The 576,716-nt window shown below is 34.3% G+C and overlaps 1 protein-coding gene and 1 non-coding gene across 2 annotated transcripts; one reads left to right on the top strand and one right to left on the bottom strand.

Annotated features, from left to right (window-relative positions):
- Positions 1–108,509: 108,509 nt before the first annotated feature.
- Positions 108,510–536,893, top strand: LOC118204259 (uncharacterized). The gene is made up of 11 exons (XM_085824339.1): positions 108,510–108,746; positions 274,570–274,644; positions 351,104–351,321; positions 369,849–370,118; positions 431,269–431,449; positions 478,098–478,385; positions 497,342–497,543; positions 502,689–503,147; positions 510,663–510,908; positions 522,423–523,260; positions 530,149–536,893. Exons 4-11 carry the CDS (start codon positions 369,887–369,889, stop codon positions 530,718–530,720), a joined length of 3,018 nt encoding a protein of 1,005 aa, XP_085680465.1. The 5' UTR covers positions 108,510–108,746; positions 274,570–274,644; positions 351,104–351,321; positions 369,849–369,886; the 3' UTR covers positions 530,721–536,893.
- Positions 342,539–342,610, bottom strand: TRNAS-GCU (transfer RNA serine (anticodon GCU)). Its single transcript has one exon. It is a non-coding gene; the product is annotated as a tRNA-Ser (tRNA).
- Positions 536,894–576,716: the final 39,823 nt, after the last annotated feature.

The following is a 576,716-nucleotide window of genomic DNA, read 5'->3' as shown; positions in this document are numbered from 1 at the left end:
TTTAGAATTTCCGATATACACAGTCTCGCGAGCTGGAGATAAAAGTATTTTTTTCTATATAACATTGCCATTTCTCGCTTTTAAAGCATTGAGTTTGTAAATCAAAAATTCGTTAAAGTTTTACAAAATATAAAATCTATAATAAAGCAAATTCCAAATTTGGGTTTTCAGATGCCCATATTCGCAGTAGGATTTCGTCATTCCAAATTGGATGGCACTATGTACCATTGTTTCATCACAATGCGAGAAATAGACAATCATTTATGCAGATTTTTCATTATTTAATTTCTTCAAATATAATGCAGGACTCTAACATTTTGTGGCAACAATTTGAAAAGTGAACCGACGTTTATGAGTCCGACGCAAAATCGCAAAACGAAAACAATAGTCCTTCAGGGACAAAGCCCCTTTGGACTAAAAATAAATCATTAAAAATAGATGAATTTTATTTGGAATGAATCTGAATTCGGAAATGTGAAAGGAAGAATCAAATAAGTTTAATAAAAAAAGAGAGATTAATAAATATATAACAAACTCAATTAAGATGAAGGAGCTAAGTTTTGAGTGTTAATTTTTTAAACACTATTCGTGCGATTTTTGCAAAACTTGGTAGTTTGGCATAATTTGAGTTGTAAAATCGAACTATGGAAAACAATTGGTATGTTATTTCGGAAAAACTCCTATTTTGTGTCAAAATACCTATATTAGAACAATGCTATATATAAATGTAATATATATCCTAAGTCGCGCTTTCAAGACATGAAAAACGCAAGTTGAATTTCGTCAATCGGCCCAGTAGTACGGGAGATATAGGATTGTCCCATTATTTTTGCTTAGTGTACATTACGGTATGCGTCTTAAATCACTGAGAGATCAATTGCTTCCATATTTGTAACTACAGGTAACCCTGAAAAAAGCAGGTCTGCGATGATTTGTCGATACTGTTACGAAATAAACAGACGCGGTAAGATGGCTTCCCCTCAAAGCAGTTTTGGGTTGCCATAAAATTGCAAAGCAGTGCAGGGTTTCCACATTTGGCGAGAAATCGCTCATTTGGTGACAAAATCGGCAATATACCATGGACGGTTGGAGAACCTTCTGGAACGAATTCTTACCGGTTTAGCCCAGAATGTTCCCGAACACAAGCCGAAAGATATATAAACCCTGCTGGTCCGCAGTCAATTCTCTGCGTCTCGGAGGGTGTGCCTCGTCGAGAGGGCGAGTCAGACTGCTTCGTCTGGAGTGCGAGTTAGTAGTATCGACTGTATGTCTCTCATCGAGAGTGTGTCTCGTCAGCGAGTCAATCGAGTTGAGAGCCGGGCAGCGAGTGCCGAGTGGGTCGTCGACTTCACCGAAGGAGTCTCTTAGTGTATCGCGGTTAGTGAATCGTCGAGAGAGCGTGTTGAGCTCCGGGAACGACTGAACCGAAGAGTCGGGAGCTGTGCTCTGTGTGTCGTCGAGCGCATCGCGAGTTGTAGCGTGAAGAGTCTCGAGAGCACGTGGAGTTCCGAGCAGAGTCGGGAGCTGTACTCTGGTGCTTTGCAGTGAAGCTGTCTCCACCGTGATAGCCTGATAACCGGAAGTCTGTGTCGCTGATCGTGTCAGCGTGTTTATAGTGGTTCATCGACGACTGTTAACGTGTTTTGGAGCTGTCCTGACAATATTGTCTAAATAAAGTGTGTTTCGATACTTCATCAAGTGTCGTCGTTATTCACTCCAAATCTAAACGAACCCCGTACGAACGTGAAGGAAGGAAATAACGTAACAACTGGTGTCAGAAGTAAGAAAAGAAAAACGTAACAATACTTTATTTTTTACCTCGATATTTCCGACGACGTTGTGTTTAAACTGCGAAGTTTTTGAACCGCTTTATTTTCGACGACGATAGTTTGTACCACGATGTTTTAGAACAGCAATGTTTTCTCTTTGCGATGATTTATCTCACGATGTTTTGTAGCGCGACGTTTTCGCCTTGTTTATTTTCTCCGCAATGATTTTGCCGCGATGTTATCGGCGGACACCGAGATAAAATACCCAAATTAAAAAGAGGCGTTAAGGGGTTATTGATAATTTAAATTATAATTTATAGTTACATACTTTTTATCTTCCATGCACACACTATATGTATATTGAGAAATCAAGGTAAATGTTATCGAAGTAAAACGTTCAGTCATATGGTCAATCAATGTGTACAGAATCAGGTTTAGGCTTACACTTAAACCCCAGGCAAGCTTCATATTTGTGATTATTGCGTGCAGGTTTTCAGGAGCTTCAATAGCTGCACAAAAACTGGGTAATATCACAAAATGTGTAATATATAGTAATTTATTAATGGAAGGGAATTCATCGCTTTAAATACAAATTTCAAGTTTGTATAATTAAAAATATTAATTATACAGATGAAAATCTCCGGTACATTGGGTCATTGATAAACTGATTAAGGGTAGAAGATATTTTTTATTATTATTTGTGTTTGACCTGAGTTAAAATATCAGTATCGTGCAAAAACTGATTTCTGCGCAAACGTATTCCACAGAAAAGGAATATATCACTAACAACAGTCTTTTTATTTTACTGTCCATTACCATTTCCAAAACATTTTCAATTTTAGTTGCTTTTTCTTCATTCGCTGGAAAATAAACGAAGCAAGAAATGCAAAAAAAACCTTTCTCGATGATTGGATAAGGCAGAGAATGCGCATGGAATCATAGAAATGCGAAGAACCGTGCATTTAGATGATAGATAGAAGCTTTCTAATTCAGAATTTAGCTCAACCAGTATGATTTCAAACAAAAGTAACTCTTCTTTTGCTGCTTTTTCCCGCGAGCAGCCCATATCGAAAAAATAAGCGGCAACTAAAAATGTATTTCAACTCTGAAATATTTATCAACTTTTCGTTGGGTAACACATGTATGTTATCTTCTTTTTTTCCTCCTTACCGCAGTAAAAGTTTTACTTCTTCATTTTTTTTTCCGCTTCAGTCATGAACAGCGAGAAGCCCTTTTCACCGTCCGTGTTTGGGTTTGAAATATTCATGTCTTGCTCTTGGCTGGGACACATTTGCGAAGTCGGAACACGTTGTGGAGCTAGGCCTAACTTCTACTTTACTCTTCTTTCTTGCTACTTGTCCGAGAGGGGTGTCTTTTTTTTATTTCCCTCCCGGTTCTATTTTTCTTATTCTCCCCTTTTCTAGTTTACCGAAGAGTCTCAGGCTGAACATTGCATTTTATGTGTCCTGTGTGGCATTTTCTTTTTCTCTGTGACAGTTCTCATCGTCTCTCGGCGTTGTTTCTCTGCGATCTTAAAAACGAAGATGGAGTTCAGTTTCGTCATGGTAGGAAAATGCATTCAAAATGAAACATTTGGATGAGGATTTCGTGGATTTCGTAGTTCCACAACTTTATATAGATTTTTTGAGCTAGATTAATTCTAAATTTGTCTGTTTCTACACTTTACATAAACAGCTTAGTTTTTGAATAAGATGAATGCCTCACACATGACAATGCTTAAGATATTGTCGTTATATATATGTGTAATAATAAAATTCCATAGTCAAAAATACACTTAATTTTCTAACTGTATGTTCTTTTCATTTTTAACCGCGACGATCTCTTATTTGAAAGTACGTGGAATTAAATCTACAGCCCCGTAGTCAAGTTGTTTTCCCGCCTTTTCTACACGTACAGTTATAGAATGTTCTGGAGATATTTAAAGCGAACTGGAATGGCTGACGTCATTTCTTGGAAGCTCCGCCTTCGAAAAGGAATATCGGGGTCTTTTTCTTTAATGTAACGATGCAGTAAACTTCATACAAAAGATAGTAGTTCTTTGTAACTGCTATTTCTCCTGAATAATAATAAATGGATCCTGTTTTTTAAACTTATCGTCTGATACTTTGGTCTACGACTACATCTATGATTCTTCACCAATCTATTTATTCCGGACAAAAGCTGGTACGTCACACACACATATATATACATATGGTGTGTGCATCTTTTATTATTAATTATACGTAAATTGCAATTGCTTAAAACCAATATTGTTGCATTCGTGGTTCGTAGATTTGGAGTAATGGATGATAACACTAGATGAAGAATGAAAACACAGTTTTTTTGCCAGTAAGCACTGTTACACAAGATAGTTAGAAAGACACGTTTACAATTGTCGAAAAACTACGATAAACATGCTGACACAATCAGCAACACAGCCTACAACGGTGAAGACAGCGTCAGGGCAGAGTACTAAGGTACAACTTTGGACTCGGTCGATTTCTCTCAAAGTAATCTCTGAACGTAAGACACTATTACCCAAGTACCAGGCTAAATTCTTCGCGTACATGTAGGGTATATACAGCTTTAACCTACCTTCGAGAATATTCCCGAGAAAATCGTTAAGAATGCGTTCTAGAATGTTCTCGATCCGTCTATAGCATATCGCGAATTTTGTCGCCAAATGAACGATTTAACTCCAAATCTTGGAACCCTGCTTTCTCTGCCACATTCTGGTAACCGTTACCCCGCTTTGCGGGGAAGCTATCTTACCGCAGCTGGGTAGTTCGAAACAATATATAAAAAATTAGCAGTTTTCAGTGTTCATAAACATTTAGTAATTGCAGTAAATAAAAAAAATGAGTCACTTTAACCTGAACATTAAGAAATTACTCGCAGAAAAATTTTATTCAAAGCAAAGTACAGCGAAGAGGTTTACAGGCTTTTCATTTATACACCCTTTAATCTATTTCCCAATTTATTCCTGTTGATGTTAATAGCAATTTATTTCATTTAAAATATACATAACTTCGGCTCTGTGCCATATTTCTAGCCATTTCATTGAAGAAGTAACCTAGACTCACTTACACAGACTAAGATTCAGGTGGGATTTTGCTTTTATTTTGATGTTTTCTGATAAATTCATATAAATTAAAAACAGTAAACTAAATTTAATTCTGGCGAATGTAGCTGTGTATATATATACACACATATACATGTGTATATATATATACACACACACATATATATATATATAAAGACAACGTGTTGACCTATAATGGCATTTTAATTATCGTAATTCTGATAAATTCATATAAATTAAAAACAGTAAACTAAATTTAATTCTGGCGAATGTAGCTGTGTATATATATATACATTGCGACACGACAATTAGCCAGAAATTAATTAATTTCCATTCACTAGTATTTTCAAAAAAAATCTTAACAGACGGTCTTTCTCAGATAAGAACTCCACAAAATACATCCCTCAAGAATTCCAAGTCCCACCCACTACCATAAATTACTTCATCCAAGTCTTGCCGACTGATATTAATCAAAGCCCCTACTGCCGCTAAGAATTTTCGGACACCCTACACTTCTGAGTCAGACACGAAGAGAACACTTTGCCAACTCCCCCACTAGAAAGAATGTAAGTTACTTAATACCTTTCTGGCCTTTATATCTTCATGTACATTCACTGATATTATTTATATTATTTTCTATATTATTTTTATATTATTTTTATATTTTCTTTGATTTGTTTTTACAAAGTTTGCATTATTTATCTTTTTTATAATCTTCTATGTTTATTTCAACTTTACTTTGAATTTGATTTCATAATGACAATTTCCAATGTTTAATTTCTACAAATAATATAGTACTCAAATACATAAAGATGAAAGTGTCGGGGACGGTTACTCGAATTTTACAGGATTTCTCTACAGTAATTGATTTTTAGTCCAAATTGAATTGACTAAAATGCTTCATGTGAATAAGTTCTTTGAGTATCAGCATTGGTTCATAATTCCTACTATTCGCGGAAATATTTGGCCTGACTAGAATTGCCGGTTTGGCTTTAACTTATAACTCGAGTAAAGACGAAATACTTTCGTATTTACGTATTTTTATCAATTATTGTTCATTGAACGGGAGTTGGTTTGTTCCCCTTGAAAAATCAACTAATTTCCGATCAATGACAATGATTACATGTTTTAATTTTTCCTTTTACAATTGAAATATTATTCTTCGTGATGATTTAACTCCAATCCCCGTTAAAACATTATTAACATTTTGCTTTCAAATTACTTCAAAACATCTTTCAAAATATAACTTACCAGTATGGATGCACACTTTTAAAATAATTCTACTTTAATTAAACTTAGGAGATAATATAATCAATTAATCAATACTGTTTAGGAAATAAATTATATATATACACACATATACATGTGTATATATATATACACACACATATATATATATATATGAGTGTATATATATATACACACACATATATATATATATAAAGACAACGTGTTGACCTATAATGGCATTTTAATTATCGTAAAACTAAAGAACAAATTCTTTTCTATTGATGAACAATGAAGTTATTTTGTATTGTTTCTTGTTATGCAACATTGTTTCTTAATTTTAACTTCCAGTACTTGAATTTAAGTAATTTTATTTTATTTTTTAAGTTTAAAGTAATTGTTGTAAGTTAATTCTTTTTTTAAGCTGCAATGGTTTAAAAAAATTTTTAATTTAAGTTTGGTAGTGGTAAGCATTTCCCCCCCCCCTTTAATCTGAAGTTTGGTTTTATACCTTAATTTTTGTTTAAATACTTAAATTTAGTTGTCTGGTTTTATTTTATTTTGTTTGAGGTTGTTTTGGGTATTAATGTATTTAACTTTTAAAATTTTGAAGTTTTCTGTTTGTGACACTAGTTCGGTGTGTAAATTTAATTAATTTGTTTTGTTTGTTTAATGTTTATCCCTCTTTCTGGTAAAGTTTATGAATCCATATTTTCTGATTCTTAAGGTGATTGCGACTGAGGTATTAAAGAAAATTAATTTTTTAGAAATGATTACTTATCCGAATAACTGTGTAACTACAGTATTTAAACAGTTGTAATGAAAACATTCTAGTATTTGATTGAATTCTGAAACTTCAATTACTAGACTAAAAAATCAATACATATAATTTGTTTAAATGTGATGATTGAGTTATGTAATAGAATTACTGTCGGAAAATAATGCTAACTTTATCCTTTAGTCATGTGATGAAACGGTGTAAAATAATGCTTACTTATATAGTAGTATCTGCGCTTAGTTTTCGTCGGCTCCGCTGGTTACCCAGGTTTTATTACGTGTGTTCTGGGTGTTGACCAGTATATTTTGTATTTTTAATTTTATTAATCTTAGTTTTACACTTTACAGCTAATGTAGTGCTAAAATATGAAGTTCAGAAAATGTGGTGGGCCTACTGATTGGTGCATTATAAAATGAAAATAGCAAGGTATATGAGTTTTTGTACTATTTCTTCAATTCTAAAGTACTGTTTTGCCACCATATGTTGTATTCAATCCCATTACTTAAAGCCAATGAATGAACTTTCTTAATAAACGTTAGATATTTCACTTACTTAATTTTTTTGTTTATTTACTGACACACTGGACTAAATTATCTTAAACTAGGATTTTGCTATTATGCAATCACAACGCAACTGAAATTGTTTTCTGTTTCATGTTATACATCGTTACAGAAATATTAGTAATAATATATACACATCCGCTCACATCTTGTTCGGTATTATTATGCACTTCTTGATATACAAAAGTTTTGATCATTGAGTAATCTATTAACCTTTATTTATGGCGTCAATAATATTCATAAGCTGTATTGTATTGAACATTCTGAACCTAAAGGCTAATACAATGTAGGTGACTGTAGATGTGCTTTATATTGTAAAACAGAACTTCCTAACAGAGTATAACTTCCTTATAGGATTGAAATGTGTGTTTAGGCTTTTCTTAAAAAAATAATAAAAAAATAAATATATAAACTACTAATAAAAAATAAATATATAAACTACTAATAAAAAATAAATATATAAACTACTAATAAAAAATAAATATATAAACTACTAATAAAAAATAAATATATAAACTACTAATAAAAAAATCTGAAAGGTTTCAGATTTTTATCTACATCCAAAGGGTCCTTTTCTTAACGTTTTTTGTGTTACCTTTATTTATTAAATATCATGTTCTTTGCACTTAAGGAGACTCATACACATTAAAACTCACAAGATCTTCGATTATGTGACTGTTGCAAGAACTGGAATAACGCATTCATTTGAAAAGCAATTACTTCCAAATTTGTACAGCTGACTACATAATATAGCTGCTCTCTGAAATCGTAATGAGAAAGTTTGTGTTGTCACAAATATTTTTATAATTAATTACGCTTTGTGACACAATCTATCGTCATGTTTATAACTTGCGCGCACAGTTTAAAATATTCTATTGCATAATTTAATTCCATATTTAATAGATAGCTTTTATAACATTTGGAAATTACTATGAACCGAAAATTCTAAGAATTTCATGTTAAATTTTTATTTCATTTGGAGTTGAGTTTATAAAACGCATGCTATTTAAAAAGTTTGTAATGTTTACGTGCATAAAATTTTTTAATATTAAAATATTCATCAGATTTTTGGTTCAGTTAGAAAATAGTGCCCATATAAAGAATTCTATCAAATTTCAAATATATACCATTAGCCATTTTTAAAATATCATGCGCACGAGGTGAAAACATGACGAAAACTTTTGTTACAAAGCGGATTAAATTACAAAAATATTTGTGGCAACACAAACGTTCTGGTTACTAGTTCCCAAACAGCTATATTACATAGTCAACTGTAAATAGTTGGAAGTAATTGCTTTTAAAATAAATAAAATATCCTAATTCTTGCAACAGTCACATATTCGAAGATCATAAGGTGTATGAGCCCCCTTAAACCATAAAATTCAGTTCAAGAGCAATATCGCAAAATAGTTTTAAATTGAGCATATCTTTAGAATTTTTGATACAGAGTCTCGTGCGCTGGAGATAATTTTTTTTTCCCCCTGTACAACGTTGCCACTACTCGCTTTGAAATCCTTGAGTTTGTTAATGAAAATTTCGTTAAAGTTTTACAAAATAGGAAATGGATAATAAAACAAATTCCAAATTTCAAATTTGATCTTCCACATGCCCATATTCGTAGGAGGATTACATCATTCAAAATTCGATGGCTGTATGTACCGTTGTTTTATCACAATGCGAGAAATACACATACATTTATGCAGATTTTTCATTATTTAATTTCTTCCAATATAATGCAGGACTCTAACATTTGGTGGCAATAGTTTGAAAAGTGATTCACCGTTTATAGTGAACCAACGCAAAATCGCCAAAACGAAAACGATAGTCATTCAGGGATTGAGCCCCTTTGAACTTAAAAAAAACTGTGTCTAAGAGATCACTAGTGGAGCAAACAGGGTAATCAGAGTAAATAAATTGCTGTTGGTGACTGATGGTCACTTGTCTGACCTACATTCAGCACAAACCCTCAAAATTTCTTGTGGCATGCAGGATAAATGTCTGTTGTTGGAAGCAGTCTTGAGCATTTTGCCGATGACAGTGAGACTTAATCCGCCCCCTACCCAGTTTTGATGGAAAACACAACGGGGGATGGGTCCGAGGGTCTCCCATTTCTTTTTCCATACCAGCAACCTCTCGAGAGGACTTTGTTGCTCGCTGCATATTTAGAATGTCCCCATGCCGCACGGACACTATACCTTTACAAACATCCAATTGGATATTCGAACGGTTCCTTCTCCAGAATTCGAACCCAGGGCCTTCTGCACGGCAGTTAAACGATGCTAACCTCTATACTACCGGTTGCAAGGCAAATAAAAAAAAAATAAATATAAAGAAAGGAAAGAAAGTTTTATTTACAGTCTCAAGCTGCATTTCCATTAATAAGCTACATATTTAGCTACCATTAAAAACCAACCTATTCATCTTACTCGTTCATTTAAGTAAAGCTTTCAAAGCTTGATAAAAATAAGCTTTGTGTTATGTAATATTTTCATATTACTTTCAATTATAAAAAGGTAAAAATGTGTGTGTGTGATTATGGCAAAGCCTCGAGGGCTATCTGCCTAAGGAGAGGGATGCCTTTGTGGAGGACTTTCTAAGGGAAACTGGCTCGTATACACGTTACACATGGGGAAAACCACTAAAACGCCCATGCAGCCAGCCCGTTCGCGGGATTCGAACCTCGGACCGAATTACCAGTGTTCAGCAACTTAAAAAAAAAAAAAAAAAATTAACAGTACGTTTAATTTTACTGGTCTCGAAAGAAGAAAATGTATTCATAAAATTAAATTACCAGATATGGGGCGTGAGAATCAGAGTTTTAATGTGTCAAATGCTTCAAATTATATATCTTATATAAAAATTTCATTTCTGAAATTTTATATTAAAAAGCTTTTCATCACTTATTTCATGGCAGATTCCCAGTTATGAGAAAGGGTGAAGATAATTTATTAAGGCAAAGCAACTTTAGGGTTGTCTGCGTAGGAAGGAATACCTTCGTGGAGGAAATTTTCAGAGAACTGATTCATATTTTGCATATTAGGAAAAGAACGAAAACTCCTATGGCCTGTGCCTTCGCCGGGATTTGAACTTGCATAAAGAAAGGGAGGAAATTATATACTATAGTCATTTTTGACAGACAACAAGTATTTGAATTTTATTAGCCCAAATGGGCAATTTGCTCAGAAGAGCTATTAAATTAGTTTTGGCCATTTGCGTCGTCCTCTATAAAATGATATTTCACTTTTCAAACTGTTGCGACCAAATATTAGAGCCCTGCATTATATTTCGAGAAATTAAATAATGAAGAACCTGCATGAATGTATATATGTTTCTCGCTTTGTGAAAAAAAACCACGGTACCTAGGGACACCAAATTTTGAACAACATAGTCCTCTTCATGAATATGGGCATCTGGAAGTCGAAATTTGCGATGTGGAGTTGGTTTTAGCATCTATTTCATATTTTGTTTAACTTTGATGAATTTTTGGTTAAAAAACTCAACGATTTCAAGGCGAGCAATGACAACATTGTACGAAAAAAAAACCATTTTTATCTCCAGCGCGCGAGACTGTGTACCGGAAATTCTAAAGATGTGCTCTTTTTAAATATTTTGTGATATTGCTGTTGAACTGAATGCTTTGTTTAAATTCGTAGAACATGTTATTTAATAAATAAAAGCAACACAAAAAAGGTTAAATAAACGTCACTTCGAGCGTAATAAAAAATTTGAAAGCTTTAAGTTTTTTTCTGTTTTTTTTTTTTTTTTTTTTTTTTTTTTACTATTTTGAATTTAAAATAATTCATAGTGTTGCAATTTATCATAGAGTAGCATAAAAGGGCAGATGCATTATTTACTTCATTATTGTTGAAGAATAATCATCGCAATTATTTAGATTTTAACACTAATTGCGATGATTATTCTTGATTATTCATTCTAAACATGTGCTCTTTTTAAATATTTTGTGATACTGCTGTTGAATTGAATGTTTAAGTGCGTAGAACATGATATTTAATAAATAAAAGTAACACAAAAAAGGTTAAATAAACGCCGCTTTCGGGCGTAATAGAAAATCTGAAAGCTTTCAGTTTTTTTCTGTCTGTTTTTTTACTATTTTGAATTTAAATAATTCATATTGCAATTTTTCATAGAGTAGTATAAAATGACAGATGTATTATTTAACTCATTACTGTTGGAAGAATAATTATCACAATTAGTTAGATTTTAATACTTTAAAAATAATTACAAAGTATTTAGTGCAACACATAGGAACGTTTTATTGTATAGTTTATATTGTTAACTGTAATACTTTGATGTCGGCAGTTGTAGATATTTCAAATGTTTGCTGTGTCTAAAATAATGACTACTTTTGAGCTTGAATATAAATATGAAATTTGACGTACTGAAGCGATTTTGTTAAGTTTTGGAATCTATTCTCTTTGAAATCGTATTACTGACAATTTTGGAGTTTTGAATATTTTTAGTCATTATCTGATTATATGAAATGGTAAACAAAGCAGCATTTTGACATCTCTTTTATTTAATCACTGCTAGAGAAAACTTTCTGGAAGTAAGTGTATTATTTACAGATTATTTGAGTAGGAATAATAATTCGTTTGAATTCTTGAAGGTGCAATATTTTTAATTCAAAACAATGGCAAAATTCTTAAAGAATATTTTGAAAGTGTATAACGTTTATAACAAATTCTTAAAGAATATTTTGAAAGTGTATAACGTTTATAACATATTTCCATATCTTCTCTTTTAGACTTTGCATTTTATTTAGACTAAGATATTAGATAAAAATTAACTTTGATCTCATTTAAGTAAATATTTACACGATATCAGCTATTATTAATTTTAAAAGCTTGTTACTAAATCTGTATTACTTTCAGAGTTGAATAAGTGAAATTTTCACTCTGATTTCTTAAAATGAATGTATTCAAATATAGTAAAACATTCTGATGAAAACTGAAAGAGAATTCAAAGTGATTTTTAATTGAGGGAATTCTGAGAAACATAAATTACGGTTAGTAATAAAATGAAATAGAGGTGACTCTTTCAAATTGAAGATAGCCATATATTACAGAAATTGCTGGAAATTTAAATTTTAAAAACATCATGCATTTGAAAACATGCTAATTTTACTTTGCTGATTTAATCAGAACAACACGAAATTTATTGTGGTTTCGCCTCTCGGTATATATTTTGAAGGCCCCCATGCCGCACAGACATTATACATTTATAAACATTAATCCATCTGCAAACCAGTGCCTTTCTTGAATGTTTAAATGGCTAATCTTTGGAATATGATTACAAGCAGTTTGGTGACATTTTGGTAAGACAATAAAGGTTACTAGCTAGGACTTTAGCAGTGTAAATGGATAAAGTCAAGAGTGTGCGCAATGCCATTTTTGTGCAATTCTGGGATGCTTTTTTTTAAGTGAAAATAGGTCGAGGTGTACATGGATACCGTGTATGTGCAATTCTTAAAAACGCGGCAAGCACTGGGCGATTCTGCACTTTCATCCAATTTCGCACCTAATCTTCGTCATGATTAAGCACTTTTGTTCCATAAAAGTTCTAGTATAAGCGTAATTCGGCTAGCAGATTGTTGAAAAAAAATGTTGAGTTAAAAAAAAAAAATGCCTTTACTTCGTGAAAACAAAATGGCGTCCCAAAAAAAAAAAAAAAAAAAAACAGCAGGTTACTGTAGCAGGGTTGGTCGCCAATTTTTCGCCAAAAAAATCGCCAACTTACCATAATCCGAAGATTAACCGTTTAAATTATTCTGTGATCCGTTAGCTAATCTAGTTACATTTGAATTAGTTCAACTTTAAGTGTATAAGTTCAACCAGAAGAGTTTGGCTTTTGTAAACCCAAGTTGAGTCATTTTTATTTCTTTTTGTTCAAATAAAAGGGCTATTTACACCTTTCTTCTGACTTTGTCTGGCTACAGTTTAAGACAAGAAGATTATTTCTCTGTACTCTTTCTATAGCTCACTAGTTTATGCTACCAAAGAAAGTGAGGCTCTACAGAAGCTATTCATTACAATAACACACTAATAATAAAACACTATAAGTTAATTCATTCCTCCCCAAAAAATTAATAACACTTAAAATGAACTTCATGACTGAAAATGGGATTTAGAGGTTTTAAATATTGCAATTTACTTTAAGTGAACAGAGTGAGTGAGAGTTATTCTTAGAATGATGCCCGCTCTTTAATTGTCGATTGCTATTATAATCTCCTTAATTGGCTCTCAAGTAATAAAGAAGGAATTGTACTTAAATACATTTCTGTCGATTGTAGATTTCAGGGTAATGAGACCCCCCCGATTTTTTTGCTAGGTACAGAGCTTTTTGTCCCTCAGAAATCACAATCTGGTCTCCCCTACATCTCCATCAAGTCATTTGTTAGGAAAGCTTGTAGAGTCATTAGGTTAATTGGAAGCAGAAAAGATGAAAAATATGCAACTGCCTTCGCCGGGAATCGAACCACGGAGCTCTGGAATACCGGCCCAGCGTGCTACCGTTACAACACGAAGGCACGCTAGGGAAGTGGGAGAAATACCTTATATACTCCCCTTCTTAAAGGGAGACTATGGTTTTAGGGGACTTAGTCGTAAATCCTGGGTGCGCAGAATCATCATCCACAACTCTTTTAGTTCGGGCGCCACTTAAAGAGTCATTAGGTTAATTGGAAGCAGAAAAGATGAAAAATATGCAACCGCCTTCGCCGGGAATCGAACCACGGACCTCTGGAATACCGGCCCACTGTGATACCGTTACACCGCGCGAAGGCACGCTAGGGAAATGGGAGAAATACTTTATAATCTCTCATAGAATCGTTTTTCCGAGAACTCATGGATATTAGTAGAAATAAACCATGGTTTAGGCAGATTGTTGAAGTACCCGAATGGTTCAGAAAGACATTTATCGCATTATTCCATGTTATATCTGGCCATGACCACCTTCGTAAGTACCTCCAATGCAACAGTGTCGCTCCTGACATTTTTTGCGTCTTTATATGCGATCTTAAGGAGAACATGACTTGACACGTCTCCTCAAATATCCTGCTGTTCCTCATGTTTCAATTCCGGATCACTATTGGTTGGTGAGGAACGCCAAGTTTCCTTGTCTTTTGTTTGCATTTTATTTGATGTTCAGCTATCTTGTTAAGTGCTGTTAGAAATAAAAATACTTTACTTGCACTTACGCAGTAAAAGTCTATTATTTTTAAGCATCCCACTTTTAAGTTGTAGAGTCATTAGGTTAATTGGAAGCAGAAAAGATGAAAAATATGCAACCGCTTTCTCCGGGAGTCGAACCACGGACGTCTGGAATACCGGCCCAGCGTGCTACCGTTACACCAGGAAGGCACGCTAGGGAAGTGGTAGAAATACCTTATATACTCCCTTTTTTAAAGGGCGACTAGGGTTTTAGGGAACCTGGTCGCCAAATCCTGGGTGCGGAGAATCATCATCCACAACCCGTTTAGTCCGGCGCCACTTGTAGAGTCATTAGGTTAATTGGAAGCAGAAAAGATGAAAAATATGCAACCGCCTTCGCAGGAAGTCGAACCATGGACCTCTGGAATACCGGCCCAGCGTGCTACCATTACACCACGAAGGCACGCTAGGAAAGTGGTAGAAATATCTTATAAAGTAACTTTAAGTAGGCTGTATACCTTCGAACACTTTTTTTTAACTTTCGAATTTCTATAATTAATGATGAAAAAAATGAAGAAGCTGAGTCATTTAATAACCATTAATTTTGTATTTTAGTAGTAAAGTAAGAAAATAAGAAAAAAAAAAAAAAAAAAAACAGTAATATTTACAATAAATTAGAAACATTGTTATAAAAATGTGTATCATATATTTTCACATTTCGTAAAATAAACTCATATGAATGATATTTTCAAGGAAATAAACAATTAAGGAAATTATTTATAAGCTATAGCGTGTAACAGAACAAAAAAAAAACATATTTTCTCATTAAAATTCCTATTTAACACATAACTTTATAAAAATATTTTTATCATTTAATAAATAATCTAGCTCCTTGTATGAAGGGTTTGAAATACGTATACCGAATTTTATAAGATTTCAATCATAATTCTTAAAGATATTGTGCAGCTTGTTAACATTAAAACACGAAAAATGATAAACGAGATAAACATATTTAAGGAATTCAAGCATTCGATTATTTATTTTTAATCAGTTTTTAAATTTTAAATTCCCCTGACTTATAACTTCAGCCCTCCTTTTGAGGGGGGGATTTACATTTTTTTGCTTACCAACTTTTAAAATTTTTCTCTGCTTTTTAAAGGCAATCAGGGAATGTTATTTTGCATTATCGATACAGGTTAACATCAAACGTTTCATACTCGTAACCAATATCTATACCTAATTTTCTAAAACTTTTAAAGCAGACATTACAAACATCACTGAATTGTACGACGGCATCATATACTCCACCCCCATAGCACAAAACATCCTCAGGATGTTCTATTAAAGTCCCAATATCCCGGGACATACTTAGGATGTCCTGAGGATGTTGATTCTCAGATGTCCTGAGGAGATCGTAATTTAACATCCTAAGGATGTCTTATTTAAGTCGCTATGTCCCGGGATATGAGAGGATGTCCTGAAGATGTTGATTCTCAGATGTCCTGAGGACTTCTGTTGTCAAACATTCTGAGGATATTTGTTCTCAAATTCACCAGTTTTAATTTTTTGACATTGGACATCTGAAACTTGCACATTATTTAATTTCCATATATATTTTACTAAGCCCATGCAGCTAGCCCGTTTGCCGAAACTCAAAACCCGGACCGAACTACCAGTGTTCAGCGGCTTTTACCTCTCGGCCGCTGGTGGAAAAATAACAGAGTAAACAGTACTTTATATCATAAAAATATTGTTTTGTTTTGTAATGCAATTAAATAAAATTTTAAGTCTAAAAAATAAAAGTAAACAATTCGGATACACTTCGCCTTTTTAAATTTCTTCGTCCGGCGCACTTTCGATGTGCTTGTAAAGACATTAGTTTATTTTTGAAAGCAAGAGAAATGAAAAATGAGCAATGCCTTAGCCGGGACTCGAACCACGGACTTCTAGAATACGCGTCGAGCATGCTGACCTCACCATGAAGGCATGCTAAGAAGGCGGGGAGAAATACCTTATATGCTTCCCATTTTAAAGGGCGATTGGGGATTAGAGGAACCAGTCACCAAATCCTGCCGGTGGGGAATCATCATCCACCACCCTTTTACTTCGGGTATCACTGTAGAAACATTAGGTTATTTTTGAAAGCCAGAGAAAGGAAAAATGAGCAATTCCCTCGCCGGGACTCAAACCACGAACCTCTCGAATACGCTTCGATCGTGCTGACCACTACACCACGAAGGCATGCTAAGAAGGCGGGAAAAATACCTTATATGCTTTTCGGGGACAAGGTATCAAATAGATAATAGTAACTCCGGTTTAAATGAACGTAGAAACAAAATTCAAACAGTTCTGGAAGTGTGAGAAATAGGACTTTCATTGAAAGTAAGAAAAAAAAAAAGAGTTTTTTGACCAAAATCTCTGTTTCTAAGGTATACAGTCCCCTTAATGAAATTAAATTTATGATGCGCTGAAACAATTTATTCAACACTGTCTTTTACAGTCGCTTTAATTATGTGCTTAAAAAACAGAAGTAAACTCTTTTTTGCAAAATGTGGATATGAAATTTTTCAGCACTTTTATATGTTTTACGATTCTGAAGTTTTCTATGAACCATAATTTTTCTTCCTGAAATAAAATGACGTGGATGAATAACTTTAAAAGAGAAACACCATTCAAATGAATGCATCTAGTATTGACTATCTACGCCTAAGGCGAGATAAATGCTGTCTCTTAGAAAACTTTCGTGCATTCATTTAAACAAATACTTCAGGATAGAACGACAAATGGATGGAAACTACTTAATATTTTAATTAACTAATGCCCATTTTTCTTAATTAAGCGTAATTTTGATGATGTCCAATAAAGCGAAAATGCCGAAGGAATAATAACATTTATTTCATTCTAAGTTTGGTTTAATCTATTTATTACCGAATGGAAAATTGCCCCTATTTTGCCACTCTTAGAATTAAACGATTTCAAAATTAATAATCATTTATTGCTTTTGTTTAAACTTTTGTATAAAATGCTATTGTTATCGAATTCTACTAGATTTACATTTCTAAATGAAAGAAAATGTTTCCTTTTCCTATAAAAAGTGTTTTATATTTTATGTCGTAATCATGTTAAGAAAGAAATTGCGGAATTTCGTTTGCGTTTCAATTTAAATTAATGAGAGTCGTAATTAAAATATGTTCTTGGATGGATTTTAAATGCCCTCAAATAATTACTTTGCAAATTATAGATTGAGCTTTTAATGATGACGAAACCGTTTGCCACCTTTAATTAGCAAAATTAAAATTTACCTTGAAATCATATATTCTAATATAATGTTTAGGTTCATATTAATTCCAGAAATAGCAGTTTTCAAAATGGATAAATTGCTTAATTCTCAGTTTTCAAAGCATTCGCAAATAACCTTAATTGTTATTAACTGCAATCAGATATTTAACCCTTACCCATTTTAGAAAGTTTCAGTGTTTTAAGTAATCTTTTTTTTTCCCTAAGCTTCCATGTTGATTTAAATAACAGCATATTTTTTCCAAGAAAATAAGTTAGATTTCTTCGAAAGATTCAAGTATTACTACATAGCAGTTCAGATCCATTTGGATTACACCTAGATTAAGTGGAAAAATGATGACACTAACTTTTCAAAATACCTTTTATTTCCACAGTCTAAGTGGAAATAAAAGATATTTTGAAATGTTAGTTCAATCATATTTTGTAGAGTCATTAGGTTATTTCGAAGCAGTAGACAAGTGATAAGTGACGGAGGGAGCGAGGACCACCCCTCTACCATAGCAGTTAATTTGTATAGCACCGCGTCCTCCTTTTCCAGAGCACCCGACAATGGTATGGGGAAGGGTGAGGGGCGACATGACCCCCTCACATAAGTCGCAGAAGCAAGAGACATGAAAAACTAACAATGCCCTCACCGGGACTCGAATCACGGACCTGTCTAATACGCGCCGAACGTGCAGACCACTACACCGCGAAGGCACGCTATGAAGGCGGGAGAAATACCTTATACTAGCACTTCTAATCACCGAGTCGCAAAATCCTGGTGGCGGAGAATCATCATCCACCACCTTTTTATTTAGTTCGGGTGCTACTGTACAGTCATTAGGTTATTTCAAAGCAGGAGACATAGATAATATAAGATATGGGCTTCCTCACTCCGCGAGACTGAATCGCACTCTGAGTTCCTTCCCCCCCCTTAGAACCAGGCATAGAGGTTCAACCTCCGCCCTCGCACCTTGGCGAGAAGGATGCATCCCCTAGACGACGCTGGTCGTTAGAAGCAGGAGACATTACAAAAGATGAGCAATCCCCACTCTGGGACTGGAACCACGGACCTCTCGAATACAAGCCGAGCGTGCTGACCACTACACCCCGAAGGCATGCTAAGAAGGCGGAAGAAATACCTTATAATTTTATGTTTAAAATAAATTTTGGGAATAAAGTGAAAATTGCCAATCAATGTTTTTATTCATAATGAACCGGACATCTTTATTTGTATCGTTTTAGAAAATTTAACTCTTTCGCATCGAGAGACGACCAAATCTCTTTTCAACAAACATCGAAAACGCCCGTGTTTACGAAATTGTCTTGGAATAGTTTTCCTTTCCCCCTGCGGTTTCATCCATTGTGTGCAGCTTCACCTTAGGGCCGGATTACACCTGCGAACGTCAATAGCTTTTCGTCAATAGCTTGACATGTCTTTTAACCACTCGCGAAACCAATGAGCCATACACTAACGTGGAGGGGAAAGAACTAGGTAGAAAATAAACGAGGCGTTGGGGCGGTTTGCCGTTGCCTGAATGAACGGGCGTTACGGGCGACTTCGATGCGAAAGAGTTAAGAAACTCAAAGTTTTCAAGCTAAGCCTATGTTGTCAATATAAAGTTGTGTCGTCAATATAAAGTGTGGTGTAGACTACATAATTATTTTCCTTATTTCTTACTTGTGCAATTATTTCTTTGTGAATATTATTCTGCTGGAAAAATTATGTATATAATGCACATATATATATATGTAATAAGATGACTTGGCGTAAGCTGCTATAGAGTGACGATGGTTATATCCTGGGGAGACTTTACTGCATAATTAAAAAGATGACACTCGAAGGAAAGACTTCTAGACAGACATCGAAGAATTGAATATCACTTTTATTGGAGGATACGAACTAATTATCAAAAAGATATTTTCCATCACACATGATCATGTTCGCAACAAGCAGCCCACAACTTTAAATAGAGTATCACATTTTAGCTAATGGAACAGCCAGTAGCACGACGAAGCAAACGGTACTGTAATAAAAAAGGGCTTCAATATGGTCGGTGTAGAACGTAGAAGGTTGAATCGGTAATGAACAGGAAACTCGCAACCAAGGCAGATTAAATCTTCATTTTATTTCAGTAAACATGTTGCTTCCAAGAACAACTTAACACATTGTTTATGCCTATTTTAAATGTTGCATTTTTGGTAGATTTACAATAAGAAGAGAGAAACAGACTGTAGTCCAAACAGGCCGTAGAGTAGAAAGCAAGTGTGGTATGTTTAGGATGAAATCCTCAGACTTAGTTTTGTTTCACAATGCATTTTGACTGGATAATTAATACTGCTGTAAAATTATTATTGGCTATTTGAGTTTTAGTTTCATTTACATCTACAGGATTATGTAAGAGTCACATGACATGGATTAATCTCAAAATGCCGCAGTGCAAAGGCAGATTATTATTTTTTTAATAAAGAAGGGAGGTTAATTCACGCTGCTAATTTAAATTATAATTTATTTTTCACGTATTCCTTACTTTTCTTACACACACACACACGTATATATAATTTAGCCTATTATATTTTTATTTTTATTTTTAACTTAAGCCTAAGGTCTTCTGTCACATATTTTTATTTTTCTTATTAAGTTTTTTATTACTTAAAATAGAAAATTTGAATTAATCTATAGATTAATTTTTAAGCAAATGATGTCTTGATGAGTTGTGATTTATTTTCTTAATTTAAATTATTTACTTAATCTAAATTGCACTCTTGATTTTTATTTTGAAAGTCTATTATATCTAATTCCAATTACACACACACACACATATATATATATGTAATAATAAAATTCCATAGTCAAGAATACACTTAGAATTCTAACTGTATGTTCTTTTCATTTTTTTAATGGCGACGGTCTCTTATTTGAAAGTACGTGGAATTAAAATTCACAGCCCCGTAGTCAAGTTGTTTTTCCCGACTTTTCTACACGTACAGTTTTAGAATGTTCTGGAAATATTTAAAGCGAACTGGATAGGCTGACGTCATTTCTTGGAAGCTCCGCCTTTCCACTTTCCAGAGGCTATAAAAGGACTCGCAAAGGAATATCGGTGGCTTTTTCTTAAATGTCACGATGCAGTAAACTTCATACAAAAAGTTATTAGTAATTCTTTTTATTTACTCCGGATATCCGATTTTTTAACTGCTATTTCTCCTGAGTAATAATAAATGGATCCTGTTTTTTTAAACTTATGGTCTGATAATTTAAGCTACGACTACATTTATGATTCTTCACCAATCTTTTATTCTGGACAAAAGCTGGTACATCATATATATATATATATATATATATATATATACAGAGAGATATATAGAGATCTCTTTTTTCCAGATAGCATTTTCGAAATATTCTGTTAACCCAGGCGTGTGGATTTTTTGCTTCATTCCTCTTTTATTTTGTTTTTCAAATTCCGTTCAAATAAGTTTATTTGAATTAATTAATTGAGTTTTGTTTTATTTTTTCCAGTTTCCGCCATATTGTATTTCACGTTTCTTGTGCCTTTTCAGGCTACACGCCTTCCATTGTTATATGATTTTTTTCCTCCGATTTGAAAACTTTTCTGCACGAATTATTATTTTAAATTCTTACTTATTTTATTTTTGGTTAATTTATTCTAAAACACGTTTCCTTATAATTTTGAATTAAAATAGATTTAGCCTTTGTTTACCAATAGTTGCTTTTGAGCTGTAAAGTGTTTAGTAGGTCTGCGTTTTTTTTATTCGAAATTTAATTAATATTTACTTAGCAGCACATTGCTTTTGATTTACCCAATGGTAAACCTCTTTATTACCTTTTCATACTTATTAGCACATTGCTTACGGTTTTTTTAATAGTTATTCAGATTTCATATTCGAAATTTTATTTAATTAATTATTTTGACCGATTACTTTTGATTTACACAATAGTTACTCTAGTTTCTTAGTCAAAAATGTTTTTTGTAAACCTCTCAATTTTTATTTTGGGGTCACGTGGGAGAAGTTTTTACCTTGATGATTAATTAATTATAAAAATGTTTAAATATTTTAATTTACTTCACTTTTAAAGCATTTTGAATATTTTAAATTTAACGAAATTATCTTAATTGGCATTTTCTTTTAATTCTTAAAATATTATTTCTAGTATTAATTATTATTGTCATCTAGATCAGGGCTGTCCAATTCGCGGCCTATGGGCGGTATTAGTGCCAAAAATACCAGTGCCAATGTATCAGTGCTAAAGCAAGCTGTACCTTACAGGTATTCACACTATGCACAATTTTAAGCCTACGTCTGCATTCACGCATTAATGGTAACTACAGCAAGTAGTTAGAACTGTGAAGTATATAGCTCCACGGTTGTTGATTTACTCTTTCTTCACGTCTATTCCGTGATATTCATATACAAGTATTCTCCTAATGAAGTATGCGATTACAGCAAAAACGCAAAATTCAGATAAACCCACTTTAGCAAGATGAGCTTCCTTTCGATTTCAGGGGTACATATAGGGATTGAATCATACTCACTTACTTTAGTAGCTTTGTAGAGTCATTAAGTCGAAGTAGGACACTTGAAAAATGAGCAATGCCCTCGCCGGGAATGAAACCACGGACCTCTCGAATACGCTTCAAGCGTGCTGACCACTACATTACGAAGGCATGCTAAGAAGGCGGGAGAAATTCAGGGGTTGGACAAAAGTATGGAAACACCTTTAAAAAAACAAGTTTCTTTGCTTAATATGGTGTAAGAAACCCGTTGGCATCCAAAACAGCTTGCAGTCTTCTCGGAATGGATAAATACAGTTCCTGTATGTTTGCCAAGGGAATATTATACCATTCTTCCTGCAAAACGGTGGCAAGTTCAGATAACGATGTTCGCGGTGGATAACGAGAACGCACTTTCCGTTCCAATGTAGACCACAAAGGTTCGATAATATTCAGGTCTGGTGACTGTGGTGGCCAGGGGAGATGGGACAACTCATCCTCCTGCTCAGAAAACCAGTCCTGGACAATATGAGCTGTGTGAACAGGGGCTTTGTCGTCTTGGAAGACACCATCACCATCGGGGAACAAAGTTTGTACCATGGGATGAACTTGATCGACCAAAATGTTCACATAAGTCTTGGCAGTCATGTGCCCTGAAACAGTTATCATGGGACTAGCAGAGAACCACGATATGGCTGCCCAAACCATAACAGAACCCCCGCCATGTTTCACTCTTGGGAACAAGCAGTCTGTATTATAGACTTGAGATGGCGTTCTCCAGACGTAAACTCGGCCAGAAGTGGGAAACAATGTGAAAGAAGACTCGTCAGACCATATTACTCGCTTCCACTGCTCTATAGTCCAGGCTTTATGACTTGAACACCACCTTTCCTTGTTACGGGCATTAGCATCTCTGATTAGTGGCTTCTCAATTGCGGCACGACCAGCAATTCTCTGTTTATAAAGCTCCCTTCTAATTAAGACACAGTTTTGTTGTTTGACTTCTGAATTAGTCCCTTCTAATTGTTTTGGTACTCACAGGGTTCGGTAACACAACATTCATTTCCGCAGTAACTTCTGCAGCTGTGGTCTTCTTATTTTTCGTCACAATTGCCCTTAATGATCGTCTGTCAAGATCACTCACGACACACTTTCGTCCGCGCTGTGATTTAGCAGATGATGTTTTTCCGCTTTTCAAATATGCGGAATAAATCTTCGATACAGTACCTCTTGAAACACTAAACACCTCGGCTACCTTGCTTACGGAAGCACCTACCATACGTGCTCCAACAATTTGCCCAAGTTCGAAGTCTGTTAACTCTGACATAATGCAATGACAACCTCACATAACAGTACTCCGACAACAACTGAACTGTTTAGCACATTTACGAAGTTGTATAGGTGGCGTCAGTAGTCAAAAACGCCAGCGCCACCTACATATTTCATTAAAATCAATCTTTCTTTTCAAACATGCATTTCACAAGGTGTTTCCATATTTTTGTCCATCCACTGTAGCTTATAACTCGGAATGTATTATTTCGATTTGTTCTATAAGTAAGACTTTCTTTTCATCTTGTGAAGTAACTTGATGCCACTCGATAACAAAAGCTGCTCCGTTGTCAAAATATCTGCCCATGGAATCATTGTGGATATTAGTATCAAAATTTGTGATAGGATTATCAATATTTGTTGTATATGTTTTTAGAGGAGGAATGTATTGTATAGCAGCAGGCCAGCTATGAACATAATCTCCCACGTAAGCAAAACCTCCAGCTGCTATATTTGTGTTCCTTAAAGAATGGCCATAAAACGAAAATTCAAACGAAATGGTAACAACAGTTGCTGAGAATCAGATATCATTTGGTGCGCATTATACTTGTCTTGAAGAAGTATATCAAAATTAACCAAAAGGCTATAGCATGTCCTACATCTAAGAACAGTGTTGAGTTATAATAAACCTGATGATCAATACTTGTGTTTTGCAGTGTTGAAGGCTGTGTTGACAAAACATCCAGAAATGTAGAAACAGATGCTGTAAATGTGGTACTAGATGTAGTAGATGGTGTGACAAATCAGCATTGACACATCTAAAGCACTGGTAGGGCTTTCAATTACATATAAATTATATTTATCATTAGCAGAGTTAGTTTGTACTGCTGGTAATTCTATTGTTTTAGAATTAACAGTTAACGCATTTCCCCCCCTGGAAATTTAGCTTTATTCTAAATGGTTTTATGATAGTTATTTTTTCATTGTTCCGCAATGAATAAACTTAAGAATTTTTTGCTCATAGACAAGATACGGTGAATCCGCCTCTTGTTAGTTGAGGTTAGTTGAGAGATAACTGTAATGCATGGATCTCAGGTAGTGCAAGTACAGGTAAATTGGAATGCTATATTGTACATTAGAACACACGAATTACTCTTTGATTACGGAAAGAATAGTTATCGTTGCCAAAGCAAATGGAATCCATCTAGTAGAGAAGTCTAGTAAAAATGTCAGCATCTAACATGATACAAAAAGTAGTAAGTAGTTTGTGAGTTTTACTACTTTTCTAAATACTAGAATCATTTCTTTATTTTTTCTGTTCGTGAATATTATGTGAAAGAAAGAGGAAAACAGAAATATAAAACATTAACTGCCGAAATAATCATACTCATTCACATGATTTGGTAACCATACTGGTCTAAATCGTGCATGCGTTTGCTTTCTTGAATGTTAATAACTTTGGAAGATGGCAATGAGAATTTATACCAAAGATACATACTATTACTCCATTTAAAGACTGCTGAATTAGATAAAATTTAGTTTATATTGTTATATAGCTTTCTGTAAAATTTGGCATTCAAAATTATTACACAGTTTTCCTGTTGCAGTTAGAAGAAAACAATTTTAGATAGTGATTCAAAGCACGGAGTTTTTCCAATGACCAAGTATATTCCTGTTCATGTCTTTGAACAGTCTGTCACAGAGGAATGAAAAAATAAACAACCAGGTTAGAGCCTGGCAAAAAGGGACTCCATGCTCGACCGAAAAAACAAATTATTTGTATGCTGATGCGCTTTCCTCTGGTTTCTTTTATTTCTGTAGATTTTCTTTGCGAAGAATATTTTACTTCGGGAATAAATTTCTTTTACTGCTTGTAAACCTTTCGATGGATAGTTTATGGACAAAATTTCTCCATGCAGCCACTGCACCTATATAAAGAAATTTATTTAACAATTTGGGAAATTTGTTTATTTAGTATATTTTCTTTGTTTCAGTTAGAATCTCTGAGGATAAAGCCATCATCAAATGGAAACTACTGTAACAATTATAACTAATATTATTGTATGAGTACAGAAATAAATTTTTTCTCCTGTTTTTCTTTTTCACAGTATTAATCTTCGTTTTATGAGTTCCAAATTCTTTTGCAAAATTACAGAAACACGTTTGACTATTTGAAAAAATATATATATATTTTGTGTATAATTTCTTCGATTTAATGAAATTTTCCAACAGAATATTATGAAACAAAATTTTTATTACTTTCATAAATTGTTTCTTATAATTTTTTGTCAATCTATGGAAACGAAAATTCGAGAAATTTATAGTGTTACGAATTTTGTATATGAATATATATGATAGATGATTTTAGCGCAGTTATATCTGAAATTGTTGTATTTTGCTGTGTAATGTAACGTGAAAACTCTTAAGAGAAAAGCTTAGCCGGAAAAATAAGAATACAGAGGCACGTCCATTTAACATTGAGTAAATGGTTATCTCGGGTCACATTCAGGGAATGGGTAAAGGGAAATATCGCCAAGCTGACATCGGTTTTGGCGACTTTTTTTGTTACTAAATTTGGTAAGAAATCTCCGAAAGTAGCCAAATTTGGCTACCATTTGGTGACATTTCGGTTCTGTCCCTGTACCACGGTAATAGGTATTGTAATTAAATAAATGTACTTGATCATTATATTGATATATATTTGTAACCGTAATTTCACCCTCGTATTGCTTTTCAGGAATTTCGAGAAGGAGAAAGTGCTAGAAACATCTCGGCCGCCAGTGAAAAACTATAAAAGGCCGGGGAAAGAGTATCTGGTGTCAGTTGTTTAGTTATGTTGCTGCAAGTTGCTAGTTCAGCGTGGATTGGGATATCTTCGTTAGCATTCTCTTAAGCTGCGCTTTACCTTACGTTGTGTTTCAGTTTGAAATGTAACTACTAATTGTACTCTGTGATATTATGACCACTTGTACGAGGATTTCTGTGAAAAATTCCAGAATTATGAAGTGTTCCTTTTGGTAAAAATAAATTTTATTAACTTATCATCGGATCTGCGTAAATTAAATCTATTACGAATTCGTACTCAAGCAACAATAATTACAAAACTTCCAAGACAAGAAACCAGATATTTTAATGTCTAAATATAGTACAAAGTCTGTAATCCGGACGTCCATTATCCGGAATGATCTATAATCCGGACCTCAAAGCCACAAACTTTTATTTTGTGTGCGCGTTTAGCACAAAAAACGAAGCAACGTAAACAACTTACATTGAAAGAAATGTTTAATAAAGTAAACAATTAAATATTAAGCTTTTTTTTCTGCAAATTTTGATACCCTTTAGATCATAATTGCTCTTTATTTCATAAACTACGGTTTCATATTTTTAATTGTATAATTTCTGCATGCCCTCTTACCAGATTTAAATTGATGATCTATAATCCCGAAAAACCCTTAATCCGGAATCGCCGAAGTCCCGACGAGTCCGGATTACGGATTTTGTACTGTATAACTGATTTAATTAATTATCGGATAAATTATGTAAAATTTGGTAGAAATTAAATACCATTCCGTTTTCGGAAAAATATCAATGCTGCCATCACTATGCATTAAAACACTTACAACGAAACTTTCATTCTTTACTAATAAAGGAGAAGTATATGGAATAGAAACCACTAGCTTCTTTCTATACGTCGTACATTTGGCTTAAAAGAAATTATTTTAAGGGATCTCCGTTACACTGCAAATGCTATAGAAATCTACTACCAAAGCTCAGCTTAATCCCGTTGTAACATTTCTGGAGCAGTGCTCCTATCAGTCTCTCCCAATATTCAGTTCGAGGTCATTCAGTGCGCTTCTTATCCGTATAAGAGTGATGTGGCATCATGGTGCATCGAGTCTACTAAATTGTTTGCGAAACTCCATCTAAGTCGTATTGAAATAACTAGCCGGACGATCACACACAAACCAGAATTCAATTGCAAATTAGAATCCAATATGGGCACTAGTGGCACTGTCTAAGCAAGTTCCAATACTTGGCCTCCTAAAATTTCTGTACCATAACGCTTCCGCTTATTATCGAGTATTATGTATTTATCCAGAAGGAAATTCTGAATATTATAACGGAATCTTGTCCCTGCGCTATTTACTTACATTGACGCCATAAACATGAACTCGCTGATTGAGAAGATTGGACAAGATGAAGCGTAAACTTTCTATAATAGAAACTAAAGCTCTAACTATTATGTATAATTGCCAGAAAGAAATATTTTCATCATTGTTGATATGATTGTATATGCAGTGTAATATATAATATAATATTCTAATAAGTAAGAAAAGTGCAACGGTCGGAAGAATTTATGTATACAAGGGCTTTTATATAATATTTATTTTTAAATTTATGTCGTAAATTTAAAATATTAATTTTATTATAAAGTTATTTTAATTAAGCCTACTTTTATTATGAATATTCTTACTGTTAATTCACGTCGAGTTATTTATTTTTACAGGAAGGCAGAGAAAATACATAACAAATAAATGTTAATCCATTTTCAAAAATACATTCAAATGCTTGTTGACAATGGGAAACATTTTGCAAGACTTGTTGATAATGAGGTTAAATAATAAATATTTGTAAATAATGTTGTTAATGGGAAATGACACTAGCATAGCGTTTAAGAAAACAATGTAATTATGGCAACAAATACTGAAGTCACAATATACAAAAAACAAAGTATGTTAAATTGAAGATGTTCCATGCGATGGCAAATATAGGAAAATTTAAAAAGTAAACAATGCGGTTAATTGCATAGGAAAATATTTAAGTGGATCTCCAGGTAACGTTTTATGCGCCATTTTCTTTCATGATGAGGCATAGTCTGACTTACTGTTATCGTATTTCTTGTGATTTAACCAAGATAAATTATTAAACAAAAATGGTCTTTGAAATAGAATTTAAAATAATTTGAATTTCTAAAGATATGCTGCACATTAGAAGCATGACTAAATAAAAGGAAGCTGAGTTGCGTAACAATTTATTACTAATTTTGATAATTTAACATGAAAAGCATGAAGCTGTGCTTAAAAAATAAGGTTGCAGAGGTTAAATCTGTTTAATATTGAGGGATAAATGGCTTATCGCCAAGCTGGCTATGGTTTTGGCGACTAATTTTGTCACCAAATTTGGCGAGAAATCACTAAAAGTCGCCAAACTGCTTGACCGTTTGGAGACATTTGAATCCGCTCCCTGTATAACTGTAATTGGTACTGGAGTTGTATAATTATAATTGATCTCTATATGTAACCATATCTTCCAGCAATTTCCAGTATAACCATATATGTCGTCCAGTAATTTCAAGAAATGGAAGGTTCTGTAGATTTCTTGGCGCACGGTGGAAAACAATGTAAGTCTGGGAAGAGCATCACTTCTCAGTTTTACAGCTCAGAGTAGTATTAAGAGATCTACGTGCAAGCTTCGCTCTTCAGGGCGCTTTTCATTACCTTGTGTTTAACGTTCTTAGTGGTTTGAGCAGTAACTACTGATTATGTTTTGCTATAGTGAAAAGAGCTTCACGAACACTTTCGTGGAAAGTTCGAGAAATGTGAGGTGTTTCTTTCGGAAAAATAAATTCTAACAAGCTATCATCGCTTCTGTGTACATTCAATCCATTGCAAACATGTACGCATGCAACAAGTTCATTTTAAAAACCGTGTAATATACGAGCTGTCTAAAACTGGTTAAAAATCCAGCCTTATATTGGCGTAATATCTGAATAAAATTTGTCGGTGTAGACGGTTATCTGATACAGGTCCTTCTTCTTCAGGAACAAAAACATTTTTAGGAAGTAAAGTAAAACAAGAATACCGAAAGAGGCTATAAGGATTATGTTAATTTTATTAACAGTTAAATTTTGCGTTAAACTTCCTTTCCTATCGCTTCTTAATTTCAACTTACCAGTTCCGGCCAGAACTTAGTTTTAGAATAACGTTTGAATGCAGATATTAATTTAGAAGTCAAACAACACAAACAATACGCAAACAACAAACAGTTTGTGGTATTTAACCACGAAGATCTACTGTCTTAGTGAGACAGAACAGAGATTCTGGCTAGCACGCGTCCGCCCTTTTAGGCTACTCCCTCTTATACTATTATTACGCTCGGCCGTACTTTAGGCTCTTGATACCTTCGCAGTTAATTTAGCTTTAAGGGGCCAACTCCGTTAGAATCTTGATATCTTCGGCTATATCTCTTTAGTTAAGATTAGTTTCAATTCTTAGTTTCCTAAGCCCAAGTGTCGGCTTTACTGTAAAACTGCAAGACGGAGTTCTCTTAAACTTTAGCTGGAATAATAAACGGTTATTTTAACTCAAGCGATTATTCGCTTGCTAGTCCTTAAGATTCTTCACATTCAACTGTAACTTAGAAGTACACAGTACAGAATCTTTACAAATGACCCCTAAAATATGAAAAGGTTTCAGGGAAATTCAGTTCAACAACTAAAGTCGTTTCTTGAAAAAAAAATTTATGCTTTAAGGTATCTGCCTACGTTCGGAGCACTTTTTTTAAAAAACACAGAATTCTGATGAAATATATATTTATTTAGTCAAAATATGATATCAAATCATGAAAATAGGTAAATTTTTGGGAATATTTTAATAAATTTTTGAAATATATGCAATTTTATGCAAATTTTTAGGAGAATTTAACGCTTACGTTAAATGTCGTGTATTTTTTCTCACAGCATATATTTCAATTTTATTTATACTGTATACTACTACAACACTCATCTGTGTTATGAACTAAAATGTTTATGATATTTCTAAAATTTACTAAAATATGTGTAATTACATGAAAAAACACAGTTTTTTGTAAAATATTTCTTATCGTTTTATATAGAAATACTTATAAAACAATCAAATTAATAAATATAACTTAGATTGTAAGTTAAAACCTAATAAATAATATAGAAAACACTTTAGTGAAATTTAATAGAGATACCTTTAGAACATTTCGAGTAATTACATTTCTTGTATGTAAAAACACTAGAAAAATTAGTTTTTCAAAAAACGCATTTAAAGATTTCACATTAACAGAAAAACTGTTCTGTTGTATTTACACACTTAAAATTCTCCACATTTGTACATCACACCCTCCATATCTTTATACTTAAGTAATTTTGATTTCCTATTTGATTTTAATTTTTTTCTGGCTATTTTCGAAATGAGCGACGAATGACGTTTCGAGTTCTTTATTCTTTCGTTATCAATTCCAAAGTAATTTGTAATCATTTCTTGTTCAATTGATATGCCTAAATGTTCAAACACAGGAAGTAATCCAAGATACCCTGAATTAAAAATTAAAACGGCTATATATGCACCCAGCAACATAGTCTTTATACCTCATCGCAATGTTGCCAGACCCAGTTAAAAAAACCGCAATGTTGCCAGTCCCACTTCAAAGAATTAAGGCAAATAATTATTGCCAGAAACAAAAAAATGTACCCAGAATTAAAATGAAATGTTTTAGCACAATTTTACACACAAACAGGTAAAAAAAAACACGGATAACAACATTGTTTACCTTTAAGTTGAGCCTTTTAAATGGCACTTCCGGTCTTTCTGCTTTCACTTCCAGTGCAGTTAATTGGCAATACCTTCTCTTTTAATTATCACAAACGTAACAATGAATCATTTTCTGAATCCTACAAAACTGACCTTTCAAATTGGGCAATAAAAAAATCGAATTTTTTCGCCGAAATCGTTTTTTTAACGTAGGCAGATACCTTAATCAATCACATTAGTCTCAAATCCCCCTTTCCTCGTAGCTTTCAAAATTTGAACATCTAAGCGTTGTTTCTCTACTGTTTTTTTTTTTTTTGGACAAATGGCGCTATGTTCGATTCTCTTAATTATTCCGCTTACTGGCTTCGCTACAAATATAGTTGTTGCACCACCTATTTTTGCAATTTGTTTTCACCTGAAATTGAAGACGTATTTCTGATCGCCCTTGAAATTTGAAATGTTCCATTCAAAACTCTCGTTAATCAAAGGTTATTTTGTTGCCTAATTTTCCATTCTACGCTGTTAAGAGTTTTGAAATAGATTTGTGTTTTTATACAATTCACGTTTGGCAGACTTCAGGAAGTCATCAAAAAGGATAACAACAGGAAACCATCGAACTTTAAAAATAAATAGGCATTTCTTAAAAAAAATCATGAAACACTTGGCGAGATTCGAACACTAGTCTTTAACATAGCTCATTCATATGATAGTCTTTGCACCGTAAAATGTGCAAGAAAATAATACCTTTATGCTTTGAAAATGAACTGGTCCACGTTACGTTTTCACGTTACGTTACATTTACTGTTAAGAGAGTAGACTCATTTATAGACGTTGAGATTTTTTAATATAACAAAATAACTTTTGAGGTAAGGTTTGATAAATGTATTTTCTTATCAATGCTTTTTCTGTGATGGTTTTCTTATAAAGGAAATCTTTTAAGGTTAAATACATAACTAATTTTAATCTAATTAGTCTATCGGAAAACTAGTTGGATTCTAGTTTCTTGTTAAGAAGAAATTCTGATCACGTAAATATTTTGATATTTTCTTCTTCTTTCTTTCTTTCCTCCTTTCGTGTAGTTTCGGTAATTACATATCGAAAAATCGATTTCTAAGTAGATCGCAATTTAGGCAGCATCGGATGCATAACATCGAGCTCTGAGGTATTCTTATTTCTCAGGAATTATACAAAACAATAACTGATAATAGTACAGAAATCTAATACAGAAATTGGAGTCTACAGTAGACCGTTCCTCAATAAATTATATAACAAACCTGCAAGTTTATAATTTAGTATTTAAAAACAATGGTTATTCAAATGAAGTGCAATAAGAAAATCTTAACACCGCATGACGACGGCATATTAAACTATGCACATTTTTTGTGCATTTCATTTCAGCCTATTTCCCCAAATTTATTTAGAGACATACTTCTCATTTAATCAATTTTGTTCTCACATCCAAATTAATTAAAATTAGGCAGAAAGACACATTCTTCGGTGCATAAAACTTTTGGCCCCGCTCGGCAAAAAGACACTGAAGTTGTGCAGAAACTGACTTAATTCACTATGCTACTAAGTTTTCAAATTTAAACAAATGTCGGTAACGCCACCGACATTTTTTTAAATTTGAAATTTGTTATTTCAAGGAATTTGAAAATTGTTATTTCAAGGAACTTAAACAACGTTTAAATCGTTGATAATTCTACAACTATTGCCTGCAGGGTAACTAAAGGCATAAAAACCTTAACCGGAAGATAAGAACAGCATAATTCAATCAATTTTAAAGAACAAAATGCACAAGTTACCAACATATAAAAATAAAAAACTTAGCTCACCGAGTCGGGCATCAGAGTGGGAATATATATATACATACATACATTCATCTACCTTTGGCGATGCTGATTGCTACCAAAAATGGAGGTGTACATCTACATATAGCAGTCCCATATACAAAATTTCAACGCTCTGAGGCTACTCGTTTTAGAGCTATGCAAGACATACGTACGTGCATACAGACTTCACTAAAATATCTTTTCTGAATCCATTTCACAAACCGTTTTGTGAAAACGTGTCCTTGATTCTGTCCGTACGCACAGATGTAACGCAAAAACATCGTTTAAATGGAATCCAGAGTGGTCAAAATGGATATTTTTATTGAAATACCATATCTGAAATTTTCCGCGATTAAAATAGCATTTTCTTTACTTTGTACAAGGAATTTTCGGTGCACAAAACAGAAAGTGGCTTCGTTAGATTTAACTCGCCACTTTAATAACAGTTGATAATTCTATAACTATTGCATGGAGATTAACTAAAGCTATAAAGACCTTAACCGGAATATAAGTACCATATAATTCAATCACTCACTCAAAAAACCAAAGTCACTGAATCAGGTAAACAGAATGGGAATGTAGACTGGTGCAGCCGATTGGAACGAAAAAGGGAGATGCACAAGTACATGTTATAATAGCGCCATGTTCGACGTTCTACGGCTACTCGATCTTGAGTTATGCGAGATAAATGCATACGTAAGTCGTACATACAGATGTCAAGGGAAAAAAAAACTCTTCTGAAGCTATTAATGGTTTCGATAGCTGTCGAAATGGATATTTTCGTTAAAATATGACATCCAAAATTTTCGCCATTACAATACTTCGTACAAAGAAGCAGAAAACAGTGATTGATGAAAACATGAAACTAAATCCCTTATCTTCGTTCTGTTAAAAATCTAAACTTGTAAGTGATTTTATCTTACTAAATAACTCGCATTTCAGTTTTCTTTTCAACGAGTTTTCATTTCCTTTTCACCTGTTCGTCGTAGAAATGTGCAAATTAATGACGAAGTAAAAAATTTGGTATGGCAGAGGAAATGAATAACTAGAGCTATTTTGAGTTGTTATCTGGCCGATATAATGCTTTTCTGTTTGAGACTCTGCTCTAGGAAAGATTAATACTGAACGCAGAAGTGAATATTTGGGGTGCGATATCTATTTAAACTTACAATGCTTTTATTTTAAAAATAGTAGGATGAGAGCCAAATAAGCGATTTTCCTCTAAGTAATTGGTTTAGTTTAGTGATTGATTTTTAACTATATTTAGCGGAAATTCGTACGCTGTTTAATTTGACTGTAGGTTGCAGTAATTATGTTTGCTTTGAATAATAGTTTGCTTTATGAAAGCCCGTTGAAGCTTTGAGAAAATATATTTAAATTGCACTAATGTTGTTTGAGTAAATGCGCTTATATTTAAGCTTTAAGTTATTGTCTGAAGCTAAAATTCACCAAAAGCACTATAAGGGTTGAAAGTTAAACCTTATGCTTTCTACTTTGCGCTTGATAAAAAGAATTTATAAGTTCTTATCGTCATGTCATGTTTGAATATCTGAAGCTTAAAACATCTTTGCAGCTATGAAGATGCACTGATGTATGTGTAGCTTACAGACCTACTAGTAGGATATTTTGAATAGCAGAGATCTACTATACACTCAAGAGCCAAAACATTATGACCACCTGTCAATAACAAGTTGGGCCACCTTTGGCGCGCAACACAGCTTCAACCCGCCTTGGATTGCCATGGATCATGGATGCCACAAGTCCTTGATAGATGGCCGGAGACAGATTGTACCAGATGTTGTAGCAACGGTCACGCAAATCCGAGATATTGCGAATTGGTGGTCTTTGACCTCTGAGCTGCCGTCCCTTGACATCCCAAATGTGTCCTATCGGATTGAGATCCGGTGAGTTAGGCGGCCAGGACATTAACTGGAAATCAGCATCATGTTCCTGGAACCACTCCAACACAGTTGTAGCCTTGTGACACGGGATGTTGTCCTGTTGGAACATTCCATTTCCAGCTGGAAAAACAGAGGCCATGTAAGGGTTCAACTGGTCAGCAATGATGTTCAGATACCCTGTAGCATTCATTGTCTTCTCTACCACAACCACGGGTCCCAGAGATGCCCAAGAGAACATTCCGCAGAGCATAACAACGCCACCACCGGCCTGTGTATGACCAACTGTGCATTGAGGGAGCAACTGTTTGTCTGGAAGACGGCGTATCGTGACACGGCCATCGGCGTGATGAATGACAAACCGTGATTCATCTGACCAGGCAACTCTCCCACTGATCCATGGACCAGTCGCTATGTTCCCGTGCCCAGCGCAGGCGCAGTTGGCGATGACGCTTGGTCAGCAAAGGCATACGAGTGGAACGTTTGCTGCGTAGCCCCATATCCAACAGTGTCTGCTGAACAGTGTGCTCCGATACATTTCTACTTGGTCCTGCATTGTATTCGGCTGTCAGCTGAGCCACAGTGTGGCTCCGGTTTTGCTTCACCATGCGAGGCAGTCTCCGACGACCTTTTTCTTTGATGGCGTGTAGACGTCCAACACCATGTCGTATACTGCTGGTTTCACCGTCATTCATCCACTTTTCATATGTACTAACAATTGTAGATCGCGAACAACCCATAAATCGTGCAGTTTCGGAAATACTTGTTAAGAGCCTTCGAGTCATTACAATCTGCCCTCTATCAGAGTCGCTTAGATTCGCAGCCTTTCCCATCACGCACAGATGTAAGCGAAAGAATGATTCTTCAGACTCTCCAGCAGCAGTTAAATACCACTTCCACCTGATCACATGCCTTCCACGTCATCCAGGCGTGTTCATCGCAAAATGTAGGGCTGGTCATAATGTTTTGGCTCTTGAGTGTATATTCAGCTTTTATTTCTTTAAGGTACATTCAACTCTTATTTTTGTTGCAAGTCTTCAACATTTCGTAGTTTTATGAATGTGTAACGTGGGTACGAGCCTGTTACCTTCAGAAAATCTTCCATGAAAACATCCCTACCCTTAGGCAGATAGCCCTAGTGTACTTTCCCATAATTAATTAAACCTAACTAAGCCTTTCAACAGCCATAGTGGTTAGCTACTCTCATTGCCATATCATAGTCAACAATTTTGGTGATTTCTCGCCAAATTTGTGGGCAAAAATTAGTCGTCCAAACCTTCGCCAAGTTGGCAATGTTTCGCCAGTTTAGCAAGATAGTCACTCAATGTTAAATATTCTAGCCCCTGTAATTGCATTCTTCGGCAAAGCTTCCATTCTTTCAAGTATTTGTTGTTACATTATACAAAAGATGCTGTTATTTCACACACTATTTCCTTAAAATTAGTTACATATATAAACAATCCGTAGCACTATGTTCTTCTCTCTTCCGAAGCTACAGGATGACCATAACAGCATTTGTTGGAGAATAGAGAGCCCGAATTTATATACATTTTTTTTTTCGCTTTTGTTTCAACCGGAAGAGAACATTTTTTTTTCTCTACGTGTATCTACCGGAATTTACTATGAAAGAAAACAATAAAACTTTTAACTTACTTCTGAAAGGGGAGACATGTGCGTATCACAGACTTGTGCAAGATGATTAATCAGATGCAAATATTTCTTAGGCAAAAGGAAAATTGAGTTTTGATTTTTACTGCGATTATTAATACAACATTAATTTGGATACCGCGCCTCACCTCTTAGAAGAGGTATCACGGGGATATGGCTCTCACCCCAACTTAATCCGACATGACGACCTCATTACGAGCATCGCCTGCCGACCAGAGCGCCCATTAACAGGCACTGCTTTGTGAGAGATAGTTGTGTACCACCAAGACTGCTCAAGCCCCCACATGTTGAGAAGCCAACCAGAGCTCGGTGGAGGGCCTTTTAGCCACCCTTCCTTCACAGGACGTTGCAGCCCTTCCACCACGCTGAGGTGGACACTCAGAGGGGCCGATTATTAATACATGGAATGATAAAAACCAGTGTAGATCCCGAAGAATTAGAAACTGCACGTTATATATTTTAGACCAGGAGATTACAGAGAGAACTTCAGCATCATAAAATCAACACTTCTTTGTCACTTGGCTGAAGGTACATGCAGGGACAGAAGGCAACGCGGAGGCTGACATCCTAGCCAAACAAGCAGCTAGGGATCAAAATGCACAAAATTTATCAGTACCATGGCCAGGCTCGCACGTTAAAAAATCATAAGCAACAAATCTAAAGCTGAATGGCAGAACAGGTGAGACAACGCTGAACAAGGAAGATGGACTTAATAGTTGTTCCGAAAAGTAGCCACAGCACCCAGTTTAATAACAAGAGAAATAACGTGGTTCTTATCAGGGCATGGCCCTTTTCCCACGTACTTTTATACAAGGACATTAGCAACTTCAGATCAGTGTTCATGTGGAAAAAGAGGCAGTCCTGAACATTACCTATTCAAATGCCCCTCACAGCTGAACATCATCTGAAAGTCCCGAATTCAGAGAGTGAAGTGACTCCTTTTATTAGATACGCTACCAAGAAGAACCATCTCCGAAAAAAAAAATCATAATTATAATGATTTCCGTCCACAGGAGGCACTGTCCACAGGAGGCATAACAAAACTATTACTTAAAACATTGTATGTAACTCTCGGGGGAGCCTGTAACCCCTAGAGAGCGTGTCCCCAGGTGCCGGATCGGGGAATGCCTCCATAGGTTTATCCATTGGTAGGAGGGCGATAAAATACCTCCCGCGGACCTGACCCAGTGGACTTACTTTATACTGATAGAACTGCCGAGGTAGCAAAAGCTGTCTTTGACAGCTTCGGAGCTATATAATTGCACTTTGCCATAGACACGACATCATCATCATTGTATGTAAGCAGACCTGGAGATGTCCACCATAGCATGCAAGTGCGAAAGGCACCAACTGGGAAAACATCAATGCATACTTAAGGAAAAAAGAAAGGCACTGCCCGCGGTGTGGTAAAATACAAAGCATTGCAAGAAACGCCTGGCAGGGTCTCCTGTAAGTCCTATTGGGTGTAATTATCTGGATGTCTTGTGTGGCTGTAATTATCTGGATGTCTTGTGTATCTGGATGTCTTGTGTGGCTCATCATCATTGTATGTAAGCAGACCTGGAGATGTCCACCATAGCATGCAAGTGCGAAAGGCACCAACTGGGAAAACATCAATGCATACTTAAGGAAAAAAGAAAGGCACTGCCCGCGGTGTGGTAAAATACAAAGCATTGCAAGAAACGCCTGGCAGGGTCTCCTGTAAGTCCTATTGGGTGTAATTATCTGGATGTCTTTTGTGGCTGTAATTATCTGGATGTCTTGTGTATCTGGATGTCTTGTGTGGCTCATCATCATTGTATGTAAGCATACCTGGAGATGTCCACCATAGCATGCAAGTGCGAAAGGCACCAACTGGGAAAACATCAATGCATACTTAAGGAAAAAAGAAAGGCACTGCCCGCGGTGTGGTAAAATACAAAGCATTGCAAGAAACGCCTGGCAGGGTCTCCTGTAAGTCCTATTGGGTGTAATTATCTGGATGTCTTGTGTGGCTGGACAACACCCAGATTGCCGATAGTTAAACAATGGGTATCCACCGCACTTCTCCATATCCATATGCATATCTATTTTAGAGGCACTATGATCCTTTGCCGAACGCAGAAGTTGGAGCATTAACAAGTTGTGAAACAGGAAAATTGTACAGGAAAATTGCATTGCATTCAGATTAACTGTATGTGCAGTTCAAACAAACATAAATATCGTTGTGATTAAAAGGAAAAACTAGACAATGTTAATTGAAGAGGGTTTTATTACTGCTTATAAAGTGCGTGATGAAATTAATTAAAACAAATCTGGTGATTGTTTACTTAGGGCGATGGAGAACGTAACTCTAAAGGTTTTGAGGTGAGGATTCAGACTTTTTTAACGTCTACCATAGCTACATGTTCATTTTTCATTTGGGTCCATCTGCATTGCAAAATAAGACAGTTCTTGTGCCTTTTAATCCGTTTGTCAATTAAAGGAGGTTACCACCGTCTTCATTACCATGAATTTTACTGTTATAAGAAAATAAGGAGTAATAAAAATCACTCAGTTCTTCATTCGTCATTTTTTATCGTTACTTCTTGATTAACTCCACTACTGAAAATCCTTCGTTTCCAGTTAGTTTTGGTATTTGCAGGATTTTTTTTTCGCTTCATTACCATTACTTTTACTGTTTTACGATAATGTGTTGTAAGATCACTGAGTTCTTCATTCCTCATATCTTGATTTCCTTCGCTGCCAGTTACGTTAGGGATTTGCAGGACTGGCTTCATTTCCAGTCGATGGAAATCCCTTTCACACTGTTGATAACTTCTGGCCAGAGCTGATGTGAACATGAATTCAATATTGATGAGTGAACATAGAAACCTGTATAAATGAAATTCTAGCGTTAGACAAATTCAACGGAAGGAATTAAGGTAATGTATATAAGCTAAATCGCGTTCCGCAAAACCACTTTCGGCAAAGGTTTACTACACCATTATTTCTATTTATATAAATGACAACAAATTGCATCTTAGAGGAACACTCAAAACGTAATTTAATTAAAACCTAGGTTAGAAAGCAACCATCCACTAGTTTAATTTAGTTTAGACTAATTTTAAAACCAGACAAATAGGAATTCCACACTACTTTTGCGTTTATTTCAGTGCTTTTAAATGCATTTCATGAAATATGTACTTGGTATTTTTTAAAATATCTTCGTCTTAAAATTTCAGCTTCAAAATACTTGAATGAGTCTCACGAGGCTTCGTAAATTTGGGAAATATCCAAGTCAAGACGTTCTTTCAAAATATTCCATTGCGACATAACATCCTCAATCATACCTTTATCTCCTTGAAGATCTCTTTTTGCTAGCCTCTACTTGGAATTACTTTCATGAAATGCGTCTGGGAAGAAGGTCAATTCTTAGATTAATTTTCAGAGAAGAAGGAAATGCTAAAGGTATAGGAACTAACAATTCATTCGCATGATGTGAAGTTAAACTGAAGTCAGAATAATGAAGGATATTGTTTCATTATTTTAGAATGAGAAGTCTTTATGGGAAAGAGTTATTTATAATTCACGAGTGAAAGTAAACTGTAATAATTCCTAATTCTTTTTTTACGGTTCTTTGTTGTTTTTTAATCGATTATGCCAAAGCATGCGAAAAGAGGGTGCTTTTTCGAAGGAGGTTCTAAACATGGTATACCATATTATCACATCTGTGCTTTACAAATAAGATAACAATACACTGAAGTTTATACAAAGGGCGTAACGTCATCTTATTTTATGTTTATTGTAGAATCAGAATTCATCCTTCAGAATCTCAGTATATTAATGCATTTTTTTAGTCTTGTAGAGACATTAGCATATTTTTTTGGAGGCCGGAGAGATGAAAGCCTAACAACGCCTTCGCCAGAAATCGAGCCACGGATCTCTGAAATACCAGCTCAGTGTGCTGACCCCTACACCACGAAGGCACGTTAAGAAGGCGACAAAAATACCTTATAGTCTAAAGATGTAATTTTCTCAGAAGGATTATTAATTTCGTTTTGGAATTATGCCAATCGAATTCACGATAAGAGCATCGATTCACGATAAGAGTTGTTTCACGTTTCAAATTATTGCCACCGAATATTAGATCCCTATATTATATGGGAGACCCTCGGACCCGTCCCCCGTTGTGTTTTCCATCAAAACTGGGGAGGGGGCGGATTAAGTCTCACTGTCATCGGCAAAATGCTCAAGGCTGCTTCCAACAACAGATATTTATCCTGCACTTCATGCCACAAGGAATTTTGAGGATTTGTGAGGATTTAGGTCAGACAAGTGACCATCAGTCACCAACAGCAATTTATTTACTCTGATTACCCTGTTTGCTCCACTAGTGATCTCTTAGACACAGTTTTTTTTAAGTCCAAAGGGGCTTAATCCCTGAATGACTATTATTTTCTTTTTGTGATTTTGCGCTGTTCATTATAAATGTCTGTTTCACTTTTTAAACTGTTGCCACCCAATGTTAGAGTCCTGCATTATATTTAAATAATTTAAACAATGAAGAATCTGCATGAATGTATGTATGTTTCTCGCAATGTTATAAAACAACGGTACCTAGAGCCATCCAATTTTGAATAACGTAATCCTCCTGCGAATATGGCATTTGGAAGACACAATTTGAAATTTGGAATTTGTTTTCTTGTCGATTTCATATTTTGTAAAACTTTAACGAATTTTTGATTAACAAACTCAAGGATTTCAAAGCGAACAATGGGAACGTTGTACAGAAAAAACATTTTTATCTCCAGTGCGCGAGACTGTGTATCGGAAATTCTAAAGATATGCTCATTTCAAAATTGGTTTGCGATATTGCTGCTGAATTGAATTTTATGGTTTAAGTGCGATGAATGTGGTATTTAATAAATAAAGGTAACACACAAAATGTTAAAAAAACGCCCCTTTGGACGTAATTTAAAATCTGAAACCTTTGAGGTTTTTTTTATTTTTTAAATTTTTTTAATATTTTTTTTATTACGCTGTTGGGAAACTATCACTTGTCTATCACATTCCTTGATTTGATTTCACATTTTCTAATCCTTTTCTATCACATTCTTTGATTTTAGGTAGCATTCGTTTAGTAACTACTTCCATCATTCACGATATCATTTTCGAGTGATGATATTCTCTGTGCTTTACCTAACTTGTTATCTTTAGAAATTCATTTGTCATGAAAATGCCCCTCCTTAAGCCATTCCTGAAATGATGCTCTGCCTAAATCAGTCAAAGCAAAGCGCTACTTGTAAACATCATACGATAGCTGGTTCATTACGATGCCAAAATTATAAATTTATTTTATAGTTGAAATCTACATCTCGGCGCTGGAGAATCTCGGCTCTGGAGAGGGGTTCTCACGAATTAGGTTTTTATGATTCCTCTAGGTATGTTCAGTCCGAAGCCTAAGTAGGTTCAAAAGTTCCTCACCTGCGCATGGGTAGTTGGGTAGGCCTACGTCTCCGGGACTGGGTTGAGACTGGAAAGCTTTTAAGAATTTTAAGTCGGTATTCTTTGTCAAATCTGCTTTTCTTACCTGATATGGAGTCGAATACGCAGTCAGATACGGAAAAGGAAAGAATGGGTTGGTTTATTTAATTATGGCAAAGCTCACTAGGGCTATCTATCTAAGGGAAGGGATGCCATCGTGGACGATTTTCTAAGGATTTTTGGCACGTATACACGTTAAACTTCAAGAAAATCACAAAAATGCCCATGCAGCCAACCCGTTCACCTAGAATCGAATCCAGGTCGGAAATACGAGTGCTCAGCCACTTTACCGCTCGACCGCTGGTGGGCCCGGAAGGAATGCGACAATGTAATTGCGTAATTAAATGCAAGAACCCGAGTGAAAATTGTTTTTATTCTTTAAATATAATCGTAACATCCTGTTTTATCTTTTGCCTCTGAACATAGTATTTAAATCTTATGTGTACACCACATGACTTCCTTGTACAGAATATTAAATTATGCTCATTTTTTCTTGCATTTTATTTAAACTTATTAGATTGAATTCAACCTACTTCGCCGACAGCGCATAAACCACAATAGAATGAATGCATTCCTTAAAATTCACTTTGTTTAACATAGCGACACTCTGGCGCTAGGTTTACTTAACAGTATTATATTTCGTTCATATTATAACTCAGAATGCACAAAATGTGTATCATTTAAAGAATTATATAATCGTTGCCACATGTTCTATTCAAATACTATAATAAAGCTAGAACTATGTATAAAAGAAATTAAGCAAACAAAACAAAACAGAAACAGTTTTTCACAGACGATTGAGTATTTCTTATTCAATTAATTCAGTTCTCACTTCGCGAGAAGGCAAAAATACATAAAATCTCAAAATATCTATATTACAAATAACGAAGTAAATCTCAAACGCTTATTTCCTCGAAAAATTGCGGAAAGAAATAAGCATGATTTAATTGGCAATAATCAATGAATGCGTTATCCTTGTTGTTGCGAAGCTAAGTTTCTCTAGATTGGCAACAAATCCACTAGTCTCCTGTTTCAAATGTAAACATCAATGGCCGCCATTGAAAACAGGCTTAGCGGCAATTAAATAACTTTAAAATTGCTGATAATTCTAAAATTATTGCACACAGATTTACTAAAGGCATAAAATCCTTAACTGGAAGATAAAAAGAACATAATTCAATCATTTTTAAAGTAAAACATGTACAATTTACAAACATATAAGAGTAAAGAAACTGAGATTACTGAGCCGAGTAAAAGAGTAGATATATATATAAATATATTTATATACGTTTGGTGCAGCCGATTGCAACCAAAACACGAGGTGCACATCTACATGTTATAGCAGTGATATACAAAATTTCAACGTTCTGAGGCTACTCGTTTTTGAGTTATGTCAGATACGTACGTACGTACATACGTTCGTACAGACGCCACGAAAAATTCTCTTCAGAATTAATTTTAAAGCAGTTTTGTAATTTTTTTGAAGGAAAAGAGTATTTTATTCTGTCCTTACTTACAGATATCACGCAAAACCATCGTTAAATTGCATTCGATAGCGGTCAAAATGGATATTTTCGTTGAAATTTGCTGCCTGAAACTTTTCGCGATTACAATACTTCCTTTTTACTTCGTGCAACGAAGTAAAAAACATTATTTTGTGCAGAAATTTGTGTTTTCAAATGATGCCGCTTAACATTTTTTTTTCTTTTGGTGAATGCTTTCAGAAAATGTGGCATGAATTCAAAGATATTCAAAATTTTGGTTTCTATCAAATATTTCGTCATCGAAACACTTCCTAAGTCTAAGTTTGTAGGCACACAGACACAGCCTAATAGTAATGCTCGTGCCATTTCGTTTTTCCTTAGAATTAATTTTCCTTTAAATAAATGCTTCTTTCCTGCACACCCAATATCAAGCAAATCTGAAATCCAAATATCTATTTCGTTTTCTCAGAAAGCCCACTTCGTACAACCGTGGGAGGACGTCAACTATATGCGCCTATCGATTATTATTCAGCAGGTTTAAACTTCCCGAACAGGACAGAATTTTGCCAACTCCGTTTCCTTCTCATAAAAATTCACAAACTCTAACTCAATTGAACGTTTGCCTTTACCCTCCGTCTCGAATAAGGAAAGCAGTTTCAACTTTGAAATCTTAAATTCAGGGAGTGAGAGGGAAGGAGAGAGAAAAAGAGTAAACCGGAAATCTGAAGCGAGATCTAAATGCAAAGTTTTTCGTAAGCTACCGTCAGCATTCTAACTAAGTATTCTTTTTATCTTGTCAGGAAACTGCTGTGGGGGGACGCGTCTTTTGTTTAGCGTTGGTGGATTTGGTTGCAGAAAAGTTGCTACGATTGTAATAAATTATAGCCAAAAGAATGATATTGCATTTTATAAATTTTATCCAAAGGAGAAGTTATATATTTTATAAATTTTACCAAAGGAATTTCATTATATTTTAGCCAATGGAATATCAAATTTTACCCAAATTTTTAGGATGAGTAATGAATAAATTAAATTTTAGGAAAAAGAATGAAGTAGATTTTATACGGAATTAATTGTGTTTTAATATTGACTGTCGTGAAGGAAAAATGGAATGATTTAATATGGAAATGGAATAATAAATTTAAGTAGTTTTTACACGGAATTAATTATGATTTAATATGGACTGTCATGAAGAAAGTTATGGAATGATTTAAATGGAAATGGAATAATAAATTTTAGCCTACTTTTTAGGATCAGTAATAAATTAGCTAACGGAAATAGAAACGAAATTAAGCAGTTTTTATATGGAGTTATCTAATTATTATTTGGTATGGACTATTGTGAAGGAAAATTAATCTTTAACAAAAGCAAGCAGTATCTTGTGGGCGCAATGGGTTGACTACACGTACACGCCTTGATTTGCTTCAAACTGTGAAAACTTGACACAGTAAATCTGTTATTGAGGGAGATTGGAATCAATAGACTTCACGTCAATGAAAATTATGGTTATCATTAATCAATATTTAACATACATATACGGCTTTCTAACATTATCTCATGATCCCTTGTTTGATTACAATAGTATTTTTCGATTTGCTTTGCTTCAGAACGTGAATTCGGGTATATTCTCCCTCCTTTCTGCATGCCTTCGTGGTGCAGCGGTAGCACATTCGGCGCGTATTCGAGAGGTCCAGGCAAAGAGAATCTATGTAAAGACGGTAAGGCTCCATAGACGTAATGTAAACCAGTTTGTCTTCTACGCCGCTGGAAAGAAGAGGGACTATTCGCCAAGAGATTTGGCGACGAAACCTGTTGGCGAGAATTTCCCCCTTTGTGACGTACCTGGCCGAGATTTCCCCCCTACGCCACGTGTACAGGAAATTGAGGAACACAAATTAAAATGAATCGTTCTTTGACTTTTCGCGATAATTTAAACACCAATTTTCGTGCCTTTTTGCTTTACTAGTTGAACTTGTATTATCCATATCGCAATTTGATGTCTGATTTTATATAAAAAAATGGAGTCACACAGCTTTAAACGCCTGATGAACACGACCGTCGAACCTGTTCGAACTACGACATCAGCTTCGAGCTTTGGCGCTTTTCGGCGACAGATATTTCCCGCATGCGCAGTTGTGGCTCTTTTCGTTCGGAGGGAGACACTCCTGCTGCTGCGAAGCTTTCCTTCTTAACATTACATATTCTTTGGTCGTGGTTCGAGTTCCGGCGAGAGCATTATTCATTTTTCGTGTTTTCTGCTTGAGTAAAAACCTAATGACTCTATAGTGGCGCCTGAACTAAAAGGTGGTAAATGATGATTTTCCATCACCAGAATTTGCCGAGTGGGTCCACTACTCCCCAATTGCCCTTTGAAAGGGGGAGTATATAAGGAATTTTCACCCTCCTTTCTGCATGCCTTCGTCGTGTAATGGTAGCACACTCGGCGCGTATTCGAGAGGTTCAGGTTCGAGTCCCAGCGAAGGCAGTTCTCATTTTTCGTGCTTCCTACTTCAAAAATCTTAATGACTCTACAAGGCATACAGTAAATATGTTGATAACAATATTTTGAAATTTACAAATTTAACTATCAAGTCATACTAGGTTCAGAGTAATCAGTACATAAGATACACAAAGACAATCAATTAATTCTTGATTTTCTCCAAACTGTGAAATTTGGATAGAGCAAATATGCTGTTGATGATAAGAATTTAGAATTAATAGATACCAGTTCTTATCGGTTTGACCCAGAATGTTCTCGATCACAAGCCGAAAGCTATATAAACTCTGCTGGTCCGCAGTCAGTCAGAGTGCTTCGTCAAGAGGGCGTGTGTGTGTGCCTCGTCTAGCGAGCTGATAGTCAGTCATTGAGAGAGTGTCTCGAAGTCTACCGCCGAGCTGGTCGTCAAGTGCATCGAAGAGTCTCTTATTGTATCGCGGTTAGTGCATCGTCGAGAGAGCGTGTTGAGCTCCGGGAACGACTGAACCGAAGAGTCGAGAGCCGTGCTCTGCGCGTCGTCGAATGCATCGCGAGTTGTAGCGTGGAGAGTCTCGAGAGTACGTGGAGTTCCGAGAACGAAAGAGCAGAGTCGGGAGCTGTACTTTGGTGCTTTGCAGTGAAGCTGTCTCCACTGTGAAAGCCTGATAACCTGAAGATTGTGTCGCTGATTGTTCCAGCGAGTGTATAGTAGATCATCGACGACTGTAAAAACGTGTTTTGGAGCTGTCCTGACAATATTGGCCAATAAAATGTGTTTCGATACTTCATCAAGTGCTCTCGTCATTATTCACTCCAAATCCACACGAACCCCGTACGAACGTGAAGGAAGAAAATAACGTAACAACTGGTGTCAGAAGGAAAAAAACGCAACAATATAATAAAAGAAAGAGTCTGTGTGTCTTTCGTTTGAACTGCGCGTAAGCTAATAGACCTAAGACTACGAAATTCGGTACATAGATGCATCTAGACAAGAGCGAGTGCACTTTAAAGCGATTTTTTTTTTCAAAATTCGAATCAGAATTTTTTTAATTATAACTTTTTGATTTTATCGCATTATTTTGAATAGTTTCATTCTTTTAGAAATGTAGTTTTGGCAACAGTTTTTCATTCAATTGTATACTGGACTGCTGAGTGAAGAAAATTGGCACTGCTGCCACTTAGGAAAAGGAGGGCGATAATTCTGTGCAGTTTAAATTCTGTGCAGTTTTAAATTTAATTTTTTCTCTTGGATGCTGGCCATCTGTCGAGAGAAGGCAACGGAAAGTTTTAATTTATTTATTAGGATAATTAATATTTGTATTAAGAGATATTGCTTATTTCATTGTAATTTTTTAATATGAAATACATTTTTTTTAAATTTGCGGGTTTCCTTTTATGAAGTTGTTCTGCAGAATAAAATAATGCGCAGTTTCTAAATTTAACGTTTGGTGTTCCCTTCAGGCATTTTACGGTACATTTAAATGCCAGACGAAGGCTGGCAGCGTAGCTACTAGTAATAAAAAGTTAAATTAGAATTTACAACATAAACTATTATAATATTACTAATTTAACCTATTTTGCACAACTGTTAAATTATTTTTGTCACAACAAGACCTCCTGATAGTGAACATAAACTTGCGTTGGGATGATCTTTTTAATTAGTTACATTTTTGCACCAACATAATTTAAAATATTTTCAGAAATTACATTTGCCTGGGTTCCAGTGTCTATAATCCCCGGGATTATTACTGTTTATTGCTCACTACTTTATACTGTCATTAAGTTGCACTGATGTAGGAACATGAGACATATGCAGTGCCCTCTCCGAGAATCGAACTCCGGACCTCTCAAACATGCTTCCAGTTACACATCAAAGGCATGCGGAAAAGTGAGAGAAAATACTTTACATACTTCCCCTTTTAAAGAGTGATTGGAAATTAGGGAAATAAATAGCCAAATCCTGGTGATAAAGAATGATTATGTACTAACTTTTAATTCGGGCGCCACTTGTAGAAAACTTTTAGAATTTTTCGAAGCCAGAAACTGAAGAAATCCTCAGCGCCCTCGCCGGTATTTGAACACTAGACCGCTCGAATATGCGTTTAGCGTGCTACCAATAACACCACCAATGCATGCGATAAGGAGAGGAGAAGTAAGTTATAATTTTTAATGATAAACTTTGTAATAGATGGTTGGCGAACAACGGAGTGGGTGCAGAGTAGCCTGCTTCAAATGGTATACCAAAGACCCACAGCCCGTGCTTCCATCACATCAGCTTACCCATTCTGTGACTTCTCGAACACTGCTTAATATTTTTTCCAAATTAAATGGGTATTGATCAGTAAAATGTTCGAAATCTATATATTGGCACCACATGAAATATTTTAATTATTGTTATTTTCTTTCCTGTAGGATATAATAGATAATGGCGATGAAATCTGGTGATAAAAATTTATTCTGATCAAGAAAGCTGAAATAATGCCAATTCTTTGTATTTTTAAATTGTTCTTAGTTATTATTTCATTTCTTAACTCATTGTTTCCTCACAAGATATTTTTTGTTCCTACTTTTATGTCACGATATTTAAGTTTTATGAAAAGAAACGCTAAGAATGAAAGAAATATAAATACCGTTGGATTGCTGGTAATAATTCTTAGCTTAACAATAGAAAATTCGGAAAATGTAATTTACAGAACTCGCGACGATTTTGTCCACCTGTTGAGAGTATAGCAAACAAAAAGAACTTATGATTACGCTTGAAATATGATGCATGCTTTTTAATAAATAGACGTAATTAAAGCATTTTCATCATGACTAGCTTAAGAATTAATTAAAATCTCAAAAGATTTTAATTAAATCTCTCGTAATTTGAGTTAGAAGATTAATTAAAATCTCCAAGAATTTTAATGATAAACTTCATTGAAGAAATCAAGTTGTCTGACAATGAAAAGAAAAATAAATACAGAATTTTACAGAAAGTGCAAGTGAAGTAAGCAAAAATAAATTTAATAAAATCTGTTTATCTATATGTTTATTTAAATTAGTTTTTTATTTGCTTGTTTCGATCAAATGTTGAAATTGGATTTTGGTCATATATAGAAAAACAATTTTCTTGGAATTTCTCTCATACGCATTTGCTATACAAATACAATTTTTTCACAAAACTATTCCCAGATTCGATATAGATTTTTGTTTAGATGATCGATATAGACGATATTTAGAGTTATTTTTTTTGTGTGTGAAAATTGCCCATGAAATTCAGTCTTAGAAGATTAGGATATATCCCGGAAGTTTTAGGGAATTTCTAATGTAATTACAGAGTTTTAATTGTGTTTCCCCTTCCAAAATTCTTTCATTTCTGCGCTAGCTCCCAGTTGCTATCAAAGATATACTCCTTTAAATCTTTCATTCGTAGAAGCTTCGTGACTTTATGTGATAAAAAAAATCGGATTTCTAAACCGAAGAGGAATTTAACTTTAAAAATGAATATACAATGGAACCTTGATATACGAGTTTAATTTATACAAGCATTGAACTCGTAATGCGAATTTCTCGTATCTAGAGACAAACTTCCCCATTGAAAATAATGAAAATCCAGTTGATCCATTCCGGACTCCCAAATATATCAACATAAAAACCAATTTTCCTTATAAATAACACTGGTAAATAATATAACTGTAGTTTATCTTTATCAAGAGTCCTAATTGGCGATAGGGATGTGAGGAAGACGAAACGGGTTATTCTGGTGAAGGAAAGTCCCCCCTCTGATTCAGGAAGGCTCTCTCTTCTTGGGAATTTTACCCGACTGGGAGCAGGTTCTGGGTTAGAATCACTTTCTTTTTATTGCAGGTTGTTTTACCAAAAGCTTAACTAATAACAGTTGCTTTTGTCTCCATTTCAAGTTGCTTCTTAAATGCGACAGTACACTGTCATTACACAAGTTCATTGGTGCATCCACAAACTACTTTATTAGGGTGAGTTACTTCGAAGAAAGTTTCCACTTCTTCCCACTTCTTTAATCTTACTGGAAAAGAGGGGTTTATCTCCTGTTCCCTCCGAAAGCTCTTCTACTACCTCTTGCTGCTGTCTCCTTGTGAAATTCTTTAAGTTCGTTCGTTGTAAATTCTTCACTGTTCTCCTCCACTAACTCATCCAGATCAAAACCATCCACTTCCAGATCCATACTTTTCCCCAGAGATACAATTTCTTCGACTAGCTACACTATGTTGTTGACAGGTTAAGGATCGAAACCTAAGGCAGGAATATTCTGAGGTCACAGTTTTTTCCATGTTGAATTCAGGGTCCTCAGTGATACTTGTTCTAAAGCCTTATCAATGGGGTTTAAATACTTTAGGATGTTCAAGTGATATTTCCAAATTCTCTGAGGCGCATGCATGTATTGTCGATCACTTCAAAACACCCTTGAAACAAGGCTTTCATGTACAGCTTATTAAAATTATTAGTACAGCAAGTTTGAAATAACTTGCTGGCCCATAGACCAGAGAAGTGGAGTGGTGTTGAGAGGAAGAAACTTAACTTTTATGAGCTGAAATTCCTCCAGCAAATCATATGCAAGCCCTGGAGGATGTGCAGGAGCAATATTAAGGACGAACAAAGCCTTAAGTAGCAACTTATTTTCGTGAAAATATTTTTATTCACTGAGGGACCAAAACCTTCATTGACCCACTCGATGAAAAATTGTCGTGTTACTCAGGATTTGCTGTTGGTCCGCCACATCACATTCAGTTGGTTTTTCTGTCTCTTCCCCCCTCTTGAAAACTCGTGAATTTTTTTAGTGGTAGGCGAGCAACGGCTTGATTTTATAATTTCCACTTGCGTTGGCGCAAAAAAAAAGGGGTAAGCCTATCTTTTATTGGCTTGTGGCAAGGCAAAGATTACACCTCTTGCGTGATATAGGTCCTCTTAGGCATTTTCTTCCAAAAAGAAAGACCTTTTCATCATATTAAACATTTCTCAGAGAAGAACCCTCTCACTTGTAAACAATTGTAGTAACTGTGGCCGAAATATATCAGCAACGGCTTGCCTCAAATGTCATCTCATCTTTAGTCGAAGTACCTGGTGTTTTTGGAGAAGCTCCGAGTAGAGAGTTTTAGCTTTAGCGCAAATGATAGCTTCCGACACTGAATCGTCTTTTATCTGCTTTTCGTTAATCCACACGAACAAGAGCTTCTCAATATATAGGAGTTTCGGAACCCTACTTGGAAGTATTAACGGTAACTCCTTTGGCGTCATCAAGTTTCTTAATTTATTCCTTCTTCTTCAGAAAAGTGCCCATCGTCGATGACGAACGGCCGTAAATCTTCGCCAATTCCGTCACTCTTACACCACGCTTATGTTTGCCTATGATTCCTTTCTTAAGGGGACTCGTACACCTTAAAGCCCATAAGATGTTCGAATAGGTGCAAGAATTGGAATAACTTATTTATTTTAAAAGCAATTGCTTCCAACTTTTTACAGCTGACGACATAATATAGCTTCTTTCTGAAATAGTAATCAGAAAGTTTGTGTTGCCACAAATATTTTTATAATTTAATCCGTTTGGTGACAACATTTTTCGTCATGTTTACAACTTGCGCGCATAGTTTAAAACATTCTGTTTCATAATTTAATTCCATATTTAATATATAGCTTTTATAACATTTGGAAACTACTGTGAACCTAAAATTCTAAGAATTTCATGTTAAATTTTTATTTCATTTTGAGTTGAGTTTATAAAATGTATTTTATTAAAAAAATTTTTAATGTTTTCGCCCATAAAATTTTTCAATATTAAAATATTCATCAGATTGTTGGTTCAGTTAGAAAATAGTGCCCATATAAAGATTCCATCCAATTTCAAGTATGTACCATTAGCCATTTTTTAAATATCATGCGCGCAAGGTAGAAACACGGCGAAATATTTTGTCACAAAGAGGATTAAATTACAAAAATATTTGTGGCAACACAAACTTTGTGGTTACTAGTTTCCAAAGCAGCTATATTATGTCGTCAGCTGTAAAAAGTTGGAAGTAATTGCTTTTAAAATAAATAAAATATCCCAATTCTTGCAACAGTCACATATTCGAAGATCATGAGGGGTTTAAGGTGTACGAGTCCCCTTAATTTCAACGACCATGGCTTCCTTATTTTTCTTCTGCAGTACTATCTCAGGCAACAATCTTCTTGGGAGGCATCGCGAAATAATTAGTTTCATGTTAAATGTATTAAAAAAGGTTAACTCACAAGCGCACAAACACGTAGATCAAAGAGAGAAGAAGTGATTGATCTTGACGAGGAAGTTCTCCGAGTCGCCGCCCAGTCGGTATAGTGGTCAGAGAAGTTGACTGGGTTGCCAAGGCATGGTTGTAAATGTCCGTCCCTTCATAGGAAAGGCGATGGTGGCCCACCTGTTAGGTGCCTCCATAATAAAGAGACCACCACATCCGGCATTGTATAGATTAATGGACTGGGTTACATTTGTAATTGTTTACAATCTGGCATTGGGGAAAAAAAAAGTTCCCCGAGTCGAGTCGAATCGGGAAACACGTCAGCCTGGCTCGTTGCTCGTAACTCGAGTCGATGCTCGTATTTAGAGATGAATGTGTCTCGCATACAAAAGTTCTCGTATCTCGAGGCTCCACTGTATATTTTTATCCTACATTACATTAGAAAACATTGAAAAATATGTGACGTCATGACGTACTTCGTCACTACGCAGATTAGAAAAAAAAATTATATGTTCGGTTTTCCACCTTTATTACTTTTCAGTATTCTATGTATCTAAACATTTTATATTAAAAGAAAAAGATAAATTACGTAAAAGACGTTCATACTACAGGGGTTTAGTTAAAAACATTAAAAGTAACAAAAAATATATGTTTAGCTGTCATAATAATTTTATCATATGTGCATCTAATATCTCGAGTAGCCTACACACAGGTGGTATTGCAACACTAACGGAACATCAAGAAACAAATTAGTGTATCTAAGAAGGATTTTATTCGATTCAATTAACTCTTTGCAATTAGCTAACACTACAACAAGTATAATTAAAAATCTCCAGAAGCTGTTCTCATATTTTTAGACATTAGAAAGTCCTCCACGAAAGGCATCCCTCCTTTTAGGCAGATAGCCCTCGTGTGCTTTGCCATAATTAAATACACCAACACCAACACCATATTTTTAGACGATTTTGCGATATTTTTAGACGATAATTTGCATTGTAATTACAGAAATATTTTACCAAAAACCTTTGTCTTTTAAATGTTCCATTTGATACCCCTTATTATTCACTTATTTTACTCCGTAATGTTTCAAGAAAGTAAGCCCTTGTTTAATACCGAATTCCATTCCTCTTAAACAGCCTTCCAAAGTCCAAGGACGAATGTAGGTCGACGTTTGGACAATTCGCTTTTTGTATGAAAAAAGGGTATGACCTTGGTACTCGCTTCTTGTTCCGTTTTTTTCCATTAAATTAACAGTGAATTTTGACGTGCGGCTGTTTCCTTTGCCTTGACGCAGTTCTACTGATTAATGGAACTGTGGGTAAAGAGAATACATTTCATGTTTGAACATTAGGTATAAAATACGTTCCTGATAATATGTGGAGTTGACCTTAACAGTTTTCTGCACTCTCTTTAATTTTTATTTGTCGTTATATCAAAAAGCAGCAACAAACATAAATTCCTTTAAAAATCTTTCTTTAGATTTTTGAATGACGTTCTGAGATTTTTTCTTGTCTTTGATGATAGTAAATTGATCTCTTTTTATTGCGATCATTTAAATATACTCAAGATTCGTCTACTATGACAACACTTTTCCTATTTTGCCCGAATAATCGTTTCTCATAGAGAATTCTGTAGAGAGTTCTGCTTTCGGCTATGTCATAGGGAGAAAGACGATGCACATTACGTTTTTCGCCGCTTCAGATTCAAATTCAATTTTCAGAACAGTATCAATCCTTTGTTGCAGCTGACACTGAGTATTTTAATGATTATGCAACTTTGTATTGACTTCTCAGGTTTTCTTTTAACATTAATGTTCTTACCTTTGCAACATTTTAAACATCACGTTTACCCTTTGGATATTTTATTTGAACAATATTTCTCCTTGAACCCACGTTTTTTTCCCTTTCTTATTGATAATATTATCTATCGTTGCTTTAGATAAGGAAAAATCATGGCTTTGGCAGCAATTTGTAGTAAGTAAATAAGAATAACTTTCCTCAAAAAAGAGCACAAACATAGGCTTCCGTCCATTGCTTCTTTTAAAGTGCTAATTGGTCTCTCAGATGGTATAGTGATTAGGGGACATTGCGCCAGAGGAAAACATGGCCAAGGCCTGGAAGGATCATGTCCTCCCTTTCAAGGTTTATGTCCATGCCTCCGGGACCGTACTGAGAGGGCGCCACTCCTCCCGGTCGCTGGGGAGGGAAAACCTCCATCAGCATTTGGATTCATCTAGGCACAGACCGACGGGCGACCATCAAACAGTTACGAAGAGACCCACAGGGCCGATCTCCACACAGACTACTCATAAACTTAGTTACAATTCCCACGAGAGGGGTCACCACTCCTTCTCGTAGTACTCTTAATTCTCAGACCTTTTATAAAATTCGAATTCATACGTCCCTCCGCACCAACCAACAGGAATCATATCCTCTCAGACGGTTAATATATCAACCATGTAACGTCCCCACCATCAAGGACACGGACAAGGCAGTACCAGTACGGTCCCTGCCAAGCCTGAACCTACCACCGAATAAACGATGGTTCTAGTCAATGTGAAGACTGATTACTTGCTCTGCAAGCCGAAACTGTCTAGACACAATTCTGGCCAGTGGTCTGGAAGTACCCCAGGTCTCTTCCCCCGAAATGTCGGTTCCGGTAATTCCGCCCAGTCGAACCACAGAGTTAGTTGTTCAGCATCTGTTAGCTTATGCCATCCAGCTTTTTCTAGCCTAATGCCGTCGGAAGATGACCAGCCTATATAGCCTAATGACAGCATTGTTTCCAGCGGGCGCCACGAGGAGGCCGATGCTGAACTGTGGGAGACGAGAATAAATCTTCATCCCACGACACCGACTCTTCGATCGAACGCTAACGGTACCGAAGGGTGCGGGTTCGAATCTCGGAGAAGACATAATTGTTCGTAAATGTATAGTGTCGGTGCGGCATGACGGCACTCTAAATATGCGGCAAGCCGAAAGTCCTGAGAGTCCTCTCGTGTGTATTGGTGGAAGTGTATAAGGTATTTCTCCCACCTTCCTAGCGTGCCTTGTGGTGTAGTGGTTCTGCACACTGGACCGGTATTCCAGAGGTCCGTGGTTCGATTCCCGGCGAATGCAGTTGCATATTTGTCATCTCTCCGGCTTCCAAAAAATACCTAATGTCTCTACAGTGGCGCCCGAACTAAAAGGGTGGTGGATGATGATTTCTCCCCAGGAATTTGCGATTGGGTCCCCTAAAAACCCCAGTCGCCATTTGAAAGGGCGAATATATAAGACATTTCTCCCACCTTCCTAGTGTGCCTTCGTGGTGTAGTGGTTCTGCACACTGTGCCGGTATTCCAGAGGTGCGTGATTCGATTCCCAGCGAAGGCAGTTGCATATTTTTCTTCTCTCGGGCTTCCAAAAAATACCTAATGTCTCTACATGTGGAGAGGGGTGGAAGAACCCCGGGGTGCTCTCCCCCAAAACTGGGGTTGGAAAATAGAAGTCCAACCTCTCTTTGGAGTACTCTCTGGTTACCATTGTTCCATGTCAAATGGACAAGACAACAACAACAAGCGCCATTTTGCATGAAAGCAAAATTGTCAAGTGGAGGGCGATAATTTACACTTTCGAAAGTATATTTGCAGTTAAAAAAAATTTCCGAGCAACCGATTTTTTAATAGCATAGTCGTCTAAAATTGTGCTAACAGTCACTGTATTATTTTTTGCATCCCTATTACTTTATTTTTAGTCACGCATGAATTGATTAGAATGCTATAACGAACGACGTAATTACATATAATTAAGTAAGTATATCATAGAAGAATGGATGAGGTAATATTCATAAGACACTGATGAGGTAGTTTCATGTGATGAGGTAATCTCATAAGATAAGAAATGTGGTGAGGTAGTATTCACAAAAATATTATGGTAACTAAAACCTTGCTCTTATTCAAACTGTGTAAATTAGGAAGTTTTTATGCATTAAGTTACACCCTTCGCAGATTTCCCTCATTTCTGTTCTCGTCTAAGGTTATGCAACTAAAGAAGACGGAAGGCCATTAAGTACTAGTTTTTAACTCTAATTCATATATTTCAGACATTACAAGCTTACTGATTTAAATACATTAAACGTTAAAATGCTTAAATAACTTATGCTCTAATTCATTCAAAAAATCTTTCTGTTATAGTTAATGACCCTAATTCCAATCCATCCTTGCCTTCAGCCTTTAAAGAAATTAGGTTTTAGCTCTGGTTTCATCAACAGATGGCGCCAGTAGCTTATCTCCTGTCCAGGTTTTCTTATCTTATCTAATCATTATATCTTTTCTCGTTCATGTGCGCTTTTACAGGTGAGGATGATGGTTCGGTAAAATCATCGAAACTAGTCCTCTGAAAATTTGAAAACATAACGCTGATTTTTGCTGTTTGACTTTTAAATTAATATGGGTTTCTGTAGTATTAGGAAAAGAAAAAATATTTCTTGTCATTTTTTTTACATGTAATACATTTTTATTGAAATATTTTAATTTTGGGTGAGGGGGTTATAAAGTTGTTCTGCAGAGTAAAATTCTGTGCAGTTTTTAAATTAATTGTTTGGTGTTTCCTTTAGGCAATTTTCCGGTACATTTCAAAAGCAGATGAAGGCTGGCTGCGTAACCGCGGTTCTTTATAAGGAAGAGAGTTCTAGATCCATTCATGAAAGTATTAGAACACAATTTATAAAAATTAGCAAACATTTAATGCAATAGTGTTGATGGCCTTCTTGTAATTTTTACTTGTAACGAGCATTCGCATATGGGGATTAGCCCATCAATTAATTGATTAAATGTTTTATTACAGTACTCATTTGGAGATTAATATTATTTATTTCACTAAACAGGGAATACAATGGAATATATGGAATACAATGGAATATACCAGTTTACTAAGCATGAAATACAACTGTTGAAACATGGAACAAGAATGGAATAAACAGTTTACTACACATGGAGTACAATGGTATAAACAGTTTACTAAACATGGAGTACAATGGTATAAACAGTTTACTAAACATGGAGTACAATGGTATAAACAATTTACTAAACATGGAGTACAATGGTATAAACAGTTTATAAACATGGAGTACAATGGTATAAACAGTTTACTAAACATGGAGTACAATGGAATAATACAGTAGTTTGTAATGAAATAAAAATTAAAACAAATTTTGATTTATTTTTTTACGATCTCTGATTACTATTTTAAACAGCTAGTTTTAAATATAATTTTATTTTCTGTATCTTGAATTTCTGGGAGAATAATTCTTTAACTAGGAGATTTCATGTGGTAGTTAAGCTTTAAATTGTCCGAGTTTAAAGTGTAATTTGCGTCGGAGATCATGCGGAACGATTTTGGTTTTTATATTTTCCTAAATTTTGAAATGTTTCGAAGATTAATGATTTGGTTATGTACTAGTACTTTAGAACTTCAGTGTTTTTAATTATCCTACTGAATGATCTGAAAATTTTAAATAAAAACTTATAAAAGTAACACGAATACCTTGGTAAAAATTGTAAAGATTGTATGAAAAGTTAATTTCTTGATACGTTTTCAGTGCTAAACTCTCTATATAAAGCAAGTATGCCTTGTAGAATATGCATCATTTATTACTCAAGGAAGCTACCGTGTTTTCATTCCTTTCAACTTAATTTCTTTTTTTTTATAAGTTTCGGAAACTCTTTCTTTTATCTCTGCTGTCTACATGATGGTGCTATGTTCAGAACAATTTATCACAGAAACTCCTTCTATCGAAAGAAAGTATGTCTTATCAATACACTGAACTGCAATCTTAAGAATACAAACTTTCATTTAAAAGATGTGTAAGTTAGAGTTCAGCTTCCTTTTAAAAATCTGAAAGCACATTTTACATGTTTCGTTTATTTTATATCTTTCTTCGTTATCAGCTTTAGCTTAACAACCCGATTGCTTTTTTTCCCATCACAGATTTTGATTTCTTTAGATTACAAAAGTGAAAGAACAACATAAATAACAAAGAGCGTAATAAATATTGTTATGGACCCAAAGCGTAGACACTTAAAAAAACATCGTGAATAATGGTTCAAAAAACATGCACAAGATGGCGTAATGTACCTGTTGAAAAAAACGAATATTCTGTGAAAGCAGATTTTGATTTTGAAACCCGTCAATTAATATATGCTAGTTTAGCTTAAGAAATTTAAGTACGTCATATGAATTCCTTTTTATTACATGCTTCGAAATGTTACTGATCGTAAAACTGAACCTTAAGTATCTTCAAAAGTGTAAAAGCGGTTTTCTCAAATAAAACTCAAATTAAATTACTCCTTTCAGTTGCTTTAAAAGTCCATATTTCCATATCTCAATCAAAATATACGCCTTAGCTTCGAGAGCAACTAATTCTTAAAAAAATGGTATAGCTGAAAATGTAATGTATTTTCAGAAAACATCTGAAATGCGGTAGGATTATTGAAGGAAGGATTAATTAATTAATTAATTACAATAAAATACTGGAGATTATCTACTTCGGAAGGAACATCTTTCTAGAGCATATTCTAAATATATAGCAATTTCAATTAACGTTGAAAAGCTAAATTTCTCAGAGCTAATTTTGTAAAAACTACTCGTGTGAATTTTACAGAATTTGGCCCTTCAATCGTAGAATCAAAATATCAGGAAATTTTGTATATAATGTCAGAAAAGTTCGATTTAATGTTAGAATACCTATTTTAGAACAATTCTATACATAAATCTAATATATATATACTTAAATCAAATTTCGGCAATCGGCCCAGTAGAACGGTAGCAAAACAAACGTCCAGTTTTTGTGCCAGCTATATTTTTATTTCGTTAGGTTACAGACTGAAAAAATGCGAGTTGCCATAGAGCTCACAGTTAGACAAATAAAGTTATAATGCAATGACATTTATGCATTTGTCATAATAAGTACTTCTTGTAACATAATTGCTATATGTGATATTTAAACAGTCTTTTCAAAAACTGGAATGAAACGGAGCATATTAGAAATCCGCGAATTACCGTGCAAAGAGCCTGACCAGTGACTCTTTTTACTTCCTTGTACGAAGTAAAAAGGAAGTATTGTAATCGCGAAAAGCTTCAGGCAGCATATTTCAACGAAAATATCCACTTTGACCGCTTTCGACTGCAATTTAACGATGGTTTTGCGTGATATCCGTACGTAAGGACAGAATAAAAGACTCTTTTCCTCCAAAAAACTAAAAAACTGCTTTAAAATTGAATTCTGAAGAGAATTTTTCGTGGCGTCTGTACGAACGTATGTACGTACGTGCTTACGTATCTCTCATAACTCAAAAACGAGTACCCTCAGAACGTTGAAATTTTGTATATAGGACTACTATAACATGTAGATGTGCACCTCGTATTTTGGTTTCAATCGACCGTGCCAAACGTATATAAATATATTTATAAATATATCCACTCTGTTACCCGGCTCAGTGATCTCAGTTTCTTTACTCTTATATGTTTGTAAATTGTACATTTTTTTCTCTTTAAAAATGATTGAATTATGCTGTTTTTATACTCCGGTTAAGGGTTTTATGCCTTTAGTAAATTTGTATGCAATATTTTTAGAATTATCAACAATTTAAAACTTGTTTATCCGCCGCTAAGCCTATTTTGATGGCGGCCATTGCTTGTTTACGTTTGAAACAGCTGAGTAGTGAATTTATTGCCAATCTAGAGAAACGTAGATTCGCAACAACAAAGATAAGGCCTTCATTTATTATTGCCAATTAGTGATGCTCAATCCTTTCTGGAATTTTTTCGAGGAAATAAGTGTTTAAGATTTACTTAAATTTTAATAATTTAATTTTTAATAATTAGTAATTTTTAGTAGAGATATTTTGAGTTTTTATGTATTTTTGCCTTGTCGCGAAGTGAGAACTGAATTAATTGAATGAGAAATACTCAATCGTCTTTGAAAACTGTTTCTTTTTTGTTTTGTTTGCTTAATTTCTTTTACATCGTTATAGCTTTATTATAGTACTTGAATAAAACATGTGGCAACGATTAGATAATTCTTTAAATGATACAAATTTTGTGCATTCTGAGTTATAATATGAACGAAATATAATACTGTTAAGTGAACCTAGCGCCAGAGTGTCGCTATGGTAAACAAATAAACTGAATTTTAAAGAATAAAGAATGCATTTATTCTATTGTGGTTTAATCGCTGTCGGCGAAGTAGGTTTAATTCAATCCAATAAATTTAAACAAAATGCAAGAAAAAATGCGTATAATTTAATATTCCGTACAAGGAAGTCATGTGGTGTGCACATCAGATTTTTTTTATTTATTGCCCTCCAAGCTGCTTTATTTACAAATGATTGAGAAGACCGTTTCTATAAAAAATATTCTTACAAGTTATTTAAAATTAAAATAAAAATTACAAGCATTTTAGCCAAAGGGCGTTAACCCAGAAAGGCTAATAATTTCGTTTTTGCCATTTTGCGTTTAAACCTTTTAACATCCGTTTCATATTTCAAATTGTTGCTACCAAATATTATCGCCCTGTTTTATATTCAAAAAATTAAATAATCAAGAATCTGCATAAATGTATGTATGTTTCTGGCAATATGATAAAAAAAGAGCACCTTGAGCCATCAAATTTTGAATTACATACGTCTGCACCCGAATATGAGCATCTGGAAGCCCAAATTTGGAATTTGCTTTATCATCGATTTCATATTTTGTAACACTTTAACGGGTTTTTGATTAGCAAACTTAACGATTTCAAAGCGAGCTATGGCAACACTGTATGAACAAAACAAAAACAAAAAAAAAAAAAAAAAAAAAAAAAAAAACATTTGTATCTCCAGCGCGCCAGACTGTCTCGGAAATTCTAAAGATATGCTTATTTTAAAAGTATTTTTCGATATTGCTGTTGAATTCAATTCTATGGTTCAAGTGCGAAAAACATGATATTTAATAAATAAAGGTTACACTCAAATGTTAAAAAAAACGCCTCTTTGGGCGTACTGTAAAATCTGAAAGCTTTCAGCTTTTTTTTAAATTAATTATTTTAGGCATGCAGTTTTTCCTTCCACCTATTGTTCCGCAAGTTTTTTGAACTTTGATCTTAACTTGCAGAACCTCTAAAGGAGTTTGCATGGAAATGTAGGCTTCCTCGAATGTATACTTTGAAGACCATTGAACAAACTGATATATTTCCTTCATATTTCTTGTCATGTGGTAACCACTATAGGACAAATTATCATGGGAAATTACCTTTAAGCTGTCAAGATGAGCATGTGAATTTAATTTTATAATAAAATTCACAAGAAAAGAGTTTCGAATGTAAATTTCTTTATCACTTAGTATACCCGTTTCATTCCAGTTTTCGAAAATTACTGTTTAAATATCACATATAATTCTTATGTTTCAAGAAGTACCTATTATGAGTCCTTTTGTTAACAAGCAGAATCTAAATCTTCAGGAGGTCAATGGATATTTACGCTCAGCTGAACAAAACGTAAGGAGAAGACCATGTTCGATGCTTAGTTTGTTCACCATTGCTTGCGTCCAACTTGAGCTGATGATTTCTCCCCCCCCTCCCAATAGTTCTGAGGAGGTGAAGTGTTCCTTTACCCACATTTCGCTGATCGATATGACCTTCTACCTTCGCTCTCGAGAGCTCGTACGTGAGGATTATCATGTGATCTTCCACGCAGTATTTTCATAGGATGAACTTTTAAGCACATTTATGAACTGATAGTGAGTCATCTTTCTACAGTATATTTTTTATTTCTTTTTATTTGGTATTTTTTGCTTTATTTGACTCGGATATCTCATTTCTCTAGAAAGGGATTTGTAATCTTTTGGAACGATACAGCATTCAGTTGTCTAAAACTCTAGTTTCCGAAAATACTCCTTCCAGGATCGCTTTTTTTAAGTAAAACAATTATTATAGTTAATTTATTTATATGCTTTTAATTTTAATCGATTTAAATCCTCAAAAGTAAAAGGAGAATCAAATAAAAACAACGAAGCCCTGCCCTAAATGATATGTCTACAACACGGTGTTTTGGAGTGAAGAGGCAAGGACCTTCTCTATTTGATTTATTTTAATTATGTTTTATTTTATTACAATAGAATTAGTGCATACTCTGCAATAGTCTTTCAGGTTGGACATCTTTCGATATGCGAGTTAAGTGCACATTCGTATTGCAATCGGGGGAGGGGCTTCTAAAATGGACCAATGGGATTCAATTTCAAAATTTGCTCACGTTATAGAATATTGACGTTATACTAAAGGATCTTCAGTTATTAAGTGTCATTTAAAATCATTGTCATTTAAATCTGTCATTTAAAAATCTGCCGTATAACCACACATTATTTAATTCAAGTCTATTAGTAGTTTTTGACTTTTGATATTTAGGTAGAGATTAATAATTTCAGTTTCAATGTAATATTTTAGAAATTTTTAAAATCTCTTTCATCCAGCAGTTGTTTACAATTTTTTTCCTATATTGTAGAAATAATTAGTAGACAGCAAATTATCAAATATGCTCGACTAAAATAAAATTTATTTCTAGTGCAATATACACTCATGTCCAAAATTATGTTTACATGCATAAATTCACGGATTTCTCAGAGACTATGACTTATAATTTAATGAATTTTCGTGGAATCATATATAACATGATAACACATAAATGCAAAGGAAAAAATTGAAGATCACCTCATATGATATAAAATTGTAGCATGAAACAATAAAAATGGTAATAAAGTGTGACAAAGAGAGTTAAGAAAAAAAGGAATGATTCAGAAAAAGAATTAAGTCTTATGAATTTAATATGGAATATGATCTCCCCTGACTTGTACACACATATCACAACGTTTTTTAAGGCTGGAAATAACGTTGTTAACCACAGTTTGGGGAATTAATCTCCACTCTTCCAGCAATGCCGTCTTCAGAGCATTTACATCTCTAGGAGGAGGATGTATACATGCAATTGCTCTTCCAAGGTAGTCCCATAAGTTCTCTATCGGGTTAAGGTCAGGAGAGTTTGGTGGCCAAGATATTCGCTTAATATCTTCACTTTCAAGGAATTCATCAACGAGGTTTGCTCGATGTGGACGGGCATTATCATCTATAAATAAAAAGTCAAGTCCATATGCACCCCTGAAAAGTCTTACATAAGGATCTAAGACCTCATCCCGATATATCTGGCCTGTCACAGATCCGCTGCTGAACACGTGTAGGGGCAAACATCCATCGATCATTATTCCACCCCATACCATCACACCTCCACAACCGAAACGGTCACGTTCCACAATGTTCGAGGGATCATTTCGTGTTCCTGACTCCCTCCAGATGTAAACACATTTAGAATCACCAGTTAAACTAAACCACGACTCATCAGTAAAGAGAACATGGGACCACTGATGTTCAGTCCAGTTTTGATGTTCTTTACACCAATTAAAGCGATCCCTCTTTTTCTGTGAAGACAGTAAAACACATACCCTTGGCTTTCTGGCATAAAGGCCTTTTTCATTAAGCCTTCTGTATATTGTTTGCCGTCATGCAACAGTTCCAGTGGCGGCTGCAAGCTCTGAACTTAACTGGCGAGCAGTAGCCTTTCTGTTACGATGGGCAGTTAATGCCAGATACCGATCTTCAGAAGCAGTTGTCATTCGTTTCCGACCTTGTCCAGGCCTCCTTACAACACTTCCATCATTTTGAAACTGTTTCCATAGCTTAGAGACTGTCTGTCTTGAAATATTCAGACATGTGGCTGTTTCCATGATTGACTGCCCTGCTACTAAACGGCCGATAATTCGCCACTTTACAGATTCTTCCAAATGATACTTCGAAGCCATAACAAACCGCTTTGAGTCCCTACACACTGAAATCAAACACTATATTGCAGAAATTCACTCAAATATTCAGTTTGCACAAAGCGCTTGATTCACCCTTGGATGACGTAACGCCTAAATTTGCATATCACAAACCGTTTGATTACTTTTCATTGGATAATGCTAATTAGGCTTGGTTTTCACACATTCCCTGCAAATACGGATCACATTGATTAGATATTTCATTCAATATCATCATTTTTGGGTATGTAAAGATAATTTTGGACATGAGTGTACTACTAATAATAAGAAATTTTATTAATTTTAGTTTAGTGAAAAGCGAAAACGAAAATTAATTTTCTGAAGACCTGCGGAATATCCAGCATGTATTCATATATCTATTTAAGTTCAATTAATCAGATACTGAAAGTTTCTTTTATATCACAGTAGTTTTATTTATTTCGTAAATAAAATGAAAGAACTAAATGTTCTTGTTAAATGCAAATCGATGAAAAAATTGTCACAGAGTCAACAGAGTTTAAAAATTGATTCTTACAGACAATAATGTAAATCCAATTAGTCCACTACTAGAAAAGCATTCTACGGTTGTGATGACAATAAGTAGTGAGAGATTTACTTTCGATACACATACGCAGCATTCGCCATTTTGTAAGTCAAATCGTTTCCATCGCATAATTACATCTGCTAAGAGTTAAATTCATCTATGTGAACGGCTGAAAGATATTGATTATACGACAAACTGGCGAAAGGTTTCTTAGGATATATATTCTATAAATATTACCAACAACAACAACAAAACAAATGTATCATGTATAGGACTTCTTTTCGTTGCTTGTAAGGTTTGTTATTTAAATTAACCAGTTACTTCTAATTTCAGCCTTTACTATAACTTCTCCTTACCATTTCTTCACTAGAATGTTAATTAAGATAGACAGTATTTAAGCTGAGGTTTTTGAATTGTAAGACAGAGCTTGTTTATGCCTCTTGTAGCGCACGTTACGTAATATTGCCAGCTATGATAAGTTTGGAATCGTTCAGCTTTCCGTTATAACTGCCGAGAACATTTCAGTTGTCGCGTCTGTTAGACTTTTTGCGTCAGCTCAGATTTAAATTTAAGTGTGTAGTTTTTAACATCTAACCAGTCTATTTTAAACTATAGTTTGACTGTTATTTTATTTGCATCGCTACAAGAGGTGGTTGACTATGTTAGCAAAAGAAGTGCATTTGTATTCAAAGCACTGTTTTAATTAAAAGGTTCTTTCAACCTTTTTTAGTCTCTGTAGTTAGTTCAGACACAGTAATAATACGCTTTACGTTTGTTAAGAGTTTTGAGATAGTTTATGCTTCCAAAGCAAGGAACTCTACATGTTATTATTGTTGATACTCTACATGTTTATCAATCCCATCTCTAAGAAAGGCATTTTCCATTGTTAGAATATTTAGTGCATATGCAATCGGTTTTAAATTTACGGGCCCATTGTCTTCTTTATTCCCCCACTTTATTTTTAATCTTCCTTTTCAATTCGAAATGTAATTCTCGAGAGTCATTGTGTTTCCCCCACTTTATTTTTAATCTTCCTTTTCAATTCGAAATGTAATTCTCGAGAGTCATTGTGTTTCCCCCACTTTATTTTTAATCTTCCTTTTCAATTCGAAATGTAATTCTCGAGAGTCATTGTGTTTCCCCCACTTTATTTTTAATCTTCCTTTTCAATTCGAAATGTAATTCTCGAGAGTCATTGTGTTTCCCCCACTTTATTTTTAATCTTCCTTTTCAATTCGAAATGTAATTCTCGAGAGTCATTGTGTTTCCCCCACTTTATTTTTAATCTTCCTTTTCAATTCGAAATGTAATTCTCGAGAGTCATTGTGTTTCCCCCACTTTATTTTTAATCTTCCTTTTCAATTCGAAATGTAATTCTCGAGAGTCATTGTGTTTCCCCCACTTTATTTTTAATCTTCCTTTTCAATTCGAAATGTAATTCTCGAGAGTCATTGTGTTTCCCCCACTTTATTTTTAATCTTCCTTTTCAATTCGAAATGTAATTCTCGAGAGTCATTGTGTTTCCCCCACTTTATTTTTAATCTTCCTTTTCAATTCGAAATGTAATTCTCGAGAGTCATTGTGTTTCCCCCACTTTATTTTTAATCTTCCTTTTCAATTCGAAATGTAATTCTCGAGAGTCATTGTGTTTCCCCCACTTTATTTTTAATCTTCCTTTTCAATTCGAAATGTAATTCTCGAGAGTCATTGTGTTTCCCCCACTTTATTTTTAATCTTCCTTTTCAATTCGAAATGTAATTCTCGAGAGTCATTGTGTTTCCCCCACTTTATTTTTAATCTTCCTTTTCAATTCGAAATGTAATTCTCGAGAGTCATTGTGTTTCCCCCACTTTATTTTTAATCTTCCTTTTCAATTCGAAATGTAATTCTCGAGAGTCATTGTGTTTCCCCCACTTTATTTTTAATCTTCCTTTTCAATTCGAAATGTAATTCTCGAGAGTCATTGTGTTTCCCCCACTTTATTTTTAATCTTCCTTTTCAATTCGAAATGTAATTCTCGAGAGTCATTGTGTTTCCCCCACTTTATTTTTAATCTTCCTTTTCAATTCGAAATGTAATTCTCGAGAGTCATTGTGTTTCCCCCACTTTATTTTTAATCTTCCTTTTCAATTCGAAATGTAATTCTCGAGAGTCATTGTGTTTCCCCCACTTTATTTTTAATCTTCCTTTTCAATTCGAAATGTAATTCTCGAGAGTCATTGTGTTTCCCCCACTTTATTTTTAATCTTCCTTTTCAATTCGAAATGTAATTCTCGAGAGTCATTGTGTTTCCCCCACTTTATTTTTAATCTTCCTTTTCAATTCGAAATGTAATTCTCGAGAGTCATTGTGTTTCCCCCACTTTATTTTTAATCTTCCTTTTCAATTCGAAATGTAATTCTCGAGAGTCATTGTGTTTCCCCCACTTTATTTTTAATCTTCCTTTTCAATTCGAAATGTAATTCTCGAGAGTCATTGTGTTTCCCCCACTTTATTTTTAATCTTCCTTTTCAATTCGAAATGCAATTCTCGAGAGTCATTGTGTTTTCCAGAGTAAAGTGGAATAAGTTTTTCATACAATTTAAGCTAATTCGAAAATACATTCTGAAAAAAATAAAATATGTTAACATGAAATTAGAAAAGCAACGACCTTGCGCTTGGTGTCGATTTATTCAAGAACTCATTCCATTTCGAAAGCAAACAGGTACAGGTCTCTCTTCATCAAGAACAAAGAGCTGCGGGCGCAACGTCGTATTTGTACCCTACAGCAGTAAAGCGAACGAGAAGGTAGCGCCACCTTTCGGTAAAAATCGTAACGAAAATTTAAAAAAAATAAGTTAATGGAATTTTAAAAACGTTAGGAAGACGTAAATTGGATTTAAAATTATTAACTAAACTAGATAAAGCTTTGTGAATGTGAAAAGGTTCAAGAAAATCCGATTCACGAATGGAGGGAGCTTTTGGGATAATTTTTGCAAAGTCAAAATGTTGATTAAATTTCCAACTATGATTAACTATCGAAGACCTTTTTAATTTCGTTAATTAGTTATCACAGACACAAGATTCGTATTCCCTGATACGAAATTTTAACTCTTTTTCAATTGGCCGATGTAGGTACTATTCGGTTTCGAGGGCCGTAAAAAATCGCCAAACTATTGTTGATGCCAATGCTGCCAAAAATAATTGCGGCAACTCTAATAATTGCGGCAAGAAAGGAAGTATAATAGTAAATAACTAAGACTGATGTTTTAATTTAAAATGAAAGGTTAATTTCATATAATACTTTTTTATTATTATAATTTATATAAAAAAAGGCTAAAGATGACTGAATGGAAGCATAAGAGTCAATAACTATTTCAAATCATTATTATAATTTATATAAAAATTGCTAAACATAACTGAATGGATGCCTGCATCGCTATTTCGCTACCGACTTATCGCTAAAGCATAATTTCATCTCGTTGGTTTTTCAAACGTAATTTTCTATAATGAATGATGCTTTTTCTTTGAAAATATTTTCGGTAAAGTGCAGAATCGCTCACTTATTTGTTCGCCGCTTTTTACAAGGGTAAAAAAAATTGGAATTTTGTCAATTTTCTTTTACTTTTTAGTGAAAATAGGTCGATATGTACTTAGATAATGTCAAGGGTGTGCGCAGTGCCATTTTTGTGCAATTCTAGGATTTTTTTTTTAAGTGAAAATAGGTCGATGTGCACATGGATACCGAGTATGTGCAGTTTTTAAAAACGTGTCAAGCAGTGGATGATTCTGCACTTTACCCAAAATTCTATTGCCGCCTTTTCGTCATGGGCAATTGTTAAATCCATAGGATATCTAAAAAAGCATTTAAAACCAAAAAAAGTATTTAAAATCAAAAAAAAGTATTTAAAAATTAAACTAGTATTTCAATGGCGTCTTAAGAAATGTAGAACTATATAAACTTACGCAATCTGAAATCAGCGCGTGCGCTAGATTTAGCACGCTGTTTAAATGGGCGCGTTTGCTAGATTTGGAGCTTTTGAGCATACTTTTTCGCTGCAATTTTTTTACGGCCCTCAAAACATAATAGTACCCCGATGTATTAGAAACCGCGCTGACATGATATGCTATAAATTCCCCATGAAACTAAAATCAGAAATGAAATCTTTAAGAATCCAACCATGGATTTTATTAATAGACGAAAAAATGAATTGAAACCTGAACTTCTGAATAATCCACGCAGTTTTATAACTGACGGAAGGATAAAAGGGAAGGTTTTTAATGTTATTTCTAACAGCAGGATATCTTCTTTGATCGCAAATTGAAATTTTTTTAAAAGGCTTTATAAGTTACCACGGGGAAAAAGAATCCTTGGTCAATAACAACTGATCTCAAATAATTAAGTTTGTTACCAAACAAAAGTTACCTTTTGTTTTAAAGCATGCTAACTTGAAAATAAAGCTCCTTCAATTGCATTGCTGTAAATAAGTATTCGATCTAAAGAAGAAAAATTAGTATCATGTGTGCAGCTACCTGGATTCTGTTGTTTGTTTCAGTAATGCTTGTCTAAAAGTGAACTTATAGGACCTAAATGTAAAGAATTTCGGAATTTGATTATTTCGGAACAGCGACAGTGATAACATAACTATCTGAGACGTAGAACCATGGAACACTAGACTGAGTTTCGCCCAGAACTGGAACATCTCACTTTTCTCACCTGAGCTATCGCCGAACGAATCTGCCAATCAATGAATATTCCATCGCGGACTCAGTTAAGCGAAAGAGTAAATTTTTGAACTGTGCTTATTAAAATCTCTCAAAGTGAATTAGTTTTGAAATGCGTGGTATAAAAATCAGGAGTAAGGCATACTTGAAATTTAATCTCCTTTGCGTTTCAATGAAAGCTGCTGTCAGCTGCAGTATCGTTTCGTCTTAGCAAGATATAAAATTAAGCATATTCGGGAGGTGGGGGTTCGGATTTAATTAATTATGCTTGCGTGTGACGTGACGACTAAATACAGGAAGTTATTGGTTGTACCAGTTTCGCTTTTTAATTAAATGTCGCATGCAAAATATCTGGTAAAACATTGATTGTACTAGCAATGAAAAAAATTATGATTTAAAAATTTGTTCAAGTCTGAAAAACGTGCTGGCCCTTGCCATGCCATGCCTAAGTAAGCAGAACTCAAAAGGAGAAGAAAACTGCAAAAGGTAACATACCTTGAAATTAATTATTGCAGTGTAATATTTAACTTAAATATTAGTTACTACAGTTAAATTTAATGCATTAAATAAGAGATAAAACGATGAATAATTTTATTACTGAAATCATTTTTACACAGTCAGTTTCCAGGTACTGAGGGGAAGTGTAATCGGTCTTGCCTTAATAATGTTAAAATTATTGTTTGGGAAACAATGAAAATATAACAACGAAAACATAGCATAACAATTGTCCTCCTAAAGAAACCTATTTATAGATTGGTTTGGTTTGGTTTATTAGATTACGGCAAAGCACTCGAGAGCTATCTGCCTTGAAGGAGTGATGCCTTCGTGGAGGACGTTTTAAGGAACCTGCCTCGTATACACGTTACACATGGGGAAAACCACAAAAACACCCATGCAGCCAGCCCGTTCGCGGAATTCGAACATTGGACCGAACTACCAGTGTTCAACGACGTTACCGCTTGGCCGCTGGTGGGCCAACATATCTATAGAAAACACACACACACACACAAAGAAAATCTGAAAGCTTTCAGGTTTTATATTACGCCTAAAAGCGTGTTCTCTTTTTAACGTTTTGTGTGTTGCTTATATTTATTAAATATCGTATTCTTCGCACTTATACCACACAAAATTCAATTCAACAGAAATTTCCCGAAATATTTAAAAACTGCAAAACGGCATATTTTTATCTTAGAATTTCCGATATACAGTCTCGCTCGCTGGAGATAATTTTTTCCCCCGCCTTCGCTCACTTTAAAATCGTTCAGTTTGCTAGTGAAAAATCCATTAAGGTTTAAAGAAATTGAAATAGATAATAAAGCAAATTCGAAATTCAAAATTTCGGCTTACAAGTGTTCGGTTGGAGGCCTACGTTATTCAAAACTGAATGGCTCTAAGTATTGTTATTTTTTCACAATGCGAGAAACATTCATGCTTTTATGCAGATTCTTCATTATTTAGTTTCTTAAAATATAATACATGGGAATAATATTTAGTGGCAACAGTTTGAAAAGTGAACAAATATAGAAACTTAAACGACGCAAAATGCCAATTTGAGACTAATAGCCCTTTGGGTTTAACGCCCTCTTGGCCTAAGAAAGCCGTTGGCATAGCAACAATGATATCAAATAATGTTATGGTAATCATAGTTTTGGAAGCTGTTTGTACCTATGACAACGTAAAATTAAATTATACCTAATCGAGAATATATTCGTATTTAAATCATCCGTCAAAACTAATTTGTTCATTATTAAAAACAAATCAAGTATACTGCTCTGAACGCGTTTCATATTTCTTCGTACCGATTTTTCTTCCTACCGTTTCATATTTCTTCCTACCGATTTTTCTTCCTACCGTTTCATATTTCTTCCTACCGTTTCATATTTCTTCCTACCGAAATAAAAAAGTAATGCAAACAAAAAGAAATAGTATGCGCACTTAAAAGGGAGCGGGAAACGTAGATAGGAAGAGAAAAAATCTGATGTGTACACCACATGACTTCCTTGTACGGAATATTAAATTATACGCATTATTTCTTGCATTTGGTTTACACTTATTGGATTAAATTATATCTACTTCGCCGACAGCACATAAACCACAATAGAATAAACGCATTCTTTAAAATTCACTCTAGTATTTGTTAACCATAGCGACACTCTGACGCTAGATTCACTTGACAGTATTATATTTCGTTCATATTATAACTCATAATGCACAAAATTTATATCATTTAAAGAATGGAATTATCTAATCGTTGCCACATGTTCTATTCAAATACTATAATAAAGCTAGAATGATGAATAAAAAGAATTAAGCAAATAAAGTAAAAAAGAAACAGTTTATCACAGACGATTGAGTATTTCTCATGCAATTAATTCAGTTCTCACTTCGCGAGAAGAGAAAAATACATAAAAACTCAAAATATCTATATTAAAAATTGCGAAGTAAATCTTAAACACTTATTTCCTCGAAAAAATTCTAGAAAGGATTGAGCATCATTTAATTGGCAATAATAAATGAAGGTCTTATCTTTGTTGTTGCGAAGATAAGTTTCTCTAGATTGGCAACAAATCCACTAGTCTGCTGTTTCAAATGTAAACAATCAATGGCCGCCATAAGAAAAGGCTCAGCGGCACTTAAAAAACTTTAAAATTGTTGATAATTCTAAAAATATTGCATACAGATTTACTAAAGGCATAAAACCTTAACCGGAAGATAGAAACAACATAATTCAATCATTTTTAAAGCAAAAAATGTACAATTTACAAACATATAAGAGTAAAGAAACTGAGATCACTGAGCCGGGTAACAGAGTGGATATATATATAAATATGTTTATATACGTTTGGTACGGCCGATTGCAACCAAAATACGAGGTGCACATCTATATGTGATAGCAGTCCTATATACAAAATTTCAACGTTCTTTGAGGCTACTCGTTTTTGAGTTATGCGAGATACGCACGTACGTACATACGTTCGCACAGACGCCACGAAAAATTCTCTTCAGAATTCATTTTAAAGCAGTTTTATAATTTTTTGGAGGAAACGAGTCTTTTTTTCTGTCTTTACGTACAGATATCACGGATAAACATCGTTAAATTGCATTCGATAGCGGTCAAAATGGGTATTTTCGTTGAAATATGCTGCCTGAAAATTTTCGCGATTACAATATTTCCTTTTTACTTCGTACAAGGAAGTAAAAATGGTAAAAAATGATGAGTGTGTTTACGCATTTGAAAGATCAGGCAGGAATTTTAAATGCAGATCTAATTTATGAAACCGAATAAATTAATTTAGTCTCCAGACTAAACTGCTCGAAAATACAGGTTAATAATAAATGGTATTGTTAAACCGTTAGCAGAATCGCAAGTTTTCGTTGAGTGTGCACCGATATTTTTCTGAATCTTCGCTGTCTGTGTAGCTGACGTGGTTAACTTGGCGAAAACGTAAGTGAGACGTAGGGATTTTCGCTAAAGTCGCAAAATGTTCGGAGTACGCAGACCGGGGTATTGCTTTTTGCGGGATTGCTCCCAATAAGGACCTTTCCATTTAAAACTAAGGCTGAAAGAAATTTGTATCACGGTAAATGTACATCTGCATTGCACGTCACTAACTTGATAACGCCGTTACGTTAGTTACAGTGTAGGTTACCCGTTTTTCCTGCATTTTGTAACTGCCATCAGATTTAGCCATTAATTTTCATACCTAGACCGTGGTATTGCCTCAGTTAATCGGTATTTCATTGTAGCTTATATTTCCTTGTACAAAAGTAGTAGTAAAGGAAGTATCGTAATCGCGAAAAATGTCGGGTATCATATTTCAACGAAAATATCCATTTTGACAGCTATCAATTTTGACGATGGTTTTGCGTGAAATCCATATGTACGGACATAATAAAGGACATGTTTTTCTTAAACAAATTGCAAAAGAGATTTAAAACAGATTCAGAAGTAATTTTTAGTGACGTTTTTACGTACGTAAGTATGTATGTGTGCATGTATGTATGTATGTATCTCGCTTGACTCAAAAATGAATAGCCTTATAACGCTGAAATTTTGCATATGAAATTGCTATAATATGTAGTTGTGCTCTCTCGTTTTAGTTGCAATCGGCCATATAAAATGCGTATAAATATATCTATATCCATCTATCTATCTATATATATATATATACCTACTCTGCTACATGACTCCGTGAGCTCAATTTTTTTTTAATTCTTGTATGTTAGTAAATGTGCATTTTTTGCTTTAAAAGTTATTGAATTATCTTGTTCTTACGTTCCTGTTAAGTTTTTTATGCCTTTAGTTAATCTGCATGCAATAGTTGTAAAATTGTCAAAAAGTTGTTTAAGTGCTACTAAGTCTAACGAAGCTGCTATTTCTTTACACTATTCTATTAAAATTCTATTATTTTTATTCTATTATTTACACTATTCTATTATTTTTATGCCTTTAGTTAATCTGCATGCAATAGTTGTAAAATTGTCAAAAAGTTGTTTAAGTGCTACTAAGTCTAACGAAGCTGCTATTTCTTTACACTATTCTATTACTATTCTATTAAAAGTTTCAAATGTTAACATTTGAAACTTTTAATAGAATAGTGAATTAAGTCAGTTTTTGCTCAAACTTCATTGTCTTTTTGCCGAATGGGACCAAAAGTAAACTTTCAGTTTTGTGAATCGAAAAATCTGTCCCTGCCCGCTGGTGGGACTGCTTGGTTTTGCGTAGAAACCTTAATTTTCACTATATTTTTAAAATTGTTTTTAACTTTATTTCTTGTTTTATGTTTTTCTACATTTTACAATTTTTAATGAAGGTGTTTTGGGTTTTTATGTACTTTGCCGCGAAGCGAGAATTGAATTGAATGAATGAGAAATATATCGCTAATGAAATTCGGGGAAATAAATTTAAGTTAAATACAGCAAATAATACATATAATTTATAAGGAAAAGTGTATAAGGAAGTCATGTTGTGACCACATCAGATATTTTCTTATTCTTAGAATCGAACTTCCACAACCTAATGCATTAGGAAGCAGAAAAAAAAAAATTGTAGTTATAAATTGAACCTCAATTAACTGCAATGACATTCTTGGCAAATTTCATCTGACAAGCACTGAAAATTCTGTGCAGGTGTATGCATAAATTTATTTAAAAAATGTAACTGAAATCTTATTGCTTATGTTAAGGAGATGTAGGGTTATGATAGATATTGTGTGGTTCTGTGACACACAATACACAGTGACGACACAGTGACACAGTGACGACATACACAGTGACGACATACACAGTGACGACACAGTGACGACATACGACACAGTGACGACATACGACATGACCAATCTAAAACACACAATTTTAAGGAAGGCTTTTTTTTTATTAATAATAGTATTTTTAGTGAAGTAGGATTATAGATAGCATCACTAATGAATATGAAATTCATTACCAACAACAAAAACAAAGCAAAATCAAAAAACATCCGCTAGATTTCAGATTTTAACCATCGCCCAAAAGATTTGTTAAGGTTTTTTACGCTCTGGCTGAGCTCGCAGTTTAGCAGTCTGCTTTTAAATTCACTTTGCTAACTCACTGTTTTTTGTCATTTTAGCTTTATTATAAAATTCCCGATTTTTTCTCATTTACGCCAAATAAAACTCATTTCAGAGGCAAAATCACAAAATATTTAAAAACAGCGTTTGCTTAAAATTTCCCGATAGACAACCTCGAGCGCTGTAAAAAAATGTTTTATTCCTTGCATTGCTCGCTTTCAAATCGTTGCGTTTATTAATCAGAATTTCACTAAGGATTTACAAAATAGATGATAAAGGAAATTCGAAATTAAATATTCTGGCTTGCAAGTGCATATATTCGGGTGAAGGACTACGTTATTCAAAATTGGATGGCTCTAGGTACGGTCGCTCTTTCATAGTACTTGGAACATACATAGATTTTTGCACATTCCTCATCACCTAATTTCTTTAAAAATAATACAAGACGATAATATTTTGAGGCAACAATTTGAAAGGTGATAATCCATCATAGTGAACCTATAAGGTATTTCTCCCACTTTCCTAGCGTCCCTTCGTCGTGTAGTGGTTATGCACGCTGGGCCGGTATTCCAGAGGCCCGTGGTTCGATTCCCGGTGAAGGCGGTTGCATAGTTTTCATCTTTTCTGATTCCAATTAACTTAATGACTCTACAAGTGGCGCCCGAACTAAAAGGGTTATGGATGATGATTCTATGCACCCAGGATTTGGCGACTAGGTCCCCTAAAACCCTAGTCGCCCTTTAAAAAGGGGAGTATATAAGGTATTTTTCCCACTTCCCTAGCGTGCCTTCGTGGTGTAACGATAGCACGCTGGGCCGGTATTGCAGAGGTCCGTGGTTCGATTCCTGGCGAAAGCGGTTGCTAATTTTTCCTTTTGCCTGTTTCAAAAAAGTACCTAAAGTTTCTACCAACCGACGCAAAATCTCATTTCAAGACTGAAAGTCCTTTTTTGCGTTAAAAAAACAATTCGTATAAATTGTCCTTAGATACTAAGGTCCAGGACGGTTTGAAACTCCGCAGAAGAATATAACATCTCTTATGTGCAAGAAAAACAGCTATAAATAACCAAAGGAGAGGGGGAACAATCATGAGGTGAACGTTTCCTTAGCACTTTCAAAGAATACCATCGATCACCAAAATCGCTTGCAGAGCTACTCTGAAGCAATAATGAGGGAACAGAATCTCAGTATAGCACCAGTGGATTCAACAATGGAGCTAATTCAATCAGAGTCATTCACAGTCTCGTATTTATAAAGGGATGAGCTTACAGTCTTCCTGATAAGAACATTATAAAGTTCTAGAAAATTTGCTTCTGAGTTTTCTGTTGTTGTGACTAACCTCGCTTGTCTTGCTTGTCTGATATCAGATAAAGCACACTAAATTCATCTTGGGGAGGAAGCAAAATTGCGCCAATCCTTGGCGAGAGCGTTGGACACCATAAAGGTGACAGTTTGACAGTGCCCAATTCCGTCCCAAGTTTTGAAGGAAAGCAGTGCGGGGGATGGGTACGGGTCTACCACTGCTGTTCTCCTATCACCAACCTCCCGAAAGAAGTTTCGGCTCGCCGCATGTTTTGAGTACCCTCATGCCGTACAGATACTATACATTTACAAACTTTCATGCCTTCTCCGGAATTGGAACCAGGGCCATTCGACTGAAATATGTTTTCGACCACTTCCAAAATGTTGGAAAGTTGGCAACAAATCGTCCGTTGTTGTCAAAATTGATTCGGTAAGAGATTATTTTGCTTGATCCCCAGTTCTACTTGAGCTCTCTTTAGAATTCGAACACCAACTATTCAGATTGTATAATTAGATGCAAGAATATAAAAACAATCGCGAATGCAATAAAATGCTATAAATGAGTTTTTAAATAAAGAACGTAAACATAAAGTTTATCCTGTAAATTACATTAAACAGTAATAAAAATCAGGCAGCATCACAAAAACACATAAATATCATCTTATAAGCAAATAAGTACAAATATTTACAAACGTTTACAGAAATGTAATTCTTTAGCCTTACTGCTTAAAGAATTATCCCTTGACGAGTTGTCTAACTCTAGGGAATTCTTGCTGCTCGATTTAAACTGCAGATCACTTTAGGCTAATTTTGCAGCAGCTAAAGAGTTGAAGTACAGGGACCTATTTGGCTGAGTAATTGCATTGATTATTTGGTAAGGAAATAATTTAATTTCGGGAAAGTGAGTTCCCATACTTTAAATCTCTCTGATGTATCGGAGAATTTGTTTCGTTTGTAAATAATTGACGTGAGTTTTATTTCCGCTCTGTTTAGATTACGAGTTGGAGCTATTTTTTGTTTATATTACTCAACTGTTTGATAAATTTAAGTTTGCTTGATTTTTATACTTTTCATATGCATTCATCGTCATAGCTATTAACCCGCGGAAAAGCGCGTGGGTGTATCATACCGCAACCCTACATAAAAGTGGAATATTCCTAACTTTTGAAACTGAAATTCTGTGCTCCTTTCAGTAGCTGAGTTTCTAGTTGTGGTTGACTTTCAGAACCGCTTTTTCTTCGCCTGTGTGTTTCAGAAAAAGATTTATCGGTATTTTGTTGGAACTGGGGTATGACACACCCCACGCGCCTGTCCGTGTAAGTGTTTTTCTGACTGAATATTTAATTCAGAAATTTATTTCTAGAGTGAAACAGTAAATATTTCTACTCGCAAGTGATTTTTAAAGTACTTGACATTAAATTCTTAAAAATTTCTAACTGCATTATGGTAAAAAGAATGAGTCCCTATGAACTGGAGATGCAACGCATGTGAAATTTTTTAGAAAAATTTGAAAGCAATGAAGATTGCATTTCGGAAACTGAAGATGAAACTAAGAATATTTTCTACAATGTTTTGGTTTCGAAAAATATAAAACATTAATTCCTGATGTTCCTAAAAAAGAAAAAACTGTTCTTATGCTTTCAACATTATATAACGATCATATAGATGATACTATTGGAGAAAATAAAACGTCAGGAATTACATGTTTTAATAAATATGACTAAAGCAGCAGTGGATATGGGGAAGGAAATGTCAGCCAATTATTCAATTGCCAGAATAACAAGGAGGTGGCCAATGGTAATTTTGTTTCCTGCACTGAATGCTGCTTTAATAAATGCTTTAATTATATTACATTCAACTGTTAATCCACCAACCAGAAACAGAAGTCTGTTTTTGAAGGACTTAGCATAACAATTAATGAAAAAAAAGTATTGAACAAAGATCAGAGATTAATACTTTTCCAAGAAATTGACGTACTGCATGCAAAACCAAAGGAGAAGTTTCGATGAAGAATTAAAAAGAATACATGATATTCGAAACAAATAAGTATGAAAAATGTGATAATTTTTTTGCCCTCGCGCCAAGGGCAGGAGGACGTGAATGCAATGTTTAAAATGAGAAAACATTCTGTTCCGAAAAAACATGAATGTATTTCGTTCAAAGTGTCAAGAAATAAAATAAGCATGGTGTATTAGAGATGCAGTGAAACTTAGAGGCATGATGTTTACTTTTTATTATTTTCATTTATCTTAGTTTTAACTCTAAGATTATTTCGGAAATTAATTTTTTGAAACCCAATTATTATTCACTTATTTATAATACACGAGAACAACAACAACAACAAAAAAAAAAAACAGTTTTAAAACTAAATACTATTTTTATTGTATTTTAAATATTGGGGTATGTGATACCCCACGCGCCCACTCTAGTAACTTTTCTTGGTGTGACTTCCGCCGGGTTAAATACTCGCTATTTAAAAGATTAGATTAAATTCAACAAGAATAGCGGGTATCATTTAGCGGTACACTTTACTCTGGAACATTCTGGTAGTCTTATAAATACAGTCAAAAGTCGTTAATCCGGACTCGTCGGGACTTCGGCGATTCCGGATTATCGATTTTTCCGGATTATAGATCATCAATTTAAATCGCCTAGGATGGCATACAGAAATTCTAAAATTAAAAATATGAAACCGTAATTTATGAAATAAAGAACAATTATGATCTAAAGGGTATCAAAATTTACAAAAAAAAAGCTTAATATTTATTTGTTTACTTTATTAAACATTTCTTTCAATGTAAGTTGTTTAAGTTGCTTCGTTTTATGTGATAATACTTTCTCTTTAATTCTATAAACAGACATAATTTCTTGTTCACTTACAAAGTTCCGCTGTTCAAGTCCCGTTAATTGCTGTGCCGAGAATACCGACTAACTTGTCAATCGAAATTTTTTCGTTTTCACTAACCTCTCTGTCACATTCTTCATGTCTTTACCATTTTTTGCAGCAATTCAACTTTTTTTTTGATGGACATCGAAACATACTTTCGTTTTGTACGATCCTTTGGGAGCTCCAGAATCAAAAATTCTATTTGACATAATCGAAAGTTCAAGTTTACTTTTATAGTAATGCTCTTACAGTCTGCAAAAAAATAATAAGCCGGATCCAATTCGAAAATTAAGGAACAACGCAATCATCAACATTAACTGAAATAGATAATTAGATAATTTTAGCTTACACCGTCCGTTATAAATAAAATGCGCACGCGAAAACGTATTTTGCGCTTGCGCACACGCAAATGCGCAGTCGTAAGAGGTCTTACGCGCACGCGTAAACGCCTATGCGCATGTGTCAACGCGGCGCATGCGCAGAAAGTTTTTAGCTTTGAGGTCCGGATTATAGATTATTCTGAATTATGGATGTCCGAATTAACGACTTTTGACTGTATTCAATTTTATGACTTTTAACAAGCCTCCCAGACGGGAAAGAGATTAGTGCATCTAACTGTCGTATCGAAGGGTCCGGGTTCGAATCTGGGAGAAGATATAGATATAATTTGTTCTTTCCTTTATAAGGGGAAACAGTGGCCCACATATTAGGCGCCTCCATAATAAAAATACACCGCTTACCGCCTTAACAGTGGCCTACGCCTGTAATCAGCTAGAGCTCCCCATTGGAGAAAAATGACTTGTAACAAACGAAATTAAAATAGGTTAGGTTAGGTTATTTAATCACGGCAAAACCTCGAGGGCTATCTGCCTAAGGGAAGGGATACCTTCGTGGAGGACTTTCTAAGGGAAACTGGCTTGTATGCATGTTACACATGGGGAAAACCACGAAAACGCCCATGCAGTCAGCCCGTTCGCAGGATTCGAGCTTCGGGCTTAACTACCAGTGTTCAGCGACTTTACCGCTCGGCCGCTGGTAAGCCCCCGAAATCAAAATAAGGATGTCTTTTCGCAGCGCATTCTGAACAATCGTTAGTGTCCACCAATGAACCAAATGGATAAGACTAATGAACGTTGATAGCTCATGTTGAATTCGAAGCTTGGAGAAAATCCTAATATATGGGCATTAACGTGAGTTTTTTCATGTGCAACATGAATGCAAGAAAGTTCCCTTAGAAAGTGGCCCACGAAGGCATCATTTCCTTTAGGTAATTAGCAATCACAAATTTTTCTGTAATCTACTGAGCAATTAAATAAAAGCCGTTGACGCAAATTAAATCAAAGTTACTATTTCCACGGAAATTTTTATAAATGCAATCAATCTGATAAATAGTAATAATTATATTTAGCGTTCGCTTTTGCTATAATTTGCTGAAAAAATAATGCTATATAATTAATTTACATTAACAGCACTAAAAGGTAAAAAAGTAAAAATTTTTATTATCAATGCTCAGTGGTTTTGTTATCAATTATACGGCTCGTCACGGCCGAGGGGTCGCTCAACTCTGGCAGTTCGATCCAATGAACATGTTGAGCGTATAGGATCTTTCGTGCCTTTCCTCGATGAGCAACGTGGATTAAGTTTCCTCAACAAAATTCTCCACGAAAGCATACGTTGCCTTAGGGTATAGCTCGAAACTATAGATTCTCCAAACTATAGCTGGAAGGCCGGTTTCGGTCCCCGTGTACTATTACTGTGGTCCTCCAAAGGTTTTAAAAATAATTTTGCCAAAATTTAAAATAAGCAAGGTAATATACATTATAAGGTATTTCTACCACTTCCCTGGCGTGCCTTCGTGGTGTAGTGGTTCAGCACGCTGGGCCGGTATTCCAGAGGTCAGTGGTTCGATTCCCGACGAAGGCGGTTGCATCTAAAAAGATGAAAAGAAGAAAACAAAAAGCAGACAAGATGAAAACATCTTGTCTGCTTTAAATTTGTCTGCTTTGCATCTTGTCTTGTCTTTAAAAAAAGTACCTAATGTCTTTAAAGTGGCGTCCTAAAAAGTTACGTCGAACTAAAAGAGTTGTGGATGATGATTCTCCGCACCCAGGATTTGGCGACTAGGTCCCCTAAAACGTAGTCGCCCTTTAAAAGGGGGAGTATGTAAGGTATTTCTCCCACTTCCCTGGCGTGCCTTCGTGGTGTAGTGGTTCAGCACGCTGGGCCGGTATTCCAAAGGTCCGTGGTTCGATTTCCGGCGAAGGCGGTTGCTAATTTTTCATCTCTCTGGCTTCCAAAAAAAACCTAATGTCTCTACAACATATTAACTATTGTATGTAACAATCAGTTTAGAAGTACAGCTATTAAAGATATAGTCCGTCATTCACTCGCTTTATAAAGAGTATTTTAAACACCATACAAAGTTTTCTAAAATTACGATGAATGAAATACTGTGGCACTTTTATATAAATGTTTATCATTGTACCTTTACGAGAAAAGGTTTTCATGCTCTATCTTTACCTACCTTCATAATACCTTTCACAGCTCTATCTTGACCTATTTTACCTACTTTGATAGTGATATTTTCGGTTTTTCACAGAGATTTCGAGCAGCGTTTTTGTTTTAAATATTAATTCTTATTCCGTATATGCACATAAAAAACAAAAATGTTGTGCTGAATGAAAAACATGTTGTAACTTATTTTAATTTTGGAGTTTCTTTCACACATAACTTGTTAAAATATGAAAGAGCTATGAGGGAAAATTTTCACTTGATCAAAATGTAAACAAAATACGTTGATAAACTGTTACAGTGTGAATGTAAATCCATTTAAAAATAAATTTAGACTGCAACCCAAACTCTGATGTTTTAGGGCAAGAGTAGTTTTGCAAATGTTTAAACAGCTTTAAACAATTTATGTTTGGTGAAACTGCTTGGAAAATCTAAGAAACAGGTCCCTTCGTGTTATCACAGCGCTATAGATCCAGTCGCAAAACATCTCGCTGTGTTTTCATTCATCATCATGAGAGCATTCTAAATATATGGCCAGCGAAAAGCCCTCTCTTGTGGAGTGGTGGTAAAAGAAGAGGACTTGGAAACCGTCGGACCCACCCCCGAGGGATCTCCCTAAAAAAATTGGAGTGGAACTGGGCAAAATCGTACCATGCCATGGTGCTCAAGGCTGTTGCCAACGACAGGTGAAATCTTGTAGCTTTTGCCGCAATGAATTTCGTGGGCTTGTTCTGATTTCAGACAAGCGAGATTAGTCACGACAACAACAAATAGACCAAAATCAAATATGAATAATTATTGTAACTAAAAACAAGACAGTTAGGCTGCTGATAATGACGGATTTTTAAGGCGAATTTGTTAAATGAAATTTAAATGAATTCAGTGTCATTAGTTTCAAACGTATCGTTTATATAACTTCCCTTTTATTCTTACTCGAGTTTCAGTTAATATCCTAATACAATTCTTACAATTATACAAAACGCTCTAAGATTTTAGTTATAATCGCATAAGAATGATGTGATAAGAAATTATTCTTTTTAACTGGTTCATTTTACTAAACTCTGTAACTTATTATATAATTATTATTTTATACGTTTTACAATAAAAAAGAGTAGAAAAAAACCAAATCACTGCCGTTTAATGTACGAGTTATCATCTTTACTTCAAGACTCTTTTTCCTATGATATATAATTAAATTCTTGTTTCATATAAGATATTTCATATAAGTATTATTTTCTGCATTATTTAAAACAATGAATTTTCTTTTAATGACTAATTAAAGTCTTAATTTAAAAAATTCGACATTACTAACAGACACGAAATAGCTAAAACAAATTGGCTTCTGAAAAATCGCCAAAACATTGGTAAATTGTGTTAGAGATCGATTTGGAAGAAAAACACATTAATGTAAAGTTTAAAAATGAAGAAAAAAAAAAAAAAAAAAAAAGCAGCCTTAGATTAGCGGATATTTTGAATAAATGTCTATTGAATTTAACGGTCGCTCGTCTTCAAGAGCAAAATTTAAATTAATCCATTTTTTCTCTCTTGATCATATGTTGTTTCTAATTATAAACTTTGACTACTCTATGCTCACACTGTGTAGGAAATAATACATCACTTCGTCATATGGTAAACTAATTTCTTTCGAGTTGATTTCATACAATGTCTTCCCAGATCTGCGCGTTCCTACTCCATGCTGTTGGCATTCTGATGTAGAAATTACGCAATGCTGTTTGACAACTCCTCAGTACAGTTAACAAATCAGCATTAATAATCTTATTCATTGCTACAGTAAGGAGGAACTCAAAATATACGGCAAGGCAAAAGTTCTTCCAAGTGGTTGGTGGTAGAAGAGAGATGGACACCCTAGGACCAACCCCCACAGGGTATTGGGTATTCTCCCTCAAACTTGAAAGGAGGGAAGTTTAACAGTTAACATGACTAGACGATACCTAATATAACTTCTTGAAGCAAGGCCGGCACAGTGCGCCAGTTGAAGCAAGGCCGGCATAGTGCGCCGTTGTTGTAGCTGTTGCCTATCCTCCAAAAGTCTGACGAAGTTCAGACAATATACGACAGCCCGTTAGCACTATCGAGAATCTCTATTAAGAGACGAGAACAAAAATGGTATTGGCACACGTTTGGCCCAAACACTCTCACAGGGATGGCCACTTTTGAGAAGTCCAAACAATCCAAGTGTGTTCGGGCAAAGCCTGATGTTTGTGGCACTTTTGTGCAGGTGTCGAAGACTTTTCTGCCCCCATAGAAAGAGATGCACTTGATGTGGCCACTTGCTAGCCGAGAACAAAAATGGGATTGGCACACTTTTGGCCCAAACACTCTCACTGGGATGGCCACTCTTGAGAAGCCCAAACAATCCAAGTGTGTTCGGGCAAAGCCTGATGTTTGTGGCACTTGGTGCAGGCGTCGAAGACTTTTCTGCCTCCATAGAAAGAGATGCACTTGATGTGGCCACTTGCTAGTCGTAAAAGTGAAATCCGCGAGCCCCTGCCATATGTAAGGGTTTGAGCCATTCCCAGCCTACTACCCAGATACCAGTGTTGGGTGGGGTGAGCCAGCCAACCACTCTACCAAATTTTGTGACTTTTCGAGGATAATGATTCCAAAATGTAAGGCCGGAGGAGGAAGTAGAAGGAGTTCAGCCCCTTTGTCGTTTTGTCCGCTATTTTATTGTCGTATATGTACAGGAGGTATCAACCTGTATGAATACTCATTGCTGCAGCCGCCCTGTTCCTAAAGTGGTTAGTAACGTTGGCTGTCGAACCATGGGCTCGGGTTCGTATAATATCTGCACTGCAAGAGAACACTCAAAGTACACGGAAAGCCGAAAGTGCTTTCAAGTTTCCGGAGTGGGCACCATCGGACTGTGCTTCGAGGTGTTCTTACTCAAAACTTGTGCGGAATCTGAACAGTTCCGAAACAGAACAGCAAGGCTCGACGATACCTAATATGCACTTACAGGAATGTACAGGTGTTCCTTCAACCTGCACTGTACTTATTGATACATCATTATCGAAATTTCTTTTATATCATGTCGATCGTACGTTGATAACTAACGTCATTCTATACCGGTACTATTTCTATAATTCCTATAATATAAAACCTGTAATTTTGCTGTAGGTCTAAAAGCCAGTTATTTCTGTATCTTTAAAAAAAGTAAAACATTAGTTGGCGTTTTTTTACCTTATTTAAATTTTGAAGCCAGTAAACTTCTACCTGATGCACCGGAAACATTTAGAATCTGCAGTACTTTTTGATTTAATATAAATTTTCCCTACTTTAACATAAATACATTCATTTGAAACTTTTTAACTATGTATTTCATTTCTTGTCTTTTTTTTTTCCATTTCATTCTTCTAATAGCAACATTTCATCTTTTATTTAAAATTCTTTTAGTAAAATTTATTTCAACTGCCCCAATTAAATAGCAAACAAATTTAATTCCTTTGAAACAGGAAGGTAATCACTAAATTGATTCAAGTCTTAGTAGAGTAGAATTCGGGCTCAATATTTAGAACTCTTATTATCGGGAACATGTTTGTTCTTTTTCTAAAGACAAATAAAATATTTGGGGCCCATATACGTATGTGTTTTTTCTTTTTTTTTTTTTTTTTATTTCTCTGCGGATTTTAAACAATAAGAAGATAAAACACGAAAAGTATACATTTTTTACTAGCTAAAAAGCACTTCGTTATTAACAATTTATATTTATTCTCAAATACATAATAGAGCAAAATGTAATAATAAGCATTGTCTTGTTAAATTTATTGCTTTATTATTTTAACTAAACATTCAAAATGCTTTAATTTGAATATGATTGGAAATAAACAAACAATATTTTATTTGTTTGATATAACTATAATTTTATTTCATAGTTTTATTTTAATCGTAATAAAATAGGTTATGTGTATAAGAAATAATAAATAAATTTGTTTTACAACTATGCTGACAGATGAGGGTTTCATAATTTATATATTTGCCGCACCAGCGGCCGAGCGATAATATCGCTGAACACTGGTAGTTCGTTACGAGGTTCGAATCCCGTGAACAGGCTGGCTGCATGGGCGTTTTCGTCGTTTTCCGGCATGTGTAGCGTGTATACGAGTCAGTTTCACTTAGAAAGTCCTCCACGAAGGCATCCCTTCCATTAGGCAGATGACCCTAGTGTGCTTTTCTATAATTAACCCTTTCCGGCATTCTACCTTTAAAAGTCGGAGTTTTGATAAAAAAAAAGGTATGCAGTCTAATTAGGCCTCGAGGACTACACAACTAAAATGTTGTGGAGATAGCACTAATCGTTTTACTTCTGTGGGTGTGCCCAAAGTGGCACACTGTTGGAATAGAGCTTCGAAAAGAGTGCTGAAACGAGCATTGTTGTCAATGAAGTGACCGATGAGATGCAGAGAAACAAAGAATACAGACTCTTAGTTGTCCTAGACTATCGGTGAGCCCGGTATGGGCACACCTAGGTTCGCCGTTTGATTTTAGGCAAGATTTCAAGATAAATATATAAAACTAATATAGAATAAGGAGATTAGTATACAGACAAAAGCAACACAGAAATTTCTTTTCAAACAATTCCTTTTATACCCTAAAAAAATATGGAAGATTTCTTTGAAAAATGAGGGTCTTAAAAAATTAAACATGGCTAATATATATGGATTGGTTTCTGTTGAGCTGCCATCCACTTTAAATAAAGAAGGTTCAGAGTAACCTATAGTAACCTATTAATCTTTTTAAATTAAATTTTTCTGTGCATACAGAAGAAAATGTTTAGGTGTGACCAGACCGGACATACTGTGCCGCAAAGGGTTAAATAAACTAAACTAAACCAATCATAATTTATATCAAAAAATAAAATATTTAATATACTAAATAGTCTATAAAATATTATAAATTCTAGAAAATTTTCTATATGCTACAAACCGAATTATTAAGTACTCTATTGATAAAAATAGTAGGTGTAATAAATATATATAAATATATATTATAATGCCATTAATCCGTTCCAGCTCCCAAAACACCACATCAGTTGATTGAACACTTAACAAAAAAAAGTGATTTTGAATTAAAAAATTTATTTACAAGAAGAAACATTTATTTATAAATAACAAATACTGTAAGGATCTTAAGTTTTACTAACGTTTATTTTATTTTAAATCTTTACTATCACTTCTTATTTTCTACTTCCGGCCAGAAAAGCGTTAACTTATTTATGCAAAATTTGTCTGGCGAACGCCAAGTACTTAAGTTGTGGCTTTTTGCCAAGCGAGAGACAGGAAGGAGTTAGTCGAAGCAGGCCGCTTGCCTTAGAAGTTTTACTCGGTTGCTGTGTGCCTTCCAGGCCAGAGGTTTAATCCTCGTGATAATTTTAAACGTATTGTAGTGTTAACAGTTCTCTGTACTACATACGGCTTCCTGTTAATATACGGCCAATCTTACACGTAGGCCCTTGTTGATTATTCCAAATTTAAGTTAGAGTTTAGTTAAATATTTTTATATTCTTACGTTCAGACCACAAGTGGTTGGTCTCTGTATTCCGAAGTACGGAAATTATTGTAAAGAGTGAAAAATAAAGGGTTTCGTATACCCTTCCTGTGTATCTTGTCTACTTCCCACATTTATTGAACATAGCTTTAGTAAGCTCCCTGTTCCGAGTCAGGTCTGTGCATGTTCCCAAAGAAAGTAAGACGGAACATTGAACCTGATAGAATGATGTAAAAAAGCCAAAATGACTACTAAAAATGAAGCACGGCAATATTAGTTGCTGAATCGCTATTATGTAATGGTTGTGGGAAAACAAAAGTAAACTCATTTGTTCAGTTAAAGAACGCATCAGTTATTTTACGTACTTCATGAAGTTCATTTGACTCATCTAGACATAACAGAAGGTTGAAGGAACTTTAAACCAAATACACAAATGTAACACGGGATGATATTGAACTGTACATCCACTTTGTGAGCCCTGCCAGGAAAAACAGAAAGGTATTAAAAAAACATTATTGTGAAACTTAGGATTTTTCTGAATTTAATTATTGTCGGATAGATCTTAATGATTTCCAGTCAGACAGAGAATAAACATTTATTATGGATACCAAAATTCCTTTCTAACGTATAATTTGTAAGAAAACGTGAAGTGTTTACGGAAGCGCTTAATTTCCGTCACTGGTCTTCGCTTTTTTCATCACGCTTTGCTCATTTTCACATGCAGATCTTTTAAAAAAACTGTCGATGGAGGTTCGTTTCTTCCTCCCTTTCAGGATATTGCGGAAATGAGTTAGGCAAATTTCGTTGAACAACTCCGATGCACGACCAGTTGCAATATTTTCGGTACATAAAGGTTTTTTATTGGCACTCTTTCATTATTTTTTCAAAATAATATTTGTCTTTCTGAGGAATGAAGATCTTTTAAATAATAGCCTTATGATAACTTTTTTCCATACTTTGCCTAAAGAATATTTGTCATTCTATAGAATGCTATACATTGCCTAGGTAAATATGTAATAATTATCATGTTTCATACTTTGCCTATAAAATGCTTAGGTATTCTATAATAATGCCGGCATTTTATACATTGCCGGTAACATATATATGTTACCGTGAAAGACCGAAATTGGAGAATGTCGACTTTCACCGGAGAATGTTAACATTCACTAAATACGTCGGTGAAAGATCGAATATTGCACTACATGCTTGTATATTCGGACCCTCACCGGTGTATGTCGACAATCACAGATATGTTCTGGTGTAAGTCGAAAAGAGAGGTCATAAAGTGTCATAATAGTTTAAGTTGTTGCAATAAATAAGATTTGAATCACATAATTTAGTAAGTTTTTTATGACTGTTATTTTATTTTCTCATTTAGAACGTACTGTATAATGAAGTAAGTTTTTAACTTCTATTGTTTTCCTTTCTCATTTTGAATGTATTGTGTGTTTTAGGTTCTCACGTTCTTAAGTTCTTATTTCAAGTCTCAAGTGCGTTTATTCGCGACTGAATTACGGAGAAGAAAATATAATATTGTTATATGTTCAACATTCACCATTAGTACATGGTGAATGTCGACATTGACCGGTGTAAGTCAGAAATAAGAGTATTTGGAAAATATTTCGGACATACACCAAGAGACTACATGAATGTTGACATTCACCGGTGAAAGTCGACATTCTCCAGATTTCGGTGTTTCACCGTAACATATGTACACGTTGCCATTCCAAAAGGAAGTGTTCCACAAATAAATGCAGTTGTAAAAGCAAGGGCCTCTTGTGCAATTCAAAGTGTCATAATAGTTTAAGTTGTTACAGTAAATAAGATTTGAATCACACAATTTAGTAAGTTTTTAACTTCTATTATTTTCCTTTCTCATTTTGAATGTACTGTGTGTTTTAAGTTCTTATATTCTTAAGTTCTTATTTTAAGTCTCAAGTGCGTTTTTTCGAGACTGAATTACGGAGAGGAAAATATAATATTCTTATATGTTCAACATTCACCATTAGCAAGTGGTGAATGTCGACATTGACCGGTGTAAGTCAGAAATAAGAGTATTTGGAAAATATTTCGGACATACACCAAGAGACTACATGAATGTTGACATTCACCGGTGAAAGTCGACATTCTCCAGATTTCGGTATTTCACTGTAACATATGTTCTTAATTTTAAGTACCAAAATCTTTAAGCAACTGGCTAACCAATCACCAAGACCTAGATTCTACAACATATTGTTACTTAAAAGAACCAGAATATCTTTCCACGTGTGAATAATCACAATCAACACATTATCACGGAAAATCTGGATATTATTTCTAATTGACAATAGAGAAATCTGATGAAAGTAGGGCTTAAATTCATACAGGTTACCAGAAAGAGTAGAAAAGGTTTGCGTTAACAGTATCGAAAACGCACTCAAGGACCTGAATAATTAAAACTAGCTATAAACTCAATCTTCCAACTACTACTTGCTTAGAATGGAAAGATGATGTTTTAAACAAAGTAAAACTTATACCAGCAAAATTTAAGAATCAAAATCACATCAGTTAGAATGCACTTAAAAATAGGGTACTTGAACAGAAATTTACGATAAGCAAAACTGAAAAGGCAAGTAATAAATAACTTCAGTATCATTTGAAAAAATCTTTATGTACAACTGGATAGAATACAAATTTAATCAGAGGATTATCTATCAAAAACGTCAACTTACATTCTCTATTGTTAACAATATTAAAGTTTTTGACCCCAAGCTCAAAATCTGTTATTACATAGCACATTTTCTAAAATTTATGCTTTGTCTATGTTTCACAAAATTCGACTGAAAATGCAGGTTTATACTTAATGATACAGCAAATTTTAAAAAGTATAAAGTACATATTTGCTCTAGAGCTTAAGAAACTTTTTTCCATTAATTTTACTTCAGCTAAAAAGCATCATAACTTTAGTTTGATCATTAATAGTAACTTACTAATTATAATTGTTCTAAAAAGGCTTAATATTAAAGAAATAAACTGCTACAAGTTGAAAAATTTACATGCAACTCTTCCTCTAAACGAAATCTACAATTTCCACTACAACTACAGAAGACATTTACGAAAATGCTTACACTTTTAACTCAAAACAAGTGTAAGGATTTCGCGCGTTTTTTTATACCTACAGTCAATTTGATGGCCCTATTTTCCAAGAGATAAACAAAATTCCCACGGGGACCAATATTTCCACACAAATTTGTAACCTATATATATTACCTAAAGAATTTCAGTTTCAGAAATCACCTCGTCAAGCAAATTCGAGCCTCTTTGCAAATACCTTCATGCACATTGATGATATCATTGCAATTAAGAATTTTGAAGACTTTCCAAATTTACCTTCATACTTAATTCTGAAAGATAAAATATAAGTCGAAAGGAAATAAATTATCTACAAATAATTAACTATAATAAACTTAAACTTTATTATCAAAAAAATCTGATGTGTACACCACATGACTTCCTTGTACGGAGTATTAAATTATACGCAGTTCTTTCTTGAATTTAATTTAAAGTGATTGGATTGAATAAAATCTACTTCGTCGACAGCGCATAAACCCCAATAGAATAAATGCACGCTTTAAAATTCACTATATTTGTTTAATATAACGACACTCTGAATGCACAAAATTTATATCATTTGAAGAATTTTCGTTGCCACATGTTCTATTCAAATACTATAATAAAGCTAAAACGATACATGAAAGAAATTAAGCAAACAAAACAGAAAAGAAACAGTTTTTCACAGACGATTGAGTATTTCTCATTCAATTAATTCAGTTCTCACTTCGCGACAAGGCAAAAATACATAAAAATTCAAAATATCTGCATTAAAAATTACGAAGTAAATCTTAAACACTTATTTCCTCGAAAAAATTCCAGAAAGGATTAAGCATGATTTATTTCGCAATAATAAATGAGGCGTTATTTTTGTGTTGCGAAGCTTATTCTCTCTAGATTGGCAGCAAATCTACAATTCTGCTGTTTCAAATGTAAACAAATATGTCCGCCATGTTACTTAAAACTTAACCGCCCTTAAACAGCTTTTAAATTGTTGATAATTGCACAATTATTGCTTCCAGAATTACGAAACGCACAAAAACCTTAACCGGAAGATAAAAACAACATAATTCAATCATTTTTAAAGAAAAAAATGTACAACTTACAAACATATAAGAGTAAAGAAACTGAGATCACCGAGCCGGATAAAAGAGTGGATATATATGTAAATATATTTATATATGTTTGATGCTGCCGATTTCAACCAAAACACGAGGTGCACATCTGCATGTTATACCAGTCCTATATATAAAATTTCAACGTTCTGAGGCTACTCGGTTTTGAGTTATGCGAGATACGTACGTACATACGTTCGTACAAACGCCACGAAAAATTTTCTTCAGAATTAATTTTAAAGCAGTTTTATAATTTTTTTGAAGGAAACGAGTCTTTTATTCTGTTCTTACGTACAGATATCAGGCAAAAACATCGTTAAATTGCATTCGCTAGCGGTCAAAATGGATATTTTCGTTGAAATTTGCTGCCTGAATCTTTTCGCGATTACAATACTTCCTTTTTACTTCGTACAAGGAAGTGAAAAGGATTTTAAATTGGTCACAATTGAACTAATTCACTGGCAAACTAAAATTTCCAGATACGTCATTGATAACATTGTTTTTAATCAATTAACTAGGATAAAAAGTATTCGTGAGGAAATTTCTTACTTACGAGATTAAATAATTTTGCACACTAAAATTTTAATTAATAATAAAATTAATAAATATTTTCTTAAAAAAGCGGGCTTTAACTATAGAATTTAATCTTTAATAATGAAATGATCGCATTATCAGAAACCGGAAAGGAGGGTAAAACAGGAAAATGTTATGATTATTGGAGATTTATATTTATTGTAATTCAGTTCTTAATCCCTATTAACTTAATTCCTCTACTATCATATTATCTGTATTTATACCTATATAAAAATTTTCACCACGGATCTTTTAATAAGAGACCACCTTAATTTCATAAAAATCTCAATAACAGCTAATGAATCAAGAATTTTTAATTCTATCTTACTTTTTTTCTGTTTCCTTAGAAATAAATATTTTTAAACTTATTTTGTATAACTTCGGTTTTCTACTCTTCTCAATTTCACTGCTTTCGGATTTTTAAAGGGCGATTTTCTCACCAGCTTCGTACCCTCACTTTAGCACTCGGCTATTCTTAGTTTACAGACCAACCAGCAAAATTTTTTTAAAAACATTTTCTGGCCAATTCGCATCAACAAATATATTACTAGGAATTTGTAAGCCAATTAGAGCTTCTTCTCGCCAGTCGTACTTTAAGAACTTTTTTAACATATCAGTTTCAACTCTTAGAACAATAACAAAACACTAACTACTCTTCTATTTTTTCTCGTAAAATCACTAAACATCAAGCAAACAGCAGCCATTTCTTCTTATTAGTAGTTAGCTAAGTATTTAGTAAGAAATTATGAGCTTTTGGCCTTAATGTGTACTTTTATTTTTCATAGAACGAAAGTTTAAATAGAAAATTTTCTTTCATTATATGAATATTTTTGTAAGTATGTTTTTAGGCATATATTTGGAATTTTTAGGTCTTTTTAGATATTGTAAATAATATTTTAAAATAAATTCAAGCGTTTTTCCAATATTTTTACAGAACGTTTCCTTACCAGACACGATTCTGGGCACAATCTACTCGACTTTCGTAGTTGTAGCTCATTCTTTTTCCGTGCATATATATAATTTTTTGCAACAGAGTGTATTCACCTAGAAATAAAATTATGTAGCGACTATACATCTAACGTTTTATCCAAGTTCCGTTCGTCTGCTATGTATTCTGCCTGTATGACAGTAACATATACGAGGGCTATCCAGAAAGTAGATTACGTTTTGGAATAAAAAATAAACAAAGTATAGGAAACAAATTTTATTATATACAGATGAAAGCCACACTCAAATACTACTTTTCTACATAGTCACCATACAAATTAAGGCATTTATCGTAGCGATGTACGAGCTTGGAAATTCCTTCGTCGAAAAATTCGGCCGCCTGCGCCTTCAACCACTTCGTTACCTCTTCTTGCTTTTCGCTGATGATTTCGTGCAACAAACTTCGCGAAATTTGTGGAAAACTCAAAGAAAGTTCCGTTATTGTGAAATTTCGATTTTCACGGACTTTAGCATCGACTTTTTCGAGAAGTTCGGCGGTCACTATGCTGGGTCTCCCACTTCGATCTTCGTCGTGAACATTGGTTCGGCCATTTTGAAATCTTATGACCCACTGACGCACTCCACCTTCAGTGATAATGTTGTCCCCATACACTTCACGAAGCTGCCGATAGATTTCTATCGGTTTACAGTTTTTTGCAGTCAGAAACCTTATTACTGAGCGCACCTCGCAGCTCGCGGGATTTTCAATTAACGCAGACATTTCAAACCGTCACAGTATCTGAACGGAGCACAGCACGAACCTCTCACTAGCACGGCTAGATGCAGACTGAGCTGCGCAACGCTCTGACCCCAAGATGGCCGCGCTAGCCCCGCCCCTAGCGGACACAGACGGAAACGTAATTTACTTCCTGGATGGCCCTCGTATAAACATCTTGGCCACGACTAAAATATAATTGGTATCTTTTCTCATGTATCCTAAACTATTACACACACACACACATATTATATATACATATATATATTTCTATATACGTACACACACATATGCATGTATATATAATATAAATATGCTATATATCATAAATATACTAAAAACGCAGTAATTATATATTATAAAATATCTGAATACTAAATATATTTTATTACTATATATAAATCTTATACAGTATGTTTAGTTTTATTAATCTTTATATATTTATATAAAGTATTAAGGAAATTGAATTAGTAAAAATATATGGAAGGATTTTTAAAAGTTTTAAAAATTGAAAATACTTATTAATAATTAATATTACAAATTTTATGATTATTAATATATTCATATTAAAATTTTTTTCAGCATATTTTTCCTGATTCATTTTTCTTAGTACTTTTTCTAAAATTTAATAGTATACCTGTGTTTTCCTTATAATAAATTCAAATTAAATGTTTCTTAAAACTGTCCTGGATAGTGTAATTTTTTTTTCTAATATCGAATAATCTTTATTCTTCTTAGCGCTTTATTCTAAAATTACATTTTTTAATCCCGTTTGGTGCTGATTTCTTTACTATTAAATTTTATATATATATATGTGATGTAATGTACCAGCTTTTGTCCAGAATCAAAGATTGGTGAAGAATCATAAAATGTAGTCGTAACTTAAATTATCAGACGATAAGTTTAAAAAACAAGGATCCATTTATTATTATTCAGAAGAAATAGCAGTTACAAAATCAGATATCCGGAGCAAATAAAAAGAATTACTAATAACTTTTTGTATGAAGTTTATTGCGTCGTGACATTTAAGAAAAAGCCCCCGATATTCCTTTGCGAGTCTTTTTATACCCTCTGGAAAGGCGGAGCTTCCAAGAAATGACGTCAGCCAATCCAGTTTGCTTTAAATATATCCAGAACATTCTAAAACTGCACGTGTAGAAAAGGCGGGAAAAACAACTTGACTACGGGGCTGTGGATTTAATTCCACGTACTTTCAAATACGAAACCGTCGCCATTAAAAACTAAAAGAACATACAGTTAGAATTTTAAGTGTATGCTTGACTAAGGAATTTTATTATTACAAATATATATATATACATACATATAATATGTAATACTTTTATATACTATATGATACTTTATTTCATTATTAATATAGTACAATAAATTAAAAAAAATAAAACTTCTCTAGCAATAAACACCGATCTGGATAGTAGAAAATAAAGACGATCCAATAGGCGATTTTAAAAACTTGTAAGTTTAACGAACATGTCTGCCAATTACCTAAGTAGAATTTCAATATCTGGAGTTGAAGTCAATCACAAAGTTTCAAGCTCTGGAATTCAGAGATCAAAGTAACGGCAGATAACGCTTCTGTTCTTTCTAACTACATTTGTTTCAATTTCGTGTTACTACCCTCTCTAAATTACGAGTCCTGTGTATCAGTCAGCGCTTATACTGTTTTAGTGAATTATTTCCTATATTATCTATAGCGTCACTTATAGAGAGTCTCCGTAGCTTAATCTGAGACCAAACAGACTGCTAAATGCTAATTATATTATAGTGCACAGCTGCTTCATGTTTGACGTAGCTATTTGGAAGTGATAGAAAATGTTTTAGTCGTGGGACTTATTCGCTGTTCAGAAATTGTTAATTCGTTTTCATACACTTAGTTAACCTATAATAAGTCACCATTTCAATTACAAATTAGGTCAATTGTGTAAAAGTAATTTAGAATATATATGCTTTCAAATATCGCCACAAATATAAAATACTAGAAAGCCTGACAGTCATACGAAATGACCGCTGTTCTAGATATTATAAATTATAATTAAAATGATTTGTGCAAAGGTGTCTGCTAATTTAAACTGGATTACCCAGGGCAGGCGGCGATGACGCCCCTTTACTTACTGGCCCACGGGGTTTCCCCCTTCTACTTGCTTGATTGCTTAGAGTGCAATGAAGGAAACCACTGGCGGTACATTTCTTAAGAGCCACCGCTAGCTCAGTCAATAAAGGTGATTTAAATAATGAAATGTGATTTCGCATGTCACAGATCTCTTTGTACACAACATTCCTTGTGTAGATCTTTTCATCATTTTTAAGCTCGTCTTGTAGAGGACCATCCATTATTTTTAATTTTACGTCCGTTTTTTCACGAACTCTTGAGCAGGCAACATAAAGTTGAACGTGTCTAAATGCAGGTTCAGGTAAAATAATGCCAACACGCTTAAGCGTTTGGCCCTGAGAATTATGGATGCTCATAGCAAAGGCAAGTTTTACAGGAAATTGTCTACTTCTCGATTGAAACGGCAACCCTGTGCCGTGGCAACTTCACCCCATTGGCTAGTACAGTTACGCAAGCAATCAATAAACTATCGGCGACAAACAGACACTTAAGTGTAATATATATGGAGTGAAGTAACATCTTCTTCTCTGAAACAGCTGGCTCCCGGAATTAGTGAAGCCCACCTTTGGATTCCGCAGGTCCGTGGCACGCCATTTTGATCATTCGCGTGTTCTTGGGACTTTACTTAGCCAGGATATTAATTAAAAACTAATTTTCCCCAACGTTTTCCCTACATTTTCCACTTTCTTTCTTGAGTTTTCCCTATTACAGGTATTTGGCTACGTCCAAAATTCTTTTTCTCGAATATCTAATCGGCTGGGATATTAATTAAAAACTGCGGAAACCTTAATTTCCGCGCAAATTTTTCCGAGTGGCAACAATAAGCTATCGGCGACACACACTTTAGCCTCTTATATATATAAACACACACTTTAGCCGCTTATATATATAAAGATGTTTACGTAGATACTTGCTTATACTTATTTTTATTATGTTTCAGAATTCTATTTCAGGAAACGATTGACAATAGAAAAATCTGAATCATTTTCAAGCAAACCACGTTATACCAAGAAAGCTGTTGCTTAGCATCGATGCATTTTCTTGATTTAACCGATTTATAAAATTTAACCTTAGTTTTATTAATTGCTTTGTCACCATGCAGATAGTTGCTGAACTGTGTGCGCTGTAAATATATGTGTATATAAACTTTTCTACTATCACCATTCTGCTTTATTCATGTGAATTTTTTTTTACGTAACAGACTGCTAAATGTTATTTATTTCTTTATTTATTGCTAATTTGTTTTCGCTTTATTACTGAGCGACCGCCCTCAAGTATCATGTGACTACTTTATCTCAATTCCTGTGACCTGTTCTGCCAGAATATTGAATTCTAATATTAATGCATTAAGACTTAATTCGTATTACGTAAAATGACTATTTATGATATTATTAATCTCTGAAATGCATAAAAATATTATTTACAGCATCAAACTTTGAACTGCTATCCAGTCGATGCAGTGTCATAACCATGTCCAAGTGGCAAACTGGTTCCGCCCCTTCGCCGTCTTCGATCCTGTTCTCCTGGACTTACTGTGCTTCACTCATTCTACTTGAAGCTCCCTTCTACGGCACACGAAGCTGTGACAGTCGGAACACAGCATGAAGTTTTCATGCTAATCTAGGCATGCAGCGGAAGTTGGAGTTGGAGTAATTGTAAATAGCGGTTAGGATGTCTAGTCAACAATTCAGAATTTTTTATAATGGAAAGTGGATATGTACAAACAAACTAAATAATAACTAAGCTATGAAAATTTATATAAAATAAACGGCAAAACCAGGGAAAAAAAAATCTGAAATGTTTCAGATTTTAAATTACGTCCAAAGGGGCGTTTTTTAACATTTTGTGTGTTACCTTTCTTTATTAAATATCATGTTCCTCGCACTTAAACCATAAGATCCAGTGCAACAGCAATATCGCAAAATAGTTTTAAAACGAGCATATCTTTAGAATTTCCGATACAGAGACTCACGCGCTGGAGATAAAAATGTTTTTTCTGCACAACGTTGCCATTGCTCGCTTTGAAATCCTTGAGTTTGTTAATCAAAAATTCGTCAAAGTTTTAAAAAATAGGAAATCGATCATAAAACAAATTTCAAATTTCAAATTTGGTCTTCCACATGCTCCTATTCGTTGGAGGATTACGTTATTCAAAATTCGATGACTCTATGTACCGTTGTTTTATCACAATACGAGAAATATACATACATTTATGCAGATTTTTCATTATTTAATTTCTTCAAATATAATGCAGGACTCTAACATTTTGTGGCAACAGTTTGAAAAGTGAACCGACATTTATGAGTCCGACGCAAAATGCCAAAACGAAACTAATAGTCCTTCGGTATTCAAATCCCTTTGGACTAATAATGAAAAGAGGACTAACTAGTGAGTTTAGAAAAGCAAATATTTTACAGAAAAATGATTGCAGTTCTATTGTTTAATAAACCTATTAAAGATTTTGATAATAAAACATATTGTTGCGTGCGTACGGGTTCGTTATGAAATGAATGCACAAGTCCGATGAAAAATGAACAAAAATTTATTATTATCACAACAAAAATGCTTAAATTTTCTCAAATTATCATGCAGTATTACAATATCTCACAGTAGTTTTCTTTTAACTACTCAAATGTCCAATAGAACGTAATTCAAAACAGCTAAAGAACGCTAATCCGCGAATTCGCTACAATCAACAACAGTAGTTTTCTAAACAACAACAAACTAAGCAACTACTACAAACTGAGATGTTTTCCTCCTTTTATAAGATTTTAAAATCACGCGCTAGAATTTTCCAGTACTTTCTCGAAATAAAAAGAGATATTTATTTATTTAATGCACGCGCTCTTGTATTTTCAATTTTCCGGCTTAGCTTTCTTTTAATATTCGTCACGCGCTGCACTGCGCGAGAAATAAAACCATTTAATTTCTAATTGAACTAACATTAGCTTTTTAAATACCAAATTCGTAACACTGCCCCCTTCCCAAGGACTGCACGTCCCGGGCAGTACAATCCCTGGACAGGAAGCAAAACTTACAACTGTGGCATAAATGCATTAATAAGCATTACATTACAATAATAAACAACATGAACAATAAATGCAATACATAAAACAAATCAAATGCTATCAAATACAAACCAAATACACATTTAAAAACAAAATGGACCATGGTCTTATACTATTTACAATTATTTACATTATGTACTATGGCCATAGTAATGAGCTAACCTGTCGTAATGAACGACTTTAGGTTTAGAGTTCGAAGACTTACGAATCCGAACCACGACGTCATTCAGCCTGTTTAGGACTGTGTACGGCCCATCCCAAGGTGACTGTAATTTCGGACAAAGTCCTTTCCGTCGAGTCGGATTCCACAACCACACCTTGTCTCCTTCGTGGAATTGATGTTCAGTAGCTCTTGTGTCGTATCGGGTCTTCATCTTCTCCGTCGCCAAGTTGACTCGCTCTCGTGCAAAATTGTGCATCACTTCAAACCGGGCCTGGAGATCTTGAATATATTCCTCAGACGATGAAGGAGCATCCGGAGGGCGGCCAAACAATAGATCACAAGGCAGACGAAGGTCAAGACCGAAGAGCATCTGTGATGGAGAATAGCCGGTAGTCTCGTGGACAGCACTGCGGTAAGCCAGTAAAAAGAGTGGTAATTTCTTGTCCCAGTCCTGTTGGTTTCTGGAAACCACTAATGAGAGGTTATTAAGGATGGTTCGATTGAACCTCTCTACCATGCCGTCCGACTGGGGATGCAATGGCGTCGTTTGTGTTTTGTCAATGCCAAGTAGTTTGCATAGTTCTTTGATTACTGCCGAGGCAAAATTCCTTCCCTGATCGGAATGTAACTGAAGAGGCACTCCGAACCTGGAAATCCAGTGCTGTATCATTACCTCAGCTACTGTGACTGCCTCTTGATCAGGAATAGGATAAGCTTCCGGCCACTTGGTGAAGTAATCAATGACAAAGAGTATGTATTTGTTGCCATCAGCAGTTCGTGGCAGAGGTCCCAGGATGTCAAAGGCGATACGTTCAAAAGGCGCACCTACGTTGTAACGTTGCAGTCTGCCTCGGCTGCGTTTCCTCGGTCCTTTCCGACCTGCACAGGCATCGCAAGATCGGCACCACTTTTGCACGTCATTCTTTGCATTATTCCAGTAAAAGCGCTCACGAACTCTCTGTAAGGTTTTCATAATTCCAAAGTGACCTCCTGTAGGGCTGTTATGTAGTTCTTTGAGGACATCAGGAATCCGGGATCTTGGAAGTATCAGTTGCCATCGGAACGTCTTCCCATCATCCGACTCGAATTTCCGGTATAAGACGCCGTTTCGAATGTGAAGTGAATCCCAGAATGCCCAATATTGTTTTGTTGTAGGACTACAGATAGAAATGTCCTGCCATGTAGGTTTTCTGTTTGATGACTCTATTAAATCAAGTATGGGTTTAATGTCGCGGTCTTCCAGCTGGTCTTTCCTGACTTCATCATCACTCCACGGGTCTCGAGCAGCCGATGTTGATGTTGTAATTTGTCTTGCGACCGGAGTCAGCAGCTCGTATTTCGCTTCCACCCTGGAACAATATCGGCAGTTTTCTTGGCAAGGTCTTCTAGACAGGGCGTCGGCGTTTCCGTGTGATGGTCCCTTACGATGACGGATAGTGATGTCATATTCTTGGAGTCTCTATATCCACCTGGCTATTTGACCCTCAGGATTTTTGAAATTTAAAAGCCACGCCAATGAGGCATGGTCCGTGCGGAGGAGGAATTTTCTCCCGTATAGATAATGATGGAAATGTTCTACAGCTTTGACTATGGCGAGCAACTCTTTCCTTGTGACACAGTAATTCCTCTCCGGTTTAGACAGGCACTTGCTCCAGTAAGCTACTACACGTTCTTGGCCGTCTATTTCTTGGGACAAAACAAACCGACACTTTCATTGCTCGCGTCGGTGTCGAGAATAAATGGTCTGTCGAGCTGAGGATACGTCAGGATTGGAGCAGATGTTAAAGCTTCCTTTAAGTTGTTAAATGCATCCTCGCATTCCTTTGTCCACAAGAATCTTTGCTTGCTCTCTGTCAGCTTGTGAAGTGGTCTTGCGATGGAAGAAAAGTTCTTCACGAATCTCCTATAGTAGGTGCAAAGCCCTAGGAAGCTTCTCAGCTGATGGACATTTTCGGGACGCGTCCAGGATTTAACCGCTGATACCTTTTCAGGATCCGTGCGCACACCTTCTGCAGACATGACATGTCCCAGGTAAGTCACTTCCTTTCGAAACAATTTGCATTTAGCGGGAGTCAGCTTCAGATTGGCCTCTTTCAGTTTCTGAAGCACCTTTCTAAGATTTTCTAGATGCTCTTCAAAACTCTTTCCGACGATGATGATATCGTCCAGGTATATCAGACAGGCTTCGTAAGAAAGGCCTTTCAAAACAGTCTCCATAAGACGTTCGAATGTTGCCGGCGCATTACACAGTCCAAACGGCATCACTTTGAACTGCCAAAGTCCTTGTCCCGTAGTAAATGCCGTCTTTTCTCGGTCATCAGGATGGATTTCTACCTGCCAATACCCACTCTTTAAATCAAGTGTTGAGAACCACTTGCTTCCAGAAAGAGTGTCTAGAATGTCATCAATTCTAGGAAGAGGGTAACTGTCTTTCTTCGTAACCTCATTCAACCGGCGATAGTCAACGCAAAATCTTGTTGAGCCGTCTTTCTTTCTGACGAGAACGATGGGAGATGCCCATGGACTCGCTGAAGGCTCGATGACATCGCCTTCTTCCATATCTTTTAACAGTGTTCGCACCTCTTCCTGTTTAGCAAACGGTAGACGTCTTGGATGTTGCTTGATCGGGGGATGATCGCCAGTATCTATTCTATGTTGTGTCAAACTAGTTCGACCCACGTCAGAAGACGAGCGGGAGAAAACAACTTGAAGATCTTTAATGACGCGATCGGCAGCATTTTTCTCTTTATCGTTTAATTGTGCATTCTGCAATAACTCCGATGTAATGCTCTCTGAGGACACGGATTCTGGGATGTTACTCTTTTTTTCAACGCTGGTTACTGGAGTACATGTTGCAACCACTTCACCTTTCTTAATAACTCTCGACTTTTCAGTTACATTGGCGACTCTCACCGGGATAACCGTTCTGGATAGGTCAACGAGTGTTGAGGCTACTAATACTCCTTTTGGGATATTACAGTTATTGGGATATTCTATGATGCCGTAGCGGAAATTTCTATTTTCGGCTATGGATCCAGGAAGTAAAATTTCTGTTCTTGCCGGTATTGTAATATAGTCTTGTGCTATGATTTTATGGACAGATTTAACTTCTTCATCATTAACGAGAAATAACGCTATGTCCTCAGATGTAGAATTCAATTCGTTATTTTTAAAATCCAAGGAAAAATTGTATTTCCTTAGAAAGTCCAATCCGAGTATGCAAGAATCAGTGATCTCTGCTACATATGCCGTGTGATGGTAAGCGGCACTTCCAAACGTGATGTTAACATTTACTTTTCCGTCGATGTCGATCTTCTCACCGGACACAGTCTGGAGGGTAACGCAGGGCGGCGTCCAGATAAGTTTGTTTCCTAGTTGTTGAGCCAAATCTTTTCGGATGATGGTGACGTTGGCTCCTGTATCTATAGTCATATTGCACGGAACTCCATTAATATGTCCTATTATGAAAAGTCCATTACTGCCGCCTCTCACTGCAGAAATCTGAAGCGCTTTAAACGGGGGCTTTTCATTATCTGGCAACCTCCGCCCCGCGAGATGGCCACTAATTAGTTTCCCTGCTGCTTGTTAGAAGCGGTCTTAACATCAGTACCCTGGGGTGTTTTGCAGTTTCGTCGTATGTGTCCTTCAGCACCGCAGTTCTAGCACTTAACGGTCGGTTTCTTCTCACCAATATTCCGTCTCAAGGCGTTCAGTTGTCTAGTTAAATCGTCAAGTCGAGCGGTGACTTGATCCCCTGGCTCCTGGACTTGAGCAGCTCTGACTGGGTGGCGGTCTCGACGAGTGGATTGCTGGGCTGCCTCAAATTTCATGGCGTACACTAGAGCACTTTTTAAATCTCTTACATCCACCATTCGTAGAGCTTTCTGTATTTCAGTATCTCGGATGCCGTCGATAAAGTATTGCAAGGACAGGATTTCCCTTGTTTCTGTCGGGCATTCCGAAAAGGCGAGATGGGACAGCCTTTCAACATCCGCGGCGAGCTCCTGAAGTGTTTCGGTAGGCTTCTGTTGAGGAGATTTTAATTGGAGCCTGCTGTAGTCTTTTAAACACTTCTCACCAAAGCGCAGCTCCAATGCGCCAGATAGAGCTTCAAAGTCTAGTCTCTGGTTTTCGGGAAGAGTCTGCAGGATATCCGCTGCATCTGCTCTCAGAGAAGCGACGAGATGACAGGCCTTAGCTTGGGAATCCCATCCATTCGCATCCGCCACGATAGAAAATTGTGTCTTATACACCTGGCAGGAGGTCTTCCCATCATATGTGGATAGCTTCAGAGGTGGACGAGCAGGCATTGGTAAGAAATTAAAATCATCACTCCTGCTCCCTGCCGACGCTACGAATTTCTTTAAAGTATCCATTTCTTTGGCAACTGCAGAAACTCTCTCGTCAATTTGTTCTTTTACAGAAGAAACTCTTTCTTCTATTTCTTCTTTCACCGAAGAAACTCTTTCTTCAATATGTCCAACTTTATTTTCAACTGCGTCAATTCTGCCTTCCATAGCTTCAAATTTATTTTCTATTATGCAAGTAATTTCTCTTTTCATTTCTTCTTGACCAGCTTGAACGGCTTTCATTTCGTCCTTAACGGATTCCTGGCCCAATTTCATTTCTTCCTTAACGGATTCCTGGCCCAATTTCATTTCTTCCTTAAATGATGCTTGGCCAGCTTCCATCTTTTCTTGGAATGCAGGAAAAGCACTAATGAGCTGTCTCAATTGTTCTTCCATCGCTCTTGTTATTGGCATTCAAATCCCACTTCTGACACCAAAAATTGTTGCGTGCGTACGGGTTCGTTATGAAATGAATGCACAAGTCCGATGAAAAATGAACAAAAATTTATTATTATCACAACAAAAATGCTTAAATTTTCTCAAATTATCATGCAGTATTACAATATCTCACAGTAGTTTTTTTTTAACTACTCAAATGTCCAATAGAACGTAATTCAAAACAGCTAAAGAACGCTAATCCGCGAATTCGCTACAATCAACAACAGTAGTTTTCTAAACAACAACAAACTAAGCAACTACTACAAACTGAGATGTTTTCCTCCTTTTATAAGATTTTAAAATCACGCGCTAGAATTTTCCAGTACTTTCTCGAAATAAAAAGAGATATTTATTTATTTAATGCACGCGCTCTTGTATTTTCAATTTTCCGGCTTAGCTTTCTTTTAATATTCGTCACGCGCTTCACTGGGCGATAAATAAAACCATTTAATTTCTAATTGAACTAACATTAGCTTTTTAAATACCAAATTCGTAACAATATATTTGCGCAATATAAGTTTTTTTAGGCTAAGATAAGTGATATGACGATGAATTTTACTTTAACCTTTCCTTAATAACCTCAGTTTAATATTTTCATTCGCTTTTATTATAAATATATAATTTTTTTTGCTTATTAGTGTAAAATTTCAAATCAGTTTCGAAACACATTAATGAAGTTTAGGTTTCGTTATGTATACGTTACGGTGAAACACCGAAAATCTGGAGAATGTCGACTTTCACCGGTTAACGCCAACATTCACATAGTCGCTTGGTGTGTGTCCGAAATATTTTCCAAATACTCTTATTTCTGACTTCACCGGTGAATATCGACATTCACTAAGTACTAATGGTTGAACATATAAGAATATTATATTTTCTTCTCCATAGTTCAGCCGCGAAAAAATGCACTTGAGACTTAAAACAAAAACATAAGAATTTAAAACACACAGTACATTCAAACTGAGAAAGGAAAATAACAGAAGTTAAAAACTTACTTAATTATACAGTACGCTCTGAATGAGAAAACAAAATAATAGTAATAAAAAACTTACTAAATTTATGTGATTCGAATCTTATTTATTCCAACAACTTAAACTATTATGACACCTTATGACCTCTCTTTTCGACCTACAGCAGAGCATATCTGCGATTGTCGACATACACCGGTGAGGGTCCGAATGTGCAAGAATGTAATGCAATATTCGATCTTTCACCGACGTTTTTGGTGAAGGTTGATATTCTCCGGTGAAAGTCGACATTCTCCAATTTCGGTGTTTCACGGTAACATATACATGACAAAGCACACGAGGGATACCTGTCTAAGAGGAAAGACACATTCATGGAAGACCTTTCAAGAGAAACTAGTCCGTATCCATGTTACACATAGGAAAAACAACGAAAACTGATCATGTAGTCAGCCTTGATCAAACTCGGGTCGAATTTACAGTATACAGCGACCTTAACCATTCAGTCCCTGGTAGCGCCTTCATGAAGGCTCTTAGAAGAAAAGGTGTAGCGCCTTTTCCTCCATTTTTTACATTAAAGAGAATTCTGTTGTCTGATGTGTACACCACATGACTTCCTTGTACGGAATATTCAATTATACGCACTTTTTTCTTGAATTTCATTTAAATTGATTGGATTGAATAAAATCTACTTCGTCGACAGCGCATAAACCACAATACAATAAATGCACTCTTTAAAATTCACTATATTTTACTATAACGACACTCTGAATGCACAAAATTTATATCATCTGAAGAATTATCTTATCCTTGCCACATGTTCTATTCAAATACTATAATAAAGCTAGAACGATGAATGAAAGAAATTAAGCAAACAAAACAGAAAAGAAACAGTTTTTCATAGACGATTCAGTATTTCTCATTCAATTAATTCCGTTCTCCCTTCGCGACAAGGCAAAAATACATAAAAACTGAAAGTATCTGCATTAAAAATTACGAAGTAAATCTTAAACACTTATTTCCTCGAAAAAATATTTTTGTTGTTACGTAGCTTAGTCTCTCCAGATTGGGAACAAATCTAGAATTATGCTGTTTCAAATGTAAACAAATATGTCCGCCATGTTATTTAAAACGTAACCGCACTTAAACAGCATTTAAATTGTTGGTAATTGTACAAATATTGCTTCCAGAATTACGAAAAGCATAAAAACCTTAACCGGATAATAAGAACAACATAATTCAATCATTTTTAAAGCAAAAAATGTACAATTTACAAACATATAAGAGTAAAGAAACTGAGATCACTGTGCCGAGTAACAGAGGGGATACATATATAAATATAGTATTTATATACGTTTGGTGCGGCCGATTGCAACCAAAATACGAGGTGCACATCTACATGTTATAGCAGTCCTATATACAAAATTTCAACGTTCTGAGGCTACTCGTTTTCGAGTTATGCGAGATACGTAAGTACGCACGTACGTACAAACGTTCCTACAGACGCCACAAAAAATTCTCTTCAGAATTAATTTTAAAGCAGTTTTATAATTTTTTGGATGAAACGAGTCTTTTATTCTGTCCTTACGTACAGATATCACGCAAAAACATCGTTGAATTGCATTCGATAGCGGTCAGAATGGATATTTTTGTTGAAATATGCTGCCTGAAACCTTTCGCGATTAAAATACTTCCTTTTTACTTCGTACAAGGAAGTAAAAAGCTAAACTATTTTTTTATTTAGTTTTGAATTGAACAGAAAAGTTTCAGCCTGTGCTACAACGGATTTCTGCTACCCTGCGATCATTTAAATTAACATACCTTTAAAATTTCAGTGTAAGTAACGTAGACTGAGACTACACATAAAAGTAACCTGTCTGAAACTGACTCCGGATATTTACCGACTCGCATTTTTGAAACCTCTGCTCGCAAGACTTTAAATCCGAAATACAAATTTAAGCAGAAATTGCGAGAGTAATAGCAAGACGCGGCTGCCAGAAACTCTCTTCTAAACATTCAAAATACTCAGCTTAAATGCACACAATTTGCATTGTGGTAGGTAATATGGAAAGAAGAAATTATAGTACAGGCTTTAAATCATAATGACCGGTTGGTTAAAGTAAAATATTTTACGTTTCCTTTGCATTCCTCGTGAAACCTCAGTCTGAAGTGAATTCTAGTACAGCCGAAAGTGTGGGACTACACCTGTCTAGCTATCAAAGATGATGACAAAGTATTGATGTCCCGGTCTTCCGTTGCCAGCATTATGATAAAATTATTGGAATTATTTTACTTTTTGCAGCGAAATATTCATTCAAAAATGTGTTTATCCTTCGTCCGCCTTCGCATTGTTTGTTTGGTAATTTTATATATGTAAGCGAATGGAGTAAAATAATCCCGTCAAATGAAGAATTAGTAAATATTTCTTACTTGATTTGCGTTTATTAAAGGATTATTCTTTTTCATATTTTCAATCATAATTAAAGTCTCCTTAACATAAATGGGGAGGAATTAAGGGTTTTTTTTAATATGAGTACTCAAGCATTGAATTAATTTTAAGTTAGGTAGGAATAAATTTTAGATTAGATATTACATTATGCTACAGTTTTATACACACTAAATATAACTTCAGAAGTTGTAGTTTTGTTATTCATTTTTACGTTCTTGCATTTTACAGGTGAATAATCCAGTTTGTGGAGATATAAGAATTTTTTTTGAGCAGGAGATATGACAAATAAGCAATGCCCTCGCCTGGACTTGAAGCATGAACCTCTCGAACACGCACCCAGTGTGCTGACCACTACACCACGAAGGCATGCTATGAATGCCGTAGAAATACCTTATATACTCCCCTTTTTAAAGGGCTGCTGGGAATTAGGGGACCCAATCACCAAATCCTTGTGGTGGAAAATCATCATTCACCACCATGTTTTAGTTCGGGCGCCATTGTAGAAACATTATGATTTCGTTTTGAAGCAGGAGACACGAAAAATGAGCAATGACCGCTCCGGGACATGAACCAAGGATCTCCCGAATACGCTCCGAGTGTGATGACCACTATATCACGAAGTTATGCTAAAAAAGTGGGAGGAATGACTTATAAGTTAAACATTCTCTAGTGGTTTAAGGCCCACCAGCGGCCGAGCGGTAAAGTCGCTGAACACTGGTAGTTCGGTCCCGAGGTTCGAATCCCGCGAACGGGCTGGCTGCATGGGCGTTTTCGTGGTTTTCCCCATGTGTAACGTGTATACGAGCCAGTTTACCTTAGAAAGTCCTCCACGAAGGCATCCCTCCTCTTAGGCAGATAGCCCTCGAGGCTTTGCCATAATCACACACACACACACACACACACTCTAGTGGTTTAAACAAACAAGCTTTCGATAATTAATTTTTTTCTTACAATATTATTCTTACTACTAGCTAGTTCTTGAAAGTTCAGAATAGTAAATCTCAGCTAAAAACTTTTCGGTGGCGGCTATTTAAAAACAAAGAGCTCAAATGTTTCTCGTTATTTTATTGGATTCAGTGTTAATAAAACGAGTAACTGTTCTTAGGCTTACGTTTGTTTCCTTTAATCGAAGGTAGCATCTGTGTAGCACAATTCTTAATTAATCAGTTTCTTGCTCTCTGAACTCACCTTTTCACAGATATTCAATTTTTAACAGCAGATGGCGCTAGTATCAGCAAGAGCAAATGTATCCAAAACCCCTCTACTTCCCGCTTTCCCGCAGAGCTCTTTTAAAGCACCTTTCCTCTCGAAACGAACACTTTGGATGCTCCCGTTGCAAGTCTTCTATTGTCCAAACGGAAAAAGTCTTTCCTTTCGTACTCGATACTTACCGAGGGCTTCGAGTTCTCGCCATTTAATTGAGGGCCGGTTGTTAAAAACTGAAAGTCATTTCAAATCAAATTTTCTTTCTTTCTCTTTTTTTTTAAATTTCGCTAAAAAGATGCTCTTTGGATTTTGAGAAACTTTACCTATTGTCAGGAAGGTGAGGTAAGATTGTACTTATTGTGTCATTTGAAGTAATTAAAAATTATAGAGTACAGGCATTTGTGTAAATATTATTGTGGCGTATTTACATGCTATACTGTGTAACATCGTTTTATGTATTATTCTTTAAAATGTACCGTTAAAATGAATCGAGATGTGATGTAAAATTTTAAAGTATCCAGACCCATAAAAGATCTATTATTCTATAATTTTAAACCCTCAAACCTGTATAGTTTATTTTGATAAATAACATATAAAGAAAAAATAATAATAAATTAATTTAAAGATATTTTATTATTTCAAGCATTTTAGCTAAAAGAAAGTAACTTGTTATTCATATATTTCACTAACTTTTTAATTTGAACTGTAATGAAAGCAGCATGGTGCACTTTTTTATTTGTTTGTTAGTTTGTTTACTGATATCTGTGGAACTTAAAGTAAAATATGTATTTCACAGATATCTAAGTAAATTTGTTTTAAAACGTTATTGCTGTTTAACGTTTTTGATGCAGAGAGGTTTTGAGATGTTTATTTAATGAAATTGACCATCAGCCTTTCACTAAAATATGAAGGTCATTTTTTAACTAGTAAATAATATGATTGTTTACATTTTGCATGTATTGAAACAAACTACTGAATTTTGGATATATTAAAACAAAAATGAAGAATGCTTATTATTTTTAAACCATGATATTTACAAATAATCAGAAGCATTTGAAATTGAAACAGTAAAAACAAAAATTATTGGAAATACCTCTATTCATAATTGGAAATTTGAAGGTGATAAAACAAAATGTATAATCTATTTTGCTTAATTCCAGATGATGACAAATTCTGCTTCATAATCTTATCGCTCGATATTTTTTATATTAGCTACATTTTGTACGATTACCTATATAGTTCAAATGCAATGAAGTATTTTATGAAATTATCAGTATATTCTAGAAATAAAATATACATCTATACGTCATTAGCTTTCCAATATATATGTTCTTTAGAACTGCCCTTTACGATGTCATAAAAAGTACTTTCTGAGCGTTTAAATTTTTGCAGCCTCATTAATGTAACTGCAGGTATTTAAGCTACGTTAATATCTGATGTGTTTCATATCATTATACAACAGTCTAAACTATTTGTATGATGTATATTCCTAGACAAAAGGAATTTTGAAATGATTTACCAAAGGACAAGATAACTGATTTATCAATTTTATTAATGCCTATAAGCATTCAAGATTCTTTTTGAAAGACGCATTAGTTTTCATTGGCTGAATAGTGTTTTGTGAGGTGTACAACTCCGAAATATTATGACTTGCATTAATTTAGAGGAATGAAGAGTGTTTCTGTTTAATGCCTAATTATATATACAGTAGCTTGTAGACTAGTTAGACTGTAGACTAATTATCGGCTGCAGGTTAGTTATTGGAAAAATTCTGTTTTTTAGAACTAATTAAGAATAAAACTTTAATGTCTTTGACGAGAAAATTTATAAGTGTTCCTTTTGTACACCATTTAACACGTAAGAAGTGGGGAATTTGGAAAAACATGCAGTGATAAGAATTTGTAACAAAACATTTCGCTAGAGAACACAACATAAATTTTGATTTGTATCTGAATTTTCTTTAAGAATTAAGTAACCTAAAAGAATATCAGTTATGGCTTTATATGTATTATAAAATTAGCGAGTTTACGCCTCGAATCTGCTGCCTCTCTTATCGCTGTTTATGGGGCTCTATTATCTGAAATCTTTACGTGAATTATTGAATTTCGGATGAGACCGTCTCTGTACTCATATTGCATGGTTAAATTCATCGTTCAAATAAATAACATCTGTAAAATCTGATCACTGGACATATAGCATGATACTTCGTGATCTACGTTTTTGGTTGGTTTATTATGTGTGTGTGATTATGGCAAAGCCTCGAGGAATATCTGCCTAAAGGGAGGGATGTCTTTGTGGAGGACTTTCTAAGGGGAACTGGCTCGTATACATGTTACACATGGGGAAAACCACGAAAACGCCCATTCAGCCAGCCCGTTCGCGGTATTCGAACGTCGGACCGAATTACCAGTGTTCAGCGACTTTACCGCTCGGCCGCTGGTGGGCCTGTTAGTTTATTATGAGAAAGCACACTAGGGCTATCTGCGTAAGGGAAGGTATGCTTTCGTGGAGGACTTTCTGTGGGAAAGTGGCTCGTACACACGGAGAAACCCCGTTCGGGTGGATTCGAACCCGGGTCGGAACTACCAGTGTTCAGCGCTTTTACAACTCGGCCATTGGCGGGCCCTACGCGATCTAAACACCACTTTAAACTCCATGACGACACATATATACAAGCATGCATATTGTTAAATAAACAAGTAATTATTTTCGCTGCATAAAACTATTTTTAATTGTGGAGATAATGCGTCGTAACTAGTAGGATTAAACGATTGAGGTAAGATATTTATTGGTTTTATTTTCACAAGTTTAACAGATAAATATAAGTATGTAAAAATCTTAAGAATAAATTACTTTACTAACAGGTTTTTGAAAATCAATACTTAGTAACTTAACGTAAGTAAATTTTACGCCAGTTCCTTTTGGTAACTTTTGTTTACGCTATAGAAAGTTATTCATTTGACTTGCCCTTTTGTAATATTATAACGTGCACAGGCTTTCATTTGTTAGAAGAAGTGTTAAATTCTTCTTTTCTAATGCTGTTGCAATTATGTGAATAGGTACTTTTTTATGTGAATAGTGTAGCCTGTAAGGGGAAGCAAAATCATTTCTGTTGAATAAGGTAAAATGTAATTTTCTTAAAGCTGTATTCTGAATAAAATATTCACTTTATATGAGAATTCAATATCAAAATCATTTCAACAGCTTTTCCGATAATATTTAGTAAATCGCATAATTTTAGAGAGTGAAATTTTTCTTAGACTTAATCTAAGATTTAATCCTAATTTATTTATTAATTTCAGATGTAATGTAAAATATAAAGATTTCAGGTTTCCTTTTTAATTTTTAGTCCATAGGGGCTTTGTCGCTGAAGTACTATTGTTTTCGTTTTGCAATTTTGCGTTGAATCACTATGTCCATTTCACTTTTCAAACTGTTGCCACCCAAGTAGTGTCACCCAAGTCAAATATAATGCCAGAGTACTGCATTATATTTGAAGAAATTAAATAATGAAAAATCTGCATAAATGTATGCATCTTTATCGCATTGTGATAAAACAACGGTACGTAGAGCCATCGAATTTTGGTTGACGTCATCCTCCTACGAATGTGGGCATGTGGAAGACCCAATTTGAAATTTGGAATTTGCTTTATAATCAATCTCATATTTTGTAAAACTTTAACGAATTTTTTAGTAACAAACTCAACGATTTAAAAGAGAGCAATGGCAACACTCTACGGGAAAAGAAATCTTTTTATCTCTAGCGCGCGGAACTGTGTATAGGAAATTCTAAAAATATGCTCATTTTACAATTATTTTGCAAGGTTGCTATTGAACTGAATTTTAGGGATTAAGTGCAAAGAATATGATATTTAATAAATGAAGGTAACACACAAAACGTTAAAAAACTCCCCTTCGGACGTAATTTAAAATCTGAAAACTTTCAGATTTATTATTATTATTATTATTTATTTATTTATTTCTCCAATATTAAGCTATCGAATAGAGACCGATATGTTATCTGAAAATGTTATATGTTATCTTATATGTTCAGATATGTTATCTGAAGAGTCGAGGTTCTGTAACGCTTTGAAAAAACGTTCGAGAACGCTAACATAGAAACTTAAATATTTTTCATTTAATTTTCGTTTAGCCTGTAAATAACAACTGACATAAAATCAGTGGATATTACGCAAAATTTTGAATTTTGAATTATAATTGTTTAACAAATTATGTTATTTAATTCCAATAAATATTCTTTTCAGTAATTTACATATTTATTTCCTTAATAATGTATTTATTTATTTAGTGAAACTTACGATATATTTATTTGACATAAATTACAATATCTTTAAATGATAATTTTTAGAAGATCTACACGAATATTTTACTAAAAGAAATATGAATTCGTTTGTACACTTTAGACATTAAAACAGAATATTAACAACAGGACATATGAACAAATCTTTTTGTCTACGTTAGAAGTGTTCAAAATGCCAGTAACAAATAGTTTGCGGCACAGAAAAAGAAATTAATTAACAGTAGTTGTGATTTCCACTGGAATTCAAGCACAGATAACATTATTTGTAGATCGCGTGTCGTCCGGTATCCTTCGCTTTTACCTGGGACTGTCCGAAAGTCTGTAACAAAGACACCACAGTTCTTTCGTTCGTTATTGTTCTCTCCCCGCCACATGGCTGTTTCGTCGCATTACAGACTTAGAAATTCTCCGGGATAAAACTTGCGGTAGCAGAGTTTTAAATTCTGTCTTGCAGCATCTTTACACTTAAAATACATTCCCAGTTTTCCAGCATAAGCTTAAAATTCATGTATGCTGCTCGGGGGGGGGGATGATCTCTGGCGCTAATTGCCTTTCCTGCCAGCTGCAAAATTAAAATAAGAAAGTGCCTAAATATGCTTACGCATACTTAACGTGGATATTGCATTTTAAATAAAAAATCACATAGCAAATCTTCTCGAGCAATTTTTTTTTTTGTTTTGTTATCAATGTTTAAAAAGTGCAAAGGAGCAATTTGTCCGAAAGGGCCATTGATTTCGTTTTGACATTTTGCATTAGTTCACTATCTCACTTTTCAAATTGTTGCCGCTAAATATTAGAGCCCTGCATTATATTTAAATAAATTAAATGATGAAGAATCTGCACGAATATGTGTATGTTTCTCACAGTGTGATATAAGAAGGGTACCCCTAGAGACATCAGATTTTTAATAGGTTAGGTTAGGTTAGGTTATTTAATTACGACAAAGCCTCGAGGATTACCTGCCTAAGGGGAGGGATGCCTTCGTGAAGGACTTTCTTAGGGAAACTGGCTCGTATACACGTTACACATGGGGAAAACCACGAAAACACCCATGCAGCCAGCCCGTTCGCGGGATTCGAACCTCGGACCGAACTACCAGTGTTCAGCGACTTTATCGCTCGACCGCTGGTGGGCTCAGATTTTGAATAACGTAGTCCTCCACTCGAATATGGGCATCTGGAAGCCTAAATTTTGAATTTGTTTTATTATCTATTTTATATTTTGCAAAACGTTAACGAATATTTCATTAGCAAACTCAACGATTTCAAAGCGAGCAATGGCAACACTGTACGACTGTACGAAAAAAAAAATATCTCCAGCGTGCGAGACTGCGTATCGGAAATTCTAAAGATATGCTTTTTAAGTTAATTTTGCGATACTGCTGTTGGACTGAATTTTTATAAATTTTCGATCAACCCAGGCCATGACGATTGCCAGCTGATTTCTCATACGCATTAAATCATCACAGACATATATATGTTTTCTCCAAGTAAAAAATTACCAAATTGAGTAAACGTAAATTAATGAAACCTTCAAAAAATGAATCATTAAATGAAAATTAATCTGAGAAAAGAGAAACTTAAAAAAAAAAAATTACACATAACAAAACAACAACAACAAAACTTTTTTTTATTATTCTCCTCTGTTTAACGCTTTAAACAGAACTTGTCAATGGAAAAGTGCTTTGAAGCCTTAAACCAAGTTGATTAATGAGCTCTGCATACATGTTTCGTTCCTCTGAATAATTTTAGACTCAAAACCGATTTTTAATCCCAAACCTTCACTTAAACTACATTCTAATAATTCTCAAATGTTCAGATATTTTCCCTACATGCATTCGTACTCAAATAAGACCAAAAATTACATACAGAAGCTAAATAATAGTAAACTTAATTGTAGAAAAAGACCTAAAAAACTATCAATGGCCTAAAAAAGGCAAAACAAAATAAACTAATGACATGAACTAAATTAAATCCAGAAGAAAAATACTACATCAAGAACTAATGAAGCTTAACCGGCTAAAATATCATTACCCGGTCTTTATATTTTCACAATCGTTGGCGTAATAATATCCTTCCAATTACAGAAAAGTTTTGAGGAAAATATTCATACTTTGGCAACGTCAAATTAAAAAAAAAAAATCTAAAGAAAACGAAATCTAACTTTTAAATAACTAATCTCACTCTCCAGGTTCCTACTTATATTTGAAAAAGTTTTATAACTCATTATGAACACATAAAATTAGAAAATTTTGATTGCAATGCCACAAGAATTGACAGGGATACTTAATTTCAAAAGTTGCAATTTTTGATCTCATTTTCAACTTGCCTTGAGCGATTGCTTAAATAAGTTAGAATAATTCTAAGAAATAATTTTAAATGAAGCGTAAGAAAGTATCTATATAATTTAATATGAAGGAACATTTATTATTTGTACAAGAAAATCTTGCGGCGTCCACATGAGATTTATTTATCTTTTATGTCTTAAAGTATGATCTTTCATCTCATTTTTCAAATTTTTATGTTTATCACTCATAATCTAGACTTAATTATGAGTAGAGGAATTATGTTATCATTTGCTAATGATATAATTGCATTATATAATATTTAATATTATGTTATATTAAATATTATTATTACATTTAATATAACACAATTGTTATATTAATATAACATAATATTTAATATTATGTTATATTAAATATTATGTTATACTAATATTATATTAAATATTATATAATTGCATTATATAATATTTAATATTATGTCTTCAATCCATTAACTTGCTTTAATTTCTTTTCGTAATTGAGTATATAAAATTGGAGCGCAAATCGTGAAGCAAATATAACATAAATAAATATTTTAACATCTATTCTAAAACACAATTGGGAAAATTTATGTATTTTTTCAGCATATAACTTGACGCAGACACATTTCCTTTGCATTAGACCCTCAACAGTCAAATAAAGAATTTAAATTGCAAAGATTCTTCTGGAAAAAAAGAAAAGAAAAATGATTTTTATCTCACGATATCACACAGGAAGTTATTTGAATTCGTTTTCTCTCAAGCCCTTATCGCTGATCCAATCGAAATTTCATTTGTGGAAACATTTTCCTTTGTGCATTTTTATTTGATATTTATCTCAATAACTCGAGTTATATTTTTCAAAAAATAGTCAAATAGCGGAAATTGAAAAGATTAATAGAGCTTTTCACAAATGAATTTTTGGAGAGAATTTTTTATTTAGGTATAAATAGTTTTATTATTGAAATTAATACGACGTAAAATGAGTTATTAAGTTAAATTATGTTTTTCAATTTTCAGGATTTGAATAATTTCATTAGAAAAGGGAAAAAAAAGAAAAATAAATGACTTTATTAGCCCGAAGGGTTTTGGTATTTTGTGTTCGTTCACGATAAACAGCGTTTCACTTTTCAAATTGTTGCCAACAAATATAATAGTACTGCATTATATTTAAGGAAATAATGAAGAATCTGCGTAAATGTATGTGTGTTTCTTGCACTGTGAAAAAAATAACGGTACCTAGAGACATCAAATTTTCAATAACATAGTTCTCTACCAGGATATGGGCTTCTGGAAGTCCGAATTTGGAATTTTTTTTATTGTCTATTTCATATTTTGTAAAACTTTAACGAATTTTCGATTAACAAACTCAAGGATTTCAAAGCTAGCAATGGCAACACTGTACAAGAAAAAACTATTTTTATCTCAAGCGCGGGAGAATGTGTATCGAAAATTCTAAAGTTAGGCCTTTTTAAATAATTTTGTGATACTGCTGTTGATTTGAATTTTTTGGTTTAAGTGCGAAGAACATGATATTTAATAATCGTAACACGAAAAACCGTTATAACGTTGAAAAAAAAATCCCTTTGGATGTAGTGTAAAATCTGAAAGTTTTCAGATTTTTTTTTTTTTTTTTTTTTCATTTTAAATGTTTTACTGCTAAAGAGACTTGTAGGAAAATAAAGTTCATTATTTAGAAATAAATTAAATTCTTTACTTTAATTAATATAATTGAAAAATTACTTCAATGAATAATTTATCACTATTCGCTAGAAAAGACTGCATTAACACGGAAAATTATTTCTCATTTCGAACTGCATCATTTTTGCAGCTCTTCCTGTACAATTTCTGTAACAGGAATTACATAGATTGCAGTTAATTAAAATAACGTTACTTACTTAAATCATTTTTAAAGTATAATTAATATTTACAAGTCTCTGTTAAGTGAAAACAATTAAGAAATAATTAAATTTGCCGAATGAATATTTTAAAGAAGAACACTCATTCCAATGATAAAAGTAATTTAAAATAAATCGTCTCGACGTTATTATTATTGAATTGAGAGATAATTATTAAAAACTATGTTACCTTTTATTCGTCGGTGTTTGAAGATAACACCAGTTACAATTTGTTTCGCGCATGTATTTGTTGTCGAAAATCCGCAAAAATGTATCATACTATGTATTTTATCATTCTCGCAGTAGCCTGTTGTCATCCCGAAAAAGAAATTTCATTATCTTGCATGAACATATGATATTACTTTTCTTTCGGGATATTTTCTTAATCAAGATAAGTATCTAATCTAGTAATAGGCACATTTAAGAACACAATGTCTCGGGAATTCATTATTATGTGAGCATCCTTAATGATATGTAAATTAATGAAACAGCGTGCTTATCGCTACATTATGTAAGCCTCCATGAAATTAATTTGGAAGCCATTAACGTTTTATCTTACAGCTCCAACCACTGATAATCCTTTCTAATATCAGCTCGAGTTTTATTCGGTATTAATGCCGAAAAGAATTACACTATTTCTTTGGAAGCAATTTCAAATGAAATGTTAATATGGGAATAAGATCGCAAGAAAGGATATTGTTTCAGATTGATTCATAATGCGTTGTCTAAAATTAAGATTTTAATTATCGTCGTCGAACTAAAGAATACAGCTACAATGAATTAACTACCTTATACTTGATTAGATACTAATTACCCGGCCGCGTTTTAGAAACAGAGGTATTCTTATGTACAATTCATGAATTCCGCATTCTCATTATCACGCTGTGGTAGTTAAAGAACAGATTCAAAGTCTTATCAGATGCTTTTAAGCATATATGCCTTATATGGAAGAAATTTGCGAAGATATTTCAGAGATAATTTATGAGCAACGCATTATACCAGTAAGAAGCAACACATAAAAAATAGCAGAATTATAGAATACATGACATATCATATGCTAAAAGTAAATATACAAGATGTACGTATACGTAACACATAATCACATCATGTACATTTTGTACTGAAATTTATTTACGTGATAGGTATTTACATTCTAAACAAAAAAAGGAGCAAGTGCGACTTAAAATTCATATTAGATTTATTTATAGCTTTTTCTTAAATAGGTATTTTGACATAAAAGTGAACTTTTTCTAAAATAGCATACTGATGCTTTTTCCACATTTTTCATTAATCTGCTCAAAATATCCTTAAAAATTAAATTTTGTAAAACTGGGTGAGAAATGTACTGACAAAATCGTAAATTTGTCTTGGCGCGCTTTTTTTAATTTGCACCAAGAATAATTCACTTGGCGAAGTTATTTATGGTAATATATTTTCTCTTCCATTTCATTGTGCAGAAGCATAAAAAGAGGTGCACCGTTCATTCTTTCAAATAATTTTCTGTATATTATATTTTTTAATCATACTTGCTGTTTTTAGATCCATAAAACATATTTGGCATTATTATCGCTTGTAACAATGCCAAATTTCAAAACGTGCCAATATACAAATTCACGTATATCTTGGGAAATCTTGAATAAATAAATAAAAGAAAATATCTTTTAATTTTATTTGGATTGAAACTAAATTTCGAATTCTGAAAGAAAGAGTTAAGCAAAATTAATGAAAAAGAGAGATTAATAAACATATACCAAATTCAATTAACATTGATGAGCGAAAGTTTTGAGAACTAATTTCTTAAAACTACTCGTGAGATGTTTACAAAATTTGGCACCTTGAGATGGTGTCTGCTGAAAACATCGCGGCAAAAACATCGCGGACGAAAACGACGCGGAGAAAACAACGCAAGACGAAAACTTCGGGGTACAAAACATTGTGGGAGAAGATAAAGCAAAGTGAAATCATCGCAGTTCTAACATGTCGTGGTGCAAAATACCGTAGTCGAAAGTAAAGTGGTACAAAATCGAAAGTAAAGTGGTTCAAAAACTATTGTTGTAAAAATAAAGTACCTACAAATCATCGCATGACGATAACATCGCAAACATGTGTTTTCAAGTTATACACGTTATAAATGCATGTTCGTATAATAATTTGGGAGTATAAGAAGGAAAAAAGGATTCTTTTACTTCTATATTTCATATTTTTGAATGAACTAATAATTTTTTGGTGAAAAATAAGAAGGAAACTTAAGCATTTAAAAAGTGAAAATGAGTAGAAAATTAATGCAACTTACAGAACCTAATATGATTTAAAATTTACATAGTTAACTTACAAATGCCATTAATAAATTAAGCTACTTTAAAAAGCTTCACTGATAAATTTTTATGGAAAATACAATCTAAAAAGATTAGAAAAAGAAAGATAAATAACTGTATGAGGTTACTTCTATAAAAATTGCTTAGTTAATTATCCAATAATTTTTTTTTCACATTTGTTAATGATATAGTTTTAGTGAAAATTATATTTTGTGTCGTTTCTATTTATTCTTAAATTTTCGTTAAAATTTTCATGTATACCGTGCAAATCAATTTTTTTCGATGTCGATTTCTTACTTACGGCGAAAGTCAGTTGCATAATGTTACGTTATTTTCTTCTGACACCAGTTGTTACGTTGTTTTCTTCCTTCACGTTCGTACGGGGTTCGTAGATTTGGAGTGAATAACGACGACACTTTATGAAGTATCGAAACACGCTTTAATTACCATAATTAATCAGATAGCTCAAAAATCACTTTTACAAAATTCGAACTGTTATAAACACTCTGACACGTTCAGCGACACTGTCAGGCAATAACGGTGGAGACAGCTTCACTGCAAAGCACCCGAGTACATCTCCCAACTCTGCTTGGTAGTTTTCGGAACTCCACGTACTCTCGAGACTCTGCACGCGATGCACTAGACAATACACAAGAGTATAGCTCTCGACTCAGCACAGTCTAAGACAAAACTCGACAATGCACTAAAAGACTCTCTCGATGCACTCGACGACGACCTTGGCGCTAGACTTCGAGACGCTCGCTCAATGACTGACTCTGAGCTCGCTAGACGAGGCACACACACTCGCCCTCTCAACGTGGCACACTCCCTGACTGTGGACCAGCAGGGTTTATATAGCTTTCGGCTTGTGTTCGAGGACATGCTGGGTTAAACCGGTAAAAATTCGTTCAAGAAGGTTCTCCATCCGTCATGGCATATCGCCAATTTTGTAGCCGAATGGGCGATTTCTCGCCAAATGTGGCAACCCTACCTTATCTTGTCGTTTTAATGCAACCCTAAAACTGCTTTGCGGGGAAGTCATCTTACAGTGCCTGGACATTTCGTAACAATAATATGTCAGTACGGGATTTGAAAATTGCGTGTGTGCGATGTTACTGTCACGCGATATTTTCGACGACGATGTTTTGTACCACGCTATATTAGAACTGCGATTTCTCTTTGCTTTCTTTTCTCCCACAATCTTTTGTATCGCGACGTTTTCTCCTTGCGTTGTTTTCTCCGCGACGTTTTCATCCGCGATGTTCTCATCTAGTTGCGCCTTCGACACATGCAAAACGCAAGTTCAACTTTATCAATGGGGCCAGTAGAATGGGAGATATGAAACTGTCCTTTTTATTTTCTATGGCGGGAACATTCCATTTTAGGCTTTGGCTACTACTAATGTCAGAAGCAAAGGTCATTTTATAATGGAGGCATCTAATAGGTATCCTCCATTACCTCCTACGAATGGCCATACAGCAAGCAATTTACATCTATGCCTTCCCCGAGATTTGAACCCTAACCCTTCGGTAAGATACAATTATGAGTCCTAAAGTAGAATGATGAGAAAATGCAATAAATGAAGTGAATGGCAAAATTCAATATCTATAGTGAAACAAAATGCAATAAAGAAACAATACAAGAAGCAAGTCACGAAAAAATGCTAAAACATGCATTTTAATTCAAACATACAAGCATACAGACCTGCATTCAAATATGTCTGGAGCAAATTAGTTTGGTTCTTTGGGTTATGACTGATAGATGCTTGAAATTAAACTGTTAAAAACGTTTTAATAATACCACCAAATGAGGTGATATAATTTCGCATGCTACCAACGGGCAACAAGCAAGTGCAAATATACGCCTTTTGCACTCAAATCTTGGACCATCACCTACATCATGTCTGTACGTTTATGATTTTAATTCTTAAAGTGTAAGAATTATCTCATTCTTCATGTGTACTGTCATGGTAATGGTGGATACGATGTCCATCGAGCAAGAGAAAAATCCATATTTCGAATCCCGGCGAGGACTTAATTATAAATTAATTAAGTTTAACGGCTTCGAGACACCTAATCCTTTCCACAAGAGTTAAAAAATATCTCTTGCACGCACAACGAAAGAACGGTGAGTTAGAATGAACGGAGAGTTTGAAAAGAATGCCGGTGTTATAAGGTATTTCTCCCGTCTTCTTAACATGCCTTCATGGTGTAGTGGTCAGCACACTCTGCGCGTATACGAGAGGTCCGTGCTTCGAGTCCCTGCGAGAGCATTGCTAATTTTTCATCTCCCCTGCTTTAATAAAAAAAAAAAAAAATCTGATGTGTACACCACATGACTTCCTTGTACGGAATATTAAATTATATGCATTTTTTCTTGAATTTCATTTAAATTGATTGGATTGAATTAAATCTACTTCTTCAACAGCGCAAAAACGACAATAGAATAAATGCACCCTTTAAAATTCACTATATTTGTTTACTATAACGACACTCTGAATGCACAACATTTATATCCTTTGAAGAATTATCGTTGTCACATGTTCTATTCAAATACTATAATAAAGCTTAAACGATGTATAAAAGAAATTAAGCAAAAAAAAAAAAAAAAAAAAAAAAAAAAACAGAAAAGAAACAGTTTTTCACAGACGATTAAGTATTTCTCATTCAATTAATTCAGCTCTCACTTCGCGACAAGGCAAAAATACATAAAAACTCAAAATATCTGCATTAAAAATTACGAAGTAAATTTTAAACACTTATTTCCTCGAAAAAATTCCAGAAAGGATTAAGCATGATTTAATTCGCAATAATAAATGAATGCGTTATCTTTGTTGTTGCGAAGCTAAGTTTCTCTAGATTGTCAACAAATCCACTAGTCTCCTGTTTCAAATGTAAACATCAATGGCCGCCATTAAAAACAGGCTTAGCGGCAATTAAACAACTTTAAAATTGCTGATAATTCTAAAAATATTGCACACAGATTTACTAAAGGCATAAAATACTTATCCGGAAGATTAAAAACAATATAATTCAATCATTTTTAAAGAAAAAAAATGCACAATTTACAAACATATAAGAGTAAAGAAACTGAGATCACTGAGCCGGGTAATAGAGTGGATATATATATATAAATATATTTATATACGTTTGGGGCGGCCAATTACAACCAAAATATGAGGTGCACATCTACATGTTATAGCAGTCCTATATACAAAATTTCAACGTTCTGAGGCTACTCGTTTTTGAGTTATGCGAGATACGTTCGTACGCACGTACGTACATACGTTCGTACAGACGTCACGAAAAATTCTCTTCAGAATTAATTTTAAAGCAGTTTTATAATTTTTTGGAGGAAAGGTGTCTTTTCTTCTGTCCTTACGCATAAATATCAAGCAAAAACATCGTTAAATTGCATTCGATAGCGGTAAAAATGGATATTTTCGTTGAAATATGTTGCCTGAAACTTTTCGCAATTACAATACTTATTTTTTACTTCGTACAAGGAAGTAAAAAATAAAAGTTTTCAGATTTTAAAACTATGTCCAAACGGGCGTTTTTTTAACGTTTTGTATGTTACCTTTATTATTTAAATATCATGTTCTTTGCACTTAAACCATAAAATTCAGTTCAATAGCAATGTCGCAAAATAATTTTAAAATGGGCCTATCTTTAGAATTTTCGATACACAGTTCCGCGCCCTGGAGATAAAAAGGTTTTGTTCCCCCCACCCCCGTAGACTGTTGCCATTACTCGCTTTGAAATCGTTCAGCTTGTTAATCAAAAATTCGTTAAAGTTTTATAAAATACAAAATCGATCATAAAGGAAATTCCAAATTTCAAATTTGGTCTTCCACATGCCCATATTCGTAGGAGGATGACGTCATTCAAAATTCGATGGCTCTATGTACCGCTGTTTTATCATTATGCGAGAAATATACATACATTTAGGCAGATTTTTTCATTATTTAATTTCTTCAAATATCATACAGGACTCTAACATTCGGTGGCAACAGTTTGAAAAGTGAATTCATAGTGACGTAATTCATAGTCATGGACATTTATAGTGATTCAACGCAAAATCGCAAAATGAAAACAATAGTCCTTCAGGAACAAAGCCCCTTTCGACTAAAAAGAAAAAAATGCCTAATGTCTCTATAGTGGTGCCCGAACTAAAAGGGTGGTTGATGATGATTCTCCACCACCAGGATTTGGCGATTGGGTCTCCTTATCCCCAGTCGTCGTTTAAAAGCATAAGTACATAAGGTATTTCTCCCATCTTCTTACTATGCCTAAGTAATGTAGTGATTAGCACACTCGGCGCGTATTCGAGAGGTCCGTGGTTCGGGTCCCGGCGAGGGCATTGCTCGAAGTTTCAAAAAGGCTCCTCAAGACAGCATTTCAAGAGACATGGCCATCACGATGGCAGGAAGAAGAGACAGGAAGATTTACTTACAACATCTTCCCAATACCTTCTCTCAAGAGGCTGAAATGCAACCGACTCTTCCTCCAAGCCTGTACCAATCACGGGAAATTCCCAGCGTATTACAGACGATTCCTCAGACGGGACGTCAACTGTTCTTGCGGTTTTCGCGGGGAAGACGCGGACGTACTTCATTACCTGCTCTCCTGCCCTCTGACAGAGCACCTTCGACAGCAGTTCTTTCCTTCCGATTGCATCACATATCCTGTGAATATACTGTTCATGGACTATTACTGCAACAAGGTAATCTTAGAGATAATGAAGCGAGTGAATGGAAATAATTATATCCAAGAAACTACAGATTAATGTAAAATGTAGAAAGGCGGCCTAACCATCAGATTGCTAGCAATGACTATCCCTGTAGTGCCATTAACTTAGTTTGGCGGAACAGGTTAAGTAAAGTGACCATATATCTCTTCTGCTTTCAAAAAGAACCCAATGCTTGTAAAATGTGGTTCTTGTAGGTTCATTTCAGTAAGTGAATAACTAGAATAAAGGACAAATTCTACAAGTATAGATAGGCAATGAACTGTTACTGCAGAAAAGGCTAATTCTGAGAAAGGAATTAATTACAAAAGCAAATATTTCTTCCACATTCGAACCACAGAACTAATACAAAGTAAAATAGATAATGATGCTCACATAATAGATCTGTTTTTCTCTGAATTATTTCTATTTCATTTGCAACGAGATCCAGGGATGCATGAGGTAGATTTTCTGAGTGTTGCGAAAATTCTTTGCTTTAATTTTGAAAATATGGGAGCAAAGCATGGAAACCTTTAAGAAATTTATAAACATGACTTATTAAAGTGTTCGAATCTAATGTCCCCATTTCAGATGTGTGGGCTCCAGACATTTTTAATTTTTTAGCTTTTTAGCTACAATTTCTTCCCCATTTCGGCTTAAGGCTTACCTTATCTTTAAAACAAGTTGCTTTTCTATCTTGCGCAACATAATTATTTTCTAGAAAGTTCTTGATTTATTTTTATGTTAATTTACATTGTATTTTTATCTTTTTTAATGATTTTAAAATATGTTCCTAGATCTTTAGAAGTCGTAAATTTATTTGTGTAATATAAGAATATATAAAGATCTAGATAGATAGAGCGATAGATAGAAGGCTGATAGATAGGCATTAGACTTTGCAAGACTTTCTGTTGGTGATATATTATGCACAATGGAAGAAACAAATTTAGTCTTTAATTTTATGTGCAATTAAAGCTAAATTCCCAATATTAAAAAAGAGTAAATATTATATTTAAATAAATGAAACTCTTCTATAGATTAATTATGTAATATTAGACCATCTTGAAAAATTCAGTTTTGAAATGCAATTCATCTGACTTTAAATTAGTTTTCGGAGGGATGTACTAGTGCGCTTTGATTGCACATTAAATGCGATTAAACTACTAATTATGTTATTAGACATTAACTAGGTTGCTATGTAAAATGTAATAAAATGGTTAATGGGCAATAAAATAATTAAATATGATATGACGTCAATAGCGTACAATAAATAAATTAAATCTTTGGAATGCGCACCTGTTTCATTCCCTCTACAAGAAAATGCAATTAAGTAAATTTTAATAACATGCGAGATCTCAATTTAAGAGAAAGAACTAGCAACTGCAGCCTGTCATGCTGAAGCACTTACATTTAGCTGTGCTAGGAGCTGTTCTTAACTGAAATTATGTTAACAGTCGTGTGGTAAACGAACCATGTTGTTATGCTTTAAATTTAATATTCTAAATAGTTATGTTAATAATTCTAAACATTCTAATATCATTATTTCCTGCCCACCACGCTAAAATTGAAAGTTAACATTGTTGTAATTTTGTTTGTAATTTTTAGCTGAAGTGGGGATAAAAATGTTTGTTCATATCTTTTTCTGCTGCTGTAACATAAGTATGTTTCGCTTGAAATTAAGCCGAAGCGGTAATTTGTCTGGTAATCTAAAAAAATTAGACGAGTGATTAACCTAAATCAAATTGAATTTAATCTTACCGTTTTAAGTCATAGATGTTGATCTGAATGAGCTTATTGACAATTAAACTGCTAAGAATTTACATGTATTATTTATATGTAAAGTCTTATGACTTTGTTTTTTAAAGCGGGAAGCCCCTGATGCATTACTCAATTAACTAAGCATTTTCAAAATAAAGCTAGGGAAATGTCTTCGAAAGTATGTGCATCTCTTATCATAATTAATTGTCATTAATCATAATTAATTGTTATCAATCATAGTGTTACGGATTTGGTATTTGAATAGCTAATGTTAAAATACAAGAGCGCGAGCACTTAACATTTTATAAATAAATATCTCTTTTTGATTTCGAGAAAATTACAGAAAATTCTCGCGCGCGATTTTAAATCTTATAAAAGGAGGGAAACTTCTTAGTTCGTTGTGATTTTAGTTAGTTTGTTGTTGTTGTAAGAGTTTGTTTAGAAAACTGCTCTTGTTGACTGTCGCGAATTCGCGGATTAGCTTTCTTTAGCTGTTTTGAATTAAGATCTCTTGAATGTTTGAGTAGTTAAAAGATAACTACTGTGAGATATTGTAATATTGCACGAATATCTGAGGAAATTGAAGCATTTTTGTTGTGATAATAATAAATTTTGTTCATTTCTCATCGGACTTGTGCATTCATTTCATAACGAACCCTTACGCACGCAACAATATGTTCTGATATGGTACGTTTGGTTTACGAAGGAGTAAAAACCATCAGTGGAATAAACGTGACGATTTCTGTGAAAACAAACTTTATAGGCGTTTTCCGTTTTCCAGCTGGACATAACGATGGGGAAAACCATGCCCGAAAATTTGGTGAATCTTTACATTATGGTAACTTAGCAATTTTTTGGCGAAAATTTGGCGACCAACCCTGCTACAGCAACCTGCTAGTTTTGTTTTGGACACCATTTTGTTTTCACAAAGTAAAGTCATGTTTTTTTTTTTTTTTTTTTACTTTTATTTTACTCAATTTTTTACAACAATCTGCTAGCCGAATTACGCTTATACTAGAACTTTTATGGAACCAAAATGCTTAATCATGACGAAGATTAGGTGCGAAATTGGGAGAAAGTGCAGAATCGCAAACTGCTTGCCGCGTTTTTAAGAATTGCACATACACAGTATCCATGTGTACGTCGACCTATTTTCACTTTAAAAAACATCCCAGAATTGCACAAAAAAGGCATTGCGCAAACTTTTGACTTTATCTATGTACACATAGACCTATTTTCACTTAAAAAGTCAAAGACAATTGACAAAAATCCAATTCTTCTTACTCTTGTAAAAAGCGCCAAACAAATTGTCACATGACATGTCTCATGATCTCTCATTTCTCTCAGACTAAATAATCTGGGATTCGAACTGTGTACTTCTCACATTATTTCTAAAGTCCTAGCTAGTAACCTTTATCGCCTTACCAAAATGTCGCCAAACTACCTGTTACCATATTCTAAAGATTAGTCGAAAATTTTATTGCATCACTTCCGGTAATGCAAATTCTCGATGAAGAGTGATATGAGCTATACAACGTATGTATTTTATGATATGACACAACACCTAATGACACTGGCTACATTTGGGGGTGATCTGGCATCACCTGTTATGATCTGTAAATTGATGTCGTGTTGGTTATCTCTGACTGGACACATTTGCTGCTCGCCGCGCTTAGCATTGAAACTCCCACTATAGGATATGCTCAGCCATGATAGAAGAGTATATGGTATAATCTCTTACGCACATTAGAGTAATATTCACCGGTAGAGTACAATCTTAGATGCACCATTTCTAATTTCTGATTTGCTACCATTTTTAATTTTCTGAAACCTATTCGTTACTTTCTTCTCGGCACTATTATGAATTTTGTGCTACTTTGGTAGACGGTTGCACGGATTTTTGGCGATTTACTTTGGCGCATTTGTTGGCGCGGTTTTAACAATCGTCAGCCAACTTGAAAAACGCTATTCTTACGTTATTTTCCGCATAGTAAAGTATTCGAAATTTTAAAAAATAAATATCGTTAAAAATAATAAATTAATTTTTTGTTGCAAACGTTTTTTTTTTAAAGATGTCTGGCAAATGTAAATAAATACATTTACTACGAGCGTAAAATACTAAAGAAAATTTAAATTATTACTTTCATATAGCAAAGAAATAGAATAAAAATGCCGCTATAAAAACATTGCGCCAAAGTTAAATTGTTATAAAATATTACGTAAATTGAATATCGAATTAAAAACCATCATGGCAACGTTTAAAAGAATTAAAATATTACTTAAATTAAATGCTTTAAAATAAGTAAATAAGAACTCTTCGTACACTAGAGCTAAAATGACAGCAATTACTTTATTTTCGGTAAAAAAGGAGGAATGTCTAATACTTGTCTTACCGTTGTAGCGGTTGTTTCTTCCAACATGACCACAATTCCATATACGGCCGTCCTCAAAATCGGCTCTTCTAACGACCTTCATATGTGATCTACATTTTCGCACTTCACTGAAGAAGCAATTAGCGAGGTTTCCTTCAAAAATTTAAAATAAATTTCCTTTGACCCTTGTAAGAATTTATAAATAAATCTTTGATTAGGAAACCCAGGCTGGCCAAAATAAGGTATCAAAGTACAATTTTTCGATTCCGATACCAATAATTCTTGGTTATTACCAATAACAACATAACAACATTCATCTTTGAAAGAGACATTTTTGAAGGAATACGAAGATATGAATTAAATTTTAAAATGGCGCGGTAATGCACAAATATTCTATAACCAATCCGAGAGCTGATTTCGTCACACCTAGAATTTATAAATTATTTAAATAATCATACATAATAAAATCATTTAAAAAATGCAAAATTAAATTGTATTTTAATATTTAATAGCCATAAATAATGTTTAAAACATTAGATTAAATTTATATATATTAAAACAAATTATTTTTAAAGTAAGGTGACGTCATTGATTACATCATCCACGACATAAAATTTTATAAAATATCATAAACAATAAAATTTTATTTCAAATAAAAATGCAAAATTAAATTGATTTTTAATATTTAGAAGCTATAAATAATATTTAAAACTCTGAATTTATGCATAATAAAACGCATTATTTTTTAAATAAAATGACAAAAAAGTATCAGTTACCGTAAATAATTTACCCAGCAATGGGTTTACCATAAGTCGTATTACTCGCCAAAAGAAAATCGCCAAAAAATCACCAAAATCCGTGCAACCATCTACCAAAGTAGCACCATGAATTTTTCGAATATTTTCATGTTCCATATGGAACTATTATAGTTTTCTCTATTCCCTTGTTGAAGTTTGTTCTCCCTAGTTCCCTTGTAGAAGTGAAGACATATTGCTAGGAAAGAATAATTAGAAACAAATAAGAGAAGAAAATACTTTTTGACCACTGGTAGCTGAGATTAGTTGAGTTAAAAATTTAACTCGTATCTTTAAAATTATTTGATATGCAACATAATGTACTACGAATGGGTGGAGAATTAATAAAAGTTGTTTCTATTTTTCTGTAAAACATTTCCTTCTTATTTCCTAACCGCAGATCTGCTGGACATGGTTTTTAAACGACGTTGTTTTTAGTAGGCGTTTTATTGTTTACGTAGAGAATTTACCCTATCATTAAACTTTTACGACAGCGCATCAGAATCTCAAAACAAAAGATTTCGTGTTTATTTACTGCCCCATTACATAACACTTGTATTTTTTTCCGAAATTTCCTTACGCTTCGCACATTTTTTAGTTTTTTTTTTCACGCGCATGGGAAAGGGGATAAGCATCTCTTATGGGAGAGTTCTCGTCTGGCTGGAAAATAATGAATCTTTTGACTAGCGGGACACATATAAAGGCTACGGAAAGAGCATTTTGTCGCTTTTTATTTCTAAATCCATTTATTACTGAGGATTCTTTATATTTATATCTTAAGGAAGAGGCACAGTTTTGGTTTCTTTCTTTTCAATCGAAAGAAATAGATCCCAGCTTTTTTCTCCTCACAGTTTCTGTGTGTGTATGTGTTTTTTTTTTTTTTTTGGCAACAACATAACTTACGCTCGTTTTGAAATTCTAGAATAATGCCTATGCTGGAAATCATATATTATGAATGACACTTGATGTAATTCCCAAAGAATGCTCGGCTTTCGAGAGTCATTCATCACATTAGCCATCTTTTGTTCTTAGAAAGAAAGGACCATACCACAAAAAAGAAAGAAAAAAAGATTGGCGACGACTTGCAAAACATATAAATTCTATAATTATAAATTGAGTCTGTCTCCGCTTATTATTTTGTTCGCGTTAATGGATCCATTTTATAAATTGTTCTGATTTTTTTATAGATTTTGAATCTGAATTTTAATAACTTGCGGTTCTGTGTTTCTCTTTGACTCTTCCAGCTTGGCTTCATTTATTTTTTGTCTGTTTTAAGGCTTCCAACATTCTATAAAAAATGAGATGACATCCACTGCAATGACTATTTTTCTATTCTTGCATTTCTTAATTTGAACTCTACACATCTTGTTGAAGAAGATTGAAAGGCGTTTTCTTGTTTGCAATACTTGTATCAACTAACTCTTTAACTGGATTTCATTGCTTTCTTTTGCATTTTTTTCTTTCGAAAAACACGGTTGAATTATTTTGCTTTTAAAAGTTTTAGTTTATTCTCTTCTTTGAAGGTTAGCTTTTATTTATTCATTCTTGAAGAGTAAGTTTTGAAATTTTTCGTTTGAAAGTTAAAAGTCTATTTTATTCCTTGAACGTTAACGTATTTTTTCTACTTCTGAATGTTAATTAAGCTTACCACTTGCATGCTAATTATTCATGCTAATTATTCATGCTTTTTGCTAATTATTCGTACTTTATTTGTTCGTATCAAGTTTAGTAACATGTCCTCTTCCAATTTTTTTCCTAAGCCCAAATGGACGTTACTTCTGAACGGTACACCAGTAGATAAACGACATTTTGAGTCAGTTCCCTATAAAAGGCATATAATGTTTCAAACTGTTGCTAGCAAATAATATTGCCCTGTATTATATTTAAAGAAATTAAATAATGAAGAAAATGACGCCTGTTTCTCGTATTGTAAAAAAGCGACGGTATCCAGAGCCATCAAATTTTGAATAACGTAGTCCTCCACTCGAATGTGGATACCTCGAAGCCCGAATATTCAGTCTGTAATTCGTTTTATTATCTACTTTATGCTTTGCATAGGTTTAAAGAATTTTTGATTAAAGGGGTTTATACACCTTAAACCCCTTATGATCTTCGAAAATGTGACTGTTGCAATAATTGGAATATTTTGTTTATTTTAAAAGCAGTTGCTTCCAACTTTTTACAGCTGACTACATAATATAGCTGCTTTGGAAATTAGTAACCAGAAAGTTTGTGTTGCCAAAAACATTTTTGTAATTTAATCCGCTTTGTGACAAAATCTTTCGTCATGTTTTCACGTTGCGTGCATGATATTTTAAAAATGGTTAATAGTACATACTTGAAATTTGATGGAATTCTTTATGTGGGCACTATTTTCTAACTGAAATAAAAATCGGATGAATATTTTAATTTTAAAAAATTTTATGCACGAAAATATTACAGATTCTTTTAATAAAATACATTTTATAACCTCAACTCCAAATAAAATAAAAATTGAACATGAAATTCTTAGAATTTTTGATTCACAGTAGTTTCCAAATGTTATAAAAGCTAAATATGGAATTAAATTATGCAACTGAATATTTAAAACTGTGCACGCAAAGTGGAAACAGGACGAAAATATTTTGTCACAAAGCGGATTAAATTATAAAAAATATTTGTGGCAACACAAACATTCTGATTACTATTTCAGAAGCAGATACAGTATGTAGTCAGCTATAAAAAGTTGGAAGTAATTGCTTTTAAAATAAATGTTATCCCAAGTCTTGCAGCAGTCACAAATTCGAAGATCTTATGGGTTATAAGGTGTTTGAGTCCACTTAACAAACTTAATCATTTGAAAGATATCAGTGGCAACACTGTACCTCAAAAACATATTTTTATCTCCAGCGCGAAACTGTCCGTCGGAAATTCTAAAGATATGATGTTTCTAAATATTTTGTGATTTTGCTGTTGAGTCGAATTTTATGTGGCGCAAGCCTCAAGATCAAGATATTTAATAAACAAAACATAAAAGACGTTAATGATGAACACACAAAACATTAATAATAAATAATCTGATGTGTACACCACATGACTTCCTGGTACGGAATATTAAATTATACGCATTTTTTCTTGCATTTCATTTAAACTTATTAGATTGAATTAAACCTACTTCGCCGATAGCGCATAATCCACAATAGAATAAATGCATTATTTAAAATTCACTTTGTTTGCCATAGCGACACTTTGGCGCTAGGTTTACTTAACAGTATTATAATTCAGAATGCACAAAATTTATATCATTTAAAGAATTACCTAATCGTTGCCACATGTTCTGTTTAAATACTATAATAAAGCTAGAACTATGTATAAAAGAAATTAAGCAAACAAAACAAAAAAGAAACAGTTTTCCAACGACGATTGAGTATTTCTCATTCATTTAGTTCAGTTTTCACTTCGCGACAAGGCAAAAATACATAAAAACTCAAAATATCTGCGTGATTTAAATAATAAATGAAGGCGTTATCTTTGTTGTTGCGAAGCTAAGTTTTTCTAGATTGGCAACAAATCTGCTACTCAGCTGTTTCAAATGTAAACAAGAGCAATGGCCGCCATCAAATTAGGCTTAGCGGCACTTAAACAATTTTAAAATTGTTGATAATTCTAAAAATATTGCATACAAATTTACTAAATGCATAAAAACCTTAACCGGAAGGTAAAAACAACATAATTCAATGATTTTTAAAGCAAAAAATGTACAATTTACAAACATATAAGAGTAAAGAAACTGGGATCACTGAGCTGGGTAACAGAGTGGATATATATATATATATATATATTTATATACGTTTGGTGCTTCCGATTGCAACCAAAATACGAGGTGCACATCTACATGTTATAGCAGTGCCTATTTGCAAAATTTCAACGTTCTGAGGCTACTCGTTTTTGAGTTATGCGAGATGCGTTCGTACGTACATACGTTCGTACATACGCCACTTAAAATTCTCTTCAGAATTAATTTTAAAAAAGCTTTATAATTTTTTTGGAGGAAACGTGCTTTTTTTCTGTCCTTACGTACAGATACTACGCAAATCATCGTGAAATTGCATTCGATAGTGGTCAAAATAGATATTTTCGTTGAAATAAGCTGCCTGAAACTTTTCGCGATTACAATACTTCCTTTTTACTTCGTAGAAAGGAAAGGATTGTTATGATGAACTAAGAAAAGACTGAGGGGAAAAAAAGGAAAAATGTTTGCCAGACGTTTAACATGTGTAAATATATATATACATTATTTGTCGATTTGTCGAAAATAATCTAAAACTAAATATTCAAAGCAAGTAATAAAGACATTTCGCTTACCTGTCAGACGCAGCAAGGATTCTCGCCTTTTGTCATTTTTTCTAAATTTTATTGACGACACAATAAATACATTTACTATAAAGAAGCACATATAAACTTCAGTTAGTGTTTCGCGTTCGTATTACATCTCTCGCACTCATCAAAGTTCTGCAGTACTCCAAGGAATTCAAGCAGACAGCGCCATCTGGTGCAATACAGTTTCTACAACATGGCACCTATAATTCTAAACGTATACTGCTATGCTGCTGTAAAATTGTTGCAATTTTGCTGTTGAATTGTATATTGCATAAGTAAAAAGAAAAGTCGTTTAGCAATAAAGCTAAAAAAGACAAAAAAAAAAAAAAAAAAAAAAATGGTTGGTAGGAGTGAGTTTAACAGCAGACCCGTAGACTGCGAGTTCAGCGAGAGCGTAGAAAACCTTAACAAGCTGTTTTGGACGAACATTAAAAATCTGAAATCTTTAACATTTTTTATCTGCCTAAAAATACTAGAAATTTCGTTCTTTGCATTCCTTACTTAGAGAATATCTGTTAAGCGCATTGTTTCATGTTCCATCTTGACTGCCTAGGATTATGTTGTAGAGTCATTAGGTTGATTGGAAGCAGAAAGATGAAAAATATGCAACCGCCTTCGCCGGGATTCGAACCACGGACCTCTAAAATACAGGCTCAGTGTGCAGAACCACTACACCACGAAGGCACACTAGGGAAGTGGGAGAAATACCATATATACTCCCCTATTTAAAGGGCGACTAGGGTTTTAGGGGACCTAGTCGCCAAATCCTGGGTGCGGAGAATCATCATCCACAACCCTTTTAGTTCGGACGCCATTTGTTATGATTTTTTTTATAAAGCAAGAGAGATGAAAAATATGCAACCGCCTTCGCCGGGAATCGAACCACGGACCTCTGGAATACCGGCCCCGCGTGCTATCGTTACACCACGAAGGCACGTTAGGGAAGTGGGAGAAATATCTTATAATGTAAAGAAACATTTCAAAGTTTTGAAGTCATCTTTTTCAATTTACAAAATTGAAAGAGATAAAAGCTTACAATAATAAAGGACTGGGGAAGAAGGTAATAAAATATTTTTCTTAAGGTTTTATTTGTCTCAATTTTCAGTAAAATATAAGTGTTGTCGTAAGTGATTCAAACTACGTTAAATCGAGTACTGAAGAGAAGTAATACTCGTACATCTTTGAAATGTATACTGTCAAACCTTTTCAGAATATCATGAGCAGCTTTTGCTAGCAGCTTGATAGACTTTTAGCTAATCTAGGTTTCTGCGCCTTTTTGGTAAAATATGCTAAATTAGGATGCGGTGTTCCTCCCTTTTATCTGATAACTAAGTGTGGAGGATCCTAGTGAACAGTTAAGCGAATTCAGTAACAGAAACGTAAATCTCACGAACGGTTAATTATCCATTGACCTCGTTCGGGTACCATTTTTTAAAAAATGGTTTTTATTTTAACTATAAACATATTAATTTGAAGATAAGCATATTAATAAATGAAAACAGCTTAAAACGTAAGGCTGAGTAGTTTTAATTTTGAAAAATAATGAAAAAAATGATAATTTTTCCTTAAATTTTGCCTTTACGGCAACAACCACGGTGAAAAATTTAAATATAAATATGCAGCTTTTTTAATTTGTATTTATATTTACAATTGTTTCGTATGCAATGAAGCAAAATAATTAAGAAATATTCATATATTCTTGAGGATATGTCACAATGTATAGTATTTTCTGTATATTTTCCTATTACTGCATCCAAAATCTAAAAATAAAAAGTAACAATTCAACTTCTAATTAATATTTCTAAAATCTTCTGCTTCAGAGCATACATCATATTATATGAAACATGCATAGAAAGCATCATTTAATTTTATCGATAAAATTTTGAGTTATGGCTGTTACTATTGGCAATATTTACAGAAAAATCATTTTTCAGAAAACAAGTTTAAAGTTTTCATAAAACAATTTCTTAGTGAAAGAAGCATCTCTGATAATTAAAATTCGCCTGCTTTGTAACTGACACATTTTTTCTTCACACACTTTGCACTTTTTCTTTCGAACAAAGCGTAAATTTTTATTTGAGTTTTTGTAAAACTTGTGGAATGCCACCAAGAGTCATGATTTTGCACTTTATCAAGTTTTCGAATTCCCTGCTTAGTGTAAAATTCAGGATACATACCTAACCTTGAAAATGCTTCAAGCAAACCTATAAATCCATCATTAAATAACATTAAATAACACAACACTTATATTTGCTACAAACATTAATGTTCGCAAGTTTGTGAATGTTTCTTTCGGAACAATTAGCAATAAAATGCCATTAAAACGTTCCCTGATATTTTGAGTTTCGCCATGTATGCACTTTTTTAATAACTCTTGTTTATGTAATCAACTCCATATATGTAGGTTTAATCAAAATATATGTTGATATAATAGATGTTTTTGCCTGATTTTTTTTTTCTTCCTGATTTTTTCCTGATTTCTGCAATCGCGCATTCCAACTCATTGATTGAGGAGAGCATTGCTTCGAAAAAGAACTACAATGGAACAAGCAGCTAGTACAACCTGCTGCATCTCAATTAAGTTTCCACATTACTTCTAATTGCAATCCCTAATTCTGCAGTTTATCAATAAAAGAATTAGCTGGTTTAGCTTTTCCTTTCAATTCAGGAGTGGAATTTTTTACTTTTCGTAGTCTACTACCAACCCTTTTCTGTACGTGTCCAATGCTTTCCAGTTTCTTGACCGAATCTTTACCATATATATCTTTCACAGTTAAAATCCCCTTAGAATCCCCATCCTCATAATACTCCGTGTACTTCAGCTTTCGTAATGTAATAAGTCATTCAAAAAGCGCATAAGCACCAACTGCTTCTATACCCGAGGCTGCTTTTTTATAATTTGCAGAACAATTATGTTACTCTTTACATATGTCGTGCTGAAGATTGCATTCCATTCTGTTTATTTTGCTGCAAATGATGCAAAAATGTGACATAGCTTTCAAATTAAGCACTTTGTCAACGCTAATCGACAAAGCAGCAACACATCCATTCAACGTCGAATACCCTCTGCGCCAAACTAAATACGAAATTTAGGGAAAAACCTATCGCCAGATCCTTAAAATGTATTAAAAAAAAACTAAACTTAACACAAAGGTTTATAATTTACAAAATCTTGATAATAAATAAGGTTTCTTAATAGGTATATCTATTTAAACGCTCACTTCCGGCCCAGAATATTGGAACTTCCGGTTTATTCCGTTACAGAAAAATGCTTATAACGTCAGTTCTAATTAACCAATCAACAAGCAGAAACTTGTATTTGATAGCCAAAGATGTATTCTTTAAGATAATGTAATAAAGTAAAAATCGAAATTTTGACCGAAAATCGTCTTTTGTACGAGGAAACCTTAAAATAAGGAATAACAGATGGCCCATTTCTCATTTTTCATTCACGTACAACAAACCCTCCACTTGGGCTTAAACTCAAAATAATAATAACTTAACCTAATGCTTAAATAAAACGATATAGCCCAAGCTATCAAAATTTAGTAATTAAGTAGTAGGCCCCTAAATATCGAATTAGCTAGGGAAGCTATCAAGGACCCAAGAGTAACAGCATAGAGAGATGTGGTCAAAAGGCAAACTCGGCGCTGGTCAGAAACTCTGCTTCTCTCTCCCGAAGCCGATTGACTTCAATACTTCTCAATGTCATTTGCATTATACGCGATTCTAAAAACACATTCTGGTAAGGAAATTGTAAGCTAAATTCAGGAGAGATAGGAAAGCATCTTTAACGTACAAATAACTGTTATAAATTTAGAATAAACATTACAAGGATAAACTGAACAGAAGAGCTTTGAAAAACTTTTTTTTTTTTTTTTTTTTTTTTTTTCAATTTGGGAAGCTTCAGTACATTCATACAATTCACATTCAATCCCTAAGGGAAAATATCCTTCTCCGATTGCATTTTCTTCCTCCTTATATGAGCCAAGAGCCACATTGGATATTTAATGTTCTTGCTATTTTCAAAGCCGTCTGAACCTCTTAAAAGTAGCATGTTAAAAAAGCCCCTGTATGGCCATGTACTTACATTTTTCTCAGATATCAACAAACACTGGGACCCGGGCAGTTGGACGGCAGCGAACCCCATTGGCGGCTCTGGATAATGGCGGACGTGGTGCTTTACTGATTAACCATTAAGGTAAAGGGGCAGTGCCCACGTCCTCCGTCACTTATCACTTATTACTTCCACACGTGGTGATTGGATAACATTTTCTTCGCTTAATCTTAATCTCTCTCGTCATTCAGTTTACAAATTAATATCGTCTTTGCACTTAATTGCGCACATTTAATGTATGCTATTTAGGACTCTAGCCCCCCCCTCAACCGGTTAGCGATGCTGACTGCCTTACCGAAGGCCCGTTTCGGATCCCGAAGAAGTCATGGATGCTTGTAAACGTATAGCGTCCGTGCAGCATGGGAGCACTTTAAATATGCGGAGAGCCGATAGTCCTCTCGAGAGGTTGGAGTAGACCCTCGGATCCATCCCCCGGTATGCTTTTCTCCAAAACTGGGAGGGAGGGACTGAGCAAAGTCGCACTGTCATCCGTGTGGTGCTCAAGGTCACACAGATGACAGTGCCATCAATAGTCGTAGTCCTGCGCTTCTTGCAACCAGGAATTTCGCTATTTATTTAGGACTGACGTATATTGTCTTAAATATTGTAATTATGTAGGCATGTGTACAATAAAGCAAACAGAGAGACAATATAGTTTAAAAGCAGAGAATAACGAAACGTATGGCTCTTAGATACTCTTAAGCGCACGAAGTATACAAGAAGGTAAAGCTGCTTTAACAAAGACGCATATTGGATACGAATACTGAAACACAGCATGCAAATAAGAATCATTAACAATTTCGAGAGAAAGGGCGGCATGTAATTAGCAACGCCATCTATCGGCTGCTCAATGTTTAAATTTATCTAAATAACGTACAATACTACCTTCAGAAATCTACTCCGGCTGTTATTAAAGACAAATCTTCGTGGGAAGATACCATCATGACACCATTAAATTATTACTTGAGGATCTAAGTGCATAAACATACTGACATAATTTTCTAGTAGGTGATACCTGAGGAAATTATGTGTTGCAATTAGATAGTTTGTTAGGAGCAACAAAGTTGAGGTCAGGTTTCAGAAGATAAATACATGTTAAAGTAGGGAACAAATCTATCAGAATTATATAAACTTAGTTTGTTTCTTCTTAATGTGTTTTAAGAGCCTTGTTTTTCCAAGCGTTCGGGATAAACACATGCTTCCAGTTACAGAAATGTTTCGAATCATGCAATGTGACAGTTTTAAAAAAATTAAATAAATCAAATTTGTAAAAATTACGAAATCTAACTTTTGCTCAGATCCCTGTATTTGTATTTTGGAAATTTTTTCACTTATGATTAAAATAAAGCGCAGAACGTTTGACACCGGTGACAAAAATTGACAAGGATATTTAGTAAAATCGTCGAGCGTATTTAGGGACCATACACAAGTTGAAAAGGGAAATATTTCGCATGTATGTAATTATAAACAAATATTAGTTTCGGAATAGATTTCTGATGCTAAGAGATTACGGTAAACCATTTCTAAGCAGATTACTATAAAATATATTGATCAAGATAATTTTTTTTCATAATGGAGAACTTACTCACAGAATCTTATAGAATTCGTGTTAATGCGTATTGTGGTTGGAGAATTTTCTCTAATGAATTTTTTCTTTTATAATTTCTGCCCACCAGCGGCCGAGCGGTAAAGACGCTGAACACTGGTAGTTCGGTCCGAGGTTCGAATCCCGCGAACGGGCTGGCTGCATGGGCGTTTTCGTGGTTTTCCCCATGTGTAACGTGTATACGAGCCAGTTTCCCTTAGAAAGTCCTCCACGAAAGGCATCCCTCCTCTTAGGCAGATAGCCCTAGTGTGCTTTGCCATAATTAAATACACCACACCACACCTTTTATAATTTCTCTTTATTTTTGAGCAGCCTATATATTATTTCTTTATTATATTATATTATTTCTTTATATTATATTATTTCTTTATATTTTATCTATATATTATATTATTTCTTTATTGTGAAAATTCTCTTCGGTTATTTGCACCATTTCAACTAGAATGTTGTCTAAGTCCTCCCGTAAATTTTTTTTTTCATTTTGCTGCAATTCTTTCATCAGTTTCTCAGTTTCAAGGTTTCTATTTTATTCCTCATCTGATACGGTTACAGTGAAAGGTTTCTGAAATTTACGAATGGCAACAACACATTTTGTTTCCTGTGTAAACTGATCAGAGCATTGAAGAACCATAAATGGCCTTGGCTCGATAAGCATATAATGGTGAAAATTTCCGGGCTAAAACATTCGCAAAGGAGAACATTGTAAAGGACCAATGACAACCCGAGAGAGGAGAGGGAAAGAAACTTTCATAAGAATTACAACTTTTCAACGTGCCCATCTTCGCAGACGATAACGCCCTACATGCCGAAGATTATTGACAACAATGACGAAAGGTCAACGGCCATTCGTCATTGTGTCGATAATTCGCAGAAGGATTCCATTGCAGGAGGAATCTGCATAATTTAAAATTTTATGGAACCTTTCAATCCTGGCAAATCTTGTGGACTAGATGTTCACACTTTAGATTTCACATAACCCCAGAATCAGAAATCCATCGAAGTGATATCAGGGATTGTGGTGGCTACGAAATTGCAGTTTCGTTATGGGATATGATTCTGTCTCCAGCAGCACTTGCCGAACCCATGTAGAGGAGCACCATCTTGCAACCATTCAATGCCATTAGTGACATTTCGCTGCTGAAGTTCTAGAATTATGCAATTCTGTAACATTGTTGTATATTTAGCACTTTTGATGGAGACCTGTGGAAATGATCTCTTCGAAGAAGTAGGTACCGAGTGTTTGCAATATCTAACCACACAATCACTTTAGCTTTGTGTAAAGTTGCTGGCGTTCTTTAGCTCCTAACTTTTTAATGCTAGGTTCGGAAAATTTTACTAAAATTCACATCATTTTCCCCTTCCTTTGTTCTACATATCTCCCTCTGGGTCCTAGTTTATTTGTAAATTTGTACTCCTTTGATTATTTTTAATTTTACTTCGTATATTCAATGTATGTCTATATTTTTGTATTAGCATTTCCATTTTATAATAAAATTTTTTCCTTGCATTTATTATTTGAAATGTTTTCTGTACAGAAATTTTCAAAGCGTGTGATTTCACCTTACTTCTGTTATTTGCGTTCCATCTCATGGTAACCTTACCTGCTAGTGATAGGTTTGATCTATCGAAATCCTGGTCTTTTCTTTGCCTTTCGTTTCCTTCCCTCTTCCGATAACCTTCTTGGGAACTGCAGTCAAGAGTCTTTCATGTGAGGTGCCCCTGGGGCTTCAGAAGGTAATTAAGATAAACTTCCGTCAGATATGAACCCAATATCCATCAGATATTGCAACTTTAATATTACCATTTTTATTGGAATACAGGTTTCTTTAAAAAAATAATATTTTGATTATTGACGAGAGTTTAACCCCGACTACTTTCATTTATATACTGTAAGTGCGTTCTTCCGAAATTAACTTATTTGCACAATATTTCCCTTTCCATTTTTTGACAATAAAATTAGTTTAAAAAGGAGCCAAATACGCGAAGAAATACTTTCGGTAGTTACTATAGTGAAAGTTAAGGAGAATTTTTTTTTTTCTCTACACTCCGTGTTTTATTCCAAAGAAAGCAAAAATAATAGATTAATTTTCCTAAAACAAAATGTGAAACGCACGTTTTCAAAAAAAAAAAAAAAAAAAAAAAAAAATTTAACAACGAGTTTTTTTTATTTGCCTAAGCTTATAAATCCATTTGTGCCTCAACTAAAATAAGCGAAGCAAATTAATTTTTGTTTAAATTGGCCTTAAAACCAAACATATGCAATCTATGTAGAGTATTTAAAAAAACAGAGGCAGGCCAGTTCAAAATTTAAATAATTAAGGCAAAAAGTCCTGTCTTTATTTTAGTGGTTTTAAAACGAAGAACTTTTTTAATCTGCGTAAAACTAATTTCGAACGAAAATTTAATGTGAAATCATATATATATATATATACATGTTACTAACTATATTTACTAAATACAAACCAGCTCCCATTCAATAAATAATAATTAATAAATTCGAAGGTGTTTCGTCTTTCACTCAAGTAAGAATGATGATGCCAAACTGGCAAATTAAGTTAGGCCAAAATTCCGTTAAGTGTTCCGTTACGTGATTGTATTTTAGAAAATTTGAGACACTAAATTCAAATTAGAGTACCAAAGAACTCATTCTGACTGAAGCATTTTCGTTAATATACCGTCCTGCGCTATAGTTTCAGGATTTAACTAAAATAAATATAGAACATCTATATTTAAAAGTAAATTGGGGTCATAGCAAAATCAAATCATAGCTTAATTCGGCAAAACAAAACTGAAAACCTATTAGAAACAATACTGAAAACACGCAAGCTTAGTGAAATCATATGACGACCTTCAAACAAACATTTACTTAATTCTTCAGATGACCAAAATGTGTTTCTTTTAGAATTCATAGTTGCTCTGAATAAGCAGAGAAAGGTAGTTGGAAAAAGTATGCAATAAGTTCCAAAGTATCCAATAGCAGAACTAAGTATTTAAACATGTAGTTCAAACAATCCTATCCTGTTAAACTTTGTGTGAGGAGACGACAAATAATATTACCACGCGGAAGGGTGTTCGTCGTCTCCAAAATGGCGGCATTAAGAAACTTCTAAAAGATGCTGTTTTCTGACACAGCGAAACGTGTCGTACATTGCTACTCTGTCAGCGTGAAGCCCGATTCCGTGTATTCTACGACCATGACATGATGCTCCATACCACTTTCTTTCTTTCTCTTCATCGACGGAACAGCTGGCCCACTGGGTTAGGTGCTTTTCATCCTGTTGCTTCAGCGCAGTGAAGATTTCTGTACATTGCCTGCTCTGTCAGCGTGAAGCTCGATTATGTGTCTTCTACGACCGTGACAATATGCTTCATAGTGTAAGGATTTTAAGTTTTGCTAACGTTTATTTTATTTTGAAACTTTACTGTCGTCTCCACTATTTTCCACTTCCAGCCAGAATAAACGAGATTAGTTTTGATTATTCAAATTGAGCTTGCAAACTGTTAAGTGTTTAAGCTGTGGCTTTTAGCCAACGAGGATTAGAGAGAGAGAGAGGGACTTCTCGCTATCTTACTTCACGCGTGTTTTTCAGTCAGTTGCTGTCCGTCTTTAAGGCCAGAATTGAGTCCTCTTGATACTGAAGGCGTATCGTAGTTTTCCCGCATTCTGCGTACTACATACGTAAAGTTTAAAAGGCCAATCTTCGCGCTACTAGTATTTGCAAAGTAGTTGAGTTTACCTCTTATTTAATTTACTTAGTTTTACTTTTTATTTTTACTTTTGAGACCATAAGTACTCGTCTTTGTATCCCGAAGCGCGGGAGAACTGTGTGAAGAATAAAGGGTAATTAAACACTTCCCATTTGTGTCGTAACTTATACATTTCCTGGAAGATGTTTTACATAAACTCCCTGTTCTTACGCAGTACTCCAAAGGCAATAACTTCGCAAAGGCAATAAGGAGAAATAGTAGTCTTGATAATACCAATGAATAAAAACACACTTTGAGCACAGAGAAGAGTGTTGTACATTGCTGTTCTGTCAGCGTGAAGCCCGATTCTGTGTCCTCTAAGGCGGTGACATTATGCTTCATACCATTGACTAAAACCATACTTTGAGCATAAAAGCCTAGTTAACCGTGAGTCGGCGATCGGTTTCATTGCAAGCAACAGAAAGGACAAAAGATGGATCATTATGACTTTTTAAGTGCCATTAAATTTAAGGATATTTTGAACTTCAGGTGATGGGAGGAGAGAAGTATTTAAATCTGATTATTTTTACATAAGCATATTAAATAAAATTCAGTAGCATAATGACTATGGTGTTGTGAAAGCAATAAAGGGAAAAGCAATCCTTTCAAGCAATCCTTTAAAGCAATCCTTTAAAACAATCCTTTAAAAGCAATCCTTTAAAACAATCCTTTAAAAGCAATCCTTTAAAACAACCCTTTAAAACAATCCTTTAAAAGCAATCCTTTAAAACAATCCTTTAAAAGCAATCCTTTAAAGCAATCCTTTAAAGCAATCCTTTAAAAGCAATCATTTAAAGGGTAAAAAGATACTGTTACGAATTTTGTATATATGTAAATAAATTCTAGTGAAATTATACGCGAAATAGTAATATTAATCTTTATGTAATGTAACATGAAATGCTTGAAAGAGAAAATACTCTTCCGAAAAAATAAATTACAGAGAGCAAGCCTATTTATCATTGAGTAAATGGCTATTTCACTAAATTGGTGAGATATTGCCAGGCTGGAGACGGTTTTGGCGACCAACGTTGTCGCCAAATTTGTCAAGAAATCGTCAAAAGTCGCCAAACTCGGAGACAGTTTGGTCCTGACCATGTATAATAACCTTAATCGACACTGTAATTAAATAACTGTAACTGATTTCTTTATGCAACTGTAACTGTGAACAAATCGAGTAATTCTGAGACGTGGAAGGTACTAGAGATTTCCCGGTGGCCAGGGGAAAATTGCAAGACAGGAGGGAGTATGAATTCTCCGTTTTTTCTTTTCGCTCTTTAGATGCACTTTGCATTGAGGTTGTGTTTAACGTTCTTAGTAGTTAATGTAACTACTAATTGTGCTCTATTATACTGTGAAGAATTGTACGAGTATTTTTGTGAAAAGTTAAGTGTTTCTGCTAACTGTTAAGTGTTTCTATTGGTCAAATAAATTTTATCAAGCTATCATCTGGTCTCTGTGCATTAAATCTATTATGAACCTTTACGCATGCAACAATATTTTGCTCCTTTGATTAAAAAACAGATGTGGAGACGCAGATATGTTGAAAAAGGTCAGGACATAATTACATCGCTTGCTCACTGTGTTGATGTAAAAGAATTGACATATTGGAAAAATTATCATATTTATTAAAAAAGTTGTTAGAAAGCAGTTTCAATCAACCTGTGGGTCTTTATATCGAAAGAATATTATAACTGATGTAAAGAAATTTTAGTCAAGAAATTCTTATTGTTTTTCTGTGTCAGTCCAAGAATGGTTCTCATATCGAGGGGCGTGCACATAAATATTGATCATATTAATACATAATTTTTAAAGCAATGAGACTGCTTTAAATTTTGGTTACAAATACATTCCTATTTTTATAGAGTATTTATAATTTGTTTCAAAAATTTATTTACATGCAGGGCCATTTTCTTGAATTTCTTAGAAATATTGTCTCATTATTATTCTTTTGATAAATATCTCGAGTTCTTATATTTTTTAAGAAACAAACATTTGTTTTTAAAAACGAAAATGCATTCATATAATTTAATGTGAAATATTCTCCTTTTCTTATTTTGGAACTAAATTGAAATCATAGCATTAATAAAAATAATTTGGAGGCCTAAAATAAATTTCAATAATTGCAATTAAACCTGTCATTTCAAATTTCCATGGAAATATGCGTAGCATAAAAAATAAGCTCTTTGTAAATAGAAGCTTTATAATCACTCTGTTTTTTTATTAAACATAAGGGTAAAAAAACATTCTTCGTTTGATATTAATCATTGAACTAGATATATAACTTATTAAAATAAATTAATAAGATACAAATGTAATTTGCTATTGAAATATCTTTTCCTACTCTCTTGAATATAAAGCGCTTTATGAGTTCCCCTCTTTCTTGCTTAAAAGTAAGTAAAAACCAAGAATCATCGTAACCTTAGATGAAAGAAAAGTAATAAAAGGATTTCTTTTCAATTATAAAGATCTTCTGTGAACTTGTTATTTTAAGAATAACTATGTCTTTTAATGAGATGTATTTTTAATATTTTAAAACCAGAATGAGCCGCTAAAAGATGAGTAATGTATAGAAAATTTGAAAAGGTTGATCCTTCTCAAAACTTTTAAATTATGTTCAATAATCATCCATGCACAGGAAATAAAATGCTATAGCAATTATACTGATTGTAAAATTTGCAGAGTTCTTATACTTTAATACTAATTCTAAAAATATATGCTGAAAGTTTCTTGTTTACAGACTTCTCATTTGCTTATTTATTATTTGATTCATGATTCAAACATCATTGTTGCCTGCTATCAGCACACGACAATAGTCGCAATGCATGTATTTATTAATTAATTAGATTAACTCTAAGAAATATATTACACATCCTATGTGTCTGCATCAAATTTCCTTTCCTATGTTCAGCATTTTAAGAAAAAATTAGTAATTTCTGTAAGACATCATGAATTTCATAGCACATATGGAGATTTTTAGAAATATATTAGAATAAAGAATCTTCAAATCCTTTTCATAAATCTTAGAACATATTTGGTGTTTCAAATATTTTAAATTAAAAAATAATTACATGAAGCAAAACTTAAAATCTACTTTAAGTTGTATTCATGGTAATTTGTTTCAAATGCATACGCGTTAGGACTTCTGCTTTCTTATTATTTCTTTTAATAGAAAAATTTAACTCAAATAATTATAGTTAGGTATTAGCTTATTATGGTTTTCTAATTTGATTTTTCATGATAATAAATTTTATCCCAATGCAGAAAAAGAAATTTCTATATTTTCATTCAGCTTGTGGAATTTGAGCATTCAATATCCCTTTACATTTTTAAGAATATGAGAACTCAGGGCAAACATTTCAAGGCAATACAACTTATACCACTTCACTTTCGTTTTGAGCTTCCTTTAAGATGCTTATGTAATGTGGCCAATACAACTGGCTCTATGGAAGCTCTATGGAATCTAGTTACAAAGAGTCACTAACTCTTTTCCCGGGTTATGGAGATGAGAGAAATATTTGCATGCAGACCAAAACCTAAAAGCATTTTGCATTAAAATTTTAATGAGTCTCTTCTTGAGAATCACAAACAAAAATATGACAATACCAGTCTACTCGACGAAACTAAAATTCTCCTTTCAAAGATAATCCTTCGACAAAACCCATTTCACTACTCTTCATCAAACTAGGCCTAAAATCGTTAGCTTATCGGCTTAGAAAGAACTTTTCTTGTTGTTACTTAACCCAGCATGAATAATCAACAGCTACTACTTTCCAGTGGTTCCATCCATATGATCTGCCACGCTAGGGATCTACAGCACTGTCTATGACCAGACAAGGCTGTCCCAGTTTAGGTAGAACCCAACTCAAGCGGTATCGACTTAGACAGAACTTTTCTTATTGTTACTTAACCCAGAATGAATAATCAACAGCTACTGCTTTCTGGTGTTTCCATTCATATGATCTGCCACGCTAGGGATCTACAGCACTATCTCTGACCAGACAAGGCTGTGCTTGTTTAGGTAAAACCCAACTCAAACGGTATCGACTTAGACAGAACTTTTCTTGTTGTTATTTAACCCAGTATGACCAACAGCTACTGCTTTCCAGTGGTTCCATTCATATGATCTGCCACACTAGGGATCTACAGCACTGTCTATGACCAGACAAGGCTGTCGTTGTTTAGGTAGAACCCAACTCAAGCGGTATCAGACATCAGACAGACGACAACTGCAGGCCACAAACCGAATGACCTACTATCGGTTTCAGTTAACTGCTTAAATCTCTACGCTGTTCTCAAAATCTACATAACCCTCTGAAGAGAATGACCTCGAGTTCAAAGTGATTTAACAAGTTGCAAATTATAACAAACTATTTATTATCCTTTGTTTCAAACATGTTAAATAAAGTTTAGAAAACTCTCTCCATAAATCAAACTTTGCTGATGATGACTTTAATATGATTTTTATAGATTTTACCCCACTAATGACATTTAATTTATGGTTTGCTAAGTTTAGAAAATAATTGTTTGCTTAAACAATATTTCATTTTAATCTTTTCTTGGAATTTTATTGATTATAATTAAACAAGTGAGTATTTTTAAGCCTTAAATAACTATCGATATTATGTTGTTTACAATAACACTCAAGTTGCTTTACCGTGTTCGATTTTAACGTGTTTTCCAAAGATATTTTTGTTTGAATTATAAATTCAATCAAATCAGTTTTGTAAGTTTTGAACAATTATGCATTTTATTGGCTCTGCAAAAAGGTATGTATGTATATCACTGTCTTATTTTCGAACTTCACTTGATCTTTAATAGCGTAGACTCTATAGAGGGTAGTTTCCTCTAAAATATCTTTGTGCGCATAATTATATTTTTTTCCTCACATTTACTCTCAGTTTTTGAGTATTTAATTACGGAATCTCAATTTTTTATAATTTGCATGATATTATTTACCTGAATGATAAAAGTAATCTATAGTTTACGCGATACCTATAGTTTTTAAAAGTAATCTATAGTTTTTAATCTATAGTTTTTATAATTGGCATGGTAATAGATAAAGTAATCTATAGTTTACGCGATATCTATAGTTTTTAAAAGTAATCTATAGTTTTTAATCTATAGTTTTTATAATTGGCATGGTATTATTTACCTGAATGATAAAAGTAACCTATAGTTACTTATTTTTACAAATTTTCCATTTCTTAGGCCCCATTTATGTGTAATAGTTTAATAAAGATACATTGCAATAACGAAAATGGAAGGTATAAAAGAATAAAAACGTTAAGGACCCTGTTGATGTTATTCAATTCTGCTTCCAAAAGTACCGAATTGCCCCATTTGAGTAGTTACGTTTTTATCTGATTTCATTCTCATATCCAAACACCCACCAACATTTAAACTTTGCCAAAACAAAAACTTCCTTTGGAAATTCCATATACATATGAAATGCAGTATTATTAATACTTATATAAATAAAAATAAAAATCAGTAATAAATTAAATAATGAAAATAATGGAATTAAATGTAATTTTAACATGCCCTGTGTAAATAATGAAAAAATGAAATTAATGAAATTAAATGTAATTTTAACATGTCCCGTGTAAATAATAAAATTTTATCTTGTCTTTTTTTAACAAATCGTAAATCGTCGCGTAAAATTTCGCGTAAGTTCATTATTTCAAACTTTTGGGAATTTATAGAAATGCCAGTGCGGTAATAAAATCATATAAAATTGCCAGTAATAAAATCAAGAGCGTCAGCTCATAAAATGGAACAGCCGTTTCATGTACGAAATTACTCGTTGTGGCATCTTGGCCATGTAAGGAATCTTTGCAATTAGATAACATTTTATTTTCCATGTCATAATTTCCATTACCTGTTAATTTTGTAGCACGAGAAACACAGAAATCTTCGTCGTTGTATTGTAAAACATCATTCTTTTCAGCGTTTGCTTTAATTTTTCTCCCAGTACCTTTGATTGACTCCATCTTCTGGTTCAATGGAATCTTCAACTTTTCCAAATCTTATTTACGACATCTTTTCCAATTTTTGGTTTTCCACAATTTTAATCTTAATTTCCTTCTCGCGTCAGTTTGGAACCTACTTTTCCTTTATTTCTTTTACTAAGAGAATAATGCTCTGTCATTTATATATTTATTCATTTTCGCAAAGAAGATATTATAGAAATTTGTTCAGAAACCTCATTAATTTTACAGATTGTTTGTTCTCTGTTGAAAAGTGACGTAAAATCTAAAAGAGTCATTTGGAGCATTTCTTAGCTCATAATGATAATTAATGTCTAAACTATTTAAATCTAAATAATCTCCGTAAAGTAAGAAACTGAAATAAATCATACGAGTAGGATATAAATTTCCAAACTCTTTATAGCTTATCAGAAATCTTGTTTCCCTGTTGATGTTATTCAATTCTGCTTCTAAAAGTACCGAATGCAAATCCATTTTATATGGTTCATTTGGAATATCTATGCTGTTTTTCACTGGTAATCAGCAATAAATCATATATAAATTGTCAGATATCGTACTTTTCCTTTTTATGCTATTTGCTCTTTCAACATATTGCGGAATCATTCAGATACTTAACACTTCGTCTGCTGAAGATTTGACTTCACGCATACCACCCCTGTTTTTCAGTGGGTTTGATCTTTTAACTGTAAATTCATTTCCAGTTTATTTCAAATTATTTATTTAAATTTTTAATTATATTTCTGTGAATGGTGTGAAATTTGTCTGAATCAGTTATCACATGCATAGTTTGCATAATATTCACAAAAAAATGCTATATTTACAATTACACAATATAGTATTTGTTGCATACTATTTGATAATTTTAGGCATACTGCTAGCTTTTTTATCTTTTGCTCAAAATAAATAAATATAAGTAAATAAATAAATTAAAATTGCAGGTTTAATCTTTTCCGCGGTTCATATGCCCCAAAATTTGTATTAAAACCTATAGCTTTTTGATAGTAGCGAATATAGCAACTATAAAAAAGTTAACGATAAACATCAAAATCACCGTTTTTCAAACTGTTGACTGTGATGCGAGAACGGAATATATTGCTACGAATTTTGTACTTAGATAGAGGATTTTAGTGCAGTTATATGTGAAATATTTGAATTTTTCTATGTAATGTAACGCGAAACAAATTTTAAGAGAAAGCTATGCCGGAAACGTACGAATACAGGGGCAATTGCATTTAACATTGAGTAAATAAGTATCTCGGTAATTTGGCGAGATATCATCAAGCTGACAGCGGTTTTGGAGACTTATTTTGTCATCCCCAAAAGTCGCCAAATTTGGCGACCATGTGCTGACGTTTCGGTCCGGTCCCTGTAACGTCGTAATATGTATTGAAATTGGATAAATGTAATTGACTACTGTGTTAGCTGTAACCGTAATTCAATCCCTGCATTGCTTTCTGGTAATTTCGAGGAGTAGAAAGTACTAGAAATATCTCGGCTGCCGATTGAAAACTATTTAAGGCCGAATAGGGAGCATCTGCTCTCAGTTGCTTTGTTATTGTTGCGGCAATCGCTAGTTCCGCTTGAACTGAGATATATCCGAGTTAGCTTTCTCTTTAGATGCGATTTGCATTGCATTGTGTTTAACGTTTTTAGTAGTTTGACGCGTAACTACTGATTGTACTGTGGGATACTGTGACAACTTTACGCGTATTTCTGAGAAAAATTCCAGAGTATTGAAGTGTTTACTTTGATAAAATAAATTTTTATTAACCTATCATCGGACCTGTATGCATTTAATCTATTACGAAATCCTACACACGCAACAACGTAATTTTATTTGAGTTGCATTTGCTTAGCTAGGCAATAGGCAATATTTTCGTGGTATAATTATAGAAAAATAAAAGAAAAAATGTGTTTTTAATCCCATCCTAATATATTGACACTCTAAATACGATATGGCAGTTAAATCTGCATAACAGTTAGCGTATCTATGGGCTATGAAATGGCGTTTACTGCTAGGAAAATACGAGTAGTTATTCCTGTTTATTACAGGAATCGATTTTATGGAAACCCCCTATGTACTATAGGAAAAGGAAGATTTATTTTCTCTTCCTTTATAGTCCAGCGCTATGAAAAATAATTTTAGTGATTTGTTAGAGTGCTAATTAGATTTTAAATGTGCTTGCCGAACAATTAAACCTTGCACTTAATTTTGAGGCTGGCAAATTTAGTTTGATTGTTTGATTTTAATATTTTATATTTTCATCAATTTAAGAATTTTAAATAACATTTTCTATTAAATATATATTTTCCTCTTGTAAGAAATGGACTCAGCACATATGAACATTGTTGATGAAATTTTGATGAACATATATGGTGTATTGAAATGGATACAGGGAAAGAATTAATATAAGTTTGTTCATTGTTACTCCAAATTGCCAGAATTGCAAACGGAAAACAAAACTCATGTATTTCATTTCCTTTAAAATGATAAACCCATTGAATGATTCAAGGTACTGAATATGATAACCTACGCGTAAGGGTATTCTTCGAAAATCCGGGCTTAACTGAACAATGCATTTATCCCACCCCCTACACCGAGCGACTCGCATTTGCAACTCCGCTATCTGCTGTTGCAGAACGTTTTACCATTTCGCTAATAAATAGTCTGTAGTCATTAAATGCAAGGTGAGTTTCGATTCTGGAAGAGAAGCCTGAATGAGAGAATGATACCGGAAACGTTCCTATTTGAGAGATGTTTGCATTTTATAATGAGGCATCTCCCGAAGGCTGAAAGGGAATGTTTAACACTAGATGGGATGTAAACCCACTTATCATCGGGTTCTCTCCGTATTGAAGACAGCATCCGTTGCAGCTGGTAGAAGTCAAGTGGAAATGGACAAACAGTGCCATGAGGCCATATGATGCGAAGCCGTTCCATCCACACTGTTTATTCAGGTGTTTGGAATATTCTAGTAGTTGGAAAGCCCCTAAACGATGCCTGGAACCATTTTAGGATCTGAATAGACCATGGATAGATATGTTTGTAGCAGATAGGATAAGCCTGAGTAATTCTGACAGATTGAAAACTTTTAAATCACTCAGCTTACGTTCTTGTATCTTGTATAAGTTTCGATTGCATCCATTAGTGCGTCAAAATGTCAGATATTTGAATAAATTTGTCACATTTTATACGGATATTGATAAGGTACTAATAATTGAGTGGTTGGTTTGTCGGTTGAATACGAATTTATTAAATTTCGAAGAAAATATATTAAGTTTAGATTACCACATTTTATTTCAGCAAATAAAACAGTTAAAATTGTTTCTAAAAATAAATACGAAGCATTTTCTCTGTTTGCTTCGTTGAATTAAACAATGCAGTTACATGCATTTTATTAAATATGTCATCTGAATTTAAACAACAAGCGATTTTTAATTTATATGTACCTTAAATTAAACCAAATAATATTATTTTTTTATAAATAATGCGAAATTACTCAAAGCAATGTATTTTTTAATATTACTTTTGCATACACAGAAACTTTATTTTGTTCGACTAAAATAAACTAAAGTATTACTTTTTATTCAACATTAAAGATAAAATTATATATCAGTAAATTTGTTAAGAACATTATGTCTCTGGAAGCAAGAAAATGGAACAAATTCTCTGCGCTTTTTCCAGAATAGAACCGTGGATTTGCCGTATGCTATCACGACATATTAATCATTTACACTATGAGAACACGCACAGGAAAATTCGATAATTCTTTGTAATGTAATGTAATGCATTACTTTTTCCTTCGTAATTGCTTGAAAATATGCACTGTATTACATTTTATTTTATTTAAATTAGCAAACTAATTTTAAAATAAGAGTAAACTAACAAAAGTTGCTCATCCGTGGTGGCGAGAATAATACTATTGAACACTGTGTTGTCAGTTAAAACGGAATCAAATTCCGACGAACAAATTATTGCATAAGACTTTTCTCAGTTTGTGTAGCGTAAACCAGTTTTCCGCAAAAGAAACTAAGAAATTAAGGAATTCGTTATGACGAGATATTTTCTCTGAGGCTTAAAGTTTTCCGTGCTTTTCCCATAACTGATTAAAAAACAAATTAAAATTTAAAAAATGCCTAGTTTTAATTAGCTAGAAAGAAGAGTGATCAATGCAGATAATTGGACGACTGGCTGTTGGCGGTCGTAGTAATTAGAATTCCATTATCTATATATATATAAAGAAGAATGTCTGTGTGTTTTTCGCGATTATCTCAGACACTACTATAACTATCGTTACCTTTCTACAATTCTTTTCTGGGTTCTGGAAATAGTATCGTATACTTAAAAAAAAAAAAAAAAAAAAAAAAAAAAAAAAAAAAAAAAACCCGTTAAATTTACAGATATTAATTAAAACTCTGAAAACACTAATTTTCACCCGAATTTGTTTGAGTGGCAACAGTCTCGCACGCTGGTGATAAAAATGTTTTATTTCGGAATGTGTTGCTACTGCTGTTCGCGTTATCGCTTTCTGGTCAAGTGTGATCTACATTTTCCCACGTTTAATCGACTAAAATTCAATATACGTGAAATATTGGATTTAACTTGAGCTTTTACGACCATTTGATTAGAAAGACGAAACCATTAATTACAGAATACATTCCGATATACACGTGCCACAAAAACAAGTGCAGTTCCCATTCCACTCGGTCGATTGACGAACTTTAAGGGGACTCATACACCTTAAACCTCTCATGATCTTCGAATATGTGACTGTTGCAAGAATTGGGATATTTTATTTATTTTAAAAGCAATTACTTTCAACTTTTTACAGCTGACTACATAATATAGCTGCTTTGGAAACTAGTAGCCAGAAAGTTTGTGTTACCACAAATATTTTTGTAATTTAATCCTCTTTGTGACAAAATATTTCGCCGTGTTTCCACCTTGGGCGCATGATATTTTAAAAATGGCTAATGGTACATACTTGAAATTTGACGGAATTCTTTATATGGGCACTATTTTCCAACTGAACTAAAAATCTGATGAATATTTTAATACTGAAAAATTTTATGGACGAAAACATTACAATTTTTTTAATAAAATATATTTTATAAACTCAACTCAAAATAAAATAAAAATTTAACATGAAATTTTTAAAATTTTAGATTCACAGTAGTTTTAAAATGTTATAAAAGCTATATATTAAATATGGAATTAAATTATGCAACAGAATGTGCGCGCAAGTTGGAAACATGACGAAAAATGTTGTCACAAAGCGGATTAAATTATAAAAATATTTGTGGCAACACAAACTTTCTGATTACTATTTCAGAAAGCAGCTATATTATGGAATCAGCTGTAAAAGGTTGGTAGTAATTGCCTTTAAAATAAAAAATTTATCCGAATTCTTGCAACAGTCACCTATTGGAACATCTTATGGGTTTTAAGGTGTAGGAGTCCCCTTAACTTTGTTGTTTATGTCACAAAATCGCGACTTAAGATATACGTATATTAGATTTATATATATCATTGTTCTAAGGCAGGTGTGTCGATATAAAAGCGGGCTTTTTCTAGAATGATATACCGATTATTTTTCCTTATTTCGATTCTACAACTCAAGTTATGCCTAAGTTCCAATTTTTGTAACAATCAAATGAATAGATTATAAAAATTATCTTCCTCTCAAAATTTTAGTTCCTCAATGTTAATTGAATTTGGTATAAATTTATTAAAATAACTTAATTCCTTCTTTAAAAAATTTAAAAAAATTTTAAAAATATTTTGATTTATTTTTTTAATTCGTAATTTTTTTTACAAAAATTAGAAATTTTGTGAAAATGCGTTTTAATTACAACCACTAAAATTTTTACCATCAACTTAAAATAGATGTATTTCTAGACATACCTTAAAAAAATTAGAGTTTTTATTAAAAATTTCTCAAAATATACTGGAATGTTTTTATATAATTTAGTATATATTTATAGTATTGACTGAGTTAATCGCAAACAACACACAGACATTCTTCTTTATATATATATATAGATAACAGAATTCTAATTACTAAGACTGCAGAAATCCAGTAGTCCAATTATCTGCATTGATCACTCTTCAAATAAGTCAAATAAGTCTTCAAATAAGTTCAAAATATACTGGAATTTTGATGCATTTTTAAATTTGGCATATTTGTTATAAGCGATAATAACGCCAAATGTGGTTTCAACATCGTTAAAATGATTTGAATATTGGACATTTCACCTTTTCTTCCGCTCGTGCGCAACAAAAGGGAAAGGTTACCATAAATTACAAGATACAGCCAAATGAATTATTCTCTGCGCAACCTGAAAAAAAAATGCGCCAAGATAAGGTTTTTAATTTCTTGGTAAGTTTCTCATCAAATTTTACAAAATTTTTTATTTAGGCATAACTTGTGCCGTAGAATTAAAATATGGAAATCGTTATTTCAATTCAGGAAAAGTCCAATTTTGTAAAAGCAATTACTACCAACGTTTTACAGCTAATTACATAATATAGCTGCTTTCTGAAATAGTCATCAGAAAGTTTATGTTGTCGCAAATATTTTTATAATTTAATCCGCTTTGTGACAACATTTTTCATCATGTTTCCAACTTGCGCGCAAATTCTGTTGCATAATTTAATTCCATATTTAATATGTAGCTTTTATAACATTTGAAAACTACAGTGAATCTAAAATTTTAAATATTTCATGTTAAATTTTTATTTTATTTTGAGTTGAGTTTATAAAATGTATTTTATTAAAAAAAATTGTATTGTTTTCTTCCATAAAAATATTCAAGACAATGCTACATATAAATGTGTAGCCTAAGTCAAGCTTTTGAGACATACAAAACACAAATTAAATTTCATCAATTGTCGCAATAGAACGGGACTTGTAGTACTGTACCGCCTCCTTTTTTTCTTTTGTGCATTGTCAATTTGTGCAATCAGTATCACAATGCTAAGGAATCAAATTTAATAATTTATAATTTATGCTAATAATTAATGCTTATAATTTATGCTGCTAATTTATTATTATAATTTATGCTAAGAAATGAAACTTGTGGTTACTTGTCTGTCGGAAACATAGAAATAAGATTCAAATACAAAATACATTACAGAGTTTGTCGGAAAGCAGTGTGACTGATTTTTTTCCCGCCAAAACATGGTGAAGGGGGGGATGTTTCTGCTCTGATTGGCTGTGGGGGATTTTAGCTACCAGCGCACCAGTTGTCAGTCGTCTGCAAGCCTTCACGAAGTATAGATATAATTTAAGGGGGCTCATACACCTTAAACCTCTTATGAGCTTCGAATTATGTGACTGTTGCAAGAATTGAGATATTTTATTTATTTTAAAAGTAATTACCTCCAACTTTTAACAGCTGACTACATAATATAGCTGCTTTGGAAACTAGTAATCAGAAAGTTTGTGTTGCCACAAATATTTTTGTAATTTAATCCGCTTTGTGACAAAATTTTTCGTCATGTTTCCACCTTGCGCGCATGATATTTTAAAAATGGCTAATGGTACATACTTGAAATTCGATGGAATTCTTTATATGGTCACTATTTTCTAACTGAACTAAAAATTTGATGAATATTTTAATATTAAAAAATTTTATGCACGAAAACGTTACAGATTTTTTTAATAAAATACATTTTATAAACTCAATTTCAAATAAAATAAAAATTTAACATGAAATTCTTAGAATTTTTGGTTCACAATAGTTTGCAAATGTTATGAAAGCTATATATTAAATATGGACTAAAATTATGCAACAGAATGTTTTAAACTGTGCGCGCAAGGCAGAAGCATGACGAAAATTTTTGTCACAAAGCGGATAAAATTATAAAAATATTTGTGGCAACACAAACTTTCTGATAACTATTTCAGAAAGCAGCTATATTATGTAGTCAGCTGTAAAAAGTTGGAAGTAATTGCTTTTAAAATAAATAAAATATCCCAATTCTTGCAACAGTCACGTATTCGAAGATCATGAAAAGTTTAAGGTGTATGAGTCCCCTTAAGGTGAACCCCTTTCAAGGTGCTTTGTCATCTCCACCATGAAGAGTTTGTTGTTAGAGCAGCGTTACGCGGTGAAGATTTGCGTCAAACTGGGTAACACTGCGAGTGACGCCCATAACATGATAAAGATTGCTTATGGGAATGATGCCATGGGTCAGTCAACAGTTTTTGAGTGGACAAATTGTTCAGGAGAGAAGAGAGCATGTTCAGCAAAAGTTCAGAATCCCCTTCAACGGCAAAAAGTGACGAAAACTATGTGAAAATACAAACTCGTTTGAACTCTGACATCATCAGACTCACCCACGTCCGTCCAGCAATCGCTGGATTATGAAGGCTCCATCACGACAATGCGTCGAGCAAACACCGCCTTTGCTGTCATGGACGTCCTGACCAAACATGGCATCACACAATTTCCCCAGACACCCTACAGCCCAGATGTTGCTCCTTCAGACTTCTTCCCCCGATTGAAAAGGGTCATGAAAGGACGACACCACGGCTTTGTCCAGGCCATTCATGAGGCCGTAAAGAGGGAGCTGAAGAACATTCCAGTTTCAGCGTTACAGGGAGACCTCCGTGACTGGCAGAGTCACTAGAAATGCTGTGTTGATGCAGAAGGGACATATTTTGAGAACTACTAAATCGATGTGTCAAAAGTGTGAATATTTTTTTTTAAAATTCAGTCCTATTACTTTCCATGCAGACCCTGTTTGATCTTTTCACACGTGCAGAAAACATATATTAATCAGGTTCCCGAACGTTGAGTCTTATCCTGGGTAATATTCTTTTTGTACTCTAGCGTTGGAAGGAATATTTTGTGACTAACCACTTCTTGAAAACTCCGATTAATTACTTAAAACAATGGGCCCTGCATTTGACTTCTTCATAACTAACAGGGTTATATAGGATTTCATAAATTATTATTGTTCAATCTAGTGTGAAACAAGATAGATAAAATCCAAGTTCTTTAACTCAAGTAAAATGATAATTTCTGTAATTTATTCCAACTAAATAAGTAAAACGATTACTTGCAGAAAGTTTCAACTAAAAAGGAGTGCCTTTTGAGATAATAGCAGTTTATTTCTAAGAATTCTCCAAACAACAAAAACTTCATCTCTAGACAGAAAGTTGTTGGAATGTAAAAAGGATGAAAAAAAAAAGAAAGAATTCTATCTCAGTGTGGATGAAGACCATTTTGCCACTTAACGCAGTCGTTTGATTCAGTTTCAACATTTCCTCCAAAGAAAGTCCATTGTAAAACGGTACGGCCAATTCGTTTCTTCCTCTTATATAGATATACATCAGTACAGTACTGTAAAAAGAGTTAAGTCTTTATGAAAAAAGTACTGACTTAAGCCATTTTATAAAATTTCTTTTATATATACTGGCAAACTTCTTTTACTTTTCCGGCTAAGGTTTTGTCTCTTCGTATCTTTCTTTCCTAACAGTAGTTTTTATATCTTAACCATTGGTGAAAGTTTCTGAAGAAATTGTCGCAAAGAAAGAAAGTAGTGGACTTTAAGAAATTGTCTGGTGACGCTTTCTCTACTGGAAGCTATTTTACGTTTTATTGTGGTACTTTCAAAAGATAATATTCGAACATTTTCACATCTGTGTAGGAGAGTAAGTAAAAAAATGTAACATATTTTATAAAACTGTAGGTAGTTTTGTACTTATTACTCACTCTGTAAGTAAGCGCTTTACCAGTTAGTATTACATCTAGAAACTGAATTTCTTAGCTAGAGTTAAAATAAATATTATTGATTTTTTTAATGATTCGTTTAGGAATAAAATCTGTAAGAAATATTAAAACCTTTTCACGGAATGGGGTTGAATATGCACGGAGCTGCAGCATTTCCCAGTATATGCTTTAAGGTTGCAAGTGGTTAGCAAGTCCTTCTAGCAAGTAGAAGACCCGTGGTTCGAATCCAAACAAGGAACATACATGGTTTTTCATATTTCTTGCCCTGAAAATAACTGGAAGATCCGTGGTTTGAATTACGGAAAAAGCGCTCGTTAATTTTCATATTTCTTGCATTGAAAATAACTTGAAAATCAAATGTAGTTCGAATCCAAACAACAGCGGATATAGTTTCCCATTTTTCTCGCACCGAAAATCTAGCAGTCACTAAAATGGCGCCTGAACTAAAATGTCATATCCGATAACTGAAGAAGCTCATTTATTTACTTATAGAGAAGGCAAACGTAAATTTAGCTCTAACTATAGTTTTGTTGAAATTCGGTCCAACTTTACCAATGCATTACTGTTACAACCGTGAAATTCTAAAAACAAAGAGAGCTTGGGACAGAAACCTTCCTTCCACGTCAAAGTCTGATACTTTTACAACATTCACCATCGCAACAGCAACGCTTTCATAAAACTGGTAGTGAATTGACACAGATTTCTAAGTTGGACAGAAAAGAGCAGGAAACTCTCTGCTCCCTTATACAGTTTTCTCACGCGGCCAAAAATTCTCTAGTAACTTCTATTTCTCGAAATTATTGAAAGGAGTATACGGTTAAAATTACGAAATTCTAGCGATTTTTCGACAATTTTGGGGACAAATATTAGTCGCCAAAATCATTCCCAGCTAGGCGATATTTCGCCAATTTAGCGAGATGGCCAAAATAGACTTGCCCCTGTAGCTTTACGTTTTCAGCCGAGCTTCGCGTTTTCTAGTACTTCATGTTACATTATACAAAAGAAAACTTAGAATAATAATAATAAATCTGAAATGATTCAGATTTTAAAATACGCCCAGAGGGGCATTTTTTTAACATTTTGTGTGTTACATTTATTTATTAAATATCACGTTCTTCGCACTTAAATAAAAAATTCAGTTCAAGAGCAATATCGCAAAATAGTTTTAAAATAAGCTTATCTTTAGAATTTCCGATACAGAGACTCACGCGCTGGAGATAAAATTGTTTTTTCTCTACAACGTTGCCATGGGTCGCTTTGAAATCGTTGATTTTGTTAATCAAAAATTCGTTAAAGTTTCACAAAATAGGAAATCGATAATAAGGCAAATTCCAAATTTCAAATTTGGTCTTCCACATGCCCATATTCGTAGGAGGATTACGTCATTCATAATTCGATGGCTCTATGTACCGTTGCTTTATCACAATGCGAGAAATATACATATATTTATGCAGATTTTTCATTACTTAATTTCTTTAAATGTTAACACAGGGAGATACTACTTTGTGGCAACAGTTTGAAAAATGATTCAGCGTTTGTAGGGAATCATCTCAAAACAAAAATAATAGTCCTTCAGGGACAAAACCCCTTTGGTCTAATAATAATAATAATAATAATATAAAAAAAAGAAAAATCGAAATGTTTCAGATTTTGAATTACGTCCAAAGGGGCGTTTTTTTAACGTTTTGTGTGTTACCTTTATTTATTAAAATATGAAATCGATCATAAACCAAATTCCAAATTTCAAATTCGGTCTTCCACATGCCCATATTCGTAGGAGGATTACGTCATTCAGAATTCGATGGCTCTATGTACCGTTGTTTTATCACAATGAGAGAAATATGCATACATATATGCAAATTTTTTATTATTTAATTTCTTCAAACATAATGCAGGACTCTAACACTTGGTGGCAACAGCTTGAAAAGCGAAACGGACATTTATAGTGAACCAACGCAAAATCGCAAAACGAAAACAATAGTCCTTCAGGGACAAAGTCCCTTTGGACTAACAATAACAATAATAATAATAATACTAAATCTTTTATATACAATAAAATACATATAAATAATATTTTTCATCACGTTATTTCAGATGTACTATCATCAATAGGTAAGAAATTCACTTTGTATTTTTCTGGCAACGGGTCCCAACCATGGACTGTAAGCCTGATTCGCTATTCCAGTGTCTGTCTGTACATTGAAGTTTTCATAGATTCAAATTTAGGAATTTCAGTGACGAAATCTAGTTGTAAATTTCCTGCTGGTGATACAGTATCGTTTTAGCAGCTGAAATGAAGATAATTCTGCAAAAATCCTCCGCTTTTGCACATTATGATATATTTCTTTTTCTCGATCTTAGCGATATTAGTAATGCAAGTTCCTTCTTGCGATACAGTTTTAATCTTCAAATTGTGTACATAACGTTCCGTTATTGTGAGTTTCACGGAAAATTTAATCTGTCTTTTATTATAAATTTTTTTAACTTTTTAATGTATGTTATCTACCTATGAATATTACAGTAAGTTGAGGACCCTGTCTAGTGTCAATAAATTCAGGTTTTGATGAAATCATGGTCACATTTTAAATCTAGATAAATGAAAATATCAACAGAAAAATTCAGAATAATTATAAGTAATTTTCTCCCTCCTTTCCATGCCTTCGTTGTGTAACTGGAAGCGAATTCGACGCGAATTCGAAAGTTCCAGGTTCGAGTTCAGGGACGGAATTGCAGATTTTTCACGTGTCTAGCACAAAGAAATCCAAATGTTTCTACAAGTGGTGCCAGAACCAAGTAAAGGCGGTGGAAAATAATTCGTCACACCAGGATTTGGTGCTTAGGTTCCCTAATCTCCAATCGCTCTTTAAAATGAGGAGTATATAAGGTATTTTCTCCCTCCAGCATGCATTCGTGGTGCAACGGTAGTACATGCAGTGCGTATTCGAGATGTCCAGGCTCGAGTCCCAACAATGGCAGTGCAAATTTTTCCCATCTGCTTCAAAATATGACTCTATATTATAAAATGATTGAAAACATAATTTAATGTTATGCCTGTGTATCGTTCTGAAGTTATGTCACTGAAGTTGGCGTATTGATCAGATTTTTCTAACAAAAGAATTGACATTTATGACATTGGGGATGAATCGGGCAAATTTCACCATTCCATAAGGAGGGGTAGTGATAAGGGGGATGGGATAAGAGCGGCGGATGAAATAGACAGATTTTGTCAGTAAGGTTTACTGATGGGGGAGGGGTGGCGGTGAAGAGTATCAAACGCTTCGATCTCGATTACAAGAGGCAAAGGGAATGTACAAAACGGAAAATCTCGTACACCATCGTTTTCAGGACATAATATATCGTGTGAGGAGTCTGATAATATCCGTAATAGTAAACGAAAACGGGGATTATTATGATATTCATTTTCGTAGTTGTATTGAAAATAACGCCAGCGGTAAATTTGGTAAGCACTGCTAGGTCCGAGGCTCGAATCTCTCGAACAGGCTGGCGGCATGGGCGTTTTCGTGGTTTTCCCTATATGTAGCATGTATGCTAGGCAATTTCCCTTAGAAAGTCTTCCACAAAGGCATTCATTCATTATGCAGATAGCCGTCATGTACTTTGCCATAATTAAATAAACCAAACTTTGAAAATAACGCGAAAGAAGTTTTAAATATGACTCTTAGTTCGTAACCAAAATTTCTTATATAAATGATAACAAAATTCTTCTAAATTTCGGCATTGGAATATTGCAAATAATCTGCATTCAAATGTATGTTTTTGCTTATTTGTTCTAATTATTGTGGTATGTTTCTTCACTTGCCTATCATTAATCGATCCAAAGCTATTAAGCCCCCGAAAGGCATCAATGTTACTTGCGACCACTTTCCTGGTGCTTTATATTTTAATATATGTCATTAATTTGCGTAAAAAGATTAGTAAATCAGCTAAAAATTTAATTTTATTAAGATTTAATTTACCGATTTCTATAAGCAAATGATGAAGTTATTTCTTCAGACTCCTGAATGCTTGGATATCAACATCCGCTCTCTTAAATTTTGAATTTTCAATAAAAGCAATTACAGGTTACAGTTGCTTTTCTAGTAGCCAACGAGTACATTGTTTACACATATATTAATTTATTTTGAGCTAATACTGAAATAAAAGCGTGTTTTCCTTGGAAATTTACAGACAGATAGCCTTATGGTGACTAGTGTTCCATTGCGTATTCCAGGTTATGAACACTTGCTACACTGACTTCTAACACATTGTTACTAATTTTGTACATAGATAAATGATTTTAGTGCAATTATATGTGAAATTGTATTTTCGTTGTATATTGTTACGTAATGTAACGCGAAAACTCTTAAGGGAAAAGCTAAGCCGGAAACGTAAGAATACAGCGGCTGGTGCATTTAACATTCAGTAAATGGGTATTTTGGTAGTTTGGCGAGATATCGCCAATCTTAGAGTAGTTTGGCGACTTATTTTGTTTACAAATTTGACGAGAAATCGTCAAAACTCGTCCAAATTGGGCGACCATTTGCAGACATTTGAGTCCTGTATTACCGTAATATATACTGAACTTGAATAAATGTAATTGTCCACTGTATTACCTGTACCGTAATTATACCCTCGTATTGGTTTCCAGTTATTTCAGGAAGCAGAAAGTACTAGAAATAGCTTGGCGGGCGGTTGAAAACTCTTTATGACAGAAGAGAGCATCTGTTCTCTCAGTTGCTTAGTTATTGGTATTTGCAAGTTGTTAGTTCCGCCTGAACTAGGATAATCTGAGTTAACCTTCCCTTTAGATGTGCTTTGCATTTCGTTGTGTTTAGCGTTCTCAGTAGTTTGTGTGCGTAACTACTGTTTGGTGCGATATACTGCGAACTCCTGCAATTTCCAGAACTTTGAAGTGTTCCTTTAAAATAAATTTTATGAACCTATCATCGGACCTGTGTGCATTCAATGTATTACGAACCCGTACGCAGGCAACAATATTTACTACTAATCTAAAATAGCTCAATAGTCACAAACAACATTATGAAGAATGCTTACGATATAAATAATTAATCAGTTATCATTTGCATCGAAAGTAATGACAACGAGAGGGTTTTCAGAAGTTAATTTTCTTCATTGTCCAAAGACAGTGTCTTATTAGCAGCAAGTTTTTAAAAGAACTGTCTAGTTGAGGGTTTCAAACGGACCGTGTAGTTGCTCTGTCTGGAACACTTTACAGACTGAGTTAAACACAGCCTTCTTATTTTTCTGCTGTATTTGAAATATTCAGATTTGGTACGGATAAAGAAGGCAAAACTAAATAATCGTTTGTTGATTTTTCTCCTGAATTATTAAGACTAAATTATATAATTAACATTTCTTATTAATAACGGCTTGAAATAGCAGAAAACGGTCTTATTAGCAACAGCTTGCAGCTTCAAAAAATTACAACAGCTGTAATTATAATTATGGCTTAGTTTGATACTTTCCCCGACGCTCCGACAGCTGAGAGGTTAGAAAGCGGATTCTGCGCTGTTCACCAAAAATAAAGCAGTCGAGGACGCGTTTTAGTATTTGGGAGGGTGACCAGGCGAAAGCTTTACTGTTCGTTTCTAGAACTCTTCATGCTTTTTTACTTTTTAGTAATAATATCCGTTACATTTATGAGTTTATTTAAGGAGATACAATAGCATAGACATTTAAAATTAAGGCATAATTCAATATATATATATATATATTATAAATATTGAAATAGTAGTAACCATTTATCAAGTATTTTCAGTATAAAAGTGATTAATCTTGAAAGAAAATCATTTTCTGTAAAATCCAAAAGTGCAGAGCATTCTACAAAATTTAAATTTCAAGATATAAATAACAGCAAAAACTATTTTTCAAATAACAGATCTATGCTTTTAAATGCTATTTTTCAAATAACAGATCTATGCTTTTAAATGCTATTTTTCAAACAACAGGTCTATGCTTTTAAATGCTAGTAATTTAAAAATAGAATGAATTTCACCAATACCCTGGGCGTTTGCTTCACTGAACGCTGGCTTCAATTTGAAAGTTGTCTGAAGCGAGCGAAGCTACTTTGCATTATGTTTACGGAAGCTTGCCTTCTTCTCTTATTAATACAGAGGCCGTTCACACATTTTTTAGACGATATATATTGTGTTCACAAAACTAAATTACATAAAATTCTTGTGTTTTAAATGTTCTATTTGACATCCCTTATTCTGAACTAGCTTACGACACCGCAATTTTCAGGATAATAATGCCTTTTGAAGTGGTAGAAGAGATATTCTATCCCATTCCTCCCGAACAGCTTTCCAGAGTCCTGTTAGGGTTTGGGGACAATGTTAGGATAATGCAGTTTTTAAAAGTCCGAAAGCACAAAAATCCATAGGTGACACATCGGGAGATTTAGTAGGGATATCAGTGAAGGGATACCAGTTTTTTGTTCCATTTCTTTTAGGAAATTTACAGTGGCTTTTGATGTGTGACTGCTAGCTTTATCCTGATGGAGTCCCACAGATTGATGGCACTGTGCTCTCTTTATTTTTAACTTGCCATTATAAGAAAAACCAACAACAATCATGAATCCCTTAGAAAAACTTTCTTTCGATTCTTTGAACCATGTACTTAATTTTTTCTCCCCTTTTATGATAATAAATGGCTCTTTTTTTGTTACAATCATTTAAATACACCCATGCTTCATCTATTGTGACAATTGTTTCCCATCTTTCTTTGGATAACTGTTTCTCATATAGAATTCTGCAGCGTGTCCTGCGTTGAGCGATATGCTTTGGAAGAAGACTATGCACATTGCGTTTTTTCGCTTTCTTAAGATTTAAACCAACGTTTATCATTTTGTTTACAGTGGACACTGAGCATTTTAATGATTTTGCAACTGTCTTTGACTAGGGGTATTTTCTTTTAACATTAAACAACGTACCTTTGCAATAGTCGAAGATGTCCGTTTTTTCCTTGGATACTTGTTTGGAATTTTTGTCCCACTTGAGGCTCCAATTTGACGTTTTTTTCCTTTCTTGCTGATGATATTACCTATCGACGCTTTAGATATCACAAAACCATGACTTTCACATCGTTTTTGGATAACGGAGTATGCATAGTTCTCTTCGGAAAGAGCAGAAATGTAGCCTTCGAGCCACTGCTTTGTTAAATTCGCCATTTTGAATAAAAACAAAACTTTCAAGCCACAGACGATAATTTTGACTTTTAAAAACATAGTACAATTGCAATTACTTCTTTTGCAGCAAACGATTTTTTATTACCGCTTACCAAAATCGTCTAAAAATATACGAACAGCCTCTATATTCTTTGATTATAATTGCTCAAAAATATTCATTTAGAATCACTCATCAAATTAAAAAAAAAAAAAAAAAAAAAACTTTCTTGTGCTCCTTTCAGTGTAAAACTTTCAGCCGTGTCAATTTTCACACTTTCTATAGAATCACTACTCTTTATTCAACAACGTTTGGGTGTTCCATAATCCGTGTTATTCAAATTTATGAAAGAAGATTCAGTTTTCAGATTGGTCTACACAGTTTGGAGAATTAAGCTTTGATTGTTCCAAGTGTTGGATTCGAAACAAATGAGCTCACAAAGAACGTCTATTGTATTTTAATTTAGCTGAGACAATCATTCATTTATTTCCGCTCCAACACAAATTACCCAGCTTTCGGGATGAGACTATTTTGTGAACTTGCTTAATTTTGGTTGCGAATCTTCCTACTCCTCCTGGTGTTGTGTCTTTTGATAATGCAAATTGGCCAAAACAAAATCCATGAATACTAATCCAATTTCAGTCTCTGTTCTAATAACTGGAAAAGGAATGAGTCATTCATACCTCTTCTGCAGAAGAATTCGGATTACGCTTGGAAAAGAAGTGTGTTCCTAATTTTTTTGTAACCCGCATGAAAAGAAGCAAAACGAAGGAGCAAGTAGGAGAAAGGTCGTTAGCATTCATGAAGTGGAAATTGCTGGAGAAGAACAGCTTCATTTGAATACCCGAGAAAGGCATTAATCACCGAGTTTGGAGCTTCTCAACAATGGCTGTTGCTCAAAGAAAAGAGTCCCAAGGTAATCACCATGTGGGTGGAAGGGGTGTTCCGAATAAAGGAGAACGAGGACAGTCACTTTCAATGAAACGAGCATCGGTTTTGATGACTATCATTTACAAAAGCTACCCTCTTCTTCCCCCACCTAGGAATGATAGAGACGGTGGGGATAGGGTTTTTTTTCTCTCTTCGAGGTATTATTTGCGTATTGCTTCGAGGCTTGAACGTTATCGGAAGGAGTGATTTTATTGAGTGGCTTCCTTTTTAGTAAAATTCCCAACCAAGTAAGAAAAGGACTGAAAGAGGATTTATCAGCAGAACCCGATAGCAGTAGCAAGATGATGCAATTGATGTAATTACCTCCATTTTTCCTCTTCTACTTTTATAAAACGTTTCATAAATCTACGTATTTCTATCGCTGTCAGAGCTAAGGTGAAGATTCTAAATATTATATAAAAGAAGGTATTTGATGTATAAAAGATGGTTTTTCGTCAGGAAATTGAATGCATTTTAAAGATATAGATCAATGCTTTTGATATTTATCTTTCCAGAGTGTGTAGGACATGATAAATGGAGATTTTGCCAACTATTTTAAGAGAGCAGTGCCCTTCTTTCAGTGACTATAAAGTAAACGAGAAGGGAGAAAAACCATCTCACAGCTACACAACGACGTAACGTATAGTCAGATTAGTTTAGCTGGCATAGTTTACTAATCCATCTCTAAACGTTAAAAGATACCAACCAAAAAAAATGGCTATTTATATATGACTTTTATTCATGATATTACACTACATTGAGCAATTTTATTACTATATAACTTAAAGTTTTATTATTTTACATACATATTTTACTAAATCTCCTTTAACATCAGAAAAAGCAGATAAACGGTTAATTTAATGATTTTGATCTAACAGAATATACGCAGATTATTATCGAGGTGTAAGTTGGTCTCGGAAAAGTATTTCTATTAACTGACTGGACAGCCTTTGATATATATTTTCTTTCATCTCCAAGATATACTGAATACTTTTTATGCGTCTGCTTCTTTCACAGATACAACCGTACATAATGACTGCTGACTTTTTAATTTTAGCATCTAAATTTTGGATAAATGCCTAGTTTTGTTCTTTCTTGCATGTCTCAAAATCCTTGTCAATGCATTTAGCACCAGTTTGTCCTGATGTCCACGGCACAAGTACCAGTCTACACAGAGAAACTTGCATGTTGGCGGCAAGAGGGGAACATACTTCCGGCCCCTGCAGCATCAAGAGTTATAGGTTTTTCTCCCACCTTCTTAGAGTGCTTTCGTGGAGTGGTGGTCTGCAGGCTGTGCGCTTATTCCAGAGGTCCGTGGTTCGATTCCTGGCGAAGGCGTTGCTCATTTTTTCACGTCTCCTGCTTCCGAAAAATACCTAATGTCTCTACAGTGACGCCCGAGCTAAAAGGGTGGTGGATGATGATTCTCCACACCAGGATTTGGCGATTGGGTCCCCTAAAAACCCCAGACGCCCTTTAAAAGGGGGAGCATGTAAGGTATTTATCCAGTCTTCTTAGCTTGCCTTCGTGGTGCGGTGATCTGCACGCTAGGTATGTATTCCAGAGGTCCGTGTTTCGATTACCGCCAAAGGCTTTGCTCATTTTTCAGTACTCCTGCTTCCAAAAAAAATTACCTAATGTCTTGACGACTTAAATGGCAACAGCTAATTGAATGCATATGGAAATCATATATAACTGAAAAGAAATGATGGATCTTTAATCAGCGTTTTTCTTACTAAATAATACATGCAGTGAACTATTTTAAATTTTTGCTATTATTCTAACACATTTTTAATATGATACGATATATATCAGAGCATAATGTTCTGTTTGAATTACGCAGTACAATAGAGGCAATCTGTGCGATCTTTATTGATCGTATTAGTGCTCTTTCTACATCTTCATAATAAAGAATTGTAACGTAGTAAAGTCAAGAGATCCCTGCGGAGCAAGCAGGTTCGTAGAAGCGATGTGACGGAAAGAGAATGAGACGTAGTTCAAGTTAAAATTCTCGTTCTGTGTGATTTAGTTTCGTTTTAGCTTTATTTTTATTGCTGATATTAAGTTTGTCTTTGTATTTTGCAACTGATATTTGCCGAAGCTTTACGTAAGTATCTGTGTCATGAGCATTATGCAAGAATCATATGATATGGATTAATTTTGAAATGACGCAGGTGCGAGCGTTTTGTATAAGCAGTTGCTATTTTTAGTACTGCTAAGGGAAATAATCTTAAAATAGAGCTTTTAAGAGATTACTGCAAATTAATGTTATACATCTAAGTTTGTAAACAGTTTTAATGATATAGAGTTTTCGTAGTGTCAGACTGTAATCTGAATTTTTCGAATCGCACTAAATTTCCCTTTAAGTTTATTTTAAAATGATCTGTTTGGATAATTTGAATAACTTAAGTGAAATTTGGATTACTTTGAATGCGGCAAAGCGCATAAGGGCCATCTGCCTAAAGGAGAGGGATACCTCCGTGAAAGATTTTCTAAAGAAAGTTTGCCTGTAATATCGTTACATATGGGAAAAATCATACCCTCGGCACTGATGAGAGTCTTTTGAAATAATTTAGAGTTTATATAAAAGAATTTAATTGTACAGAATTTCGGAAAATACTTGAATTCTTTTCATAAATCCTACTTTGACATACATCTTAAAACATAACTCTTCATTTTAATGCAAAATCTTTAAGATATAAAATTCTATTTACTTACTCATTATGTGAAAAAAAAACAGAAAAAGAAATAAACTAAATTCATTAATGCATCATGAAAAAAAGTTTCCAAAGTTAATCATTTAGAAAGGTATTTAGTCTGGACTTCTTGGCTGCCTGTAACTGAGAGTCAATTATAATACGCACCGTTTTAGCACGTAATTTAGAACGTTTTTCCCAGTACATGTTGAGAACGTTTCGAAATGTACCAGGATTTTACGTTGAAATGTGCGTTTTAAGAACACGGTTATAATACGCACCGCTTTAGCACGTCGTTTAGAATGTATTTTCTAGCACATGTTGAGAAAGTTTCGAAAGGTACCAGTGTTGTACGTTGAAATATACGTCCTAAAAACACGGTTATAATACGCACCGTTTTAGCACGTAATTTAGAACGTTTTTCAAAGTACATGTTGAGAACGTTTCGAAAAGTACCAGTGTTGTACGTTGAAATATACATCCTAAAAACACGGTTATAATACGCACCGTTTTAGCACGTAATTTAGAACGTTTTTCCCAGTACATGTTGAGAACGTTTCGAAATGTACCAGGATTGTACGTTGAAATGTGCGTTTTAAGAAACACGGTTATAATACGCACCGCTTTAGCATGTCGTTTAGAACAGATTTTCTAGTACATGTTGAGAACGTTTCGGAAAGTACCAGTATTTTACGTTGAAGTGTACGTCCTAAGAACACAGTTCTAACATACACAACTTTAGCACGTTATGTCGAACGTATTTTATAACTCAATCTGGGAACGTTTCAAAAAACACGATTGTTCTACGTCGAAATGTACGTATTAAATACACGGTTGTTATACGCACCACTTTAGCACGTTATGTAGAACGTTCTAAATATACCTAACACCTTTATAGAACGGTATGACACGGACTCTGAACGTTTTCGGAACGTTCCGGTGCTGCTTGGGTAAATTATGCGGAAAGTTCCTAATTGCAAGTAGTTGAAAAAAGGAAACGCTTTTGACGGGAAAAATTCTAGAAAGAAAATACTTTTGTAAGGAAATTACTATGCACATTTAAAATTGTATACAAAAACAAACATATCAGTATTTTAAGAGGATTCATACACCTTAAAACCCATAAGATCTTCGAATATGTGACTGTTGCAAGATTTGAGATAACTTATTTATTTTAAAAGCAATTACTTGCAACCTTTTACAGCTGACTACATAATATAGCTGCTTTTTGAAATAGTAATGAGAAAGTTTGTGTTGCCACAAATATTTTTATAATTTAATCCGCTTTGTGACAAATTTTTCGTCATGTTTTCACCTTGCGCGCACAGTTTAAAACATTCTGTTGCATAATTTAATTCTATATTTAATGTAGAGCTTTTATAATATTTGAAAACTACTGTGAACCAAAAATTCTAAGAACTTCATTTTAAATTAAAATTTTATTTGAAGTTGAGTTTAAAAAATTTATTTTATTAAAAAATCTGTAAAGTTTTCGTGCATAAAATTTTTTTAATATTAAAGAGTTCATAAGATTTTTGGTGCAGGTAGAAAATAGTGCCCATATAAAGAATTCCATCCGATTTCAAGTATGTACCATTAGCCATTTTTAAAATATCATGCGCGCAAGGTGGGAACATGACGAAAAATTTTGTCACAAAGCGGATTAAATTACAAAAATATTTGTGGCAACACAAATTTTCTGGTTACTTGTTTTTAAAGCAGCTATATTATGTAGTCAGCTGTAAAAAGTTGGAAATAATTGATTTTTAAATAAATAAAATATCCCAATTCTTGCAACAGTCACATATTCGAAGATCATAAGGGGTTTAAGCTGTATGATCCCCATTAAATTTAATCATATATATATATATGATTAAGGTTAATTTTTATGTTTTTAATATAAAATGGGTACTGTACTTCAATAAAATTATATGAGAGTCGATAAAAAAATGACATGAATTTAAAATTATTTAAAATATTCTGTGGTATTTATATGAGTAGAATACAAAGGAGATTCCTTCCAAAAAGAAAACTATTTTATTTATCAAGCAACTTCCTGTACAAACACTAGGAAATTTTCGTAGGATAAAAATTTTAGTAGTTGTGTTTTAAGTCGAAAATTTCTTATGACTCCCATTCGAGCATGAATTTTGCCTAAGTGCAAGTAAATAAAAATTAATAACGGACTCAGACATGTAAAGTGCGAGAAACAAATATTCTTAGGCAGGTTACTTTTAACTTACATTCTTAAACAGGCTACTTTTAACTTACGTCATTCTAGCTAATCATTGAAACAGCAGAATATCATAAATTTTCTAGTATCAATTGTGTGTTGTAGGTGTTGCGATTAACTAAAAGTTTTAACTAAACTAGCAAAAAACTAGTGATAATTTCACTTTGATAGTTAAGCTTTTATCTGGAAACTGTCTTACTGATAATCCTAAAAACATTTACAAATATTATGAAAGGGTACCCATACTTTTGTCATTGGCGACAGTCTAATCAAGCAATGGTTTTTACTTCTTTGTACGAAGTAAAAAGGAAGTCTTGTAATCGCGAAAAGTTTCAGGCAGCATATTTCAACGAAAATATCCATTTTGACCGCTATCGAATGCAATTTAAGGATGTTTTTGCGTGATATCTGTACGTAAAGACAGAATAAAATACTCTTTTCCTTCAAAAAAATTATAAAACTGCTTTAAAATAAAATCTGAAGAGAATTTTTCGTGGCGTCAGTACGAACGTATGTACATACGTACGTGCGTACGTACGTATCTCGCATAACTCAAAAACGAGTAGCCTCAGAACGTTGAAATTTTGTATATAGGACTGCTATAACATGTAGATGTGCACCTCGTATTTTGGTTGCAATCGCCCGCACCAAACGTATATAAATATATTTATATATATATCCACTTTGTTACCCGGCTCAGTGATCTCAGTTTCTTTACTCTTACATGTTTGTAAATTGTACATTTTTTGCTTTAAAAATGATTGAATTATGTTATTTTTATCTTCCAGTTAAGGATTTTATTGCTTGAGTAAATCTGTGCGCAATATTTTTAGAATTATCAGCAATTTTAAAGTTGTTTAATTGCCGCTAAGCCTGTTTTTAATGGCGGCCATTGATGTTTACATTTGAAACAGGAGACTAGTGGATTTGTTGCCAATCTAGAGAAACTTAGCTTCGTAACAACAAAGATAACGTATTCATTTATTATTGCCAACTAAATCATGCTTAATTCTTTCTGGAATTTTTTCGAGGAAATAAGTGTTTAAGATTTACTTCGTAATTTTCAATATAGATATTTTGAGTTTTTATGTATTTTTGCTTTCTGGCGAAGTGAGAACTGAATTAATTAAATGAGAAATACTCAATCGTCTGTGAAAAACTGTTTCTTTTTTGTTTTGTTTGCTTAATTTCTTTTATACGTCATTCTAGCTTTATTATAGTATTTGAATAGAACATGTGGCAACGATTAGATAATTCTATTCTTTAAATGATATAAATTTTGTGCATTATGAGTTATAATATGAACGAAATATATACGTTAACTGTTATATAATTATTGGATTATACAACAGTTAACTTAGTTTCGGTTATATAATTATTATATAAGTTAACTGTTATATAATTATTAATACTGTTAAGTGAATATAGCGCCAGAGTGTCGCTATGGTAAACAAATACTAGAGTGAATTTTAAGGAATGCATTTATTCTATTGTGGTTTATGCGCTGTCGGCGAAGTAGATTTAATTCAATCCAATAAGTTTAAATGAAATGCAAGAAAAAATACGTATAATTTAATATTCCAATACAAGGAAGTCATGTGGTGTACACATCAGATTTTTTTCTCTTGTAACAACAAGAAAAAAGAATCTGTAAATGTTACATTTGTTTCCCACCAGTAAATTGTGAGAAATCTGTTTATATAAATTTTTGACATTAGATATATTTTTACCACATATAGCGTTCTCGGTGTCATAGAGATTTTAATGACTTTTCGTTAAATGTTAAATGACAGCTGGTGTAATTTAGCTGTTTAACCCTTTCGCCGTCCTGTCCGCGAAAATTTCTCACTAGCGGCCGTCTGTTTTTCGTAGCGTGTAATGTTGTTTTCTCTGCACATTATAACTTTCCATACATGACTTTCGTAGTGGATGAATGTCAATGGATATTAAGTAAAATTATAAGGAAATAAAGCATAATGAAAAAATAATATCTCTGCTCGTTTCTAACGGCAGGATAATTCGATAACATCTGTTCCAGGCGGTTCACTCCTCCCATTTTGTTGTTGTAATCTTTTACAATTATTGGTTTTTTACAGTTCTTTTCCGTGTTCCAACATCAATCATCGAGGTATTATGGACTGTACTCATCAAACGTATATCCTTCTTGTCTTTCCGATTCACAACCTCCTTTTTCTGCTGAGTAGACGTTAAAGCCATCTCTCACTGTCTTGTATCTTATGTAAAATGGCGCGAATATTCATAAAACTCGTGGCAAATTCAATTAGAAATAGAATGCCTGATTAGTGCTGCCCTCTAGGAGGTACTAGAACGAACAAAAATAAAAACTCAAACAAGTAAACATTTAGAAAGCTTTTTAAACGTTTAAAAGTTTTAAAATGTAGAAGAACGCTTGTAGCGCGTTACGGCCGCCCTGCGAAAGTTTCACTTGAACGCGCGAGACGCGTTACGGACGACGAAGAGATTAAATGTAATTAGAAACTACAAATAATCGTCCTATGCTTCGTGGACCATAATCTTTTCAGTGATCGTGGCTAAAACGAGCATTTCGTATTTTTAAACAAAATATTTCAAGCAATTTAGATACGCAATATTATAATGTCTGTTAGGGAGCATACACTATAGACTTTAAAAGGACTATTTTGGAAGAATTATCTTCTAGCCTTGTGAAACAAAACAGAAATCAGAAGAAGGGTGTATAAGAGTCTTTTATTCGAACGGCTCATAGAATAATTTAAGGTATCCGACTACGTTCGATACCCTAATTTTGAAAAAGTCTACAAATAAACTCATTTTTGTATTAATTAGCAGAATGCTACCTAAAATGATAAAAACAATTTATAAAAATATTATTAAAATGTAATTTTTACTTTTTTGTCACATTTTGGATCAAAAATGTATTCAAATTTCGGTATCACAAGATTAGTTTCCTCAAAATTATTTATCAATATTTTACTTTTATTTTATTCATTTATATTTATTAAGGCATAAGGTATAAAAGGGACTAAAATCTAATTCATAAAGCAAAATGTCTATTAAATGTACCTGTTTGAGTACATATACTAGCTATTTTTCGAGAAATTTTTCTCTCTTCCTTTACAAAATTGTCTGCAAAAATCTTAAATATGTATGTAAACCTAAACTTTTAGTCCATTTAATTCCCAATATTCTATAGAATGTTTGTGGGTAGTATCATAAAATTGTTATAGTAATATTTTAAGTTACGGCGTTTTTCGTATTAGAAATGTTGACGAAAACAAGTTTTTCAAAAAACAAATTTAAAGTTTTATCTTTAGAAAATATATTAGAAATTGATATATTACATTGCTAAAACTGCCCTGTTTTGTATATTACACCTTTTGTTAACTCTATTTTAGAAGATTTTTTCTTTAAAGAAGCTCTTAATTTTTTTCTTGTGATTTTTGCGGAATGTAAAAAATGCCGTTTTGAATCGACAGTTCGAGTTTTATCAATACAGTTATATCCCTTGACAGTATATAGTCCATGTTTCATATTAAGTTTCCCAATATTTTCAACATACCCAAAAATCCATTATTAAACTCTATTACTCCTATATAGGAACAAAGACACAGTGTTGCCAACTCATGAAACACTTGTTTTGGTATGATACGTTATTAAAACTCTCATCGTTTTGAATTTCGAAACACACTGGACAGGATAATGCAGAAAATACAGATTTTAGAATTTCAACATCGAATATTCCGTTACCAGCTTCATTACCAGCAGCATTATTAGCTTCATTATAATTTTCAGAAAATGCTTTATTGTTTCCTAGTTTCAATTCACTGGCAGAATCTTTCACAGTATATCTGTTTCCAGCAAATCGTCGTTTTTTAGAACGAGAAGTTCCACGCCGACCCATTACGACGTTTACAATAATAAAGTGAAAATTTTTATCACAATGTTAAAATAACAAAGCAGAATGAGATAAGAAATAATACTGAATAACAGCAAGCACGCGAAATCAGTAAGTAATCAAATCAGAATGTAAAGACAAACGGAAATTTTGCCAAATATGATACTGAAATTTCGAAAGTAATCTTGCTTCCAAGCACATAATAATAATACATATATTTCAAAATCATCTTTTGAATATCGCCAACAGTATTCAAATAAAATATTCTTGTTCAGAGCAGTCTGTGTCCCTTAAATATCAACTTCCGACCTTTTAAACAGTAACTTCTGGTTCATGGTGTAGAACAAAAAAAGCAATAACTCTACTTCTAATCACCGGAGATACAAAACAAAAATAGATTTTAGAAGTTATAAGCTTTAAATTAAAGTAATAATTTTTTTGAAAAATTTCTTCAAAATTGACGAACAGAACGTAGTTGGATACCTTAACGCGCAGATAAGGCTCTGGTTTGTAGAAAACCGGTGAGACAAAGCCGAATGGCTAGAAGCACTCAACGTCACTAAATCAAGTCGCTAATAATCACGGCACAACTTGGCCTGCAATAGACAGACACACTCTGAAACTAACTTCTGAAACTCTTGGTTAAATAACCCTTCTTTCTACCTTAATGTGAATAAATGCTCGCTTTCTCATTTACATTCCGGCATGAAAAACAAGAGTAATAAGAAAGTAGCAAAACTTAAAATTAACTATTAGTTAAAAATAAATAGATAAACCTCACAGTATCAAAGCTCACTGTATGCACTGCAGGAAAATTACTATGGAAAATCTCAGACATTTAAATGAAACCTCAAGTGATGCTTTCGGAAAAACATAAATATTATTGAAAAAGTTCATGTATCTTCTGATGATCTCCATTTCTGTAAGATGACTGTAGCGTATATCTTTGAAAATACAGCTGATAGAGGAAACTTGACATCATTTCTGAACTCATTGCCACAGATTATGCATAAGTTTTAAGTAAGTAATTGCATCGACTTGTATAATTCCTCTATAATTCGTGCTAATGCGCGTGTTACTTTGTTTTGCTTGAACTATTCTTGTTTTAGTTTCACATCAACTTGTTGTTGCACAATCTTTTGAAACACTAGTACATAAAATCACAAAGACATGCATGTGTACTATGTGCGTAACCGTGTGTATGATAAAAGAGGCAATCATTTGTAGAATATGGCACTCTAGGAATTTCCTATAGTCTCCTACCACTCTTTTAACACCATATAGATTGTCGTATATATATTAAATTTTAAATTAATTGAATTCGCTGCATTATAAGTGCAAGTTCTATTTTAATTACATAAATCTGGATTTAAAATATTGAATCTTGGATTTTCTCTTGGTAAAGTGCAGCTTGATTGCTTATAGCAAATAGATTAAGGTCTCATAATCAATAAACTGGATTCTAGATTTACATTCTACATTCTTCAAATTCGATTTGAAATGAAATGCAAGGAGTCTTTATTAAAGCAAGGTAAAACCGTCAGTTCATTTTAAAGTGTACTACATCAACCAACTCAGATCATTCCTGTGCACGTTGGTTTGATACAATTTTGTCAAACATATCAGCAACCGATATTATGAAAATGTTCGAAAAGCTATAAACGCCTGGCCATCCTATCGTATTCTTCATCCGTTTCGCATTTCCGATTATTACTGAAATATATAGCAATTGTATTTCTTACAAAGACGCAGGTTTCGATAGGTTATTAAAGAAATAAATCCTCGGAGAAATTCAAATCTCTATTTCTAAAATTCCTCTCCCGTTTGCCCTTCGATAAATGTCTTTTCCAGTTTCCCCCAGATGGCCTCTGTAGAGAAAATACACCCAACGTGACACCGGAAATGTAATATTTCACTTTTTCGAAAATTAAAAGGAATAACAGAAGGGGGAGGTGAAGTTTTCTCGTTGCTATTCTCAATACGTTTCACAATATACAGATGTGATCGGAGGGGATGGAAAAGAGAAGAATCCATTTTCATCCAAGAGATACCGCGGATGCCAACATTTTATTCGAACTACAAGCCTTGTGCGTTTTCAGAAGTCTTGCTTTAATAAAATGCCATAAATAATGTACAAACCCTATTCTTTCCTTATTGGAATTTTAACTGGAGGAAGGTGTTAGCATGTTCCATAAAACAAAGAATGCCTGAAATGAATTTGTAACTGTAATGAAGTAAGTACAAAGAAGTAAGTTTTGCTTTGAGCAAGTGGAGAGTAGTTGTTTTGCTGATTTTTACCGAATTATTTTTCAGGTGACTATTTAAAATTCAAAGACTATCTTCTCTACATATAATAAAAGAAAGAGTCTGTGTGTGTGTCTTTCGTTCGCGCTGCGCGTAAGCTAATAGACCGACGGCTACGAAATTTGGTACATAGGTGCATCCAGACAAGAGCCAGTGCACCTCGAAGCGATTTTTTCGAAATTCGAATTCGAATGTTTTTTATTTTATGTTTTGTGACGAAATAGCGTCATTTTGAGACATAATGGGTTATAGGAAAGCGAGATTTTACTCTACACAATCCATTTTCACATCGTCATCAAACGTAGACACTTAGCTATTTGGCGAACTTAAAATAAATTTCGTGTTTCAATAAATCGATTAAATACGAATTTATTTAACAAAGGGAGCTTAACACCTTTTCAACGGGATTTTTTCTAAAAACCTTTCTTTTTAAAAATGTACAGTTTATTTTTCTTTGATTTTTGGACACGTTAAACTTTCATCCTTGCGACTGCTTTTACAAAACGAATTTTGATTAAATGATAATATTTTGTATTTTTTTTTAAAAAATTAAATGAAGCTTCCGAGTACACTTCTCACATCTCACATCTTTAAATCTGTGATTTTGGCAAAAATTTCCGTTCTTATTGTTGTTGATAGATTTTTGATGAAATCGCATCATTTTGAATAGTTTCATTCTTTTAGAAATATGGGTTTGGCAACAATTTTTCATCGTATTTCTTATGTCACTGTTTTTAAGAGATTGGCATATTTCACTCTCATTTATATATATATATATAATAAATTTTTATTGATTTTTTTGATAAAGTTGTTCTCCAGAGTAAAATTCTACGCGAAATTTTTTGTTTTTTGATTTGCTCTCATGCTATATTTTGCTTATTTCACTGTAAGATATTGAAAGGTTTTGCATGATTTTTTTTTCTTCAACGAAAAGTTGGTTAATTTTTTATTAGGATAATTAATATTTGTATTAAGCCATATAGCTTATTTCATTGTAATTTTTTTCTCTTGAAAATATAAGATAAAATATCATTAATTATACTTTCTTTTCACAATTTTTTTGTTTTTTGTATTCTTTTATGTTATTTATTGCTGCTTTCACTGTTTTTAAGATATTGAAAAGTTTTGAGTGATTTTTTTAGGAAACAAAGTTCTTAACCTCCTTTATACCATTTGAGTTCTTAATATTTTGTTAAGGGAAGTTAGTTAATTTATTTATTAGGATAATTAATATTTGTATTAAGGGATATTGCTTATTTCATTGTAATTTTGTTATATGTAATAACTTTTTTTTTATGAAGTTGTTCTGCAGAGTAAAATTCTACGCAGTTTTTAAATTTAACGTTTGGTGTTCCCTTCAGCCATTTTTCCGGTACATTTAAAAGCCAGAAGAATGCTGGCAGCGAAGCTGCTAGTTTTAAATATGATATTAAGAAGAAAGGATGGGGAAGAAAACAAAGAAATGGAAGCATAAAATAAATAACAAACAGGCATAGTGGCGCAGTGGCTAACGCATGGCGCCACAGGACCGGGGTTCGATTCTCGGGCTGGGCAAGGTCGACTCAGCATTTCATCACTTGATTTCCATCACTTGGGTCGATAAAATGAGTGCCAAGTTCGATTGGGAACTAAGCACTGGGGTCCTGCGACAATTTCTCAATTCATGATATCAGTGCTCAGTTTTTTTTCTAAGATGGCTTTACGAAACTTCTTTTTTGTCTTTTTATTATTAACTTTATGTATGTTTATTTTATATATTAATAAATTAAAATAAAATAACTACTACAATAAAATAAACTCGTGTGAGAAATTAATGTTTATGCGTATGTGATGTTATGTCTATTTTATGAAACATTTTGAAACAAAGGTGCAAATTACGACATAGTAGAAATATGCAAATATTCAGAGAGTCGAATACATAAACATATACGTGCGTGTTTGTTGAGCTGTGGATGTGGGGAGGATGGAAACTTGTAACGGGGGTTTTGGCGATTTGTGTGCTCATACTCCTTCAGGACGTTCTCTGTGGGCTTCAAAAGAGCTGGATAAATTTTATAAGGTATTAAGTAAGTGCACTGGATTTAAATTTTAAAAATTTTAAGAAAATAGTTCGACATCACCACTATAATTCCTATTCTTATTTTGAAGCGAGAAAAAACGTACCGACTATTGACTTTATTAAGAATTTGGATAAATTATGCGAAAGATAGCTTTTCTATTACTTTTAACTTTGTTTACAATCATGCACACCGATTCCATACATCGTTAATTTAAGACTTGCCGCATGTGAATTAAATCATAATTAGACACTTTAAGAAACTTAATTATTTTAGATGATGAAATATAAACTTCCTAAGAAATATAAATGTCATTTGTTTATTGCCTAGAAGCAGGGTTTCTTAAACTGTGGGTCGCGTGAAACTGTGCGTCCCGTGACCCAAGGGTGTCACGGGACCTGCAGCAGGGGGCACAAAAAATTTTAGCAGTTTTGATATTTCTTTAACTTATTATAATAATTTTACAATTACCAAAAAATTTTACACAATGTATCTGAAAATTGATAAAGATAAGACAATACAGACAAAGGAAAAACGAAAGCATTTCGAAGCATTCTTTTTATAATGTAAACGTTCATTCTCCTTGCTTTTCATGTATTTGCATTCATGTATTATTTAGATCTATAGACAAATCCATAGATGCCTTGAAAATAATCCGTGATCTTCAAAGGACTCACAAGACGCACAGACACGTTTTCCTGTCACACGCAGCATTGTCTGTACTAGAGCACGGGATGCTACTGTACGGTTCGTGCGACCTTTTTCGCAAAATGTCTGTCTTCTAGGATATTGTTTTGCCGAAACTCTTTAAACCTACCTATCGTCTATCATTTCTGGACATATCTGTTTTTTATATGCCTAGCAATGGTTATATCTCAAGTAAAGCGTGCAGCAATTTAGTTTTATGGTAATCCGCAGACATGGTACATTGTTATTCTTCTGCGAACTAATCTGGCACATGCTACTGCAAGTTGCCTCTACTTCCCGAGACATATTCTAATATTCGAGTCAAACATACAAGAAAGAAACACAATTTTATATAAGAGATCCTTCTTCTCTCTTATTTCAGTTCCAAATGAAGTCACCGTTGCTCAATTACATATAAGCTGCATTATTAATATATTTCATATCAACTTTTCACTTTCGTGTTCCATCTATTATGCACATTTCATAACTGTTGGATGTTACTTTATGGTATTACAAACTTAATGGACAGCGATGTAAAACGTCCATGTATTAATAGATAACGAGCATTACAATTTTCCCTGGTATTAAACATATTGTTCATAGATACATGATTTTAGTCCAATTATATGTGAAATTGTTGTATATTTTGAGTAATGTAACGCGAAACTAATTTAAAGAGAAAGCTATGCTGGAAAAGTAAGAATACAGGGCCAAGTTCATTGAACATTGAGTAAACGGGTATCTCGGTAATTTGGCGAGATACTGCCAAGCTGACAAGCTTGAGAAACTTATTTTGTCGCCACATTTGGTGAGAAATCTCTAAAAGTTGCTAAACTTAGTGACCACTTGGCAGCATTCTGGTTCGGTCCTTTTATCACCATAATATGTTTTTGTTTTTGTTAGGGCGGAGCCCGTTTCACCTTGCAAAACAAAGTTTGCCCTATGATCCTATACGGGCTACGCCAATCACCATAATATGTATTGAAATTGAATAAATGTAATTGACCACTATGTTAGCTGTAACCCTAATTCCCCCTTCGTATTCCAGACCTAATTCCGCCCTCGCCGGCCGGTCGAAAACTATTTAAGGCCGAAGCGAAAGCACCATGCTGTCAGTTGCTTAGTTATTGTTGTTGCAAGTTATTAGCTCCGCGTAAACTGAGATAATCGGATTAGCATTATCTTTAGATGCGCTCTATAGACTGGATCTTATTTTAAAGAAAGAAACAATGTATGGAACTTTATAAAAAATCGATATAAATTTAAGTCTGTATTTTCTGTGAATCCAAAAACAGCATCTTTAGATTAACGTATAGTGTAGTAGCAAGTTAAAAAAAATGAAAATACATGTATATAATCTGCTTTGTTACCTTCCGCAATAAACTTCCTTAAATGCCCTGTTGTACAGTGGACATCACAACGTACACCATTGTTTCTCGAATATACAGAACTCCCGTCGAGAAATATCAGGTTCCGGAAATGGTAATTTCTTTCCTGGAAATTCGGTATCCTTCCGGGACGACACCCTGGAGTATAGACGAAGAATATTATGCGTTTCATTTTCAGAAGACATATTCCTTGTTTTCCTCTCACCGTTTCCTTTACAATGGTATATCTTTCCTTTAAAAAGCAAAATACCTTTGAGCAATTTTGAAGTTTTTTGAATTATTACAGGAGTTACGAACGAGGCACTCGTGAATACTTTAGAATAACTTTCGCATCTACGCGCTTTTACGATGACAGAAACTATCTTGGGTGGAACAGCAGAGGTATTCATTTTGAAGTTGTTATTTTTTTTACGACAGAACCTACCAACTGGGGATGGAGAGAAATGCGATACGAAATCTTGCCTCTTTGTTCCGCGTAGATTGGAATTTATCTGAGAAATTGGTTGCATCGAAAATGCATCTATGATTGAATGTATAGCCCTGAACACTAGGAGATATTTTTGGCTATATTCTATCTTTCTTTTCCTTATGAGCAAAATTACACCGTATTCGGAAGAGACTTTTCACAGCAATTCGAAATAAAACTTCGAAATAAACTGAAACAAATTGGCAACAATGCCCAAACATTTTGTACACCATCAGTTGAGTGGATGAAATCCAAAGCATCGGCAGCTCGCTCCATGTTCAACTATGGATAATTGAACAATAATCTGCGTGAGACTTGATAGTCTTTCTATGCATAATGTAAGTAGAGATTCAGTGTTTATTCGGTAATTTTCAAGGAAGAATTTTCTTCGTTATCTGGATAATTTTCTGTGCGTTGCCATAATTCAGTTCACAAAGTTTGTAGGTACATTAGGTATTTTTTGGAACGGGAAGAAGTGAAAAATGAGCAATGTCTTCGCAGGGAATCTAACCGTGGATCTCTGGAATACACGCCTAGCGTGCAGACCACCACACCACGAAGGCATGCCAAGAAGTCGGGAGAAATACCTTATAAGTTTTAAAACTAACGCAAAATGTTTAAGTTGATTTCATTTTGATATTAAAAGAATTATCGAATAGAGATTCCAGACTACTTACTTTACAAGCTCATTAAAGAAACATAATTAATCAGTTAGACATTTATGCTTTTCGCGATTTTCTGCTTATTATAGAAATGAACTAACAAATGCAGCAGAAAGCTGAGCAACACAAAACAAGCTAATGATATTTTAAATCAAAAATTATAATGGAATAAGAACTGAATTAGAGATTTCCCTTAACTTGCAGAGACTGCAACGCAATGCCTCAGGAGAATGCCTCAGTCTCAGTCTCAGGGAAGTGCCTCAGTCTCAGGAAAATGCCTCAGTCTCAGTCTCAGGGAAGTGCCTCAGTCTCAGGGAAATGCCTCAGTCTCAGGGACGCAATGCCTCAGTCTCAGGGACGCAATGCCTCAGTCTCAGGGAAATATTCCATGTTTCTCGACGTAGAAATATGAACACAACAACTGTGTCTTCCCTGGTATTCAAATCACGTATCTTCCAATTGCTGATTCGACGTACACTTGCATGTGTATGACAGACTGAGATAACTCCTTAAAATACCTCACTTAATAGTGATTGAGGAAAGGCACCAGAAATAGTCGATCATTTTCGAGCGTCTTTGTAGGGGGCTTTCCTGGCATTCAAATCACGTATCTTCCAATTGTTGATTGAACGCACTAATAACTTTTAACACTTGAATATGTATGAGAGACTGAGATAACTCCTTAAAATACCCCACTTAAAGGTGACTGAAGAAAGGCACCAGAAATAGTCGATCACTTTTGAGCGCCTTTGTAGGGGGCTTTCCAGGGATTCAAATCACGTATCTTCCAATGGCTGATTCGATGTACTAATAACTTTTAACACTTGAATAAACTGAGAAAATTCCTCAAAATTTCAACACTTAAAGGTGACTGAAGAAAGGCGCTAGAAAGAGTCGACTGCATTCGAACGTTTTTGTACAGGGCCTTCCAGAGATTCAAAATCACGTATCTTCCAATTGCTGATTCGACGTACTAACCGTTTTTAACACTTGAACATGTACGAGCGAATGAGATAATTCCTTAAAATATCTTAAGGTGACTGAGGTGACCACATAAAGGTGACTGAGGAAAGGCACCAGAAATAGTCGATCACATTCGAACGCCTTTGTAGGGTACGGTTTCGAAGAAGGAAACGAATAATCAACTGGGCTGTCGCGGGGACATGAATAACAGACATTTCATTTGCCAGCTAAATGAGCTCTCCAATTATCATGAAAGAATTCACGGCGAAATGCGATAATTCTTTATATTCTTCCCTAATTAAAGGGCACTGGAGAGTGATTCGAAATCTAACTGACAGAATCAGGTGACGGTAAAATATTGTCTGTAACATTTCAGTTCGGGTGCCACCGTAGAGATAGTTCGGGGTTTTAAAAGAAGAAAACATAAACAATTAATTTCATTGTTGCCTAGTTTAGAATCATTGACCTTCTATTACTAGATAGGTATGTTTACTTATATCATGGAAGCAATTAGGGGAAGGATATGAAAATTATTTATGATAGTATCGGAAATTACTTTTTACTTCCTTGTATGAAGTAAAAAGGAAGTATTGTAATTGCGAAAGGTTTCAGGCAGCATATTGCAAAGAAAATATCCATTTTAATCGCTATCGAATGCAATTTAACGATGTTTTTGCGTGATATCGGTACGTGAGGACAGAATAAAAATTTTCTCTAAAAAAAAAAAAAAAGTTATAAAAGTGCTTTAAAATTAATTCTGAAGAGAATTGGCGTCTGTACGAACATATGTACGTACGTGCGTACATATCTCGCATAACTCAAAAACGAGTAGCCTCAGAAAGTTGAAATTTTGTATACAGGACTGTTATAACCTCGTATTTTGGTTGCAATCGGTCGTACCAAATGTATATAAATATATTTAGATATATGTCCACGCTGTTACCCTGCTCAGTGATCTCAGTTTCTTTACTCTTATATGTTTGTAAATTGTACATGTTTACTTTAAAAATGATTGAATTATGTTGTTTTTATCTTCCGGTTAAGGTTTTCATGCCTTTAGTAAATCTGTATGCAATATTTTTAAAATTATCAACAATTTTTAAGTTGTTTAAGTGCCGCTAAGTCTTTTTTTGATGGCGGCCATTGATTGTTTACATTTGAAACAGCAGACTAGTGGATTTGTTGACAATCTAGAGAAACTTAGCTTCGCAACAACAAAGATAACGCCTTCATTTATTATTGCCAATTAAATCATGCTTAATCCTTTCAGGAATTTTTTTCGAGGAAATAAGAGTTTCAGATTTACTTTGCAATTTTTAATATAGATATTTTGAGTTTTTATGTATTTTTGCCTTCTCGCGAAATGAGAACTGAATTAATTGAATGAGAAATACTCAATCGTCTGTGAAGAACTGTTTCTTTTTTGTTTTGTTTGCTTAATTTCTGTTATACATCATTGTAGCTTTATTATATTATTTGAATATAATATGTGGCAACGATTAGATAATTCTATTCTTTAAATCACATACATTTTGTGCATTATGAGTTATAATATGAACGAAATATAATACTGTTAAGTGAATCTAGCGCCAAGGTGTCGCTATCATAAACAAATAGTGAATTTTAAAGAATGCATTTATTTCTATTGTGGTTTATGAGCTGTCGGCGAAGTAGATTTGATTCAATCCAATAAGTTTAAAAGAAATGCAAGAAAAAATGCGTATAATTTAGTATTCCGTACAAGGAAGTCATGTGGTGTACACATCAGATATTTTATATTTCCTTATTCAGTGAAGCTGGATAAAATAATGCAATTTTCAATTATCCAGCGACCTATATTTCAAATTTCTGTTAAATAAATTAGAAAATTCTTTAATAGAAACAGAATTTGCGAATACTCTTTTTACCCGTCCAGTAGTCAACTATCGGACTCGGTATTATGGATAATAAATTATCAACAACAACTCATTATTATGCTTAATAATTTATCACTTCAGAGATATAGTTGTATGAAGAGCTTTGCTTCTCAGTTACTCAGTAATTCTACTTACAAGTAAATGCAGGTAAGCTAAGTCGTACAGAGTCGTAAAGCTACTGAATTCATAATGAATTATGAATGATAACCGAAATACAGCATAGAGCTTTAAACAAAATAACATTTGAAGATTAGGCAGAGCCTTTTCGTCTGTTAAGGGGTATCAGAAACCCCTATGTTACATTGACAATGTTAAATTAATGACCGGCAATGTTAAATTGGCCATTTTCGATGTACCGTAATTTCCGGAAGAAACGCCGCGGCGTTTACGTGTTTAAAACTGAAATTTTCAGCGGGTGCGGCGTTTCTACCCATGCGGTGTTTAGGTGCACGAAAAATAAAATATTTCCTATGATGGTCATTGTACATAGTTTGGATGGCCTTGTCATTGTGCATAGACTGGTGCTGTTCCCACACAAAGGACCACTCAGTTGCCTTTTGCGAACGTTATTTTGTTTACATTCTTTCCCTTGAACGGACCTACATGCCTTATTCACCCTAAACGAGATCTCAGAACAATAACATTCTTCCCCCTTTCAAATCAACATTCTCATCAGTTTGAATAGTCTCTCTCCTCTGCCATTCGATGAATCTTCCAGGACCCATCCTCTCCCCACCCCTGCCTTTTCTGCAATTTTTTTTCAAAGGCGGGCACGACTCCACCTGCCTCGAAATAATGAACTCTGACGTATTTCCCCTTCAGCATGAATGGATTTTTCTTGGCATTCTGCCAAATACAGATCCCATCAGTTTGAGTACAAGTACTTGTTGGATATTTTTTAATTAGGGAGCGGAAAATTTTTGAAAATGTCTCTAAACGGCACAGAAGTTATATATAAGGGCGAGTCAAATGAAAGTGAGCCAATGCGAATATATGACAAACAGAGTACTTTATTTAAAGGTAGTCTCCATGAACATTGAGACATTTATCCCATTGACAAATGAGCCGCGTGATCCCCGTCTCATAAAACTGCTTGGGCTGTCGATTCAAAAAGTCTGTAACCGACTCCTTCACGGCGTCGTCCGACACGAATCTGGTACCCTTGAGATGTTTTATTCAGTTTCCCGAAAATGTGAAAGTCGCATGGCGACAAATCTGGGCTGTATGGAGGATGTTGCAGCGTGTCCCACTTGAACTTTTCCAGTTGTGTCTTAACCACATCAGCGACGTGGGGACGAGCATTGTCGTGTAGCAAGATCACACCATTCGTCAATCTTCCAGGTCGTTTGTTCTTGATTGCGACACGCAGCCGATCCAGCGTTGTACAATATCGCGAACTATTGATAGTCTCTCCACGTTTAGCAAATTCAATCAGTAATGGCCCCTGACGATCGAAAAAAAAAGTCCTTTCCCGAGGAAATGACAGCCTTTGCTTTCTTCGGCGGTGGTGAATTCAAATGTTTCCACTGTAAGCTTTGCCGGCGTGTTTCAGGTTCGTAGTGGTGGCACCATGATTCGTCTCCACAATTGCAGACAAGAAGTCGTCACCCTCATTGTGATACCGTATGAGATGAGTCAAAGCAGCGCCGAACCTCTCCGTCTTCTGGCGGTCGTTCAAAATCTTGGGCATCCATTGAGCACACAAAAGCCGATAACCGAGATGATCATGAATTATGGTGTGAACCGAACCGTGACTGATGTCCACACGCTCTGCCAGTTCATCGATGCTTATCCTCCATTCTTGTCTAATCAGCTCATCAACCTGTGCAATTGTGTCGGGGGTGATTGCAAGGTGGCTTTGGCCCGGTCTTGGATCGTCTTTGCAACTTTCACGTCATTCTCTGAACCGTTTGCTCCAACGCTTCACAGTGGCCAATGCGATGCAATGTTCACCGTACACAGCAGTCATACGGCGACTAATTTCATGTTGGGAAACACCTTCAACTGTCAAAAACCTGACCACACCACGCTGTTCCTCTTTTGGAGCGTCCATTATGTCACGCTACCGTCTTCAACCCAGGGTAAGAGCGCCTTAAAGAACTTTAACCTCACACTTTCCCGCCACTTTCGTAAATGAAGGCTGTATCTGTGCTACTCGCATGCGCCGCAGATGATGGACCGAACCATTCTTGCTGAGGAGGGGTTGGCTCACTTTCATTTGACTAGCCCTTATATTTCTTACCTTTAATTTATTTTTGAGTTATGATTTCATTTCATGTCTTTTTCTTAACTGGTATGTCATATATCAGGACTTAGGTTGAGTTTTTGCATCTATACGGCCCACGACGATGTCACGCGCAATTTAATCTATTGCGGCGTTTCTGTGTAATTTTAATTTTTTTCCCGCCATTTTTCTCGAGTGCGGCGTTTACGCTGATGCGGCCTTTCTTCCGGAAATTACGGTACCTTTTCTCAAAATCTGCTGTAGATACAAGCTTGAAATTTTTTCTGTAATTAAAGTATACCTGATTATACTGAAATGAGCTTTTGAAACATTTTGAGTTTAAGAGTAAATTACAGGATATTTTGTTAGGCATAGTAAAATTTAGCACTTTTCTGACACAAAAGAATTAAATTTTTTTTTCTATGTTTATTAGAAAAAAGCTGATTTCAGTAAATATTAGGTAACCTAATCAATAAGCCATAAAAATTTTATATATATAAAAAAATCATGTTTGGAGAAAAACGCGTTTTTATGTAAAAATCCTCACTGATCAAAGCAGTAGATGACAAATTAAAACTAGATTTTTTACAGTTCTAATTTTCATAGAGATTAAAGAATGGTATTTTTAGAAAGATAAAAGTGTAGAGAATTTGAAAATGCAAAAATCCGAAATCACAATTTTTTGCAGATTTTGGGGTTCCAACTCCCCTTAATTTAAAATGTTTACATGCTGTGATCCAGTACTTCTAAAGAAATACAGTGGATGGACAAAAATATGGAAACACCTTTTGAAATGCATGTTTGAAAAGAAAGATTGATTTTAATGAAATATGTAGGTGGCGCTGGCGTTTTTGACTACTGACGCCACCTACACAACTTCGTAAATGTGCTAAACAATTCAGTTGTTGTCGGAGTACTGTTATGTGAGGTTGTCATTGCATTATGTCAGAGTTAACAGACTTCGAACGTGGGCAAATTGTTGGAGTACGTATGGTAGGTGCTTCCGTAAGAAAGGTAGCCGAGGTGTTTAGTGTTTCAAGAGGTACAGTATCGAAGATTTATTCCGCATATTTGAAAAGCGGAAAAACATCATCTGCTAAATCACAGCGCGGACGAAAGTGCGTCCTGAGTGATCGTGACAGACGATCATTAAGGGCAATTGTGACGAAAACTAAGAAGACCACAGCTGCAAAAGTTACTGCTGAAATGAATGTTGTGTTACCGAACCCTGTGAGTACCCAAACAATTAGAAGGGAGCTTCATAAACAGGGAATTGCTGGTCGTGCTGCAATTGAGAAGCCACTCATCAGTGATGCTAATGCCCGTAACAGGAAAAGGTGGTGTTTAAGGCTTATGGTCTGACGAGTCTTCTTTCACATTGTTTCCCACTTCTGGCCGAGTTTACGTCTGGAGAACGCCATCTCAAGCCCATAATACAGACTGCTTGTTACCAAGAGTGAAACATGGCGGGGGTTCTGTTATGGTTTGGGCAGCCATATCGTGGTTCTCTGCTAGCTCCATGATAAGTGTGTCAGGGCACATGACTGCCAAGACTTATGTGAACATTTTGGCCGATCAAGTTCATCCCATGGTACAAACTTTGTTCCCCGATGGTGATGGTGTCTTCCAAGACGACAAAGCCCCTGTTCACACAGCTCACATTGTCCAGGACTGGTTTTCTGAGCACGAGGATGAGTTGTCCCATCTCCCCTCTCCACCACAGTCACCAGACCTGAATATTATCGAACCTTTGTGGTCTACATTGGAACGGAAAGTGCGTTTTCGTTATCCACCGCTAATATCGTTATCTGAACTTGCCACCATTTTGCAGGAAGAATGGTATAATATTCCCTTGGCAAACACACAGGAACTGTATTTATCCATTCCGAGAAGACTGCAAGCTGTTTTGGATGCCAACGGGTTTCCTACACCATATTAAGCAAGGAAACATGTTTTTTTAAAGGTGTTTCCATATTTTTGTCCAACCCCTGTACATTACCAGTCGATACTTTCGTTCTTTTCTTAAGTTATTTTTTGTTGTGTTTCTTTCTCATCCTTAGATGACTCCTTACTTTCATTTTGAGAAACATATTGATCTGTATCTTCGTTACCTACTCTCAGCGTTTCTGATGATTGCTATTCCGGTATTGATTCAAGTTATATTTCTTCTCATTTTAAGACATAATCCCTACTGGGATTAGATGATTAGGGCGGTACGCTGGGCAAAAGATAATAAAAGCCCAACAAAATGCCTTTACCTCCGTCTCCTAAAAATAGAAGTTCGAAATTAAACTCTAATGTGCGTCAGTGAAAAACTGTTTGCAATACAAACATTATCTTCAAAAGGAAAGTAATAATATTAATTTTGTAATAGAACTATAATCTATATTCTTGCCAAACTACTGCAGCATTAAGAATTTTTTTTTAAATCTTGTTAAGTGCTCCGCTCTTAGGCACTACACGGAAAGGAAGGGATGTTCCTTGGAGGTCATTTAACCCGCAAGCACACGCAGCGGGTATGTCATACCCATGTACATTTTTCTTTCTGTATATTTCTCGCCCATTCTTTCATAAAAGGACGAAACTTGGTGTAGCTGAGTTCAAGGTCACATACTTAAATGGGGGAAATTGCTTAAATGAGGTGGCAAGTGCAACGGTTTTTTAGGACCAGCATTGTTCGGGCATTTCATACCCGCGCGTGTACTGGCGTTTCTCAGTCACTTCGCACTTCTCGTTTTCAAGCTTTTAGTATAAGTTTTCGCCGTATATTCCTTACGATGAAGAGATGAAAAGATTGAGAAATCTCCTCGAAACAGTTTCTTCTGATGAGGATTCATTTAATGAAGAAGAGGAAGATGTTGATGACGAAGAATATAATTAGTAATCATGATCCATCCATATAGAGTAGTGATTCAGATACAGAAACAGAAAATGAAACTCTGGAATGTAGCAATGAGTTCTACGTTGGGAAAAAATGGAGTAAAATGGAACAAAAATAAATTCCGGACTAATGTTAGAATTGGCGCCAAAATATTATAACTAAACTCTCTGGAAATACAAAGTATTCTAAAGACATCTCAACACCTTTAGAGTTCTTGTCATTGCTTATCGATGAAGATATGTTAAAACATGTAGTTGAAAATACAAATATTTATATTTATTCAATACGAGAAAATTTCACACGTGAACGGGAAGAGTACTTTTCTCAAAGGCCTTAGGGATGCAGCTAATAGAAAATGTTCGAAATGAACGACGACGAGCATCTGTGGTTCCTGATTCTGGACGAACACTGACCACCGATGAACATGTTAACAATGGACCGCCCTCCAAAAAACCTAAAATGACTTACAAGAGGTGTACAGAGTGCTCCAAGAAAAAAGATATAAAGACTAGATTCATTTGTGAAAATTGTAGCAAAAGTATATGTATGGAACATATAACCTCATTTTGTAAACAATGTTCAAAAAATTGTAAGTAAATAATTTTTCCTAACCTTATTGTTTCCTTTTTTGTCTAAAATGAAGCATTAACTTGGTTTTACATTTTAATTTCTTTTAAAGAACCGATTAATTTTTTCGGCAAATTTTTATTTACAATTTTTTTTATTCGGGTATGACATACCCGGCGCGTGTTCTCGTGTTCGTCGGATCGGTGCGTGTGCTCGCGGGTTAAAGAGAAACTGGCTCTTATGCACGTTACACATAGGGAGAACCAAGAAAACGCCAGCCCGTTCGCGGGGCGTCAAACCTCTGACCGAACTACCAGTGTTCAGCTTCTTTTATCGCTCGGCCACTGTCAGAACCAGCATAAAAGTTTAGTGCACATGATTTCATTATTCGAAGATGCAGCATTCTGCACATGGCCAGGGCATACAGGCACATGTTGAAGCAAGGCCAGAACTTGTGCATTCTGGAGGGGACAATGAACATTTAGTCAAGACTTTCTAACTGTTAGACGTCGCTCCAGGTTTGAGAACACCCCAGGGGCAGTTTGAGGGTCTTCCACCATCTTTCTCTACAAGTATCTACTCAAAACGATCTCGTGTGTATTTTGAATGCTCCCCTTGCCGCACAGGTGCTATAAGGTATTTCTCTCGCCTTCTTAGCATGTCTTCGTGGTGTAACGGCCAACACACTGGGCGCGTATTCATGAGGTCCCAGGTTTGAGTCCCGGCAAGGACGTTGCTCATTTTTCACGTCTCTTAGCATCAGAAAACCTAATGTCTCTACAAGTTTACAAACATTTATGCTTTATCTGGGATTTGTACTCGAGCCCATTGGTACAGCATTAAAATTTACATTCCGGCAGAAAACTGAAATCAGAAAAGAAAGAAAGGTTTCTGAAACTAAAAATAATTGGTTAGAATAAAATAAAGTCTTTACAATGTATGTACTTGAAACAAAGCATATTATTTACTCCTACCGTCACATCAAACCCTTACCATTGACCAATTCAATTAGTTAATACAGCTAAGTAGTGATTGGTCGATCCAGATTCAAACTCGGACAAACAAGCTGGTTACATGGTTAATTTTCATGGTTTTCCCCATAATATGGACACCAGCTAGTTTCACGCAAAGCGTCATCTAGGAGACATCTCTCCAATTAGGCACATAGCATAGCACTTATGTGCTTAATAAACTAATATATAGCAATTCAAATAATCTAATTTAACCTTTTTACCATTACACTTTTACATTTTACCGTAAAAAATTAATATTATTGATATATATTATGGGCCTTGTGTGATATTGAACATGGATGCCTTTGTGAGAAGCTGTTTGCGAATTACTTTCATAATTTTTATCACTAAAATGCTATGTCCAGACTAGATTACAAAATTACTTCACAGCAGCTAATTTGTTTGATCAATATTTTTTGCTGATTTTAGACATAAGTTTGCCTTAAGAGCATTATTTTCAAAATTGATGCCATAAATTACAACAAAATATTTAGTTACAACAAAGTATTTAGTTAGAACATATTACAACTGTAAATTGTTCCTTACATTTCTAAAGACAATTTATTGTGATTTTAGGCCCACCAGCGAGCGAGCGGTAAAGTCGCTGAGCACTTGTAGTTCGGCCCGAGGTCGAAATCTCGGGAACGGGTTGGCTGCATAAGCGTTTTTGTGGTTTTCCCCATGTGTAACATGGATACGGGCCTGTTTCTGTTAGAAAGTCCTCCACGCGTCCCTCCCCTTAGGCAGATAGCGTATTGTGCTTTGCCGTAATCTGAATAAGCCAAGCCAAAACAAACTATTGTGATTTTAAGTGTGTTATTAGTGCTTTGAAAAAAAAAAGCACTTGTTAAGACTTTTAGGTCAATAATTATGTCGCAGTATAAGAAAGCAAAATTTCAGAAGGGGTAGTGACATAAGTTGTGCAAATTTCAGGATATTTTGCACTTGGAATTAGCTTGGTTATTAGCTTGGAATATTGATTTAGTTGATTGTGGCTAACCTATCTGCTTAGAGGGAGTGAAGCCTTCGTGGAACACTTTCTAAAGGAAAGTGGCTTGTATGAGGAAAGCTACGAAATTGCCTATGTAGTTTGCCCGTCCGGCTCGAATTGAACTCTGGTTCAACGATTTTACCGCTCGGCTGCTGATGGGTCAAGGAAGTATTGACACAAATAATTAGTATGTAATTAAATAAAAGAAAACATTATTCACGAGTTTGTAACCAATCCTTTAATATAAACTTTGCTGATAATATAAACTGTTGGACTAACTCTAGCAACGAGGGTGCCCTCTGGTGAGTAACCAGAGAAACCCTTCAGTAAGAGACAAGGGTAGACCTGGTAGGTTGTAACCACACTCTTTCTCTGTAATTTTCTTACAGTTAAATGTGATGCCCGTGCGTAACTTAAACATGTTAATATTGTTAAACTATAAAGGAATCTTTTATGAACCCATCGAAAACGCCCTCCCCTAAAATCGGCGCCCAACAGTCCAACAGTTTATATTAAAGGATTGGTCACAAATGTAGTTTTATAAAGCAATAAAATTCTGGATACATATTTAGTAGCGTCATCAATTTAGATAAAGATTACCATTTAATTAAATAATGCTTTTAGTGTACTCTACAGGCACATATTTTCTTCATTAACTAAAATTTTTTTAAACAACGAGCATTCATTATGGAAACTGTTTGCCGACACTGACGGAATAAGTAGTGCAAATGTAAAGTAATTTTATATACTTTGCAAAATGAATTTTTCTTGTATTATTTCGTTCAGGATAGTTTTAAGAAATTTTAAATTCTATCTTCTAATTTGAATTATTGAATAGGATTAATTTCCAGATTTTTTTTAAACAATTCTGCTGGAACCTAGCATAAAAATACTCTAAAAATATATATAGAAAAGTTTTAATATAAATCAAAATGATCACAAGAAAATGTTCGAAATTTGGGGATTTATTCGATTATTATTATTATTTATATATTCTTAGAAACATTTGTTACTCACAAAAGCGTATAAGCTTAAATTTGTGAGAAATATTGCACAAAATTTGGTTACTATAAAATTATTGGCTTAATTATAACAAACAAATGGTTCATAGAGTAAGCAATGATTCACTGAGAAACAACACTGATCTCTGTTGTTATGCATGCTGTTTAAATCAGCAAATGAATAAATAAATAAGTAAAAACGCAATTAAATTAAAATTAAGTTTACTTTTATTTAGCTCAAAAAGAAAAATAAAATACCTAAGGTGAACACCAGATAACGTCCTCGTGCGGTCTGTTAAATTATCCACATGATTTGCTGCACTTCATTTAAATTTATTTTCTCTAATTTCATTATAGTATTTCTCTTTCAATCAATTCAGTTCTCATTTCTCGACAAGGCAAAAATATATATAAAACCCAATCTTCATTAAAAATTGTAAAATACAGTAAAATCTGAAAGCCCAAAACAGTTATACACAAAAGTTAGAAAAAGTTTTAAAGAAACAATGTTTACAATTAAACTTTCAGTTTAGACGCAAAAACTAACAATTTAGTCAAGGGCAGAAAGACAAAACTTTTGGTGCATAAAACGTTTGGCACATTGGGAAAGAAGACTCAGTTTTTTTAATTTATTAAATTAATTAATTGTACTAAATTATTTATTATTAAATAAATTAATTTGGTATTCATTTATTAATTTTATCAAGAAATTTGTGAACCAAATGACTTCTATTCATGCACCAACTGTTCTACTAAGAGTTTCAAATATAAAGAAATAAGGCCTTGTTAGACTTAACTTAACTAAAACATTTGTTGATAATTCAATAACTATTGCATGCAGATTAATTAAAGGCATTAAAACCCTAACCGGAACACAAGACCAGCATAACTCAACCACTTTTAAAGCAAGAAATGCACACTTTACCAACATAAAAGAATAAAAACACTGAGGTTACCGAGTTGCGTAACAGAGAGGGTATATAACGTGTATATTTTGATGGTGCTAATTGCAACAGAAGAGGGAAGTGCCCAAGTTACAGCAGTCTCATATTCAAAATATCAACGTTCTACGGCTAATCGTTTTTGAGTTATGTGAGATACATACATATGTACGTACGTATGTACGTACAGACGAAAACATTTCTTGTGAATCCATTAAATACATATTACAATGTGTTCCAAAAAGTAATCTTCATTCCGTTTATACGTACAGATGACAAGCAAGAAAGTTATTCAAATTGGGTGGAAATGGGTCAAAATGGATACTTTCTTTGAAATGTGATATCCGAAAATTTTCGCCTTTACTTCGTACAAGGAAGTAAAAAGTTTCTCTTTTCTCACATTAATTTTCAGTTAATGATTCTTTTTTTGAAGATTTTATTAATTTATGTTTACTCAATTTTGTAATTTTTTACTCGGAGAAGATACATATATATATATAACAACGTTCTACGACTGATCATTTTTGAGTTGTGTCAGATACCTACCTACATACATATGTACGTACGTACATATGGACATCACGAAAAGATAAATTTTCAATTCACTTTAAATTTATTTTACAGTCCGTTTCGAAAAAACAGTCCTACACCGGTATTTATAATGGATAAAAATCGAGATTTATAATGGATATTTGATATCCGGATAGTTCGAACTCTACTGTACTATCCTTAATAGTTTCAATTAGCAGAAAAGTACTTCTTTGAAATGCAGAAAATTGTTATTAGCTAACCCAAAGAAATTCATTCGTGTTTTAGCTGCGTCGCTGCATAAACAGTTCAGAATGTTTAATTTAATTTTTATATTCAATTAAATAATGAAATATTCATGGTATAAACCTGCGGAAAAAAGAGAAGTTAAAGCAAACATGCCACTAGGGAGTTGAACAAACAGTTTCCGGCGATCTATTTTCCGATAGATGAGGGATAAAAATTTTCTCACCAGTGCTCAGGCTGTAAATAAGCTTAAAAAAGCGATAAAGAATTCATAAGACATGAAACTTTTGTAAAGATTCGTGGCATTAAATTCCTCCGCATGGGGTGCTTGGATGTCGGCCAAGATGTTGTTCTGCAGATCCAGCCATTCTGTTTTCATTCCACTCCATTGTGAAGAAAAAGAGAGAATGAAATGCAAAGCCGCAATTTAATGTTTCTGCCAAAGGAAAAGAAATGCGATAGCTAATCGTTTATGAAAGTATTCCCCCAACGCTCATGCTTGGCTTTTGCTTATGGGTTATTGTCTCGGTATACCTAAAGGGACAAGCTCATTTAATCAACATAGTAACAGGCAGACAGTATGTACAGCCTGAGTAAAAGCTTTAACACCAGTAAAAATTTTTGAGGAAATGTAAAATGAAATAAAAGGGATTCAAATAATATTAATTATTCAATTCAATAATATTAATTTATTAAGTTCATTGATAAGAAATAAATGCTATAAACATAATTTGTAAATACATGATTATGAGAAACATATGGTTATTACAAGTTAGTATTTCTGTGTGAGTAAAAACTTTAAGGCCACCAGCCATTTTTTTAAAAATAAATATAATATAATCGTGTAATTACCATTGCAACTACTAGCTTGTGGCAACGCTGCAATTTTCATATTTGTCATACGTTTCTTCGAAGTATTGGTGATCTTTGTGAAGATGGCGAAGAGTAAGAAGTTTGATCGTGAAAGAGGAGAGATCGAAGGAATGAGTAGTCGTGCTATTGCGATAAAGATAGGAAGATCAGAGACTGTAGTCGACAATTTTTTAAAATTGAAAGACAATTATGGTAAAAAGAATATTGGGGGAAGACCTAAAGCTTTGTCCTCGCGTGATGAAATAAGAATTTGCCAACTTGTATCTACTGGAAAGTACTCAACCAGGAAATTGATTCCGACGACAGGTTTAAAAGTTTGTCAAAAAACGATTTATAACACAATTAGAAGGTCTCGAAGATTCACTTATACAGCAAAATTGACTAAACCTCAGTTACTGCAGAGACACAAAATACACAAAATAGAGCGTTTGAAGTTTGGCCAGAAAGTCATGACCTGGGACAATCAATGGATAGGAATTATTTTTTCTCGCGAAATAAAATGGAATTTGGATGGACCAGATGGCTGGAATTTCTACTGGCATGATAAAAGAAATATTCTCCAAGCGCCAGTTAGGTGGAGGGTCTGTCATGACTTGGGGCTGTTTTGCTTACAATGGTGTGGGCTCAATTGCATTCGTTTCAGGTAGAATGAATTCACAAGGATACCAAAATGTCCTAACAAATCATCTTTTTCCAAATGCTGAATGTCTTGCTGGGGAAAATTGGACATATCAGCAAGACAATGCATCGATCCATTCGAGTAACAGAACAAAAAATTGGTTCCAAGTCAACAATGTTGAAACTGTGAAATAACCAGCTAGATCACCTGACCTCAACCCAATCGAGAACCTTTGGGGTGACTTAGCAAGAAGAGTTTATGCATATGGGATACATTTTACATCAACAACAGATCTGAAATCTACTATCGATGATGAATGGTATAAAACCGAACCCACCCTTTGTCAAAAACTCTTTTCATCCATGAAAACAAGAATATTTGAAGTAATTCGAAGAAATGGCTCCTACACAACCTTCTAAGAATTTGTAATTTTTTTCTTATATGTTATTTTCTATGTTGGCCTTAAAGTTTTTACTCAGGCTCGAATATTCATCTGTGTGTTCTGTAATATTTTCTAATAATAAAATATTTGCAAACTACTTTTTTACTTTTATTTAAGCTCAGTAATTATCAACCAAATGGTATTTTAATTCTCAATTTAAATGTTTCCATTTTCTCAAAAATTTTTACTGGCCTTAAAGTTTTTACTCAGGCTTTATCTGATGTTGGTTTTCGTTCTTTTGACAGAAGCCATACCACGGGCCCTGAAAATTCAAAAATGAATACAGAAAAAGAAAGCGTGATATTTGCTTTGTTATGCAACATGAATTGTTATGCAACGTATTTGCTTTGTTATGTAACATGAATGCAAGTATCCTTACATTTTCGAAGGTATTCGGTATAAAAAAATTAAGTTAGACATCCTCACGTATAGTAATATTAGTGCGAGGTTCATCTATTTATTTTGAACTAATAGTTCATTTTACGATAGTACTTTCCCATTACTCTCTTTTCACCCACGCGTTTCATGCCAGAATGTAAATGAGGCAGCTAGTGTTTATTCAGATTAAGATAAAAAGAAACGCTATTTAATCAAGAGTTTTAGAGTAGTTAGTTTTAGAGCGTGTCTGCCGATTCCAGGCCACGATGTGTGTTGTTGTTGATTATTAGCAACTTGAATTAGTGGCGTTGAGTGCTTCTAGCCATTCGGCATTGTCTCGCCGGTTTTCTAAAACCAAAGCCTTGCCTGCGAGTTTCGTTACCCAGTGAGCTGTAAGGCTAATCTGCCACATTTCGAGTTTGTTCAACATTACGTATTTCTGTTAAGCCAGAAGGACTTGGCTTGTGAGTGAGTGAGTGAGTGAGTGAGTAATTATGGCGCAAAAACAAGAGATGATTATGACGCGCCAAACACAAGATGGGATGATTACAGTTGATGACATTAATATTCAATAAATAAAAACAAGTAGATAAATGTACCAAATCCAGAGGATGAAGTCATATAAACACAAGTTAAAAGCACACATTAAAATTCAAGACACAGTCTTCAAAACGAATTACATTAGGTAATAAAAGCCAGTCTCTTTTAAATAATAAAATTAATTACAATTGACCTCTCTTCCGATTAAACGGTCGAGAGGTAAGTCACAGCTATTAAAATATTTCTGGCGAAGACTATTAAAACATGGACACTCAATTAAAATATGACGAACAGATAGGTATAGGTAACGGGGAGCACGGGCACTGTCCCTTTACCATAATGGTTAATCGGTATTGCACCGTGCCCACCACTGTCTAGAGCCAATGTGTAGGAGCCACATTTGCGCCCAGCACCAAAAGCCGAGGCCCAACGCTCGGACCATCCAGAGGGCAGTCAAACTGACCAAAAGCGCCCTCCACACAACGCTCACCCAACCGTCCAGGCATTAGTACATAGCTTGACGTTTCTCAACTTGTTGTGATGCTGAACATCCCAAATTTGCTGCCATTTTTTTCGGACCTTTCCCTTGATGACACAGCAGATGTCTCTAAAAGGGATAAGGCGACTGGACGGTTCAATAGCAGATTTGGCTGCGATGTCTGCAAGCTCATTTCCCTTTATTCCAGCATGTCCAGGAACCCAGCAGTACAGGATTTCATATCCTCGAATCGTTAAATTTATATGAATTTTGAGAACATCCACTACCACAGGATTCTGAGTGTTGGGAAAAGCTTCCAAGGATTTAAGAGCACTATACGAGTGTGTATAAACTTTCTGTGGCAGAGCCTTCAGACTTGTACAAGACTTGGCTTGTGTAAACACACGCTGGGTAATTGCTAAGTTTGTGTTCCAATAAAAGGTTTTTATACACCCTTCTTCGGACTTTTGTTTTGTTTCACAAGGTTAGAAGGTAATTCTTCAAAAGTCTTTTTAAAGTCTATAGTGTATGCTCCCTAATAGAAATAGACTTTATGGCATATAAATTTCTTTTAAAGGAAAAGCCATTTAAATTGCCGAAATGCGAATCTTTGACACGAAACTAATACGGAATACTGAAACGAAATTATGTTAATTTAGCATAAGTTAATTTAGAGTAAGTTAAAGCATTTAGCATTAAGTTAATTTTAGCATAAAGTTTAACCCGCGGGAAAGTGCGTGGAGTGTATCATACCCCAACCGTACATAAAAGTGGAATATTCCTAACTTGTGAAACTGAAATTCTGTGCTGTATTCAGTAGCAGAGTTTCTAGTTGTGGTTGACGTTTAGAACCGTCTTTTCTTTGCCTAAATGTTTCAGTAAAAGATTTATCGGTATTTTGTTGGAACTGGGGTATGACACACCCCATGCGCCTGTCCGCGTAAGTGTTTTTCTGACTGAATATTTAGTTCAGGAAAATTATTTCTAGAGTGTAACAGTAAATATTTGTACTCGCAAGTGATTTTAAAGTACTTGACATTAAATTCTTAAAAATTTCTAACTGCATTATGATAAAAAGAATGACTCCCTATGAATTGGAGATGCAACGCCTGTGAGATTTACTACAAATATTTGAAAGCGATGAAGATTGCATTTCGGAAACTGAAGATGAAACTAGGAATATTTTCTACACTGTTCTTATGCTTATATAACGATCATATAACATTATATAACGATCATACCATAGATGATACTATTGGAGAAAATAAAACGTCAGGAATTATATGTTTTTATAATATGACTAATGGAGCAGTGGGTAAAGCCCACATAGGCTTTTTTGGTAATGACAGGGCCGACAGCCTGGTCAAGCAGGCGGTCTCAAATGTCAGTGCAATGGACATTGAAGTAACAGGTTTGAAGAGAATTGCAATTCGAAGAATGAAAAAAAAAATTACGTTAACAAATAGAAAATACAGTGGTTCTCTTCACCTAAAAACAAAGGATTTATGGAACTAACTAAAATCACAAATAAAATGCAATGTATGGACAATACTGATGTTAATCAGGTTTTAACGGAACATGGTAGGTTTCCGTTCTATTTCAACCGATTTAATCTGAAGGAAAATAAATTATGTAATAGTTGTCAGGTTGATGGTGATGCTAGGCATTTCGTGGTTGATGGTGATGCTAGGCATTTCGTGGTTTCGTGGCATTCGTGGCTAGGCATTTCGTGGTAGGCATTTCGTGGTTTCGTAGTTTAACAGCCCCTATTAGACAGATTTTTAACATTACTGATTTTAATGTAAGTGTCATTAATTTTATAGTTTTTAAATCATATTCTATTGCTCTAATGAAGTTTATGAATGAAAATAGAGAGCTAGTAGGAATCTTCTGTTAAAATTCAATTTTGTATTTATATGGTGGATATTTCTTATTCTTTTAGATATCTGTGGTGTTCTATGTTGTGAATTTGTGTTTATGGATTTTTTTTTGTTTAATTGTTAGTCTGTAATTTGTGTTAGATGTGCTTATTTAGTTTTTAGTATTTTTGTTTGTTTTTTGGGGGTGGCTGAGTTACTGGCTCCCTCGTTTGTGGAGATACGGGGCCCCTTCGTTTCAGCTATGGGGACACTCGTGTCCAGGTGGGCTGAAGGGAGCCTCCAATTCTTACCGTCTGGGCTGCAGCTTAACCTATTAACTGCCATTATCCCCATTTGAGGATCCGTCTTAGTAGCGGAAGTTTGGTAACTTTAATTAGGTTGGCAACAATGGTTACTTTTTACATTGTTGTTTAAACCTTTCTTAACCTTTTGTATGAGTTCTTGAGTAGCAGTTGTTAAATGTGTGAGTCGGAGAGTATTAATTGTGCGAAGAAGTAAAATTTTGGCGAGTTTTAAGATTTCAACCTTTTCAAAATGCGCTATTGCATATTATTAAGCACATCATTTACAACTCCTGTGCCCTGCGGTGTTCTCTAATGGCTTTAGAATTTATTTACTAAATATTTATTGCCAACGTGATTTTTATTTTCGGGTTTGGGCTGCTTGATTGTCAATCCTCACTGGGGGGCTCATGGCAGATTCCGTCTGTATTCCATTAATATTCCAATTTCCAGTCTCTGTGTAAATTTAGGCACCCACAAATAAAGGCACACTGAGAGAAAAATTTAGCAGTTAATGGGTTAATGTTAGTTATTGCTTTTGGTAAATTCCAAAACATGAGTTTTAAGTTTTAAGAATAATTATTTTAACACTGGTTGATAACTTTTGAGATTCCGCAAATATGTGACGATTTACATCTTAAGAATATTCGTGACATGGATTTTGTCATAAAATAGAGTTCATAATTTAAGGCACTGCTTAAAGCAAAAAATTTGCTGAATAATATCTTTAAAGAAGGTATTCCACCCGCAAAAAAATGATATAATTTTAATTGCAATTACTTTATTACTTTCTTATTCTTTAATTACCGGTAATTTGCTTTCACTTTTTCATTAATTTTATTTCATTTCAGCTCACATAACGAAATAAATTCCAGAGATGCATTAATTGCATTTTAAAGGTGATACATAAAACATACTTTTTTATTGGAATGTTTTATCCAATTTTGCGAGATTTTCCACCTGTCACTTTAAAAATTATTTTCTTCGCTTCTTAAATTCGAAACCTTCTGAGTAATGATACCGAACATTCTGTTTCTTTGTTCCTTTCCCGAAAAAGCAATTCGATTTATCAAATCGGAACTAATAACTTATTTTTCAGTTTTTGATACGTGATACGTTTTCAGCTACTTTTATTGCATTTTAATTTTTTTAACGCTAAGTACCATGAAATCGGAGAAGATTAATTAAAGTGAAGAATAATAGCTTCCCGAAATAGTTTAATTACTTTTCCTATGCTATAAATAAGAATGCCGATTCATAGTACAGTTACATATTTCGCAAAAAGATTTTTTCTGCATATTTCCATGTATTCTTCATTTGATATTCATGATATTAAACTACAGATCGCAGTTTAATGGTTTTATTCATTTCCAAATAATTATTCTTTAATTTACTGTAAAAGATTAATCAATTTTGTTGTAATTTTGTAAAAATAAAGGATTAACATATGAGAAGATTTTTTCTATTTAAAACATATATGTTACCGACAAAGTATGAAATCACGCATTATATAGAATGTCTAGGTATTTTATAGAATGACGCAAACTGGTCGGCAATGTATGAAGCGCCTAAACATTTTATACATTGCCTTGGCATTTTATAGAATGCCAAATGACAAACCGGCGAAATATCAAATACATTTGCGACTCTTTTCGAATAACCGAAACTACTTACCAGATGTTAATAAATAGCTACTGAATTTGTAGCTACTGAGTTAGACGTTTCGTATTATATTCAAGTGTAATATTTTTGTATTAATGCCATAGATCAGCTTTAACGTAATCTATCATATAATTATCTCTATTTAGAGATTTTTATTTCATTTACATGTTCAGAGATTGAACTGTTGAAAGGTTAAAAGCACTGTGAAAAATCTGTGGTGCATAAGTCGCACATGGGTTACAATGTCTCATATTTCTTTTTGAAATTTGTTTATTGATTTTGTATTTTTGAGGATTATGAAGCACGTTTGGGAGATACACTGTGGGTGGAGTGAATCCTAAACAGCGCGAGAAATTTTTAAAACTTTATTTTGAAATTCAAAATTCATGATCCTCACTCAAAGGTCCGTTGGCACTTCAATGTGCTCAATGGCATCTTCAGACTGCAATCCTTCGTCTGGTAGCACGCTTTGAGCTCTGTTATTATTAACACATTATTCAATCTGCGATCGCCCATGAACGAAGAGAAAATGGCGAAGCCCAAGAACGGGGTTAAAGTAGAATTCCCCAAACTCGACATAATGCGGACTGAGAGACTGTCCAGTTTCCTAAAAGTCGAGTTTTACGGAATAAGGGGTGGATTTTTCAGAACTCTTAATATGTAACCCTTTGACGCACGCGATATTATTTTTATAATGTTTAACTAAAAACTCTAGAAATCGAATATTATGATCCTGGAGGCAAATAATATATGAATTAACCCTCTGCGGCACAGTGTGTCCGATTCGGACACACCTAAAAATTTCCTTCTGTACGCACAGAAAAATTGAATGAAAAAGGATTTATAGGTTACTATAGGTTAGTCTGAGCCTTCTTTATTTATAGTAGATGCAGCTCAACACAAAATAGTCCATATGTTTTAGCCATGTTTAGTTTTTTAAGACCCTCATTTTTTAAAGAAATTTTCCAGATATTTTTAGGGTATAAAAGGAATTGTTTGAAAAGAAATTTCTATGTTATTTTTTTGGCTGTATGCTAATCTCCTTATTCTATATTAGTTTTAAACTTTTACCTTGAAATCTTGCCTAAAATCAAACGGCGAACTCTAGGTGTGCCCAGACCGGGCTCACCGATCATCTAGGACAGCTGAGTGTCTGCATTGTTTGTTTCTCCGCATCTCATGTTCATTGTCAACAGTGCTCGTTTCAGCACTCTTTTCGAAGCTCTAATCAATCCGTCTGACCTCTTCGGGCACACCCACAGAAATAAACGGTAAGTGCTATCTTCACAAAATTTTACTTGTGTGCTGCTCTAGGCCTAATTACCTCTTTTTTTTTTTTTTTTTTTATCAAAATTCCGACTTTAAAAGGTAGCGTGCCAGAAAGGGTTGAAAAAAGCCTACTCTTTACCATTGACCTGTGGGTGGTAGTACCACTTTTCCATCTGTCGAAAGCCAGCCAGCACTAGCAGTAGATCCAGGCTTACTTTGAAATTCATCATAAAAGTTTAGGGCTTTCTCTTGTAAAATTGGTACCGAAATGGCTGTTTCATGTTCTCTTTGCTGCCTGAACCACATATAAAGCGCCTCGCTTTTTCGTATTCGCCATCTTTCATACTTTTTCTTTCCCTTAAGCTATCCATACATGCTCTCTTCGTCCACCAAAACTCGATTTCAGATTTCTTCTTTTACCACCCTATCAAAGTAGTCCGTCCGACACCTAAATCCATGATAATTTTGTTTACACTTTCCCTTTTGTCTAGTCTCTTTAAGGCATCTAGACTCATTTCCATTGTCCCGTTAGTTTATTTCCTTTTCTTTTCGAACGACATTTTCACTTCACAGAAAGTTCCTAAAATCACGTTAACACTTATACGCCTGGATGTGAACTGAGGAACAATATTCGCAATGAGCTGGCGTGAGTTTAATTTGCAATAAGATACAGACACAAAACTCCAGACAATTCTACTAACGTTTCCCAACAATAGAAAGGAATGTGAACCAGTTGCCAGATACCTGACTTTCTTCGTATCCTAGAAAGAAACAAATAGCATTGCCAAGTACAACAACATGTCTTGAAATTTGTTAGGCAGTTCCAAGAATTAATGGCACAATGCGAAAATGGCAAAAATTACAGAAAAAGAAACTCAAATCTTTGAACAGAACAGGAGATACATACGCATAAAGAATAATTATATGTGCTGTATGTAATATCTGCGCTGTTTGGCCTAGAGATCTTAAAATGTTCCTAAAACGTTGCCGTTTTATACGGAAGGTCGAGACATCAGAAGTCGAGTTTGCGAGACTCTACCATGTTATTAATGCTGCTTCTCACTCGTTAAATGTTTTCAGGAGTTCGAATCGAACATCAGAAGCCCACGAAGGCACGCCAAGAAGGTGGGAGGTACTCATTCTTGAGCGATCGCAGATTGAATAATGCTGCCGAAAATGTGCTACCAGACGGAGAATCGTAGTCCAGTTGCGCACATTGAAGTTCCGATGGTATGCTCTTTGAGCGAGAACGACGGATTTTTGATTTTCAAAATAAAATTCTATCACTTTCGTCCGCTGTTTAGGATTCAGTCTCTCTCTCAAATGTACTTCACAGTTCTGGAGAAAAAATAAATAAATAAATTACAAAAACATTATGCGGGATTTCGACCCATGCGCGACTTTTGCGCCCCCCTGTATGAAGGCAAATTAAGAATATAAGTAAGCAGAGTGAAAAGTAGGCTATGATCTGAATATTCAAAATGTCACGAAACGCTCGGATTAAAATTATAAGTCCCATTTAAGTAATCGAAAATATATTTTTTTAAATTTTAGGTACAGTAATGTAGACAGTGCCTTGTTAGAATTTCACAAAACATTTAAATTTTAGCTAGAATATTAACTTTTAGTTTTATATCATACGTGATGTTCACCTCTTTTTCAAAATAAGGCAAAATGCGAAACAGAAAAAAATATTGAATATTAAAACTTGTATATAACATATCAAGTGTGAGTTTTATTTTGGTTCCTTACATTAGGATTAAACGAAAATTAATTAGTAATAAAATTTCAAGTTTGCAATTGATGAGAATCGAGCGAAACCATGCACTAGTAAATATGATACTTCCTTACATTCTTCCCCGCTGGAACGGCGCCTGGGGAGAGGCACGAGAAGCAGTAGACCACATTCAGCTCGTGACAAGGTGACTTTCATCCCATTTTATTTTAAGAGATAGTGGACGGACATTTAAGCTTTTTTGGAGGCTGAAACGTAAAACACCAGCCATGCCTTCGCCGAGATTTGACATTTAGATCTTGCTGGAGTGACTTGCTAAGCAGTTATATAGCAAGGAATGAAATAATTACTTGTAATGTAACTCATCTTTGTTACGAATGATATATGCGGAAAATTTCAATGTTAGATATTAATATATTGTATTGAATATTAAACTTTATTTAAAACTCTTACGTTAAAGATTCCAGCAATAATTTTCTATAGCAACGCAACTAAATATAACAACAATTTTCTAATAGAACGCAGCTAACTAAAAAAATATTTTTCCAAAAGCGTAGTTAAGTGTAGCAATATTTTCCAGAATTCAGAAATAAGACCTTATTGATGATTTTTTATAATGTTTTTAAACATTTTCTCATAAATTAATCGAAAATATTTTTTTTTTAAACTACGTATTCTAAATACCTTTAATCTTCCAACATTTCTTTTTAAAATAATCCCACGCCATCTAAAAATATTCTTAAAATGAAAGTTCATCTTATCTCATGTGAGCACTATTTTTTTATTCTCTGTCAAATATTTTAACCATTGGAGCATTAGATAAAGAAGTAAATATAGGAATAAGGGATATGTAAGAAAAATGAGATGTTTGAGTATCATAAAAAAGAAGTGACGTAATACGGTCAAATTAACCAATGAGCTCCTTCCTTAATTCGCTTCTCACATTCTTTGGGTTATAAAACTATCTTGTAATGACAAGGTAATGCACTCATTAGGCAATGCGGTGTTCATATCCCCCCTCCGACTTCCTTCCTCCTGTGACAGCATCTCGTTTGCGTTGATCAAGTTCCCGAAGAATTTAATTTCCCTTTTATTATCTTTGATTTATCGTTTCTCGTTATAGCAAAGCCCTGGAGCAATCTTCCGCCAATGGGGTTCAGGATAACATATCCTGGGTCACTGATACTCATTTACAAATTACTATTACTTAGTGTTGATGCTCTTTTGCAAATTTTATTTGAATGTTTGAATGTCCTTGTAGTTTATAAACGGTTTGGTTATAAGGTATTTCTCCCACCTTCTTGGCGTACCTTCGTGGTGCGGTGGTCTGCATGCTGTTGCGCGTATTCCAGAGATCCGCGGTTCGATTCCCGGCGAAGGCGTTGCACATTTTTCATCTTTCCTGCTTCCAAAATATCTAATGTCTCTACAACGTATGAACCCAAAATGATAAAAGCTATTTAGGAAAGGGGATTCATAACATACAAGCTCATATGCCTTTCTTTGTTGGGTAGTTTATTATCTCGTAAGATTTAAGTACCATATATTCAGACGCATAATGCGCGCTGACAAGCGGTAAGAGAAATAATATGTATGTAGAGTAAATGCTTGAAGGAATGAACAATTCTGCAAACATGATGAATTGTATTGCAGGTGTGCACAAGAATGATATTCTAGGGTTTCAATAAAAGAAGGGAATAATATGGGATAAGAATGCACTTACGATTCGAAGTAAATTCTCGGTATCAGGAATCAGATGATTTCTCTTTCTACACTCATTTGAAGCTCTGATTTTGAAATGAAGATGGAAGGCTTTATTAAATCGCATTTGATTTAGTAGAAATATGGTTGATATAGTAATCCTTTAAATAGCAAATATAGCTCCTGCCAAAAGAACTGGTTTCAAATGCAAAGTTATTTTCAATTTTCGAAAGAAAATGGAAATCTTGCTAAAGCAAAGATGTTTGGTATTGGTGAAAGCTGTATATGTGAGTGGAAGAAAAATTACATCACAATAATTAATATACTAAAGAATGAATATGCTTTGCGAGAAAGAGTAACGAAATGGCCTGTCCTAGAAGAAACTTGCGAACTAAGTCCTAGAAAATCTCCATTTGTGTACACTGAAAAGAAAAAAAAAAAAAAAAAAAAAAAAAATGGCGCAATTCTATATCTCCCGTTCTACTGGGCCGATTGACTAAATTGAAATTGCATTTCTCATGTCTGGAAAGTGCGACTTAGGATATATATATGATTATTCAAATATATATATCATTACTTATTATTATTGGTCGTGGAATTTAAATATAGCATTATTCAAATATAGGTAATTTGACACAAAATCGGACTTTTTCTGAAATAACATGCCAATTCTTTTCCACGTTTCGTTTCTAAGACTCAGATTATGCATAAATATATTAAACTTTGTAAAATTTGGTGCGACATTTACGGAGAAATTCAAAAATTTATCTTGGCGTATTTTTTTCAGTTTGCGCCAAGAATAATTTATTGGCGAACTTCTTAATTTATAGCAACCTATTTTCCTTTCCCTTTTTTCCATTGCACACGAGCGGAAAAAAGTCATCGTTCATACTTTCAAATAATTTTAACGAAGTGCATAAACCACATTTTGGCGTTATTATGGCCTATAACACATATGCCAAATTTCAAAACGCGCCATTATATAAATTCAGGTATATCTTAGAAAGTTTTGAATAAAAAACTTAATTTCTTTGCAGGTGTGCCTAGAAATACATTTACTTTAAAATGATATTAAAATTTTTTTACTTTATAATAAAAAAAAAATTAAAAATTTTTTAAAAAAATATTTAAAGATAGAAATTCAAAAAATAAATCATAGAAAATGTGCGTATTATATTTGGATTAAACCTCAATTTCGAATTCTGAAAGAATGAATCAAGTAAATTTGATAAAAAGGAGATATTAATAAATATATATCAAATTCAATTAACACTGAAGAGCCCAAAATTTCGCGAGCTAATGTTTTAAAAACTTCACGTGTGAATTTTACAAAACTTGGCAATTCGGCATAACTTGAGTCGTACAATCTAAATATGTAAAAAAACGTGTCATATCATTTTTGAAAAATCCGATTTTATGCCAAAATACCTATACTAGTAGAATTTGATATATAAAAATCTGATATATATCCTTAGTCGCATTTTCGAAAGATGAAAAACGTAAGTTGAATTTCGTGAATCGGCCCAGTAAAACGGGAGATATAGAACTGCCCCAGTTTTTTTTCGCAGTTTACTTATAGAAATCAAAATTTTGTATGTTCACATTTTACTATTTTTTAAGCTATCATTTTTATATACGGCATATAACGCCAACCCGTAAATTTCGATGTAATTTTTTTTATTAAAAGTGCGCATTCCCGGAATAACTCATTTTTACTTCCTTGTACGAAGTAAAAAGGAAGTATTGTAATCGCAAAAAGCTTCAGGCAGCATATTTCAACGAAAATATCCACTTTAACCGCTTTCGAAAGCAATTTAACGATGTTTTTGCGCGATATCTGTACGTAAGGACAGAATAAAAGACGCTTTTCCTCCAAAAAAAAAAGAACTAAAACACTGATTTTAAATCAATTCTGAAGATAATTTTTCGTGGCGTCTGTACGAACGTATGTACGTACGTGCGTGCGTACGTACGTATCTCGCATATCTCAAAAACAAGTAGCCTCAGAACGTTGAAATTTTGTATATAAGACTACTACAACATGTAGATGTGCACCTCGTATTTCGGTTTCAATCGACCACGCCAAACGTATATAAATATATTTATAAATATATCCACTCTGTTACCCGGCTCAGTGATCTCAGTTTCTTTACTCTTATATGTTTGTAAATTATACACTTTTTGCTTTAAAAATGATTGAATTATTTTGTTTTTATCTTACGGGTGAGGTTTTTACGCCTTTCGTAATTCTGGAAGCAATATTTGTACAATTATCAACAATTTAAATGCTGTTTAAGTGTGGTTAAGTTTTAAATAACATGGCGGACATATTTGTTTACATTTGAAACAGCAGGATTGTAGATTTGTTGCCAATCTAGAGAGACTGTAAGGATCTTAAGTTTTACTAACGTTCATTTTATTTTAAATCTTTACTATCACTTCTTATTTTCTACTTCCGGCCAGAATTAAAAGCGTTAACTTATTTATGCAAAATTTGTCTGGCGAACGCCAAGTACTTAAGTTGTGGCTTTTTGCCAAGCGAGAGAGAGGAAGGAGTTAGTCGAAGCAGGCCGCTTGCCTTAGAAGTTTTACTCGGTTGCTGTTTGCCTTCCAGGCCAGAGGTTTAATCCTCGTGATAATTTTAAACGTATTGTAGTGTTAACAGTTCTCTGTACTACATACGGCTTCCTGTTAATATCCGGCCAATCTTACACGTAGGCCCTTGTTGATTATTACAAATTTAAGTTAAAGTTTAGTTATATTTTTATATTCTTACGTTCAGACCACAAGTGGTTGGTCTCTGTATTCCGAAGTACGGAAATTATTGTAACGAGTGAAAAAATAAAGGGTTTTGTATACCCTTCCTGTGTATCTTGTCTACTTCCCACATTTATTGAACATAGCTTTAGTAAGCTCCCTGTTCCGAGTCAGGTCTGTGCATGTTCCCAAAGAAAGTAAGGCGGAACATTGAACCTGATAAGACTAAGCTTCGCAACACAAAAATAACGCCTTCATTTATTATTGCAAATTAAACCATGCTTTATCCTTTCTGGAAATTGTTTTCGAGGAAATAAGCGTTTAAGATTTACTTCGTAATTTTTAATTACAGATATTTTGAGTTTTTGTGTATTTTTGTCTTGTCGCGAAGTGAAAACTGAATTAATTGAATGAGAAATACTGAATCGTCTGTGAAAAACTGTTTCTTTTTTGTTTTGTTTCCTTAATTTCTTTAATACATCGTTCTAGCTTTATTCTAGTATTTGAATAAAACATGTGGCAACGATTCGATAATTCTTTAAATGATATAAATTTTGTGCATTCTGAGTTATAATATGAACGAAATATAATACTGTTAAGTAAACCTAGCGCCAGAGTGTCACTATGGTAAACAAAGTGAATTTTAAAGAATGCATTTATTCTATTGTGGTTTATGCGCTGTCGGCGAAGTAGTTTCTGAGCGAAGTAGTTTATGCGCTGTCGGCGAAGTTTAATTCAGTCTAATAAGTTTAAATAAAATGCAAGAAAAAATGCGTATAATTTAATATTCCGTATAAGGAGGTCATGTGGGGTACACATTAAATATTTACTTTATATATTAAAAACATATAACATTTTATAAAAGAAAGTTGAATTTATGATATAATACTGCTGAATAAATGTTCCATTGCGTAATAGTATGGAAAAAAAATTCTCGCAACTTTCGATGAAGTGTTTTCTCAAGAATTCGCTAGACAGTTCTCTCAGAAAAAACTCTACCTAAATATTTCCATGGATCCAACGGAAAGAGTGATACTGGAAATACGCGTATGATGCTCTAGTTGGAGCCTCTGGCTAACGATAACACTGCAGATAACGTACTACCTTTCCAGAGAGAAGGGTACGGAATTTTTTACATCATTTGTTTTTTACTCCTTCTTGATAGAAGCAAATATAATGTGTTTTTAACGTCTACTTCACTTCTGCCTTCCTCACATGTCTGGACTTCCTAGGCTTAGATAATCTTCAATATTCCAATAAAATTTTGCAGCATGTTATAAAGCTCTTGCACAAAGTGAAAATAATTGAACTAAAAATGAAACGCAGACATTCAGAACCAGATTGGTTTTGCACAACTCTCTTTAATGGCGCGTTTATAGATTTGTTGAAGAATTTCTGTTTTCCTAAATAGAGGATACAAAAGAAATTGATTGCATAATCTTCCGCTAGATTTCAACACTGCGATAATTTGCAACGATTTAAAAAACACATCAAGGTTTTTTCCTCTTCATAAGGATGAATTTGTTATAATCCATCTATTTCTCAGCGTAAACAATTTCAGACTTTGATACATTGTGTGAGGTATTTCGTCCCTCTTTTCTGCATACCTTGGTGATGTAACAGTAGGACACTCGGCACGTATTCGTGAGGTCCGTGTTCGAGTCTCGGCGAAGGCATTGCTCATTTTTCACATCTTCTGCTCCAAAATAACCTAATGGCTCCACAGTGGCATCCGAACTAAACGGTGGTGGATGATGATTCTTCGCCAGTAGGCTTTGGTGATGGGGTTTCCTAATCATCAGTCGCCCTTTAAAAGGGGGGATGTAAATTTCTCCCTCCTTTCTACATTTTTTCGTAGTGTAAAGGTAGCTCTACGCGTATTCGAGAATATGGTCTTATATGAATAATAGGTACTTTTCCGTTTTGCCGGCGCAAGCGATTAAGTCACCAATAATGGTACAACCGATGCCAAACGGATTATTCTCGCTGGTAACCTTTTACGCCACATTTTCAAAACACGTTGCAGCTTTTTTTTATCAGATTGATTGTTTCTTTCAATACTGGCATATAATTACATGGAATTTTTATCAGATAGTTCAGTTTTATGTCTAACGCCATTTTCGGTAATTAAGTCAATTAGGATGCAATCACACCGCTTACCCGAAGCCGAAAATATAGAAAAGGTAAAATCTAGGGTTAAATTCATCAATTCTAATGAAATGCATTAGCGAAGTAAAGTACTGCAGTTTTACATAATTTCTGAGCAAGCTATTCGTACGAATTGAAATATTTCTTGCATTTAAACTCGTGTTCCAAATTAAGATTTAACTTGAAATCAATGTAGATAATTACTGAGAGCATTAGATTTTTGTAGAGTAGTTTACGTGAGATGAGGTCGCTTGGAATCACGTGATATGAACCGGCGAATCAGGATGTTGAACCATAAAAGCATAGTAAATTCTCAAATTAATGTCTTTTTACAAATTTATTGTCTTTATTTATTGGCTTTTTATAGAATTTTAAGCGATATTTAAATGTTTATGCCTTCAAAAAAAGAATTTTTAGAACTAACATTTTTTTAAATATTTTTTATGTGTATACTGTATGATGTCGCCAATGAAGTCTGCTTGGCGAGATTTGCGCCGGCGAAACGGAAAAGTACCGAATAATAATATGCTTAATGTTTGGCAATGCTATTTTTATTTCATATTTTGTTAAACTTGCACAATTTACATTAACATACTCTACGATCTGAAAGCGAGAAGTGGCAACACTTTTCGAAATAAAGCAAATGATTTCCACCCCACGAGACTATTCCCACTAGGCAAAATGAGGGCAAAAATTAGCTTTTTCAGAGTTTTTAATTAATAACTCTTCTGATTAAAGTCGTGCAAAGATAAGGATAGTCGAAATGGCTTCCGACGAATTTTTGAAATCCGCAGGTACCTCTCTCGAAACTGAAGTCCCTGCCGTTCCGGAGGAAATAATGCCACAAACAAACAAACAACTAAAAAGACGCGCTCAGATGTTAATAGTACAGATAATAAAATTATTTAAGAAGGATCCTATTGCAAAAACGAGCTCTTGTAAAGAAATCGAAGAAAAGTCCATTAAAGAAATCCAAGAGCATATGGCGTAAGATTCTTTTATAAAAAATTGCGTAAGGTATGTTTCTCTGACTTATAGTAGTCTAGATATAAATTCATGTGACAATTGCCTTTATACTACACATAAAAATATCTAAAGTGTGGACATTTTGTGACAGAAAAGACAGTTATAAAAACTTTTAGAAGCGATTATAAAAATACAAGAAATGGCTTAGTACGTGTTTACATGGGATAGCTGCGATGAAAGAGCAAATTTATTTTTCTGCAATAAGCGAGACAAATAACCAGTACTTCTGATTAAATACAAATTTGCAATAATTTTTTCCAGATGTCGCTGTGAACACTTTCTTTTATTATTCTAATAAAAATGAAAAATAAAAACAAAAAGCTAAAAATTCGGATGGTCGCCCAAAAGGGTTTGTTAACGTTTTGTACTCTTTCGCTGATCTCGTCGTCTGCCAATCTGGTGTTTACTCATTTTACAAACCCAATTTTTTTTTTGTCTTCTTAGCTTTACTATTATCATTATATTCTTCCTACTTGGAGAACTGCGTTATTCAAAATTTGATGGCTCAGGTCCATTTTACTTCCTTGTACGAAGTAAAAAGGAAGTATTGTAATCGCGAAAAGTTTCAGGCAGCATATTTCAACGAAAATATCCATTTTGACCGCTATCGAATGCAATTTAACGATCATTTTGCGTAATATCTGTACGTAAGGACAAAATAAAAGACTCATTTCCTCCAAAAAAATTATAAAACTGCTTTAAAATTAATTCTGAAGAGAATTTTTTGTGGCGTCTGTACGAACGTATGTATGTACGTACATACGTACGTATCTCGCATAACTCGAAAACGAGTAGCCTCAGAATGTTGAAATTTTGTATATAGGACTGCTATAACATGTAGATGTGCACCTCGTATTTTGGTTGCAATCGGCGGCACCAAAGGTATAAAAATATATTTATATATATATCCACTCTGTTACCGGCTCAGTAATCTCAGTTTCTTTACTCTTATATGTTTGTAAATGGTACATTTTTTGCTTGAAAAATGATTAAATTATGCTGCTTTTATCTTCCGGTTAAGGTTTTTATGCCTTTAGTGAATCTGTATGCAATAGTTTTAGAATTATCAACAATTTTAAAGTTCTTTAAGTGCCGCTAAGCCTTTTTTGATGGTGGCCATTGATTGTTTACATTTGAAACAGCAGACGAGTGGATTTGTTGCCAATCTAGAGAAAATTACGTTCGCAACAACAAAGATTACGCCTTCACTTATTATTGCCAATTAAATCATGCTTAATACTTTCTGGGATATTTTCGATGTAATAAGTGTTTAAGACATACTTCGCAATTTTTAATACAGATATTTTGAGTTTTTATGTATTTTTGCCTTCTCGCGAAGTGAGACAGAATTAATTGAATGAGAAATACTCAATCGTCTGTGAAAAACTGTTTCTTTTTTGTTTTGTTTGCTGTATTTCTTTTATACATCGTTCTAGCTTTATTATAGTATTTGAATAGAACATGTGGCAACGATTAGATAATTCTATTCTTTAAATGATATAAATTTTGTGCATTATGAGTTATAATATGAACGAAATATAATATTGTTAAGTTAATTTAGCGCCAGAGTGTCTCTATGGTAAACAAATACTAGAATGAATTTTAAAGAATGCATTTATTCTATTGTGGTTTATGCGCTGTCGGCGAAGTAGATTTAATTCGATCCAATAAGTTTAAATAAAGTGCAAGAAAAAATGCATATAATTAAATATTCCGTAGAAGGAAGTCATGTGGTGTACACATCAGATTTTTTTTACATTGTCTGAAACATGCATATATTCATGCAGATTCTTAATTATTTCATTTTGTAAAACAATACAGGCCGATAATATTTTGTGCCTATAATTTGAAAAGTGATTCACACTTTTATAGTTATATATCGTCATATCCTATTTCAAAACTAATAGAACATTCGAGCTAACGCCCTTTTAGGCTATTAATTGGAGCTAAAATTCTCTCTAAAATTTGGAATTATATTCGATTTCATATAATAATTAAATTACAAAGACATTCTCTAAGAAATTATTTATCTATTTTTTAAATAAATAACTAGGTAATAAATGTCATATAGTGAAAAAATCGTTTTAATTTGGGAAAGTTCTTCAAAATGATAGATTCCACTTCAGGAGTAATAAAAAGAAGTTGAAATATAACCGGGCGTTTTCAAAGTAAAGAACACGCAACTTGGAATTTGTTTTTAAAACAACACCTTCCACTTACAGTAAAGCTAAAAAGAATCTCCCGGTTTTTATTTTCTTTCTTGAGATCAATATTTCAATTTTACTTTCCTTATCTTTCGACGTCATAAGCACTTTGCGAGTTAAGAGCAGCAACAAAATAATTTAGGTAACCTGGTAGTTTTTATCTTTTCAGACAAAAAGATGGATTATTCTTAGATGGCAAAAAAACTAAGTTGGTAAAAGTGAAAAGTTTGCTAACTTTCTTTTCTCACTTTAAGTGCCGACTGACTTTACTTTTTGGTTTCCAATATTCAAAACTCGGATTTGAAGCCTTGATGGAATTTGGAAGTTCCTTATTGATGATTCTCCCCGGCTTATGTACAAACGAAGAATATACGGCAATAAACTTAAGGTTATTGAAGTTTGTATTCAATCCTACTACGAAAAAGGAAATTATATGTGAGAGATTCTTCCATCTTTTTTATTAGATTTATCTATCAAAGAAACTTACATCCCGCTGTAACGAATTGCTGTTACGCAAAGATTTTAAAACAGAAAGAACACCCAAATAGTTTTTCCTGGTTTACGATTTGTGTTTCAGTCTTGAAGGAATAATAAATTATAAGGTTGTCTTTCAGACTGCTATAAAGTTGCTGACATGATATCATTCAGGAAAAGTTTTTCATGTTTGAATGTCTATGCAGAATCAATATACTTAGTAAATTTCTAATGAGTAGGTTTTCCCTTATCCCTCAGTATACCTTTTATGGAATGGAAGAAAGGAAAGAATGCTTTAATATGCAAAACTGATCTTTCGAAATTTGGCGAAATGTTACATCACATATATGCTAGTTTAAATGCATAACAATTCTGACGTGGATGCCACATCACTTCAATGAACAGCCTATTAAATTATACACATATATAAATTGCAGTATAAAATATTTGCAGTATAAAAGTTTTGTAAAAATGTTGTTACTTTTTAATGTGTTGTACGAACTATAGGAATTATTATAATCGCGAAAAATTTCGGATAACGTATTTCAACAGAAATATCCATTTTGATGATTCCCGAATCAATTTGGACGATCGTTTCGCACGACATCTGTACGTACGTGCAGACTAAAAACTTTTTTTTTGGAAATAGATTGCAAAAGGGATTTTTTATGACGTCTGTACGTACGTATGTGTCTATGTAGCATAACATAAAAATGATTAGCCATAGAATGGAGAAAATTTGCATATGGAACTGCTATATATTTTTTATATGCGACATCTAACTATTCACCACTCGTTTTTATTGCTATCGTCAGTACCAACGTGTACATATATATGTGTGTGTGATGTACCAGCTTTTGTCCGGAATAAATAGATTGGTGAAGAATCATAGACGTAGTTGTAGCTTAAAGTAACAGACGATAAATTTAAAAAACAGGATCCATTTATTATTATTTAGGAGAAATAGCAGTTACAAAAAAAAACAAATAACTTTTCCTATGAAGTTTACTGCATCGTTACATTAAAGAAAAGACCCTGATATTCCTTTGCGAGTCCTTTTATAGCCTCTGGAAAAGCGGAGCTTCCAAGAAATGACGTCAGCCTCGTCAGCCATTCCAGTTCGTTTTAAATATTTCCAAAACATTCTATAACTGTACGTGTAGAAAAGGCGTGAAAAACAACTTGACTACGGGGCTGTGGATTTAATTCCACGTAGTTTCAAATAAGAGACCGTCGCCATTAAAAATGAAAAGAACATGCAGTTAGAATTTTAAGTGTATTTTTGACTATGGGATTTTATTATTACACATATATATATATATATATATTGTGTTGTACAGGAATGAGACAAATTTTGGAATATAAAGTGATACGTTTATTTTAGCATCCATCTCACAAGCGTTCCTCCTGTACCTCTAGGAGAAGCCCTATTTATAGTATGTGTACGTCATGATGCTCATCCACTCAGCGATATTAATTGAAATCACGAGGTGACGCTATATATATGTGTGTGTGTGTGTGTGTGATATTTTCCAGCAGTCGTGAGGAAGCTTAGTTAGGATGTTTTTCCCTATCGGAGGTCGTAGCGGTTGTAACAGCTTTAATATCGTTATTAAGCTCTCGTGCATTTGAAATAGATGAATAATAAATATTGTACAGGTTACTGGCAATATTGAAACGCAGGTTTGAGAGCCGATACATACTGCCTAACCACACTAGCGAGAGCAGTTAAGTTTTTATACCTTTTCTTCGCTTGTTTGTATGTCGCCATTTTTTTAGTGTAAAAAAAAAGTTATTGCTCTGTTCCATCACTGGCGTTTACTTCAAATTGTTTAAGAAGTATCACGGAGTGTGGGTCTAAAGCGCGTGTATTTCTTCCTCTCTGAGGTCGGGGGGGTCATTTAGTGCTTTTTCTTACAATCGTCGGGCATTGCTGTTACTGACCTTCTTTTTCTCTCAAATCTTCACTTTTACGATGCGTTCTAGTGTTCCAGAAAGCTCTAAAAATAAACTTTTCGGCAGCGATTTTAAGAAATTAGTATATAACGTGATTAAAGTTTGTGATGAAGAATAACAATTAGGAAAACTGACCGTCCCAGTTACACAGCCAAAAAAGTAAAGCGGGAAAAAGGTATAGCATGTCTAATTAAAACTAAAATAATTTTTATGCAACCTCTTCTCATTAAATTGCTTTATTTTATTTATAGATCATATAATAATAAATGTATTATTAATAAATGTATATTAATAAATGTAATAAATGTAATTTATTAAAAAATATCTAACAGATAAAAGTTTTTCATTCAATGTTTGAAAATATTAAAAATTAACTAAGATGAGTTATCTAAATTATTATTAATTTAATTGTTATCTATTAAATTAATATTAAATTAATATTATCTATTAAAATATTTATAAACAGATGATGAATTGTATTAAGACAAATAGTTTACTATTCAATTCTTTTAACGGTTTTTCTTTGAAATGTCACGATGTTCTATGCATTTTAATTTAATTCTATGCATTTTAATTTAATTCTATAACTTTAAAATTTCGCGGTACATCAGCTCAAAATGTATAAAGCGCAGACAAAAATTTTCTGTTGCGCAGCACTCGAAGTTAGAGCATGAAGTGGAAGAACCATTTAACTCTTACCGGGCTACTGCACTCACCCCTATATCACTAATAGATATACCCACTTCCCCAAACCCGATGTTTATATAAATCTGGAATACGTGGTCGGATAGTATTCTTATTTTATTTAAAAAAAAAATAATCTCCAATTCACGTAATTTGTAATACAGTTATTTCACTAAATTTAAAATATCTAGAAATTTCAATTACATTTTAAGATTTAAATTATATAATATTTTCATCACTGAAATAATCCACAAAATCTAAGGTTATGTATCAGTCCACCATTTCGTACATGAGATTAAAGTGCGAGGAAACCCTTTATAGTGGTAGCATTTCCAGTTTCAATGTTTTTATGCTTCAGAAACTCCTTTAAACCAATGATCAGTTTCGATAGTTAGTAATAATGCAATATTTTATTTTCGAGGGCAACGAAAAAGCATCCGCAAACATAACAGTTCTCTTATTGATAGACATTCGTCTTCAAATCCACTGGTAACTATTCCTTGGATGTCTGCATTCTGGAAACTCCACAGAATCGATTTCCCTGTCGATGCTTTTGCTGAGACCTTCTCTTGATTGCTGCTTTCTTTTCCTTTCACCAGATCCGCAATCCCGGGCCTTTTCATTTACGAGCCTTTATTTATCGCGTGACACAACTTCATTATCGGAGGGCCTAGAAATAACGGTGAGAGAGAAGGAGAAGGAAAGCTTCCCCTTTCGCAAATTGACGGGCGGAAAACGTTCCTCGATATGTAACCTTCATCCATATGCTGTTGTTGGAAAAGTGAGGAAAGAGTGTGCATTTCTTTCAGGAGAAGAAAGAAATGCCGGGGAGGGTAAAAGGAGAATAAATAGAACCAGATAAGAATAATAAGTCCTATAATTCAGTCCATTTATTGGGAAGAAAACATATTATTTCCCAGGCTAAAAGTCTGATGATTGAAAAGTATATTAGTGGGTAGTGTAAATATGTTTCTGGTATACAACTATACCGGAACTTAGGTTCAATTAAAAATAAAATCTGATGTGTACACCACATGACTTCCTTGTACGGAATATTAAATTATACACATTTTTTTTTGCATTTCATTTAAACTTATTGGATGGAATTTAATCTACTCCGCCGACAGCGCATAAGCCACAGTAGAATAAATGCATTCATTAAGATTCAATCTAGTATTTGTTTACCATAGCGACACTCTGGCGCTAACTTCACTTAACAGTATTATGTTTCGTTCCTATTATACCTCAGAATGCACAAAACTTATATCATTTAAAGAACAGAATTATCTAATCGTTGCCACATGTTCTATTCAAATACTATAATAAAGCTATAATGATGTATAAAAGAAATTAAGCAAACAAAACTAAAAAGAAACAGTTTTTCACAGACGATTGAGTATTTCTCATTCAATTAATTTAGTTCTCACTTCGCGAGAAGGCAAAAATACATAAAAACTCAAAATATCTGTATTAAAAATTGCGAAGTATGTCTTAAACACTTATTACATCGAAAATATCCCAGAAAGTATTAAGCATGATTTAATTGGCAATAATAAGTGAAGGCGTAATCTTTGTTGTTGCGAACGTAATTTTCTCTAGATTGGCAACAAATCCAGTAGTCTGCTGTTTCAAATGTAAACAATCAATGGGCGCCAAAAAAAAAAAAAGGCTTAGCGGCACTTAAACAACTTTAAAATTGTTGATAATTCTAAAAATATTGCATACAGATTTACTAAAGGCATAAAAACCTTAACCGGAAGATAAAAAACAACATATTTCAATCATTTTTAAAGCAAAAAATGTACAATTTACAAACATATACAAGTAAAGAAACCGAGATCACTGAGCCGGGTAACAGAGTGGATATTTATATAAATATATTTATATGCGCTTGGTGCTGCCGATTGCAACCAAAATACGAGGGGCACATCTACATGTTATAGCAGTCCTATATACAAAATTTCAACGTTCTGAGCCTAATCGTTTTTGTGTTATGCGAGATACGTTCGTACGTACGTACGTTCGTACAGACGCCACGAAAAATTCTCTTCAGAATTCATTTTAAAGCAGTTTTATAATTTTTTTGGAGGAAGCGGGTCTTTTATTCTGTCCTTATGTACAGATATCACGCAGAAAATCGTTAAATTGCATTCAATAGCGATCAAAATGCATATTTTCGTTTAAATATGCTGCCTGAAACTTTTCGCGATTACTATACTTCCTTTTTACTTCGTACAAGGAAGTAAAAATAACCGTGAAATTGTAAATGAAAAGGAAAGGGTTAAATGTTTTGAAACTGGAATCTAAACGACGGGAAGGAGGAAGGAAGAACAGATTATAAAATAAGAAAAATATTGGAAGATGAAAATTTAGGGTAGTTGATGGTTTAAATTATTATAAGATAACTGTTAGCTGAACAAAAGGGCTCACACATTAACCTTAGCTTGCAGAATCATTACGTTATCTTGATAAGGGTTAAGGGTTATTCAATTATGGCAAAGCACACAAGGGCTATCTGCCTAACGTTATCTTGAAGCAGATCACATGAAGAATGTGCAGTGCACTAGCCGGGTTTCGAATCCTGGACCTCTCGATAACACTTCAAGTATGCGTTCAATTACACCACGAAGGCATGCAGAAAGTATCTTATATACTCCCACTTTTAAAGAGCGACTTGGGAGAATGGTCACCAAATCCTGGTAGTAACGAATTATCGTCTACTACCTGTTAGGGCGCTGGAGACGGGAAAACTATGCAAGCCTTCACCGAGTCTCGAACCCTGGGCCTGTCAAGTGTGCTTTCAATTACACCCCGAAAATGTGAGGTTGCTGATTTGGACTTATTGCATGGAGATGGTGGATAGCACGACTTATATTGTGTGAGGCATTCATAAAAGTGTTATCTTACGCGAATTGTTAAGCATTTTTAGAGCAAGGAACGTTAACTGCAGGAAAAATTGATTGATTCCTAACTGGCATTCAAACCAAGGGTCTTTCAACTGCCAGCTCGTTATCTTATCAGGTTCAATGTTTCGTCTTACTTTCTTTGGGAACATGCAAGGACCTGACTCGGAACAGAGAGCTTACTAAAGCTATGTTCAATAACTGTGGGAAGTAGACAGGATACACAAGAAGGTATACAAAACCCTTTATTTTTCTCTATTTACAATAATTTCCGTACTTCGGAATACAAAGACCCACTACTTGTGGTCTAAACGTAAGAATATAAAAATAGAACTAAACTCTAACTTAACTTTGAAATAATAAACATGGAAAATTGGCCTTATAGTAACAGGAAGCCGTATGTAGTACAGAGAACTGTTAACACTACAATACGTTTAAAATTATCAAGAGGATTAAACCTCTGGCCTGGAAGGCAACCAGCAACCGAGTAAAACTTCTAAGGCAAGCGGCCTGCTTCGACCAACTCCTTCCTCTCTCTCGCTTGGCAAAAAGCCACAACTTAAGTACTTGGCGTTCGCCAGACAAAATTTACATAAATAAGTTAACGCTTATAATTCTGGCCGGAAGTAGAAAATAAGAAGTGATAGTAAAGATTTAAAATAAAATAAACGCTAGTAAAACTTAAGATCTTTACAATCCTAATCAGTTGAAAAACGTGAATACGCATGAGTGAATGCAATAATTCGTCTCTCTTCTATACTTTAAAGGCACTTAGTTGATTGGATTTGATAAACAATCATGTGCCAGTCAGTTGATAAATTATCTATAGTACGACTGCTACGGAAGGGGGATTTGAAACCCTCCGTAAGTGGCAATCCCATAATTCCCACTTTGCGATGATGACAAAACCCGTTACTTTCGTAAATGATGGGAGGTTGGCTACTACTTGAAGAACAAATGTAAAAATAACAACATATATGTATCCTGTTATGGCTGGTAGCAGAAAGTTTCGAGTTTGCGATGGGAAGCAAGCAACCTTTGGAGACAGATAATACTATGAGTATTTTTTGTTTAATTACTTAATTATTGACGGTTTACAAGTAGATTAGGTGATACAAAACACATATAGTATACATATACAATGGCCTTCAGAAGTACTTGATTATAATTTTAAATTATTGCAGTCTTGTTTTTATCACTGGTTTATTTGGTTTTATTTGCGCAGTCCCAGCCTGCTGGATTACTCAGTGTGTTACAATTAGAATGAATAAATAGCGTGCTTTAACGGAAAATTCTGGAAATGACCAGCAGGCTCTTCATGCACAAAATTCTCTGAGAATATTATTCAAAGGTGCTGCCCGGTATGTCAGGCTTGGCTGTTTAGATAGCTGTTCTGCATATCGTTTGGATTTTAACATGCTTTTAACCTTCTGAGGCCGGGGCTTTGGTAGCAGCAAAGAAGAAGAAGAAGAAGATTTGGGCATTCCCCGTATCGAGAACTCAATCTCATTCCGGGTCCACTCCCCCTTTGGGCACGTCATGGTGGTTCAACCTCCACTATTACCCTCCAGGAGAGCAGCGTACCACCTGGGGACGCACCCCAGGCAGCACCGGTCGTCTAATGCTCCTACCAGTCGCTTGGGCGAGCCAGTCGCAGCGGGACATTACCCAGCGACCCCGGGGGAGACCCCCAGGTTACTAGAACCATGCCGCGCTTGGACGTGCCAGACTCCGGGGCCGGCCAATAAGTGACCTTTCCCAGAGCCTTCAGAACCACCAAGTTCGTAGTAGAGTTCCACCAAGTTCGTAGTTGGTAGCAGCAAATGCTACCAAGGGACGGGGAATCTTGAACGGAATGCTTTCTCCCCTTTTAGAAATCACCTCCTATTTGCAACAAAGATTCTTGTGTGCAGTTTAATGAATTATCAGAGGGGTGTATCTATGTCGCAAAAGGAATGCATTTGAAAGAGATAAGTGGATAAAACCTCAGGGACGTCAAATTTGACATTTCACCCCACTTTTCAGCCTGGAAAATGGGGAAAACGGCATGGCCACTTAAGTGGACAACACCGTCTTTTCAAAGACTCTATGGCCACTAAAGTGGACAACCCCGTCTTTTCAAAGACTCTATGGCCCCAGTCTCGGCACGGACCACTGCGCAGCAGAATAAATGACCCTGGAGTGACCATTACAGCAGGAAGTATCCTCTTTTAATGGCAACAACTGGAATACTAATCGTTAGCACTTTACAGACTATCACTACATCTTTGTCTTTATCGTAACTTGTTATTTACACAAATGCAACATGTTATTTACACAAATGCAACTTGTTATTTACACAAATGCAACAATTATATTGCCAAGGTATATCACAATTGTTTGTTATCAATCATTCATTTTCAATAATGTACTCACGTATTTGAATTAATGTTGTCTTAAGGGTTCTCTAGATCATGGTGGACGTGGTGCTATACTAATTAACCGTATGGTAGAGGCATAGTGCCCACGTCCCCCGTTCCTTATCCTTATCCTTATCATGGCCATCCCGTCTTCAAAAGGTTAACAGAGCAAATTTCTGTTTCAGGGTAGAAAAACACAGTATACTACATATGCATCAATACGTAAACTTGATTTTAGAGAGGAGAGGCAAATGTTCTATTTACGTTCTTCTTTCGGGTACCAATGTCCGCGATTCGATTGCCGGCAAAAGCGTTGCTAATTTTTCAATCTCTCTGGCTTCCAAACAAATCCTAATGATTCTACAGTGGCGCTCGAACTGCAAGGGTGTTGGATGATGATTCTCTACACCCAGGATTTGGCGATTGGGTGCCCTAAAAGCTCCAGTCGCCCTTTAAAAGGGGGAGTATATAAGGTATTTCTCCCGGCTTCTTAGCGAGCCTTTGTGGTGCAGTGGTCTGCACGCTCAGCGCGTAATTGAGAGGTCCGGGGTTCGGTTCCAGGCGAAGGAGTTGCTAATTTTTCAATCTCTCTTGCTTCCAAAAAAATCCTAATGACTTTACAATATGGATCTAATATATATCCTATATCGCGCTTTTGAGACATGAAAATGAATTTCGTTAATCGGCCCAGTAGAACGGGAGATATAGAACTGTCCTTATGTTTTTTTTTTTTTCAGTGTACATTGACGTTGGTACATTATTTATATATTTATATAAAAATCGAATTATTGATTGAATTACTAATAGAATGTTCCCTATTATTTAAAAGTATCATTGGATTTTTCTCTCGATGAAGTAAGTTTCATAACTGTACTTTAAATGAAATAATATTTGACATAAACTTTGTCCCTTTTACATTCATAAGCCCATCTTGCTTACAAAACTTGAGACGTATCTACTTTGCAAAAGAAACCCATAAAACAGAAAAATTCTTCAACATTCATGTGTTATTAAGACACTGCAAAATGGGCACAGTCAACTACAAAGTGGAAAATATACGTCTCTAAACTTCTCCATTTATAAATGAAACACAACCAAGTTTTACTTTCTTGAGCTTCTAGGCCTAGTACCAACTTTTCTAAAATTTAACGACTCCTTTTATAGGAACAACTTTCAAGAAGTGCTTCTCTGCTTTTAACCAACTCACGCACCTCGTGTTTATCTACCTCCTATGCACGCACGTGTATGTCTTGGGGCTGTTACATTTTACTGCCTTATCTCCCTCGTTACGCTTTTCTCCTGCAAAACTTTGCGAAACAAACAAGAGGCATGGGAACTCTCCAACAATGTTTGCTGCATACAGCTTTATCGATAATGTTTCGACGGTAATATTCAAAGCGAAAAATATAAGTAAAAACTGCAAAAGAAAATAGCCAATTACCGAGTAGCATCTACGTACCACCGCCGTCTGAAAAAAGGTGGGCAACGAGCCAGCAAACAAGCAACTCAACTCAGAGCCGAGCCAATTAAGAAAAGAGAGTACCGCCTTCTAGCGATCACTTATTACTTTTTAGAACATCAAGAAAGGCGCATGAATTTCATTCTTTTTTCCGCCCCAGGGTGCACAAAAGAAAGAAAGCCAGCGAAAAAAATGACGCGAGCTGTAGAATATATTCGATAACCTAACCACGGAATATAATAAGATAGCCAGGAGATGAACTATTTTAAATATTTCTTCCCGTCGTTTCAACTCACGGTTTTTTAATATTCAAAAACATAGATGAAAATGTTTGTATACACATTAAGAAAGAACGTGTTTGGAGTTTTGTGTATTTCTCAGGGGGATTACTCCAAGATATAAAATGCAAAATTTACATCAGTTTTGAATTTTATTCCGCGCTTTTGTAAATACCAATTTTATACTGAACATTTCAGCTATTATAATTCATCACAAATCAATTTCTGTTCCATTCGCTTAAAATTCTAAGAATGAATCTTTATATTTTGCCTTCAGATTGGCTCAAAAATTTCTATTCTTATTCAGTTACAATAGAAATATCAGAATTTTTGTTTTGTTGAAATGTCGAAACATTTAAACAGAATAAACTTTATACTTTACGGGACATATTTAAGTAAACCAGGTTTACGAATTGCAAATTGTTGACGAAGTGTTGGTACAGTACAACACCAATTATCCGAACTCCGATTATCCGAATCACTTTCAGAATTTAAGAATAAACTTAAGACGGAAACGTACTGCGATTCGCAAAATAATGATTCTGTCTACGCGCGCTTTTGTCTTTTAATAGTGTAGGTTCAGCACGAACATTATTGGAATGATGAGTCACCGTCTTACAGTGCAGTTCTATTATTCGCTATAATACAGTCGTTCACCGCCTGGTGCCCGGCTCGGCCCAACTGTTACCGTTCGTTTTGATTAACAGTCAATGTGTCGTTGACCTGCTACAGTACTGTGACGGTCCTCTTTCGCATCAGTGCGTTGTTTTGTTTGTGTGGGGGGTGGGTGCGTTTCGTCCTTCACCACGGCTTCTGAAAGAAAACGTGTTCTGTTATCGTTAGCGGACAAACTAAAAATTATAAAGCAGTCAGATAAAAGAGTTAATGCCGAAGTTGTTCGAGTAAACACGGGATTATTAGCTAGTGAAGCGTTTGCCGGCCTTGAAACTGCTTTGAAGTGGATGGAGCATCAGCCCGAGTGTGACCACATGCAAATTCTCATTGTGAAACGGATGTGCGACTTGGGTGCCCAAAAACGGATGGTGGTGGTGGTGGTGGTAGTAGATAAAGACCGAAATTGGAGAATGACGACTTTCACCGGAGAATGTCAACATTAACCAAATGCGTTGGTGAAGGATCGAATATTGCATTACATTCGTGTACATTCGGACCCTCACCGGTGTATGTCGACAATCACAGATATGCTCTGGTGTAGGTCGAAAAGAGAGGAGTATATGTACACGCTGTCATTGCAAAAGGAAGCGTTCCACAAATAAATGCAGTTGTAAAAGCAAGGAACTCTTGTGCAATTCAAAGTGTTCTAATAGTTTAAGTTGTTGCAGTAAATAAGATTCGAATCACATAATTTAGTAAGTTTTTAACTTCTATTATTTTCCTTTCTCATTTTGAATGTACTGCGTGTTTTAAGTTCTTACGTTCTTAAATTCTCTTTTTAAGTCTCAAGCGCGTTTTTTCGAGACTGAATGACGGAGAAAAAAATATAATATTCTTATATGTTCAACATTCACTATTAGAACATGGTGAATGTCGACATTGACCGGTGTAAGTCAGAAATAAGAGTATTTGGAAAATATTTCGGACATGCACCAAGCGACAATGTGAATATCGACACCGGTGAAAGTCGACATTCTCCAGATTTCGGTGTTTCACCGTAACAAATATGTGGCGCAAAGCTCTAGAGGTCATATGCACCAAATGCAGGATTCGTTTCTCAACATAAAAACTATAGCTTTCAGATAAAGAAAAAATAGTCTAAAGACAACAGCACACATTTAAAATCGAGACAAGTAAAAAGAGAAAACGGATGGAGACAGTCAAACATTTTACTTTGACCGAGATGTTCAACAAGTCATGACTTTCAGCACTTTTAAGTACTGTACAGTACACTATGTAACATGTACGTAAGTGTTGCATTTTCATTTTAATTAATTAAAACCTCTTTTTCTTTGAAAAAAGAATTTTTCTCTCATTCTCAACATACAGTAATTAATTAAAGTGTACGTATACCCTTTTGTTTTAGACCTTTCCCGAATTTTTGATTACCGGCGTGTGGTCCGGTCCCAGTTTATTAGGATAATTTGAGATCGGTAGCAAAAATGCTGTTGCTGAATCATGAAGCTTGTATACATAATTTACTACTTTTGGAGTGATATATATTTATTTATGTAAATATGGTGTATAAATGTAAAATATGGCATATAAATTATACAGAAAACGTAAGGGTTCTGATTTCTCACGTACAGTATTCAAACAAACAACAAATCGCAAAGATGTCCCTTTACTGTTTATAAAAACTTTTTACCACCTGCTGTCATTCACAGAAGCCTTTATCTAAAATCTTAAAATACCTTAAAAGCGTGGCATCTGTGCACTGGTAGAGACATGCGTCATATTAGGTTTAATTTTTATAAATATAAAATAATGAAAGCTCTGCAGCACTTGCTCCTAATGTAAGAGATAATAATATCATTAGGATATTACGAAATGGGATCAATAAGGGTATTACGAAATTTATTGAAAAGAAACCGCAGACGAAAACTTTCTATTGTGCAATCCTGCGAAAAGTGTTATATTTTTATTGAGAAATATATTGAAATTAGCAAATAAGTAAACGTTTGCATTCTGGAATGGTTGCGAGGTCCTGTTATTATCAAATTTGACTCTGCTCATCCTTCGCAAAAAATAACACTCTCTCGCATTAAAAATCTTTCGTTCATCATCGAGAATTATCACGCATTTTTTTGTATCTGAAAAATTTTGGCCAAATTATTTTTCCTGTTCCTTTTAGAATCTGTAATAAACGAAGTTTTGGGGAACACTTAGCTTGATCCCATTCGGATGTTCCCCATCAAAATTGCGGCGGATCTGCAAAGTTAGCGTGGCGGGATTATACTTGTACAAAAAGTGGTGAAATTCTGGTGTTAAGCCTACTTTTACTTGCATCCGAACCAGTTCAAAATATTAACAATTTTAAAGTGAATTCTTGAATTAGCGAGAAGGAATTTATTGAGCCTTGCTGTTTGGTAGAATTCTTAATTTATAGTAACCTACTTACTTTCCTTTTTATTTCCTTGTACGAAGTAAAAAGGAAGTATTGTAATCGCGAAAAGTTTCAGGCAGCATATTTCAACGAACATATCCATTTTGACCGCTATCGAATGCAATTTAACGATGTTTTTGCGAGATATCTGTACGTAAGGATAGAATAGAAGACTTGCTTACTCCAAAAAAATTATAAAACTGCTTTAAAATGAATTCTGAAGAGAATTTTTCGTAACGTCTGTACGAATGTACGTACGGACGTACGTATCTCGCATAACTCAAAAACGAGTAGCCTCAGAACGTTGAAATTCTGTATATAGGACTGCTATAACATGTAGATGTGCACCTCGTATTTTGGTTGCAATCTGCCGCACCAAACGTATATAAATATATTTATATATATATCCACACTGTTACCCGGCTCAGTGATCTCAGTTTCGTTACTCTTATATGTTTGCAAATGGTACATTTTTTGCTTTAAAATGATTAAATTATGTTTTTATCTTCCGGTTAAGGTTTTTGTGCCTTTAGTAAATCTGTATGCAATAATTTTAGAATTATCAACAATTTTAAAGTTCTTTAAGTGCCACTAAGCCTTTTTTGATGGTGGCCATTGATTGCTTACATTTAAAATAGCAGACTAGTGGATTTGTTACCAATCTAGAGAAACTTAGCTTCGCAACAAAAAAGATAACGCCTTCATTTATTATTGCCAATTAAATCATGCTTAATCCCTTCTGGAATTTTTTCGAGGAAATAAGTGTTTAAGATTTAATTCGTAGTTTTTAATATAGATATTTTGAGTTTTTATATATTTTTGCCTTCTCGCGAAGTGAGAACAGAATCAATTGAATAAGAAATACTGAATCGTCTGTGAAAAACTGTTTCTTTTTTGTTTTGTTTGTATAATTTCTTTTATACATCGTTCTAGCTTTATTATAGTATTTGAATAGAACATGTGGCACCGATTAGATAATTCTATTCTTTAAATGATATAAATTTTGTGTATTATGAGTTATATCATGAACTAAATATAATACTGTTCAGTGAATCTAGCGCCGGAGTGTCGCTATGATTGACAAATACTAGAGGGAATTTTAAAGAATGCATTTATTCTATTGTGGTTTATGCGCTGTCGGCGAAGTAGATATAATTTAATCCAATAAGTGTAAACCAAATGCAAGAAAAAATGCGTATAATTTAATATTCCGTACAAGGAAGTCATGTGGTGTACACATCAGATTTTCTTTCATTGATGCACGAGCGGAAAAAAAAAAAAGTTCATCGTTCATTCTTTCAAGTAATTTTGAGAAAGTGCATAAACCACATTTGGCATTATCGCTTATAACAAATATGCCAAAATTCAAAACGCTACAATATGTAAATTTACGTTTATCTTAGGAAACTGTGAATAAAAAACTTTAATTTTTTTGCAGATATGCTTAGAAATATATTTATTTTAAAATGATGGTAAAAATGTTATACGTTATAATAAAAAAATATTTAAAAATACAAATATAAAAAATAAATCATAAAAAAATGTGCGAATTATATTTGGATTAAGCTTAAATTTCGTATTCTGGAATAAGGAATAAAGTAAGTTTAATAAAAAAAGAGATACTAATAAATATATATCAAATTCAATTAAAACCTTTAGAGCTAATTTTTTAAAAACTACTGGTGTGATTTTTACAAGACGCTTACTGCTTGGCAGAATTTGAGTCGTAGACTCGAAATATAATTAAATATGTGACCTGTCATTTCAGAAAAAGTCTGATTTTGAGTCAAAATACTTAAATTAGAACAATGCTATGTCTAAATCTAATACATATCCTAATCTGTGCTTCCCAGACATGAAAAATGCAATTTAAGTTTCATCAATTGGACCCAGTAGATGGGAAATAAAACTGTCCCATTTTTTTTCGTCACGGAAAAAAATCTCTTCTGCATCCATTTTAAATAAATTTTACGATCCGTTTCTTAGGAAAAAGTGTTCTTTCCCCTGTCTGCGCGTAGACATATCATGCAAAAATATCGTTCAAATAGATTCGAGAGCGGTCAAAATGAATATTTCTGTTGAAATAATGTACCTGCAATCTTACCAGCTCAGATGAAGTGTGGCCCTTTTGGCACTGGACGTTGAGTATACCATGAAATTTCGATTCTTAGAGACGGAAACTCCTTGTCGCAATGTGTGAGAACCTTTAAGAGAAGAAACTCATCTCTAGAGGGCGGAGAAGCTCGTCTGGTGGAAGACTAGAAACCGCAAGCGTCATGCGACTGTCGTGTGGACCAGATATGCTACTGGAAACGTAGTGACTGGCTGCTTTCTGATCCTCAATTTTTAGTTAGGATTGTGGATCAGGATTACGTTGCAGAGTATTTTTGCAGTAAATCTAGTGGAACGTAGTAAAAAATATTGAATTATCAAACTAATTTAACAATTCTAATAGAAAGTTTAATGCAATAAGGAAAATTTAAAAATTTGTGGATTTCTTTGACATTCTAGGATCAGTTCTAAATCTAATTTGGATCTTAGATCTTGGATCATATCTTTGCTTCTGGCATCAGCTAATAAGAGGTATAACAAATAAATTAACATTATACCAAAGGCCAAAAAGGTTTTTAAAATTAAAGGTGTATGTGTCGGCGGTAAATTAAAGGCGGTGCTCTGAGCATACACCGCGTCCGAAGGCGAGATCAATATCATGAGTAAACCCAGTAAATAAATTTTTGAAATTAAATAGCATATCGTAGCATATCATGACGTACTCGTGTGGTGTTGAAAATGTGATTTTCTAATCTGGTGTGATACTAGGAGTATAAATATAAATCATGTCTGCATGAAATTAGCTAGCCTGAAAATTAGTGGAGTACATTGCGTTGACAATTTAATAATAGGAATACAAAAATGGTTCACTTACTCAAAAACCCCTATGCATGAGACTTGTAGAATCATATAATCCCACATTTATTTCATAAAGAAACTTTTCTTGAATATTAATATATAACACATAATACGAAAATCATCATGAAGATCTTAGAAACACAAACTGATATGTGAAACATGCGTGTCACGAGTACCATCTATTTGCAAATAGAGAGTCCAACTTAATAATCTAAGAACATCGGTGGTACAGTGCTCAATACTGATCTCTGATTTCACTATTTTATGTGAAGTGGTTGTATTCTAACCGGAAGGACCCTTATTTTATCATACATTTCTATTCCTTGAGCATATGGTCGGCTTCTCCCGAGGTTGACGAAACATGTCTACACATATTGGGAACGGCACAGTTCACACATTCGATGTAGGTTTACCTTTGGTCTCGCATCTCGACAGATTAATTTCCATCCAAAATACTTATCACTTAATTGTGCACTTTTTAGAAAATGGAATATATCTTCTCATCCAACTGAGGGAAAAATAAAATAGCAGAGAGACGTGAGTGATGCTGCGAAAGGCCCCACACACTCGGTTGAAACGTCGTCAGAAGAAAGAGAGCGAAAAACCAGTCTGTCCAGTTTTTATGCATGCGTCACACGTGGCAATCCAGCGATTACGATTACAGTAGCGAAGAAGATAAGCTGAATGGCATTAGAATTTTATGTTCTCACAACTCGACGCCCCGTATACATCTTTCCACATCATCTCTTCTGACAAGGATTCCAATCTAGATTTCGACCAATCACAGTGAAGTACCAGCAGGCTACGAGCATCTTACGGACTTTTAGAAGTAATTACTTTTGACTTGTTCTTGGTTGGACCAGTATTGCAAATAGCTCGCGTCAGCTCCTGAGCCCAGACAAAAATTGCGCCATATTCCCTTTTCTCCCTCTTATTTCTCCCTCTTATTTCTCCCCTCAGGAACTCAATCAGGAATTTTCTAATACCAGGCTCCGCATGGAACTCTTTGCAGGACTGGGAAGTATTGCTCCGGCAATAGAAACCCAGTACAATACAGTATATCGCAGTATCATGGCGTAGTAGGTAGAGGGCAAGGCAGTAGTTGACGTTTTTGGAAAAGCAGATACCTATTTTATACCAAAAACAATGTGTGAGCGAGACGAACGTAGTGACATCTGTTGAGGAAAATCAAATGAAAAGAGGAAAACTAAGTATAAGAATTCTGAGAGTGGTTACGAAGCACCGGATTGGAACTAATGTCATTCATTAACTATTGTTCAATTTTTAGTTAGGACTGTGGATCAGGATTACGTTGCAGTGTATTTTTGCAGTAAATCTAGTGGAACGTAGTAAAAAAATATTGAATTATCAAACTAATTTAACAATTGTAATAGAGAGTTTAATGTAATAAGGAAAATTTAAAAATTTGTGGATTTCTTTGACATTCTAGGATCAATTCTAAATCTAATATTCACGAAATATTCTAATATCTTAGAAAGTTCGTAAAATCTTAAAGTTCTTAAAATCTGCGAAAACGTTTCTGCACTAAATACACTCATGTCCATAATTTAAGGACAATTCGGAGTCACGCGGAAATCGAACTCTAAAATAAATATATCACCTGTAAAATCACTACACACATCTTCAAGAATCATATGCAAAGTTAAGGAAGTAACCAGATGACACCGATGGCACGTTACAGTGATGAGAGTGTAAGAGAGTGATATATAAGGAATACAGGCAAAGAAGTAAAATTGTTCGCAGGCGCTTTATAAGAATTTCAGTGCAATAACTGTATAGTTATAACACAAGGGACGCATTTGGATGATTTTTTACGTGGTAGAGTTATTCGCCGTCTGGAATGTGGGCGTACTCAACTGGAAGTATCAGACGAACTTGGAATGTCCAGAGTGTCATCGCCAGGCTTTAGCAACGATTCCAAGATGGTGGTAATGTGAGTAGACGTTACAGCACAGGTCGCCCCAGAGTTACAACGCCGAATGAGGACCGGTATTTGGCAGTTACTGCCAAAAGAAACAGGCGGAGCACAGCCTTAGACCTGTCTCGTCAGATCTCTTCAGCCACTGGTACGACAATTTCAAGGCAGACCGTGTACAGACGCTTAGTGCAGATTGGTCTATATGCTCGTAGACCTGTCAGATGCGTTCCACTTACTGCAACTCACTGTCGCCTGGGTTAGCCTGGAGTAGAGACCATGCATTGTGGACACCGCAACAGTGGGCTTGTGTGATGTTTTCCGACGAGTCCAGGTTTAGCTTGCTGTCTGATTCTCGCCGGACTTTCATATGGAGAGCTCCAGGTACCCGTTACCACCAAGAAAACATAATTGAACGACACCTTTACGGTGGTGCAGGAGTGCTCGTTTGTTGTGGAATTATTCTGGGTTCCGGAACTGACCTGCATGTTGAAATTGGAACCATGACAAGCCAAATCTATCGGGACGTCATTCTGGAACAACATGTACGTTTGTTTCGGGGCGCCATGGGCGCACAATTTGTGTTTATGGATGACAACGGCCGTACTCACCGTGCAAACATCGTAAGCGAATGCCTTCAATCGGAGGATATCACCCGTACGGACTGGCCAGCATTCTCACCGGACTTGAATCCAGCAGAGCACGTGTGGGACATGCTTGCCCGACGAGTTGCAGCTCGTCAACCTCTTTGTACATGTCTACCGGAACTTCGGAGAACATTGTTATTTGAGTGGTGTAATATCCCCCAAGATCACATCGATAATTTTATACTCAGCATGTCTATACGTTGTACGGACTGTATTGCATCGTCTGGGAGACATACAGTGTATTAACAATCATACCAACCATGTAATATTAGTTTTTTTGTAAATAGGTTTTTTTTTTTTTTTTTTTTTGTAATTTGCTCCAGGGGGAAAAATCGCTAATTTGTTTAATAATATCAAACATATAGCATCTTTTTTTGCTCTTTACCTTTTGTTTAATAAATAAGCTTTACAAATAAGTCAAATTTGTTTTGCTTCTAACTCTTCCTTTGCCTGATTTAGCATTATCCTTATTTTATGGACATGAGTATATCTCAGACTCTTGTAAGACAGGTAATTGATAGCAAAATTATTTGCTAATTTAACCTTCGGTCTGATGAACATTGTTGAAGTCTCGGGAGTATTGTTTATCAGATAACATAAATGAAGACCGACAACCAGTTAACATCTTTATTATTGACTATCTGAAGCCATACTCACGAATTTCACAAACGGCTTGTTTTATGATATGGTCCTTTAACCTTCTAACCAAATGTGTTTCTGAAGGGTGGATTATTAATTTAACCTTCAAAAATCATTAGATCAGGAAGGATATAATGCCATGTTATTAGCCGCCAGTTTGTGGAGGAATTTATGTTAACGACGCTCATGCGTATCTGGTTATTTAGTTGTTTAATGTGATATGTTTTCGTTTTGTACTTGGGAGTACAAATGATAACAAAATTAAAAAACGAAAAGGTACTATTCGCGATAGTACTGAGAAAACAAAGACAACAAATATGCAAATAATAATAAAATAGTTTGAAATTTATTGCAGTTTTCTCAGCTGTATTCAGATTGGTATTCCTTTGTTTGAGTAAAATACTACAAACAGAAATCACAGGCTTGTATTTATTACAAAATATCATTGAAGAAAATGAAACATGTGCCAAAATGTGCATAATATTAGAACCTTAATCAAAATTTCTTAGCTTTGCTTCTTACTAATTAACAATCGTTTTCTTTCATGTGTACTTTTTTTCTCATAAAATTTTAAATCGTGAATCTACAAATAAACAGTAGCTAAAGCATTTTAAGGAAGAAGAGACACACTTTAGTGTAAAACTTAATATTAGGCAAAAACAGCGTCTCATATTTAGCGTAGATTTAGTCAAATCTCTATCTATTTCGAAGGCGATCAGGCAAATGTCTCTCTTCATCCGAAGGCAAATGTTTCTACAAAGGACGGAAAAGTTTCCGGTATAAATACGTAATATCCTCTTTCGGCACTTCTTAGCAGAATTACGAACGTATTTATTCGTAACTGTTGTTCTAGCATCAGCGCAAATTTAAATGCTTACAAACTAATTTAGATATGTTATTTATTGCGGGAGGGAACATTAGGGAAGAGTTATCTGATAAGATTTGTCTACATAGATTACTTTGTAAAGAAAATTATCTGTTATTCTCTCTGCCTGCCAAGTATAAACCTGACATTCAAACTTGGTAAAAATCATAACGTTTTATAAGATTAATCAATTTTTCACGATTAATCTATTATGCATTATCATTACTGATCATCATTACGATTAATCATTACCGATCAATTCTGTGCTCTAAAGGCATACATTAGATAACATAGTGTGGTTTGGTTTGATTTATGTGGTTATGGCAAAGCCTCGAGAGCTATCTGGCTAAGGTGAATGCTCTTGGTACCTTCTTGGAGAACTTTGTAAGTGAAACGGGGCTCGTATACACATTACACATGGGGAAAACTACAGAAACTCCCATATAGCCAGCCCCTTCGCGGGATTCGAGCCTCGGACTGAACTACCAGTGTTCAGGGACTTTACCGCTCGGTCGCTGGTGAGCTCATTAGATAGCTCAAATTTCACCAAATGCTAATTTACCAAATCGATTAAGGGGGCTCATACACCTTAAACCCCTTATGATCTTCGAATATGTGACTGTTGCAAGAATTGAGATATTTTATTTATTTAAAAAGCCATTACTTCCAACCTTTTACAGCTGACTACCTAATATAGCTGCTTTGGAAACTAGTAACCAGAAAGTTTGTGTTGCTACAAATATTTTTGTAATTTAATCCGCTTTGTGACAAAATATTTCGCCATTTTTCCACCGCATGATATTTTTAAAATGTCTAATGGTACATACTTGAAATTGGATGGAATTCTTTATATGGGCACTATTTTCTAACTGAACCAAAAATCTGATGAATATTTTAATACTGAAAAATTTTATGGACAAAAACATTAAAAATTTTTTAATAAAATACATTTTATAAACTCAAATCGAAATAAAATAAAAATTTAACATGAAATTTTTAGAATCTTAGGTTCACAGTAGTTTCCAAATGTTATAAAAGCTATATATTAAATATGGAATTAAATTATACAACAGAAGGTTTTTAAACTGTGCGCGCAAGGCTGAAACATGACCAAATATGTTGTCACAGAGCGGATTAAATTATAAAAATATTTGTGGCAACATAAACTTTCTGATGACCATTTAAGAAAGCAGATATATTATGTAGTCAGCTGTAAAAAGTTGGAAGTAATTGCTTTTAAAATAAATAAGTTATCCCAATTCTTGCAACAGTCACCTATTCGAAGATCTTATGGGTTTTAAGGTGTATGAGCCCCCTTAAACCCGATTTCAGGAAAAGACCAATTAATCTTCAATTGAAATTTGTTCATATCGAAGTTGAATTCTAGAAAACACCTTGACATGGTAAATAAAATAATGAAAAAAACGCAAGAGTTCACAATATGTAAGCTACGTTTAATATCGGATGACGGATTCGTCGCTGAGCATAATTGTAATCGCAATCAGGTACTGAGTAATTGTAATCAATTACTGAGAGTAATTGATGGATTCACCTTATCTGGACTTTTGGCGGGCTCTTATCTCAAGGCATAGGATATGTTTACTATTTTCAAAGAATAATTAATGATTTGAAAGCTTTTCGGGATTGTGACTTTCGTGACCTAATAAATTTACATCTGCCTACACCCGTAGGCTGAAAATGGTCTGATTTTAAAGATGCAACCAATACCAAAAATTTAGATTGATCTTAAAAGGTAAACCCACTTAAAGTGGAAATTATTATTCAACAGTACTATTTCGCTTTTATTTTACTAAAGTGTCGACACATGTTTAGAGGTCAGCAAATGGGAAAGGGAAAAGGCGCCAAGAAAGCAATTAAGAAATAATAAAAGAACCGTCGTGAGTAATTTAATTACGTAGTACTATTCTCCTTCTAACTGTGTTCCAACTTCTTCTCTAATGGTACTGAAGTAATGAAATAAAGGTAGCGAACAGAAAGTGTGATCGGAAAATTATCGTATAGTACACCAAATTCCGAATAAATATTTCAAATAAAATTTATCCTTTCGCTCCTGGTCTTTCGTTCTGTTTCCAATTACAAATGCCTTCTCCTCGAGGGGCAGATGGGAATTATTAGTTTCTTCGAACTGAGCATTCAATGTCTTCCCTTTGCAAGAATTCTCTGAGGGGAAATGAGAATCAGGTATCGGTCCTTTTAAGTTTAATCCATAAAGTCCTATAACGTCATTATGTGGCTCGGGACACAGAGTGATTTCCTTTACTGTCACAAATCGGGAAGAATTTCCTAGAGAATGGTTACTTAGTTCTACATCTTCTCTACGCTGCTTCTTTAAATTAGGAATACGATTTAGTCTGATTTAAAGAGGAGAGAAAGGAAAGAAAATTCAGTTTCAAGACTTTTTCAGATGTATTTAAATCCAAGACTGGTACAGAAAAGATGATTATTAGTCCAAAGGGGCTTTGTCCCTGAAGGACTATTGTTTTCGGTTTGCGATTTTGCGTTGCTTCACTATAAATATCTGTTTCACTTTTCAAACTGTTGCCACCCAATGTTAGAGTCCTGCATTATATTTGAAGAAATTATATCATGAAAAATCTGCATAAATGTATGTATATTTCTCGCATTGTAATAAAACAACGGTACATAGCACCATCGAATTCGAATGACGTAATCCTCCTACGGATACGGGCATGTGGAAGACCAAATTTGAAATTTGGAATTTGTTTTATGATCGATTCCATATTTTGTAACACTTCAGCGAATTTTTGAGTAACAAACTCAACGATTTAAAAGCGAGCAATGGCAATACTCTACGAGCGAAAAAAAAAACCTCTTTATCTCCAGCGCGCGGAACTGTGTATCGGAAATTGTAAAGTTATGCTCATTTTAAAATTATTTTGCGACATTGCTATTGAACGGCATTTTATGGTTTCAGTGCAAAGAACATGATATTTAATAAATAAAAGTAACACACAGACGTTAAAAAAATGCCCCTTCGGACCTAATTTAAAATCTAAAACATTTCAGATTTTTTTTCTTTTTTGATTTAAAGCGTAATATGGTTTTCGAGGAACAGATTTCAAATTAATGTACTATGTTTCATTAATACAGAGGGTGTTTACAGATTTTTAGAACGATTTGAATAATGAATTTTAATAAATGCAAAGGTTTTGGAATTAACATTTCCGGCAACAGCTTATAATTTCAAACATGAAACATCTTTTACTACTTTTAAACATATTCTGCTTTACACATATGCAAACAAGGTGTGGATTGAGGGATATGCTTTTGCACTTTCCGAAGTGAAATAGTCTTATTCTATATTTCAAAAACGTTGAAAACTGCATGGTATTACAATTTTCAATTGTAAAATAAACAGTATTATTAATGGAAAGGGAAAAACCTCGAAACATTACTTCGACACGCAAAGCAAATTCTAGTACGAATACCCGAAAAAGGTATCTACTGTTTTTAATGTTTCTAAACTGAAGTAATTGATAGTAAGCGAAGCTTTGCCGTTGCACGGTCATTTTGAATGAATAAATAAAAAATAAAATAAATACAAAATATAAGTAAAATATTTCGTTCTTTTTTTTTTTTTTTTTTTTTTTTGTTTTGTTCTATAACATTCTCATACTTGAATTAATAATTCTAGGCATGAAACGCAAACGGATCTCTAAAGTAAAAGCTAGAACCATATTAAGACACAATAACACGCCGAATAAATACTAATTCAGAAGTCAAACAACAAAAATCAGCGTTATATTTACGAAATTTTCACAGGACTAGTTTCGATGGTTTTACCAAACCACCATCCTCAGCTGCAAAACCGCAAATGAGCAAGATAGGAAGTAATGATTAGATAAGAAAGCCTGGACAAGAATAAGCAAGTGGCGCCATATGTTGATGAAACCAGAACTAAAACATAATTTTCTTAAAGGCCGAAGGCAAAGATGAATTGGAATTAGGATCGTTAACTAGAACAGAAAGATTTTTTTGAATGTGAAATGCCTCTAGAAAATCCAGTTCTCCAATGGAAGATGTTTTTTGAATAATTTTGGCAGCAGAAAAACTGAAAGTGTGGTTTTCGGACCAACAATGTTGAGCAACAGAAGACTTCTGTGTTTCCTTTTTTCTAACATATGCCTCATGTTCCTTGACGCGAAATTTTTAGGCTCTCTTAGTTTGGCCAATGTAAATTAAACCACACAGGCAAGGAATCCTATAATACTCAACTCTGTTTGAAACAAACACATTTTGTTTTCCAAAATAAATATTACAAGCAAACTGAGGGATTAGCCATGGGAAGCCCCCTCAGTCCCATCCTGGCTGATATCTACATGCATTATTATGAATCAAAATTGTTTGAAACTTTAAACTTCCTGGCATGGTTCCGCTACGTAGACGATACTTTTACTCTGTTTGAAGGTAATAAAGATGATTTAAATAAAGTTCTTTCAACAATGAATTCTATTGATCCTGCTATTCAGTTCACTTTTGAACTTGAGACTTGCAATTCTCTTCCGTTTCTCGACATTCTGGTCACACGTAACACATCCAACTTCAGTACTACGGTTTACCGTAAACCTTCATCAGTTTGCCTTCCGCCACACTTTAAATCATGTCATCCGACTAAACAAAAGTTAGATTCATTTTATTCCTATGTTTTCCGTGCTCTTCAAGTTTGCTCCTAAAAACTAGCCCTTGATGAAGAACTAAATTATTTAAAAGCAATAGCTATTGACAGAGGCTTTCCACCCAACATTATTAATCAAGCAGTTAAAAAATTCTCATCTCAACACACTAAAAGGCACACTCTTGTTTTAGGAGATTATAAAAATTCTGTTGTCATTCCCTTCTTTCCATCAATTAGCTATAAAGTTGCACATATTTTGCAGAAATTTAACTTTCGGTTTGTTTATTCTCCCATCAATAAAATTCCGAGTTCCATACTCAAGGACCCCATTCCGGATATGAATTCCTGGGGTATTTATAGGATTCCTTGCCAGTGTGGTTTAATTTACATTGCCCAAACTAAGAGAGCCTTAAAATTTCGCGTCAAGGAACATGAGGCATATGTTAGAAAAAAGGAAACACAGAAGTCTTCTGTTGCTCAACATTGTTGGTCCGAAAACCACACTTTCAGTTTTTCTGCTGCCAAAATTATTCAAAAAACATCTTCCATTGGAGAACTGGATTTTCTAGAGGCATTTGACATTCATAAAAATCTTTCTGTTCTAGTTAACGATCCTAATTCCAATCCAAATTTGCCTTCGGCCTTTAAAGAAATTATGTTTTAGTTCTGGTTTCACCAACAGATGGCGCCACTTGCTTATTCTTGTCCAGGCTTTCTTATCTTATCTAATCATTATTTCCTATCTGGTTCATTTGCGGGTTTGCAGCTGAAGATGGTGGTTCGGTAAAACCATCGAAACTAGTCCTGTGAAAATTTTGTAAATATAACGCTGATTTTTGTTGTTTGACTTCTGAACTAGAACCATATGTCAATTTTTTCTGTTATTTAAGTCAAAATTTATATCTTGTAAATACAACAAAATTTAATGCTTTTAATAAGAGCTGACAATTTCCTTAATTGTCTATTTTAGCAGTACTGATTTTGTTATGCAACATTTTAAGTACTTGCAAAGTACTATAAATGTACAAAAATTGCAAAGTTTTTGCTGGTTTCTACCTTATAATTTTCGTTCGTGTTACTAAGATGTTATATGCGCAACCAGTCCTCGTTGTCGTTCGTGGATTATTGCATCATTTGGTGTGACTTTTACATTTACGCGTATGCTACATACAATGAAGTTATAATTTTAAATCCGGAATAAAAGGTATGGTTAAAGACATTTATGGAATTAAAAACAGTAATGTAAAAGATGCTTCTAACTATGTTTGCTGTGAAATGAAATTAAAGAATGTCAATAAATCAATGTTACTAGCATACAAAAATTCAGTTAAACATAAAATAATGCGAACATTGTTATGGCAAATTCAAAGCTATACACATTCTTATTCTTCACAAAACGTAAATCTAAGAAGAAAGAATAAATAGCAAATTCAGAGTTAATTTTTAATTGCTACTTTCGTTCCTAAGTATGATGTTTTATTTGCACAATATGATCATCTTATAGAAGATTGTCAAAAAAGGATTTCATGATAGCAATAGTGTAAAACAAATTCAGTTGAAAGCTATTAAAAGGTCTTATCTTACACAAGATGACAAAGCCTATCATGACAAAACATGCCTTTCTAATATATGCAGAAAAACGAGTTTCAAGTAATAATAGATTAAATTATGCGTATAATGTAAACCTTTGCCACCGGTTCAATCTATTGACGTTAGATATTTTGAGATTAAAGAATCTGATGCTGTAGATGAGTTACTTTGTAGAGTCATTAGGTTATTTTGAAGCAAGAGACGTGAAAATTGTGCAGTGCTCTCGCCGGTACTCGGACTCTAGACTTCTCGAACACGCGTCAAGTATGCTTCCCATTACACCAAGAAGGCAAGCGAAAAAGTGGGAGAAAATACTTTATGTAATCCCTATTTTCAAAAGCGACTGGCAATGAGCGGACCTAATCGCTAAATTCCGGTGGTGACGAATTATCGTCCACCACCTTTTAGTTCGGACGCCGCTTGTAGAGTCATTAGACTATTTTGAAGGAGACTGGAAAATGTACAGTACCCTTGCCTGTACTCGAACCCTTGAGCTCTCGAATACACGTCGAGTATGTTTCTAATTACACCACATGGACAGGCAGAAAAAGGGAGAAAATAGCTTATAACTTGGTAAAGTTTATGTTAGAAATTGTACCTCTGAGAAACGTTATCAAATTACAAAAGTTCGCTTCCTAGAAAAAGCATTCCAGTAAGTAATCTTGTTCGCTTTTGAAATGAAAATTGTGCTATTGCGATGGGTATTAACAGTGTGTCCAGTCATTACTGAAAAAGGATATAACATCAACGTTTATACGAAACGTGTTTGCCAGTCTTTTGCATTATGTGTTAGTTATTCAGTTCAAGGTATTATCATCATATCTAGAAATATTTATCAAAAATATCTCTCATAATTTTCTTCGTAATAGTAAAACATTAAGAATTGTTATAGTTACTAAGCACAAAATTTAGAAATTGGGGCAAACACATTGACTATTCAGTGATTTGTCTTGGTTTATTTGATTATGATAATACACGCTAAGCAAATCTGCCTAAGGAGAGGAATGAATTCGCGGAGGGTTTTATAAGGGCTCCCTCTGTTTTTCTAAGGGAACCCACTCGCCACGTTACACATGAGTACAGCCGCGAGAAAACCCATGCGGCCAACCCGTTGGCGGAATTCCAGCCTCGGACCGAACTACTAGTATTCAGCGACTTTGCCGTTGAGCCGCTTGTGGGCCTAAATATGGAAGGAATTGAATGGAACGAAAATTCTGATTACAAGTGAATGAAAGAAAGATACTTATGCGTCTTAATTTTTATCTTATTTATATTACTTTATTATATTTTTTATCTTATTTATATTACTTAAGTTCTCAGGTATTCATGCATTTAGTTTTTTTTTTTTTTTTTTTTTAATTATTATGTATTTGAGTGGCACTTATGCACAATGATATCAAACGAATGTATTACTGCTTCCGTTCGGCCATGTAAACTTTTATTGGAGTTCAATATACGCTGGACACTTTGGACGGGAGTCCACCCCGTTGGCATTTGGTCGGCATGACTGTTAACGGTACGGTCCGCGCGTTGGGACAGGGCGTCCTGTGCGAGGCTCGCGTGTGGCTCCTCAAGCCGGACTCTAGATAAGGGAGGACGTGGCGCTATACCAATTGACCATCATGGTAGAGGGATGGTGTCCACGCCCTCCGTCACTTATCACTTATTTATATTACTATACTATATGATAAAAAATAGGATTTTTTCCGGGTTTATTTAAGTTGCAATCCAAGTTTTTTCTTTTTGTTTTTAGTTTGTGAGTGCCAGTCCTGGTGATTATTAATCTTGTAATATTGGATTCATGTGTATTTTGGTTCCTTCTCACGATTGAAAAGAAATCAAATGGGTGTATAAAACGTAAACAATATCAAAGCTCTTGACATTGTACATTGCTTCTAAACTTTACGTGTTTTTCTCTCTAAATCAATTTTAGAATGAAATTCTTTCCTGATTAGCTTGATTAGTTTTTATAAATAACTATAACACAAACGAGCTCTTCCAGTGTGTGCGTTTTAAGTGGAGAGAGGAATTTATGTGCAAAGGTTTGTGCATCTCTTTAAAAAAATTATGCATAATGCTAAAAAAATATTCATAATTAAGTATGCAAATTGGTTCTTTCTAATTGCTTACACTTTTCGCTTGACTAATCTTTCTTTTTCCCCGAGAGATAATGTAAAAAGGTGCTTTTTTCTGAATGCTAAGTAAAGTGAATAATAAAATTAAATAAGTTAATGAAAATAAATTAAAAAATAAAGCTCAAATTATGCTTTTTTCTACTTAATATTATTTTTTTCTTTCCAATAAAACGTTAAAGAAATCTAGCTGAAATACAAGAAACATGTCCTTCCCATCGAAGAATGAGATATAAATGCAATTTTATTATAGATACATTAAAATATGTTCATAGAAATATTTCTGCGCGAACGTATTTTAATTAATTTATTAATTTCTCAGCAACAGCTGAAACCATTTTCTAATATTTGAGCACTAAAAATTTCTTAAAAACGAGTTTGGCATGCTTTCTTAATTTCTCTTACAGTATTTACCCTTAAGACACAATAACACGCCGAATAAATACTAATTCAGAAGTCAAACAGCAAAAATCACCGTTATATTTACAAAATTTTCACAGGACTAGTTTCGATGGTTTTACCGAACTACCATCTTCAGCTGCAAAACCGCAAATCAACAAGATAGGAAATAATGATTAGATAAGATAAGAAAGCCTGGACAAGAATAAGCAAGTGGCGCCATCTGTTGGCGAAACCAGAACTAAAACATAATTTCTCTAAAAGCCGAAAGCAAATTTGGATTGGAATTAGGATCGTTAACTAGAACAGAAAGATTTCTATGAATGTGAAATGCCTCTAGAAAATCCAGTTCTCTAATGGAAGATGTTTTTTTAATAATTTTAGCAGCAGAAAAATTGAAAGTGTGATTTTCGGACCAACAATGTTGAGCAACAGAAGACTTCTGTGTTTCCTTTTTTCTAACATATGCCTCATGTTCTTTGACGCGAAATTTTAAGGCTCTCTTAGTTTGGCCAATGTAAATTAAACCACACTGCCAAGGAATCCTATAAATACCCCAGGAATTCATATCCGGAATGGGGTCCTTGAGTATAGAAGTCCGAATTTTATTCATTGGAGAATAAACAATCCGTAAGTTAAATTTCTGCAAAATATGTGCAACTTTATAGTTATATATTGCGGTTTTACAGCTGAAGATGGTGGTTCGGTAAAACCATCGAAACTAGTCCTGTGAAAATTTTGTAAATATAACGCTGATTTTTGTTGTTTGATTTCTGAATTAGTATTTACCCTATTTATATAAGAATACTATCACGCTAAAAATAGCCGTTGATATATGGAAGTGGTTATTCTTACGATGCTTCATCTAGTTAATGCAGGGAGCTTTAGATTTACTTCATATGTCTGATTAAAGCACTTTTACAAAAATGTAATTATAGCTTTGTAACCCATTAAGAAATGATAATTAGTCCAAAGGGACTTTGTCCCTGAAGGACTGTTGTTTTCGTTTTGCAATTTTGCGTTGAATCACTCTGAATGTCCGTTTCACTTTTCAAACTGTTGCCACCAAATACTATCATCCTGTATTATATTTGAAAAAATTAAATAATGAAAAATCTGCATAAATGTATGTATGTTTCTCGCATTGTGATAAACCAACGGTACCTAGAGCCATCCAATTCTGAATGACGTAATCCTACTGCGAATATGGGCATCTGGAAGACCAAATTTGGAATTTGTAATTTGTTTTATTATCGATTTCATACTTTGTGAAACTTTAACGAATTTTTGATAGTTAAACGAGGAATTTAATCAACGAAGAGGGGAAAGATGGATTCAAATAACAGGGCTGTTTTAGTCGCTTCAAAGGAGTGAATGGCATGTCATTTAACAACTCCCTAAACCAATGAGCCATGCACTAAGGTGATGAGGGAAAGCACCAAGTGGGAATAGACATAGGCGTTTGGGCGACCTGCCGATGTTTAGAATTTATGGGCCTTACGGAGAACTTTGTTGTGAAGGCGTTAAATGTCCTCAATGAATGTTGCCTTCCAGCTAGGCTTTCATGTGCCTTATTGGGCTTCTCAATAAACGAGCAAACCAAATCTTTACAGTAGAATATGTTTCAATATCACAGCATCTTACAATTTATTATATTTAAATCTCTGACATTTACAGACCTCTAGAATGTACAAGTGAGAAAGTTAGAAAACGTAGGTCCCTGAAACAAATGCCAAATTATCAGTAACTTGGTGAATATCTTATTTGCTCTTAATGTTAAGTGACTATTATTATGAAGTCATGACATAGAGAATGACTTGTGAATTCACATAGAGTTAGTCACTAGTCACATAGTTACATTCACATAGAGAATTCTCTATGTGAATTAAATACTCACATAGGGAATGAACTAGAAATATCTGCGAGATCGTTTGACATTTTTAGAAAATTATCAAATTTTCTATCGGCAGCTATTTGTCGCGCTTGCTATCAATGTCAAGTGACACTGTAGAGTCATTAGGTTAATTGGAAGCAGAAAAGATATAAAACAATATGCAACCAACTTCGCCGGGAATCGAACCACGGAGCTCTGGAATATCGGCCCAGCGTGCTACCGTTACACCACGAAGGCACGCTAGGGAAGTGGAAGAAATACCTTATATACTCCCCTTTTTAAAGGGCGACTAGGGATTTAGGGGAGTAGTCGCCAAATCCTGGGTGCGGAGAATCATCATCCACAACCCTTCTAGTTTGGGCGCCACTTGTAGAATCATTAGGTTAATTGGAAGCAAAAAGATGAAAAATATGCAACCGCCTTCGCCGGGAATCGAACCACGGACCTCTGGAATACCGGCCCAGCCTGCTACCGTTACGCCACGAAGGCACGCTAGGGAAGTGGAAGAAATACCTTATAACACGAGCTAAATTTTATCAATCTATCAATCGGCATTTGTCATATACAACACATTCTGTATCCATTAATATGTAATACATTATAAAATCAAATAAGTTCGAAAAAGGAGATGCCTTAAGCTTTAAGTTTTTGTATGATGGTAAAATTAAGAGCCTATTTTGTAGCTTTCGGGTCAAATATCGATAGATAATTTGTAAAAAAAAAAGCTAACAAAAGTATAAACTTTAAAAATTATTCGCAAGTTTAGACATTTCAAACTTTCATAATAATTTACTATCTTGTTTTCCCCAACAAGTATAATAAAAGAAAAAAATTGTTAGGAGTGGATGGTACATTTAGACTTTATAATGCTGCTCACAGAGTTGCAATTATGTTTCACAGTAGCTTACTTTTCATTTTTTGAGTTAATCTGAGGTGAAGGATTTTTCTTTTTTTAATGCAGGTAGTTAATGTGTGCCCGAAGACTTAATACACCTATACTAGAAGAGAAACACGCTAATGTGACAATCAAAATCATAAAAACAACCTTGTATTTAGCGTAAGTATAATGACGCTAAATACAAGGTTGTTTTTACGATTTTGATTAATACACCTAGGTCCGGAATTCTGGTCAGATATTCAACTGGGAGAAAGAACATTAAAATTTTAAGATTTTAATCATTAAAAGCAGCGATTTGGTTTAATTCTTGCTCCGCAACTAATTTTTTAAACATTAAATACTCACATAGAAAATGAACCAGAAATGTCTGCGAGATCTTTTGATATTTTTCGAAAATTATAAAATTTTCCATCGGCAGCTATTTTTGGAATATGATTATGCGTATTTCTCCTGCTGTAGTTCCTAATTTTTGAAAATTTACTGCTGTAAAAAAAGTAAATAAAATAAACGAATTTTTATTTACCTAAATAGTATATGGAGAGGCTTCATTCAGATCCTTAGAGAACCGGCCTGTGTACCGTTGGCAGGAAAGTTCTGTTCTAGAGATATAATAAAAGGTTTAAAGTACACTGTAAAATTTTGTGTTCATTAACGCATTATCTTACTGTTTTATGTTTACTGACAATCGTGTTTCGCCAGCTGCTAGCCTTATGCAAATTAGTTAACGTATATGTTATCGGCAAAGTATGCAACGCCGGAATTCTATAGAATGCCCAGGCATTGTATATAATACCGAACGATTTTAGGCAAAATATGAAATATGATAATTATTATATACTTTTCCTAGACACTGCATATAATACCTAAGCGTTCTATGAAATGACAAATGCTCTTTAGGAAAAGTATGAAAAAAGGTTATGATATGATAATTATTATATAATTTTCCTAGACACTGCATATAATACCTAGGCGTTCTATAGAATGACAAAGGCTCATTAGGAAATGTATGAAAACAGGTTATGATATGATAATTATTATATAATTTTCCTAGACGCTGCACATAATACCTAGGCGTTCTATAGAGTGACAAAGGCTCTTTAGGAAAAGTATGAAAAAAGATTATGATATGATAATTATTATATAATTTTCCTAGACACTGCATATAATACGTAGGCGTTCTGTATAATGACAAATGCTCTTTAGGAAAAGTATGAAAAAAGATTATGAAATTATAATTATTATATACTTTTCCTAGACGGTGCATATAATACCTAGGCGTTCTATAGAGTGACAAATGCTCTTTAGGAAAAGTATGAAAAAAGGTTATGATAAGGCTAATATTTAAAAGACGTTCATTCCTCAAAAATACAAATATTATTTTGAAAAATTAATGAGGGTGCCATTAAAAAACTGTTATTCGAAATATGTAAAAAAACGATAGTAAGACGATGTTGATACAACATAAAAAATTTGTATTTTCTATTTGGCTGAGACTGGGAATTAGTAAGATCAACCTGACAACGGAAATTAAATTCAGAAAATACCATAAGTTTCAGAAACAATGCCCTTTATAATACCTTTTTGTTTCTTCTGGCAGGGCTCACAAAGGTGATTGTACAGTTATATATCATTAGGTGTAGCGTTTCTGCATTTGGTTGAAAGTTCTTTCAACAATCTGTCTCGTTGGCAGCGTCCAGTACTCAAACACGTTATTCATGAATTACGGGAAATAACTCAGCGTCCGTGATATACTGTATCATACTGACTTTTTTTTAGAATGACAGGGTAAATAAATGTAACAGGGTAAATAAATGTAAATTTAACAGGGTAAATAAATGTAACAGGGTAAATAAATGTAAATTTAACAGGGTAAATAAATGTAATTTTGCTTTTCACAAACATCACATCCTAGAGTATACTGCAACTAACAGTCCCGTGGTTCCTTCTTAGAAGTCATTTAGGCCTTTATACGTCATTTATTAACTTCTGGTATGTAATTTGGTTCTTCGAAATATCTCTTCATACATTGCCGGGTTGTTTTAAGCATTATATGCAATGCATTTCAAAATTTGCCTGTAACATACAGAAAAACAGAGCTCTTGAACTTAGATGAGAGCATTCGGCAGCGATGCATGATCTTCTCCCAGACATTTATGTCCAGCGATTAGATTTAACTGAATCAGCTTTAGCCTTACACTAGTCTATTACTTTAAAAGAGGACGTTGCCAGCTCTTTCCCACCCCTCAATTTACCATTATGATATGTGTCGTCATCACTACATAACCCATATTTTCTCCACATATATCTTCTACATAACATATATTACATATGAAAACTGAGTTGAACATCGACACTATTGTTCAACTCAGTCTTCATTTCATGCTTTTATTGAGGCAAAGTACGCTAAACGAGATTGAAGTGTTGTTGCGTAAAGGGGGGGCATTTAAGAAAGCCATGGTTACAAGTCAAACTACGTTGGGGAAAATGACCTTGAAATGTCTTTTCTAAAGCACCAGATTGAAGTCGCGTTTACTCGCGTAATTAGATGGTCTGAAACAAAGCTTACAGTACGATTTTAACCATGTTTCTTGGATACTTAAATTACTTAAGTTAACACTTATGCTCTGTGAAATCCATCAAGAAGAGGTGAATTGTTCTGCTAATTTTACAAACCGCGTGAATTGTGATTGTAGAGCCATTACATTTTTTTGAAGTAGGAAACACGAAAAATGAACAATGCTCTCGTCGGGACTCGAACCTAGATCTCCCGAATACGCGCCGAGTATGCAACCGTTATACCACGAAGGCATGCAGAAATGACGGATAAAGTACCTTATATACTTTCCTTTTCAAAAGCTCGGATGTGGGGACCCAATCGCCAAATCCTCTTGGTGAAGAATCGTCATCCATCACCTTTTAGTTCGGAGGTCCCTACTTAAACAGTTTATATAAAACCTTCTTCTTATTTCGTAGTTATTTTACTGAAGGATGAAAACGAGGTGAAAAATTGCCTGACTCACAACATGGAGGAAGAAGTTAGTTTCCAAATACAGAGGCTTCTCGCATATGTTTTAGACGATTTTGGTAAGCGGTAATAAAAAATCGTTTGCTGCAAAAGAAGTAATTGCAATTTCACTATGCTTTTAAAAGTCAAAATTATCGTCTTTGGCTTGAAAGTTTTGTTTTTATTAAAAATGGCGAATTTAACAAAGCAGTGGTTTGATGGCTACATTTACGCTCTTTCCGAAGAGAAATATGCATAATCCGTTGTACCAAAAACGATGTGAGAGTCATGATTTTGTGATATCTAAAGCGTCGATGGGTAATATCATCAACAAGAAAAGGGGGAAAAAATAAAATAAACGTCAAATTGGAGCCTTAAGTGGGACAAAAGTTCCAAACAAGTATCGAAGGAAAAAACGGACATCTTCGACTATTGCAAAGGTACGTTATTTAATGTTAAAAGAAAATCTTTTTAGTCAAAGGACAATTGCAAAATCATTAAAATACTCGGTGTCCACTGTAAACAAATTTATAAACGTTGATTTAAGTCTTAAGAAAGCGGAAAAACGCAATGTGCATCGTCCTTCTTCTAAAGCATATCGCTCAACGCAGGACACGCTGCAGAATTCTATATGAGAAACACTTATCCAAAGAAAAATGGAAAACAATTGTCTCAATAGATGAAGCATGGATGTATTTAAATGATTGTAACAAAAAAAGAGCTATTTATTATCAAAGGGGAGAAAAAATTTAAGTACATGGTTCAAAGAATCGAAAACAAGTTTTTCTAAGGGATTCATGATTGTTGCTGGTTTTTCTTATAATGGCAAGTTAAAAATAAAGAGAGTGCAAAAAAATGTCAAGTTTAACTCCAAATACTATCAGGAACATGTTTTATCGCCAATTTTTCTGAATGAAATACCATCGCTTTACCCACAGTGCCATCCATCTGTGAGACTCCATCAGGACAAAGCTAGCAGTCACACATCAAAATCCACTGTAAATTTCCTAAAAGAAATAGAACAAAAAACTGGTACCAAGGCCATAACCTTCACTGATATCCCTACGAAATCTCCCAATATGTCATTTATGGATTTTTGTGCTTTCGGACTTTTAAAAACTGCATTATCTAAACGTTCTCCCAAAACCCTAACAGGACTCTGGAAAGCTGTTCGGGAAGAATATCTCTTCTGCTACTTCAAAAGGCATTATTATCCTGGAAATTGCGGTGTCGAAAGATATTTCAGAATAAGGGATGTCAAATAGAACATTTAAAACACAAGAATTTTATGTAATTTAGTTTTGTGAATGCAAAATACATCGTCTAAAAGTGTGTGAACAGCCTCTGTATATGACTTCGAATAATATGATCACATGGATATTCATATATACTCAGTCTTCCATTAATTTAAAATATCTTCCACACTTATTATACTCTTGTAACTTGTACAACAACACTTTTTCTGGCATTTTTAATTCTTTTTAGGAAAAGAGAATTTTTCCATGTTATGGTATCAAGAAATTATGAAGGATAAAACTATGTTCTAAGAAATATGAGAGTTTTAAAAATTCTGAAATTTGCACATCAGTCTCCTAAAGAGAGACTTTTTATGCTTTTTTAATGAATTCATATAAGAACAGGATTTTTATAAGACGAAGCGAGTTTCAAAACTTCAGGTGAAAACTAATTTTTTCTTCATTTTTATATAAAAACCCTCTTATTAATTGCTTGTAATTGAATAGGAACTTGAGATTTAAAAGTGTTTGTCGTAGGCATTTTTTATCTTGCAAAAAAATAATAATTTTCTGCATTATTCATAGCTTCGCGTCGTTAGATTTAATTACCATTTTTAAAAAGATTTAAAATGGCATAAATATTGATAAAAAAACTACGTTATAGAAAGAAAAAAACATTCCCTTGATTCCGATGTTAATATTGACGTTGTATGTTATTCTTTCTTGTCTTCCATTCTTTAGGATAATTTTTTGTAATCATCTAAAAAACGCGCTCTAGAATTTTTACTGAGGAATTTGTATACCTTTAATTCTTAATGCTACACATCTGCGTTTTCATAAGCAGCATGACTTCCGTTTACAGTGTTATAAAAAAATTCAAATTTCTTACAGAAACAACATTCTTTTTTTTTTTTTTTTTTTTTTTTTTTAAATAAAGTTGCATTTATTTAAGTGCAAATAATTCATTTTACTTTTATTTATGGATTATGTTTTTAAATGTTGAAAAACGGAGCAATTTCTTTAGGCGAAAACTTAGAGTATATAAAAAAACTGTAGCAAAAAATTAAGGTAACAATTGTGCAGTTATGGAATATAATATCTAAGCAAATTATTTGATATAAACATATTCAAATGAAATAAGGAGAAAAATTCGTTGCTGAAAAATCTGAAAACTGAAATTTATTTTATTTAATAATCCGAGATTACTTTTTGTGCAGATGTTTTAACTGAATTGAAATTTTCATTTAATCAGACTCGAATATAATTTCGCCCTTAGACTGGAATATAATTCCTTAACTATTAAGAAGACCCACCAGCGGCCGAGAGGTTAAAGTCGCTGAACATTGGTAGTCCAGTCAGAGATTCGAATCCCGCAAACAGGCCGGCTGCACGGGTCCTCATGTGTAACGTGTATGGAAACCAGTTGTCCTAAGAAAGTCCTCCATGAAGGCATCGCTCCCATTAGGCAGATATTCATTGAGGTTTTGCCGTAGTTATAAATAAACCAAAACAAACCAAACGAACATAATTCCATGAACGAAAGAAAAACAAAAATTAAAAAATGCGGTATAAAATCTGATAATAATGTAAGTAACGTAAATAATTTAAGTCTGTTTATTGTGTAATGTTAACGTAGTATAGTCTTTTTAAATTTAAACCCAACTTACTATCATTTACTTAAATTGTTTAGATTTGCTTGTTTGGTAAAGCAGGCGAGGGTTGTTTGTCTAAATGTAAGAAGGCCTCTCTAAGGAAAACTGGCTCGTCTCCGTGATGAAAACACATGAAAAAGGCCATTAAAAGTGTCATGCAGACAGCACGTTTGCTGGGGTTTGAACCCGGGTTTTATGACTGGTATTTAGCGAATTTCTTGCTCGCAGCTGGTGAACCCTTAAACTTTTACGATTAGAAGAATTACTTCAGTAATATACAAGCACTCTCACTTTAAAAAAATTTTATTGCATTCTTTGCCTCAGATTTCCTAAATGCTTGATGAAATCAAAGCATTTGTCTAGGCTTACATGAAAAGTTTTAGCCCGAAAAAGGTTTGGTTTGGTTTTGGTTTATTAGATTACGGCAAAGCACTCGAGGGATGGATGCCTTCGTGGAGGACGTTTTAAGGGGAACTGTCTCGTATACACGTTACACATGGGGAAAACCACGAAAACACCCATGCAGCCAGCCCGTTCGCGGGATTCGAACCTGAGACCAAACTACCAGTGTTCAGCGACGTTACCGCTCAGCCGCTGGTGGGCCGAAAAAGGACTATTAGTCGCGAAACGAGATTTTGCTTTCAATCATTATAAACGGCGTATCACGTTTCTAATTTTTGCCACCAAATATGATCGCCCTGTATGACTTTTAAAGAAATCAAATGACGAAGAATCTGCATGAATGTTATTAACAGTTGTGAAAATCCACGGTACCTAGAGCCATCCAGTTTTGAATAACGTAGTCTTCTACCCGAACATATGTAACTGGAGGACTAAATTTTGAATTTCAAATAGGTTTTCATCATCTTTTTCATAATTTTTTAACTTTAATGAATTTTTGATTAATAAACTCAAAGATCTGAAAAAAAGCAGTGGCAACACTGTACAGAATAAAATATTTTTATCGCCATCCCGCAAGATTGCCTATCTAAAATCCTAAAAATGTGCTGTATTTAAATAGCTGACGATTTTAGTGTTGAACTGTATTTTATGTGGCGTGGGGATGAAGATCGGGATAGTTAATAAATAAAGTGAACACACAAAGTGTTAATAATAAAAAAAAACAAAAAACTCTTACTAAGAAAATTGAGCACTCATATGACGAACTGAGAAAAGAGTGAAAACAAAATATAAAATGTAATCCAGCCCTTAAAACTGCATGGAGAATTCCAAATTTTTTAAAATAAAATAAAAATTTTGCGATTTTGCTGTTGAATTGTGTATGGAGTAAGTCTGAAGAAAATGATGCTTAATAATGAAGTTAAAAGGGACAGACTAATTACATTTCAAGCACTCCCATCTTAGCACCGTAGAAGACAATTTGCGTCTTGTTTTATTAATGTCAGTAAAGCCAGAAAGCAGTTATCCTGTTGCAAGTATTTTCTTCCTCCTTTCTGCATGCCCTTTTGGTGTAGTGGTGTGGTGGTGTATTTAATTATGGCAAAGCACACTAGGGCTATCTGCCTAAGAGGAGGGATGCCTTCGTGGAGGACTTTCTAAGGGAAACTGGCTCGTATACACGTTACACATGGGGAAAACCACGAAAGCACCCATGCAGCCAGCCCGTTCGCGGGATTCGAACCTCGGACCGAACTACCAGTGTTCAGCGACTTTACCGCTCGGCCGCTGGTGGGCCCCTTTTGGTGTAATACGGTGTCGAAGACAGGTACAGGATCGAGTCCCGACAAGGATATTGCTCGTTTTCCCTGTTCCCAGCTAAAAAAATATATACGAGTATAATGATCCTACAGTGGTTCCCGAACGGAAAGGTGGTGGAAGATGATTCTTCACCACCAGGATTTGGCGTCCCCTAACCCCTTCGCGCCGACTGTCACGTATACGTGCCAGCAACGAACACACTTATCTACCGGCCGACACGCAGGCGTGCCAGAGCATTGTTGCGTTTTCTACCGACTGGCACGTATTTGTGCCAGTACCTTGGAACCTTTTCAAACTATAATTTCTGCCACAAGATGGCACTGTATGTCCATATGGTTTCAGATACATGTGCATTAGACCTTCTACTCGAAATGAGAGAAGCATACACGTGTTTTTGATTATATAAACAAACGGGGAACTAAATGTTTCCGAATGGCGTGATTTATGACGTCTCTTTAAATCGCACTTTATTCTCACGTGGTAGTTGTTTATTGTAAGTAGAAGTTTTATATGCGCTAAAGCGTTGAGTATTTCCGTTTACAGTTCAGTTTTTAGAAAATAATTAGATCTTGTTAGTGAATTCTTTCTGTATTAGATATACAGAATACGTGAATTCTTTCTGTTTTTACCGTTTCAATGTCGAAGCGTCGAAAATGTTTAATAGAGCATGAAATAGCAGAAATGATGCAAAATATTTCAGCTATTGATTCTGAAATTCTGATATTCTGATATCGATTCTGAAAGATTAACTGAAAGACATTTTCCAAAACTTTGTTCAGAAGAGACTGATAAGAAAATGAGACGACGATGCTTCGTTTGTTCACATTCCCGGAAAAATCCTCCAAAACGGCAAATGAGTTATTACGAGTTCAAGGAATGTAACGTAGGACTGTGTGTGGATCCCTGTTTTAAAATTTTTCATACGAAAAGAGAATTTTAAATAATATATTTAGTTTTCAGATTATAATGTTAAAAGTCATAAAATGGTGAGTAATTAAAATAAAATGTGTAAAATATGCATTTAAACAAGAAGTAAGGTAATTAAAGTATATATATAAAAATATCTATAAAGCATAAGCCGTTTAAATACTCTATAGAGCATTATTAAACAATGCGTTGATACTCCGGCTGGAAGGGGCTAATCCCCAGTCGCCTTTTAAAAGGGGGAGTATATAAAGTATTGTCTCCCTCCTTTCTGTATGCCTTCGTAGTGTAACGGTAGCACACTCGGCGCGTTGTCGAGAGGTCCCAGTTCGTGTTCTCTGGAGGGCACTGCACTTTTTCCCGTTTCTTCTTCAAAATAAGCTAATGACTCTACACTGTAAACATGTTCTGTGCCCTTGTTGCTCACATTTCTGTACAAATGCCTGGACACAGAGTTCCAAAGAAGAAAAACGTATAAGTTTATGTTACTTGAATACCTCAAGGCATTGAGTTCAGTTCTGCTTTGTGAGCTTTTTGCTTGCAGTATGTTGTGTACTCTAATGCTTAAGTTTTTTTTCTATTTTTATTCTGTAAAATAAAATGTCAAAAAGTCGATAAGTACCTACAAAGATGACCTTTAGAAAGAACGTTGATTTTTCAAATCTGGTTGGAATTAGGTAGCATTAACAAATAAAAATAATAATTTTCTCATGTGTGTTGAGAGACCAAAATTAGTTGGTGTATTATCCTTACCTGAATATAAATGTTTTCTATTTGTAATTATTTTAAGGCCAATACATTTTTGAAAAAGAATTTTGCTACTTCGTATTCTTTCTAGTATTTCGTTCTTCTCGTTTTCACTCTAATAGAATTAATATGAGACTAAATATTACCTACAGTTTGAAGAATAAGCTATTTAAATAGATCTTTATTGACACTTTCGACACATAAAGCGATTAATATGTTGCGTGCAAGTTTGTAAGAAAATCTCCTTTAGACCACGAGCGCTGTTATACCGTGCGGTCAGTTACTTCTGAACGTAGGAATTAAGAACGTTTAGAACAAATCATTTCGGAACGGGCATTCAGTTTAAAATATTTCCTCAAGAAAGAACATTGCTAATTTAGAGCGTGAGATTCGAAAATTTTTTATTCTTTTCCAAATATCTTTCCTGTGGTGACAAATGGTTGAAAGTTTTCCTGTTACAATTGTTACTCCAAAGTTTTGCAAAGAAAAATGTCTAAAAGAAAAATTACAGAGTAATTTTTAAGTTAACAATAAATATAGACAATGAAGAAGAAACCTGTTGCGAAATACAAAATTCGAAAACAAAGTAGTAGAGATGAGGAACAGCCGAGATTTTCCAGAATGATAATTATAAACAAAATTACATCTTCAGATTCTGATTCGAAGACTGATAAATGCAGTGAAAATAAATGTGGTATAGATGCTACTCATCATGTTTTAAAGGAATTAGTTGTTTAGGAAGAAAGAAAATTTGATACCGAAGAAAACACAATCTAGTTTAGTGAAAGGAATGAAATTAGCTGTCAGCAACAATCATTTTCGTTTCTTTCTTTCAGCAATCAACAATCATATCTTATTATATCTGCCTTTCTTCGTCAGAACTCAAAGAATTGTCACCTGTATATGGATGACGCGGCTTGATCAGAATTTCGGCCATCACCAGAATGTAGTCAAATTGTTAATCTGTTGAGAAATTGTGAAATTCTGATTTGTTTTCCATTTCATAAAACATAGACAATTAAAGGTTTTATACAAATAAATTAGAGAATCGTTGTACGTTTTCACTTTTAAAGTAGCATATTATAGCGAAATGCCGAGGTTAGGGTTACCAGAAAATGGCAAGAAAAGGCAGGGCTTTTAGATTTGGCGCGCAATCGCTCACTTGGCGATATGCCACAGCCGGAGTGACAACATTCTCGAACGAATCCTTACCGCTTTTCCCGAGAATGTTCTCGAAGGCAGGTCAAAAGCTACAAATACCCTGCCGGTACGCGGAGTAGCAGTTTTATCGTGTAGAGTATCTTGAGTGTGTTGAGTTCAGTTCAAGATACTCTATTTACAAGTCCCTACGAAGTGCTTTGAGTTCAGAGTTTAGCCTGAGAGCGATCAACCGAGTCGGGAGCTGTACTTTAGTACTTTGCCGTAAAGCTGTTTTCGCCGTTATAACCTGAATGTTGTGTTGCTGTTGTGTTGTTGTGTTGTTTATCGTAACCTATGGAACTGTCCTGTGGAATACTGAGGAATAAACTGTGTTTTGATTCTTCATTCTTCATCAAGTGTCTTCAATCACTCCATGTTCACTAACCCGTAGAACGCAACAAAAGAAGTGCTACTGTGATGATTATTTATTTGCAGTCTTAGTAGGAATTTTAGTACCTAAATACTAAAGTTTCTGATCTTATTCTTGGCTACCAATGTATTAGTACTACATACATTGGCTACCTAGGATTACTGTTACAAAGCAAGCAATTTGTATATATTCTGCTTCTAAATTAAAACAGTTGAGTTTTATGTAAATGATTCCTTGAATTTAGATTACATAGCGTCCATAAAAGTCAAGTAAATTGCAAAAGCGTAAGATATTTACGCATTTGGCTTCTTTTGTAAATAGATGTTTCAGATTTCTAACTTCTATTCAAAATTTCCATCACGGCTTTTATCCAATGAATTGAGAGTGCTCTTCATTGAGATTCAAAATAGAATCATTTCCTCTTTATTGTCATTTGATTTTTAAGGTTTTCATATATTCCACTTTCGGTGATACCTCGACAGAAACAAGTAAACCGTTGCATTTGTTTTCGTAGGGACTTGTAAATAGAAAATGCTCTCATGGGAATTCTTTGACAATAACATTTCGAGGTATTTCTAGAATGTAAAATTGCGTTGTTCGTGACTATCGTTATTCATTTGTGAAAAGATGATTCTTCATTTCGACTATCTCTAGAAAAGGCGTTAGCTTATATTTACTCATCTCAGAATTTTCAGTCGCGAATACATATGCATGCATTAAAAAGTTTCACAAACTCATTTGGTATCTTACTTTGCATAAACGAAGGCAAACATTTGAAATGCATGAAGATTAGCTGAACTCTGAATAAACTGAATAAGTAATACCTTCTGTTGATTAAACGAAGGCATACTTCCTAGACATAGTACCAGATACAGTGCTTTTATTTAACAATAAAGATTAATATATATTTCTAAGCGCATCAGGAAGATCTGTAGTTTGAAAGGAAGGAAACGACATTTCCAGATATGCATTATTCATAAGTAAGATGCATAAGAAAATAGTATTTCATTTTCAGATACATTTCTTTCATATAATATGCAATGTCTGAAGTGTAATATGCAAAATATTCGATATGCTAGTACCAAACGTAATTTTATCGTGGAAAACGATAGTTCTGTCCTACACATTTAATACATAGTTTAATACATATTTTACTTAAAGAAAGAATTTCAATTTAAATATGACCAAATCGGACATGTAAAAAGAACATGTAAGAAGAGTAAAATTTCAAAAGGATATAAATAGGAAAACACATATCTATTTAGTTTTTCTTTGAATCTAATAAAATATGGTAGCTTCACGGATTATAATATTTAGCAAAGTAGAATGTTATATAATAGGGGGATCGGAAAATAATGTTGCTTTCTTACATTAAATTCAAACGAATAAATTTGTAACAAGTTTTTATTTTTAATCAATAATATAATCATCCTCGTTATCAGCAATCTTTTGCCATCTAGTATGCCGATTTCAATCCCAGACCGATAAAATTCAATTGGTTTTTGAGTAAAATATCTCGAGATGGCATTTTGGACATCATCCAAATTTTCAAATTTTTTGTCACTAAGAAAATGTTGTAGGGATCGGAATAAATTGAAATCCGAGGGTGCGATATCGGGCGAATATGGTGGGTGAGGCAGTAATTCCCACCCCAATTCAGTATATTTTTCCATGTTCGTCTTGCACAGTGCGGTCTTGCATTGTCGTGTGGGAGAATGACGCCTTTTCTGTTGACAAGCGCCGGTGAGTTTCGATTAAAGATTGGTTCACTAGATCCAATTGTTCACAATAAAGGTCTACATTAAGAGATTAACAGTTTTTCCAGGTTTTAGCAATTCAAAAGGAACAATTCCGAGAATACTCCATCAAACACCCAGAAGAGCCTTTTCAGGATGTAAACCCTTTGTAACCCCTATTGAAACTGCCTTTTGAGTTTTGGATTATCATATAGGACGTATTTTTTTGTCTCCACTAACGAAACGATTAAAAATGGTTCTGTTTGGTGTCGTTGAAGCAATAAGTTGCATGGGATGGATAGATTAGCTTTGTTCTTTTCGGACAGATTATGGGGTCTCAAACACCTGCTTTGCTTATTTTTCCATTCTGCTTTAAATATTCTTGGATGGTCGACCAAGGTTGGTTAAGACTGTTTGACAGTTCTTCAATTGTTTGACATGGATTTGCTTCCACTTCTGCCCTTAGCATGTTGTTGTCTAATGTTGTTGTCGACATGCGCAGAAACGACATTACTTTCCGGTCCCCCTATTAGTTGATTCTCAATGAAGGCATGGCCTTTTTTGTAATGTCATTAGTGACTTTGTAATGGCTTGTATTCATAAAAACAATCTGCATAGAAATGACATCGACGATCACTCGACGTATATATACGACATACGCTAGTTACAGGCATACATGCAACACTACCAAAATGAATTTTGATACTTATGGCAACAAGTAAGAAGGACTGCCGTACAGGGTGTTCGCAAAGTTTCGGAACCCTGAAAAAGCAATGCCAGTGTAATTTTAGCTTATTTATCTACGACATACAGTAGTTGAATACCTGTGCATACAACCTATGTATCTAGTGGGCTATCTGCATATATGCAGTTGTATTGAACACATAAATGCATGCGTTCAATACAACTGAATATATGCTATTCGGTTGTATTGAAATACAGGAATACTACCTGTTCTACTTGAATGGATACCTGTTCTACTTGAATGGATACCTGTTCTCCTACAGGAAAACTTCCTGTTCTCCTTGATTTGTACAAGGTATCCACCACACTTCCATGCCATTTTTCACCCATGCTGCATCTATGATGGGAGATGTGTGACTTGATTATTAATAATTAATTGTGGATTTTTTGTGGGATATCTCAACAACGGTGTAGATTTTGTAAATGCATAGCCACGTCCTACTATACCATGTATCATCCATTGCTTATTTCTCTTGTACATGATGTATTAACCATCCTTGTGACATGAGCAAATAAGAATGTCCATTCACATATTCGTCAAGATATATTTTTCCAGTATGAAAGCAGTGTTGCTAATAACACAACAGTAAATAACACACCAACAGCGCAACTAAAATTTCACAGACAATTTGTGTGACATTGAAACCTAAGAGTACACGGACATTATGTACACGCTGTATATTTGTCACATAAACACCCTGTATATTTGTCACATAAGCAGTGTCGTTATAGACACCGATTAAACTGTGTATGATCAATACCGATTATCATTGAAGGGGCGTCGGATATTTACAGGAATCAGATCGACATCGATGTTCGTTAGATATAGCGAAAGATCGACAGCCATGTAATGTCAACATGATAGGATCGACAGCAGGGTACAAAAGAAACTTCTTTTGATTTTAGCCACTCAGGTGGTATTGTGGCTAGCAACACTACGGTTGGGCCCGGGTTTGAATCCTGGAGAAAGCATGTATATTTGTAAATCTATAGCGCCTGTGTGGCGTGGAGGTTCTTAAAATGTATGGCAAGCCGAAATTCCTCTTCAGTTACTTGGTTGTAGAGAAAGAGGGGTGGGAGATGCTCGGACTCGTCTCTAAATATGCTCTTCTACAAAACTTTGGTTGAACTGGACATATTCGTACTGTCACCTATATAGTCCTGAAAGTCCCTGCCATTAAGAGGGCTCATGCACCTTAATCCCCTTATGATCTTCGAATATGTGACTGTAGCAAGAATTTCTATATTTCATTTACTTTAAAAGCAAGTACTTCCAACTATTTACAGCTGACGACATACAATAACTGCTTTGGGGACTAGTAACCAGAAAGTTTGTGTTACCACAAATATTTTTGTAATTTAATCCTCTTTGTGACAAAATGTTTCGTCATGTTTCTACCTTGAGCGCATGAAATTTTAAAAATGGCTAATGGTACATACTTGAAATTGGATGGAATTCTTTATATGGGCACTATTTTTTAACTCAACCAAAAATCTGATGCCTATTTTAATGTTAAAAACTTTTATGCACGAAAACATTACAGATTTTTTTTAATAAAATACATTTTATAAACTCAACTCCAAATAAAATAAAAGTTTAACAAGAATTTCTTAGAATTTTTGCATCACAGTAGTTTCCAAATGTTATAAAAGATAAATATTAAATATGGAATTAAATTATGCAACAGAATGTTTTAAACTGTACGCGGAAGGTGGAAATATGATGGAAATTTTTTTCACAAAGCGGATTAAATTATAAAAATATTTGTGGCAGCACAAACTTTCTGATGACTATTTCAAAAAGCAGCTATATTATGTAGTCAGCTACAAAAATATGGAAGTAATTGCTTTTAAAATAAATAAGTTATCCCAATTCCTGTAACAGTCACATATTCAAAGATTTTATGGGTTTTAAGGTGTATGAGTCTCCTTAACAAAAGCAGTCTTGCATTCTTTGTCACGATAAAATTTGTAGGCTTGTTCTGATTATTCCGATAGGTGAAATGAGTTACAACAATACAGCGAAAGCATGGAAAACGAAAGAACTTGGATAAGAAAGGGGAAAAAATATCAAGCTGGAAAGAATTTGTGTAATTTGCACTTTAAAATACATGCACAGGAACGATAACAGTGTAACATCGATACCAGCATAAAATCAAAGACAGCATGGACTAAAAACCAGTTTTTGAGTTGTGAGGACCGAAATGTGTGGGTTGAGAGGCTGCGATTCTAAATCCTGCCCCGCATTCTTCTTGAAATTGTGGGATTATATAAATCTGGCATACTAGCCCTCTGAGTGGTCAGAGGTTTTGCTAAGAAAGCGCAAATTTCACAAAACTACTATGAGAACAAATTATGTTTTTGATTTTAATGTAAAAATTCTCCTGGTATTTCATACCCGGATTTGTTTTCTTTGCCTTAATTTCTTTGACATATTTTAATATGCACGCATATATACGTTCTTACAGATATCACAAAAAATATTCTATGCCGTATATATACGGCCTTGCCGCTTAGAGGGCTAGAAGTCTCTTGCAGTTGATGATAAAGCAGAAAAACTGTACGAGATCTTAGGGTTTCATTACAGCATTATTCTTGATGAAAATTAGAGTAAAGCTGAGGATGAATTCGATAGTGGTGCTATATCCGTCAGATCTTAAGACCAAAAACAGGTGTTTTTACCTCTATCTGAGATTATTGCAATAATCGTGATTAAAATTGGACTAAAGCTGAGCATGAAGTTACCAGAGGTACCAGACTTGTGAAATCTTCAGGCCAAAGACAGATGTTTTTGTTTCTATCTGCGATTGCCGATTTTTAGGGCCATATGCCCAAATATAGTAATGACACAAAGAGAAGGATTAGATAGTTTCAATGCAAAAATCAGCCTAAAATCAGCTTTTGAATAACATTAGGCTCTTACAAAGGCATTAGAAATAATATTGCATGATTCTTTTTGAAGGAGGAGAAGAAAAATCCTGTGACAGTTTATTGGAAACGAACCCGTCAACATGACATATTTTTGATGATTCTGAAAGGTTTCAGTTAAATTATCCCTATTGAAAAAATATCCTTCACAATGTCTTCTCCAACAGGGAAAAAAAGGGAATTTCAGTAGCCTTCCTAACTTTGGGAGCTCATCTAGGAGTGGATTGATTATTTGATTATGATACACCACATTAGGAATATCTGAGAGTAGGGATGCTTTCATGGTTTTCCCTCAAAGGGGAAGCGGAAACCATGAAAGGGCCAATTCAAGCAAATGGTTAGCTGAGATTCCAGACCGGTTTGAGTTACCACTGTTCCTCTATTTTACCTACTAGGCCATTATTGGCCGAGTTCAGCAATGTTGCACAATATTTTACTAGAAGCTGTCACCTCATTAAATGACAAGCCAACATACAGCCACATCTGTAATGAAGTATCCAGGAATAAATCTACTGTAGTAGTTCAACAACATAACGTAGACTAACAAAAAAGGAACAACACAAAAAAGATTTATTTTATTATATTTAACACAAAACATTTAACAGATTTAACACAAAAAAGGAACAACGTTATTTTTAATATAGTCACGATTCAGATTTAGTTTTTACGCAGCAGATGGCTAAGAACTTTACATCATTTCATGTAGCACGCTTACAGAAAATTTCCTTACATTGGTCAAATGTTTATTATTAATTCCTTACATCTCACGTATGTATTAAATCTGCACTGATGTCCTCACAATTCTTTTATTGTGTTAACAGTAGGGCTCAACGCTCAGCGCAGGATTAATTAAATTTGGTGTAGGAACTGGCAGCTTAATTTTGAATGTAAAACTTACATGAGAATACACAGGTGTTTGTTTTGACATGTGACATAATAAGTATTAAATAATGGATATTTGTTCATTTTTACTGAAGCAAAGAACTAGAAACGATCCACAAGGGGTGTGAAAAGACAAGTCATTTATATTTCAAGTCCTGTTTCATTTTGTTTTTTTTTATAAACCTAGTATAAGTAGCAACGAATCGGTTGCCATCAGAATCTAAATTCTACTCAGCGAAAAGAAAGCCTTTTATTGCATGCCTGAAGAAAAAGAAGTTTTAACTCAATGGAGCTCGCCACCGTGCTAGGATAATTTCTTTCTGGAGTCCTAATTAAGAACCTGTTTAAACAACAAGTTGTGAAAAAAAAGAGAATTCCTTGGCAGTTCTATCATAATTCATTAACCGCATTATAACACTTCCTTAGCCAGCTCATTAAAGATGCATAAACCGCACGCCACAGCGTATATCGGCTAACGGCTTCGAGAAACAGCTCCAGCTATTTGAGGGGAGGTAGGTAGTAAATGAGGGAGAGTTGGTGAAGATAAAGGAACCACTCGAGTAATGTATGGTAATAAAATTGAGTAAAAATAATACTCTTCAATGGATGTTCGATAGATTAAAAGAAAGAAAATGGTTTGGGAAAAAATTCTCCAGGAACTTGGCAAGGTGTCAAAGTTTTCGCAAGGCGATTTCCTTTTGAAGTTCTTGTTATGTAATGCGCTTTGATCGGATAGCATTCTGTCGGTTGTTGATTAACTTCTAATTTGCATAATCCAATTTCGTTCCCCCCCACTCGCAGATGGCGAATGTGATCGGAGTGAGTCGTTGTTACAATTTGGTCGATAAAATCATTATCCGTAGGCACTTAGTGCTAATGGCGAGACTCTGAGAGATGGAAGGGTTTCTTTTCTATCTGCCTAGTTGTTGCTCTGTATGAGGTTTTGTTGTTTTTTTCCCCTTGCGTCTACTTCGTCGGAATTGCCCTAATAAAAGGTTCGCCAGGAAAGAATTGTCTTCGCTTAAAACCCGGCTTTTAATGAAGTTTTCTTCTTTGGAGCGATGTATTATTTCGAAACAAAGTTTGCGACAAGGTAAGCCATTAAAATGAGGGGTATTATTGAAGTTTTAATTTTAATAGCCTCCTGAGGCGATGTAATTATCTTATGCGTCAATAATGACAATATTAAATAAAAGCCAGTGTTTGTTTGTTGATGACGAGTTTGGGTAAAATTATAACTTCATGTTTTTTATTAGCGTGCATTTGTTTAGGTATTTATATAACACGATTTTTCCATTTTTTGAGTTACAACAAATCATGTAATGCTTTTGCGATGTTAGTTACAAATGTTTTAACATGAAAGCAATAATATGTCAGATTATTTTTGTAACTTATGATGCTAGTTCGAGTTTCCGTCTCTTATGAAACAAAATTATGATAATTATAAGCAAAAATAAGTATAAATTTGTACATATTCTATTGTTTGATAAACAATTAGGTATTATACAACTAATTGAGTTCTTCGGATGCTACACAAATTATACTTATTGCGTATGACTTGGCTAAGAAAGGGTTTGGATTTTCTCAACCACTGATTAAAAATTACCTTTGCAAGTGACATACAGTGTTAAGAAAAGAACTGTTATCCGTTTCAGCAGTAGTGAAATAGAGGAATTTGAGATTATGTTTTAAATATTTGAATTTCGACTGAATGATTTCAAAAATTAAGTATACTATAAGTAAAGAGCTTTGGACACTCGAAAATATCAGATTTGGGTTCAAAATCTGCATGACGTCCTTCCTTCACGGTGTAGTGCAACTGAATATACATATCCGGTTAGCAAGTGGGAGGTGCAGAGTTCAAATCCTGACAAGGTTATCGATGATTTTCGACTTTGAAAAATATCAAGCGCTCACAAGTAGCGGACGAACTAAAATGTAGTGCATGATAATGCATCCTGAATTTAGCTACTTGATTATCGCTTTCCATATGCATCTTAGCATAGGGAGTTTATGCACCTTCGCGTATCCTAAGTGAGGGAGAATATAAGGAATTTTCTTCTTCCTCACTGCATGCTTTTGTGGTAAAACTGGAAGCAAGTCCAGCTAGCATTCAGGAGATCCGAGGTCAAATACCCGGGTTATTCTCCAAAATCTTCAATACTTGTCTGAGGCTTGGTTCATTTCCTCGTTGCTGGAAAACAGCGAATGTCGTTTTAATCCCTAAGAATAGCGGTCCTCGTATCCCGCATTTAGATAACTTGAGATGCATTAGTCTTCTTCCCAGTTTAGGAAAATGCCTAGAAAAGCTGTTTGTTAATAGAATTACCTGGTTCTTGCATAATAAAAAACTGCTAAATAAAGCACAGTTTGGTTTTACCCCTAATAAGAGCTGTGAAGAGGCTCTTTTGTACTTAAAAGACATAGTGGACAAAGGTAAGAAGAGAAATTTACACACAGTTTTAGTGTTTCTTGATATCAAAGGTGCTTTCGACCACGCCTGGTGTCCTGGGATACTTGTTTTTTTAAGGAAAGCTGGTATTCCGTGTAATATTTACCACCTTATTAAAGATTTTCTGCATGACAGATCTGCATTGCTCTCCCTTGGCCACGTTTCTTCCTCCCGCATTTTGGAAAGAGGTTGCCCTCAAGGCTCGGTTTCCGGACCTTTATTGTGGAATTTAATTATGAATGATCTACTCAATAGACTCTCACATTGTCCGAGTTGTAAAACAATTGCTTTTGCTGATGATCTACTAATTTGCTTTCAAGAGAAGTGTCCCATTACTCTCTTTAATACGGCTCAAAACACCCTTACTATTATTTCCAATTGGTCCAGAGAACAGAAATTGGAATTCAATCCTAATAAATCTAAAATTATGATAATTAAAAGAAAGCATGTCAGCTATACAAACCAACAACTGTACTTGGATAATACCTTACTCGAAACGGTGAATGAAATTAAATATTTAGGCGTTATTCTTGATCATAAGTTTTGTTGGAAAAATCATATTATGTATTTATCCAATAAATGTGAAAATATACTTAGAGGACTTAATCGTGTCTCTTGCAATACTTTTGGTTTAAAAGTTAATGTTATTGATATGCTTTATAAGCAGGGTATTGTCCCCTTTATTTGCTATGCTTCTAGAGTGTGGGGAACAGCTTTAGAAAAGAAGATTAATTCCCGTATACTTCGCAGAATTCAAAGAAGAATTTTACTAAGAGTTGTGCGTGGCTACAGAACAATTAGCTATGAAGCCTGTTTTGCAATTTCAGGATTTCCTCCGATTGACCTTCATGTTTTGAATGACAAAAAGTTTAAAGATACCATCGGCAAATTTATGTTCGATGCCAAGGTGTTGTTTGAAGATCTTCCTCATCCTGCCAATCGTTTGCCAATTCAAACTATCATTTATGACAATTCTGTTGATGATAATTTCCCTGTTGTGTGTTATACAGATGGCAGTAAAATTAATAATCGAGTTGGATTAGCTTATGTCGTTTTCCATAATGGTTCTGAACTGGAATACAAACTCTTTAGAATTCCCAATGAATGCAGTGTTTTCCAAGCCGAATTACTGTGCATTAGTGAGTCAATTAAGTGGATATCTAACAACTGTTCGCTAAGTGCTAAATTTCTTATTCGCACTGATTCTCTTTCATCCTTATTTTCTCTTAGGAATATCTTCTCATATAATAAATTAATTGTGACTTCCCATGCTCTTCTTAAAGACCTTAATAATAAAGGTGTTGATGTTATCTTTTCTCATGTACGTGGCCACACTGGCAATCTAGGAAATGAACGGGCTGATTGGTTGGCAAAACAAGCTACACATCTTCAAGTAATTACTCCAATGATACTTCCTAAGTCATTTTACAAGAACAAAAGTAGGGATGATACAATACTCGAGTGGAATGAACTATACAGGAATTCTACTACTGCCTCTTTGACTAAACTATATTTTCCTTCCATTCCTCACAGACTGAATAATAAACACTTTTTCTGCAATTTTGAAGTTACTCAATTTCTAACTGGACATGGTAAATTCAATTCATATCTGAAGAGATTTAGATTATCTAGTACAGACTTGTGTTCATGCAGTTTCGGGGGAGTGCAAAATGTCGAACATTTGTTGTTCTATTGTTCAAAGCTCAAGGAAGGACGAAAGGAACTCATTTCTAAGTTAAACTCTGTGAATATTTCATTTCCTCCCCCTCTTCATGTTTTTGTTCAACATAAAATGGCTTTCTCTTTTTTCTGTAAATTTATCTCTTACGTATCATCTGTGAATTTGTAAGTTTATTTTATTTTGTGTTGTGTTGTTGTATTTGTTTTTTTTTTTTACTTACTCTGTAAGCCTTGTGTAATACTATGTGGTGCACAAGGATTTAAAATTTTCAATAAAAAAAAAATAAAAAAAAATACCCGGGTAGATCATCGCTGATTTCTCATGTTTCACGCTCTTTAGATTTTAATTCACTTTACAGTGACGACGACTAAAATAAGGGGGTAATACAGACGGGAACGACACTTCGTTACCAAGTGGATTTGGTGGTTGTGTTTCATCCTCCTCAAGTCACCTTTTACGTGGAGCAGAATGTAGGGGATTTTCTTCTGTCGCATTCTGCGTTCGGGTTGTAACTGAAAGCATGTCCAGCTAGCAGCTCAGAAACCCAGAGTTTGAATCTAAGCGAGGTCTATTCTGTACTTCATTAATTCAAAATATTAAAATAAAGTATAAGAACACATTAATTCAAAATATTAAAATAAAATATAAGAACTCATTAATTCAAAATATTAAAATAAAATATAAGAACTTAGAAGAGAATTTTATTTAGAACTATTAAAACTATTTTAGACGTTTCAACAGAATGAAGATACTGATTTTTACTTTATTTTTAAATTATTAACACTTGCAAAAATTTAGGGCTGTCACACGTGGAACAAAGGAATTTGGTAAATTTCCGAGATATATGGTACATATTTAACAATTCTGTAAGAGAAATTAAGCACTCGGACTGCCTCTAAGATTATTTAGCGAAGTATTTTCAATATTAAAATAGTCAAGTGTTTCGGCGATTATGGCAGTTTTCCCCAAATATGTTTATCGAATAATTCTATTCAGTGAAAACTAAATTAACTTATACCTTCATCAGTTCGAAAATGCCAAAGTATACAAAAGATCTTAAATCGATAGCGAATTGTATCTAAAAGAGTAAAACATGCCTTTTCTTACTGAGAACTGAATTTTTATGCTGAAATTTAGCTTAGGCTGAAAACCAGACTTTAGCAGTCTGGAAGGACGTCGGGTAATATTGTCGAAGAAGGACATCGAATAATATTGTGAAACAATAAAGAAAAATGCATCTTTTCAGTAGAGAAGGAATCAAGTCCTCCCTAGAACAAGACAATGGTCTGTCGATCTATCGGAAATTTATTCCTTTCCGGAACGACCACCTGGGGAAGAACCACTGTCCCGACATGGCTCGACAAGTTCCAGGCGAATAAGCCCTTCTTTTGTCTTGTCCCTGAATCCTCGGAGACATTATTGATTGTTAGGGGCATCCCCTTGAAGCTCTCCTTATAATAAAATCGGAGCAAGTAGCCATTAATGGGTTTTAGATTTCTCTGAAGATAGAGACGAAGAAGTGGCTGTCGAGTTGAGACAGCTTGTAAGATCTCTTCCACATGAAGTTTTCTGGCTTCTTATTTAGCTTGAAAGACTTGAATACTCAACCAATTCAGATTCAGTTTCGTTTTCGAAATATTTGTAAGCTTGAAAAATGTTTCAGAGATATGCCGCACTAAAATTGTTTTGTCATGATTTTAATTTCAATGTGTACGAAAAAATTTGTATTTCTCTTTTTCGGCAATGCAATTTTCTACTGTAAAAATATCAAATGTTCTCAACTTAGTTGACCTGCAGTATAGTTGAATGGAGAAAGAGATAAGTTGTTTTCCTGTGAGTTAAGGAAATGATCTGAGGTGGCTCTAGGCATTTTGCCGCCCGGAACAATCTTTGCTGATTCTAAATTCTGCTGTTCGATCACTAGCATTTATTCGTAAGATTTGTGTGCATAAATTTTATCGTTAAGAGCCTGCTTTAAATTCTAAAAATTTTGCTGCCTGATGCTTCTCTAAATTCTGCCGCCCGGAACAATCTTTGCTGATCCTAAATTCTGCTGTTCGATCACTAGCCTTTATTCGTAAGACTTATGTGCATTAATTTTGTCGTTAAGAGCCTTCTTTAAATTCTAAAAATTTTGCTGCTTTTAAATTTTGCTGCCTGGTGCTTCTCTAAATTCTGCCACCAGGGACAATCTTTGCTGATCGTAAATTCTACTGTTCGATCACTAGCCTTTTCTCGTAAGACTTATGTGCATAAATTTTGCCGTTAAGAGTCTTCTTTAAATTCTAAAAATTTTGCTGCCTGATGCTTCTCTATATTCTATAAATCCTCTCCCTCTAAATATTTAGTAGTGTTCTTAAGTTATATTCCTTAAACTTGTGAATAATACCAATTAGAGGGAAAAAAGTAAACCGCAACAAAAGCTAATTGACAAAAACGAGGGGAGTTTAGCTGTTAATTCGCATGGACGATGCGTTGTCTCCGCAGAAAAAGTATTTACGAAATTACTCTTAATAATACTTCCTTGTATACATCCTACTATTACCATTAGTTTCTTTCTTATTTTATTAAAGAAATAAAATTAGATTTAAATGAGATGAAAATAGAAACAAATATTAATTATATTTATCAGATAAAAAGCCATTTTTGAATGATTAATACTATACAGCGGGACCTCGGATCACAAAAGCTTGTCTTGATGAGTTACCAAAAGAGAAATCTCCTTAGCTGACGAATGTTTCAGTTACGGTTGCGTCACGAATATTCATTTCGGTAATATATGATTTCCAAATGCGTTATAAGGTAACATATGCTGCATAACTAACACTCAAGAAGCTCTGGATATAATATTTTAATTTTTATATTGCTTAAATCTCATCGATGAAGTCTGACAGAAAGTGACTTATAGGACCATGAATTCGGTCTGGAGAAGGGAATTAAGGCCAGACTGGTTCGCAAGTGGAGCCTGAGGGCATTTTTTGTTACTCATAATATTATGTCTGTAAGCAAAGTCATGGACCAGGACTAAGAAGGCTTATAGAAATTATTAAAGAACCATAACATGAGACAAACGAGAAAGCACTGCAACTTCAGAAAATAAAATTTACAATTTAAAAGAATACAATTTTTTATCGCACATCGTCAGCCTTTGGTCATTGTTGTCGTTCGAATAAGAACAACACAGATTAAATGAACATTTGATCATAAAATCTTCCTCCAAGTGTAACGAGGCTTATCAAGCTACATTAAATGGTAATTTTACAGAAATTTTCCTTGAATAGTATTATTTTATTTTCGTGAATTTTTTAATAAGCTTATATAAGTTCCAAAAATAAAACCTGTAGAGTCATTAGATTATTTTGGAAGTAGAAGATGTGTAAAATGAACAATGCCTGCGCCGGGACTCGAACCTGGACCTCGCGAATACGCGCCGAATGTGCTACTGTTATACCACGAAGCCATGCAGGGAGCATGAAGAAAATATCTTATATACTCCACCTTTTAAAGAGCGACTAGGAATTAAGGGACCTTATCGCCAAATCCTGGTGGTCAAGGATCACCATCCACCACCTTCTAGTTCGGGTGCCCCTGTAGAGTCATTAGGTTATTTTGGAAATAGAAGACGTGAAAAATGGTCAATACGCTCTACGGAACTCGAACCTAGACATCTCGATTACGAGCCGAGTCGAATACGAAGGCATGCAAAAAGGAGGCAGAAAATACCTTATAAAGCCATCTGAAATAAGTCAATCACTCTGAATAATTATATGTTATTATAAATTTATGTAAAAGTAATAGTTTAGGGTACCCACTGGCAAAACTTGGCGATTTTGGCGGTACATGGATACCGATTTTGTGCAATTCTTTGACTCGTTATTTTGTCTTGCGAAGCGGCGATTTTTGCGTAAAAAATCGCCGCTACACAAAGCAAAAATAACAAGACAAACAATTGCACAAACTCGGTATCCATGTACACATCGACTTATTTTCACTTTAAAAAAAAACAACGAATTCCACAAAAATGGCATTGCGCACTCCTTTGACTTTATCTATGTACACGTCGACCTATTTTCACTTAAAAAAATCTCAGAATTGCACAAACTTGTATCGCGCACTCCCTTTACTTTGTCCATGTACACATCGATATATTTTCATTTAAAAAGTCAAAGGAGCACCAAAGTTTACAATACAGGCAAAGAAAAAAAAATAGATAATCTCAATAAAATACATTTTAAACCAAACAATAAAATAACATAAAAAAGCAAAAACATGTTATACATTTAAGCACTACCAAAAGCAAATATTCACTTACCATGATTTTCGAATTCGCTTCGTACACCCAGAGCCACGTAAAAATCAAAATATCAATCATACTCAAAATGACTTTTTTCAAACCAGGTACTCTTTCTGATCGAACGCTTCACATAGTGACCATCAGAACCTTTCTTCTTACAAACCCATTCAAACCCATCTAAACGGTTTTAACATACACCACAAAAACGCTTACAAAACATCCCATGATTCAAAATTTTCCAGAATCATGTACCCGATTAATTACGTCACAATAGGGTTTCCATAACATTCAACTACTCAGGCTACCATAAATGAAACAAGAACTTGGCGATAAATCAAACAACTTTGCCATAATACAATTGGTACCTTAAAGTCTACTCTACCCTAAATTTGATGTGCTCACTCTGTTTAGAGAATCACTTACATTTTCTATGTTGTCTTACGAAGTTATTTACCCCAGTTAAAATGCTGTTTAGCATGAAGAACTATTAAACTCCATTAAAAGAAAAAATAGCCATACCATGGTACGATAACCAGCCTTTAAATAATAAGCGTTTGCACCAAATATTGAGTAAAATAACTCTGTGAGATATTACTGCAAGTTTTTTTAAACATTTCCCTGTTTCTAAAACTGCTATGCTCTCTGACGAGCTTCAGTAATTCACTTCCTTTAATTAATATTGCGCAGTAAGAAAATGCAGTTAAATAATATGTTTAGGAGTAAAATAAATTTAATATTCTTGAGTGGCTCAATTTATAAGGGAAACGTTCGCTTCTGATAAAAAAGTAAAATAAAACTTGGGGTATGTGCATTATCTAGGAAAGGCGAAACGGCCAGAAATGCAATTATTTAAAAGGCGCATTTTAAGAATGAAAAGTCTAAGTTTAGAATTAAGGAAACATTAAAAACTGACAAGACACATATGTTGCTAAAATTACTAATGAAATTGATGTCGACGAAAATATTTTACCTAAACATAATTAAACCTTTTCTTTTATTTCAGTTACTGTTCACCAATTGCCATTCTAAGTTTAAGACTAAGTTTGGATAGTATCGCTTTTAATACAAGAAAAAGTTGGTAAGTTTAATTTAATTTAAATTACACTCAGATTTTTTAAATAATTCTGAGTATTTTATCCAATTATTTTATCTTTTGTGTAATTTTTAATTAATCAAATCCAAGTTTAGTATTTTTTCAACTATAAACTACACTGAAGTGACAAAAGTCATGGGATAGCAATATGCAAATATACAGATGGCAGTAGTATCGCGTAGAAAATGTATAAATGCGAAGTGCTTTGGCAGGGCTTTCATTTGTGTTCAAGTTATTCATGTGAGGAGGCTTTGACGTGATTATGGCAGCACGAGGAGAATTAACAGAACGCGGAATGGTAGTTGGAGCTAGACGCATGGTTCATTCCATTTCGGATATCATTAGGGAATTCAACATTCCGAGATCCACAGTGTCAAGAGTGTGCCGAGAGTATCTAATTTCAGGCATAACATCCCACCATGGGCAGCGCAGTGGCCGACCACCTGCACTTAACGACCGAGACCAGCGACGTCTGCGTAGAGTTGTCAATGTTCACAGACAAGCACCACTGCGTCAAATAACCGCAGAAATCAATGTGGGACGTACGAGGGACGTGTCCGATAGGACAGTGAGGCTAAATTTGTCTTCCTTGGGCTATGCCAGCAGAAGACCAACTCGAGTGCTTTTACTGACAGCACGACATCGCCTACAGCGACTCTTGTGGGCTCGTAAGCATATCGGTTGGTCCCTAAACGAATGGAAAACCGTGGCTTGGTCAGATGAGTCACGATTTCAGTTGGTAAGAGCTCATGGTAGGGATCGAGTGTGGCGCAGACCCCACGAAGCCATGGACCCAAGTTGTCAACAAGGCACTCTTCAAGCTGGTGGTGGTTCCATAATGGTCTGGGCTCTTTTTACATGGCATAGAATCTGTCCTCTGGTGTAACTGAATCGATCATTGACTGGAAATGGATACCTTCAGCTACTTGGAGATCACTTACAGACATTCATGGACTTCACGTACTCAAACAACGATGGGATTTTTATGGATGACAATGCGCCATGTCACCGGGCCACAATTGTTCGCGTTTGGTTAGAAGAACATTCTGGACAATTCCAGCGAATGATCTGGCCACCTAGATCGCCCGACATGAATCCCATCGAACATTTATGGGACATCATCGAGAGGTCAGTTCGTGCCCAAAACCCAGCACCGTCAACACTTTCACAATTATGGACATCTATAGAGGCAGCATGGCTCAATATTACTGCAGGGACTTCCAACGACTTGTTGAGTCCATGCCACTTCGAGTTACTGCACTTCGGCGGGCAAAAGGAGGACCGACAAAATATTAGGAGGTATCCCATGACTTTTGTCACTTCCGTGTAATATTCTAAATTTATTATACGCATAACAAAGCAGTTTCACAAATATGTTTTAGCGAAATGTATTACAAATATTCTGGATTGTTAGTAACACTTCGTAGTGATTTATTTATTTTTAGTTAAAAGGTTATTTTATGTAATATAGCTTTTCTCTCATGTTCACTACATGTTCCTGTTTTCATGTTCCTTTTCCGGTTTCCTGCCAGAATACGAATTTGAGTTCACGGCGTATTCAAATACGATAGAGAAAGAGAACATTTAAAGGAAGGATTTTAAATTGTTGAATCGGAGTTCGCTTCTGGTCTTCTTAAAGGCTGCGTTACTAGTTAAATCTATTTAATAGCACTATGTCTGTGACGTTGCGTTATTCATGCCAGCTAAGATGATTTAAACCAATTTGTGCGTTATTCATTCTGTGTAACCTTTGGCTAGCTGACGACATAATTTAGTTCAAATGGAATTAATTACGTTTGAGTTACGCCATAAAATCTGGCTTGGTTTGAAAGCACTAGAATTGCCTTCCATTAAATTCTGAGCCCACCAGCGGCCGAGCGGTAAAGTCGCTGAACACTAGTAGTTCGGTCCGAGTTTCGAATCCCGCGAACGGGCTGGCTGCATGGGCGTTTTCGTGGTTTTCCCCATGTGTAACGTGTATACGAGCCAGTTTCCCTTACAAAGTCCTCCACGAAAGGCATCCCTCCCCTTAGGCAGATAGCCCTAGTGTGCTTTGCCATAATTAAATACACCACACCACACCACCATTAAATTCTGAGTGTTAACCCGCGAGCGCGCGCGCTGGGTCAACACTTAGCCGACAACCACTTAGCCGACGGGACACTTAACCGACACCAGTTAGCCGACAAGACATTTAGCCGACAAGGACACGTAGCCGGCATGGACACTTAGCCGACACTGACACTTAGCCGGCAGGACATTTAGCCGACAAGGACACTTAGCCAACAGGACATTTAGCCGACACGGACAGTTAGCCGACATGACACTTAGCCGACAGGACACTTAGCCGATAGGACATTTAGCCGACACCCAGAATTCGCCGTCAGGGCATTTAGCTATGGGACAGTTAACTGTCATAACATTTAGTCAACAGGACACTCTAAGCCGATAGTGACGTTTAGCTGACACGTACCCAATAATTATTTAAATTTACAATCAATTACAAAATTTCTCGACTTCTCCATACGTTCAATATTTAAGTTATTTTTTCCACCTATCAGTAAAATTCAATTTTCGATTCTTGAAGATCTCATACGTGCTTTTAATTATTGTGTTAATTTAGCATTGTTTGATATGTATCGTGCTGTTTGATGTATATTGGCCAAATTGAAAAATCGCTGAAATTTCTCGTCAGGGAATGTGAATAAAATTTCGAAAGGAAAAAAGAATTTTTTTAGCTAACTACGACGGTCACTTAATTACATTTTAATATGGGATCTTCAAAAATTAAATGTAATGCTTCTTCATTCTTCTAAATGTCCTGTCGGCTAAGACTCCTTGTTGGCAAACTGTCCGTGGCGGCTAAATGTCCTGTCGGCTAACTGTCCGTGTCGGCTAAATGTACTGTCGGCTAAGTGTCCTTGTCGGCTAAATGGCCTGTCGGCTAACTGTCCGTGTCGGTTAAATGTCTTGTCGGCCCAAGTGTCCGTGTCGGCTAAATGTCCTGTCGGGTAACTGGTGTCGGTTAAGTGTCCCGTCGGCTAAGTGGTTGTAGACTAAGTGTCACGGACCCGGTCTAATAGACCCGCCCGATTAAAGAAACCTTCTGAAAACGCGCCTGTTTTCCCCAAGTGGTTGTAATTCAGTGTCGTCTCCTACAAGGCCATTCTTTTTATGTTTCCGAAGTTTCTTGCCGGAAATTTTATTTGAAGTTTTGTTTTAATCGGACCGTGTCTTTCACACCCATCGCGTCTATTCGCATTGCTGTAAGGTAGTTCATTTGTGGTAACAAAGAAAACAGCAAACATGTCGCCTAATTTATCCTATAAGGAAGAAATGTTACGTTTGCAAAAATTTTATGATGTATGAACTGTTGAAGACTCCAATGAAGAAACTGATGATGAAAGTTATAATGAAATTTTTCGTTCTCACCACACTGATTCAGAAATCGAGATGCATTCTGAAAACGAAAATGAGAATGACGTTTATTGCTTTATTGGAAAAGACAAAAAGCCAATGGTAAAAAGAAACTCTAAAGTTTCCTAAGTCTAAAGTTATAAATTATTTCTCCAACTTCCCTAGCGTGTCTTCGTGATGTAACGGTAGGACGCTGGGCCGGTATTCCAGAGGTCCGTGGTTCGATTCCCGAAGAAGGCGGTTGCATGTTTTTCATCTTTTCTGCTTCCAATTAACCTAATGACTCTACAAGTGGCGCCCGAACTAAAAGGGTTGTGGATGATGATTCTCCGCACCCAGGATTTGGCGACTAGGTCCCTTAAAACCCTAGTCGCCCTTTAAAAAGGGGAGTATATAAGGTATTTCTCCCACTTCCCTAGCGTGCCTTCGTGGTGTAACGGTAGCACGCTGGGCCGGTATTCCAGAGGTCCGTGGTTCGATTCCCGGCGAAGGCGGTTGCATATTTTTCTTCTTTTCTGCTTCCAATAACCTAATGACTCTACAAAGTAAAAAGAAAGTCTAAAGAAAGAACTCCTGCTCATAATATTATTACTAAATTGCCTGGAAACATCGGTAAAGCGAAATATGTGTAGACTCAAAATAAATCGTGGGAACTTTTACTAAGTGAATAAATGTTGCTGAAAGTCGTCAGGCATACAGATATTTATATTGCATCTATTTCTGACAGCTTTCAAAGGGAGAGAGATTCTCATAGCACAACTCTAACTGAAATTTGCACTTTTATAGGTCTTTTATATTGTGACATAAGTCATCTCATGTAAATGTACGAGATCTGCTGGCAAGAGACGGAACCGGCTTGGAAATTTTCCACAAAACCATGTTCTACAAAACTTTTCTTTTTTTTATTAAGTTGTTTGTGTTTTTGATGACATAAAAACGCATGTTGTCGAGAAAGAATCAGATAAACTTGCACCTATAAGAGAGTTTTTTGAAGATTTTGTGAATAACTGCCAGAAATATTACACTGTAGGTGAGTTTATAACAGTTAATGAAAAACTTGAAGCCTTACGAGGAAGTTGTTCTTTCAAACAGTATATTCCTGAAAAACCTGAACCACAATTCCTGGCTAACCTAAATAGTAATATAATGAATTCCTAATAAATTCTATATTAATATAATATGTTTTTCTATTCCTTTAAAAATTTTTATTTCATAAAGAATATTATAGAAAATAGAAATTGAAATTAAAATTTTAATTTTTATAGCTTGCATATTTTTCTAGTTTGATCATAAAATTTTGGCATAAATGTAACACTTTTACTTGAAGAGTAACAGTTTTTTCTTCAAAAAACAGGAGCCGGGGCTTTTGAACCCAGGGCACGCACTCGTGTAACTCAAAAGAGAGCCTCCCGGGTTAATAAAAGGTTTTTTACAACCTTCTTACATTCTCTGTTTGATTAGTAGACATAGCGATATACCGCTTGAGTGAGTTTCGAATTAGTTCATATTTCGAAAGATAGCGAGACACTACAACTTTATTGCATAATTTTGGTAAAACTAAATTAGATGTAAATGCGTATGCAATCTGAAAGCAAATACTAATTACAATCAAACACAATAATTAAAAAAATCTGAAAGGTTTCATATTTTAAATTACGCCCAAAGGGACGTTTTTGTTTAACGTTTCGTGTGTCACCTTTATTTATTAAATATCATGTTCTTTGCACATAAACCATAAAATAAAATTCAATAGCAATGTTGCAAAATAATTTTAAAATGAGCCTATCTTTTTAATTTCCGATACACAGTTCCGTGCGCTGGAGATAAAAAGGTATTTATTTTCCTCGTAGAGTGTTGCCATTTCTCGCTTTGAAATTCTTGAGCTTCTTTATAAAAAATTCGTTAAAGTTTTACAAAATATGAAATCGAAAATAAATACAAATTCCAAATTCCAAATTGGGTCTGCCACATGCCCTTATTAGTAGGAGGATGACGTCATTCAAAATTCGATGGCTCTATGTCGCGTTGTTTTTTTATCACAATGCAAGAAATAGATATATATTTATGCAGATTTTTCATTTTTAATTTTCTCACATATAATGCAGGACTCTAACAGTGGCAACAGTTTGAAAAGTGAAACGGACATTTATAGTGATTCAACGCAAAATCGCAAAACGAAAACAAAAGTCCTTCAGGGAAAATGCCCCTTTGAACTAATATTTAAATACTAAGTAAATGGAAACCAAATATTCATAAAATTAAATGATTTAATTTCTTTTTTTTTCCCTTTTTACATTTTAAGCTCTGGCCACTACTAAGGTCAAAAACGATGGTCAATTTGTTATGGAGGAACCTAATAGGCGGCCACCGTTACCTTTTATGAAGGTAACGGTGGTAAGACAATTTACAGGAATCGAACCCGGATCTTCGGTACGGCAATCAGAATCACTAACGACTCTTCTATCTGCGCTGCATGATTTAAAAGGTTAAAAAGTTTAAGTTTTAACACAGGTTCTAGAGTAAACGTTAGTGCTAGAAATTAAAATATTAATTAAAACTTCATTTAATGAGTTCCACTTCTCCAAAAAAGCGATTTTAAATATCATATTGTTAGACTAGAAGAGAAACACGCTAATGTGACAATCAAAATCGTAAAAACAACCTTGTATTTAGCGTAAGTATATTGAAACACTCAATCGATTTTGAGGGCGGCTAAAGGTCCCTCCTCATCAGGAGAAAGAAATACCTAGAAAGAAGAAAACTAAAGGGGAAGAAGTCTCAGAAACACGTGGTCCTTATCAGCACAGCACTTGGTTATAACCGGATTTTTAATCAGAGTTACACTGGCCGCCTACTTTTACTGAGCCAGGCTATCTGATCAAGCATATAACACAAAGGACAAAGAATTAGCAAAGTGAAAAATAGGCAGCGAGGGGCAACTGCACCTTCACGCTCAAAATCTGAACTTTTATTCGATCATTATATGATCATTATATTTGTGTTATATGTTTGATCAGATAGCCTGGCTCAGTAAAAGTAGGCGGCCAGTGTAACTCTGATTAAAAATCCGGTTATAACCAAGTGCTGTGCTGATAAGGACCACGTGTTTCTGAGACTCCTTCCCCTTTAGTTTTCTTCTTTCTAGGTATTTCTTTCTCCTGATGAGGAGGGGAGCCCACCAGCGGCCGAGCGGTAAAGTCGCTGAACACTGGTAGTTCGGTCCGAGGTTCGAATCCCGCGAACGGGCTGGCTGCATGGGTGTTTTCGTGGTTTTCCCCATGTGTAACGTGTATACGAGCCAGTTTCCCTTAGAAAGTCCTCCACGAAAGACATCCCTCCCCTTAGGCAGATAGCCCTAGTATAATTATATAATATGCCATAATTAAATACACCACATACACACTACCTGATGAGGAGGGACCTTTAGCTGCCCTCGAAATCGATTGAGTGCTTCAATATACTTACGCTAAATACAAGGTTGTTTTTACGATTTTGATCATATTGTTATATGTAGTTTTGGTTAGCCACTCTTTGCATCTCGAAAGCCTCTCTTTCGAGAAATTCATGCACTAATATTCGTAGATTGTATTGGTGTATGCCTGCTGGTTCACAATAGATATAACGCTCACAGATCTAATGATAGGTTAATAAAATTTATTTTATCAAAAGAAATACTTCAAAGTTCTGGAATTTTCACAGAAATACTCGTACAGGAGTTCACAGTATCACAGAGTGCAATCAGTAATTACACTTCAAGTTACTAAAAACGTTAAACACAACGGAATGCAAAGCGCATCTAAAGAGAAAGCTACACCAGAGATATCTCAGCACTCCGATATCACGTTGAACTAACAGCTCGCAACAATAACAAAAACAACTGAGAGCAGATGCTTTCTTCGTCCTAATATAGTTTTCCCTCGTTGGTGGATATATTTCTAGTATTTTCTGCTTCTCGAAAATTACAGGAACGCAAGGGCCGAATTTGTTTGAAAGCCGAATTACGGTTGCAGCTAATGTAGTGATCAATTTCATCAATTCAGTGAAAAAGTTCATTACGGTGACACAGGCACCGGACCCAATTGTCGCCAAATGGTCGCCCTGTTTGGCGACCTTATAGTGATTTCTCGCCAAATTACCGAGATACCCATTTACTCAATGTTCAATGGACTTGCTACACGGACAAAAACGGTAGATTTAAAAATAAAGAAAACATGAGCATATAAAAATTATATTTCTACATATTGCTAAATGCTGTTTGTTTAAAAGAAGTGGCATTTATTGTGAACTTAAAAAGTTTCATTATCTTATCAGGTTCAGTGTTTCTCCTTACTTGCTTTGGGAACATTCAAGAACCTGACTCGGAACAGGGAGCTTACTAAAGCTATGTTCAATAAATGTGGGAAGTAGACAAGATACACAGGAAGGGTATACAAAACCCTTTATTTTTCTCTCTTTACAATAATTTCCGGACTTCGGAATACAGAGACCAACCACTTGTGGTCTGAACGTAAAAATATAAAAATATTAACTAAACTCTAACTTAACTTTGGAATAATAAACAAGGGCCTACGTGGAAGATTGGCCGTATATTAACAGGAAGCCGTATGTAGTACAGAGAACTGTTAACACTACAATACGTTTAAAAATTATCAAGAGGATTAAACCTCTGGCCTGGAAGGCAACCAGCAACCGAGTAAAACTGCTAAGGCAAGCGGCCTGCTTCTACTAGCTCTTTCCTCTCGCTTGCTTGGCAAAAAGCCACAACTTAAGTACTTGGCGTTCGCCAGACAAATTTGCATAAATAAGTTAAAGCTTTTAATTCTGGCCGGAAGTAGAAAATAAGAAGTGATAGTAAAGATTTAAAATAAAATAAACGTTAGTAAAACTTAAGATCCTTACAATCTGATAACATGAAATGTCCGTCACATTCGTTTTCCGTTGTATCTCCAGGTACATCCTCGAATTCTATTTGATCTTACCACCACTGTTATTCTGATCCATAAATAAATAATCATTTTCCATTCCATCTAGATTGTTAGATATACTATATTTTTAATGACTTTTGAATTATATCCGGTTTTATTTCATTCCATGATTTGTTATCGACTCAAAAGTTTTTTTTTAGACTGGCATGACGTATTTGGCCTTCTTTCCCTGCTTTTCTAATTCCTTGCCTTCGATGTTCATTTCAAAATCACAGCTTCAAATGATTGTAGAAAGAGAAAACATCTACTCCTAATTCCGCTAATTCTTTCTCTTCGCAGGTACATGCTTACCTCAAAAAGTGTGCTTTTTTTCTATAAACCCTAGGAAAACATTCTTGTGCACATCTGCGTCGAATACAACGCACCCTCTTTGCAGACTTACTTAGTTCCTCAAGCAGTTCCTCAGAACACGCATTGCTCCTGTCATCTTTTGTCAATTTAGTATGCCATTGCTCGAAAGCCTGGAAAAAAATCTTCGAATAAATGATTTCCAAGAGATAAGCTGGAATATATCACATGTTTATTCAGGTTTCTTAGTAAAGAAAAGGGTTCGCGTTATAGTGCGAATATAACTAAATACGTATTTTGGAATTATGAGTGCGAGTTTTACACCGGCATATAAGGTAAGTAGTTTAATAATTTAAAATATATGTTTTGTATCTTTTAGTGAAATTTGGCTGCAGGAAGTCTATAAAAGTTGTCTGTTTATCCAGATTCTGCTACTTATATCACAGTACGAAAAGGGTAATTGTAATTACCTATGGATACATTTAGAAGGTCCATTCTTATTAGCTACTTAATATTGCTTGTTTCGTGAAATGTATTTTTGCAATTCCTTTTTTGCTAATGCATTAAATTCCCTTCTCTTTATGCGTATTTAATTTAATAGTATATTACTAAAAAGCAATTTTTCAACGAAGGGAAAATCATATGCTGCGAAAGGAAAACTGTGCTCCTACTCAGTACATTTTATCGGCCATTATGCACTTTCAAATACGCAGTACTGATCCATTAATGAATTTTGATTAATTTACCAAAGCAAAGCCTTAATGAAGTGGTTGAGAACGAGCTCTCCCTTCATTATTGGATTTTGATACATAGTGGAAGAAAATTTCTGTTTTAAGCACTCAACTATTGGCAAAACTTAATGAATATATTTTCTGCGGAGTGCAAAAATTAAGAGTTGTTTGATGATATAATTACAAGAAATATATCGCTGCCAAAATTAGTAATATCTGACTTTTTAGCCTTCTCAAAATTATTTAAGTATGAGGAAAAATAAATGATGTGGAGAAATGGATTTAAACAGGTATTTGTTATTAAGCACAATAATTACTCAGCATATTACATCCTTGTTTACAGTAAAACAAAGTTTGAATTTCACTCATTTTTAATTTTTAGTATTTTTGATGTATCATATATTAATCATGATATACATTATTATAAGAACTGATATGATAAATTATTCATCAAAAATTGCTAATTCGCGTAGCTTTACTTTACCAGGAATTTGTTTTTCCTTTTTTTACTTCCTTGTACGAAGTAAAAAGGAAGTATTGTAATCGCGAAAAGTTTCAGGCAGCATATTTCAACGAAAATACCCATTTTGACCGCTATCGAATGCAATTTAACGATGTTTTTGCGTGATATCTGTACGTAAGGACAGAATGAAAGACTCTTTTCCTTCAAAAAAATTATAAAACTGCTTTAAAATTAATTCTGAAGAGAATTTTCCGTGGCGTCTGTACGAACGTATGTACGTACGTGCGTACGTACGTATCTCGCATAACTCAAAAACGAGCAGCCTCAGAACGTTGAAATTTTGAATATATAACTGCTATAACATGTAGACGTGCACCTCGTATTTTGGTTGCAATCGGCCAAACGTAGATAAATATATTTATATATATATCCACTCTATTACCCGGCTCAGTGATCTCAGGTTCTTTACTATTACATGTTTGTAAATTGTACATTTCTTGCTTTAAAAATGATTGAATTATGTTGTTTTTATCTTCCGGTTAAGGATTTTATGCCTTTAGTAAATCTGTGTGCAATATTTTAAGAATTATCAGCAAATTTAAAGTTGTTTAATTGCTGCTAAGCCTGTTTTTAATGGCGGCCATTGATGTTTACATTTGAAACAGGAGACTAGCGGATTTGTTGCCAATCTAGAGAAACTTAGCATCACAACAACAAAGATAACGCATTCATTTATTATTGCCAATTAAATCATGCTTAATTCTTTCTGGAATTTTCTCGAGGAAATAAGCGTTTGAGATTTACTTCGTAATTTTTAATATAGATATTTTGAGTTTTTATGTATTTTTGCGTTCTCGCGAAGGGAGAACTGAATTAATTAAATGAGAAACACTCAACCGTCTGTGAAAAACTGTTTCGTTTTTGTTTTGTTTGCTTAATTTCTTTTATACATAGTTCTAGCTTTATTATAGTATTTGACTAGTACTTGTGGCAACGATTAGATAATTCTTTAAATGATATATATTTTGTGCATTCTGAGTTATAATCTGAATGAAATATAATACTGTTAAATAAACCTAGCGCCAGAGTGTCGCTATGGTAAACAAAGTTAATTTTAAAGAATGCATTTATTCTATTGTGGTTTATGCGCTGTCGGCGAAGTAGGTTTAATTCAATCTAATAAGTTTAAATAAAATGCAAGAAAAAATGCGTATAATTTAATATTCCGTACAAGGAAGTCATGTGGTGTATACATCAGATTTTGTTATTAAATAAAAGTTAATTCATTTATTTCGTTGCCTAATATATGTATTAATTTCAATCAACAGCTAATTGCTTGAAATCGCATCTGCTAATGCCAAATCATTATAAACGATTACTATAGACGTAGTCCGAAATTGTTAGATTTTGCGTTTGAGGGATAGTATATTGATGATTACATATCGCCAAAGTAAGCCACTATTAAGGATTTTAAATAATTAAACACAATTTTTGGGCTCTGTTTTTTCCTGCAGGAAGGGAAAAAATATCCTGTGGAAAATACGCGCATTACTTAGCGTATTTTAAGTGTGAAACACGAAATTTTATGGCATTTTAATTGTTGAGGACTAAAGATTTGGCAAGAAAATTTTGCATCAAATTAAAATTGTAGAAAATTTAGGGTGATATTGATATATTTCGTACTACTTGTTTTCATAAATGTTCTTTTATAGATTTTAACTATTCAAAAATATGGCCACAGTGCGTTTTTGTTTATTTGATTATGGAAAGCTCTCGAGGAATAGCTGCCAAAGGAAAGGGATGTCTTCGTGAAGGTCTTTCTAAAGCAATCTGGCTCATATACATAGTAAACATGGGGAAAACGATGAAAATTTTCCTGCAGCATTTCATTCCCGTTTCCCGGAATTTAGACACCTGATCTAACTACCAGTATTTATTTATATATCGTTTTATTACATGTTGAACTGTTATTCTTTTCTTTTTTTCTTCAGTTCGATTTTGTTTTACTGGCCGGCCTCTAAAGGCTTTGTGGCTGAATCATCGGGTGGAAGAACTGGAGGGGGGGTCTCCCAGATCTCGACATAATTGGAGCCGGTGGGCCTTGCCCTGATTACGAATTCGAGGCCTCCATCTCCCTGCGCATGAGGAGTGTCTGCGGTTTCATTCAGCCCTCATCATTGGTAAAAGTGTAGAGACATAAGGATTTTTTGGGGAAGCAGGAAAGATGAAAAATTAACAACGCCTTCGCCGGGAATCGAACCACTGACCTCTGGAATACTGATCCAGCGAGCAGAATTCCTACACCACGAAGGCACACTAGGAAAGAGGGAGAAATACCTTATATACTCCCCTTTTCAAAGAGCGACTGGGTTTCTTTAGGGGACCTAATCGTCAAGTCCTGGGTGTGGAGAGTTATCAGCCACAATCCTTTTAGTTCGGGCGCCACTCTAGAGACATTAGGATTTTTTTGGAAGCAGGGAAGTTGAAAAATTAACACCTTCGCCGGGAATCGAACCACGGACCTCTGGAATACCGGCCCAGAGTGCAGAACCACTAAGTCACGAAGGCACTCTAGGAAAGAGGATGGTTTGGTTTGGTTTATTTAATTAAGGCAAAGCACACTAGGGCTATCTGCCTAAGAGGGGGGATGCCTTTGTGGAGGACTTTCTAAGGGGAACTGGCTCGTATACACGCTACGCATGGGGAAAACTATGAAAACGACCATTCAGCCAACCCGTTCGCGGGATTCGAACCTCGGCCCGAACTACCAACGTTCAGCGACTTTACCGCTCGGCCGCTGGTGAGCCATAGGAAAGAGGAAGAAATACCTTAAGAAAGAAATCATAAGGGTTTAGAAATGTTTATATAAAGACATGGCTTTATTCACATGAAAACTTATCTCACTGTCGTTTGTTGATTTTAGTGGAAACCATTACCTTGGGGCTATTAAGATTAAAATCAAATGGAATTCGATATCGATTAAGAGTTAAATCAAATGGAACTCGATAGAGACCAATATTTAAATCAAATGGAATTCGAATATTTGCGGGCTCTACAAATATGATATGTGAGCAAACTCTAGCATAACTGAGTGCAAAAAGCCAGTGAATTTAGCCAAGTGATGGTTAACCTTGTAAAATATTTGAAGGGCGAAAAGACCTGCAGCCTAAGGTGGACCGTGCTGTCAGGTTTCTGATTACCTGAGAGATTATGTGATTAAACGTACGTACTTATGTGATCAAATTTAAAACAAGTATTTAGTTATATGTTAGATTAACTTGGAAAAAATATTTCCTCCAGGAATGGTTACTTTTATAGAGTAACAATATTTTTAAAACATGTGATGCAGAGTCTAAAAACGTCATTTCATTATACATATTGTCGTTTCAATACAGATAGTGTGTAGTTTCAGTATAGAAGGGGAATGTATTATATATAGAAAGAAAATATGTTGAATTCTGAGCAGATGACTCTTTCTTCTGCTTGAGATACCCCAGTTAAAATTTTTAATGAGACGATGCTAATCATTTTGTAGAGTCATTAGGTTATTTGGAAGCAGGAGACTTAACTAATGGGCACTGCCCTCACTGGGACTCGAACCTGGACCTCTCGAAGTACGCGCCGAGTGTGCTACCGTTACGTCACTATGACATGCGGAAAGGAAAGAAAGAATTCCTTATAGACTCCCCCTTGTAAAGGGCAATCGCCAAATCTTGGTGGTGACTAATTATCGTCTAACACCTTTTAGTTCGATCTCCAATGTAGAGACATTAGGTTTTTTCGATGTCAAGAAAGTGAAAAAGGAGCAATATACCATCGCCGGGACTCGAACCTGGAACTCTCGAATACGGGTCGTCTTTGTTACCGTTACACGACGAAGGCATGCGAAAAGAAGGTAGAAAGTAACTTATAATGTTTTTAGAGACAAATTTAATAAATATAGAGGCAATAATTTAACGTAATTCTTAGAAATATCATTTGAGTATATAAAATTGACTTTTGACACCAGGCAGATATTTTTTAGCACATGTCAACCTGAATGTTGCAACTCAATAGATTTCCAGTGGCTCCAGTTTTTGCGATTATTTTATAAACTTTAGAAAACTTTGTAGGATTTCGCGAAAGGCAGTTTTACTGCTCAAGTCGAACAAATGGAAGAATTTCGAAATTGTTCCTGTTATTTTGTTAATTTTTGTTATAAGATTTAAAAATTTTTACAGTAATTGTCTGTGTAATTTTGTAATTTTATAACAAATTTAGCCATATTCATGTTCAAACCTTTGCGCTTTGAAATCGTTGAGTTTCTTATTCGAAAACGTTTAAATTTTTGAAAAATGCGAAATAGATAATAAAGCAAATTCCTAATTAGAGCTTCTGAATGCCCATATTCGGGTGGAGGATTACGTTACTCAAAATTAGATAGCTCTAGGCGGCGCTGTTTTTTCACAATGTGAGAAACATTCATGCAGATTCTTCATATTTTAGCTTCCTTAAATATCATACATGGAGCTAATGGTGGCAGCAGTGAAAAGTGAACCAACGCGGAAAGTGAAACGACGCAGAATGCCGTTTTGGGACTAAAGAGCCCTTTGGGTCTAACGTCCCTTTGTGCTATAAAAAAAAAGTGTATATGTTACCGTGAAAGACCGAAATTGGAGAATCTCGACTTTCACCGGAGAAGTTAACATTCACCAAATACGTCGGTGAAAGATCAAATATTGCACTGCATTCTTGTATATTCGGACCCTCACCGGTGTATGTCGACAATCACAGATATGCTCTGGTGTAAGTCGAAAAGAGAGGTCATAAAGTGCCATAATAGTTTCAGTTCTTGCAATAAATAAGATTTAAATCACATAATTTATTACGTTTTTTATTACTGTTATTTATTTTCCCATTTAGAACGTACTGTATAATTAAGTAAGTTTTTAACTTCTATTATTTTCCTTTCTCATTTTGAATGTATTGTGTGTTTTAGGTTCTCATGTTCTTAAGTTCTTATTTAAAGTTTCAAGTGCGTTTATTCGCGACTGAATGACGGAGAAGAAAATATAATATTGTTATATGTTCAACATTCACTATTAGTACATGGTGAATGTCGACATTGACCGGTGTAAGTCATAAATAAGAGTATTTGGAAAATATTTCGGACATACAACCAAAAGACTATGTGAATGTTGACATTCACCGGTGAAAGTCGACATTCTCCAGATTTCGGTGTTTCGCCGTAACATATATACTATATAATGCATGAAAACATCGTGCAATTAGTAGGTAATCTTAATCTAAAATAAACGTGCTGTTCCTAATTCGTTTATGAATTGAAATTGATATTAAAATTGCATATTTAATTTTTATTTACTTATACTTATTTTTGTGCTATTTTTGGAGGGGGTATACATTCTACACAGGAAATATTAATCAATCCTGTATCAATAATTGTTAATTGTAATACCAAAGTTGTGAATAATAAGTTTATAATAAATAATAATAAGTTTTACTTTTGCACGCAATGGTATAATGGTTTGAATATTCAATGATTTGGTATTTATAGCTTTGTGTTATATAATTCAATACGAAAATTATATCTCGGTTCAAATGTTTCTTACGAATGCTGGGCATTAAATATCACTCTTTATTTTTATATTATTTACTCACAAAAATATAACAGATTTTCATGATAAAAGGAAGAAACGGCTAACTTTTATCCTTTTATCACAAAAATCTGCTATTCTTGTAATCTGTCTTATCGTATTTAATTACATCTCCAATGATAGTAGCCTATTATCCCGTAATCGGAGACAAAAGAAAGAAGAAAAAGACCGAGCAAATCAGGGGACGCAGACTTTTCTAGTTCTACACGATCTCGTTTTTGCTTTTTTCAACTTTTATCCAGAATGCCTCAAAGGGTACTTTCTGCTCTTCCCGGATAAGTTGCAAGCGGCGCAATTTCACGCCATTGCGGATTTATAGACGAGAAAGTGGTACTGGCAAGCGGAGTGAGCGGGAGAATTAGCAAGAAGCGAATCAATACTTTTCGAGACATGAATCGCTTTTGCAACGCTGTTATACGGCCCATTAAAAATAGATTAAAATTCAATTAAGGGCCTAATTAAATAAGCTCCCCGCACACCCAACTCGAGGCAGCCGTGGCCAGATCTTGAGTTATGAGGGTTGGGAGGCGATTGTTTTAGAGAGGGAGCCATATGGACCATCCTTGGATCCCTTATCAGGTCCCGACTGATGGTGGTTGCTGTTTGTGAGTCACACCCTCTGCAGCCTGTAATGACTCAGATAGAACTGAAATTACTGTAGGTATCTGGAATGCATAATCAGGTGATAAGGCTGAACATATGACTTTCAGTAGATAGCGATACAGTATTTTTTTAAGCATTTGTGTAAGAACATATATTTTAAATATATTCAGATCAACAGGGTGGTGGGAAACTTCTGGCATTGAAACCATCGTGCAATTTATCTTATGCCTTGAAGTGTTAGATATCTGAAATTAGCAGAGTTTACATTTTTTATCATTTGAGGTTCAGATTATTCTCAATTCGATGTTTCTGTTCGTTATCCTAAATATATCTTTTATATAGTAAGTTTAAGGGGACTCGTATACCTTAAAACTCCTAAGATCTTCGAATATGTGACAGTTGCAAGAATTGGGATAACTTATTTATTTTAAAGGCAATTACTTCCACCTTTATACACCTGACTACATAATATGGCTGCTTTCTGAAATAGTGATCAGAAAGTTCGTGTTGCCACAAATATTTTTATAATTTAATCCGCTTTGTGACAAAATTTTTCGTCGTGTTTCCACCTTGCGCGCACAGTTTAAAACATTCTGTCGCATAATTTAATTCCATATTTAATATATAGCTTTAATAACATTTGGAAACTACTGTAAACCAAAAATTCTAAGAATTTCATGTTAAATTTTTATTTTATTTAGAGTTGAGTTTATAAAATGTATTTGATTAAAAAAATCTGCAATATTTTCGTGCCTCAAAGTTTTTAATATTAAAATATTCATCCGAGTTTTGGTTCAGTTAGAAAATAGTACCCATATAAAGAATTCCATCCAGTTTCAAGTATGTACCATTAGCCATTTTTAAAATATCATGCGCGCAAAGTGGAAACATGACGAAAAATTTTGTCACAAAGGGGATTAAATTATAAAAATATTTTTGGCAACACAAACGTTCTGATTACTTGTTTCCAGAGCAGCTATATTATGTAGTCAGCTGAAAATGTTGGGAGTAATTGCTTTTAAAATAAATAAAATATCCCAATTCTTGCAACAGTCACATATTCGAAGAGCGTAAGGGGTTTAAGGTGTATGAGCCACCTTAAGTAACAACAGTAATAAAAAGGTTTTTAGGAGGAATATTTAATGTATATTCTAATGAGCATTCACTAAAGGAAACACTTGAAAAAAAATTATAGAACATAAAATAATCAGCTCCACACGTAAGAGAAGGAATCTTCTGTGTGTCTATTTATATAGATACAGCTTTTTTGTAGTGTACGTATTTAAATAGCAGATAATGTAATTATCTCTTAGAATGACTTTTGCATATTCTGAGGAATATTTTTTGAAAAGGAGATTTAAGAAAAATTTTTAACAGAAAAAAAATTCAATTCCACAAGCAAAACGTCTTAAAATAATCTTGAATTCAACTAAGCTCGGATTGAATTCATATTCTGAAATGCAAGGATATACTTTATAATAAAAAAATATGATAAAATTGTCGAGCTGGGACGAATATTTTAATCGGAACTTTTCGAATCCTGGTGGCATGATTCGTGATAACGCACATCAGTATCGCAACAGAGAATTTTCTGGAACTGAACAATGGGCTTTCAGTAGCAGGCTCTGTCGTGTCACGCAATCTTTGCCGTTCTTTAAGCATGATGACTGAAATTTATCTTCTGCTAAAATTCCTCTACAAAATAATTAAAGAATCGTGGCTTCCTCCAATGGATCGTGGATCCTCATCGTGGATCAAGATCCACAAAAAGCAGTTTTAGCTGTAGTATAAGCTCAGAAAATTTCATTCGTTTAATGTTATTTGTATTTCAAACACATACTTTTACGACAGAATGCATTTCATATACCGTATTTCACGGCATATAAGACGCACGTTTTTCCTAAATTTGGTCTAAAAACATTCTTGCGTCTTATACGTGAAGGACACAGGTTAACTTTCAATACTAAATGCTATTTTTAGCCCGGATAAAGGTCTAGACACACATAACTTTTTCTACATCAACATGAGTGTGGCGTTCTAAATAAGGGTGCGTCTTATATGCCAGTGCGTCTTAGATGCCGTCAAATACGATAACTGTTTTCCCTTGTAATTGCAAACTGAATTCGTTGAGTGTGATCAAGAGTATCATTCCGCGGGCCGGATTACATACAAACGACGGGTCGGATTTCGCCCGTGAACCCTAGTTTGCCGACCCCTGGTGTAGATCCTCAGCCTCACCTTCTTTGTTTGTAACATAACCGTCGACTGGAAGGGAACTTTGGTGCTAAATCGAAGATAACTTCAGAGAAGACTTTTTAATATTTCTCGACTATTAAATTAGTTATGTTTCGTTACGTTACCATATATTTATTATCCACGTAACTGAGAAAAAATAAAGATTTTGAATCTGTGCTCCACATGACTGAAAACAGTCATAGCTGAAGCTCCATAAGCAAAATGCTAAGCATTCATTAAGGCCCTTTAATCGGCATTGCCGTATTTATACGGCCAAGTGTATGTTTGGTGAGTCCTTAAAAGCGCATATACACGAACATTTTGAAAAATGTCCAGAAATTTAATACAATGCATCCAAAGTTAATAAATCCAGATATTAAGTGCCAGGAGCATTTTCACGTTAAAATCAAGGAAACACCCCTTTGTCCTGGCAGTGGTAGGAAAACTGTGCTTTCGTAGACGAACCCTAGTGGTTTCATAAAAAAATTCCAAAGGTTAAAAGCGAGCGACTAAAAGTTCAGTGGAGCTGGTAAAACTTAGAAACATGTGATTTAAATTAATCGCTTGTTTCCAAGGTCGAAACACTGACAAAGTCTGATAGTTAAGACATAATAACACGCCGAATAAATACTAATTCAGAAGTCAAACAACAAAAATCAGCGTTATATTTACAAAATTTTCACAGGACTAGTTTCGATGGTTTTATGGTTTTGCAGCTGAGGATGGTGGTTCGGTAAAACCATCGAAACTAGTCCTGTGAAAATTTTGTAAATATAACGCTGATTTTTGTTGTTTGACTTCTGAATAAAGCCTGATAGGTTCGATTATAAACAGTAGAAGGTATTATCTTGCCACTTAGAGACGCATGCTGACCAGATCTTAAATGACTATCAAATTAAACTTCTTATATTTTCAACTAATTCAAACGTTATTCAGCTCTAGGAAAGTGTTGCCGTTTCTGCTAACCGTATGTTCCTAGTAATTTACCAAAAAAAAAAAAAAAAAAAAAAAAACGAAAAAGCTTCAAACTAACTGAAATTAGGTAATTTAATTTTAGACTGCCAAGTATTGCTACGAGAGTACTGGTAAGGTACTATCTTACCAGTACTTACCAGTACCATGCCACGTGCTTTTGTGACGCAATTGGAAGCACGTTTACCAAGCAATCGGGAGATACAGAGTTTGAATCCCGTGAGAACATCAAACAATTTTCACGTTCCCTTCTCTGAAGTAGTTCTAAAGGCTATGCAATTTTATGTACATTAAATATGTTAAATTGCAAGGAATTTGTATCCATAAAATTGATTCTAGCTTTGCTTCAATGCATAAATTCATTTTGTACTAAGGGAAGACAGTCTTCCTGTAACCAGGAAACAATGTTAACACTTCCAAATTAACTAAATATCACTTACTAGCACGTTTGTATATAATTTATATAATTTAATTCAAGTTATGATAAAGCAAGAAAAGGAAAGGGAAAAAAAAAGTCTGAAAGGCTTCAGATTAGAACGGTAGCACAAAAGAGTTGGTTAAGGCATTTTACGCTTTCTCTGAACTCGCAGTCTACCACTATGCTGTTACACTCACTCTCAGTTACCATTTTTTTCCGCTTTATCATTAAGCATATAAGGTATTTCTCCCGCGTTCTTAACATGACTTCGTGGTGTAGTGGTCAGCACGCTCGACGCGTATTCGAGACGTTCGTGGTTCGAGTCCTGGTTAAGGCACTGCTCCTTTTTTATCACTCCTCCTTCAAAAAAATCCTAACGGTGATCCGGCGAGGGAATTTAAGAACGAAATAAATATATTTTTCAAACAAATTGCATTCAGAGCTTCTGTTTTTCAAATGAAAGGTAAAGTTATAAGGTATTTCTCCCACTTCCCTAGCGTGCCTTCGTGGTGTAACGGTAGCACGTTGGGCCGGTATTCCAGAGGTCCGTGGTTCGATTTCCGGCGAAGGCGGTTGCATAGTTTTCATCTTTGCTGCTTCCAATTAACCTAATGACTCTACAAGAGGCGCCCGAACTAAAAAAGTGGTACTGGATGATAATTCTCCACCACCAGAATTTGGCGATTGGGTTTCTTAATTCCTAGTCGCCCTTTTAAAAGGGGCAGTATATAAGGTATTTCTCCGCGTTTCTTAGCATGCCTTCGTTGTGTAGTGATCAGCACGCTCGGCGCGTATGTCTTCTTCAAAATAACCTAATACCTCTAGAAGCATAATTTTTTTCCACACTTCCGACACATATAATTTAACAACAAAATTACAAAAGTTTTAAAAGCAGGATAGCAGCATGCGTTTAGCAATCCCAACGTAGCTTTTAAGACTGCATGCAATTTTTTTTTTCAGTTTTTTTCAGTTTATTATGAATCTTCAGCTTTCTTACTAAGCTTGCTTTAGGAAACTTTTCGTCGTTTTATCATTAAATTTTTGTATGCTTACTTAATTTCCTAAATATCACGTTCTTGCCCCTGACACAACATAAAATTCGATTCAACGGCAACATCACAAAATCTTTATAAACAATATATCTTTAGAATTTCCGATAGGCAGTCTTGCTCGTTAGAGATAACAGTGTTTCATTCAGTACAATGTTGCCATTAATCGCTTTGAAATTATTGAGTTTTTTAATAAAAAATTAGTTAAAGTTTTACAAAATATGACATAGATAATACAATTCGAAACTCAAAATTCGCGTTTCCAGATGCCCATGTTCGGGTGAAGGACTACGTTATTCAAAACTGGATGGCTCTAGGTACTGCAGTTCTCTCACAGAGTGAGAAACATACATACATTCATGTAGATTCTTCATTACTTAATTTCTTTAAATATAATACACGGCAATATTTGGTGGCAACAATTTGAACAGTGATACAATGTGCTAAAGATATTTCGACGCAACATGTCGTTTCGAGACAAATTGTATCACTTTGTAAATGCTAAGTTACAGTTGGACGTGAAGAATTTTAAGAACTGTTAGGAGAATAATCTCTTGAATTCGTGTGACAAGAAGCAACAAGATGGAAGTGTAAATAGCCCTTTATTATTCAAATAAGATTTAACAGAACTCCGTTTTGGAGTGTACAATAAAAGCCGACACTTGAGCTTGAACTTAAGAGGCTAAGAAGTAAACTAAAACTAATCTAAACTAAAGAGATATACCCGAAGCTATCAAGATTCTAACCGAGTTGGCCGCTTAACGCTAATAGACTGCGAAGCTATCAAGGGCCCAAAGTACGGCCCAGCGTAATATTAGCTTACGAGAGAGTAGCCTAAAAAAGCGGACGCGTGCAGACAGAATACCTGGTAACTCTCTCCCTAAGAGAACTTCGCGGTTAAATACCGCTCTTCCTGATTATGTATTCAGACGTCATTCTAAAACTACGTGATTCTACCTTCTAGCCGGAAGTAGTAAGTTAAGAATCTACAGGAAAGGAACTTAAAATTTAGCTGTTAATAAAATTAACGTAATCCTTACAAAATATTTCACTCGGAACTAACGTTCGTTATGAACTAAAAAACTAATAGCATGGAAAAAAATCTTGCTTTGCTATTTGGGGTTAAATTTCCTAATAACGTTGAGCTATTTTCGATAAAAGTAAATTTATAACAAAGTTAGGTTCTGGGTACTTAAATCATTTAAGTATTCATCAATGTACATTTTAATTATGTTTCCATATATTAATTATCTATGATGAAATTGAAAGGTTAGTTCGTTTAATTTTTATTAAAACTCGATGTTAATTAATTTCAAGGGATATATATTTCATGTATTTTATTCAAGTGAAAATCATTTATCCAATTAATATTTTATGTTTGTTTGTAAAAAAAAAAAAAAAAAAATGCGAAATATTTCTCTTAAGAAGGGGTAGAAGATGTACACTGAAAGTAATGAAATTTAGGCCTTTTTATTTATTTTTAAGAAGTAAAGGAAGTACTGTAATCACGAAAAATTCCGGGCATCATGTTTCAACGAAAATATCCATTTTGACCGCTATCCAATACAATTTAACAATATTTTTGCATGACATCTGTACGTAAGGACAGAATAAAGGACTGTTTTTCCCAAAAGAGTTTGCAAAAACTATTTAAAATGGACTCAGAAGAGTTATTTTCGTGACGCCTGTATGTACGTACGTATGTATGTATTTGGTATAACTCAAAAGTGAGTAGCCTCAGAATGATGAAATTTTCTATATACGACTGCTATAACGTGCAGATATGCATCTCATGTTTTGGTTGCAGTAGGCCGCATCAAACGTATATAAATATATGTATATATATAACCACTCTGTTACCCGTCTCAGTGATCTCAATTTCTTTACGCTTATATGTTTGTAAATTGTACATTTTTTTCTTTAAAAATGATTGAATTATGTTGTTTTTATCTTCCGGTTAAGGTTTTTATGCCTTTAGTAAATCTGAATGCAATATTTTTAGAATTATCAACAATTTTAAAGTTGTTTAAGTGCCGCTAAGCCTAATAATTTAATTGATGGCGGCCATTGCTTGTTTACGTTTGAAACAGCAGGATAGTGGATTTGTTGCCAATCTAGAGAAACTTATCTTCGCAACAACAAAGATAACGCCTTCATTTATTACTGCGAATTAAATCATGCTTAATCCTCAGATTCTTTACTTTTATATGTTGGTAAATTGTGCTGTTTTTGATCCAATTATGTTGTTTTTATGTCCGGGTTAAGGTTTTTATGCTTTACTTAATCTAAATGGAATAGCTGTAGAATTATCAACAAATTAAAAGTTGTTTAAGGGCGGCTAAGCCTAATTTTTTTTTACCTTAGCAGCCGTATTTGTTTATATTGGAAACTTAGCAGAGTGATGAATTTAGTCCGTTTCTGCTTCCTTTCAGTGTCTTTTTGACCAAATGTAAACTTTCAGTTTTGTGCACACTGAATTAATTGAATGAGAAATATATCTAATGAAATTCGAGAAAATGTGTTTAATCAAAATGCAGCAAAAAATGCGTATATTAATATTCTATACAAGGAAGTCATTTGGTGTTAACATCAGATTATTTTCATAACAATAATAGCGTTTCAAATTACCAGTAATAGGTGAGTTATTTCAGAGTTTCGAATTGTATGATAATCATCTCAATATTTTTAAACGCTAAATATATGTTGCGACTTCCACGTCTTGTTATTACCAATGAGTCATCATTTTCAGACAGATTCACCCATACCTTTCGCAACATACCAATCATTACTTTAATAAATGCTGTGTCGAGATCATTATCGAGGAAACCCGGAAATTTCTTCCCATTTAATCCCCCATTCTCTCTTTCGCCGTGCATTTAAGGCAAACTTTCCCTTACAACGCTATTGAGATAACATGTCTGAACGTTAAATGCGGGTAGGGATAGCTTGGCGAGAAGCGAAACGCTGGTTATTCTCTCTTCTAATCCCCAAATGAAGAGTTTCCGCTACTACGACCTTTCGCTGGAATTCGATTCCTCCTTTCTCCGGACTCCTGTTTGTCCTGGAGCGGATGGGGGTAGGAAACGGAAATGGGAATCTTTCCATGGGGCAGAGGAAATGCGTCATGTGTTTTTTTATACCAAGTTTAGGAATAGTTAAGGGATATTTTACCAGACGCCGGAGAAAAGGGTGCCTTTAATGGGGTGAACCATTGTTCGTTGTTCCGTACTGTTCGACTATAAATAGTACAATTTTCCTTAATGATATAGTAAATGGAAATTCAAGCATTTGTTTAATGCAAGTTGATATTACGTTTTATTGTTGCGCTTTTGGTGTTACACTGAAGCGAAAGATCTCGCCAACTTCCTTCAGCATTCTCTTCATCAATAAAGCTGCGAAAAAAACATGCGAAGTAATGCGGAAAGAGAAAGCATTTTGTTGCTCTTGAAATACAATAAAAAAAAAATAAAAAAAAATTTGAAATTTTTCAGATTTTAAATTACGTCCAAAGGGGCGTTTTTTTAACGCTTTGAGTGTTACCTTTATTTATTAAATATCATGTTCTTTGCACTTAAACCATAAAATTCAGTTCAAGAGCAATATCGCAAAATAATGTTAAATTAAGCATATCTTTAGAATTTCCGATATACACAGTCTCGCGAGCTGGAGATAAAAGTATTTTTTTTATATATAACGTTGCCATTTCTCGCTTTTAAAGCATTGAGTTTGTAAATCAAAAATTCGTTAAAGTTTTACAAAATATAAAATCTATAATAAAACAAATTCCAAATTTGGGATTTCAGATGCCCATATTCGCAGTAGGATTTCGTCATTCAAAATTCGATGGCTCTATGTACCATTGTTTTATCACAATGCGAGAAATAGACAATCATTTATGCAGATTTTTCATTATTTAATTTCTTCAAATATAATGCAGGACTCTAACATTTTGTGGCAACAATTTGAAAAGTGAACCGACGTTTATGAGTCCGACGCAAAATGCCAAAACGAAAGCAATAGTCCTTCGGGACTGAAATCCCTTTGGACTAACAATGTGTTTGATGTCTAACACAAAAACAAATGCAACATAACAGTAATATAAACCATGAATTTTTGGACTAAAACAAAAGCAGTAGAATCCCTTTATAAAAGAGAAAAACTGAAATCTCTATGCTCAGCTTTAAAAAAAAATTAATTTTAACCCGCGGGAAGGCGCGTGGGGTGTATCATACCCCAACCCTACATAAAAGTGGAATATTCCTAACTTGTGAAACTGAAATTCTGTGCTGATTTCAGTAGCTGAGTTTCTAGTTGTGGTTGACGTTCAGAACCGCTTTTTCTTTGCTTGTGTGTTTCAGAAAAAGATTTATCGGTATTTTGTTGGAACTGGGGTATGACACACCCCACGCGCCTGTCCGTGTAAGTGTTTTTCTGACTGAATATTTAGAAAATTCAGAAATTTATTTCTAGAGTGTAACAGTAAATATTTCTACTCGCAAGTGATTTTAAAGTACTTGACATTAAATTCTGAAAAATTTCTAACTGCATTATGGTAAAAAGAATGAGTCCCTATGAACTGGAGATGCAACGCATACGAGATTTATTAGAAATATTTGAAAGCGATGAAGATTGCATTTCGGAAACTGAAGATGAAACTAAGAATATTTTCTACAATGTTTTGGTTTGGAAAAAGATAAAACATTAATTCCTGATGTTCCTAAAAAAGGAAAAACTGTTCTTATGCTTTATATAACGATCATTATAACATTATAACATTATATAACGATCATACTATAGATGATACTATTGGAGAAAATAAAACGTTAGGAATTATATGTTTTAATAATATGACTAAAGGAGCAGTGGTTATGGGAGATGAAATGTCAGCCAATTATTCAATTGCCAGAATAACGAGAAGGTGGCCAATGGTAATTTTCTTTCCTGCACTGAATGTTGCTTTAATAAATGCTTGAATTCTATTACATTCAACTGCTAATCCACCAACAAGAAACATAAGTCTGTTTTGGAAGGACTTAGAATTACAATTAATGAAAAAAAGTATTGAACAAAGAATCAGAGATTAATACTTTACCAAGAAACTGACGTACTGCATGCAAAACAAAAGCAGAACTTTCGACGAAGAATTAAAACGAATACATGAAATTCGAAATAACTAAATATGAAAGATGTGATAAATTGCCCTCGCGTCAAGGACAGAAGAACTTGAATGCAATGTTTAAAATGTGAAAACATTCTGTTCCGAGAACACATGAATGTATTTCGTTCAAAGTGTAAAGAAAAAAAAAAGGCATGGTGTATTAGAGATGCAATGAAACTTAGAGGCATGATGTTTATTATTTTCATTTATCTTAATTTTAACTCCAAGATTATTTCGGAAATTAATTTTTTGAAACCCAATTATTATTCACTTATTTATAATACACGAGAACAAAAAAAAAAAAAAAAAAAAAAAAAGTTTTAAAACTAAATAATACTATTTTTATTTTATTTTAAATATTGGGGTATGTGATACCCCTCACGCCCGTTTTAGTAACTTTTCTTGGTGCGCCTTCCGCCGGGTTAATGTTAAAAGTTTAAGTCTTTGAAGACCATAACGCCCCAGACGGCCTTTCATTCCAACGACCACAACCTCCCGAAACGGCCGAAATTCTGACGTTGTTTTCTTCCCTCCCCTAAGGTATATGCAGTAGCAGGTGCAGTTTCCCCAAATTCATTGTATCATTTTATTGTTGACAGCTTGTCCTAAAAAGATTTAGTTGTGGTTTCTTATCTTTATTTGTTAGGAAGTAGAAAAGGATAGCATTTGAAATCTTCACTCTTCTTTGTGTGTTAATGGATGGGGAGGGAAGGAAATTACTGTGACTTTCGCAAACGTTTTCGGGCGGTTCGGTATTTTTATGCATACAGGCTAACGAAGACTTCGGTTTTCAAAGAGTTAAATGTTTAGGCCCGGTGGCGCAGTAGCTAGCGCATCGCATAGCAGCACCACAGATCCGGGGTACGATTCCCGGGCTGGGCAAGGTCGATTCAGCCTTTCATCCCTTGATTTCCATCACTTGGGTCGATAAAATGAGTACCGAGTTTGCTTGGGGACTAAACATTTGGGGCCCTGCTACAAGCTGTCCAATGCTTACGCACCCCGGGGCCACGGTCAAGAATCAGATTCCGGGCACTACAAGCCTTGGCCCAATTACGGCTGTTACGCCACTCAGTTCAGTATTTTTTTAGTTCGGTTAAAATTTTTACAACGAAATGCTTCTTCTCATATTTCAAATTCAGTAAATACGTATGCTCCTGCAAAATTTTTATAATTTCATTTTAATGTTTATTATTTTATCGCAAAATTTATATTTAGTTTTAACCCAAAGGGGCAGTTCGCCAGAAGGGCTATTAATGTCGTTTTGACATTTTATGTCGTCCATTATAAAACGGTGTTTCACTTTTGAAATTGTTGCCATCAAATACTAGAAACCTGTATTATATGTAAAGAAATTAAATAATGAAGAATGTACATGAATGCATGTATGTTTGTCTCGCATTGTGAAGAAAACAACGGTGCCTATAGACAACAAATTTTGAATAACGTAGTCCTCCACTCTAATACGGGCATCTGGAAGCCCGAATTTGGAATTTGTTTTATTACCTATTTTATGCTTTGTAAACCTTTAACGAATTTTTGATTAACAAACTCAACTTCAAGGCGAGCAATGGCAACTCTGTACGGGGGAAAACATTATCCCCAGCGCACGAGACTGTGTATCGAAAATTCTAAAGCTATGCTCTTTTGAATTATTTTGTGACTTTTTTGTTGAAATTAATTTTATGGTTTAAGTGCTAAGAACATGATATTTAATAAATAAAGACCACACAGTAAACGTTCAAAAAAAAAAAAAAAAAAAAAAAAAAAAAAAAAACTCTTTGAGCGTAATACAAAATTTGAAAGCTTTCAGGTTTTTTTTTTTTTTTTTTATTCTTCCCTTTTACATTTTAATAGTCATTTAATTTAATTCATGTTTAGTATGCACATATCTATATATTACGGAATATAATACGAATATGTAACAGCCTTTAAAATATTCTTCTATTATGCTTCTCGAAAGAAATCATATACATCAAATTTCCATACATTTCATTTTCATTACAATACATGTCTTTGTTTTTAAGATGTGTCCAATACGCAAAGCTGAAAATATTTCGTCTGTGTTTTAAGTCTCCTTTATGATAATTAACCAGTTATTTTATATTTTGGATCTTTGCTGTCACTTCTTCCTTCCGTTTTCCCCCCCAGAATGCAAATTAATTGACGTGTGTTTATTGTGAGGATTTTAGATTGTATTGCTAAACGTGTTCTCCCTCCCGATGTCATATTAGTAGAGTAGGTTACTTTTTAGTCTTCCACATGACATTAAAATTACCGATACTGAATCTCCGCGCAGGTCAGATAAGTGAGTCAACTTCTTGTTAAATTGATATGCCCAGCCTTTGGCTATTAAATTATTTAAATCAAATTTTACATTTGACTGACTGTTACTCTAAGTTACGTCGCAACAAATGGCTGGTTGATTTGTAAGCCCGAATTGTGGCCTCTGTTCTTCTTAGTTTAAATAAAAGACACCCTTCGAAAATTGAAGTTGTTACTTTAGACTTAGCGATAATTCGCGTAAGGTCTACCAAGAGTTTGAACATTATTTAAATGATTGTAAAATATGTCAAATTTTATGCATTGATAATCTGTTATTTATTGCATAGTCTTAATATTGTAATAATATTATTATAGTGTTATTTATACATATAACATAGTGAATACCTATGGTATTCCCTTAAGGGGGCTCATACACCTTAAACCCCTCATGATCTTCGAATATGTGACTGTTGCAAGAATTGCGATATTTTATTTATTTTAAAAGCAATTACTTCCAACCTTTTACAGCTGACTACATAATATAGCTGCTTTGGAAACTAGTAACCAGAAAGTTTGTGTTGCCACAAATATTTTTGTAATTTAATCCTCTTTGTGACAAAATATTTCGCCATGTTTCCATCTTGCGCGCATGATATTTTAAAAATGGCTAATGGTACATACTTGAAATTGGATGGAATTCTTTATATGGGCACTATTTTCTAACTGAACCAAAAATATGATAAATATTTTAATACCGAAAAATTTTATGGACGAAACAATTACTCATTTTTTTAATAAAATGCATTTTATAAACTCAACTCCGAATAAAATAAAAATTTAACATGAAATTTTTAGAGTTTTAGGTTCACAGTAGTTTCCAAATGTTATAAAAGCTATATATTAAATATGGAATTAAATTATTCAACAGAATATTTTAAACTGTGCGCGCAAGATGGAAACATGACGAAAAATGTTGTAAAAAAGGGATTAAATTATACAAATATTTGTGGCAACACAAACTTTCTGATGACTATTTCAGAAAGCAGCTATATTATGTAGTCAGCTGTAAAAAGTTGGAAGTAATTGCTTTTAAAATAAATAAGTTATTCCAATTCTTGCAACAGTCGCCTATTCGAAGATTTTATGGGTTTTCTTATGGGTCCCCTTAATACATCCACATGTAAAACATTGTACATATAAAATGTTTTGTTGTCCTTGATTATATTTTTCATTTCTGATTTTAATTTCAAACTCTCCTGATTTATTTTTAATTATGGCTGAAGATTTAGTGTCTCATGTAGCATATGTATCACAGGAAGAAAGGGAGGGAAATATTAGTAGCGGAAAAAAAGGGAACAGGCAAAGAAGGAATCTTTCTAATCTCGTCAAAATAACCTCGCTTAAAGTAGGTGGGAAAGAAAAACAAATTCACATTTAATTAGGTAGGTTATAGCTATCTTTCTTAAGGAAAATGTTAATTGAAAGTCACTGAGCAAGTTGTAGCTAATTAAAGCCCCATTGTACTTAAATAGCATTATATTTCACTCCGTTCTAGAAACAGACCAAGAATTAGCAGTCGAAAATCCGAAATGCTAGGATTAATCTAGCGCAAAATTTAATACATTTTCTAATTAAACTAAAATATTATATTTTTACAACGTATTTTCATAATATTAACTTCTTTAGTAATTTATTAGTCCAAAGGTGTTTGTCCCTGAGGGACTATTGCTATCGCTTTGCGATTTAGCTTCGAAACACTATAAATGGCTGTATCCCTTTTCAAGCTGTTGCCACCAAATATTATCATCCTGTATTACATTTGAAGAAATTAAATAGTTAAAAATATGCATAAATGTATGCACGTTTCTCGTATTGAGATTAAACAACAGTACCTAGAGCCATCCAATTCTGAATGACGTAATCCTACTGCCAATATAGGCATCTGGAAGCCCCAATTTGAAATTTCGAATTTGTTGTATTATCGATTATAAAACTTTAATGAATTTTTGATTAACAAACTCAAGGATTTCAAAGCTAGAAATTGCAACGTTGTACAGAAAAAAAAAAACCTTTTTATCTCCAGTACGTGGGAAATTTTAAATCGGAATTCTAAAGATATGCTCAAGTTAAAATAAGCTTGCGATATTGCTATTGAACTGAATTTTATGGTTTACGTGAGAAGAACTTGATATTTAATAAATAAAGGTAATAAACAAAATGTTAAAAAAGTCCCTTTGGACGTAATTTAAAATCTGAAACCTTTCAGATTTTCCTTTTTCTTTCATATTTAAAATTACTTAAATTAGATTTTTTCTAATCTTATTATAATATTGATTGTCGGCCGTCAAAATAAATAACTTCATCTGGTCCTGACTGAAGAATAAGGCGGTTGTTCTCAGAGCTTAGCTCGATTTAACTTTTTTGTTTCTTTATATTACATATCTATATATATTTATTATATTTTTTTATTCGTCATAGATCATATATAAGTGTTCACATGCATGCACATGCATGCAATCGAAATTTCAACCGCTAAATGTATTATCGCTAACGGAATAAACAGCTGTAGAGTTCTTTTCACAGTATATTCTATTTTAACAATAATTTTAAGGAATAAATTACCTTAATGTATTTTAATATATTACAACTCTACAGTATAAACATGCACTTGGGAAACTACTTTCAGTCAAGTGGCCTATCTATGGCTGCACAAGTCTCAGGTTGAGTTAACAAGAACAAAGATTTTAAAGCAATTTAATGAAATAGCTAACGGTTTAACTGAATCGCAAATTGTGGTTTTATTAAAGAAAATGTACAACACAAAGCTCTAAAGTACTAGCTTGCGAATTAGTACAGTTTTGATCAAGATTCCTTAAAATCAATTAAACACATTGAATTCGTTTATCTTTCAAAGTTAAATTTCAACTCCACTTCAAAATTTGGTAGAGTCAACTATAAATAGAGGAAGGCATTATTTCCAAAAGTGACCAGCACTTTTTAGAGTAGTAGAAAATCTCTGTAGGATTCAGCATTGTTTCAGAAATCATGGTACTTTGCGCATGCGAAATATGATTTACAGAAATTTGCTCGGAAACAGTGTATGAGATGGTCAAAACCATTGATTGTTTATCCATATCGTCACTGAAAATGCAAGACATGAGGCTTCACAGAGGTTAGATCGATATTTCTGCTACGAGAAGGGGGCACACAATTACAACTTAGCTCAAGATGACAATCCAGTCCACACCCTTAGATTTGGATGGAATGTCAGGTAACCCTTCCATGGTTGCCACCAAGAAGAAACATGCAGTGTAAAATTTAAAAACCAATATTTTAGAATATTTGCATAACTGTCTAAATGGTAAGCTGTGCTTATAATATAAAAGGGTGTCCCATAAAGATTGCCCAAGCTCTGCACAGCCAGAATCCTCGCTTAGAATGCATAAAAATGCCCAAAGAACTGTAGCGCGAAAGAAAGGTATGACACCATATCCAGTGCAATAAAAAAACTTTATTGGAAGCATGAATATTTATATTTACGTTATGTTTACATAAAAAGATGCTCAAATTGTCCACAGGGCTTATCGAGGTACGCATGTTCGAGCCATGGAATGGCTGACAGCACACTTTGCTGCAACGTGCTATCCACCAAAGAATACGCAGCATGAAAATAAGCAACTAAGTCGCTTTCTGTAGCAACTGAGTCTCAATAGACCAATTTCTTCAGATGGTTCTCATAGAAAGAAATCAAAAGGTTTGAGATTTGGTGATTCGTGGAGGCTGAAACCGTTACTTCAAGCCCAACCTAGAGCTCTGGGTATCTCATATCCAGCCAACTACGTACAGAATACATTATAACCATGTGAAGATTACCAGTAGCTACTAGATGCATCGTCCTAAATGTAATTCAAATGATGGCTTGCTGTCATTCCACGGAAGGCGCATACCTGCTTCGATGTGTTTCGCGGACATTTGAGCATCTTCCCATGTATGCCAATGCCAGAATTCGTGTTTTCCATAAAGTTTTGTTTTCCTGCACGGGATTTGAAGTCGTACTTTTCTGTCTCATTAGCCTCAAAAACTACGAATCGCACAGGTACAATTCCCTGGGCATTTTTTATGCAGTCCAAGCGAGGAATCTGGCTGTTCCTAGGTAAGACGGTCTTAATGGAACACCCTACATATATTACATATAGAGGAGCACTTTAAGAGAGAAAGATCACCATCTTATACTCGAATGAATAGAAAGTTAGTAATCAGAAACTGAATGCAAACTACAAAAATGTAAAAACGTCAGCTATTGTGACTTCTTAATCAGCATCTACAAATCGATTTTTATGATATATATATATTTCTCTCATTATATTATGTAACAAGTGAAATTAAAGAAGCATAATATTTTCTTTTGCTCAAAGATAGACATTCTTCATTGGTAATTCAGAAAACTATTTTTTATCAGATTTTTTGTATCGAAGAAATTCACTAATCGTGATCTCACAGCTGCTGTTTTCAACTCGTGAGCAACGTGAAAGAAGAACATGAAAAATGATATTGGTAATCCGTCAAACCAGGGGTGGGAGAAGGGAAAAAAGTATGTTCCATGCGATAGATTCGAGCTCATAAATTGCTCGCTAAACGTTCCTTGCGCATCAATACTCAATTACGACCTCGCTAAAGTCTATCGATCCTTGTAAATCGAAATTCTAATAGGCTCTCTCTTCGAAATCTACTTCTAAATAATTCTCAAGGAAAGAATCGAGGTAAAAAATAGACTGCTAAAAATCAAAGAAGAAGAAAGAAGGATTTAATGAAGTGAAGAAGTAAGAAAGAGGAAAACAAAGTAAACTGTTCCACTGAAGTGGGCAAAAAGAAAAAAAGAAAAGAGAAAACCTGTCAAAAATATACATTAATGAATTAAAATAACTGAAATAAAATATAAATAAATAAAAAAAATCTGAAAGATTTCTTTTTAACGTTTTGTGTGTTATCTTTATTTATTAAATACCATGTTCTTCGCACTTAAAGCACAGAGAATTCAATTCAACGGCAATATCCGAAAACAATTAAAAAAGAACATATCTTTAGAATTTTCGATACATAGTCTCACGCGCTGCAGATAAAAATGTTTTTTTTTTCGTATAGTGTTGCCATTGGTCGGTTTGAAATCGTTGAGTTCTTAATCAAAAACTCATACATACTTTGCAAAATATGAAATATGTAAAAAAACAAATTCCAAATTTGGGCTTCAGATGCCCATATTCGGTGGAGACGTACGTTGTTCAAAATTTGCCCCTTTGGGCTAATAACAAAACAAATTCCACATTATTGCTTCCGGATGCCCATATTTGGTTGGAGCACTACGTTATTCAAAATGTGATGGCTCTAGGTACTTTTTTTCATCACAGTGTGAGAAACATATCTAGACTCTTCATTATTTAATTTCTTTAAATATGATGCGGAGGTATAAAATTTGATGGCAAGAGTTTGAAAAGTGAAACGCCATTTATGTGATTCGACTCAAAATGCCAAAACGAATTTAATAGCCTTTCTGTTCTAACGCCCTTTGGGCTAAAATTTGAGGTAAATACATCTTACTTCTTCATTTTACAGTAGACAGAAACGGTTACAGCCGAAAACATCGCGGCAAAAACATTGCAGACGAAAACGTCGCAGAGAAAACAACGCAAGGCGAAAACGTCGTGCTACAAAACATCGTGGGAGAAAACATCGCAGTTCTAAAACATCGCGGTACAAAATATAGTCGTCGAAAATAAAGCGGTTCAAAAACTTCGCAGTTTAAAAACATCGTCGTCGAAAATATCGTGGTAAAAAATAAAGTATCTACAAATCATCGCATGACGATAACATCGCAGACATACTTTTTTCAGGTTTTAATAATTATAAATGGATTAATGCAACTTATAGCACTTAATAGAATTTTAAACCGACATAGTTAACTAAAAAAGGCCATTAATAAATCATTCTTTATAAAGTTTTTACATGTAATTTTTCATAAAAAGTATAATCTATAAGTTCCATTTAATTTTATTTGCTTAAGTTTCCTTCTTACTTTTTCAGCAAAAATTTATTAGTTAATAAAAAAATTTGAAAGTAAAAATTATCCTTCTTTTCATCTTGCGCTCACAAATTATTATGGGAATATCTATTTACAGTTATTAAAGCCTGATAAAAGCTTGTCTGCGATGTTATCGTCATGCGATGATTTGTAGATACTTTATTTTTTACCACAATATTTTCTACGACGATGTTTTTAAACTGCGAAGTTTTGGGACCGCTTTATTTTCGACGACGATATTTTGTACCGCGATGTTTTAGAACTGCGATGTTTTCTCTTTGCGATGTTTTCTCCCACGATGTTTTGTAGCACGACGTTTTCGCCTTGCGTTGTTTTCTCCTCGACGTTTTCGTCCGCGATGGTTTTGCCGCGATGTTATCGGCGGACACCGACAGAAACAGATAGTAAATATCATGTATTGTGACAGGGAACTAATACTTAGCCAAATGAAACTTGTTTTACTCAGCGTTACATCCAACATTAGACGAAGAATATTTTTCGTAATGCGGTATGCTATTAAAAATGTTATACCAGTCAAATATAAAGCAGCATCATCGGGAAGAATTTTTTTTTTATTAAATAGACAGCTAATAGAATAAACTAGTCAATAAAAGCCGCCCTATTAGTGTTTAGCGTTGCTGACTGCTATGCCAAAAAGCCCCGGGTTCAAATCCGAGAGAAGGCATGGATGTTTGTAAACGAATGGTGCCTGTATGGCATGGTGGGCCGCTTTAAATATGCGGCGAGCCGAAAGTGGTCCCGAGAGGTTGGTGGTAGAGGAATAGAGGTGGGAGACCTTCGGATCTGTTCCCCCAGGTTGCTCTTCATCACAATTGGGGGCTTATCTGAGGTAAGTCGCACTGCAACCTGTTGTAAGGTGGTCAAAGCTGTTGCCAACAGCTTTGACCGTAATCTTGAGCTCCTTGCCTCGAGAAATTTCGTAGGCTTGGCCTGACTATAGGTCAGACAACTGAGCTTTAGTCAACAACAACAAGTCAATAATATATAGCTTTTAGAACTTTCTTTTATAGTTTTGTTTTGATGAACAGTGTAATTATTATACTTTTAATATATAAAATTAAGTTTATAAAGTCGGTCATCTTATGGAATGCCCAATAAAAATGTATTGACTTCATTTGTATCGACTAGAAAAGTGAAACTAATAATTTAAGACTTAGGTTAGCTTGTCATTTTATAAAGAACATAGCGATATTTTGAACCAAAATATTACTGCATTAGGAATATTTTTAATAGAATATGCATTGCAGAGACTGAAATGATTACAATATCCATGTTTACCACATCGCACATTTAATTCAACACACTTATGCCAGGCGTTCATGCCTTGAGAAATTAATTCCTTCGAATAGATGCTCAGCTTCTTTTCCGTCGTATCCCCCTTTTCAGGACAAATATATCTAAACTTTGTCTTACAATATATCTCAGTCAATGACAACAGAAGAGAAAATATATTTTGTATTTCACATAGGGTTTAACTTCATGTAGTACTCAGAGCACTGGTATTTCTTAGCTTCCAAATGAAATATATTTCCAACTAAAGCCCCGAATAATATGACCTTTAGTATTTAAATTTATTATTTAACACTGACGATTAATTAAATTAATTAATTATTTTTATTTATTTTTTACAGTTTACTTTAAGTAAACTTTTTTATTAGTCCAACGGGGCAATTTGCCCAAAAGGACTATTAATTTCGTTTTGGAATTTTGCGTTGAAAACTATTATCAGGTTCAATGTTTCTTCTAACCTTCTTCGGAAACATACAATGACCTGACTAGAACAGAGAGCTTACTAAAGCTATGTTCACTAATTGTAGTAAGTAGACAGGATACAGACGAAGGGTATACAAAACCCTTTATTTTTCTTTATATACAATGACTTCCGTACTTCGGAATACAATGACCCTCCACTCGGGGTCTAACGTAAAAGATATCAAAATGAAACTAAACTCTAATTTAACTTTAGAATAATACACGTGTAAGATTGGCCTTATAATAACAGGAAGCGTATGTAGCACAGAGACTGTGAACACTACAATACGTTTAATTTATCAAGAGGATTAATACCTCTGGCCTGGAAGGCAAATAGCAACTGCGTAACTTCTAAGGTAAGCGGCCTGCTTCGAACTCACTGCTTCCTCTCTCTTTCGCTTGGCAAAAAGGCCACACTTAAATACTTGGCGTTCGCCAGACAAACTTTGCATAAAAACCTTCACGCTTATAATTCTGGCCGGAAGTAGAAAATAAGAAGTGATAGTAAAGATTTAAAATAAAATAAACGTTAGTAAAACTTAAGATCCTTACATACTTCCCGCCAGAGTTAATTAGTTTGAAACTGAGGTCTAAAACGACCTTGTTGAAAACTTTTAGCTCTAAAATCTAACGCGAGGCCAACCTTTTACAATCATAACTTCGTTAGAAACCAGAAAATTTAAAAGAAAGAAATTTGTTACAATAGCAGCTCCCAGGATCTACAACAATCTTTTTTTTTCATCTGTACTGCATCTAAACAGGAGCTTTATTCAATTCTGGTTCCTTCCAGAGATCTGGAAGGAAAACTAGTTTAATGAAATGTTACAGAATGACATTGCAAATAACATATAGAATATACTTTTCTTAACATTCTTATTTCATTCATGACTATTTTAATTATCTCTCCCCGTGCTCTCTGACATGTGTTGTAAAAGAACACCAAACACGTATGTGTTTCTGTCTACGTGTGCCACACTTCCTCCTACAATCAAAACACTAACGTGTTAAAATTCAACATACGAGACCTCTTAACACACCCTACTTTTCAACTCTAAACCCTGAGGTACTATTCTAAAAGTGGCTAACTCTAAAGTGTAGCGTCAGAGAGCCTAACTCCATCATTCAACCTTTAACATATATTCGTCATGATTTAATCTTTACAGTCACACGAATAACAAATTTTTATCATTACTTTCACTTTTACCATATCACGGTATTTCTTAACATTTAAAATAACAGTTCACATGTATATAAGAACATATCAACATGCCGTTAATTTTACACATTTGAAAACATACATTAGTAGTACATTGTTAACTTCTATTCTTTTCAAAGCAAGTGCCAATTCTTTCTACATTGAAATAATACTACATTTCAAAAAGTCTTTCAGACTAAAACTTCTTTCTTGCTAGAATGTTTTAAATAAAATTTATACAATAACTTTTTACAATATTTAAGTCTTTACACAACGCTATTATACATCAACTTTAGTTTTACGCGCGAGTAATTGAAAAACATAATAAGAAAATCGGTCATAACTCATTTCTCGCCCTTTTGGCGATAAAGGTAGACCTCGCATGAGGTAAAACTTCTTGAAATCTGCCACTTGCAGTAAGAATGAAAGATTAACTTAAGTTTGCAAAGTAACATAAAATTTTACTTATCTTTGTAATAGTCGGACATCCTTTTCTGGGCCCAGTCTTTAAAGGTATAGCAGATAGTAGCTTGGTTGATCCTCCTTCTTGTACGGGCTCGCCCTTCAGTGCTTTCCTCTGGAAGCTTCCGTTTTTCACCAGTACGGCCACCCTTGAACACCTTCCTTTTGTCCTCTGCTTGTGGTCTTGGCCGTTTGAAGGCAGCTGGTCTTGGTGAAACCAGGAAACTTCTGTCGTGATCCTGCTTGGACCTCGTTGTTGGCCGTTCAAATTTTTCTTGTACTTTTTCCTCCGCCGCTGATGGCCCTTCCGCAGTTCGGCGACTTTTGCTGCGGAGAGTTCTGTCGGATGAGTCGATCTTCCGTTTTAAAGTCGGGTAATAGTTGCCGTCCTTTCTCCCGGTCCTTTTCACATACGTCGTCCTTCTCCCTTCTTCATTCTGGGGGTGTTCGTGAACTCTGTTTTCTGGACGGTGGAACGGCTTCTTTTTCTTTTTACCTTCAATTTTTCCGCGGGGCAATTTTCTTTTCACTTGCTTCTGTCTCTCATTGGCTTGCCCTTGTACTTGTCGTTTTCCCACCTCTGGAACTTGTACCTGCGGTGTCTGCCGTGCCGGATCCTGCAAAAGATCTGAAAAGATTTGCATTTTATTACGATCGAAGTAGGGCTTAATTTGATCAATATTTGCGGAACAAGTTTCACCATTTCTGGCCTTTAACACTACAACAGCGTGAGTTATTTTTTCTATAACATATGGTCCTTCAAATCGTGGAAAAAATTTGGCAGTTTTATCTTCTGGTGCTGAAGAAAGTGAATGCTTAATTTTTAGTACTTCATCCCCTACTTTATAAGTTACTCCCCGTCGTTTCAAGTCATAATACAATTTTTGTTTTCTCTGTGCTACTTCAGTATTCTTCTTTGCCTCCTTAATTAGTTTTTCTATATCACCCATTTTAAATTCTGGGGCTCTTTGTTGCACATAAAATAATTTATCTAACGGTGTTATAATCTTTCTGCCTAGAAATAACTCAGCAGGAGTTTTTCCCGTTGTATCATGTTTTGCGGTCCTAAGGGCGAAAGCAAATTCATTGACATAGTTATCCCAGCTTTTATGAAAATTTTTAACATAACTACGGATAATTTTCACTATATTTCTGTTGACCCGTTCCGCTATATTTGATTGCGGCCGATACGGGACCATTTTTAAATGACGTATGCCCAGTTTTTTGCACATGTCTTCAAATATATTACTTACAAATTGAGGACCATTATCCGATATAACTTTTAGGGGCGCCCCGTATTTTAAAATATATTTATTTAAAATAGAATCGGTAACTAATTTCGCGGAGGCTCGTTTTAAGGGAACAATTTCGGTCCATTTACTAAAATGATCAACCATAACAAGGAGATAGCGACTTTTGTTTAACTGACTTTTTGGGAAAGGGCCTAATAAATCGATGCCGATTATTTCATTTGGAAATTCGGATTTAATACTATTTAGAAACCCGGCCGGGTGGAAATTAATATAATTAACGGCTTGACATGTTGGGCAGGACTGGACATACGGCCTTGTTAACTTTTGCAGTTCAGGAAAGTAGACTGCCTCGCGTACGCGTTGGATAGTTTTTCGAATACCAGCATGGGAAGCTAAAGGGCTGTCATGGAGCTCTTGCAGGATATTTAATCTAAGACTAGCTGGGATAACAGGTCGAAATTCGTTGTTGGAATTCGTAATTTTTGTATAAAATAATAGACCATCTATTAGTTCGTAATGGGCCGCCCTATTTCTTATCGCCACAATATCTTGGTGGCTAAAATTTTCAGGATCCTTCAAATACTCATAAATACTTCCAAACTCAGGATCCTTACCCAGTTCGGTTATTACAGTTTCTCGGGAATTTATTGTACACGCTGTCAGCATTGCAACTTTTACGGTATTACCCTGTTCGTCTAATTTAATTCGTGATAGGGCATCTGCTACGATATTTTCCTTTCCGGGGGTATGCTTGATTACCAGATTATATTCTTGCAGCTTGAGTGCCCATCTTATTAACCTTGGGGATAAATTTTTCCCTGAGTACAATCTAGTTACCGCCGCATGATCAGAATATACTGTTATCGGCGCCTTTCCAAAATAGACTCGGAACTTTTGCACTGCTAACAGAACTGCAAGTGCCTCTCTCTCGGTCGCGGAATAGTTTCTTTGTGTTTGATTTAAAGTTCGGCTAAAAAATGCCACGGGCTGCTGATTTTGCGAAAGTACCGCTCCTACCGCATAATCCGAAGCATCCGCTGAAATTTCTAAATTTTCATCCTTTTCAGGAAATTTCAACACAGGGGCTTGCGTTAATGCTTGTTTTAATTTTTCGAAAGCACTATTGGCTTCGGTCGTCCACGAGAATCTTGCCTTTTTCCTTTTTAATTTTAACAATGGTTCAGCGATAGCCGCAAAATCTTTTATAAAGGACCTATAATATGAACAAAGTCCTAGAAAAGAAGAGAGCTTCTTTGCCGTGTTTGGAGTCGGATACTTTTGTACAGCGATTATTTTTGATTCATCTGTCTCGATCCCTTTTTGCGATATTTTGTAACCTAAATATTTTAATTCAGGGGCTGCAAATTTGCACTTTTCGACATTAACTTTTAGACCGGCCTCATTTAATAAAGAAAACACCTGTCTTAAATCCTGTATATGTTGGTCGAGATTATCACTAGTAATAATGATATCGTCTAAATAGATAAATGTGGACTTTCCAAGAACAGGTCTTAACACAATGTCCATGCATCGCTGAAATGTTGCTGGGGCGCCTGAAAGGCCAAACGGCATACGCAAAAATGCATAAGTGCCAGACTTGGTTATAAAAGCAGTCTTAGGCACGTCCTCAGGCCTGACCCCTATTTGAAAATAACCATTCGTTAAGTCTAAAGTCGTCATAAATTTGGTTGATTTTATGTTCCTTAAAATTTCTTCTATGATCGGTAACGGATATACCGGATATTTTGTTATGGAATTTAATTTACGGTAATCAATAGCGAATCTCCACCTTTTTGGATGCTCCAAAGGATAATCATTATTTTTCTTACATAAAACCACCGGGCTAGCATAACTACTTGAGATGGGCGTTATGATCTTTTTACGTAGCATATCGGTAATATGCCATTCTATAATTTTTCCTTATTCTTATCATACCGGTATGGTTTTTGACGAACCGGCAATGCATCTCCGGTGTCAATACTGTGGTTAGTAACCTGAGTAAATCCTGGAATATCACTAAATAAGGAAGCAAATTCACTTACCACTTGTCGGATTCTATCTTGCTCGTCATTAGGCAGGTGGTCAAGATTTAACCTTGGCGGTTCAACCTTTTCTACACGCACTGGTTTCATTGTCAGCCTAAGGGACGCTTCATTAAAATCCAGTGTAGCTTGTGCGTCTGAAAGAAAGTCTATTCCTAGGATTAAATGTGCTTGCAAATTCTTTACTATAAAAAACATCACCTTTACTTGTTCGTCCTTGATACGGATATATAAAGGTACTTTACCTACGCACTTACATTCTTTTCCTTGCGCCGCTAATACTGTCGTATTATCCGCATTATATATGCGGTATTTGCGAAAATACTTTCTAAAAAAGACTTCTGCCACACAGGAACACTGCGCGCCGGTATCCAGGAGTGCGGTGGCCGGGATATTATTTACCAAGACTTCAATCTTCGGAAGAGTTAAATTTTTCACCATTACTGTATTTAACTTGTAGGAAGAGGGGTTTTCGTGGCCTACGGATTTCCGCACCCTCTCGTCAGCAGAAATCCGTTTTAGTTTAAATTATTTTTCCTTTCCGTGCTTTCCTTCTTTCTCCACTGGCCTTGAGACTTTTTCCCTGGGTTGCTATTGAACTGTCGACGTTCGCCGGCTGTTTTTGAATGCTCGGGTTTCCTTGCCCACTGATTCGCTTTTTCTCTGTAGCCATGTGCTTGAGTTTGCTGTAGTCTTGGCGTACCAAATTGGTTTCGCTGTTGATATTGGCGTCTTCTTTCGACGTCCGCCGTTCTTCTACTTTCAAACTGGATTGCTAGCTCAAATAACTTTTCCAGTGTAGTCGGATTTCGTAATTCAATAAAGTCTTGCACTTGGGGTAGTAACCTCGGCAAAATCACTTGAATTATTTTAGGATCCGGACGGTTTCCATACAAGAGCTTGAAAACGTGAATTTTTCTTAAAATAAATCTCGAGAGGTTTTCCATTCTTTGTTGATATATACTGAAAAGTTCTGTTTCTAATTTCGCACGATCCCTTACAACAGGGAAGGCTTTTAGTAGGGCAGTCTTGAAATTTTCGTAAGTATAGGTGGGACTTCCTGCTTGACCCAAGAGACTTCTGCCGATACATTTGAACCAGTTAAGCGCTTGGCCCCTCAAAGCGCTGGTAGCTAAGGTAACGTTTTGAAACTCGTGCACGGGGTAGAGCATGAAGTGGTCATCCAATTTTTCCAAAAAACTGGTTACCGGTGAGTTTCCATTAAATGTTGCTTCTTGTTTCATCGAAGCGCGCATGGTCTGGACGATGTACCCAAATCCTTCCAGGGCGGCAGCTGGCATTTCTGGATTCTGAGCCGTTTCTGCAGGCAGCACAGGTTCTTCCTGAAACTCGGCCATGGTTATTCTTCTACGTTGGGCGCCACTATCAGGTTCAATGTTTCTTCTAACCTTCTTCGGAAACATACAATGACCTGACTAGAACAGAGAGCTTACTAAAGCTATGTTCACTAATTGTAGTAAGTAGACAGGATACAGACGAAGGGTATACAAAACCCTTTATTTTTCTTTATATACAATGACTTCCGTACTTCGGAATACAATGACCCTCCACTCGGGGTCTAACGTAAAAGATATCAAAATGAAACTAAACTCTAATTTAACTTTAGAATAATACACGTGTAAGATTGGCCTTATAATAACAGGAAGCGTATGTAGCACAGAGACTGTGAACACTACAATACGTTTAATTTATCAAGAGGATTAATACCTCTGGCCTGGAAGGCAAATAGCAACTGCGTAACTTCTAAGGTAAGCGGCCTGCTTCGAACTCACTGCTTCCTCTCTCTTTCGCTTGGCAAAAAGGCCACACTTAAATACTTGGCGTTCGCCAGACAAACTTTGCATAAAATCCTTCACGCTTATAATTCTGGCCGGAAGTAGAAAATAAGAAGTGATAGTAAAGATTTAAAATAAAATAAACGTTAGTAAAACTTAAGATCCTTACACTATAAACGGCCAACCAATTTTCAAATTGTTGCCACCAAACATTATCGCCTTGCATTATATTTAAAGAAATTAAATAACGAAGAAGCTACATAAATGTACATATGTTTCTCGCATTGTGATAAAACAACGGTACCTAGAGCCATCAAAATTTCAATGACGTAATCTTCCACAGAATATGGGCTTATGAGAGCCCTAATTTGAATTTGAAATTTTTTTTAGCATCGATTTCAGATTTTGTAACACTTCAACGAATTTTCGATTAACAAGCTAAATGTTTTCAAAGCGAGCAATGGCAATATTGTACAAAAAAAAAAAAAACTTTTTATCTCCAGCGTGCGAGACTCCGTATCGGAATTTCTAAAGATATACTCATTTTAATATCAATTTGAAATATTGCTGTTGAACTGAATTTTATGGTTTGAGTACTTAGAACATGATATTTAATAACTAAAGGTAACCCAAAAACGTTAAAAAAACGCCCGTTTGGATGTAATTTAAAATCTGAAACCTTTCAGATTTTATTTCTTTTTAAATTTTATTTCATCCATACATTTATTTATTCGGTCATATTTTGTGTTAAATTTTAACCCTTAAATTCATGAATTTTTATTTTTATTTTTAAAGTCAAAAATATATTAACTTGATATAAAATAAAATGGAGAAAAATACTTGAAAAATCTAAATTAAATTTTTATTCCAAATTTTAGAAAAATATTATTTACGTTTATAAATCAATTTTTACAAAAAAACATTTGATAGGCACATGTTTAACAGCAATTTTAAGTAATAATACAAACCTTATAAAAATGTTTACACAATTTTAAAACTTTGAATACATCAAAATAACAACAAACACAAAATCAAAATTTCGTAAACACAAATGTATTTTCGTAAACACACCATACCCTACACATCAACTCAAAATAACGACCGGTACACGTTAGTGGTGGCACCACACTGGAACTTTCAGAACTATGTACGTAAATATATGCATCCACGTGTTTACACTAAAACTTGTGTTTTGATTTCATTTACATAACTAAATATGAATATGTTGCCAAATAGCAAATGCATTCATTTGAGGGTTAGAAAATACACCCTGTTAGAAGTAGACTCTCTTGTATATTCCTGCGTTTTTAAAAGAAATAGTTTAATAACTTAAAACTGTATAGTCATATTTAACCGATTCACAGAAAAGATGCTAATCTGATGTTTTAGTATTTCTGCTCCTCACAAATACAAATATAATACTCGTAAACATTTACCTTACTTTGGATTTAAGATTATTTCCCTAAGCGTAGGAGTTGACTTAACTTATTAGCATATGAATTGAGGGCACAAAAGTAACTTAATTTTTTTAAAAATAAAGCGAATGGGTTATTTGTTCAAATCTTTCGTTTTGTTTTGTTCTTTTGGGTTTTTTTTAACTAAAAAAATATTTTAAAAAATCTGAAAGCTTTCAGATTTTAAATTACGCCCATAGGGGCGTTTTTTTAACGTTTTGCGTGTTGCCTTTTTTTTATTAAATATCATGTTCTTTGCACTTAAAACATGAAATTCAGTTCAATAGCAATGTCGCAAAATAATTCTAAAATGCGAATATCTTTAGAATTTCCGATCCACCGTTCCACGCGCTGGAGAATAAAAGGTTTGCTTTCCTCCGTAGAGTGTTGCCATTGCTCGCTTTTAAATCGTTGAGTTTGTTACTCAAAAATTCGTTAGTTTTACAAATATGAAATCGATAATAAAAATTTTACAAATATGAAATCGATAACAAAAAATTTCAAATTTCAAATTTGGTCTTCCACATGTCCATATTTATAGGAGGATTACGTCATTCAAATTTCGATGGCTCTAGGTACCGTTGTTTTATCACAATGCGAGAAATATACCTACATTTATGCAGATTTTTTATTATTTGATTTCTTCCAATATAATGCAATACTCTAACATTTGGTGGTAACAGTTTGAAAAGTGAAACGGACATTTATTGTGATTCAACGCAAAATCGCAAAACGAAAACAATAGTTTTTCAGGGATAAAGCCTGCCTGGACTAAAAACACTCAAGGGCTATCTGCCTAAGGGAAGGGATGCCTTCGTTGAGGACATTCTAAGAGAAACTAAATGTCATGTATGGGAAAAACTAGGAAAACGCCTATGCAGCCAACCCGTTTGCAGAAATTCGAATCCCGGACCAAACTACCAGTGACTTTACTCGGCTGCTGGTGGGTCCAATATTTGTTTTAAAAAGCTTTATAAATTGGTTTATTTGATTACGGCAAAGCACTCGTAGTCCACGAGTGCCCCCTCGAATGGAAAATCTCCAAGAAGATTTTTGTTTTTTCCATGAAGGGAGAGATGCTTTCGTGGAGGAACTTCTAAAGGAAACTCGTTTGTATACACATAGCACATTAGGAAAACTACGAAAACGACCATCGAGCCAGCCAGTTCACGGGATTCGAACACGGGATTACCAGTGTTTAGCGATTTTGCCACTCAGCCGCTAGAGAGGAGGCAAATCATCATAAAATAACTTGTAGCGACTACTAGACTCTTCAGTGTAGCAAATATGAAAATCCAGCTATATCCTGTGTGTTGTCCGTATCACGCGGCAAAAATACAAATGGTGGACGAAAGTCCAGTTCTACTAAATGCCTATCCTGACATTCGAACTATAGTTCTTTCAGATTCGAGCTTAATGTGAAACCACTTACATTAGAGTAGTACACATGCAGGAAGGCGATACTACATGTGCTGTCTTTTCAATGTGCGCGCTGCCGTTCTTGTACGAATAGAATGTCAATCTTTTTTCTCTGGGAATCGCACTCGAGGTCTTCTATTCTCTAACTGAATTGCTGAAGAACAAGAATATATAGGAGAAGTAACTTTAATTTCTTACATTCTTCCTCACCCATAAAAGACGACTGGAGTTTTGAAAAAGAGGCGAGCTCTAATATGAAAAATCAAGGCAGTAATTAGTTATCAGTCATTAAATTTCAGGTCAGACTCCACTATATATTTTTCTGAGCAAAACACTCGACTACATTTTAGCGCTATATGACTGATACAAATGGAAGAATCTCCTTACAATCTCAACTTTAAGTACAGGATTTTAGATCCAGATGAAAATGGCGAAAATTATCATGTTTACGAGATATGGATGTCAGTAGTTATAGAAGAATACTTATTTATTTCTCGGTTACAGAGAAACAGCAGTTTAGCCACTGATACCTTTTTGCTCTTATAAAGTAGGCTTTATTTTCTTGTTATTCTCAATAATTGATACCAACTATCTTTTTTCTTTGAAATCTTAAAATACATTCTTTGCAGCATATCTTCGAGTCTTGCAAAATTAAATCCCCTTATGTTTAGAATCGAGCACCTACCTTTAGACATCTATTATGCACCACCTATACCTACTTTTAAAACACAACCTCTGATCGAAAACCTGTAAGGAAAAAATACGCTTTCCTTAAAATAAACCGGCCAAAGTGGACGCTTCAAATGAAAGCAGCAATTGCCTCCTTTCTTAATTTGGGATCAAGGATATCCATTAGTTGGTGATGTTGCTTTTGTTGTCGGGCTTTTAAGATCAGATCCCGGACATTTCTCTCGAGGGTGCATTAGCTTTTGTGGAAAATGGACGAAGACAACGCGTAATTGCTGTGGCCTCTTAAAGCAAAGGAATGTTAAGGTAATTTTAAAAAAAAGGCGGTTGTGCCTTTTGGAGACTCACAGCACTTAAAGGCCATCTTTGGCTTTTAATAACATGATTCCTTTTAGAATGACACAATTTTTAAAGCACATTTTGCTCCTTCATTGCTGCTATATCTGACGTCTAGCAGTGTACTACAGTAAAAAATTCAGCGGTCCCTTTTCTAAATCATTTTTGTCTTTTATAAGAAAACGTAAAAATACAAAATGCTAAATTGTTTGCTAGATCATAACAAGCTCTGGCCATCTTGTGGGAATTACCAACGAACTCAGATAACATTAGAACGTTTAAAACATTACAGCGTTTCTTCGAATTTAAGCCATGCTTTATATTTGTAAAATTCACATTAAGAAGCAAAATTAGGTTGCGTCGGGCATCGTGTTCTACACTAATCGTCAAAATTAAAAGAAACAGGAAATAAATCTTATTTATTTAATAGGATAGAATAACTAAACAATTTGCACAAAAGCATTATTTAATACTAATTACCATTTCTACCAATGGATTAATTTGAATTTAAGTTAGAGAAATTTAAAAATGGTGGATAAATTATCTCTCCCATATTTGAGGCATATGTTTTTTCAATATGGTGTATGGTAACCTATGATAGAATTGAAAATCCTGACATATTGAGATTTCACAGAGTTCATCAAAATATCAAATAAATCTTTAGAAATTACACACCATTCCTCTAAAAGGGCACTTTTTAGATCATGAATGGTAAGGGTAGGAATTGGACTTTTTGCAATACGGTGACTTAAGACATCTCATAATGATCAATTGTCTTCAAATCTCATGAGTAAGCTGGTTGATCCATTCAAACAGTATCTTTGGTTTTCCATATATACTGATGTCAGAGACGCTCGTTATACAGGAGCATTGTTTTGCCTTTAACATGCAAAGACAGCATAAACCGGCCAAATCTTACTTACCGGCTGTTTTACTGAAATAAGCCTATGCATTGATATGATCTGAAATATATAAAATATCTTTCGCATTTTTATCTGCCATTTGCTTAGTCATACCCTCCAACTATTAATCTTTACATTGTTGTCTGATCAGGGGATGAACGATAGCCATATGTCAATTGGCTTTGGTTGAATCTGCAGCTGCTTCCCGGTTGTCCTTTAATTAGGAATATCTTTAAGTACTTAGTTAACGTATAAGGTATTTCTCCCGACTTCCTAACGTGCCTTCGTGGTTTAGTCGTTAGCACACTGGGCCGGTATTCCAGAGGTCCGTGGTTCGACTCCCGGTGAAGGCGTTGCCAATTTTTCAGTCTCTTTTGCTTCCAAAAAGATCCTAAATTCTTTACAGTGGAGGCCTGAATTAAAAGGGTGGTGGATGATGATTTCTCCCCAAACAGGATTTGGCGATTGGGTCACCTGAAAAACCCATTCGCCCTTTAAAAGGGGGAGTTTATAAGGTATTTCTCCCGCCCTCCTAACGTGCCTTCGTGGTGTAGTGCTTAGCACACTGGGCCGGTATTACAGAGATCCGTGGTTCGATTCCTGTCGAAGGCGTTTCTAATTTTTCAATCTCTCTTGCTTCCAAAAAAATCCTAATATCTCTGCAAACCTACCCCGCTAGCAAACTGAAAGATCAGTGATTCGAAACCTGACAAAAGAAGAGCTGATTTTCGACATTTTCTTCTTCGATAAAACTTAATATTTATCACCTGGCAACCAAACTAAAATGCGCCAGCCTGTGTATTTAGTCGATTAGGATTCATGCCTCCACAATCATCCTTAAAGTGAAATATGTAAGAAATGAATTTAATAACAAGTGATTGTTTCGTCGTGTAAGTGATTACCAAGCCCAGTTTCAAAACTTCAAAAAACTTATTTTTGTGTCTCTCTCTTTTTTTATTAACAAAGTTCAAAATTGTTTTCTTTTCGCTGGCCTTTTCTTTCCAATTTCAATTTTGGTGCCATCGTCTGCTTACACCTGTCACCTGTAAAATATTAACAGAAGTCCATCACTATGACAGGAATAAAAAATATACATTCCAATATTTTCTGAGTGGCGCTTACAGTTCCATTCACTGCAATTCTCCTGCTACTTCTGCAGAGTAAATGTCCAGAAGATGCTTTAAGTTACTGCAGAAAGTCAATTCTTTTGTGGACAATTTTCACGAAACTGTCAAGGTGCAGTTATTTTTCCAAACGAATAAAACCTTCAAAATGCCCATTCCAAAAAGGTATGCATCCATCTCACTTTCTCTGTAACGGGATACAGTGGATGACAAATGACTGTAAAGTTATAGACTCCTTCTGAAACGAAAAACAGTGCTTATGATTTATATTGAATCTTTGGGGATGGATGGAACATAAACTCTCGGGAAGATTCAAAAATGCCTCATTTGCCTTTGGGCAAGTGATAAATTATTCGCGAAGGTACGGTATTCGTTACTGCACGGCGGATCATCAGTTTGATAAAGATGCGTTTTATGGAAGTTTTAAGGTGTATGATTTAAAGTAATCTGTTATGGATGCGTTTTTTGTGCTGCATTGCCTTGTTATGGATAATCCTTTAAGAGTCCCCAATATTATGTGGAATTTCAAATGGTAGTTAACGCAAAATAGTAGAATTTATCGAAAGCAAAGGTGCCTTTTGTAGTGTTGAGTGCGATATGCGATATGCGACGGAGGGCGTGGGCAAATGCCTCTATCATTGAGGTTAATTGGTATAACGCCACGTCCACCTATATCTAGAGATACATTTTGTAATTCATGTTACAACTGCATTGACATTATTTGCTTAATGTATTACTACACTTGACGATACATGTTTAACATTTAAAACACTATTACGTTTAGAACACTGTTACTGCAATACACACATACATTTTACAACTGCTTATATACATTATGTTACACATTACAACTTTTTTAAAAGCACTATCATTAATTTCTAATACACTCTTGCTTTTACATCTACTCGTTTGCTTTACATTTATAACACCTTCACGTTCAGAGATCTATTATTGCAATACACATTTACTTTTACGTCTGCTATCTGTTTATGTACATTATGCTTACTTCACTGCTTCTGTTAATCACTGAATTAATTATTACATTTCAATCTAATTGCTTGAGATATTTTCGACGACGATGTTTTTAAACTGCGAAGTTTTTGAAGCTCTTTACTTTCGACGACGAACTTACATTTACTACTGCATACATACATTACATTACACATGACAAATTTAAAAAAAAATATCATTAATTACTCTTGCTTTTACATCTACTTGTTTGTTTTACAATTAGAACACTTTTACGTTTAAGACACTATTATTGCAATACACGCTTATACTTACGTCTGATTATGTACATTACGTCTAATACATTGCTTCAGTTAATCACTACATTAATTATTGCGTTTCACTCTATTTGCATAATTACACACATTTCCAGCTGCTTATATACATTACATTACGGTTACAGCCGAAAACATCGCGGTGCAGACATGCTTTTTTCAGGCTTTAATAACTATACATGGATATTCCCGTAATGATTTGTGAGCACAAGATGGAAAGAAGGATAATTTTGACTTTCATATTTTTTATTAATCAATAAATTTTTGCTGAGAAAATAAAAAAGAAACATAAGCATAGAAAATTAATGCAACTTATAGCATTTAATAGAATTTTAAACCGACATAGTTAACTAACAAAGGCCATTAATAAATCAGTTTTTGTAAATTTTTCACTGAAGTGAAGTAAGGTAATTTTTCATGAAAAGTATAATGTATAAGTTGCATTTAGTTTTCTATGCTTAAGTTTCTTCTTAATTTTTCAGCAAAAATTTATTAGTTAATAATAAAAAAAAATGTGAAAGTAAAAATTATCCTTCTTTACATCTTGCGCTCACAAATTAATATGGGAATATCCATTTACAATGATTAAAACCTGAAAAAAGCATATCTGCGATGTTATCGTCAAGCGATGATTTATAGATACTTTATTTTTTACCACGATATTTTCGACGACGATGTTTTTAAACTGCGAAGTTTTTGAACCGCTTTATTTTCGACGACGATATTTTGTACCGCGATGTTTTAGAACTGCGATGTTTCCTCTTTGCGATGTTTTCTCCCACGATGTTTTGTAGCACGACGTTTTCGCATTGCGCTGTTTTCTCCGCGACGTTTTCGTCCGCGATGTTTTTGCCGCAATGTTATCGGCGGACACCTTACATTACACATTAAAATATTTTAAAACACTATCCTTAATTAAAAAAAAAAGACGCACTTGCTTTACATTTATGACATTTTCACATTCAGAACACTATTATTGCAATATACGCTTAATTACATCTGCTTATGTACATTACGTCTAATACACTGCGTCAGGTAATCACTACGTTAATCATTGCGTGTCAGTCTGTTTGCATAAGTACACACTGACATTTACAACTGCTTATATACATTACATTACACATTACAACATTTAAAAACACTGTTTAATTAGATACTTACAAGTATAAAATCAAAGTATATGTGCCCAATATTTACTGGCCTGAAAAATATATACGGCGTGCATTGCATTGTAACCCTAAAATAAAAAATAATAAAATTACTTCACTTACCCACAAACATATATGCATGAGACTTGGGAGACACATTTCTTTTCTTAATCTATCTTTATTCACTTATTTAAACATTATTTGAATTGAATATATCAAGTTGATAACACAATACACAAAAACACTAGAACATGAGAATGGAAGAACACCAGAACGGCGGCGTCTAGAAAAGATCGAAGGCAAAATTTATATCTTATTTCATCGTTCACTTTTCGTACTGGAGATACTTTCACGTTATTGGAGATGTTGTTTTATACACGCTTATATTATTCGTTTTTAACGCACATTCTTCTGGTCAGCACAAGGTAAAATCCACGAGGAGACGAGCATATGACAATAGCTGTTAGAAACTTAAAATAACCCCTAAGGATACTTAAAAACGTGATACTTAATAGACCCTGCATATATATTATAACAAGTAAAAGACCATGCATATTAATTATCCTAATTAAAAGACATTTTGAATTTGATTCCCGAAATTAAATGCTTCATAAATATAAATTTCAAATAAAAGTACATAATATAGCTTTATTTATTTGTGTGCTAGCTATTTGTGCTATTGCTTCCTTCCATGCAAACTTTTCTCCTCTCGCAAAATGTTGATTTTAAAATGCAAGTCACACAGAAATTTTATAATTTAAAGATTTCGGAAAACAACGAGAAAACAGAGGTGTGAAAAGGAAAAAGCACAACCGAACAAAATCGGTTCCAAATTCTGTGGACCTCGGGGCAATGACTTGAAACTCAAAACCAAAGATGCCTTTTAAGTCGGGGTAGTAAAAACAATGAACAGTTCAATTTTTTTTTTCGTTTTGCTTTGTTTTGTTTCAGGAAACATGTATGCATAAGAAAGCTAAAATTTTCATTAGACATTTTCAGACTTGCTGTAGCAAATAATATAAAATCAACTGTTTTTTTTCGCTAGGATATGACATATTAAATACCCATTTTGCTAGCTGAATAAGCCAAACACTTAGTCAAAACAGAGAGTGACGGAGACTTCCACAAAATTTCTAATTTTCTTTTTGAAGTAATTATTCTACTAAGCATGGGTGCAAGGTTTGATTTAAATGTACATATGTAAACTGTGGAAAAAATAAAAAAAGGGGGATAGTTCCTCATGTCTCGTTTTACTGGGCCAATTGACGAAATTCAAATTGCGTACTTCATGTCTCCAAAGCGTGACTTAGGATATGTATTAGATTTATATCTAGCATCATACTAACATAGACACATTTTACACAAAATCGGACTTTTTCTGAAATAACATGTCAATTGTTTTCCATATTAAATTTAATTTTTTAGGTATAATTTGATTCTACGACTCAAATTATACCTAAATATTAAATTTTGTAAAATATGGTGTGAAATTTATGGAGAAATTCAAAAATTTATCTTAGCGTATTTTTTTCAGTTTTCGCCAAGAATAATTTGTTTGGCGAACTTCTTACTTTATTACAACCTATTTCTCTTTTCTTTTTTTCATTGTAGACGAGAGGAAATTAAGTCATCGTTCATACTTTCAAATAATTTTAACAAAGTGCGTATTATCGTTTGGCTGTATTATCACTCAAAAAAAAAAAAAAAAAAAAAGAAAGCCAAATTTCAAAACGCTCCAGTATGTAGATTCATATATATCTTAGAAAATTTTGAATAAAAAGCTTTAATCTTTTGCAGGTGTTCATAGAAATATATCTACGTTAAGACGATGTTAAAAATTTTATACGCTATAATACAAAGTTTTGTTTAAAAAATTTATAAAAGATATTTAAAAATAAATCACAAAAAATGTGAGAATTATATTTGAATTAAGCCTAAATTTCGAAATATGAAAGAAAAAACAAATACGTTAAATAAAAAAAGAGATATTAATAAATATATATTAAATTTAATTAATGTTGAGAAGCTAAAATTTTGAGAGCTAATTATTTAACTACTGGTGTGATTTTTACAAAATTTATCAGTTTGGCATAATGTGAGTCGTAGAACCGAAATACGTAAAAACCTTTCATGTCATTTCAGAAAAAGACCGATTTTGGGTCAAAATACGTATATTAGAACAACGCTATATATAAACCTAATACATATTTTAAGTCGCGCTTTCGAGACATAAAACACGCAGTTTTAATTTCGCCAATCGGCCCAGTAGAACAGTAGACATCGAACTGTCCCATTTTTTTGGCAGAGTGCACATTGACGTTGGTGCATTATCTTATATATTTATATAAAAATCGAATTATTGATTGGATTACTAATAGAAGTAATTTTTTTCCCTTTTTCAAATTTCTCATTTTTACTAATATACTTTTATGTTAAGTTTTAAGTTTTATGTTTTATGTGTTTTATGTTTTAAGTTTTATTAATTATTCTTAATGTGTTTAATCGGTTTAAAATTCGTATTTTTTCTAAATTTATTACTTTGCATATTTTGGCTTTGCTAATATACAAGCACACGTAATTTTTCCTTTCAAAACTTTTGTTGCTCTTTTGTTACAGATTTTTTCTCTACTTTTATTTTTCATTTTGCGTTTTATATTTTTTGATTAGATTTTCATTTATTTCATTTATTTTTACATATGCTAAATTACCTCTGTCTTACATGTTTTTGCACTCTGGCCATTAAAATTTTATTTTTTAATCTTTATTGCTTATTTATGATCTATGCTATTTTTTTAACCCAGCCTGTATGTTTTCAGAATTTGTATATATATATTTTTTGAAACATTGGATTAAATCTACCCATATTGTTTTTTAAAGTACAGGTTTGGTATTTTTGCAAGTTTTCTTTTTGAACTCGATCTACTGAAAATAATTTTATAAATATGTTCGTAGCCCCAGCCCGCTAATGATGATGCAACCAAGAATGTAAATTTCATATTTTATTTTTCGTTTTGGCTTAGTTTGGCCTCACCCCCATGTCCTGCCGTTAGCCTCAGTGCTTCTGTTTTTATTTTGCTTGTTTGTTTATTTTTGTATAGGATTTGTTCCCGACGGAATATGTGAGGAATTTTAAACGCAATCTTTATTTTATTTTACATCATTGCCACCACTTGTTGCTGCTATCAGAATAGTATTTATTTATAAATATATATATATATATATATATATATGTGATGTACCAGCTTTTGTCCGGAATAAATAGATTGGGGAAGAATCATAGATGTAGTCGTAGCTTAAATTATCAGATGATAAGTTTAAAAAACAGGATCCATTTATTATATTTCAGAAGAAAATAGCAGTTACAAAATTTAAGATTTCCGGAGTAAATAAAAAGGAACTACTAATAACTTTTTCTATGAAGTTTACTGCATCGTTACATTAAAGAAAAGACTCGGATATTCCTTTGCGAGTCCTTTTATAGCCTCTGGAAAGGCGGAGCTTCCAAGAAATGACGTCAGCCTCGTCAGCCATTCAAGTTTGCTTTAAATATTTCCAGAACATTCTATAACTGTACCTTGTAGAAAAGGCGGGAAAAACAAGAGTACGGGGCTGTAGATTTAATTCCACGTACTTTCAAATAAGAGACCGTCGCCATTAAAAAATGAAAAGAACATACAGTTAGAATTTTAAGTGTATTCTTAACTATGGAATTTTATTATTACATATATATATATATATATATATATATATATATATGTGCTAAACATATAAGTATATTACCGGTACAGATTTATTTTATTTAAATTAAATTCCTTGTAAAACATTAAATGCATGCATATACATTTATGGAAATTTTAGAAATTTGATTTATTGCTGTATAATGCTATGTAACGCACACGCATTTGTAATTTCACTGTAAATTATCCATTTTTCTCTTATTTTATAATTAAGAAGTTTACATTAAGTATTGTATTTACCATTCCCATGCTTAAAAATATTTACTTTTTTTTTAAAATCTGTGGTTATACACTTTATAATTGCAAAACTGTTTTGGATAACTGATATGAAAAGTGCACATTACTTATTCTTTTAGCTTAAGTAAGCAATTTTAGATTACTATATGTATAAAAATATACGATTCTAAATATTTAATATTGTATGGTCTTATACCGTAGTTTGAATGTTTTCTGTGTTACTTTTTATTAACAAAGCGTATCAACTAAAATGAAAAAAAAAAAAAAAAGTTTTTAAGCATTTATTTATTTTTTATTTACCAATGTTTGGTTTTTGTCACTTAAGCCATTAGATGCCTTGCATAGAATTCTGGGAGACAAATGAAAATTATGAAGTGGAAAGTATGTGTTAAAATGTTCTTTGTCGATGGGTTGTCGAGAATCAAAAACAAAACACACTGAATAATTCCCGAGTTCAATGCAAAAGAGATGAGAATTACGGCAATCATGTCCAATAAAAAGACATATGCTGTAGCAGGAAGGGAATCTGCAATAAACAGACAGCATCCAGGATACATAGTTAAGTATTTCTTCTCGCTTTTGCTAACAAATTTAAGTCATGAATTAACAATCTCTTAGCTAAATAAAACTTCATAAAATTCATCTTTTTTTAAGAAAGTCATTCCAGTTAGAAATTTACTTAGTAACAGAAAGAAGCTGCAATATTGTGGTTGATTTACTGTCCACAAGGGAGCATTACTTACTGACCTACACATTACACATTACACATAATCATAATATTAAATATAAGTAAACGGACTTCTTTATTTTAGGAAAATATTCGGTGTTTTTTGTCGAGAAACAACACAGCGGAAAGAGCGATGCACGTTTTCAGTAGCGATGCAAAGCAGCACGTATTAAGAAAAGCTAGAGATATAGAGTCGGTTCTTTGTTGAAATTTTGACCTGTGATTGGATGAAAAATCTCCGCAATGTTACGCGGTACATAAGATGGCATGATAGATGATACAGTTTAGATTCATATATGATAAACAATAAATAATTTTAGGGCAGGAAGGGGAAGTTGCCAAATTAAGATGATGAATAAAAGAGGGTATTTCCAAAATACAGTATAGTTTTCTTTCATATTTTACATCATATATATATATACATATATGATGTAAAATATATATATATGATGTAACATATTTGAAACACAGAAGAGGAATCAGCTTGCAGTCGTTGTGACTTATGGTGAAGGCTTACAGAGGAAGATAACAAAACACGAACTTGAAGAGTTTCCAGTCTTTACTCCCATGCATATAAAATCATCTTCGTAGATACTTATCCAATCATAATGAAATCCGATACATTTATATGATTCAATCATAATGAAATATGATTAGTTTCTCCGTTGATTGGCTTTCAACAAGAATGACGGAAGCATTTTAGAGAAGCGAAGCGAGAAGGTATTAACAATGTAGAAGCTGGCAGAATAATGACGTCATTAGCTCGCCAGAGGTATTTATACCAGAGTAGGTGAGATTCTAGTGGTTAGCGTATAATGTAGCAGCACCACAGGTCCTGGTTTCGATCCCCGAGCTGGGCAAGGTCGACTCAGCCTTTCATACCCTGATTTCCATCCCTTGGGTCGATAAAATGAGTACCAAGTTCACTTGGAAACTAAACACTGGAGGTTCTGCGACAAGCTGACCACTTGTTCAGGGCAAATGCCTACGCATCCCGGAGCCCACGGTCAAGAAAGCAGATTTCGGGGCACTGCTGGCCTTGGCCCTCTAGGGCTGTTGCGCTACTGAGTTTAGTTTAGTAAACGCGACTCTAGAGACAAGCTATGGTTCGTTAATATTAGTTTTAGTTGAACTTTTCCAGCGTTACATAACATAAAAAAATCTCGAATTTGAGAGAACGGATGAATTCCGTGGAAGATTACCAAATCTAGAATGTTAATTTTGAGGTCGCCAATTATTGTTTTTAAAGCATGTATCCTATTTTGTTATGTGTTACATATATCTTACATATGTATTATATATTTCTTTATTGCTCTAAATTAGTAGTAAACTAAACACACTTTAGTTTGCTTTTGTAGACAGCTCGATGATATCCAGCCTGATTCACATACCTCCGTGCAAAGCAATGAGACAAGATTGTATGAAATATTCAAATCACATTAGAGAAGGAAATTAATGGGTATGCCCAATGTAGACGATGGGTGTCTGCAGATGGATATCCAGCATTTGAGAAATATAACTTCCTTGAATGGGGTCGGGGATCGTCGCGTTCGTCCCCAATGAGATTTCCAGTCAACTATAGGATGGATCTATGCAAGCTCTGCTGGCCGAGGTCTTACCAAGGAATGGAATTGAGCCTCGCCTCTTGGCCACGATGAAATTAGTTGTCCTGATCTGGCATTCAGATTAGAAGGGTTAACAAAAACATACTCTTGTTCGGATTTTATTGCTTGGACCACGACATACGAGTATTACCTGCATAAGGGGGGATTCTTAGAGAACATTTAAGAAAAAATGGCTTGTATTCATGTTATATGTAACGAAAACCCTAAGAAGTTTCCCCCGCAGCCAGCTATTCGTCCGCATACTGAATCAAACTACCCGTGTTCAGCCATCTTCATGCTTAGCCGCCTGTGCGTTTAATGCACTTTTTCTTGGTGAAATAAATGGATTGGGTGATAATGTTTTAATATAAGCATAAGATTTAGTAATGTTTCAAAGACGAAATACGCGGTTCAAAACTTAACTTGTGACACGCATGAAGATACTAATCCAAGTAAAAAGAAAAGAGTCATAAACACAAAACGTCAAGTTGCCTGCAAAATTCAAAGTCTCATTTTTCTTTTATAATTAATCTTAAGGTTAAATCTTTTGTTATTATTTCTGTTTCTCAATTCCAAATATTTTTTGCTTTAATTTGCTCCATTCGTTTGTTCTTAAATTTATATTTAGAAATCTAATGAAAATCGCAATTACTTCTGTTTTAATAAAGTGAAGACGTTTAGGTTTTCCTTTCCATTAAATTCGTTTCTTCAGTGAAACTGAAGGGGGATTAGTTTTAAAATTCTTTTCTTTTGTTTTATTCCCTAAAAGAAAAGAAGACTTTTGTTTTAAGGATTAAGAACAAAAACAACTAGACCAGTTTCGATTATTTTTATTTTTATTTAGATAAAGATTAGAATCAGTTTCTGCAAGAAATTGGAGGTTGTGTTTCTTCCATGTTGGTGTTGTTTATTGATTGGCATATAAGAATGACGCAGATTGGCAAAAGAAAATGTAAGAATTTGCACTTTACTGATGAAGTGATTCTTACACTTGAAGAGTGAAGAATTACAGTGAAGAATACATTTGTTCACTGTAAAATGTACGGTGAAGAATACATTTTAAAATTTAGCATTTCTGCTATTTATATCAAACACAATTCAAAATGCACCACGTTAATTAAATATATGGTTATGAGAAGTATTTATTATATATAATTGTCTTTTCACATTCCAATAGAATTCAATAAATGTAACTAGCTAACATTTACAAGTAACAAAATTTAATAACAACGTTTAGTTATTTTGAAGTATCTGTATCTGTTTGTAATAAAGGAAAACATCGTAAACATTATTAGCTTCTAACAGAAAGAAATTTGAAATACAACAAAATTGCTTGAAAGATGTAGATACATAATTTGTTCAAATATAATTTATCATAATAATTACTGTAATAAGTAACAATTTTGATTTAGAACTTAATGCCTTTTTACATTTAATGATTTCATAATTCGAGTATTGTACTGTATACTATTCTGACGAAACTAATTATCATATAAATATAAAATATATTTTTCGGAATCATTATATTTTACTGAATTATAGTTTCAGAATTATTTACGAATTAATTGTGCTATTAAATATCAAATTAGGAGCTACTAATTAACCTGCTACATGTCAAATAAGATTTCTAGGGTACTACTTGAATCAAAACAAGTAAATATTTCAACATATTAGAATTTATACGAAACACGTTTCACTAAATTTTGAGTTTCATAAGTATTGGCTATGTCTGAACGCAAGAAATTAATTCCCAAACACTTAGATTTGCTAAAAAGAATGAGTGTAGCGTTATTTTACCTTACATATTTCTTCAGTTATTGTTATTCTAAAAATTCCTTTTTAAAATGTTTTCTTACTGTTGCCACTTACTATTTTCTGAATTCTGTCTTGCCGTGACTACGCACTTGAAATCAGCAATTTCCTCATGTAACATGTGGAAATTAATCCTCAGATGCTAGGCAAATTTAGTATTGTAGGTTTTAGTGAAAATATTTTCACCTGTTTTAATTTGGCAAATTATCAAAAGCTGTTTTCAAATTAAAATAAGTGTGTGTGTGTGATTATGGCAAAGCCTCGAGGGCTATCTGCCTAAGGGGAGGGATGCCTTCGTGGAGGACTTTCTAAGGGAAACTGGCTCGTATACACGTTACACATGGGGAAAACCACGAAAACGCCCATGCAGCCAGCCCGTTCGCGGGATTCGAACCTCGGACCGAACTACCAGTGTTCAGTGACTTTACCGCTCGGCCGCTGGTGGGCCCCAAATTAAAATAAGAAAAATATAAGATTACACAAAATAAACGTTACCAAGGTATTAATCAAATTAAGTGGTCTTGTATTTTAAATAGAAATCCTGCATTATTTGTACCCATATAAATAAAGATTCAACTAGTATCTTAGTACCACTAGAACTGTATTTCATTATTTGATTTTTTTAATTTTTTTAAAATTATAATAATAAAAATTTATCTTTTTTCTTTCTTTTCCTTGTTTATTCAGTAGACGGATATTATGATAATAGGTGTATAAGACAATAGCTTTTAAAAGTCTGAATTAAGTCCTTTTTATCATCATAACCTTATGAGAAATTTGGTAGAAATTCAATCTATTCCCTGCAAGTCATCTATTTCCAAAATTTTTCCGTATGGACTGTAGTAGTATTTTTCTACACTATGCATATAAACATCATTGGGGAACGTTACCAGCGTTTTACTGCAGGCAATGGATTTCAGCGGGACATTGTATGAAAGTCACACAAACAAAAGGTCTCAGTATTTCTTTGTCAAAGGTATCATGTGGGAAGTGATACTTTAAATTGCAGTATACAGCATTAGTACTTGATTGTATCCAAAGTATCTTGCAGTTCACGAATGATTTTTTGAAAATATGTAACTAAAGTAGGCATGAAAAATGTTTCGAAACTGATATTCTAGTTTCGAGTTAAAAGAAAAGTTTAAGATTACTAGAAAAAAGATCAAATAAATTTTGCGCCATTTTTTTTCACTGCATTAGTGTGAAATAGAGAGAATATTAACTAGCTTTCAGCGTTTACAATCTTATGAGATTCAACAGATGAGGTTCAACGTATGAGATTCAACAGTATGAGATTTATAATCTTATGAGATTACAATCTTATGAGATTTCAACATTTACAATCTTAATCAAGAGAATGAAAACAAGAGAATTTAGGAAACAGATGTTGTAACGTTTTAAAATTACTGGATATTTGTTAATGTTAATTTGCATAGTTCAAGACGTCTAACTATTTTGGTCAATGCGCATAGCTTCATTTTCATAGTCTTATCTTTAAACATTACAACCCAACCAAATTTCGATACATAAAACATTTTCAGTTACTGTTATAAGGTAAAGGTAAAGTATGGGGGGGACACCAGCGATGTACCATAGGTCAACTGGTAATGCATTCCCGTACTAACTGTTTGAGAAAAAAAAAAGAGGGGTGTAATTGCAAGTTTTATAAGAATTTGCATAGACTGAAGCTTTTTAAAAGGTCTAGAGTTTGCCTATTATGGTACATCGTGCAATTCCACAGTGCGCCCCGCTTCCAATATTTATTAAAAATAATGGTGTAGGGCATAAGTAGATTACAAAATAGTCGGAATACAATTTGAGATTCACAAGATAAATGGAACATCTGATTTGGTGCAACGAAAATGAGATAAACCATAATTAATAAACAAATAAACATAATGAGATAATTATAATTAGTACTGGCTACACAATGTTAAAATGAATTGTTATAATAATGCTAAAGAGGTGTGTGTCCATGGGCTATTTCAAATATATTGGTTTATTGCAGTTTATAAAGTTCACGAGCGGAGCCATTTTGTCCATGATCACAGCATGTAGAAGTTCACTAAGTTTAAACTGTATGTGGACTTACACTTGACAGAGATCTAGGCCGTAGGAAGAGAGTCGTTGCATAATTTTCTGAAACTTTGGATATTGACGTTTATCTTTAATTAAAAACCTTTGGAATGCCAGGAGGTCAGTTCTTGGGGATTTTATGTGAATATCCTCAGTTAAGGAGTTCCCTGTACCCCATATATACAGATATCAGAATTTGCCACATTTCTTGCGTAGAAATATGTGCCCCTTCTTCCAGCATTGTTCCGTCTTCCGTGTAACGGAAGCTTACTCGGCGCATATTCAAGAAGTCCAGTTTCCAGTCCCGGCGAGGGCATTGTGGATTTCTTTAGTTTCCGGACTTCGAAAATTCTACAATTCCGGACTCTACAGTCGCGCCAGAACCCAAAGTGGTTGACAATAATTTGTCACCATCACGATTTGGCGACTGGGTCCCCTAATCCTCAGTCGCCCTTTGAAATGGGGGTATATAGGGATATGGATACGCAGAAGTGCGATGGACACCATTGTTTAACCATTGGCAATGTGGGTGTTGTCCAGCCGCACTAGATATCCAGATAATTACACCCCACAGGACTTACAGGAGACTCTGTCAGGCGTTGCTTGCAATGCTTTGTATTTTACCACACCGCGGGCAGTGCCTTTCTTTTTCCCTTAAATATACATTGATGTTTTCACAGTTGGTGCCTTTCGCACTTACATGCTATGAAGTAGCGCTTCAGGTCTGCTTACATACAATGTTTTAAGCAATAGCTTTGTTATATTATTCTAGGCTGTGTTGCATACCTCAGTGCCTCTTGTGGACAGAAAGTTCATTATAATTATGATTTTTTTTCTGAGATGGTTGTTCTTGGTAGCGTATCTAATAAAGGGAGTCACTTCACTCTTTGAATTCGTGACTTTTAGATGATGTTCAGCTGTGAGGGGGCATTTGAATAGATAGTGTTCGGGAATGCCTCTTTCTCCACATGCACACTGATCTGAAGTTGCTAATTTCCTTGCATAAAAGTACGTGGGAAAAGGGTCATGCCCTGTAAGAACCACGTTATTTCTCTTGGGTGCTGTGCCTACTTTTGGGAACAACTAATGTGTCCTCCTTCCTTGTTCGGCGTTGTCCCACCAGTTCTGCCATTCAGCTTTAGATTTGTTGCTTATGATTTTTTAACATGCGAGCAAGGCCATGGTACTGATAAATTTTGTGCATTGACCCCTAGTTGCTTCTTTGGCAAGGATGTCAGCCTCCTCGTTGCCTTTTGTCCCTGCATGGGCCTTCAGCCAAGTGATAAAGAAGTGTTGATTTTGTGATGCTGAAGTTCCTTTTGTAATCTGCTGCCTTAATTTTGATCAGTGGTGCGGGTTTGGCATGACATGCATCGCTGAAAGACTGTCTGTAAAGATGTGTGCTGCTTTTGGGGAGTTTCTGATGCTGTATATTTTTTGCTTGAAGGAACGCTACTGAGGGGGGGATTATATAAGGTATTTTCTCCCTCCTTCCAGTACGTCTTCGCGGTGTAATGGTAGCACATTCGGCGTGTATTCGAGAGGCCCAGGTTTGAGTCCCAACGAGGACGTTGTATATTTTTCACATATCTTGTTTCAAAATAACCTAATTAGTTTCTACAGTGTAACCTGAATGGTTGTTTATGGAATCTCTTTCACTATGAAAAATGATTCCTTACTTAAGGGGACTCGTACACCTTAAAACCCATAAGATGTTCGAATAGGTGACTGTTGCAAGAATTGGGATAACTTATTTATTTTAAAAGCAATTACTACCAACTTTTTACAGCTGACTACATAATATAGTTGCTTTCTGAAATAATAATCAGAAAGTTTGTGTTGCCACAAATATTTTTATAATTTAATCCGCTTTGTGACAACATTTTTCGTCATGTTTCCAACTTGCGCGCACAGTTTAAAACATTCTGTTTCATAAATTAATTCCATATTTAATATACAGCTTTTATAACATTTGGAAACTACTGTGAACCTAAAATTCTAAAAATTTCATGTTAAATTTTTATTTTATTTGGAGTTGAGTTTATAAAATGTATTTTATTAAAAAAATTTGTAATGTTTCCGTCCATAAAATTTTTCAATATTAAAACATTCACCAGATTGCTGGTTCAGTTAGAAAATAGTGTCCATATAAAGTATTCCATCCAATTTCAAGTATATACCATTAGCTATTTTTAAAATATCATGCGCGCAAAGTGGAAACATGGCGAAATATTTTGTCAGAAAGAGGATTAAATTACAAAAATATTTGTGGCAACACAAACTTTCTGGTTACTAGTTTTCAAAGCAGCTATATTATGTAGTCAGCTGTAAAAAGTTGGAAGTAATTGCTTTTAAAATAAATAAAATATCCCAATTCTTGCAACAGTCACATTTTCGAAGATCATGAGGGGTTTAAGGTGTATGAGTCCCCTTAAAAGACTTGACTAGATCAGTTAAATTCTGCATAACAAGTAGTTTTGTACACTCAATAAAGTAGTATTAAACTTGCTAGTAATGAATATTTCTTACAAAAATAACTAAAAGATATAAAGTAAATGGGTTTGGGGATACAAATTTTAATTTAATAAAAATTTTGAAGACTGTACGGCTTCAGTCATACTTGAAACAGAAATAACATAAACGAACAAAGATAGATAGTAATGCGAAGTAAATGAACATGGAAACCGTAATCACATTTAATCATCCTTGAGGCATAGACAGACGTCATATGCTGTCAAATGATAAAAAAATGAAATTCGGCTTTCATAGAGTTCTGATTTAAATTTTGACAGGTTTGGACAATAAGGACTTCATGAGCGTTTGCTGACTGTTACTGTTCATAATTCTATATGCAGTCTTCAATATTAACCTCTAACTAAGACTGACTTTTGCCCATGTAACCAAACCAACACTAGAATAAAGCACAAATTGATCCAAATTTTAAGATAGATGTCAATTTTGCTCGAAGAAATTACTACTTACATTATTCAAAATATTTATATTATCCAAAGTCGTCCAGGCGTTAAAACAATCAAATAGCTCTGAAACGTGATTAAATATGTGGATTCTATCATGTTTTAAAAGAAATCTTTCTTTACTCATAATTCTATCTCTCTTTCTTTAAATTTACATGTTGTAAGGTTTATTTGTCAGGGGCAATTTCCCCAGAAAGACTATTAAATTCGATTAAGCATTTTACGTTGATTCACTATAAATGTCGGTTCAGTATTCAAATTGTTGCCACCAAATATTATCGCCTTGCATTATATTTAAAGAAATTAAATAATGAAGAATCTGCATAAATGCATGCATGTTTTCGCATTGTGATAAAACAACGGTACCCAGAGACATCAAATTTTGAATAACGTAGTCCTCCACTCGAATATGGGCATCTGCAAGCCCCGATTTTGGAATTAAGAATTTGTTTTATTATCCATTTCATATTTTTAAAACTTTAACGAATTTTTGATTAGCACACTCAACGATTTAAAAACGAGCACTGTGCGAGGGAGGGACATTTTTATCTCCAGAAAGAAATTTAGATTTAGCCATTCCAGTAATTTGTAATTAAGTGCGAATGTAGCATTTATTAAATATAAATGCAGTAATTATCAAAAATATTCTTAAAATTTAAAATTTCAGATGCATATATGTTTTATACTGGACATGCTTATTTCATACTTGATAACTTGCTCTACTCAACAAATAAATAGACTAAGAATTTATTAAATCCCATTTCCCTTTTAATTTACGAATGCACTAAAGAACACAAACAGTTGCTTTAAATTTTCTATTTATTTTGAAGCGATTATTCCCGTAACTAAATGTAATTTGTGGCAAATACTCAAACAGACGTGGAAGGGATATATTGCTATTCATAAGATGGAACAAAACTTCAGAAGAGTGTAAAAGATCCTGTTACCTAAAACTAAATAGCTGAACAAAAGGCAAACCTGGTACTTACAAATCAACGAGCATTTGTGGTGTGAACTCAATACAGAATTTTAAATTTAGAACTAAATCTAATTAGCTATTAACTGTGCTATGCAGAGTAAGGGCTGCTAAGGGATATGCCTACACCGTTTTGACAGCACTGTCGACACCAATAAAGCAACGCCATAAACAGGATAGCTTATCTTAGAATAACAACTAGTAACGTGGCCTTCAGCAGGCAGAACACGCTTTATATAAACAATTTTAAACCTCATTTAAATACACACAATCTAATTTTCATTCGGGCAGGAAACCGGAAAGAGCAAAACGAATTATAGATTCGGAACATAAAATAACTGGTTTATTAATATAAATAAACCTTGCAAATTTTATTTCGAAACAGTACATTGTTGTTGGTGATCATGCTGGTAATGTAAAACTAAATTAAAACAAAAAAATTGGATGTGTGCACCACATGATTTCTTTGCACGGAATATTAAATTATACGCATTTTTTCTTGCATTTCATTTATTAGATTGAATTAAACCTACTTCGCCGACAGCGCATAAACCACAAAAGAATAAATGCATTCTTTAAAATTCACTTGTTTACCATAGCGACACTCTGACGCTAGGTTCACTTAACAGTATTATATTTCGTTCATATTATAACTCAGAATGCACAAAATTTATATCATTTAAAGAATTATCTAATCGTTGTCACATGTTCTATTCAAATACTATAATAAAGCTAGAACGATGTATAAAAGAAATTAAGCAATTAAAACAAAAAAGAAACAGTTTTTCACAGACGATTGAGTATTTCTCATTCAATTAATTCAGTTCTCACTTCGCGAGAAGGCAAAAATACATAAAAACTCAAAATATCTGTATTAAAAATTACGAAGTAAATCTTAAACGCTTATTTCCTCGAAACAATTCCAGAAAGGATTAAGCATGATTTAATTCGCAATAATAAATGAAGGCGTTTATCTTTGTTGTTGCGAAGCTAAGTTTCTCTTGATTGGCAACAAATCCACTATCCTGCTGTTTCAAATGTAAACAAGCAATGGCCGCCATCAAAAACATTATTAGGCTTAGCGGCACTTAAACAATTTTAAAATTGTTGATAATTCTAAACATATTGCATACAGATTTACTAAAGGCATAAAAACCTTAATCGGAAGATAAGAACAACATAATTCAATCATTTTTAAAGGAAAACATGTACAACTTACAAACATGTAAGAGTAAAGAGACGGAGATCACTGAGCCGGGTAACAGAGTGGATATATATATAAATATGTTTATACAGGTTTGGTGCGGCCGATCGCAACCAAAATACGAGATGCACATCTACATGTTATAGCAGTCCTATATACAAGATTTCGACGTTCTTGAGGCTACTCCGTTTTGAGTTATGCGAGATACGTATGTACATACGTTCGTACAGACGCCACGAAAAATTCTCTTCAGAATTCATTTTAAAGCAGTTTTATAATTTTTCGTACAAGGAAGTAAAAAATCAATATGACGATAGTTTCAAAAGAATTGATGTAAGCTGAAAATGGGTATTCATTGAATGAAGTAAATAACAGGTTTATGAAAGCAGTTTTAAATAAGAAAACAAAGATTTTAAAACTTATGTAATCCTTGTAAGTTTACAAACAAGTTACTTAATAATGTGTAGATAATGACACTTAAAAAATCTCTTCTTTAGTTGAAGCGATTATTTTCAAATAAATAAAACTATAACTTGAACATTATGAACAGTATTTGTGTATTTAAGTATATACAGACAATTCCACCATTCTTTTTTATTAAGCAAATTTACGAGAAAAATTTTTACACTTTCATAAACATCAAAATAGTTTCTTCAGGTTAAAAGATGCGATAAAATCCCTAAAATATTTCAAGCAAAAATTATAATACTGCACAAAGACCTTTCTTGACAAAGAAAAAATATTGGTATAAGGTAATTTAAAAAAAAAAAAAAAATCTTTAATTTATCAGAATACGAAGGAATGGATTTTTTCTAAAGCAAAGAGGATTATTTTTGAAATATATTGTTTTCGGCATTCATTTTTGAACAAGAATTGAAAGAAATTGTTTTGAGAAAGTATGCATTTGTTAAATTCTTTCTTATTAGAGAATGAAAAGGATAAAATGTTTGAAAAATAAACAGTTTGTGTTTCACTGTTACTTAGTATAATGGTGTCAAGGCATTACACATTTTATGCATTACTCACTGTATTTTTCTAATGCATATTTCTGTGATCAAAAAAGTATCAAAAAGGCTTCATTTAAAATACACACCTGGAAGAAGCTGTTTCAGAATATTTGCAAATAAATTAATTTTTCAATGAATAAAGACGATTTCCTGAAATGGTGTATATTATAGAGTTTCATTACTTTTGGTAACATAAACTAAGACCATTTTACCTAAAACTTAAGTGCCTTATCATTAGAAAATAAAGAAAGACACGAGGAAAGCGTGTAAAAAATCTTTTTATTTTGTAGAGATATTAGGATTTTTTTGGAAGCCAGAGACAGGAAAAATTAGCAATGCCTTCGCCGGGAATCGAACCACGGACCTCTGGAATAGCGGCCCAGCGTGATACCGTTACACCACGAAGGCACCACTAGGGAAGTGGGAGAAATACCTTATATACTCTCCTTTTTAAAGGGCGACTAGGGTTTTAAGGAACCTAGTCGCCAAATCCTGGGTGCGGAGAATTATCATCCACAACCCTTTTAGTTCGGCCGCCACTTGTAGAGACATTAGGATTTTTTTGGAAGCCAGAGAGAGGAAAAATTAGCAACGCCTTTGCTGGGAATCAAACCACGGACCTCTGGAATACCGGCCCAGCGTGCTACCGTTACGCCACGAAGGCACCACTAGGGAAGTGAGAGAAATACCTTATAATTTAACTCAGATAAAAGAATAACAAAAGTCACTGCTCCTGCTTGCAGAATCAGCCAGCATTTGTTGCGTAACTTAAAACTTAAGAGAAGTGAAGTTAGACTAAATTAATTTTAATTTAGCCAGGAGGGTACACAAAAACCAAACATGCAAATTGGCTGAAAAATCTAATTTCGGCGTAGCAAGCCTAATGACAACAATAACGCAAATCCCCAGATAGCCATTTCTCAAGTGAACCAAGCAGCAACGTAGCCTTCAGCAGGCGGAATACGCTCTGATTCTCGCTGTAAAATCCTGGCTTAAATACTCTCTTTCTACCTCATTTGAAAACGTGCGAACTAAAAATTAGCATTCTGTCTAGAAAATGGAAAGCAAAAAAGAGAGCAAAATTAATATAAAATAACTGATTAGTAAAACTAAGTATATATTCTACAATGTATATTAGTAAATATTATGCATTAAATTTTATTTTACAAGCAGAATTTCATCTACAAAATGTCCGAAAAGCTTCAAAAATCCTTTGCAGATTACACGTTACTGTAAATATGAGTTTGTGAATGAAATAAGATCCTTCAGGAAAGTTGAGAATGCATCATGAACGAACCACCTTCTTCCAGAAGTTGATCAATGATCAGTCAGAGATTTGCCTCTAAAAGTCGTTGTTTAAGAACTGGAGATTTATTGATCAATTTCCTATATCCCTTAGAAGTTATAAAATAGTCACCCAGTCGTAAAATCATTGTAGTAAATCTATTAGAAATACTCAAAACTTATGTCAGTACTATTAACCGATGCTATTTTTCTTTTCATATTTTGTGTACATGTTACCGTGAAAGACAGAAATCGGAGAATGTCGACTTTCACCGGAGAATGTCAACATTCACCAAATACGTCGGTGAAAGATCGAATATTTTTTTTACATTCTTGTACTTTCGGACCCTCACCGGTGTATGTCGACAATCACAGATATGCTCTTGTGTAGGTCGAAAAGAGAGGAGTTTATTACACGCTGCCATTCCAAAAGGAAGTGTTCCGCAAATAAATGCAGTTGTAACAGCAAGGACCTCTTGTGCAATTCAAAGTGTCATAATAGTTTAAGTTGTTGCAATAAATAAGATTTGAATCACATAATTTGGTAAGTTTACAACTTCTATTATTTTCCTTTCTCATTTTGAAAGTACTGTGTGTTTTAAGTTCTTATTCTGAGTCTGAAGTGCGTTTTTTCGCGAATGAATTACGGAGAAGGAAATATAATATTCTTATATGTTCAACATTCATCATTAGTACGTGGTGAATGTCGACATTCACCGGTGTAAGTCAGAAATAAGAGTATTTGGAAAATATTTCGGACGTACACCAAGCGACTATGTGAATGTTGACATTCACCGGTGAAAATCGACATTCTCCAGATTTCGGTGTTTCACCGTAGCATACATAAATATTAGTGTTTAAAATCGGATGATTATCAGATTGATCTTATACAGGTGTTTTAGTACGATTACGCGATTGAAAAATCTCGTTCATTCCGTTGCTTCAGCGTTCAATATAAACTAACTAAAGTAGACTTTCTGGAATTCAGCATCTTTTATCAGCAATAAATGAAATTTTAATTTTATAAGAACCTCATAAGAAACAAATTTTAATTAAAATAACATTTTTCGCAGCAAAGCTAGTAAAGAAAAAAAAAAGAAGTGTTCACAGCTCATACTGGAAATTTTAGTTTTTGATAGTAAATGCTACTTGTATGATATACATATTATACTTTCGACTCAGGGAAAACTTTGATAGATATTTATTTTTCAGAAATTAGTGTAGTTTAATATATAATGCCAAAAGCAAGTTGTCATTTAAGATCTCGTATGTCGAAGGAGAAAAAAAAATGATAAATTACCATCACTATAAACATTAGCATCCAAAACAGCTTGCAGTCTTCTTGGAATGGATAAAAACACTTCCTGTATGTTTGCGAAGGGAATATTATACCATTCTTCCTGCAAAACGGTGGCAAGTTCAGATAACGATGTTGACGGTTGATAACGAGAACGCACTTTCCGTTCCAATGTACACCACAAAGGTTCGATAATATTCAGGTCTGGTGACTGTGGTGGCCAGGGGAGATGGGACAACTCATCCTCGTGCTCAGAAAACCAGTCCTGGACAATGTGAGCTGTGTGAACAGGGGCTTTGTCGTCTTGGAAGACACCATCACCGTCGGGGAACAAAGTTTGTACCATGGGATGAACTTGATCGGTCAAAATGTTCACATAAGTCTTGGCAGTCATGTGCCCTGACACAGTTATCATAGGGCTAGCAGAGAACCACGATATGGCTGCCCAAACCATAACAGAACCCCCGCCATGTTTCACTCTTGGCAACAAGCAGTCTGTATTATAGGCTTGAGATGGCGTTCTCCAGACGTAAACTCGGCCAGAAATGGGAAACAATGTGAAAGAAGACTCGTCAGACCTTATTACTCGCTTCCACTGCTCTATAGTCCAGGCCTTTATGACTTAAACACCACCTTTTCCTGCTACGGGCATTAGCATCACTGATGAGTGGCTTCTCAATTGCAGCACGGCCAGCAATTCCCTGTTTTTGAAGCTACCTTCTAATTGTTTTGGTACTCACAGTGTTCGGTAACACAACATTCATTTCAGCAGTAACTTTTGCAGCTGTGGTCTTCTTATTTTTCGTCACAATTGCCCTTAATGATCGTCTGTCACGATCACTCAGGACACACTTTCGTCCGCGCTTTGATTTAGCAGATGATGTTTTTCCGCTTTTCAAATATGCGGAATAAATCTTCGATACAGTACCTCTTGAAACACTAAACATCTCGGCTACCTTGCTTGCGGAAACACCTACCATACGTGATCCAACAATTTGCCCACGTTCGAAGTCTGTTAACTCTGACATAATGCAATGACAACCTCACATAACAGTACTCCGACAACAACTGAACTGTTTAGCACATTTACGAAGTTGTATAGGTGGCGTCAGTAGTCAAAAACGCCAGCGCCACCTACATATTTCATTAAAATCGAACTTTCTTTTCAAACATGCATTTCACAAGGTGTTTCCATATTTTTGTACATCCATTGTATGTCATCTGTTGCGGACGATTTTAAATTTAGATTTTCTAAAACTGTTTCAAATTCTTTTCAACTGATGAATTAGACATCTTTGAAAGATCACTATAAAATAAAATGTTGCTAAATTACGCAGAATGTACTATTCCTCGAAGTCGAGAATTTATCTACATTTATTTCTGTAAAACCTGTAGGTTCTAGTTTTCTTGGCTAATATAAAATGTAATTAGATCTTCTTGGGTGTTGTACCTTGCGAATTCTCGGGCAGGTGTGATGATGAACATAACCAGGAAAGGATGAAAAAGACGCTTTTATTTAATACAAAATATTCAACAGTTGGTACGTGCTTATGTGTTTACACGAAAAACAGACCACTTGCGGTGAAAACTTTAAAGATAATTAAATATTAAATTTAAAGATGAAGAGTAGTGCAATTCTGTTTAAACTAACAGATTAACTCAGAAAAACTGTAGATACATTAGGTACTTTGGAAGCAGTAAAGATGAAAAATGAGCAAGATCTTCGCCGGGAATCGAACCACGGAGCTCTAGAATACGCTCCCAGCGTGCAGACCACCACAACATGAAGGCACGCTAAGAAGGCGGGAGAAATATCTTATATACTTCCCCTTTTAAAGGGTAAATAGGGTTTTAGGGGACCCAATCGCCAAATCCTAGGTGTAGAGAATCATCATTTACTAACCTCTTAGTTCGGGCGCCACTGTAGAGACATTAGGTATTTTGGAAGTAGAGAAAATGAAAAAATAGCAACGCCTTCGCCAGGAATCGAACCACGGGCCTGTGGAATACGCGCCCAGCCTGCAGACCACTACACTACGAAGCCACGTAAATAAGGCGGGAGAAATACATTATAAACCTACACCGGCAGGATACTAAATCGATGGCAAGAATGCGCAGCCGCTGTTAAGATTATCAGCTGGCATAAACTAACAAACGTGTATTCGCAATAGCGAACTTATGCTCTGTCTAACGGTTTTTGCTCTAACAGTTTAAAGGGACTCATACACCTTAAACCCCATAAGATCTTCGGATAGGTAACTGTTGCCAGAATTGGGATAACTTATTTATTTTAAAAGCAATTACTTCCAACCTTTTACAGCTGATACATAATATAGCTGCTTTCTGAAATAGCAATCAGAAAGGTTGTGTTGCCACAAATATTTTTATAATTTAATCCGCTTTGTGACAACATTTTTCGTCATGTTTCCACCTTGTGCGCACAGTTTGAAACATTCTGTTACATAATTTAATTCCATATTTAGTATATAGCTTTTATAACATATGTAAACTACTGTGAACTTAAAATTCTAAAAATTTCATGTTAAATTTTTATTTTATTTTGAATTGTGTTTATAAAATGTATTTTATTCAAAAAATTTTTAATGTTTTCGTCCATAAAATTTTTCAATATTAAAATATTCATCAGATTTTTGGTTCAGTTAGACAATAGTACCCATATAAAGAATTCCTTCCAATTTCAAGTATGTACCATTAGCCATTTTTCAAATATCATGCGCGCAAGGTGGAAACACGGCGAAATATTTTATCACAAAGAGGATTTAATTACAAAAATATTTGTGGCAACTCAAACTTTCTGGTTACTAGATTCCAAAGCAGCTGTATTATGTAGTCAGCTGTAATTGCTTTTAAAAGAAATAAAATATCCCAATTATTGCAACAATCACATATTCGAAGATCTTGAGGGGTTTAAGGTGTATGAACCTCCTTAAATAATCTTGTTTAACACTCTTAATATGCATCCTAGAGGTGAAATGCGAGAGAAATAAGAGGATTCAGAAAAGGCTCACAAAATAAAATAACTACAATCAGAAATCCACAAACAAACATTAAACCTGTATAGGCTATTAAGAAATGGCAGAGCATTCATTCTAGCTGCGATTGTTTTAAAGTTTAATCCCGAATCTTTCACTTCTCAGTGCGCATACTAGCTGCTTGCATCAAGTATTCGTAAGCAAATACGATAATTCCATACAAGCGTTATAGGCATAGTTTTAATAGCCTTCCCCAAGACAAACCTTCACCTATTAATCTTGGAGAAGACAAAATCCTTACAAATTTTAACATTTTAATGAAACAAAATAAAATGAAGATTTTATCAGAGATTTAGTATTGCTTAAATTATCCAACTACGTTCTAATCGTCATTTTCAATGTAATTTTTCAAAACACTTCTATTACTTTATTTTAAAGGTTATATTTTAAGCTTCCGAAAACTGCATTTATTTTATCTCCCCAGTCGTTAGAAGCAGAATTATGGATTTTCTTGTTCTATAGCGTGACATCGAAATTTCTTTTTAAGAACCCCGAGCTGATGTTTAATGGTATACTGACTTTTCTAAAGATGTTTTAAACAGAAGGTTTAATTGCACACTTTTGGTGATGTTCAGAAGGTGACGTTAAACCCATTTGATGTTTATCAAGTGTTCGGGAACGAGATCAATTTTGCAATTTAATATTCATGCTTAGCAGATTTTCCTTCTGCATGTGTTTGCATTACTTTAAACCTATAAGGTATTTCTCCCGACCTTTTAGCATGTCTTCATGGTGTAGTGGTCAGCACGCTCGGCGCACATTCGAGAGGTCCAAGGTGCCACTCCCGGCGAGAGCATTGCTTATTTCTCATATACCCTGCCTTTAAAAACTATCTAATGTCTCTACAGTGGCGCCCGAACTAGAAAGAATGGGGGATGATGATTCTCCGCTACCAGAATTTGGCCACCCAGTCGCCTTTAACTCTTTCGCATCGAGAGACGACCAAATCTGTTTTCAACAAACATCGAAAACGCCCGTGAATTTGTCTTGGAATAGTTTTCCTTTCCCCCTGCGGTTTCATCCATTGTATGCAGTTTCACCTTAGGGCCGGATTGCACCTGCGAACGTCAATAGCTTCCCGTATTTCTCCTTTATTTGCTTCAAAAGAATGATTGACATGTCTTTTAACAACTCGCGAAACCAATGAGCCATACACTAACTAACGTGGAGGGGAAAGAACTAGGTAGAAAATAAACGAGGCGTTGGGGCGGTTTGCCGTTGCCTGAATGAACGGGCGTTACGGGTGACTTCGATGCGAAAGAGTTAAAAGGGAGAGTATGTAAGGTATTTCTCTCGCATTCTTAGCATGCCTTCGTGGTGTAGTGGTACGCACGCTCGTCGCGTATTCGAGTGGTCCGAGGTTTAAGTACCGACGAGGACATTTCTCATTTTTCAAGTCTCTTGCTTTCAAAAAATATCTAATGTCTCTACAGTCCTATATATTTGGAAAAATTGATTTTTTTTTCAATTTTTCTGTTACGAAAGAAACTTAAAATATCACTACAGTAATTTTAATAAACGTTCAAAAAATATTCCATGAAATGTTATGAATTAAATGGACTAGAAGTTTAGGTTTATGTACCTAAAATGTTTTCAGATATCATACCTAAAATACTATACCATACCTTTCAGATACCATACCATACCTAAAATTTTTTCAGATACTTTTGTAAATGAGAAGAGAGAAATTTCTCGAAAAGTAAGTTAAACTACGGTATATGCTACGGTGAAACACCGAAATCTGGAGAATGTCGACATTCCCCCTGGAATGTCAACATTCACATAGTCGCTTCGTGTATGTTCCAAATATTTTCCAAATACTCTTATTTCTGACTGACACCGGTGAATGTAGACATTCACCATGTATTAATAGTGAATGTTGAACATATAAGAATATTATATTTCCTTCTCCGTAATTCATTCGCGAAACAACGCACTTGAGACTCAGAATAAGGACTTAAGAACATAAAAACTTAAAACACACAGTACATTCAAAATGAGAAAGGAAAATAATAGAAGTTATAAACTTACCAAATTATGTGATTCAAATATTATTTATTGCAACAACTTAAACTATTAGGACACTTTGAATTGCACAAGAGGCCCTTGCTTTTATAACTGCATTTATTTGTGGAACACTTCCTTTTGGAATGGCAGCGTGTACATATACTACACCAGAGCATGTTTTCGACCTACACCAGAGCATATCTGTGATTGTCGACATACACCGGTGAGGGTCCGAATGTACAAGAATGTAAAGAAATATTCGATCTTTCACCGACGTAATTGGTGAATGTTGACATTCTCCGGTGAAAGTCGACATTCTCCAATTTCCGTCTTTCACGGTAACATATATACTCAAGCATGTATATTGAATAGAAATTTTACTTTAACCTTTTGAGGCTGTGGTTTTGGTATCAGTAAAAGCTACCAAAGGACGGGGAATCTTGAACCGAATGCTTTCCCCCCTTTAAGAAATCTATTTGCAACAAAGATTCTCGTGTGTAGTTTAATGGATTCTCAAAGAGGTGCATCTATGTTGCAAAAGGAAGACCTTTGAAAGAGATAAGTGGTTAAAAGCCCAGGGACATCAAATTTGACATTTCACCCCACGTTTCAGCCTGGACAATGGGGAAAAAAGACATGGCCACTAAAGTGGGCAACCCCGTCTTTTCAAAGAGAGGACTCTATGGCCTCTATAATAGCCATCCCGTCTTCAAAAGGTTAATCACTTCAGTTTTAGCCCATTTAATTCCTTTTACTTTAACAAATATAAGAGACAAAAATAAAAGTAAAATATTGATCAAACATTTTACGGGATCATAATTATTAAGAAATTTAACACATTTTTAACACAAATGGAAGAAGAAAGAATAAATTTTGCTTTGATAATACGTAGGTTTATCACCTGTTTCTATCATTTGAAGTAGTTTTCTGATAAATAATACCAATAATAGCTTTATTTGTAGTATATTCCAAAATTTGGCTGTCAAATTAGATAACTTTTCAAGAATGAAACTGACTTGCTTCTGTTCCGTCGATAATTGTGTAATGAAAATACGTATTACGCCAGAATAATTAAAAATATTTTCCTGATTTGAATTCATTTATGCCATTTCTTTTGAATGTTTAGTTAAGATCTCAAAACAATAATTTTCCTTAAATCTCATCTGCAAAAATAAAACTTTGCGGAAGTTGCAACATAAGCTCCCGTAAGTAACGAGAAATAACATTTTAACATTTCCCCTCTTTCTTTAATCTTTGCAGGTTACCTTTATGCACAGTTTCCTTTACTCAAATCTCTCTGCTGAAGATAGCTGAACAACGTATTCATTTGGGAGATCCAAGTGGAACTGGAAATGGAGAGAGTCCTCAACAATTTTCTACGTTTCCGGAAACTTCTGGAATAGAAATTAAGAGCCAACATCTGCTAACGTCTCGTTTCCACCTCAGAGATTATGCGAAGAAGCGAGTGAACTTGAAAGGTGAGCATTTTGCACTTTAACTAGGAAGTTTACCTTCTGTGATTATAATAAGAAAAAGCGCGTGGCAAATGTTTCCGAAATATGAACACTTTAATGAGATGTACAACTCTTTTCCGGTGAGTTTAACGAAGATACTTTAAACAGTCTTTGGTACTTCTGATTATCCCCCACTTCCGACGAAATATTCTTCCTTGGAATATATTATTCAGAAAGAGGAAAATTGTTTCTACAGAAATAAAGAATGGAGATATATATTTTTGTGTCTTGCGATTTTGTGAAGCAGTCATTTCAAATGGAAATGTGCCGGCATCATTTCAGTAGTAAATTGAAATTACTTCACAAGAAAAGTGGAATACATTTTTCAGCAATAATTTTGTATTTTCTTTTTCAAAGCAATCATATACTAAAGTAAAGCTTCCATTATCCGGTCATCTTATAACCGGGAATTCACATACACGAACTATTTTATCTTTCTTCTAACATAAAAAAATATGATGTTTCCCCCACATGACTTCCTTGTACGGAATATTAAATTATACACATTTTTTCTTGCATTTCATTTAAACTTATTGGATTGAATTAAATCTACTTCGTCGATAGCGCACAAACCACAACAGAATAAATGAACTCTTTAAAATTCACTATATATGTTTACCATAGCGCTACTCTTGCCCTAGGTTCACTTAACAGCGCGACGTTTCAATCATTTTTTAACTTATGCTTAACTTCGGGTAAGAGGCAATCGGCCTATTGCGACCTTTACCAATATACTATTCTTGATTTTTCTAAATCTTCAGGATCAAGGGAATAGAATCCACTAGAATGGAAAGTACTTGTACGAATCCTGTACTTGAATTCAGAGATTTTTAATGTCAGTTTTTAACTCAGAATGCACAAAATTTATATCATCTTAGGAATTATCTAAACGTTTCCACATGTTCTATTCAAATACCATAATAAATTTAAAACGATGTATAAAACAAATTAAGCAAAGAACAACAGCAACAAAAAAGGAACAGACGATTCAGTATTTCTCATTCAATTAATTCAATTCTCTTTTCGCAACAAGGCAAAAATACATAAAATGTCAAAATGTCTGCATGGAAAATTATGAAGTAAATCTTAAACGCTTATTTCCTCGAATAAATTCCAGAATGGATTAAGCATGATTTAATTCCGAATAATAAAAGAAGGCGTTATTTGGAAGCTTACTTTCTCTAGATTGGCAACAAATATACTATTCTGCTGTTTAAAATGTAAACAAGCAATGGCCGCCATGGAAACAATTATTAGGCTTAGCAGCAATTTAACACCTTTTAAATTGTTGATAATTCTAAAAATATTGCATACAGATTTACTAAAGGCATAAAAACCTTAACCGCAAGATAAGAGCAGTATAACTGAATCATTTTTGAAACAAAAAATGCACGATTTACAAACATATAAGAGTAAAGAAACTGAGATCACTGAGCCGAGTAACAGAGTGGATATATATGTACATATATTTATATAATTTTGGTGCTGCCGATTGCAACCAAAATACGAGGTGCACATTTACATGTTACAGCAGTCCTATATACAAAATGTCAACGTTCTGAGGCTACTCGATTTTGAGTTATGCGAGATAAGTACGTAAGTACGTACGCACAGGCGCCACGAAAAATTCTCTTCAGAACTCATTTTAAATTAGTTTTACAATTTTTTCGAGGGAAATAGTCCTTTATTCTGTCCTTACGTACAGATGTCAAGTAAAAACATCGTTAAATTGCATTCGATAGGGGTGAAAATGTATATTTGCGCTGAAATATGTTGCCTGAAACTTTTCACGATTACAATACTTCCTTTTTACTTCGTAAAAGGAAGTAAAAAAATCTGATGTGTACACCACATGACTTCCTTGTATTGGAATATTAAATTATACTCAATTTTTCTTGCATTTCATTGAAACTTATTGGATTGAATTAAATCTACTTCGCCGACAGCGCATAAACCACAATAGAATAAATACATTCTTTGAAATTCACTCTAGTATTTGTTTACCATAGCCACACTCTGGCACTAGATTCACTTAACAGTATTAATAATTATATAACAGTTAAATTATATAATAATTATATAACGGAAACTAACTTAACTGTCATCTAATCCAATGATTATATAACAGATAACTTTTATATTTCGTTCATATTATAATTCATAATGTACAAAATTTATATCATTTAAAGAATAGAATTGTATAATCGTTGCCGCATGTTCTATTCAAATACTATAATAAAGCTAGAATGACGTATAAATGAAATTAAGCAAACAAAACAAAAAAAGAAACAGTTTTTCGCGGAAGATTGAGTATTTCTCATTGAATTAATTCAGTTCTCACTTCGCGAGAAGGCAAAAATTCATAAATCTCAAAATATCTATATTAAAAATTACGAAGTAAATTTCAAACACTTATTTCCTCGAAAAAATTCCCGAAAGATTTAGGCATGATATAATTGGCAATAATAAATGAATGCGTTATCTTTGTTGTTGCGAAGCTAAGTTTCTCTTGATTGGCAACAAATCCACTAGTCTCCTGTTTCAAATGTAAACATCAAAGGCGGCCATTAAAAAAAGGCTTAGCGGCACTTAGACAACTTTGAAATTGTTGATAATTCTAAAAATATTGCATACAGATTTACTAAAGGCATAAAAACCTTAACCGGAAGATAAAAACAACATAATATTATAATTTTTAAAGCAAAAAATTTACACTTTACAAACATATAAGAGTAAAGAAACTGAGATCACTGAGCCGGGTAACAGAGTGGATATATATATAAATATATTTATATACGTTTGGTGCGGCCGATTTCAACCAAAATACGAGGTGCACATCTACATGTTATAGCAGTCCTATATACAAGATTTCAACGTTCTGAGGCTACTCGTTTTTGAGTTATGCGAGATACGTACGTAGGCACGTACAGACGTCACGAAAAATTCTCTTTAGAATTAATTTTAAAACAGTTTTATAATTTTTTTGAAGGAAAAGAGTATTTTATTCTGTCCTTACGTACAGATATCACGGGAAAACATCGTTAAATTGCTTTCGATAGCGGTCAAAATGGATATTTTCGTTGAAATATGCTGCCTGAAACTTTTCGCAATTACAATACTTCCTTTTTACTTAGTACAAGGAATTAAAAACAAGTTTGTTAATTTATTAAATGTTTATAATTTGTCATTGATTTAGAAAATGGAAAAAGTAATTCCAGAGTCAAACTAAGCTGTTAAATTAATTTAAATGCTTGTATAGAAAACGTACATTAATCTTAAGTATTCAAGGAATATACATACACAAAAATTTTAGTAGAGAAGGAATTAATACTAGTATGTGGTTGTTCTTTCAATACTTTTTGAATCATTACTCAGATCTAGCAAAGGCACTTTTCCTAAAATTTGACTAATTAAATATGATCACGTTGTGACCATTCAGATGCTATGTAGGGCGTTTGTCCAACATTACTTTCTAATATGGACGTCAGGAACAATAATCTAAATTTATTTGATAACTTCTTCAAAAATATGTAGGTTTTTATTTATACTATTTGATAATAGGAAAATTCTGACTATATAATTTTTTATACAGTGTCTCACAAAAGTGATGGGACACTTGTGTTTTACAAAAGGAAACTGTAGTAAAATAAATTAAGAAAACATGTAAAACTTTTTTGTGGGTGTGTTTCATTACTTAAATTTAGTAACAATTATTACATAACATACAATTTTCTTAAAATATTAAAATATTAATTTAATAAAAATATAACTGTTTAGAACGGAGCAAAAAATGGCTCACATAAGTGATGGGACACTTACTTTTCCATCAAATATTTATCCAAAAATTTTACTTTTTAAAAGGTTTTAATATTTTGTTGGATTTCCTTTCACTTTTAAAACATGATTTAAACTTCTTGGCATGGATTCGACTAATTTGTTTCGTGATTTCTGGAGTGATTTTACCCCATTCTTCTTGAAGCACCGATTTTAATTGTTGCTTTGAAGAAATGGTGTGTTTGCGAATTCTTGATTCCAATTCTTGCCAAATATTCTCTATGGGATTTAATTGTGGAGATTGTGGGGGTGTTTTTATTATTTCAGGACAGTTATACGGCAGCCAGAGTCTAACGTTCAAAGCACTGTGCTTGGGGTCATTGTTCTGGTAGAATTTAAAATCGTTATGAAGTTTCGTGCTGAAGATTTCAAATTTTGATTTAAAATGTCAATATACTTGTACTGATCCATTATACTGTCAATGAAAACATGATTACCAACTCCAGCGGACGACATACACCCCTATACCATAACTCCTCCTCCACCATGTTTTACTGTTGGCACCAAGTTCTGTTTGCGAAATTCTTCCCTGGGTTTTCTCCACGCCAAGATTCTACCGTCAGAACCAAATATATTAAATTTACTCTTATCAGCAAATATAACTTCATTTCAGTAATCAGAATTCTTATTTATGTTGGATTTTGAGAAAGCCAGTCTGAGGTTTCTATTCTTTTCACTTACGAAGAATTTTTTCCCGGCTGCTCTACCGTGATATCCAGCAAATCGAATTACTCTTCCAATAGTCTCAGGATTAACAATTACTCCATATAATGCTTGTAAATCAGCAGTAACTTTAGGAGCACTCATTCTTGGGTTTTTGTTTAATATTTCGAACGATAATTCGCTTTATTCCATTGGATAGCTTTGATAGTCAGCCAGGTCTTCTTTTATCCTGAATCATATGATTCTTTTTATATCGTTTAATGATCTTGAAAACTGTTGAATGACTCAAGTTAACTGTTTCAGCAGTTTTTCTTATACATTTTCCACGTTCAATATGCAAATTAATAACTAATTTTCGAACTTCAGGCAAAGTTTCTTTTCGTTTAGCATTCATGGCTGCACAGAGCTAAAAAACACAAAAATTCCAAAACAAAATGGAGAGAAATACTCCAGACGATTTTATAAATTACTGCCAATTGCTTTTGAGTAAAAATAAAAAAACGCAAAAATATTTTTATTGTAGTACGTAGTAATAGCTAATGGTGTCCCATCACTTATGTGAGCCATTTTTTGCTCCGTTCTAAACAATTGTATTTTTATTAAATTAATATTTTAATATTTTGAAGAAAATGTATGTTATGTAATAATTGTTACTAAATTTAAGTATGAAACACACCCACAAAAAATGTTTACATGTTTTTTTTAAATTTATTTTATTACAGTTTCCTTTTGTAGAGCACAAGTGTCCCATCACTTTTGTGAGATACTATATTATCTAAATCACAGAAATATTTAAATTCTAAACAGGTGACATATTTATCTCCTGGAATTAAATCTAAAAAAACTATCATTTTGTTTATAATATTTTATTCCAAAAACAATTATGTAAGGCAACGTAAGGCATTTTTATTTCTATAAAGCAAGATATAAACATTTTTATTAAGCAATAAAATTACCTTACTGTAAAAGCACAAATGCTAGTTCTGTTCCAGGAGAAATCAATTAATAATATTATCTTTATGCGTCTCTTTCATGAAGAAAAGTAAGCACATAGTAGAGTCATTAGGTTATTTCCACATGAAATATGGACTTGAACCTGGACCTCTCGAATACGCGCCGAGTATGCTAACCCTTATACCACGAAGGCATACCGGAAGGAGGGAGAAAATACTTTCCCTTTTAAAGGGCGATTGCGGATTAGGAGACACAATCGCTAAATCCTCGTGGTTAAGAATTATTATCCACCACCTTTAAGTTCGTGTACCACTGTAGATTCATTAAGGTTTTTAATGTAGGAAACACGAAAAATAAGCAATGCCCTCACCTGGAATCGAAACCATGGACCTCTGGAATACGGGCCTATGATGCTACCGTTACACCACGAAGGCATACAGAAAGGAGCCATAAAATGCTTTATAATGCAAGATTATGAAAATATACTTATGATCATGCAACATTAAAATTAAGTAAACAAATATAGTAAATTCTGCATATTATGTTGTTTACTTTTGGGAACTGGTTCTAATTGTAATTCTTTGGAAACTTACGTTAATCTAACTTCGATATGTAATTTTATGGGAAACACAAAATTTTTAATCGATATATCGTTTTATTAATGAAACAAACCGAAAAAAACTTAACACAATACTGTAAGCTTACAAAGAACAATACCTTTAGATGGAAATGGACATATCTTTGGTATAAACCCTCACTTTCTCAGTCTCGGAGTGATGCAACATGGCTTCATTTGGACTTCCCTCGGCATCTGAGGAATAAGGCCACTGACATGTAGAATCATCGTAGGGTCTGCTCGGTCTTTCTGGGACAAGGCCGGACCCTTTGTAGGATGCATTCGTCTGCTAGACTTGACCTCTCCTTTTCGGTAGAATTCATGGGGCTGCTGGACAAGACCGGACCCGGTTTCTAGGAAAAACACAGTCTGTCTGGCGATACTCACGGTACACCTTCTGTAATTGTTGCTTTACTATTGAAAATAAATTTAATTGAAGAAAACACAGGAAGGTTGACAAAAACAACATCTTAGGTGGAGTTGGACATCGCGAATGGCTCATTAAATTAAATCTCATTGATACAATTCCTCACTACCTTAGACTTGCAATATTGGGCTTTCCTTGGATATATTCCGTTCGGAAACTGGAGCGTAACGGCACTGGCATCCGGCTTCTAAAGAAGGAAATAGCCTCTGTGGCGGCACTAGTGGTATATATAATCTACATGGCTAGGCTCTGCTCGAATTTATACTGCGCTGTTACAGCTGCAATCTCAAGCTCATAATGGCGTCAGCTACCATTAATTATGCGAAATAGGATATTTTCTGGCCAGTATTTGACATCCTTCCTATTAATTTAATAAAACGCTATTAGCAAAACAAATAAATACAGTTTCAAAAATACACTCATGTCCATAAATTAAGGATAATTCGGAGTCACGCGGAAATCGAACTCTAAACTAAATATATCACCTGTAAAATCTCTACACTTATCTTCAAGAACCATATGCGAATTTCAGGAAGTAACCAGATGACACCGATGGTACATCACAATGATGAGAGTGTAAGAGAGTGATATATAAGGAATACAGGCAAAGAAGTAAAATTGTTCGCAGGCGCTTTATAAGCATTTCAGTGCAATAACCGAATAGTTATGACACAAAGGACGCATTTGGATGATTTTTTTACGTGGAAGAATTATCCGCCGTCTGGAATGTGGGCGTACCCAACTGGAAGTATCAGACGAACTTGGAATTGCCCAGAGCTCATTTCCAGGCTTTGGCAACGATTCCAAGATGATGGTAATGTGAGTAGACGTAACATCACAGGTCGCCCCAGAGTTACAACGCCGAATGAGGACCGGTATTTGGCAGTTACTGCCAAAAGAAACAGGCGGAGCACAGCCTCAGACCTGTCTCGTCAGCCACTGGTACGACAATTTCAAGGCAGACCGTGTACAGACGCTTAGGGTAGATTGGTCTATATGCTCGTAGACCTGTCAGATGCGTTCCACTTACTGCAACTCACTGTCGCCTGCGGTTAGCCTGGAGTAGAGAGCATGCATTGTGGAAACCGCAACAGTGGGCTTGTTTGATGCTTTCCGACGAGTCCAGGTTTAACTTGCAGTCTGATTCTAGCCGGACTTTCATATGGAGAGCTTCAGGTACCCGTTATCACCAAGAAAACATCATTGAATGACACCGTTACGGTGGTGCAGGAGTGCTCGTTTGGGGTGGTATTCTGGGTTCCAGAACTGACCTGCATGTTCAAATTGGAACCATGACAAGCCAAATCTATCGGAAAGGTCATACGGGAACAACATGTACGTTTGTTTCGGGGCGCCATGGGTGCACAATTTGTGTTTATAGATGACAACGCCCGTCCTCACCGTTCAAACATCGTAAGCGAATGCCTTCAATCGGAGGATATCACCCGTATGTACTGGCCAGCATTCTCACCGGACTTGAATCCAGTAGAGCACGTGTGGGACATTCTTGGCCGACGATTTGCAGCCTGTCTAGGTCCTCCTACATGTCTACCAGAACTTCGGAGAGCATTGATTTTTGAGTTATCTAATATCCCCCAAGATCCGATCGATAATTTGATACTCAGCATGCCTAGGAGTTACACGGACTGTATTGCATCGTCTGGGAGACATATAATGTATTAACAATTATACCAACTATGTAATATTGGTTTTTTGTAATTTGCTCCAGGGAGAAAAAATCGCTATTTTTTTAATAATATCAAACATATAGCATCTTTTTTTGCTCTTTACTATTTATTTAATGAATAAGCTTTACAAATAAGTCAAAATTGGTTTGCTTCTAACTGTCCCTTTGCCTGATTTTGCATTATCCTTAATTTATGGACATGAGTGTAATATAAAGACAAAGCATTATAACTGTCTCTGATAGCCAGTCTCTATGCTGGTGTTACAGTCTTACCTGATAGTGTCTCATGTCTCAAGTGCTTCACATTATCATCAGTTATTTTAAAATTTGGAAAAAGTTCCTCTTGTACAATGTAACTAATCTTAATTGTAAATACATTCCATAAGTTCCAAACGATATAGGTCAGGGGTTCTTAACATTATTTCCCCGTCTCGGCACATCTGACAAACAGGAAAGGCTGGCGGGTACAGAAAACAACAAACAAAAAGTGTAACGATTCCTTAATATTTCTTTATTTTATTGCAATCACAAGCATCATAAACAATACCCTACATTAAAAAGGTAACAAAAAGTTCGAAATTGTTGCATTTAATGCGAAGTTTGACATTGCATATAGTATATATCGTATACAGTCGTGGGCGCACAAAAATAGCCTCGCTGGCGGTAGGTTAAGAACCCCTGATATAGGTTTTAATTGCTCTAAGCAACATAGCATTCTCAGTCTGCACCCTTTCAAGACAAATTTTCCCATCAGTTCCTGAATGTAATTCTGTTTCCAGACGAAGAGGCTAAAACGTTTTGTTGTTGTTATTGATCGAAATGGTGTCAATCAATTTAAGAATAGCTTTTCTCTTAGCTGTTACGTGCGAAAAACTTAAGAGTTCCTGAACATTCCCGACGAAATTTCTTTTTGAAAATCCTCCTTTCACTGAATATTCAGAAGCCCCCACTGTAAATGAATTGGTTTAATGTTATGCTTTATATTTGGTACATTCTGACATTTAATTCCTTTCAGAAAATCAGCATAAGCTTAAATTCAGAGTCAGACGGAATTATTGTAATCAGCATGCAATTCACGATAGCTTCGTAATATTGTGTACATTTCCTGGTTATTTAAGGGGACTCGTACACCTTCAAACCCATAAGATCTTCGAATATGTGACTGTTGCAAGAATTGGGATAACGTATTTATTTTAAAAGCAATTACTTCCAACTTTTCACAGCTGACTACATAGTATAGCTGTTTTCTGAAATAGTGATAAGAAAGTTTGTGTTGCCACAAATATTTTTATAATTTAATCCGCTTTGTGACAAAATCTTTCGTCGTGTTTCCACCTTGCGCGCACAGTTTAAAACATTATGTTGCATAATTTATTTCCATATTTAATATATAGCTTTTATAACATTTCGAAACTACTGTGAACCAAAAATTCTAAGAATTTCACGTTGAATTTTTATTTTATTTGGAGTCCAGTTTATAAAATGTATTTTATTAAAAAAATCTGTAATGTTTTCGTCCATAGAATTTTTTAATATTAAAAAATTCATCAGATTTTTGGTTCAGTCAAAAATTAGGGCTCATATAAAGAATTCCATTAAATTTAAATATGTGCCATTAGCCGTTTTTAAAATATCGTGCGCGCAAGGTGGAAACGTGACGAAAAATGTTGTCACAAAGCGGATTAAATTACAAAAATATTTATGGCAACAGAAATTTTCTGGTTACTAGTTTCCAAAGCAGCTATATTATGTAGTCAGCTGTAAAATGTTGGAAGTAATTAATTTTAAAATAAATAAAATATCTCAATTCTTACAATAGTCACATATTCGAAGGGTGTTAAGAGGTTTAAATTGTATGAGCCCCCTTAAACAAGCTTGCTTAATAACCTGTTTCAGGACTTGCTTCCTCATTCTGATAAGACGTTCCCACCAACAACGCTACCATATAACACAGTTGGATTAACGTTCATGTTACAAGCTCATCGATTACTCGTCCGTTAAGATCTTCAAAATCCTTTCATTAAAACACATTAAAAACTCCCAAGAAATTTCTTTCATGATCACAATACACAATAATGGGTTTAATTCTTCCAGATACGAACCGATGAAAAGCTTGTAGACCGTGATGCAACTAAGTCTAGGTGAACTGCTCAATAAGCGTTACACGTGAAGAGACAAATCATGTCTTTAATTTATTGCTTAGCATTAAAACGTTAAGAAAATATCCAGTACTGCTACCTCGCTGCTGAACTTGAAATATTGCTACATTGTAAATGAGCTCTTTTGGCGGCAATGTTGCTATATGCCCAACACGTGTAAAGGATGTCGCTTTTCAAATAACACATCTTCGCAAAACAGAACTAACAGCTCTTCGGTCGCTTAGTAGGAAGACGTTTTCGTACGGTATTTAGTATAAAGGATGTCCCATAAATATTAGTATAAACGTTAAAGGTAGGTAGGTTATGTCAAAAAGATTGAGAATTGCATAGCGACCATGTCCCGAAACGTCGTGAAAAATTGGTGTGAGAGGTACAAGATCGGAGCATCGTAGACATTCTTATGAAGCGCTGTAACTCATCTTCACTTCTAACACTCGTTACACATTTATCAAAATAGAAGCTCCTCCTTAATTTAACAGTTATATTAGAAGGATGTTTTACATCTTCCCCACTTTTCTCTAAAATTGATTGTAATTTATTCTGCTGAATTGCAGTTCCAAGCAAAAATGGACAACTTGCTACAGCAAATACAATTTGGCAATGTCGATAACGCTTCAAGATACTTTCACTATTAATCCAAAGAAATCAGAGGAAGTTTGTATCAGTCGGAAATAAACTAATCTGCAGAAAATCCTTACAAATATCAGAAATCACCTTTATTTTCGTTGTATAGAATCTTTTTAAAATCGGAAGAATAAACTCAGTGATGATGAATCGATTTCCAAGACAATTAGTACAAATCGGATAACCTTTGCTTTAGCAAAAGTGTAAAACACTAGTCTTCCCAAACACAGTGTTGTACAAAGCGTTACACACAGTACTATATTTCTTCACAATATGTCTATGGGGTAAATAATATTAGAGCTAATCTATTTCATTAATAGCTCCCTCCTCTATTATGCCTTCTTCGAGCCATCCTTGAAACAGGTTTGATACCCTTGGTGAAGGTTCTCCTATTCAGATTTCCTAGTTGTATTGTGCAAATGTTAAGCGACAGCTGAAAATTATCTAGAAAGGAAGGATGTCTTTCTATCCGAGTTAAAGACACGTCAAAACAGTTATCTTTTATTCTCACAGTACTAAATCAAGTTCCTTATTAGCGTCATCCACCTTTACATTTTTATTTAGGTAGATCCGTAATAATAAACGAGTCGAGAGTCTATAAATCAGACATGCGTTTAGCATTGTATGCCCTAAAACTGATGAACCTTCGATATTCAATTGCCCTGTTTTCCGGATAACGGTCTACTATAATTGGTTTCAGCAGCTACCAGATCGTTTGAAATTTCTTTGCTGCTACCAGTTAATAATTTCGCATCGACTTCTGTAAGAGTTTCTATAGATCCTCTAAATTGTTTTTTAAATCAATTTTACAGTTACGAAGTTTTTAAGCCATATTCCTTGACTAACGGAGGGTATATTATTACACATAACAGGCTGGTTTATTGTGTCAAAATTACAGTTAAAAGTATCAGACGTATCTGCTAAATAAATTTTATAAGCTTTGTGTTCACATGTGTTAGTATTTGTACCGCTAAATGATGTATGATTGGGGGCCAAATTTAGATAACGAAAAGAGGAAAGAAATTACGTGTAATCCAGAATAAGCAAAATGGTCTCAATATTTTTTAAAGGACAAAAATGATATTTCTGGAACGATTTCAAGACCAATAGCATCATAACTTCAACAAACACGAGATATTCACATGGAAATAATTGTGTTCTATTGTGAACAAAGTACTGCCTTTTTATTTATCACAACTCTTTAACAGAATGACACGGACTTCGTGCTCACAAAATCGCGGACTACGTACAGTGAGAATTTAAGATAAATTTAATAATAAAGTCGAAAGTTAAGACGTAGTGCTAAACTTTACAATTTAATTTAAACTAACAGGCTGTCTCAGCAACCTAGATCGGCGATAGACTAGCTAAAGGGCCAGAATGCATATCCGCTACTAAGATAAACAGTTGGAAAACAAAATAGCAAACGTGCGATGCACTAGCGAAGTCACGCTCTGTTGTACCTTTTCGTTTCACCAGTTTAAATCCTCTCTTCCATTTACTTAATTTGCATTCTAACGAGGAAATGCGAGAGGAATTATAGAATTCAAAAAAGATACCAAAATTAAAATAGCTGGTTAGTGAACTAATAGTAAAACCCCAAAACTGTTACAGAAGTACATGGAAGTTCCGACACAGTTGTACGCTAAGTAATTTATCGACTCGATGACACGTAAAAACTTCCAAAATTTCATGATGTAACCGTCTTTGACTTTTTTGAAGGGTCACCCTAAAGGTTGTTGATCCGCTATAATAGTTAAGCTGCTGTAAAGAACTGAAGCAATCGATTCGCGTTGAAATATAGTGGACCTCTTGGATATAGTACATGTTAATTTATGTAGTATGTTCTTAGAGGATTAAAGAAATATTTTTGCAAAAATTTATATATATTGTGTGCATTTACTGACTGCCTCAAGGCATAAACTTAACACACCTCTTCTGTAGTATATTCTCGCGTAATGACTTAATCTGTATTATTATGTAACATGATTAAAGCTTTTTCATAAATTTAATCTTGGGTCTATGTCTCCGTTTAAAAATCTCCCGTCTCTTTGAGGCACTATATATTATGTCTACGCTTACGTATAAAACGTTTGTTGGAAATGTTTGTAAACATTTCTGCTTGACATGAGAACCATTATAACTTATTCACCTTAAAATTAAATTCCAGCAGCATGTTTGCTCCAGTATTCCTGTCGTCTCCGGAAGCAATTTCATAATGCTTGTTTTGGTATCTTTCACAGATAGGTCGCTGCGTGATTTTGGATACCTTGAATTCTTTGAAAATGGTGACCCGTAAAACTATCTTTATAAGACATAGTAGGGAGTTTAGCCCTTTGAAGGGCAAAACGCCCGAGACAACCTTTTATTCAGACGACCACAATGGACCGAAACGGACTAGATTGCAATGATGTTTTCTTCCCTTCACCTAAGATATGCAGTAGCAGGTGCAGTTCCCCCCAAATGCATTGTATCAGTTTATTGCAGGCAGCTTTTCCTAAAAGGCTAATAGAAACTTCTTTGTTAGGAAGTAGAAAGGATATCATTTGAAATCTTCACACCTCTTTGTGCGTTAATGGACGAGGAGGAAAGAAAACTGACGGGTTGGGTAATGGACGGGGTCTGGCGTTTCGGTATTTTAAAAATACTGGTTAGCGAGGGCTTAAGTTTTCCAAAGATTAAACGCTCATAAAGATAGCAAATAAAGTTGTGGAGACATGAGAGCTATATATTATTGACTTGGAATAAAGGGAAGTTTCACTCTTCAAATGCCATTTTTCATCAATATATAACATGCCTTCAAGTAGTCCTAAGGTATTTAATTGTGATAAAATCATGGAACTAGCTATACTGTCCGGCATATTTTACCTTCATATATTTCTTGAGTATACAGTATTGTATACATCATCTAACAGCCGAATTGAGTTAGTGTAAGAAAAACAAGATTTTTCTTGATTACTTAAACAGAAGAGTATGCATATAATAAACGCATAGCCTATAATATTAGAATCAAAAAGCTGCGAGCAGATTGAAAATACATATACAATGTCCTAGTACGCTGACAGAAAAACATATCTCTTACTCTTTTAAATCTAATAAGCAACTAAATTTGAATAAATACTTTAATAAAAAGCATAATTTTACTTGATTTAGAAGGCTGAAGAAGAGGTCCGGATAAATCTGGACTATTTTTTTCTCGATCAGTTTATCATTTCAATTGTTTATGGAGATTCCGTTACGTATAATTAGGATATCCACAACCCATCTGTATTAGAATCAAGATTATAGAAATCGTGATCTTAGTTTCCTTTTCTTACCTCGATTATCGATCGAAGCCTACAGAAAAGTAGCAGCTGTTCCGAAAACCTCATGCATGAAGTTATCTCTTGAACTATTTTCATGGTAATGTAGAGGTAATATCCGATTCACAAAGGTAGGCTTCTCAAGATTACTTGTTCCAAAGATCGAAGACTAGCAGTTGCAGCAAGATGTAAGATTTACATGAAATGAGCCTTTGTTAAGCTTCAGCTTCAACTAACTGCATGTCCGTAATAATTGCAATACAAAACATTCATTAATGTAATATTTGTGTTGGCAAAGCATCCATCATTACACTTAATGAATCTTAGCCACATTTAATAGAGTAGTAAAAGAATTTAATTCCCATAGTACAACATGTTTTGCTTCACTCTTCGTTTACGCTTCTCCTATATTGAAATTATGTTGGACAGTTAGTAATTGAATTGAACATAATCTATATTAATATAACAACTATCTGATATCAAGCTTCGAGAGCTGAAATTTATTATATTAGAAAAGATCTGGATATTAAATATTCGTAAAGCGTATAAAATGAAAGAAGCATTTTATCAATTTTAGGTTACAGTTAGTGTAATAATACTCGGTGATGCTAATTTGAAATGTAAGGTGTTTTTCAAAGTTAGTAAATAAAACCTTTATTGGAAAAGAAACACTTATAATTAGGCAAAAATGAAACTTAATTTGTAAAAAATACTGAATAAATGTCTATTGATTTAGAAGACGACCAGATAGTGGTCTCGTTTCTTTAGGAGGATGAAAAAATGGCAAAGGTGGTAGAAACAAAGGGAAATAAATGGACGAAATGAATTGGAAACGAACTTAAAGCTATCTATTATAAAATCAATAATGAAACTTGAGAAAAACTAAGATATAGTAAATGTGTACGGAGCGAGGATTTGCTGAAAGGGATTTCACGTATATTCTTTATCGCAATTACTTGTCAAACTCTAGAATTTTCATTCATACCTGATTCAACATTGATTCAGCAACAGTCATAATGTATTTCTCCTGCCTTCTTGGCATGCCTTCCTGATGTGGTGGTCTACATGCTGGGCGGCGCGTATTCCAAAGAACCGCGGTTCGACTCCCGGAGAAGGCGTTGCTAGTTTTTCATTTCCTCTGCTTCCAAAAAAAATCCTAACGTCTCTACATACTTACTACTTGTTGGCACCAGTTCGAGGCAGAAATTATCATCACAATTTATGGATTTCTGTTGACTGAAAATGAAACGAAAGAAGTTGCACAAATGACAAAAGCAATGGACGATAAAGGATTATTAGATGTTGAAGAATAAGAAGTCCAATATATAAACGAGAAATCAAGAATGAACAATTGCATGATCTAATAACAAGCAAATAGTTGCCCCCTTTTTTCAGCCCAGGACCACTGATTCGTCCAGCACTCTTTTTTACGCCTTTCAGCACTTGCAAGAAAGCTTAAGTGTTTCGTGGATTTTAGTAAGTGTTGAAGAAGAAGAAGTCCAAGAATTAATCGAGAAGTGACGAATGAACAATTGTGTGATCTAATAACCAGCAAATAGTTGCTCCTTTCTTTCAGCCCAGGACCACTTATTCGTCCAGCACTCTTTTTTACACCTCTCAGCACTTCCCTTGCAAGGAAGATTAAGTGTTTTGTAGATTTTAGAAAGAAGTGAAACACAAGATTTTACTTGTCCCTCCGCCAAACATAAGCCAAGAACTTTGAAACAAAGTTAGTTCCGTCAGGGGGGGGGGCGCCTGGCTGATATTCTAACTGCTCCAATGGATCGGCTCTGTCCCGCCGTTTTTGCAAACGAAAGAAAAGAAAGCAGACAGTGAAAGCTGTGATAATGAAGTAGATAAGGCGCGTTTAACTGACCAAACGTTGAAACTGTCAGGTTTTGCAGTGGATTTTGACCCAAATGTAAAAAGAAGAAGGCCCTTCATGAAAGGCATTAAAAAACTAGCGAAACTTCTAAACACGTCAATGTATAATGACGTAACACTTGCGTTTGGCAAGGGTTTACTTTATGATGAGAGAAACTAGACTGGCATTAATATCGTTAAACGAAATTTTATGAATGTTTCAGTCTATACTGTCATAACTCGGCTGGAATAAAAAGGCATTAAAATTTGGCATCAAGAGCCTATACGAAGTCCTATTCTTACTCTGATGTACTTCTTGTGCTTTGTTGAATGAGATTAAGTCTTTAAGAATTGAAAATCTTGATCATGTGAAAACAATAATACAAACAACTCCAAGCGTTATACGAGATAATCTTGCCAGAATACGGGAAGATAATCTGATGATTGTTGCATCTTGTCAGGGTATAAATTCAAAGTTAATACTGTTATGCGTCTGTTATACTGTTAGCACAGTGTCCTCAATCATGTTTTGTCCTAAAAATCCCTTTCACCCTAGCTAGACCATCATTCTCCTTTCCTCCTTTACAAAACTAGAAATAGTATATATACATTTATTTAATTTAGATTATTTTTCATATGTTTTTATAAACTAAACAAGATAAAATATAGAAAAGGGAGATAAATACACAAACATGAATAAAATTATTCTTTTATATTCACAAACTTGAACTAAACACTTAACATTTAAATAGAAGGCTGATCGCAGTCACCCCCCTGAAACTATGAAATTCTCTCCAAGAAAGAAGTTTTTCCCTAGCGGAGAGCACTGTGATAATGATTCCCATAATGACATTTACAAATTTTACTCTTGATCATTTTGAGAGACTGAATTAAATAGATAAAATATCAATCCATTTTGAATAATACATATTAACAGAGACCTTATGATACCCCACAGCTGGTTTTTGCCAACTGCAAAGAAACTTAAGCCCACGTTTGGAGCACTTTTTTTTTAAACATAGAATTCTGATGAAATATATATTTATTTAGTCAAAATATGATATCAAATCATGAAAATAGGTAAACTTTTAGGAATATTTTTATAAATTTTTTAAATATATGAAATTTTATGCCTATTTTTAGGAGAATTTAACACCTGCGTTAAATGTCGTATATTTTTTTCCACAGCATATATTTCTATTTTATTTATACTGTATAATACTACAACACTCATCTGTGTTATGAACTAAAATGTTTATGATATTACTAAAATTTACTAAAATATGTGTAATTACATGAAAAAACACAGTTTTTTGTAAAATATTTCTCATCGTTTTATATAGAAATACTTATAAAACAATCAAATTAATAAATATAACTTAGATCGTAGCTTAAAACCTAGTAAATAATATAGAAAACACTATAGTGAAATTTAATAGAGATGCCTTTAGAACATTTTGAGTAATTACATTTCTTGTATGTAAAAACACTAGAAAAATTAGTTTTCCAGAAAACGCATTTAAAGATTTCACATTAACAGAAAAACTGTTCTGCTGTATTTACACACTAAAATTCTCCACATTTGTACATCAAACCCTCCATATCTTTATACTTAAGTAATTTTGATTTCCTATTTGATTTTAATTTTTTTCTGGCTATTTTCGAAATGAGCGACGAATGACGTTTCGAGTTCTTTATTCTTTCGTTATCAATTCCAAAGTAATTTTTAATCATTTCTTGTCCAATTGATATGCCTAAATGTTCAAACACAGGAAGTAATCCAAGATACCCTGAATTAAAAATTAAAACTGCTATATATGCACCCAGCAACATAGTCTTTATACCTAATCGCAATGTTGCCAGACCCAGTTCAAAAAACCGCAATGTTGCCAGTCCCAGTTCAAAACATTAAGCCAAATAATTATTGCCAGAAACAAAAAAAAAGTACCCAGAATTAAAATGAAATTTTTTAGCACAACTTACACACAAACAGGTAAAAAAAAACACGGATAACAACATTGTTTACCTTTAAGTTGAGCCTTTTAAATGACACTTACGGTTTTCGGAATCCTACAAAGCTGACCTTTCAAACTGGGCAATTAAAAAAAAATCGAATTTTTTTCGCCGAAATCGTTTTTTTAACGTAGGCAGATACCTTAAAAAATGGAAAGGTAGTAAAGCAGCCTAAGTTGTTCTTAAAATTTCGTAATGTGTTCGAAATTCCATTCATCTGATCTGCACGATGCATGAGTTAATACTTCTCATAACAAACATAAAATCTGATCAGAATTTTTTTTTACACAGTTGAGTATTTTACAATTCAAAAGATCAGACTGCAATATTCGTTTTTTTTTCTTTTCAGACGCCGGTGTCAGAGCGATCAGGATCGCCATTGAATGGATGCCATCTACACGTCGGTCGTCGCCGTTACACCTCGCCAACACGAGTGTCGTCCTAGTCGTGGCGCAGATGATTGTGATGGCCGTAGCGGTACCCCCTGGGGGCTCCTGCGGCGGAGGAGAATGGAGATGCGGAGGAGAAGAAGGGGGTGGCAAATGCATCAGCCTCAACAAGTTCTGTGACGGCATCGAGAATTGCGAGGACGGGTCTGACGAGCCTCTCGGCTGTACCAGTAAGCAAATTTGTCATTTTCGGTTTAAGTAAAACTAATGTTTAGCACAAATATGGCAAAACCGAAGCCGTATATATAGCAGTTTATTTCATTAAATGTGGTCCGCGTTGTAACAAGCCACAGCATCAATTTATTAAAAGTTGGTTATCGATGGCGGGCACTTGCCTATAACGGCATTGGCCACTCCTAAGCCCAGAAGTGGTGGTCATTTTATTGTCGAGGCACCTATTAGGTGGCCACCGTTACCTCCTATGAACCCCCGTTACGCTACGGCACACATACTTAACAGACAATGTATATCTCAGAATTTAACAGTATGTTGCCTATTCTGATCATTAAAGTAAAATATTTCGTTCCTGTGAAATATTTGACTTTAATGATCATATATAAGCAAAAGTCAAATATGTTCTGTGATTTATTGCAATTGTAACGCCAGTCTTAAAAAAATCTGATATGTACACCACATGACTTCCTTGTACGAAATATTAAATTATACGCATTTTCTTTTGCATTTCATTTAAACTTATTGGATTGAATTAAATCTACTTCGCCGACAGCGCATAAACCACAATAGAGTAAATGCATCCTTTAAAATTCACTCCAGTATTTGTTTATAATAGCGACACCCTGGCGCTAGACTCACATAACAGTATTATATTTCGTTCATATTATAACTCATAATGCACAAAATTTATATCATTTAAGAATAGAATTATCTAATCGTTGCCGTTTATTCTATTCAAATACCATAATAAAGCTTGAATGATGTATAAAAGAAATTAAGCAAACAAAACAAAAATGAAACAGTTTTTCACAGACGATTGAGTATTTCTCATACAATTAATTCACTTCTCACTTCGCGAGAAGGCAAAAATACATAAAAACTCAAAATATCTGTATTAACAATTACGAAGTAAATCTTAAACATATTTCCTCGAAAAAATTCCAGAAAGGATTAAGCATGATTTAATTGGCAATAATAAATGAAGGCGTTATCTTTGTTGTTGCGAAGCTAAGTTTCTCTAGATTGGCAACAAATACACTAGTCTGCTGTTTCAAATGTAAACAATCAAGGGCCGCCATAAAAAAAAGGCTTAGCGGTACTTAAACCACTTTAAAATTGTTGATAATTCTAAAAATACTGCCGACAGATTTACTAAAGGCATAAGAATCTTAACCGGAAGATAACAACAACATAATTCAATCATTTTTAAAGCAAAAAATTTACACTTTACAAACATATAAGAGTATAGAAACTGAGATCACTGAGCCGGGTAACAGAGTGGATATATATATAAATATATTTATATACGTTTGGTGCGGCCGATTGCAACCAAAATATGAGGTGCACATCTACATGTTATAGCAGTCCTATGTACAAAATTTTAACATTCTGAGGCTACTCGTTTTTGAGTTATGCGAGATACGTACGCACGTACGTACATACGTTCGTACAGACGCCACGAAAAATTCTCTTCAGAATTAATTTTAAAGCAAGTTTTTAAGCAGTTTTATAATTTTTTTAGAGGAATCGAGTCTTTATTCTGTCCTTACGTACAGATATCACGCAAAAACATCGTTAAATTGCATTCGGTAGCGGTCAAAATGGATATTTTCGTTGAAATATGCTGCCTGAAACCTTTCGGGATTACAATACTTCGTTTTTACTTCATGCAAGGAAGTAAAACGTACCGCTATCCAGGCAGCTGAAACAACAGTTACGTTTGTGATACGTTTTTCTCAAAGCTACATTTTCCTTTTATGTATAATCTTATTAATATTTGCATAATTTGATTATTTGATCCCATGGTACAACAAGAAGATAGTCTTGTTTTCCTGAGGTGGCTTTCATTTTATCCGAATTTACTATCTACACTAAACTGAATAATTGGAGGTCTTTTGAATATGCAATTTGCAGTCACTTTTATATGGAAGAACTTCAAACGTTTCATCGTAACTATGCATATTTAGTTTATGCTGATTTTTGAAACTGAAATTTGTATCTAGCTAAACCTCTGGTGGTGGTAGTTTTGTGTCTATGCGAACCCAAAACTGATCACAAAATAGCATTTGTAAGCAAAACGCATCCGGCTATCTCTTTGATGTTTCCAGAATAGAGCCGTTCGAAGTTACTAGAATTCTCTTGCTGGAAAATGTCTAATATCATTTTTCATTCCTGTGTTGTTCCTATTAAAGTACTGTTAAGTTGAAACTTGTAAGTTTTGTAGTTCCGTATCTCATTATATAACCGTTGATTTGAAGCTCCGTTAAGACACAGCTATACACAGCAGCTGAAAAATCAAGAAATCGATGTAAATCATTGAACTTTATGTTTAATTTGAAAGAAAGCTATAAACAAAGTCAGTTTAAAAGGGACGGAGTAGAAAAAAACTGGCAAAAGTCTTTGAAAAAGCGTCTTATATCATGCAAAAACACTCTTTTCTTTTTGGTCAAATTGCACTGAGCATTTCAGTTAATGTTGTAACATGAACATTTATCATAAATAGATCTGTGAGTCTGTCTACTTTTAAATGACGATTATGTTAAAAATATAAATGCTTTTTTAATTTTAACTTTCTTATTTTTGTTGTTTTAAATGCTGAGAAAATGTACTCATACTCGAAGGTGAGTATTAAAAGGTTTAGTTTCTCTTTAATGCCTTGTATAAAGATAATGAATAAAGTAGGAGAAAAACTTTACTTACTATTAAAACTTTCTAGTTAGAGCAAAATTTGAATTTTATATCAGTTTAAAAGACGCACTGTTTTTAAAATACATCTTGTAGTGTTCCTCACTTTGTAATTATAAGTTAATGTTGGAAATGAAGAATCTAAGAACTGATAAGCGAATAATCGCTTGTGTTCGGTGACAAGAAACAACAAGATAGAAGTGTAACTAACCCTTTATTATACCAATAAGATTTAACAAAAGTCCGCCTGGGAGTGTACAAGCAAAGCCCGCACTTCAACTTGAATTTAAAAGACTAAGAATTAAACTAAAACTAAGATTAACTAAAGAAGTATAGCTGAAGCTATCAAGGTTCAAAACGAGTTGGCCCCTTCACTTATTTGACTACGAAGCTTAGCACAGGCCTGAGTACGGCCGAGCGTAATAACAACTTTGAGAGAGAGAGAGTGGCCAAAAAGGCAGACGCGCGTAAATCAGAAACTCTGATTCTCTCTAACTCAGTAAGTAACTTCGTGGTTTAAATACCGCTCCTCCTCATTAAATATTCATCAAATTCGAAAGCTACGTTCTGGCCGGAAGTAGTAAGTTGAAGTTAAGAATTTGACAGGAAAGGAACTTAAAATTTAACTGTTAATAAAATTAACATAATCCTTACATTTTATCATACATTTATTAAAAAGACAGAAATTAAAATTAGTGAATAATGTGTGCATAATAAAAATTTTTAAATCCTGAATTTCATTTTCGCAACATGTTTTTAGAAAACCTTAAAAGTAAAACTGTGAATTTTAGTGAATGATAGAATATATTTATTTAATATGAGATTATATTAGCATGTTTCACCTACTGAAACTACTTATTCATATGATTTTCTAAGGCGGCATATGACCAGTTAAGTACGTAACTTTAAATATCAAATTCGTTTATTGAGAGATTTTATGTTCTCTCAAACATCTGAAACGCTCGCGTATAGGAATTTCTGCTAGAATGGATTTTATTCCCTCTGCCAGGTAAACTGCTACAGTAATTAGCAATAATCTAGTAAAGAGAAATGATTAAATGATTACTTCTCTCTTGAGGATCTTTGTGCGGTTTCACCCACTGTGCGCATTTTCCCCCTTAGGACAGGATTAAAACTGCGAGCATCAACAGCTAAACGTTGACGTTAAGTAAAGGAGAGCGAAACGGTTCATTCAAATAAGAAAGCTACTTTAGTCACTTCCAAAGAATGATTGCAATGTCATTTAACAACTCTCGAAACCGGCGAACCAGTCTCTAATGTGACATGGAAAAGCACTGTAGGAAATATACTGCTTTGTAAAGATAGGAACCGTAGGGAAACGTAGGGAAAAGATAGGAACCGTAGGGAAAATGACATTACGGGCTACTTACGCTGGAAAAGCCTTAATGTTAACATCATTTGCCCTTTACATATCGGTTTGACATTTGAATAGCATAAATTTCTAGCGAGAGGAATATGTATATGGGAATGTTAAGCGAATTATAATCTATTTGCTTGATTTCCTAGTTCAAAGCATTACATTATTTCTAAACATTAACAAAGTCTCCTTTTGCTCCAAACATTTCTAAAGGCAGTTTTGGAAACAACGATGAAAAAGAAATCAAAATTCGTAACGAGTTTGAAATCAATAATCCGGTTAATTAAACCACGGCGATCGATTTAGTCATCGATTTAATCTTTTAAAGGATGCTGCAGCTATTGAATTTTCTAAACGACATCTCGCGAATTTAATGAGTCCTCCTCCTTTCTTCACACTCACCGCTTGCATAAGCTCCATGGTCTTTGAGTTTTCCAAATAAATTAAGTAAGTAATATTTAAATTCAAAAATTACAAATAGAGAGAAAGGCCTCAGGGGAAAAATTTACGGTAAAAAAAGTACATCTAGCTTTAAGAGTAATTACGATCACTAAATGATGAACTGGATGGAGAATAAAAAGGACACTCTCCTTATTGTTGAAAATAAAAAGAGACAAATGATGTTCTAAACTAGTCTTAGCAACAGAGGTTTAAATTTTTTATTTTATGTAATCATGCACTAGTTATCGTATATCAATTAAATAAGCTGTTATTCTACGGAGAACTAAGCTTAATCAAATATTCCACCGGGTTAAAGACGATGTAATCAATCAACCTGTCATGCTTAGAAAGTGATGGCAAAATATGTTTTCCGAATATGAGGTTTTAATTGTGTTTCTCAGAATTATGTGACATTTTAGTTTACAGGGTTTTAATTGTGCTATATTAACGCAAATGTTCTTCAGATCTTCGTGGACAGATAAGCAAGTAATCTCTGCGACTAATGTGAATATAACAAAGTTGTAAGTAGGCTTTAAATAATCTTTTCATTTAACTTAGATTTGAATAGAATTTTCTTAGATTTGAATAGCAGGCACCACTTGTGCGTACAAATAATTCTTCGATACTTGTGGATAATAAAGTAACAGTTGAATGTAAAATTTGAAAGTATCGTAGCCGGAAGATGCATACATTCGGCCTACTAAGCTGGCTGAATTTCAGTGTATCGATTTAATACCGGCTTTCAAAATGGCTAATGTCGAAATATTCACAGATAGAGCCCCATGATAAGAAATAAAGCTTTAGGTGCCGCTGGCCAAAAGCTGTATCTTAATTATTCAAAACCAGCCTCTCAGTGGTTAGGGAAGCCTGACTGCGATACCAAAGGTCCCGGTTTCGAATCCCGGAGAAGGCATGGATGTAAAATTCTCTATTCCTTCATAGGAGGTAACGGTGATCGCCTATTAGGTGTCTCTATAATAAAATGGCCACCACTTCTGGCCTTAATAGTGGACAATTCTGTTATAGGCAAATGTCCGCCATTTGTAAAATATTTATATGTAATAATAAAATTCCATAGTCAAGAATACACTTAAAATTCTAACTGTATGTTCTTTTCATTTTTCATGGCGACGTTCTCTTATTTGAAAGTACGTGGAATTAAATCCACAGCCCCGTAGTCAAGTTGTTTTTCCCGCCTTTTCTACACGTACAGTTTTAGAATGTTCTGGAGATATTTAAGGCGAACGTGATTGACTGACGAGGCTGACGTCATTTCTTGGAAGCTCCGCCTTTCCAGAGGCTTTAAAAGGACTTGCAAAAGGAATATCGGGGTTTTTTCTTTAATGTCACGATGCAGTAAACTTCATACAAAAAGTTATTAGTAATTCTTTTTTATTTACTCCGGTTATCTGATTTTTTAACTGCTATTTTCTCCTGAAATATAATAAATGGATCCATTTTTTTAAAACTATCGTCTGATTATTTAAGCTACGACTAAAGCTGATACATCACATATATATATATTCAAACCCGTCGCCTTAACTACTTTCCAAACTCATTTACATGTTAGTAAGAGCTAACAGAAAGCAGAAGTTATAGTAAAGGTCGAAATCATAAGAAATTGCTTATTAACATAAAATACCTTACAAGATACAAGTATGTTATTATTTAAAGTCTCAAACTCTTATTTACCACTGTTTAAGGCAGAAAGCGTTCACTTTCTCCGTCATCTAAGTATACTGTAATACAACAAAGTCCTAAATAAACTGCAGATCAGAATATCTTATCCATTCTATATCAATAGGAAATGGCTGATTGATGTTAACTACCCAAACAGCATAAACATCAGTCTTTAGAAAGACATTTACATTTAAAAGTAGTAGTATATCGTTAATTAATTAAGAGATACCAGGCTTTGTTTGTTGCAACTCTGGAAAATTCGCATACTCTTCCATACCGTGAATGGGAAGAATGAGATCCACTTTCTAAATCCTGATGGCGAAGATTACCAATCAACACTTTTTAGTTTGGGCACTACCTGTAGAGTCTATAGAGGCATTAGGTTAAACGGTTGTATCGATGCTGAAATGCGAAAAATGTGCAATATCGTCGCCGGGATTCGAACCACACGAATATGTATCGAACGTGTTTCCAGTTACATCACGTAGGCATGCCGAAAGGAGGAAGAAAATACCTTATATACTTCCCCTTTTAAAGAGCGACTGGGGATTAGGAGACACAATCGTCAAACGCTGGACCAATCGACGCATCCAAGACCCAATCGACGAAGTATTATCCACCATTTCTTAGTTCATCTGCCACTACAGAATTTGACTTTCTTAAGAATGCTGGACCAATCGACGCATCCAAGACCAAATCAACCAAGGCCCAATCGACGAATTATCATCACCATTTCTTAGTTCATCTGCCACTACAGAGTTTGACTTTCTTGAGAATACTGGACCAATCGACGCATCCAAGACCCAATCGAGAAAATATCATCTACCATTTCTTAGTTCATCTACCACTACAGAGTTTGACTTTCTTGAGAATGCTGGACCAATCGACACATCCAAGAACCAATCGACCAAGGCCCAATCGACGAGTTATCATCCACCATTTCTTAGTTCATTTGCCACTACAGTGTTTGACTTTCTTGAGAATGTTGGACCAATCGACGCATCCAAGACCCAATCGACGAATTATCATCCACCATTTCTTAATTCATCTACCAATATAGAGTTTGACTTTCTTGAAAATACTGGATCAGTCGGCGCATCCAAGACCCATTCGACCAGGACGCAATCGACGAATTATCATCCACCCTTTCTTAATTCAGCTGCCAGTACAGAGTTTGACTTTCTTGAAAATGCTGGACCAATCGACGCATCAAGACCCAATCGAGGAATTATCATCCATCATTTCTTAGTTCATCTGCCACTACAGAGTTTGACTTTCTTGAGAATGCTGGACCAATCGACGCATGAAGACCCAATCGACGAATTATCATCCACCATTTCTTAATTTATCTGCCACTACATAGTTTGACTTTCTTGAGAATGCTGGACCAGTCGACGCATCCAAGACCCATTCGACCAAGACGCAATCAACGAATTATCATCCACCATTTCTTACTTCATCTGCCAGTACAGAGTTTGATTTTCTTGAGAAACATAAACGACATTAAAACTCCTAGCAGACATCTAGCGAATTTCAGATGTATCTGAAATGAACTGCAGAGTCTTGTAAAGGTTTAAAACAAACCATTTTATTTAAATCAGAACTTTTATACGAAATACGCGTCTTGTGCTCACATAATCAGCCACCACTTCTGGTGGTAATGCAATCTAAATCATCTGTCAAATTCAAAACTTAAAATCCAAGTTAGTAGTCAAGACTACATAATTTAACTCTAACACTAAGTTGGCTCGGATTTCAACCGTCGTAACAATTTCAGTAGCTGTAGCGCAAAACCAAATAGTCCGATCTTATAAGAGCTGGCGAACGTGGCCTCGAGATGCAGAAACACTCTCTGTTTTACTATCCAAATACATCAACTTAAACTCTCTCTAACTTATTTAAATTTCTGGTGAGAAAACGGAAAGGAAAAGTTATAGAAAAGACTGATATTATAAATAAATTAATTAATCAAAACAATACTAATGTTATTAATAATACCAACTAGAATACGTATTAATAATAGTATCTACAATACTACTACTAACTATGTAATTATATAATAGTAACTATTATATTAGACATTCTATCCGAAGCAAGAGACATGAAAAATTAGCAGTTGCTTCTTCGCGATTTGAAGTCCGGATTTTCCAGTCAATAGCCGGATATGCTTTTTAATGAGGGTATGCGGCAAGGAGGAAGAAAACGCGTTACATGGTATATATTACTAGAAAGAACAGTACATATATTTATCGAATTATTCACAAGTGCTGAGGCGGATATTTAATATACGTACCTGCACGTTTAGACAAGCATACATGTTTTCTTTAAAACGATACCTATGTATGTGAATTGCTCTTGGGGAAATTTTAAATTTTTTTCTCTGAAGCCGCATGTGTACACTTGGATAACATCCTTAATCTATTTTGATGCACACTGTTATTTATACAGATTAAAAGACTAAGCTTTTTCGGTAATTACCGATTGATTAATAAAGCATTAAGTGCAAATGCAACTTAAAATGTAATGATGAAACATTTAGGTCATGAGTTGGATAAATGTTCTGTTGTTATAAATGTATTCTATAGCTCAAAACATTATTGTGTAAGTTCTATTGGAGATAAATGATATTCTATCATATCTGAATTAATGAACAGATTAGTACTCAATTGATTCAGTAATAGAAAAGATCACTCAAATTCTTCTGCTGTAACAGCATCCGCTAACTAATAAAAGCCATCAGGGTCTTTTCTAATGTTACCGTGATTGCGATTATCAACGTAATACTCGCATAGCAACGTCTTAAAAACGTGAGCTGATTATTTTACCCTACTGCTATTTGGTTTGGATTTGGTTTAGCAAAGTGTTCGAGGCTATCTACACAACTGTAAGGATACCTCCGTGGAGAACTTTCTAAGGACAACTTGTAGAGACATTAGGTGTATTGGAAGCAGGAAAGATGAAAAATTAACACCGCTTTCGGCTGGAATCGAATCTCTGAAATACAGGCCCCGTGTGAAGACTACCACACCACAAAGGCACGCCAAGAAGGTGGGAAAAATACCTTATCAACTGACTTTTATACACGTTGCTCATGGGCAAAACAAGGTAAACGCCCACGTAGCCAGCCCGTTCACCGGGATTCGAACCTCGGACTGACATACGAGTTTTCAGCAATAGTCCGCGACTTGACTGCTCGGCCTCTGGTGTGTCTCCGGTATATGATACATGAATTCGAATAAATTACCGTATATTCAGGTGTATAACGTGAAATTTCAATTAAAAATATGATCCAAATTTACGGGTGCACATTATACACCGGGTATAAAAATGATAGATTTAAAAATAAGGAATGAACATAAAAAATTAGATTTCTGTATGTACCTAAATGCTGTTTGCTTAAAAGAAATGACATACATTATGAACTTAATTTTTTTTTTTTTCATTATCGGATAATATGAAAATTTCATCATCTTCGTCTTTCCTATGTCTCAAGGCACATCATCAAATTCTGTTTCATTTTCACCAATATTGCTGTTCTGGTCCATAAATAAATCATCATCATCATCTATTCCATCTTTCACCAACACCAAACACCCTTGCTGGAGCACGATTTCCATTTCCTTTCGCAAGAAATGTTTTGCATTTAAAACCAGCACCGTTCTTTTTCTTTTCGCGGAAGCCATGTTTATTACTAACAGGAACACTAGATTAATTGTATTTCAACTAAAGCAAATACGATTTACCAAAGCTTTATATTTTCACGTCAAAACCACAATTTCAAATGATTACAGAAAGAATTCACCGTAAGAATACCCTTCCAACGTTAAACATTCAAGTTAGAAGTGCAGTCTTACTCAATTATATCCCCCTTTTCTCAAAACCCTATAATAATATCCTTTTGGACATATCATTGAATGCAATCCACCCTCTTTGCTGGAATACTTACTCTGGCAAGTATTTAACCCCAGACACATATTATTCGCCTTATCGCTTGCCAATTCGGTATTACATTGTTCGAAAGGCTGGGATACATCTTCGTACAAGTGACCTTAGAAGATACATATGTATCTTTATATGTACTAGTATCTTTATATGTATCTTTATATGTACTAGTATCTTTATATGTATCTTTATATGTACTAGTACCTTTGTATGTATCTTTATATGTACTAGTATCTTTATATGTATCTTTATACGTACTAGTATCTTTATATGTATCTTTATATGTACTAGTATCTTTATATGCATCTTTATACGTACTAGTATCTTTATATGTATCTTTATATGTACTAGTATTATACATGTATCTTCTAAGTTTCTTCCTGAAACATTGGGTGAGCGTTGTAAGACGAATATACCTAAAATTTTTTAAAATGTATCTTGAAATTACAGATGCGCGTTAAACATCGGTGTTCATTATGCACCTAAAAATACGGTATTTATTTTGCTACTTCAAATAGGTGATTTATTTTGATACTAGGAGTGCCTCTAGGAAAAAAAACTTCGATTTTTTATTACAAAACGTTTAATGCGTTCAGCCATTGACGATTTTATTTAATTTTAAAATTGCCAACATTATTACACTTATATGTAATGCATATGTGTACAAGGCTGCTCGAAAAAGATGACTACAGATCCTGAAACATTGATCTCTAACACGCACTTCAAGGAGGAAATTTTCCCATAGCAGGTTCAGTACTTTACAGTAAATATTCAGTACAGAAGTGAACTGGCTCCGTAAATACGAAATATAATATTTTATGTTTCCCCATAAAGCAAATTTTATAATACTGTATTTTTCGCCGTATAACACGCACTTTTTCTCCCCAAAATCAGGGGGGAAAAAGTGCCTGCGTCTTATACGGCAAATACAAAAGCCCACCATGGCCCTCCGCTGCCCCTCCACCCATGCATACATACCTCACCGCAGGAATACTCGGCCACTCCGTTCCCTTCCACCTCTTGGCGCCGTCTGAGACCAGGAAGCCCCGCTTTGCCTCGCACTGTATTTGGACGGTCTCTGCCTCGCATGAGAAAACCCACTACTCGGTTGTGCTGTCGGCATGAGAAAACCCACTACTCGGTTGTGCTGTCCTGCTGTGCAGATGGTACAAAACTGCCGCCAATGTTGATCTTTAAAAGGAAAACATTCCCAAAAGAAACAATTCCACGGGGAGTCATCGTGCACGTTCATGATAAAGGGTGGATGGACGAAAATGGCATGAAGCTGTGGATTGACAAAGTGTGGTCTAAACGTCCTGGCGGGCTTCTGAAGAAATCTTCCTTGTTGGTGCTTGACCAGTTCAGAGCGCACATTACAGAAACTACTAAAAATAACTTTAAGCAAGTTAAGACCCAAATAGCTGTGATTCCTGGTGGTCTTACCAGCCAGCTGCAACCTCTGGACGTTTCTATTAACAAACCGTTCAAAGTTCTGATGCGAGAGGAGTGGAACACCTGGATGGCAGCTGGGAACCATGATCTGACTCCTACTGGACGGAGGAAGAGACCCACTATCACACAAGTGTGTGAATGGGTTAAAAGGTCATGGGACTCCGTAAAGAAAAACATTGTTGTAAAATCATTCAAGAAGTGTGGCATTAGTAATGCCTTGGATGGAACAGAAGACGACGTCTTATTTGACACCAGTGAGGAAGAAAGTGATGACAATGACTGCGTGGATCTGTCCTTCCTCATTTCTGATAGCAGCGAAGAAGAGGAATTCTTTCGGTTAGAATAAAAACATGACAGCCTTATTTTTGTTACTTTCACTGTTTGCTGACTGTTTATGAGAGTAAAGATAGCTCTTAGTATGTTACATGGTTGACATAAAATTTTTCTTAAACTACTGTTAACTTTATACAGTTGATATAAAATATTTTACTACAGAATTTGGTTCATAATCTTTTTTTTCTAGATTTGCCTCCTTTAAAATTGGTTGCGTCTTATACGGCAAAAATACGGTATATAAAATATTTACGCTTAACCCCCTAAATAAAAAATCCAATACCTTTAGAAGAATCATTTAGAAAGATATTTGGGGACAAACTGTATGAGTTAGGTGGCACATTTATGATTACTAAGAAAAAAATGGTGCCCAATCGGCATAGTGGTTAGCATCGCTGACTGCCGTGCCGAATGGCCCAGGTTCGAATCCCGAAGAAGGCATGGATGTTTGTAAATGTATAGTGTCGATGTAGCTCTAAATATGCGACGAGCCGAAAGTCTTCTTGTGTGGTTTGGTGGACAGAGAGAGGGGTAGGAGACACTCGGACCCGTCCCGTCGGCATTCTTTCGATCAAAATTGGGGGCGGAACTGAGCTAAATCGCACTGACACCTGAATGGTGCTCAAGGCTGTTGCCAACGGCAAGCGTAATCTTGCTCTCCTTGCCCCGACGAATTTCGTGAGGCTTGGTTTGATTTCTTCAGACAAATGAGCATAAGCGACAACAACAGAAACAAACAATTAGGAGACAAATCATTTAAGAAAAAACTGCCACTTTTGGAGAGCAATAGTTCCATATTGAATCATATCACAGAGCTCATATAAAAAAGCTCTTGTAAAGGTTAAAAAGTTGTACTGATTTATGTTTAGTTTAAAAAGTTGTACGGTTGTCATTATTATGAAAACTAACCAGTTATTTATAGTTTCAGTCTTTACTAAAAATTCTCCTTTTTGTTCCCTCACCAGAATGCCAGTTGTAAGACAGGGCATGTTTCTAGCCTGCGCGGTCAAGCTACGTTTACTTCCTAACAGCTGTGATAAGTTGTAATTATTTGGCTTTATATTTTTGCTCCTGACTTATGAATCTGATGCGCCGACAGAGTTGCTGAGTTAGCTTAGAAGATTTAAAGTGTATATGTTACGGTGAAACACCAAAATCTGGAGAATGTCGACATTCATACACTAACATGGAGGGGAAAGAACTAGGTAGAAAATAAACGAGGCGTTGGGGCGGTTTCCCGTTGCCTGAATGAACGGGCGTTACGGGTGACTTCGATGCGAAAGAGTTAAAAGGGAGAGTATATAAGATATTTCTCTCGCCTTCTTAGCATGCCTTCGTGGTGTAGTGGTAAGCATGCTCGTCGCGTATTCGAGTGGTCCGAGGTTTAACTACCGATAAGGACATTTCTCATTTTTCATGTCTCTTGCTTTAAAAAAATATCTAATGTCTCTACAATCCTATATTTGGAAAAGTTGATTTTTTTTCCATTTTTCTGTTACGAAAGAAACTTAAAATATCACTACAGTAATTTTACTAAACGTTCAAAAAATATTCCATGAAATATTATGAATTAAATGGACTAGAAGTTTAGGTTTATGTACCTAAAATGTTTTCAGATACCATATCTAAAATACTATACCATACCTTTCAGATACCATACCATACCTAAAATATTTTCAGATACTTTTGTAAATGAGAAGAGAGAAATTTCTCGAAAAGTAAGTTAAATTACGGTATATGTTCCGGTGAAACACCGAAATCTGGAGAATGTCGACTTTCACCGGGGAATGTCAACATTCACATAGTCGCTTGGTGTATGTCCGAAATATTTTCCAAATACTCTTATTTCTGACTTACACCGGTCAATGTCGACATTCACCATGTACCAATGGTGAATGTTGAACATATAAGGATATTATATTTCCTTCTCCGTAATTCATTCGAGAAAAAACGAACTTGAGACTCAAAATAAGAACTTAAGAATATAAGAACTAAAAACACACAGTACATTCAAAATGAGAAAGAAAAATAATAGAAGTTATAAACTTACCAAATTATGTGATTAAAATCTTATTTGTTGCAACAACTTAAACTATTGTGACACTTTGAATTGCACAAAAGGCCCTTGCTTCTACGACTGCATTTATTTGTGGAACACTTCCTTTTGGAATGGCAGCGTGTACATATACTCCTCTCTTTTCGACCTACACCAGAGCATATCTGTGATTGTCGACATACACGGGTGAGGGTCCGAATGTACAAGAATGTAAAGAAATATTCGATCTTTCACCGACGTATTTGGTGAATGTTGACATTCTCCGGTGAAAATTTCGGGCTGTCACGGTAACATATGTTTAGGCTTTGTCTAGGAATCCATGCTTTTAATTGAATTTGAGTGTTATTTAGTTGCATTGTGTGGTGTTGCTGGCCGTGATCGTATAAAAGTAATTATACTAAGAGTATCAAATGCGAATTAATTCCGCGTAAAAGTTAAACTAAAAATTTAGTGGTTAGTACATTGCATGAATTTTAATAATAAGAATAAAATGACTTACCCAATAAGGCATGCATGAGTCATTAGCTCTCTTTTAAATATACATTTATTAAATCACAAAAACACATTTCTTGATTAGCCTAGATAAATCACAAATACACACTTTTCTTGATTAGCCTATATTCGATATGTTATAAGAAAAAAAAAAAAAAAAAAAAAAAAACATTCATGAATGCCCTTCGGCATGTACTACTCGTTAGTCCTACGGGACTGTCACAGCGTTCATTTTTTACGGTATATTGCAATTCCTAATCCTGATGCATCAATGGCACATTACTTATCAGCATCTTGCAAGAAGCTTAATTAATATGCAGTGCAATTATTCGTGATAGAAGATATCAAATTTCTGGTAGATAGGCTTGAAATTGGCGCACATGGTCGTCACTTCGAAACATCCAATTGTCAGGATTATACACGTTGAGTCACAGCACAGGAACAATTTTTACCTCGCAGCCTAATCAGTAAAGTTTACCTGAGTTCTTATATTCTTCGTACAAGAACATATTTTCTCCTCCATCTTATGAAAAATGGACATCAGATCGAGTACCGAGGACGATGGCGAGAGCTGTGTGTGTGTGGCCCGAAGGCCCACACACTCGTTAACACGACGACAGGCAGAAAGAGAGACAAAACCAGTCCTTCCAGTTTTTATCCACTGCGATGCACGTGGCAGGGCGCGATAACGATTTAAGAATCGATACAGCCACCGTGTTCACTGTGAGAATTCTGTGTTCTCACATATTGCCACTAGCTATAATTGACTTTTGTTAGCGCAAGAACGTCAGTTTACTTTTAAGGATTTGTTAATTTAAATCTTTACCTGATTCTATAGTTATTTTCAGACGTAGCCATAATTCGCTTCACGTTTTTTAGGCGTTTTGGACTATTTAACTTTTACCAGGTCAAGTAAAAACAATAAAGTGTTAAATTTATAGCTGGCCATTGAAAAATATTAACAACTCATATTCCTTTTAAAATTTCCCGAACATTTGTCTTTAAGCTGTCGAAGCATAACTAATATTTTGCCCATCTCTGACAGCATTAAGAATGTTTTCATAGGGAATTCTAATTTATTTTACAAAAAAGTAGACGTACGTGTCTAAGATCAATATTTAAGCAGATAAAGCTGATTTATCACGCTTTTGAAATACACTGAAGTTCTGTATAACGGGAAAACAAAGTTTGCATTTGTGTAATTTATACGCTTTGCTTAAATATTTTATCAATTGTAAGCCTCCTTTACTTCTATTTCCCAAAGGCATTTTCATGTAATTATAAGATCTCTGATTAGGTAAATAGTTTTAATCACATTACTTACGCTATTCTAAAGTGCACTTAATACACTGCATCGCCTTTAGTGCAGTAACCATAAAAGCTTCTGTGCTTGTCCGTCACAGGAAAAAAAATTCTAATTTCCTAGAAATCGTTATTCTAACTCCTCTTTTATACCTGCTTGTGTACTCAAAAACATTTTTTCCTGAACAGAACTTGAAAGCATTTGATCTTGATAACCTACGCTAACTACCTGCGCTTCCAATATTCGTTAATGGGCTCCCACGGAAAGTTCTATTGATCAATGCTCAGGAATCTTTCAGCGTGATCACCCCTTAAAAGCAAGCCTTCAACATCTCATTAAAATTAACGAGGTTAAATGAATCTGCGTCTTTAAGGTATAAAATATTTTACCCTAAAACATTCTGTGCTTCAAAGATTGCGATTCATTAACCTGCTAGGATGGAAGGTGAAGTAAAAGGATGTTATTCATCCCAGAATGCATTGCATCGTGCTGAAGGTATTTGCATGAATATTCATTCTTTGTTTTCTGCTGAATGATTTAAGCAAAGACGAAAAAGATTTAATTTGTAGGGAGCTTGTGGCTCTATTTGATTAGATCTGGTTGGCCCGTGGCTAAAATCGCAAGCGCCTAATTAATCATATCATTTAAGAGAAATCGTTTTAAGCCTTTAATAAGCTTTTTTTAAGATTTTATAGAATAATACGGTTGGTTAGATCGGGCCAGATAGAAAACTGAAAGATTTCGAGATATTTTTTTATTTTCTCTGTCTTTCTATAAATGTCTAAAGATTATTTCCACTTTCTTACCAGCAGCTCTAGAAATTTCCTCGCTATAGTAGTAAAGAGAAAATGGTAGTTCAGTTGTGTAATCATCGCAGACGATAGATGCATGTAGTGCATAATTAGAGGCTCACGGGAATAGAATACAAGCTAAATACGGAAGTTTAATTCGAAATTTACGCATGCTTGGAAACTTTATTCGCTTTCTGGGCTTCTGCAGCTCAAAATGGAACATATCCGCGATGGCAGGCACCAAGAAAAGAATCGTCTGGTCATGTGGATAGCTATGTGAAAGAAATCAAGTAAAACGACCATATGCTAACATATTTGAGGAGATGCTTCGCATCAAACCATCCATATGACACTTATTATAAGCCTCATCATCGGAAGTGAAGGGGCGAAGACACTACTAAAGTAACTATAGATTTAGTAATGGCAGCTGTAGAAGGTTGCTGAATCAAGAAATGTTGCTTCTGGACACACTGCAAGGCCAGAGAAAGGGAACTAAAAGTAGAGGGTACATTTGATGTAACACAGGCATCGGTAGACAAGGGACCGAGTAGACGAACCGTTTGAAATTCTAGGCTAATTTTGTAGGGTTTTCCTTATTTTCCATAACACATTTATTTTAAGTTTTCTTGTTCTAAACTTCTCAAGTTCCCCTCACATTCTCTCGCCAGGATGTGAATTTAAAGTTAAGTGAAGCGCTATTTAAACGTATGTCTATCTCAGTTTATTTCAAGCGTGTTTCGCTAACCAAGCGCACGTTTCGTTGTCATTTCGCGGTCACGCTAGTAAGTCTCTTGGCCTTATCACTTTACATCACGCCGGTTAGATTTCTGTGAGTCCACCTCTTAGGCGTAAATTCAAGTGCGTTCTTGCACTATTTGTTTTCAGGTTTGACTTGTAGTATGGTATACGTTTAGTTACCACCACAAGTGAACGGTGGTTTTGTAATGCATAAAACTGTCCTCAAGACGCTGAGGTGGACTGGGTTTCGCCCGATACTGGTAACCTTACGCACTCCCCCTTTTTATAGGGTGATGGTGGATAACGGGAACCAATCACCAAATCCTGGTGGTGAAGAATCATTGTCCGCCAACTTTTGTTTAAGGTAGGGTGCTACTGTAGAGTAATTAGGTTATTTTAGAAGTAGGAAACATAAAAAATGAACAATGCCCTTTCCGGGACTTGAACTTTGACCTCTTGAATATGCGCCGAGTGTGCTATTGTTACAACACGAAGGAATGCAGAAAGGAGGGAAAAATACCTTATATATGTACAGGGTGTCCCAAAACGACCGCATAAACTCTGCACAGCTAGATTCCTCTTTGGGAGTACATAAAAACTGCCCAAAGAAGCGTTCCTGTACGATCCATAGTTTACGAGAAAACTACGAAGAGCAAAGTATGACCTAACTGCCGGTGCAAGAGAAAACAGTTTATTGAGGATATCAACAGCAGTACATGCAAAATTTAAATCAGATGTTCAAAGTGTCTTCCATGCATGTCAAGGCAGGCTTCAGCACGCCGTGGAATGGCTATCATTACACGGTGCAGCATCGCGGGGGGCGGGGGTCCACCGAAGTACAAGCAGCATGCAGACGAGCAACTAAGTCCATTGCTGCTGTCACTACGTCTCGATACACCAGTTCTTTGAGATTGCCCCATAGCAAAAAATCGAACGGCGTAAGATCTGGCGAATGTGGAGGCTATAGAACCAGACCCCCACGTCCGATCCAGCGGTTGGGGTATTCCATATCCAGCCAACCACGCACAGGAGCGCAGAAAAGAGCTGGAGCCCCATCATGCTGGGACCAAAGTCCCTGTATTGCCGTTAATGGTATGTCATCGAGGAACTCGGTTAAGACCTCATTGAGAAACACCAATTACGACTGTCCCGAGAGCCGTTCAGGCAACAGATATGGTCCAAGCAGGCGATTCCCGAGTATGCCTACCCACACGTTAAGAGACCAACGTTCCTGATGTTTCTGCGGCCGTTTTTAACATTATCGTCTGGAAAGAATGTGCCAATACTGTTGTTGATATGTCCAATAAAGTGTTTTCTTCTTGCACCGGCAGTGACGTCATACTTTGTTTTTCTTATTTTTCTCGGAAACTATGGATCGTACAGAACACTTCTTTGGGCAGTTTTTATGTACTCCCAACGAGGAATCTAGCGGCCGCTTTGGGACACCCTGTACATATGCATTACTTTCATTTATACTCTAAAATCTCGTATTAAGGAATTAGAACATTCGTCATGCATATTTAGCGCACCCAGCTGGCAATTAGAAGATTCCTCTTCGAATCCAGCAGAGAACAATCTTTGTGTCTTGCTCCGAAAAATCAGTTTAATTCTTGAGTGATTTACAAATTGAAACTACGATAGAAGGTAATTCATCGGGATTTGGAATGTAAAGAAGTTATTGCATTTCATCTGCGTGTATTCATGCTCTGTTATTTGTCTGAGAAATAAACATGTAGAACATGAAATACCTTCTCCGGCATTCGAAATCCGGCACTCTTAATGCTAGCCGGTCATGCTTCCCAGGATGGAGATCCAGTCGGAACACAAGGTGTGAAAACACGCAACACCCTCGCTGGGATTCGAACTCCGGACTTTGTGATTGCTAGCCAGATGCGCTTTCTAATTATACCACAAATTCAAGCAGTAAGGAGTAAGAAAAAATCATACAAGTAGAGTTAGAACACCAACTTGGCATTTGCAAAGTTTAAGGGTCAAATCCCGAAGAGGACACAGATGATTCTTTATGTGTCCTGCTCTAAGAAAATCGAACGATTTCTAAAACATCAAGCTAAAATTATGTTGGTGAGCATGATAATAAAAATATTCTTTGTACTTTAGCAAGTATGCTCATTCCTTTAATAAACGTAACTTATTTAGTACATGCATAGTTTCCAAACAGATTAATTTATCAAGTCTTAGGGAGTAGCATTTATTCCTGTTTTGAAGTAAATTACGTACAACGCTTTTGGGGGACAAATGGCCTTTTATTTGAGATTACGAATCGTGTGTTAAGTGCTCTATCAACAAACCTGAAATGCATAACGCAATCCTCTCGAAACAAGCGTCTAGTTAAGAATATATCAGATGTATACTGATGCATATTAATAGGTTTTGCTTCGTAACCTAATCATGTATTCTATTGCTTGAGGAATATTCATTTATCATTAATGTGATGGATTTCCTTTAAGGAATTATTTATATGTTTACCCGCTTCTTATCTGATGTACAGTGCTTTGATATAAATGAGGAAATAGCATTAGTCACAAAGGAAATCTGGGAAATGAACCATTTCTTCCATTATAAATAGAATCTTTTATATGGGATGAATGCAGTTCCTCTTAGATGTCTGGAGCCGCAAAAATGCAATAAGAGCATCGTTATATTGCTGATATCAGATATTATTTGCAATATCTGCGTTTAAAACATCTGCGTTATGAATAAATCCAAAATAATGTTACGAATTTTGTACATATGTAAATAATTTGAGTGAAATTATAGCATCTTTTGAATAATATATAAGGTGCTACTTTGGTAGACGGTTGCACGGATTTTGGCGATTATTTGGCGAATTTTCTTTTGGCGAGTAATACAACTTATGGTAAACCCATTGCTGGATAAGTTATTTATGGTAACCTATACTTTCTTGTCATTTTATTAAAAAAATAATGCGTTTTATTATGCATAAATTCCGTGTTTTAAATATTATTTATGTCTTCTAAAAATTAAAAATCAATTTAATTTTGAATTTTTTTTTTGAAATAAAACTCTTGTTGTTTATTATATTTGATATAATTTTATGTTGTGGATGATGTAATCAATGACGTCACCTTACTTAAAAAGTAATTAGTTTTATTAATATCTATAAATTTAATCTGATGTTTTAAACATTATTTATGGCTGTTAAATATTAAAATACGATTTAATTTTGCATTTGTTTTAAAAATGATTTTATTTTGAATGATTAATTCTATGCGTGATGCTCCCTGATTGGTTACTGAATATTTGTGCATTACCGCGCCATTTTAAAATTTTATTATTCATCTCTTCGAATTCCTCAGATTTCAAATGGAATGGATATCTCCGTTTGGAAAATGAATGTTGATATTGGGAATTACCAAGAATTATTGGTATTGGAATAAAAAAAAATTGCCCTTTGAGACCTTGTTTGGCCAACCTGTCTTTCCTAATCAAAGATTTATTTATAAATTGTTAACAGCGTCAGAGGAAATTTATTTTAAATTTTTGAAGGAAACCTCGCTAATTGTTCTTCAATGAAGAGCGGATTTATTTATAAATTGTTAACAGCGTCAGAGGAAATTTATTTTAAATTTTTGAAGGAAACCTCGCTAATTGCTTCTTCAATGAAGAGCGAGAAATGTAGATCACAGATGAAGATGGTTAAAAGAGCCGATTCAATTATGATTCCGATTTTTTTGTGGTACTTATCAATAAACATCAGGTTAAATGACTCAAAAAATGTAAGTACATATTTTTCTTTTATTTTATAATTGTATACTTCAATTTTTGTTAAAAAATTAATACACTATTTTCAAAAATTGCTGAGATAATTATTGTCACATATGTTTTAATGTTAATTACATTCTATATAACATATATTAAAGTATTTGAATTTAATAATATTCTAATTCTTTTAAATGTTGGTAGGATGGTTTTTAATTCGATATTCAATTTCAGTAATATTTTAATCTAATTAAACGTTGGCACAATGTTTTTATAGCGGTGTTTTTATTCCCTTTTTTGCTATATGAAAGTAATAATGACATTACTTTAGTATTTTATACTCATAGTAAATGTACTTATTTACACTTGCCTGCCATCTTGAAAAACGACATTTTCAACAAAAAATTAATCCATTATATTTTTTTATATATTTATTTATTTATTTTTTTTAAGTTTCGAATACTTTACCATGCGTAAAAACAGCGTTTTTCAAGATGGCTGACGATTGCAAAAATCGCGCCAACAATTGCGCCAACGCAAATCGCCAAAAATTCGTGCAACCGTCTACCAAAGTAGTACCTAATATAACACTGAATGCTTGCAAGAGACGAAGCTTTGCCGAAAAAATAAGAAAACAGGGGAAAATCTATTTTAACATTGAGCAAATGGCTATCTCGCTAAATTGGTGAGATATCGCCAAGCTGGCGAAGATTTTGGCGACTAATTTTGTTTTTGTGCCATGTTTGCCGATAAATCGTTAGTAGTCGTCAATGTTGGCCACCATTTGTCAACATTTTGATTGTACCTCTATTATTATCATTGAACTGCAATTGAAAAATTGTAACTGATCTCTATATGTAACTGCAACTTTATCCGACCCTCATATGCCTTCTCTTAATTTAGAGAAATGGAATACACTGAAGATTTCTCGGTGGCCGGAGGGGGGAACTATATAAAGTCGGAAAGAGCATCAGCTGTCCGTTATTTAGTTCAGCGTTTGGAGAGTATTGAAATATCTGCGTGTTAGATGACCATAGCTGTCTCGAGTTATAAACACTCAAGTAGGCAACATATGATTTTTTAAGGTATTTTGAAGTAACCTCGACCACGTAATTTATACTCAGGAACTTTCTGAGACATCATTTTAATATTTTCTTCCTTCAAGTCCTACCCACCGGCGACCACGTGATAGAAGCTGCTGAGTACTGGTAGTTCGGTCCAGGGTTCGATTCCCAGCGCACGGGCTGCCTACATGGACGTTTTCATGGTTTTTCCCATGTGTAACCAGTTTTCTTTAAGAAATCCTCCAAGGAACATCCCTCCCTTTTAGTGTATTCCTAATGGCGAAGCACGTAATAAATAAATAGAAAACTCCAATTACCAAAACCTGAACATAAATAACTTGAATTGAAGAGACATAAAGAATTTGTTTGGAGGAGATTACGAGTAGACAGGATTTCAGGCGGAGACTCGAGCGCTTTATATATAGATTGTTTTTTAATGTCTCTCTAGGCTGTCTCTGTGGCTAAACAACTACTTTAGGCAGATACTTTATCTCTAGGCAAAACCATGTGCTAGGAAGTAAAAACAGAAGACATGAAGCTACCAGAAGAGCACAAAGTTCCATCGACAAGAAAGAACTATAATAAATCCAAAAGCAGCAACAAAATGGGTATTGCACTACATGTTTTCAGAAGATGAGGGAGACCTAACTATTTTCCTGTTTTTCTGAAAGGCGAAATTTGGGCGAAATGGAGTGAAACGCAGTTTTTAAGCAGCAGTATCATTGTGATAAAGCACTCAAAGGCTGCAATGAAAGCATTTTCAGCGACGATGCCATGTCACACCACTAAAACTTATTTTAAAACGACGAATCACCCTGGACAAATTTTAAGACAACAAAAAATCACATTGGACAAATTTCGCCTTTCCGTAGGCCTTCTTCTTAAAACCGAAGTTCCAATCCCAACGAGTGCAAGGATGGATTTCTTCAGTTTCCTGACTTCCTTCAAAATGATTCTACAAGTGGCGCCCGAAATAAAACGTGATGGACGATAATTCGCCACTACCTTGATTTAGCGATTGGGTCTCCTGATCTCCAAGCGCCCTTTAAAAAGGGATTTTGAAAGGTACTTTTTCCTAGCTTTCCACATGCACTTGTGGTGTAACTGGAATCCCGTTCGACGCGGATTCGAGAGATTCAGAGTTCGAATCCCGATGATGGCAAATGTCGATTTCTTCAGTTTCTAACATCGATATAATCTAACGAATATATACGGCATTATAATTTATTTCAAATAAACTTAGGAGCCATTATACAGTTTAGACAAAAAAATATGGAAAAAACGGTTTTCCTTGCTACCATGATATGCTTGTAGAGTCATTAGGTTATTTTTGAAACAGGAAGAAGGGGAAAATGAGCAACGCCTTCACAGGGAATTGAGCCACGGATGTCTGGAATACGAGCCCAGCATGCAGACCACTACACCACGAAGGCACGCTAAGAAGGCGCTTACAAATTATGCCACGACAGTACGGAGAAATGCACGTTACTTCCTTGCAAAATGATTCATGGGTTTTAATAAAGGAAAGAAAATCATGTACATATTGAATTTTATCTGATAAAAAAAAAAATTGAAAATTTTCAGTATTTATGTTTCTTCCAAAGGGGTGTTTTATCAACGTTTTGTGTGCTACCTTTATTTATTAGATATAATGTTCTTTGGCTTTGAACCATACAATTTATTTCAACAGCAATAACGCAAAATAATTTTAAAATGAGCATATCTTTAGAATTTTCGTTACACAATCTGGAGATAAAAGTGTTTCTTACAGTTTTGCCATTGCTCCCTTTGGAATCATTGAGAATGCTAATCAAAAATTCGATAAACTTCTACAAAATATGAAATAGGTAATAAAAGAAATTCGAAGTTCAAAATGTGAGCTTCTAAATATCCATACTCAAGTGGAGGACTATTTTATTCAAACTTTGAAGGCTCCTAGGTACTGTTGTTTTATCACAGTGTGAGAAACATACATACATACATGCAAATTTTTCATTATTTTATTTCTTTAAATATAATGTAGGGCTCTAATACTTGGTGGCAGCAATTTGAGAAGTGAAACACCGTTTAAATTGAACGAACGGAAAAATTCCAAAATGAAACTAATAGTCCTTCTGAGCATATTTCCCCTTTCCGCTTCATCATTAATCTAACCTTTCATTAAAATCTAATTTTTTAATCTGCAAAATTATGTTGAAGTCAAAAAAACTAAAGGGAACATAAAACTTCCTAGAAATAAGGGCTTACAATTATTAGAAATTCTTTAGTTATCAGTTTGGCTTTGACCGAATATTCGTATTTTACTGCAATATAGAATTAAATATTAAGTAATTCATATTAAGCACATAACTGATAAACTCTCTCACATAAACATAGCTGATTGTGTTTTCAGCTGAGTTTCTTCGTAACACATTTTTTTTTTTAAATGTACTTCAGAATTTGTCACTATATTCGTTTTAATCAAGCTGTCAAATTTCGTTAGATTTTTACTTTTCACAAGACGTTTTAAAATCACTTTTCAGTAATAGTGAAAAGTCTGAGCTGTGACTCGAAAGTTAAAACTTTTAAGTAACAAATGAAAGAACAGATACGAGAGGAAATTTCTCCCTTGATCTGTATTTTCCGAAAGAGCTTTTATTTTTAAAAACCGTTGCCAGCTGTTATTTAATTAAATTCCTTCAGAAGACTATCGTCTGTTAAAGAAGGCGAAAAAGAATAACATGCAGAGCATTTATCAAATCAACAATTTTGTTGAACTTCGAAACTAGATTCTTCTTTTATGTTGCATGACTTTGGGTAGAACTTATTGTTTTGATTGCTGAACATATTTCATTCTAACTTTCAGAATATCTTTGAAAGAGATGTTTTAAATTAAAATAATTGCTCCGAAAAATACAACTGTTTGTTTTATAAAAGTAATGAGAACATTTCAAAAGTGCGGGAATTTGTTTTTTATTTGTATTAAAAGCGAGCATTTTCTGTTCTTCCGTGGAAAAAATATTTATTTGTAGGAAATAATTTACGGAAAACTGTAATAATGGTATGTCGTACATTCTCTTTGGTGAGCATTCCAGATTAGTTTTCTTTACAACCGTTTTTAGTTTGAAATGTATTACTTAAATTTCTACCAGTGAATATTTTTAATATCACTAACGTACAAATATTTATTTGAGTAATCAATATCTGTAAACTTTTTTCTTCTCGTAAATTCGCATTTTCACTGTTATCAAAATAAAACTCCTTTGTCCGCGACTTCAGTTGAAAATTTCCGTCAAATTTTTCATACAGGCAAGCAATAAATTCCTTTTATTTTCTTTTACGAAGAAAAAGAAATATTGTAATCGCAAAACATTTCGGCTGTTATGTTTCAATGAAAATATTCATTTTGACGCAGACAAATTAAAGATTATACAGACAAAATAAAAGGCTATACTTTTCAAAACGGTTCGAAAAATGCAGTTAAAATAGATTCATAAGGGAATTTTTTATGAGGTGTATATGTACATATTTCCCTTAACTCGAAAGCGATTAGCCGTAAATAATCGGGATTAAATAGTTCATATTAAACAAACTGCCGATAAAAGCATATTTTTCCGGTCATTTAATATTGTGCGTGCGTACGGGTTCGTTATGAAATGAATGCACAAGTCCGATGAAAAATGAACAAAATTTTATTATTATCACAACAAAAATGCTTAAATTTTCTCAAATTATCATGCAGTATTACAATATCTCCCAGTAGTTATCTTTTAACTACTCAAATGTCCAATAGAACGTAATTCAAAACAGCTAAAGAACGCTAATCCGCGAATTCGCTACAATCAACAAGAGCAGTTTTCTAAACAACAACAAACTAAGCAACTACAACAAACTGAGATGTTTTCCTCCTTTCATAAGATTTTAAAATCACGCGGTAGAATTTTCCAGTACTTTCTCGAAATCAAAAAGAGATATTTATTTATTTAATGCACGCGCTCTTGTATTTTCAATTTTTCCGGCTTAGCTTTCTTTTAATATTCGTCACGCGCTGCACTGCGCGAGAAATAAAACCATTTAATTTATAATTGAACTAACATTAGCTTTTTAAATACCAAATTCGTAACACTGCCCCCTTCCCAAAGACTGCACGTCCCGGGCAGTACAATCCCTGGACAGGAAGCTAAACTTACAACTGTGGCATAAATGCATTAATAAGCATTATATTACAATAATAAACAACATGAACAATAAATGCAATACATAAAACAAATCAAATGCTATCAAATACAAATCAAATACACATTTAAAAACAAAATGGACCATGGTCTTATACTATTTACAATTATTTACATTATGTACTATGGCCATAGTAATGAGCTAACCTGTCGTAATGAACAACTTTAGGTTTAGAGTTCGAAGATTTACGGATCCGAACCACGACGTCATTCAGCCTGTTTAGGACTGTGTACGGGCCATCCCAAGGTGACTGTAATTTAGGACTCAGTCCTTTTCGTTGAATTGGGTTCCACAACCACACCTTGTCTCCTTTGTTGGATCTCTGTCTAGTAGCTCTTGTGTCGCATCTGGTCGTCCTTTTCTCCGTCGCCAAGTTGACTCGCTTTCGTGCAGAACGGTGCATCCCCTCAAACCGGGCCTGGGCATCTTGGATGTGTTCCTCAGGCGATGAAGGCGCATCCGTAGGGCGACTAAACAGGCGGTCACAAGGCAGAAAGGTCTCGACCGAAGAGCTTCTGGGATGGAGAATAGCTGGTAGTCTTGAGTTTCTTTTCGACCCTGGTATGATTTCGGCAGCTTCCCGAGCTCGATCTTTCGGACAAGGCGTCGACATTTCCAGGCGAGGATCCCTTTTGAGGATGGATAGTCATGCCATCAGATGCTGAAAGCAGCTTATTGTTTTTGAAATCTAAGAAAAAATTGTATTTCCTTAAAAAGTCCAATCCGAGTATGCATGGATCTGTAATATCCGCCACATATGCCGTGTGATGGTAGGCGGCACTTCCAAACGTGATGTTTACGTTTAACTTCCCAGTTATGTCGATCTTGTCACCAGACGCAGTCTCAAGGGTAACACAGGATGGCGTCCAAATAAGTTTATCTTTAAACTGTTCAGCTAAATCTTTCCTAATGATGGTAACATTAGCTCCTGTGTCAATGATCATATTGCAAGGAACTCCATCGATATTCCCATTGATGGACAGTCCGTTTTGTTGCCACTCACTATAGAGATCTTAAGCGCTTTAAAACAGGGTTTTTCATTATCTGGCAACCTCCGTACCTTGATATGGTCATTAATTTGTTTCCTGCGTCGTTGCTCAGAAATTGTCTCAATTTTCGTACCCTGGGGTGTTCTGCAATTCTTTCGTACGTGGCCTTCAGCTCCACAGTTCCAGCACTTTGGTTTCTTGTCAGTCCTTTTCCTTTCCGTGGCATTTAATTGTCTCTTTAAATCGTATGCCTTATTTTCCGTGCTCTGGGGAGTTCTGCAGTTCCTTCGTAGGTGGCCTTCAACACCGCAATTCCAGCACTTTAGGGTCGGTTTCGTTTCACCCCTATTCCGTCTTAAAGCATTCACTGTTCTTTTCAACTCATCCGTTTTATTATCCGTGCCCTGGGGTGTTCTGATATGCCGTCGTAGGTGACCTTCAGAACCACATCTCCAACATCTTACAGCCACTTTGTTCTCACTGCTAGTCCGTATCAAAGCATCGACTTGTCTGGATAAATCATCTAAACGAGCCACCAATTGGTCCCCTGGGTCGTGGACTCGCACAGCTCTGACTGGGTAGCGATCTCTAAGAGTTGCATGCTGGGCTGCCTCCAATTTCATGGTGTACACTAGAGCGCTTTTTAAATCTTTAACATCCGCCATTCGGAGAGCCTTCCGTATTTCGGGATCACGGATACCATCGATAAAGTACTGCAGGAACAGGATTTCCCTCGTTTCTCTCGGGCACTCCGTAAAGGCGAGGTAGAACAGCCTTTCAACATCCGTGGCGAGTTCCTGGAGTGATTCGGTGGGCTTCTGTTGACGGGATTTTAATTGAAGCCTGCTGTAGTCTTTTAAACACTTCTCGCCAAAGCGCAGCTCCAATGCGCCGGATAGAGCTTCGAAGTCAAGTCTTTGGTTTTCTGGAAGCGTCTGCAGGATATCCGCTGCGTCTGCTCTTAGAGAAGCGGCGAGATGACAGGCCTTAGTTTGGGAATCCCATCCATTCGCATCCGAAACGATAGAAAATTGTGTTTTATACACTTGCCAGGATGTCTTCCCATCATATGTGGATAACTTCAGAGATGGACGAGCAGGCATCGATAAGAATTTAAAACCCTCAGAACTGCTTCTTTCTGTCGCTATGCTCTTTTTTAAAGTGTCAACTTCTTTTGCAACAGCAGCAGAAACTCTTTCCTCAATTTGTTGTTGGACGGCAGAAACTTTTTTTTCAATTTGTTGCTCTACCGCAGAAACTCTTTCTTGAATTTCTCCAACTTTGTCTTCAACTGTGTCCATTCTTCCTTCCATAGCTTGGAACTTGTTTTCTATTATGCAAGTAATTTCTCTCTTCAATTCCTCTTGACCTACTTTCATTTACTCCTTAACGGATTCTTGGCCCAATTTCATTTCTCCTTGAATGGATTCCTGGCCCAATTTCATTTCTCCTTTAACGGATTCCTGGCCCAACTTCATTTCTTCTTTAACGGACCTAATTTCTTCTTTAACAGAGTCTTTCATTTCTTCTTTAAATGTAGCAAAGGCTACCATTAATTGTTTTAACTGTTCTTCCATCGCTCTTGTGATTGGCATTCAATACCCCACTCCCGACACCAAAAATTGTTGCGTGCGTACGGGTTCGTTATGAAATGAATGCTCAAGTCCGATGAAAAATGAACAAAAATTTATTATTATCACAACAAAAATGCTTAAATTTTCTCAAATTATCATGCAGTATTACAATATCTCCCAGTAGTTATCTTTTAACTACTCAAATGTCCAATAGAACGTAATTCAAAACAGCTAAAGAACGCTAATCCGCGAATTCGCTACAATCAACAAGAGCAGTTTTCTAAACAACAACAAACTAAGCAACTACAACAAACTGAGATGTTTTCCTCCTTTTATAAGATTTTAAAATCACGCGCTAGAATTTTCCAGTACTTTCTCGAAATCAAAAAGAGATATTTATTTATTTAATGCACGCGCTCTTGTATTTTCAATTTTCCGGCTTAGCTTTCTTTTAATATTCGTCACGCGCTGCACTGCGCGAGAAATAAAACCATTTAATTTATAATTGAACTAACATTAGCTTTTTAAATACCAAATTCGTAACACTATGAATCATTTACTTTTATCATTTTACTTAAACATATCCCGATCATTTACTATGAACATAAACTATCATTTCTTTTGGGATAATTAAACCCACTTACTCTTTTCTTGTGTGTCAAAGATCCGTATTAATTTTGTAACTAACATTTCTTGAACTAAAAGTCGTTTCTAGTTTTGTTGTAAAACTTTCTTGTCGATACAAACTAAAGAAAGAGGAAATTGTTGAAACTGACGATCATGGATCATGGCATGTCACAACCAGGAATATAAGTTTTATATATGGGATTACTATAACATATAGTTGCGCACTTCTATTTTATGTTGCAATTGATGCACCAAATGTATCTCTCTCTCTCTCTATATATATATATATATATATATATAATTTGTGAATAAAAACAGAAAGAAAAGCGAAATGCGCTCCTCGTGAATGTTTGGTAGTTATATAGAGACGCTTTAATTTCCTTTGAGAAGTTGGGATCTTTCTATGGAATCAGCAATAATTCTCTTGTTTTATTCTACAGTAATGCATTTTAATTAATAATTCCAATTAAATTTTTTTTAAATTCCAATTATTACTTTCTACAGTGGTACACATTTGCTATTTAATTTTACAAGTTTCATTTATATCTTATATATATATAAATTATACATAAATATACACTCACCCATTTACCCGGCTTGGTATGCTCTTTGCTTTGGTTCTTATACGTTGGTGAATTGAGGATTTTGTGCTTTAAAAATGTTTGAATTATTTTGTTCTTATGTTCCGATTAAGGATTTTATGCCTAATTAATATTGTTACGAAATGTCCTAGCGCGGTAAGAGGGCTTTCCCGCAACGCAGTTTTATGGTTGCCATAAAATTGCAAGAGAAAGCAGGGCTGCCACATTTGACGAAGTTTGGCGACAAAATTGGCAATGTGCCATGGACGGATGAAGAACCTTCTGGAACAAATTCTTACCGGTTTAGCCCAGAATGTTCTCGAACACAAGCTTTTTAATCAGTTGGGAGAAATTTCTGGTAAATTCTTTGCTTCTTGAGATTTCTGGAAAGCAAACGAATAGAATAACGATTGCAGCTAACATATTAGTCAATTACATGTATTCAAATAAAATATAAATTACCGAGATAGACTTTTATTCAATGTTAAATGCAATGGCTCCTCTATTTTTACTTTCCCGGCTTAACTTTCTCTTAAAATTTATCACACGCTACATGGTGTTGTGACTTGAGCTTGTACAGAAAATTTAAATAATGGTTAATATCGTTTTATTTGCCTTTTGTTGTTTTTGGGAAGGCAACGGAAAGATTATTCAATCTTGTTGCTCTAAAAGTTGTTTGCTAAGAGCTTTAATAAAGATTATTTTCGAATTAAAAAATGGGGACTAAAGTTATTTAAGGGGTATCAGAAACCCGTATACTGACAAAAATTGTACCTTTTCTCAAAATCTGCTGTAGATAGAAGCATGAAGTTTTTTCTGTAATTAAAGTATACCAATCTGATTGTACTGAAATGAACTTTAGCTTTTGAAACATTTTGAATTTTAAAGTAAATTACAGAATATTTTGTTAGGCATAGTAAAATTTAGCACTTTTCTCCCACAAAAAAATTTTATCTTTTTTTCTAAGTTTATTACAAAAAGCTCATTTCAGTAAATATTAGGGAACCTAATAAATAAGGCATAAAATGTTTAGATACCTGTGAGCAATAGTTCCTGAGAAAAGGTACATCGAGTATAAAAAAATCACGTTTGGAGAAAAACGCGTTTTTATGTAAAAATCCTCATTGATCAAAGCACTAGATGACAAATTAAAACTAGATTTTTTCACAGTTGTAATTTTCATAGAGATTAAAGAATGGTATTTTTTTTATAAAGATAAAAGTGTAGAGAATGTGAAAATGCAAAAATCCGAAATCACAATTTTTGAAGATTTTGGGGTTCCAACAACCCTTAAAGAAACGGAGTTCTAATTATAAAGATTAATTTGGAGTCAGGAACCAATGCAATCCACGGCGAATAAAACGATTTTTATTGTAATTCTGCTAGCATTAGCTATCTATCTACAAGATTCATAACAATACTTATCTAAGCAGTTAAAGAACGGTACTGTCATTCTTCCTTTCTTGTTTCCTGCCAGAATGCTAACTTTTAGTTCGTGCATGTTTAAATGAGGTAGAAAGGTATAGTATTTAAAGGAAGGTTTTAGATTTTTTAATCAGAGCGTGTCCCGTCTGATGAAGGACACATTGCTAGTTGAAATTTTAAGAGAGCTGTCTGTCTGAGGCGTCGTTTTATTTTGGCCAATTGTGCTTATCACGCCGGTATAAATTTGATTCAGCTTGCGTATTCTTTATTTCTATGTATCCTTTGGCTGACTTGCGACTTAGTTTAAATTTGAATTTCTGTCATTTTAATTTACGCCATAAACGCTGACTGGTTTGTAAGCACGTGAGGGTCTTTCAGTTAAATTATTATCAGACTTGAATAAAAGGGTCTTTTATACCCTGTAGGATTCCCCACTGTGTAATACTAAGTTACAGTTGAATGTTAAAAATCTTAAGAACAAGTAAGCGAATAATTGCTTGAGTTCGTGATGTAGAAAACAACAAGTGAGAAGGGTGCAATAACCCTTTATTATTCCAACTAAAGTTTAACAGATCTCCGTCTTTGGAGGTTTACAATAAAGCCTACACTCGGGCTGGAGCTTAGGAAACTAAGAACTAAACTAAACTAAGCTTAACTAAAAAAATATAACCGAAGCTATCAAGATTCTAACGGAGTTGGCCACTTAATGCTAATCGACTGCGAAGCTATTAAGGGCCTAAAGTACGGCCGAGCGTAACAATAGCGTAAAAGAAAGTAGCTTAAAAATGCGGACGCGTGCAAGCCAGAATATCTGGTATCTCTCTTCGCGGTTAAATACCGCTCTTCCTCAATTTACATTCAGACGTGATTCTAAAACTACGTTGCGGCCGGAAGTGGTAAGTTGAAATTAAGAAGCTATAGGAAAGGAAGTTTAACTCAAAATTTAACTGTTAATAAAATTAACATAATCCTTACAAACCTTCTCAAGTTCCGTTTCATCTTAGACATAGCGATGAGTCGCTTACGCTTCTATTTAAGAATTCGCCACAAATTACACTTAGAAACTAAACCTATAGTTTTCTATATAATGAGGCACTAACGATTATGACATGTAAATATCGCCGTTATTCAAATGGAATATATTTCAATAAGAAATGAATGGTACTTAGTAAATATGATGTTGAAAAGGGTAGATAAATAAGTCAGATTTTGATAGATAAAAGTTTTGCCGACCCCCTGCTGCAAGTCCCGCAACTCCCTTGGGGGTCGCGACACACAGTTTAAGAAAACCTGGTTTTAAGAAAATCCTACACTGCCGGAAAAATAAGATTACAGTGCCATGAGCATTAATAACCACTGATTTATTAGATCGTGGCAAAGCATAGTCTAAAGGATGAGAAACCTCTTATCATTTCAGTGTCTTATTTTTCAAGCTACAACTGTCCTGGTGGAAGCACTCACATTGCTGTGTATGCTGTTCTGTTTTATTTATGCTGTTCTTCTATCAAACCAGTGAAAGCATGGATCAATCTGAATTTGCTGCATATATGCTGCCTCTTTAAATTGCTTTGGTTTAAAATGTGTTGTCTCAGTCCTTTGCTTCATTCCAAAATTCACTGCAAAATATGTTGTTTATTTTGATGAAATGTAGCAGAAAATGTATCAACAATTGTTTACTGTCTGTCACATAAGAATCATACAACCTTGGGTGCTGCGTTTACCTTAAAGCAGTTATTCACAATAAAGCTGTCTGAAAATCAGAAAAGTTTCCTTGGAAACTGCTTATATATTTCTAATTAAGATTTGTCGGTACATTCTACTTGTATCTCCCACCTTATTGATAAATCTACATTCAAAAATATTAATTTCGGTAAAATTAATTCATAAATACAAGCTTCATGCATTACGTTGCTTTTACATCTCCATGCTATTCATGTATCATTACATGACATTTAAGTTTTGCAGGTTAAAATAGTGGTAGGGAATAATCCGGTAAAGCAGGGTTTAATAAACTGTGGGTCGCGATTCCCATGGGCGCACGGGACCTGCAACGGGGGGTCACCAAAAATTTTAGCAGTTTTGATAATTTTTAAACTTATAATAGTAATTGTACAACTAACAAATATTTTTACACAATGTATCTGAAAATAAATAAAAATAAGGAAATACAAACAAAGAAAAAAACTTGATAATCTTATTCTTAAGCAAGAATAAGAGATTATATAAGAAGAATCCCAGCTTTTAAAAGTGCTTCCAAAATCGGGGCTTTTATTACATACATATAGGGATCAATTAGAGTTATTAAATTACACTATCAGTTACAGTTATACAGGGACCGGACGCCAAATGATCGCCAAGTAAAATATCGCCAAATGATCGCCCAGTTCGGCTATCTTTAGCGATATATTACTAAATTTGGTGACAAAAATTAGTCGCCAAAACCGTCGCCAACGTGGCGATGTCTCGCCAATTTAGCAAGTTAGCCAATTATATCAATATTAAATGGACTGGCCCTGTAATCTTATTTTTCCGGCAGTGTGGGTCTTTCTTAAAACCAGGTTTTCTTAAACTGTGTGTCGCGACCCCCAAGGAAGTCGCGGGACTTGCAGCAGGGGGGGTCGGCAAAACTTTTAGCAATTTTGATATTTCTTATTATAATTTTTTTACAATTACCAAATATTTTTACGCAATGTATCTGAGAATAGATAAAGATACGACAACGTTTCGACGAACGAAACTAAAAACGAAAACGTATTGACGCATTCTTTTTATAATATAAACGTTCATTTTCCTTGCTTTGCACGTGACGCTGTCATTTCGTCTGTTACTTATATTTAAAATTTCACATTGTTCTATGTTTTAAAATTAGAAATTAACGTTAATGACCTCAAACTGCAATAGTATATTACAGTACAAGTGAAAAAATTGACAGTTTCACTTACGCGTGTGTCGGATTTGCGCAATACTTATGGGATCCCATTAAATTTTTGTAAATATTATGGGATCCTGTGGGTCGCGAAAAAATCTCAGTGATAAAAAGGTGTCGCGGCTGAAAAAAGTTTACGAAATCCTGCGGTAAAGTAACAAGCGGCTCCTGTAAATCAACTTTCTTTGCAATAGCAGTATAGAGGCAGAAAAAACATTGACACATACCGCAGTGGACTTCCTTTTCCGTTAAGCATATATTCGACAACACTTTTTTATACGTATCCGATGTCTGGTGCCTCTTGTAAAAAATTCTACAATACAAAAAATAGCACGTCAAAAATAGCACTTAAAAAGCAAAAAAAGTAAAGTTAATTAAGAACGCTGCTAATTATGATTATAAAATCTGTCGGATCTACGCTTGAAGTATAGTAATTATTATCTCTGCTTTTTTGGATTTCGTTCTTTTTGTATACATGCTTCTCTCTTTTATGCATTTTTTAAGTGTACATTAATTTGAAAGATGAATTCCAACAAGCAGAGATCGATACTATTATTATTAAGTACAAAATGTGTTGTACAATATCGGAAGTTAAGTGTGCAACTGGAATGAATTTACAAATTTCGACATAGAACCAATTTTGTTTTTGAAACTAATGAAAAGAAAAATATGCTCACCGGACTAAAACAGAGAGAAATTCTAAAATGGAATAACTAGTTTTTGTGAAAAGAAAACGAATAGTGTCATCAGTTGACAAAAAATACTAAAATTGAATTTAAAAAAAAAAGGCAAATTCTTTAAAAATTGATGCTAAATAGGAAATGGGATTATAATCCAGAATGAGAGAATATTATGGATGTAAAATGCCTTCCAGGAATTCTAATTTTCTAAAGAAAATATTTTTTATTTATTTTAAGGGGACTCGTACACCTTAAAACCCATAAGATCTTCGAATATGTGACTGTTGCAAGAATTGGGATAACTTCTTTAATTTAAAAGCAATTACTTCCAACTTTTCACAGCTGACTACATAGTATAGCTGTTTTCTGAAATAGTGATAAGAAAGTTTGTGTTGCCACAAATATTTTTATAATTTAATCCGCTTTTGATAAAATGTTTCGTTATGTTTCCACCTTGCGCGCACAGTTTAAAACATTCTGTTGCATAATTTATTTCCATATTTTAATATATAGCTTTATAACATTTAGAAACTACTGTGAACCAAGAATTTTAAGAATTTCACGTTAAATTTCTATTTTATTTGGAGTCCAGTTTATAAAATGTATTTTATTAAAAAAATCTGTAATGTTTTCGTCCATAGAATTTTTTAATATTAAAAAATTCATCAGATTTTTGGTTCAGTCAAAAATTAGGGCTCATATAAAGAATTCCATCAAATTTCAAGTATGTGCCATTAGCCATTTTTAAAATATCGTGCGCGCAAGGTGGAAACGTGACGAAAAATTTTGTCACAAAGCGGATTAAATTACAAAAATATTTGTGGCAACACAAATTTTCTGGTTACTAGTTTCCAAAGCAGCTATATTACGTAGTCAGCTGTAAAATGTTGGAAGTAATTAATTTTAAAATAAATAAAATATCGCAATCCTTGCAATAGTCACATATTCGAAGGGTGTTAAAATGTTTAAGGTGTATGAACCCCCTTAACTGCAGAAAAACAGAAACGTTAATTTTCTATCAACAGTTATAAGCAATGGAGGAGTTGTACACAATTCTTTCCCGAACATAAATAATATGCTTTGTAAAATTTCAAAGATTTTCTTGTTTGATAAATATGTATCAAATAATATTGGTAAAGAATACTGCAGATAACTTAAGAGTTCATATGCGAATGAGGTCGTATAGCACAGAGCTGAAAATTGTGTCAATATTCGAAAAACAACATGAAAATAAAGTTATGCAATATATGTACAATGTTATAGGCAATCGATGAAAGAAATATAGTAGGTACTGAATAATTTCTTAAAATGAAAGAATATTTTGTTCTTGTATAGAGATGAAACATTTTTAACCACGCCTTTAACATTTTCACTCTTGTAGCTAAAGAATAAGGTTCTGCTTAATTTTCCAAACTATAAATTTGCAATTTTACTCACGATACGCCTATTCTTATGCTTGTCAGCGTTAAATTGAATATATAATTATGTAGTGTTAATAATGCAGTTACGACTATATATGTAACAGATATGTAGTGTTAATAATGCAGTTACGACTATACATGCAACAGATATATGTAACAGATATGTAGTGTTAATAATGCAGCACGTTACGACTATATATGTAACAGATAGGTAATAAATCGCAATAAACAGAAAAGCATAAAAATTGGTATGATTTTCTTTCAAAATAAAAGTCAAAATAATAAAAAAATGATGACTGAAATATATATATATATATATGTAATAATAAAATTCCATAGTCAAGAATACAATTAAAATTCTAACTGTGTGTTCTTTTCATTTTTAATGGTGACGGTCTCTTATTTGAAAGTAGGTGGAATTAAATCCACAGCCCCGTAGTCAAGTTGTTTTTCCCGCCTTTTCTACACGTACAGTTATATAATGTTCTGGAAATATTTAAAGCGAACTGGATTGGCTGACGAGGCTGACGTCATTTCTTGGAAGCTCCGCCTTTCCAGAGGCTATAAAAGGACTCGTAAAGGAATATCGGGGGCTTTTTCTTAAATGTCACAGTGCAGTAAACTTCATACGAAATGTTAATAGTAGTTCTTTTTTATTTACTCCGGATATCTGATTTTGTAACTGCTATTTCTCCTGACCAATAATAAATGGATCCTGTTTTTTTAAACTTATCGTCTGATAATTTAAGCTACGACTACATTTATGATTCTTCAACAATCTATTTATTCCTGACAAAAGCTGGTACATCACATATATATGTGTAAAAAAGATAGGAAAATATGTACATTATAAGTTAAATTAGCAAGAGCCCCTGAATGCTTAGTTTTAATTTGAATATTCCCCCTCTGTTTTCTAAAAGTAGTAATACCTTCTTTTGCACTCCTCCATTTCGCGACTAATCCTTTATTGCATGACTCTTATATTGTTCTGTTGTTGAGACTTATTTCACTTGTCTTTCTGTAACATCAGGACAAGCACACGAAATTCGTCTTGTCAAGGAGAACAAGATTGCGCCTGTCGTTGCAAATAGCCGTGAACACCACACAGGTGGCGTTATGACTTCGCTGGGTTCTGCCCCCCAATTTTAATGAAGAGCACTTCGGGGGCGGGTCCGAGGGTCTTTCATTCTTCTTTCCCTACCCCAGCCTCTCAAGAGGACTTTCGAATCGACATACAGTGTCTCTAAAAAGTGATGGGACACTTGTGCTTTACAAAAGGAAACTGCAATAAAATAAATTTAAAACGCATGTAAAATTTTTTGTGGGTGTGCTTCATACTTAAATTTAGTAACAATTATTACATAACATACATTTTCTCAAAATATTAAAATATTAATTTAATAAAAATACAATTGTTTAGAATGGAGCAGAAAATGGCTCACTTAAGTGATGGGACACTACGTACTATGCAACAAAAATCGTCTGAAGTAAGCAATAAAAATATCTTTTGGGGTATTTATTTTTACTCAAAAGCAATTGCCAATAATTTATAAAATCGTCTGCAGTATTTCTCTCCAGTTTGGTTTGGAAGATTTGTGTTTTTTAGCTCTGTGCAGCCATGAATGCTAAACGAAAAGAAACTTGCCTAGAATTCGAAAATTAGTTATTAATTTGCATATTGAACGTGGAAAATCTATTAGAGAAACTATTGAAACAGATAACTTCAGTCATTTAACAGTTTTCAATATCATTAAACGATATAAAAAGAATCATATGATTCAGGATAAAAGAAGACCTGGCCGACCATCAAAGCTATCCAATGGAATAAAGCGAATTATCGTTCGAAATATTAAAAAAAAATCCAAGAATAAGTGATCTTAAAGTTGCTGCTGATTTACAAGCATTATATGGAGTAATTGTAAATCCTGAGACTATTGGAAGAGTAATTCGATCTGCTGGATATCACGGTAGAGCAGCCAGGAAAAAATTCTTCGTTGAGTGAAAAGAATAGAAACCTCAGACTGGCTTTCGCAAAATCCAACATAAATAAGAATTCTGATTACTGGAATGAAGTTATATTTGCTGATGAGAGTAAATTTAATATATTTGGTTCTGACGGTAGAATCTTGGTGTGGAGAAAACCCAGGGAAGAATTTCGCAAACAGAACTTGGTGCCAACAGTAAAACATGGTGGAGGAGGAGTTATGGTATGGGGGTGTATGTCGTTGGTAATCATGTTTTCATTGACAGTATAATGGATCAGTACAAGTATATTGACATTTTAAATCAAAATTTGAAATCTTCAGCACGAAACTTCATAACGATTTTAAATTCTACCAGGACAATGACCCCAAGCACAGTGCTTTGAACGTTAGACCCTGGCTGCTTTATAACTGTTCTGAAATAATAAAAACACCCCCACAATATCCACAATTAAATCCCATAGAGAATATTTGGCAAGAATTGGAATCCAGAATTCGCAAACACACCATTTCTTCAATACAACAATTAAAATCGGTGCTTCAAGAAGAATGGGGGTAAAATCACTCCATAAATCACAAAAAAAAATTAGTCGAATTCATCCCAAGAAGATTAAATCATGTTTTAAAAGTAAAAGGAAATCCAACAAAATTTTAAAACCTTTTAAAAAGTAAAATTTTTGGATAAATATTTGATGGAAAATTAAGTATCCCATCACTTAAGTGAGCCATTTTCTGCTCCGTTCTAAACAATTGTATTTTTATTAAATTAATATTTTAATATTTTGAAAAAATGTATGTTATGTAATAATTGTTACTAAATTTAAGTGTGAAACATACCCACAAAAAATTTTACATGTTTTTTAAATTTATTTTATTGCAGTTTCCTTTTTTAAAGCACAAGTGTCCCATCACTTTTTTGAGACACTGTATATTTAGAGTGCCTCCAAACCTCAAAGAAATTATACACTCACAAACATCCCTGCTCTTTCGCGATTCTAACCCGGGACCTTCGGTACCACTATACCGTCTGAGCGGCTGACTCTCATATAACGCTGGTGATGTAAATGGAACTAAAAATAAACAGCAAGAATAATTTTACAATATTTTTAATTATCCACTCAATTGCATTGAGAAACGGAAAAATGCTCATTCGTAATTAAGATGTAGAAACATTAGGTATTTTCTGGAAGCAGGAAAGACGAAAAATTAGCAACGCCTGAGACGGAAATCGAACCGCGTACCTCTCAATTACGCGCTGAGCGTACAGACCACTACACCACGAAGTCTCGTCAAGAAGGCGGGAGAAATACGTTACATACTCCCCCCTTTAAAGGGCGACTGGTGTTTTTAGGGGACCCAATCGCCAAATACTGGGTGAGGAGAATCATCATCCAACACCCTTTTAGTTCAGGCACCACTGTAGAGACATTAGGTGTTTTTTTAAGGGGGCTCATACACCTTAAGCCCCTTATTATCTTCGAATATGTGACTGTTGCTAGAACTGGGATATTTTATTTATTTTAAAAGCAATTACTTTCAATTTTTTACAGCTGACAACATAATATAGCTGATTTAGAAACTAGTAACGAGAATGTTTGTGTTGCCACAAATATTTTTGTAATTTAATCCGCTTTGTGACAAAATATTTCGTCATGTTTTCACCTTTCGCTCATGATATATTAAAAATGGCTGATGGTACGTACTTGAAATTTCATGGAATTCTTTATATGGGCACTATTTTCTAAGTGAACCAAAAATTTGATGAATATTTTAGTATTAAAAAACATTATGCACGAAAACATTACAGATTTTTTTAATAAAATACATTTTATAAATTCAACTCCAAATAAAATAAAAATTTAACATGAAACTCTTAGAATTTGACGTTCACAGTAGTTTCCAAATGTTATAAAAGCTATATATTAAATATGGAATTAAATTATGCAACAGAATGTTTTAAACTTTTCGCGCAAGGTGGAAAATTGACGAAAACGTTTGTCACAAAGCGGATTATATTATAAAAATATTTGTGGCAACGCAAACTTTCTGATGACTATTTCAGAAAGCAGCTATATTATGTAGCCAGCTGTAAAATGTTGGAAGTAATTGCTTTGAAAATAAATAAGTTATCCCAATTCTTACAACAGTCACATATTCGAAGATCTTAGGAATTTTAAGCTGTATGAGTCCCCTTAAGCAAGAAGTTAATTAATTAGCAACGCCTTAATCGGAAATCGAACCGCACATCTGTCAGTTACGCGCTGAGCGTGCAGATCACTACACCACGAAGACTCGTTACGAAGGCGGGAGAAATACCTTATAAAGATTTGATCCTGAACGCAGATCACTTGCTTCCTGCTGTTCGGCCTAGGTAGTCTGCCACTTGCTGCTTCTATTTTTATAGTAAAGCTATCAAAAATGTAAACATCTCGAAGTAGGTAAGAATTAGAGTGACTAGCTGTTTACTGTAGCAAACTGAATTAGAACTAAAGATGTGTATTTAACCTGCCTTGTTTGACAAGGTGCTTTTTATTATGAATCAACATTTACGGAACACGTAGAGTATTTCTGTATCTAAACCATCAAACGTTTTCTAACATTATGAAAGGTGGTGGTGTGGTGTATTTAATTATGGCAAAGCACACTAGGGCTATCTGCCTAAAAGGAGGGATGCCTTCCTGGAGGACTTTCTAAGGGAAACTGGCTCGTATACACGTTACACACGGGGAAAACCACGAAAACAACCATGCAGCCAGCCCGTTCGCGGGATTCGAACCTCGGACCGAACTACCAGTGTTCAGCGACTTTACCGCTCGGCCGCTGGTGGGCCTCATTATGAAAGGAAATATTTCAGTATTTACTCAATCAACATTCCTACATATATTCCATTACATAATATATATTTAATTCCAATATTTACAAGAAGTGTCTAACATCAGCAGCAAGAAAAAGCAAAGAAAAAATATTCTGAAGGGTTTCAGATTATAAATTGCGTCCAAGGCGTTTTTTTAACGTTTTGTGTGTTACCTTTATTTACTAAATATCATGTTCTTAGCACTTAAACCATAAATTTCAGTTCAATAGCAATGCCGCAAAGTATTTTTAAAATGAGCCTATCTTTAGAATTTCCGATACACAGTTCCGCGCGCTGGTGATAAAAAGGTTCCTAACCCCCGTAGATTGCTGCCATTTCTCGCTTTCAAATCGTTGAGTTTGTTACTCAAAAATTCGTTAAAAGTTTACGAAATATGAAATCGATAATAAGACAAATTCCAAATTTCAAATTGGGCTTTCACATGCCCATATTCGCAGTAGGATTACGTCATTCAAAATTCGATGTCTCTATGTACCGTTGTTTTATCACAGTGCGAGAAATATACATACATTCATGCATATTTTTCATTAATTAATTTTTTTCAAATATAATGGAAGACTCTAACATTCGGTGGCAACAGTTTGAAAAGCGAAACGGACATTTCTAGTGAACCAACGCAAAATCGCAAGACGGAAACAACAGTCCTTCAAGGACAAAGCTCCTTTGGACTAAAAAGTAAAAGTGTTTTATGGTATGGTATAATGGAATTTTTGGAACTAGACGTATGACCATTGTCCTCCACTGGGCGCGCTCACACTATAATCTCTTTGCTACAGAGAGAGTTGATGTTTATCAAAGAGAGGAACGGACATCGGGAAATGGCCCTTAGGTGTTTCAGCGCTTTCGGCTATGGCGAGAATGATAAAAACATGGCGAATATAAATTATAAAATAAAAAATTGGAGAAATTCAGAGAAAAAGTTTCGAGACAGTCAATTGATAAAATTCCTAGTTTCCCAAGAAGACCCCTGTTGCAACTTTCATTTAAAGGAACATAATTATTTAGAAAATTCGTAACGTATCTTATGTTAATTAACCAGTTATCATGATTTTGACCTTAACTACTGTAAGATCTTATGAGAAAAGCTGGAGACTTTCCGAACGGTTGTAAAAGAATACCAGCACAAAAGGGTAAAATAACACTTTATTATTCGTCAAACTCTTAGCATAAATGCACGCACGTCATGCTTAAAAGGGCACAGACGACTTGCGTGGAATTTAAGAATAGTTCACAAGTAAATTCAAACATAAAGAGTTGTGCTGGTCTAAAAATTTAAGTTAAGACTAACTAGGCTGATTCAACAACCTACATGGCGATGTTCATATTAAGTGGCCAAAAAATGTATCAGAAACTCAGCCTAACAGCAAGGACTAACTAGCAAACTGAGCAGGCCACCGAACTCACGCTGTGAATAAACTACTGGATTCGTCTGACTTTATATTCAAATTTAAATTTGCATTCTGGGGAGGAAATGCGAGGAGAAAATGAGAGGTTCAGGAAAGGTGCAAAACTGAAAATAATTTGTTATGTAAAATAAGAAAAACCCTACACTACAACCCTTCTTTCCAAATTCTTTTCCTGGATGTAAATTAGTTACGCTAGTTTCTGTCAATCGCATCTGTCGTTATATTTAAAAGTGATATTCCGGCTTTGGCATTCTCGTTAGTCGGTGGTTTAAAACATACGCGCCAGTAAAATAGCTGAGCCAGCATATTTCGTACTCTATCGAATGTGTAGGCTTAGACTACAAACGTTACCCGTTTCTTAATTTATTTTAATTATTGCTTAATTTGGACTGCCATAAGAAATGGTTTTGTCTTTTTTGTCTTTAGCACAAGTTGTTCCTTTATATTTAGTTAACATCTTCGTCATCGGTAACGCGTCTAGCACGTTCAAGTGAAACTTCCGCAGCGCGGCCGTAACGCGCTTCTAGCGTTCTTCTACATTTTAAAACTTTTGAAAGTTTAAAACGCTTTCTAAATGTTTACTTGTTTGATTTTTTATTTTTGTTCGTTCTAATACCTCCTAGATGGCAGCACTCATCAGGCATTCGATTTCTAATTGAATTTGCCCCGGGTCTTAGGAATATGCGCGCCTTTTTACATAAGACACAAGACAATGAGAGATGACTTCAACGTCTACTCAGCAGAAAAAGAGAAAAAAATGAGGTTGTGAATTGGTAAGACGAGAAGGATATACGTTTGATGGGTACAGTCCATAATGACTCGATGATTGATGTTGGAAAACAAAAAAGGATAAAAGAACCAATAATTGTAAAAGATTACGACAACAAAATGGGAGGAGTGGACTGCCTGGATCAGATGTTATCAAATTATCCTGCTGTTAGAAATAAGCAGAGATATTATTATTTTTTTCATTATGCTTTATTCCCTTATAATTTTACTTAATATTCATTGACATTCATCCACTACGAAAGTCATGTATGGAAAGTTATGATGTACAGAGGAAACCACGTTACACGCTACGAAAAACAGACTGCCGCTGGAGGAAAATATTCGCGGACAGGAGAGGACGGCGAAAGGGTTAAAAGAATATTTTAAAATATTCTTTAGCACTTTGTGAGCATCTAAGACGTAGCAGTAACTCACGATTAGTCTATTAAGGTCTGCAGGAATTACGTTTAAGGATATACTGGCAACCCTACAAAATACCCATATGAGATTTAGATTCTTATTCATGTGATGTCGAAGTTACGAATGCGAAATACATTCAAAACTGTCCAGCATTAGCAGGAAGTATTTTCAAGTATTAATGGCGTGTTACGCAAATCATTTTGGCTTTATGGTCTACCAGCGGACAAAAGTTTGCTGGAAACTGTCAATTCAACCTGGGTTCAATCCCAGGCGAAGGAGCTGGCTGCATAGTAGTCCGTGGTTTAGTCTGTGCGTAACGTGGATATGATCCAGATTAACTTAGAAAATCATCCGTGAAGGCAGCCATCGTGTACTTATTGGTTTGCCACTAGTAAATAAACAAACCAAATCGAGATTCGGGCTCTAGACTGATTGACGTTTTGTAGTGCTTCCGATTTTAATTTAAACCTTTCGCCGTCCTCTCCTGTCTGCGAAAATTTCCCCTCAGCGGCCATCTGTTTTTCGCAGGGTGTAATGTGGTTTCCTCTGTACATCTTATCTTTCCATACATGACTTTCGTAGTGGATGAATGTCAATGAATATTAAGTAAAATTATAAGGAAATAAAGTATAATGGAAAAATAATAATATCTCTGCTTATTTCTAACAGCAGGATAATTTGTTAACATCTGATCCAGGCGGTCCACTCCTCCCATTTTGTTGTTGTAATCTTTTATAATTATTGGTTTTCTTACAGTTCTTTACCGTGTTCCAACATCAATGATCGAGTTATTATGGACTGTACTCATCAAACGTATATCCTTCTTGTCTTTCTAATTCACAACCTCATTTTTTTCTCTTTTTTGCTGATTAGACGTTGAAGCCATCTCTCATTGTCTTGTATCTTATGTAAAATGGCACGAATATTCATAAAACCCGGGCAAATTAAATTAGAAAAAGAAAGCCTGATGAGTGTTGCCCTCTAGGAGGTAATAGAACAAACAAAAATAAAAACTCAAACGAGTAAACATTTAGAAAACGTTTTAAGCGTTTAAAAATTTTAAAATGTAGAAGAACGCTTGAGGCGCGTTACGGCCGCCCTGTGGAAGTTTCACTTGAATGCGCTAGACGCGTTACAGACGATGAAGAGGTTAATGCTTTTAGAAATTTTTTATGAGTTTTTGTTTCGTTTAGTATGTTTTTAAAATTTTATTTAAATTTTTGAATTTTTTAAGGCTTATTATATATCTATAATTCATTTTGTGTTTCTCCTCGCTGTTGAGTAATCTTGTATTAACAACTATTGTTGTAGGAAGGGACATTTGATAGAGATAAGCTTCTGTATTAGTTACACAACTACATATGCAGTATCATGTTAAATTTTATTCATAACAGCAGGATGGAAACGTGAAAATATCACCTGCAAAATTATACTATGGAGTCATAGTGTTCCTAACTACTTGAACTATGTTGAACGTAGAGGAAGCTAACGAACTGTAAAGCGACTTATCGCTGAGTCCACGTCTATAACGACAAAATATCTTTTTATTTATTTAATAAAACACCCTTTTATTACTCAAGAAAATATTCACAGAAGTCCCTCTCTTAGGCGTACAGAGAAGCCTCAACTCGAGTTCCAATTCGAGATAGGAAAAGTAAGAAACTAATCCAATGTTAAACTAAACTGACTTAGCCGAAGCTAGACACATTTCCTAGCGTAGTTGGAATTGGAATAGCGTAGTTGGAACCTAAATTGAACTTAGGCATAGATTATCAACAGGCATATACAATACGGCTTAGCGTAGTAGGTTTAGGTAGCCTGACGGCAAACATTCGCCTCTAAGGACAGCTAAGCTGTCCTACTGAATTAAGCTGAACCTTCCTTAAATACCACTTCTACCTCATTTACATTCAACGCGATTCTAATATCTCATTCTGGTAGGGAGTTGTAAAGCGGAAAACAAGAATTGAAAGGAAAGGGTTTCAAAATTAAAAATAACTATTTTAAAATTAAAATACACCTTACTAAGTAGAAGTATTTTCACAGAAATATGTAATTACAATATAGCACCTTTAAATCTTAACCTTTAACTACTGTGACTTAAATTGTCGCATAACTACTGTGAGCGGTCTCTCAGACCGCTTCTACTAAAAACAAAATAAGATATTATTTTACTTTTCTTATTTGAATAAATGTTATTTAATTTCATATATTTAACTTTTTCATGAAGATATAAAGCAATTTTTATACTTAAATCAGTTCATTAGAATAAAATATATATTATGATAATAATTCCTTCGCTTACGTATCTGGATGGATGAAGTAAATTTTAAAATTCAACTTTTTTATTTTACATTAAAATTTGCGATAAGAATGCTTTAATAAGAAGATAGAAAATTAATTTTTATTTTAAAAATTATAATTCGAGCTGCATTTTATACATACTTTTCTACTACACTGTAGACACACTGCTTCTTTGCATTCTTTACATTTGTAAGCTGTTTTCCTTTTTTTTTTTTTTTTTTTTTTTTTTCCTCGATGGACAAATATAGCGCTTTCTTTTTTTATCTAATTTATCGTCTTCGATCGCAATGTTTAGTTCATCATCATTTATTCCGAAAACTCTTCTTATTGTAAGTTTGAGTTCTTCAGGTAAAAATGATGAAGTTATCCTCTGTTTTACATGAGACTGCACCGACTGAATTGCTAATAAAATCTTTTCGTTTCATTTTCGGAGCCAATGGGAAAAGATTGAAATAGTACGAATGTATTTATTGCACATATATCCAAGTTTCTGAAGAATATTGCCATAGGCCAACGTCGGGTTCTACGAGCAGCTGTATAGATTGAACGAAGAATAATATTGTGAGTACGAGTTCAAACACCCTTGTTGGGCGCTTGAATAGACTATTTGAATTAATTTTTTCCAACAAAAAATCTCTTGCAGAAGAAGAACATGGAATTTCATTTTCATCGGCAGATATTTCTGAAATTGTGTCGTGGTCGCTTTCTATAATTTCATCATGGGAACTTTCATCATAGAGCTCTAAATTAGACCAATTTCGAACTATTTATTGAAATTGTTCTTGGGTAAGATATATAGAACGTTTCCTGCACGCATTTGAAGCAATTTCAAGAATATTTATAAAAAAGCAAAATATGTAACAACAACGAAAAGTGAACTTTATCGGCCGAAATTTGAATTGTATCTGCTGTGATCGGTCCCACAGACCGCTGAGGGGGAGGTGGCAATTTAAAAAAAAATAAAAGAATAAATAGAGCTAGCCAAATGCAACTTGGTATGCGACCTTGGAGAACTGTTTTAGGAAGGTACTAAGAATGGCAATACCCATTAATTATTCTAAGAGGTGGAAGCATTTAATGGAAAATGTCGCGCAGTCTGATAGACCGCTCACAGCAGTTAAAGGTTAAATGCTATTTCTTCAAGTTATTTCTATAGTAAATAAAAAAAGCTATATAGCAATTCATATAAATGTGCTTGCATAAATTGTATAAACGGAAGATAGTGAAATATATTGAATATATGCTTTGGAAAAGTAAAAAAAGATCTCAATGTATGGATAAATTCTGTATCTTTTAAAAGACCTTTCAATACAAACAAGAACAGAGATATTGAAAAGGAGCATTTAATGTACGTGGAGATCTTCAGAGGTGCATTTATGTAAAATACTTAGAATACTAAACATTCTTTTACAGATGCATGTATTTTCTTTCATATTTTAAAAATAAGCTTCGAACGACTGTGTGTAAAGCGATCCTGGATCCCTATTAAATATAAATCTAAAATTTATTTTATTTTGTGCTTCTTTATGAATAGAACAAATAAAAACATGTTGCTTCCATTTCGAGTTTCATTTCGCGGGAACGATGCAAAACAATGAAACGAAACAATGGCCGCTTTCTGCGATAAAATTCATTTATTCATTGGCAAAACAATACTTTCCGAATATTCGTTTCATTTGCATTTTCCTAACACACGACGATTCGGAAAGGCATTAGCGGAATCAGAAGCCTTAAAAATTTTTTGTTCCTCGAAACGCAAATCCCAATATAAGCGAAAGAAAGTAAACCAACAAAAAATCAAAACTGTCAGCAAAATTTTCTTCAGTTTTGCTTACAAGATAAAAGATGCAGCGGAGTAAAGTATTCAAATTTCGAGCTTCCCGCGAATCTGCATGAGTTTCTTTCTCGAGAAATACGTTTTCTCAGAGAAAGAAGGTGACATAGCTTTCTTCACCCACATACGTTGAATGATCAGAATATTTCATCGTGGACGCAATGCTAGATTTCAGCCGGGTTCTTCCCAGTCATCCAGGAACAGGGGGCTGGGAATTGGGGGCAGGGTATCTGTCAACTACGAAGGAGGAAAGAATAAAATCTACTCTACACTTTTTTCTTTCCTCCAATAAACATCGTTTTCCTGGTTTGGAGCGATAAATAAATATACCCCCGCTCTCCTGACGCTCACACTCCTCCGTGCCTGATAACTCGGGAAGCACTTTCAGGGCTAAAAACTGTTTTTCCGTAACGCAAAAAAGTCGAAAACTAAAAAACACGAATCGATTATGCTTTCAGAGAGAGATACAAGGCTAAAGAAGGAGGCAGAGAAAAAAAAACTGATGAGTAGTTCGGCGTTTTGTTTGTTTGGATGGAATTCCCATATTGGTTCTCCTTTTTCCAATTTTATTCCGTCAATTTCACAGAAGCGATAGATTTCTGCTATCATTTTCTACCGTTTCTTATGATGACGGTGATTGGAGATCAAAATGGATTCACATCATTTTAAAGCAGTTTTTGATACGCTGTGTCTGAACATTCTGGAGTGGAAATGAGTTAATTCGTAAAACAGAGTAAAGATGTTTAATTTAATAATTATCACCAATAGATAGAAATCTTATCGCTGACAGCAATTTCGTTAGTACTTAGGCCTTTGTTAAAGTTGGACAAAGTTCCATTGGAATTACAGTCAGAGATAAGGTGCTTGCTTATATATATATTTACTTCCTTGTACGAAGTAAAAAGGAAGTACTGTAATCGCAAAAAGGTTCTAGCAGCTTATTTCAACGAAAATATCCATTCTGATCACTATCGAGTGCAATTTAGCGATGTTTTTGCGTGATATCTATACGTAAGGACAAAATAAAAGATTCTTTTCCTTCAAAAAAATTATAAAACTGCTTTAAAATTAATTCTGAAGAGAATTTTTCGTGGCGTCTGCACGAACGTATGTACGTACGTACGTGCGCACGTACGTATCTCGCATAACTCAAAAACGAGTAGCCTCAGAACGTTGAAATTTTGTATATAGGACTGCTATAACATGCAGATGTGCACCTCGTATTTTGGTTGCAATCAGCCGCACCAAACGTATATAAATATATTTATATATATATCCACTCTATTACCCGGTTCAGTGATCTCAGTTTCTTTACACTTATATGTTTGTAAATTGTACATTGTTTGCTTTCAAAATGATTGAATTATGCTGTTTTTATCTTCCGGTTAAGGATTTTATGCCTTTAGTAAATCTGTGTGCAATATTTTTAGAATTATCAGCAATTTTAAAGTTGTTTAATTGCCGCTAAGCCTGTTTTTAATGGCGGCCATTGATATTTACATTTGAAACAGGAGACTAGTGGATGTGTTGCCAATCTAGAGAAACTTAGCTTCGCAACAACAAAGATAACGCATTCATTTATTATTGCCAATTAAATCGTGCTTAATTCTTTCTGGAATTTTTTCGAGGAAATAAGCGTTTGAAATTTACTTCGTAATTTTGAATATAGATGTTTTGAGTTTTTATGTATTTTTGCCTTCTCGCGAAGTGAGAACTGAATTAATTAAATGAGAAATACTCAATCGTCTGTGAAAAACTGTTTCTTTTTTGTTTTGCTTGCTTAATTTCTTTTATACATAGTTCTAACTTTATTATAGTATTTGAATAGAACATGTGGCAACGATTAGATAATTCTTTAAATGATATACATTTTGTGCATTCTGAGTTATAATAGGAATGAAATATAATACTGTTAGGTAAACCTAGTGCCAGAGTGTCGTTATGGTAAACAAAGTGAATTTTACAGAATGAATTTATTCTATTGTGGTTTATGCGCTGTCGGCGAAGTAGGTTTAATTCAATCTAATAAGTTTAAATAAAATGCAAGAAAAATGAGTATAATTTAATATTCCGTACAAGGAAGTCATGTGGTGTACACATCAGATTTTTTTAATTATCTATTACGCTTAAATTAATCATTCTTTTGCCACCAATCTGCACAAAGTCATTTTTATCATATAATGAGTTTCACAGTGTTCTTAGAATTGCCTAATTGTTAAATGTACAGAAATTAAAAGCGATTAACAAACATCTCAAAGGAAAGGTTCCGTGATTTTCTATGATTTTTATTTGACAGTTTTCTTGGAAATCATTGCGACTTAGGCTAATATTGCAAGTCTTGTGCGCAGGTGATGCTGTGATATAAATGCCTTGAATCTTGATTAATACATTTTTTGATATTAAAGATGTGTGAAAATGTCTACGTAATTTTAATTTACGGGTGAATAATATATAGAATTTTTTCCTGTCATTTAGTTGAGCTACTTTGAATAGCTTACTTTAAATACAAGACGATATGTTCTATACATATAATTTTCATAGACTACTTTTAGTTGGCCTATAGTAAATGTATAGAGTAAAACATCTGTACATGTTTAATTGAAATCTGCATATTAAGATCAGATTGCAGTTTCATTTTAACACAAAATGTTTTATATTTTTAAGTTTTAAAATTTTGGAACAACTTTTTAAAACTTTAACAGAAAAGCCTTAAACCAAGTTGATTAATGAGTTTCGAATACATTATATTTCGAATACAGAATCGTTCCTCTTAATCATTTGAGACTTAAAAACCACTTATTAGCGCCAAACCTTGACTTTCAAACAAAATTCTGACAGCTCTCAAACGTTCAGATCTTTTCCCTACATGCATTCGCATTCAAATTATATATGATATATGATATATATATATATATATATATATATATACATGAAATGTTGTATGAGAAATATTAACTGTAACATTTCTGAATTTTGAGGATTGAAGTTTGCAAAAATGCAGTGTAGTCAGAAAGTGACAAAGTTTCCTTTTTAAAAAACAAAGATAATAATGATTATTACCATCTAAAACTAACTCATTATTCTTCACGTAAAATTTAAACTTAAATCTTCTGTAACATATAAGCTAAGCATTGAGCAGCCACTGACGTTTGCAAGTGCAGTCTTTAAAATATGAAGCACTTATATTGTCTGACTTCTAGATGTGTGTCTTAGAAGCAAAATTTATATGCAAAGTCTATCTTAGCATAGTAAAGTAATTTAAATATAATTTTATTACCGACTTTTAATTGAATTGTGAGAGTAAACCAGGTGCTTGGAAGGAAAGGAATGCTCTAATTAGTGAGCAAGAGTCAAGTAGGCCAAAGATTTAAAAAGGATTTTTTTTTACCAGATATACAAAATCCAACTTGAGTGCATTTGAGTGAATGTTTTAAAAACATTAAAATGTATGCAGAAATTAATTATTTGTTATTATTAGTTAATTCCTGGAACATTATCGTTGATTTCATGCTACTAAAATTACAAAATTATTTGCTGCAAAATTTAGATTATTAATGTAATTATAATTTTGAAACCTCACATGTGAAGCAGACTAAATTTATGTCACTGACAAACATTTCCGAAGATATGATGGAGCTGAAACTCTTGAAAATCTGTGAGATGATTTTGCAGAATTTCTTCTCATGCTTTAATTGATATATAATGTGTTATACAGTTTATACAGTTTAGAAATCTTTCAAAATCATAAACTGCAAGTAACGTTTAGAGAAACTGGCAGCAAATGATCACTCATTCTAAAGTAACAACTGAAACCTTAGATAGGTGTAAAAGACCCTTTATTTAAAACTCAATAAGAACAGAAGACAATCCTGGTACTTACAATTAAGCCAACAACTTTCTAAGGTATTTTCTCTCTCCTTCCAACATGCCTTTGTGGTGTAATTGTCAAAAGCAGTGCACATTTTTACAGCTCCAGCATTGAAAGCCTGTACAGCGGCGTCCGGAAAAGAGGGGATGAGCAATAATTCATCACCACCAGGATTTGGCGATTGAGTACCCTAATTTCCAGTCACCCTTTAAGAGCGGGTAGTATATAAGATTTTCTTTCTCCTTCGACGCCTTTGTGGTGTAACGGTAGCTCACTCGACTCGTATTCGAGGGTCTGGTTTCGACTTCCGGGGAGGGCATTGCTTATTTTCCATGTCTCCTGCTACAAAAATCCTAATGATTTTACAACTTGGTAACTTAACGAGGTAACTTAAAGTAACAGCAATTCAAATATAAAATGTAATTTAAATATGCTAGTAGATAAAGGCTACACAGGTTAATAAACGTGAAGATGACTGAAATGTAGCCGGCATCGATTTTAAAATATTGGCAATTATAATGCAAGACCAAAGACTGGAGATCTTACCTATCTTGAACACTCTCTGGCTTGCAATCCAAAAATCTCGTCTTAAACACACGCGAACTAATTGGCATGCTGGTGGGAAAGCGAAAAAGGAGAAGTGACAGTAAAGAATTGAAACATAAAATAACTGGTTATTTAATTTCAAGAAACTTTACATAAACGAGAAAGGTAAAAACCAGGAGTATCCGCGCTGCCATATGAAGAGTTAGCTTTCTAATTTACAATTGAACTTAATAATTATTTATACTAGAAAAGCATTCAAGGACCATGAAAGAAGTATTTACATTCTTCGCCACTTGACCGGAGAAGCAAGTGGAGACCGCCAAGTGCTATTAAGAAGACCGAAAACTGTATAGAAACCAGAAATACAGTCAACCAAATTTAGATGGTGATGTGTGATTGTTGACTCTTCTTAGATATTTAGCTTTATTGTTGACTCTTCTTAGACCTACCAAGGGATAAAAATAATTCGTTGCTTCTGTCCGTATTCAAACTAGGGATCATCCAATTGCTAGCTTTATTGCTGAATATACAAACTGCTTACACCAGGAGAGTATGCTTGCAGGAATGTAATAATAAACGTATAGTACATATAATACTTAACTATTTTTAATCTATCATAAGAAATAACGAAAAAATAAATTTGGTTCATCATAGTCAAACTACACTTATGTCCATAAATTAAGGATAATTCGGAGTCACGCGGAAATCGAACTCTAAAATAAATATATCACCTGTAAAATCACTCCACACATCTTCAAGAATCATATGCAAATTTCAGGAAGTAACCAGATGACACCGATTGTATGTCACAATGAAGAGAGTGAAAGAGAGTGATATATAAGGAATACAGGAAAAGCAGTAAAATTGTTCGCAGGCGCTTTATAAGCATTTCAGTGCAATAACCGAATAGTTATGACACAAAGGACGCATTTGGATGATTTTTTACGCGGTAGAATTATCGGCCGTCTGGAATGTGGGCGTACCCAACTGGAAGTATCAGACGAACTTAGAATTGCACAGAGTGTCATTTCCAGGCTTTGGCAACGATTCCAAGATGATGGTAATGTGAGTAGACGTTACAGCACAGGTCGCCCCAGAGTTACAACCCCGAATGAGGACAGGTATTTGGCAGTTACTGCCAAAAAAAAAAAACAGGCGGAGCACAGCCTCAGACCTGTCCCGTCAGCTGTCTTCAGCCACTGGTACGACAATTTCAAGGCAGACCGTGTACAGACGCTTAGGAAAGATTGGGCTATATGCTCATAGACCTGTCAGATGCGTTCCACTTACTGCAACTCACTGTCGCCTGCGGTTAGCCTGGAGTAGAGAGCATGCATTGTGGATACCGCAACAGTGGGCTTGTGTGATGTTTTCCGACGAGTCCAGGTTTAGCTTGCAGTCTGATTCTCGCCGGACGTTCATATGGAGAGCTCCAAATACCCGTTACCACCAAGAAAACATCATTGAACGACACCGTTACGGTGGTGCACGAGTGCTCGTATGGGGTGGAATTATTCTGGGTTCCAGAACTGACCTGCATGTTCAAATTGGAACCATGACAAGCCGAATCTATCGGACGTCATTCTGGAACAACATGTACGTTTGTTTCGGGGCGCCATGGTCGCACAATTTGTGTTTATGGATGAAAATACCCGTCCTCACCGTGAGAACATAATAAGCGAAAGCCTTTAATCGGAGGACATCACCCGCATGGACTGGCCAGCATTCCCACCGGACTTGAATCCAGTAGTGCATGTGCGGGACATGCTTGGCCGACGAGTTGCAGCCCGTCAACCTCCTCCTACACGTCTACCGGAACTTCGGAGCGCATTGCTTTTTGAATGGTGTAATATCCCCCAAGAATTTGATACTCAGCATGCCTAGGCGTTGTACGGACTGCATTGCATCGTCTGGCAGACATACAATGTATTGACAATCATACCAACCATGTAATTTTGGTTTTTTGTAAATAGGTTTTTTTTTTGTAATTTGCTCCAGGGGAAAAAATCGCTAATTTTTTAATAATATCAAACATATAGCACCTTTTTTGCTCTTTACTTTTTGTTTAATAAATAAGCTTTACAATAAATCAAATTTGTTTTGCTTCTAACTCGTCTTTTGCCTGAATTTGCAATATCCTTAATTTATGGACATGAGTGTATATAAAACATACAGTGACAAATGTCTATAGTATATGAATCTTCTTAGCCGATTGAATGTACTCTAATGCTGGAGTTTGAACGATTGATTGGCTAGAAACACCATCTGAAATTCTGCCTTTTGGAGTTTAGTATTTTTTCTTTTAACCGAGGTCAAATTTTCTGTTTATCTTGAGTTATATTGACAGTAAATATTGATTTTCCCTTGAATATAGATTCTGGGTATTTTAAGGGTAAACCTTTTCCTGCGGCTTTTGAGGCAGAATAGGAAATTTTTTATCGTATAAGCAGTCTTCAGTCGCACTTTATCATCAGTTTCTAGGGCTAGTCGAACTAGTTTTAAAAATTCAATAGAACTTGCATTTGTTGCTTTAGAAAAGTGATTGTTGCAAAGAAATAATTTTTTTTCTTGAGGTACATGCATCATTTTTTAAACTAAATGCGTTTATCCTATAAATTATATACAGGATTAATGTTTAAGAGGATAAAGTGATCATTTTAAATTCGTTTCCTGTTTATTTCGAAAATCCATGATTTATACGCTTGAAAAGACAATAGTTGTTAAATGCAATATATTTCAAAGCGATTGGATGGCTAACTTATTTTTGAACCTTTCGTCATAAATTCAATCTTCCTATGTATCATGAGTCTGTTTACTGCGAAGGTTTTAGTCCTGTAATACATTTTAAGTAAGAGCAGACAAAATTTATGCTCGATTCAGTAATAAGAATGCCAGTAAGATAAATGTTTTTCAAAGACACACTATGAAAAAAATTATCAGTCCTCGTAAAATCGGTTTCATCAGAGAAGTGGACTTAAATTTTTGATGACCGCCTGAAAACAGTTTTAAATGTAGTTCACAAGTATATGCTGAAATACATATTTCTAAAAGGTAACATATTGGCACATCTGAGTAGATAATTATGAGGTTCAAAATAACATTTGTAAAAAGTGCTAAAGTAAAAAATGTTTTATTTATCTAAATTTTCTAACATCCCTGAAATCGCTGTTTTGTTCTACCTTACGCACCTGATTAACAGTTTGTGGGAGAAGGATTATTTCTAGCAGCATAATGTCTTTATGATGGAAAGGATTTCAAATGCTTGAGTTCCTGGAAATAAAAAGTTTCTTTAAAACAAAACTTGAGAATAATTCATACGTAAGATGTTCTCTTTTGGACTGTAAATTTTGCACCGGCGTGATTCTCCCGCAGTTACATTTTCTCATTATTATAAGAAATTTAACCACTAAACCTTCGTAAAATTGTAAATGGTAGAAAAAGAAAAACGGTTTGAATGGCATTTTACATAACAAAGCTGTTTAGGTTAGAAGTAACTTCTTCACAAATTTCATCTTCGTATCATCTTAACAAATTTCAAAATTCTAATTTCCGAAGCGTCGTTGCTCCTATCGTATTTAAATGCATATAAAGGTCCTTTTTTGATTTCATTCGCGACGAAGCTGGTGAAATACATCTACTTTCTACTCCAGTAAAAATTCGTTGGCTTTGATTTATTTGTGACAGTAAATTTTTGTTTTAAACAAAATAATATATTTGCTTGTAAACATGCAGCCATTCACTTAGATCTAAGTTTTGGTGAAGCCGAACTAAATTATTGTTTTTGTGGAATTAACTTTCTCATGTCGTATTTTCCTAACGACAGTATTATTTTCTTGTAAAGAGTTTATGTATCATGCTTTGTACGATCCATATTTATACTTAGTTACTCCACTCAGGAGAAAAAGAAATTAAAAGCTTGCTTGATGTGTTAGAAATAATAGCAAAGCCTTTTTTTTATCAGATCAGGGAGCCCTGTGTTGATTTAAAGGTGTCCGCCGATAACATCGCGGCAAAAACATCGCGGACGAAAACGTCGCGGACGAAAACGTCGCGGAGAAAACAACGCAAGGAGAAAACGTCGTGCTAGAAAAAATCGTGGGAAAAAACATCGCAAAGAGTTCGCAGTTCTAAAACATCGCAGTTCTAAAACATCGTGGTACAAAACATCGTCGTCGAAAATAAAGCGGTTCAAAACTTTCGCAGTTTAAAAACATCGTCGTCGAAAATATCGTGGTAAAAAATAAAGTATCTACAAATGATCGCATGACGATAACATCGCAGACATTCATTTTTCGGGTTTTAATAATTGGAAATGGATATTCCCATAATGATTTGTGAGAGCAAGATGTAAAGAAGGATAATTTTTACTTTTACAATTTTTAAATAACTAATAAATTTTTGCTAAAAACGTAAGAAGGAAATTTAAGCATAAATAATTAAATGCAACTTATAGCTTATACTTTTCATGAAAAATTACCAGTAAAAGCATTACAAAAATTATTTATTAATGGCCTTTGTTAGTTAACTATGTCGGTTTAAAATTCCATTAAGTGCTATAGTTGCATTAATTTTCTATGCTTAAGTTTCCTTCTTATTTTCTCAGCAAAAATTTAATATTTAATAAAAAATATGAAAGTAAAAATTATCCTTCTTTACATCTTGCGCTCACAAATCATTATGGGAATATCCATTTACAGTTATTAAAGAATGTCTCCGAAAAGCATGTCTGAAAAAAGCATATCTGCGATGTTATCGTCATGCGATGATTTGTAGATACTTTATTTTTTACCACGATATTTTCGACGACGATGTTTTTAAACTGCGAAGTTTTTGAACCGCTTTATTTTCGACGACGATGTTTTGTACCACGATGTTTTAGGACTGCGATGTTTTCTCCCACGATGTTTTGTAGCACGACGTTTTCGCCTTGCGTTGTTTTCTCCGCGACGTTTTTGTCCGCGACGTTTTTGTCCGCGATGTTTTTGCAACTCGGCGCAAGCACACTCGGCGCAAGTTTCAACACTCAAGTTTCCTGCTCCAGAACAGCCTAACGACACCACATTGGCGCCCGGACTAATCGGTGGTGGATAATAATTCGTCACCACCAGGATTTGGCGACGAGGCCCTCTAATCGCCATTTTAAAGGGGAAGTATATGAAGTATTTTCTCCCTCCTTCTAGTATGCCTTCGTGGTGTAATAGTAGCACACCGGGACGTATTCGAGAGGTCCATGTTCGAGTACCGGCTACGGCATTGCACATCTTTGGAATGCCTTCGTGAAGGAATGTCTGAGGAAAACTGGCTAGTAGCCATGTTACACATGGGGAAAGCCACAAAAACGACCACGTAGCGAGCCCGTTTGCTGCGATTCAAACTCGGGTGGAGCTACTAGCGTTCAGGGATTTAACCGCTCTGCCGATGATGGGATCTGGTGCTGGGGAAATTAATTGTAAAATTAGAGATTTATAGATCTCTATTATGAAAAATATACTTTTAATAGTTGTGTTTCATTAGCGTAAGTTGAACCTTACTACTTAAAAAAAATATGTATGATAACTGCATATCCGGATTTGAAATGGAGAGCACCATTTATAATCAGGTGACTTCATTATTTCGCTAGGGTGAATATTCCAAATTTGTCCTCTTTTTATGGTATTTATAAAAGATATCTCCTCCGTCCTCACAGGGTGCCTTCATGATGTAAATGACTACATCATGATGATATCTGACTGTTAATCAGGAGGTCCTGTGTCCTAATCTCGGCCAGAGACATGGTTCATGTCACTTGCATCGATATAATCTAACTGACAATAGAATTTATATCCCGAGTTGTGTATAGTTGCATATGTGCTCCTATTAGCATACTGTATGTATGAGGTTAAATGAACAACACATTTCTTAACATCTAGAGACATTTCTTAACATCTAGAGAAGAAACCAATACAAATAACTAAAGTGTAATCTGTATCATTTTATAGAAATAACTAGCTTTACCATCTTTGTACAGAATTATTGCATTCTCTTTCTCCAGTGCTATATTTCTTGATGTAAGTGGCTAGCACATCCAGCTAGGAAGTGAAAGATCTCTGACTAGAAACCGCGGAGTCACAGCTGATTAGTCACGGGTCTAACTCTTAAACTCTGTGAGTTTCAGCACTGGCGCTGAAGGCAGTAATGCTGTGGACCACGTTTATTCCATAGCACCTGGGCTTCACGTGCCTGGTTTATGCTTTTCCCAAGTTACCTTTAACAATTTGGAGAGAAAAAAGAATCATCTCAGTTTCCTGGTAACTGCTGTGGTGGAGTAGCACTTGCAATAAAAATGAGAAAATTCTTATTTGGAATCCCTGCTCGATTGCTGAATATCTGCTATTCCGAAGAACCTAATAGACTGGGCACAATTAGAATTTAGCTTTACAGGTTTATAATCTTTGTTCTCTCTCCTTTTTCTTTATTGCACATTTCGAATTTTTAGCTCAAATTATTTTAGAAATATTCTGATACGTATAACTTATATATTCGCATTTCGTATGCTTAACATAGCTACTGCAGATTAAATTTATCCCTGCGTAGCAAAAGTATAAAAATATTTCTCAATTTAAACAGGTGGAGGTGATAAATAAAATATTATATTCAGATTATCTGAGCGTAAAAACTCTAAACTACATGCTGATAAAAAGTAAAAATATTGTAAAACTAATTTATGATCGCGAAACAATGTTTAATATCAGCGAATATTTTTATATTTTATTTTTTTTTCTACTGAATATTTATCGCTAATGCAAATGCTTTTATATTCTACTCAATTTCGTATTAATGTTTTCTTCGTTTACTAGAGTCAACCTGCTCTCAGTTGAAGTTTATTATTTTAGCTTTTAAAAGAACAGCGTTGCATATGGCCATGACAGTGTGTTTTCCATTCAAGTTCTACAATAATGCAATATTACATTATTTTACTACTCTTCTATATACGCTAACCGTGTAATATTTATAAATTATTTTAAATCATGTTTTTAATTTCCAAGATACTTTTGAATATATTTTGGAAATCCCAAATTTTATTTTTTTAAAGATTTTTTTTTCACAGGTTAATAGTAATGTGCTATAAAATAACATAGCCTTTGTAGTTAATTTTTTAATTTAAGTTAAATTTTAACCATTGCCTTGAACTGAGCCATGAGCCTACTTGTGTGACTTTTAAGTACTTATGTTAAGAAAAAATTACCTATAGAATTTATTATATATATGTGTGCAATAATTTTTCAGACGAAGGCAACAACGTTTTAGTCATGTTAACGAAATGCTTATGTTAACGAAAAGTTACCTAGAGAATTTATTACATATATATGTGTAATAAGTTTGCACCAAAGAAGGCACCAATTAACGTTTTAGTCACGCAACAAAATGCTTATATTAACGACACGTTACTTAAAGAATTTATTACATATATATGTGTACTAATTTTGTAGACGAAGGCAACAATCAACTTTTTAGTCATGTTAACGAAATGTTTATGTTAACGAAAAGTTACCTAGGGAATTTATTACATATATATGTGTAATAATTTTGCACCAAAGAAGGCACCAATTAACTTTTTAGTCACGCAACGAAATGCTTATATTAACGAAACGTTACCTAAAGAATTTATTACATATATATGTGTACTAATTTTGTAGACGAAGGCAACAATCAAATTTTTAGTCATGTTAACGAAATGTTTATGTTAACGAAAAGTTACCTAGAGAATTTATTACATATATATGTGTAATAAGTTTGCAGAAGAAGGCACCAATTAACTTTTTAGTCATGATCGAGATGTAGTATCAGACATTGAATCCTCGGTAGATAACGGAACATATAATTGTATTTTATTGAAGAATAATTTCTTAGGATATACTTTCTATTCTTCACATCACTATCGGTGCGACAAGCACCTCAAAATGGTACACATATTGATCACATTTAAAATAGTAGAGCTAAGAGATGAAGAATGATGTAAGTGAGACAGTACCGACTCTTTGAAGGGGTTGTATCTAAGTTCAAATTAGAAACTGAAAAGAATATTACCAAATTTAGGTAGTAATTTCTTAGTAATTATCTTTTATATTTTACATCTTACACATACACACTATATGTATTCTACAGTACAGAAAATTGTTTACGAAAGTCGTATGAATTTACATTATAAGAACATGATTATTCATAAAGTCTTGTAAAATTATGTTTCAACTTAAAATCTTATAAGCATTTATCATATTTTAAATAATTACCAATGAAATCTTATAGAATTATGCCATAGTTGTCAGCATGCCTATCAAACAGTAAGAAATTAGGTTTTATTCAATTAATTATATTGGAAATATTAGGCATTGCTACAGTAAAACTGATTATGTGTTAAGATGATTTAATGTAATGCCATAATGTATATGATTATTTATTAATTTTTAATAAGTTATATCACAGTTAAAGTAATATTATGATACTTTATAAAACGTATAATAATGAAAGTAAGTTCATAAGTAGCTTTTATAACCTGTATTTCAGCATTTTCATCCAACGTTATTAATTTTTCACGATTTTAATAAAAATGGTATCTTTTTTTCTTTCAGATTGTAATCGAACTTTTTATGGGGAAGCGAATGTTAAGTACCCACTGCGAGTGACTGGGCCATTCCAAAGGTACCTTCCGTTCGTCTGCAAAATATCTTTCGAAGCTGCTGGTGAAGAATTCGGGGATTTCGTTGAATTAACCTTTCTCTCTTTCCAAATTGGAAGACTCGAATTAACGAGGTAAGTAATTATACGAATTTACTTCAGTAAAATCGCGTTACTTGTTGGATGAATGATTGCAGCTAGTATAGAAAGTTCTAACAACATAGAAGACATATGTAATAAAATAAACAGTACATATATTTAGATAATAAAAATGATAAATATATAAAATACAATAAAAATATAATATTAAAAAAGGCAAGACTTCAAATGTCGACTAACAAAATCGTTGTATATATAAGCGGCTAAAGTGTGTGTCGCCGATAGTTTATTGTTGCCACTCGGAAAAAAGAGCGCGGAAATAAACGTTTCCGCAGTTTTTAATTAATATCTCGGCCGATTAAAGTCGTACGAATATGAGAACGGTATCGATTAATTCGGAGATTTTTTTGGAATTCGAGAATACGCGTCTCGAATTTCAACTCGGCGCCGTTCCGTAGATATTCGAGAAAAAAGAATTTGGTACGTAGCCAAATCCCTCTAATAGGGAAAACAACAAAAAGAAAGTGAAAAATGTAGGGAAAACGTAGGGGAAAATTAGTTTTTAATTAATATATGGCCTAATTAATGTTCCAAGAAGACACGAATGGTCAAAATGGCGCGTCACGGACCTGCGGAATCCAACGGTGTGCTTCGCTAAGCCCGGGAGCCAGCCGTTTCGGAGATCATGTTACTTCATCCCATATATATATGCGGCTTAGGTGTCTGTTTGTCGCCGATAGTTTATTGGTTGCTTGCATAACTGTACTAGCCAATGGGGTGAAGTTGCTACGGCACAGGGTGGTCGTTCCACTTTTTTTTCTGTAAAACTTGCCTTTGCTATGACCAGCAATAAGTTTCAGGGCCAAACGTTTAAAAAACGTGCTGGCATTTTTTTACCTGAGACTGCATTTGGACACGGTCAATTTTATGTTGCCTGTTCAAAAGTTCGTGAAAGAACGGACGTAAAATTAAAAATAATGGATGGTCCACTGCAAGGAGGGCTTAAAAATGAGGGAAAGATCACCACAAGAAATGTTGTGTACAAAGAGATCTTTGACATGTAAACATTGCTTTGACATGTGAACATTTAACATTTCATTATTTAAATCACCTTTACTGATTGAGCTAGCGGTGGGTTCTTATGAAATGTACCGCCAGTGGTTTCCTTCATTGCACTCTACTTTAAGCAATTAAGCAAGTAGAAGGGGTAAGCCCCGTGGGCTAGCAAGCAAAGGGGCGACCTCGCCGCCAGCCCTGGGTAATTCAGTTTAAATTAGCAGACACCTTTGCACAAATCATTTTAATTACAATTTATTATATCTAGAACAGCGGTCATTTCGTATGACCGCCAGGCTTTCTAAGTTTATAATATTTAAGGATGAAGGCTCACAAGTGATAGAGACCTAAGAAAGGTTTTTAATTTTAAAATGAATTTAAAACGTATTTACTGCAGCAAAGACCTTCTGCTGCTGCAGATTTCATAAACTATTTATAAAAAAAATATATTTGATATACAAGTGCAGCAAGACTTTATCAGAAGATTAACAAGCAAGATAATAACTATTTCTAAACTTTGTGTCATTTCCTTCATAGTAACTAAATTTCATACTACTTAAATTATGTTGAAAATGAGGATGAAAGCATAAAAAATCAAACAAAAGAAAGCAAAAAAATAAAACAATTAGATCAACCCTCGAGCGCTCGCGCTGGGTCTAAAGGAACCGCGAGATTAAACAAATCTTTCTCTCAAAGTACATCTATTTCACTCAAGTTGTTAAGCTAGTCGTGTCTGAAGTCGACCTCTTTATGTTTCCGAAGTTTTTCTCTTGGATTCGGAATCTTGACTTTGATCGGGTCGGGCATTTTGAAGCCAGCGCGCATTTTCGTGTTACTATTACATAATAGATTTTGAATAGTATAGAAAGCGCCAAACATTTTGTATAATTTATCTTACAACGAAGGAATGTTACAAAAGTTATTAGATAAATCAAATGGCGAAGAAAGTATAGTAGAAAATGAGGAAGTGATCATGCATTTTTAATTCACATGATACACATTCAGATAGTGATATAGATTCTGAAAAAGAAAATGAGAATGACATAAATTGTTTTATTGGCCAAAAAAATACGGAAGCAGGGAAAAAGAGGGTAGAAAGAAAAGGAAGAAAAAAGATGCAGTGTTTGCCCAACGTAAAAACACAGAAAATCGAAAACGTGCTTCGCCGAATGTGAAAAATATTTGTATTTTGAACACACGAAAACTCTTTCTTCAATGTGTTGCTAACATTTGCTATTGCATTTTCCTCCGTGTCTGTAGTGCTAATAAAGAAAATAAGAATCGAGGTAAGGTATGCTATTTGTTTCCTATGCTAATATATAACACGATTTTATATTCCTTTACGAAACTTTATTTCATAAAGAATTTGGAGAAATTAAAAATTTTAATCCGCACACTTTTAAAATTGGATCATAAATGTATTATTGGTATAGATGTAACACTTTTTCTGAAGATTTACAACATTTTCTTCAAAAAACACGAATCGGGTCTTTTGAACCTAGTCAGCTAGCTCATGTAACTCATATGAGCGCACGTGCTCCCGGGTTAAGCGTGTACACGTAGCATACATTTACATACGTATAATACAATTCGCAAATCTCTTCAGGTCAGAGCTTTGGACTGGAACATTAAAGTGGGAAAACAAACTAAATATTGAATAGTTAATTTAACTATGGACAAAGTGATGCATCTACAAACATGTAGTACATTTGTTAGCGCATATTTGCCTTTGCAGATTAGCAGCTAATTGTGTGATATGTTTCATTCGCAATGTTGAGGTGAATTAATACAGTATTTAATACAGGTGGTTACCTAAATAATGGAAACACCTGCGAATGAAAGTGGACATTTAAGAATGCGTTTCATAAGCAGTAAAATATAAACCTAGCTACCATTTTTATTTTTTAATATGAGAAGTATATATCATAGTAGAATGAGGTAACTTTAGTGAAGACCGATACGTTTTGAATTTTCTCCAGAAGCGTAAAATGTCTGACCTCACTGAGTTTCAAAGAGGCCAACGCATGATCGTGATTGTCTCCTCGAGTTGCCAAGCATGAAGGTGGGATCCGTCATGGTATGAGCAACCGTGTCGTGGTTTTCGACTGGTCCAATCGTAAACCTACAAGCAAGAATAACAAGACGTGTACAGAGGTTTCAGCTGACCAGGTTCGTCCTATGATACAAACTCTGTTTCCTGCAGGAGAGGGCATTTTACAGGATGGTAATGCTCCTATTCATGCAGCAATCTTGTCCAATCATGGTGTGCAGACATTATGTTATTTAGAAGCAGGAGACATGAAAAATGCGCAATGTCCTCGCCGTGACTCGAACGTCGAATCTCTCGAATACGCGTCGAGTGTGCTGACCATTACGCCACGAAGGCATGCTTAGAAAGCGGAAGAAATACCTTACACGTTCCCCTTTTTAAAGAGCGACTGGGAATTCAGGGACCCAATGGCCAAATCTGGTGGTTGAAAATTGTCATCCACCACCGTTTTTAGTTCGGGCGCCACTGTAGGGACATTAGATTATTCTAAAGCAGGAAACATGAAAAATATGCAGTGCTCTAGCCAGGACTCGAACTTCGGACCTCTGAAAAACGCGTCGAGTGTACTGACCATGACACCACCAAGGCATGATAAGAAGGCGGGAGATATACATTATAATCGTTTAATGAACATGAGGATGAAGTGAAAATTTACCTTGGCCCGCACAGTCCTCCGACCTCAGTATAATGGATTTTTTATGGTCTGTTTCCAAGCGTTCATTCCGAAATCGATATCCTCCACCAGTATCTCTCTAGGAACGTTTACAATATCTCCAATAAGAATAGTGCAATATTCCTCTACACTCTGGTCAGCAAATTTATGGTTCGATTCACAGCTGTAATGCATTCCAAAGGCGCCATATTATTAAAGAATTCGCTATAGAGCGTTTTCATTGTTTTAATAAGCATTATTTATAAGCATTATTATTTGATAAGCATTATTTATAAATTTCAAACGTATCGTTACTTCCAGTACTGTAGTTGTATCAGCTGAAGAAAAGATCTCGACAAATGATCGCATCCTTTATGAGCTTTGTGTTAAAACAAAATCATGCATGAAATTTGATAATTCAGTTGCTTATCTACCCATAGAAGCTGTTTATTCTAAGAGGAAGTTCTTTAAATATCATTTGTTTAAAATTCAAGTAATACATATTTAATGGATGAATTTATCGATATTTGATTGAGAAATTTGATTTGTGAAATCAGAGTTTCTCAAGTAATTGCATAAATGACAGAAAGGGAGAAAAAGGGACTGATTGAGAAAAATGCTGGGTATTCCATCTTCTTCTTGTCTCAAGGTGAAAAGACTTTAGCTTCAGCCATTTCTCTTCTTTCCAGTGAACTTTATGCTTTCAATCTAGACACTTACTCTGAAAATAAGACGAGTTTTAGTTCGAGTCGATATCTCAAAGCCTTTTCATCATTGTATAATTATCAATTTATATTAGATCTTGCAGCAAAATGAGATATATGTCCCATTATCACATAAATAACGATATACATTCTTATGAACTGCAAAACGTACTGTGTATCGTCGTCGTCCTATTTTTAATTTGTTGTATCATTCATTTTATTAATGAAAACTTAGTTATACAGAAATTTACATTAGCAACTTCATCAAGTTTAATGCTTATTTGACAACAACATTACTTGATTATTGATACTGCTATGCAAAATTTAGGGTTAGTAAAAAATCAAATGAAACATAATGTAAACAGAATTTTAACTGTATTTTGATGGCACAAGACCTTGCCATAATTTTCAAAGTGTTTTAAATAAATAAAATTGAAACAATCTGTAAAAAGAGGAAAGCTGTGGACTGCAAGAAAAAATTTACCGTAATGTAATAAATAGATAACAAAATATGATAAATGATTTCGTAGTTTCCTCTTTAAAAATATATCTCTTTGTTAAATAAAAAATATTCTTACATTAGCATTTTTTTTTTTGCACTTTGAATTTTTACTCTTTCTATTCGCAGAGGGTTCTCTAATTACATTTTATATAACATTTTAATTTCTTTTCCGTCCTGCGCATGAAAACAATGTGATACACTCCGAAAGAGGCCCATCAGCGGCCGAGCGGAAAGTCGCTGAACACTGCTAGTTCGGTCCGAGGTTCGAATCCCGCGAACCGGCTGGCTGCATGGGTGTTTTCGTGGTTTCCCCCATGTGTAACATGTATACGAGCCAGTTTTCCTTAAAACGTCCTCCACGAAGGAATCCCTCCCCTTAGGCAGATAGCCCTCGAGGCTGCCATAATCACACACACACACACTCCGAAACAGAAGACGAGGATGAAGGACCTTGTTTGCTTACATTAACTACACATACGTCACATGATATCATCCACCTTTTTTCTATTTTCACCGGTCACGTGATCTCTGAGGACATTGAAATGTATTTTATTTTATAATCTTAATTCTGCAATTGAAAGATTGTAATAGTCTCCAATAATCTGTCTGTTAGCGTATTTCTCAATCCACAGATTTCAAAATTAATAGAACTTTTCTTAGTTATTTCTCTTTCTCCTTAGCATGTCTTCGTAATGTGGTGATCAATGTGGTGATCTGAACGCTGGGCGCGTATTTCAGAGGTCCGCGGTTCAATTCCTGACGAAAGCGTTGCTCATTTTTCATCGTTCGTGCTTTAAGAAAATACCTAATGTCTGCACAACGTAACTTTCATAAACTGTTTTCGTTTCTATTAATGAAATTCAAATTTCAGCTATTTATAACCGCAGATGAAAATACTTGTATAATTTAAAATGTACAGTTCCAATGAGAAAATGCATGAATAAAAACAGATACGACGCAGTGTACACCATTTATGTCATCACAGGGATTAATAATTCTAGATAAAAACTGTTGATAATTTCTTCTTGTGGATTCTTGGATAAATTCAGCTATTAGTAACTCTAAATGGAAATTCTTATATAATTTCTTCAGTGCCAGTTAAAAATATAAAGAATAAAAATCGCGACGTCACAGCTCATGCTTTTTACTGACGAAAATTCTTCAACTGGTGGATTAGACTTTATATCCGATTAAACATGTCGTTTTAGTTTGTAACTTTACATGGAATTATGAATATATATATATATATTGTTGATTTTCTAATTTTAAAACCTCTGTTCCTTCTGTTTCGCTCAATAAGGCGAAGTATTAAAGTATTATATAAAATATAATACTTTAATATAATATATAAATTATATATTATATTAAAGTATTATTAGTAATATTGTAGTAATATTATATAAAATATAATACTTTAATACTATGTTATATTATTACTATAATAAAAAATACGACAATTTCACACATAGTTTCGTAAAGTAATAAATAATACTTAATAATACTTGATAATCTTATTCTTACGTAAGCAAGAATAAGAGATTATATAAGAAGAATTCCATCTTTTAAAAGTGCTTAAAAAATTGGGGCTTTCATTACATACATAGGGATCAATTACAGTTATTCAATTACACATCAGTTACAGTTATACAGGGACCGGACTAAAATATCGCCAAATGGTCGCCAAGTTCGGCTATCTTTAGCGATATATTACTAAATTTGGTAATAAAAATTAGTCGCCAAAAATGTCGCCAACGTAGCGATGTCTCGCCAATTTAGCAAGATAGCCAATTATATCAATATTAAATGGACTTCCCCTGTAATCTTATTTTTCAGGCAGTGTAGGGTTTTCTTAAAACCAGGTTTTTTAAACTGTGGGTCGAGACCCCCAAGGGAGTCTCGGGAGTTGCAGGAGGGGGTGGGCAAAACTTTTAGCAGTTTTGATATTTCTTATTATAATAGTTTTACATTTATCAAATATTTTTACGCAATGTATCTGAGAAAAGATAAAGATAAGACAACGTTTCGACAAACGAAACTAAAAACGAAAACGTTTTGACGCATTCTTTTTATAATATAAAGGTTCATTTTCATTGCTTTGCACGCGACGCTGTCATTTCATCTGTTACTTATTTGAAATTTTCACACAGTTCTATGCCTTAAAATTAGAAATTAAAGTTAATATCCTAAAACTGCAATAGTATATTACAGTAAAAGTGAAAAAATTGACAGCTTCACTCACGCGTGTGTCAGTTTTGCGCAATACTTATGGGGTCCCACAATATTTTTGTAAATATTATGGGGTACCAAGGGTTGCGAAATTATTTCAGTGATAAAAAGGGGTCTCGATTGAAAAATGTTTAACAAACCCTGCTTAAAACTATTCATGTAATATTATTACTATAAACTTTATATTATGTTATTACCTTTTATATTTAATAATAACTAATAATATGTTAATAATTATTATTAAATAAGAATAATAATAACGTAACATAATTATATAATATATAATTTTATTTATTACTTTCATGAATCTTTATATTACGTTATTATTATTTATACTTTCATAAACATGTTATGATAGTACTATAACTTTTCATTTTATATTATTACTATAATAAAAAATACGACAACTTCGCACATAGTTTCGCTCAAATTATTTTAATTATATTCAAATTCATAGCAATATTCATTCGTTTTTTTCCTGGACGTAAGTTGCCGATTTTAAACTGCGTAGATATTTATTGTTTGCAAAAAAATAAAGTGCTGTTTTGAATATGCGTAGATGGTCAAATATTATTTCGAAAATAGAAAATACTAGCGCTGTTTAACAAAGAAAGGAAAAAAGGTAAATAACATTTAAAGGGGCCGATTTAAATTCACACCGGCTTTTCGCTTTTTCCCTATAACCACCGACCCATTCCGGCTTGTGGTTTAATTTCCGCCCTGTTTTTTCCTTTTCCGGAGACATTCCCGTATTTCTTCCTTTTATTTGCTGCGCAAAGAAAAAGAAACGGCAGCTGAATTTTCTATCTGCTTTCTAACAGAAGTTGTATTTTTTATTTGCGCTTCATGGAACACGAGCGCTTTTTGTATGCTGTTATTCTTCGTCACATTGTGTTTTTCTAATTACTTCTTTAACTTCTGGCGTATAGCGATTGTTTTCTATTCTGGCTTACATCTACTCGATCAAATGGGATTTGGTATAAAAAGGACTTTATTACACTTCCTTCCTATTTTTTGTCGCAGTATTCATGAATATATTTATTTTTTCATGGTAGCTAAATTAATATTGCTTTTCAGTTTGGCATGAGTTGTTCTACTATAATAATACGAGAAATACAGCCCCCTTTAAATTAGGCTCATATATCGATATATATATTCGACTTGATTAATTTTTTAGGTAATATAATAATACGAGAAATACAGCCCCCTTTAAATTAGGCTCATATATCGATATATATATTCGACTTGATTAATTTTTTTAGGTAATATAATAATACGAGAAATACAGCCCCCTTTAAATTAGGCTCATATATCGATATATATATTCGACTTGATTAATTTTTTTAGGTAATATAATAATACGAGAAATACAACCCCCTTTAAATTAGGCTCATATATCGATATATATATTCGATTTGATTAATTTTTTTAGGTAATATAATAATACGAGAAATACAGCCCCCTTTAAATTAGGCTCATATATCGATATATATATTCGACTTGATTAATTTTTTTAGGTAATATATTGTAGCGAAAATCGCTCTTTTCGACCGAGCTACTCATAGCTTAGCGGAGAAGGCGCAAGAATCGAAACCCATCAACGGCAAGATGCCTAATAATTGGTTTTTATGTAAATATCCTTGTTGTTAATGTTATCTTATTTATGTAAATTTCCTTCTTATTCTTCCAGAACATTCCAAGTCTGGAATGTTTCAGCATGTTCACCAGCTGTATATAAGTAGCTCTTCATTCAGTTCTAGTTAATAAAAAGTCTTGAGTTTAGACTTGTACTTGCCTGTTCATTTGTACGATCCCCTCATATACGCGACAATATTAATATAATGAAGCTATTCTAAGTCATACATTAATACTCATCATAGAGTTCCGGCAATTCTTAATAAATTTTAAAATGATAAAATAAAAAATCTGAAATGTGTCAGATTTTACTGGTGGCCCGAAAGATTTTGTTACAGTTTTTTATTTACGCTCAGCATGTTTCTATATGAGATATGTTACGGTGAAACACCAAAATCTGGAGAATATCGACTTTCGCCGGTCAATGTCAACATTCACATAGTCTCATGTCCGAAATATTTTCCAAATACTCTTATTTCTGACTTACACCGGTCAATGTCGACATTCACCATGTACTAATGGTGAATGTTGAACATATAACAATATTATAATTTCTTCTCCGTCATTCAGTCGCGAATAAACGTACTTGAGACTTTAAATAAGAACTTAAGAACATGAGAACCTAAAACACACAATACATTCAAAATGAGAAAGGAAAATAATAGAAGTTAAAAACTTACTTAATTATACAGTACGTTCTAAATGAGAAAATAAAATAGCAGTCATAAAAAACTTACTAAATTATGTGATTCAAATCTTATTTATTGCAACAACTTAAACTATTATGGCACTTTATGACCTCTCTTTTGGACTTTCACCAGAGCATATCTGATTGTCGACATACACCGGTGAGGGTCCGAATATATAAGAATATAGTACAATATACGATCTTTCACCGACGTATTTCGTGAATGTTGATATTCTCCGGTGAAAGTCGACATTCTCCAATTTTGGTCTTTCACGGTAACATACATATGTAATTTCCATCTTCTTTTGGAACTCCTGTAGGGTTTCTCTTATTTTGCATAACAAACATATTTCTAACATATTTTGAACTTGAGACAAAACAAATTTTGAACTTGAGATTTAACAAACATATTTTTAACTTCAGACTTGCAATTCTCTTCCGTTTCTCGACATTCTGGTCACACGTAACACATCCAATTTCAGTACTACGGTTTACCGTAAACCTTCATCGGTTTGCCTTCCACCACACTTTAAATCATGTCATCCGATTAAACAAAAGTTAGCGTCATTTTATTCCTATGGTTTCCGTGCTCTTCAAGTTTGCTCCTCCAAACTAGCCCTTGATGAAGAACTAAATTATTTAAAAGCAATAGCTATTGACAGGGGCTTTCCACCCAACATTATTAAGCAAGCAGTTAAAAAATTCTCATCTCAACACACTAAAAGGCACACTCGTGTTTTAGGAGATTATAAAAATTCTGTTGTCATTCCTTTCTTTCCATTAATTAGCTATAAAGTTGCACATATTTTGCAGAAATTTAACTTTCAGGTTGTTTATTCTCCCATCAATAAAATTCCGAGTTCCATACTCAAGGACCCCATTCCGGATATGAATTCCTGGGGTATTTATAGGATTCCTTGCCAGTGTGGTTTAATTTACATTGGCCAAACTAACAGAGCCTTAAAATTTCGCGTCAAGGAACATAAGGCATATGTTAGAAAAAAGGAAACACAGAAGTCTTCTGTTGCTCAACATTGTTGGTCCGAAAACCACACTTTCAGTTTTTCTGCTGCCCAAATTATTCAAAAAACATCTTCCATTGGAGAACTGGATTTTCTAGAGGCATTTCACATTCATAAAAATCTTTCTGTTCTAGTTAACGATCCTAATTCCACTCCAGATTTGCCTTCGGCCTTTAAAGAAATTATGTTTTAGTTCTGGTTTCACCAACAGATGGCGCCACTTGCTTATTCTTGTCCAGGCTTTCTTATCTTATCTAATCATTATTTCCTATCTGGTTCATTTGCGGTTTTGCAGCTGAAGATGGTGGTTAGGTAAAACCATCGAAACTAGTCCTGTGAAAATTTTGTAAATATAACGCTGATTTTTGTTGTTTGACTTCTGAATTAAACATATTTCTAGTTTGATTCCTGTACTGAACTTCTCAACTTCCCCTAACATTTTCTCGCCAGGATGTTAATTTAAAGTTACGCGAAGTGAGTATTTAAACGGGTGAATCTCTGAGTTTATTCAGAGGATGTTTTTGCTAGCCAGCGCACGTTTCGCTGTGGTTTCTCTGTTACGCTAGTCAGCCCCTTGCCCATTTCGGTTTATTATCAGGGCTGTTAGTTTATTGTGAGTTAAACCTGCTAGGCTTAAACTTACGTGCTAATACAGCCCTACTTATTTTAGTTGTTTTTACCATGACTTGAATTATATACTATGTTTCTAGTTTCATCGCAAGTCTGAAGGTGCCATTGTAATGCACGAAGATCGTGCCTTTCTGTTAACTATTTTGAATTTAATAAAATAAAGGTTTACTTTCACTCTTCTTCTGTGCTGGTGTTTATTAACACCTGTGCGAGAATTCGCCAGGTTCATTGTAGGATCTAATTTAGTTTATGTGGAAATAGAAAGAGAGAACTACCCTACACTCCTACAAGATTCGATTCCTCGGTGCACGATATCTAAAAGATACTCTACTTAAATATCTATGCCAATGCCTAAATTTATTTAAACTTAATTTTAAGGCAAAGTATTAATGCAGAGCTTGCCTCTTAAATTTTTAATACATTTAATTTTCCCTTCCACTTTCATTTCATTCATTAAATTTTCAAATTCACTTTCAGTAACCCTTTGACTGGATTTATTAAATTTCTAATTTCAGATACACGATGCATAATGTAATACGTTCAGATATGCAATGCGTATTAAGCTGATTTCATTCAAATTACACCACAAATAATTATTGGTCAATTCAAATTCTTGTTAATCATAGGAGAACGTAGATTTGTGGCCATGACCTTCATAGAAACGCACATAATAAATTTTAGAACCGTTATACATTAAGATTTCTAAAGGAAACACATTCTAGCTGCTACTTAAAATTCAGAAATCCACATTTGAGTTACAACATAGCGACTAAAAACTTGAACTGCTTACATAAAAATAACTAAAATTAAATAGAAAGAAATATGAACTTTAGCTTGTAGTCGGGTTACTTCGCTTTGTTGAGTCATTTTTCGTTCGGGGAAGTCTTTTCAGGTGAGCCACCTCATGCTGAAAACATGGAGTCTTCTTGGTTTCGCCTCGTTGTCCTGCTCGTATTGTGGGTTTTAAAATTGTTAGTTTTTCGCTTAACTTATCATATTTCCTTGGAGTCTCTGATTCCCCATGTTGTCTTGATCACTTTCTTTACTCTTGATGCAGCTCATCGTGTAACCTCTTAAATCTCCTGAGATTCTGCTAGTCCTCCTGTTGTCTTGACCACTTCGCCTAATCTCTGAGTTGTTGGCTTAGTCTGTTGTGGTATCTTTCTATCTTCTTAGCGTCCTGTGCTGTTGTCTCGGCTACATATCTATGGAGACGCTAGACACTGCTGTAGACCTTGTAGAGACGTTAGGTATTTTTTGGAAGCAGGCAAGATGAAAAATTAGCAAACGCCTTGGCCGAAAATCGAGCCACGGACCTCTGAAATACCCGCCCAGGAAGGCGGGAGAAATACCTTATATACTCCCCCTTTTAAAGGGCGACTGGGGTTTTAGGGGACCCAATCGCCAAATCCTGGGTGAGGAGAATCATCATCCAACACCCTTTCAGTTCAAGCGCCACTGTAGAGACATTAGGTATTTTTTGGAACCAGTCAAGATGAAAAATTAGCAAACGCCTTTGTCGGGAATCAGACCACGGACTTCTGGAATACCGGCCCAGCGTGCAGAACCACTACACCACAAAGGCACGCTAGGAAGGTGGGAGAAATACCTTATAACTTTTTAACTAGGTTATCAGCTATTTTCATTTCTTCTCGTTATGAAATCATGGATTTCATTTTCGCTGTATCGTAGCCTGGAACGTATAAGAAGCGCCGCATAACCCGGATACAAATCTTAGATATGTATAGTATTAGATAATCTTAGGTAGCTTAAGATTGAAGATTGCTCGAAGCATACCTACCTAAAAATAACTAGAAATTAAACCTTGCATGATAATGTAACTTAGTTAACTTAATCTTTCGTACTTTCGTGAGTTAATAATAGGATGTCAGCTGAATAACTGGTTATGCTATCCCTCTGAGCTGCACGAGTTTTTAACGTGTCTTGAAGATTTGCATTTAAACAGCCTTAATTAGCTTCATTTGTATGTTTACCTATTTCAGTCTATATTATCATAAACTCACATACACAGATGACATTTTAAAGAATGTAAGTAAGAAAATACCTTAAATTATAAGCTACCCTTGGGACTGAATCGGTCATATTCAATGGTCCTTTATCGTACATCTCGGCCATTATGACCCACAGTCAGGCCTCTCAGAGAGGATATCATGTATTCCTGCGGTTCCTCTGAATTTTGCTTTTCTCATGAAAGCTAGTTACCAAGATTACTATGTATGGTTTGCTCATCTCGACCAAGGTATATCAATGTGGTAATGTCGTCGACTTCGTTGGATCCTGAGCGGATACGTAAGGTACGTCATTGTCTCCAATATCAAAAAGAGAAAGGTGTTCAACCTTGAAAGAGCATAACCTTGTCTGTCTATTGGCTTAGCTAGGAACCTGTACTCCACACGACCCTGAAAGAATATATCGTCTAAGGCCTCAGACTCGTTCTTACTAAAATGTTTGGCAAAGAAAATGTCATATATACTAAGTGTGTCAAACTAAAACTAAAACTCTAATTTCGGGGCACAGCAGGCGTTGGCCCGTTAGTGCCATAACAGCCCTAACGGGCCAACGCCTGCTGTGCCCCGAAATCTGCTTTCTTGACCGTGGGCCCCGGGGTGTGTAAGCATAGGCCCTGAACAAGTGGTCAACTTGTCGCAGGACCCTCACTGTGTAGTCCCCAAGCGAACTTGGTACTCATTTTATCGACCCAAAGGATGGAAATAAAGGGATGAAAGCTGAGTCGACCTTGCTCAGTCCGGGGATCGAACCTCGGACCTGTGGTGCTGCTGCGCGATGCGCTAGCCACTGCGCCACCGGGCCTCACTAAGCGTGTGTCATGACCGGTTAAAAGCCGGTCATGACGCTCAGAGGTATTTAACTTCTAGTAATTGGCAACCAACCAGCATAGATTATTGTCTGTGAGGAGTAATTTGTTTTCTCGAACACAAAACCACTGCACTAGCGTAAGAAGTCGTTTGGGAATATAATTTTGTTTTTAAGCGTTTCCTTATTACATTTAAGAATACGTCCTCCTTAACCGAATCGTACGTATGAAGCTTTGTTCTATAAGAAGGAGTACCACCTATGTCAGTTACATGTGCAATTAAATGCGCTGCATCGAGGTCGTATTAAACAACGTCGCAAACCTGTTATCCATTTCTGGAGCATTTCCCTTCCTTCCAGCAGCAGAATCATGCAGAATCATGCTAGATTGAAGTACTAAACATACTTCGTAAAAGAAATTACGAAAAAAAAGGCCACAGTTTTTGAGTGATGGATGGCTGTTGCACCAAGAAAATGCACCCGCTCACACGGCTCTATCTGTCAAGCAGTTTCTGAAAAGCAAAAATATTACTGTGATGGGGCATCCTCGTTATTCACCTGATTTGGTTCTATGCGACTTTTTTCCTAAAGTTAAAACTCACTTAAAAGGAACCCATTTTACTTCAGCTGAAGAGGTTCGGGCAAAAACGGAACTTATGCCTTTCAAAAACCTCGTTCCAGAACTGTTACCAGCAATGGCCACACCCAATGCACAAGTGTGTGAATGTTGAAGGAAACTGCTTTCAAGGTGATAATGTCACGGAGAACTGATTTTGTAAGTACACTCTCAGATAAAAAAAAATCGGTAGAAGTGTTGTACATGTACAGAAAAACAAATGATTACAGTTTGAGAAAAAAATGGGCGATTTATTGAAGTGATAGAGTGAAAAAGTCAGTAACGCGTTTGTCCACCTCTGGCCCTTATGCAAGCAGTTTTTCGGCTTGCCATCGATGGATAGAGGTTGCGGATGTCCTCCTGAAGGATATCGTGCCAAATTCTGTCCAACTGACGCGTTAGATCGTCAACATCCTGAGCTGGTTGGAGGGCTCTGCCCATAATGCTCCAAACGTGCTCAATAGGACAGAGATCCGGCGACATTGTTAGCCAAGGTAATGTTCGGTAAGCACTAAGCAAGCAGTAAGAACATGTGCAGTGTGGGGGCGGGTATTATTTTGCTAAAATGTAAGCCCAGGGTGGCTTGACATGAAAGGCAACATCAGCGGGCTTTAGAACTTCATCGACTTACTGCTGTGCTGTAAGGTTGCGACGAATGACAACCAAAGGGGTCCTACTATGAAATGAAATGGCATCCCAGACCACCAATCCTGGCTTTCGGCCTGTCTGCCGGAAGACAGTCAGGTTGGTATAACACCGCTGTCCGAGGCGTCTCCAGACTCGCCTTCGCTTGGCATCGGGGCTCCGTTCAAAGCGGGACTCATCACTGAAGACTATTCTTCTCCAGTCAGTGACATTCTAGTGCGAATGAACCCGACACACCTGCAAACGAGCTTGACGTTGTACAGAAGTCAATGTTAGTCGGCGCTCTTTCTGTGAGGAGCCGTCTATGAATGGTCCTTGCGGTCACTGAAGCACTAGTTGCACGTATAATCGATGATAATGATGCATATGGGGCTGTGAATGCCGCTGTGACGATTGCTCGGTCTTCGCGTTCTGTCGTTTCTGTAGGCCTACAGCTTCCTTCTTGACGTTGTGTGCGGCTATGGTTCACCCATTCCTGCCAACATCGTCTACTAGTGGCATCGCTCCTGCTCAAATGTCGAGCTATTCGCCGATAAGACCAACCGGCTTCTTTGAGTCCAACTACACGACCTATCTCAATCTGACATATGCACATATCGTTTGCGCACCTGCATGCGAGGCATAGTTACTGTCTACCAGAGTACACGGAACGAAATTCCTGAAGAATTTATGACATGGAATGGTAATTTCTCCTCTTAAATATCTTGCCAGTTGCGCATATTAGATGCGCTGCAGCGACAACCGTTCATTCATTGGCAGCCAGAATGTAAAATTTTGCATTTTCCGTCGAAACCTGTATGCATATCAATTTGTGTCCAATTTGTTTTATATCTTTTCGATTACGTTTTTTTGTCTAAGAGTACAATGAATTATTGCACCAGTCTCGTTTTTTTATGTCACACCTTGTTTAGCAAGATCACAAACTGAAATCTTAAGTGTTGCGTGAAAGAATGAGCGAGTTGATATATGATTTATATCACTCTGCTGGACGTCTTTCTGAAACGTTGTTATGTATCTGTTGCAAAGTTTAAGTTTTCATTTTGAAATTAATTCGAGCTTAAGGTGGAAGAAGTCAGGAGACTTGAGTCTTTTTGGCTGAAGTGGCTGGCTAAAAGTACTTGGTTGCTAATTTCTGAGAATTATGAATTGTTAGCATCCCCAGGAGAGTATTCGACATTGAGTACTTGAAAATAAGCCCTTCGTATTGAGCTATTTTATTTTTACAAGAGCGAGAGAAGATTGGTTTTGAATTAGAAAGTCTGTCTGAAGATTTAATTCTCCTCTTCTAGTAGGGATAATGTGACTCACCACTGTATTCACTGATTTCAGCTCTGAATCGAACATGGCACTCTGCAGTTTGAGGTCTGTACACCATGTATTGAACAAAATCACATTTCTGAAGACACTGATGAAAATATTGGCTTCATAGCCTATGACTAAAACGTTTATATAAAGGCTAAAATGGTATTAACGGTAAGGTACGTATAGGCTGCAAAAAGACTGCCAGTATGTCAAGTAATTTGTATTTTAAATGTGTATCATTATTACAAACTGTGATGAATCTTATACGTTGTGTATGTATTTGTATCAAGTGTAGTAACGTACACAAAACACAAAATGCGTGTATTTGATTAGGCATTTCCGTGTAATATTTTAGAAAAATGTCTATATAGATAAATTTGTGTATCTGCTATAAGCAAACACCAAATGAAATTACATATCTAATGATTTAATAACACATATAATGAAATAATGATGATTTTATTCCAAACTACTCAAGGTTATACTAGTTTTCAAAAACGTAGATTTTCTTTTTAAAATTTCCATTTGCATCATAAATTTGACGTATATCCCAAACGTGAAAATATTTGATTACAATCGATTTACGTTTCAGTAAGATGCTAGAAAGTTTTACAAAACTGATGTTCCTTTTATTAATAAACTAATTTTGGTCGTCTCGGGTAACATAAACAAGAGCAAAATTCTAATAGACTATATGTAAATTTGCACTGTGTCTTGTAAGTGTTACAGAGACGTGTAAAGTGTGTAAAGGACTCTTTTATTAACAGTCGGCTCGATATCGTACTTACAGAAGCCAAAGGTTAAGGATTAACTGAAAGATAATGGATTAACTGGAACGAAAAATAAGCTAGCTTATAGCTTCATAATTGGAATAACACGCAAACTGGCTCTGACCTAAGGTCGTCATTACAGGTCAAGATAACGTCTCAGAATACATTTCGTAAGAGAATTAAATAAGCAACGTGGTTTTCAAGCAGGCAGAACACGCTCTGTTTCTACCCTTTAAATAGCCTCATTTTTCATTTTCATTTTAAAATCACGCGAGTTAGAAATTTACATTCTGAGAGGAAAATATAAATAAGAGCGGTGGGACAAAACATTAAGATAAAGTAACTAGTTAGTATGTTAAACATGTATTCTACAAACTAAAGCTGTTCTTTTTACTAATTCAGAAGTCAAACAACAAAACTCAGCGTTATATTTTCAAAAATTACATTTTCAAAATTTGAAAATTTGATTTCAAAATTTGAAAATATAACGCTGATTTTTGTTGTTCGACTTCTGAATTAGTATTTGTTCGGCGTGTTATTGTGTCTGTTCTTTTCAGCTTCGATTGGAATACTTTGCATGAATACGTTTTCTAGACGCAAAATGATTCCATCTGGAATATTTTGCATGTTCTGTGCAAATTATTTGCTCGCTTAAATTTTAATACATAAAGTTATTTTATCGCTAATACGTAAGAACAATTAGTTTTATTTTAATTCTCGTAATTGCTCGAAACAATTGTTTCACCAGATGCAGAAAAATGTAACCATTCTCTCGATATTTAATTACTACCTCATTATCATTCCACGCGAAATTTATATTGAGTAGCAATTAAATGAATTCTCTATAACACTCACCGAAACGACCTTCGAATAAAAGACCTCTGCCTCGCTTTATTTCCTTCTATTGTTTTACCCTCTATTTCGAAATTATTGTCTTGCGTTTCGAGTGTGGAGAGGGAAACGTGAGAAAGAAAAGTACCTCTGGAAAAGAAGTCCCTTTTTTCTCCGACGTTTTTCTCTTGTTCACCGCTTTTTCTCTTCGAGTGGAACAAATAGAGTTTTTTCGAACCCCAGGGTTTCTAATTACTTCTTGTCCGAGTTCCTCGGATTTGTTTTCTATCAGGAATTCGCTCTACGATTCCTGGGAAGCCATTCCTTAAAGTACTACTTCTATGTCCCGCACGGAATAAGAGAATAACTTCTGCAGCCTCCGTCTATTTAGCTGATGATGCCTTTATGTATAGGGAATAAATTGGATTTGGGGCGCTCTGGAAGGTTTCAAATAACTTCATTCCATTTCATTTCGATGCACATTTTATTCGATTGCTGAAGCACTGTAGCCCAGTGCCTTGGGAAATTGTGAAGGAAATGTAAATAATAAACTTCCAGATTGCCATGCACTTATCAAAATTGCAAGAATTTCCACTTTCTATTTCTGTATCTATAGTTTTGAATGCCGTATTAAGTAACTAGCGAGGTATGTATTCGCTACCATAACAAAGCTGTCTGTGAGTAGAAATATTTTTCGTTTAGTGAAATATTTCCCTAAGTATTGCAAATTAAATACGCTTTCTATAACTTCGTAAGATTTGGTGAACCAAATTAATGCTTCCTACAGACAAAACATTTTAAAATTTATAGTTAACTTTCATCGATAAACCGAAGTTCTCAAATTCGGAAAACTCGTTGATAAGTTTATTTTCTTTTCAAACAATGCTGACTTTTTTATGTTATGTTTTCGATTAGTTAGATATTTTTCGAAACGTAAAAGGCCCACCAGCGGCCGCTGAACACTGGTAGATCGGTCCTAGGTTGAATCTCAACTGTTTTTTGCTTATTACGTGCTCCGCCCTTAGGTCCTACACGGAAAGGTAGGGATGCCCCGTGGAGGTCTTAAGGGAAACTGGCTCGTATCCACGTTACACATGGGGAAAATCACGAAAACGTCTATGCAGCCAGCCCGTTCGCCGGGACTGCGTATCGAACTACCGGCGTTCAGCGGCTTTAACCGCTCGGCCACTGGTGAGCAAACTCAACGGGTTGCCTGCATGGGTGTTCTAGTGGTTTTCCCCATGTGTAATGTGTATACGAATCCGGTTTCCTAAGAAAGTCCTCCACGTAGGCAACCATCCCCTTAAGCAGACAGCCCTCGAGGCTTTGCCGTAATCACATAAACCAAACCAACCGAAAGTAAGGTATTATCGACAAGTCTTCTTAAAAGCGAATAAATGTGCAGTCTTATGGTTTTATGATGCATCTCATAACCATAACAGCCAAATATAATCTTGCTTTTAAGAGTATTTCAAAGTTTTTGAATTACGAATTTCAGTTTTACATATTCTGCCCATTTCTTCATCAGATTTCTTCAAAGTAAATTCTGCATCATCTAAGTTTGTAATAAAGATTCTGTTCTGCGGTGATTATGTTTCAAAATGCTTTACGCATGGAAATAATTAATCATTAATATTATCAGGTTCAATGTTCCGCCTTACTTTCTTTGGGAACATGCAAGGACCTGACTCGGAACAGGGACCTTACTAAAGCTATATTCAATAACTGTGGGAAGTAGACAAGATACACAAGAAGGGTATACAAAACCCTTTATTTTTCACTCTTTACAATAATTTCCGTACTTCGGAATACAGAGACCAACTACTTGTGGTCTGAACGTAAGAATATAAAAATATAACTAAACTCTAACTTAACTTTGGAATAATAAACGTGGAAGATTGGCCTTATATTAACAGGAAGCCGTATGTAGTACAGAGAACTGTTAACACTACAATACGTTTAAAATTATCAAAAGGATTAAACCTCTGGCCTGGAAGGCAACCAGCAACCGAGTAAAACTTCTAAGGCAAGCGACCTGCTTCGACTAACTCCTTCCTCTCTCTCGCTTGGCAAAAAGCCACAACTTAAGTACTTGGCGTTCGCAAGACAAATTTTGCATAAATAAGTTAACGCTGTTAATTCTGGCCGGAAGTAGAAAATAAGAAGTGATAGTAAAGATTTAAAATAAAATAAACGTTAGTAAAACTTAAGATCCTTACAATATAAGCTACATTTCATATATTTTTGCTACATGATGCTATAGCTTCTACAGTGTAATTCGCCTAGAATTTATTTAATTTTCGATCAACCGGAATTCATTTCTCTCTCTTTCATCATTTTATCTATGTTCGAACTTTTTTCATGGCACCCCGAGCTAGAGTATTTTTTCCGGGCACATTCATACAAATTTCTAAAAAGAAGAAATTAATTGGATATAAATATTTACGTCTATTTGTAACTAAAATCCTGTAAAATCGAAATTTTCCCGGCATAAAAATCTAAATGCATTTCTTGGGACAGAAAATGACACATTCCTCTTCTTCTCCATGAAGTTATTCAGCGTTCTGACATAATATCAATGATCTTTAATAAGTTTAATGATATCTTAAGATAAAAAGTAAAGAAAAGAAGATATTTAAGATTTATTTTTTGTGTCGTCGAAGTACTTCGACGCAACAAAAAATAAATAAAAGATATAATCATTTAGGTAATTGCGAAGAATTGAAGAAAGTTTATTGCATCGCATGAAGGAATATACAGAATAAATTTACACAAAGAAAATTTGCATATGAAGTAATTAAATTATTTATTATCAAAGGTTTTTGTCTGATTTCGAATTCTATTCTTCTTTAATGCGATAATCATTTAGGAAATTGTGAAAATTTCAAGGAAGTTTAACCAAAGAAAGGTATCTGTAGAATAATTTTACTGGAAGAAAATTCCGATATAAAGCAATTAAATTATTAGCTCAAAGAGGAAATTTGTCCAGAAGAGCTATTAATTTCATTTTTGGTATTTTACAATGCTTCACTACAAACGGCGTGTCGCTTTTCAGATTGTTTCCATGAAATATTAGAGCTCTGCATTATATTTAAAGAAATTAAAGAATGACAAGTCTGCATGAATGTATGTATGTTTTTCGCATGGTGATAAAACAACGGTACCTAGAGACACCAAATTTTGAAACACGTAGTCCTCCACTCAAGTATGGGCATCTGGCAGCCCCGATTTGGAATTTGTTTTATTATCTATTTCATATATTGTGAAACCTTAACGAAATTTTGATTAACAAACTTAATGATTTCAAAGCGAGCAATGGCTGTACGAAAATAAAAATATTTTTATTTTCAGCGCACGAGATTCTATATCGGAAATTCTAGAGATATGCTCTTTTTAAGTGAAGTCGGAACCCTTATACCGACAATGTTGGCCATTTTCAATGTGCCTTTAAAGTGACCATTTTCGATGTACCTTTTCTCAAAATCTGTAGATACACGCTTGAAATATTTTGCGTATTAAAGAATCTCTATCTGATTATACTGAAATGGGCTTTTGAAACATTTTTAATTTTAGAATAATTTATAAAAAATTTTATTAGGCATAGTAAAATGTAGTACTTTTCTCACTCATACAAAAAGAAGAATTTTTTTTAGCTTATCAGAAAAATCTCATTTTAGTAAATATTAGGAAAAATAACAAATAAACTATAAAAAATTAAGTTACCTGTGAGCAGTAGTTCCTGAGAAAACGTACATCGAATGTAAAAAATCACGTTTGAAAAAACCACGTTTTTATGTAAAAATCCTCATATATCAATGTATTCGATGATAAAATAAAACTAGATTTTTTACAGTTCTAATTTTCATAGAGATTAAAGTATGATAATTTTAAAAAGCTAAAACTGTTCTGAATTTGAAAATGCAAAAATCCCAAATCACCGTTTTTTGAGGAATGTTGGTTTCCAGCACCCCTTAAATTATTTTCTGATATTGCTGTTGAACTGAATTTTGTGGTTTAAGTGCGAAGAGTATGAGATTTATTAAATAAAGGCAATACACAACGTTAAAGAAAGGCCGCTTTCTGAGTAATATAAAATCCGAAAGCTTTCATATTTTTTTTTTACTATTAAATATTTTGAGTTCTATATTTCTTTAATTCGATTCATTCTGAACAGAGAGAGAAGTTTATAATAATGATACCTATACGGTAGTTTAATATAAAAACATTAAAATGTATTATTAAATAACAAGTTATTTAAAAAGTTAAAGGACGTTGATTAAGAATTACGTGTTTTCTTGACATGAAAATCAAGGTAAAAGCACGTTGCTGTGTCAGAAATAAAGATAAAGCATTGCCATTTATTAATTATATGTGCACTATAAATGAAAGCATACAAATAGACTTAAAGTTTCTTTTCCTTTAATGCATAAAACATGATTTTTCTATATTTCATAAATTTATATGTAAATATTATATTCAAACCAGACAATTGAAAAGCCTCAGTAAAATTAAAATAAACATTGAAGATTTCAATTTTGCATTTACGTTTTCAACTAGTCAAGTTAAACACTTAAACATTATAAATTAAAAAAGAAATCTTGAAACTGCAAACGGAATGCCGCTGAAGAATGAATCGTAATCAAAGTAAAATTTATTATCATAAAAGCAAAATAACCCTTTTCATTTTAAAAGATTCTAGAACCTTTTAAATAAAAGCATTCACGTGTGCTATAAAGTCTACTCTAATAATGGATATGTTTATGCAAATTATACTATTTTGCTTCTGTTTTAATTTTTCGTAAATTAACTTTCATAAAATATGTTGCAAGTTTGCACTGTTTACATTCAGAACTTCTAGTAAACTAGTAAACTACACTATCTTCTAAAAGTCTAAAATTAATTATGAATAAATCTATCTTAATATACGATGAAAAATTATTTAAGGAATAGTGTTCCATAGAAATTCTTATTGCTGCTTTCTCTTGTTAATTTGAAGATAGGAATTCTTGAAATGTGGTCTTTTGACTTAAAAAAAAAAAAAAAAAAAAAAAAAAAAAAACTATTTTCATCGCCTCTTCAATATTTCAATTAATATTTACAGTATAAGGTTGTACATATGTTCTCACGTTTGCATTAAGCGCTAAAGAGAATAAAAAATAATATGCTAATTTGTGAAGTTCGTACTAAACGTAAAACTAAGGAACAAAAGAGCTATTACCACTCTTATCTTCATTTGCATGAAACATTTACTCGTTCTGTTCTTATAATACACGTTCATATAGAACATTATTTTTTTAATATTTAATAAGAGTAATTTTCTCTTTTTCTTTTATTTTCCTCCCCCATTCTTGAGAAATGTCAACAAATGGAGACTAAAGAAAATTTCAAAGAATATTTCAGATAATAAGCGCTAGTGAATAACTGCAGATCCAAACCTAATTTATTCTTTTCTCTGCTTGGAAAAGTAGTCAAAAATACAAAAAATGCTTTCAAAAGGGGAAGTTTGTAACTCCAGCTAGAAATTTTAACTTTAAACTGTAGATAATTTAGAATGAAATAACTATTTTATTATGGCTGTTTATTACATTGTTATATGTTTGGTAAAAGCATATGAAATTTTTTATTGTGATCATTGAACTAATATAGTGCTTATTCATTTGCACCTCAGTGTATTGATCGTGAGAAACCGATACATATTTTGCTAAGTACTGTAGAGAATTTAAGCAATTTTTTTTTTTTTTAGATTTTGTGTAACAGATTCGATTTCCGATACCAAAATGATACCAAAATGTAACTTTATTTAGTGTTAAGTGTTGCATCATAATGTATGGTATCTTTTCAGTGTTTAGATAGCATGAAACCATCTCAAATGTACAGCTAGCTGGTTTTGAAGATAATAATATTTTGCGGTTCTCTTCAAAGATTCTTGAAATCAAACAAAATACGTATTATTATTCGTGTGATATTTTTCAATGAACACAAATAGTTGTAGTGTGTCAATGAAACATCAAAAGAATAAAAGCAATATGTACTATGCATGAGACAGCATAAAATTAATATACCGGGATGAAATTGGAATAAAGCATACAGATAATATAAAATACATGTACAGATGTAATTACATATTAAGGTAAATACAAACCGTTTATTCAGAAGAAAATAAGAACGAAACATTGCCAGCTGTTAAGTGATCAGTTGCCGATTTCGTGCAACGTTTGATTATTTAGACTACATATATTATCTTTGTAAGATTCCTTTCTGTTAATTTAGACAGTTATTTCGATGTAGATGTTTACTGTCACTTCTCTTTTCCGTTTCGCTACCAGAATGCAAACTAAGTTGAAAATACGTAAAGCGATGGTTTTGGATTGTAACACAGAGCATGTTTCTGTATCTCGAGGCCATGTTACTAGGTTTTGGCTAGCTAGGATAACACTGCAGTCTTTGGCTTTGCATTACTTTTGCCATTATTTAAGTTATTACGTCGGTGAGAAGCTTAAACCCACTTCGCGTTAACCCTTAAACACAGAGGTGGGGTCTGTATGACCCTGCCAATATTTTAAAACTACGAAAACTACTTTTTATATTCTTTTCTTTTTCAGAACTTTTAAGTTGACATAAAGTATAACTATTCCTATATTTTTATTAAACTCTATCCATTAGTGTTTTTTTTAAATAATTTTAAAAATTGGGCCTCGGTCATATAGACTTCACCTCTGCGTTTGAGTTACTTTTCTCTCGCATGAGGGAGATGGCTTTATCACAACTTAAGTGTCGAACCTAAGTGTACAAGTGTACAAGAACTTAAGTGTACAAGAACTTAACTCTAGAGGTTAGACATATGCCGGTACTATGAAAACAAATAAGAGAGAAATACCAGGTGAGTTTTGTTTCCAAATAAAACGAAAAATGAAGGATCTTCCATTTATGCATCCACAGATAGAACGACTCTCGCTTTATATGTGCCTCAGATATTAAAATGTGTTATTCTCATTTCTTCAATGCATCCTTCGAAACAGAAGACTTTGAAACTGAAAGCCAGAAATAATAACATTTCACAATTTGACTGAAGGAGGTGTAGATGCATCGTATGAAAAATGTTCTAAACATTCTACAATCCGAAGAACGAGGCGATGGCCAATGGCCATATTTTTGAGGTTACTTGCGGAATCTATTTTAATTCCCCTGATAGCCTTAAAAGCATAAAATATGCTTTCTTTGCCTCCCTAGACTGAGAAGAAAAACTACCTATATATGTTTCAGCTGCAAGAATCCAATATGTAATGAATGTGCTAATTTGCATTGAAAATGCTTACAATAATGTGCTGCAGTTTTTTTAATATTCTTTATACATTATACGTTTTTTGCATTATTTTATATAACCCGGATTTTGTAGATGGAAAATTTATTAAATAGTTTAATTTGTACGCATTTGCAAGTAAGTAGTGTTTATTTTATTTATTTGATTAAGTGTTCCGTACTTTTTTGTATGCGATTTAAAAATTAATTTTTAATGCATTAATTTTAGACTTTTAAGAAGAATTAACGTCTTCCATATAACAAGCAAAGTGTATTAATGCTTATATAATAACAATAGTACATTATTTTGAAATTTTATATTTTTAAAGTGCATAAAATGGAGCGTGGTCTCAGAGACCCCTCCTTTGTGTTTACGTAACAGAAAATGAACGTCTGCACTTAAGGGTTAAATCAATTGTGTAATCGTTGGCTACTAGTCTTAGTTTCAAATTTTGAACTCGTGCATTTTATGTTCATGATTCCTTTTTACTTAAAAAGTTTCTTTTGTAATTTTATCAAGTCTTTGTTGTCATCTTCACATAAGCGATAACTCGTTCCAAACCTGTTAGGAGTTTGGTGTTATCAAAGAGTACCAAACTCTATGTCTTTAGAATATTCTTAGCCTATTTGCTCCCGTACTTAAACGCTGATGTTTTAAAGAGGAAATATTTAACAGGCTGTAAATCAAAATAATAGTCAGGATAAAGAAAATGTACAGATCTCTATATCAGATTCGGATTCTATTTAACTAAGACACTTTTCAGTTAGAAACTGCTTTAAAGAAAGCCCAGAGAGCAGAAATGTTGTTGTAACTCAAGCTTTTAAATGATTAAAGCCCTCTGAATATATCTGACGTATCTCGCTTTTATTTTCATTTGAATGTAAAGGAAGCTAACTTGGTAAGTTTCCTGGTGTGAGAAAAGAAATGATTGCATGGAGGGACTAGTAATAGAATGGACTTGTTTCAGGAATTGATCTATGGCTTCGTTTCCATAGATCAACTTCATGGGATGAACTCAAGGATACATGTGCTATTAACAAGAACCCCGTGTATGTTGAATCATTAATAGATAATATAAAAAGAGACCGAATGCATTCCACATATTCAACTATTACTATAGCTATCCTCCCCGGGGTCGACGCAGGAAAACCTGTGACGATGAGTTGATCTATGGCTTCGTTTCCATAGATCAACTTCATGGGATGAACTCAAGGATACATGTGCTATGAACAAGAACCCACTGTATGTTGAATCATTAAAGAGAATATAAAAAGAGACCAACTGCATTACGCATAGTCAACTCTTATTATAGCTACCCCTTCCCCGGGGTCTACGCAGGAAAACCTGTGAAGATTTTGGCTAGGATCTGAACCTCGTAGTCTAGGCCACGGGGGTATAAAATACACGGACCCGGTTCCGGATGCCGGAAGGGGCAGTCAATACTGTCCTGAAGGGTAGGTGGCTTCGGTCCTCTGAGTAGGCTGGAGCGGCGGCTAGCTCTTCGACTCTACGCTCTGTGCCCTGCATGGTGCATTGAACCTTGCGTGGCCAACGACCCCTGCCTGAAATGGGGAATAACTAACTAGGCGATTCTTGTGCGTCCTTGAATAAATTCAGTACATGTAACGTTAAACTAGTTATTATAGCCATAAGGCATGAAGCCGAGTCATTGCAGATGCTTGGCCTAGCATCGATCACTTCTGAATTCCCTTATTACTGTGCAATATTGTTCTGCTTTTTAAGACAGTTTTTACCTGTATTATAGAATGTACTGTCCTTAAAATTTTGATAAATATAGAGAAAGAAATAAAATTTATCTGAGGAACTTTTGAAAATCAACGCTTTGCATTTTAAAGGAATTTCTATTTTAGAATTACAAATGAATCTAAATTCATGCTTAAAGCTTATTTATTTTATTTTAAGGAAATTTCAGCCTTATATTGTTTCCCTTTTATGCTGAGTATTTTTTATATAGACGTACCAATATTTTAAAGCTACACAAAAGTATTTTCTCTCCGTTTTTTAAGTAAAGCAGAACTTTTTTTCCTCAATCCTTTTATTAACATCCATAACATTAGAACATCTTTTATTAACAACCAATAGCGTATTTACGGGCGAACTTTATTTTCTGTGACATTAAGAAATTTCTAGGCATTAGAAATCATTATGTTTAATCCTTAACTAATATATGAGGTTTCAGTTTAGGAAATAGAAAAGCGAAAACTAAATTTATAGCGTTTAATTTTTTTAAAATTTATGACTGAAATTATGATTCTTAAGGAAATTCTGCTACTTTTTTATCTTAAAAAATGTATTTTCATGATCCTTAATTGAGAACTAAATAGACGGAGTTGAGAAACTTCAAAATTCGAAGTATTATAATCATATTTCTTTCATATTGCTATTATTGGAAAGATAAGAAAGTAATAAAAGAAATGATTCTGCTTCATTCTGCATCAATTAAAGAATATTTTTAAACATGTATTGCTGTTAAGAATAAGTTCTATATAACATATTGTAAGGATCTTAAGTTTTACTAACGTTTATTTTATTTTAAATCTTTACTATCACTTCTTATTTTCTACTTCCGGCCAGAATTATAAGAGTGAAGGATTTTATGCAAAGTTGTCTGGCAAACGCCAAGTATTTAAGTGTGGCCTTTTTGCCAAGCAGAAAAGAGGAAGCAGTGAGTTCGAAGCAGGCCGCTTACCTTAGAAGTTACGCAGTTGCTATTTGCCTTCCAGGCCAGAGGTTTTAATCCTCTTGATAAATTAAACGTATTGTAGTGTTCACAGTCTCTGTGCTACATACGCTTCCTGTTATTATAAGGCCAATCTTACACCTGTGTAATTCTAAAGTTAAATTAGAGTTTAGTTTTATTTTTATACCTTTTACGTTAGACCCCGAGTGGAGGGTCATTGTATTCCGAAGTACGGAAGTCATTGTATATAAAGAAAAATAAAGGGTTTTGTATACCCTTCGTCTGTATCCTGTCTACTTACTACAATTAGTGAACATAGCTTTAGTAAGCTCTCTGTTCTAGTCAGGTCATTGTATGTTTCCGAAGAAGATTAGAAGAAACATTGAACCTGATAGTGGCGCCCGACAAAGAATAACCATGGCCGAGTTTCAAGAAGAACCTGTGCTGCCTGCAGAAACGGCTCAGAATCCAGAAATGCCAGCTGCCGCCCTGGAAGGATTTGGGTACATCGTCCAGACCATGCGCGCTTCGATGAAACCAGAAGCAACGTTTAATGGAAACTCACAGGTAACCAGTTTTTTGGAAAAATTGGATGACCACTTCATGCTCTACCCTGTGCACGAGTTTCAAAAAGTTACCTTAGCTACCAGCGCTTTGAGGGGCCAAGCGCTTAACTGGTTCAAATGTATCGGCAGAAGTCTCTTGGGTCAAGCAGGAAGTCCCACCTATACTTACGAAAATTTCAAGACTGCCCTACTAAAAGCCTTCCCTGTTGTAAGGGATCGTGCGAAATTAGAAACAGAACTTTTCAGTATATATCAACAAAGAATGGAAAACCTCTCGAGCTTTATTTTAAGAAAAATTCACGTTTTCAAGCTCTTGTATGGAAACCGTCCGGATCCTGAAATAATTCAAGTGATTTTGCCGACGTTACTACCCCAAGTGCAAGACTTTATTGAATTGAGAAAGCCGACTATACTGGAAAAATTATTTGATCTAGCAATCCAGTTTGAAAGTAGAAGAACGGCGGACGTCGAAAGAAGACGCCAATATCAACAGCGAAACCAATTTGGTAAGCCAAGACTACAGCAAACTCAAGCATACGGCTACGGAGAAAAAGCGAATCAGTGGGCAAGGAAACCCGAGCATTCAAAAACAGCCGGCGAACGTCGACAGTTCAATAGCAACCCAGGAAAAAAGGAAAAATAAACTAAAACGGATTTCTGCTGACGAGAGGGTGCGGAAATCCGAAGGCCACGAAAATCCCTCTTCCTACAAGTTAAATACAGTAATGGTTAAAAATTTAATTCTTCCGAAGATTGAAGTCTTGGTAAATAATATCCCGGCCACCGCACTCCTGGATACCGGCGCCAAGTGTTCCTGTGTGGCAGAAGTCTTTTTTAGAAAGTATTTTCGCAAATACCGCATATATAATGCGGATAATACAATAGTATTAGCGGCGCAAGGAGAACAATGTAAGTGCGTAGGTAAAGTACCTTTGTACATCCGTATCAAGGACGAACAAGTAAAGGTGATGTTTTTTATAGTAAAGAATTTGCAAGCAAATTTAATCCTAGGAATAGACTTTTTTTCAGACGCACAAGCTACACTGGATTTTAATGAAGCGTCCCTTAAGCTGACGATGAAACCAGTGCGTGTAGAAAAGGTTGAACCGCCAGGGTTAAATCTTGACCACCTGCCTAATGACGAGCAAGATAGAATCCGACAAGTGGTAAGTGAATTTGCTTCCTTATTTAGTGATATTCCAGGATTTACTCAGGTTACTAACCATAGTATTGACACCGGAGATGCATTGCCGGTTCGTCAAAAACCATACCGGTATGATAAGAATAAGGAAAAAATTATAGAATGGCATATTACCGATATGCTACGTAAAAAGATCATAACGCCCATCTCAAGTAGTTATGCTAGCCCGGTGGTTTTATGTAAGAAAAATAATGATTATCCTTTGGAGCATCCAAAAAGGTGGAGATTCGCTATTGATTACCGTAAATTAAATTCCATAACGAAATATCCGGTATATCCGTTACCGATTATAGAAGAAATTTTAAGGAACATAAAATCAACCAAATTTATGACGACTTTAGACTTAACGAATGGTTATTTTCAAATAGGGGTCAGGCCTGAGGACGTGCCTAAGACAGCTTTTATAACCAAGTCTGGCACTTATGCATTTTTGCGTATGCCGTTTGGCCTTTCAGGCGCCCCGGCAACATTTCAGCGATGCATGGACATTGTGTTAAGACCTGTTCTTGGAAAGTCCACATTTATCTATTTAGACGATATCATTATTACTAGTGATAATCTAGACCAACATGTACAGGATTTAAGACAGGTGTTTTCTTTATTAAATGAGGCCGGTCTAAAAGTTAATGTCGAAAATGCAAATTTGCAGCCCCTGAATTAAAATATTTAGGTTACAAAATATCGAAAAAAGGGATTGAGACAGATGAATCAAAAATAATCGCTGTACAAAAGTATCCGACTCCAAACACGGCAAAGAAGCTCTCTTCTTTTCTAGGACTTTGTTCATATTATAGGTCCTTTATAAAAGATTTTGCGGCTATCGCTGAGCCATTGTTAAAATTAAAAAGGAAAAAGGCAAGATTCTCGTGGACGGCCGAAGCCAATAGTGCTTTCGAAAAATTAAAACAAGCATTAACGCAAGCCCCTGTGTTGAAATTTCCTGAAAAGGATGAAAATTTAGAAATTTCAGCGGATGCTTCGGATTATGCGGTAGGAGCGCTACTTTCGCAAAATCAGCAGCCCGTGGCATTTTTTAGCCGAACTTTAAATTAAACACAAAGAAACTATTCCGCGACCGAGAGAGAGGCACTTGCAGTTCTGTTAGCAGTGCAAAAGTTCCGAGTCTATTTTGGAAAGGCGCCGATAACAGTATATTCTGATCATGCGGCGGTAACTAGATTGTACTCAGGGAAAAATTTATCCCCAAGGTTAATAAGATGGGCACTCAAGCTGCAAGAATATAATCTGGTAATCAAGCATACCTCCGGAAAGGAAATAATCGTAGCAGATGCCCTATCACGAATTAAATTAGACGAACAGGGTAATACCGTAAAAGTTGAAATGCTTACAGCGTGTACAATAAATTCCCGAGAAACTGTAATAACCGAACTGGGTAAGGATCCTGAGTTTGGAAGTATTTATGAGTATTTGAAGGATCCTGAAAATTTTAGCCACCAAGATATTGTGGCGATAAGAAATAGGACGGCCCATTACGAACTAATAGATGGTCTATTATTCTACACAAAAACTACGAATTCCAACAACGAATTTCGACCTGTTATCCCAGCTAGTCTTAGATTAAATATCCTGCATGAGCTCCATGACAAACATTTAGCTTCTCATGCTGGTATTTGAAAAACTATCCAACGCGTACGCGAGGCAGTCTACTTTCCTGAACTGCAAAAGTTAACAAGGGCGTATGTCCAGTCCTGCCCAACATGTCAAGCCGTTAATTATATTAATTTCCGCCCGGCCGGGTTTCTAAATAGTATTAAATCCGAATTTCCAAATGAAATAATCGGCATCGATTTATTGGGCCCTTTCCCAAAAAGTCAGTTAAATAAAAATCGCTATCTCCTTGTTATGGTTGATCATTTTAGTAAATGGACCGAAATTGTTCCCTTAAAACGAGCCTCCGCGAAATTAGTTACCGATTCTATTTTAAATAAATATATTTTAAAATACGGGGCGCCCCTAAAAGTTATATCGGATAATGGTCCTCAATTTGTAAGTAATATATTTGAAGACATGTGCCAAAAACTGGGCATACGTCATTTAAAAATGGTCCCGTATCGGCCGCAATCAAATATAGCGGAACGGGTCAACAGAAATATAGTGAAAATTATCCGTAGTTATGTTAAAAATTTTCATAAAAGCTGGGATAACTATGTCAATGAATTTGCTTTCGCCCTTAGGACCGCAAAACATGATACAACGGGCAAAACTCCTGCTGAGTTATTTCTAGGCAGAAAGGTTATAACACCGTTAGATAAACTATTTTATGTGCAACAAAGAGCCCCAGAATTTAAAATGGGTGATATAGAAACACTAATAAAAGAAGCAAAAAAGAATACGGAAGTAGCACAAAGAAAACAGAAGTTATACTATGATCTGAAACGACGGGGAGTAACTTATAAAGTAGGGGATGAAGTTTTAAAAATTAAGCATTCACTTTCTTCAGCACCAGAAGATAAAACTGCCAAATTTTTTCCACGCTTTGAAGGACCATATGTTATAGAAAAAATAACTCACGCTGTTGTAGTGTTAAAGGCAAGAAATGGTGAAACCTGTTCCGCAAATATTGATCAAATTAAACCCTACTTCGATCGTAATAAAATGAAAATCTTTTCAGATCTTTTGCAGGATCCGGTACGGCAGACACCGCAGGTACAAGTTCCAGAGGTGGGAAAACGACAAGTACAAGGGCAAGCCAATGAGAGACAGAAGCAAATGAAAAGAAAATTGCCCCGCGGAAAAATTGAAGGTAAAAAGAAAAAGAAGCCGTTCCACCGTCCAGAAAACAGAGTTCACGAACACCCCCAGAATGAAGAAGGGAGAAGGACGACGTATGTGAAAAGGACCGGGAGAAAGGACGGCAACTATTACCCGACTTTAAAACGGAAGATCGACTCATCCGACAGAACTCTCCGCAGCAAAAGTCGCCGAACTGCGGAAGGGCCATCAGCGGCGGAGGAAAAAGTACAAGAAAAATTTGAACGGCCAACAACGAGGTCCAAGCAGGATCACGACAGAAGTTTCCTGGTTTCACCAAGACCAGCTGCCTTCAAACGGCCAAGACCACAAGCAGAGGACAAAAGGAAGGTGTTCAAGGGTGGCCGTACTGGTGAAAAACGGAAGCTTCCAGAGGAAAGCACTGAAGGGCGAGCCCGTACAAGAAGGAGGATCAACCAAGCTACTATCTGCTATACCTTTAAAGACTGGGCCCAGAAAAGGATGTCCGACTATTACAAAGATAAGTAAAATTTTATGTTACTTTGCAAACTTAAGTTAATCTTTCATTCTTACTGCAAGTGGCAGATTTCAAGAAGTTTTACCTCATGCGAGGTCTACCTTTATCGCCAAAAGGGCGAGAAATGAGTTATGACCGATTTTCTTATTATGTTTTTCAATTACTCGCGCGTAAAACTAAAGTTGATGTATAATAGCGTTGTGTAAAGACTTAAATATTGTAAAAAGTTATTGTATAAATTTTATTTAAAACATTCTAGCAAGAAAGAAGTTTTAGTCTGAAAGACTTTTTGAAATGTAGTATTATTTCAATGTAGAAAGAATTGGCACTTGCTTTGAAAAGAATAGAAGTTAACAATGTACTACTAATGTATGTTTTCAAATGTGTAAAATTAACGGCATGTTGATATGTTCTTATATACATGTGAACTGTTATTTTAAATGTTAAGAAATACCGTGATATGGTAAAAGTGAAAGTAATGATAAAAATTTGTTATTCGTGTGACTGTAAAGATTAAATCATCACGAATATATGTTAAAGGTTGAATGATGGAGTTAGGCTCTCTGACGCTACACTTTAGAGTTAGCCACTTTTAGAATAGTACCTCAGGGTTTAGAGTTGAAATTAGGGTGTGTTAAGAGGTCTCGTTATGTTAAATTTTAACACGTTAGTGTTTTGATTGTAGGAGGAAGTGTGGCACACGTAGACAGAAACACATACGTGTTTGGTGTTCTTTTACAACACATGTCAGAGAGCACGGGGAGAGATAATTAAAATAGTCATGAATGAAATAAGAATGTTAAGAGAAGTATATTCTATATGTTATTTGCAATGTCATTCTGTAACATTTCATTAAACTAGTTTTCCTTCCAGATCTCTGGAAGGAACCAGAATTGAATAAAGCTCCTGTTTAGATGCAGTACAGATGAAAAAAAAAAAGATTGTAATAAACCGGGAGCTGCTATTGTAACAAATTTCTTTCTTTTAAATTTTCTAGTTTCTAGCTAAGTTATGATTGTAAAAGGTTGGCCTCGCGTTAGTTTTTAGAGCTAAAAGTTTTCAACAAGGTCATTCTAGACCTCAGTTTCAAACAAATTAACTCTGGCGGGAAGTATGTAAGGATCTTAAGTTTTACTAACGTTTATTTTATTTTAAATCTTTACTATCACTTCTTATTTTCTACTTCCGGCCAGAATTATAAGAGTGAAGGATTTTATGCAAAGTTGTCTGGAAAACGCCAAGTATTTAAGTGTGGCCTTTTTGCCAAGCAGAAAAGAGGAAGCAGTGAGTTCGAAGCAGGCCGCTTACCTTAGAAGTTACGCAGTTGCTATTTGCCTTCCAGGCCAGAGGTTTTAATCCTCTTGATAAATTAAACGTATTGTAGTGTTCACAGTCTCTGTGCTACATACGCTTCCTGTTATTATAAGGCCAATCTTACACCTGTGTAATTCTAAAGTTAAATTAGAGTTTAGTTTTATTTTTATACCTTTTACGTTAGACCCCGAGTGGAGGGTCATTGTATTCCGAAGTACGGAAGTCATTGTATATAAAGAAAAATAAAGGGTTTTGTATACCCTTCGTCTGTATCCTGTCTACTTACTACAATTAGTGAACATAGCTTTAGTAAGCTCTCTGTTCTAGTCAGGTCATTGTATGTTTCCGAAGAAGATTAGAAGAAACATTGAACCTGATAATATGAAGTCTGAAAAAGGAAACGTATGACATATCTTTAATGTAATTAATTACTTTAAAGATTTTAAATTATCACTATTACTATAGAATTACTGAAAATATTAAAAATTGGCCTTTTTAAACTATTTTTTTCGCCCTGTACAGACATCATTATATATCATTGCTTCTTATACCGCTCGAATTTAATGTCCCGAAAGAGCGATTAAAGCTATTGGTCTTTCCCAACTTTTAATAGATTAATACGTCTTTATCATTCCCACTTTTAAATTGGATTAGCTCTGTCACCTTTGGCTTAAAGAGGCAATGAGATGATGGTTGAGTCTACCATTTGAGAAGATTTGATTTTCCTTGCAAAGCATTTTGATTCTATGTTAGTCGATTTCAAGATTTTAGACATGATAACAAATACCATTAAGATATAGAAAAGAGCAGAAATCTTTCTATAAGGGAGAAGTAGCTTACAATATTTTATACAAGTAGGAAAGAAACTATGTATCAATGCATCCAAGTCATTAACTGCTAAAGAACAGAACCACAAACGAGCCACCAAAGGAATTAATCACTTAGTATTTAAACTTTAGTAATTTCCCGATGATGGACGTTTTTTAATTACGTGCATAATGAATTCCTATTTAATTTTGACATCATAAATTGAAGTTATTAAACCGTATGCGTTGATGGTTACTTTACGCGCTGCTCAATTTTTAACGTGATCAGCAACATGAATTCAATTTTCAATGATTATTTTGAGTAAAGAGCAATATAATCTTACCTAAATCAAAGGAATTTCACGAGTTTCACAAAATCCCTTTGACTTGTTTTACATTTTTCACGGATCAAATTTTTACAAGTATTAGAGAAGTTGTTAGGCGGTAAAGTGTGCTATAATTTCAATTAAATCAAAAGAATTTCATCAGTACCATTTGAGCATATAATTATAATAATGAGCCACTCGTATTTTATAAATCTTACGATTAAATGGGTATTAGTTTTAATCCTGTAGAGCAAGGAACTATACAAGCTTGTAATTTAAAATTATTGAGATATCAGCTATGTATTGAAGCTAAATTAAAAGAAAAACGTTTTGCACATTGAAGGAAATACGACGCAGTCCTTCTTTCAAGAACAACGTGTTTTGCGTTATACATGTTATATAAAATTCAATTTCAAACTAGATTACATTTTGACTGATACCTACAGGCTTTATTGCACATAAGCCGCTTCACGTTACCTCTAACAGCAATTACGTATACACTCATCTTTTATATACTATATGAAGCAGTGAACAATTCTTCGATCTAGCTTCGTATTTCGTCTTGATTGTAAAATAAAAAAAGTAATTATTATTCTGAATAGTCATTATTAATTATCACTTGACTCGTAATATTTCCTTAATCAGCTTCAATTGTTGATGCATAAAGAAATTTTTACATTTAGCAAATTTCTCATTCTAGTCTTTGAATTTTATAAACTTGGATTAGCACTTAAACTCTCATTATATATACACAATGTGACGCACTAGTGACGTCATATACTAAAAGGAATGATAATCATAATTTATAGGCAGTCCATCAAAATCAGCTGGACTTAGATGGCTGAGTAGTTTGCTAATCTATGCGCAAATTCAAACAGAGTGAATTGAATTTGCATATCTCATTAGATGTACAGTACAAATCCTCAAACGCACTCATAGTGATTATCCTCCGGAATACCATACCTAAAAGTCTTAAGTTTTATGAGAAAACATTAGATTTTTTGCATTATAATTTTAAGTTGCTGATTGTGGAGAAAATTCCTTAAAGGCCTCTTAGCAATTTAACAAATTACTTATTTTTAAATTATGATTTGCCATACCTGAAAAAGCTAAGCCTAACCTGTTAGCATAAAAGAACGCGAATTCTTAGAATCATTTTCAAATCAATGTTAGAAGAAAGATTATTACAAAATTTTGATTATTACTAAAGTCACAGAATATGCATATGTTTTGTAAACTTAAAACAATGGGAAACATTTCTGACACCACAATTTTGGAAGTCAGAGCTTCATGTTTCTTTAGTGATGAGGTTCCTTTCTGTTAGTGATTATTTCTCGAGTTGGACACCTATGATTTAAGTAATTGTCTAAAATTTGTAAAGGCTGTATTTGGATAATTATTGTGTATCTTTCTGTTTTATTTACATATTAAATCTTTATGAAATCATGATAATTAACTGTAGGAGTAACCAATTGCAAGATCATCCAACTATGATAATGCACTGCTGGTCATTAAACGTTATAGGCTATGAAAATGACACGTAATATTGATTGCTTGTGTAGAGGTCTTGTTATGCCACAGGCAAGAAGATGAAGATCCTTCCAGCATCTGTCGAAATTTGATCATGACGCGATCGTGTCCTATCTGAACTATGGTTTTATTCCATAACACTGCTGCTCGTGTGCTCGTGTTGGTCGGGTTCCCATGAGCGTGAGGTAAAAATGTAATCGATGGGTCTAGAAAAGCCATACGTAAGATTATAACAGGATCTTAGTGGCCCCAGACTACTGACATCCGAGACACCGATACACATATTAATCTCTCCTTTTAAAAATCGTACAGCCATGTCACATAAATGTAACGGACTCAGGATGTCGTGTGTGCAGATGACAGGTCCGTATGACTAGGGTGCAGGAGCCAGACTCAGGATGACAGACGTGCAGATGACAGAACAGTATGGCAGGCCTGCAAGTTAGACTTAGGATGACAGTGTTCGGGATGAGAAGTGTGCGCTGGGACAATAAGACACCTGTAGTACAATGAACATAAGCTACGGCGACCAGTGTTACGGCTTTCCATGAAGCTGCAGTAGAGACAGGTGTGCCCACAGAAGCATTAGAAAAGACAACGGTGAAACAACAGGAGTGGTACCACGTTGTTTTTTCGGATGAATCCTGATGATTCTGCGTGCCGTACTATGATGGACGTTTCTGTGAAATCAAGGTTCGTTCTTTCTGTGAGGAGAACGAACGCCAGTTTATATTCGTCATCACCATACCAGTCTAGCACTTGACATGCTGGTATGTGGTGCCATGCCGGTCATGAATTATTCGCATAGCCGGTAATGTTCAAAGCCGCCGTTATATTTCTGACATGTTAAGACTGTGGCTGTGTCCTACCTTCGAGATCTACATAACGTTATAATCGACAAGATAATGAACGATCGTATGTTGACCTTGCTGTGCCGAATTCTTTGACACAGAGGATTTTTGATTGCTCTGATTAGCGTCTTCTCCAGATTTCACAACCATTAAGAACGTCTGCTTGTGGGTTGCCCCAAGACTGACACTCCACCACTCGCCAGCACTACCATAAATGAACGCAGGCATAAACTTGAAACTGATGTATTAAAGTACCCATATCGTTGATTCAAACTCTATTCGAATTTAGATGCACAGCCGGATTATAGCTGTAGTTGTTGCCAGAGATTACAGCTCCATGTATAGCACTCTGTACTATGCAAAGCACTTGCAAATTTAATCATGCCTTTTTTCGATTACACACTATACCTACCAAGCTAAGTTCCTGCTAAATGATTTCCTTATTAGTGTAGAAATTTTAATGGTCATTAGTATATAAGTAACGTGAAGCTAACGTTCGGAAGATTAGATTATAATGGAGTTCTTCAAACTTTATCCACCACTCAGAAAATTTCTAAAACTTTAATTTTAATCCTGAAAAGATCCCTGAAAATACGATGTTTTGTAGAACTCCTGTAAAGCTATAAATCTCTTAGCGAAACTACTTTTATTTTCAGAAAAATAAATGCTAAAAAGACATTGAAACGTAAGTAATGTTGCCTGCACTTGATGTAGGAAAATAAAAATAAAATCAATATTTCATTAGAATTTTACGAGAACAATCTTTTCTTTACATTATCTAACGTAAAAATAACAATCAGGATAAAAACATTTCTTGGATTAATTTGTATACAGTTAGTTTCGCTGACTACATGTGATTCAAAATTTCTTTTAGATTTTGATTTTCACTTACGAAATCCAAGATTCCAGTCTAAAATATCAATGCATTGAAAACGTTTGAAACAAAGTTTGCGAATAATTCTTATATTTTAGATTGCTAGATACTGAATGCCTGAAGAATGTTTTTTGTTTAAAAATCGCTTTCATTTTAAACATTTTTAGCATTTTAATCAGGAAACATTACCACATAAACTGCTAATTAACTACTCGTCAACCTACATTTAAATTTCCTGCAGATATTCTAAATTCCTGATATCCAAATGACTAGTTCCACTGCTGAAGACGATCTTGCAAAAACTAATAAGAGAAAAGGGTCTGTGTATTGCATTAAACTCTGTGCTGAATTGTCAGAGCGCAAGATATAGCGAGGAGCATATCCCATTAGCCCCCGAAGGGAAGCTGTCATCAGCAGATGATGACTCTGCGAGAGTAATTTCATCAGCGTATGATGAGTTAATCATTTGCTTGCAGGTGACATCCTGCTTAACTGATTTTCGCTTTTTTTTCTGTCATCTGAGCTTTTTATGAAGTTTGCCAACTAGAAAGTCTGGAATACCCATTTCGCTACCTATTCAAATATAAACACTTTTGTTAGTATCATACATGGCATCTGGGGAAGATACTCATAGTAGGAGAAATGAATGAATTTTATTTTTGTTCTGGATATTTTGATAAAAACCAGTTCCATTTGCGTATTTAATATGTACCGATAAGACAAAATTTGATGTACATAGTAAAAAGCATTTCATGTTAATTAACGAATTTTTTTGCTTTGAACCTTTATGATAATTTTTCTTTTCCGTTAGCCATTTTCCGTCCATAATGCAAAGTAGATTTGAGAGTATTTAAGATTAGTGTTTTAAATATTTTAGATACAGAGATTTTTTTGGTGGCACTTGCATCTGTACTTTCTAGCGCCTAACCCTGAATGTTAATATTTCTGCTTTAGCCATTTTTCCAGCCGACGTTGAGACGCGCTATTAAAGTTTTGAGTCAGCTTAATTAGACCAAATTTGTGTAGCCTCTGGATGCAATATTTTTAAGCTGCAAATTAAATTTATATTACTTTAAATACGTGAAAGTTTCGGAGGTTCATTTGTACGCAAAATTGATGCATTCTGTTTAAATTCAAGTTAAATAAAACGGCTTTTAAAACCTTCATAGAAATTGGTTATATTGAGATTAGACGGCGCAATAATTATTGTAAGGATCTTAAGTTTTACTAACGTTTATTTTATTTTAAATCTTTAGTATCACTTCTTATTTTCTACTTCCAGCCAGAATTAGAAACTTTAACTTATTCATGCAAATTTGTCTTGCGAACGCCAAGTACTTAAGTTGTGGCTTTATGCCAAGCAAGAGAGAGGAAGGAGTGATTAGGAGCAGGCCGCTTGCCATAGCAGTTTTACTCGGTTGCTGGTTGCCTTCAAGGCCAGAGGTTTAATCCTCTTGATAATTTTAAACGTATCGTAGTGTTAACAGTTCTCTGTACTACATACGGCTTTTTGCTAATATATGGCCAATCTTGGAGTAGGCACTTGTTTGATTAATCCAAAGTTAAGTCTAGTTAGAGTTTAGTTAATATTTTTATATTCTTAGGTTCAGACCATTAGTGGTGGGTCTCTGTATTCCGAAGTCCGGAAATCATAGTAAAGAGAGAAAAATAAAGGGTTTCGTATACCCTTCCTGTGTATCTTGTCTACTTCCCACATTTATTGAACATAGCTTTAGTAAGCTCCCTGTTCCGAGTCAGGTCATTTAATGTTCCCAAAGCAAGTAAGGGGGAACACTGAACCTGATATTATAACCTAATAACTTGCTTTCCAGTCTACTAGGGTCTAAAGGATATGTGCATTAATTTTACACGGTTAGGATTCTATAATTGAAAACTGTTCAATAGGCAGAGAATCACGTTAATGTAGAATTACACATTAGTTGAAAAAGCAATCATAGGCAGGCGGATATCTTAAATGAAACTTTATAATGATGTCGTAGAAAATTCCATAGGTCTTTGTTTTTGAAGAACAAAAGAAGAGATACCGATGACTGAATCCTGTAAATAGGCAGAGTTTTATTTTCAATTGTTAAAGAAGAGAAAATGTGTCTAATCGTTTTCAACTGAAAAACAGTTTTATTCAAAATGAATTCTACTCTAATGTTAGTTTATTATTAAATTTTAAATGTTGAACCTTGAATATTTAGTTGCGTTGCTTTCTTTAATGGAAGCATAAAGTTTGCATTGCAGCAGAACTCCAAATAACCTGATTACTCGAATATACCACCATTTTGAAAATTCAGAAAATCCGGATAATGCGTTTGCTTGTTTAGTGACCGTCAAATATTTATACGTTGTATTCCCAATGAATTAATTTTTTAACTCAGTTTTAAATTTTCTTAAGCAAAAAGAAAAGTACACAAATATAGTAAAATTATCTACTTTGTTGTCTTTTTACAAAACAAAATTATCAAAAAGTTGACAATATTTTCTTTTTACTAAAACAAACTATTCCTTCTTCTAGTAGAGCCACAGCGGCAGAGCTTTAAAGTCGCTGAGTGGTCGTAGTTCGGTCCGTGGCTCGGTTAATGGGATGGTTGCATGACTCTTTTTGTAGACTTTCCTATATGTAATGTGTGTGTTACCGTGAAAGACCAAAATTGGAGAATGTCGACTGCCACCGGAGAATGTCAACATTCACCAAATACGTCGGTGAAAGATCGAATATTGTAATACATTCTTGTATATTCGGACACTCACCGGTGTATGTCGGCAATCACAGATATGCTCTGGTGAAAGTCGAAAAGAGAGGTTATAAAGTGCCATAATAGTTTAAGTTGTTGCAATAAATAAGATTTGAATTACATAATTTAGTAAGTTTTTTATGACTGTTATTTTATTTTCTCATTTAGAACGTACTGTATAATTAAGTAAGTTTTTAACTTCTAGTATTTTCCTTTCTCATTTTGAATGTATTGTGTGTTTTAGGTTCTCATGTTCTTAAGTTCTTATTTCAAGTTTCAAGTGTGTTTATTCGCGACTGAATTACGGAGAAGAAAATATAATATTGTTATATGTTCAACATTCACCAGTAGTCCGTGGAGAATGTCGACATTGACCGGTGTAAATCAGAAATAAGAATATTTAGAAAATATTTCGGACATACAGCAAGAGACTATGTGAATGTTGACATTCACCGGTGAAAGTCGACATTCTCCAGATTTCGGTGTTTCACCGTAACATGTATACGAGATGGTTTTTCTTAGAAAATCCTCCGCGAAAGCATCTCTCCCGTTAGGCAGATAGCCCTCGAGTGCTTTGCCATAATCAAATAAACGGAAACCTACTTCTGGTAAATTAAAACATATAAAAATCAATTTTTATAGAATATGTTAGACGATAAGAGATAAATAATTTTTATTTATATAAAAATTAATGTCTTCTTTCTTTTTAACTAAAATTATTTTAGGGAATAAAGCACTTGTTTAACGAAACGTGAATCTTTAAGTAGAGACCGAAAGTAGTGATTTCAGTACTGAATTTCTTTCCCCATTTCTGTCGATAGATTATATGCTTGCTAAACTTTTGGCCATCCTTTAAATTAATTTAATATTCTCATAAAGATAAACAGTGCAGGCCCAAGTTATGAGTAGCGTATTAACCAGGTTTCAGATTAACAAGCCCCTATTTATAAAATGATAAGTTTACTTGTTGAAGAGCTATATGAAAGTACAATCAGAAGGTTTCAATGTAAAAAAGATCATTTACGAAAAATACAAAAACACAAAGAAAAATGTACGAAATAGCAACAGAAACAGTCATTGACATTATACTGCCTTGCAGTTAATACAAGCAAACAGCCAATAATTTTCTATTTTATGTTGACTTCTGTAGATATGGAAGAGTAATGTAAACAAAACCAAACAAATAGCATATGTGCAAGTACTTATGAAGTTGAGGAAGCATATAGACAGGAATACTAGGAAAAAAAGAATTTTTTAAATCGATTTAGTTTGTGTATTTAATTTAACTAATTTCCCAGATTAACTTTTTGAAAATATAGTTAAAATGTTAGCGACTTTTACATGTTAATTAAAATATTTTTTTATTGCTTCCTGTGTTTCCTAACGTCCCTCAACTAACTGTGATTGTGAGTTAACCGTGCACGTCGTCTCCGGTATTAATCAAAGAAATTGGATGTTGGCCGTGATGCATTGCATTATGTTTATATATTGTAATACTTAAGTGAAAAATATATTAAAAACCACATAATTAAATTAGCAAATTTCAGTTCATATTACTGAAAAGATAAATAGATGCGATAATGCTATGACTGCTTATGATTACGAGCTATGACTATGTATGACTACGTGAACTAAATTTGTATTAGTATATGAAGGAACAACCACTTATAAAAAACTATTTTTATAAAATTATTTCCGAATTTTCAGTCATTTTTCAGATGATTGTTTTCTTTAAAAGTAGTGTTTTGATGATAATCTGATAATTCAAGTGGAATCTATATTTAGAGATTTATATTTAAACAAATTTAAATTCTTAACAAATACATATAAAAGTAAAAAAAAAAATTAAATTCTAAAAAAAGGAAAAAAGCCAAAATAATTTTAAAAAATGCGCAAACATGTTTTTTTTTTAAAAAATGTTTAATTTAATTTTAATTTATTAAATTAGTAGATTTATTTTCATGGACAGATTTTGCACTTGATTTGCTTATACTTCTGAATTTAAATGATATTGTAGATTAGTTCGAGAATTAAATCTTTTACATGTTTGCACATTTTTTTTAATTATTTTAAATTATTTTGGCTTTTTTCCTTTTTTTTTAGAATTTAAATTTTTTAACTTTTATACGTATTTGTTAAGAATTTAAATTTGTTTAAATTTAAATTTCATTCCTTGCAGCAACGGCGCAAAGAATATTTAATTAAATATGTATTTAAATTTAATTTTTTAATTAAATTCAATTTATTCTTATGAAACAATTTAGAAATTTATATATTCACAGCTTGCAGTATCTATTAATTTAAAAATGCTTTCTTAATTGCTTTTCGTTTATTTTTTCTGTCCGTCTTGATAACATTTGCTTTAGATTAAAAAGAAATTATCGAAGGCCATTCATGTAAATAGATGCTTATTTCTGGAATTACATTATATACATTGCTAGTTTAAGGGTACTCATACACCTTAAAACCCATAAGATCTTCGAATATGTGACTGTTGTAGAAATTGGGATTACTTATTTATTATAAAAGCAGTTAATTCCAACCTTTTACAGCTGATTATATAATATAACTGTTTTCTGAAATAATCATAAACTTTGTGTTGCCACAAATATTTTTATAATTTAATCCGCTTTGTGGCAAACGTTTTCGTCATGTCTCCACCTTTCGCGCACACTTTAAGACATTCTGTTGCATAATTTAATTCCATATTTAATATATAGTTTTTATAATATTTGGAAACTACTGTGAACCAAAAATTCTAAGAATTTCCTGTTAAACTTTTATTTTATTTGGAGTTGAGTTTATAAAATGTATTTTATTAAAAAAATCTGTAATTATCTCGTGCATAATTTTTTTTAATATTAAAATACTTATCAGATTTTGGGTTCAGTTAGAAAATAGTGCCCATATAAAGAATCCCATCAAATTTCAAGTATGCACTACAAGCCATTTTAAAAATATCATGCCCGCAAGGAGGAAACATGGCGAAACATTTTGTCACAAAGCGGTATAAATTACAAAAATATTTGTGGCAACGCAAAATTTATGGTTACTAATTTCCAAAGCAGCTACAGTGTCTCACAAAAGTCATGGGACACTTGTGCTTTACAAAAGGAAACTGTAGTAAAATAAGTTTAAAAAACATGTAAAAATGTTTTGTGGGTGTGTTTCATACTTAAATTTAGTAACAAATATTACATAACATACATTTTCTCAAAATATTAAAATATCAATTTAATAAAAATACAATTGTACAGAACGGAGCAAAAAATGACTCACATAAGTGATGGGACACTTACTTTTCCATCAAATATTTATCCAAAAATTTTACTTAAAATGTTTTAATATTTTGTTGGATTTCCTTTTGCTTTTAAAACATTATTTAATCTTTTTGGGATGGATTTGACTAATTTCTTGTGATTTCTGGAGTGATTTTACCCCATTCTTCTTGAAGCACCAATTTTAATTGTTGTTTTGAAGAAATGGTACGCTTGCGAATTCTTGATTCCAATTCCTGCCAAATATTCTCTATAGGATTTAAGTCTAGAGATTGTGGTGGTGTTTTTATTATTCCAGGACAGTTATACAGCAGCCAGAGTCTAACGTTCAAAGCAGTGTGCTTGGGGTCATTGTCATGGTAGAATTTAAAATCGTTATGAAGGTTCAATTTTCGTGCTGAAGATTTCAAATTTTGATTTAAAATGTCAATATAATTGTACTGATCCATTATACTGTCAATAAAACCAAGATTACCAACTCCAGCGGAGTACATACACTTCCATACCATAACTCCTCCTCCACCATGTTTTACTGTTGGCACCAAGTTCTGTTTGCGAAATTCTTCCCTGGGTTTTCTCTACACCAAGATTCTAGCGTCAGAATCAAATATATTAAATTTACTCTCATCAGCAAATATAACTTCATTTCAGTAATCAGAATTCTTATTTATGTTGGATTTTGCGAAAGCCAGTCTGAGTTTTCTTATCTTTCCACTTACGAAGAATTTTTTTCCTGCCTGCTCTACCAGGTATCCAGATACCAGCAGACACCTACCAGATATCCAGATACAGCTCTACCAAATATCCAGCAGATCGAATTACTCTTCTAATAGTCTCAGGATTAACAATTACTCCATATAATGCTTGTAAATCAGCAGCAACTTTAGGAGCACTCATTCTTGGATTTTTTTTAATATTTCAAAAGATAATTCGCTTATTCCATTGGATAGCTTTGATCGTCGTCCAGGTCTTCTTTTATCCTGAAATATATGATTCTTTTTATATTGTTTAATGATATTGAAAACTGTTGAATTACTCAAGTTAACTGTTTCAGCAGTTTCTCTAATAGATTTTCCACGTTCAATATGCAAATTAATAACTAATTTTCGAATTTCAGGCAAAGTTTCTTTTCGTTTAGCATTTATGGCTGCACAGAGCGAAAAAACACGAAAATTCCAAAACAAACTGGGGGGAAATACTGCAGACAATTATATAAATTATTGCCAATTGCTTTTGAGTAAAAATAAAAAACCCAAAAAATATATTTAATGTAGTACTTAGTAGTACCTAATGGTGTCCCATCACTTATGTGAGCCATTTTTTGTTCCGTTTTAAACAATTGTATTTTTATTAAATTAATATTTTAATATTTTGACAAAACGTATATTATGTAATAATTGTTACTAAATTTAAGTATGAAACACACCCACAAAAAATTTTTACATGTTTTTTTTTTAAATTTATTTTATTACAGTTTCCTTTTATAGAGCACAAGTGTCCCATCACTTTTGTGAGACACTGTATATTATTCAGTAAGCTGTAAAACGTTGGAAGTAATTGCTTTTAAAAATATATAAAATATCCCAATTCTTGCAACAGTCACATATTCGAAAATCATAAGGGCTTTAAGGTGTATGAGCCCCCTTAAGAGTGTCACATAATAGCAGATACCGTGAAAACTGGAACTGTTTTTTATTGTCATTAATTATAATTTATATCATGATTAGTATATCTATAACATCCAGTTTCTAAAAGTGCCGGATTTAAACTTTGTTTTAGGAATCAAACTGCAGTTTGTCAGAAGGGATACATGAAAATCTCTGAAGACTTGAAAGAATTGAATGAGGAACCATTGCGCTCACCAGGGCGTTTCTCGTCCTCTCTACCGCTGCGAGGGCATGAGGAGCCCCAAGGGCGTGCCGTCCCCAGCTTTGGCGAGTTCTGCGGTTCCATGATCGAACGGAGTGTCACATTCTTCTCCCAGGAAAGCAATGTGAGTGTGACAGCTGTAGTTCCCAGCAGAGCTTCTATTCCTTCAACGTCTTTTGGACTATATCTCACTTACAGGTATGCAAAAATATGATTTTTAGTCTTTCTATTTTCAGTTATCGTAATTAATACCCATAATGCATCAATTTAATATTTAGAACTGCTATCTTAAAGTTTAAATGTATATATATAATTCAATAAAGTTCTAAAAACTGAATTCGAAATACTTTACGTGGTTGATGTTTAAAGAACTTGTAATAATGCATAGATATAACGGTACTATTCCGTTTTGAGGACCGTAAAAAATTACAGCTAAAATGTATGCGCAAAAGCGCCAAATCTAGCAAACGCGCCCATTTAACAGCGCGCCAAATCTAGCGCACGCGCGGATTTCAGATTGCGTAAGTTTATATAGTCCTATATTTCTTAAGACGTCATTGAAATACTAGTTCAATTTTTAAAACCTTTTTTGATTTTAAATCATTTTTTAATATCCTATGGATTTAACAATTTGGGAATTGCCCATGACGAAAAGTCGGCAATAAAATTTTGGGTAAAGTGCAGAATCACCCACTGCTTGACGGGTTTTTAAGAATTGCATGTACTCGGTATCCATGTGCACATCGACCTATTTTCACTTAAAAAAAAATCCTAGAATTGCATAAAAATGGCACTGCGCACACCCTTAACTTTATATATGTACACATCGATCTATTTTCACTTGAAAAGTAAAAGAAAATTGACAAAAATCCAATTGTTTTTACCCTTGTAAAAAGCGGCGAACAAATAAGTGAGCGATTCTGCACTTTACCGAGAATATTTTCCAAGAAAAGGCGTCATTCATTATAGAAAATTACATTTGAACTACCTACGAGATGAAATTATGCTTTAGCGATAAGTCGGTAGCGAAATAGCGATGCAGGCATCCATTCAGTTATGTTTAGAAATTTTTATATAAATTAGAATAATGATTTGAAATAGTTATTGACTTTTATTCTTCCATTCAGTCATGTTTAGCCTTTTTCATATAAATTATAATAATAAAAATGTATTATATGAAATTAACCTTTCATCTAAATTAAAGCAGCAATCTTAGCGAGTTATTTACTATTATACTTCCTTTCTTGCCGCAATTATTAGATTAGGGTTGCCGCTATTATTTTTGGCAGCATTGGCATCAAAAATAGTTTGGCGATTTTTTGCGGCCCTCGAAACCGAATAGTACCGATATAACTGTGTATAAACTGTGGCCATAAAAGCCCTTACTTAGTTTCGTAGACATGTACTTCCATTTGCAGAAATAAAAGCGGAAAACGTTCATGATTTGGAAATTTTAAATTTAAAATCTAATTTTCAAAGTTTATGGAAATTAACATTTTATACAAATCCCAGTTCCCTATAGATATACAGGGTGTTTATAAAATCCAGGACCCATTTTGATGTTTAATAACTCATAAAATAATAAAGATATATCAAAATTAATAGCATAAATGGTTAGATAGACTCAAAAAGTTTCATTACCCTTGTCAATTCCACGTGTGTCCCCTTCGTCGCACGGAGAATATCAAGTCGATATTCAATTTCACGCCAGGTACCGGCAAGCATGTCGGCATCCACAGAGACTATTGCGGTTCTAATTCTGGCTTTAGGTCATCAATGTTCGACACTCTCCTCCTGTAAACGTTGTTCTTTACAAATCCCCAAAGGAGAAAAGCAAGTTATATCAGGTGATCTGGGTGGCCAAGGAATTGGACCTCCTCACCCAATCCATCTATGAACCACCATAAAATCTGTGCTTTCTCTTGCGGTCGAATAAAACATCACATACAAAAAAACTAGAACAAACACGTCAAAAGTAAACATAACATTGCAATAGTTGCCAAAAGCAAAAGAGAGAAAAATGCAATTAATAAGCAGACGATATTTAGAAACGTACAGATATTTAGACTGGAAAATGAAATTATCTGAAATTAACCACACGCGCAGACGATACTTAAAAAAGTAAAGATATTAAAACCCGAAAAGAAAAATATATAAGTTATTCCATCCATAAATGCCATACGTTTGTTTATATCTTCATTATTTTACGAGTTATTAAACATCAAAATGGGTCCGGGACTTTAGAAACACCATGTATTTAATAAAAGTGCATAGTCATTTAAAAAAAAATAAAACACAATTTGTTTCATTAGAGTACAAGAAAATTTCATAGAGACATTTAATTTTAAGTTTTGGGATTTTTATAAATTGTTTAGTGCCATCAAATGGAACATACAAGTTTCCTTGACATGTGAGTTAGAATAATTCGAGGTTGATTTTCATTTCCATCTAACGTCATTCAATGATATTCTTCTGTGATTTACTATAGTGTAACATTAGTTAATTCATTAATTCATAACTTTGTTACATTTAGTGTGCTGAATACATGATCTAAGCAATCGAGTATCTAGTCAGATATTGAGGCCTTTTTCTTCCCCTTGCACATACAGTGTCTCAAAAAAGTGATGGGACACTTGTGCTTTACAAAAAGAAACTGTAATAAAAGAAATTTAAAAAAAACATGTAAAAATTTTTTGTGGGTGTGTTTCATACTTACATTTAGTAACAATTATTACATAACATACATTTTTTTCAAAATATTAAAATATTAATTTAATAAAAATACAATTGTTCAGAACGGGGCAAAAAATGGTTCACATATGTGATGGCACACTACGTACTATGCAACAAAAATCGTCTGAAGTAAGCAATAAAAATATCTTTTGGGGTATTTATTTTTACTCAAAAGCAATTGGCAATAATTTATAAAATCGTCTGCAGTATTTCTCTCCAGTTTGTTTTGGAATTTTTGTGTTTTTTAACTCTGTGCAGCTATGAATGCTAAACGAAAAGAAACTTTGCCTGAAATTCGAAAATTAGTTATTAATTTGCATATTGAACGTGGAAAATCTATCAGAGAAACAGCTTAAACAGTTAACTTGAGTCCTTCAACAGTTTTCAATATCATTAAACGATATAAAAAGAATCATATGATTCAGGATAAAAGAAGACCTGGCCGACCATCAAAGCTATCCAATGGAATAAAGCGAATTATCGTTCGAAATATTAAAAAAAAATCCAAGAATAAGTGATCTTAAAGTTGCTGCTGATTTACAAGCATTATATGGAGTAATTGTTAATCCTGAGACTATTAGAAAAGTAATTCTATCTGCTGGATATCAAAGTAGAGCAGCCAGGAAAAAATTCTTCCTAAGTGAAAAGAATAGAAAATTCACACTGGCTTTCCCAAATGCAACATAAATAAGAATTCTGATTACTGGAAAGAAGTTATATTTGCCGATGAGAGTAAATTTAATATATTTGATTCTGACGGTAGAATCTTGGTGTGGAGAAAACCCAGGGAAGAATTTCGCAAACAGAACTTGGTGCCAACAGTAAAACATGGTGGAGGAGGAGTTATGATATGGGAGTGTATGTCATCCGCTGGATGACATAATTGGTAATCTTGTTTCTGTTGACAGTATAATGGATCAGTACAAGTATATTGACATTTTAAATCAAAATTTTAAATCTTCAGCACGAAAATTGAACCTTCATAACAATTTTAAATTCTACCAGGACAATGACCCTAAGCACACTGCTTTGAACGTTAGACTCTGGCTGCTGTATAACTGCCCTGAAATAATAAAAACACCATCAAAATCTCCAGACGTAAATCCCATAGGGAATATTTGGTAAGAATTGGAATCAAGAATTCGCAAACACACCATTTCTTCAAAACAACAATCAAAATCATTGCTTCAAGAAGAATGGGGTAAAATCACTCCAGAAATCACAAAAAAATTAGTCGAATCCATCCCAAGAAGATTAAATCACGTTTCAAAAGTAAAAGGAAATCCAACAAAATATTAAAACATTTTAAGAAGTAAAATGTTTTGATAAATATTTGATGGAAAAGTAAGTGTCCCATCACTTATGTGACCCTTTTTTTGCTCCGTTCTAAACAATTGTGTTTTTATTAAATTAATATTTTAATATTTTGAGAAAATCTATGTTATGTAATAATTGTTATTAAATTTAAGTATGAAACACACCCACAAAAAAATTTTACATGTTTTTTTAAATTTATTTTATTACAGTTTCCTTTTGTAAAGCACAAGTGTCCCATCACTGTTTCGAGACACTGTAAGCTATAAAAAAATGTAAAAGTAAAATGTCACTTAGACATTGAATAAATATTGTACTCAAATTGTCACTTAAACATTGAATAAATATTGTACTCAAATTGTCACTTAACATTGAATAAATATTGTTTTCAAATTAAAATATTACATGCAAAATAACATGCACTTACTAAGCTTTAGCTGATGTAGCAACTTTTCACGAAGCTGTTACGTCTAGCAAATTTAAAGCCGATTTAAGCAGCTCAATAGTACCAGAACGTTATCGCACAGTAACCAACTAGCGATAGCTGTCAAAAGCTCTCGTCATGAAAATTGAGAACTCTGCTCTTATATGCGTTTAATTTGCCTCTGCCTGACAATACCTGCTTCAGATTTCATGTTGAGACCCCTCAGAAAAAAATTACTTTTCCCAACATATCACAGATTTCTGGTCACTTTTCAGAAGCGAATTATAGCAACTGACTTAGGAATTTAAGCTATTCTAACAGAAAAGGAATTTGGGGATGTATGGATCTTATCTGTCTTAGCAACTGAATCTAAGTGGGCGATAAAAGCAGTGTTTCCATCCTACATAAGCTGGTTTCTGGAAAACATGATGTCCATCTCCAGTGGAGTTTCATCTCATGTCGACATTTACTGCAATGAAACCGAGAGCAAAATGGCAAAGGAGAGTTGTACTCATTTTACTCCATCCTCATCCGACTTTACATTTTTGGACCTATTCTCCCTCAAGAAGTCACAAAATATGGTGAAGTGGTTGTCACAGCCCACCCATCATTCGCAGCTGGGTAGTAGGCCGAGAATGGTCCAAACCCTTGCATGTGGCAGGGGCTTGTGGACTGCGCTTTCACTACTAGAAAGTGGTCACATCAAGTGCCTCTCTTTCTGTTGGGGGTGCAGGAAAGTCATCGACACCTGCACTAAGAGCCACGAACATCAGGCTTCGGTTGAACGTATCTTCGATTGTTTAGGCTCTCAAGAGAAGACATATTTGCAAATAGTATTCTTGTTCTCGACTTTCGTAGAGTCAACAGAGTTAAGGAATTTGTATGACTTCGTCAGACGTTTGGAGGACAAGCAGGAAAAAGAGCAACGACTAATTTGCATCCTCGTGAGAGCTGACGAAAGAAGATGTGAAAGGACAGGCAAATCAAAGAAGATAACTGGTTAATTACCTTTAAACTCTGCAAAGATCCTGCAATCAAACAAATTTTAATGGGACAGAAAGTTGGCCTTTGATAGCTGTTCAGTACTACCAGCACAAATATACTGCGTCATTGCCCGTTGTGGCTTAGTGGTCAAAATCTATGGTAATGGTAACTTCATTTCATTCTTCGAACACAATAACTACCAGACGCGAAGACTCTTAGAAAAATAATCTGCATTTTTCAACTGCCTTTGAAGCAATAAATCCTTCATGAACGAATCTTCATTTTTCAATTGACTTTGAAGCAATGATTCTATCAGATATTTCTCCTGCCTTCTTAGCATGCCTGAAGCACACTAAGCGCGTACTTGAGAGGTCTGAGGTTCGATTCCAGGCAAAAAAAACTGCTGATTCTCTGCTGATTTCTTCAAAAATATCCTAACGTCTCTACATTGGCGCCAGAACTAAAAAATGAGGTAAGTGATGAACCTCCACAACCAGGATTTAGCAATTGGGTACCCTAATCCCCAGTCGCCTTTTACAAAAGGGGAAGTATATATAAGGTATTTCTCCTGCCTTTTTAGCATACCTTCGTGGTGTAATGGTCAGCCTAATCGGCGTATATTCGAGAGGTCTCAATGGCGAGGGGCACTGCTCATTTCTCATGTCTCCTGCTTCTAAAATATCCTAATGTATCTACATCTCTTTGATGAAAGAACCTTCAATTTTGTAATCAGAAGCAAAGATTTGTGGAAGGAAGCGTTTTCAGTTTTTCATCTTCATTTTTTAGTCAAACATGTCTTTTTATTGATTCCTGTTTCGGTAATCTTGGACTTGAGTTCTAGTCAGTAAGAGTGTTGCATCTGCGTGATTCAATGCAGAAATCAGTCTTATGCAAACATGTTTGTATTAATGCATGCAACTAATTTTTACTGCATAAAAATTTCATTTTCCAGCGTTCTCGCTTTAAATAAAGAATGCATATTTGTTAATTTTTGAGGGAGAATAAACTTGACCTAATTCCAATACACTAATAGTATTACTTCTGCGTTATTTAATGTAGAAATGCCCATATGCATTCTGCTATATAATGATTTTACTGTAATGGCGAAGGAATGATTCTATCATTTTCTGCTAATTGATCCTTTACAACTGATAGATGTTTCCAAACCACCATCTTATAGGTGTGAAGAGTTGCAGGGAAAATCAGCAGCGTTTTTATTATATTGTTATTTCTTCAAAACAAAGAGGAGGTAATCATGGAGAAAAAATGCCTACATAACACCATTCGATAACATGCGCATCAATGTAGTGCCTAATCAGTTGGCATTTAAATACTTTTAAATCAGTGAATGCGAAATTTATGTATGTACTTGTTTATTAACATTACGCGAGTAAAATTTATTTGGACAGAGGAAACTTTGATTTCTCTGATTTGATCTTTTTTGTATGATTTCATCTCTTTTATGTTTGAGTCATGTTGCATTTGATGATTTTTTTATGTTTCTTTATGTTTGATTTGAATATTTTTTTATTCATGGCGGAAAGAATCATTGGATTGTCAAAAACGTAATTTGGGTTTGCACAAATAGATAATTTTATGTTCGTTTCGTTATTCTTCTGTCAACCTTATATATTTTTTCTTTTGGAGTTTTGTAGCTGAAACGTGTAGGCTGATATACAAATAAATTCCGTATTCTTTTATTCGGAGCTGTTTACGTTTTTTGTTTGCGGACAGTTTTAAACATCGGGTACAAAAATAAATATTTTCGATGCATTTTACTTTTTGATTTTCATAAATGTAAGCTGAGGATCACAAATACATGTGTGAAGTTTAACCCGAGAGCAGAAGCACCGATCCGACGAACACGAGAACACGCGCCGGGTATGTCATACCCGAATAAAAAAAATTGTAAATAAAAATTTGCCGAAAAAAGTTAATCGGTTTTTTAAAAGAAATTAAAATGTAAAACCAAGTTAATACTTCATTTTAGACAAAATAGGAAACAATAAGGAGAGGAAAAATTATTTACTTACAATTTTTTGAACATTGTTTACAAAATGAGGTTATATGTTGCATACATATACTTTTGATAAAATTTTCACAAATGAATCTAGTCTTTCTATCCTTTTTCTTGGAGCACTCTGTACACCTCTTGTAAGTCATTTTAGGTTTTTGGAGGGCGGTCCATTGTTAACATGTTCATCGGTGGTCAGTGTTCGTCCAGAATCAGGAACCACAGATGCTCGTCGTCGTTCATTTCGAACATTTTCTTTTAGCTGCATCCCTAAGGCTTTGAGAAAAGTACTCATCCCGTTCACGTGTGAAATTTTCTCGTATTGAATAAATATAAATATTTGTATTGTCAACTACGTGTTTTAACATATCTTCATCGATAAGCTATGACAAGGACTCTAAAGGTGTTGAGACGTCTTTAGAATACTTTGTATTTCCAGGGAGTTTAGTTATAATATTTTGGCGCCAATTATAACATTAGTCCGGAATTTATTTTTGTTTCATTTCTTCCCAACATAGAACTTGTTGCTACATTCCAGAGTTTCATTTTACGTTTCTGTATCTGAATCACTACTCTATATGGATGAATCATGATTACTAATTATATTCTTCGTCATCAACATCTTCCTCTTCTTCACTAAATGAATCCTCATCAGAAGAAACTGTTTCAAGGAGATTTCTCAATCTTTTCCTCTCTTCATCGTAAGGAATATACGGCGCCATCCTTACAACTCAAGAAAAGTTTATACTAAAAGCTTGAAAACGAGAAGTGCAAAGTGACTCACTGAGAAACTCCAGTACACGCACGGGTATGACATGCCCGAACAATGCTGGTCCTAAAAAACCGTTGCACTTGCCACCTCAGGAATTTCCCCCATTTAAGTATATGACCTGAAACTCAGCTACACTAAGTTTCGTCCTTTTATGAAAGAATGGACGAGAAATATACAAAAAGAAAAATGTACATGGGTATGACATACCCGCCGCGTGTGCTCGCGGGTTAAGGTGTTGATTGAGTAACAGAACGCAAATGTCAGAACTCGTTTAAAAAATTTCAATTTTGAGATTTCTCGCTTGAAGTTTATGATGTTGGGAGGCCCCCAACTTGTCAGCAGCAGTAGTAGTGACTGTTATGAACTGAAAATTACACAGACTCTTAAGAAGATGTTTAACTCCCTTTTTATTTCACTTTAGAAATCACAGTTGCGTTCACTTGACGCTCACAAACTACGCCGACTCGGCGGTGTAACAAAAATAGAAAAGTACAACTAAAAATAAATAACAGGATGAATAAATAACGAGGTCACTACCTACGAGGCTCTATAATCGTGACTAACTTAACCGCGTTCTAAGATACAGCTGAGATTCAGCAAACTTTCTGATTAAGAAGTTGAAAGATTCAACTAACTGCCGAAGTAGGCACACAGGCCGAAACGCGCGGTTCTTAAATTTCTACCTAGCAACCTTCACGCTCGTGATTCAAGAAGCACACTTACTATCTCACTTCCCTTCTATTTAAATTCAATTACTTCTGCTTAAAATGTAAATACTCTGCGCATTCTACTGCGATTTACATACTCTGGCATTGGCGATTCCAGGGGAAAGTAAAGGCTTGACAGGAAAGATAGATTAAACTTAAAATAAATGTTAGTTAAAATAAATATAAACCCTACAAGTTAGCCAATGTTCTGCCTGACATTCTGAAGTTGATGATGAGAAAATTAAAGCCACGATTGATTCGAATCGCCATATGCTACTGTGCTAGAGATTGCAAAAGGGTTAAAAGTATCCCACACAACAACTGAATATTATATTAAGATGCCCTGCACTCCTTACGTAGCTCTATATTTGGGTTTCGCATAAACTGAAAGAAACTCACTTAACACAACTAATCAACATTTGTGATACACATTTCAAATGTAATTCAGTCGACCCCTTTTTGATACAAATTATTGCTGGGTGTGAAAAATGGATCGCCTACTGTAACATTGATCGAAAAAGATCATGGCCCAAGCATTATGAAAAAGAACAAATCCTATCGAAAGCTGAGTTGTGTCAGGAAAATATGACTCTGGTCAATTTACTATTTTAGCCCACCAGCGGCCGAGCGGTAAAGTCGCTGAACACTGGTAGTTCGGTCCGAGGTTCGAATCCCGCGAACGGGCTGGCTGCATGGGCGTTTTCGTGGTTTTCCCCATGTGTAACGTGTATACGAGCCAGTTTTCCTTAGAAAGTCATCCACGAAGGCATCCCTCCCCTTAGGCAGATAGCCCTCGAGGCTTTGCCATAATAACACACACACACACCTTTCTACTATTTTATGATTTCGTGATTCCACGCTCATAGAACATCAGGTCTTTATCAGCAAAAACCTCAAGGAAGTGCGATTTGAGGTAAGGAGTGCAGGGCATCTTAATATAATATTCAGTTGTTGTGTGGGATACTTTTAACCCTTTTTCAATCTCTAGCACAGTATCATATGGCGATTCGAATCAATCGTGGCTTTAATTTTCTCATCATCAACTTCAGAATGTCAGGCAGAACATTGGCTAACTTGTAGGGTTTATATTTATTTTAACTAACATTTATTTTAAGTTTAATCTATCTTTCCTGTCAAGCCTTTACTTTTCCCATGAATCGCCAATGCCAGAGTATGTTAATCGCAGTAGAACGCGCAGAGTATTTAAATTTTAAGCAGAAGTAATTGAATTTAAATAGAAGGGAAGTGAGATAGTAAGTGTGCTTCTTGAATCACGAGCGTGAAGGTTGCTAAGTAGAAATTTAAGAACCGCGCGTTTTGGCCTGTGTGCCTACTTCGGCAGTTAGTTGAATCTTTCAAATTCTTAATCAGAAAGTTTGCTGAATCTCAGCTGTATCTTAGAACGCGGTTAAGTTAGTCACGATTATAGAGCCTTGTAGGTAGTGACCTCGTTATTTATTCATCCTGTTATTTATTTTTAGTTGTACTTTTCTATTTTTGTTACACCGCCGTGTCGGCGTAGTTTTTGAGCGTCAAGTGGGTTTATAAAGGCGTTATGTACTTTGAGATGCTTCCAAGCAATCAAACCATGTTTACAGTCAACAACTTACAAAGCTGGAGAAAGCAATAAAAGTGAAAACGTTTGGTTTGCTAAGATAACGGCAAAGCACGCTACGGCTATCTATCTGCTTAGAGGAAGGAATGCCTTCGTCAAAGCCTTTCTAACGGAAACAGCCTCGTGTACTCGTTACTCATGAGGAAAACCAGGAAATCGGCCATGTACTCAGCACGTTCGCAGTATCCGACTCTCGGGACGAACTACCAGTGTTCACCGACTTTACCACTGGCAAGCTGAAAGAGAAAAGGCCATAATTGGCAAATCGCACACGAATCGTGTTCAATTGCGGCAACGTCTTTAGCAATACGTACAAAATCATTGGAGCTTGGTTCGGAAGTGATGCCGCGTCCCTCATATAGCCCCAACCTTGTACCATCGGATTATCATTTATTTTGAAGTTTACATAATTTCTTCAATGGTAAAAGTTCGGTAATAACTGTGTGACCTCAAATCGCACTTCGTTGAGGTTTTTGCTGATAATGACCTGATGTTCTATGAGCGTGGAATCACGAAATCATAAAATAGTAGAAAGGTGTGTGTGTGTGTTATTATGGCAAAGCCTCGAGGGCAGTAGGCGCTCAATCCCGGAACGAATTCTATTGTTTGCTGGTAAAGTCCAAGATTTGTAGGTATGGTACGTGAAAGTAGGGATGAGCTAAGAGTAGAAAGGAAAAGGGATTCTGAGTATAGGGAATTTCAGTCGTTCCGGGATTTAGTGCCTACTATGAACGGGCTCCTGCTTTGTGAGGGAAGCTAGCGTTTCGTTAGTAAGTGTATTATTTATTATTCTTATTGATTGTCTACCCTTTTTTTACAGTTACAATTTTCTACAATACCTTAAGTAAATAAAAACTTTACAGCTACGTATAGTAAGTTCATGTAATAATCTGGTACTTTACCGTAATAAGAGTTCTAATAAATATTAAATTTCGTTCGAATAAACAAAATTATGTAATTTCGCCAAAACGCAAAAATTTAAAATATGCCTTTAAGCAAATTTTAAATAAGCATACAATTTTACATTGCAAACACGTATTTCTCTACAAAATATTTTTTTTCATAAATTGATAAAAATTAATATGTCCTTAAACAAAATGTTCAATAAAACATGGAGCATTAAAATTAGCAGTGAAACTCCGGTTCGGGAATAAGTCAGCGAGCATATCCCTTTTTTCCGTAGTACCCACTGAAAGCCATTCCAAGATCTAATTATTTCCGTTGAAAACCATTTCGGAACCTTTCCTTTCTATTCCTCTCACCTGCGTATATTGAACTCGCCCAGCTAACAATAGCAGGCGTTCCGAGATTGACGGTCTAGTGCCTCGAGGGCTATCTGCCTAAGGGGAGGGATGCCTTCGTGGATGACTTTCTAAGGGAAACTGGGTCGTATACACGTTACACATGGGGAAAACCACGAAAACGCCCATACAGCCAGCCCGTTCGCGGGATTCGAACCTCGGACCGAACTACCAGTGTTCAGCGACTTTACCGCTCGGCCGCTGGTAAGCTAAAATAGTAAAAAGGAAAATATTTCATAGTTTTTTTAAAGTTGAGATTTGTTCACACCAAAAAGCAGAAAATACTTTCTTGCCAACTTGTGAATGGTGAAACATTGCCTATTAATATTTTAAAAAATATTGCTGTAGAAATTGCATGCAAGATCTTAGAAAATATTTCAAATTGAAAGGTGATGTTTTTAGGTAAATAAAATATGATTTTACATATGGCAAGTGGTTTGCAGTTTTTCATGTACTATACCAAATTAGTTGTTAGAATAACTAGTTCTGTATAGTACATTGCGGGAAAAAAAATGACAGTTCTATATCTTCCGTTCTACTGGGCCGATTTACGAGGTGTCCGCCGATAACATCGCGGCAAAAACATCGCGGACGAAAACGTCGTGGAGAAAACAACTCAAGGCGAAAACGTCGTGCTACAAAACATCGTGGAAGAAAACATCGCAAAGAGAAAACATCGCAGTTCTAAAACATCGTGGTACAAAACATCGTCGTCGAAAATAAAGCGGTTCAAAAACTTCGCAGTTTAAAAACATCGTCGTCGAAAATATCGTGGTAAAAAATAAAGTATCTACAAATCATCGCATGACGATAACATCGCAGACATGCTTTTTTCAGGCTTTAATAACTGTAAATGGATATTCCCATAATGATTTGTGAGCGCAAGATGTAAAGAAGGATAATTTTTACTTTCATATTTTTTATTAAATATTAAATTTTTGCTGAGAAAATAAGAAGGAAACTTAAGCATAGAAAATTAATGCAACTTATAGCACTTAATAGAATTTTAAACCGACATAGTTAACTAACAAAGACCATTAATAAATCATTTTTTATAAAGTTTTTACAGGTAATTTTTCATAAAAAGTATAATCTATTAAGTTACATTTAATTTTCTATGCTTAAATTTCCTTCTTATTTTTTCAACAAAAATTTATTAGTTAATAAAAAATGTGAAAGTAAAAATTATCCTTCCTTACATCACTTGCGCTCACAAATCATTATGGGAATATCCATTTACAATTATTAAAGCCTGAAAAAAGCATGTCTGCGATGTTATCGTCATGCGATGATTTGTAGATACTTTATTTTTTACCACGATATTTTCAACGGCGATGTTTTTAAACTGCGAAGTTTTTGAACCGCTTTATTTTCGACGACGATGTTTTGTACCACGATGTTTTAGAACTGCGATGTTTTCTCTTTGCGATGTTTTCTCCCACGATGTTTTTTAGCACGACGTTTTCGCCTTGCGTTGTTTTCTCCGCGACGTTTTCGTCCGCGATGTTTTTGCCGCGATGTTTTCGGCTGTAACCGATTTACGAAATTCAAATTGCATTTTTCGCGTCTCGAAAGCGCGACTTACAGTTTTATTTAGATTTACAGTTTTATTTTAGCATTACAGTTTTATTTTAGCATAGGCATTCTGACAGAAAATAGGACTTTTTCTGAAATGAAATACCATTTTTTTTTCAAAATTTGTTGTGAAATTTACGGAGAAATTCAAAAAGCAATCGTGGCACATTTGTTTTCAGTTTGCGCCAAGAATAGTTTATTTTTCGAAATTCTTAATTTATAGCAACCTGTTTTCCTTTCCTTTTTTTTCATTTCATAAATTTAACAAAGTGCGTATTATCGTTTTGCGTTATTATCGCTCGGAAAAAAAAGATGCCAAATTTCAACCCTCCCATATGTAAATTCACGTGTATCTTAGAAAATTTCGAATAAAAAACTCTAATTTTGTCCATGTATGCCTAGAAACACATCTACTTTAAAAATGTTAAAAATTGTATAGGTTATAACACAAATGTTTTTCGAAACATTTATAAAATTATTTCAAAATACAAATTTTGAAACTAAATCACAAAAAAATGCGTGAAATATATTTGGATTAAGTTTGAATTTCGAATTCTGTAAGGAAGAATCAATTAAGTTTAATAAAAAAAAAGAGATACCATAAATATATATCAAATTCAATTAATATTGAGGAGCTAAGATTTTGAGAGCTCATTTTTTTAAAACCTACTTGTGCGATTTGTACAAAACTTGCCAGTTTGGCGTAATTTGAATCGTAAAATCGAAATGTGTAAAACAGTTGGCAAGTCATTTCTTAAAAAGTCCGATTTTGTGTCAAAATACCTCTATTATAGGTATTTTGACAACACTGTATATAAATCTAATATATTCAAAGTCGCGCTTTCGTGACATGAAAAACGAAATTTGAATTTTGTCAATCGGCCCAGTAGAACGGGAGATATAGAACTGTCTCATTCCCCCCCCAGTGTATATAAAAAGGATAAAAGTTAAAATATAATGCTCTATTTAAAATACCACGTATTACTAGAACAAATAAAATAATTATATGACCTTCATTCGCTATTCTTTAGGTCATGAATTCCTTCCCGAGCGTTTATTACGTTGCCATGGATACATCGTTAATCCATTGCTCATGTGATAGCATAGTACAATAGGCCCAAATGAAATGGAGATATTTGACAAGAACAGGAAGCCTGAATGAATACGCGGATTACATATGAAAGGCGTATTATAACCCAGCATATTCTATCGCACAAATAAAGTGAATAGGCAAGAATAATGGCTGAATAAGCATCATGCTTATAATATACAAAGGGTGTTAACGACGATGCATTCCTTAAAACCCGGCTATTTGCTAGTTCTAGGAATGTCGCCATTGCATATAGCAAGAAAGTTTTCAAATTGATACCCTTAGGTTCAAGTTTGCCCTAATTTCAAATTGATGTGTTTCCACCTTTCAAAGTATTATTCTGCTTAACATTCTTATGCACTATAGGCAATTACTGCAATCCTCTACGCATGCTGTCATATTGTAAGTGATTACTTTGTTGTTGTTTCTGCTGACTTAATGCTCACTTGTCTGACCTATAGTCAGCCAAGCCCACGAAATACTCGTGGTAAGGAGCGCAAGATACGCCAGTCGTTGGCAGTAATCTCGAGCACCTTACAGATGCCAGTTCCCCCCCCCCCATATTTTCGATGGAGAGCACCCTGGGGGACGGGTCAGAGGCTCCTTCACCGTTCTTTCCCTACCACCAACCTCTCGAGAGGACTTTCGGCTCGCCGCATATTAAGAGTGCTCCCATGCCGCACGGACACTATACATTTACAAACATCCATGCCTTCTCGGAGATTCGAACCCAGGCCTTGCGGCACGGCAGTCAGCGACTATAACCACTATACCGGTTGGTCGGCAAGTGATTACTTCGTTCAGCTAGCGCCTGGGAGATCCTTTGTTCGAATCTTAACAAAGATACTGTTCAGTTTTCCTGTTTTCTGCCTTTAAAAGTCCTAATGTTTAAAAAATATATCAAAAAATGTCTGTACGCCAAAATATTCTAAACCGAGCAAGCATTTTCCAATAATTTACATAGAAGAATCCTTTGAACGTCCTCGTTTTCTCAAGAAATTTAGCACATCACACGAAATCTGTCGTAAAATTTAAAGTTACAGTAAAAGCGGTAAGTTTAAGATAAATATACACTAATTATGTAAATGGAGATAATATGTGTATAAAATTCTACACAAATATTATTTCGATAATTTTATAAATGATTTACTTCTATCATAAAAAACTGTGTATACACTTTCACTGCCAAAAGTCAAATATTCCAAAGAATTAAAGAATCAATACTCTAAAGAATTAAAGAATCAATACTCTAAAGAATTAAAGAATCAATACTCTAAAGAATTAAAGAATCAATACTCTAAAGAATTAATCTTAAAGAATTAAAGAATTAAATATACACTGCTTATGCAAATGGAGATAATGTATGTGTATTCTGTACAAATATTATTTGGATAATTTTGTAAATGTATTATTTCTGTCATGAAACTAATATACAATTTCATTTCAAAAAATCGGAAATAGTGAGAAAAATAACTTCTCCAGGTCTAATGAATTAACTTTTAAACAAGACTGTAAGTAAAACAGTATGCTTGATTGCAAAGACTGACATATTCTGTTTCTATTGTACACTTATCCCTCAGTCATCGAAACATGTAAGTTATCAAACAAGTCTGTTTAAATCTACAGGCGACATCATAAATAGTCAAACATTTCCGCAATCGCTTTTCAAAATAAACACCAAACTTTACTTTCGCTTTTCACATTTCTTTGCTAAAGCGCACATCTTCTGTAGATATCTTTTGTTTCCAGGTAAGGAGATACATTCAGGTCTTGTGTAAAAGGAAAGTTTGCAGATCGAAAACAAACTAAGCCAAAAGGAGGCAAAGTTCTGTCATTCTCCAAAACCAAACAAACTAAAGCGCTATCATTCTTAACAGAACCTGCGTAATATACACACACATTTCCTCCTCTTTTCTGTTTTGTCAGCTTGCTGTGTGAGTTTCTCATTTAGTGTTTGCAAATAAATTTGTTTTCAATGAATGAACACCTGGAATTTTGTTTTCATTTAAGTTTAACCCTTTACTGCACTCGCAACAACAAACTTTCTGCAAACTGTATTTTGTATATCATGAATTTTTGAATTTCTGAGAAAATAAATTAATGTTTTATAATATTAACTTTAATTCAAATACAAATATGATGTAATTTAATATTATAAATGATAATAATGTGTTACGTGTTAATATTTTCGAGCAATATAAATTTGTAACTTGCATATTACTAGCTTATTTTTTTATATGTTTACATGCAATGAAAAGAAATAAAACAAGCAAAAAAAAAAAAAAAATTAAAAAGATCTCGTGAAATAAACAAGTTTAAATTGCGCATTAATATATATATATGTGTGATGTACCAGCTTTAGTCGTAGCTTAAATTATCAGACGAATAGTTTAAAAAAAAAAACAGGATCCATTTATTATTATTCAGGAGAAATAGCAGTTACAAAATCAGATATCCGGAGTAAATAAAAAGAATTACTAATAACTTTTTGTATGAAGTTTACTGCATCGTGACATTTAAGAAAAAGCCCCGATATTCTTTTGCGAGTCCTTTTATAGCATCTGGAAAGGCGGAGCTTCCAAGAAATGACGTCAGCCTCGTCAGCCAATCCAGTTCGCTTTAAATATTTCCAGAACATTCTATAACTGTACGTGTAGAAAAGGCGGGAAAAACAACTTGACTACGGGGCTCTGGATTTAATTCCACATACTTTCAAAGAAGAGAACGTCGCCATTAAAAAATGAAAACAACATACAGTTAGAATTTTATGTGTATTCTTGACTATGGAATTTTATTATTACATATATATATATATATATCTACGCAGTTATATATATATATATATATATATATATATATATATATATATATATATATATATACGCAGTTACAACTGAAATACTTATTCCGTATCATCTTCTACAACGATTCGCGAAAAGCATATTTACACTTGACAACTTTCGTGGAATGTGTTTTGCAAAACGAATATGGTGTAGGTGCAACTCTTTATAATAGTAACTCTAGTTTTAGAACTAGTCTAGTAAGCAAAGCGGTTTACTTTTTCATTGGCCATACTATACTTCTGTTTCATTTCGTCTTTTATAATTGCCCAACAACTTTTTATTAAAAATTGAAAAGCTGGCAAACTCAGCTATTTTTTTTTTTTTTTTTTTGTAAATAGTACTTAAAAAAAAAATGCGGCCGCCCAGTCAGTATAGTGGTCAGAGAAGCTGACTGCGATACCGAAGTGCCTGGGTTCGAACCCCGGCAATGGCATGGTTTTAACTGTCCGTCCCTTCATAGGAAAGACCTCCATAAGGTGCCTCCATAATAAAGAGACCACCACAGACGGCCTTGTTTAGATCAATGGACTGGGCTACATTTGTAATTGTTCACAATGTGCCATTGGGAAAAAAAAGAAAAAACTCTTTATAAGCTCCAGCGCCATTTTTTTAGAAACACCCTCCTGTTGTGCACGTAAGTGGGATCGTTGTAATTGAACAAAATTTGCTCAGTTTATTAATGTAGAATTTAAAAGCTTGAAAACCACACAAAGAAACCATCTCTTTGTTCATCTCAAAACAGAATAACTTCCACGCATCTGGTCAACTATATCAATCTCTTCTTTGTTGAGTTAAAAAATGTATATCTTCAAGCTTATTTGATACTGGATCATTTGTGAGATGGTTATGTATTGAACATAAATGTAAAATTGATTTATTTTGTTTCAGAACAACTTTCAAAGTTTTTATCACATTTCAAAGCTTAAAATTGGGAAAAGAAACAAAATCAATGCTATCCGTTTATTTAAAGCTGCTAAAAAGTACAAATAATAAATGTAAACATAAAAAGAAATCACATTTACATTTTTCCTGCTCTATATATTACAGATATAAGCTTTAACCACGCGATGAATTGTACAAATACACAAAATACATGTGAGTGATAAGTGTACAAAATACACTAGTGCACGCAAGTAAGGGCCAGATAAAACTTCAAAAGTGTACAAAATACACTAGTGCACGTAATTAAATGCCCTATAAGTGTGAAAAATACACTAGTGCACTTAATTCAGTGCCGATAAGACTCCAAATGTGTACAAAATACACTAGAGCACGTAATTAAGGGCCAGATAAAACTCCAAATGTGCACAAAATACACTAGTGCACGTAATTAAATTCCCTATAAGTGTGAAAAATACACTAGTACACATTCAGCGTGGATAAACTCTAAATGTGTACAAAATAGACTAGTGCATGTAATTAAGTGACCGATAAAACTCCAAAAGTATACAAAATACACTAACGCGCGTAATTAAATGTCCGATAAAACTCTAAAAGTGTACAAAGTCAGTAAGTAGTGCATGTAATTAAAGGGTTAATACATTTTTTTTCGCAGATTGTCAAAGATGGTCTTGGACAAATCATGATTAATTTTAAAATGTGTTTTGGATTAGAAATATTTTCAATTTTTAATTTCCATTTTGTATTTGGTTAGGTAATATTGCACGGATTTAGTCTGCTATCATTTTATGTTATATTTTCTTTTACATTCCTTTATTCTTGTCTTATTATATTTAATTTTATTTCCTAAATTCTGCTATAGAATATGCGTTTTCTACTTAGATTTTTGAAAAGGCGGCCATCAATGGATAGTTTCTCTCACAACTATTTGGGAGATCCCATTCCAGGAACTTACTGTGATCGCCAGTTTTTGGATTGTCTAGGAGTAAATCGTAAATGTAGGATAAGGACACCTAATTTTCCAGGATTCTATCCGAGAAATATCACATGCTTATTTTATATTCGCCAATCAAGTGCACCTGAGGTTAGTGTTTTCGATACTTATTTTTCAGTGTTACTTTATTTCATGCTCGTGGCATTATTTACTGTTGTTTATTTAGTTATTATGATAATTAATATGATAACTCATTCAAAATATTTTAAAGATCTCTTATATTGCCAGTTATAGGAGGCTAATAAATATAACAAATGTTAATTGAATGTAATATGTGTTCTTTTATGATTATGAAAGTAATTAACACCAGCACAGCTAGATAATGCACAGAATGTTAAACTTAAATGTTACTTTTAACAAATTATTATATTTTCATGTTTTAAGTATTTAAAAAATATTTGAAACATTCAAAAATATTTAAATAAGAAAAATTTCATTACTATGTTAATTACGGAAGTAATCAGAATTATAACATTTTATTCAACATTTTAGAGCTTCTTACTAGATAATATTAGGGACATTATTCAGAAATCATGAAACTGCAGTGTTTTAGAGTTTTCATTTATTTCCATTTTCCATATTATTCTGTAAACGACAGAGATACTTATAGTCAGAAAAATAAGTACAAAAGGCTATGAAGAAATCGTTAAATCAAACAATCTTTTTTTTTTCAGATACGTGGTTTTGGCTTGGAGTTGAAAATTTAATTAAAAACATTAATAATGTTTGAAATCATAGATATTAATACATTTGACAGTTTCGGTACAGCTTTCAAAAAATTATTCACTTACGCATTTTAAATTTTTGAAAAAAAAAAAAAAAAAGAAAAAGAAAAAAAACTAACATACGCATGAAAAATACTTTTCGGAAATAAAAATTCAATACATTTCCACTTTCTTTCATATAAACAGGGTGCCTTAAAAGGTCGTTGCCAAAATTAACATGCGGGTTTGTCATGCCATGACATACAAGATATACATAGGTGTTTGTGTCCCAAAGTGCGAACGGGGACCTTCTCTTCTTTGATACCGGTTTCTAGGAAATTCATATATTTTCTGAAAGATTATGTCACAAGTAGAAAAACTGTGAAATCTTAGGGGCATAGGGATAAGCGTTTAGGAATCTATAGGTCCCACAACGTATCAATAACGTATTTGAAACATGACACCAAAAGTTACTAAAATGCCCGTTTCCTATATTTAAATGAACAAATAATATGGTAAGAATGTGGAGATCTTTATATAAAGGAAGAAGAAAGGAATGATTAGATTGATTGAAAAGAAATGATATACATTGGGATGTTGAAAATGTGACTTGTTATTGACTTCAAACAAAATGTATTACAAGAGACTATCAATGTGAAATTCATCAAAAACAACTGTGAGACGAGCCGAAAAACAGTTCATAAAGGGCACATTTGACAAAAGCGATAGCCTCACACTTTGCATACTCATCATTTGTCAATTAATCGAAGGAGTAATCCATTGGTGCAATCCACATTCCAGGTTCGTCGTCCAAGTATTCGACCTTATAAAAAGCATACTTAATCACGTTCTTGAAACAAGGAGCAGTGAAATGATATAGTGAAAAGGACTGCACAGTCAGAAAACTATCGCCATGCCAAATGGGCTCCTGTGTCTCGGTAATGATAGTGTTCGTTACGAAACGAACAAAAGATTTGTAGTGTCTGAAGAAATGAACATCCAGAGGCTGGATCTTTCCTGTACATCCTTTAGGTAGAAAACTATCGCCATGCGAAATGTGCTCCTGTGTTTCGGTAATGACAGTGTTCGTTACGAAACGAACAAAAGATTTGTAGTGTCTGAAGAAATGAACATCCAGAGGCTGGATCTTTCCTGTACATCCTTTAGGTAGAAAACTATCGCCATGCGAAATGTGCTCCTGTGTCTCGATAATGATAGCGTCCATTACGAAACGAACAAAAGATTTGTAGTGTCTGAAAAAATGAATATCCAGAGGCTGTATATCCTTTAGGTAGAAAACTATCGCCATGCCAAATGTGCTCCTGTGTCTCGATAAAGATAGTGTCCATTAGGAAACGAAGAAAATATTTGTAGTGTTTGAAGAAAGGAATATCTAGAGGCTGGATCTTTCCTGTACATCCTTCAGGTAGAAAACTATCGCCATGCCAAATGTGCTCCTGTGTCTCGATAATGATAGCGTCCATTACGAAACGAACAAAAGATTTGTAGTGTCTGAAGAAATGACACCATCAGGTTTTGGAGGAGGGTTGACCTATTTTTAATCATATGGTCCCGCTGGGACAAGGCGGATTGGGTCTCCCTCGAATAGTTCACCATCAGGTACTTCGGAAGCAGACAATGAATGAACATAAATAAAATAGAGACGTCATTACGGAAATATGTCTATCTATACATACTTTAATGATAGTTTCTGGGTCCCATAGCTATTAAACGCTTGTCCCTCTTCACTAAGACTTCACAGTTTTTCTACTTGTGCCATACGCTTTCAGAAAATATATGGGTTTCCGAAAAACCAGTATCAAATGAGAGAAGATTTATGTGTCAGTTCTTTATGGACATTTTATGTGGCATTTTGTTTCACATAAAATGTCCATAGCCGGATATATGGTATAGCCGGATCTGATGGTTCTGTATAGTATAGCCGGATCTGATGGTTCTGTATAGTATAGCGGGATCTGATGGTTGACGTTCCGGCAGCTACACGCCGTAAACATCTGGTTTTAGCATGATGAATCTCGTACACATTTAGTACCACCGTGCGGGAAATCCTCTATAGGACATATCATGATCGCCGGATTGACAGAGGCGGTCCAGTCGCATGGCCATCATGATCCCCGATCTGACTCCCTTAGAGTTCTACCTGTGGGGATACAAGACGTCTATGGCGTACGAGACGACAGGAACAGTGGACATGGGTCTCGTCGCCCGGAACGTGTAAGAGGCGGCACGTGTCCGTGACACACCTGCCCATTTTGAACGTGTCCGTGAATCCATGCGTTGACATTGAGAAGCATGCGTTGTGGCGAATGGAAGGGATTTTGAACATCTTCTGTGATTTAACCATGTTCTTTTAAAAAAGTCATATGAACACCTCATTCCACATCCTTTCTGTTCTCTCCTTCTGAACTTGCAAACATCGCCCTCTAGCGGTCTGCCGTCATTTTTCGGACACAAGTTCCGAAGTAAATCTTCTTTGTTATGGTATGACAGAGCAGTATATTAAGTTTGGCAGCAACCTTTTGAGACACCCTGTATATATATAACTTTCCGTTTTATCTTAAAGCAAGATGGCGAAATTTGGATGCATTTCATTAGAAAAATTGCATTTAGGGAAAAAAAAAAAGAGAATTCACTTGAATGCAAGGTGCAGCTTTACTTATACTCAGAATAACACTTGTTTTAAATGCAAAATTACGTTATTATATTATGAATATATTATTTTAATCAGAAATTTATCGTAAGTGAATATTTTGTGTATTATACATTCAGCTGGGGTTCAAATTCCCTTTGCAAAAGTATTATTCAGACTCATAAATACTGCATTCTGCACTTCCAGTTGGTATTAGGATTATTACTGTTAATCTATATTTACAAGTAGAGTATAATGCAAATGAACTATATTTTTTTAATTTTTAAAAAATTTTTAATTTTTGGATTTTTAAGCAATGTTAAAATAATCAGAGCCGATTTTAATTTTTGGATTTTTAAGTAATGCTAAAATAATCAGAGCACATTTATATACATAAATATCCCTATGTATTTGAGTTTAAACGAAGTGCTACCCCATATGGCAAGATGCAAATCGACTATAACTTAAGTCATTTACAGTTAGTTCTCAAAACCTCTTGAAGTTTGAGGATGCCAGTTTATGTCAAAGGCTTTTATAAACTTAGTTTCCGGATAGCTGCCAGCGAATAATTGAAACAGCTGCATAGATGCACTAAAATAACTTCAAGTGTTATTTTCTATATAACAATTTTAGCTACTAAATGTTTGATTGAAAATAAAAGTTTAAAGTTACTTATGCAGTTTCTCTAGTTTTCATACCATTTGGTAGTGATCATAGTTCCTATTCTAAAAATCCTTCTTTTATTAGGTGAATGTCTTGGGTGAAGTATTTAGTGAGCATTACAAATTATCACTTCTATTTGCCATTTTTTTCTTTTCATCGTTCTGAAACAATACAGAAAGTAAATGCATATAGTCCTTTCTTAAAATAAACTAATAATGGATCAAAAAGTAGACCACATTTAGATTCTGTTTATCTCTGCCAATATGAATGTGGAAGAAAATCATACAGATAATTAAAAGTTGACTACCGTATTTACCCAACTTCAAAACTGTTCTTGTTTTCGTCTTTTTTCCTGGTTCAAAAGTGCCCCACGATTTAGAATCTATATTATAAATACAGACGATATCATTAATTTTTGATTTAATTTTGTTTTCGATTTCATGGCGTCGGCTTATAATCAATGTGGTTTTGAATAAAAAATAATAATAAGCTATGCATATTCAACCTTATTTCTGGAGAACGTATTCTTCTGCCTTCATTTTAAAGGCATATTGGCATGTTTCGGACAATATAGCTAATATTCATTATAAACTATAATGTTATTTATTTGGAGTTAATTATTTATACGTATAACATAATTATATTTATACGTATAACAAATTATCTACATTTTCCACTGTCTTATCGGGTACAAGTTCCATTTTCTTGGTTGAGTTCTTGAGTTCTTATATTGATTTTTCTTGAATCAATATATCACGGATCGTTCGATTTGATAAAATACAGTAGGATTTATTTTAATTGCCTTTCTCTATTTACTTCTATGCCTTTATTCACTTTATATTCCAACATTTAATGAATTTCATTGAGGCCTAGTGTTATTCTCCTTTCATAAACAAAACATCTCTCATTTTGGATATCATTGAATGGATTTTTCAGCAATCGATAACTACAAAATTTTTAACTTTATTCAAAGAGGATTTACAACATCATTTGCATATTTAAGGGATTTACAACGTGACGTAGTCACGATTTTCGTTTTCTAAAATGTTGGTGGGTTTTTATCTTCTGAAAATACCAATTTGGAAGCTTATAACGGAAACGATGTATAGATAATCTGCAGAAAGAGCAATTGAAAATTCAGAAAATTTACAGGCTCTAGTATAAATTTCATAAAAAACTGAATTTTATTTATTAATTGCTTTAATTTCTTTGATGCAGGGGTACAAGACTAGAATTGTTTTGTCTCAACCGAATGATTACAAGATCTCCGTACCCACTGGCCGAGCCACATCTACAAGTAGCACAAATTTTCTTTTGTCCACGGACTGTATAAGCGGGGACGCTGTTCGAATCTACGATGGCCTTTCTTTGAGATCCCCACAACTTTTAGAATTCTGTGGTTCTGGGGCCCTGCCTGAAATTGTTTCGAGTAGTAACGAATTATTGGTACAGATTTACAGTGCCCCTTACCAGCAACTGAGCAACTCTCGGGTGGAGATTGGAATACATGTTCGTTTGGAAATGGTGCATTCAGAAACGTTGGAAGACAATGGACGATGTTCTTACACATTGGAAGGAACACAAAGAAGGTGGGGCCTAATCCATAGTCCCAGGCATACCATGCCGCCCAATGCTAACTGTACTTACAGACTCAAAGGAGCTTCTGCTACTGACAGGGTGAGTATTAAAAATCGTTATTGAGTACCAAAATATTTATAAATGCTTCAAATGAAAAATATGTTCAGTAATTGACATAGATGTAGAAATGCCTACAAACCGTGCTCCATGTTTGAACATGACGGACGTCAGGTGGATTTTATGTAATCGAAATACAAGTCATTTAATATTCAGAATTCTGCTGTCATTAAAATTAATACCTGTGAAGTAGTACGATTAGCATATGTATGTCCGCTGATTCTTCTTAGTTGTGTTTGACTAAGAATATCATAATAACTAAAACGCATTTTTAACAGGTAATCAATGTATCTATAAAACCGTGTAAGCAAAAAATATTTTTTATACATTTTATTTCGTACATTTTATCCCTAGAACACGGAAGAGAGAAACCATTGCTTATGAATCTTCATAATGAACAAACATAGAAAAAATATTCGTTATAAACATCATACTAACCACGCATGATTTCAAAATTTCAGGATTTATTCTTGGAGCTGCTTAGAATAAAATTTGAAATCTTTAAACTTAAACATTGGTAGTTGCTAGCAACTGCACAATAGTTAGAAATAACAAAATATTTTGGAGAAATCATCAAATTTTGTAAACTTATGTTATGTGTTCGGAATACGGTTCATTTGCAAAATTACATTTCGAGTTTTTCTACCACGGAAAACTCGAAATTTCGCGAAGTCCAATTTAACTGTTAAAGGAAATTATGACGGAAACATTCAGTTTTAAGTAAAAGAATCTATACCTAATTTTGAAGAAATTTCTTATGAATATTACCGTCATCTTATTGGCATCTTAATTATACGTATAATGATTTGGATGGAGAAGATTCAAATATTTTCAATCATGGCCGACACTAGCCGAATGCTAGTTCAGTTAAATGCTAACCGTCATAACTATTTAAATATTTTATTTCTCGTCAAAACATTATACGAAGAACATTCTTAGTATGAATTGTATTGGACGCAATTTTCCCTCCATTTTTCCTCACATTTGGTGCCTTTATTATGATAATAACATTACAATTGATGAAACTGAGAACTGAAGTTACGTTAGAACATGTTAGCTGGACAGGAAGCAAAGCAGGAATGTGTGACGCATTCAAAAAGAAAGACTGGAAGACAGATCTGAAATTGGTAAGGCCCAAAATCTCCCAATCCCGATGCATTGTGAATGGTTAAAGCGCTTTTGTAAGTACCTGCACCAGTAGCGTTATCTAAAATCATACAACAGTTACTAATTTGGAAGCGACACAGTTTAGAGAGATTTATTATAAACAGTTATTTGTTTTAGGAGAGTCAGGGAAATATTCACATTAAAATAAAGTGAATTTTCGTTTATAAAATTTTTATCTCACATATATATTGTTGCATGCGTACGGGTTCGTAATAGATTGAATGCACACAGGCCCGATAAGAGGTTAGTAAAATTTATATTATCAAAATAAACACTTCAAAGTTCTCGAATTTTCCGCATAAATACTCGTACAGGTGCACACGGAATCACACAGTACAATCATTAGTTACACTTCAAACTACTAAGAACGTTAAACATAACGCACTGCAAAGAGCATCTAAAGAGAGAGCGAATCTGGAAATATCATCGATCTCATGTTGAACTAACAACCCGCAACAATAACAAATAAACAACCAAGAGGCAGATGCTGTCTCTCCGGGTTTATATAGTTTTCAAGCGACCGCCGAGATATTTCTAGCGCTTTCTGCTTCTCGAAATTACTGTAAAGCAATATTAGCGTCAAATTACAGTTGCAGCTAATACAGAGAACAATTACATATCCAATTACAATGCCTATTATGGTGATACAGGGACCGGAACAAAATGTCGCCAAATGGTTGCCAAATTTGGCGACTTTTGGCGATTCCTCTTTAAATTACCGAGATACCCATTTACACAATGCTAAATGGACTTGCCCCAAATTTTTATTTTTTCAGCATAGCTTCTGTCTGAAATTTTTCGCGTTACATTACGCAAAAAAATACAATAATTGTACTTATAATTCCACTAGAATTACGTATCTATGTAAAAAATTCGTAACATTTTATAAAATATTTCAAGAAACTCAGATCGGAAGAATGATAACAAACAATAGTTTTAAAATTTGAAACAAATAAAGCAAATAAATGCAGAAAACAAGTTAAACAAGTCCATGTAAAAGTGAAAAAATGAAATGTAGTTGTAATCACTGCAAAATGGCGCAGGCAGCAAGATAGCTTTCTCTTCTAGAAAATTATTAAATTATTAAAAAGGTAATTATGCGTTAACAATAATACGAATAACAAAAATTACAAATTTAAAAAAATGTGAACATTAAATTTAACTATTAATTATTTTAATAAGTTTTTACATTTATATTCATAAATGAGTTAATTACTGTTCAGCTCGTTGGCTATTTTGATTTAATTTAAAAACTAAGGATTAATGTGCCTCGTTTTTCTAATAACTTAAAATCATTTCCTTTTCATTAATCAGAATGTAATTACCTTAATTATTTCAAGAAAGTTAAAACATTAATCATTAAAGCTTGGTAACTGATAAAAAATTAGTTAATTTTGAAGGCTATTTTATTTGTGTAGAATTTCATACTTCTAAAGATTTATTTTTATTATAGTTGTTACATTTTAAAATTACATTAAATAAGTACATAAAAGTTAAATATTAAATTTCGTTATGTAATTGGTTACACAAATAATGTAGCAAACCTGTTTTTACCAAGGTTTTAAAAACTGTTAAGATTTAATCAGCATTTAATGTTTAAGTTATTTGCGACGTATTTCAAATTTAAATATTACATGTGTTTAGAAATTTTTCATTTCCTTTAACCAAATGAAAACTTCAGCAAAAACTTAGAATTTTTAATTATTGAAAAATTTTAATCAAAGCAATTACTTATCTTGATGCAAAGGGTTTGAAACTATGATGCATTTCCTGCTTATTTTTATACGTATTATTTATAATTTTGCAATTGGCTTTGACTTATTTTTCGTCAAAGTCAATTGCATGTATCGTAATCATTAATAGTTCTAATTAGATCTTATCTTTCTAGTTCATCTGTCATTCATCTGTGAGTAATTCTTAATCTTCTACAGTGGCTGTCCGCACATTTTTCAAACGACTTTACTTTGCATAAGAAAACATCTTCTGGCGGGAATTTTGTTTTTAACTGCAGCTATATTTTTGAAAGTATGAATTATCGTCTATTATTGACATTATTTTTCATGCAAAATGGCGCTTTTAAAGAAGTAATGAATGGAAGCTACGTTTATGTTCCTTCACAAGAAAATTATTCGTATCTAGTTATTAAACAACGTTGGGAAAACCATGGTTTTTCGATATCTAAAGCTAATAAGTAATGTTGTCAACAGCAAAGCTAGAAAACGTCAAAATTTAGAATACATACCCAAGGAAAAAACTGAATGTTTCGAATGTTGCAAAATTAAGACCTTTAATGTCAAAGGAAATTCGCGAAGTCAAAGGACAGTTGCAAAATAATTAAATTGGTCAGTGTCAACTGTAGACAAAGTGATTAATACTGACTTGAATCTTAAAAGGCAAAAAAAGGGAATGAACATAGTCTTTCTCCAAGGACCAAAAAACGAATGAAAACACTAAAAAAAAACGAATGAATAAAAACCAAAAAAAAGACAAAAAGAATGAAAAAACGCTAAAAACGACCAATAAAAAACGAAAGAAAAATCACCAGAAAAACGAATGAAAAAGCACCAAAAAACGAATGAGGAAACAACAAAAAAATACGAAAATAACGAATGAAAAAACACCTAAAAACGCCAAAAAAGAATGAAAAAAAAAAAAAAAAGAATGAAAAAACACCAAAAAAAAAAAAGAATGTAAAAGGCACCAAAAAAGAATGAAAAACCAAAACCCGAATGCAAAAACATAAAAAAAGACCAAAAACGAATAAAAAACACCAAAAACGATTAAAAAACGAATGAAAAAATCACAAAAAACGACCAAAAAAACGAATGAAACGGTCATGTCGCCGAAAGCCGTGCAGAATTCTTTAGAAGAAACATTTATCCGGACACAAATGAAAAACAAATATTGACTGAACAGGCGAATCTTGGGTGTATTTAAATGACTACAATTTAAAGAGGTCCATTTGTCATCATCAAAGAGGAAAAAAATCTCAAAACATGGTTCAAGGAAAAAATGTTTTTCTTTCTAAAGAATTTGTGATTGTTGTCGGTTTTTCATACAACGTCAAATTAAAAATAATGACAACATTGGTTTACAAATCATTTAAAAATTTTAAAAATATTACAAATCATTCCACATATTATCAAAATCACATTCTGTACGCAATTTTCAAATATGAAATAACTTCTCTTTATACATAGCGTGATCAATCAGCAGAACTGCATCAAGATAAAGTAAGCAGAGACACATTAAAATGTACTATTAATTTCCCAGAAAAAATGGAACAAGAAATGGATATCAAGGCCATACGCTTCTCGTATCCCTACTAAATCTTCTGCTATATCACCAATATATTTCTGCTATTTTGGATTTTTTAAAAGGTGATTGTCTAAACGTCGACCTACAATCTCATTAGGCTTTGGAAAACTGTTTGAGAGCAATAGGATAAAATACCGCTTCTGATACATTCTTCCAAAACTTCATTGTCTTCGATATTACGGTATATAAAGATAGTGAAGGATACCTGTTATCAAATAGAGTATTTAAAATATAAAACATTTAGGAAAAATATTTCTGTAATTACATGAAAGTCGTCTAAAAATGTGCTAACAGCCTCTGCCATTGGTAATAGATGTGCAATAAACATTATAACAGAAGTCCTCAGAATCTATGCTTCATAGGGCATATTCACAATATATTGGCAGCTCTCTCCCGAGAGAAATTTGAAACTGATATTAATTAAAAACTGAGGTTAATCTTTGAATTATGGTAACTTGGCGATATTTTGGCGAAAATTTGGCGACCAACCCTGCTACAGCAACCTGCTAGTTTTTCTTTGGATGCCATTTTGTTTTCACGAAGTAAAGGCATGTTTTTTTTATTTATTTATTTTTTTTTTATATATATATATAGTCAACATTTTTTTCCAACAATCTGCTAGCCGAATTACGCTTATGCTAGAACTTTTATGCAACAAAAGGGCTTAATCATGACGAAGATTAGGTGCGAAATTGGGAGAAAGTGCAGAATCGCCCACTGCTTGCCGCGTTTTTAAAAATTGCAAATACAGGATATCCATGTACACGTCAACCTATTTTCACTTAAAAAAACATCCCAAAATTGGACAAAAATGGCATTGCACATACTCTTGCCTTTATCCATGTACACTGCTAAAGTCCTAGCTAGTAACCTTTATCGCCTTACTAAAATGCCGCCAAACTACCTGTTACCATATTCCAAAGATTCGCCAAAACTGCATAATATATAAGATAAATATATATAAGTTATCGTTCATGGTAGCATAAACTTACTGTAACCGCCTAGACTTAAGCAGAAATATTTCTGTTGAAGAAATGTTTGAAGCTACATTTCAACAGAAGACATCATAGACAGCAGAGGTTCCCAAGCCTTTGGGGCCGCGACCCCATTTTAGGTGTTCGGCCCGTATTGTGGTCCAAATTCTCAGGAATATGCATTTTATAATATGTCTGAGAACCTGACATTCAGTTTTTCAGCAATCTTATGTCTCCCCAAAACTTTTTCGCGAACCGTAATTTGAAGCCTGCTGATGTACAGCATAATGTTGGCTCTCGTAAACAATCGCCAAAACGCTAATGAGTTATTAAAGATCTCATGGATAAATCTAATGATTCGTAAAAATGAGTGAAACGATAAAGATTAAATATTTTTAACAGCGACTGCTTTGAGAATAAACTGAGTTTTATTATGTCAGCAGAAAACGTCATTAAATTATTTATGATTTTTAATGAACGGCTGAAAGACCTAGAAATGTACTGTGATAAATAGAGATACTGCATGATACATTCAATTGTTTAGTCAAAATCCTTTTCGGGTGAGGTAGATTTTATTTCAACTCATGAAGTTGCGTATTGAGTAGGAAATCTAATAATGTATGAGCAGCTAAAACGTTTTGTTTTGTAAAATTATTGTTGAAGCGATATAGAGGTATTTTCTGCGATTTGATTGCTATGGTTGATAACAATCAGACTGTTCATTTCTGCAAAAGATATACCTTAAATCTGATTCCGCCCTTTTTACTTCTTTGTACAGAGTAAAAAGGAAGTATTGTAATCGCTAAAAGATTCAGGCAGCAAATTTCAACGAAAATATCCATTTTGACCGCTATCGAATGCAATTTAACGATGTTTTTGCGTGATATCTGTACGTAAGGACAGAATAAAAGACTCTTTTTTGTCCAAAAAAATTATAAAACTGCTTTAGAATTAATTCTGAAGAGAACTTTTCGTGGCGTCTGTACGAAAGTATGTACGTACGTGCGTGCGTACGTACGTACGTATCTATCTCGCATAACTCAAAAACGAGTAGCATCAGAACGTTGAAATTTTGTATATAGGACTGCTATAAAGTGTAGATGTGCACCTCGTATTTTGGTTGCAATCGGCCGTACCAAACGTATATAAATATATATATTTATATAATATCCACTCTGTTATCCGGCTCAGTGATCTCAGTTTCTTTACTCGTACATGTTTGTAAATTGTACATTTTTTGCTTTAAAAATGATTGAATTATGTTGTCCTTATCTTCCGGTTAAGGTTTTTATGTCTTTAGTAAATCTGTAAGGAAATTTTAAATTTATCAACCATTTTAAAGTTGTTTAATTGCCGCTAAGCCTAATAATTCTTTGATGGCGGCTATTGCTTGTTTACATTTGAAACAGCAGAATACTGGATTTGTTGCCAATCTAGAGAAACTTAGCCTCGCAACAACAAAGATAAACGCCTTCATTTATTATTGCGAATTAAATCATGCTTAATCCTTTCTGGAATTTTTTCGAGGAAATAAGTGTTTAAGATTTAATTTGTAAATTTTAATACATATATTTTAAGTTTTTATTTATTTTTGCCTTCTCGAGGAGTGAGAACTGAATTAATGGAATGAGAAATACTCAATCGTCTGTGAAAAACTGTTTCATTTTGTTTTGTTTGCTTAATTTCTTTTATACATCGTTCTAGCTTTATTACAGTATTTGAATAGAACATGTGGCAACGATTAGATAACTCTTTAAATGATATCAATTTTGTCCATTCTGAGTTATAATATGAACGAAATATAATACTGTTAAGTTAACCTAGCGCCAGAGTGTCGCTATGGTAAACAGAGTGAATTTTAAAGAATGCATTTATTCTATTGTGTTTATGCGTTGTCGGCGAAGTATATTTAATTCAATCCAATAAGTTTAAATGAAATGCAAGAAAAAATGCGTATAATTTAATATACCATACAAGGGAGTCATGCGGTGTACACATCAGATTTTTATATTTATCAAAAATATCTTTCTCCCTCTAGGTATGGCTTTATTTTATCTCCTTCTTCGTATTAGTCGAGAAAAGGCCTGCAGCTACGGAACGCGAGCATTCTTGTGCCGCTAGCAAATTAGAAATTTATGACACTGGTGACACTAAATCAAATACCACCGCAGCTCCATCCCTCGTCCAGGAACCCAATCATATTTTTTGTGGTGACAACGGACCTCGACTTTGTGCGCACGCTGCTGACTATCCGCCTCGTTTCTTGCCTCCACGTCCTTGTGAAGTAAGTGCCAATTTTCAGATTTTAAAAATGTATTCTTATTTATACAAAACAAATCCTTTCGAAAGAGAAAGCTCAAATTCGGTTGTATGTTTTCGTCTCAAAATTATTTTGGAAAAATAACGAACAGTAGTAGCAAACTGAAAATTATAAACCACATAACGTTTTGATGCAGCTCAAAGGGGATAATGCAAATGGGTTTATTAGCAGCATTATGAAATTGCAAACCTACAGTGGATGGACAAAAATATGGAAACACCTTGTGAAATGCATGTTTGAAAAGAAAGATTGATTTTAATGAAATATGTAGGTGGCGCTGGCGTTTTTGACTACTGACGCCACCTATACAACTTTGTAAATGTGCTGAACAGTTCAGTTGTTGTCGGAGTACTGTTATGTGAGGTTGTTATTGCATTATGTCAGAGTTAACAGACTTCGAACGTGGGCAAATTGTTGGAGCACGTATGGTAGGTGCTTCCGTAAGCAAGGTAGCCGAGGTGTTTAGTGTTTCAAGAAGTACTGTATCTAAGATTTATTCCGCATATTTGAAAAGCGGAAAAACATCATCTGCTAAATCACAGCGCGGACGAAAGTGTGTCCTGAGTGATCGTGACAAACGATCATTGAGGACAATTGTGACGAAAAATAAGAAGACCACAGCTGCAAAAGTTACTGCTGAAATGAATATTGTGTTACCGAACCCTGTGAGTACCAAAACAATTAGAAGGGAGCTTCATAAACAGGGAATTGCTGGCCGTGCTGCAATTGAGAAGCCACTCATCAGTCATGCAGTCATGCTAATGCCCGTAACAGGAAAAGGGTGGTGTTTAAGTCATAAAGCCTAGACTATAGAGCAGTGGAAGCGAGTAATATGGTCTGACGATTCTTCTATCACATTGTTTCCCACTTCTGGCAGAGTTCACGTCTGGAGAACGCCATCTCAAGCCTATAATACAGACTGCTTGTTCCAAAGAGTGAAACATGGCTGGGGTTCTGTTATGGTTTGGGCAGCCATTTCGTGGTTCTCTGCTAGCCCCATGATAATTGTGTCAGGGCACATGACTGCCAAGACTTATGTGAAGATTTTGGCCGATCAAGTTCATCCCATGGTAGAAACTTTGTTCCCCGATGGTGATGGTGCCTTCCAAGACGACAAAGCCTCAGTTCACACAGCTCACATTGTCCAGGACTGGTTTTCTGAGCACGAGGATGAGTTGTCCCATCTCCCCTGGCCACCACAGTCACCAGACCTGAATATTATCGAACCTTTGTGGTCTACATTGGAACGGAAAGTGCGTTCTCGTTATCCACCGCCAACATCGTTATCTGAACTTGCCACCGTTTTGCAGGAAGAATGGTATAATATTCCCTTGGCAAACATAGAACTGTATTTATCCATTCCGAGAAGACTGCAAGCTGTTTTGGATGCCAACGGGTTTCCTACACCATATTAAGCAAAGAAACATGTTTTTTTAAAGGTGTTTTCATATTTTTGTCCAACCCCTGTATATTTATGTATCATTCATATCTGTTATAATAGATGATGTGTTGCGGTGCTAAATGTAAAAATGAAACAGAATTAAGTGTAGTGAATTAGAATTACTTGAGCAAGTCACATGGCGTTTTTTGAATTAAAGGACCAACAAATGTAAATCAAATGAATTGCTTACTTAGTAAATCGCGTTGTGTAGCAATAACCCATAAAAACTTACTAACGTGCAGATCAAAATGTGTGATCTAGAAGGAAATACGAAATCAAAGTACTTACTCCAAAGTATGACAACTGTATGTTACCAAATCAATTATATTTTATTCTTCATCTTTGGTATTGAAATAAGCACTAATATAAATAAAATTATCAACCAGACAGACGAATAAATTTGAACATCAAGGACGGGTGATGCGCATCACCAGAATCAACGTTGCACTCAGAATAAAGTCAATCTTTCTCCATCAGCTCGAAATAAAGTCTTGGTGTAAAAGAAACAATCAAATTTTGATGGCAGTTATTAAGCCTACTTGCTTAATCATGGTATTTCTGCTTTTTCTTCTTAAAATCAGGAAATTTCAGATCTCACAAACACGTGCTCGCGAAGAGTTCTCGAAAGGAGGAAGAAGCTGAACAAAATTATTTTCAGCAACGATGTACAGGAAACAGGAGTAATTATTTTCTTGAATCTTCATGTAAAAATCTGACTAAAAATAATTTTCATGTATAACAGATAGCATCGAAGGAACAGCAAAAAAAAGCAGGAAAAGGGCACATCGCATCGGCCAGGGAGAGCCCCGTCCTACCCCCTCGAACGCCACCAGCAGAAGAGCGAGAAACCGGTTGTTGCAATCTTTTTCGTGTTGTCCTTGAGCGTTTGTGGTTAGCACACCTGGCGCTGAATAATGTGGAGGCTTACCTGCACAATTTCTTGGTTCTAAATTTCATTAATGGTTCCGATAACAGCATAACAAATTTAAAATGTATGCAAATACATGTTTTATGTTTTTTCATATATTATTTTGTGTCGTTGGTTGTACGTTTTTATATATTTTGTACCTTTTCAAACTGCGTACATTAATACCTTTTATTAAAGCTCTGAACGACCAGGGTTTCAGCTGAGAAATCCCGAATTTTCCTAAAGGAAAGTGAAAATAATTATTTCTTGATTTTAATGGAAAAAATGATTCTGGTATTTTATCCCTGGATTTTTGACCTTTTAATTCATTATCGTAATTTCTCGGACATATCTTAAGATACACGTATATATACGTTTTTACAGACATCAGAAAAATATTGTATGCCGTATACATACGGCCTTGCGTGCCAGAAGGTTTTAATGTTTATTATTCGTTTTGAATTGTGCTTTATTAAAATTATGTGCATATTTCTACCGTACTTTGTATTTTTTAGACTTGTAAATCATAATTTTTCATTTAAGTCCTATATTTGTTTACTATCGCTAATCATATTAAATTGTATGTAGATAATATTTGGGGTTTTAAAAATTAAAAGTGTCATGAAATAATTTTTATAATATTTAAACATTAATAACAGAGAAATTGTTAAATATAATCAGATTGGACACATTTCATCATAAGCTGAATTAGCTTCGTATCACGTGTGTGAGGCACGTGTAAGTACACTGCTGACTTTTAATTTTCTCACATTATAATGTATTTTGAATAACAGAGGTTACCACGCTTACTTTCGAGCAATTTTAAGCGGGTTTCAAAGCATTAACGGAATACTGAGAATATGTGTGAGATGCAGAGACGTTGGGAAACAAAATTCAAAACTACGTCATAGTCACGTGTAACAGTTTTGAGATTACGTGACAAATTTGAGAAGCTAGGAACTTGTTTCCGGTATTTTCTCCCTTCTTTCTGCATGCCTTCGTGTTGTAACGGTAGCACACTCGGCGCGTATTCGAGAGGTCCAGGTTCCAGTCCCGGCGAGGGTATTGCTAATTTTTTCACGTCTCCATCATCAAACTAACTTAAGGGGATACGTACACCTTAAAACCCATAAGATCTTCGACTATGTGACTGTTGCAAGAATTGGGATAACTTATTTACTTTAAAAGCAATTACTTCCAACTTTTTACAGCTGACTACATAATATAGCTGCTTTCTGAAATAGTTATCAGAAAGCTTGTGTTGCCACAAATATTTTTCTTATTTAATCCACTTTGTGACGAAAAGTTTCGTCATGTTTCCAACTTGCGCGCACAGTTTAAAACATTCTGTTGCATAATTTAATTCCATATTTAATATATAGCTTTTATAACATTTGGAAACTACTGTGAACCAAAAATTCTAAGAATTTCATGTTAAATTTTTATTTTATTTGGGGTCAAGTTCATAAAATGTATTTTATTAAAAAAATCTGTAATGTTTTCGTGCATAAATTTTTGTACTATTAAAATATTCATCAGATTTTTGGTTCAGTTAGAAAATAGTGCCCATATACAGAATTCCATCGAATTTCAAGTATGTACCACTAGCCATTTTTAAAATATCATTTGCGCAAGGTGGAAAAATGACGAAAAATTTTGTCATAGAGCTGATTAAATTACAAAAATATTTGTGGCAACAAAAACTTTCTGGTTACTAGTTTCCAAAGCAGCTATATTATGTAGTCAGCTGTAAAAAGTTGGAAGTATTTGCTTTTAAAATAAATAAAATATCTCAATTTTTGCAGCAGTCACATCATTTGAAGCTCATAAGGGGTTAAGGTGTATAAGCCCCCTTAATGAGTCTACTTTGCCGTCTGAACCAAAAGGTGGTGGATGATGATTCTTCACCACCAGGACTTGTTAACCTTTTGAGGCTGGGGCTTTGGTAGCAGTAAAAGCTACCAAAGAACGGGGAATCTAGAACCGAATGCTTTCCGCCTTTAAGAAATCACCTCCTATTTGCAACAAAGATTCTTGTGTGTAGTTTAATGGAGTCTCAGAGGGGTTCATCTATGTCGCAAAAGAAAGACCTTTGAAAGAGATAAGTGGTTAAAACCCTAGGGACGTCAAATTTGACATTTCACCCCACTTTTCAGTCTGGAAAATGGGGTAAAAAGACATGGCCACGAAAGTGGATAACCCCGTCTTTTCAAAGAGGGCTCTATGCCCACTATAATGGCCATTCCGTCTTCAAAAGTTTAAAACGTTTATAAGCAGTAAATACAGTGGATGGACAAAAATATGGAAACACCTTGTGAAATGCATGTTTGAAAAGAAAGATTGATTTTAATGAAATATGTAGGTGGCGCTAGCGTTTTTGACCACTAACGCCACCTATACAACTTCGTAAATGTGATAACAGTTCAGTTGTTGTCGGAGTACTGTTATGTGAGGTTGTCATTGCATTATGTCAGAGTTAACAGACTTCGAACGTGGGCAAATTGTTGGAGCATGTATGGTAGGTGCTTCCATAAGCAAGGTAGCCGAGGTGTTTAGTGTTTCAAGAGGTGTCTAAGATTTATTCCGCATATTTGAAAAGCGGAAAAACATCATCTGCTAAATCACAGCGCGGACGAAAGTGTCTCCTGACTGGTCGTGACAGACGATTATTAAGGGCAATTGTGAAGAAAAATAAAAAGACCACATCTGCAAAAATTACTGCTGAAATGAATGATGTGTTACCGAACCCTGTGAGTACCGAAACAATTAGAAGAGAGCTTCATAAACAGGGAATTGCTGGCCGTGCTGCTATTGAGAAGCCACTCATCGGTGATGCTAATGCCCGTAACAGGAAGAGATGGTGTTTAAGTCATAAAGCCTGGACTATAGAGCAGTGGAAGCGAGTAATATGGTCTGACGATTCTTCTTTCACATTGTTTCCCACTTCTGGCCGAGTTCACGTCTGGAGAACGCCATCTCGAGCCTATAATACAGACTGCTTGTTGCCAAGAGTGAAACATGGCGGGGGTTCTCTTATGGTTTGGGCAACCATTTCGTGGTTCTCTGCTAGCCCCATGATAATTGTGTCAGGGCACATGACTGCCAAGACTTATGTGAAGATTTTGGCCGATCAAGTTCATCCCATGGTAGAAACTTTGTTCCCCGATGGTGATGGTGCCTTCCAAGACGACAAAGCCTCAGTTCACACAGCTCACATTGTCCAGGACTGGATTTCTGAGCACGAGGATGAGTTGTCCCGTCTCCCCTGGCCACCATAGTCACCAGACTTGAATATTATCGAACCTTTGTGATCTACATTGGAACGGAAAGTGCGTTCTCGTTATCCACCGCCAACATCGTTATCTGAACTCGCCACCGTTTTCCAGGAAGAATGGTATAATATTCCCTTGGCAAACATACAGGAACTGTATTTATCCATTCCGAGAAGACTGCAAGCTGTTTTGGATGCCAACGGGTTTCCTACACCATATTAAGCAAAGAAACGTGTTTTCTTAAAGGTGTTTCCATATTTTTGTCCAATCCTTGTAATTGGAAACCTTTTACAATAAAGGGACCAAAGGTTGATTTCATAACTAGTAACCAGAAGTGATCCAAGCCTTATGATGTAATACAAAATTAATTTGTTTGGATTTATATAATTACGGAAAGTTTTTGTTTTTGAATTTGTATGTGCTGGAATCTAATTATCACAATCCACCGATACAATCAAGCGTAATCAAAATAATCTTCTAAGGATTACGATTTTCATCATCAAAATGGATCATTGCGGAAATGTATAGCAAAATTAAATAAAGTATCTTCCTGAAAAGTCTCCATCTTTTTTCCTTTTTACCTTTTTCATTAAGCAGCTATCTTATATCCATCATAATCATCTTGTATCCTTCTGAGAGAACCCCGGGGGATGCAATCTTGAGAAAAAAGAATATAATCTTCCTTCCTAAGATTAATTCTTATCATTATTTGAACCTAAACGTAAGAACTCGTCTTCACGCCAAAGAATAGCTTTCGAGAGATTAGTAAAGAAAACTAAATGCGATTCTAGGTTTGTTTCATCTTTTTAATTGCTTCTCTATTATAAAATAAAATCGTATTTGACAGTGAGCATAATATTATTTTTTATTAGTTAATTATGGTAAAGGCTTTTTCATTGTCGCTTGCCGAGGAGAAAAAGCTTCCTAAAAAGTGTTTTTTCATTTCTTTGCACATAAGGAAAATCATGCAAATAAGCGTGAAATCAATCATTTCCTTCTGCAAGGTTCAGGACGGAGCAATAATAAGATTCTCGTATGTGTCTTTACATTTTTCCCGAAATTAGATTTTTTTCGGGACTATTCTTGGGAATCTGAAACTCTGTATAAAGTATTTTTAACGTAATGAAAATACAATAGTTCTCCAAGAAAGATATTGGGATAAGTTATCATAATTTGTAATCCTATGAATAAAGAACGAATGTATATGTTACCGTGAAAGACCGAAATTGGAGAATGTCGACTTTCACCGGAGAATGTCAACATTCACCAAGTACGTCGGTGAAAGATCGAATATTTCTTTACATTCTTGTACATTCGGACCCTCACCGGTGCATGTCGACAATCACAGATATGCTCTGGTGTAGGTCGAAAAGAGAGGATTTTATGTACACTCTGCCATTCCAAAAGGAAGTGTTCCACAAATAAATGCAGTTGTAAAAGCAAAGGCCTCTTGTGCAATTCAAAGTGTCATAATAGTTTAAGTTGTTGCAATAAATAAGATTTGAATCACATAATTTGGTAAGTTTATAACTTCTATTATTTTCCTTTCTCATTTTGAATGTACTGTGTGTTTTAAGTTCTTATGTTCTTAAGTTCTTATTCTGAGTCTCAAGTGCGTTTTTTCGCGAATGAATTACGGAGAAGAAAATATAATATTCTTATATGTTCAACATTCACCATTAGCACATTGTGAATGTCGACATTCACCGGTGAAACTAAGAAATAAGAGTATTTGGAAAATATTTCGGACATACACCAAGCGACTATGTGAATGTTGACATTCATCGGTGAAAGTCGACATTCTCCAGATTTTGGTCTTTCACGGTAACATATACATCCCTTGACAATGCAAAAATGTATGTAATTTAAAGTAAAGCAAGCAGAGATTCCGTATACTTATTTAGTAAAGCATATAAATTTGAAGAACTTATTTTATTGTGACTTTATTTCCGCATAATATAAGAAAAATGTCAGCTCAAATGCAAGGAAATATTTTTTATAACAAAGTATTCTCAAGAAAAATGGATAGAAGGATAAATAATATGTAAAAGTTAAGATAATTTGCAAATTATTTCTGTTTTTAGGAAAACTATTGAGCCAAAGGTATGTATTATGCCGCCACAAGACTTATGCAAATATTCAAAGTTGAATACTTAAGTATACGCGGGAGTGCGGGAGTGTCTATAGATCCGGGATTGTAGAGGGGATATAAGGTCACTACAGGTTTCCGACGATATTTATTTCCGACGACGCTTGTCAAGGACGTAACAATAGCTTTGAGAGTAGCCAAAAGGCAGACGCGCGCAACTCAGAAACTCTGATTCTCTCTATAACTGAGCAAGTAGACTTCGCGGTTTGAATACCGCTCCTCCTCATTAAGTATTCAGATTCGATTCCAAAACTACGTTATGGCCGGAAGTAGTAAGTTGAAGTTAAGAATTTTACAGGAAAGGAACTTTAACTTAAAATTTAACTGTTAATAAAATAAACATAATCATTACAAGAATAATGCTATACATAAATCTAATATATATCCTAAATCACGCTTTGGTGATTGAAAAAGGCAAGTTAAATTTCGTCAGTCAGGCTAGTTGACTAGGAGATAGAGAACTGTCCCTTTTTTGTTTGCAGAGTGCATTTTTGTGTCATTCTTTTTTTCTGAAGAGTAAAATATCAATCTATCTCCTAGGGTTCCACTGGGTAATGTTCTATGGCCAAACTATTGACAGGTTCGGCTTATTAAAAGTTGCAAAAAACTGCTCAAGTATGACACAAAAGTATGAAGCAAAGAAATTAGCTCCTAGCCGTTTCCTAAACATTAAAGTTAAAAAAAATGGAAGGTTTCAATAATAAATATGAAAGCAGCGTAAGGAACGTTTACGTAAGTAAGTAAAAGATAGCATCCGATTGTAAGCTTGAATCTGCAGCAAACTCTCATTTAATTACATCTAATTAAATTTCGTGAAGTTTCTACTTTTATTTTGAGTATATTTCGATCTGTAAAGCGATTAATGACAAAGCTTTCAGGATAACGAAGACTACTTAGTATGAAAAATACTATCAAAGTACTTTTAAAGAATAAAATCTTGCTCTTCAAATCTTAGTTTACAAAAATAAATAAAATTTAGAAAATAAGGATTTAAGAAATGTCTGTCTTTTTAAACTTAAGCGGAGTTTATGTATTTACTGGAATGTAATTCAGTTGGAATTAATCTTACTAAGCTGCGAACTTATTTCGGAAGGAAAAACGCTAATGTCACAGCTGCTTGTTAAAATTAATTCCCACAGAATCTAACTTACGTTGCATGAACAGAAGAAAACACTTCAACCTTTCTCGATATTTCTTATTCTTTTCAACAAATAACAGGCTAATCAACCATTAACAAAATGCATTTCAATCAAAACTAAAACAATCGTTCCTCGTATCTGAACTTTAATACGAATGAGCGAATAATTCTTCAAAAAATTGGAATTTATGTTTATTTAACGACAGAAGTAACTTTAAAAAAATGTGATTTTTCAAATTGGAAATAAAAGCTGCATTGAATATTTTTTAGTTATTAGTTGTATCGTATATCTAGCGAATCGGAAGAATTTTGTTTCGACAAATGTTTTTCTTTTTAAAGCGTTATCATTATTTTCGTCTCCACGAAAAACATTTTTATAGCTTTCTGGTTAATGCATATTGTCATTGAAAGCAACTTGGTTCTAGTTTAACAAATATGTTAAGACTTTTTAACTTTGCTCTTTTGTTCTTTTGCAAATGGATTTTAAATATCCGACATTTAAGTATTTTATGTCGTTGACCATAATTTTGCATTTATGATCAATGTTGAATTTTTAGCTTGAAATCCTTTTTAAAAAAAAAAAAATTCGACCTCTTTAATAAATTCTCTTACCAAATAGAATAAGAAACTAATATGCTAAATCAGGTAATGGTAAAAGGAAAAATATTAGTGCATTTTTTAAAAAAAAATTACCGTTACATTTGCCTTACTTACTTCCAAAAAGCGTTTGCTTTGGTAGTTTTATGTTCGTTATTTATTGCTTCCTTTTTGGTTCGTCAGGTCTTCCCTAGTTTGCCATACGTTTGCATCTTCATAAAAAATAACTAACTAACTAAACTCTGTACCCAATCCGGGAACTAAATCACACTTTGGAGACTGATACAAAGCATCAGTCGGTGCGTCACCCTAAGATGACGATCGAACACTCTTGCTGGGCCCAGGGATCTCACAACTCCGAGACACCAACACTTTTAAGGCTCCCTCTTTACCACAGCTAAACACGGGCCATTCAGAACCACCGTCCCGGCTCGGACCGAGACCACGTGGGGTGGGTTTGAGAACTTGGAGCGATGACTGGCCGTTCATTATGGCTACCTGCCAGCACTACGCGGGATGACCCTCTCCTTAGGCTTTACATGGAATACCAAGCCGTGACCAGATTCTCAAGGGTCCAGTTTGCTATTTGGCTACCAGTTGCTATGTTATGCTCTGGTGGATGAGGACTTACACCTGTTGGCCTATGAAGAGTGAGTATAAACCCACCTCATAGACCATCGGAAACCGCCAAGTTCATAAATTTTATACCCCCGTGGCCGAGACTGTCTAGGTACAGATACTTCGCACAGTACTCTACGTCGATCCCCGGGGGGGCATAATATAATAAAACATAAAACTGAATAATGAAAAGTCGTAGTTATATTTAAGAAGTTTCATTACAATAAATATGATGTTTCTCACACATTTGTAAAGGTATTAGAGACAACTGAGGGAATCAAAGAGTAAGGGTGTCTCAGGAAAATGGAACTGTATTCTTTTATTCACACCGTCGTATTTAAAGGTATTCTGATGGTGTAGCATGAAAGATGCTCTACCGAATTTAATACCTTTTATTCAAAGACATTATAAAGAGGTAAGTGTTATATTTCTACAGGAATTATCTAAATACAACAAAATTCACACTGTTTAGGAATTTCAGACTGAAGATGTAGAAATTTCAGGTATTCAGAAATATAATCATGAATATCTGAAATATGAACTATTTTACAATATTCTGTCATACATAACTTGATTATCTTTTCCTCACGGAAAGTATTTCAATATATCTTTGCATACTAATTAAATGTTGCTTGTCTAACATGGTAACGTTCTGCGCTTATCTCTTCTGATAGATAATGCCCTAACAACTTTATGTCAATTGTAAATCAATAACCATCGCGAATAAATTTCTGTATCATGCGTATAATCTCGAGCCTTAATTTACTAGGCGATTTGTACGTATGATCCGCAAAACACATATATTTTCCTTCTTTCCCTTTACAACACATACATTCTTCTGAGAATGGCTTTCAAAGTCCGCATAAAGTCTCTTTCAGAGTACGTGTATACGCTATTTCGTTGATGAGTGTTTTTTCATATGTATTTTTTAAACTCTTCCTTAGATTGATGAAGAAATTTCCTTCATTAGATTCGCTTCCTTAGATTGATGAATCAAGTGATAAAATTTGTCGAAATGAGAAATTCGGAAGTTATTAGCATTTTTAATAAAGGCATGTTTTACAAACAGAAACAAGTGTATCACGGCATTTTTACTATAAAAGTGATTCTTTGTTTTTCTTTCGAAATTCTTTGAAGACTTCTTTTGCCATTTCGAACTTAAATTTTTCCATATATATATATATATATATATATATATATACATTTTTTAGTGTCTTACACGTTTCGTCTGAGTTTGCAATCAAATCAATAAATTTAAAAACATCTATTGAAATAACGTGTATTGTTTAATTATTTTTTTACACTTCATACGTATTATTCTTTTCAAATAATGTATTCATGAACTATTTTCTACAGGTTGAAGGTGAAAGTTATTTATCAACCGGTTCAGAGATGATTATTCGACATCGTTTCCTCTCTGTAACATCGGAGTTGCTAACAAGTTCAACTAGTTCCTTCACTGCACGCTATGAGTTTGTGGACATGAATCAACAAGGGGCACCCATCGACCATTCAGAATGCGACAGGCGGATAGACAGTAGAATTGCCAAGCAAGGTTTTATCACTAATCCACGCAATGTGTTCTTATACGGAAGGGGTGGACGCCGAAATATCACATGCATGTTTCATTTCGTTGGTCTTCCCTCTGAGAGAGTGAAGATAACACTGAAGAAGGCTAGACTGAAGAATAATGGAACCACCTGCCGGTTGTATTTCGATTCCGTGCAGCAGAGGCATGGTTGCAAGATGATGTCAAATCAGCAGTCATTTCAAGTCCCTCCTGGATGGGCTTTAATCGTGGCGGCTGAGTACTGGGCAGGGTACTCTTTCCCTGTAGGATGCATATGCGATTCAGTCCTAGAGGGCGATCAGCAGCCCATAATATTCGAATCTCTGATAAGCAATGTTAAACTAAAATTTGAAGTAGTGGGTATGTCTCATTTGGAAGATTTTGAAGATTATTTCTTCGAGGCAGACTATGAATTTATAAATTATACGACATGTGATAGCGGGTTGCGGAGACAGATGGGACCAAGTGGAGATGGTGTGTTGTCCTTTCGTGTAACCAGCAAATCCTTTTTCTCTGAGGTGCCTTCATCTTCTGGACCGATCAGGTGCAGATGGCAAATAGAAGCATCGCCGCATAAGCATCTGTACTTGAAGTTTAAGGGATTTAACGCTTCTGCTGTAGAAGGTAAAATTCCTTTTCTTTTAATGCTGTTTATAGTTTTAAAGCAATAAAACCCCCTTCTGTATTTGTCAATGTTTGGTAAGTAATGTTTAGTTATTTGAGAAAAATATTAGTTTAAACTGCTTGTCGTACTTTGGAGCCAGTTCATAACAAAATACATTTTATTGTGAAATGAATTTAAATACAACAAAATTTACATTGTTTAGGATTTTCAGACTGAAGATGTAAAGAGTTCAGGTATTCAGAAATATAATCATGAATATCTGAAATATGGACTTTTTTACAATTATTAAATGTTGTGAAGTGGCTTTCACAACATTTAATAATTGTAAAAAAGTCCATATTTCAGATAAGGTGTTCAAAATATAAGGTGTTCAAAATCTTAAAGAATTTTAAATTGGCACAACAAATCATGGGTACTTTAAAAGGAACCGCTCTCAATTCAGTTAGTGAAGGTAATGGGGAACATTTACTGTTGGAATTGAATGTATTTGAACTGCTTCCTGTTTGAAAATTATTTAATAGTGTAGAATCGGTACTTACTGTCTAGGAATATGATGTTTGTAAACTTACTTCCGATGTGGCTGTCTAGGGGCTAATAAACTAGTCCGATTTATGTAAAACTTGAATATTTAATGAAACACGAATAGTTGCTACAAACAACAAAGTAATTACATGCGTAGAAGGAAATAGATGAGATTATTTACAGATGAATAGAATCGACTGTTTTTTACATGTAAACATCTTTCAGTCGCGTCATCGTCTTAATGGCGGAATCGTCTGACTTCTATCATCGGAAAAGTAAAAGATTTATTCTCATAGCTTGTCGCGTCATCCGATTATAATGAACGATGCCATCCCACAATGGCATTTAAACATCTATCATGTGATTATTTTTTAGCACTTTGATTTTTTATTTCAATATTTCTTTTATGGTTTTAATTCAGAGTATTTATCATTATTATCTTAATTGCTATATGGAGATATTTCTCATTTTTATTTTATTAAATTTATTTATTTATTTATTTTCTGTAACCTTTCGTAACTCTGAATAATGTGAGAGATAATTACATTCCGTGTTTGCGTTTTAAGCGTTACTTCCTTTTCTAAGCCTATGTATTGAGGGGCGCGTGGAGTAATATTAAAAAAACTGATTAAAAAAAACTTAATGATCGCATCACTTCTCGTTTCTTCAGAATCAAGTAAGATTAAGCTGCTGTTTATTTATTTACATGTTTTTAGTTGTTTTCGTTGATTAAAAAAATTACAGTAAAGAGCACATATTTTGAAAGTAATATTGAATTTATTATTCTAGTTAAATTTAATTGGAGTTTTATTTAAGCAAATAAAAGATCCTTCATTTTTTTAAATAAAAAATAACCCTTTTACTCATTGAATTTTAGATGGTATGTATGAGACGTAATGTCATAGCTTTATTTCATTAACACAGAAATAGGCTTTTTTATTTAGATTTCAAAAACCACTGTCTGAGTGTTGCGAAAAAAATGTGTTTTCTATTTTATTATACTGCAAGAAAAACATTTTTACAAGTTTTAATCTTTGCTGAAGCAAAACGATTTTAAAAGATCGAATAGAATTATCTCTACTCGCATTGCAGTAATTTATGTTTAACCAGCGATCCAGTTCCAGCAAGAATAACGCTGAGATGTTCTGATGGGCGAAAATTGAGAAAGAAGTGTAAAAATTATCATAAAAGCAGAATAAATACACAGAACCGACCAGAAGATTAATAAGGAGATTGCTTAAAATCAGATACCAGAAAACACATAAACATACATAGTAAAATATACTGTGGACGTGTAAGAATAGTGGGCCTTTAGCACATCAGAGAATATTATTTCATGCCCATCGGCAATGCATCCTGCTCATTTCAGAAGAAACTATTGCATTGCACAGGCAATCTATGCTTAACATTTCAAAGAAAGCTTTTGCATAGTGCATATCGGTTTGGACGACGTTGAGGTGCAGGCGTAGTGTGGTACTACCAGCTTATACATAAAGAATATATAGATCACTAAAGATCGATCGGACTACTGGAAAGTTGGAAGACGTTTGAACCCAAAGAGGTTCAGTCATTGGTAACCGCTAGTTCTCTACTTTGTATGTGTCTTTCCGAGGTGTTATGCGACTTGAGTTCCTCTTCATGGATGATGGCATTATATTTCATCCTAACAGTGATTCTCGCTGAGCTCTTCGAAAGTAGAGTTTCGCCGCATGGAGTGGCTCCGAAGGATCTAACTTCCGCTGAACATTGCGAGATGTTCTCGAGAGATGCCTGTTAGTTGTTCAGCAATGAGTCCTCAACAGCAATGGACGCTGCAAAAGGAATGGTTCAGGATGCCTCAAAACTCTTAGATGACTTTGTTCTGAGCTTGACAGATCGTGCAGCTCCTGGACTTTTTTATAGTTACTGAAAATTGTAATTTGGTTTCTGCTTGCTGTCTTCACATTGTGCATTTGATCCCATTTTTTTTTTTATAATTTAGTGTACTCTCACTTGTTTCGATAGCCCTGACCGGGTTGAAAATGGATAACATTATGAATGAACATTATGATTCTTGAAAGTCTTAGAGACTTTTGGAAGAGACGCTTGCAGCTAGTACTTTCTCTCGTCGAACTCAGTATTTTGGCATTAGCCATTTTTCTTGAGGTTAAATAGCGCAATTAGAAGTTTGAGTCAAATTTTACTTAGGCCAGATGTTTCCGTCTCCAGCTATGAAACCACTTTAATTTGTAAATTCAGTTTCTTTTTTTTATATCCTCACGTGGCGGATTATAATTTGTAAGCACAAGATATACCATTGTTAAGTTCAAGATCTAAACAAAAAGGTATATTTAAAAACATTCTTGTGATTTTATTGTACATTTACAAACGGATAATATTCTTGCCAGTCTAGTACACCCTCTTTACTTTCACGTTTTCGTTTTCTCTAATACAATAACAATGTATACAAAAATAATATATTTTGGGTATTTTGAAGCTAAAGCTATCACTATCAAATCTGTTATGAATATGTATATTGTAATTTGAGAGTTGATTACAATTCACTGTACTAAAAATTCACAGTTATAGATTTACAAAGAATCATGGATAAATGGTTTCAGTGGGCGTAAGTGAGCATTAGACGATAATGAAAAGTCAACAAATTCACCGACGAATGTGGTTCCAAAAATAAAATCACGAAAATATTCCTAAGAGAGCTTAAGTTTTGTATTTAATAGTACTGAGATAAGAAGAAAGAAAGAAAAAATATTTCTGGGTGTCTAATACTCCAACGTTTTGGCCGCAGACGGCATGGAACTTAATAAAAGTAAATGACATTTGGAACCGCTTCATAATGAGTTCATAACGAACACGAGTATATTTAGAATTAAAATTAAACTCATAGGAAAAGCAAAAATCAGTTTTTAAAAATATTTTGTTTGGGAATGAAAAAGCTTTAGTCTCTTACAAAGTTTCATATGCTAAAACATCCAGATGTAAAAGTACTTAAAGAGTTGGTGGAAAGTTTATTTTACCAGCTGCAAATGAGATTGTAGAATTGTAGAACTGTATATCGTCTATAAAAATATATCGTTAAATGATTCTGTTACTCGTCGAATTGGGGATATAATTGAAGATTCTATGAGCTTTCAGGAAAGATGCGTGTCAACTCGGCTTCAGTTCAGCTTGATGAGTCAACAGATAGCAAAAAGTGCTCATGCCTATGTCTGATTTAGTGGTGGTATGTAAACAAGATGTATAGGAACTATTTCCTTATGTAAAAGGACTTACAGAGTTGGTGGAAAGCTTATTTTATCAGCTGCAAATGAGATTGTAGAATTGTATACCGTCTATAAAAATATATCGTTAAGTGATTCTGCTACTCGTCGAATTGGGGATATAACTGAATATTCCATGAGCTTTTAGGAAAGATGGGTGTCAAATCGGTTTCAGTTCAGCTTGATGAGGTAACAGATAGCAAAAACTGCTCATGCGCATGTCCGATTTAGTGATGGTATGTAAGCAACAGATATAGTAACTTTTTACTTACCAATCAGAGAGCATTAAATACAGAGGTAAATGATTATTTCGCTTCGTTATTAATACGCATAATTTTATTTGCATTATCATACAATAGTTATAAGCATTATTATTAGGCATACGCCTTCATTATTATTAGGCTTAGCATTTTCGTTCTTCCATCAAACTAAACCAAGTTATGGAATATCAACAGAGACGAGACTCTCGGAACGCCACCTAACGCCACCTATTGCCTTAGAACATAGAGATTTTTGCCTCTTGTCCTAATCGTGATTTGAGATTCTTTTTTGAATAAATGTACTTTGTATCCTTTGAATTCTTTTTCTTTCTTAGTCAGTCTTGTTCACATTTTTCATAGAATAACATCTCAAGGATTTATCATGCGTTTTGTGCCGATTTCAAACATTACTGCATAAATTTATATAAAAAAATATATTCCATTCTTACCTTTTGTACATCAAAACAGCAATATCAATAAAGTGTTTATGTACAATGCGGAAAAAAAAAAAAAAAAAAAAAAAAAAAAAAAAAAAAAAGACAGCTCCATATTTCCCGTTCTACTGGGCTGATTGACGAGAAATTCACCTTGCGTTTTTCATGTCTCAAAAGCGTGACTTAGAATATGTATTAGATTTATATATAGCACTGTTTTAATATACGTTTTTTGGTACAAAGTCGGTTCTTTTCTGAACTAGCATGCCATCTTTTCCATATTTTGATTCTATGACTCCAATTATGCCAAACTGACAAATTTTGTAAAAATCGCACAAGCAGTTCTTAAAAATTAGCTCTCAAAAGTTTAGTTCCTCCATGTTAATTGAATGTGATATATATTTATTAATATCTTTTTTTTTAAAAAAATACTTACTTGATTCCTTCTTCCAGAATTTGAAATTTAGGCTTAATTAAAATATAGTTCGCACAATTTTTATTATTTATTTAAAAAATTTGTATATTTAAGTATTTTTTATAAATTTTTCGAAAAATATTCTAAATTATAACCTATAACATTTTTTAACATTTTTACCATCATCTTAAGGTTTCTAAGCATATCTGAAAAAAAAAATTAAAGTTTTTTTTTTTTTTTTTTTTTTTTTTTTTTTTAATTTCCTAAGATAGACGAATTTACATTTTGACGCGTTTTGAAATTTGACGTATTTAAAATAAGCGGTAATAATGGAAATTTGGTTTACGCACTTTGTCAAAATTATTTGGAAGAATGAACGAATGACCTTTTCTCCTCTTGTGCATGAAAGAAAAATAAGGAAAGTGAGTAGGTTACTATAAATTAAGAATTCCGCCGTGTGGCATCAACTGAAAAAAAAATCCGCCTAGATAAATTTTTTAAATTTCTTCACAAATTTCTCACCAAAATTTGCAAAATTTAATATCTAGGTATAGTTTGAGACGTAGAATCGATTTAAGGTAAAAATTAATATGTTATTTCAGAAAACGTCCAATTTTTGTGTCAAAATACTTATATTAGACTAACGCTATATATAAATCTAATACATATCCTAAGTCGCACTTTCGAGACATGAGAAACGCAATTTGAATTTCGTGAATAGACCCAGTAGAACGGGAAATACTTATCTACAATTCTGCAAATGATCTGGTATCAGTTATAGTATTAGAAAGTCCTCCGCGAAGGCATCCCTCCCCTTAGGCAGATAGCCCTAGTGTACTTTGCCGTATTCTCAATACACCAATACACCAATCAGTTATAATATTACCTTAACCTTTGTTAGCAATGTCATTGCAAATTAATTCATACACTGAATCTAACTCTTTGTTAAAGAATACCTGAAACCATAATTTAAGTGTATTTACAGTAATTTATAAAATAAAATCTAAAATATATAACTGTCAACCAAAATCTTTATAGTAAAAATAAACATTATAGCGTTAATTATTAAAGATATTATTGAGCTGGCTTAAGTTCCGTATTTTGAAACAACTTTCATTTATTTTCCTACTTGTTTAATGTATTAGGCAATGCTTTAAAAGCAAATATATGTTATGGTAAATTAAGCTGGTAAAGGCCCCAAAACTTACCTTTATTTAACATAAAATTCTGCAAATAAATGTAATTTCAAATATGGGGTTTAAATATTGATTACTTAACGGAGATATCAAATTCACTATAAAATGATACCGGCTTCCTGGAAGTTTCAAAATCACTTTCATTTTCTTAATACAGGAAACAAATATTTATTTATTGAAGCTACTCTAATGGATATACGAATGACTTAAAAATCTTTACAGTAAAAGCATTCACTGGAAAAATATCTTGAAAGGAGTGTTTCCGGAAATGGAACAGACATTTTTCCATTAAAATATGAAGCACTTTATATTTTTTCTATTTACTGTAATACACATTGCGATAAAATAAAAAAAAGATATCGAAGGAAATAGCAGGGAAAATGTTATAAATATCTGAACAAAGTTGTTCTCAAGCAGAATAAAAAATGTATACTTTTAAGTCAGAGCCAGTATTAGTTTTTAATTAATTTAATAGAGCATTCGTAAAAGATTTATACTGTTAATTTTCAAACCTTATATCCAGAATGCACAGTAATTTAATTGCGAATGAATAAAAAATTCTCGTAATATGAATGAAATAATGAAGAGTTTTAATAGTATATGTGAAATAAATGAAGAATTTTAATAGTATATGTGAAATAAATGAAGAATTTTAATAGTATATGTGAAATAAATAAAGAATTTTAATAGTATACGTGAAATAAATGAAGAATTTTAATAGTATATGTGAAATAAATGAAGAATTTTAATAGTATATGTGAAATAAATGAAGAATTTTCCTGAAATTTTATACTTTTTTTCAGAGTGCCGGTTTGGCAGCAGACTGTTAGTGTATTTAGATCCAAGAGCGAAACCTGTAGCCAATGCCTGCGTGGACAACGATCGCCCTCCACAGCGACCAGACGAGATAGAAGAATTTGACATTTTCTCACATACATGGTACAACGAATCTGGTGACAGTTTTAATGGACAGGAGAGAGATAGGCTGTTCATTGAGATGGTAGCACCTCCCCAGGCTGCTTCTTTCGTTATCCATTGGCTGGAAGTGACGAGGCCTTTCGTTCGAACTCAATCGGGACAGACACTCCGAAATGTAGATTGCTTATTCGAATGTCCTGAGATAGGAGCTTGCATTGATCCCGAACTGTGGTGCGATGGAACCCTCCACTGTCCATCAGGTTTCGACGAATCTCCAGAACACTGTAGATACTTCCCAGTAACGTATGTGTCTTGCATTGGCGCTGGACTGTTGGTGTGTCTTCTGATTTTCACATGGTTTACCATTAGACAACGTCGTAGTCGAAAATTGCTCAAAAAGAAAGAAATACGACAGTTACCGCAAGATGACTTTTGCCTCGAGAGTCCCCTTGGTTGAATCCATTTTCTATTTAAAGGAGTAATCGCCTGAAATATTCCATTAAATAATTTCACGTCCATCATTCTAACCGAAATCTTTTTTACCCCAACAGGTGAAGAACATTCCATTACTATATGGACCTTTGAATCATCCAAAGCATGCCAATTTTCAGGGTTCTTTCTCGTGTTATGTTTCAAGATGTGTTTAAAAAGGATATATAATTATTGCTACGCGCTGGGAACGGAAGGTCTGAATATGCATTTCGGACGTCAAGTATTTTAGTAAGCAAATTGAGTCTATAGATTCACATAAACGTGCAACTACTTGAAGGCATGCTTAATTTTGTTTGCTTCACAGTCAGACAACCTGATGGTTAAATGATATCATGCCCAGGGATATAAGAATATATGTACCTAGTTACCTGTAATATATGTGATTCTTTTCGACGGATATTTTGATAACTAACCTGAAAATTACTTTGTGACAAATTTATGCCAAAGACTACATTGTGTCTTAAAAGTGATGAATTCGTCGATAATGGTCTAATCACCTCTCATTACATACTTGAAAAATCATCTCTTGTATAATGATTTATGAATACTCCGAACATTCATAAAACATAGATTTTGATAGAATTGAGGCATAAGTATGAAACTTGAGATCAAAAATTGCCATACATGAGTATTAATTGCCGTAGTGAAATGGCTTACTTAACTGCGAGAAACACAGAATAAGTCCTTCTTGGCAGTGCAAAATGTTCATTAATATTGAACAATGTTGCTTTGGTGCTCAGACTTGCTCAATTAACGAATCCACGAAATGGTTGATTATTTTTACGAAATCTCATAAAGAACGTTTGAACTTCAGTAGAAGAAGTTTTTTAGAATCGTTTAAACAAATAATTGAATGATGTTTTTGATTTTCAAGGAACATCTTTGCTGATTTTATATACATTTTGCACTCCTTTTGCAGAACTGCCAGTTACATTTCAGAAAATGTGTTTTAAAATTCATTGATTGTATTGGAATACGTGTTTTGGCTAAAAATTGCATTTTTATACTTGTACACTCCGCACAAAAAATGGGACAGTATTATATCTCCCGTTCTACTGGGGCGATTGATGAAATTTAACTTGCGTTTTTCATGTCTTGAAAGCGAAACTTATGCCTTTTTTTTCTGAAATGGCATATTTATTTTTTTTCCATATTCCAATTCTAAGACTCAGATTATGACGAAATATTAAATTTTGTAAAATTTGGTGAGAAAAATACCGAGAAATTTAAAAATTTATCTTGGCACGCTTTCTCAGTTTGCGTGAAGAATTGGTAATACTATGAATATTTTATAGTAACTTATTTTCCCTTCTTTTTTTTCATTGTGCATGGAAAAATAAAGGTGCATTGTTTACTCTTTCGAATAACTTTCGAGCAATTTTAATAAAGTGCATAAACTACATTTGGCGTTATTATCGTTTATAACAAATATGCCAAATTTCTAAACGAGGCAATGTATAAATTCACGTATATCTTGGAAAATTTTTGATAAGTTCTATTTTTTTTTTTTTTTTTTTTTCATGTACGCCTCGAAATATATCTATTTTAACGTGATGGTAAAAATCTTGTAGGTTAAAATTCAAAATACTTTTTCGAAAAATTTATAAAATTATTAAACGATATAAATTTTAAATACAAATCAGAAAATAGCTGCAGGTTTTATTTAGATTGATCTTAAATTTCGAATCGTGTAAGAAAGTGTGTGTATTTAATTATGGCAAAGCACACGAGGGCTATCTGCCTAAGGGGAGGGATGCCTTTCGTGGAGGACTTTCTAAGGGAAACTGGCTCGTATACACGTTACACATGGGGAAAACCACGAAAACGCCCATGCAGCCAGCCCGTTCGCGGGATTCGAACCGCGGACCGAACTACCAGTGTTCAGCGACTTTACCGCTCGGCCGCTGGTGGGCCCGTGTAAGAAAGAATCGTGTAAATTTAATAAACAAAGATATATTCATAAACATATACCAAATTCAACATTGAGTAGCTAAAATTTTAAGAGCTAATTTTAAAAAAAAATCTAAATTGGAAATTTTACAAAACTTGGCATTTGGCCTAATATGACATATTGTCCCATTTTTTCCTTCGCAACGTGTACAGATGTTTAATAATTTTACTTATATTGTTTGCTATTTTCTAGTATTTATTGTTATCTGTTTAGTTTATCAAATGAAATGTTTTGTCTGATTTCTTGAATACAAATTGCTAAAAAATTGCGTGGTTACTTCATGTCGTAAACTATGTAATTTCTGCTTCAGCAGGAAAATACCACTAATTATTGCACTAAGCGAGTCAATCTTTTAATTGTTCTAATCAATTCTTTAGGCTGAAGATTTCACTTAAGAGCAAACATGATGGAGCTTCATTTTTTGAGTCTTCAGAAAATGCAGTCAAAACATTTAAAAATATGCTCCTTTTGCTGTTGTATTCCAGCGTAATGTTTCATGATGAATTTTAAAATTGTACATCTGATGATTCAAACTCATTGTAACATGTATTTGCAAACCCGTGTTCTGCGAAAAGGCATCGTATTTATATATTGAAATATGTAAACTATGTCTATAGCTATTCTTCTCAATTTTATATTTTCGTCATAATAATAACTAATGTATATAAAAGTTCATTTTTAAAATCAATTGAGGAATTATTTGATTTCAGGATACCAAAAATGTCAAAATGATTCATTAGGCATTCAGAGACTGAAGCGAAAGTTTTGATTTATGAACATAGTGTTGTTGCTGTGACTAATCTCGCTTATGTGACGTCATCATCAGAATAATCCCAGGAAATTTATCGTGGCAAAGAGTACAAGATCACGTCTGACGTTGGCAAAAGCCTTGGGCACGATATGGGTGACAATATGATATTTCCCAGTCTCACCCCGATTTTGTGAGGCAGCACCCCGGGGGATGTGTCAAAAGGTCAACTTCCCTTACCACTAAACCCACACGAGAGAATTTTCCCTTCTCCACACATTTAGAGTGTCCCCATTCCGCAAAGGCACTATAGATTTACAAACATCTGAGCTTTCTCCAGGATTCGAACCGGTACCCTTCCGTACGGTAGTCAGAGTCACTAACCACCGCTCCGTTTGGGCGGTATTTATGAATGATTAAGTTTAAGCAATGATTTCAGATAAGCATTACACTTACAACTGGAATTAATATTTTCAAAGAAATACCACAAAGCATTATTGAAATTCCAATACATACATATACAGTAATCACGCTTAACTTTTCAGTTAGAAGGATCTTACTAACTTTTTAGTTAGTAAGGATCACGCTTAACTTTCCAGTTAGTTATGCTTATTCAAGTTTATTCATTATTCATAATTTAACTTGTTAATGATGTTTAGATGGTCCCTTTGTATAGTTGTGCTAATAATAAAATTTAATTGATTAGTCTGCAATTATCAGAGAAATTAAGGTAATAAGTGTTCCACAAGTCTACTTTTATAAAACAAATTATAAAAATAATACAGTTAATTAAATTTATGACACGCACACCTGATAACATTAAGGTCAGGTAAGTTTGCTAAGGGTTAGTTTTCGTGTATTAAGTGATCATTTTCTGGAGTTACTTTATGATACCGCATAACTCGGTTAGCAATGTACAAGTCCGAAGATTAAGGAGATCCTAAATAATTCCCGTCTGGTGCACATAAAATCAAAATTTCGTACATATTATTATTGCCAAATTTTGAAAACATGCAATGAAAGAACATATTTTCAGAAAATGAAGCTATTTTTGATACTTTTTAGTTAAAATTACTCACCTCTTCACTCTTTTTGCTGTACCTCATTGACATTTTTCTTCGCAGCCAGGTGTCCAGGCAACTCATAATTACTTTCTGTATTCCTTTGCCATGCAATGATATTTGTATAGGTGTTTCACCATTATGACACTACCAATATTTCCAATATTTGCAATCCAAAATTTATTAGAAATTTAATAGTAAGTAAGATCAAATAGTAAGAAAAATATAAAAGTTGTTCTTAAAAAGCACGAATTAGTTAATTCATTTATGACAAAAAATACTGGTATCACTTGCATAGGAACTAGACTGGATAATTTAATTACGGAAAAGCACACTAGGGGCGCTTATCTAAGAGGACAGATGCCATTTTAGAAGACATTCTAATTGACTATTGGTTCATATTCACATCATGCATACGGCAAACCACAAAGAGCTCATGTAGACAGCTCCTTTGCCAGGATAAGAAATACGAGTCGAAACACCAATAGCCACTCGACCATTTGGTGGGCCATATCAGCAAAAGCTGAGAGATACCATTTTAGAAGACATTCTGATTAACTATTGGTTCATATTCAAATCAAGACACGGTGAAACATGAAAGGCAAAGGCCTGGCATGCCAGGATGAGAAATAAAATTTGAAACACCAATAGCCACTCGACCGTTTGGTGGGCCATATCAGCAAAAGGTGAGAGTTATCATGTTAAGATAACTATATTTTTGTTGCATACAAGAAAAGCTAAGAAATCCGTTATGCAACGATCCTGTTCAGCCAGCTGGAACCCAATGAGGAGCGAACTATCTTCCTGTTGTTTTAACATATTAATAACTGTTAGACGTTTTGCAAAAGTTGAGATATTTAAGAGGAAAATAAAAAGCTGGACAGCTATGGTGAATCATTTTGACATAATACCATTTTCATCACTCTGTATGTGTTTATTCTTAGCAATAGCCAAGGACATGTTCTTTTGCTTCATTTTACTTAAATTTGTTATATTCTTGCTTCATTAACATAATGTACTACTCACAAAGCTGAAAATGGTGCTACAAAATGCATGCAATATTTCTTATACATTTTCCGATCATTAGCTGGAAATGTTATAGCTTTTCATTGCATAGCAGCCCTGATATTTATATTAATTCAACGTTGTATATCATTTACCAAGAATTCAATAGAATATTACAGTCTGCAACTTAAAACAATAAACACATGTCGATGATAAATCGTTCTTTGCCTTCCCGTGATGTTTAAAATGAAATGTCATAATGTAAGTTCATGCAAAATATTGTGAACATTGTACATTTTAACGGGACTTTTAACGATATCTGCATGACAGTGGTGTAAAACCATGCTTTTTGTATGCATGAAAATGTTCATGACAGTTTGTTGCATGTCTACAAGTATAATCGTTATAAAAAGATTTTATAATTTTACTGGAATATTTGATTTAAAAAAGGATTTTTCAGACGAAAATACTTTATAATGTATTTACCGTAATACATAAATGTAAGCATGAAATTACTAAAGTTTTTTTCACATGGAAGCTTTGTAAATTATAGCCTAGTTTTTGCTAATTTTGTATTGGGTTACAATTAAAATTTTTAATAAATAACAGTGAATGGCAAAATTAGTTACTGCAGTTCAAAAGCTTATTTCTTTTATTTAAATACTGTTATCAAAGATATGTTACGTTTCTAAATAAACGGTCTGCTCGTAACATTTTTTAGATGGTTTTTCATTTTGATTACAGATACATTTTACCTAAACGTTTTATGTTTTAAGTGTTCTATTTGATAATACTTATTTTTACATTATTTCTGTAATTCTTGAGTTTCAAGACAATAAAGCTTTTATTAGCGGAAGAGGAATTTATTCCCATTATAATCGAGCAGCTTTCCAAAGTCTATGTAGGCTGTCGGTCGACGATTCGACAACCCGCGTTTTAAAACTCCAAAAGAAAAAAGATATGATGTAGTTCATTTCTTTTACCATTTCTTCTAGGAAATTAAAGTAGATTTTAATGTGTTACTGCTTTCTTTGTCTTCACGCAGTTCTAATGATTGGTCACATTTTGTATAAATAGAAGGTATTTTATATGTGTAAAAATCTGTTTTGTATAATATGGTAGTCGACCTTACCATTTTGTCCACCCTCTTTTAGTTTGACGTTATGTGAAAAACCAGCAATAAACATAAATCACTTAGAAAAACTTCCTTTATATTCTTTGGAACATGTTTTAAATTTCCTTTCTCCTCTTGATGATAATGGATGGATTTCTTTTTATTACAGTCATTTAAGTATATACAGGGTGATCAGCGAATAAGCCCTGATTTCGAAATTAAATATTTCTACAACAAAGATCGATAGAATTATGCGGTAAACTGTACGCTTATTGGCAAAACTGTAAAAATGGTGTACAAGAGTTTAGAAAATTTGGTTACAACAATCGTTAACAGATGGCGCTGTAATCGCAATGACCTATCAATAGCCTTTAAAAATGTGCTTTGAATTCGAAAGTGATCAGTACGACTGTTGGTTAGTGAAAAGAGGCTAGCGCAGAAAATGAAATAATGTATTCCATTGAACAACGTGTATTTTGGTTCTGGAATTTCACCGATTAGAACATACTCCTACGGGAACACGTCGCAGTTTTCAAAACCGATTCAATGTTTCAGTTGGACTCGATGCGAAAACCATTTGCATGCTCTTCGCGGAATTTGAACGGACTGGCAGCGTGACTGATGATCAAAAGGGAAATGTTGGGCCTAGGCAAACTGTAGTCACTCTTGGAAATGCAGCCAACGTTTCTGGAATTGTTCAGCAAAATCCTAGGAAAAGCATCCGACGGATGGCATCAGAAACAGGTTTGAAGTACAAGAGCATGGAAAAATATTAAAAAATAGCCTACATCTGTTTCCATACAAAAATCCAAAGTCAACATGGGCTGCGGTATGCGCCAGAGCCATTATCGGAATATTTTTCGTACGAGAAACATTCCAGTTTCGTACGTTTCGTTCAAGAAACGTTACGTTACAATTTTGGAACAATTTGTCAGCACTCAACTAGCGTTGGAGGATCGACCAGGTATTGACTGGTTCATGCAAGTTGGGGCTCGACCACATCGAACAGATAAAGTTTTCGCTTTCTTCATGAATACTTTGGAAATAGAGTAATTGCGTTAGATTATCCGCAATTTACTGACACAGGAGTAGCTTGGCCTCCGTATTCTCCCGATCTGAGTCCTTGTGACTTCTTTCTGTGGGGCGCATTGAAAGACATTGTCTATCGAAACAATTCCGCTACTCTAGATGAGCTTGAATCGTTGATTGGTGTCGCACGTGATTCCATTTCCGTTGAGACATTGCAAGACGTGATGTCAAATTTCATTGTTCTTTTACGCCGCCTCATTGTTTCGAACGGTGAACATTTTGAAAAAATTATATTTTGATTGCAAAGGCTGCTTCACTTTATTGTTTTTCTTACTCCTTTCAGAGAAAGAATTTTTAGCGCAGAACGCCATCTGTTAATGATTTCCGTAACTAAATTTTATAAACTTTTGTATACCAATTTTTACAGTTTTGCTAATGAACGTACAGTTTACCGGATAATTCTATCGATCTTTGTTGTAGAGATATTTAATTTTGAAATCAGGGCTTATTCGCTGATCACCCTGTACAAAATCCGTCTACTGTGATAAAATGTTTTCATTTTTGTCCGGATAAATGTTTCTCATAAAAAATTCTGCTTTCTATAATATGTCGTGGAGAAAGACGATGCACATTACGTTTTCTTCCTTTTTAAGATACAAATCAGAAATTAATCCCTTTGTTTATAGTTTTCACTGAGGAATTTAATGATTTTGAAACTATACTTTGTCTAAGCGGATTTTCTTTTAACATTAAAAATCATGCTTTTGCCACTTTCGACACTTTCCGTTTTTTCCTCGGATCCGTATTTGGAACAAATGTTTCCCCTTCATACTAAATTTTGTAGTTTTTAACCTTTGTTGTTGACATCATTCCGCATTGTAGATTTAGGTATGGAAAAACCACCGCTTTCACAGCGTTTTTTAATAACTAGATAAAAATAATTTTCACCGAAAAGAACACAGACATAGCCTTCCATCCATTGCTTCTTTAAAAGCGCCATTTTGCATGAAAACAAAAGTGTCAAGTAGCGGACGATAATTTATACTTTCAAAAAATATAGTTACAGTTAAAAAAATTCCAAAATCCCAAGCAGACGTTTTTATCTCAAATGGCGTTATCCCATAAAGTCTATTAATTTCGATTAAGCATTTTGCGTTGATTCACTATAAACTGCGAATCACTTTTGAAATTGTTGCCACCAAATATTAGAGCCCCGCATTACATTTAAATAAATTAAATAATTAAGATTCAGCATGAATGTAGGTATGTTTCTCACGCTGCGAAAAAACAACGGTAAATAGCGACATCACATTTTCAGTAAGTTGTCCTCTACTAGAATATGGGCATCTGAAAACCCAAACTTGGAATTTGGAATTTGTTTTATTATATATTTCACAATTTGTAAAACTTTAACGAATCGTTTACTCAGAAACTCATCAACTTCAAAGCGAGCAGTGGCAACACTGTACGAAAACAAAATATCTCCAGCGCGCGAGACTGTTTATCGGAAATTCTAAAGATATGTTCTTTTAAATATTCTGCGATATCGTTGTTGAATTTTGTGGCTTAAGTGCGAAGAACATGGAATTTAATAAATAAAGGTAACACACAAAACCTTAAAAAATGTCCCTTTGAGCGTAAAATAAAATATGAAAGCTTTCAGATTTTTTTATTTAATTCCATTTATTTATTTATTTATTTAAATATTTATTTTTTGCAGCAAAGCAAAATCGTCTAAAACGTATGCGAATAGCCTTTCTATTACTGGATAAATGAGAAATACAACAAAGACCCAGAAACGCAGGCAGATTATGTGTTCTGTACTTTTATTATTTCTTTTGTATGTTTCCATACATGTAACACATACATAAGATTTCTGTTGTCGGTTAGCGAAAGCAGTATTAAACTATATGCATTCTGCCTTCTTTGTAATAACGGGTGCATAATAATATTTATAAAAAAAGCTGTATGAAACTATCTTAAAATTTATACTATATTAACCTACCTATGTACCTAAGTTTATTGCACTAAATGTATAAAATCCTAAACAGTTAATGTGATAGTAAAACAATGTAAGTAAATGCAAAAGAATGTTTTTGCAGGTAGTCCGGTTTAATGTATACAAAATAATTAAAAATATTAAGAATATATTCTATGTAATCCCTTAATGCAGTGATTCTCAATCATTTTCGACCTGAAAGCCCTTAAGCTTTTAGAATATTTTTGATGGCGCTTAAATTCAGAATAAAGGCTTTGTTAGCAGTTATACCGTGTGATAGGTGCAGTGGGTTGATTAAGCTAAAAAGGAAATGAAACATATTTTAAATTCAGAAACAATCTGCATAAAATGTATTAAATAAAAAACATAGTCTCAGTAATATCATTCAATAAATAAGTCACTAATAATTAGAAGTGTGAGTTGTTTTCTCGATTTTTTTTTATATTGCAGAGCTTTCGAATTCTTAGAAGGAAACAGGGCATAGGTGATTCCCTTATTGTTCTATATTGTCTTTTTTGTTCTTAAAATACTCGCCTTTTTATCGCGGAGACTTGCAAAATCCTGGTTTTTTACAGCCATGATATTATCCATGCATTATTCATCCTTTAAAAGCACCCAACCGCCAGTTAGTTCCCTGTTATCTAATATTACTTTCAATGCATTTTCGCAAGAGATGCTAATTTCTGGTCGATCCAGACATTTAATCGTTGTTCTAAATGTCTTTTTTAATTTCACTTGAGAGTACTAATAAGTTCGATAAAGTACATTTGTTGAATTTGATGCAACTTACCATCTCGTGAGGAAATACTACCTCTTCAATAATTATTACTTTAAAATGCCCACCTGCAGCACCTGCAAACTGTTATACCAAAGAGTAAAGTTGTTAGGTTACCAAATTTTTATATTTCCTGATTTATTCTTTCTTTTAGTATTCTTTTCGAGTAAAAATAGGGACGCTATGCAAAAGTAGCCTCTGCAATATGTAATGAATGATAACAGTAAAGAATAATTTTGTTTTATTTATTTTTTTTTACTTTGGGAAGAAGGGTAAAAGAAAACAGCTTAAGAATTTACAGACTTAACTATGACATTTCAGTTTAATGTGGACATTAATGAACTTTCAGAGACTCTACAATATGTTTATTAAATTTTTCTCTGGAAATCTTTAAATTCTGCACGCAGTTGTTTCATTTCTTCATATCCTTCGAATGTGCTGTGCATAATTTGACTCTTTTTTACAGATAAAAAAAGAGTATCATAAAAATCTAGTTGTTGTAGAACTCATATATGGATCTCATTACAAAATTTTCATACTATTCAGCATGCTTGTTTTAAAAAAAGACTTTTTTAAGGAAATAAAATAACTTCTGGAAATATGAGTCTTGTTTTAATTTTTTCTGCTATCAGTTGTTTGCGAAAGAATCTTCTTTTAATATCGGTTCTTTAATATAGGTTTTAAAAATGATAAAATGTATGTTTTATTGACGTGGATTATTTCGTAATTTTAAAAGGAGCACAAATTCATCTTATATTGCCTTTACTTGCAAATAGCTACTTTTAATAAAGAAACTGTATAGTTGTTTTTTACTCCTACTGTACACAGATTTTTATACTCACAGATATCTGCACACATTTACAGAAATACACATTTTCGAAAGCTATATTAATAGACGCATTTTAATTCATTTGTTTTAGTATATCGAATTCCAGAAATAAATAAAATGACTTTGTAGCAAGGTGTAATAAATAAAGAAAGAAGATTTCTGATTAAGTTCTTTACATATTTGTTTTCAGTTATCAGCAAAATTATTGCGATCGACAGACTTTAATCTATTTACTAGCGGGAAAATTTATGCACCCCGAAAAAAAAAATTATGAGTTCTATGTACACCTGAAAAAGTATAAAAACACCTCAATATGAATGAAATCAGTTCATTCTTTCCAAGTAACAACCAATTCGTAAATAAATCTTTTGTTGCCAAACCAGAAAACAAAAACTTTTGACACTTTAGGTTAATACGTGTATGCATGACATCATGATTTAAATTTAATGTAATATAAAACATTTTTCTCAATATCAATAAAAGAATTAACGTGGGAATAACATATCCTGTCATTTATCCTAACCTGAAATAAAAAAGTTGACGACTGCAACTATTAATTTAAAATGCTGACATTAATAAAGGATTTTCGACATGCAATGACGTCAGATGCAGTCGTCTGCTTTCTTCAACGTCAGAATATGACTGACCTATTTGGAAATTCTATTTTTTCATATTTTGTTAAACTTATAAATACTATTTTATAAGCAAACTGTAATATTTAAAAGCGAGCAGTGGCAACACTTCCCGGAACAAAGCAGATTTTTATCTCCAGCGCGTGAAACTGTTGTCACTCGGAAAAATTGACGCGCAAATTAGCGTTTTTAGAGTTTTTTATTAACATCTCGGCTAATTAAAGTCGTACGAAGATGAAAATAGTCGAAATGTCTTCCTATGATTTTTTGGAATCCGAGGGGGGTATCTCTTTCGAAACTCAACTCCCCGCTGTTCTGGAGAAGATAATGCCACAAACAAACAAACAGACGCTCACAGATTTTAATAGCACAAATTTGCGATCTACTGTCTCATAATAAAGTGAAATACAGAAATAAGCAAAATATGTTTCATAGCCAGATACAATTTAATCCCTTAACTGCCACGGACGTATATATACGCCCTTCCAAAATACTATCATTTGCTTTGCTACCCGTAAAATTATTCGCAAAGCTTTGTCATTGTGCAACACCACAGTAACCTTGACAAAGTATGCGAAGGAGGATACTATTTTAAAGAGGGGGGAATTGGAGAGGGGATGTTTGCCGTGAAAGTAATGACTGCGCGTAATTGGCTGGTGTTGTTTGAGTAAAACGCATTTTTTTTTAATTCTGTGTCCTCCGTTTTTGTTTACTTTTTATAGTAGGTTCCAGGAATAAAGAAAGATATAACGGATGTTTCAAACCCATTTATCATTTTTGAATTATTTTCTGTGTAACTGCTCGGGCTTCATATTGTTACTGAAACTGAGTATATGAACCAACACCTTGCAAACGAAAAATCAAAAACAAAATCGTGGCATTCAACCAGTTCAGAAGAAATATGTGTTTTTTTAGGCATACTGATTTCACAAGGTATAACATTGAAACCTGATATTACACTTTACTGGTCTAAAAATAAATTGATCGAAACTCCATTTTAGGGATCTTTCTTATTATAAAAACATTATTTCCATTATATTTACATCTTTTTATTATACTTTTACTCAAAACATTAAATTTTGTGCATTAATGTTTTTCTTTTATTCTTTATTTTGTGAAAGTAAACAGTTTTTAGAAAGTAAAACTTGCACTTGTTTTCCCCCTTGTACATCGCATAACAACGCGCGCCTGTGTGAAAAACCGTGACACTGGGAAATGAATCTTGTACGTTCCCCGCGGCAGTTAAGGGGTTAAATGAAATGAAGAAAAAAGACGCCTGTGTATTGATTCCATCATTTGCTGTTTAATAATAAGTACCAAATTGAATTATCCGCCCATTGTCAATAATTATTTTATTTCCATTATGAAAATTTCTAAATGCGTTAATTAATTAAAACTCGAAATCTAATATTTTGAAAATAAAAGTAATCATTCTCTTAATAAAGTTTTATCGTAAAGGAAAATAAGCTTTACTTTTGCATTTTATATTGACAAAAATTAACTGAATTTGAACTTCAGAATAATTATAAGTGAGCCATTGTTTGACAATTAGAAACGCCAACAATGTAACAATTACATTAATTCTGCTCATTCAACTTAAAAATACGAAAGAATTTTATTGTTGTCTTTGTAAGAGAGTAAATTATGTTTTGCATAAGGGATTTTTTTTACGTATTCTGTTCTTTAGTAATTCATGTTTAGTAATAATTTAGTAATTCACTTGAAGTACATTAGGATGAAAGTCAGATGCATAAAAATGATACTATTTAATCTCCAATGTATTATACTAATTTTTGTTATAAAAAATAGGTATTATTTTTCGATTATGCCAATCAAATTTTTTTTAATGTCGACCGTATTAAATATTATGCACATAATGATATTTATAGTGTTTAGAAAAGTCAATGCATTAAATATTATTGTTCAAAAAAGGAAACATAATACTATAATTATAATAAAATATTTTACCTTTGAACAATATTTTCGCTTTAATCGTTCTTAGCGTCAGTTAACACATATTAGTAAGGCATATGCGATAATGCCAATGCGAAAGATTACTGTTACTTTTGTGGATGGGGTATATCAATTCAAATACTTTTAATTGAATCTTCTAGTTTCTTCTTCTAGTACTAGAATATTTGGTAGCAGGTTCGTTTGAATCTTCTTTTGATCTCAGAGTATAAATATCGAATAGTTTTAATATTTATGAACGAAAGCATCCGTCGGAATAACGGAATTCTTCATCACGTTCCATATGACCTTCAAGTGTAATCAGAATTCTATAACCTGAAAAACCTGTTCTTATGGAAGTACCTAATTCCATGAAATATCTGTCAACACAATTAGGGTAAGGTTGCTATCGATCGGCCGGCTCCATCGTTGAGCCATCTCCATTATTTTCTAATTTTTGAAAGTAGACCCTACCTGTTGACTGTTTAGTATACTACACGAAGCTTGAAAACCGCCATACTGATTGGGAGTTGATACACGCTGAAACAAGGTTGCTTTAAAAGACTGTATGCTTTTTGTACTTTATCCTAATTTATCAATGTAAAGAAAATATAGATCAGTAAGATGTTGATAGTATTTTAGTTGCTACTGATAACATTTAAAACTGTATTCAGCAGCGTTATTTGGCTGCATTAGTATTGGTTATTTGCTTTGGTATAATCCAAATCACGGACGTATTACATACCGACGGCTAGTTGCTTTCAATGAGCCAGCCTACGTTGCTATGAATGGGCTGGTGGCCCAACCATGGAAACCATATAGAGGCTAATACTTTGTAACGTTTCAAGTTGAAGAATAGAATGTCACTAGATTTGATTTAGGGGAAGGATATCAGAAGTAATTAAATCTATAATTAGATAATGATCTCATTCTGTTGATTATAAAATAATTATAACCAATTAATATAATTTTAATCTAAACCGCTGTATCCCTGATTCACGTGTAAAACGAATATTTAATTGAAATTATTGTAACGATTTTCATTACATCTTACGTAATTTATGCCTATTTGTAGTTTTAAAATTGTATCGGCTTCATAAATAGTCTAAGGAACATGCATAGTGTAGGAACTAAGAAAATTACCTAGTGGTAGAGTAGCGTAATTCGTACTCTTACCCTCAGCAAGAACTTTCAACAATGCGGACTTGTTAAAGACTTTAAAACAGTTTAGCCAACAGAAGCCAGTAGAATAAACACAAAACATTAGAATAAACACAAAAATTGCCCACTTCTTATTGTTTTGACTTATCTCACTAGTTTGGCAATAACATCAGATCAAGTCCACGAATTTTATGGTCAAGAGTGCAAGATTGCTTTTATTGTTGGCACGGGCTTTGGATGACTTACAGGTGACTGCATAACATCCGCTCCAATTTTGACGGCGAATTTCCCAGAGGTGATATTTAAGGGTTTCCCACTCCTCTTTCTCCATCCGCAAACCATACGATCAGAAATTCGGCTCGCAGTGCATTTTAATCCCATGTTGCAGAGATACTACATACTTACAAACATACAAACCTTCTCCGTAGTTTGAACCCGGACCCATTGATGCCAAGTTAGAAACACCAACTACCATACAGGACGGGGCATCACTACGTGTTTACATAAACTGGGAAAGATTTGTATCGAGAATATTTATAAATTCTTTGTCAAATATTAGCAAATGAAAGTTCCTTTATTCTGAAAGATATACATATTCTATAATGGAGTGTAAGTACTCAGATTATGTTTGTGATAATCTAAAAATTGGGATTGTTTTTGTTACCATCTATATTAGTGCTCGTATTCTAAACTCTAGAGTACATAAAATACGTCTTGCTCTTTAGTGATAATTCAACTTTTTCATTACACAAACCATGACTCAGTGAAAAAGAAGGTCTACTGCACTAAGACAGGCATATTTTCTATCAATGCAAAGCTGTTAATTTAGCATTAGAAGCCGCATCGTTTAGTAAGTTAATGTTAAATAGTTCTACGTCTGTGTGTAAATTACCTAATTAATGCGTTGTGCAAATTACATTAATAGTAACTTGCCTAGTCAGGGATTATAATCAGATTTAACCATTTGCAAGTCAGAATATGTCATGCATCTCTACGCTAAGAATTATAACCACAAAACTTATGATGCTACTATGAGATTCATGTATAATGCTATTGCAGCATTTATCTTTTAAATAATATTCTCGATTTTCCAAATTACTTACGAATTTTTAATATTTTTTTTTAGTTTATTATGAAATGAGCCATCCTTCAACCGCTTGCAGTTTCAGGGCACGAGTTCAGTATAAAATCTTCCCTGAATTAAAAAAAAAAAAGAAAAAATACGATTATAGTATTTTTATTGCATTACACTGCAGTAGCAGAGCGTACCATTTAATCACCTTTATTGCAGCTATTTGGTATTAAAATATTGCGGCACCAGAAATTGCTAGTCCGAAAGCTACCCATACATTAAGACAAGCAGGGTCTGAGGGATCCTTTCTAACAGGATCTTGCAGTACAAGGGTGGCCAGACTTTGTGTCACTAAAAGCTTCATGTCAGTAAGATATGTTGGAATTTAGGTTCGAGAGCTGCAACTATATTTTTTGGTCCATGTTTACATCATTTCAGAAGTATTGAAAAAAATTGCAAATGGAAGGAACGTCTGATTCTAAACAATCATTGATGATGCGTCGAAGACAGCTAAAGTTTTGTGATGGCTTTGTTTTTTTTTCTCATCAAAGCTTTAAAGAAGTCTTCTTAGTTTTTACGCACTCCCATTCTTTCGCGATACCTTTTTGTAAAAGATCATCTATTACAATTTTTTAATACTGATTCTTCTTAAATCTGCACCACAGTGACTAAAGTCATTCTACAGTTACAGTTCCACCGCCGACCATAAGCGCAAACACGCATGCGCCATTCGGACCGAATTATTCTCAAAATAGGGTGCAAGGATGAAGATTTTCTTTCAATCCAGTATATCTCTTTTCGGTGAAAAGAAGACCTTTCACATCACAGCAAGTAACACCGCCCCTTTCGGACGAGTCTATGTGTTTTGGCAAAATGCCAACCAGGGTTGCGCTTGAGATGGTCGAACAATACCTCAAAATTATCCCGTTCTTCCCTTGCATACTCGTTCTACGGCATTATGGATTATAGTAACTTTACAAAGGTAACATCGTCATCTAAGCTGTGACTGTCATCAAATTTATTACAAATCTCCAAAGGTTCCAGCTGCCATAAATTTCTCATCAATTTGAACGTCAAACCAGCTTTTAAATTATTTTTAAATAGCATCAAGTTCTGGATAGTATCAAATGTTTCTATTGCATTACATGCGTTTTATGTTCCACTCATAGACCACTCCAGTTTAGTTTCTACTGCTATTAAAGCTTCAGAAATTCGGCGCACCCTTTTTTACAGCATCCACAAACATCCACCCAACCTTTCTTAAAGAATCAGCAAGTAAATCTAAGTTTTAAAAATTTTCTTTACAAAATTATTCGATAGAATTAGTGCAATATTACTATTTAATTATGTTTTTGAATAAATAATTAAGTTTGTTAACTAGCAAGAAATAAAATAAAACAACTAATTTGGACATTGATAATTAAAGTTTTTTTCCTAACAGTTTTTTAAGTTTTTCTAAAAATTACATATTTGTTTTTAACATTAAGTAGTTTTAGTTTACATATTCTATATATATATATATTGTAATAATAAAATTCCATAGTCAAGAATACACTTAAAATTTTAACTGTATGTTCTTTTCATTTTTAATGGCGACGATCTCTTATTTGAAAGTACGTGGAATTAAATTCACAGCCCCGTAGTCAAGTTGTTTTTCCCGCATTTTCTACACGTACAGTTATAGAATGTTCTGGAAATATTTAAATCGAACTGGATTGGCTGACGTCATTTCTTGGAAGCTTCGTCTTTCCAGAAGCTATAAAAGGACTCGCAAAGGAATATCGGTGGCTTTTTCTTAAATGTCACGATGCAGTAAACTTCATACAAAACGCTATTAGTAATTCTTTTTATTTACTCCGGATATCTGATTTTGTAACTGCTATTTCTCCTGACCAATAATAAATGGATCCTGTTTTGTTTTTTTAAACTTATCGTCTGATAATTTAAGCTACGACTAAAGCTGGTACATCACAAGGAGTCGGCAGGATCGGTGTACCCAAAAGAGGAAAGTAATTCCAATGGAAGTGAAAGAACTTTTTAAGTGAAAGTTGCAATTGAATCGTCTTTTTTGCAATTGAAGAATTGTGAATTGTGATACAGCTTTGTCTTCGCATTTTGAGCGCGTCTCATAGAACCGCATGATTTGGATATCGTCTGCTGGAAAGAAGCTAAAGATTTTCAATCATTTATGCTGCGTTTCTTTTTTTTTTTTTTTTTTTTTTTTTTTTCAATTGAAGAATTGTGAATTGTGATACTTTTAAACATAGAAAATGCTGTGGTTCGCAAAACAAATATTTATTACTGAGATATGCAGAGATACACGCAAAGTTACATGCCAGGACATACAAGCACGCAGAAATAAGCATAAGCACAGATAAATAAGTACAAGCAGAATAATACAAGCAGCGATAAGCGGTTACAGAGGTCATATATATAACTTTAGAACAGATCATGGTTTAACAAATCATAAAAAAAGACACAATAAATAACCAATCAAAGGAACATACAGAATGAGATTTAATTTTCAGAATAACTCGAACCTGGCTGAAAGCTAATGAATGTATCGGACGTGACAGAAAGCTATACTTCCTTTTAACCAGTAAGAATACAGAACAGATACAGCTTTGTTGTCGCATTTTGAGCGCGTCTCATAGTTAGAACCGCATGATTTGGATATCGTCTGCTGAAAAGAAGTTGAAGAATTTCAATCATTTATGCTGTGTTTTTTAACAGCATGTAAACGAGCAGGATTAAATAGCGTACTCAACAACCAAGTAAGAACAGATTTTAAGAAATTATTTTTTCTCAGTGTGTGAACTAAGATGCTACGACAATAGTTTGGTTTAAATATATTATGTTAAAGTAACTACGAGTTTATTTAAATTTCAAGTCTTATTCTAATTAATAGTATTCTAAGTAAGATTTGATATTATCCTGAAATGTGTAGTGATAATCACGAAATTTGAGAATACAAAATTTTTATTCAAGTCTATTATTCTATGAAGTGTTGATAAAACTCTGAAGAAATTTTGGTTTTAAAAAAATATTTTAACTATTGTAAAATTATTTTGAGAAAAGTGAATATTTTTGTTCTCAAGAAAATTTTAAAGTTTTCAGTTACAATGTCGAGAAATCAGGAACCCGTTAATCTTGACGATTCACTGAACGTGAATCAAGATACAATAGATTTAAATATTATTCCATTTGAAGATTCTAAAGACAGTGACATAATTTCTTGGTTAGGTTATGTTAACAAAGTCTGCCAAAATAAGGACGAAAATTGGGAACTTCAAAATATTTCTCGTTACATTAAGGAAAAAGTCCTCTGGCTCTATATTAAAAATTTCCATGAGCTAAAAACTTACTCAGAATTTGAACAAACATTAAAAGAAAACTTTATCGATCCCACCTTAAGGGGACTCGTACACCTTAAAACCCATAAGATGTTCAAATACGTGATTGTTGCAAGAATTGGAATAACTTATTTATTTTAAAAGCAATTACTAGCAACTTCTTACAGCTGACTACATAATATAGCTGCTTTCTGAAATAGTTATCAGAAAGTTTGTGCTCCCACAAATATTTTTATAATTTAATCCGATTTTTGACAACATTTTTCGTCATGTTGCCAACTTGCGCGCACAGTTTAAAACATTCTGTTTCAGAATTTAATTCCATATTTAATATGTAGCTTTTATAACATTTGGAAACTACTGTAAACCTAAAATTCTAAAAATGTCATGTTAAATTTTTATTTTATTTTGAGTTGAGCTTATAAAATGTATTTTATTAAAAAAATTTGTTATGTTTTCGTCCATAAAATTTTTCATTTTTAAACTATTCATCAGATTGTTGGTTCAGTTAGAAAATAGTGCCCATATAAAGAATTTCATCCAATTTCAAGTATGTACCATTAGCCATTTTTAAAATATCATGCGCGCAAAGTGGAAACATGGCGAAATATTTTGTCACAATGCGGATTAAATTACACAAATATTTGTGGCAACATGAACTTTCTGATTACTAGTTTCCAAAGCAGCTATATTATGTAGTCAGCTGTAAAAGGTTGGAAGTAATTACTTTTAAAATAAATAAAATATCCCAATTCTTGCAACAGTCACATATTCGAAGATCATGAGGTGTTTAAGGTGTACGAGTCCCTTAACTACTTTCGGCGACTTCGCTAATTTAAAATATAAGGCCAGAGAAGACATCACAAATTACTTTCGAAAGAAAATAGAAGTGGGTAACGGCTTAATTTGGATAAATCAATGATTTTAGATGGTTTGACAGATGGTTTGCCAATGAACTTAAAGTCTTTGATGATTGTTCCAAGTCCCGCTGATCCGATAACTTGGCTAGAACAAGCCCACAAACTTCATGAATTTAAAGATGAAATTCATGAATTAATGATGACAAATTCATGAATTTAAAGATGAAAATTCACAAAATTATAACAGAGATAGGAATAGTCAACAATTCAGACAAGCTAATTTCCGAAATAATAATCGTCAGTTTGTTGATAATCGACCCTATGCATATAATTACAAACCTCATAGTTTTCAACAAATTGGAAATAAATCTAACAGTATTATGGACAACGGAAAGAAAGTTGTAAGTCACCATACTAATAGTAATTTTGAAGGTATAGCCCCATCATCTTGTAGAATATGTACCAAAAAAGGGATACCAAATTGTTATCACTGGGCTCAAATCTGCCCATTCCGAAATGAGAACAACGAAACTGAAACTAATTCTAATGTGGAAAACAAAAATTCGGGGTCTGATTCTTCGGGAATTTGACAACTAAGAATTAAGGGATTTTTATCCCATGGCAGATCAGTCGACTGGGTCGTGGACACTGGCGCAAAAAGGTATTAAAATTAGTCAAACTAAAGGAAATTTTTCTCTTGATAAAATGTGTAGATTACAAATGAAAATTGGAAATATTATTAAACTAATTAACTTGTTAGTGTTAGATACTAATTTTGATTATGTTCTTTTGGGTTTAAATAAAATTATTTGAATTAAAAATTGATTGCAGTAATTTAGTGGTAACTCAAAGAAATGAAAACATTTCAAAATCTGTGAATGTAAATAACAGAGTTTCTTTGCATGTACAACTTGATCAAGTACTTGAAAAAAACAATAATGTAATGCCATCAGTTAAGACAAAACATAGAAGTAATATCTCTGAGGTAATAAGTGTTGATGAAAATAATATATCTAATGAAAATAATGTGTCTAAAGGTATAATAGTTAATGAAGGTAATAAGTCTAATATTATGAAGTTTGATGATGATAAGATGTCTAAGGTAACAAGGGTTAATGTAAATAATGAAAGTAATGTAAAACTAAAAAGTCAAAAAAGTGATGTGAAAAAACAAAGTAGTGAAATAACAGATTCAGAGAGTATGGGGGAAGAAAACCCTGAATTAATTAAATTGTTAAAAAAATATAAGAATGTGTTTTCCAAAAATAAATATGATGTAGGTAAAATTAACATTGAACTACAGAGAATTAACTTGACTTCTGATTTGCCTGTCACTTTAAGACCTTATCGAACTTCCCCTAAGGAAGAAGAAGAAATTAGACGACAAATTGATCAATTATTAAAAAATGGAATTATTAAAGAAAGTAGTAGTCCTTATGCATCCCCAGTAAATTTAGTATTAAAACGCGATGAGGGCAAAAAAAAACAGAATGTGTATTGATTATCGTAAGTTGAATGCTTTGGCAAAGACTGATGCTCATCCCTTGCCCCGGATAGACTATTTATTAGACAAATTAAGTAATGCAAATGTTTTTACTACAACAGATCTAAGATCAAGGTTTTGGCACATTCCTATTCACCCTGATGACACCGAAAAATTGCCTTTTATTACAAATTTTGGACTGTATGAATGGCTAAGACTCCCTTTTGGCTTCAAAAATGCACCGGCTACCTTTAACAGAGTTATTAAACGCATCCTCACTAAAAATAAAATCCAATTTGCTTGTAGTTATTTTGATGACATAATTGTTTACTCTTCTTCCAAAGAACAACATCTAAAGCATTTGAGTGAATTATTTGAAATATTTATTCAAGAAGGTATTAAAATGAACCAGAGTAAATGTGTCTTTGACAAAGATAAAATGAATTTTCTAGGTTATGAAATTAGAAACGGTAAATTACCCCAGATAACCAAAATATTGAAAGTATTAAAAATTTGAAATATCCAAGTAATGTAAAAGAACTACAAAGAGTGTTTAGGCAGTGTAAATGTTTATCATAGATTCATACCTAATTATGCTAAATTAAGATCTCCTCTAAAAACATTATTGAAAAAAAGATTTACCATGGCAGTGGGATGATCAATGTCAAACTGCTTTTGACGAACTGAAAAATATTCTTATTTCAAAATCAGTCTTACAATTGTATGATCCAAATAAACCTTGTCATGTTTTTGTTGATGCATCACAGATTACTGTGGGAGCTGATTGGAAGCAGCCAGACGAAAGTAATGTATTACACCCAGTTTCCTACCATTCTAGAGCTTTGAAAGATTACGAAAAAAATTATGCAATTACAGAACTTGAATGTTTAGCTATTGTTGATGTATTAGATAAGTTTTATTACTATCTTCACGGTCAAAAATTTACAATTCATACCGATCATGCAGCCCTTGTTTGGCTTAAAAATGTTAAGAATATAAGAGGCAGATTATTCCGTTGGTCACTCCGGCTCAGTATGGTTGATTACGAAGTTAAATATCAAAAAGGCTCTACAAACGTTGAAGCTGATATACTTTCTAGACAACCTGTTTCTCACCAGCTCCAACATTCAGTGTATTTACTTAATCGTGATGAAATTATACAACAGCAAAAAAGTGACAATGTGTGTGATAAAAAATATGTAGAACTAAATGATTTGATGGTAATTAAGAAGAAAAAAGGTTATAAAATTGTGGTACCAAAATCCTTAAGATTATAATTAATGAAACTCATGAAACATTCGGACACCCAGGTATTCATGCTATGTTAAATTTAATCACCCCACAATATTATTGGCTCTACATTAGTAAAGATATTGGAAATTTCGTGAAACATTGCTATGTTTGTCAAATTATTAAAAGAAAAAAACCAAAAAAATTAGACTTATGCAGGAAGTACCCCCAACTGATAAACCTTTTAAATGTCTTTCTATTGATACAGTCGGCGGTTTTAATTATTATAATTTTATAAAAAAATATTTACATCTTGTGATCGATCATGCCACAAGATATGTCTGGGCTTTTCCATCTAAAAGTGCAACTACAGAAACTTATGCTAATATTTTGAAACAAATTTTCCAAATTCAAGTCTCCGAAAAATTCCTTAGTGACCGCAATGCCGCATTCACCTGCAATAGATTCAAAAAATTTCTTAGAAATTATAATGTAAAACAACTTCTAACTACTGCCCATCACCCCCAGACAAATGGTAAAGTAGATCGTGTGAACCAAACTCTAGTAACTCGTTTAAGATGTAACGTAAATTCTACATCATCAAAAATTCCATTGACGAAAATTTTGAATCAAGTTATTAGTGAATATAATAATTCTCCTCATTCGGTAACTAAATTAACCCCTGCATATCTTTTACTCGGAATACTTCCTTTCGATTCTCCCCTAGATAAAAATACTTACCCTCCGGTTGTCATAGCGAGAAAATTATCTAAAGAGAGAACTATTGAATATCATAAAAGGAATAAAAGTCGTTATGACACAAAATTTGCAGATGTAGATTTTCAACCTGGTGATCTAGTTTTATTTGATGAATTTGAATTTCCGAATACACGTAAATTGACACCTCCCTATTCTGGACCATACCAAATTGTCAAAAAATTATCTGAGGTTAATTATGAAATTGATAAAAAGAATTACCACACAAAGAAACCTACTGATATTGTCCATGTTTCCAGACTACGACACTACCAAGAACCAGAAAATTTTAAACTACATCACCAATAGGTAGACACACCTTCCTTTTGGTAAACGCTAAACTGGGATTGCTACTAAAGGTAATTAGAGCACCTCTAATTATTTAATGTCTAATTTTCTGCGTTGTAAATTTTTGGTGTATTTTGTATCTTTATATTTATTTTGTATTTATGTGTTTTGGCAACGACATTAATGGTAATTATAAAATAATATTGAAGCTGAAAGTTGTGTTGAACGACAATGCAGTATATGACATAATTGTCATTGTCGATAGTAAAAGGTAAAATACGAGTAAAAGTATTGTCTAAAATGATTATTATCAAAATAAGTGTTTTATATAAATAAGTAATCAAAATGAAATACTGTAAACAAACTAAAAGTCAAAAGGAAATGTTAAGAAATTAGTCAAGTATTGCAATTGTCAATGATATGAACAAAATAATAGAGGAATACCTCATATCAAATAAAAATTTTTAATATTAAAGCCGCGTCAAACTGGAAATGAAAGATTTGTAAAATACGAACTGCTCCCTAATGTTTTGCAGCAATCTCTAAAGACCTGGATCCAGAACTGAAACTGTTCTCGAGAAATGTTTACCCAATTATGCATGCATAATATTATTTTTCTTTATTTTCTATAAATGTCAATATATTAAGGTATATTATTTACAATTTATATATTAATATTATTATTGCCTGTGTTATAGTGAGAGTGTCTATTTAAGATTAATATTATTGTAACTCGAATTTTGGATGCGAGTTTTTCAAACAAATTAAGCAATTATTTTTAAAATAATTTTATAGCTGTTTTCGCGTTTTTTTTTTCACTATCTGGAATGTTTTGTGGTTGAGGCGCCCGGCTTCAAGTCTTTTCAGATGGGGGGGGGGATATTTTGAAATCATATAATTCCAAGTCAAGAATACACTTAAAATTCTAAGTGTACGTTCTTTTCATTTTTAATGGCGACGGTTTCTTATTTGAAAGTACGTGGAATTAAATCCACAGCCCCGTAGTCAAGTTGTTTTTCCCGCCTTTTCTACACGTACAGTTATCAGGTTCTATGTTCCGCCCTACTTGCTTGGGGAACATTCCAGAACCTGACTCGGAACAGGGAGCTTACTAAAGCTATGTTCAATAAATGTGGGAAGTAGACAAGATACACAGGAAAGGTATACGAAACCCTTTATTTTTCACTCTTTACAATAATTTCCGTACTTCGGAATACAGAGACCAACTACTTGTGGTCTGAACGTAAGAATATAAAAATATTAACCAAACTCTAACTTAATTTTGGAATAATAAACAAGGACCTACGTGGAAGATTGGCTGTATATTAACAGGAAGCCGTATGTAGTACAGAGAACTGTTAACACTAACTACAATACGTTTAAAATTATCAAGAGGATTAAACCTCTGGCCTGGAAGGCAACCAGAAACCGAGTAAAACTGCTAAGGCAAGCGGCCTGCTTCGACTAACTCCTTCCTCTCTTTTCGCTTGGCAAAAATCCACAACTTAAGTACTTGGCGTTCGCCAGACACATTTGCATAAATAAGTTAAAGCTTTTAATTCTGGCCGGAAGTAGAAAATAAGAAGTGATAGTAAAGATTTAAAATAAAATAAAAGTTAGTAAAACTTAAGATCCTTACACAGTTATAGAATGATCTGGAAATATTTAAAGCGAACTGGATTGGCTGATGAGACTGACGTCATTTCTTAGAAGCTCCGCCTTTCCAGAGGCTATAAAAGGACTCGCAAAGGAATATCGGGGGCTTTTTCTTAAATGTCACGATGCAGTAAACTTCATACAAAAAGTTATTAGTAATTCTTTTCATTTACTCCGGATATCTGATTTTGTAACTGCTATTTCTCCTGAATAATAATAAATGGATCCTGTTTTTTTTTTTAAAAAACTTACCGTCTGATAATTTAAGTTACGACTAAAGCTGGTACATCACATATATATATGTTACGGTGAAACACCGAAATCTGGAGAATGTCGACTTTCACCGGTGAATGTCAACATTCACATAGTCGCTTGGTGTATGTCCGAAATATTTTCCAAATAATATTATTTCCGACTTGTCGACCTTCACCATGTACTAATGGTGAATGTTGAACATATACTTAAACTATTATGACTCTTTGAATTGCACAAGAGGCCCTTGCTTTTACAACTGCATTTATTTGTGGAAAACTTCCTTTAGGAATGGCAGCGTGTACATATATTCCTCTCTTTTCGACCTACACCAGAGCATATCTGTGATTGTCGACATACACCGGTACATCGGTGAGGGTCGGAATGTACAAAAATGTAAAGAAATATTCGATCTTTCACCGAGGTATTTGGTGAATGTTGACATTCTCCGGTGAAAGTCGACATTCTCCAATTTCGGTCTTTCACGGTAACATGTATATTACTTGCATAAGAACCTCAACACTCGGTCGCGATAGTCGCACTATAGCCGCCTTGTAATAGTATAAAATGAGGACATCACACGTTCTACATATTCATTAACAGCATAAATTATAATTTTTATTTGGCGGTATCCGAAATTTTTAATAGCAAGTCTTCGAAAATAAGTTCCTTCAAATGCAATTCGAGAGAAAACAATAATAACACCTTAGAAAACATCTAACAACGAAACTGGGAATTCATGCTGAAGATGTACATTTTAAAACGAAATGATATCTTTCATTAATACATTCAGTAAAATTTCGTAGTGCAAATATTGTACCGATTATCTAATAATAATCTCCAAGTTATCTGCTATTATTATTCTAACATACTGATAGTAAGCAAGCCTGCGTTGACAGTGATAAATGAAGTAAAGTTCTCCTTTAATTTCCTGAATAAATATGGTACTCGTGTTGACAATTTTAAATTCCAGTTTATATCGGGAAAGTTATTTTGTTAGACCTTGTGTTATAAATGATTTTGTTTCAAATACCGCGAATTTTAATTTACTTCTAGATAACTTCAAAGTATTCAAACGGTGATCATTATAAAAGACTTTCATTTTAGATGATAACACAGTGGTATTTTTACTTTAAAGCAGTGTTTGCTCACAACACGAAAAACGCTTTCGAATTTCTTACAAGGTTTACCCAGCACCACAAGTTTTTGAATTTTAATTAAAAGAGATTTGATCTTATCATCCTTCATTTGAAAATCCTTAAGGAGAGCATTATTTCAGCAATTTTATTATTCGGTAGACAATTTGTAATTCTCCAAGGATTGCTGCAAAGCATTTCGTTTGCTCATCCAATGCAACAGAAAACTATGAAGAAAGCGAAAGTACGTGTTAGGTTTCGACTTTTTATCCATCATATGCATACATATTTATTTCTTAATTTTAAACTAACCAAATTACGTTTATTTTCTTTATATAGTAAGGAAAATTCTATTCAAGTTCACCCAACCAAAAGATGATTTACAGTTTTTTCTTTTCTTTTCTTTTTTTTTTTTTAACAACGGCTTCTGTAACAAGTCAGGAGAATAAAGAGACCTGTAGTTTCGTAGGTGTCTATATTTAAATTTGAGCAAATTTTTCCTCGTTTTCTTTTTTTCTCGCTCATTAACAAAAATAACAGTACAATTTTTTGCCTCCCATTTCCCGGCATATGCAAATTAGGAAATAACCGGATTACTTTTTTCGAACCTTTCAGAGGAATTAATGAGATTACAGCTGCTTGCGAAAGAGAGGAATTTTACTTTTATTTATTTAATATTTTCTTTTCTTTTTTCGTTTCAAATTTTCTTGGTGCTATTTTGAGGCTTTATTTAGCACCCATTGAAAGCAAAGCATTCAGAGAGAAGACACACTTACAGAATGGAGCAAATAAAACAGGGCATTAAATAAATGCCAAATATACTTCGTTTTAACAGTTTCTCTCACTGAAAGTCAAATGCGACTTCAGAAGACAATGAATTACATGTAACAATACATTTTTTGTAATTGTTTTCTCAGTTATTAGCTCTTATTTCACTTAGGCTCTCGTGTTTTTGGTTTTTATTTTAATGCAACACTGTTTTGTTGATTACATGCTACATTTTTACAAACTAAATCTTACTTAGTTCAAAAGAAGTTAAGTAGATGCATAGAAACATAATTATAGTTCTATTAAAAGAGAAAAATAAAATTCCTAATCTTGAGCTTTAAAAAGCTGAGAATTACCTGATCATTACATAAACTAATATAGTGCTTCCAAACCTATATCATAACAAAAAAATTATAATCTTGCCGATTCTTATTCGATTTGTATCAGCCCGTGGTATAGGCGTTGTAAAATTTGAGAATCACAGCATCAAAATGTTAGTGAATGATTTAGAGATAGATATTTTAATTATATTTTCGCACTGAAACGTAGCCTTACAAACATCTATGTCTTTTCTGGAATTCGAATACAGTCCATCGGTCATCGTCACTGACCACCATACCGACTGCTTACGGATCAGAACTATACAAATTGGGATTTTTATAAACTTTATACAATTATAAAATTAGCAAAGCAACAATCTTGTGTTTGGTCAAGATTTTAATCCATGTCGAGGGCAAACAGGCACATTTCTCGCTTTATCAAGAGTAAAGAAAGCTGCAAGGCTTAAAAGCAGCGAGCACAGCAGTCGTATTTATACCCTACAACCCGGGCAGTAAAGCGAATGAGAAGGTCCCGCCATCTGTTGGCAAAATTTGTAACGAAATTGAAAACTTATGTTAACATAATTTTAAAAGCGTTAGGATGGATTGGATTGGACTTAAAATCACTAACTGAACATGATAAATCTTTGTGAATATATAAAGTTTCAAGAAAATCCAATTCACCAATCAAAGAAATTTTTCAATAATTTTTACAGACACAAAGGTCTACTCCTATTCTTGTAATGTAGCTTTTAACCAGTTTGGAGCCTGTTCATGATTCTATTAAGAGAATAGCAATCCTGTTATACTAGAAACTGGTGCGTTTGACCAACAACTCTTTTTCGGAGGAACTATAATAATGACATTTCGAGAAATCTTTAAACTGAAACTGGCTTTCTCCAGGGAACTCAAAGAGAATCCAACACTTTAGAATTGAGTCGAGATTACCTAATTTTACCTCCTCCCCATTGTCACTTGGACTTTTTGAATTTGAATATAAATCTTGATCTTATTCAAAGAGTTGTTAAAATTGAAATGAACGATTCACAATTAAGATCTATTGCAATAGAAACTTATGGGGTTCGCTATCCTCAAAATGAGTGGTTGCGTATCTACACTGACGGCTCTATGATAGAGAGAGCCCACCAGCGGCCGAGCGGTAAAGTCGCTAAACACTGGTAGTTCGGTCCGAGGTTCAAATCCCGCGAACGGGCTGGCTGCATGGGCGTTTTCGTGGTTTTCCCCATGTGTAACGTGTATACGAGACAGTTTCCCTTAGAAAGTCCTCCACGAAAGGCATCCCTCCCCTTAGGCAGATAGCCCTCGAGGCTTTGCCATAATCACACATACATACTATGATAGAGAGAACGCACGGTGCCGGTGCAGGTATCCGTTGCGAGCTTTTTAGCTTCTACTTACCAATGGGCTCTGCCGGGTAAATCGAAGCTATTGTTGTGGCTAGTCAACAACTGTCGATTCGTAGCCACTCTTTTGTAAACACAGTCATACCTTCAGATTCCAAAAGTGCACTTCAAGCTCTTCTGAATAATCAAAATATTTCAAAAAGAATTTTAGAAACTGGGCCTTAGCTTAAGACAATGGCACACAGAATTTCTTTCCAATGGAATTATGGGAAATGAGAAAGCTGATACATTGGCTAAGAGAGGAAATTTGAAAATGCAACGCATTAATTGACTGCTTTCTGTTTGTTAAAAATGACTCTTAAGAAAATTCTTAAGCAGAATAATAGTTGGAGGATTCTTGGGAAAGAGATAACTCATTCCCAGTTTTCCAAGGAAGACAGCAGTAGATGTATTTAGATGTCTGACCGGACATGACTGTTTGCGATACCACTTCTACAGAGCACACCAAGGCGCGGAAAATAAAACGGATGATTTGAAAAGACCAGTCAGTGCCTTGTGATGTAATAGGAGTGAAACGAAACCAATCCTAAAGCGGGAATTGCTATGCTGAAGGCCACATACGAAGGGACTGCAGAGATCAATTCCCAGCAACGACGCAGGAAACAAATTAACGATCATATCGCGGAGCGGAGTTTGAACGATACTGAAAGACCTCATTTTAAAGCGCTCTTCTGCATTGAGTGGCAACAGTAATGGACTATCAGTCAATGGGCATATCGATGGAATTCCTTGCAATATGATCATTGACACAGGAGCTAATGATAGCATTATTCGAAAAGATTTAGCTCAACAATTTAAAGATAAACTCATCTGGACGCCATCTTGTGTTGCACTTCAGACTGCGTCTAGTGATAAAATGGACATAGATGGGAAGTTAAACATGAACATCACGTTTGAATGTGCTGCCTGCCGTCACACGGAATATATGGCAGAGATTACAGATCCTTGCTTACTCGGATTGGACCTTTTAAGGAAATACAATTTTTCGATGTGCTTCAAAACAACAGAGTACTTCCAGCATCAGAGGTCACCACATTCCATCATTAGAAGGGATCCTCATCTGGAAACGCCGATGTCTTGTCTAAAAGACCCTGCTCAGAAAGCTGCCGAAATTATACTAGGGTGGAAGTGAAACACGAGGCTACCGCCTATTATTCTCCATCGTAGATGCTCTCCCGTCGTGACTTTCGTCTGCTTTGTGATCTTCTGTTTGGTCGCCCTCCGAATACGCCTTCATCGCCTGAAGAATACATCCAAAATCTATATGCCGGTTTGAAGTGATACGACACGTGAGCTGCTGAACATGGATTCAACGAAGGAGACAAGGTATGTTTATGGAATCCGACTCGACGGAAAGGACTCTGCCCGAAACTACAATCACCTTGGGATGGCCCGTACACAGTCCTAAACAGGCTGAACGACGTCGTGGTTCGGATCCATAAGTCATCGAACTCTAAACCTTAAAATCGTTCATTACGACAGATTAGCTCCTTATTATGGCCATAATACGTCGTGTATATAATGTAAATAGTATTTGATAATATTTGATTTGTATTTAGTATTTGATAGTATTTGATTTAAGTTACTTATTCCAATTATTGTTTATGTTGTTTGTTATTGTAATGTACTATTTTTTATTGCATTTTTGTCCTAGTTGTAAGTTTCGCTTCCTGTCCAGGGTTTGTATTGCCTGGGACGTGCGGTCCTTTGGAATGGGCCAATGTTACGGATTTTGCATTTATTTATCCGTTTTTAGTAGAATTTGTAATTAAAATTGTTTTATATTCCCGTGCAATGCATCCCGAGACTTTTCCGCTACGCCGGAAAATTAAACTTCAGGAGTACGCGCATTTAACATTTTAATAAATATATTTCTCGTAACTTTACTTTTTGCTACCCAGAAAAATCGAGGAAATACCGGAATGTTCTCATGCATGATTAAAAAGATTATAAAAGCCGGAGGAAAACATCTCAATTCATTGTGGTGAATTCGCGGTGAGATCGGATTAGCTTTCTCTGCGCTTTGAAGTCAGTTCTATTTATATTTTAGTAGTTTAAAATAAGACTATTCTGAGATATTGTGAGAATATGACATTTTTAATTCGAACCTTACTGTAGGCAAGTTAAATATGTACTGCAAAACATTTCGTTACGGCCACCTGTGAAAGTATTTCTGCGGAAAGGAAATATCGGTACTGAACATCACATCTATAATAAGATCATTTACATCCAAACCAAACACATATGGAATTTTGAGTGGTCGTATTAGAGAGGCTTCACTGTGTACGTTATCACTACCCATTTTTGATTTAAATTATAAACTGAAACTTTAAAATGTAAATTCTCATTTGAGAATCGAAAGAAGACATTCTGCAGTGTTTCTAAAAGAGTAATATTTTAAGGGTTGTAGTTCATAGAAAGCAAACTGTTTCTCGCCGTTATCGGTTCCAAATCACTCGCTAGCTGTCACCGGCAGAAAACTCATCGAAAACACGCTAGAAGTAATGGCTTTCAACGAAGACTGAAGAAAGAAGAAAAATATATAAATTGCGTCGCAAAAAAATTCAAAACTACCCCAACGGTAATAGACGAAAAAGAAGCTTAAAAACGTCGACCACTGCACGTGCGGAGATTCCATTTTTTCCCCTTCACCGTCTTTTGTTTTGATATGAAAAAAAAAAGCATTTTAGTACACTATTTTTTAGCCCCCACTTTCGAATTTGTTCCGCAGCATTAACGATGTTTTCTAGAAAGGGTGGATGGAATCCGATTAAAAAGCGCGATTTCGTTCCGTCCCATTCGCTGTTCGTTTCTGTGAGAAGTGTCGTGAAAACGTGGTCTCAGCCGCTAGAGTGAGCTTTAGGAAATTTTTCGAAAAGACTTTTATCTACACTTGACAAATTTTTAAATTAGGAACTATGTTAGAACAACGGTTTACACTTGTAAAAATGTGATGTCGTAAATCCAATGCACACAGAAGTGTATTCGTTTTACGACACTGCACCAGACCAGAAAGAGCATCTCTCTCCTTGGCAAGATTCGTTTCCTTTTCTTTATGAAAACCTAGATACTTTCAAGATACAGTACAGGGAAATCAAATGTGATGAACATGGTTTTATTAACTGCTTCTTTTGTTTATATGAGGGTTATTTGGATACAAGGTTTTGCTTGAAAAACGAAATAAGCGAACTTTTCTCAGAAGTATATTTATTTTTTGAATCGGCTAAAAATCTGAATTTTTTTTATTTAACTTTTTAAAGGCCACGTTATTAGCTATCAAAAATCCCTTTTCGTTCTTTATATGTTGATTAGAAGTGATTATTTGAGATTTGCAAGAAATACCCGTTCTCCTTTCTCCTAATAAACTTAAAATAAAATAACTTTACATATAAAATTACAAAGCGTCATATTTATTTTAAAAATCCGTAGAACTACAAGAAACTACAACAAAAATCAGATGGTTGCCATTCTTACAGTGACAAACTATGAAAAGAAAAATAACAAGTGAGGCTGGGTTCTAACAGTGATACTGTCTGCTATAACCGAAGTTAAAGCTTAAAGGGAAAATCAAAGATTCAGTTTTCATCATTTTTAGGTTATTGTTTAATTAAATCATTTTAACCATTTTAGTATGTCTGTAGAATTAACCGTTTCATTATGTCTGAAGAATCTGGTACAGTCTGTTTATTATGTATTTTCTCATTTTCGTTTGACAACGTAAATAGTTGTAAACGTATGTCACGTAACGTTGATCAGAAAATTTTGAAAGCGATTTTTGATTTTTCTTTTTATGATTTATGTTCACAGCAACCATGATAACTGCTATTTCCTTACAGAGTCACTCGAAAGTTTGCATACATAGTTTGTTCATTATTAAACAGGATTTAGAGCAGGTGTTAAAAAATTAACATTATAGAATTTTAATTATATTATTTTTCACTAACATATTTTGCCACTGCATTACTATTGATCAATATTTTCCAATTACGCTACTTCATTGTATCCTTATTGTTAGTATATATTAAATTAAGTCAAAAATATATTTTATCATCAGTATTTTATTGTCAGTGGTGGTTTGTTAATTTCGATATAAAAGTGTCAGTATTTGCATAAATTTCAGAAAACAATGATTTTGATAACTTTGTACAGACATAAGGTATTTTTTGGAAGCAGGAGTGATGAAAAATAAGCAACACCTTCGCCGGGAATCGAACCACCAAACTCTGAAATACAGAGGACTAAATACAAACCTCTGTATTTAGACTGTGGTTCTAAATACAGAGGACCTCTGCCCAGTGTGCAGACCCCAGTCTCTGGGCAGAGCGTGCAGACCTCTGCCCAGCGACTGGGGTTTTTAGGGACCCCAATCGTCAAATTCTGGGAGGAGAGAATCATCATCCACCACCCTTTTAGTTCGGGTGCCACTGTAGAGATATTAGGTAGTTTTTTGGAAGCAGTAGTGAGGAAAGTGCAGACCACTACACCACGAAGGCACGCTAGGCAGGCGGGAGAAATACCTTCTAACTTCTATGGTGAATATATTAAATTGCGAGTGAAATCCAATAAAAAATCTCATAAATCCAGAAATGTAATAAATATTTTGAGATCAGTCCTTCGAATGTGGTTGGTTATCTTAAGAATATGTTTTCAACATTAAGGATTGCAGGAAAATTCTACGAGCCTACGTAATCAAATACCTTAAGTCTTCTTGTCAGAGAGAGCAGGCTGCAACCGATACTTTTGGAACTCCGAAACAATCAGCTACGAAGGTTCTAGCAACAGTAAATTGACGTATTGGAACAAGGGTGAAATGTCAAAAGATATTCTCATTCCTTTCTTTCTGAATCCCTAGTTTTTGTAACTCCCATATTAATATTAACGGTCTCCACCACTCTTTCAGCGTGTTAGTTTTCTTGTTGATTTTCCATGTGAACATTTTAATGTTACATTAAATATCTTCCACATTTATGACGAATATTTTATGTTCAAAGTTTTCATGAAAAATGTATATAGAATATCAAAAACAAATCACTTAGTCACCTTCGAAGTAGTTTCACCAATAACCTGTCATTTCAAGGTTAGGATGGTTAGGTTATTTAATTACGGCAAACCCTCAAGGGCTATCTGCCTAAGGGAAGGGATGCCTTCGTGGAGGACTTTCTAAGGAAAACTGGCTCGTATACACGTTACACATGGGGAAACCATGAAAAACCATGAAAAACACCCATGCAGCCAGCCCGTTCGCGGGATTCGAACCTCGGACCGAACTACCAGTGCTCAGCGACTTAACCGCTCGGCCGCTGGTGGGCCCTGTCATTTCAAGTGTTAAACTGTATGAAAGAGGTGACCTCATGGATAAGACAGAACAGCAAGGACAGAATTTGTGAAATCCAGCGATACGGAGAATGCGATAAGACAGATACCTGTTTCAGATTTAAGAACAAACCAAACTTAGTTGCTCAAACGCGTTGGCTTAAAATGCGACAAAGCAACTAATGAACAAAAATGGATTTAACTTGGTTAACATTGAAACATGAATTAAGGAATCTGGTTGGTGTTAGTTGATATACTTTATATTAATGCTACTAGCGAGTGGTAATGTTGATTTTATGTGGAATTCGTTACCTTTTGGCTCATTTCATGAGTACAATCTTCAAAAAATATTCCCCATATAAAATAAAGCAAAACTGCATATTCATTTTATTATACTTCAGCTCACGAAATGCTTAACTGGAATGCAGTAGTTTCATAAAGCGGAGGGAACTTATACGTCTATCGAGGAAATATTTTATTTCTTCTTAAATACAATATATGAAAATTTAAAGATAAAATTTATTTGGTTTATATTAATTTTAACTTTACTAGAACATTTACGGATACAGCGTATTTACACTGAAATGTTAAATTAATCTTTAGACAAAAATAGTCAAAAGAGTTTCATTTATCACCTGTGTCTTCCAACCTACTTCATAATGACAATTCAAATAATGAAAGCAAAATACCTCAAAGGAATAAATAATTTATTTGGTTGACATTCAAATAAACATAATTAAATATTCAGTTCGATACGTGAGTTTACGGGAAAAGGTAAGAACCTTTTTGAAATCTTCGTAAAGGAAAAAAAAATTGATTGAAAGGGATGAAACTTTTCTGGCAGAATATTTAAGTGAATAAAAATAACAGATGGAATTATAGAAATGATATAATATTTTCTGAAATCATGGATGGAGGCATGGTATTTGATTTCATTGGAAATGCAGGAATAAATTGCATAATAAACAGATTTCGAGTTTAAGCCTCGAATCACTGTTAGTTACTTATAGCTTTTTTTAAAATTATGCATGTATATATATATATATATATATATAGGTATATTTAATAACAAAAATTAAGAATTAAATGCATATATATGTTACGGTGAAAGACCGAAATCTGGAGAATGTCAACTTTCACCGGTGAATGTAAACATTCACATAGTCTCTTGGTGTATGTCCGAAATATTTCTGACTAACACCGGTCAATGTCGACATTCACCATGTACTAATGGTGAATGTTGAACATATAACAATATTATATTTTCTTCTCCGTAATTCAGTCGCGAATAAACGCACATGAGACTTGAAATAAGAACTTAAGAACATGAGAACCTAAAACACACAATACATTCAAAATGAGAAAGGAAAATAATAGAAGTTAAAAACTTACTTAATTATACAGTACGTTCTAAATGAGAAAATAAAATAACAGTAATAAAAAACTTACTAAATTATGTGATTCAAATCTTATTTATTGCAACAACTTAAACTATAATGGCACTTTATGACCTCTCTTTTCGACTTACACCAGAGCCTATCTGTGATTGTCGACATACACCGGTGAGGGTCCGAATATACAAGAATGTAGTGCAATATTCGATCTTTCACCAACGTATTTGGTGAATGTGAACATTCTCCAGTGAAAGTCGACATTCTTCAATTTCTGTCTTTCACGGTAACGTACGAGTACATACAAAAATAATAATAAAATGCATATGTATACAAAAATAGTCAAAAGTGTTGCATTTATCACCTGTGTCTTCCAAACCACTTCATAATGACAAGTCAACTAATGAAAGCAAAATACCTCAAAGGAATAAATTATTTATTTTATTATTTGAATTTAATTGTCAATTTTCTATTAATGGTAAGGTATAATAATGGTAATGTATGAATGGTTATAATTACGCGCGCATTTGCTTTTCAGTAAACAGTAAATTAATTGGTTGGGTATTCGGAACAATTTAAAGAAAAAGAAAGCTAACAGGAAAATTACATTTTTAACAAATATCAAAAAAACTTTTAAAATTTAGCTACTCACCAGCTTTAAATGAACTACAAAACGCTAAGCAGAATCTAAAAAATTAGTCGTTAGACTAATATATGTGAGGTTCTTAAAAACCTCTGATCGGCAGGGTCGTATATATACGGCCTAGAATATTTTTTGTGATGCCTTAAAGATCGCATATATATGTGCATCTCGAAATATATAAAAAATAAGTCAATACATTAAAAGTTCATACTAGGGACCATTTCCAATTAAAATCAACAAGCTACAACTTTCTCATGGCAGTTTCCGAACATTTGGGCATCATTAGTGATATCTTGTGCCAGTTAGAGGGTTAGGAGAATTTTGCAGCCATATTCTATTGTTATTACTGAGGCAATGGCAAGTGTTAGGATATGCGCTTCATAAATTTAACTCTCTATATAACGCTGGTTATCTTTACCTGCTTAATTCATAAATTTGGTAAAATAAACTATTACAGTGAAATTTCACTCTATCTGAAAGACTCATTATTGATATCTAGTTTAATGACTTATGTAACACCAGTCTTATTTTCAGAGTACAGAGCAATACTAAAGTAACTGGTGAAAGGTAGTTTTCTTGTAAAACACTGCTCTTATTGGTTTGACTCAAACATTTGTCCTGCTTTTTGGAGACTTAAATTACGAGTGGATTTAACGTCGTACATCTTGCTGTGATGATTCGAATTTGCAACCAATCAAACGCTTAGTCAGAGAATATATAAAGGCAATATGCATCAAAAAGTAAATTATTATGTAAAAGTATCCATGGCTTAAACTGAAAATTGATGAAGCGCATATTGTTTATTGTACGAGATTGATAGAAACAGTATTGCAGTCTGCGCATGACGAGACATTCATCAGATGTACGAGGAAGCAGGTATTTCATTATAGCACATGCCATTGAGTTTTCGAAACTTCGAGGATGGAGACAGAAGCTATAAAGATCAACCAAGTCCCGGATGTCCATCAGTGGCTTAAGAGCAGATTCTGGACTACGTCATATCGAATACCTCCCATGATAAAGTTGCAGAATTAGCGAAGCGCTCTTTGTACCCACACGAACAATTTAAAAAGAATGCAAGTACTTGGGCTGATCAAGATATTGGACAGCGTGTTCCAACATCAGCTGCCGAGGAAGAAACGACCGGTGAGAACCATTACCCATGTTTATTTGCTATCTATTTCCAAATTGGAACCAATTTTAAATGAAATTTAACAGGTAAGGTATATTTTAATTTTATAACAGTTATATTTATGCCACTTTCTTATCTCTTCTAGCTTCAGCTTACAATTCTTTACCAGAATGAGTTTTTAGAATCGCGTTAAATGCAGATGAGAAGTAGCGTAGTATTTAAGTCAAGTTCCATTGACTTCGCCAGAGAGAGTTAGGATTCCTGAATAGCGCGTTTGCCTTTTAGCTACGTCTTTCTAAACCGTTACTACGCTGGGCCGTATTACGTGCCTTTTGATAGCTTCGCTGGCTAATTTAATATTACGGCGCAACTAGTTCAGAATCGTGTTAGCTTCCGTTAAATATCCTTAGTTAGTTCTTATTTCTTATATTTTAAGCCCAAGGGGAGGCCTTGCTGTGCGCCCTGAGAACACGGGAAAACCTCTGGCTGTATATCTTTATTTGGAACAAATAAAGGGTAATTAACCCTTCCTAAATTTACGTTTCGCTTCTTGTACTTAAACGATTATTTGCTTAGTAGTTCACCAGCTTCCTCAACATTACATTCAAAAAGATAAAACTGAGGAATCCTACAAGATGATGAGAATTGGGTACCCTAGAATAATATCAAATTATGAAGTGATATCTAATTATGAAATGATAATGTCAAATGGTGAATTTAGTATTCTGCAAAAATGCCAAATAAAGGTGTGGTACATAACAGGTCCTGCCCCTTCAACTTAATGAAAAGGTCTGCATCCTAAAATCATTTTGTTAAATGTATAATAAAAATTTGTTAGATAAACAAAGTGAGTGAGTGAGTGCACCGCTATGATGGCTTCCGACCACGGACATGAACCAAACGGAATTATATACCATCACGGCGGGGAAGACTCCAGAGTAACAAGATTGAATATTATAAACTAATAACAGTTTTTACATATTGTTAACTGCAAGGCACTAAGCGTTATTCTGGTTATCTGCTTTAAGTTCTGAACTTTTGAAACATTATAATATTATCCACGGTTGTTTCTGCTTAGGCAGTGTCCTGAGATTTTCTCTATTTTATCAAGGGCTATTCTGTTTTTGAGTGTGTTAGTCGTCCACATTGCCCAGCCACAGTCCGCTGGTTTCTTCAAGTGCCAGGTTCTTGTATGTACACAACGGAAGTAATAATGGTCCGTGTCGCCTTCCTCTCCGCATTCGCAGAAAGGAGTATCCCTAAGTCTGAATCTGTTCAGGTATACTGGGAATGGTCCATGACCTGTCAAGAACTGTGTTACGCTAGCACAGTGGGTCTTTATTTCCATGTTAACTTTTGGCAGTAAGCGAAATGTCCTTCGTCCTACCTCTGCCTCTGTCCATCTACTTTGCCAATTTTGTAGCAGACTTGTCAAAGTTGTTCTCTTAATATGAGACCAAGGAAGTTTAGTTGGTCTTTCTAATATATCCGTGCAGTTGGCTGCCTGCTTGGCCAGTAGGTCAGCGGCTTCATTGCCTTGAATCCCTGTGTGAGCGGGAACCCATTTTAAAGTGGGTCTTTGCGAAATAGGCATTGTCACAAGCTGTTTCTGAATTCTGTATACCAATGGACTCCAACAGACTGAGATTACCGCTTACGTAACTGTTCGATGTTATGCAAATTTTATTTCTCTCTTTGTACTAAGGAGCGCCGCAGACGCAAAATCTGTTAGGGGGGATTTTAAGCTTGCGTTTTGGAGCTTTTAGGTTGCTGGGAATTACTGGAGTTCAAACGTTGCAGAAGTTCTTCAAGATGCGTTTCTGAAGCCAGGGGTTTCCCCGTGTTCTTCAGACAACTTAACCAGTTAACTGTGACGCTCTCGTTTAAGAGTGCGCACCGTTTTGTATCGCCAAAATCGAGCCATGACGAGTATATTCGTCAATCACAGAGAAACGCTGGTAAGATATTGGATGAAAAAGATGGGTTTATTTTATAAAATTGAAACTTTTATTACTAATATTTACTTACTTGGTTAACATAACCATATATTACATACATATTAAACTAAAAATGCAATAAATTAAATTAAATATTATGCATACAAAAGTAAGAATTTAAATTCCTGCTGTGGAGTGATATTCAGCGAAACAGGGTACTATACACAATGGGGCTTTGCAAATTGAACACCAGTAACGCGATTCTTTCCTGATCTTACGTTTGTAGCAATGCGAACACCTTCGCGTAGGGTTGTTTTTTTTTCGATGTTCAGGGTATATAATACGGAACATGATTTGCGCCTAATTGGCTTATATTCTTAGGTCTAAATGGCGGAGCTTGTGTCGATTTATTTCTTTCAATTGGATACGTCGCAAATATGCCTTCAATAAATTTGAGCAAAAGGTTTATACGCGATAATGTTCCATTATTTTTTTATATAATATGAATGCATTCAGACACATTATGTCTACGAAATGGAGAAATATCTTTTTGTAGTACTTTTTGAGTCGTTTTCTTGCTGTGGAGTACGGTATGAGAATTCCATCGCTCATATCCACTCCACCCTTTTTTTATTACAATCAATCACTAGCTCCCGTTTCTTTGTTACTATTTTTCTTTTCTCTGTTTCTATTACGTTGCTCCTCTGTTTCTATACGCGTATTCCTTACACTGCTTTATACTAATGACGAGTATACTCGTCAATACATAAAATCGTGCCACTTCTCCATGACGAGTATACTCGTCAATCCCAGTTCAGTGGTTAACGTTTGAAGGCCAATAAATAGATTCGGTCAACATTTATGACTCTGAAGTTTCTTGAGTTCTGCACAGAGGTATTCGCGAATCACGTTACAGTCCACCACTAAACAACGGAATGTACAGTAACCAAACGTTTAATCCTAGCATGTACTGACAAAAGTTAACCAAACTGATATGTAAACTGCCAGTATTTGTCAGTCGTAAAGGCATTAACTTTCGGCATGGAAACTTCAGACCTCATGCTGCTTTAATCACTCGGAGAAAGCTACTCGACTCTGGTTGGTATGTTATTATATTGTCCCCTGATTTATAAATAAGCTCCATGCGCGTTCAAAAACGTTAACATCAAGAATTTTATTACATTTACTTTTAAACCAATTTTTGGCTCAGATACGCCACTTTTCAATAATACTTTACGTATTGAATCCCTTATGTATACTCATAAATTAATAAGCTATTCTGATGTTTACTTTTCCCCTCAAACAGTTCTTGATTCAGTATCCCTTTTTCAATAATATTTTGCAGAGTAGATCCATTTTACGTGCTCCTAAATTAATAAGCTAGGCTGGGTTTACAAGTAAGTTAAAAATATAGGATTTAGATGCTTTTAACAACAACTGAGAAGATCTAACAGAAATTCTCTCTTCGAAAACTTTTTTCTTGTTTCTAGGTTCTTTATCTAACTCTGTTACGCAGAAAAACTCTGAAAATTTTGCTCCTCGCCAATTCCCAATTCACTTCTGCAACTGAAACCGAATACAACCAATTTTAAGTTCTTAGGATCAATAATTTATGAGATAGGAAAAAATATTTCAAATTCTGGAGTTCGAAAGTTTTCCATACTTAATTGAAAAGTTTTGCAGGATATATTTTGTTCGAAGAATCGTATACATTAACAATGGAATCAATAGAAGCATTGCTTCTCTAAATCTTATATCTGGAGTTTCAGCAGCCGTCGAATATTAATCATTATACAGGTGATATTCATTACTGTTTGTTAAGACACCCAACTATTTGAATTTTTGTTGCTATATCACAGGATATACATGAAGTATAAAATATTGCTGAATGAATTTTCAGTTGAAATTCCTTACTTTAATACACCGATGCGACTCATATTTGCTTTGTTAAGTAAATGTTAAAATTTAGTTCTATGAGGTATTTTCTTCTTCGTTCCAGTACGCTTTAGAGGTCTAACGGCTAACAACACCCAGCGCGTATTCGAGAGGTTATGGGTTCGGGTGCCGGAAAGGGCATTGTACATTTTTCAGGTCACCTGCTTCAAAATAACCAAATGATTCTACAGTGTCGCCCGAACTAAAAGGTGGTGGAGGATGAATCTTCACCACCAGGATTTGGTGACTGGGTCCCCTAATCCCCAGGCGCCCATTAAAAGGGGGAGTATATAAGGTATTTTCTCCCTCCTTTCTATATGTCTTCGTGGTGTAACGGTCAGTACACTCGATGCGTGTTCGTATTCTGGAGAGAGCATTGCTCACTTTTACTTCCTTGTACGAAGTTAAAAGGAAGTATTGTAATCGCGAAAAGTTTCAGGCAACATATTTCAACGAAAATATCCATTTTGACCGTTATCGAATGCACATTAACGATATTTTTGCGTCATATCTCTATGTAAGAATAGAATAAAAGACTCGTTTCCTCAAAAAAAAAATATTAAAACTGCTTTAAAATGAATTCTGAAGAGAATTTTTCGTGGCGTCTGTACGAACGTATGTACGTACGTACGTATCTCGCATAATCAAAAACGAGCAGCCTCAAAACGTTGAAATTTTGTATATAGGACTGCTATAACATGTAGATGTGCACCTCGTATTTTGGTTGCAATCGGCCGCACCAAGCATATATAAATATAATTTTATATATATCCACTCTGTTACCCGCCTGAGTAATCTCAGTTTCTTTACTCTTATATGTTTGTGAATTGTACATTTTTTGCTTTAAAAATGATTGAATTATGTTGTTGTTATCTTCCGATTAAGATTTTTATGCCTTTAGTAAATCTGTCTGCAGTATTTTTAGAATTAACAACAATTTTAAAGTTGTTTAAGTGCCGCTAAGCCTTTTTTTTATGTCGGCCCTTGATTGTTTACATTTGAAACTGCAGACTAGTGTATTTGTTGCCAATCTAGAGAAACTTAGCTTCGCAACAACAAAGATAACGCCTTCATTTGTTATTGCGAATTAAATCATGCTTAATCCTTTCTGGAATTTTTTCGAGGAAATAAATCTTAAAGATTTGCTTCGTAATTTTTAATATAGATATTCTGAATTTTTATGTAATTTTCCTTCTCGCGGTGTGAGAACTGAATTAATTGAATGAAAAATACTAAATCGTCTGTGAAAAACTGTTTCTTTTTTGTTTTGTTTGCTTAATTTCTTTCATATATCATTCTAGCTTTATTATAGTATTTGAATAGAACATTTGGCAACGATTAGATTATTCTATTCGTTAAATGATATAAATTTTGTGCATTATGAAGTTATAAAATGAACAAAATATAATACTGTTAAGTGAATCTAGCGCCAGAGTGTAATGGTAAGCAAATACTAGAGAATGCATTTATTCCATTGTGGTTTATGTGCTGTCGGCGAAGTAGATTTAAATCAATCCAATAAGTTTAAATGAAATGCAAGAAAAAATGCGTATAATTTAATATTCGGTACAAGGAAGCCATGTGGTGTACACATCAGATTTTTTACGTCTAAATCATCACATTAACGTAATGAATGAGAATGTTTTTATTTAATAGCAAAAAAAAAAAAAAAAAAAAAAAAAAAAAAAAAAAAAAACATTCTAAAAGTGCACAAATATCCCAAGAAATATCTTTATGAATTTCTAAGAAATAATATCCATATTCTGAAGTAATAAAATATCGTTTATAAATTTCTGAGTGTACTTCATGTCAAGTGCATTTTATATAAAAAAGCAAAGCATTTGTATCTGCAAGCTTTGATAATTATGCTAACATTCATAACAGTCGTCAGAGAAAAAGCATCTGTGGGTAATTTTGAACAAATTTTTCACCAATGGCAACTAACTGCAGATGACTTTATGTTTTTATGACTTTATGTCCGGCCCATTTATGCCTGTAGGGATGTCAAGAAACTAATTTAGGCTTGCACAAATCGATAATACTATATTTCTTTTAATGTTCTTCCAGCAGTCTTCTAACATCTTTCTTTTGATATTAGGGAGATGACATTTTTAGATAGCTATAGAAACAAATTCTGTGTATTTTGGTTTACATTTGTTAGATTACGGTCAGTTTTAAACAAACATTTTCGGCATATTTTACTCCTTATTTTCATAAAAGCAGGAAAGTGGCCGAGGCTCATAAAGAGATATGAGACGTTTAGATGACAAAATTAGAGCTGTAATTGAACAGAATCGCCCTACAACTGCAATTCCAAAAATGATTAAATTTGTCACACCAATGTATACTCGAGGTGTGCTCCCCAGAATGAGAAATAAGCACCAACCACCTAACAGTAACGTGATCTCAAAGACTGTATCTCATAATAACTGTCATCCAAAAGGACTAGCTAAAATGAGAGCTATCAGTTTATATTGTACCTGTGCCTGCATCCAGTGGTACTATGCCATTGTGTCACTGGTAAAGTGTTCACATACTCCACAAGAGGAGAAGTGAATCGTCACAGGGGGGCCTTCAACTCATCAAACACCACCTTAAACAGGTAGCAGAATCTACACCAGGTAGAACGTACCAATTTCGCATGTGAACTGAAACAGCTGAACAGTGCATCAAATGCAATAATAGTATATCAAAGTACATGTTAAAGTAGTGCACCCATGGACACTGAACATTCAACTTGGACCAAATGGAACACTACCTACCTAATTACAGCACTACAACATTCAATACATAATTCAAATATAACACCCTAAGTATCATAAAGCATATATAATGCCAAAACCAACAAGATATATAATGAACATAACTTCTTGTATTGCAAATAATCTGTAATAGTATGTTAATGCTATGTCCTATGTGTTGAAGTATGTTGTAACAGTATGTTGTGCTATATCCTATACGTTGTTAGTGCTATGTTCTATGTTTACTGTAATCAGGTCCCCTGTGAAAGGGGCGATGCCAAAACCAACAAGCTCTATAATGAAGGTAACTTCTTGCACTGGAAATAATCTGTAACAGTATGTTAATGCTGTGTCCTATGTGTCGAAGTATGTTGTAACAGTATGTTGTGCTATGTCTTATATATTGTTAGTGTCCTATGTTTACCGTAATCAGGTCCCCTGTGGAATAGACGGTACGCTAGAGAGGTAGTGCATGGGTGCTATACCATTTTTGCCAATGGCGATGGCGTGGTGCCCCCTGTACTTGTTCCTGTCCTGTCAGAATAATTGAAAATTACATCAAAGGGCTAGTCTCGTTACGAAGATTGACATTCGAGTTCCGCATGAATTAAAAAATAATTCATTTAACCTTTTGAGGCCGGGGCATTGGTAGCAGTAAAAGCTACCAAAGGACGGGGAATCTTGAACCGTATGCATTCCCCACTTTCAGAAATCACCTCCTATTTGCAACAAAGATTCTTGTGTGTAGTTTAATGGATTCTCAGAGGGGTGCATCTATGTCGCAAAAGGAAGACCTTTGAAAGAGATAAGTGGTTAAAACCCCAGGAACGTTAAATTTGACATTTCACCTCATTTTTCAGCCTCGAAAATGGGGGAAAAAACATGGTCACTAAAGTGGACAACCCCGTCTTTTCAAAGAAAGGACTCTATGGCCACTATAATGGTCATCCCGTCTTCAAAAGGTTAACACAATAAATCAATATTTGCGATACGCATTTGAAATGTAATGCAGTCGACACTTTTTAAATGAATTATTGCTGGTGATGGAAACTGTATACTCTGCAATAATTTTAATAGAAAACGAACATTGTCCAAGCATGATGAATTAGCACAAATCATATCGAAAGTTAAATGGCATCAGAAAAAGATCATGCTGTCAGTTTTGTAGGATTACAAAGGTACTATGTATTTTAGTTACTTCGAAGCAACTAAACGTTCAACTCAGATATTTACTGCCAACATTTTATGGATTTGTAGGAGGCAATCAAAGAAAAAATATTATTGGCAAATCGCAAATGAATAGTGTTCCACCACGACGTTGCGAGGCCTCATACATCTTTAGAAATATGTACGAAATTATTAGGACTTGTTTCAGAAGTTATGTCTCATCCCCCACATAGCCCAACGTTGTGCCCTCGGACTATTGTTCATTTCACTGTTTATAAAACTTCATAAATTGTAAAAATTGCAGTAATAACGATGACCTCAAATTGCCCATGGTTGAAGTTTTCCCTAATTAAGACAGGAAGTTCTATAAGCGCGGAATCATGAAGTCAACAGAGAGATGGCAAAGGGTCATTGAACAGAATGGAAGAACATTTGACTGATTAAAGTTCATATTTTGTATAGATATATTTTACAGAACCCGTGGGGCATCGGGGATGGTCAGTGGTTGTGAAGGATGATGACACTTTCGCACCAATGTGGTGCTAATATTTCAAGCTCTTCTGGATGTGACAGCACTTGGCGGAGACAGACTGTTGAAACCAAAACCAAGAATGTAGATTGGACTCCGGTGTAAAGCTTGGAAGTATGTGAACTCTACTCTCTCTCATCTTCGAGGGTACGTTTTTGGTCGCCACCGTGACAATATCGTTCGGTTGTGGAACGGGCTGATGTGGGTGGCCATTCCAGATGAATGCTAAAGAAACAATTCTCCGGCCGAAGACAGACACGGTTTCTCTAGGCCGTGAAAAAAATAACAAGGGATTTGGATAATTAGAATAGTGGTTATTTT

The sequence above is a fragment of the Stegodyphus dumicola genome, chromosome 9 (genome assembly GCF_044657685.1).
Source record: "Stegodyphus dumicola isolate Sdum_Otavi_A_Nest chromosome 9, ASM4465768v1".
Classification (NCBI taxonomy): Eukaryota; Metazoa; Arthropoda; class Arachnida; order Araneae; family Eresidae; genus Stegodyphus; species Stegodyphus dumicola.
This window is presented reverse-complemented; position numbering and strand designations above follow the sequence as displayed.

Bases quoted from the DNA above. Each gene is read 5' to 3' on its own strand.
- LOC118204259 (XM_085824339.1), top strand. From the start codon at position 369,887: ATGCCATCTACACGTCGGTCGTCGCCGTTACACCTCGCCAACACGAGT. The intron at 431,450-478,097 runs GTAAGTAATTAT...ACTTTGTTTTAG, and splicing joins GGAAGACTCGAATTAACGAG to GAATCAAACTGCAGTTTGTC. The intron at 478,386-497,341 runs GTATGCAAAAAT...TTTTCTACTTAG, and splicing joins GGACTATATCTCACTTACAG to ATTTTTGAAAAGGCGGCCAT.